Source organism: Marmota monax, unplaced genomic scaffold, assembly GCF_021218885.2.
Source record: "Marmota monax isolate L192 unplaced genomic scaffold, Marmota_monax_Labrador192_F-V1.1 WCK01_AAM20220418_F8-fsc00157, whole genome shotgun sequence".
Taxonomy (NCBI): Eukaryota; Metazoa; Chordata; class Mammalia; order Rodentia; family Sciuridae; genus Marmota; species Marmota monax.
The window spans coordinates 3,840,886-4,249,294 of record NW_026694573.1 but is presented as its reverse complement, the minus strand read 5'-3'; the positions used below and the strand labels follow the sequence as shown (position 1 = coordinate 4,249,294).

Here is a 408,409-nt window from a genome sequence, read left to right as displayed (position 1 = left end):
TCACAGCAGTCAGGGTATTCCCTCTGAGGAGCATACTGCAGAAGTGTTCAGAAGTGCCTTCAGATCTCTGCAGCACACTAACTGGGGAATTTGGGCAAGTTATTAAATTCCTCTAAGTCTATTTTCTCACTTAAAATAGAAATAATACTTACCTCATAGGCATTTTGAGAGGATGAATTAGAATAGACTGTATGATGCGAAAGATAAATTTTACCATTTAAACCATTTTAAAGTTACAGTCCTATAGTATTAAGTACAGTCATATTGTTGTGAGTTAGTTACCAAGGATGTTTTAGAAGTACTCAAGACTAAGGGCACAGAAACTGCTCAGTGAATGGCTGCTAAAATAATGCTAATTAGTCCTATCTCATTTCATCTTGGATCTGTGTAAATTATTAAGCCTTAAAGATAAACCATTATTTCTGCTAAATGGCTTCTATTTCTGGTTTCAATTGTTAAGCTATGAACTATATTTCTAGCTTTCAAATTCTTCATTCAAGTGAGTGACATAAACATAAAAACTTTAGAAGTTAGCACATTGCACTTACAAAGGCCTATCATGGTTCTAAGAATGTTACAGGTATAATTCTTCTAGGAGGTGTATATATAGCAACATTCACATTTTACAGCTGAGTGCAAAGAGATTAAGAAATTTACCAAAGTCACTCAGTTGATAAATGACATGGCCAGGAACAGCATTCAAACAACTGAGTTCTAGAAAATGTGCTCTTTAAACATTCTGCTATCCTGCCTCTGGGCACATAATAACACCCACAGGAATTATTAGGAAAAAAATGCCAGATATTAGGGTTGAATGAGCCTTTGAGATTTTCAGAAGCTTTAATATCCATTATTTCAAAGAGGCAGAGGCTTCAGGAATATGTGAATATATTATGATTTTAAGATCAATCATAAAAAGTAAGTCAATTAATATAATTCATCACATTAACATAGTAAGAGAGTAAAATCCAATGATCACCCCAACAAATGCAGAAAAATCATTTGATATTCAATATCTAAGAAACACTTAGCAAACTAGGACTGAAAGGGAACCTTCTTAATCTGATGAAACATGTCTATTAAAAACTATAAAATATATCACACTTATTTGTAAAATTTAAATTATCCCTAGATAAGAAATAAAGCCAAAATATCTACTATCACATCTATTCAACATTGTCTGAAGATCCTGTCCAGAACTGTGAAGCAAGAAAAAGCAAATAAAACGTATTACGATTGAAAAGAAACAAAAACTGCCCATATCCACAGATACTATGATCATGTGTGTAGAATAATTCTACAATTATTAGAATGTGTAGGAGAATTTAGCAGATAGTTTAATATAAAAACCAATATAAAATTTAATCAAATTTCTATACATAATTAGAAAAAAATTAAAAACATTTTATAATAGTATAAAATTATGAAATATCTAAAAATAAACTTCACAATGTAAAGGATCTTTCAGGAAAAAATATATTATTGTGAAGCAGTGAAATCTAAAGAAATTGATCAAAAGACTTCTTATTGTGATGGTATTAATTCACCCTATTTGGTTTATAAATTCAATACAATATTTAAAAATGCCCAAAATGTCCTGAAAAAAAGTTTTATAAGAATTGTAATGCAAAAATAAATAAATAAACAAATAAATAATTAAAAAATAAATCACAATTCTAAAAAAAGTTTTATAGTTCTGTTCTACAAAATGTAAAGAATAAGGCTGACTGAGACACTCTGGTAGAAGAACAAAGTAGAAGGATCTGCTCTACCAGATTTTAAAAGCTCGGAAAACATCTTGTTCACACAGAAATATACTACAACAGTACAGAAAAGAAGAGCCAAGAAACATGTTCACAAATGCTTGATATATCACACATGGCACAGCAGATCAGTATATAAAGCGATTTTTTAGGTTGGGGGAAATACTGGGGACTGAATACTTGGGCGCTCTACCACTGAGTTAAATTCCCAGGCCATTTTTTTTTTTTGAAACAAGATCCAACTAAATGGCTCACCTTGAACTTACAAATATCCTGCCTCAGCCTTGAAAGTCATTGCACCACCACACCTGGCCAAAGGTGTTCTTAAATGCTGCTAGAGCAACTGGTTATCCATATGAAGCAAAACATAAAATGGACCTCTACTTCCATTAAACAAAAATTAAGTGGAATAAGATCAAAAAAGCATAAACCATAAACAAAAAGTATTGATAAATTTTAGCATGTTAAAATCTTCATTCAAAGAACAATCTTTTTTTTTTAAAGTAAAAACACAAATTAGAAGATATTTGAAACCCATATAAAACACAAAGAATTAAAACAACAAATGCATGGAAAACACCTGTAAAGTAATGAGAAAAAAAAGATATATGATCTAATAGAAAATATGCAAAAGACCTGACTGAGTACTTCACAAAAAGAGGAAATACAAAAGATTCTCAAAATCATAGTATGCCGCAGCCCGGCTGGCTGGGCAAAATAGCTGGGGGGTGACGAGCAACTTGTGTACATTGATACAGCATTGTTTATAGACTCTAACAATAGTAACCAGAGAAATGCAAATGAAAACCACAATAAGATACCATTCATTAAATAAATACCCTTCAGATTGACAAAAATAAAAACTCTACAATAGGAAGAGGTGGTGAAGATATAGAGCAACAGGAACTCATACTCTTCATGATGGTGCAAATTGGTACAACCACTTTGGAAAAGAGTTGGTAGCATCTAATACTACTGAAGATAGGAATGGTCTGTGACTCAGCAATTTCACTCCTAGATTCATCAACCATTTTAAAAATACAAGTAACCATATACCAGAACTCATAAACAAGAATGTTTATACCTACACTTTAACAGTTCAAAGCTCCAGAAATCTTCATCAGTGACTGAATAAGTAACTGTGGAATATTCATAAAATGGACTTCAATACAGCAATGAAAATGAACCACAACTCATTTGAGGAATCTCACAAACGTTTAAAAAATGAAGCAAAACTCAAAACAATGCATAATAAAAAATAAGACCAATAGTGTCAAGTTAAAATAAATTTAGGAAGGCATACATATGTGGTAGAAGTATAAAGATCAGCAAGGAAACTACCCCAAAGTCAGGAGAATGGATGATGTTAGGTGCAGGACAGGCTGAGTGAGCTGTCTGCAGGGCATACCAAACAAAGTTAGCTGCAGGGTGACCTGGTCACTCAAACCCTCTGTCTGGCTATTTATCACCTGTTTGCTTCAAGCCCAAATGTCCAAGCCCCTGCTCAAGGCTGAACACTCAGCCCCCTGCTCAAGGCCGAACACGTAACCCCCTTGTGTGCCAACAAGGCAGCTTGCAGACCCAGAGACCTCATTAGATTTGGGCTATAAAAACTCCCTCCTGCCAGGCCCCTCTCTCTCTTGCTTTCTCTATCTCTCTTGCTATCTCTCTTGCTTTCTCTGTCTCTCTCTCTCTCTCTCCTCTTTCTCTCTTTTCTCCTCTGTTGCACTGCTGCAATGAAGATCTCTTGGTTGCTCTGAGTGTTGTGGTCACTTTCCTTTCAGATGAGATGAATGTAACTGGAAAAGGACATGGGTGGTGTCAACATTGCTAGTATTCTACTTCTTCCCTGGGTGGAGGTTATATCACTATTTGCTTTATAATTGTTACTGTTCATGTTTTTATACACTTTCTGAATGTGTACTTTAAAATAATAATAGGAATACAAGGGATCTTCATTATCAAAATATTTGTTATCCAGCTAGGTGCAATGACACATGACTGCAATCCTAGAAACTCGGCTGAGGCAGGAGGATGACAAGTTAGAGGCCTGCCTCAGCAAATTTGCAAGGTTCTGTCTCAAAATAAAAAAATCAAAGAAATTGGGGTGTGTGTCTGTGTTAAAGCTCCCCTGGGTGCAATTCCCAGTACTAGAACAATTTTTCGGATCCCAGTGCCAGCAACTCTATGGTTGCTTAGGGAGCAAAAGCCATCATGAAAGGACATTTACTAATGTGCTGATCACTAAATGCTAATCACACAAACTTCTCAACTTGATTAACAACAGCAGTTTCTCTTGTTGTAAAAATCCATAATACAAATACATTTGCAAATTCATTCCTTCAACAAATGTTTACCAAATTCTAAAGCTTGCCAAACACTGTTTTCATGGTACCAGCAAGGTCCAAGATAAGTAAAAGGCCAGAGAGAGAACCTGAGAACTTTCATTTCCACCCCCATTTGGCCTTGGCCTTCTTACTCTCCTACCAAGTTTCACACACCTAGAACCTAAAAGCAGCAATCCAAGGCACACATCAAGTCATTATGAAAACCATTACCCTAGGGAGGAATCACCCCTTGGATTCACTTGATAAAATCATGGTTTCCTGTTTTAAGTAGGCAGAGATCCCCTTATCAAGAACTCTCAGTCAAGGCACTAGTTTTAACAATGGTGATGATTTTTACACTGCCCAAAGTGGGGTTAAAAACTTTCAAGGATTGCTTTGCCTGGGATCCAGAGACCAGAGGCTTCTGATATTTCAGAACTTATATACTAGATATATAAAATGATATACTAGATATATACTATATAGATAAACTATAATTTTTCTCAGGTTAAAGTCCATACCTTCATGGGATTCTCAAAGCTGTTCAACCAAAAAGAAAAGCTGTGAATAAGAACAGCTCCCAACAGTTGAACAGTCCAGCTTTTGAGGGACAAGTCATGTAGTCACTGCTAGGTAATCTGAATTGAAACCCAGCTGTTCTGACCCCTAGGCCTGTTCTCTCAATGCCCAATACTTACTCTTAGTTCTTTGAAGGCTTCACCTAGAGTGGAGAGCTGGTGGCCCTGGTGAGCCTCAATGACTGGACACAGGAAACAGATGAGCTACCTATCTTTCTAGCAATTAGGGCTCAAATCAAGCTCCTGGTCTGGACACTTCCTCTGGGGCACTCTCTGCTTCCTATTCTATTTCTGGGTGAAATTGGCTTTCTGCCTTGGTGGCATCTCCTCCCTCCTCAGACTCTCCTTGGTTGTCTTCCTCTGCCTCCTTTTCTTGTGCATCTTCCATTTCCTTCTCAGGGCCCTCCTCACTCTCTTGGTTGTTCTTGCCCTCACTCTCTTCCTCAGCCTCACTCTTTTCCTCTGAGTCATTGTCCCCCTCCTGCTTGCTTGCTACCTTCCCCTCCTGTTCCACCTTGGCTGACCTCTTCCTCTAGGCCCCTCCCTGCTGCCTGGCAGGGTCCAGGCCTAGGTTTCATGAATGTGCTCAGCCAGGTAGTGACCTCGGAACTTCTGACTGTGCCTTTGGCATTGCGGTGGCAGTAGCAGAGCCCCATTCTCTGCATCCTTCCTTGCCCCAGAGCCTTTTCTGAGTGGCATTTGTTGTCTTGTGCTATCATGGGGCAGATTCTTCAAGGCCACACCTACTCAGGAGGCCAGGTGGGTGCTGTGCCGCTGTGGCCTAGGCCTTGGGCCACAGGCTTCTAGCTTCCCTTCTCCTGGAGCTGGGTCCCAGCGGGAGTTACCACCATGATGGGCCATGTGGGGTCCTGGTGCAGGACCTAGCCCATAGGGGCTCCCCACTGGCTCCACCTGCTTCCTGTGTGCTGTGTATGTGTGTGTGTGAGTGAGTGTGTGGGTGAGTGTGTGTGTGTGTGTGTATTTTGCGGGGATTGGAGCCAGGGCCTTGTTTATGTAAAGCATGTGCTCCAATAGTGAGCCACACCCAGCCCTATGTATAGCTTTTCCTCTCAGCATAATGTTTAGGAGACTTAGCTGTGGTGTTCTGTGTACTAGTAGTTTATATTTTTATTATTGCTGATCATGGTCCATTGTACGATTATATCAAAAACGTTTTGTTTTCTGTTGATGGATGTTTGTATTTTGTCCAACTTTTGGCTCTCAGGAATAATGCTACCAGGAATGTTCTTGTAGAAGTCATTCATGGGCAGGGAACTAATCTCTCTTGAGCATGTGGTGTAGTCCTGAGTCCTAGAATAGGTGTATGTTTGTTTCATAAGGAACTAATAAATTGCATGCATGAGAGTTCCAGTGACTGCATATCCTCAGCAATCCTGATTGACCACTGAAATTGATTAACCATTTTGCTGAGCATCTGTTTGTGGTTTTAATCTGCATTTCTTGGGTCATATTCTGAGCACCTCTTAGGATCTATGTTGATTGTTAGAATGTCTTTTGTGAAATGCTAGCTCAAGTGTTTTGCTCATTTTAACACTGAAATGTCTTTTGCTTATTGATTTGTAGGGTTCCTTTGTATATTCTCTGTACAGATTCTGTATTAGTTGATAGCTGATGTATTTACAGCCTTAAAGATATCTTTTGATAATGAAATGTTTATGATTTTAATCAGGCCTGATTTATCAATTTTCTGTTTTGGTTTAATGCATCGCATAGTGCAATATAAACAATCCTTACCTACAACAATCCAATATCAGAAAAAAAAATTTGTTTTCAATTTTGAATATAGATGTAGAATAAATCTAAATACACAAATTTTTGTGTATAGCTTGGATGAAGGATAAGAGTTGATTATTCTCCATGCTTGTGTTATTCCGACACCATTTTTTAAAAATACCATCTTGCCCCATGTGATTGCAGAGGTGATCTTACACGTAAATTTAGAAAACATACAGTAATCCCCTTCCTCTTGATTTCCCTGGTCCTGCTGCAGCCAGGGGCGACCTCTGCAGAAGGGGCTCAGCTCAGGGGCAGGGTAAGGGGACTCCATGTACAGTTTGTTCCATTTTCATAGTTACACATGGAGGGCCACTCGTGGGGAAGAGGTGGGAGATGCCCTGGAAGACTGAGGAGCTTCGCCCTTTGGATCCCTAACTATCCTTCTCTTGGACCCCAGGTCCCTTCAGAGTCTAGTCAGCCCTGGCCCATGCCGCACTGCGCTGGCCTAGGGTCTCTCTGGGACCCCAGCCCAGTGGCCCGTCCTAGGAGACCCAAGGTCCCCGGGGACCTCACCTGCCCAGCTGTCGCCTCACCTCAGAGGGCAGTGCCGCCTCAGGAAATCCCAGGACTCTGTTGTCGCCCTACAGGTTACCTACAGGCAGCCCCAGACGCCACCTTCCCTATGCGGCAGGAGCTTGGTGCGGGTCCCTCCAGCCCAGGAGTGCGACGCGAGCCCTCAGAAAGACGGGAGAGAGGGGGCAATGGCTGCTGGAGGACTCTACTGAGAGCTGGAGCAGGCTGTGAGGGGCCCCGCCTGGCTGGAGAGCGTTATCTGCCACTCTCCTCTGCTTTGCATATTCATGAGACTGATCTCCGCCTCTGGTTCCTGAAAGCCCAGAGACAAAAATACATTATTCATGAGGAAGCGTCGCCCCGCCCAGGAAGGCGGGGCTGATTATTCAGGAGCTGAGAGGTCGGTTTGGAAAAGGCCCGGGAACCGGGCAATGGGTGAGAGGGGGGCTTTGACTGCTGAGGTGAGCACTGTCCTAGGCCCTGTCTCCAGAGAAAGGGCGCTTGGGCCCTGTTAGTCCAGAGCTCTTCATGTTGAAATTTTCTTCTTCCTGAAATTTGAAGTTTATTTTTAAAGTTTTCCCCAAGGGCACTAAATTTTCTGAGAAGCAGAAACACGGGGCTGAGGGGGCGACAGAGGAGAGGCCGTGGGTGACCCCGCGACTTTCCACCAGGAAAAATTCCAAACTACAGAAAGGAGACCCAGAAGGAAATAGAAACGCGGTGGCACCCCTGCATCCCGCCATCTAGCAGCTTAAGGTTCTGTTTGGAGGCGCTGCAGGGACAGGCCTGGGTGAGGACCCCACAGCAGCCATCATTAGGCGCCGGGCAGCCAAGGGCTGTGCCCAGGGAGGAGGCTCGCATGTGGAGCTTTGGGGGTCTTCCTCGGCCTGCTAGGTTCTCTCTGCCATTGGTGGGTTCCCCTGTAACCACTGCCTGGTGCAGGCCAAGAGATGAGCCAGGTGGCGCCCCCCAGTCCCGTGGGACAGCCTGCGCTCCTCTCTCACCTTATGGAGGGTTTGCCCCTTAATCTCTGTAGACTTCAGTCCTCCCAACAGACCAGGGCATCCAGTGTCCTGGACCCCAAGACTGGCCAATCACCAAAATGTGCCAGGTGTGCCCAGCGCTCCACTGGCTGTGCTCACCTGGTGAAAAGGAAGGAAAAGCTGGTTGTTGCCCCTGAAGGGGTTTAAATCTCATTAGAGTGAGACTCCACTCTCTCCCCCATGAACTCTGAGTCCCTTGAGGTGGGAAACATGACTTCAAGCTTCTAACCCTGCAGGATGGCTGGCACAGGGCACTTGGCTAGTGAAGGCTGATGAGTAATTGAAGAAGCATGAATCAGATTTTTCAAGACCAAAAGAGCATGAACAAATATCCAGTCAACAGAGTGGCAACCATTTACTCTGATTGAGCCTGAGTAGAGAATTATTAGGGCCAAATGGAATTTGCTAAGCTCTGTGACAAGTCTAAGTCACTGGATGAACTTTGGCAAACCAAGTTCCGTTGCTGAGCTTTGCTTTCCTTTTCTTTATGGCTTTATGTTTTACATTTTAATCCATGATCAGTTTGAATTAATATTTGTACCTGGTGTGAGTTTTAGGGTGAGGTTCTTTTCTTCCCCCCTTTCCTTCCTTTCTCTGTGGCTGGGACAACCTCTTGTTCTACAACTATTTCTTGAGAAGACTGTCTGTCCTTCCTTTGCTAAGTTCACTTTCCTCTTCTTTAAAATGAAGGGGTTGAACTTATAGTAAAGGAAATCAGTTCCCCTCTAGCTTTATGAATCTTTTCAACCCACTTTTCCTGATGTGCACTTCCTTTGAGCAAAGCTATCCTTCATATCATATATATGTAAAAAAAGGTCATCTAGTTGAAATTCAGAATTCATCTGTTGGATATTGTTCAGTTGATAGGAGATTTTCCTGTAAAAACTATGGTTTTAGATATTTGGTGAAAATGTATGGAATTTCTTAGTATTAAAAAAAAGAAATCATTAGACAAACAATAGATTGTGGGTTTTGCTTCATTTGGAATGGAGGGTGAAAGATGGTTTACTTCTCAATTAAAAAAGCAACAGCTGGTTAATCTTTGTATTGGATTCACAAACTGGAGGGGTAAAATAGTAATTGTGCCATGATTATAAAATAGAGTGTTTGAGGTGGAGTTCAAGTGGTAAGGCTGGAGTCAATTTTTTTTTCCTCAAAGGATCACAGAAATCTTTATTCTCAAGAAGATCATTAATCTTCGTCAAGGAGAAAACATCAAACAGGAGTGTATAATTTGGATACACTGTGGAGTTTCACATGTTTGTGGATCCAATATCCAAACAAATATATAAGCAAAAGTCATTTTAGAGTTCTGTTCCTAAAGTCCATAGTCGTGAAATATCTTTCTAGTCTTTAGATAATGCATCAGAACAAGGCAATACAATACATATCAGAAGCTATTCTCTGAGAATGAGTGAACTCTAGAGTCATACTTCCTGGGGATGTCAGCTTGTGAGCTTTCAAAATTAAGCAGGGCTTGGCAGCAGATCACAAAAGGTCAAGGTTGCTCAACAGAGCCAAGGTGGTTCAGGCTCTGCCTTCCAAGAGTCCACCACGAAATCTCTGTCAATCATCTTCCTGAGAGAAGCTCGGCTGCCAACCCCAGAGAGGGCCTGAGAGCCATGCGAGGCCGTCCTGCCCCAAGCCCAGGTGCTGCACCTGAGCCCAGGAGTAGTGAGACCTGCAAGGTCCAGTGAAGAGCCTCGAGGGTTTGGACTCCTTGACAATGACTGTGGCTGACCAGAAGATACTGCCTATAGGGACTTTTCTTTGGTCAGGGAGCACTTTGTCAGTGGGGAGCAAACCATTCCTTATCTTCTGGATATATTGTCCTCTTTAGATCTCCACATGTAGGTACTGGAGAAGTTTGAAAGCACTGATCCCCTGGCCACCATTGTGGGTGTAACATATTTACTGTAATGTAAATAGTGCTGTATAAAGTGTTTTGGTAATCTATTAAAGTAAATGGCAAGCATCATAACAACATCTATTTGTATGTAGATTTTAACCCCCCCCCCAAAAAAAATGCAATCAACAACTCCCAGGAAAATGCAAAATTTTACTTTATACCCTTTCCTTTACATGTGTTAGGCATGAAATAGTTCTAGATTGAATTTCTGTAAGCTTAGTAAAATGAAAGAAAACCATGCTATGTTTCTAAGGAAAACGTGTACATTTGCACACGTGGGTATGTTCATCCTGTTCTTCCAATGTGTTTTAAAAATCATTGCTCATATAGCCTGTACATACATGTGTGTGGGGGTACTGGGGAGGTGTGTGTGTTTATTTCTTAGTCTGTTGTAGGCTTCTTAGAGGTGTACTGTATCATGATTTCTGTCATTGTGCTTTCTTCATCTTAAAGACTATTATAGTTCTTTGGTATGCATTGTCACATCTGGTTTTGTATTAAAATATGGCCTTTTCTCCCTCTGATTAAAAAATTACCTTCGTGTTTAAAAAAAAAAAACACAAAAAAAATTAAGCAGGGCTTGTATTTTAGTAGGAGATCTCCACAAAACAGCTGCTCAAAGGGAGAAACAATGGTAGCAACAGAAGACTAGAGATTGAAAGGGGCCTGGTCATATTGAGAAATGATTTGGGTCTTCTTCTTGAAACAAGTTCATCCTAAAACACCAGAAAGAGACCCAGCCATGTTTAGACACAAGCAAGTAAGCAAGCCCTACACCTAAGGAGGTACTGATCACTGCATCATATTAGATGAAGTAAAAGAAAAAGGGAACTTTTATTATGGGGAGTCAGTCTACAAAAACTTTAAATATAGGGAAAAAAACTCCTACATTGTAAATCAAACCTTTTGTGTTTTAATTCTCACTTCTATCACTCTATGTCTGACTAACCCTGGGTCAGTCCAAGATTTTGGGGGATCTAGATTTCCTTATCTAGAAAATTAGATATTTGGACTAGATGACATTTAAAGTTTCTCATACCTCTAAAATTGTGTGACCTTTTCCTAGACCATAAATTCTTTCTATACTGCTTCTCCACTGGTTCAGCAAATATTTATGGAGCCACTATTTTGTTCCTGTACTGAGACAAAAAGTGCCACGTCTTATATATAATTTATAAGAACTGTTCAAAATAGGCAAATCCATAGAGATGAAAGGTAGATTAGTCGTTACTGGGGGCTGAGAGTAGAAGACAGTGAGAGTGATTACTAATGGGACTGCAGTGTCTTTTAGGTGTGATGCTGGGTTTGGGATGTTTCCTATGAACAAAATCATAATATGTGGCCTTGTGTATGCTTCTTGTACAAGAGTGTAATGTCGTCTTGGTCTGTTCATGTTGTAGCATGTAGCAGTACTTCATTGAGTAATATTCCATTGTATGGACACAGCCCATTTTATTTATCCACTAACATGTTGGTTATTGTTTCCACATTGGGACTATTAGGAATAATACTGCTGTGAATATTATTGTGCAGGGTTTTGTAGATATGTTTTCTTCCCCCAATATATGTCTAGGAATGAAATCGCTGGGTCATTGCCACATGCACCCATTCTGCACTCAGGCCTGTGATCCCTGTCATCCTGCCTGAGAAACTACCATGTCTCACAGAAACCGGTCATTATCTCAACTTCCTTTGTTATAGTTAAGAAGACGAGCTTACAAGCCCCTGAAACCAATTACTTATTGTTAATGTGGGATTTATATCTGTATGGGTTCCTCACTTACCCAATCTAGTCCTTGGTTGAGCTATACTCTAGCCTCACCTGCCACATCCTCAGCTCTCTGAGAAAGGTTCAATAGTGATATGGGAAAGATTGGGTAGTGATCTGAGTTTGACTTTCATTTGCAAACCTTTAGCTATTCTGCATGGCAGCTCCTACTGCTTCTTTCTTTAGTTTCCCAAATCACTGCTTCCTGACCCTTTATATATATATATATATATATATATATATATATATATATATATATATATACATACATACATGCCTGGCCCCATTAAAGGGCCTCTCCATTATTCAGAGAGGCAACAGGTCCTGTAGAATTCACAGAGGAATAGAGTGCCTGGCTTCAAGATGCTGCAACGTACCTGGCACCCAGGAATGGGTCTGCAGCAACAAAGCTGAGGAGTGGACACCCTTCCTCTGCTGCTAGCTGTTTTGCATTCTACTGCAGTTTCCTTTCTTTGCACTGCTGCACATAACCCCTCCAACCCCCTGTGCTGGCGCTGCTGGTCACAGTGGAGAATTTTGACTCCCATGGGGTCAATGGCCTGTCTAGTAGTTTTTATTGACAGCTTTTTGTCTGCTGTGCATCTCATTGCCTTGCGTACCAACACCAACCAGATTTGGTTTCTTTCATACCCAAACCAGAACACAATTGTGTATCCAGAGATTTTATAGAGCATGTAATTTTTGTTATATGAACCCAACCTCTAACTTGTATTCTCATATGAAGTAATGCAAATCTACTTTTGTTCTAGTGGAGCTATTTTGGTAACATATAAGCAATTTTGGTTCAGTTTAGGGGGTGAATTCAAGGTTTTCATAACTCAGTTTGAGCTTCATTTCATATCAGTGACAGCCATTTTAATTTATCTGAATAAAACATTTTGTTTTTCTCTCACTGTGTCTTACAAAGCCTCCCCCCAACTCCCTTGGTTGTTAAGAGAAAGAAAATATTCTTTGATTTATGTTTATGGCTTCTATCCTCCTTTGAAAGCAGGGGCTAAGTAATTATTGGCACAAATCAGTGTTCTAGAATCTACCTTCAGGATCAGAGACTTGGGTGTGAAGAAGTGAAGACTATTGGTCATGGACTTTAGGTCTCTGCAGGGTTGAAGGGGGCAAGGTGAAGAGGGGCCAAGGTGAGGGAGACGTGAACCTCTGCCTCTGTTCTCCTAGAGAAGATCTGCTTAGTCCTGTTTTGTATTTTGAGATGCAATATAAGATCATGTTTACACAAGGAAGAAATGGTTCCCCTTAACTTAAAAAGAAAAAAAGAAAATGGCTTAAAATATATTGCTAGAGGTCACATAGATAGGACTCAGGCTTTCTTTGCAGTTGCTGGATCTAAGCCCTTCAGCCCAAACACAGGGGGAAAAAAAGGAATAAAAAATTAGTTACATGTTTACTAACTTCTGAGAATCACAATCACATGCACCACAGACCACAAAATAGGCAAAAACAGGCACTTCTCTCAGGGCCGTGTACATTTAAAGTTTAGATGAAATACGGAAAGTGGGTTTGCTCATTTTCAAAGTAAATGGGAAAAATTTGTGTGACAGAATCAGGCTTTCTTATCTTTAAACTGACCCAAATATCTCATAATTATCTTTGTGTCTCCTTTTTGGACCTTATCCAGAAAGTATAAAAATTATTAATATTCTCATGTAGTGGAAGGACAGGGGACTCAACTTTTGTGCAGCCATGGATATCTTAAGATACATGCTTTGGAGGTGTTACTCCATATGATATTAGGTAGTTGCCACCAGCCCTTCCAGTAAGCAAATCTGTAGACCAAGCTGATGACACTCTACACACAGTGAAGCATTCGTTCACCAAGGATGTTTTAAGAAGACATGATTAGTACCATGGGTGGAAAGACCAGGAACTGTATTGCCAGGCATATGTAAATAGAAGAGGCTCAGCGAAAATAACAACAAAAAAGAAGAAAACGGCATAAGCCCTTGGAACCTGTCTTCTCACCAGTAAAAGAAAAATCATAATAGCCATTTTGCAGTGTTGTTCTGTTAGAAATAATGTAGAGAAACAACCAGCTAAGTATGGCTACACCATAGGTATCACCCAGTCAGCGCATAGTGTGGTGTGGTTCACTGACCTCATGATGACTTGTTTGGCCGGTGGATAGTCACTGTGGACTGGCATAGCTGTGTGCCCCCAGCAACTGTCACTCTTGTGGCAATTTTACTTCCCATCCTGCAGAAGAGCAGTGCCTTTGGGGACCTAGCCCAGGGTCTTGAACACATTGAATACTTGATGGAGGGAATTGAGCTCATCCACAAGTATTGGCTCAATGTGTCTCCTCAGAGCCAGCCTCCAGTTCTCATTTTATTGGTGAGACTTGTGCCACCATGACACCGGGGAAGGACATTGCCTTCCTACTGGCAAATGAGATGCAAACGACTCTGACTTTTCAAAAATTTTACTAATTAACACGAAATGGGCTCTGACCTCTGTGTCATGATCAGATGCTTGAGGTTAACTCCTAATACCTGGCCCCTGAATCTCTCACTTTCAGTGAGAGGAGTCTATGACCCTGAAGTAAAAGTATTCACATTGGGTCAGTTCACCCCTTGGGCCAGTGTGGGAAGGGAATAGAAGACCTGCCTTTCAGGACCCTCAAGAAAGGGGTAGGAGGCAGAGTGGGACATCATGGGAGGAAAGTTCAGGGTGCGGAGGGGTGGGGCAGAGGGTATCTCTGGAAAGACAATCGGGAAAGGGGATGGGGTCTGGCGCTCTGTATCCCATTAGGTGAGGGCTGCGGTGGGACCACCAGAGCAGGTTGGAGGGAAACAGGGGCTTCTGTCTCAGGGCTGCTGCCTCTGAAGGCATGACGCCTGTCTTCGCGGGGGTGCGGCCCTGATGGAAGATCCGGAATTTGGAGTTGAATGTCAGTATTGGCAACAGCCCTGGTAGGGCCTATTCTGATCGCAGCAGTCATGCCATATCTGCGTCGTTTGTTGATCCAGTACAGCAGGGGACTGTAACTGAATGTGGCAGCTCTCATCACCTCCACCCACTGCTGGGCACGCTCCCTCCTCCTCAGGTTCTTCCTCCAATGTATTAAGGGGACGCAGCCACCAGTTATCAGACTGCACAGCCCCCAAAATCCGAAGTACCATGGGATCCACGCTGAGGCAGTTAAAAAAAAGAAAAGAGGCAAGTTGACTGACAGCTGTAGCTTGGGGCCTGAACTGTTTCTCATTCCTCTCCTGGATTTGGCTCATTCATCCTCTCATTCTTTCCCACCCTTATCAAAGACATGCCTAATAATTTCCTGATTCAGTCAAAGGTATATTTGCAGGGCACATAAGAGTCCCCATTAGCCTTTTTTTTTAAGAGAGGGGGAGAGGAGAGGAGAGGAGAGGAGAGAGAGAGAGAGAGAGAGAGAGAGAGAGAGAGAGAGAATTTTTAAATATTTATTTTTCAGTTTTTGGCTGACACAACATCTTTGTTAGCATGTGGTGCTGAGGATCGAACCCGGGCCGCATGCATGCCAGGCGAGCGCGCTACCGCTTGAGTCATATCCCCAGCCCCCCCATAGCACTACATAGCACTAACTACATAGCACTCCATTCAGGCAGCCACCACCCCATCCATGCAGAGGATCTTCCCTGAAAGTTTGTCCCCCACACTCAAAGGACTAGGTGTACTTACGGCCAGGAAGGCCCAGGTCCTCCTTTTGAGAATCCATAAGGTTCACTCTGGTTACCAGGCCTATGGCTCTGAAAAGAGTGAACTCACCACTACTCTGCCCACCAATGGGAGTCCCCAGAATGCCCCAGACCCATTGTTCTTTAAAGATGAAGTCACCAGGTTCTGAGCAATCAGGAATTGTAGGGCTGGTGCTGGTAGAGTGGTTGGCAGTTGATGGAATAAGGGACTCCATCTTGTGACATCTCATGAGCATGTTGTCTTCCATGAAAGACTGGTCCACCATAGAATTGTCTGTACCCAACTTTGTGTGGTAAACTCACAGGACAGCCCCCAGGAAAGGGTCCTTACACCCTCAGGAGGTTCTACTTGTGTTTTCAGTTGTTAGGGAGCTATTTTCCAGTGGGGAGTGGGGCAGGGAGGACAGTGAGCATTGGACAGCCCTACCCTTAAGAAGTGTCTTACCTAGTTGTCAGGGAACAAAAGGGCTCAGAAGAACCATGTGGTCCAAACCTCCTCCTTTGGCTCCTACCATCTCTGTTTTGTTTCTTCAATAAACGTTTTTTGGGCATCATCAGGCCCTATGGGAGCTCCCCGCTATGTGATCCTGCTTCTCTTTCCAGCTCCATCTCCCTCCCCATCCATCACACACCTTTCAGCCCTGGGCATGCCAGTTCCCACAGACCCTGCTTATTCCCCTCTGGACTTTGGCTCAGACTGCTCCTTCACTCAGGAGTGTCTCTCACACATTTCCACCACTGAACACCTCCTTATCCCGCCAGGTGGTCAATTCCCCAACTCTGAGACAAATAGTTCTTTCAGTTGATTCCACAATTTCTAGAACTCTGAAGCAGATGAATTCAAAACAAATTGGTCCCAGGGACAGGAATCAAAGTGATTTCAACAATTTTAAACTTGTATAAAGTGGAAAATATATAGTGTTCTACAGATTTAATATATTATTTTTAGAAAGTTGTTCTATTTGAACTGGTATAAAAGCGATGCCCTTTTAAATAATACCACCCACCCACCATGAACAACTAATGTTCAGTTAAGTATAAATTAAATTGAAAAAATTAACCTGAAAAACCCCAGCATGATGCTCTGCCACTGAGGCTTATTTTAAGATTGATGTTTTTTTTTTTTTAAATCCCCCTTTCCCTGTCCCTAACCTGGGGGGAAACAGGATTACTTTTTGTCCCCATTCAGTTATCTGTCCTTGAGCACACACCCACCACAGGAGTGAAGAAATTCAGAGTTGGGGATGGCACCAGAAGATTTAAAATTGATTATATCCCAGATTAACAAGTGAAGTAGGACTGGACACACCTGAAATCACATCTTTAAAAACCCTCTGTTGCCCCTGATGTGCAGAATCACAGCCTCTGGGACAAGAATCCCCTGGGTTTTTCCTTTGCTTGTAAAGCAATTAAGCTTCTGTCTATCAAATGGTATACCGATAAACAAATGGGATATGTCCATCCAAAAGAAAATATGTATGGATATGTGTGTATACATATACATTGTATTTATATAAGATTTTGATATTAGGGATGGACCCCAGTATTCAGTTATTGAATAAACAATGTAGGAAGCCTAAATCAATTAAAAATTGATTAATAATTTTCTCTCTGAAAAACATTTTAATAGTAATTATACTTATTTTATGTATCTATATTACTTGTTGATATGTGCATATATGTGTATATATGTATAATATAAAATATATAATACATGTACATATGTATATATCTACATATATCTATATCTATATCTATCTATCTATCTACATATATGTATATATATTAGGGCTGATGCATTAAGACTGTCTGGGAATGACAGTTAACAAAGTGATATGCTCCTTATAGGTAATCTTTATTTGAAGGTCTTCAGTATGAAAACAGCCTTACTCTGTGTGCCAACCTGAGTTATGAAGTACTCTGAATGGAAACTACTTATGATTTTGTAATGAAGATATTTGAAAAAAATGCAAGAAATACCAAAGAGAAAGTAGACAAAGAATTAGTCGGGTTAAATTTTTTTACAAAGTAAGTCTAATTTTTTGTTTTTAAAATTATGCAATCATCAATTTGATTACTGCTTCTGCCCAAAGAAAAGATGTTCCTGTATTTCTTGAATCACTGAAGGTTGCAGTTTAAGACTAGAAATAGTGTGAACTATACATCATAAAAACTATTTGCTGCTCTTCTCACCTGGTAAACAGCCTGGTAGAGGGGCTCTAGACTCTACTCTCCCTCAGTCCCTGATGCCCATTCATTGGGTCATCTTGCCCAGAGCAGCATGTTTTTCCTGCATTTCTTTTCTCTTTTTATTTTTTGGGTGAATGACAGGTTATTTTTAAAATCAGAACTTATGTATAATGCATTGGCTACTTTTTATTGGAACATTTTATCTTAATTTTTATTCTACACAAGTAGTATTAACTTGATAAGACTGTGGATTTGAATAACCAATTACTTTACCAAAGCAATCTTCAAAGAACAAAGTTGGAGAACTCACATTTCCCAACTGTGAACCTTATTAAAAAGTGACAATAATTGAGCAGGGTAATACCTGCACAAAGATTGACCTGCAGGCCACTGTAATAGAGCTGAGTCCAGAAGTTGGCCCTTACCTTTGCAGTTACTTAGTTTGACAGGAATGTCAAGACAATTCAACAAGGGGGAAACGTCTTCTCAGTTATATGCTGGGGTGACTGGATATCCACCTGACCCCTCACACAATGAACAAAGTTTACCCAAATTTAAATCAAGAACTAACTCAAAATAGACCTATATGTATGTAAGAGCTAAAAGGGGAATTTTCTTTGAAGGTATAGGAGTAAATTTTGACTATATTAGGCAAACTCTTCTTGGATAGGACACCAAGAGCACAGAGATAAAGAACAATATGTGTAGATTGAACTTCAAGTTAACAACTTTTGTTCAAAGTATATTGTCAAAAAAGTGGAAAGACAACTGACACACAAGGACAAAATATGTGCAAATAACATGTCTTAAAAGAAGATATATCCAGAATATATAAAGAACAGAACCCAACACAAAGACAGCCAATGTTCAAAAAATGGACACATCATCTGAGTAGACCTTTCTCTAGAGACCTTCCTCCAAAGCAGATATTCTGGCCAGTGAGCACATAAAAAAATGCCCAACATCACCTGCCAGTGAGACTCAAAATAAGGTACTATTCACATCCACGAGGATAGCTAAAATAAAACCAGATATTAACAACTTGGTAAGAATTTGGGAAATGTAGAACCAACCTTCCTACATTGCAGTAGAAACACAAAATAATATAGTTTTTTGAAAAATATTATTTGAGGAAATGTCAGAATAAAGTTAGCACACCATATGACCCAGAGATTCTACTCTTAGTTATATACCTAAAAGAATTGAAAACTAAAAATTTTTTTAAAAATATTTTTATTAGTTGAGAGACCTTTATTTTATCTATTTATATCCTTTGCCTCACACATGCTAGGCAAGTACTCTACCACTGAGCCACAGCCCCACCCCCAAGTAATGGAAATTTTTGTCTGCCAAATTTGGTACTTGAGTGGTCCATAATATTATTCATAATAACCAAAAGTATAAATAACCCTAAGGTCCATCAACTGGTATATAAACAAATGTGATATATCCACCCAACATAAAATATGTGTGTATTTGTGTGTATACATATGCATTGTAGGTATAGAAGATTTTGATATTAGAGACTAAACGCAGGGCCTCACCCATGCTAGGCAAGTGCTCTAACACTGAGCTAAGGTCCCAGTCCTTTGTTTTCTTTTGTGACAGGGTCTTGCTAAGTTGCTCAGGCTGGCCTGGAACTTGCCATCCTCCTGACTCAGTCTTTCTAGTCTCTGGGATTATAGACATGGGTCATTGCTTCTGGTTACAATAGGACATTACTTGGTAATAGAAAGGAATCAGCTACCAACACTTGCTACCACCCAAATTAACCTTGAAAACATAAAGCTAAGTGAAAGTCAGGAAAGATTACATGTATAGTTCAATTCACATGATCCTTGAGAAGGCAACTCTTAGGAGGTAGAAAGTTGATGTCTAGCTGACTTAGGGTTAGGAGACTGGGGTAGAAATGACTGCTTGCTTATGGTTATGATGCTCTTTCTTGGGAGGTAGAAATATACTAAGATTGTTGATTGTACACCTCTGCAGATGCAATGAAATCCATTGGCTAATCCACTTAAATGGGTGAGTTGTACAGTATGTGAATTGAGTATCGACATATCCTACAATTACTTGGAGGATTAAAAATACTTTTGTATGCAATGACTAAGTCAGGAATACCCTCTTATGTTGGGATTACACCACAGATACAACAACAGAACCTACAGGGTGGATGCTGTCAACTGGGATCAGACTCCCAGAGATACATTTAAAAAAACAGATGGCAGCCAAACCAGCATTGTGGACCTCTACCAGCAGGTAGGAAATTTTATTTATAAAATATATTTGAACCTTAGAATTTTTAACCTTAGTAGAATCAAATTCTCTGAAGTCTTATTTATGAACCTTAGATATACAGTATGAACATAGTCCCCTTTGGGGACTGAGGCTGCTTCATCTATTATCCATGTGTTCAAGTGCCTATGTAGGGGAGCAAAGTGGCATCATTAGACAGCTCTAGCAGGGCCGCTCTGTCAGCCTTAGAAGTGGCTAGAATAGTTTTCAACATGTAGATGGACTATTGGATAAAAATAAAGTATGGTCACTTTTTAGATAGAAAAATGTTACTTGTCTTGGGATGGGGATGTGGCTCAAACATTAGCATGCTTGCCTGGCATGCACAGGGCACTGGGTTTGATCCTCAGTACCACATAAAAATAAAATAAAGATGTTGTGTCTACCAAAAACTACAAAATAAATAAATAAATATTAAATAATTCTCTCTCTTTAAAAAAAGAAAAGAAAAATGTACTTGTCTAGAATTGTTAGCTCTGTAGAACTTGGTGCAAAAAGAGTAAAAATGATGAATTACATTTGATGTGATTTCAGTGATGTGCTGAGGCTTACATTTCAATGGTTCCCCAATCTCAAATTTGAGTGTTCACAAAGAAATAAGTAAACTTAGCTCAGTAAACCAGGGGGCGCCTGTTGACATGGTTGACTTTCTAGTTTTGGCAAATGAAAAAATGATCATTTAAAGAAAGCCAGACACTTGGAGCAACTAGAAACAAGTTGCAGATGGATGATAAGGAATAGAACTTCATTTGTTTATAAGAACCCAAAATATACCCATGTGGAGCCATTGGAAATACACTGCACTCTAATGGGCAACAAAGGGAATGGCCCAGTGACAATGTTACCCTGGCATGTGGGCCACCTTCAGTGCTTGTGTACTTTCTCCACAAAGCAGTTAGTGCCTCAGTTGCATCTTGGCTGTGCATGTTAGGACAGTGAGTCTCCTGAATGAGGAACTTGGGTTCTCACAGCAGGCAGACAAGATGAATCTATTCTGATAGTATTCTGAGTTATGGGGACTCTCTCATGGCTCTTTAGATTGCATGGTCAAGGAAAACTTCTGAGAAGCTGAAATATACATGTCAGGAGTGAGCTGTGTGCAGATCAGCGAGAGGAGCATGATGGGGATGACGGAGGCACAAAGACACACTTTTCAGGATGGGACTGGTGTGTCCCTATCTCAAACAGCTGGTGTGTTCTCTAGAGAAGTAAGGTGAATACAGGGCAGGAGGTGTAGGAGCAGGCAGGGGCTGCACCCTTATTGGAGGGCGAGGCAGGGGACACCTTGTATAGAACTTTGTTCCCTGGGACAAATTGGACTTTTCTGAGATCATGTGGTGTTATGTAGATGAATCAAGTGATCTGTTTTTTTCTTTTTTTTTGGGGGGGGAGTTTTATTGTTTGGTTTGTTTTATTTTGTGGTGGCCCTGGGATTGAACCTGGGTCCTTGAGCATGCTAAGCAAGCACTCTACCACTAGCCACATCCCCAGTTCAAGTGATCTGTTTTTTAATACTATTTTATCAATATGTACAAAGCGTGGGCAGTGTCTACATAAAAATGGAGGTAAGGCACCCAATGAGGAGGTTGTTAATGGGACTCATGTAAATGGTGGTGTCCTGGCTTGAAGAGGTGAATAGGAATGGGCAGGACTTGTGGATGGCGTGGATCTTATGGGTGCCAGAAAAAGGAGAGAAAATGGGTGGATGATGGCATCATCCTCTGGGATGGGGGAGCCTGGAAGAAGCTGGATTGGGTGGGCTGGAGGTATGAGAGGCTCTGATGGAGTTGCAAACTGCAAAATCAGTGAGCTGCCATACCATGAGAAAGTTCTAGGACAGGCACACAAGTAAATCCCAGGTGCTTTTCTAAATAACTACAAATCTCTTAAAGGAAAAGACATCTATACCTACATCAGTATCTTAAGAATTGAAACTAGGAGGCTAGCTTAAGAAGAATAGTCACAAATGTCAGATTTGAAGTTGTCTTCTTTGGGGTGTGAGAACTCTTGAATTTCCCAGGTGCTTAAGAAACACCTGGTGCCAGAATCCTGTGACAGTTTATCATTTGTGAGGTCCTTGTTGATGAGTGATGTGGAAGGGTCTAGCAGGATCACTATTTTTGGTTGGGAGGAAAGGCACTTTGCCATTTGGGAATTGCAGCATAAGCGTAAGAAGGTGTTTGTGACAACTTGTTTTAAAAATGTCTTTTCTTCCTGGAAAAAGGAAGTATGAGCTTAGGGGGAAAGACTGAGAAGAAATGTTGGGTGTAGATCTGTAACTGAAAATTTAAAAAAGGGGTAAGGATTTGCCCTTCCCCATTAGTGCAAGTGTTCTTAAAAGTTCTCAGAGTGCTTTAGTCAGCTAAAGCAGATGGAAAAATTGCCAAAGGCTTATGCCCCATTCACCTGTACATCTTGCTGAGCTGTACTACCTGACAAGTAATGCTGACTGATGTAGTCTCTGTAGAAGACAACCCTATCTTTAAAAGTTAGATTTAGCTGTTGTTATGGTGTGCACCTATAATCCCAGCTACACAGGCTAAGGCAGGAGGATAACAAATTTGAGGGCAGTTGAGGCAACTTGGTGAAGCCTGCCTAAAAATAAAAAGGGCAGGAATGTAGCTCAGTGGTCGAGCCCTTGCCCTGTTCAGTCTCTGAATATTTAATATCAAAAAGAAAAAGTCACTGATTTAATTATGATTTAGAAATAGTGTATTTTCAGAAGTCTGTGACCCAGAATTGTAACACCTAAGTGGTTGTTGGGTGGGGCTCCCCCACCACCACTAACATCGTTTTCTCTAATATAAATTTATTCTTGCTTGTGTAGCTGTATTTTTAACTTTCTATAAAAGGTCTAATAGATGCAATGCATAAAGACTGTATAATGATGAGATCCTGTCTAAAGATATGATACTGAGTCCCATGAGAAGGATGACAGTACTGAAGGAGTGTGTCAAGTCAAGACTCTAGTAAATACTAATTTTATGGCTGTGCTTGTGCCTGCATATTGTGTGCACTGAGGTTGAGCTCTGTGTGTATCCCCTGGCATCTTAGATTCTTCTATTAAGCAATGGCTATGGTTAATGTAGTGAAAATGATAAATGGTATTCTTTTTTTTTGTACCAGGGATTGAACCAGTGAGCCACATTCCCAGCTCTACTTTGTATTTTAGTTAGAGACAGGGTATCACTGAGTTGCTAAGCTTTTTCCCATTGCTGAGGCTGGCTTTGAACTTGTGATCCTCCTACCTCAGCCTCTGTAACTGCTGGGATTACAGGCATGTGCCACTGCACCTGGCTGAGAAAATGGTATTCTTTTGAAAGTAGGAGGCTAGCTTAAGAAGAATAGTCACAAATGCCAGATTTGAAGTTGTCTTCTTTGGGGTGTGAGCAATTCCAGGTTTTCTGATTTGGCAATGTTAGAAGATGCAGGAATAATGAAAGAGAGATGCTCTGAGTTGCCTGTACAAATGTGATTTCAGGGGCAAGATTATTTCAGAGTTCTATATTGTTAACAGAGTTAAGATCCAGCTGTTTGTCCCACAACTGTCCAGTCAAGTTGACAGCTAAGTAGTTGAGGCAAAGAAAGTGATTTTATTTAAAAAATGGCTCAGTGAGAAGAAAGTGGGAATTCTGTATCCAAAGCCCTACCTCTTAGGAAGCTGATCTCAGGGGGCTTATGTTAGTGATTCACGGGTGTTTCCAGATGGGCAGGTGTTCTGCAGAGGGAAGGCTGGATAATGATATTCAAGTCATGATGTTTTCCAATTTCTAGATCTCAACAATAAAGATCATGATTTTTTTCCTATTATGGTCTAGTTGCATATTATACAATGATAGGGCCAGGAGGGGAGGTAATTCTTCCTAGACTCTCTTACTGAGCTCCTAGCTGAAATCCCTGCAATGAGGCAGAACATCCTTCCTCAGTAACATACTGTAAACTCCCAGCAGTGAACACAGAGCATCCTTCTTCAACTAGCAACTCCCATCATGAAAAGAAATACCTCCACTGCTGAATTTCAGTATTTCAACACTGAGGACAGGCAGTAATTTATTCAAGGAAAATAGTCCTGATTTGCAAATATCAAATTGTAATTGCTTAGAGATCCAACATGGCAGGAGAAAAAAAAGGGACTGTCCCTAAACATAGCATCCCCAGCTATACCATCACCCAGCCAAAAGTCCCCTCCCCACCTCTAGCTCCTGCACCTGCAGCAAATGTCTCACCATAGACCACATCCTCACATGGTGGCCACACTGAGAAATTCAGAAATCCAGGTCTGGCTTGATCCTGGGAAATTCTCAGGGGACTGGCAGGGGATCTCCCCAGCTGTTGCAGGTGCATCTCTAGATGCCCATGCCTTCCCCTGCTCCAGACTGACATACACTGAGAGCTGAATTTTGGCAGTGACAGAGGAGTCTTGGTCTAGCTGGCCCTTTTCTCAGTGAAGCCTGGCTTGTCTCTCCTGGGAAAAAGGGATAGGTATGCCATTCTAGTTCCTCCCCTGTCCAAAGGACTTGCTCTAGCCTCCTGCTGCCTGATTTCTACTCACAGGCCTCAGAGACTCTGCCTGTGGCTATAGGACATGCATCTTTCCTAGGCCCAGGTGTCTTCAGCTTCCTGCTCCATTTTATCCCCAATGGTTCTTCTCATGTCATGTGATTGTCCCACTGAAGAGTGGAGAATTGGGGATTCTGAGGCAGAGGATGACTGAGTATTTGTCTGGGGGCATAACAATGGTTCTGAGTCTCACAATTCTCAGGTCTAGCTCTCTAGATCCAAGTCCCTTGGAGCGGCCTCTGAGAACCTAAGAACCCTGGCACCTGTGGTGATCTTTGGCGATATGGGTAGACCCTTTCATAGCTCTCCCTCAGGTACCTGACTTACCATCCTGGCAAGGATCTTCTAGTTTCTTGTATTGATGAGTTAGTGGGGTTACAGAGAGGAAGGGTTTCTCATGTTAAGACACAGAGCATGTTTGTGTAAGTCTGTGTCCGGGCACTTGACCAGTACAAGGCAGAGACCTAAGAGAACCAGGCATTTTATACTTGGCATGGAGTCAGCCTAATACCCAATGGTGGTGTTTAGGGCAATTTCAATTCTTTAACTTCAAACTCTCCATCCAACTGCTTAGAATGCTCCCTGACAGAGAGAGTTCAATAGGGGGCAGCAGAGACCAACCGGGAACTGAGGACCAGAAAGAGTTGAAACTCTTCTGCAGGGAGGAGGCCTGGCATCCAGTGGAAGGCTGCAGGGGCAGCTACAGGAGGGGGCATGCAGGGATTAGACTGTGGTTCTGCATTCTTGTTGTGTTAGCTTTCCATCATTCTAACAAACATCTGAAATAATTACCATTTTACCATATGAATTAAAAGACAGGAGAAAAACGTTCATGATTTGAATCAAGAATGGAAATGAGCACAAGAATGTCAGTATGCACATCACACTTGTGACAACAGCATCATATGCAAGAATAGGTGAAGGTAGGAAGAGAGGGAACATGGTAGTAGAACTCAGGCAGCATCATTGCAAACTATGTTGGTATTGATGTAAAGTAGTTGGTGTAAAGCATGTAGAAACCACTATGAAAATAAATGTAAAATGTAGATAAAAGGATATGAAAGGTAACCAAAGTGGTATGATGGAGAAAAATAAACCAATCACGATGGGAGATGGTAGTGAATAAGTAAGGAACTTAAGGAAAGGTAAAACACATGTAGACATCAGCACATTGGCAGAAGTCTGTCATTATCTGGGATGACATTAGATGGAACACGTGAGTTTTGGTTTCAAAGTACCTAAGAAGCCAGCATCTGCACAAGGTTTGACAAAATTTCTCTAAACTCTTGCATGTGGGGAGATAGGCTTGAGTTTCTTCTAACAGAAAGAAAGCCCCTGGTAACAGGAACTTGACCTGCCATGACTTCCCGTGCATTGTGAATGCCAGTAATCTGAGACATAGGACAGGGTACGTTTTGGCACAACTGGCACAGAGTGAGGCTGGGCATCCTGACAACAGGCTCTCCAGTGACAGAAGACCTGGGGTCCTCTGGAGGGGGGCTGCTAGTCTGTTAATCCTTAACCAGCAAGTGTCAGTGGAAGGGCATTCAGAGGAAGCCAAGAGAGAAGCTGCGGTTGCATAGGCAGATTTCAAGAGTGAGGTCAGCCCTGGGCGTGAAAAGGAGGAGTCCAACTTCAGTCCCTGAATGGGCATCAGGAGAGTATAAACTGTATCTGGGGCTGCAGTGACCACATTCTGAGGGTCAGACTAACACAGGGTCATCCCCAGGACACAGGCAAGAGTCAAGGCACAGAGAGGACCTCACCTGGGAAATGCACTGAAGGAGGCTGATTGTATGTGTAAGCATGGAAGAACAGTGTGAGAAGATGGGGCTCCTAGGGTCTATTTTCTTCTCCCAGCATGACTGCATGGGCCTCCTGCTAATCTCAGGGAACTATTTACCACTGTCCAGAAGTCATCCCTGGGAAGGCTTCTCTATCCTAGGGTCTTCCAAACATGCCTGCACAGTCTTATCTGGAATTTCCTCCCACCTCCAGCCAAATTCTTACTTCAGGAATAATTTTCTATGTGTTCTTGCATGAGCAAAGGGGGCACTTGTTCACTTCTCCCTGCATGGAGTATGGACTGTCTCCTTGAGGAGACTCTCAAAGTGACACTGACTCTCACCAGCCTCAATTCATAGCCCTGAACCTGGAATACACCTTGGTTCAGAGGCAGGATCATCTCTGCTTGAGGAATCCTGACAAGTTATTTTTAAGATCTCAGCCCTAGAAACTATGACACTGATGAATTTCACAGACAATAAGGGACTTAAAGTTGTTTTGTCCATCAGGGCTGAATTCTGGTGCTTTTAGACATGCCACATAAAACATGGATGATTAAAATAAACATGGCTATTAATGGTACATCGCAGAACGAGATGTGTCAAAAACAATGTTTGAGGCTAAAATGAGAATACCATAAAAGTATAAGTAAACAATGAATAAGTAAATGAAAAAGTAATGAATACATTGAATAAGTAAACAATGTATAACATGTGAAATGCATAAAAGCATGTCAACAACAAGAGGAACATTAAATGAAATGCCAAAGAGGAAACTAAAGTCCATCTGGGAGCTACTGAGAGAACTATGAGGAATGTGAGGGTCCATGGTGTCCTTATGCTGAGTCACTTGTCATCAGTGGTCTCTCAGTAGGGAGCTACCCTGCCCATGGACAGGAACATGGAAGGGCAACAGACCATCTAAACTAGACCCAGATTTAAAAAAAAAAAAAAAAAAAAAAACAGCTCAGAAGAATTGGAAGAGTGGCAAAAGTGTCACCAACTGGTAAGTGATTATAACCATTGTTCAGGGAAGTCAAGGGTGGTACTTTGCCCAAAGAAGATTGAAGAAGTTTGAATGCTGAACCTCCAACTCCTCAGAATCTTCTTTGGTCCCCACAGTTGATTCGAGTGTCTTCCTATTAGTATTATGCCCAGAGGATTCATAATTTGCATGGTGACCAAACACACACTTACCTCAAAAATCTATAGATGAATGAGAGAGGTCTCAGAGGGCCCAGCTGTGCTGTGCATTTGAGGACAGAAATCAATGAAGAGAGATCTCCCACGTGGGCATTCAGGGACTCTTATGGTTTGGATATAGATGTCCCACAAAAGCTCCTGTGTGAGACAATGCAAGAATCTTGAGAGGAAAAATGAAGAGGTTGTGAGGTGTAAATTAAGCCATGGTTAATCCAATGATATAGGTGGTAACTATATGCAGGTGGCCTATGGCTGAATGAGGTTGTCACTGGGGATGGGACATTGGGGTTTATATTGTGTTCTTGGTGAGCTGAGGTCTCTCTGCTTTCTGATGGTCATGACTCAAGTTGCTTTTCTTTTCCATGTCATCTGGCCATGATATTCTACCTCACTTTGGGCCAGAGCAATGGAGATGGCCCTATATGGACTGACACTTCTGAAAGCACGAGGGGGAAAAATTCCTCCTCTAAATTGTTCTTGTTGGGTTTTCATCACATCAGCAACATATCTGACTAATCATGGACCAGGAAGGCCATTCTATACTCAGAAAGCTGCTCTATGCTGCTAAATTCTGTGGTAAATATACAGATGCCCCATCTAGTACTACTCATTCCTTACATTAGGTAAAATGAACATGGAGTCAGATGTTCTAGTTACTGTGGATTATGAAAGAATTGAAGTATCAAGAACCATGCTGGAGGTGAATCCAAGGACATGTGAACAACCTGAGCTCTCCTCTCTATGTAGTGGCTCAACAGATACACATATGCAGGCATAAGTCACAGGATTGCAGGGCTTCACTTTTATCCTCCATGGCTAGTATAACAGAAAGCATTCCTCCTTCTACCAGAAATATACATATAATCAATTTTGAGAAATAAACTGATGCTATGAAATTTGTAACTCAAAAAGGCACCATATCCCACCTGTGATAACCAGAAACTCATTCCTATATCCATATGATATCCAGACCACATCCACTAAGATAAAATTATCCAACAAACCACCAAAACAAAAAAATGCTCATCTTTTTCCAATAAGATAATAAAATATACTTTTTGTTCCCAGGATGTAGGTTCCCTATTTACCTCTCTTATTGTTTCTCTTGCTGAGAAAAAACTTTTTAGTTTGAGTAAGTCCCATTTGTTGATTCTAGTTATTAACTTTTGTGCTATGGGCGTCCTATTAAGGAATTTGGAGCCCGACCCCACAATGTGTAGATCGGAGCCAACTTTTTCTTCTATCAGGTGCAGAGTCTCTGATTTGATATCTAGCTCCTTGATCCATTTTGAATTAACTTTTGTGCATGGCGAGAGAAAGGGGTTCAGCTTCATTTTGTTGCATATGGATTTCCAGTTTTCCCAGCACCATTTGTTGAAGATGCTATCCTTCCTCCATTGCATGCTTTTAGCGCCTTTATCAAATATAAGAAAGTTGTAATTTTGTGGATTGGTCTCTGTGTCCTCTATTCTGTACCATTGGTCCACCTGCCTGTTTTGGTACCAGTACCATACTGTTTTTGTTACTATTGCTCTGTAGTACAGTTTGAAATCTGGTATCGCTATACCTCCCGATTCACACTTCCTGCTTAGAATTGCTTTTGCTATTCTGGGTCTTTTGTTTTTCCATATGAATTTCATGATAGCTTTATCTATTTCTACCAGAAATGCCGTTGGGATTTTGATTGGCATTGCGTTGAACCTGTAGAGAACTTTGGGTAATATCGCCATTTTGATGATATTGGTTCTGCCTATCCATGAACAGGGTACATTTTTCCATCTTCTAAGATCTTCTTCTATCTCTCTCTTTAGGGTTCTGTAGTTTTCATTGTATAAATCTTTCACCTCTTTTGTTAGGTTGATTCCCAAGTATTTTATTTTTTTTGAGGATATTGTGAATGGGGTGGTTTTCCTCATTTCCATTTCAGAAGTTTTGTTACTGATATACAGGAATGCCTTTGATTTATGCGTGTTGATTTTATATCCTGCCACTTTGCTGAATTCATTTATTAGTTCTAGTAGTTTCTTTGTAGACCCTTTTGGGTCTTCTAAGTATAGGAGCATATCGTCCGCAAATAGTGATATTTTAAGTTCTTCTTTTCCTATTTTTATGCCTTTAATTTCTTTTGTCTGTCTAATTGCTCTGGCTAGTATTTCAAGGACTTACTCCTCACACTTCATATAGAGCCCTAATATCCAGAATATACAAAGAACTCAAAAAATTAAACAACAACAAACAACCCTATCAACAAATGGGCCAAGGACCTGAACAGACACTTCTCAGAGGAGGACATACAATCTATCAATAAGTACATGAAAAAATGCTCACCATCTCTAGCAGTCAGAGAAATGCAAATCAAAACCACCCTAAGATACCATCTCACTCCAGTAAGATTGGCAGCCATTATGAAGTCAAGCAACAATAAGTGCTGGCGAGGATGTGGGGAAAAGGGTACACTTGTACATTGCTGGTGGAACTGCAAACTGGTGTGGCCAATATGGAAAGCAGTATGGAGATTCCTAGGAAAGCTGGGAATGGAACCACCATTTGACCCAGCTATCGCGCTTCTCAGTCTATTCCCTGAGGACCTTAAAAGAGCATACTATAGGGATTGCCGCAGTCTGGCTGGGCACAATCAGGAGCCACTTGTCAAAAGAAACTAACTTTATTTTTAGAACCACACACGACAAACAAAATAGTCTCTCAGGAAAAACCCTCAGAGCCTCAACTGCCACCACCGGCTTTCCACAAGCCTCTCTCTCCCCCACAAGCTTCTCTCCACCTCCCACAATCCTCCTGCTCTTGAGGCCGATTGGCTGGGTCACGTGGGCGGAGCCAAAAAAGTCCCCCAATGAGCAGCTCCGTGGTCTGAAAGGGCAGGGAAACAGTCCAATGAGCATCACCGCAGAGGAGCCAATCAGCTAGATGTTGCTGGGGCCGAGGAGCCAATCAGCTAGATGTTGCTAGGGCTGCTGTGAGCCAATCATCAGCCGGCAGCTGGAAGTTTGCTGGCAGCTGGAAGTTTGCTGGGGCCCCTCAGGCTGTGGCTCTCAACATCTCCCCCTCTCTGTTTAAACAACAAGCATGTGGCTTAGGGACCGTGCCTGTTAGGCAGTCCAATTCAACATATGGTCCTTACCCGTCATCGGATGAACTGACCTCTAGGCGTCAGCCTCCTGTCTTAGGTTGGTACCACTGCAATTGGATCATACCCGTCACTGACTACCGGTCCAGCATACAGCCATACTTGTGGATAGGCCTTTGCACCTGTGGGGGGGTGAGGTTCTTTGCCTCACCTCTGTTGGCCCCCAAATTTTAGACCATCACTAGTAGAGGAGGATGCAAAATGCCATGACATTAAGCCAATTGAGGGCTCCTTTGAAAAATTGTACCACCGGTGACATCATCAGCAAAAATACCCCAACACTACCATAAGTCGCTGCACCAACAGATAGTTCACAATGCATACAGGTGAGCTCACAATGTGTCCAGGCAAGTTCTGCAAGCAGTTCAGTGATGGCTATTGTAGAAGCTGTAGATTGGTTTTATCTTTGACTTCACCAGCACTGGGATGAAGATAGGAATTCTGGCAATAATGGCTAAAGAAAAAATTATGTAACATTCCAGAAGAGACTAAAAGAAAACAATTTTCTTAACAATTTACATTGTCTTCACCGGCACTGGGATGAAGATAGGAATTCTGGCAATAATGGCTAAAGAAAAAATTATGTAACATTACAGAAGGCACTAAAAGAAAACAATTTTCTTAACAATTTACATTATCTTTAAGAGAATTATTAAATATAATGAAAAGGAAAGGTGAAAGTAAACAAACAGATCTGTTAACCTTCTTTTTTGTTTACATATTAAAACAACCCTCAACAGTTGTTTACCCAATTTAAATTAAACCATATAAATCACGTGAAAAAAAAAATATTTGGATCCATTTTATCATGAGCGCTCATCATATATGATATATGGACATACGTACATTCAAACATATAACACAAAACACAAGTGTGCACACATAATATAATACATACAACACATAACATTATAGTAAAGGCCTTATAACTTTTTACAGGTGAAATCTCCATTGCAATGTTTAAAAACTCTATAGTCAAAAAATAGAACTGATCAGCAAAACATTAACCTAGGTCTGTATGAGCTCAAAAAACAAAATAGAACTTCATGATATGGCAAAGGGCAATAATAAAATAGATATTGAAAAAAGCATCCTGGTTCTGTTGCAGATGTAAGAATAGCCAAACTGGAGTTTTGGATATCAGTTGTTATGGATTTGAGCCAAATCATCTTCTTTTTGGTCTGTAGAAATCGCTTTAGTTAATCTTTCTGGAATCCAAATCGGCTGCTGTTCTCCCTGTGGAAACACATAAACAGACCCCCGACTCCAGACAATCACTGGGTCAGGACCTTGGTTAATCTCTCTGGAATCCAAATCGGCTGCTGTTCTCCCTGTGGAAACACACAAACAGACCCCCGACTCCAGACAATTACTGGGTCAGGACCTTTCCATTGTCCTGTTAGAATATCCTTCCAAAGTACCTTGGGCTTATGTACATTTTTTGGACACATATGCCTTTCCGCAGCACTAAGTCCTGATGAATCCAAATTTAAAAAGTTTAGAGTAAAAAGGGTTATTTTAAGTTTATCTTTGGGGAATATATACCCCTTCCCAATTCCTTCTTTTTGCTTTAATAAGTACATTTTAATAGTTTGATGAGCTCTTTCAACTATGCCTTGTCCCTGTGGATTGTATGGGATTCCTGTTATATGAGTAATGCCAAATGTTGAGCAAAATTGTTTAAAAGAGGTAGAAGTATAACCAGGGGCATTATCTGTTTTTAACTGTTTTGGAACACCCACAGTGGCAAAATTTTGTAAGCAATGAGCTATAACATCTTTAGTTTTTTCTCCGGCATGAAGGGAGCCCATCAAAAATCCAGAAGAAGTATCAACTGTAACATGCAAATATTTTAATTTTCCAAATTCTGGCAAGTGTGTGACGTCCATCTGCCAAATATGGTTAGGTATCAATCCTCTAGGATTGACTCCAAGATTAACTTGTGGTAAAAAGGTCACACAATTTTGACATTGTTTTATTATTTGTCTAGCTTGTTCCTTAGTTATTTTAAAACGCTTTTGTAAAGTATTAGCATTGACATGGAACTTTTTATGAAAATTTATAGCTTCTTCTAGTGTAGAGAAAATATGTATGTCATGTGTAGTTTTATCTGCTAAATCATTGCCCAAACTAAGGGCTCCAGGCAATCCTGTATGTGCCCTGATATGTCCTATAAAGAATGGATCTTTTCTGTCCCAGATTAGACTTTGTATAGTGGAAAGCAAAGAGAAAACAGTAGAAGAAGGGGAAATCCTACCAGCATCTTCAAGAGATACTATAGCATTAACTACATACTGACTATCAGAAAATAAATTAAATACAGAATCTTTAAACATCACAAAAGCTTGTAAAACTGCATTAAGCTCTACCTTTTGAGCTGATTGTTTGGGTACTAAAAATGTAAAAGTTTGATCAGGGGTAACTACTGCTGCTGTACCATTATTTGACCCATCAGTGAATATATTTGGAGCATTCATGATAGGTGTTTTTCTTGTCATTTTTGGAAAAATTACAGGATGCAATGACCAAAAAGACAATAAAGGATTACATGGTAAGTGGTTATCAAATGAAACATTAGATTTACACATGATTATTGCCCAAGTATTTAACTCATTAGCTAACTCATCAATTTGATCCATAGTATATGGAGTAATAATTTTATTGGGAGAAATTCCAAACACTCCCTTTGCTGCTTTTATTCCTTTGAGTATTAATTGTCCTACAGCCTCAGGATACCTAGTAAGAATAGTGTTAGGAGAATAAGATAAATGTATCCATAATAATGGACCTTCTTGCCAAAATACTCCTGTAGGAATATTTTTTGTTGGTAGTACAATAAATAATAAAGGCAAACTTATATCAATTCTATCCAAATGCATATTTTCCATATATGTTTCAATGATTTTTAATGCCTTTCTTGCTTCAGGCGTTAACATGCGGGGTGAATTTGGATCTGATGGACCTTTTAGGATATCAAATAAAGGTCCCAACTCTCCTGTTGGTATACCTAAATAAGGCCTTATCCAATTTATGTCTCCTAATAACTTTTGAAAGTCATTAAGTGATTTGAGTTGATCTACTCGTATTTGAATTTTTGGTGGACGGACCATGGTTGAGGACAATAGAACTCCTAAATAATTAATTGGAAAATTTAATTGTACTTTATCTATTGCTATCTCTAGATTATAATTTTTTAATAAGTTTGTAAGTGTGGCATAACATTCTAGCAATGTGTTTTTATCTTTGTGTGCTAATAATACATCATCCATATAGTGAAATATTTGTAGTTCAGGATTTTGATTTCTAAGTGGCTGGATTACTTTGTTAACATAAATTTGACACATAGTTGGGCTGTTAGCCATCCCTTGAGGGAGTACTTTCCATTCATATCTCTGATCAGGACCTTCATGATTCAGTGCAGGGATAGTAAATGCAAAACGTGGACTATCCTCAGGATGAATTGGAATCGAAAAAAAACAATCTTTAATATCTATAACTAAAACATACCAGGTTTTTGGCAAAGCAGACAACTGAGGAATCCCTGATTGAGCAGGTCCCATAATAACCATCTCATTATTAATGGCTCTTAAATCTTGCAATAATCTCCATTTACCAGATTTCTTTTTGATGACAAAAATGGGAGTATTATGGGGAGATACAGAAGGTTGTATATGTCCTTCCGCTAATTGTTGTTTGACCAGGTCATGGGCTGCTTGTATCTTTTCTTTAGTCAGGGGCCACTGAGGAACCCATACTGGTCTTTCTGATTTCCAAGTAATTTTTATTGTCTCAGTGGCCCTTTCTGAAAATCCAACCCATGTCTGTCTGTTCCTTGATCTATTTGTATTGGTGCTGCTATACCTTGTTCTTGTTTTTCTAATCTTTTTCCTTTCCTAAAACCTTGTCTAGTCATAATAGTGGGTGCATTTTGGTTGATGTTATTTGTTAATGTCAAACCTAATTGATCTAGGACATCTTGTCCCCATAAATTTATAGGAAGATGATCCAATACATATGGCTGTATAGTTCCTTCACATCCTTCAGGATCCTTCCAATCTAATACCATTGCACTTCTATGGGGATTAGTTGCCACTCCTAGGCCTCAAAGCGTTTGAGTGGCTTGTTGTAATGGCCAATGTTTTGGCCATTCTTGACGAGAGATGATGCTAAGGTCTGCACCTGTATCCAGTAGCCCATTAAATTCATGTCCTTGAATATTTAGTTTTAGCATGGGGCGAGAATCTAAATTTAAAGAAAGCATAGCCCAATCTACACCTGTGGAGCCTAATCCCTTGGAACCTCTTTCTACAGTACGACTGGAAAATTTATCATGTAGGCTGGGTATTATTAGTAACTGTGCTATTCTATCTCCTGGTGAAATTACTGATATACCCTTTGGAGAACTGGCTATAATTTTTATTTCACCTTCATAATCGGGATCAATTACCCCAGGACTTATCATAAGTCCTTTTAGAGTAGAAGAGCTGCGTCCCAATAATAAGCCTACTGTTCCTTTGGGAAGAGGTCCTTTCACCCCTGTGGGAATGATTTGAACTCCCATCTCTGGAGTTAGTACTGCTCTGGCGGAGGCGCAGATGTCCAACCCTGCGCTCCCTCTGGTTTGTCTGATGAGGGATCTGATGGACAATGTGTCCTGGGCACTACCCTGATGGGGTTGCTGGGTTCCTCCAGTGCTCCGTATATTTGTGGTTTTGGGCCCCGGAGCATTGGGCCCCCCTGTCCATTTTTTGGCAATGGAGCCCGATGCCTTTCTCCACGATATCGTGGATAAACACCTGGTCCTTGTTCGTTTTTTGATAATGGAGTACCCTCTATGGTGGTTTGAGAACGGCATTCATTAGCCCAATGTCTCCCTCTACGGCATCGTGGGCAAATACCTGGTATTCTACTCCTTTGATACCTAGTTTTGTTAAACCCTCCTCCAATGGGGCAATTCCTTTTAAAATGTCCTGTTTGTTCACAATTGTAGCATGTTCTTGGCCTGGCATCTAAAGCCTGTTTTACTGCAGCTGCCACAATTTGCCCTTGTTCATTAATGTCTCTGGCATCTAAAGCCTGTTTTACTGCAGCTGCCACGACTTGCTCTTGTTCATTAATGTCTCTACATAATTTAATATATGTGTTTAAATCTTCATGTTTCCATGGTCTAATGATATCTCTGCACCAACGATTCGCTTGCTCATAAGCCAGGTGTTTTAGTAATGGCATTGCTTGTTCTGTATTCCCAAAAACTCTGGTAGCTGTTTGAATAAGCCTATCTACAAATTCAGCATAAGGTTCATTAGCTCCTTGTATTACCTTAGATAATTGACCTTGTAAACCTCCATGTCCTTGTAAAGTCTTCCATGCCTTAATTGCATCTGCAGCAATTTGTGCGTATACGCCAGGATCATATGCAATTTGTTGCTGCTGATCCTTATAAGGTCCCTTTCCTAACAACATATCTAGATTTCTCTGAGGATAACCAGCTGCTGCATTTCGCCTAGCCGTCTCCTTGCAAAATTCCTCATTGGCAACCTTCCATAACAGGTATTGTCCTCCATTTAGCACAGCTTTACACATATTAGCCCAATCTGCTGGCGTCATGTTCAAGTTGTTAATGGATTCGACCATGCTTACAGTGAAGGGTGCTTGAGGACCATAGGTTGTTACAGCCTCTTTTAGCTGCTTCACTGTTTTGAAATTTAAAACTTGGTAAAATCACTGCCCTCCTGCCTCAAATACAGGGCATGTTAATATTTGAGATCTTGTCTCAGGATCCCAACTATCAACTGCGGGGGTTGGGGGCCTCCCAGCATATGGAGGTGGCGCTGTTGGTTGGACACTTATGCCCTCTGGTGATAGAAAGGTGTTAGTAGCAGTCTCCTGTAGAGGTGGTGCTGTTGGTTGGACACTTACACCCTCTGGTGATAGAAAGGTGTTAGTAGCAGTCTCCTGTTGTAACTTTCCCCCTGATGGCTTTTTCTGTTTTACACTTTCTTTCTCTGTCTGACTAGCTTGAGAGGCCTTCTCTTTTACTTGAATCTTTTCCTCTGTCTGACTAACTTGAGAGACCTTCTCTTTTACTTGAATCATTATGTCTTCTCCTTCCTCTACCATTGTCTGAACTGAAGGCTTTGGACTAAGCAAACAAGATATGAACGTCCACAATGGCAATGTGCCAACTGGCAGAGTCCCTGGGCTTTTCTTTTCTATTCTTTTTAAATCTTCACCATGATGGTTCCATTGTGATATATTTAACAACTCCTCCTTAAAAAGCCATGGGCTACATTTTTGTATTGTATCAATGTATGCCCTGATTGTTCTTGATTTTACTGAGATGCCTCCTTCCTCTAACAATTTACTTAACACTCTTTCAGTTTGTTTTTTACTAATTTCTGATCCTGTATTTCTACTATAATACAACTCAACAAGATAACACCTAACAAAACTGAAACTGAGTGAAACAAAATTGGAACAACACAAAATCATTATAATAGCCTCCTGAAATGTCCATCCGTCCTTTCTCCCTATCTGTTCCTCAGATGTGAGCGGTTTTTCTTCCATCTTACACATCTCCAGGGACAGGCAACTTAAAACAAAAGTGAAACAAAATAACAAAAGAAGAATCTTAAAATGGCTACCCATCCTCTCGCCCTGCCCTCAGGGGCGAGCAGTTCACTTACCCTCAGTCACTCCCCATGCGAGCCACCAAATGCCGCAGTCTGGCTGGGCACAATCAGGAGCCACTTGCCAAAAGAAACTAACTTTATTTTTAGAACCACACACGCCAAACAAAACAGCCTCTCAGGAAAAACCCTCAGAGCCTCAACTGCCACCACCGGCTTTCCACAAGCCTCTCTCTCCCACACAAGCTTCTCTCCACCTCCCACAATCCTCCTGCTCTTGAGGCCGATTGGCTGGGTCACGTGGGCGGAGCCAAAAAAGTCCCCCAATGAGCAGCTCCGTGGTCTGAAAGGGCAGGGAAACAGCCCAATGAGCATCACCGCAGAGGAGCCAATCAGCTAGATGTTGCTGGGGCGGAGGAGCCAATCAGCTAGATGTTGCTGGGGCCGCTGTGAGCCAATCATCAGCCAGCAGCTGGAAGTTTGCTGGCAGCTGGAAGTTTGCTGGGGCCCCTTTGGCTGTGGCTCTCAACAGGCCTCGGGTTGTGGCTCAGTGGTAGAGCACTTGCCTCCCACATGTGAGGCATGGGTGCAATCCTCAGAACCATATAAAAACAAATAAATAAATAAAATGAAGGTATGTGTACATGTACAACTTAAAAAATATATAAAAAGAAAAGAAAGAAGTATATTATATACAGAAGATAAAAAGTAAATAGCAGACATTTTCTGTTACCCTCTCTCTCCTACCATCTTTTCCCAAAAATCTATTCCACTTTCCATGGCCACTGTCTTGTTGGTCTGTATAGTTCAACTCTTTCACTGTATGTGCATTCTTGAAAACACACACACACACATATACAAACACACACTCAGGGGAAGAGAGTGGTGTTGAGATTTTATTTTTTGAAAATAAAGTCATACTCTGTATGTTACCCTAGAGTTAGCTTTTTAAGCTATATAATTGATTTTTCTAGATTAGTCCATATGAATGTTTGGTATTCTTATAAATAGCTGTCCACAGAAAGTTTGGATGTACCAGAATTTTGTAATCATTCCCCTTTTAAGGATCACTTAAGTTGTTTCCATTAGAAAATACGCAAGTGATGATGCATTGAAAATCTGGGGGTAGAGAGTTAGCATAGTGTACTTCTGTATCTCTAAAGATTAAATGCCTAAAAGTGGAAATTCTGGATCTCAAAGGAACTCTTTTGAGATTTTGTAGGTAGTTCCAAACTACTTCCAAAAGGCTGTTCCAATTTACACTCACTACAGTGAAAGACAGTGCCCTTTCTCCTACCTCCTTGCCAATATTTACTTTACCCCTGTGTTGAGAATAAAGGGATTGTGTTTATTATTTATTTCATTATTGGCCAAATGTTTATCCTTTCTTATTTTTGACTTAGTGTATTCCTTCTGTGAATTAAGAAGTCATTATGTTGCCTGCTTTTTTACTCCGTTGCTTGTATCTGCTTATATTGTCTATAGAAACTTAACCCCTTGTTTAGAAAATGTGTTATAAATATTTTCCCTTGGTCTATTTTAGAACTTTGGTTTATGAGGTCTTCCACCATAAAGTGGTTGTTAAGCCTATTGTGTCACATTGGTTTAGCCTTTTCTTGATGGTTTCTGTGATCCATGCCAAGTTTAGGAAGGTGATTTTTATTTTGATATGATAAAATTACTCTTATATTTTGTTCTAGTACTTTTGTTGTTTTGGTGCATATGTGTTTAACTTTATCTGGAGTTTGTGCACATAGGCATATAACTTTGTTTATTTGCCAAATGGAAAGACATCTGTTGAATATAAATGAGATTTTTATCATATGCTAAATGATGACTTATCACATTCTCTCTATGGTTCTCTTGAAGTATTGGTTTATTCCTGCATCCTTCTACTTTGTTTTGATTATTTTAGCTTTAGGATGTGTTTTTGTATCTGCTAGGGGAAACAATGCGTAATTATTACTGTTTTGCAAAATATCCACACATATCTCCATCTTTCTTCCTGTTGAACTTTGGAATCAATTCCCTAATTCTCAAAAATCATTCTTTTGGTGTTATGTTTGTAATTTCTGGGAATATATGGTTGATTTGAGATGAACAGATAACCTTTACAAAGCGCAGCACTTTCACCCAGGAACACGACATGCTTTCCATTCACTCACTTTTTGTTCACTAGTCAAGTAGTCTTGTATTTTATTCATTGAAAATCTAGTGTTATTTATTTATAAATCTTAGTTATGTATTGGTAAGTGTTTCAAATATAATTTTATTGAAATTGAAAATTTCCCACAGTTTCATATCCTAAAGTGTTACTTATGCAGCAGAGAAATCTATTCATTTTTATTTTTTTTTCTATTCATTTTTACATGTCACTCTTATGTTCAGCCACTTTAATTCTTGTATGGGTTCTAACAGTTCAACTAATTCTCTTAAGTTGGTTGGTTTGTCTTTTAGTAGACTAGCACATCATTTGCAGGAAACATTTTCACTCTCTTTTTTTAATACTTATAACTTTTTCCCCCTTCATCTCCTTACATTGGGTAGAATCTGTTGAATACTGAAAACTGTGAGTGAGCAACTTTCCTGGTTTCTGCCACAAATGTTTTTTTCCTTTACATATGAAGGTTGTTTAAGTTTTGGAAGACACATTTTAATAAGTTGAGGAAATTTCCTTGAATACCTTCATGCAAGGATAAATGTTTTCTCTCTTATTCAGAAACAAAAGTTGGGTTCATATTAATATTACACTAAAATCTGACTTGCCCAAGACAGGAGGGGTATAGGACAGACTGAGAAATGTCAGAAGAGCCACTTATCTAGAACAATGAGCCGGGTCCCAGCACCAAAGACATATCACAGTGATTGAGGTACGTCTTCTACACAAATTCTACACTAATTTCAAATAACCTAGGTTCATGTCTTTAATACAAACATTGTCAAATAGTCCTGATGCTAAGGTTAAAAAAATGGTGATCCCAATGCAATGCATAATCTTCCAATGTAATATATCTTTATTTATAAAGATAAAATCGCACTTGGCAAAGCCACCATCAATTCTTAGAGTATAACTTCTGTAATTTTCTTTTTATTTTTCTTTTGATTATCTTAATGGTATATTGTGTTGTGGTATAAGGATACACAAGGTGATTCAATCAGGGGAAAGCATTCTAAGATGACTCCAGGCCATTGACTTGGAGACAAATTGCTGAAATGAGGACACTGCAGGGAATCAGATTTTCAAGGAAATGTATTTAGTTGGAAGTTGTTGAGTTCCAGGTGCCTGCAAGACATTCAAGCAAAGATAGGTTCAGGAATCAAAATAAATGTAGATCTGGATTTGAGAAGAAATTTCAGAGCAAGAAATAGGAATCTGGGACCCCTGGGCAATTGTGGAGTGCATCGTAAGACTCAAATCAAAAAGAGAGGGAGGAGTACAGAGGAAAAAGCACCTGGTAATAAATAGTCTATGGTCATCAGCTATGCATGGGTCAGGGAGAAAAGGAAGCTATGGGAGCAAGAGATTGGGCCATCTCCACAACCAAGGAGAAGGGAATGACCAGAAAAAAAAGGGAACTCCTGCAGAGACCTCAAGCTACTGGGAAAGACCTACAGATTGAGACAAGGGCTTTTTAGACCTTGACATGAAAAGTTTCAGAAAAATATGAGGGTAAGAGCTAAGGAAGTCCTACAATGTTCCAGCATGCAAAACAGTATCTGTGGTATCTGAGTGTTTCATAGACATTTTGGATAGATGGATGAATGGATGGATAAATGGAAGTATGTATGGATACAAAGAGTGGTCTGAAAGATCAGGGAAGGTTTCATGAATGTGGTGAGACTGTGCTATGTCTCCATGGGTAGAAATGCAAGTAGAAGAGTCTCAATGTTGAGGGCCACAGCCGAGTCGGGATGACGCATGGCATTTTTGCCAGAAGTAGTGGTTGAGAGGTGACGCCTGCAAGCCATTAAGATGATGACTTTTGAGTTCTCACGGAGTTCCCGTTGAGTTCCAGTTGAGCTCTCTCCGGGATTCCTGAAGAGTTCACGTTGGTTGGTGAAGTTCCGGTGGTGGGAGTCCCGGTTGGAGTGTGGTGTGTTCCTGGAGGAGCGGCGTGGGTGGCGTTTGGGAGAGTTCCCAGGGAGCGTGTGTGGAGTGTGCTGGTGGAGTTCAGAAATAAAGTTTGTTCCTGATTGAGTGGCTCGAAATTTGTGCCCAGCCAGACTGCGGCATCTCCATGTGGAGGTGCCTTAAGTCAGGCATGACCCAGTGTCTGTGGGTCCAGGGAAGAAACTGTCATGGCTGGATGATTGGGGTTTGTCTAAAGGAGATTCAAAAGTTCTAAAATGAGGCCAGGAGAAGTTGAGCAGGTCCAAGCCAGCTCAGGACTCTCTCCCAACTCACATAGCCACTTAAGAATATGCTTCACTAAGGGATTCTTGGCAGCAACTGTGCTTAGCCTTTCTGTCAGCACTGAGAAGCTCAGAGATAGGGGACACACTTGGAGTATCTCCAAGGCCACCGGCAATGAATGCCTGGAACAGGGGATGAGTGTCTGGAGGGTCAGTCAACAACCTGCAGTATGCCAAGGACACAACCCCACCCAATAGTCACACCCAATAGTTTCCACTCTTGCCCAACCCCTAGGGGGGTAAACCCCAGGTGCTGACCCTGTGGGTTTTAGTCCAAGCTCAATCACTGTGGTATGTCTTTGGTGGTGGGACCCAGGTGACCGTTCTAGGTAAGTGGCTCTTCTAACTTTTCTCAATCTGTCCCATACCCCTCCTGTCTTGGGAAAGTCTATTTTCTCTCTCTAAGTGCCGCAGTCTGGCTGGGCACAATTCATGAGCCATTTATCAAGCAGAAATGAACTTTATTTTTACAACACACACACACACACACACACACACACACACACGCTGCACCACATGAGCACTTCAGGAATTCCCTCAGAGCCCAACTACCACCACCTGCTTCCAGCGAGCCTCTCAACCCCCCACTCCTCCAGCTCTTGAGGCCGATGGGCTGGGTTGCATGGGCGGAGCCAAAAAAGTCCCCCAATGAGCAGCTCCGTGGTCTGAAAGAGCAAGGAAACAGCCCAATGAGCATCACTGCAGAGGAGCCAATCAGCTGGCAACTGGAAGTTTGCTGGGGCCACGGTGAGCCAATCAGCTGGAAGTTTGCTGGGGCCGCTGTGAGCCAATCAGCTGGAAGTTTGCTGGGACCCCTTCAGCTGTGGCTCTCAACATCTAAGGGCTTCTTACTCTCTGCCCTACCCTGTCTTAAGGACAGACCCCTTACCTTTTTTCCTGGGGTCTGGAGGAGGTTGGTGATCGTGTGGTAGCCAGCAGGAAGGGTCCCAGTAGCAGAAGGAGCCACCTTCAGATTCCAAAAGTGGGATATGGCCTTGCCCACGAGGCCTGGGCTGGAGACAGGGAACAGGGGTCCCTTTCCCTCCTCTAGGGCTAAAAACCAAGTGAGGACCAGGGGCCAGGTCTAATTAGGGAGCACTAGGCCTTACTGAGAGTTCACAGGCCCCCAGAATCCAGGCTGAGGGCTGGATGTTCATCCAGTTTGGGAAGGCTTTACAGAACACCCAGGGACAAGACTGGAGCTGGGACCCTAGACCATGGGCACTCAAGAAGTTATCCCAAATAGACAACACCAGAAGACAGAGAGAGAGATATCTGGCTCACTCTAGGATGCACCTGTCTGGTTCTCTAATGGGCCTTGAGGGCAGAGGGATTCAGAGCCAGATCAGACTACGCAAGGTGACCAGAGTCCAGCCCTCCCAGGGTGGTTCTCAGGAAGAAGCAAAGACTCTTCTTTCCCTGGAGCCTGTTAACCCTGGGGATTGAGACCTTGATTATTCATGCATCAGACTCCTGCCTTCCTCAAAGTGCATGTTAAATTCAGGAGATGATAAATGAGAAAGCAAATGGAAGGCTCACAGAACTACTTGGCTGCTAGGTGAATTCAAGAGTCATTAGTGACTGTGAGGGTGGGTGAGGGCTTCTGTGCCCCATAGTCTATGGCAGTAAGGAAAAGGAAAAGGCAAAGGGTCTTGTAATGAGGATATGGCAGACTTGGAAGAGCCCCCACTTGTCTGGGTAGAGCACAATTCCCTGCCAAAAATGCTGAGAGGACAAGGATGGAGCAGAACCTGACATCAAAGAGGACAGGAGGTTTCAAGAACCCTGTGAACTGAGTACACCCACCAGAACCATCCTTCCATCTGGATGGACCAGGAACACTTAACAAAGGAGGTTCTGGGTACTAGAAGGATAAAGTGAGGTAGAAAATTTGGACTGGTAAACTAAGCCTACAAAGGGGAAGGACACAAAACTATCTGGGAGAGGTAACATGGAAGGTGCTGTCTATTCTCCAGGTGGCTTAAGTTCACAAGAAATGAAAGAAAAGGGAAGAAGAGTCCCTGAGGGGATAAGAAAATCACAATGAAAATGACTGCAGAAACTTTGGGGCATCCCCAACACCTGGGCTGTCCTCTGGTGACCCACACCACTTCTCTATCCACACAGGTCAGCCCAAGGCTTCCCCCTTGCTCACTGTATTTCCACCCTCCTCTGAGGAGCTGAAGACCAACAAGGCCACACTGGTGTGTCTGATCAATGACTTCTACCTGGGTGCTGTGACTGTGGCCTGGAAAGCAGATAGTACCACAATCAGCCAAGGTGTGGAGACTACCCAGCCCTCTAAATGGACCAACAACAAGTACATGGCCAGCAGCTACTTGACCATCACGCCTGACAAGTAGATATCTCACAAAAGCTTTAGCTGCCAGGTCACACATGAAGGAAACACTGCGGAGAAGAGTGTGCCCCTGCAGGATGTTCTTAATTTTTTGTCTCTCACCCCACCCTCATGATCCTGGAAGTGAAGGACCCTGGTGAGGGACCCCTCCTTTTCCTAGTCTTCCCACTAAGCCCTTCTCTCTGAACCCATTGACTGCTCAATAAAATATCCCTTTGTGAATCAGAAATCTTGCTCTATCTCATTTGTTCTTATCTTTATTTTAGTTGCAATGGCCTCAGAGTTCTCAGTGTAGGGTATAACCCCAGGAGTATCCTTCTTCAACCAAATACCCATCTCCCCAAGTCTCTACTGTATTCCTAAGCCCCCAACACAGAGGGTCACACCAGGTGGGTCTCACATGTTCCTCATTCCTAAATCTCATCAATGAAGACCTACTCATGTATCATTTCACATTTCTAATGTGCCACTGGTGATTGGTTATGTCTCTAAGCAGAAATGTCACTGCTCAGGGGCCTGGATCCCCTAAACCCTGGGGCTGGGGCCTTGCTTATTCATGCTTCAGACTCCTGCCTTCCTCAAAGGGCATGTGTGTTAAACTCAGGAGATGAGAAATGAAAAAGCAAACAGAGAACTACTTGGCTGCTAGGTAAAATCAAGAGTCATCAAGGGCTGGGGCTGTAGCTCAGTGGTAGAGCACTTGCCTTGCATGTATGAGGCACTGGGTTCAATCCTCAGCATCACATAAAAATAAACAAATAAAAAAAAGCATGCTGTCCATCTACAATTACAAAAAAATAAAAATAAAAGAGTCATCAGAGTCTGTGAGGATGGTAAGGGCTGCTGGGGCTCATAGTCTGGGGGTGAGGAGCAGTACCAAGAACACAGCAGAGGCAAGGCTCTGTGAGATGACATCTCCTGCTCATCCCATCCACCAAACCCACCATAGAATTGGTGAGTGAGTTCCCTTTGCTGGTGGGGACTGTGAGCAGATATTTTATCCCTGCAGAGTGGTCTTGCCTACCTGGAAGGGAGAGGACTAGTAAGAAGAATGGCAGTTGGCCATAATGAGGTATTAGGGAGAAATAAGGGGGACTCCAGGAGTTCAGCTGCAAGCTAGTGGCAGAAACATTAAAGTAAAGAAAACCCTTGAGCCAAGGTCATGGTCTTAGCAGGAACAAAGTTTGAACTTTCCATTTCCTATGAGAAACCCCTTTGGGAGACTGTTAACCAAGTGAGTTGTCCATAGTTTCTCATCACCAGGGAATAATGGAAAGGCTTGGAAAATGAACTCTACATGTTCATTTCTCAGGCTTTCACATTGCATGTCAGCTAAGTAAAGATACAGGTTCTGCAATAGAGAAACAGCTAATATAATAAAATAGTATTTTCCACATTGTGTTGACCCTCTTCTCCACCCTTGGGAATCCTATAATACTCTGAAAGAGACTCATATTTCATGGAGCTAGGTAGGGGAACATAAGGTAAGGCAGAAGTATATAAGAATGATCACTGAACCATCCAATGGATATGACATTAGGCTTAAGGTTGACAATATCATGATGTTGGAATGACCCTGAAGGATTGGACCATAAGCTTCCAGGATGAAGGTTTGTGGCTGGTTGATGGCTAGAGTTGTTTGATGTTCAGCCTGTAAAAGGAGGAAATTGAAATGGGTGAAAAAGATACGAAAGAAATTAAGCAAGTGAGAAAAGACATCAAATTAGGCACAGAACCAGCATTCATTGATTGTCCCAAGGAAACTGTGTCAGAGATCAACTAAAGACAAGAATTGGGTATGGGACAGAATAAATCAGGGCAGGATGAATGTATCAAAATAGCTACAAGTAAGGTTTAGCTTCCAGGAGGACTCAGAGCCCCCAGATTCTCCATTCCACAAGGCCCACTCCCTTCCTCTCTCATGTGGAACAGACAGTCATGTGCACCTCCAGCCCAAAGTCAGAGACACACTCTCAGGGGCCATGACAATGGGTTAGGGAACCTAAATATGCATCCCTAGCTATCTCTATTAGTCCTCTGTTCCCCAGCTGCTCACAGGTCCCCTCTCTGAGTGTCCACCTCATCAAGACCATGGCAAATGTCCTCACCAGAGCTGCCAAGATGGAACTTGCAAACACAGGGAGTTCTGGAGTCAAAATGGGATAGAGAAAGGGGTCCTCCTAGAGCTTGATTATGGCCACCCCTGATCCCAAACCACAGCTTTAACATACCTCAGCATTTAACTGACTCCAAGTCATGGATATAGAAGCTGAGACCATCCAATGCCATATCAATGGCCTCAGTGGATACAGTGGCAGGATCTACCTCATCCCAAATCACTGCCCCAAGACTAACCTCCTCTTAATTTTAAAAATTGGTGTTTATTTGAGAATTTTCAACACAAAAAGAAAACAGGAATAATAATGACCCCCATGGTTCTCATCAACCACCTATCAAAATATCAATTCATTGATGATTTTGATCCACCCACAAAATTTACATCACCCTTACATGATATTTTGAAATAAATGCCAGACATCTTCTCTTTTCATCTGCAAATATTCCACTTCTGTTCTGGAACGATGAGACATAACTAAAATATGATTATCTAACCTAAGCAGAAATTTTCAATGATATCTTAATATCAAAAATCAATCAGGGACTCACAAAATCCCTCCCAAATATCATAAATGTATTTACTTTGTTCTGAGTATAGTTCTGTTGTTATAGTGTTGGCTCTTCCTCTTTGTGTAAGAAGCTGAAATGAGAGTTGAAAGGGTGCTTGTGCTTTCTGCATGTGTTCTTGACTTGTCATCATCTACCATAGTCTCCACATCCCTCTGGTGGCTCCAGGCCAGGCAGGAGCTAAGAGGAGCTGAGCTGTTGGTCCTGGTACTTTCCCAGGTTGGCACACAGCCCATGGCCTCCCAGAGTTGTCACTGAGACTTCTGTTTCTTCCTTTCCCAAAAGGTGGTTCTTCCATGGAAAACATGAAAAGGTATAATTGACATTTTGATGAGGTCTTTTCCCAGGATGGTGGTTCCTGAGAAGGGCATTGTGTACTGATCATCTTTCAGCAAGGGTAACTTCCCTTCATTCAGGTTGCCCAGTTCCATCAGTGGCTGCCACCAGCACAGATGCAGCTGGTTGGAGGAGGGTCAGGGCAAGGCAAAAAGGGGTTTTTGCACGAGTCTGTATCATGGTGTTGGGTGTTCAGCGGAGGGACCAAGGTGACCGTCCTGGGTGAGTGATTTTTTGCCCTCTTTCTCTGTTCTCTCTAAGTTTGGGGACAATTTTCTGCTTCTTAATTCTTTGTCTGTGTCCTGTCTCTGTCCTGGGACAAGTATTCTCCCTGGATCTTAGCTCTAGGACACTGAACTCTACCCTATCTGTTCAGACACTCGTGATTGTCTCAGTGGTTTGTAGGCAGACGTTCAACCTCTGACTCCAGAGGCAGGGGACTGCACAGAATGACCTACTAAGATTCCATTGTCTGTCTGCCTGTCTCTCTGTGTTGGCATGCTGGTCCACAAGAAGTGCTCTGATCTATTCTCCCTTGTTGGGCACTTTTTGGTCTAATTAGTTTGTGAGGGGATTAACTTCAGGCCCTATCTAAGGGCAAGAGGAAATAAAAGACATTGTGGGACTGAAAAATGGTGAAATCGAAAAGACTTAGGACACTAAGGATTAAAGAGGGGAACAACGTGTCATAACTCAGCTCAGGCATCCTGGACTGTAAACTCAGGATCAAAGGTCAGAAAGGAGGTAAAAGGTAGAAGGGACCCCAAGCCTTCAAGTACTGCCAGGGACAGAGCCCAGACACACACTGGGTTTCAGGAAACTTAGGAGGAAGAAAAGAAGAGGAGGCTCTGGATAACAGATAGGCAGGAGAAGAGTGACTAAAGATGAGAATGGTAAAGGTGGGTCTCCACAGGGCACATGCTGCAGAAGCACAGGCTCCTGAGTTTATATATAAATAGGTCCCAATGCAGGAAACCTACAGATATGACCTGTAAAGAGGAATTCTGGTCTCACTCTGCAAAAGGAGGTGGGCCAAGCCAGACAGACAGACTTTGAGGAACAAAGACCCTTACCCACATCAGAGACTCAAGAAGAAAAACATTGGGATGAAAATGGATTCCTTAGTAAAAACTCTGGAACTCAAAGCCAAGGAAGTAAGTCAGAACTGACTCATAATGAAGTTCCAGAGAACTCATAGAAAGAGACTACAGATGAACCAGAAAGATGGCAGAAAGAGGCATGGCAGGAAGGCATGGGTGACATATTTGTGTCAAAGGCAAGATCTAAGAAGTGCCAGGTAAGGTGATACACAGGTGTCTTGGGTTGTTTAAAGCCTGGAAACATGGGGAATAGTTTAAGGAATTCCTCAACCCAACCTCTACAAGACACATACTCCAAAACACAGTCCCGCAACAAGAAGACCCTCCTCACACACTGAGTGTAGGGGCTCCCCAGGTGGACACCAGAACACTGATCCCTCTTGCCTGGTCCATCTTGCAGGTCAGCCCAAGGCTGGGCCCTAGCTCACCCTGTTCCCACCATCCTCTGAGGAGCTCCAGAGCAACAAGACCACACTGTTGTGTCTGATCAACGACTTCTACCCAGGTGTCGTGACTGTGGACTGGAAGAGAGATGGCACCAAGGTCACCCAGGGTGTGCAGAACACTCAGCCCTCCAAACAGACCAACAATAAGTACATGGCCAGCAGCTACCTGACTGTGACAGCAGATAAGTCAAAATCTCATAATTCATACACCTGCCAGGTAACTCGTGAGGGGAGCACTGTGGAGAAGAGTGTGTCCCCTTCACAGTGTTCCTAGGTCCCAGACCCTCACTCCACCCTGGAGCTGAAAACCCCAGGGAAGCTTCTCTCCTTCCAACCCTGCCATCCCAGCCCTCTCCCTCAACCCAGAAAATCCTCAATAAACATCCTCCTTTTCAACCAGAAAACATGGTCCTGCTTATTTTAGTTTACACACTTCCCATCTTAACTTTGACCATCCCCTCAGGTGTACACAATTAGACCTTGAGATAAAATGGCCAGGAAAGGCTCCTGATATTACCCTGGCAGATCCATAGGATTTTCTACAGCAAGGGAATGGCCCTCAGCAGGAACCCAGTCTGCATATTTTCACCTATCCACCCTGTGCTTGCTCCTCTTGTGCAGACTTGTTCACCTCCCCACTCCCGAGATCAGTCTCTCCTTGGATCCCCAAGGCCTCCAGGAGAATGTGTGAGCTCCCTTCCCTGGGACAGTCTGAACATCACTCCATCCTCAAATGTCTTTCCATCTCAGGTCTAAGCCCCCATCACTGAGGGCATCCCTTCTTTGTCTCCCTTCCCCCACCTGTAATCCCTGTCCTTGCTGCCTAGAGCCACTTGCTCTTTCTTTTGACACCACCCTACTCCTACCTCACTGGGGATACTGCCTGGACCCCATAGCACTGCCCACTCCCGGCCCCATAGCAATTCTTAATAAGATATTCTGTCCATGATCCTTGGTGATTCATCCTACAGTCCCCTCTTGGTACCACTAATCTACGTGTGTCCCTGCTTTTCCAACTATTCTCCAGTCCCCTGAGAGGCAGGAATCAGTATTGCTTCTAATGGACCCATCATAGATGCCCTAAGGTTGTCAGTGGGTTTAGTGTGTCCAAAATCAGTAGCCACATTCTAGGATTCTTCCATGTGCTTGTATGCAAGCTGAGGCTCCTTCTTATCAACTTGGTGTAGGCTCCCTGCTGTTGAATCAACACATACACATAAACATATATGGCCATGAACAAACATGCACCTTTCCACACAAAATGCATATAACAAGCTCATACACTTCCTTATACATTGTCATGTTGAGCACCTCTCTGAGAATCAGGAAGATTCTAGGTTGCAGGAAAGGCAGTAAGGCCCCCTGGTGTTATGAAAACAGATCACCAAGTGTCCTGGAGTCCCATGCTAATGGTCTCTGTGGTAGGCCACTCACTTTGGGGAAAGGCAGGAATTTTCTGTGCATTACAAGAGTGACACAGAGGACAGGAGAAAGCTTGTGAAGGGCTGTACTCAGGGAGCAGCAGGTGACTTTGGAGAACTAGGGAGGTGTTTGCTGAGGAGCACACTTCAGGGATTCCAAGCTGCCAGGTGTGAGTCCCCCTGTGAGCTCTACAGGTTAATGGGCCAGCACAAGGCAGTGCATTGAGGGCCTGGTGTTGGGATCCCATTCTGCTTATGTCCTTCTCATGAGGGTTACCATGTGTGTCTCTAGGCTGTAGGTGCACCCAGTGATGTTGACAATATGAACAGAGGCTGACTGCTTCGTGCACAAAGGACATGGTGGAGCAGGTATGTGCACAGGTGAATGTGTAAGTCAGAAGGAGGTCACGGGGAAAGCAGAGATCCCCACACTTAGAGCTCATGGAATAAACTCTATTGGAAGCAAGGGAAATCTACCGACCACACCCAGGAATCTGGGCCATTCCAGTTCTGAAGAAGCACCCTGCAATTCAAGGAGCGGCCACTCACAGAAACAAGAAACAAACACTGCACCTTCAGTACAGCCCAACCAAGGGAAGGTCAATGGATGGAGCTCAGGAACCTGCAGCAGGACCTGGGACCTTGATGGGAAATGTGATTCTCTATCCAACCCCCAAATTCCCATTCATACTTTCATTCCTGTCAGTGCAGGAATCTGTAATCTTTGCCCTTCCTCCTCATCTGTCACTTCCTCCTGGCTGAGAATGTGGGGGTATACAGGAGCCTCCTCATAAGTCCCAGTTGCACACAGAGTTCAGAGCTCCATCATCTCTATATAGGAAATATGCTGCTCCCCACTTGCTGTTCCTCCTAATCTTCCTCCTCCTCCTGTTCCTGACATACTCAACACCAGCCCACCCAGGCCACCCAGCTTCTTCCCCGCAATACCATTAGCTGGGAACACTGATTTCACACACAGAAATCAAAAATAGCAGAAATAATCAGTGTTAAATATTACCTTCTAGTTACATCCTTAAAATGGCTGCCATATATTTCCCTTAAATTAGGATCATCATTCATAAGATTTATATTGCTATTAGAATGTTGTATTATTAGAATATTATTATTATTATTATTAGAATATTACATAATGGGTGTTTGTTCAGTATATTCCTAGGACATAATTTTGAGTATTCTCTGAAGATTTAGGAGAGAACAATAGATCATAAAAAATGGGTGCATTTGAGTCATCAAATATCTATATTTATCTATATATATCAATATCTCTCTCTCTCTCTCTCTATGTGTGTGTATATATATATATATATATATATATATATATTCATCCAATCAGTAATTTTAACATATTCATATTGTTTTGGGAAATTACAAAAAAATTATAAAGATGAGGAGAAAGTTATCCAGAACCCCATCACCTCATATAATAGCCATTAATTTTTGACAGTTTTCTACACTTTCATGTTTTCATATCATAATAAAAATATATACATGAAATTAAATTAAATCCTTGCCATGACTCAAAATGGTCATATTCCAAGCCTCCAAAGAGGTGATGTTCCAGGTCAATCAAAAGCGACCAAATCTCACCCACCCATGGCCTGAGTAACCCCTGTGAAAAAAAGGCTGAACCCTGGGCCTCTGGTGCAGCTGCAGGGGGGTCTGGGCCATGGTGCAAAAAGGGGTTTATGTACAGATCTGTTTCACAGTGTTCTGTGTTCGGCAGCAGGACCAAGTTGACCGTCCTTGGTGAGTTTCCCCTTCCTCTCCCATTTGGTAGATTCTCTCTTTTCTAGCCTTTCTGGAGCTGAGATTTCAATCTGTGCAGGAATCTGTCATTTTTGCCCCTCCTCATCTGCTTACTCATTTTTTCCAATCCATCCCCTAGTCTTAGTTACTTGTGGGGGCAGGATAGAAATGACCCTTTCCTGTACCCTGCTGGGAACTCTCTCTGTCCAAGGAACACTCTCATGGAGTTGTTAGGGTCGGGCAAACGTCGGAGGAAAGGACCACCAAGAGACTGTCTCATGCAAAAGCAAAGGGGTTTATTGGACCAGCATGCTGGGGCTCAGAGCTCTCCTGAGAGAAGCTGGAGCCCTGAGCACAGCTTAAGCAGAGTTTTTATGCAGTGTTTAAACAGGGAAGTTCATGTGGCAGTTAGGGTGCGAGGGTGGGATTGTTACAAAATAACCATTACAGAATAATCATGCGTTTTGTCAGGGGGTGTTGGGTCAGGGTACATTTTGACATAAGTGACTGTTTTAAACATAAGTTTCGGGTTCCAGGAAAACAGAACTTAAACTTACAGAAAAGCAAAACTTAAACTTAACAGGAGAGCAAAACTTAAATTTAACCTTTACAGAGTTTTCTCGTCTGAACTTCGGAATATCCACCCCCTCCATTTGCTGAGATCTCTGAACCAGAGATCTGAACTTGTGTGTTCAGAGACACACAAGTGTCTCAGGCTAAAGCTCTAGGGTTATGGGATCTTTAAAAGGGGAGGGGAAGTGCTTGGCCTCCCAGGGTCTATGCTCCATGGTCCCAGCTATGGCTGCTTCCACCCATTAAGGAGAGAATTAGACTGTGGATTTGGGATGATGGAGAAGGAAATAGAAAGGAGACAAGGATGGAGAAAGAACTCTGTGTAGAAAGGTGAATCCAGTTGTTGGGTCCCTTCTTCTGCTGCCCCACTATAGTTAGGATGCCTGGCCAGGGTGGGGTGAAGGACTCACAAGACTAAATGTGTCCACTCTCCATCATACAACTGGAGGAGAGACCCAACAGAAGATACCCAGGGAAGACATCCTGTTAGGCAGAGATAACAGGGACTGTTGGGACAGGAGATGTCCCAGGACTGACACATCCCCCAAGAACCTCAGATAACAGTGTGACACTTTAAAAGTCACAGTCCCAGGCTAAATCCCAATTCCATGGAAACCCTCAATTTACTGGACTCCTTGGGATCCAGACCCAGGGACTGTCACTTCCACATGAGGTAGGCAGCCCAGAGGGGTCCTGTGGGCAGAGGCTGCAATGAGGGTCGAGGGCAATGTGTGAGCATGAAATGGGCACTTCCTATATTTCTCCTTTTTCTAACAAGTGATTCTTCCATAGTGAAGAGAAATACATTGGGGTGATCTCTTGGTGAGGCTTTTGCTCAGGGCAGGTGGCACCTGCCAAGAATGACACTATGTACTGGTCATCTTTCAATGATTTTCACCTTCTTCTCATGAAGGTGCCCGGTCTATCAGAGGCTGCCTCCAGCACAGCTGCAGCTGGGTCTAAGGGGGTAGGGGTAAAGTAGGAAAGAGTTTTTGCACAATCTGTGTCACAGTGTTTTGTGTTCGGAGGAGGGACCCAGCTGACAGTCCTGGGTGAGTGATTCCTTATTCCTGTTTCATTGTTATCCATGAGGATTGTAAGAGTTTCCCCTAGGTTGTGTTCTTCTGTGTCTTGTCTCAGCCTTGGGTTAAACATTCTCCATGGTTTTCAGCCCTGAGGCACTGAACTTTCCTTTCCTGTTCAGACCCCAGCAAAACTCAAGTAGTACTCACCACCCTTCAACTCTGACATCAGAGGAAAGGAACTGGACAGGATAACCTTTGGATACTCAGCTGTCTGTTTGTGGCATATTTTTTCCTAAGATGTACTCTGTTGTTTTGTCTTCCATTGGCCTAAGCCCTATCTGATGAGCTGTGTGAACATGTGCATGAGGCACTATCTTATGGGGAAGAGGGACCAGGTGCTATGAGGAGCTGATGTTAGCTGAATTAGGAAAGAATTGGAACACCTAAGGCTGGGAATACAGAATACAGAACCATAAAAGTAGGAGTTAGAAGGGATCATTAAGCCTCCATGGTTTTCTAGGTAAAGGGCCTAGAGCCACATTTGGACTTATGAAACTTAGTCAAGAGAAAGAAAGGAGGAGAAGACTGTATATATGATGCTGGGTACATATTCACTGAAGGACATGATATGGCAAAGTGAGCTCCTCAGAAGTATGAGATCCTGAACTCATAGAAAATAGTTCCCAGTGCAGAAAACCTGTATCTGGCCTATAAACAAAGACCCTAACCTTGAGGCCATGCCAGAGAGACAGACTTTTAGGAACAAAGACCCTTACCCATGGCAGAGACTCAAGAGGAGACTCATAAGTGTGAAAATGGGCTCCTTAGTAAAAACACTGGCCCTCAGAGCCAAGGAATCAGGTCAAAACTGACCCATAACGGAATACACTGGAATCCCAGAGAGCTCAGAGGACAGAAAGAGATGACAGATGGGCCAGACAGATAAAGGAGGAATCAAGACAGAAAGGCAAGGGTGACATATCTATGTGAAAGGCTATGGTCTAAGAGGTGCCAGGTAAGGTGATACACAGGTGTCTTGGGTTGTTTAAAGCCTGGAAACATGGGGAATAGTTTAAGGAATTCCTCAACCCAACCTCTACAAGACACATACTCCAAAACACAGTCCCGCAACAAGAAGACCCTCCTCATACACTGAGTGTAGGGGCTCCCCAGGTGGACACCAGAACACTGATCCCTCTTGCCTGGTCCATCTTGCAGGTCAGCCCAAGGCTGGGCCCTAGCTCACCCTGTTCCCACCATCCTCTGAGGAGCTCCAGAGCAACAAGGCCACACTGTTGTGTCTGATCAACGACTTCTACCCAGGTGTCGTGACTGTGGACTGGAAGAGAGATGGCACCAAGGTCACCCAGGGTGTGCAGAACACTCAGCCCTCCAAACAGACCAACAATAAGTACATGGCCAGCAGCTACCTGACTGTGACAGCAGATAAGTCAAAATCTCATAATTCATACACCTGCCAGGTCACTCGTGAGGGGAGCACCGTGGAGAACAGTGTGTCCCCTTCACAGTGTTCCTAGGTCCCAGACCCTCACTCCACCCTGGAGCTGAAAACCCCAGGGAAGCTTCTCTCCTTCCAACCCTGCCATCCCAGCCCTCTCCCTCAACCCAGAAAATCCTCAATAAACATCCTCCTTTTCAACCAGAAAACATGGTCCTGCTTATTTTAGTTTACACACTTCCCATCTTAACTTTGACCATCCCCTCAGGTGTACACAATTAGACCTTGAGATAAAATGGCCAGGAAAGGCTCCTGATATTACCCTGGCAGATCCATAGGATTTTCTACAGCAAGGGAATGGCCCTCAGCAGGAACCCAGTCTGCATATTTTCACCTATCCACCCTGTGCTTGCTCCTCTTGTGCAGACTTGTTCACCTCCCCACTCCCGAGATCAGTCTCTCCTTGGATCCCCAAGGCCTCCAGGAGAATGTGTGAGCTCCCTTCCCTGGGACAGTCTGAAGATTACTCTATCCTCAAATGTCCTTCTATCTCAGGTCTAAGCCCCCATCACTGAGGCCATCCCTTTTTTGTCTCCTGTCCCCCACCTGTAATCCCAGTTCTTGTAGACTCGAGCCACTTGCTCTTCCTTCCATGTCCATCCTGTGCCTACCTCCCCAGGGACACTGCCTTGGGCTCCATAGTCCCTCTCTGTAGCACTCACTGAAAGGACTTCTTAACCCCTAGATCCTTTGTACTTACTCCACACTCCTCCCTGTGTGCCCTGTTTGGCTATTTTTCCTTTTTCAAAGCCCCTCAGAGACATGGGTCAGCTGTACTCTCTATTGTCCCCTATGGCCAACTCAATAGTTCCCTTCTTTAGTTCTTCATGTTCAGCAGTTCATGGCTAGTCAATGAGTGCTCCAGATTACAGTCAAGTGTTGGATTCCAGCCTTACATCTTTCATCAGTCTTTGAACTGACTCCTCTCATTAGGAGCTCTGTGTTAGTCCTATTAAACAGGTTATTGTCCTGGCAGTCCCACACTGTGGGTACCTGAGCTATGAGACAAATGAATGCACACGTGAAATCCCATGCATGCACCCACATATGTTACAGACACGAGCACATATACACACATTCTCTATTGTACATCCTTCTGGGGTTTAAAATGGGCACCCAGGACCCTCCTAGGTGCCTCAGTTCCACACAGGTCCCTGCCGCAGTCCGGCTGCAGCAAAATAACCGGGGGGGGGGTGACGAACAACTTGTGCACGTTGATACAGCAGGAGAGGGAGCCGTTTATTGCAGGACAGGAGCAGTATTTATACATTCCACACAGCTTATCTAATTAACATAAACTAGATACAGCAGTCAACCAATCAGGAATCTCCACACTTAATGGCTTGCTTTTGTTACTTCTCAAACCACTCCCTCTGGCATTTTGCCAGGCACCATCCAGACTTGTTTACGAACTCTATCATTCCCCTGGCAAAATGCCAGGTGTTATTTTGACTTGTTTACAGACTCTAACAGGTCCCCAGCTCCACTTTCATTGTGATATATACAAGCCTCTCTCTTTTTGCCCAGTACATTCCCCAAGATGAGATGAGCTGGGGACACAGCCCCTTTCTGGACCAGACATTAGCAATGAAACCAGTTGTGAGGTACACTTATGCCTCCTCCCCATCCCACTCCCTTTTAGGTGGATGGATTCTATGTACCCAATACTGTGTGATTCCATGGAAGGAGTGGCCACCTCTTGCCACTCTCCCATGTATTGTACCTGTCCTCTGAATAAGTGACTAGCCCCTGGATTCACAGTACAGCTGTAGGTGGGTCTGGGCTTGGAGTCAGGAAGGGCTGGAGTCCAGGTCTGCACCCCTGTGTTTTGAGTGCAGCAGAAGCACCTAGCTAACCCTCCTTGCTGAATCTTCCTCTTTCCCTCCTCTTTAGGGTTCAGGGTGAAATCTAGGTAGATTTTTTGCTCTTTTCTATCTTGTCAGAACTGAAGTCTAAATTTATCTTGAGGTCTGTAATAAACTTTCTCTATCTTATCTGGCCCCTCACCCTCTCAAATATGTCCTTCTTGGGTACCTGTTGGCGCAGGATAGGATGATTCAAGTGACCCCTTCCTGCTTTTTGCTCAGGCCTCACTGTGACTCTATCTTTCTCTCCAGTGAACATTCTACCCTGAATGGGTGAACAGATGTCTGCTTCTTCCCTTTGGGTCTCTTGTCCTTGGGGCCCAAGGGAATAGGGCAGTTAAGTTGGGCTCCTAAGACTATCAGGTATAGAAGGGAGGAAGGAAAGTGCTCAGGGTCTTGGTTATGGGAATGCCTTCAATATAGAGAGGGGATCTCTCAGACTGGGACTCAAAGAGATGATGGAGAAAATAGAAGGAGATAAGGATGAAGAAAGAATTTCCTTTGAGAAGGTGGACATACAGCCAGGTGCAATGGCACATGCCTGTAATCCCAGTAACTCAGGAGGCTAAGTCAGGAGGATAACAAGTTCAAAGCCAGCCTCAGCAACTTAGCTAGGCCCTAAGCAACTTAGCAAGACCCTGTCTCCAAATTTTAAAAGACAATAATAAAATAAAAAGGGCTAGAGATGTGGCTCTGTGGTTAAGACCCTGGGTTCAATCTCTGGTAAGGGAGAGGGAGGGATGGAAAGGTGGGCATAGCTGCTGAGTACCACCTCCTCCATCAGCACAAGAAGGACATCTTAGACAAACGGATCTCAGGACACACAGGCTCAAAGGTGGGCACTTTCCCATCCTATGACAGAAGGAGAGACACCAGAAAGAATTTCCTGACCAGAGACTCCTGAAAAAGACAGGTGACAGGGACAGGCCTGTGCCAGGCAGGACCACCTAGATCAGAGAAATCTCCCACCATAAATTTACATGGCAGAAAAGCCTCTTAGAACTAACATAGATCCAGTCTCTAAACAGGAAAGACTCCAGAAACTGAAGCCCTCAATCCACTGGATTCCCTGGAATTTAGACTCAGAATTCAGGGTCTCATGCCCTCTCTCCCACCAAGGCAATCCTAGAAGCTTCTCTACAGGGAGATTGAGCAGGGGCAGCAATAATTGCTTTGTCAATCAGAAATCCTTCTCTAGCTCCTTTCTTCTTAACTCACACTCATTTGCAACTTCACTGCAGGAGCAGAACAGCTGAGTGGTCAGTACCCAGGCCTATGGCCACCATGCTCAGCAACCATGAACAGAGATGTCACTGTCCACACCTAACTCTCCTCCATGGTTATCACATGGAGGTGGCCCAGCTGCATACCTGGCTAACATCCCATGTCTCTGTGTACAAGTGCCTCCCTGACATGCACATTCACAAGCACTCTACACAGATACCTGCTCACAGCCACACACATACACAGCAAAGCCAAAGCAGACAGTGCCCTCTAGTGGTTACTGCTAGCCCTTCTCTAAAATAACTCTACATTAGTAATCACCTCCAGGAGTCTGCATGGAGAATCCCAGGATGCACAAGTCTGGGAAAATAATTATGTCTTTCCACATGGGAGAGGTGTGACCTACAAGGGCACACAACAGCCAGGAGATGGGGCCTGGCATCTCCATTCCCAAGTCAATGTTCTCAATCCCTTCCATATGACCTGAACACTCAAATTACAGCTAATTCTAGCTCCCAAGGCCCCACTAGAGCCCAGAGTCTGAGCCTACTCTGGGGTCTGGGGAAAAGTAACTGGGGCACCTACTACCCTTACACACACACACACACACACACACACACACATACATACACACACACACATGATGTACACTACCCTCCCACCCCACCCCACTGCATCCCACCCCCCACTAGGATTGAAGAAGGCACCTTGAAGAGAGAAATTTCCAGACCAACAGTCCCAGAGATGGGTCTCTCCTGTGCCAGGTGGGGTAGGGTATTGGGGTTTAGACAAAGAAGGAGGCTGGGGTTTATAGAAACACAGAAATGCCTAGAACATTGACACAAATGCCAACACACCCCATTCAGAGGTATTACCAATGTCGACTATGACAGATGCGTTTACTAAGAGAAAAACACAAAGGTTCAGGTTAGGTCTCCTTTGTTCCAGCATTATCCCCTCCCTCCTTCCCCAGAAGAACCCAGCACCACTCATTCCATATGTAGCCATTGATGAGCTCAATACCCAGAAAAGTTTTAGATTTTGGAGACATTGCAGTGGCCTTGGGGACCCAATTCTAGAGCATAGTGCAAGGGGTTACACAGGTCCAGAACAAATATTACATTGTTAGGGTCGGGCAAACGTCGGAGGAAAGGACCACCAAGAGACTGTCTCATGCAAAAGCAAAGGGGTTTACTGGACCAGCATGCTGGGGCTCAGAGCTCTCCTGAGAGAAGCTGGAGCCCTGAGCACAGCTTAAGCAGAGTTTTTATGCAGTGTTTAAACAGGGAAGTTCATATGGCAGTTAGGGTGCGAGGGTGGGATTGTTACAAAATAACCATTACAGAATAATCATGCGTTTTGTCAGGGGGTGTTGGGTCAGGGTACATTTTGACATAAGTAACTGTTTTTAACATAAGTTTCGGGTTCCAGGAAAACAGAGCTTAAACTTACAGAAAAGCAAAACTTAAACTTAACAGGAGAGCAAAACGTAAATTTAACCTTTACAACATGAAGCCTAGTATGTGGCGCCATGAGTTCTTTAAGTAGTGAGAGTGACAACTGCTGGCTTAGCTGGATGATCAAGAAGGGATTCACAAATGAATGAAGGACCAACAGTGCAGGTTTCTGGGGAGAAGTGCTCCTGGCAGAAGGAACAGCAAGTACAAAGGCCCTGGGGTATAAATGTACCTGAAAAGTTTCAGAAACAGAAAGGAGGCCAGGAGTCAGTATCCAAGGAAAAGAGAGGGGAGGGGAGGCAATAGAGGGAGCCCTGAGGGTCCTTAGGGTCTCACAGACATCTGCAATGAGCACTTTAAGACATCATATGGGACATATCTTGCTCCCTTTCACTTCCTAGGACTAGGCCATCCAACCTGGTTAAATAGAGCAAGTTAGAAGTCTTGTGTGTGAATAGAGGGCAGGTACTGGCCAATCCTGGTTGGATGGACCCATCGGCTGCTCCAGTTCTTCCTTCACCAACAGCCACATGAAGCTCTGAGCACCTCCTTCCTGTGCACACTCCAGGCTTTCCCCAGGCTCACCCCAATTTGGATGTGCAGGATACAGGGCACTTGCTTCTCTTGAGGTTGACTGAGCAGCAATCACTCCCCAGAGCAGCCAGACCAATGTATAACCCAGCAATTTCACATTCCCATAGCTAGGTCCATGTTCTGCTTTGGGGTTTTAGACTCACTGATGTTGATCCTGGCTGGGCACAGCCCCTCCCACATTGAGAATCCAGGTAAAGCCCCAAAGAAAGACCATGCACAGGGGCATCAATCACTCAGAGATCCCTCAACTTTTCCCTGCCATTCTGATTCCCAGTTTGCCACTGCCTCATATAACCCCGAGTACTGCGCCTCAATTTCTCCTCCTCAGAGGTTCCAGAGACGCCCTCTGCGGTTCTGGTCTCTACTCCTCCACACATTGGAGCCCCTCCCAGAGCTACCAGCGAAGGCCTAGACCCCCAGGTGGTCGGATGGTGGTACTGCAGAACCCTGAGAGCACAAAGAGCCCTGCCCTTGCCCCAAGGTTTGTGCTCAGGGAGTCTCTCCCCACTGTCATGACCTTGAAGCCGCCCAAACCACTTATGCTCCTTTTCTCCTTTAAAACAATCTGAGCTTCTCTTAGAACCAGCAACTGGACTTCCTCCTCAAAAAAACATACAGGAATTTTGCATGTTGAACAAATTCTCAGGGAATTTGCCAATTTGGGAAGAACTGACATCTTTGCCACATTTAATCTTTTAATCCACGAATATCTTCTGCCTTTCCCACTAATAAGTTTTAATAATTCTCAATGAAGTTGCACAATTTCACCCATGAATGACTTGGAAATCTGTATAACAAATATTTTAATGCAATTGTAAACTTTTATTTTCTATTGTGAAAATATAAATATATATACATACATATATATGTAAGTTTATGAATCTGAAATCAGATCAAGTAAAAATGATATACTTTTTAAAATAGATTCTATAATCCCAGAGGCTGGGAGGCTGAAGCAGGAGGATCGGGAGTTCAAAGCCAGCTTCAGCAACTCAGTGAAACCCCAAGCAACTTCGAGAGTCCCTGTCTCTAAATTTAAAAATAATAATAATTGTCATAAATATAATAATGGCTTAAAATGTTGTTCAGTGGTTAAGCACCCCTTGGTTCAATCCTTAGTACCCCAAAAAAAGTTTTTTAAAATAAAAGAAATTCTATTAGTGTGTCTATATATTCTGTGGGATTTTCTAGCTATATGCTTAAGCGTATCACCTGTGAATAATGATAATTTTCTCAATTCCTGTACCTCTCCTTTCTTTCCTTCACCTTACTCCAGCTACTGGTATTCCAGTGTAATAGGGGGAAGGTGTTAAAACATTTCACTATGAAACACAATGCTTGCTATAGTTCCCTTCAAGATTCTCCCATCAGATTAACAAAGTTCCTTTATATTCCTTGTATGATAAGCAGAGCTGGCTAGTGGATTGTTTTTTAATTGATCATCTGTTGAATCATATTCAGTGTTTTCTTTGAAGGTATTTTTTCTTTTATAACATTGCAAATTGTGTATTTTTCTAGTGTTGAGACATCTCACATTCTTGAAATGCACAAACCAAACTCACCCATTGTGTACAATAGCTAGATTCAGTGTACTAATATTTTGTCTAGGGTGTTTGTATCTTTATTCCTAAATGAGTTAAAGTTGTAATCATTCTTTCTTTTGCTACCCCATGTCAGGTTTTGCAAAGAAAGTTGTGTTAGCCTCATGAAATGAGGCACTGTGTATTCCCTAGAATAACTGTCCTAATCTCTGGAGGAATTGGCATAATCCTGGAATTTCTTACTCTCAGAGCCAGTTTTCTCTGTGGGAAAACTGAGACTGGATATCTAGTTTTTGTTTGTATGTGTGTTTGAGACTGGATGCCCTTATGTTGCCCAGGCTGGCCTCAAATTCCTGGATTCAAACAATCTTCCTTTCTCAGCCTCTCAAGTAGTGAAATTAGAGAACTACTGTGCCTGGCTCCCTATGGGAAGATTTTTAATTACCGATATTATGCCTTTAGAAGAATTGAGACATTTTTCTCTTTTTTTTTCTTTTTCATTTGTTTTAATTGGCTATATATAACAGTAGAATGCACTTTGATACCTCATATATAATGGAGTATAATTTCTCATTCTTCTGGTTGTACACGATGTAGAATCCCACCAGTCATATAGTTATATATGTATATAGAGTAATGATGTCTGATTCAAGAATTGATATTTTTATGAGATTTTTTTTGTGGTTCTGAGCTGAAGTATTCTACAACTCAGCTATAACCCTTCCATTTCTTCTTGAATTATATATATATATATATATATATATATATATATATATATATACACACACACACACACACATTTGAGAAAACTGGGTTGCTGCTCCACTATGGCACAGGGAGGATTTAATCTAGAACCCAGAATACTAAGCATCTTAATATTTCTTCATACTCATACCTTTCAAGAATGAAAGTTTAGATCTCCCCATTACGTAAAGATCTATGACCATCTAAGGTTCTAGTAGAAGAGCAGGGAGATAATCAAATAGGTGGCAGAGGAAAAAAACCATAATTGTCCACTAAGAATCAGGTTCTTTTGTTTGAACATGGTTTGTTTCCTCTGAAACTCATGTTGAAAATTAATCCCTATTTGTGAAATCTTAAGAGATGGGAGCTTTAAGAGGTGATTAGGGCTCTGTCCTCACAAGTGGATTAATCCATTCATGTGATTAATGGATTAATGGGCTAATGAGTTTTTTTTGATTTTGTGGTTGCTATAAAATCCTATTTGGCTAGGTCACAGGCACACTCTCTGTCTCCTACCATGTGATACCCTGTGCAACTTCAGAACTCTGCCAGCAAGAAAGACATCACAAGATGCAGCCCATTGACCCTGGACCAGAACCACGAGCTAAAGTAAGCCACTTTTCTTTATAATTTACCCAATCTGTGGTAATGTGTCATTAGCAAGAAAAAACAAATGAGACACTAGGATTACCGGATTCAGTAAATAAAAAGCACTCAATAAAACTTGAATTTCAGATAAACAATAAATAGCATTTTTAGTGTACATCCTCTGTAATTATCAGGGATATATTTATACTTAAAATTTGATGAAGTGCACTACATTTTATCTGACAAACTTATTCATGACCAATTTAAAAAGGAGAATTATAGTAATTTTGCACACTTTTTTCTCTGCTTAGTATTTGCATGTGTTTGTATTTATAAAGCATGTTTTCTTCTTATCACTATTATTTTCCTTACAAATTGATGACAGAATAAGATCACAGTTCTGTAATCAAATTTGAGGAGAAATGAATATTGTTAGCTGTGGATGCAATGGTTCCTGGGAGCATGTGTCTCTTCATTTGGGGGAGAGGGTAAGAACTTCTTTGGATAAGGGATAGATGTCTTATTAAATGGAAACACAGAATGGTTTTGTAGTTGTTCAAAAGTTCAAATGTGTATAGAAAGATAAGTACAGAAGTTGAGTTAAAAAACGGATTGACTGTGCCAGTTATCAATTTAATATCTCAGCTCCAATTCCTCCTGCCTTGCACAGTCCTACAAACCTGGCCCTTAAGGTAGCCATCTGGTGCAATGTTAGACTTTGCAGGTAGAGGGTGGTAAAGGGACACTTCAAGGCCACAGCAACAAGAAGGTACTTCCTTGCTTACCTTCTTTTATATGCAGCACAGGAGACCAAAGTTTGACTTTTGAATAGTCCCGTCACACCTCAGGAATCCTGACTGAGCAGTTCCAGCTTAATGTTCAGACCCCACTCTGATCACCTGGCAGCCACTACTAGGTAGCTCCGGACTCTCACCCCACCCCTCCACTTCTATGAACCAGTCCTGGTCCACACCCTCTAGCAAGGAGACACAAGATCTGCTAGCCTAATTCTAGCTCACGCTGCCCTGCCAAGTGCTGGCTGGTGTTACCCAGCATCCTCTCAGATTACTTCTTTTCCCTTCTCAACCATTCATCCCTCCATTCATCCATCCCTCCATTCATTCATTCAAGTATTTATTGATCACTTACTATATGCCCAGGATTTTTCTAATACAAACTTGTGAACAAGTCTTTGAACAGCAATATGGTGTCTTTGGATAAATACCTTGGTGTGGAGTGACTATATCATATGATAGTTGCTTAACTTTTCAAGCAACCACCATACTGATGTCCCAAGTAGATGTACAATCTGACTTTCCCATGAGCAGTATGGAAACAGAAGTAGACACAGAAGTGAACACAACAATGTCCTTGACCCCATAGAGCTTACATTTAAGAAAGGGAAGGATACAGTAAAAAAGATAATAACAGGTAATGATAAGTTGTGTTAAGAATTTTAATTTGCTTCTGAGTTTTGAAATTTATATAGATGGTTTTATGTCATATATAGTATGAACTAGGAATTTAGGAGGTTTTTTGCAACAAATGATGTAGCAGTTAGCAAATAATACTGATAGTTTAAGTAATATCCAACAATGGAACTGCTGGGGCAAAAGTAAAGCACACTTTCAGTTTTACTGCTTTCTAGGGTAGCCACACTAATTCACAACCTGACAGCAGTGTAGGAATCCTATTTCCCTCAGTTGGTACCACTCTTGATATTGTCAGGTTTTTCCATGGTCACTATGTTAAACCTGTGACACAAAGAAAAGACCACCGACTCCAATTTTAAACCAAATTAAAGCAGATTTAAATTGTGTGCACAAGAGAGCTGACCAGCAGTGTCTCACCCAAAAGCCTGACTAGAGAACAGCAACAGCTCTCCAAGGAAGAAAGGTTTTCATAGTCGAAAAAGTTACAAAAGGGATGTCTTGGGAACTTACAGCTAAAAGGATTCTGGCAAGCGTAATACAAAGGCAGGTAGCAGGTTAATGATCTATGTGGCTTAACATTTCAAGGTAGGGAGTAAAGTGAGATTCCAACATCAGAATTTATGTGGCACCACCGAGGTTTTAGGGAGGGTTGTTATCTGGTCAAGGAGAGCCAGGCATGAGTTCAGAGCATGGGCAGGAATTTCAAAAAAGTTTAAACATCAGGATATGGCCAGGCCAAATAGAAATATTAAAACAGAAATGAACTTTTCATGACTTTGTGATGAGATGGCTCCCAATCTTGAGATGGAATTAGGTTGTAGGGCTCATCAACTACACAATTCTTTCTGTGGCCCTTCCTCATAGTTCTCAAATAATGCAGGCAAAACTGAAAATGTGTGCTACACTCCAGGTAAACTCTACTTTGCAATTAGGTGTCAAATCTCTCTCTTCTATCTGGACCAAGGGCAAAAAACTTGTTCATGCTTGTTTTCTCTAATGTACTGCTTCACACACAAAGTTATTTTCCAGTTCTGTGACTAATTCATAATCTGCCTGTCTCTGTCTATTTTTTGTTTCTAACAATACAATTCCACAGACTGGATAAGTTAAAAAGGAAAGACGTTTACTTTGGTTCATGATTGTGATCTAAGATCAAGGAGCTACATCTGGCGATAGCCTTGTTACTGGCAAAGATCTGAAGTATGCAGGGCATCATATGGTAAGAGACAGGGAGCATGTATGTGACTTCTCCATACTGGCTTTTAGAGCAGCCCAACTTGGAGATAATCCATTAATCACAAGAATGGATTAATATATTTGTTGGGGCAGAGCTCTAATAATTCATAAAGGTCCCACCTAGTCCCACCTCTTAATATTTCATAATGGGGATTAAATTTTAACATGAGTTTTGGAGGGGAGAAACTAAAATCAAACCACAGCACTGCCCAAGTTTCTCAATCAGTGTCATTAAATGGTCACTCTGCACAATGGTGTGCTGGTAAATGTTTACCAACTCAGAATGCGTATAGGGGATAGGGAGCCCTAATCTGTATCATTTGCTTATTTCCATGATGTGAATATTCCCATCACAACTGATGTCAAGCTACCAAGGTGCCCCACTGATCACAGAGCTGGTCATCAGTTCTCATGAATCTTCTTGTAAGAAGCCTCCAGCACACCACTGACAGCTCTTTGCAACTGCCCTGTTCCTTCATTCTCTAGTCTAGGGAGCAATTTCAGCCTCCAGGTTCTTCTGCACAAGTAGATGATGACACCTGGTGGCAAAGCCAAGCAAATTGCAGACCATGTATAGCCTAGATCGTGGGAAAAGAAGTAAAAGCCAACCCAACCTCCCTACCTCACAAGGGTTTCTCTCTCTCTCTCTCCTAATCAGCCCCAGGGCCCATTCTCTCTCCAAGAAAGATTCAATGCCTTGGGGATGCCCAAAGTAGGACCCCTGCAGTTCTCCCTTCATGTTGTAGCTAGTGTGGAGTGGCTTGATTTAGGATCACAGTAAGAAGTAACTCGGTAGAGCAGTAATTTCCACTAAAGAATATGGAAAATGACAACCCCCAGGACAGGGAAATGACTACCCTCAACTGCCTGACCGAAAGAAGAGGGAGGAGGAAGGCAATCATTAATCCTTTCTCAGTAAATCCTTTCCCAGAAACAATGGGCCCCAAGGAAAAAGAGCCAAAAAATATCCTTTCCTGGGGCTGGAGTTGTGGCTCAGTGGTAGAGCACTCGCCCAGCACTTGTGAGGCACTGAGTTCGATCCTTAGCACCACATAAAAATAAATAAATAAAATAAAGATTAAAAAAAAATCCCTTCCTGGATTCGATCACCAGCATCTCCACCAAAAGTAAACACAATGGGTCCCAGAGGAAGAAGATAAACAGTGAACTCTGGCCAAGTTCTGAGCTTTCATTCCTTGCCAGAAACAATGTGTCACCATTGGTTATTATTGACCCAGTCTGAGGCACAGTTAGATTCAATCAAACCTATTTTACTGATGCTCATCACACTTCAGACACACATCCAATTCTTTTTTTAATAGATTCTTTTTTAAATATATATGTATATATTTAGTTGTAGATGAACACACAGTATCTTTATTTATTTTTATATGGTACTGAGGATCGAACCCAGTGCCTTGCATGCGAGGCAAGCACTCTACCACTGAGCCCCAGCCCCAGCCCCACACATCCTAAGTCTAACTAAGTATACTCCCAAGGGTCCCAGATGTTCACCTGTGACATGTTTTAAGTCCAGGTCGCTGGAACTCGATCCGGGCCAAAGGAGTCTGGTACAGAAGGGACAACGGTCTCTCTGTCCAGGTCCTGTTAGTCCCATCGCCCCCCAGAAGTCTGGGTTTTTAAGTCCTAGTTCAGTTGTGCTTGCAGCCAATAACAGGGTTAGGTCTGGGGTGTAGGCTCCAGGTGCAGACTCTTAAATCACTAACTTAAGTCTACCTAAGTTCTGCAGTTGATCTAAGTTTTGCAGTTCACATTATATCATGGTCATATTGCTTATAGTCTTTTATCCAACACCCACACTAATTAATATAATCAACGGTCAATAATCCTATAATATTTCTGGTACTCATATCACAATGTTTTGGATTTTTTACCTTTTTTCCTGACTGCCCAAACTCACACATTCTGCTTCAGTCTCCAAGGATTTATTCACTCTTATTGTAACCTAGAAAACTCAGAGCCCTTCTGTAACCAGTAGACATTTTCTACCCAGAAAGAGAGCCCCTCTGGTGCCTTGTTGACTGACTCCCCTGTGGAATAAAAGAAAGCTTGCTGATCCATTTGAAATCTGCTTCCATCCCAGTTATTTGTGCATTCATAATGGTGCCAATGGTTATTTTTGCTAACACCCACTGCCTTCCTGAAAACCCCCAACCTGCCAGGTGGCTGACAATTGCCAGAAGGGCACCTCAACCCCAAGAAGCCACCCACAGCATTCATAGAACAAGAGCTACTCAGTTGGCATAACTAGAGACATTCATCCACAATGAGTACTTCCTCCTAGGTCCTGGAATTTGGTCCCATACTTCTGGGCCTTTCTTTGGTAGAAAAATTTTCTCTGGCCTTACTTGCAACTCTGGCCTCCCGAATCTCAGCACCCAATATCCTAACCTGTAACTATAATTTAGTCCTTGGCCACCAAAATCCTATTGTAGCAGCAACAGATTGCCGACCATGAAACATTCCCTTCCCTTTCCATAGAGTATTCATAAAGAAGGCATCTGCTTAGCCCAGGACTCTATTTTCTAGATCCCTAGAGGGACAGTGTAGAGGAAAGATTATTAACTCAAACATTAAGCTCCTGGCTTCTGTTTCTCCAGACCAGCTCCTGCTGCACCCTCAGGCAATCATAACGCCACCCCAGAAGCTGCTCTCACACATATCTTCTTCAGCCCACCCACACCCTCCAGCAGTGACAGGCCATTCTTCTCCCACACTGACCTTGCCTCTATTGACTAGCTCTGGCTCACATTCTCAGACAAGTTTCTTTGCCCCCAGCATGCTGCATATCCTTGCAAAGCCATCTCCTTAGAAAAGATCTGAATCTCAGCCTTGTGTGGAGTCCCTCTCCTGAGTTCTTATTCCTTCACTGGCATAGAGTCCATAGCTGCTTTCTGATTTGGCCAATAGAGAACTTCTTACAGTCCTTTTTCATCCTTTTCACAAGTTAACAACTCTTAATAATAAAAGTTACCTGTTCAAATTACTGGTATTGTTTGTCTCCTGACTCGACCCTGATTGACAACCCTGATGGATCCAACAATAGAGCACAATAACACACAGCCTGAAAAGGTGGGGTCATCTCCAAATTGCTGCTGTCATTTATCTAAAACTCAAACCAAAATGAAAATATCATCTTCCAGAAACAAATGTGAGAGTGGGAATGGGAGATAGCATTAGGAAGATAGTTCAGGGTATATAGAAAAACCTCACTCATCTATGACCCCATGAAGCCAAATAAAATCTAAAGAGAATGGGGAGTGTTATTAAGAAATCCTTCACAAACCTTCCCTATTCTCCACAGTACTTAAGACTGATAGACTTAGGGAGATCTTTATTAAAAAATTCTTGAGAACACTGCTTTCTTGTGGAACACAGTCTAATATTTTACATCTGTCTCTGTTGAGGCTTTGAGGTTCACCCTCTCCACTCCATTCCACATTGTCAGTTTCTAATGGATGGAGACTCCAGGCATTAGGTCTTGCGTAATACAAATAGCCATATGACACAGGGAAAAGCATAGGGCAAGTGTTGTGACCAAACAGTCCAATTGCGGATTAGGCCAATTCAAATCAGAATTACATTGATGGGATAGATATCAGCAAGTATAAACTCAGATTTCTTTGGGAGGATCACTGGAGGGAAGGACAAAAAATGGATGGGAGTACTCTCTCCTATCCAGCAAGCAATATGGAGTACAAGGTCTACTAGGACTACTGAGATTCAATTCAGGATAGTTGTTATAAAAGCCTATCCAGCAGTATATAATAGAAATCAACCTTAGAAGGTGTTGGAATTAAATGAAAACATCCTTGCAAATGCCTCAGGTTTTGCTCTAGTAAAATGTCACATGTCCAAGAGCTCATGTAGCCTGCATTGCACACCAGAAAGAGGGGAGTCACTTTTCCTGTAGACTTAGCTTTCCCTATAAGCTTCATATGGTAAAAGAGTGAGGTTGGCCACTTAGCTCTCTCCTTTTTCACCTACTTCCCTGTTTCCAAATTTCATTGAAATAAAGGAAATCATCATGTCACCTTGTCATCTTTCCACACCTCTCATAATGTCTCTGAGTGGAAAACTTCTGACTTCAGAAACAGCCTCACACAAGGCCCTAATGTCATATTTTTCAAACATGACTGTCCTTCATCAGTTTTAGTATTTTCCATATGGGAAACCTCCTGGAAGGTTAGAAGACAGTATAGGTAGGGACTGCAGCAATTAAAACCAACATTCCAAGACAAAGGACTGTTTAGAAAGTTGAGTTTTATTTTTTCTAAATGATTCTTCACAAGTTAAAAAAAAAAAGAACTGGACTTCCTGATCTGATTACTCAGTTAAGGTAAATGAAGCACAGAATACAGCTTAAGAGTCCAAGATCATAAGCTTCTGACAAGGACACTATGCATCTCAGCCTGTGGGTCACAAAATCGGGCAATCACTCCTGGTGACCAAAAGATGGTTGAGCAGGTGGGATATCAGCAAGTACATCAATCTCCCTGAATGCTCTCTCTACTAGAAGGACATTGCCCTGTGAAAATAACTAGATCCAAAGTATTGAAGTAATTCCCCCTACTCACTGGGAAAGAGAAAAAATATTTAGGCTTGTAGAAATCCCTACAAAGGAGGGAAAAGATGTTTTATGTACTTTGAAGGACTAATTGTAAAACAAGACACAATCCAGTCTCTCTCTGGCTGTTTTCACTGGTGGTCAGAAAAATTGAGAGAAAACAATATTAAGATGCCCCCAATATATCCTTTGAAATATGGTGAAATATGGTGAAATCTGTGCAAAAATCCAAAACCATGATAACAGAACCCTGACCTCCTCCAGGTCAGGACTACTGAACTGGAAGACCAGGGAAACACATACCTTGAACTCTCTCACCAGGAGCGTAAAATTGACCTACTGCTAAAGAAATGCCATCCAGCTACCTGTAGTCAAAGATACAGGTTAGTTTTTCTGGACCCTGAGCTAACAAGCTCAGGGCAATCCTACTCACTAGGTCAAAAATCATGCCAAGGGCTGGGGTTATCACTCAGTGGTAGAGTGCTTGCCTAGCACATGTGAGACAGTGGGTTTGATCCTCAGCACCACATAAAAATTTATAAATAAAATTTAAAAAGTTATTTTGTTCATCTACAACTAAAAAAAATATTTTTAAAAAAATCACGTCAAATATAACATAACATCAAGCTACCATAAAACACCAGGCTGAGATGTTTTGTCACTAGAGGGAGCCAGAGGCCACCAAATATAATTCAAGCTCCAGAGAGTCTATGCAAATTTCCCACCAAGTGGCCTGCATTCACAAGAGGGATGGCACTTAACAAATACCTTTTTGGGAGGCTGGGATTGTGGCTCAGTGGAAGAGCACTTGCCTCATACATATGAGGCACTGGATTCAATCCTCAGCACCACATGAAAATAAATAAATAAAATGAAGGTATTGTGTCCATCTACAATTAAAAATTTTTTTTTTAGAAAACACCTTGTTTCCCATAACTCCATGTCCCCTGATGAAATAGAGAAAAGGAAGACAATCCTAAAAGAGGATTTGTTAGCATTAGGAGTCAGCTAGGTTGTACATTTACCCTAAAAGAGCTAAGATTAAAATTCAAGGTAATGGGCTGAGGTTGTAGCTCAGCAGTAGAGCGCTCCCCTAGCACGGGTGGGGCCCGGGTTCGATCCTCAGCACCACATAAAAATAAAGGCATTGTGTTGTGTCCATCTATACCTAAAAAAAATAAATATTAAAACAAAAATTCAAGCTAATAAGGATTTTATTCTAAATGTGCATAGCTTTTTTTAATTTAAAAATAAGGTGAAAGATTGATTCATTGGTGCTTCTCTGCTCAAGTCTTCCCTGCAATGGGAGATAATATAAGCGCCCAGCTTAGCATCCAAATCCAGAGTTTCAAAACCCTATTGGGTAACCTCAAAAAAAAAATACTTGAGAATTAATCTAACCAAGGATGTAAAAGGGCTTACAATAAAAATTCCAGAACACTGAAGAAAGAAATTGAAGATGTTAGAAAGACATCCCATGATCTTGGACAGGCAGAATCAATATTGTCAAAATGGCCATACTAACAAAAGCAAAATACAGATTCAATATAATCCCCATCAAAATATCACTGACATTCTTCACATAATTAGAATAAACAATTCTTAAATTCATCTGGAAGAATAAGAGACCCAGAAGAGCCAAAGCTACACTAAACAAAAAATATGGAAGCAGGATGCATCACAAAACCCGATCTAAAATTACACTACAGAGCTATAGTAACAAACAGCATGGTATTGGCATCAAAATAGACATGAAGACCAATGGAACAGAATAGAAAACACAGAGACAAATCCACACACCTATAGCCATCTGATATGTGGCAGAGGTGCCAAAAATATAACTTGGAAAAAAGACAGCCTTTTTAACAAATGGTGCTAGGAAAACTGGATAGCTATGTGCAGAAAAAATGAAACTAAAACCTTATCTCTCATCCTGCACAAAACTCAAATCAAAGTGGATCAAAGACTTAGGAATAATACCAGAACTACTAGAAGTAGTAGTAGTACAACTACTAGAAAAAAAAATAGGGTTAACATTCTATCACATAGACGCTAGCACCAACTTCCTTAATAAGACTCCCAAACTGCAAGAAATAAAACCAAAAATCAATAAGTGGGATGTAATCAAACTAAAAAGCTTCTACACAGCAAAGGAAATGATTAAAAGCATGAAGAGAGAGTCTATAGAATGGGAGAATTGGCCAGATACTCCTCTCGTGTGTGATTAATATCCAGAATATACAAAGAGCTCAAAACACTTAACATAAAAAAATAAAATAAAATAACCCAAAGGCTGGAGTAGTGGCTCAGTGGTAGAGCACTCATCTAGCACAGGCAAGGCACCAGGTTCAATCCTCAGCACCACATAAAAATAAATAAATAAAACAAATGTATTTTGTCCAACTACAACTAAACAATGTATATATATTAAAAAAAACCCAGTCAATAAATGGGCAAAAGAAGGAAACTGAAATTTCTCAAAATAAAAACACAAATGGCTAACAAATATATGAAAAATGTTCAACATCTCTAGCAATCAGGGAAATGCAATTCAAAATTAGTATATACTAAAATTTCACTTCACTCCAGTAAGAACAGCGATGATCAAGAATATGAACAACAATAAATGCTGGCAAGGCTGAGGGGGGGAAATGTACACTTGTACATTGTTGGTAGGACTGCAGACTAGTACAACTACTCTGGAAAGCAGTATGGAGATTTCTCAAAAATCTAGGCATGGAACTCCCTATGACCCAACTATCCCATTCCTTGGTATTTTCCCAAAAGATCTAAAATCAAAATACTGCTGTAATACAACCACCTCAATGTTTATAGCAGCACAATTCATAATAGCTAAATTATGGAATTAAACCAGATGCCCATCAATAGGTGAATGGGTTAAGAAATTCTGGCATATATAAACAATGGCATTCTAGTCAACTGTAAAAAAAATAAAATAAATGAATAAATAAATAAAATTATGACATTTGCAAGTAAATGGATAGAATGGAAAATATCATGCTAATTAAAATAAGCCAAACTCAGAAACCAAAGGTCAAATGTTTTCTGTAATATGTGGAAACTAGAGTAAAATAAAGGAAAGGGAAGGGAGGGAAAAGTAGGATAACATAAAGAACCAATTGAATATAAATTAATAGACAAGTGAAAGGAAGTCTAGCAGAAGAAGGAGAATGGGAGAGGGGAGGGGGAGGGCAGGAGGGAAAAGGTAGAGATCATGAAGTGAAATTGATTCCCATGCATGTATGAGTTTGTCAGGATAAACTCAACTATTATGTATAACTATAAAACTCTGATTTTTTTAAAACAAAACCTATTGGGGGTGAAGAAGAGTTCTACTTCCAGATTGGCAATATGGTGTTTGTGTGTAAGTAAAACATTTATGATTTATTTATTAACTTACTTGTTGCATCTGGAAATAGTCTTAAGGGCACATAGCAAATAAAGATGTTTAACCACTATTCCCCAATACCAGCCCAAAGTGACAGGTGGGTACAGAGGAACCAAGTGTCCAAGCTCAAAGTCAAGAGCTATGGTATCTTCCCAAGAGGGGCAGTCCATCAGCATTTTTCTTCCTACTCCAGCCACCTGTTGGAAAGGCTAAATTCTAGGTTATTTTAAGAAGTGGGGGCACTCTTCTTGCACTTGATCATCACCTGTGGGACAGAGGCTCTCTCTTTGGTGCAGCATACTGAGAATACTGAAATACATATCACTCTTGCCATATCTCATTCATAAGGCAGAAATTCCATGCTATGAGAATCAATCTGAAAATACGAGAAGCCTCCAAACAAGTACACAGCTCCTAATGCAGGCACGTCAATCAGAAAAAAGCTACCACTGTCCCTATGCCCTGCCCCAGGGCCATAGCTCAGAAACTTTTCCCAGTAAGAAAATAACAAATTAAATGGAGAGCTCCAAGTGCCATCCTAAATGAATTCACTTTATTTGCAACAGAATATGAGGAAGATTAGACTTGAGGGCATTCTCAAAACAATGGAGCTTATGGTAAAAGCAATTAAGAGGAAGGTAAGTCAGGTGAAGTGCTGTGAAACTGCAGTCTCAGCTACTTGGGGAGACTGGGGTAAAAAATCACTTGAGCCCAGGGACTTGAACCAGCCTGGGCAACATAGTGAGACTCCACCTGTAAAGAAAGAAAAAGGAAGGGAGGAAGGAAAAGGGGAAAGAAGGAGAAGAAGGGAGGAAGGGAGAGATGGAGGGAGGGAGGGAGGGAGGGAGGGAGGGAGGGAGGGAATGGGAAGAAAGGCTAGGCTGATTGCTTCACTAGAGACATAAGCTAATTTATCAGAAGAACCAGGAAAAGAGACAGTCGAGAAGAGCCTTCTTGAAGACAGAAAAAAACTCAAACACTGACCTCAAAAACTGTCCTGACTAATGAGCCTGAAATTAATTGGATCATCATCTTGATGAAAATGTTTTTAATTGGAGATTCTGGCCAATATGGAGCATGAGGGACCAGATTTGACCTCCTGCCTCAAACAATTTTTAAAAATACAAAAGATATGGAAAATGTTTTTAAGTCATTGGACATCAGACAATAAAAGACCATAAGAGAAGGGAAACTAACAAGCAGAGCCCTACAACTGCTCCAGATGACTACATGGAAAGTTTGCAAGGCTGAGGTTCAGGGAGTGAAGAATAAAATCAGAGCCCAGTGGTCTCCCTGAGTTGAACAGCTCCTTGAGAGCTGTGCAGAATCCTCAACAATTAGAGTTCCTTGGGCAGAGTGCTAAAAAGGAAAGAACTGAACAGAAAGAGAACTTTGCAAATATAAGGATTAAGGTATTCTGATGATTAGCAATCAGTAAATACATATGAGAAAACCACCAAAAGCCAAGGAATAAATACTCAAATGAATTAAAGAGCATACTTCTCAGAGAAAATTCAGGGCTGATAATATGCCTAATCTCATCATCAAGCATGCACATTTCATAATTCATGGAACATTAAGTAGAGCACTCAAAAGACTTTGCCTGAGTAGTGAAGAAAATTAACCCTAGACTTAATGTCTCTGTAGTCTCAAGTAAAAATAAAAAAATCTTAAAAGCAAGTCTGGAATAGATTAAATTCTTTCAAATAATTGACTAATACGCCAGAAAAAAATCAAGAATATTTGAAGGAATAAAAAAAATATTTGACACCCAATAAGATAAAATTCATAATATTTTTCATTTAACCACAAATTAACAGACATGGAAAAACATGAAGAAATACGATCCATAATAAGGAGACTATCAACCAATCAAAACTGATCCAAAATTTACATAGATAATAAAAATGAAGCAAGGACATTTAAGAAGCTATTATATTGCCTTTCCATACATCTAAGAAGCCAGAGGAAAGATCAAACGTGTTTGGTAAATACATGGACTTTTTAAAAATTAAACTTCAAAAACTACAATGTCTGTGATGACAAATATATTTGATGATATTAATGGCAAATTAGAAATTACAGATTAATGAACTTGATGACCTAGTGTTACAGGGCTGGGACCCTCTAGGAAGCTGAGGCAACACAAAGACCTCACTACACTTCAAACCCTAATTCTTGTGGTCAAGTCAGAAAGATTTCAGACATGTTGCTCAGCATAACAGGCATGAGTTTTTTAGAAGTTACAGGAAAGGGGAAAAGGGGACACTCTCAAAAAAAAGAGAGTAGGTCCTCTCAAAGAGGAAAGGAACAACATACCTCTCCTACACTCACTCCAGTTTTATTGAGGATCCCAGAGAAGTTTCCACAGAGTTCAGCCCAGGTCCACCTCCTGACTTTTGACTGACAGCAGAATGACTCAGACTTTCAAGTCCCCACTGCCATGACAACTCTAGGTCACTTGGGCCCATGATGACCAATTCTAATTGAAACCTATTCTTACAGATTTTATGGTTAGGTGGCATTATTCTTACCTTCCTGAGGGATCTAGTCTGAATAAGGGTCATAAAGGTCCCCTTAGTGGTAACTTGGGTTCCTCTCATGAACATTATTTAGGGCTAGTATTTCTCCTGCAGATAACAGGTAGTTTTCTGAGGAATGTGACATATCCATTGCTTCTTGGAAAAGAAAGTATGTGGGAGGTCAGCACAGTGGGCCCATTTTATAGAATCATTCCCTTGATCTCATATTTCCACCTCTCACATCATAGCAATAGAAACTATTCAAAATTAAGAGAAAGTTAAAGGATTGGAAAAAATTAATTAAAGTATTGGTGATACCTATTAGATACCTTCAAGTGGTCAAATAAACATGAAGTTTATAGTCTCTGAGAAAGAGAGAGAGGATTTGAAAAAAAATGACAGAAATTTTTATTAATTTGATGAAAGCTATACACCACAAATCTAAGAAGTCCAAGAAACCATACCATAAAAACATAAAGAAAACTAGACTAAGGCAGATCATAATCAGCAAATTTCTTAAATCAATTCGTTTAAGAAAATTTTTTAAATAGCCAGAAGAAAAAATTTATATTATATACAAAACAAAGATGAAGATGGCAGCAGATTTCTCATAGGAACAATGCAAGCCACGACAGTGCAGCACATCTTTAAAATATTAGATTTTTAAAAGTTCATCTAGAATTCTTTGCCTATAAATATCTTTAAAAAACAAGGCTAGGTAAATATTTTTGGAAACACAAAATCCAAAATAATGTATTATTATTTTGTATCATCAGACTTGTTCTACAAGAAATATTAAAGGAAGCATCCAAGGAGAAAGAAAATGATCTCAGAATTCCGATCTACACAAAAGAATAATGAAGAATGCCAGAAATGATACTTATGTGAGTAAATAGAAAGACTTCTTCCTTGTTATTTAAATCTCTTTAAAGATCATTAGACCATTTAAAAGAAAAATAATAACATTTATAAATTAAAATTTAACATTCTTAACAAATGTAAATTTGTTACATTTGTAATAAATGTAAAATACAATGTATGACAACAATATTACAAAAGCTAGTAGGAAAGAAATGGAAGTATTTCATTGTAAAGTTCTTATATGTGAAGTGAAATAATATCATGTAAAAGTAAACTGGATTAAGGTAAAGATATTTACTCTGAACCTTAAAGCAACATTTCAAACTGAGAAAACACAACAGTTACAGGTAATAACCTCACAAAGGAGATAAAATGAAAGCATGCATGCACACACACATACAACGCTAATGAATCCAAAAGAAGGAAGAGCTGAGGATTTGGCTCTTATTCAGACCAGATCCCTCAGGAAGGTAAGAATAATGTCACCTAACCATAAAATCTGTAAGAATAGGTTTCAATTAGAACTGGTCATCATGGGCCCACTGATTTGGCTCAGTGGTAGAGTGTTTGCCTAACATGTACGAGGCTCCAAAATCAACACCCAGCACCACCCTCACCAAAAAAAAAAAAAAAAAAAAAGGGAGGAAAAAAAGAGAAAAGAGAATGTGTGACAGAGAGAAAACAAGTAATATAATTGGTATACTTATACAAACCATATCATTACTCATATAATCAAAAGGCAGATTATCTGCTTTTAAAAAAGCAAAACCAAACTACATACCAGCAACAAGAAACCCACTTTAAATATAAAGACACCAATAATCTGAAAGTAAAATGATTTAAAAAAAAAAGATATACCATGCTACTATTAATCAAAGAAAATGAAGTGGTTATTTTATCATTAAAAGTAGATGTTAGAGCAAATAATGTTATCAGGTACAGAAGGGTCAATTTATCCAAAGAACATGCTTATTATGCATCATACTATGGCAGAGCTGTTTTGTTGGGTGTTTAAAAAATTGAAAAATAATAAAGTAAACAATATTGAGGAATTTTCAACAACTACATGGTGAATTTACTCAAAAGTTTTCACTTAATGGTTCAAAAAAATATTTGAAATATTTAAATAAATCAGAAACAAACACCCAACAAAAAAAGTATAATGATTTTTAATAGAATTTGAGTTTGTTTAAAAAAACAGTGTGGATTCTTGCACCAAAAAGAAAAACATTTCAGGTGGAAATATTATGAAAATTGTTATTTTTTCAGTTATGAAAACTTGTTAGAAAATCATGAAAAATGTTTTTAAATATATATTTTAGAAAATTCATTTTTCAAGTATATTTCAAAACAATTGCTCAAAGAATACAAGTCCTTTCTAATGAAAAATTAATGGATTCAAAATGTGAAAATCTGTAAGTATCATTCTTTAGTTTTAGTTGAATCATGCAATTTAAAACACTGTTCGATTAATATTTTAAATACATTTTTTCAAAGGACATCCAAATCTATGAAGAAATGTTATCAATTCATGACCTAAAAGATCAAACTTACAACACAGATATTTTCAATGTTTTATTTGTATCAAAGAATAATTTCTCCTAGATATGAAAAAATTAATTTTTATCATGACAGATAGTACTCCAGCTATATTGGGATTTAATGGGATTTTAAAACAAGAGACTGATGTTTCCCTTATTGCTTTATTTACTCTGTGAAACATACTAAAAATATTTCTGCTCAGTTTTTACAACAGATTCCATGAAAAGCACCATGAATGGATATAGTTGTTAAGATCATTCAATATATATGTGTAAGTGCTTTGAATCATCACTAGTTTATGAAACTAGTGAAAGAAATAGAAGGAAATTGATTTTTTATTTAGTTTTTTAAATTAGCACTTGATAAACATGATGGTGAAATTCACTGTGGTATATTCATATATGTACATAGCATAATTTTGTCAATTTCCTCTCTTTTCCCATCCCTCCTCAAGGATATGGAGAAAGAGATACACTCATGCTTTGGTGGAACTGAAAATCAATACAGCCACTCTGGAAAGCAGTAGGGAATTCCCCAAGAAAACTTGGAGTGGAACCAGTATATGACCCAGCTATCCTACTCCTTGGTGTTTATCCAAATGATCTAAAATCAGCATACTATAGTGATATAGGCACATCAACATTTTTAGCAGCACAATTTACAAGAGTCAAGTCATGGACCAGCCCAGGTGTCCATCAACAGATGAATGCATAAAGAAAATGTGGCAATGAATTTTTTAATGCAATCCATACTTATATTTTCGCAGTAACATATTTATCTATGAATGAGCTAAATAAGAAAAAGAAAAGTTTGAGACCTAGCAAGCCAGCTATAAGAATTAATGTTGAAAATGAAACTTTTCATAATACAAGTCAGTAATTTTACATTCACCCAACATAAGTCAAACATATTTCAAAGATTTTAATTATACCTGGATGAAATGTAAATTGGTAGCAAAAACTACCAGAAAATTTTGAAGAAGATTTTTGTGATATTGATCAATTTTAAAAAGCTTTTCAAATTATATAATGCCTCTTTGAATTCAATGTTAATATTGAATTGGCAAGTGTTTGCAAATTTACTTAACTTGAACAGACAGAATTTTGGAACTGTTTTGTTCTTGTCTCAAATCAGTTGTTTAAAAAGATGAATTAGTTTCGTCACTGACTTATAGGAAAGCGAAATGTAACCATTTAATTCGGTTACTGGAAAACTTTCAAGTATGTTTAGAATAACTTGATATCTAATCTACCTTTCAACTATAAATTTTATTAAATCTAAACACAGATCAAACAATTCTGATGAAAAATTACTGTGAGTAAACTATACACCCAATTTCAAAGACAGTGTAGAAAGTAAGTGTATAAAATATCTCAATTATTACATGGATTGTATATTTGGGGTATATTGGTTTAAATAAAATATTTAAGTTAATTTTACCTATTTACTTTTTAATGTGGTTACTGGAAAATTAAAAATTATACCTGTGATTCACATTATTATTTCTATTGAGTAGCACAAACTAAAGTAAGACCACAGAATTCTGCTCAGGAGACTTAAGATCATAGATTCCTGACTGGCTTACAAGAATAAGCCTCCCCACCTTTGTCATAGATTTAGGCTATTTTGGTTATTGCAAGAATAGGTTAATATATGTAAAGTACACAGAAGATCTGTACTTATCTAGCAATAGCTAAATAAGCGTTTGCTATAATTACTGTCATTAGTATTATTTACCAAGATTTATTAAAATACAAACTTTTTTGAGAACTGGGGATTGAACCCAGGAGCACTATACTACTGAACTACATTCCCAATCATTCCTCCCTTTTTTTATTTTGTGACAGGATCTCCCTAAATTGTCCAGGCTGGTCTCAAATTTGCCATCCTCTTGCCTCAGCCTCCTAAGTAACTGGGATTACAAGTGTGCACCATCATGGTTAGCATTAAATAAATAAATAAATGAAAAACTTAGAAAAAATACATCATCAGTAAAAGAGCAAACTGCAAAAAGATGAGAACCTTCTGTGATCAGTTTGTCCCACTAGAGCTGTGACTAGGGCACCGTGAGTGAGGCTGTTGACTTGGCTCAAAATTTAAGAGTCTGAACAAAACAACAACAAAACCTCAGTAATCAAGATAGATAAAAATTAATGCAATATTTTAATCACTCAAAATTATTCAAAAAACCTCACTATGAACAAAAAACCAAAACTGTAAATAACAACAGGAGTCGTGTTATCAGTTTCTCCCATTGCCCCAGGATCTAATATGGCTTGGAAAGATGGCATGACCCGTCCTGCTTCTGTCATCACACTATTCCTGCCATGTCTGACCTTAGCTGAGGCTGAGGCTGAAGAGCTGAAAAAGGGGCAGCACTGGGCCTAACTTAATGGCCCAGAAGCGCTTGTCCTTCTAACAAGTTGGACCTAACCCCACCCAGAAGCAGGAAGTCTTCTGCAGCCCTGCCGGAAGTGGGCGGGAGGCCTGCTGGGAATACACAGGCTGCCCTGTGGCCCTTCCCAGGATGCCCTGCGAACCAGAGCCAGAACCGGAGCCCGAGCCGTTGCCCCCTCTTGGAAGCCAGTGCTCCTTACCTGGCCCGGAAACGCCACTATGGACCTCTCCAAAGGACAGAACTGGAACTGGAGTCTTGGTTCCCAGAACACCATAGACACACTGGCGATAACTTTTTACCTCCTGTTGGTTCTGGGCCTCGGCCTGTGGGTATGACTTAACTCCAGGGGAGGGCGGAGCCTGGGACTCCTGGTGGGTTTAACCCCTCCCTAGCGTTTCAGCACTGGGCATCTTGGCCCCTGCCTATGTGCATCCCTGAGAAAAGACCTCTCCACTCTTCCTTTGCTTACCCTCTGCTTACCCTTCCTGCCAAGAGTAAGCACGCTTCCTTATCAGCAAAGCCATCCTTCATCATCACCCCCTCACATGCCCAGCCACCCTCCAAATAATCAAACAGGTCAAATGCTCCTGTACCCACTGCCTGGAACCTAAAACCTTAGGTGTATTTCATAAGTACTCCTTGTTATGATAACATGATGATCATGATGATGGTAATCTTCACAGCCATTCTATGAATAACATAGCTTGCCTTCCCTATCCAGGAGTCTTTTTATCTGCCGGTTCAACAAATAATATCAAAACTATTTGGAAAAATGTGGATCTCTACTGCACACATACAGACTTTTTTTTTTTTTTTGGTTATCCCCCTAAACAATAGGTTATAACAATTATTTACATTGTTTTGGGTATCATAATATCTAAATTATAATCTAGAGATGATTTAAAGTACATAAGAGGATATTTTATAGGCTATATGCAAATGCTATGCCATTTTGTATAAGGGACTTGAGCATCTGTGGATTTTGGTAATCCTCAATGGATATAGAAAGAGGACTGTACTATTATTTGAACTGAGGTTCCAAAGGTTAAGTAACAACCAGGGAATAATGGAGTTCAGACTCAAACTTAAAGCTGTTGTCTGACCTGACTCATAAGCTTAATCACTCTGCATTGCAAGCAAGACACAAAAGTCATGTGTAATTTAGTGTTCTGAATATTACCTTTAAATTTGAGTAAGGAGATTGTATTTTTTCTTCTAGTATAAGGTTGTCTCAGTAGGGTAGAGTCATATCTCCTTTACTGCCATCTGTCCACTGAAGCTTAGCACGTAAGCACTCAAAAAGATGTCCCTTAACCATACCACCAAGTACCAGACATAGTCCTTGTTCCACTAGAATATCAAGTGTATATGAAAACTTTGGGTAGTGTCGTAGTATCTTCCCTTGAGTAAGTTATTAACCATCAAAGGTCTCTGGCTGGCCTGCTTCAGCAAGCAGGTGATGATGTCATCAGTTGTTAACAAGTGCAAGAGGTTTCATGCTAGATGGCCTCCTCCCAGCCAAAGTTTTAATGCCCATATAACCTATACTTTGGTGTGCTCCACCAGTTCACAGGTGGACTTTACAGTGAAGCTGGCCTTTGAAAATGTAATCATTGGACATTCTCAAAGGCTTACAATGAGTCATTTCTCTATTGGGCAGATGGACTAATGAAAACATAGACTCCATCCTATTAGGAGAACTTTGTACCAGAAGAAAAAATACAGTCGGCCTTTCACATCCAAGGGTTCTGAATCCACAAATTCACCTAACTGATGTTTTTTTAAAAAATCTGTGCTGTAAATGTATACACATTTTTTTCATTATCTCTTCAACAATACAGTATAACAACTATGTAGCATTTACAGTGTATTAGGTAGAAGTAATTTTTCTAGAGATGATTTAAAGTATATAGGAGTAATGTATAGGTTATATACAAATGTTTCACCATTTTATGTAAGGAACTTGAACATCCTCAGATTTTGGTATCCACCAGGAGTTCCTGAAACCAATCCCTCATGAACACCAAAGGATGACTGCATAGGCCTTTTATTCCAAATGGAAAAGGCAAGCCTGAAGTATTTATTCAGATCATTCAAACAAATTATTTTCTTTTTTTCCAGTGGCCTTAATTATTAGTTGGCCTAGGCAGGGACTCTGAGTAGCAAGCACCTCTTTGGGAATACTTATCCCAGTTCTCTTATTGTTTAGGAAGCCCCTACATAGCTTGCTCTTGGCACAAATAGAGGTTACTCTCTGGAGGAGGTCAGAGAACTACTAAGCCATCTGGTCACTTCCAGAGGAAACCTGCTATTTCTGCTCTTCTTCTGGGAGCCATAAAACATATGCAGATATCCAGAATACTTTGATCCTTTTCCTTCTTTATATTATTATTTTTGCTCTGGTTCTTTTTGGAAATCATATACTGTTGTTAGTTACAAAATATTTACATGTTCATTCTAAGAAGTGAAATATAAATATTTAAAAAATCTTACTCTTCTTCTCCAGTCCATTCCCATCTCTGAGGTAGCCAGGAACCATGGATCCTTCCTCCCCTTTCTCAGTTATATGTACATATGCAGACACATACAGTTTTAGTCTTTGTCTTCACAAAAAAATGGAATCATATCATACCCATTTCTCTGAATAACTGGAATAAAATAAACCTAGACTTCTCCCACTGCATCATTAAAAAAGGCAAATTCCAGATGATCCAAAGATTTTTATACTTTATTAAAAAAACCTAGAAATTATTAGAAATTCTAAGTTAGAATAATTACTCTGAAGCTTGCTGTTTTTCACTTCATGTATTTTGTAGAGTGCTACAAGTCAATAGATATAGATCTAACTCATGCTTTAATTAGCTGTGTAATAATAATACAAACGAGTACTATTCAGCTCTTCTCTACTAATTGATCCTTAGATTTGTGCCAAGTCTGTTTGTTTAATGTATTGTTGCTTATTAACTCATGTAGCGCAGACTCCCAAAATGGAATTACTGAGTCAGAAGAGTATGTTTACTTTAAAATTTAAAAGATATTACTAAATGGAAATCCCCAAAGGTAGTTGAGATTTTAATTTCTCACAGGCGGTTTTTGACCATGCTCTTTCCTCAAGCCCTTACTAGCCTTATTTAATTTTTGTTTGTTTTGCCAATCTGATGCATAAACAGTAGTATCTCATCGAAGCATTAATATATGCTTTTCAAGCTCCGAGTGAGACTCAGCATTTTTTAATGAGTTTATTGTCCTCTGATTTTTCTCTTCTGAGAATAGCCAGTTTATTGCGTGTTTTTGAATGAGCTTGTTTGGCTTTGCTTTTATCAATTTGTCCTTCCTTTGAACTACTGATATTTTTTCTAAACTATCATGTCTAGACAAATGTTTCTCAACCCCAGCACTACTGACTTTGGGGGCTGGATAATTCCATTGTGGGGGGTCCCTACATTACCATACTTTGAAGAATCCAAGACCGTTACCTGATTGTGACAATCAAACATGTCTCCAAATGTTGCCATTCTCCCTACTTGAGAACCACTGGTCCAGACCTGTTAATGGTTATCTTTTTGTCATTTGACTTTTTGTTTTCTTTAAAGAAATCAACTCTCTCTCTCCTTTTATATCTTCCATATTTTTTGCCTGGCTTAGAATCATATTTCTGCCAGGTGCAGTGGCACACACCTATAATCCCAGCAGCTTAGGAGGCAGAGGCAGGAGGATCACAAGTTCAAAGCCAGCCTCAGCAATTTAGCAAGGCCCTAGGCAACTCAGTGAGACCCTGTCTTAAAATAAAAAGATAAAAAGGGATGGGAATGTGGCTCAGTGCTTACACACCCCTGGGTTCAATCCCCAGTACCAAAAATTGGAAAAAAAATTATTCCTGTACTCCAAAACTGTACAAATATTATTCTAACTTTTCTAATAATTTGTAGGGTTTTTTATAAAATATAAAAATCTCTGGATCATCTGGAATTTGCCTTTTTTAATGATGCAGTGGGAGGAGTCTAGATTTATTTTATTCCAGTTATTAAATAAACCACCCTTTTACCACTGAATCGAAATAAACGTTTTCATGAATGGAATCCTTACAAGTACTTTAAAGTACAAATCTGCTGAAGCCCCCTATTAAACTAGGAAGTGAGTTTTTGTTGCTGGTGCCTTGGCTTGTACAGGATGTGAAATGTACAACTTGTGCAGTATGTGGCTTTATGGTATACATGTTTTGGTCTTTTGTTTCTATTAATTTCTATTAATTACATGTTTTAGGCTTTTGTTTCTATTAATTTCAGTCCAGAGATCTTTTAGGAAGTGTTGGATGCATCTTGCCCGCAACCTAGCTGTTGTGATTTGTGGTATTATTCCAGAAGGAGAGTAGGGAGGAAGAAAGAATCATGGATATATGCTTAAGTCACTTTCTTGCCAGAATCTCTACTTTCTGTTTGTTCTTTTTTAATAGAAAGAATGATTTCATTCCTCTTAGAATGTTTTGTAAATTCCAAGTCTCATGTACTACCTCTACCTACCTACAGCTGACACCTTTCTCAAGAAGAGTTACCTACGCCATACTAGGACCTTTATAAATATTTATTGAATGGATGAAGTAAGACTGATTTAATGTATGTGAATTTAGAGAGTTACTTTTTGGGTTTAAGGCTTTATGACATGAATAGTATGCCTGTTAAAATGCAGATACCTTGAATGGTGGCAGCAAGTTCACTCTTTCTATGGAAAAACTATTTCTGTCAACCAGCTATCATCCTTAGCTCATGCTAGTTAGGGAAAACCTGGAAAATCCTCTATATTGTCTTTTGACCATACCAGATGTGAGAATCAGAGTAGTAGAAAGGACTTGATAAATTGGAAGAACACCATAGTAATGACAGTATGACTCCCCTCCTGGAAGAAGCTAGGCATATGTTCAGGAAATTTGCTATTCTTGAATACCCAGTAGTCTTCCAGACTCCACCAGAAGCTGTTGCACTAGCTATTTGGGGAGGGGTTGGATAAAGCAATCTTTTTTTCACAAGAGTGTAGAGAAATGACCATGGCCTTACAGTCTCATAGTTGGAAGAGACAGTAGTCTCCAGCTAGGCAGCCATGACTCTCCTCTACTACAGGTTATAGCAGATTCTATTTCTAAAAAGAAAGAAGGGAAGAATGAATTTGGGGAAGAGTAAAGGTCATATGTTTGAGAGACCTTTGTTTTGGGAGTAATTTGGTTTCTTATATCCACTGTGGTGTTTTATTTTTGTTTTAGGCTGTAATGTCAAGTAGTCGTGCAACAATAAAAGACTTCTTCCTGGCTGGCAGAAATCTGTCATGGTGGTCGGTGAGTAAACCTTGCATGTGGCAATCCATTTAGGGAGCTGTTTGTTAACTTGCTTATTACTTTAATGTAGATGTCTTATACCCAGAATACTTTGAAATTGCTAAATCAGGCATGTCATTTAATTAGTGTTTCCTTAACTCTAAATTTTCTTAACCTGAATGTTCCCATTCATTTTAGTTCAGTAACCATTTATTAGGTACCCAGTGCATACATGGCATTGTTCTAGGTTCCAGGACATAGGTAGAAAATAGACCACTCTGCCATATAGAAGAGCAGACTCAAGAATGAGAGTAGGATACATATTTAACTAATTAGAATATATTACAGTGCAGAACAAGAAGTTAGGAAGAACATGGAATAGATGTGGCTTGATGGGTGATTAAGGAAGTAGGATTGTGTGAACAGCATTTGGAGATAGAGTGTTTTCTAGGTAACAAAGTGTGAGGGCATTCCATGCAGAGGAAACAGCATACACCTAAGCGTGGGAGGTGCAGAGTAGCGTAGGTGCTACTCCGATCTAGATGAAGGGAAGTAGGATTGAAGGTAGAAACATTTTTGCTGTATGTATGTTAATTTATTGATTATAAAAAGTGATTGGTCCAAGAGGAATGACTCAAAAACCCCCACAGTAGTGGAGGCAGTTGCCCTTCCTTAGCCCTGTATCTCTACTGGGATGGCTAGGGGCACCCAGGTAGAAGGAGGATGTCAAGCATAATTTATGTAAAAATAGACATACATTTCCCACATAGGAATTTAAGGTACATTTAGAAAATTGTGCAACAACCAGGCCCTTATTTAGTCATTTATTCTTTGTTCTCAACCAGTCTTCTGGCAAGAATTTGAGTTTTCAGGATAACCTCCATGTGTCTTTATACAAAGGAAACAGGAAAGCACAGTTATTAACTGATGGATCAAGCAACGTCAAAGAGGCCTTGCTTCTGTTATCTGGGAGATTTGGGGGACAGCTCTTTTCAACTCTCTGCATTATGCTTTAATTTTGCTTTTTATAAACCCAGTTTAGGAAGAGATTGATGTAGCAAAGAGCTGTTTGTACTGGGCCTCCTACTTAGTTTATTCTTTGATGGAAGATTCTAACAACATGATCTCCTCCTAGGCTATGAAGCCCCCAGTCTTTGATAAGAACCACACTGTGGTCTTATAGAGGTGTTTTTTGTTCTCAGAAAAACAGGAATCTAATGCCTATGTTACCTTGTATAACTGTGACACTTGTAATGGTTTTATTGATACACTTTAACCTCCTAATGTTTGCACATATTTTGACTTATCAATTTCTTTTCCTTATTAGGATTATTGTTAGTAAACAAAATTCAGTAAAAGAAATTGGGATACATGAAAAATTTTGCCATTTTTTCTTGCTTCTTTTGTTTTTGTTCAATCAGCAAAAATCAATGGATATCAATAGCTCTTGTCAGAGTCCCCAGTTACTTCCACATCACCTGTTATTGTGGTAACTTCTCAGTTCTCATCTTACCTCATTTAGCTGTGGCATCTGAAACCCTCTATCATCTGGCCTGGCTCTCAGGCTCTCTTCCTCCTTATTTCTTCAGCTTCATTAGATTCTGCTCAGACTCTCTTGCAGGTTCTTGCCTATCTCCTCATATTTTTAGTCCTTTTGAGAAGATTTTTAGATCCCCTCAGAGCTTCTGTGGGTCTCCAGATCCTTAGTCTTTGCCCTCTTCTCTCCAGTTACACTCCTCACTTGACAATTTCATCTAGTCTCTTGGCTTTAAATACCTACCATATGGTGTGAATCCAACTCTTTTTTTATCTGAAGTCTGACCAGTTCTCATCCACTCTACCTTCAGCTCCTAGCTGCCATCATGTCTCACCTGACTAATTATAACAGCCTCTTCTCTAGACTCCCTACCTTTGCTTCTCTATGTATTTATTTTTATCCCTAGCCCACATCTCTCCCTTCAACTCAATACTGGAGATGTATAGATGCCTATTTGACACCTGTATTTGAAAGGCTCAGCAGGGATCTCATGCTGAACATACCACAAAGGGAACTCTGGATTTTCCTCTGCAAATCTGCCTCTCCTGCCATCTTCTTCATCTCATTAATAACAACTCCATCTCTCTAGCTGCTGGGGTTCACAAACTTGGAGTCATCATAAGCTCTTATTTTTCTCTCACATCCAACATCCTATACATCAAGAAATCCTGTGACTCAATCTAAAAAATATATCTGAAGTCTGACCAGTTTTCATCCACTCTACCTTCAGCTCCTAGCTGCCATCATCTCTCACCTGATTGATTATAACAGCCTCTTCTCTAGACTCCCTACCTCTGCTTCTCTATATATAGTCTCAAAAGAACCAGCTAAAGTTGAGTCTGTTAACAGAACTTAAATCAGACAATGATGCCTTTCTCCTAGAACCTTCCATGGGCTCCCATATCACCCAGAATGAAAGCCCAATTGCCATGAACACCTACATCAGGCCACAGATGATCTACACCTCCTTTCCTCTCTTCCCTCTTAGGATGACTTTCCCCAATTCTAGCCAGTGTTCTCAGTATCCTGTTTCAGTGCCTTTCCATGTGCTAATGCCTCTGCATGGAAGCCCTCCTTAGATATCCCCACAGCTTGCTCTGTCAGCTCTTCTGGTATTCCTTAGCTCCTTTCTCAGGACATTTTACCCTGAAAGCCCTATTATTCAACATTCTTATCCACTTTCCCAACTTTCTTTTTCTCTATAGTACTTATTACTGTTTCCTATGCTATAAAATAAATCTACGATATATTGTTTATTGTTTCTCTTTTTCCCAAAAGAGTGTTAGCTTCATGAAAGCAGGAATAGGACTTTTTCTATTTTACTCACTATTGTATGCTTAACACCTACAACATTATACCTGGTCCTTAGTAGGCAGTGGACATTACTAATAATTATTGAGCCAGGCACGGTAGTGCACACCTGTAATCCCAGCAACTCAGAAGGCTGAGGCAGGAGAATTGACAGTTCAAGGCCAGCCTCAGCAACTTAGCAGGGCCCTAAGAAACTCAGCTAGACCCTTGTCTCTAAATAAAATATTTTTTAAAAGGACTTGGGGATGTTGCTCAGTGGTTAAGCACCCCTGGGTTCAATCCCTGATACCAATAAATAAATAAATAAATAAATAACAATTGTTATTACTATTATTATTATTGAAATAATGAATAATTACTTTATAATCCATCTTTTCATTTACTCATGTACTAAGAACAACTTTCAAGATTGATTAAAATAAATCTATATAGAGAGATTATATGTATATGCAGTTGCATACTGTTGCATTATATGGGCGTTCCACTATTTATGCCCTCTATTATTAGGCAATTTACACATTATATAATGTTTCATATAATGGTAAATGTAGTAAACATACTTAAGAGTAAAATTACCATTACTTGAGTACTTGTTACATGTCTCTTCTATATTTCCTTGCCTTTTATTGGTCACTTCTAAGCCTTTTTGGTCTTGTGTGCTACTTTATGTTAATATTTCCAATGCTGTTTTCATCTTGGTTTCATTTACCTAAAAGCCTTTGTTGGTTTTAGCTTTTCTTGATAATTTGGTTTTAAATGTGTCTGATGCCAATGACATTATAGTCAAATTACGGTTTTAAATGGAGTGAGTGCCTCCACTCCATTCAGAAATTATGACTGGTTTTGGAGGTATTTTGTTCCTTTTATATGCCTCTAGGACTTTTTCATTTTGAAAGTAACAGATGTTGGCTGTAAAAAAACAAAAATTACAGTCCAAGTATGGAACTTGAAATATTCTCCCCACTCCATCTCTGTAACCATAATTCTAGCTCCAGAAGCATTTTGTTTCCGTGCATACATAAATATATATGTGCACAAATGTAAAATACATACAATTGTAGAAATTATGTTTTATATATAATTTATAATATAAATTACTTATTATATAATAAATGTAATATAAACCATATACATATATAATTTACTTTTTTTGTATCAGGGATTGAACCCAAGGGCACTCAACTACTGAGCCACATCTGCAGCCTTTTTTACTTTGAGACAGGGTCTCACTGAGTTGCTTAGGGCCTCACTAAGTTGTTGAGGCTGGCTTTGAACTTGCAATTTTCTTGTCTCAGCTTCCTGAGCTGCTGGGATTTAGGCATGTGTTACTACATCTATCTTATTTACCTTATTTTATCACTTAATAGAACTACCTTATTCCTTCTGTATGCTACATTGTACTTCCTCACAATCATGTACCTTAGTATTTTAACCAGTCTCACAAAAAGTTATATTGTTTTCAGTTTTAAATTATTTCAAACAAATCCATACTTCTAACTACTTCTGCTTTAATTACATTAGTGGAGAACGTGACAACATAAGTATGGCTATTTTACTTTTTCTCATTTTCTCCTTTTTTACTTGGCTTTTAATTCATGGTTAAGGGAGATATAGAAAAAACATAAATGGGAATTCTGTACAAGGAATAATCCCTTTTGAAAAAAATGTGAAATTCACTGGGAGTTTGTATTTGTGAGAACTAATTACCTAGTTCTGATATGTACTTATCTTTTTATTTTCAGATAGGTACTTCTATTTTTGTTACATATATTGGCAGTGGCCATTTTATAGGCCTGTCTGGAATAGGAGCATCTTCGGGGATCGCTGTAGGGGCCTTTGAATGGAACGTAAGTAATACATTTTGCAGAAACTAATCTCCACATTTATTGTTGTCCAATAAAACTCAAAAACTTAAAAATTTGCTTGCAACCTTGGGTAACTATGAAAGACTTCTTGAGAAGTTGTGAGAAAGGAACTACATGTTTGATTTTTCAAAAGGATTGTGTTGATTTTCATTCTTAGTAAATTAAGAAACAATGTTTATAACCCTACAACCATAGGAACATAGTGAACAGAAAACTGTTAGGATATTAGGTAGGGAAAAGATCTTATTAACATTTAAATATATATATCTACATATATATAATGTACATATACAGACCTATATGGGTGTATGTATATGTACATACATGTGTGTATATATATAGACATATCTATGCATATGTCTTTGCATAATATTTAGAATGGGTTAAACCAAGCTCTTTGAGAATTCAGTAGTTACTATAACTCTTCTAAGTTATCTCACAGAAATACTAGTTCCAATCATAAAATATAAAATATTGGATTATTTATTTATTTAACGGAATATATTTGTTGTAGGAAATATTGTTCTTTTTCTTGATTTCACCCAATTTTAATTCATTTATTAATCAGAAAGCTCCACATTTTTAGTCTCATCTTTGTACTTATATTCTACAAAAAATAAAGAATATTTCTACAGAGTCAAAACCTAATAAACTCTGTTCTTCATCACTATTAAGTTCTCAGAATTTTCAAACATCACTTTTCTTCATATACTCAGCTCACATTATCCCTTCTTTGTAAATAAATCCAGAACCAAATATGTTACTTAATTTCAATTGTGTGACATTTTTACATAGTTTCTCTCACTTTTCCCTTAGTGTTTTCTTATTTTTAACAATATTTTAAATTTATTAAAATATAAGCCACCCTCATTCTTGGAAATGAACTCAGTTTACTTCCCCAAATTAACAGCCTTCTATAGACACCTGGCATGTGATCTACCCCTATAATCCCAGCTACTTGGGAGGCTAAGGCAGGAGGTTCACAAGTTCAGGCCAGTCTCAGCAACATAGAAAGACCTTCAGCAACTCGTGAGACCCTGTCTCAAATTTTTAAAAAAATTAAAAAGGCTGGGGAAATACCTCATTGGAAAAGTGCCCCAGGGTCAATTCCCAGTACCAAAAGTAAATTTTTTTAAAAGAATCTTTTTTTTTTTTTTTTTTGGCTTTTTTTCCACCCAGGGCTGAGGACCGAACCCAGGCCCTTGCACATGCTAGGCAAGCACTCTGCCACATAGCCAAAGATCATGTGCCTGAAAATTAAGTTATTTTTTTCTGAAAGGTGTATTCTTGGACCTTTATTTGTAAGTCCCAAGTAATGATATATCTATCAGGCTCAAAATTAATAGTAACTGAGCTTGCATCTCATTTAAGAGCTTGACCCAGATGGGTCCCTGATTTAATTGTTCATCTTCTTGATTTCAGACTATACTTATGGTCTTTGTTCTTGGTTGGATATTTATTCCTATTTACCTTAAGGCTGGGGTAAGTGTCCACTATTAGTTACTCTATTCTCTAAATATTTTTTCTCACAAATATTGCAAGTGTACTAAAAACATCTTAGAGGACAACTTAAACTTCTTAGTCTTTTGATCCTTGTACTGACTTCCCTAATCACAAGATGCCTACAAGACATATGCTTCCTTGGGTTAACAAACACCAATAATTGTTGGCTTACTGAATAGTTTATCCTTTAAGGCTTTTCTAAGAAAACATTTTAAAGTTTATTAAAAAATAAAACCAATTTAGGTTTTTAGAGAACAAATATGTTAATGATTGGAAGACTCAACTGTCAGAAGACTCAGCTGACTCAAATGTCAGTTCTACCAACTGGTCTGTGCATGGAATGTAATTCCAAACAAAATCCAAATAGAGTTTTTTGAGGAACTTGACAAATGATTCTTAAATATATGTTGGAGAGTATAAGAATAGCAAAGATATTGCTATCAAAGATGATACTTGTCCTACCGAATGTCAAAGAGTTTACAGCTGGGCAAGGTGGCTCACACCTCTAATCCCAGCAGCTCTGGATGCTGAGACAGGAGGATCATAAATTCAAAGCCAGCCTCAGCAATGGCAAGGCACTAAGCAACTCAGTGAGACCCTGTCTCAAAATAAAATACAAAATAGGACTAGGGATGTGACTTAGTGGTTGAGTGCCCTGAGTTTAATCCTCAGTACCCTCCAAAAAAGTATTAAAAGGCTGTAATAATTAACACAGAGATAAACTCACTGCTGTGATTTACACAGTTGTCCCCCAAAGGCCCATATGTTAAGGAGTTGATCCCCAGCCCATGGTGCTCCTGGAAAGTGGTTGATCCCTAGCCCATGGTGCTCTTGGAAAGAATCTTTAAAAATGGGGCCTAGTGGGAGATCTTCCTATCACTGGGGACGGACAGACCCTTGAAGGGATATTATGACCCCAGCACTTTCCTCTTTCTCTTTTCTCATCTGGCCTTGAGATAAGCAACTTTCTATGCCAAACTCTCCTGCTATGATACAACAACAGGCCCAAAGCAGTGGGGTCAATTGGTCATGGATTAAAACATTCAAAATTTTGAGCCAAAATAAGCCTTTCCTCTTCTTAAGTTTATTTATCTCAGGTTTTTTTTTAACAGTAATAGAAATCTGACTTACACACATACTCACAAGTGGAAGAGGGGCAAAAGCCCAGAAACATATATATGGACACTTATGACATTGATGGTATTGCAGGCAGATCACTAAATAAAGGAAGGCCAACTGATTACAAATTGGATCCCTACTCTACACAAAATAATTTTAGGTTGATTAAAGACTTAAATGTAAAATGCAAAAAAATATATAGTATAGAATATATTTGTATCCTTGAAATGGAGAATAATTTGTAAATAAGATATAAAAATTCCAAATTCCTGGCTGATCACTAAAGTACACATACATATATGAGACTCCAGAAAGCCTATTTGTAAAGAGAAAGAACCCATAAGGCGCTCTTTCTTGAAAAGATAGTACTGCATCTGGTGAGATTTTTAGTTTATCACACTACATTTCCCAAACCATATAGGATAAGCAGTGGAAAGCAGAATTCTTACTGGTTTGAGGAGTCAAAGGACAGAACTGAGGACAGCAAAGCACTAGGAAATTTAGGTGGGGCATTTTAAAAACAAGGAAACCAAAGAGAGAGTTAACCCCCAAATCTGAAAATAAATTTGGATGAAATCCTTGTCGACTTCCATACTACACAGGTTCAGAGGAAACCTCCTGAGGGCCAGACTTAATTAATTGTAGCTGGAAGATGGTGAAAAAAAAAAAACAAGCAGAAACATCAGCTGCGAACATGGGTTGGGGAGGGCTGACCATGAAAGGTTTGGAAGCTTCAGTCTAGGAAAGTTAATTACCTATTAAAATAAAAATAGCAGTCCCCAGAAAAACAAAACAGATTCTAGACACTGCATTATATTATTTACAATGACCAGTTTCCTACCAACAATTACTAGATATACAAAGAAGTAGGAAGATGAATGACCCACATTGTAAGAGAAAAAAATACAATATATAGGACCTGACTGAGTAGGTCCATATATTGATCTAATGGACAGACTTCAAATCTGCTATGGTAAGTATTTTTTAAAAAGTAAAGGAAATGTGATATTAATGAATGAACAAATAGGGCTTCTCTACAGAGACACTAAAACTATAGGAAAGAATCAAGAGGAATTCTAGAGTTGGAAAGCATAGTAATTAAAGTTAAAAATTCACAAGAGGAGCTCAACAGCAGATTTTAAATGACAGAAGAGAGAATCAATGAATTTTAAGATAATAAGAATTACCCAGGATAAGGAATAGAGAAAAAAGGAAGAAGGTGGAACAAAATCCCAGAGACCTGTGATTACAATATCAGATAGTCCAGCATGCATGTAATTGGAGCCCCAGAAAGAGAAGACAGAGGAGGCAGAAAAACACTTTTTTAAAAATGTTTTAGTTGTTGATGGACCTTTATTTTTTATTTATTTATATGTGGTGTTGAGTATCAAACTTGGTGCCTCGCACATGCTAGGCAAGTGCTCTACCACTGAACCACAACCCCAGAAAAACATTTTTTGAAAACATAACAACTGAAAATTTTCAAAGCTAGGAGGGCAATGTTCATTTACAGATCCAAGAAACTTTGTAAAAACTAAATAGAATAAACACAAAGGAAACCACACTTAGGTACCATAGCGAAACTGATAAAAACAAAAAGGAAATCTTGAAAGCAGTAAGGGGAAAATGACACATTACATTCAAGGCAACAATGACATATTTAATGGTCAACTTCTCAGTAGAAACATCAGAAGCCAGAAAACATTAGAAAGACATATTCAAAAATGCTAGAAAAAAATATTAAATAAGGATTTTGTATCAAATAAAAATATTCCTCATAGGAAAGGCAGCAGAATACAACAGACACTAGTATGGCAATATGTAAATCAATGGATGTGTAACTGATGTGATTCTGCAATCTGTATATGGGGTAAAAATGGGAGCTCATAACCCACTTGAATCAAATTGTGAAATATGATATATCAAGAACTATGTAATGTTTTGAACAGCCAACAATAAAAAATTAAAAAAAAAATATTCCTCAAAAATCAAGGTGATTTGGTAGGTAATGATTTCTTGAGACCCAAAATGCATAAATCATAAAGAAAGAAATTAGTTAATTAGACTTCATCCAAAATTTAAATTTTTACTTTAAAAGATGTTAAGAAAATGAAAAACAAAGCTAGAGACTGGCAGGAAATACTTGTAAAGCTTATTTACAATAAAACACTTATATGCAGAAAATATGTATGTTGAAAACCTCTTATAAGTTGATAATAAAAATAAGGTTTGAACAAATGTTTCACCAAAGAAAATATACAAGAGGCAAATAACACATGAAAAGATACTATAATTAATCATTAGGAAAGTGCTATTAAAATAAGATACTGTTGCATATTCATTCTTTGATTCTTTTTATGAGGTAGTCATTGGCTTTGACAACAAGTGTAGAAACAGAAGCAGCTCAGGAAAAATGAAGGTTTTTTTTCACAGGTCCTAGACATAGGAGGGTGTCAGAGACAGCATGCCATGCAGGACCACATGGGAAAGACACAGGATGGTCAGAAGGCAGAAGATAGAAGTGAAGGGATTTGGGGCTTTATTGGTGTTTCTATGGGAAAGTCAAGGCAGGGCAGAATGAACAATTTAGGATTGGCTAGCTTAAATAATCTCAATAGTTTTGGGGTTGTAGGGTTGATCTCTAGTTGCCTAATACCTGATCTGAGATGAATGAGCAGAGGGATATTGTTCCCTGGGGTGCACAGGCTAGCTAGAGGAAGTTCAGCTCTGAATTGGTTAATTCATATATCAAAGACATACTCCATGCTGAGCCCTTTGTTATCTTTAAAAATTGACTAGTTTTTGGAAAGGCAACCTCCCCCAAGCCAGAAAGATATTTTTAAGAAGTCAAAACATTGTTATATTAAAAAAATTTATATATATACAGTACACACCAGAATGGCTAAGATTTAAAAGACTGACACTACCAAGAGTGGTGCTTCATCAAACAGGGAGAGTTTAAGTTAGAACTTAAAGTAGACATGTATTGATTGGTAGATGATCAAGAGCACATAAAGATAGGACAGAAACTGGGACCATATCCATTTAGCTATGGTAGGCATATCAATAATTGTTAAATGGATATGATCCCAGTTTCTGGTCCAAGAACATAGTGAGCACAGAAGGCATGATCTCTGAATTCCTGGTGCCTTAGACAGTATAGAAAAAGAACAGTATCATTTGGGGCACCAGCACCTAGACTGGCAGTTTAGACACAGACTGTAGAGTCAGGTTCCATGTCCTTTGAGTACTAGCTATCTTTTTAGTACATGACAAGGTACTTGCTTTTACTCTATTATCATTCCATAAAAGTTATTTGTTGTCTTTAGAAAATTTAATTAGCTAAATTTCCTTCTGCATTCCAAAGATTGCACAGGAAGCTGGATTCCAAGACTTCTTGAAGACAGCAATATTGCCTCTCCTTATTTGCCCCATCTTGACTGGTGCCAGAGGCAGTGATCCCACATTTTGTACTCCTGGACCACTCCCACCATTGGCAACATCTCTGGGGCAAACAGCACTTTGTGAGCAAGGCTCATCCCCATGGATCTGCCTCTTCCACACTCACTATCTGATGGTGACTTATCTTGCGGCTTGTACAGGTGGTGACATTGCCAGAATATTTGAGGAAGAGATTTGGTGGCTTCCGGATCCAGTTCCTCTTCTCTTTTATGTTTTTACTCGTCTATACCTTTAGTATGATCTCGGTGAGTTATATGAAAACCAGCCCAGTAAAATACCCGCCCCCCAAAAAAGAACAAGAACAAAAAAGAACAAGAACCAACAAGCGGGATTCAGGATTATGCTTAGTTATCCCAATAGTTTACTCTGAAGCTTCATAAATGACTTGTTGATCTCTATTGTGTAAGGTAGAGTATCTAAGAGTACTTAATTTTACTATTAATAGTTTAATACTATTTTGCAAAACATAAAAGGCAGAGGCATCTTAATCTCAAGTGCAGATCACAGGTCAAAGAACCTTGGGATTATCCATCTAATGTCATTAGGTAATGTGCTCAAAAAAATCTAGGAGTTTCCATCTTCTTGCAAGAAAACTTAACCTCTTGAGTAAGACTGTAAGGGCTGTCCTGTTCAAGTCCCTGCTTGCCTCTTTGGCCTTACTTTTCTTATTTACTCCCCTTAACCTGCATTTACTGCCTTATTGATTTTCAAACACAGCTAACTTATTCCCACCTCAAGCCCCTTATACTTGCTCTATACTGTTTACAGTGTTTACAAATGTCACCTCCTTGCAACAGGCCTTCACAGATTTTCCTAGTCAGTCTCTACTCCATGGCTCTGTTTTTATTTTCTTTGTAATGTTTATCACCCTATGAGTAATTTATTTGTTTATTGTCTGTCTTCTCTGCTTCAGTGCAAGCTTCCTGAGACCAAGGACCTTGCTTGGCTTCTTCACTGCATTACTGAGAACTGTGCTGAGAACATGTTTAGCACATAAGGCACTTGATAAAATGTTTTTTAAATGATCAAATGAGTGGCATTTATCACACTGAAAACAAGGCTGTATAGTAGTCTGTCTCCTTCATTCAACATAGGCTTCTTGAAGACAGCTACTAAGTTTGGTAACCCTTGTGTCTTCTGAACCTGCTAAGTATCGATGACATGGTTGGAACTCAGTAAGCATTTGGTGAACAAATTTATAGATGAATCTTTTCCCATTGTATCCCTGGCTTTGGAGGCTAGAATAACAAATCAAGAGGTTATCCAGTTAAATGATGTGCAGATGTTTAAAAAATCAGTATTAACTAAGCCAGGGTTCAACAAATCTGGTCTGTAGACAAATCCAGCTAATAATCTGCTTTGTACAACTCTTGAGCTAGGAACAATTTTTACAGCTTTAAAAGGTTATAAAAAAATAGAGACAGTGTGTGGTCCAAAAAGCCTACAATATTTACCATGTGACCCTTTACACAAAAAGTTTGCCAATCTCTGAGATGCTATCCCCGTGGCTTTTTCCCAGTGGCAGAACCATAGTTTCCACTCTGAGGCTTCAGAATGGAAAAGGCTAAGTTGCGTTAACCGGGCAAATTGAATTAATTCAGCTGAACTCACGGGTAGATCTCACCTAGCATCCATGCAATGCGGTGCCAGTCAGAGACCATCTCTTGTATATGGCTTCCAAGACCCATTTCTTTCTTGAATTGTTGTTGATTCTGATGGAAAAGAAAGTGCAGTAAGCTGACCTTGTACTTATTTCAGCTGGAGATCAGCTATGGTGCTATGTTCTTGAAAATGATTTGGAACTTGAATATTTACCAGACTACCCTAGTCTTGCTGACAGTTTCTGGCATGTACACCATCACAGGTGAGGTTGCCCTGATTCAAACACTGAATCAGGATTGTGTGGGGGGGGAGTGATGGAAATTGAACCCATGAATCAGGATTTATACTAATTCAAACACTCTCTACTTAGTGGAGTACTAGTAGACATTGAGGCAGCAGTTTCTAGACCTTACAATTTTCCCTAAGTATATAGATCACAGACAGTGGAAATATTGGAGGGAGGGATACCTAAGTGGTGTTCTACTTCTAGAAATTAGATTGGGTTCTCAAGAGTTTTTCAAGGGGAATAATAGGGTCAATAGTGACCATGTTTGGGGCAGAATTGGGCTGTTACTTCAGGTTATCAAGTGATAGAGTAGGAGTACAGAAAGGGAATGAGGGGGATACATAGGCCTTAAGTCACCTGGCAAGGTCTTTGGATGGGATCTTTTTTTAAAATTTTAATTTGTTATAAATGATGGCAGAATGCAATTCAATTCATATTACATATATGAAGCACAATTTTTCATGTCTCTGGTTGTACACAAAGTATATTCAAACCATTCGTGTCTTCATACACGTATTTAGAGTAATGATGTCCATCTCATTTCACCGTCTTTCCTCCCCAGACGGGATCTTTTACATAGGCAGTTGTGTTCTAGGGAGCCTTTACCTAGGTTTGGAGAATGGAAGCTCCTGTCATTCTTTTCCAGACAAAGTGCTGGTTTATGTTCCCAGGAGTTCACTAGAGTACAAGTAAAGAGAATCGGTGGGAAGTAGAGTGTATTCAGTGGATCACAAAACATGGGAATAGGAGCTGGATTTTGCTTCTCAGGAGACATGTTTGGAGACATTTTTCATTGCCACAGGGGATACTACGAAGTGGGTAGAGGCCAGGGTGCTACTAACTGTTGCTTTTAAACTGAGATTTTTGTGATGAAGGTTGCATTATTTTTGCTTAAGAGATCTATCAGATTTTTTTATCTGAAAAAATTTGGAAGTAAAGGAAAATTGGGATATAGAAGAGCAAGCTAAGAATCTTATAAAAGATTGTCAAGGATATTTACAAGAGAAAAGAGAAAGTACCAAAACCAAGTACAAGTAGTTTAAAAGACACTGATTTAAAGGGATATAAAGTCTTAATGAAGAGAGATAGGAGGAGAAAGATGAATTGAGTAGGTGATTCAGAAATTACAGTCAGCAAAGTCAGACGTGTTTTCATTTCTCATTCTCTTTTTCTTCAGGTGGTTTGACAGCTGTGGTTTATACTGAAGTCTTACATGCTGCTGTTATGATTTTAGGATCAGTCTTGTTAATGAGTTTTGGTAAGTATAACTTAAGAAGACTGGGCATCAGAGGGTAGAATCTTTAAATCTGTAGCTGCCCTAGGTCATCAGCACCTTCATCTCACAAATGAGGATACTGAAGCCCTCAAAAACTAAGAGTGTTGTCAAAGCTTACGCTGAAAACTGGGGAGGAAATCTCTGCTCAATTCAGGATAAAGAGAAGTTGAGTAATAAAGCAGAGACAATAAACTCAAGTATCTGGCCTGTCATACTCATCCCCATTCCAGCGCTTTTTACCTGTTCTTCCTTTCCAGTTGAAAAACCCTTTCCTTTCATTCACTCAATTAAATACATTTGTCAAAGTCAATGGACTATTCACCCCAAATAGTGTGATTTCATCATTATTCCATCAACACATCTTCTTCTCTGATCCACACAAAATATTCCCACCCATTGTGCAGGCTGATGAATTTAGTACTTAGTAGGTACTTATTAAGTTATGAGAATAAAAATATTATAGCTGAGGGCTGGGGTTGTGGCTCAGTGATAGAGCGCCTGCCTCACACATGGGAGGCACTGGGTTTAATCTCCAGCACCACATAAAAACAAATAAAACAAAATAAAGGTATTGTTTTCATCTACTACTAAAATTTTTTTTAAATATTGTAGCTGACACAAGTTGAATATTATCAGGTCTCAGGTAGGCATTTATCTATGTTGCCTGATTTAATTATCGAAATCACCATGAGGCATAATTACTGTAGTTACTCCCATTTTACAGATGAGGAAAATAAGTCTCAGCTTGTTTATGAAATATACCAAGAGTAAGACACACCAAGAACTCTCTTTTTAATAACAAAACCTAATCTATAACATATTATAGGTCAGTAATGGCAAGGAGACACTTAAAATGGAAATTTCTTTCCACAGCTAGGGGTGTGAGCTTAGCAAGTTGATATGACCCCATGGCTCAGAGACTGGTCTTCCAGAAATCTAGAAGGAAAAGTTCTGGGCTTGGGTAATAGAAAATTATTGAAATAATATGTGAACACAATTTAAGGATTATAGTTTCGGAGAGTATATTGATGAGTCTCATGGAATAAGAACAGATATTATCAAACAGAATCACACAGTGCCCTACCTTACCATTCAGGAAGTATTAGTATACCATGAATTTTTCTCAGTGCTATGTTGCAGGAAAACAAAATACAGGTCAAACGTGATCCAAGGAATTGTATCATTTTTAAATGTATGGGGAGCAATGACTAATTTGAGTAACAAAATTTTCAGCTACAAAACACAGTAAACCATGTGTTTGTTTTTGGGCTAGTATTACATATCAATATTTTTTAAACCTATGAAGTCTACCCCAAAATTTGATAATGGTACCCAAATAAAATAAACTAAGGAGCGGGTACAATGTTCCATATAGTGTTAACAATTATATCTCTAGATTTTTACTGAGAAATCTAATGGGATTTTTAATGGAGGTATTCAGGTTAAGTTTTTTGAGAAATAAACTATTATAAAGTTATGAAATAATTGTTTTCTTTTAAAAATATACAACCCCTTATGCATCCAAATCAGTGTTGTCTTTCAGTCTAGTCACTGTAAGAACCCATACACATACAATTATATTTTTATTCCTTTTTTTTTAGTTGCTGTTCTGTTTAGATATACATGACAATAGAGTGTGCTTTGACATATTATACATACATGGAGTATAACTTATTCTAATTAGGACTCCATTCTTATGGTTGTATATGATGTAGAATTACACTGGTCTTATATTCATATGTGAACAAAGGAAAGTTATATCTGATTCATTCTACTGTCTTTCCTGTTCCCATCCTCTCCCTTCCCTTCATTCCCCTTTGTGTAATCCAATGAACTTCTATTCTTCCCTCCTCGCCCCTTTTTGTGTGTTAGCATCTGCATTATCAGAAAGAACATTTTTGGCCTTTGGTTTTGGAGGACTGGCTTCTATCCATTTACTGGCAAATGCCATAATTTTATTTCTCTTTATGGCTGAGTAGTATTCCATTGTGTCTATATACCATATTTTCTTTATCCATTCATCTGTTGAGGGGCACCTAGGCTGGTTCCATAGTTTAGCTATTGTTAATTGAGTTGCTATAAACATTGATGTGGTTGTATCACTATAGAATGGTGATTTTAAGTCCTTTAGGTATATGCCAAGGAATGGGATAACTGGGTCAAATGGTGGTTCCAGTCCAAGTTTTCTGAGGTATCTGCATACTACTTTCCAGAGTGATTGCACCAATTTGCAGTCCCACCAGCAATGTATGAGTGGACCTTTTTTCCCCATATCCTTGCCAACATTTATTGTTACTTGTGTCCTGGATACTTGCTGTTCTGAATGCAATAAGATGGAATATCTACATATTTTATTCTTAATGCTAAGTAAACCAGAAGGAATACAGTGAAATACAGATCATCCTCAGTTTCTTGGTTCATTACCCAAAGACAACAACTATTATAATTTTGGGTATATCCTTTGAAATATATTATTCACATATACAAACATTTTTATGTATATATATTTTAATAGAATCAAAATATAAAGTTTACAGGGATATAGTTATTCATTTAAGTAAAAAGGAATGTTATATGGCACAGTATGACAACATAGTTGCCATAATTAATTGAGTATTCCATAATATCTAGTAGAAAGGATTTTGAATGTTCCCGACAGAAATGATCAATGTCTGAGATGATAGATATGCGGTTCCCCCTATCTGACCATTGTACATTGTATACATGTATTGAAATGTCACATTGTGTGCCCTATGAATGTGTACAATTAATTTGTGTCCATCAAATATAAAATCATTTTTTTAAATACAGTTTTATACCATTTTTCCAACACCTGTTGCATAGACAAATTTCTACACAACAAGTATAGATCTAGTGCATCACTTTAATTTTGTATATATAATAATTTTTACCAGAAAGTACGCACATCAAAGAGCAAAGTCATGTGAGTTATCACAAGGTGAATACATACTAATGACCAATAACCAAGTCAAAAAATTGTGGTTTTGTTCCCTTCTTTCCAAACTTTTTTTCTTTTGCCCAGGACCTTTAGTATAGTATGGAATAAAAGTGGAAAGAACAGGGGTTGGGGTTGTGGCTCAGTGGTAGAATGCTTGCCTAGCATGTGTGAGGCACTGAGTTCGATCCTCAGTACCACATAAAAATAAACAAAATAAAGGTCCATCGACAACTAAAAAATATTTTTTTAAAAAAGTGGAAAGAACAACCATACTTGCCTCATCCCTAGTCTTAGAGGGAAAACTTGGAATATTCCAACATTAAATATTTTCTGTCAATATTTTATAGATGTACTTTGTCAGACTAACAAAGTTTCCTTCTATTACTAGTTCACTACAAATTATCACAAATTACTTTTGAATTGTATCAAGTGTTTTTACCACACCTACTAAGATGAATTTTTTTCCTTTTCCTGTTAATTCAGTGAACTATACTGACTTGATTTCTAATGTTAATTCAACTTTCACTATTGAAATAAACCCAGTTTTGACAAAGATACTCCAAATTCCTCTCCAAAATAGCTATCTAACATATTCTCATGTCTGAGAATGTGGCTCAGTAGGAGAGAACTTGCCTAGCAAATGTGAAGCCCCTGGGTTTGATCCCCAGCACCACAAAAAAAAAAAAAAAAGAAGAAGAAGAAGAAAAAACTGCTTTTATCCTTTTATCTTTAGCAGTATATGATAATGTGTATCCTAACCTCACCCTCTGCCAACACTCAAATGTTTTTAAAACCTTTAAAATTTTTGCCCATTTAACAGTTTTTTTTAAGTATCCCACTTCTTGTTTTTGTTTCAATTTAAAGTTTCCAAATACTGGTTAGGCCAAGCATTTTTTATTTACTTAGTGACTGTTTGTATTCCCTCTTTTATAAATTACATATTTAACAATAAGTGTTGGTGAGAATGTGGGGGAAAAGGCACACTCATACATTGCTGGTGAGACTGCAAATTAGTGCAGCCAATATGGAAAGCAGTATGCAGATTCCTTGGAAAACTGGGAATGGATCCACCATTTGACCCAGCTATCCCTCTCCTCAGTCTATACTCAAAGGACTTAAAAACGGCATACTACAGGGACACAGCCACATCAATGTTTATAGCAAAACAATTCACAATAGCTAAACTGTGAAACCAACCTAGATGCCCTTCAGTAGATGAATGCATTAAAAAATTGTGGCATATATACACATTGGAATATTACTCAGCAATAAAAGAGAACAAAAAAATGGCATTTGCAGGCAAATGGAATGGCATTGGAGAAGATAATGCTAAGTGAAGTTAGCCAATCCCAAAAACACAAATGCCAAATGTTTTCTCTGATATAAGGAGGCTGATTCATAGTGGGGTAGGGAGGGGGAGCATGGGAGGAATATACAAACTCTAGATAGGGAAGAGGGGTGGGAGGGGAACTAAGGGAGCATGGGGTTATAAATGATGGTGGAATGCAATGATCATCATTATCCAAAGTGCATGTATGAAGACACAGATTGGTGTGAACATACTTTATATATAACCAGAGATATGAAAAACTGTGCTATATATGTGTAATAAGAATTGTAATACACTCTGCTGTCATTTATTTTTTAAAAATCAATTAAAATGTTTTTAAAAATAAATTACATGTTTATATTTCCTGCCATATTTCTTTCCAGTAGTTTTTCTTGATCAGTGATGCACATGAATCTTTTATAAATGAGTCTTTCATATTCACATATATCTTTTCTATGTGAATCTCTTCTTTCAGGCTAACACTTTTAGTGTGATTTCTATCATATAAATTTTAAATTTTGAGGTCATAATTGTCAACCTTCTTTTTTCTTTTTTTTAAATATTTTTTAGTTATTGCTGGACCTTTATTTAATTTATTTATTTATATGTGGCGCTGAGAATTGAACCTAGAGCCTCACACTTGCTAGGCAAGCACACTACTACTGAGCCACAGCCACAGCCACAGCCCCTTCCTTTTCCTTTTCATATCATGTTTAAGAATGTGCTCACTAACCAGAGTTATAATGATGTTCTTCTTTTGTCTTCTAATATCTTTTTAGCTTTGTGTTTTACCTTTCTTAATCCACATGAATTCATTTTTATAAATGCCATGAGATGGCTTTTGCTAAATTCATAGTCATTCAGTATCGTCTTATTGTTCAGTCTTTAATCCAAATGACTCTGAACCCACTTCAAAAATTGAGTGCATTTCAAAGGAACATGATTTTATATGCCAAAAAAATAAATAAAACATTGTTAAGTAGATTTTTTAATGTTTTTCTTTAATGTTAATATTTTATGTCACTTAGGGTATCAGGGAGAAATGCCATAGATTCTGAAGAAAACTTCAACTAGGAAGTTTTATAAACGTTTTTCTGACATTTCAGGAAAAAGGATATTAATCTTTGTTTTAGTCAATATTCTTTAGATAATTTCTTTAGTTCAAAACTGGTGTAGGCAAATAAGCATTTTCTTGGCTCTTAGAATAAAATATTTCAGGAGCACCTTCAGGCATAACTGGATCTAGGGTTCTGAATGAACTGGGTAAACAAAAAAGCTTCAAACTTACATATTGGCTCAGAACACAGTGGAAGAAGCAGTCTTTGTCTATTTCTTCAGCAGAAGAATCTTAGAGCAAATTCTGAATAGGTTTCATGTCCATTCCTCATACATCAGTTGTTACCAGGAGACAGGAAATATTGGCCAGGCCTGGGTCATGTACCAGATTAGAATAACAGACAGTTTGACCAGGCCTATCTAAAAGCACACTCTATGGAGTATAGCAGAGAAGAAGGAAGAGCTGGTCTTTCCTTAAGCATATGAGGTCTTGACTACATGTCACTTCATTGCCCTTTAGAGATAAGATACAACCAATCACACTGGCTCTTACTGTGTAGTCTTAATTCTTCAGTCATGTGTTACTATGCTCTTTAAAGAACTGATAAATATCATTTTTTTTAAGCCTTTAGTGAAGTGGGAGGATATGAGGGGATGGCACATAAGTACTTCCACGCCATCCCAAGTGTGATCAGCGAAGGAAACTGGACTGCCAAGCCAGAATGCTACATGCCTCGCCAAGATGCTCTCCATATCTTTCGAGATTCCATCTCTGGAGACATCCCCTGGCCTGGCCTCATCTTTGGCACCACTACTATCTCCTTGTTCTACGGGTGCGCTGATCAGGTAATTAAAGACAACACTAAAGTGGCTGTCTTGGAGGTTGGGGGAAGGGAGGATCCTTGGAGCATGTCAAGCATGGCCACACTTTCTGCATCCACAGGCAACTGTGGCCTGCCTACTCTCCATGGTAAGGTTTCCCTTCCAATTTTTATTGTCTAAATAACTTTGTAAGTAATTCTCTTTAAAAGTGGTTTCGTGAAACTGGAGATGTGGCTCAGTGATACAGTGCTTGCCTGGCATGTGTGAGGCTCTGGGATCAATCTTCAGCATGGCATAAATAAATAAATAAATAAATAAATAATTTTTAAAAAGTTATTTCCCCCACAGTCCCATCTAAAACACATTGACTCTTTTTAAAAAAAAAAAATCTTTCTTCCTTATCATTGTCCCAAAAGTACAACTTTTTGGAAGTGAAAAATAGCTTTATTTTATGTTCTGATTGTAACAGTGATACCTTCTTTTAAAATACCATTATTGCATTGTGAGGCATATATCAAAAGACTGTTTTAATCAGATTTTTCATCACTGTGACCCAAAAACCTGACAAGAACAACACAGGAGGAGGCAAAGTTTATTTTGGCTCACAGTTTAGAGTTCTCAATCCATAGATGGATGACTCCAAGGTGAAGCAAAATACCACGGAGAAAGAGTATGGCAGAGGAGCTTAGGACATGATAATCAAGAAGCAGAGAGGGCTCCACTTACAGGGGACAAATTATAAACCTCAAAGGCACACCCCAGTGACCTACCTCCACACTAGCCATACCCTACCTACCTACAGTTACCACCCAGTTAATCAAGTGGATTAATTCACTGATTAGGTCAAGGCTTTTTATAACCCAGTCATTTCACCTCTGAAAATTTTTGCATTGTCTAACACATGAGCTTTTGGGAAATACCTAATATCCAAACCACAACACTGTCTTATTCATGCATGTAAATTTTAAAGAAGAGTGAAACTGTGAACATCTGTGTGACCATTACCACAGTTAAGAATAGAATATAGCCATTACCTTAGAATAAAAACGATGCATATTTAATATTTAAAGAAGTTATGAAAAAAAAGAAAAGTTCAAAGATGAAATTACCAAAATCCCATTAAGAAGTGATAGCTACAATGTTTTGGTGAACATGCTTCTAGACACCTTTCTGTATGTATAAACAAATAGAGATGTATGAATTATTTTACATAAATGAAATTAGTTTACCTTTTCTCTCTGTCACCTTTTGGATTTCTTTTTACTAAGAAATATGTTGCAGGAGCTGGCAGTATTACAGTGGTAAAGTACATGTTGAGCATGAACAAGACCCTGGACTCCATTTCTAGAACCACACACACACATATACACATACACATACATGTTACATCTTTATAATTAGAATTATATGTGTGTGTGTCACAGACATCTTTTTGTGTCAATGTCAACATTTTCATTTTTAATGGTAGCACAATCTCTGCTATATAATGTAATAAAATGTATTTAACTAGTTCTTAGTTGATGGATGTTAAATAGTTTGCAGTGTTCACTACTAAAAACACTGATGCTATGGCATCATCTCTGGGCATTTCTTGGGCGTACATCTCTGTAATATCTAACTCCTAGCTACCTTTCAGTAAATGGTGCTTCTTCAATTACATTTCCTAATTCTTTATTATTTACATATAGAAATAAAATTCATATTAGGATACAGGTCTTATATCAGCCACTTTGCTAATCTCATTTATTCTAATAATTTTATATAATTTTTATAGGTATACAGTATATCATCTTCAGATAATGAAGAATTTATACCTTCCATTTCTGTTCTTGAGCTTTTGCTTATTTGTCTTTCTCACTGCACCAACTTGTACTTCAACATGCAAAACTGTATAAAGCATCAGCTGTGGTTGGAGAATTTAGCATTCCCCTCCACAAAGTCATCAAGCAAACAAAAGTAAGAACTATCTAGAATCTAAGCAGAGCAGCTAACAGGTTTATTTATATAGTGGTATAAATTTGTATATCTTAGTTGTGAAAAGTCCTATATCCAGTAAACAGAAAATAAACATTCTTTTCAAGCACATTTACAAGTATTGATCATAATTAGGTTATAAAACGAAGCTTTATTACATTATTAAGGATCAGTGTCAGGGGCTGGAGTTGTAGCTCAGTGGCAGAGCGCTTGCCTAGCATGTGTGAGGCACTGGGTTTGATCTTCAGCACCACATAAAAATGAATAAATAAATAAAGGTATTGTGTTCATCTACAACTAAAAAAATTATTTTTAAGAAAGGACCAATATCATATAAGCTACATATTCAGAGTAGTGCAAAAAGAAGAAAATAATAAAAGGATGGTTTTAAAAATTCCTTATGTCTGAAAATTCAGTGACATGTTAAATATAAGCATAAAGTTATTCATAAAAATTATACTTAAAACTGAATGCCAATGAAAACACTACATGTTAACTTTTAGAGCAGATTGCAAGCAGCACATTAAATGTACATTTCAGAAGACCTGAAAGTTTAATTATAATGAACTACCATTCATATCCAGAAATTGAGTAAATAGCCACAGAGGGGGGAAAAGGAAAAGAGAAATAAAGAGATACAGCCAGTGAGAAATAAAACAATAAAGACAAAGGCAGAGATCAATGAAGTAGAAAGTAAAAATGTAGAGAGTGCTAGTAAAACCAAAAGATTATGATGTAAATGCTACTTAAATAGTTGTTAAGACTATGTTGTTTAAAAAATAATGACAAGGAAAAAAATCTGTATGTGATCAGTACAGATGCTTTTTTTCCAAATATTTCTATCCATGATTGCCTGAATTCCCACATGCAGAATCTGTGGTCAGAGAGCCAACTGTATAACTATACCCAACATGTTTTGACTCTTTAAATCATGATACTAAATAGTTAGACATGAAAGTTTATGTCCTGTCTGGTTATATTTGTACAAAATTCAACACTGGAAATGCTAAGTTATATTATTTAGGGAAGCACACTAAATGACAAAAGGAAGAAATAGTTATTAAATCAATCATTTCTTTTTTTAATTTGTTCTAATTAGTTATACATGACAGTAGAATGCATTTTGACACATTGTACAAGAATTGAGCACAGCTTCTCATTCCTCTGGTTAAATATGGTGCAGAGTCACACCAGAAGTGTGTAGGGTAATAATGTCCATTTCATTCCACTGTCCTTCCCTTCCCCATACCCTGTTCCCTCCCCTCAATCCCCTCTGCACAATCCAAAGTCCCCTCATTCCCCTCCCATTATGTATCAGCATCTGCTTGTCAAAAAAAAAAAAAAAAAACATTTAGCCTTTGATTTTGGAGGGTTTGGCTTATTTCACTTAGCTTAGTATTATCCGTCTCCATCCTTTTTCCTGCAAATGCCATAATTTCATTCTTCTTTAAGGCTAAATAATATTCCTTTGTGTATATGTACCACATTTTCTTTATCCATTCATCTGTTAAGGGCATCAAGGTTGGTTCCATAGTTTAGCTATTGTGAATTGAGCTGCTATAAACATTGGTGTGGCTGCATCACTGTAGTATGATAAATCCTTTGGTTATAAACTGGAGTGGGATAGCTGGGTCAAATAGTGGTTCCATTCCAAGTTTTCTGGGAATCTCCATACTGCTTTCCAGAAAGGTTGCACCAATGTGTAATCCCACCAGCAATTTGTATGAGTCTACCTTTTCCCCGACTTCCTCGCCAACATTTATTATTGCTGTGTTGTTGATAATTGTCATTCTGACTGCAGTGAGATCTCAATGTGGTTTTAATTTGCATTTCTCTAATTGCTAGAGATGTTGAACCTTTTTTCATATATTTGTTAACCATATCATATTTCTTCTTTTGTGAAGTGCCTGTTCAGTTCCTTTGCCCGTTTATTGATTGGGTTATTTGGTTTTTCAATGTTAAGTTTTTTGAGTTCTTTATATATCCTGGAGATTAAGGCTCTGAGGTGCAGATGGCAAAGATTTTCTCCCATTCTATAGGCTCTATATTCACTTTTTTGATTGTTTCCTTTGCTGTGAAGTTTTAGTTTGATACCATCCCATTTATTGATTCTTGATTTTACTTCCTGCACTTTAGGAGTCTTATTGATGAATTTGATTCCTAAGCTAATATGATGGAGAGTTGAGCCTACTTTTTATTCTAGTAGGCACAGGGTCTCTAGCCTACTGCTTAGGTCCCTGATTCACTTTGAGTTGAGTTTTATGCAGAGTGAGAGAGAGGGGCATATTTTCATTTTGCTACATATGGATTTCCAGTTTCCCCAGCACTATTTGTTGAAGAGGCTATCTTTTCTCCAATGTATGTTTATGGTGCCTTTATCTAGTATGAGATAAGAGTATTTATGTGGGTTTGCCTCTGTGTCTTCTATTCCATTCCCTTGGTCTTCATGTCTGTTTTGGTGCCAATACCATGTTGTTGTTGTTGTTTTTGTTTTGTTTTGTTTTTTTGGTTTTTTTTTACTATAGCTCTGTAGTATAATTTCAGGTCTGGTATTGTGATGCTTCCTGCTTCACTTTTCTCACTAAGGATTGCTTTGGCTATTCTGGGATTTTTATTTTTCCAAATGAATTCCATGACTGCTATTTCTGTGTCTATGAAGAATATCATCAGAAACTTAATAGGAGTTGCATTAAATCTGTATAGCATTTTTGATAGTATGGCCATTTTGACAATACGAATTCTGCCTATCCAAGAACATGGGAGATCTTTCCATTTTCTAAAATCTCCTTCAATATCTTTCTTTAGTATTCTGTAGTTTTAATTGTCAAGGTCTTTCATCTCTTTTGTTATATTGAATCCCAAATATTTCTGAGGCTATTTTGAATGGGATAGTTTCCCTAATTTCACTTTCACTTGATTCATCACTGATGTATAGGAATGCTATTAATTTATGCCTGTTAATTTTATATCCTGTTACTTTGTTGAATTCATTTATGAGTTCTAGAGGTTTTCTGGTGGAGTGTTTTAGGTCTTCTAAATATAGAATCATGTCATCAGCAAATAGGTATAGTTTGAGTTATTTTTCATTTTGTATTCCTGTAATTTCTTTCTTCTGTCTAATTGCTCTGGCTAGAGTTTTAGGGACTACTTTGAATAGAAGTGGTAAAAGAGGGCATCGTTTCTTGTTACTAGTTTTAGAGGGAATGCTTTCAATTTTTTTGTAGACTGATGTTGGCCTTGGGTTTAATATATATAGCTTTTACAATGTTGAGGTATGTTCCTACTATCCCTAGTTTTCCTAGAGTTTTTTGTTGGTTTTTCCAAAATATTTTTAGTTGTAGACAGAGACAGTACCTTTATTTTATTTATTTATTTTCATGTGGTGCTAAGGATCAAACCCAGGGCCTCACACATGCTAGGCAAGCACTCTACCACTGAGCTATAACCCCAGTCCCTTCCTAGTGTTTTGAACATGAGTGGATGCTGTATTTTGTCAAATGTTATTTCTGCATCTATTGAGATTATCATATGATTCTTATCTGTAAGTCTATTGATGTGACAAATTACATTTATTGATTTCTGTATGTTGAACCAACTTTGCATCCCTGGGACAAACCCCACTTGATCTTGGGTCACTATCTTTTAAATATGTTTTTGTATACAGTTTGCCAGCATTTTATTAAGAATTTTTGCACCTATGTTCAGCAGGGATTTTGGTCTGAAGTTTTCTTTCCTTGATGTATCTTTGTGTGGTTTTGGTATCAGGGTGATACTAGCTTCATAGACTGACTTTGAAAGAGTTTCCTCCTTTTCTATTTTATGGAGTAATTTGAAGATTAGTGTTATTTCTTCTTTGAAGATCTGGTAGAACTCAGTTGATAATCCATCTGGTCCTGGACTTTTATTTTTGGTAGACTCTTGAGAGCATCTTCAATTTCATTGCTGGAAATTGATCTGCTTACATTTTCCATGTCCTCCTGATTCAATCTGGGTGGGGCATATGTCTCTAGAAATACATCAATGTCTTCAAGATTTTCTATTTTATTAGAGTACAAATTTTCCAAATAGTTTCTTATTATCATCTGTATTTCAGTAGTTTCCATCATGATATTTCCTTTTTTATCATGAATTTTAGTAATTTGAATTTTCTCTCTTTTTGTTAGCTTGGCTAAGGGTTTATCAATTTTATTATTTTTTGAAGAACAAACTTTTTATTTCATTGATTTTTTGAATTGTGTCTTTTGTTTCAATTTCATTGATTTCTGCTCTGATTATAATTATTTCCTGTCTTCTACTGCTTTTGGAGTTGATTTTTTCTTTTTTTCCTAGAGCTTTGAGATGTCATTTATTTGGTGACTTTCTGTTCTTTTCATGAGTGAACTCAATGCAATGAACTTTCTCTTAGAATTGTCTTAATAGTGTCCCAGAGACTTTGATATGCTGTGTTGTTATTCTCATTTACCTTTAAGTACTTTTTTTATTTCATCCCTATTTTCTTCTGCTCTCCATTGGTCATTCAATAGTGTATTATTTAGTCCCCAAGTGTCATAGTAGCTTCTATTTTTTATTTTATCATTGACTTCCAATTTCATTCCATTATGATCTGATAGAATGCAAGGTATTACCTTTATTTTTTGTATTTGCTGAGAGTTGCTTTGTGGCCTAAGGCACAGTCTATTTTAGAGAAGATTCCATGTGCCACTGAGAAGAAAGTGTATCATTCATTGATGAATGGAATATTTTATATGTCTGTTAAGTCTAAATTATTAATTATATTTTTAGTTCTATAGCTTCTTTATTTATTTTTTGTTTGGAGAATCTATTAAATGGTGAGAGAGGTGTGTTAATTGTGTCACCCAATATTATTGTGTTGTAATCTATTTAATTCTTGAAACTGAGAAGGATTTGATGTACGCAGGTGCTCCATTATTTGGGGCATAAATATTGATGATTGTTATGTCTTGTTGATGTATAATTCCCTTAAGAAGTATGAAATGTTCTGCTTGGTCCCTTCTGATTAACTTTGGCTTGAAGTCTACTTTATCTGATATGAGGATAGAGACTCCTGCTTGTTTATGAGATCCATGTGAATGATATGTTTTTTTTTCCCATCCTTTTACCTTCTGTGAATGTCTTTGCCTATGAGGTAAGTCTCTTGGAGACAGCATAATGTTGAGTCTTGTTTATTAATCCATTCTACCAGTCTGTGTCTTTTGATTGATGACTTTAGGCCATTTACTTTCAATGTTATTATTGAGAAATGATTTTTATGCCTTGTCATTTTGATTTGATTATTATTCTAGTGTATGTCCTTCCTTCTGGTTTTTACTTTTATTTTTCATTTTTCTTATGAAATATTTTGCTGAGAATGTCCTGTAGTGCAGGCTTTCTAATAGTGATTTTTTTTAACTTTTGTTTAACAGAAAGGCTTTACTTTATTGTCAAATATGAAGCTTAATTTTGCTGGGTATAGTATTCTTGGCTGGCATCCCTTTTTTAGCTTGGTATATATTATTCCAAGACCTCCTAGCTTTAAGGGTCTGGGTTGAGAAATCAGCTGAGATCTGGATTGATTTCCCTCTAAATATAACCTGTCATTTTTCTCTGGCAGCCTTTAAAATTCTATACTTATTCTGTATGTTATACATTTTCATTGTAATATGACTTGGTGTGGGTCTGTTGTAATTTCATATATTTTGGATCCTGTAAGCCTCCTGTATTTGATTTTTCATTTCATTCTTTAGGTTTGGGAAATTTACTGATATTATTTCATTGAAAAGATTGTGCATTCCTTTGATTTGTATCTCCAAGTCTTCATCTATCCCAATAAATTTTAAATTTGGTCATTTTAGGTTATCCTATATTTCTTGGAAGTTCTGTTTATGGTCTATTAACATCTTTGCTCCATGGTCAACTTTATTTTCAAGATTACATATTTTGTCTTCATTGCCTGAAACTCTGTCTTCCAAGTACTCTAGTCTGTTGGTGATGCTTTCCATTGAATTGTAAATTTGGTTTATTGATTCCTTCATTTCTAGCATTTCTGCTTGACTTTTTTCAGAAACTCTCTTTATTGAAGTGATCTTTCACTTCCTGTATTTCTCTCTTATTTCACTTATTATACTGTCCTTACTTCACAGATCAATTTAATTATGTGCACTCTATACTCCTTCTCTGACATTTCTTCCACTGTGGTGCCAATGGATTCTCTTATTGAAGTATCTTTGTTTGTTTAGAGTGATCTGTTCCCTTGTTATTTTATGTTATTTGTGTGTCTACCTATCTAACAGAGTAGATCTGAGGCAGTAGAGTTTCTACCATGTGGACTTATAGTGTCCCTGAAGGTACCTCACTGTTTAGGGGGAGAAAAATAATAATAACAACCAGTGCAGACTATAAATAATTAAACCAAATAGGACTGGTTATTATGTCTACAGTGTTAATTATCACAATGAACAGAATGATATGGTCAATTATTGTTTTCATAAGGGTTTACAATTTTCAGTGGTGGACAGGGACAGAACAGAAGTGATGTAGAATGTGATGATTATGATGGAGAAAGAAAGAAGATAGAAGTAAAAAATTAAAGGAAGGATGAAAGAGAGAACAATAGAGATTGATAGCAGAAGGAAAGAGAAAAAGAATGAAGTGAAACAGATAAATGGGAGAAAAAAATGTATATAAAGAGAAAATTTTAAAAATTAGAAATAAAAGTAAAAGAATACAAACAACTGAAATATACTAATCAAACATCCTAGTTCTCAAAATACTGATCCTTGCAAAATAACTGGCTTCAGAAATGCTAGAAATGAGAAAAAACAAATATGAATATGTATAGTTGTCCATAAACCATTAAGGTCATAATTAAACAGAGAAAAGAATTGTTTCTGGAGTTCAAAAGATTCTCAGCTTCCCTTCTCAGGTGTGTTAGGTGGGGTCATCTGGAGTGTGATGCTTGCTCATGGTGGGGTTGCTGGAGTGAGAGAGGTAATTTCACAGAACTCCTGGAGTTTAGGGTTAGGTGGCTCCAGGTTCTTCACTGAATGCCGATTAGTCTGGAGATTTAAAATCAGCACACCTCTAGGGCCCAGCAGTTTCTGGTCCATGCTGAACCCCAGAGACATCCCCAGGGTTCCACTCATTGTGGAAAAGCCAATTCTTAGTCCACTGCATCACCTGCAGACTGGTTTCCTGATATGGTTCAGTCTCCAAACTCAATCTTTCCCCCCTCACCCTTTCTAATTCCCAGCCAGGCGCATCTCCCAGACCCATTTTTGCAAGCAGTCAGATTGGAGGGGGTGGGGAAGAGCCAGGTCGGTTTCCACAACCAGTAGTCCCCTGTGTAAATCTCTCCCCATGTCTGATTTTCTTCTGGTCACTTAGGAACACTCTATGCAATGCAGTGTGGGTTTTCCAGGCCTATATTTCAGGCCAAATTCAGGTTTGCCAGGAATTGGCTCCCCTAGCTTCTGGTCCTGCACCACAGCTGCAAAATTGTTCCCTTCTCTGTACTCCACATGCAGCCAGAAGAGATACAGCTTCTTTGTGGCACAAGGATATTGTGCAGCACGCTTTTCAGTTTAGTCAGGCAGTGTCTTTGATCTCTAAAATCTCCACACCCAGACATGACTCAGGCCTCCTAAAAATGTGGGTTCCTTTAATTCCCTCCACTTTGCTCATGGAAGGACTGCTCTGGCTGGTGCCTCCGGCCATGGCAGCAGCTATGGCTCTGAGGATTTCTTCCTTATTTTATTATATTTGGCCTCCTGAGTCCCCAGTCTTCTTTGAACGTTCAGTATTAAATTCTAGTAAAGTACCTCCCAGCTTTTTTTTGTTTCTGAGAAGGTATCTCTCTGCTTTTTTGGTTTCATGCCATGGAACAGCCAGGAAAGCAACCTTCTCTATCCTGACATCTTGAACCACCCCCACCTCACTAGATATTGAATCTGTTGGCATCTTAATCTTGGAACTTCCAGCCTCTAGCATTTCTAACTTGTAAAGGAAATGGTTTAAGAAAAAATATTTTTTATTCTTTTTTGGAGTGCTAGGGATAGAACCTAGGGCATCCCACATGCTAGGTGAAGCAAGTAACTGACAGACAATTGTTAACTGTTTTGCCCCCTACCAGTTGTTCTCCACACCCTAATACTGGGGAACCAGAGGCACTTTGATCACTGAGTTACATCTCCAGCTCTTCTTATTTTTTATTTTGAGACTAAGTCTTGCTAGATTTCTCATGCTGGCATCAAATTTACACTTCTCAGTCTCCCAAGTAGTTGGGATTTACAGGTGTGTGCCACTGCATCTGCCTTCATCACCATTTTTAAACAAGAATCCTTCCCTTCCCCTACTTTGTAATACATTAAAATGTGACAAAGTGCTTATGAATTTTTTCTTCCTTTCTTATTTCATGGTGCTGGGAATTGTTGAACCAGGGCTTGCTAAGCCTGGTTCAACAATTGCTGGCAATTGCTCTACCACTGAACAACATCCTCAGCCCAGTACTTAGGACTTTCCATGTGGAATGATTTAATGTCCTTATGTCACCCTTTCTTCTATATAAGTGTCACATTTCTACTATTGCTCTGCTACTACATAGCCTCCATAAAAGACCATCTCTTTTGTGCCCAGGCCTAAGGATGACAAAGAGCATGTGTGCTCTTCACCTACTCAAGCTCCTCTCCACCAGAGGCCAACAACCGGCTGGCTGTGAACAAGAATCAGTATAAGTCACATGAGTCAGGATCACCTTTGGGTTCTTTCCTCTATTAGTAAAATAATGCACTTCTAAAGTAAACATAAAGAAGAAAATGAAAATCTTACATATTAATCCTCTTACCCCAGGATTAACCACTATTATCCTTTGGTTTATTCTTATGGACTTTTTCTAGGTACCAGGTCACAGTGAAGATGCTATTTTGTATCCTGTGCTTTTGAATCACTATGGCCATTTTTTCGTTTTATTTGAATATTCTTCAAGAGCATAATTTTTTATTGGTTCTTTTTAGTTATATATGATGGTAGAATCTATTTTGATAAAATTATACATGCATGGAATATATCTTATTCTAATTAGGGACCTGATGTACACAATAGTGGGATTCACTGTGGTGTATTCATGTAAGTACATAGGAAAGTTATGTCAGATTCTTTCTACTGTATTTCCTATTCTATCCTTTTTCCTTTTCCTTCATTCCCCTTTGTCTAAACCAATGAACTTCATTATTTCCCTCTGCCCCCCTTATTGTGGGTTAGCTTCCACATATCATATAAAATATTCACCCTTTGGTTTTGGGGAACTGGCTTATTTCACTTAGCATGATAGTCTCCAGATCCATTCATTTACCAGCAAATTTCATAAAGTCATTCTTCTTTATGGCTGAGTAATATTCCATTGTATATATGTACCACATTTTCTTTATCCACTTATCTGTTGAAGCACCTAGGTTGCCTCCATAGCTTAACTATTGTGAGTTGTGCAGTTGTAAACATTGATATGGCTGTGTCACTGTGGTATGCTGATTTTAAATCCTTTGGATGTATTCCAAGAAGTGAGATAACTAGGTCAAATAGTGGTTCCATTCCTAGTTTTTTGAGAATCTCCATACTGCTTTCCATTAAAGTTGCACTAATTTGCAGTTCCACCAACAATGTATGAGTATACTCGTTTCCTCACATCCTCACTAACATTATTGTTGCTTGTATTCTTGATAATTGCCATTCTAGTTGAGGTGAGATTAAAATTTCAGTGTATTTTTAATTTGCATTTCTGTAATTGCTAGGGATGTTGAACATTTTTTCATATATTTGTTGACCGTATTTCTTCTTTTGTGAAGTGTCTGTTTAGTTCCTTTGCCCATTTATTGATTGGGTTATTTGCTTTTGGGGTGTTAAGCTTTTTGAGTTCTTTGTATATCCTTGAAGTATCTATCTATCTGAGGTATAGGTTGCAAAGATTTCTGTAGGCTCTCTCTGCATAAAGAGCATAATTTTAGTGCATTGTTTTGATGCTCTGAACCATGTCTGTTTTCTTTCCTAAGTGCTTCTCTACCTTCTGGCCATATCATTCCCTTTAGCTTGACAGCATGTTGCCTCTTCAAGCCCAAGAACCATAAAATAGGGCCTGAAATATCTCCTGGGAGAGTCTTCACTTATGGTAGTTTATTTCATTGTAGATGAATGAAGTTGGTCTCTGTCCTGAACACCCAGGAGCCCACCTTTGCTTTGATTGATGTCACAAGGATCCCTTCCTTATACCTGGCAGAGATAATCTGTGGTCTCCAGAATGGAGTCTCATCCTTGCCAGGGGACATCTTGTAAGCTCTGCACAGCTATGATTGGTACACAATGAGGCCAATATAACATGCATCATCCCTTCCTCTCTGGCAGCTGTGCACTGGGCAGAATGTGCACATGTCTTCCTGGACCTGGATGGCCCAGAGGTGTCTGGATGAGGAGTGAGCAGTTTATAAAAAACCCATCAGAGGGCACATCCTGCTGTTATAGCAGGTCACAATTGTCTTAATCCATGCCAAGGTGGCCCAGGGTTTATATACTCTAATAGAGCCATCTTTCACCTTACCACCTCTGTTTCCTTGACAGATTTTTATCCAGAGATGCCTGGCAGGGAAGAATATGTTTCACATTAAAAGTGGCTGCATTTTGTGTGGGTACTTGAAGCTGCTGCCCATGTTCCTCATGGTGGTGCCAGGAATGATCAGTCGCATCTTGTTCCCAGGTAAATTCTTGATTCTCATGTGTTCACTCACAGCATCAGCTTCTCCTGAATTAGAAATCTAGAAAATATTTGGGATTATCAGGTTTCCCACAGTATACTGGTTATTGAGGTATTCCCAATTACTTCTGTGGGATGCAGCTGAGCAGAAGTCTGGCACAAAGTGTGGATATTCCCAGCAAGACAGAAATTCCATGGTGAAACATTCAGGCATGGAAGAGCAAGCCTCTGATAGGGGCTCAGCTATGACTTTGAGACACAAGTCTGCTAGAACTTTGAGTTGCTTTCACTGCATCGCAAACATCATGCTGGGCATGCACTATGTACTATGTGCTCTGCTGGGATCTCACAGATGCTGTCACTGCTTCTCATAGCCCCAGGGCCAGCCTTTCATAGCCTCATTAAACTCATGAGGCACATTGGAGGGAGCTTGATACAGCCCCAAAGTAGGCTGACTCAGAGTGAGGCCCATATTCTTTGCCTTAAATACTATTAAAGCATACCTATTTCCCCTAATAAGTAATCATAATTCCCATGAATGTATCTTATCCCCATTTCAACTTAGTTTTACTAGGTTATCCTGTAATGAGTCTGTTTAATCATTAAATTTATGGTAGCACTTACTTTGATAGGTGCAACCACAGGGGCAAAGAAGGTGACTTCCAGGGGAATCTGTCTCTACACAGTGCTTTTGACAAGGCTAAACAAAATGGGGAATGCTTTTTAGTGCTAAGTAGCTGTGTAATAGACATCTCTTACACTAATCCATCTTCAGTGTACCTAAGATATATCTATCTAAATTTCTATCTTAATTCCTTCCCAGTTTTAACAGAGAAGATTCTCAACACTCCCTGATTATGTTTTAAACTGTCAAGTAGAGATTTTGTTAGACCTTGTGAATGGTGCTTTCTCATAAATTAGAAAATAGGCCCCTCTGCCTTCCAAGACCTATAGTCCCAAGTTATTACTCTGAATGAACACCCCTATCAGCACTAAGAGAGAATGGTTATAGTTGGTAACATGTTAATATATGGCAAATAATCCATCCACTTTACTATCATCTTGATGGGATCATTGAAAGGCTTATTAAGGTCTTGTGACTTGATTTGGGTCATGCAGTGAATCAACAGAAACTCCAATCCATTGACTAATAGGAACCTGAGTCCTAACCCTTTCTGCTATCCTAAGTCCCCAAGAATTTAGGATCCTGGATTGGAACAGTCACCAGTGGACCAAGGATCTAACATCTACATGTGAATATGTGATTCCTAATTTGCTTCCCTTACCCTAAGCTCAGATTTAGAGCTCTAAGACCAGCATGTTGGTGTTACTTTTGCTTCTTTTTGCAGATCAAGTGGCATGTGTTGTACCTTCAGAATGTCTAAAGTACTGTGGCAGCAGATCCAATTGCAAAGCCATTGCTTATCCAAAGCTGGTGATAGCAGTGCTGCCTAATGGTAAGAAACAAACCCTGCCACTGAGTGCCATAGAAACCCCATGATTGGGGACTGTGCCTTTAGACTACATGTGGCCAGTTAGGAATGAGGGTAGCATGGGTGGGCTTCTTTATAAGCCAACCCATCACTCTGGGTAGAAATGCAGGCTTCAGGCTGAGAGGGACATTAGGACAATGGAAGCAACCTTGCTTTCCATAACAAAAGGAATCAAGGCCTCCTCCTCTTCTCTTCACACGCTAGTAGTACACATCTTCTGGGAGGCACAACCTGCCCCTACCATTGGCATTACTCACTTTACCTACTAAATGCATTTCTTTGCTCATTCTTTCAAAAAATGGGCTCTACAGTTCCTCAAAAGTGGAACTCCTTGGTATTTATCCTAAAGAATTAACGTCTTCATACTATAGTGATAACATTCATCCCATATTTATAGCAGCACAAGTCACAATAACTAAATTATGGAACCAGCCTAGATGTTTATCAATGGATGAATGGATTTTTAAAATGTGGTATATATACACAATGGAGTTTTATTCGACCATAAAGAAGAACGAAACTATGTCATTTGCAAGAAAATGGATGGAACTTGAGAACATGTTAAGTGAAATAAGCCAAATCAGAAAAGCAAGGGCCACGTTTTCTCTCATATGTGGAAGCTAGAGAGAATATATGAAAACAGATGTCAGGGATATCTCATGAAAATCTAAGGGAGACCAGTATAGTAGAGTAAAGGGACCAGAAGAGGGAGTTGTGGAGAGAAATGGGTGAAAATTGGGAAACAATATTGTCCAAGTCATATTGTTATAACATGTACATGTGTGAATATATAATAGTGAATCCTACCATTATGCATAATTATGATGCACCAGTAAATATGGTAAAAGAAAAATGAGCTCCATGCTGTAAAAGGTGTTATTCTAAGCCATGGCAGTGTAAAGACAAGCAAAACTAGTCCTGTCCTCAAAAAGTTCACTGTCTAGGATACAGGCAGTTACCTAACAGTCAAATGACTTTCATTGTGAGGTGGTAGTGAGCTCAAGCATTTATCTCATTTTCTTCCCCAAATTTCATTAAAATGGCCAAATTGATATTTTTTTAAATTCTGTGTCAACTCTGGAGAACAACCAGGTAGAAAAGGTTGAGACGTTTCCATAAAACACAGGATAGATGGAATCAGGTGGAGGGAAATACTGACCTTCCTAAAGTGCAGGAAGTGAGTTGTCTGAACTCTCAGCTGACTCTCTGAAAATGCCTGAGCCTCGAGCAAACAGGGCTGTGAGTGACAGTGGGCAGTTGAAGGAAAATACAAGGACCCAATCTATGTCTGACCTGCCCCAAATGGCCCACTGAGGACAATTTGGGTATTGCCACAGTGGGCCTCCAGCTTAGGTCCTGGTTGTCCTTAGGTTCCCCAACAGCATATAGAAAAGAAATCTTCAGATGGAGTATTTACTGTCCCTGCCACATGGTGGCTTTCCAGGTAGCAAATAAAAGATTGTGAGATTTATAACTGACATTTGTTAGCGCTTGCTATATATTGTACATTGTGTCAACCCATCTTTACTTAGTTTATCTTAATCTTAACTATAATTTTGTGTGGTGAGTCATCATATCCTCAATTTATAGATGAGGACACCAAGGCACAAGGAACTTAATGACTTCTATAGTTTGAACATTCCCTAAAGAACTGAATGACTTCTGTAGTTTGAATGGTCCCTAAGCCTCTGCAAGCAATGGTGTCCATCTCTCAGCACTGTAGAGAGAATAGTACAGGATGATGTCTGAAGAGATGTTCTTGCACAGAGTAACCATACAAGATACCAGCTCCCATTTTTATATGAAGACACAGCAGAGGACTATTAAGTCTTGTCACAAAGCAGGAAAAAATATAAGACAATAATCTATATTTGGTGGAATTACAATCCATGTAAATTTTGAATTCTTTATAGGGGAAAATTTAGTATTTTAGAAAGTTCTTTAGGAGGCCTAACTCTCAAGGCATGGTCAGAGAACTGAAAGTCCAGAAAGTGTCATTTTTCTTCCAGGCTTTCAAGGGTTGATGCTGACCACAATGTGTGCTGCCCTCATGTCCTCCCTGACTTCCATTTTCAACAGTTCCAGTGCCATGTTCACAATGAACATATATACTTTGATGAGGCCTATGGCCACTGAAAAGGAACTTCTGGTAACAGGAAGGTGAAGTATTCCTCTAATCACATGAGTTAAGGCTGTCAAAGAAATGTCACTCACAGTGTGTAATTACATGAAAAAATAGGCTGCAATACTGTATGTAGAATTCTCCTGTTTATATACAGTCCAGTTAGTTTGGAGGCTTTTTTTTTGTTTCCAGTTTTTATTTTTGGTTTTTGTTATAATATTGCAATGAAAATGTATTTTCTTGATGATTATAAAGAAAACTCTTTTTACTTGGGAAAAAAATCATCATCACAATGATAAAAATGGGCATAATTTAATATGCCCCCCCAAAATAGTCCTTTTGGGGAAAATAGCATAAACTATCTTATTATTTCATTTAATTCTCATGACAACCATTAAAGGTAAGTTTCCCTTTAATTATTCTTGTTTTACAAATGGAAAAACAGTAGCTCAGACTACTGAGCTATCTGAAATCACATAATAAGTAGGGGAACTTGTCAATTGTGGGGCAATGCCTTTAACCATGAAACCACATGACACCTACAAGGGCTTGTTCCATAGGCTTTCACACTGGCAACCCATGTGCCTCATGCAACCCACACATCTTTAACATGACCTATATTGTGTCTGAAATATGCCTTAATTTTGCATCAAGGTTTATGTCCACTATCTATTTTACCTATCTTATCTCTACAGTGTTTGAGTTTTCCTTTACATTTTTATTAGTGTTTCATGTTTGAAAAAACAATTTTCTGAGAAATTTTAAGAAATGGATTTCAGTTTTAAAGTATATAGAAAAAAAGGTAGATGAATTCATTTTATGAAGCTCAAGCTATAGGTGCCAAAACTTAACAAATATAGCATTGAAAAATATTGAAACTAAAGACTAATCTCATTTTAAAATATCAATGCAAAAATGTAAATAAAATGTCCAACACAAATCCAATAATATCATAAAAAAATAATATATTATTACCAACCATGATTTTTTTTCCCAGAAATATAAGGATGATTCAGTATTAGGATATGTAGTAATATAACTCACCATAATAACAGATCAAATATAAAAAAAAGTGTATACCCTGTTCAAAGATGATGAAAAGAACATTTGGCAGGTGCTTTTCAACATAATAAAACATCTGTATTATGCTAAAAGCCTACATCATGCTTAATGATGTAGCAAGACAAGAATGTCTCTCTCACTATGATAGATAGATAGATAGATAGATAGTTAGATAGATAGATAGATAGATAAAATGCAGACCCACAGGTGATGTTAGCAGACCAGGACTTTAAAATAACCATGATTGTTCTTGGATAGGCAGAATTAATTGTCAAAATGGCCATATTACCAAAAGTACTACACAGATTCAATGCAATTCCTAGTAACATTCCAGTGACATTCTTAATAGAAATAAAAAAAAAACACATCGTGAAATTCATTTGGAAAATAAAGAGGCCCAGAATAGCCAAAGAAGTCCTCAGTGAGAAAAGTGAAGCAGGAAGCATCACAATACCAGACTTTAAATTATACTACAGAGCTATAGTAACAAAAACAGTGTGGTATTGGTGCCAAAATAGACATGAAAAACAATGGAACAGAATAGAAGACACAGAGACATGATACACAGATGCTAACCCATAACAAAGGCAGGTAGGAAGCAGAAGTACAGAAGTTCATTGGATTAAACAAAGAGGATTGAAGGGAAGGGATGGAGATGAGAATAGGAAATAACAGTAGAATGAATTGGTCATAACTTTCCTATGCTAATATATGAATACACAACCAGTGTAACTCTACATCATGTACAACCACAAGAATGGGATCAAAATTGTGATGGGTTGCACCACATGTATGTATATGTAAAACAACAAATAAAAATAAACATTTGGCAGGTGTTTTCAACATAATAAAACATCTGTATAATACTAAAAGCCTACATCATGCTTTTAGCATAAAAGTGATAGTCAGGATCTAAAAAATAAAAAAGAAGACATAGAAACAAACCCACAAGAGTACATTTATCTCATACTAGACAAAGGCACCATAAACATACATGGGAGGAAAACTAGACTCTTCAACAAATCCACAGTACCAAAATGACATTGAACCCCTATCTCTCACTCTACACAAAACTCAACTCAAAGTGGACCAAAAACCTAGGCATTAGACCAGAGACCTTGTACCTACTAGAAGAAAATATAGGACCAACTTTCCTATCATGTCAGCTTAGGAACCAACTTCCTCAAGACTCCTAAAGCACAAGAAATAAAATCAAGAATCAATAAATGGGGTACTGGGGTTGTAGCTCAGTGGTGGAGTGCTTGCCTAGCATGTGTGAGGCATAGGGTTCGATTCTTAGCAGTGCATATAAGTAAATAAAAATAAAGGTCCATCAACAACTAAAAAAAATTTTTAAAAAGAATCAATAAATGGAATAGTATGAAACTAAAAAGCTTCTTCACGGCAAAAGAAATAATCAAGAATGGGAGAAAATCCATGCCACCTGCACTTAAGATAAAGCATTAATCTCCAGGATATATAAAGAACTCAAACACACACACACACACACACAAAAAAAAAATAATAATAACTCAGTCAATAAATGGGCAAAGGAACTGAACAGATACTTTACAGAAGAAGAAATAAGATCAATCAATAAACATATGAAAAAATGTTCAACATCTCTAGCAATTACAGAATTGCAAATTAAAATTACATTGAGATTCCATCTCACTGCAGTCAGGATGGCAATTATCAAGAATGCAAGCAACAGTAAATGTTAGGAAAGATGAGGGGAGATAGGGTACACTCATACATTGGTGGTGGGACTGCAAATTGGTGCAATTACTCTGGAAAGCAGTATAGAGATTCCTCAAAAAACTTGAATGGAACCACCATTTGACCCAGTTATCCCACTCCTTGGCATACACCCAAAGGACTTAAAGTCAGTGACACAGCCACATCAATGTTTATTTCAGCTCAATTCACAATTACTAAACTATGGAACCAACCTAAGTGCCCTTCAATAGATGAATGGATAAAGAAAATGTGATATACACACACGCGCGAGCGTGCAATGGAGTGTTACTCAGCCATAAGGATGAATGAAATTATGACATTTGATGGTAAATGGATAGAACTGGAGGCTATAATGCTAAGTAAAATAAGCCAGTCCCCAAAAAACAAGGGCCAAAAATCTTCTGATATGCAATGCTGACACACAGTAAGTAGGGAAAATAGAATAGAAGTTCATTGGATTAGATAAAGGAGAATGAAGGGAAGGATGGGAATAGGAAAGACAGTAGAATGAATCAGACATAACTTTCCCATGTTCATATATGAATACAACACCAATGAAATTCAACACCATGTACAACCTCAACAATGGGATCCTACTTAGAATAAGTTATACTCCATGTATGTATAATATGTCAAAATATACTCTATTGCAATGTACATCTAAAAAGAACAATTTTTTTAAAATAAAAAATAGAATAAAATAACTATGATTATTATGTACACTTAAATATAAGGAAGAGATTATAAACTGTACAAAAATATTGAGAATTCTTCCAGAAAATCAGAATTTATAGAATAAAGATGTTTTTATATAATTTAAAAATAAATATCTGAAATTAGGAACTCAGAGAAAGCCAAACATGGCACATACCTAGAATCCCAGCTGGGAGGCTGAGGCAAAAGGAATGCAAGTTCAAGGTCACCAAGGGTGACTTAATGAGACCCTGTCTCAAAGTAAAAAATAAGAAGAACTTGGGATATAACTCAGTGTGCTACTGGGTTTGATCTTCAGTACCTCAAAAAAAAAAAAAAAAAGAACTCAATAATTGAATACAGCCAAAGACACAATTATTGAAGATGGATCAGTTGATAGTATCAAACTGAAATACACAAATACAAGTAAGATGCACAATCTGAGTAATAATATGCATATTGAAATCACAGAAAGAAAGGAACAAATTGGTCTGAAATAATTTTTAAAAGATAGTGTCCAAAACTGATGGACAGCTCTCCAGAAACCTAAGAAATTCCACAAACTGAAGCATGATTAATACAAAGAAAACCATACCTAGATTACATTATGGTGGAAATTGAATATAATTAGAACATATTTAAAGCAGCCATAGGAAAGTAAATCACATTACCTTTAAATAAGCAACAAAGACACGGTCTTTGGAAGAAACTGTGGAAGCCAAAAGACAATGGAATAGCATCTTCAAGTGCTAAAGAAATAACTACCAAATTAGAATTCAATACCCATCAAAAATATTCTCCAAAATGAAGGTAAAATAAATATGTTCTTAGATAAATACAAGTTAAAGGAATTTGTTAAGCTGGGTCAGGTGGTGTACACCTGTATCCCAGCCACTTGGGAGGCTGAGGTAGGAGGATTGCAAGTTCAAGACCAGCCTGGACAACTTAGCAAGACCTTGACTCAAAATAAAATAAAAAGGGATGGGGATGTAACTCAGAGGTAGAGCACTTACCTAGCAAGTCCAAGGCTCTGGGTTCAATCCCCAGCATTGCAAAATAAAGCAAGAAAGAGAAAAAGAAACATTACAGTACATGTACTATAAGAAATACTTGTACTATAGAAATACTAAAGGAAATTATTATACTATAAGAAATACTAAAGGAAATTCTTCAGTCTTAATGCAGAATAACCCAAATAGAATTGAACTTCAGAGAATTAAGAGCACCAGACAGGATAAGTACATGCTAAACATAAACAAATAGCACTGTTGAAAACATCAATAAGAAAAAATGTCCATGGGATTTATGACATATGAAAATAATATATGAAAAGGCTGAGAAAAGGTTAAATGAAACTTAAATATTCTAATGTTTTAAAATTAATGCGGATGTAATTTAAAAAAAAAAACTTGTACAAGACAATACTATATCAAGGATGTATGTAATCTTGAAACCAAGCAATAAGAGAATAATATAGTTCAAGAATGTTTAACTAGAGAGTTAATAGAAGGAAATGGAGAACTACTAAGAAATATTTTAGTAGCCTGAAAGAAGTCCAAAAAAAGAATGAAAAGAACATTAAACAGGTGGCTTAAGTAGAAAATGAATAAAAACATGATATATATAAATAAATTTATCAGCAATTTCATGAAATATAAGTATACTAAATACCTGAGTTCAAGAGCTAAGATTATTAGACTATATTTTTTAAAACCAACTGCATGCTACTTAGAAGATCCTTCTCTTTCAAAATGACTAAGAAAGGTGTAAAGAAAATATGAGTAATATATGTTATGCACATATGAACATAGATGCAAAATTTTTAAACAAAATATTAGCAAGTGAGATCCAGCAACATATAGGAAAAATAATATACCATGACCATCTGCAATTTACTCAGGAATGCAAGAATAGTTTATTATTTTAAAATCCATCAATGTATGATAATTGGCCTAAATTAATTATTATACAATGTATACATATGTTGAAATATCATATTGTACCCCATAGGTATGTACAATTATTATGCATGAACCAAAAATAAAATTTTAAAAAATAGCCCAGGTACTTGACCACATCAACTGAAAAAAAAGAAGAAAGAAAATCTCATCTCATTAGATAAAAATCCTTTTTAAACTATAACACTTATTTCTTTGAATCTCAGCAAATTAAGAATTATTCTGACTTTTAAACACCTTTTAAATATAGCACTTACCATACTTAATATTTACATGTGGAAATCCTTCCCCCTGAGAGTGGGAACAAGGTGCATATGTCCATTATAGCTACTTTAATTCACATTGTACTGGAGGTGTCGCCAGTCCAAAAAGGCAAATAAATTACATAAGAATAGAGATGGAATAAATAAAATAATCATAAAAGATTTTACAGACGAATTGTTAAAATTTAAAAGTGATTTTAAGAAGATTGGTAACAAGATCAAAATACAAGAATTAACATTTTACTCATTATCACCTGTAATACCATAAAACCATATCAGATACCTAGAAATAAATATCCCAAAAGATGTGAGAAAATTGCTCAAGAATTACAAGGCATTGTTGAGAAAATATTAATGAGACCTAAATATGTACAGGAATATTCTATATACATGAATTGGAAGATTTAGTATTGACAATATGCTATACATATTCTACCTATTCAGGATAATAACAGGCAAAATTGCAGTAATTTTTTTAAATTGACATACCAACTCTAACATAAAAATACAAAGAGTAAGTAATAGCTAAGGAAATTTCTTGCAGATAAACAAAACTGAGTATATACATTAATGGATACCAGTATGTATTGTGAATCAATACTAACCAAAACAATGTGGTTTGGGGACAAGTATAGACAAACCAACATGACAAAATGCAAAGTACAGAAAGGATCCACAGGCATAGTTGCTTGATCTATGGCAAAGAGATGAGGAAAGTGGTAGGGGACAGGAATTTTTCAACAAATGATACTGAGGGTTTGGGCTAAACTTTAAAAAGGAATAGTGGTTCTTATCTTATACTATACACAAAAATTCATTGCAGATGAACTGTATATATTTGAACATGAAAAGTAAAACAATAAAGCTTTATAAGAAATCAGGACCTTGGAGTATGTAAGTAAAGATTACTTACACCTGATATAAAAGAAACAGACCATTAAAGGGAAAATGTATTGCACTAACATTAGGATTAAGAATATCAGTTAATATGAGCATAATCATATGTTTCATGCTATTTTGTGTCTGGCTTTGTTTAACATAGTGTTTTGAGATTTATCCAGGTATTTTTATATTTCGATGGTTTGTTCATTTTTCTTGCTGAATTTTAGTATCCCATTGTATAAATGTACTACACTTGGTTAGCCATACTGTTAATGGGCATCTGGATTGTTTTCAGTTTGGGGCTCTAAACATTCTTACAGAAGATTTTTTGTGGACCTAAGTATAATTTCTCTGGGATAATAGCTATGAGTAGACTTAATAGGCTAAGGGTAGGCATATGTTTCACTTTATAAATAACTGCCAAACTATTTTCCAAAGGAGTACATAAGCAATGTGTAGCAATTCTAGTTGCTTCATATCTTCCCCAACATTTTAGCACCTTTGGCTAACATCAATAGGCCATAACATATGGATCTTTTTTTATTCATTTATTCCATAATCTACTTATCTATCTTGATACCAGTATTAAAGTGTCTTGGTTACTGTACAGTTACAATAAATCTTAAAGTAGCTAGTACTATGATTTGAATGTATCCCCTTCAAAACTCAGTTGTTGAAATTTAATGGTTAATGTGATGGTGTTAACAGTTCAGGCCTGGATGTGAGGGCTATCTGGCTGCTACATCTGTCACCCTATTGACCACCAGGTTGATTTGGCTGATTTGACTGGCTAGGTGGGTATCCTCTTCCTGCCTCACTACTTCAAGTACCTCCCTCCCAAAGCTGTAAGCTCAGTGAAGGGGGCGACCTTCCCTGATAGAGGATGACTATGTTTTGGTCAAGAAATACAAGTTGCTGCACTCCGCTGTCAGAACCTCCAAACAAGCTCCCAAGAGTTCAGTACTTTAAGAGCTGATTAGTTCATGACACCCTCCCCCTGCCATGAATGGGATTAAGGTCCTTATGAGAGCAGCATTAGGCTCTCTTGCCCTTCTGCCACATGAGGACATACTGTTCCTTTCCTCCAGAAGACACAGCACTCACCAGACACCAAATGCTAGCATCTTGATCTTAGACTTCCAACCTCCAGAACTCTGAGAAAAAAAAATCTGTTCTGTATAAATTATCCCGTCTGTGGTTTTGTGTTAAACCAGCACAAAATAGAATGACAGATTCTCAGTTTTTGTTTATCAGAATTTTTTTTTCATCCCTGTTTTTGAAGGACATTTTTACTGAATATATAAGTCTAGGTTGACAATATTTTTCTTTCACCACTTTAAAGATGCTGTTCTATTCTCTTCTGCCCTCTTGTTTCTGATGAGAAGTCAGCTGTAATTCATATTTTTGCTCTCTGTATGAATATATATATATATTTTTTTTTCTCTGTGACTTTCAAAGTTTTCCCCTCATTTTTGGCTTTTCGACAGTATTATTATGAGGTATTAATGTGTGTGTTTGTTTGTGTGTGTGTGTGTTGTGTCTGTGCGCGCACGCACACACATATACAGGCATGTGTGTCTATACTGTACAGGTTTTGCTGAGCTGAAATCTATAAATTAATGGTATTCACCGAATTTGGGGAGTTTTGACCACCTTTTCTTAGCATGTTTTTCTGCTTTGTTTTCTCCTCTTTTTTGTCACTCTACTTACATATATATTAGCCCTTTTGATATTATCCCATAAATCATTACTTGTTTTTATTTTAATTTTTTTCTCTATGTTCTTCAGTTTAGTTCTATCAATCTATCTTTGGATTTATTGGCTCTTTCCTCTGCCATTTCCAATCTATTGTTAAGACTAATCAGCAAATTTTTCATTTCAGATATTGAATCAGAATTTTAGTTCTGGAATTTCTATATGCTTCCTTTCCAAAGCTTTTAAATGGTTTCCAGTTTTCTGCCATGGTTTCCTGTCTGTTCACTCATAACCATCATTTTCTTCATATTCTTTAATATAGCTGCTTTGAAATCTTTGTTTGCCAATTTTAATATCTGAGTCAACTTGGGATCCATTTCTACTGATTGCTTATGTTTTTTTTCCTAATGTGCTTAGTAAATTTAATGTATACTAGACATTTTGTATGATACATTGCAGGAACTCTGGATCACATTCCTCCATAAAGTATTGATTTTTGTCCTAACATTCAGGTAAGTTGTTAGCTGATCACCTTAAACTCATAAAGATGTAATTTTATACTTTGATAGAGTAGGCTGTTTCAGTTTTTCTCTTAGTCTTATGGCAAATTCTTAACCCTGGAATAGAGTCTGTATTCCTAAAATATGGCCCTTCCGGGATTTCAGTGAAAAGCCTAAGGTCATTACAAAGCCCCTCTAACTTAATGGAATTCCAACTCTAATTTGTGTCTCTCTTAATGTAAGCAGCAACTGAAATCTTTAGTTTTTTATGCCTTTCCAACAGTTTCCTGTTGTGGACTCTTTAGAAATTCTTCTACGCATGCATATTTTCCAAGGTGAGCCAGGGATTCAAGAGAAGTTTATGTACAGATTTGGATCCCCTTTATCTGTGGCTCCATGATTTCTGGAATTTCTCCCCACATTTTTCAACTGCTCTGAATCCTCAACCTCTATCAACTCAACTCAGTAAGAATGGGACTCTGTGTTTAACTGCTGGACACTCCACACTGGAAGACTAGGGAGAGCCCTTGGTAGAAAAGCTGTGTAACTATCTCACTTCATGCAGTTCCTTTATTTCAAGGATTGGACTCCTTCCCACTTCTGTCCAGTTTGAGTTGTTCTCAATGTCTTTAAGACATTTTTATAAGTGGTCCAGAGTTTATCATTGTCACCTATGAGAAGGTTAGTCCAGTGTGAACTATTTCATAATTACCAAATTTGTTTCTTTGCCTCTTTTTTGTTGGATTGGTCCTTTCTTGCTTATATTCACTCTCTCATAATGTTTAGCCCTTATTGATATGTAATTAATATTTATTCATCTTTGGGATGACACTTGATTTAGTGTAATTTTATAGATATACATTAAAAATCATTTCCTTAGAAAAGGTAATGAAGATTTGTAGCCTCGGTTCTTTTTTAGAGATCTCAAAGGGAAAACTTTCAGTCTTTCATTATTGAGTATGATACTATTTATGGGTTTTTTGTAAATGTTCTTTATCATGTTGAGGTAGTTCCTTTTACTCATTATCCCAAATATATTTCCATTGTGTTACATTTTGTTAAATATTTCATTGTGTCAGTTGGGATATAGATGGGTTTTTACTCCCCTTCAATATCTTAGTGGTTCCACTGATTGATTTTCTAATATTGAACCACCTTTGCACCTTGTGATGACTCTCACTTATATTGCATAAAATAAGTTTCTCAACTTGCTGAAATCTTTACAATTGTGAGCCAGAGTAATCTGTATGAACTTTTTAAAAATGAATTACTTCTCAAGAAATTAGTACTTTTCATGTAGTATGTATTTTAAGGCTGACTGACCCTCCACATTTAGTTAAATATAGCCTCCAAATGTGGTGACAGTCTAGTATAGATACTCAGATTTATTTGTTCAGAAGTTTAAGGGCTTTCATCTATAGCCTTGTGACACCTGTTTGTGTTTAAGGGTATTGCTAGCACCTCTTCCCCAATACTTATGAGTGGGCACCTGAATTTAAACTAAGGAATAAGGCAGGGGTGTAGCTCAATGATAGAGCACTTCATTAGCATGTGGAAGGCCTTGGGCTTGATCCCTAGCACTTAAAAAAATAATAATAATAAAATTAAAGAGTAGGAAATAACTGAATTAATAGTACATGGTTGTAGATATTTTATTAGCAGAGGAAAATCATCAAACTCATCACTAATTGTTGGTTTAACTTGCAGGTTTTTTATTATAGCTTTACTTGCTGTCACCATTGCCTGGGTCCGTATTATAGAAACAGCTCACAGTAAAAACCTGTTTGAATACATACAGGTTGCTAAGAGTTACCTGACTCCACCAGTCACTGCCGTATCCCTGCTTGCTATATTTTGCAAAAGAGTAAATGAACAGGTAGGTGTTGGCATGGAATGGTGTGAGGGGCTGCTGCATTCACACTGTAGGGGTCTTTAACAGGTTGCCCTAGGAGAGTCTCTTGTACTTCAAGAGATCTTCATTGCTTTCTGAAAGATGATATCCTCTTGGGCAGATTTGTCCCAAGCTTGCTTATATACATGGAGGGAAAGAATGATTTGTTTTCCATCCTTTCTAATGTAATCCATTTTCAGCCATGCCATGCAAAACTAATCACCTTACATTTGTGGAGGTGATGATACAAAACTGAATGCTTTTTCCTTCTGCATATTTGGCTGCAAGAAAATAATCTTCAGGTTGGGGATGTGGCTCAAGCGGTAGCGCGCTCGCCTGGCATGCATGCAGCCCAGGTTCGATCCTCAGCACCACATACAAAGATGTTATGTCCGCCGAAATCTAAAAACTAAATATTTAAAAAATTCTCTCTCTCTCTCCCTCTCTCTCTCACTCTCTCTTTTAAAAAAATAAAAAAGAAAATAATCTTCCATTACCAATGTACACAGATGTGTCATCCTTGTGGTCCCACACTCACATGGGGGATATACAGCAGCAGGCTCCTTCCACCTTCTCTGCATTGAGGAGGTAACTATTTGGACCATCTCTTTCAGCCACACTTAAGACCAAATAAAGATCTCAATTAATGGTTTTATCATTTCATCAATAAGACTTTTAAAGTATAGCTTCCTTGACTCTTTTCTTTTTTATTTTTTAATTTTTGAGTAATTTGTTAAACTTTTTTGTTTCCCTAGACAGCACTGAGTGATTGATCCTCACGTTACTGAGCATGGCACCTAAGGCCCTCTGTGATCTGTCCCTGCCCATCTCCCACGACTTGTCCTCCCTATGCCCAGCCCCTAGGTACCAGTCAGTGCTGATTGCTATACTGTCCCCTGCTATCTTTGGTCTCTCTTCATTTGTTATAAGCTATTTGCTTTGCCAGGATATTCCACCTGACTGAAACTTTCTCCCAGGCTCATCTCAGGTGTTCAATCTTCTTGTTCGTTTGTTTTGTTCCATTTTCTTTTTATTTTGTTTTGTCTTCCCTTTTTCCTTCTTTAAAAAAATGAGATGTTCAACCCTGAAGATGCCCTGCCAGTGCTCCTTTTCCACCCAGCTCACCAGGACCCAATTTAGCAGCAAGAATGCAGGGGAAGCAGTCTGGGTGCCAGAGTTGCTTTTGATTTCCTGGGAAGGGCATATCAAGAGAGGAAGGTAGTCAGGGGACTCTACCTCTCTTCTATAACACCAACCTCAGGGTATGGGGGAATCACCAAGGAAAATGGAGGGATCTGGTAAGGGACTTTCTGGTTACCCCCAGTCCATGGTTGCAACCAAATTGCATGTAACCTCTTTAACCTAGAGCACTTTTTCTGGCCCTCTCTTCCACCCTGTTTTGGATGGTGGGTTCATCTAGCTTCTGCCCATCTCCTTCAGGAATTAGTTCCTGTGGATCTTCTCCTTGGCTTTTTGGTTTAGCTCCTTCTCCCACAGTATTTGCCTATCTCTCTCTTTCCTCTGACATTCAGCCCCTCCTGAATCAGACTCCAAATACACTTCCAAAGCCAAGATCAAGTCCTTATTCTCATGGAGTATCTAACTGAGACAAAAGAAACACATTGAGCAGATAAAGATTAATGATGGTGATATAGTGCTGTTTAAAATATTAAAAAGGATCACAGAGGTAGCAGGGAAAGCTAGGGGATGGGGCAGACAAGGATATGAGGTAAGGTGGCAAGAGACTTCTTCTAAGGAAATGACCTAGAATCTAAAACCTGAAGAATGAGGCAGAAGTACCAAGATCTACAGAGAAAGCCAAGTCAAAAGAAGGGCAAGTACAAAGCCCACGCCAAGAACAAAGTGAGTAGGTTCAAGATGCAAGAAGGACATTACAACTGGAGTGGAATTACCAAAGGAGAGTAGCAGAACCAGGCAAGGTCAACTGTGGTGTGGGGTTGAGATCTGAGTATGATGGCAGGTGATAATAAGCCACTGAAGGTCTAGATAAAGACATGGCATTCTCTAATGTAAGCTTCAAGAGACCATTCTGGTTTCTGCAAGGCCAGTGGGCAATTAGAAGTCTAAAGTGGGGAACCCAGCTGTGTGAGAAAAGATGGCAGAGTGGGATTAACATGGTGGCTATGGAGTTGATGGCAAGGAATTAGATTCTGGATACATTGTATGGTTAGAGCCAACAGGGTTTGCTGAAGGATTGGTGGGATAGCAGGATGAAAAGAAAGGAGCCAGAGAGCTTGGGAAAAGGCATCAGAGCAAAGAGGGAAATGGAGGTGCCACGGGGTTCTTTTTGGACACATTTACTTTGAGATGCCAATTGATGGTCTCACTTAATAGTGTTTCCAATTTTTCTTAAGTTCTCTAATTAACCTAAGAGATAGTACCAGTGTCTCCAATCTGGCATCTTCTCACTTGTTCATACTATCTTCTGTAAGGTATCAATCCCCTAACTATAACCAGTTTTAGAACCCAACTAGCAAGGGGAATGAGGAAAGTGGTTTGTCTCATCATATGTCTTCTTCCCAAGTAATTCTGTTGGGTTCCTCCTTTGACAGGGTGCCTTCTGGGGGCTGATTTTTGGAATTGTGATTGGTGTCTTTCGACTGCTGGCCGAGTTAGCCTACGGACTCCAGACCTGCGAGAACAGCATCAAGTGTCCCATGCTTATCTGTGGCATGCACTACCTGTATTTTAGCATGTTCCTCCTCCTAGTTAGTCTTCTGAGCATTCTGGGGATCTCCTTAATCACAGACCCAATTCCAGATAAACATGTAAGTGCTGCTATTAAGATGCTTCAGGGGGGTCGCCTTCATAGTCCCAGGGTGCAGCAAATTGGTAAAGAGTGCCTGGATTCCTCTTTGGAAGTGGGAGGGTTGGAGATGGTGGGTCAAAAATAGGAATGTGACATAGAAATAATTTGCCTATTTAAAAAATGGCTTGCCTTTGTTTAAAAAAAAAAAACACTAGTAGCTAGGAATGTAGCACAGTGGTAGAATTCTTAGCACTTCCAACATGTGCCAGCCCATGGGTTCAGTCCCCAGCATTACCCCACAAAAAACTAAAAACTCTTCAATGATCTGCGAATTAAGTATTCATTTAGATTGATAATTTTGCTAATAAAATACAAATTTTCCTTGGAAGTATTAAATTCACTAACCTCAATATGAATTAATGTAATCAGGGAAGTTCCAGCTGTTGCCCACCCAGAGGAATTTAAGCTTCTGGGAAAAGGGAGGCACAGATGCTTTAGCCTTCTCATAAACCATTTTCTACTTCCCAGGAGGCAGGCATTAGTTAACAGTTTTAGATGTTTATTTACCTGGGCTCAGAGAAGTTAAGTAATTTGTTGAAAGTAACAAAACTAGTAAGCAGCAGACCTGGGCTCCAACCTGACTCTAAAGCTCACACTGGTTCCACCATATCACTTACTTGGGCACCTTAGCAGGACAGGGACTTGACCTCACCAGAAAGTGGAAGGAGTAAGTGTCCTGGTCATCCATCCAGCAATCAAGAGATCTGGAGTTTAGTGAGGAAACTCAGAAGGGCATAAGTATGTAAAGCCAGTGCCTTTCTTACAATTTTGCTCAGAATCTGGACAAAAGCTGGTATTCTATTATCAAAAGTTGAGTTACAAGGACAGGTAAACTTGGAAGACTGCAAACCTCAGAGATTTCCAGCTCTGTTTTGGCCACTCTTTTTTTTTCTTTTTGTTCATTTTAATTTGTTATATATGACAGCAGAATGTATTACAATTCGTATTACACATATAGAACATAATTTTTCATATCTCTGGTTGTACACAAAGTAGAGTCACACCATTTGTGTCTTCATACATGTACTTAGGGTATTCTTTTTTTTTTTTTTTGGTGGTGCTGGGGATTGAACCCAGGGCCTTGTGCATGCGAGGCCAGTACTCTACCAACTGAGCTGTATCCCCAGTCCCTCTTTCTTCTTATTATTTTCCACTTGATTCATTCCTCTCTTGCATACACAGCCCAGTTGGAAAAGGAAGATAATGAATGGAGAGAAGAGCCAGATACTCACACTCCACTGCATATTCTCTTGAATCAGTGACAGCATGAGAGACTCCCCTACTCCTAATGTCTTGAAACCCTGGGGGTGGCTGACTTTAAGTTTCCTGCTGCTCAGGGCCTTCATTGTTCAGATTGTTGGCATTCTTTTCCACTTTTCTCTTACTGCCAGCTTCCTTGTGTCCACTTCTCACTTACTCAGCCGAGTGAGTGTCTCCCAGCTCCCTAGCAAAGCACCAGTTCTCTAGAAAAGACAAAGTAGCTGCCTAGAGGGGAGGAACCTGAGAGAAAAAGTAGCACTTTTGGATCAGTGACAACATGCCAGGCATTGGCCTGAGCCTTCCAAATGGCACCTCTGCTCACCACAACCAGGGGAGGTAGGACCTTCTGCCCCCAAATCATCCATGCTCAGAAGCACATAGATGCTCTCCATCACTAGGATCCAGGCCCTGCCAGCACATCCAGTGACCTCATCCACAGGAGATTGATAGTGCCATATACAGTTTGCCTTCCCAGCAACACTATCAAGAAATTTATTTAAAAGTTAAGCTGAGTCTATCAATAACAGAACAAAATTGTAGTCCCAACATTTTAATTTGAAAGACAGGGCTGAGTCTTGGAATGGGGCAGGCTGGGGAGGCTGCCCAGCCAGCAAGGCTAATGAGCAGCCCATTGTGTATTAACAGAAAACCATTCAAGGCAGGAATTCACCTAGACTGCACCAAGGCTGATTTAATAGGTTTGGATGCATTATATTCTTGAACAGACTTGGATTTGGAAAAAATGTTCACCTGTGCTTTTGCTACCCTAACCTTCCCCCACAAGAAGCAGCAATTGACTTGAGTTTTGTTACTTCCCAAAGTTTTGTTACTTTTCATATGTTTTTAGGAAGAGAGAAGAATTAGAGACCAGAAAGGAAATGGATTGCTCCTCTTTAGCATCTGCAAATATGCTATTGAATTTGAGTAATCAAGTTCTACTCCAGGGCCAGGTACAACCCCTCCTGGGCAGCATTCCTGCTGTGTCTGATGCTCTGTATAGCAGCTTCTGGAATGACAGCAGCTTCCCCAAAACCACCAGAACGAGGGTACCACAAGGGTAATGGGCAACTTTTCCCAGCCTGAGGGGTGCATATTCTTGGACCCTCAAAATGGAAAAGAGCCCTGAGCTCACTGTGTCCAACCCCTTGCTTTACATTGAAGGACACACTCTTTGTACCACTCTTTGCCAAAATCACACAATCACATGATACCTTAGCCAGAACTAAAACCCAAATCATAGTAGTTATGATTTCCCATCCCACCTTCCTTCCATCTTTTGTTATAGTCTGACAACCAGATCTCTTTTCAGTCCATCAGGATCCTAGTCCCAGCTGTGGTACTCTCTGGCTGCATGACAGGGCCCAGTGGTGACATGCCCCTGTTTTCTCCACCCTCCAGCTTCATGGGCTCTGCTGGAGTTTGCGCAACAGCCGAGAGGAGAGGGTGGATCTAGACACAGATATACAATGGAAGAGATTCCCCAATCCCCCACCCCAGGAAGGTGAGAAAGAAGAGCCCTTGGAGGGGTCCTGTGTGACATGGTCTAGAATAATGCTTCGCCTGTGTTGCTGACCTAGCACCTTCTGCCTCACTATCTTCATCCTCAGAAATAATCTTAGGTAGGGCTGCCCCCTCCCTCCCTGCTTGTGAGGCCATCCAACATCCATAGTTAGCAGGCAGGGCTGAGGGGGAAGAAAGGAATTGTGCTGAGCGGCTCCTGGAGGTGGTGGGATTGAAGAAAGGGGCACTCAGGCAATAAGGGGGAGCCAGAAAGAGGAAAGAAAATCAGAAGGGCCTGGTGTCCTCAAGTGTTTCAAATGTGAGGTAAATCACTGAGGCAAACACTGATAGGTGAAGAAAGACCATGCCCAAGAACTGGTCTTTGGGTTTAGCTACACACTGTTGCACCTCCAACAGAGCTATCTGATGGTGTGGTGCCAGGAAGGGAGTAGTCAGTGAAGGGGACAGGAGACTGCCCTCTATAGTATGGATAGAGGAGCAGGGAGGGAGGGGGGCAGCCCTACCTAAGAGGGCACCGCAGAAGCAGGTCTAGGGAATAACTAGGTTTCAGTCCAAGAAAGAAGGGGGAGAGTGTCTCTGGGAGAGGCTGAAGCCCTGGGCCTTCGGAGAGTAAAAGAAAGGTTTTCAGCAGATAGGTCAGAAAAAGAGTATTCAGGGACATGGGGGGGTGGTGCTGAGGTGACCTGAGCTTTTTGCAGCCCCTGACGCAAACAGGGATAAAGGACATAATGAGATTAGTCCTGAGCCTGGGGTAGAGAGTGGTGAAGAGGCTATGAGTTTGTGGGAGGAAGGGAGAGAAGAAAAAGGCCTAGCTAGGAAGAAAGCAGGGTTCTGGCTGGGGCAAGGTTGTATGCACTCCTCTTGGGGAAGTCCAGAGTCCAGAAAGGATCAGGGATACCTCCTGATACCTGCAAAAGAAGATGTGCATTTGGTTGGGGAAAGCCCCAGTGGTCTCCCCTGGGCATAGGTCTCTATGCTCCTTCTGATGTCTGCTGACAGTTCTTCTTTAAGCTGACCCTCTGGGTATCCACAATCTTCCAGATGCTGCCAAAATTATACTCACATTTGATAAATACCACTACTATTTTAAAACTGAGGACTTTAAGGCAATTGGCAGTCAGATAACTTGTCCCTGTCCCCATAGATGGCCAGACAGTGGTAGAGCTGGGATTTAAAACCAGCAGTTTCACTCCAAAGTATGGCCTTTCAGCCTCTGGACCAGACAGCTGCCCATCAAACTGCCTTGTCTGTTTGAGGTGACAGTTGTGCCTTTGGGCTGTGGCTGAACAATTGGTTGCCTTTTCAATTCTAGTTGCCTCTTCCAGCTGCCTCTTAGGTCCTGGAAGCTTCATGACAGTGTTATAACTTGGGTGTCTGAGAACAGAAGCAAGAGTGTGGCTGGTGATCAGACTTCTCATCCCAAACATATACCTGTGTCACTGGCTTTAAGGTTCTCCAGCTACAGACACCCTTTCCCTTCTAACAGACTCTTCCATCCCTGTCAGATGGGTTCCATCATCCCTGATGCCTTCTCAACCTCCACTGCAGGAGACACTGACTTGGAGGCTGTCCAATGGGATGAGACAGAAGATGTCACAGTGCCCAATGCTGAGAGCCCACTCTGACTAAAATAGGGTTGTGTTGTCATCCAGGAGGGAACCATTCCCAGGAGTGGCTCTACGGACAAATCCCAGGCAGCCACTGGGCCCATACTAGTGTGCTGGGAGCTGACCGTGGTGCTGACCTGAGCCTAAACCAGTCCCAAGGGGCAAGCCAGCATCCATAGCACAGACACTAGAGTAAAATTCAAGCTCCACAGTTATGTATTTCCACTAGTTTGCCTTAAGAAAATGAATGAAAAACTTTCTGTGATTCTTAGACTCCCCTCCTGTACAAGAGAAAGTTCCTACAAGGACCTAGGCATCTGCAAATGCCCTACTGAGCCCTACTGCCAGAGAGACTGGCAGCTGCTGGGAGAAGTCATTTTCCAAGAAGCTGCCAAAGAGAGTGGTGTCTTATTTCCAGGACTTGCAGGGCTTCCTCCACCCTCCAAAGACTAGAGACCTAGGTAGAGTACATGCTCAGAGGACCAGCTACCATTTGTTCTAGACCTATAGAAACAGGGAATGGCATTGCCATGGCACAGCAGGGTGCACATGGAAGGACTGTGCTCCCATGATACTTAGCTTCCCAATTAGGGTTCTGGGTACAGCTGATAGCTCTGGAGCCCTACTCTGCCCCCAGAGTGTTTCCTAAGTCCTTTGTCCCACCATCTACCTCAGTCACATCTCTAAGGATGGTTATAGACATTCCATGTTTAGGCTGAACACTTCTTTATTAGGAGTGAGTTGTTGGATTGCATACTGGACTTGCTGTTGAGACATGACTCCCTATGAGATCTTACCTCCTGTGTCATACCCTGCATGCCTCCTGACCTTTTTCCGTTCCTTATGTTCTAGAAGCCAACACTTGCCTCTGGAAGACCTGGAACCTGTTCTGTGGCCTGGAGCCACATCTGGGCCCCAAGTTGGCCCCTGAAAAGCCCACAAAGGAAAATATGGAGGCAACTAAGGGGAAGGTAGAGCATAGTGACATAGCAGAAGGTACAGAAAGTACAGAGGTGCTGGCCCCAGGAGAGGCAACCAGGAAGTTGAAGGTGACCAAGGAAAGGATAGAGCATGGTGATATATCAAAAAGTACAGAGATGCTGGCTCCAAAATCAGCCACCAGGAAGATGGAGGAGACCAAAGAGAGGATGGAGCATGGTGATATGTCAGGAGGTACAGAGATTCTAGTCCCCAAAACAGCAACCAGGAAGATGGAGGATACCAAGAAAAAGGCAGGAGGTTCCGAGTGGGGTGAAATATCAGAAGAGCCATTCTGGATGGTCAATGCCAGTGGGATCATCTTGATTATGCTTGTAGTCCTCAGCCACATCTACTTCTTCTGAAACAGCTCATGCTGGAGTTGTCCAGAGGGCAGGCAGGGCTGCTGCCTTTCCCAGACTCCCTCATCATGAAATAGATATGGGAGACCCAAGGATATGGGGTCAAGGATTATACTAATGGAAACTCTCCCTTGGTGTCATGAATCAAATGTGACCAGCTGCTGGTCATGCTTGCCATAGGGGGACGGAACAAAGTCCATTCAAGATTATAGAGACTATGTAAATGAGAACATCTGCTCCTCTCCAAAATGAGTCATTTTCTCCAAATGGTTCTACTGCATAAGCACTAACTTTCACTTTAAATTTAATTTGGGGGCTGAGGATATAGTTCAGTTGGTAGAGTGCTTGCCTTCATGCACAAGGCCCTGGGTTCAATCCCCAGCACCATAAATAAATAAATAAATAAATAAACAAACAAACAAATAAATCTCTAGATATATTGGGGGTATTTTTTTTCTTGTGTTTACTTGACTATAACCATTTCCTTCCTATGCCGACTCTCCACTGTTTTGTTGTCTCTTCATTTTTGATGTATGACCCTGCTGGCAAAGATGTTGTATATGGTGTAAGCCCTACCCGCTTTCCCACCCTACTGGGGTATCTCACTCAAGGGTACCCAGTGCTGATGACCACAAGCCATGGAACAACAGTTGCCATACAGTTGGAAACTCCAGCTCCTGCCTGGACCATGGGTGGGGCCTAGGCAGCCTCTGTTCTAATAGAATTGGCCTCCATGCAACTCACCACTGTTTTGACTTTTGCCTCACTGTATCCCTGAAGGGCAGGGAAAGGGGAAAGTCCCTCTATGCTAGCTCTCCCCATCACACTCCCGGTCTGACATTAATGGGAGTTGGGCCCAGGTGTTAGATTCCCTTTAGCTAGCAGATATAGGCCACTCCTGGGCTGTGTTTCTATAAGGGCTCCCTGAACCTCTCCTTCCTCTTCCTTCTCATACCAAAATAAATTATTTGTGTCTAGGAAATGTTTCAGATGCCTTGAAGTGATCTGGGGGAGGCACACCCAGCATCATGAAAATCATACTCTGAATGCCCATTCACAAGAACCAGCTCTTCATCTTTTCTCTAATCCTTAGCTGACAGTTTTGAATGCCTACTGTGTGCCTCTAGGAAGTAGCTCTAAACAAAGCACATGGAAACTGATCTCAGAGCTTATGCAAGAAAGCAAACAATAGTGATGATAGCTTATATTTTGTGTGGACTGCCATTTTCATGCCCATACATGCTTTATCACATTCAAGCCACAGAACCACCTGTGGAAGGACTAGAATTAACCACATTTCACAGAGGAGAAAACTGAGGCTCAGCAAGGGAACAAAGCACTCAAGGGGGTGAACAGAAGTTTACACAATTACCTAGTACATCATGTGTATGCTGCAGAAATGCCTGGTAGGCATTCACATAGCCTTAGAGTTAGGGAAGAAAGAAGTCAGCCTAATAATGGAAGACTCTATGTGTGGGAAGATTTGAGGCTAGAGTACAAGGCATCTTTGAAGCCGTTGAAAATATGGCATGTGTGTGGAAGGATGGTGGAAAGTAAAAAGTCTTGTGCCTGACTAGAAAGAAGGCCTTGTATGCTTTGGGAACTTAGGCAGGAAAGTGATAGGATCAGATTTGCTGGCTGCTGCTAGAAAGATGAAAGGAGGCAGGAACCCCCACCAGGAAACCAACCACTGAAACAATACAAGTGAGTGGCTAAAAGGTAATAAGAAGGGGGTTCTGAAGGAAGGGGCCAGAGGTGACTCTGGTTTGAACACACTGGAGTAAGAACAGGCATGGGAGAAATATGAGCTTCATTTTTAACATTGTGAGTTGGAGCTGTGTGAAAAATGTTTATTGACATTTTGAAAGCACTCAGTCATCTCATCCATGAATATGGGATGTCTTTCCATTTATGTAGTTCTTTAATGTTTAACCAGTGTTTTGTTTTCAGTGCACAAGTCTTGCACTTACTTTACTTCTTTTCTCATTTTTTTCCTAATTAGCTTTTTCTTTTTTGGTGCTCTTGCAAGTGAAATTGTCTTAACTTCACTTTTGGATGGTTCATTGTTAGTGTTTAGAAATATAATTAGTTTTGTATATTGATTTTTGCATCCTGCAACACTGCTGTACTTGTTTATTAGTTCTAACAGTGTTTAAGCATATGAGTTTTCTTACATAAAATCATGTAATCTGTGAATGAAAACAGTTTGCCTTTTTCCCCCCAATCTGGATGCCCCTTATCTCTTTCCTTGTACAATTGACCTAACTAGAAGATGCAGGACAATGTTGAATAGAAGTGGTAAGATAAAACATCCTTGTCTTGTTTCTGATCTCAGAGTAAGCAGTCAATTTTTCTACCACTGAATACAATATCAGTTATGAGTTTTTGCAGATGTTCTTTGTCACATTGAGGAAGTTCCCCTTTATCCCTAGTTTGCTGAGAGTCTTGTTTGGGTTTGCTTATTTAAATTTATTGGTACTGGGGATTGAACCCAGGGGTACTAAGTCACATTCCCAGTCCTTTTTATTGTTTAAGATAGGGTCTTGCTGAGTGGCTTAGGGCATTGCAAAATTGTTAAGGTTGGCCTCAAACTTGCAATGCTCATACCTCATTCTCCCGTGTCACCAGGATTACAGGCATGTGTCACTGTACCCAGCTTATTTTTGTTTTTACTCATAAATGGGTGTTGGATTTTGTAGAGTGATTTTTCTGACTTTTGCCCTTTCTTCCGTCTAAAGAAATAGCTATATATAATTGTTTCTTTCAGCTACAGAATTACATTAAGTGATTTACACATAAATCAATCATGCATTCTGGGACATCTAAATCTCAGTTGGTCCTGGTATATAATGCTTTTTATACATTTCTGGATTTGTCATATGAATATTTGTTGAGTTTTTTGTCTATATTCATAAAAAAATATTGCTCTATTATTTGCTTGTGATTTCTTTGTCTCATTTAGGTATCAGGATACTGTTCTTAGAATGATTTGGAAAATGTCCCCTTCCCCATGTTTTGAAATAATTTGTTAAGGCAGGTATTAATTCTTGCCTGGAGACATTTAGGGATAGATGTTCAGTTATGTATAAGGAATCAAAACTCAGAAGAGAAGACTGGTGCTAGAAACCCAGAATTGGGAGAAAAAGGGTAGAGGGCAAGCCCAGCTAAGACAGGAGGTAAGGAGGCTCACTGCCAGGCAGATAAGATTGTGCAGGAAAAAATGGGAGATGAGAGGGCCTAGAACAGAACTGTGAGAAATACCAATACCACTGGTGAAGTAACAAAAGATGGTTCCCCCCAGCAACTCAGGAGGCTGAGGAAGAAGTATCACAAGTTTGAGGCCAGCCTGGGCAACTTCATGAGACCCAGTTTCAAAATTAAAAGTTCTGGGAATGTATCTCAATGGTAAGAGCACCCCTGGGCTCAATCCCCAGCATACTACCCACACACAAAGAGGCTTCCATATCAGAGAACAAAATCAGAGTCTTGGTGACAGGGAATTGGTGACCTTAGCCAGAGCCTGTAGAAAGGTGAAGCCAATTTGCTATGGGTAGACACAGGACTGGGACATGAGGCATTGGAGTCCCTGGAGCAAGTATCTGCTTCCTTGACTGGGGGGAAAAAAAGAGTTCCTCTAATAGGTCTTTTCTTGAGAATGGGATTGAATCTGAAACCTCAGCTTGAGCCAATAGCCAGTCCCTTTCATAATAAGGTCTACTTGGGATAATCCTTTAAGTCCAAGGACACAAACTTCTCTGTGTTTCTTCGAGAAAAGTGAGGGTCCCTGGGGCTCACTGAAAAGATTGCAAGAACAGGTTCACTTGGGATTCTGGTTTTGCTGATAATTTTTATCCTGAGAACATCTCCCTGAATAGATTCCTGGTTGGTGAGGAGGGAACCTCAAAAAATTCTGGGTAAAGATTAAGGCTTTACTGTAAAGGCACAGCCCTAAGGCTTAATTCTTGTGGTCCTTCAACTGAGGTTGGAATCACTGCTTGTCCCCCAAAACCAGAGGAGCTGTGGCATGGCCAAACCAGGCAGGGCTGGGTAGGGAGAAACAAAAGAGCTCTCTTGACCATTCCTCTGACCTTATCCACATGCCTCAGAACTACCCCACTCTTCAGCCCAGCTTCTCCCCTTCCTTGAGCTCCCAGCCTCTCTAGCTGATCTCATTACAGGGGGAGAAGATGAATGAAGGCACAGGCGGGAGGCAATCTCAATGCAGAGCTGCTCTGCAGCCAGGAAAGCTTAAGAAGGAAGAGGGAGGTGCAGGGGGCTTCCGGCCAGCCCAGAAGGGAGTGTGACCTGGTGAATTCCTTGCTTTGGAGAACAATGAAGCTGTTTTAAGGGGAAAATCTTAAGGAAAAAACTAGAATCAATCCCTGTCCTGTGCGCTCAACCCTGGTGGATCCTCTTATGACCTAGTCATCCTCCCCTGGGGAGACTCTGCATCAGATCATCATCTTGCTTCCTGCCATGCTTTGTGGGAAAGGGACAGAAGTGGCTGGACAGGGCACTGAGGAGACTGCTCAGCAGAACCACACCCACATGCACTCCACGGGCCTGAGCACTATGGTGTACAAAGCTTGGTTAGTGCCTGGTCCAGTAGTGTTCCTTCCAACCCCCATCCCAACTCCCTACCTACCATCCTGTCCTAGAGGACTCAGCCATACTTTTTACCTGCTAAGGGCAGTCTGGGCTCTAGAGAAAGCAAAGCTCCCAAGGTCACCTCCTACTCATTCCTTGCCCTAGGTTGGGTCTGTGCCAATCAGTACCCAGTATCTCTGGGCCTGGTATTTATCCTTTGGCAGAAAGAAAGATGTGACAATGCTCCAGGAATATAAAGTACCACTGAGACCTGAGATAAAGATTCTGCCCATTTATTCAGGCACACAGGTAGCTTATTGGATCTGGGCCAGTGAGGGGCTCAGGGTTTCCATTCGATCACTTTGATAGCAATGTGGGCTGCCCTCCTTACAGCCTCATTTTGATCCATCTTGAGATTACGGAAGTTGAACACGTGGCCCTGCAGGAGCTTGCGACCCTCAGGGGCCTCAGCCAGTATGGTGAGGGCCTTGGTGGCATTCAGGCGCACTTTGATCAGAGGTGAGAACAGAAGCTTCAGGAGTGGCTGGATGGCTTCTGAATCCAGGGCTGCATACTTCCCTGTAGACCACCAACACCAGCTTTCTTAACCAGTCATTCTGAGGAGGCCTTCCTCCCCCTGCCCTCCTGCCTGTGCTGTTTCAAGGGGAGGCATCACCCTATATCACCCTCCTTTCTCCTCATCTCTTTTACACTCTTGTGGAGTTCAGCCTAGACCCCCTCAACCCTGCTCTTCCAGACTCCTAACTGGCTTCTCTCCATCATTCTCTTTCTTACACTACAATCAGTCTATTAAGACAAAACAAATTGTCTTTTAAAATATAAAGCTAATCATTCATATGGCAAAAATTTCTTAAGCAACTATTCAACACCTGGCACAAAAACACTCATAGGAGGGCTGGGGTCCTAGTTCAGTGGTAGAGCACTTGCCTAAGAGATGCAAGGCCCTGGATTCTATCTTCAGCTCTACGAGAGAGAGAGAGAGAGAGAGAGAGAGAGAGAGAGAGAGAGAGAAAGGTGGGGAGGAGAGGAGAGGAGAGGTTTGGAGAGAAGAGGAGAGGAAAGGGGAAAGGGAACAAACGAGAAGAGAAGAAAAACAACAAAACAATCCATATTTTTCTTGCCCTCAGACATTATATGTACAGAAGATACTCTCCTTAACACACAGTCAGCAAACTCCTTTGCTGCAAGATGGGTATGTAGAGGGATGAGGGGAGTCTCCGTCTCTATCCTGCTAACTCTGTCCTTTGGGTTGATTCCCAAGCCCCTCTCAAGGGATGTCTGGCCCTCTGGAATGCTAACACTTCTCCACATCACTTATCATTCTGCCTCTCCTGCCAACTATAGACCCCAGAGGCAGAGAACTATGGGTTACCATTGTCCAGTTCAGTGCCCATCACATGACTGGGACTCAGAGACTACCCACCAAAATGCCTTCTGGGGATCAGTTATCCTTACATGCCTGGCTTCTGGACTCTGTGTCTCTGGCCATTGCCTGAGCTCCTATGAGGCCCCTGGCCCTCCAAGTGCCCCCACAGGAAGCCTGAGCTGAGATTCCCCAAGATGAATGCACAGAGGGCACCCCTACCCTCCTATGTAGTCAGCATCCTAACTACACAATGGAAAGCAGGGCTGTGACCTCTGAGAAGGCCCCAATCTCACCTCCTCTTTGTGTCTCAAATTCTACTATTAGGTCCTGTGGGAGTTTCTGGGAGAATGTGTTTGAGGGAGACTTTGCAGTATATTGATCATGAATCCAAGGTTCAGTGAATACTCTGTTGGATGCAAAGGAAGCATGGGGCACAGGGCTGGTACAGATGAGTGTCGGCCAAGAGGGAAGATCAGACAGCTTTCAGAGGTTCTCAAGTGTGGGAAGGAAAAATCAGATCCCAGCCCATCAGTTATAGAGATCAGCTCAGGTCTCTTCTCTTAGCTCAGAGTTGGGTGACAGCATGAAAGTCTGACTATCTGGGAGTCCTGGGCTGAGGGTATGGGAGAAGATAATACTGTAGTCTTATTTGCCCTTCCACAAATTTGAGAAAATCAATTATGATCAAGAAACACCTTAGACTCAAGGGTTCCAGGGTTTGCTTAGACCACAGGAAAACAGAATTCATGGATAGCAATCTAATCAATATAAGAATCATAGCTCACAAAGGGACCTGAGTGTATGCAGTAATTCCAGGCCCAGGGAAGAGTGGTATGAAGGGACAAAGGTCCTAATGTGAGTGACCAGTGTGGATGGTTGGGGGAGTAATACTCAGCTCTTGAGTATGAGAAAGATGAGTTTGGAAAGCTCAAAGTGGCTGCTGGCAGGCTGCGTGGGAGGGCTCCCTCTTCCCTCTTGCCTAGACCCACCCAACCTGAAGGATCCTGGGGTGGACATCCTTGCCTTACCTTCAGTGGTCACGGTGGCATATATCAGAGCCCCAGCAGCATTGGCCTGTACCTCTTCCTCCTCATCTTTCAGTAGCTGCACCAGGATAGGGATGACATCATGTCTACACACCTGGTTCTTGCCCTCCAGAGGGATGCTGGAGCATAAAGGAGATAGCTAGGGGTTCTAGTTGATGGGGAGGACTGGAGTAAGACCCAAGACTTCCCCAGGGGGACACAAGAGGAAATAACTTGTATTGGGACTATCCCTGAAGGCCCAGGACTGCCCATGGCCAGGGTATGTAGCAATACTGGTATAAGCACTGCCTGCTGCCAGTGAAGGTGAGACCAAGGGCCAGGGGGCAATGTCACCTTACCCTAAGCCATCATTCAAAAGAAGAAACAAGACATTTTCTCCTTGGCCCCAAAATGCAGAGGAGCAGGACCCAGGGGTGTGAACCACAGTGAGACCCATCGACTCTACTTAAAGAGTTAGCTATCAATGGAGGGCCAAGCTACCCCAAACAGCAGTAAGCTGCCCAGCCATGGGCAACAGCAGGTGGAGACTCAGATAAGGTGACTTTTAGGCCACTTCTCATTCTGGCATTGTGTGAAGCTGTGAAAATAGGATGGTGTACTCCCCAAGAGTTTTCCAAACTGTAAGAGGGCCAACACTTCACCCCCAAAAAAGAAGGGCTCCCTGAACCAGGAAATACTGCCTATTAGTCCCCACAGGAACATCTCGGTGCACATGCATCTTGCAGCAAGGACCCTGTTATAATTCATTTAAAATTTCTCAAACTTTACCACCCAAGAACCCTCATTTTTGTAGAATTCTTCCCCACCCCCACAACAGGGGAATGAGCCCAGGGGCACTCTAACACTGAGTTACATCCCTAGCCCTTTTTGTTTATTATTTTTAATTTTGAGACATGACCTTGCTAAGTTGCTGAGGTTGGCCTAGAACTTGTAATCCTCCTGCCTCAGCTCACCAGTAGCCAGAATTACTGGCATGTGCCACTGCATCTGGCTTTGTAGAACTCTTAATAACACCCCAAAGACATAGGTTTTCCATGGAAACACAGTTTGGAAAATGGGTTTGGCAGCCATTTGGCTGTGAGTTTGTGAGACTGTTGGGCTTTCTGGGCAATGGGTCTTAACTCTTAGATACTTGATCAAGGATACAGAGGCTTAGGCTCACCTTCAGGGATTCCCCGAATTCATTCATGCAGCAAGTACTATATGGGCACCCGGCACACAGTGGGCACTGGTTCAAACACCACAATAAGACCTGGGTTTCTCTGCCTGAGCATTGTTGACATTTGGGGACCAGGTAATCTAACCCTTGTTCTAGAGCAGCAAACAGAGCAATGCCCTGTCCTCACAGAACTCCCCAAATGGATGACAACAAAATGGAAGGGGTGATAGTGAACATAGGCTGGGTGGGAGAAGCCAGGAGGGCTGGAGGAAGGCCACACTTTAATAAAGTAGAAAGCCTTGCTAAAAGGTGACTTCTGGACAAAAACCAGAAGGATAATGAGCCTGAGCCTGGGCCTGGAAATCTGCCCAAGCCTCCCAGGGTGATCCTGGGGACAAGAAGCCTGCTACCTCAGTTTCCAGGCAGGATTTAGACCATAATCCTATGTGACTTTGAGCAAGTGACTAGATCTTGTGCTCCAGTTTCCTTACCTATAATGGAAGACATTCCCTTCCTTGGAGAATTATCTAGATGTGTAATTTATAGACAATTCCTGGTGTCATAAGCACTTAGTGACCACTGGCTATCATTGTTATGGCAGGGGAGACTCCTGCTTGCCTTCCTCATGAGTATGGGTGAGCAATTGGCTGTTTTTGTCTGATATGGGGGTAAGAAAGAGTTTCCTGGGATACAGGACATTCTGAGGCCAATAGGACAGTGATCACCATAGTAGATAAGGTCCTCTTCCAACCCAGCTCCCTCCTCCCCCCAGGGCACAAGCAGGCCAGGAGAGGTAGGCCCAGGGTGGATACCCTTGGGTTCTGGGAGAGACCTTGTTGGGTGAAGCCCCACTTCTGGCCTGCTTCTGGGCCAACAGCAGCTCAGTTGTCTCTGGGCCTCAGCAGAAGCCCAAGGGCATAGCCACTCTGTGTGACCTGGCTGGGCCTCACCTGATGGCCATGAGTGCTTGAGCAGCCTTGCTGCGGATGTTTTTGTTGGAACTGAGAAGTTTCTGCTTGAAGAAAGGCACAGCACAGCTGCTCAGAGCCTCAGTGGCATCCTCCTGCAGGCAGGAGGCCAGCGTGTCCAAGATGAGCTCCTGGATTTTCTCCTCCTCCCTCTGCAGCTTCAATACCAGTGGGGAGATCAAGCCGTTATCGACAATGCCACGGGCCCCTGCAGAACAGAAAAGGATACTGGGGGACAGCCTCCCGTGCAGACTGGCTTGCACAGGTAGAGTGGAAGCTTTGATAGAAGGACCTGGCATGGAGCTTGAGTAGCCATTAGGAGGCTGAGGGTGCAGCCATGGCAGAAGCTGGGGTGAGGCTGAGATAAGGTCCCAGAGGTCACAAAAGGTGCTAGCCTTTTGGTCACTTGGGCCTCAGGAACATCAGACATAAACAAGTACACAGAAGCCTGAGAGGTAGCAGTTATCCCTGGGAGAGCAAAGACTCCCCCTCAAATGGGCCCCACCTCACTCCTTCCAGCTCTCCTTCCCTCCTGGGCAAGGATATTTCCACCTGTAGCTATCTGGAATAGAACACAGAACCCCAGCACCAACAGTATCCCAAGGGGCCCAGGCTCTCAAAGCAGCCCTCTCAAGTCCTTGAGATGTGGAAAGAGCAAAGGCGAGCACTTCCCCATGCACTCAAACCACCCATCACTACTGCCTTGTATCTGGCCCTCTCCCCATCCTCCCCAGCAGCCATGCTACCCACTGAGAAACTGTCTATAGTCCCTAGGGAGGTGGCCACCAGCAAACACCTCTTTCTTCTGCCCTCCCTAGTTAAACCTTCTAATTTACTCTAGAGAGACAAATAAACAGGTCAATTAGCCAAAAGGTCTCTGAGTACCAATTAGCACCAGGGATTTCCTCTTTGAAGACATCATCCCAGTCTTCTTGTCTCACTCCCTAAGGACATCAAATGGCAGATGCCCCAGGTAAGGGCAAGTAGAAAGACAAGCATATTTAGAAGCTCTTACTGTCTCCTCTGCACGTTCCCTGCTGTCCAGCAGCTCCCAGTACCCTTGACCAGCTTCTCACTTGGGTGTCTGGGTGGAGCAGCTAGCTCTGCCCCACTTCTTCTTAGGGCACTCAGGGCACAGGGAAATCAGTTATCTGTTACTTCAAGTATGTTAGACTTTCCTTTTTAAAATTTAATATCCACAGATTTCCAAAGAAGCCTAGGTTTAGCTCCTAAATGTATCCTTTCCCAGATGTGTAGTCTTAGACACATAATCCAACCTCTCTGAGCCTGGTTTACTCAGCATTGAAATAAGCCCACTTGGCAGGATGTTATATAATACCAATGGAAGTTGGGAACTGTCTAATTGGGGCTTGGTCATGGCCTCACTCACATTTGGTTCTAAGCTTCCTGAGAAAACCCAGTGACAGGTGTTGCTGAACTGAAAGAAAGTGCTGTCCAGTCCAACTTGGGATGGACACACACTTGGGAAAGGACAGAAGGAGAGAAATGAGGTCAGAAAATCAGAACATTGGAGGTGATCACTTCCATGGCACCTCTCTTCCTTGGCAAGGAAACTGAGGCCCAGAGGGGAAACAGTAGATGGGGACAAAGCCAGGGCCCTTGGCTCTTTGGGTTTTGTTACTCAAGCATCTGTTTTGGGCCACTGCTCCTAGAAATACTCAGCACTGGGACCTAGGTTCATTTTGAGACAGAGGGAGATTAAAAATAAAACGCATGCCGGGTGTGCCTTTCTGCTCGTTCACTTTGCTTTTCAGCTAAAAGGAGAGTGGTGGGCCTGGCTATTTATAACTAACCCAGATCCAAAACAGCTTGTTCAAGTGGGGGTGAGGCACATAGACCCCAAGGAAACCAACCAGAAAAACCCACCTGAGAGTCACAGTGAGGATTGGGAGGCTAGCACAGGTGGGGAACAGAGAACAGCCAGCCAGGGAAGTAGGAAGGCTAGTGGGAGAGTCATTTGGGGACAGGTCATTAGGCAACAGGTTGTCACATCTGTAGACGAGGAATTCCAGGATCCTGTGGATTCTGGAAGTACAGAAAGGTAGACCCAGGGAAGCTAGACCTTACAGAGGTGCAGCGGAGTCCAGATGGGCAGAAACAGAAAGCCTGCAAACTGCCATACTGGGTGGGCCAGTATGGGCTTAATAGTTAATGAGCTAGAAAGTTCTACTGGGATTGAGGGGTCATGGATGCTCATGGCATGGAGCCACCTGCAATTAAAGTTTGGTCAGTTTCCTGGGGCAGGGGTTGATACTATTTTGCCCAGCTATCCATGCTGTCAGGGAGGTGCTGGGTGGGCTCAGTCACAAGGCCCCTTTCTCCTTGCCAACACAAAGCTCCAGCTGCACCCTGCCCCTGGGCCAGCACAGCACCTGCTGATAACTACTCCAATGCTGACACTGACACACTCAGTTTCCCCATGATCCCATGGCTGCAGCAGGCACTTTGCTGAACTAGGCCTCACAAAAACTGACTTCTTTGCTTTTTCTTATTTTCTCGACTAATTAATATTTTTGCTATATGATTATGCCCAGAAGCACAACTCGCATGGTCTGTGGGACCATGCCCAAGGCAAATAAATATGAAACAAAAACTTGCCTTTAAAAAGTCTAATTTAACAATTCTCCGATGGTTCTTAGACCAACATCCCCAATTTTACTTGAAGGCAGCTGACCAGATGTGGCTATCTGGGGCATCCTTTCATGCTCACTGGCTTGGCCAGGTTGGTCTTCCATGAATTCTCTCCAAGTCTCATGCTCCTTCCTGCCCAGTGTTCTCCCTACCTTGGAACTCACTTCAATCCCCTATCACTGGCTACCTCTCCATTCCTGCTGCAGCCCCAGCTTAAGCATCTTTTCTTTCAGGAAGCTGACCCCGTTGCTTCCAGGTTCCCCCTCCACATGCCCTCCAAACCCCAATGTCTCCACCCACCTGTCTATGCTGAGTCAGGTTACAGACTATAACTATAGTGGCAAATTATTGTTCTGCTTTCTACCACTGCCCTGTAGCCACAAGAGTCCACCAGGAAAGAATCAGGTCTACATCCTAGAACTGTAACTAGAAATATGCCCCACATTGAGGAAACCTTCACTAAATGATTGTTAAATGAATGAAAATAAAAATTGACTGGACACCAGGGGAGCCATCCCTTTGTCTTTCAGGTGGTAAGGTCAGGTAGGCAACAGCCAGCCCTAGTGGTTCCCTCTAGGAGCTGGTCTCTGCTCTCATAGCTGGAATGTTGTAAGTGGTTATCCCACACTTGTATCTGGGTTTGGCCCTTGCAAAAAGCTTAACTCTGACCCCTGATTCTGCCACAGAAACTGCCTGGGCCCATTAAAAATGTACATTTCCTATGTTAAACTCTCAAAATTACCCTCTAGGAAGCATGGTAGGCATACATGCAGAGCAGCCCTTCAACTGTTAGTCAAATTCCTTTAGTCCTCACTGGTCACCTCCAGGGATCACTGTGCCACATCTAGTTGATCTCAACTGTGACCATAACCAGTCTTTAAAAGTTTAGGCAGCAAGAAGCAAAAGATCAACTATACAGGGAAATAGAGGTTATAAAAAACAAACAAACAGAAATCCTAGAAATGCAGGAAGCAATAAGCCAACTTAAAAACTCAATTGAGAATACTACCAGCAGAGTAGAACACTTAGAAGACAGAACATCAGACAATGAAGATAAAGTATTTCAACTTGAAAAGAACATAGACAGCTCAGCAAGACTGTTAAGAAACCATGAGCAGAACATCCAAGAAATATGGGATAACATCAAGAGACCAAATTTAAGAGTCATTGGGATACAGGAAGGGACAGAGTTTCAAACCAAAGGAATGAGCAATCTATTCAATGAAATAATACGAGAAAACTTCCCAGACTTGAAGAATGAGACAGAACCCCAAATCCTAGAAGCCTACAGGACGCCGAATGTGCAAAATCATAAGAGACCCACACCTAGACACATTATAATGAAGATGCCCAACATACAGAATAAGGAGAGAATTTTAAAAGCTACAAGAGAAAGGAAGCAGATCACATTTAGGGGTAAGCCAATCAGGATAACAGCTGATCTTTCAACACAGACTCTGAAAGCTAGAAGATCCTGGAATAACATATTTCAAACACTGAAAGAAAATGGGTTCCAACCAAGAATTGTGTTTCCAGCGAAATTAAGCTTCAGGATGGAAGATGAAATTAAAACCTTCCACGATAAACAAAAGTTAAAAGAATTTGCAGCTAGAAAACCATCTCTTCAAAACATCCTCGCCAAAGCATTACAGGAAGAGGAAATGGAAAATAACAATGAAAACCAACAGTGGGAGGTAGGACAGTAAAGGGGGGGAAAATAATCAAAGAGGAAAACAAACCATGTTTAGTAACAGAAATAAACAAATATGGCTGGAAGAACAACCCATATCTCAATAATAACCCTAAATGTTAATGGCTTAAACTCACCAATTAAGAGACACAGGCTAGTAGAATGGATCACAAAACAAGACCCAACAATATGCTGCCTACAGGAGACGCATTTGATAGGAAAAGACATACATAGGCTGAAGGTGAAAGGTTGGGAAAAATCATATCACTCATATGGACTTCGGAAACAAGCAGGAGTATCCATACTCATATCAAATAAAATAGATTTCAAGCCCAAGTTAATCAAAAGGGATAAAGAGGGACACTACATACTGCTTAAGGGAACCATACACCAACAAGACATAACAATCATAAATATATATGCCCCAAACAATGGTGCAGCTATGTTCATCAAACAAACTCTTCTCAAGTTCAAGAGTCTAATAGACCACCATACAATAATCATGGGAGACTTCAACACACCTCTATCACCACTGGACAGATCTTCCAAACAAAAGTTGAATAAGGAAACTATAGAACTCAATAACACAATTAATAACCTAGACTTAATTGACATATATAGAATATACCACCCAACATCAAGCAGTTACACTTTTTTCTCAGCAGCACATGGATCCTTCTCAAAAATAGATCATATATTATGTCACAGGGAAACTCTTAGACAATATAAAGGAGTAGAGATAATACCATGCATCCTATCTGATCATAATGGAATGGAACTGAAAATCAATGATAAAAGAAGGAAGGGAAAAGAATACATCACTTGGAGAATGAACAATAGGTTACTGAATGATCAATGGGTTATAGAAGACATCAAGGAAGAAATTAAAAAATTCTTACAGATTAATGAAAACACAGACACAACATATCGGAATCTATGGGACACATTGAAAGCAGTTCTAAGAGGAAAATTCATTGCTTGGAGTTCATTCCTTAAAAAAAGAAAAAACCAACAAATAAATGATCTCATACTTCATCTCAAAATCCTAGAAAAAGAAGAGCAAAACAACAGCAAAAGAAGTAGAAGGCAAGAAATAATGAAAATCAGAGCTGAAATTAATGAAATCGAACAAAGAAACAATTGAAAAAATTGACAAAACTAAAAGTTGGTTCTTTGAAAAAATAAACAAAATCGACAGACCCTTAGCCATGCTAGCGAAGAGAAGAAGAGAGAGAACTCAAATTACTAGCATACGGGATGAAAAAGGCAATATCACAACAGACACTTCAGAAATACAGAAGATAATCAAAAATTATTTTGAATCCTTATACTCCAATAAATTAGAAGATAGTGAAGGCATAGATAAATTTCTTAAGTCATATGATCTGCCCAGATTGAGTCAGGAGGATATAGACAACCTAAACAGACCAATATCAATTGAGGAAATAGAAGAAACCATCAAAAGACTACCAACTAAGAAAAGCCCAGGACCGGATGGGTATACAGCAGAGTTTTACAAAACCTTTAAAGAGGAACTAATACCAATACTTTTCAAGCTACTTCGGGAAATAGAAAAAGAGGGAGAACTTCCAAATTCATTCTACGAGGCCAACATCACCCTGATACCTAAACCAGACAAAGACACTTCAAAGAAAGAAAACTACAGACCAATATCTCTAATGAACCTAGATGCAAAAATCCTCAATAAAATTCTGGCCACTCGGATACAAAAACATATCAAAAAAATTGTGCACCATGATCAAGTAGGATTCATCCCTGGGATGCAAGGCTGGTTCCATATACGGAAATCAATAAATGTTATTCACCACATCAATAGACTTAAAAATAAGAATCATATGATCATCTCGATAGATGCGGAAAAAGCATTCGACAAAGTACAGCATCCCTTTATGTTCAAAACTCTAGAAAAACTAGGGATAACAGGAACATACCTCAATATTGTAAAAGCAATCTATGCTAAGCCTCAGGCTAGCATCATTCTGAATGGAGAAAAATTGAAGGCATTCCCTCTAAAATCTGGAACAAGACAGGGATGCCCTCTCTCACCACTTCTGTTCAACATAGTTCTCGAAACACTGGCCAGAGCAATTAGACAGACGAAAGAAATTAAAGGCATCAAAATAGGAAAAGAAGAACTTAAATTATCACTATTTGCAGATGACATGATTCTATACCTAGCAGACCCAAAAGGGTCTACAAAGAAACTATCAGAGCTAATAAATGAATTCAGCAAAGTGGCAGGATATAAAATCAACACGCATAAATCAAAGGCATTCCTGTATGTCAGCGACAAATCCTCTGAAATGGAAATGAGGACAACCACTCCATTCACAATATCTTCAAAAAAAATAAAATACTTGGGAATCAACCTAACAAAAGAGGTGAAAGACTTATACAATGAAAACTACAGAACCCTAAAGAGAGAAATAGAAGAAGATCTTAGAAGATGGAAAAATATACCCTGTTCATGGATAGGCAGAACTAACATCATCAAAATGGCGATATTACCAAAAGTTCTCTATAGGTTTAATGCAATGCCAATCAAAATCCCAATGGCATTTCTTGTAGAAATAGAGAAAGCAATCATGAAATTCATATGGAAAAACAAAAGACTCAGAATAGCAAAAACAATGCTAAGCAGGAAGTGTGAATCAGGCGGTATAGCGATACCAGACTTCAAACTATACTACAGAGCAATAGTAACAAAAACAGCATGGTACTGGTACCAAAACAGGCGGGTGGACCAATGGTACAGAATAGAGGACACAGAAACCAATCCACAAAACTACAACTACCTTATATTTGATAAAGGGGCTAAAAGCATGCAATGGAGGAAGGATAGCATCTTCAACAAATGGTGCTGGGAAAACTGGAAATCCATATGCAACAAAATGAAACTGAATCCCTTTCTCTCGCCATGCACAAAAGTGAATTCAAAATGGATCAAGGAGCTTGATATCAAATCAGAGACACGCCGTCTGATAGAAGAAAAAGTTGGCTACGATCTACATACTGTGGGGTCGGGCTCCAAATTCCTCAATAGGACACCCATAGCACAAAAGTTAATAACTAGAATCAACAAATGGGACTTACTCAAACTAAAAAGTTTTTTCTCAGCAAAAGATACAATAAGAGAGGTAAATAGAGAGCCTACATCCTGGGAACAAATCTTTACTCCTCACACTTCAGATAGAGCCCTAATATCCAGAGTATACAAAGAACTCAAAAAATTAGACAATAAGAGAACAAACAACCCAATCAACAAATGGGCCAAGGACCTCAACAGACACTTCTCAGAGGAGGACATACAATCAATCAACAAGTACATGAAAAAATGCTCACCATCTCTAGCAGTCAGAGAAATGCAAATCAAAACCACCCTAAGATACCATCTCACTCCAGTTAGATCGGCAGCCCTTATGAAGTCAAACAACAACAAGTGCTGGCGAGGATGTGGGGAAAAGGGTACACTTGTACATTGCTGGTGGGACTGCAAATTGGTGCAGCCAATTTGGAAAGCAGTATGGAGATTTCTTGGAAAGCTGGGAATGGAGCCACCATTTGACCCAGCTATTCCCCTTCTCGGTCTATTCCCTAAAGACCTAAAAAGAGCATTCTACAGGGACACTGCTACATCGATGTTCATAGCAGCACAATTCACAATAGCTAGACTGTGGAACCAACCTAGATGCCCTTCAATGGATGAATGGATAAAAAAAATGTGGCATTTATACACAATGGAGTATTACTCTGCATTAAAAAATGACAAAATCATAGAATTTACAGGGAAATGGATGGCATTAGAGCAGATTATGCTAAGTGAAGCTAGCCAATCCCTAAAAAACAAATGCCAAATGTCTTCTTTGATATAAGGAGAGTAACTAAGAACAGAGTAGGGTCGAAGAGCATGAGAAGAAGATTAACATTAAACAGGGATGAGAGGTGGGAGGGAAAGGGAGAGAGAAGGGAAAATGCATGGAAATGGAAGGAGACCCTCAGAGTTATACAAAAGTACATACAAGAGGAAGTGAGGGGAAGGGGAAAAATAATATAAGGGGGACAAACGAATGTCAGTAGAGGGAGCAGAGAGAGAAGAGGGGAGGGGAGGGGAGGGGAGGGGAGGGGAGGGGGGATAGTAGAGGATAGGAAAGGCAGCAGAATACAACAGACACTAGTATGGCAATATGTAAATCAATGGATGTGTAACTGATGTGATTCTGCAATCTGTATATGGGGTAAAAATGGGAGCTCATAACCCACTTGAATCAAATTGTGAAATATGATATATCAAGAACTATGTAATGTTTTGAACAGCCAACAATAAAAAATTAAAAAAAAAAAAAAAAAAAGTTTAGGCAGCACCTTCACAGGAGGGCTGTGATCCCAGGATATGTAGTGCAGTGTTCTCCATTTCACAGAAAAAGAAATAGTCCAAGGAGGTTATGGGATGATCTTAAATCCAGCACATGCAGCTGCCAGAGCCATCTGACCACAGACTTGGGTTAAGGTTGCCTTACCATCAACCTTTGCTGGTAGTTCCACTGCTTCTCTGCTCAACAAATGGGGTGATCCAAGTAATTTTACCAAGAAAGTGAAAAAAGTGACAAGGAAGATGTTAGCTGAGACTGTTTCTACATTTTACTAGGGATGCTCTAAAATTCATGTGCTTCATGCTAGAAGAATAGAAAAGATAGAGCAGCATGTATATCTTAGCCCTCTGACCTGAGTCTTTTAAGCACTGAAATGAGGGGTTCGTGGCCCTGGGGCCCACAGATGGGTTCCCCCTGAAATTCAAAACAGAATTTTGCTATCTGTCCTCAGGCACATTTTGCTGAGGATCCATTACCTTCAGTGGGTTTCCCAAAGGTGCCAGTTAGGACCTGGCTCTCTCCTGCTTCTCTAGACTAAGGGTTATCTCCTAGGCCTTTCCTCTTCTCCCTTCTCCTCCCTTCCAATACAGCTTTCCATGAACCAGTATTGCCAGGAACCCAGAAGAGCCCCTAACATGCTGAGAAAGAGAGCAGCAGAGACAACTAATGCTCCCTCCTATGCTGTACAAACTTCATAGGTGTGAAACTTTAGGATTCGCATAAGTCTTTCAAACGTCTTACAGGACGATTGCCACAATCCAGGTGGGCAGGTGCCACTAGCCCTACTTTGCAAAATGAAAGTCTGCAGGGGTAAAGTTGGTTGCCCAAGGTCGCAGCTAATATGGGCCAGAGCTGGGTTCGAACCCAGGTTGGGAGGAGACGAGCGGAGGCCAGCCGCCGTAGAAAGGGCAGAGGCCACCGCTGCTCTCGGGGTCGGCCTACCTGGCTACAAAAATCAGTCTCGCTAAGTAGGCGCAGAGACTTGAGCACACCGCAGCTCTAGGACGCCCGCGCCAGCAGAGCGTGCAGGACTGCGGCGCGCGCGGAACGACGGCTCCGCCCCTATCTGGAACCATTGGACTATTGGAACGTCCGTCTTTAGTCTGTGCCCAATGGGCGACGAGCCGGCGCTTGTGGCGGGGCGGTGGCGCCGGGCTCTCGGTGCCCGGAGGGCGCGCGACAGCCCCCGCCCGCGGTTGGCCCGGCAACGCGCTGCGCTCGCGGCTCCGCCCCCTGCCGACGGCGGCGCGGGGCGGGAGGACCCGCGGGCGGACGGGCGGCGGGCGGCGCGGGAGGCTGGCGGAGGGAGCCAGGCCGGCCTGAGCGTGTGCGCCGCCCGCGGTCCGGTCACGTCCCCGCGCGAGCGCCGCCACCCGCGTCTTGCGGAACGAGGGCGCCGTGGCTCCCGCTTGCTGCCCCGCCCCGCCCCACCCGAAGCAGCTCTTCAGATGCACCGTGCGGCGGCCAGGAGGTGAGTGAGCGCACCCGCGACCCCGATGAGCGAGGTTGAGATCCAGGGGTCGGGGGCGCAGCCGGGGTGTTCATCCCATCCCCACATGGGGCCCCTTCCGGACCTTTGTGCTTAGGGACATTCCGGGTTGGGGGTCGCCTTGGCAGGGATGACTGGCCTAGGTGGGAGGCGGCCGCCGGCCGAGCAGGTGCCAAGGAAGGGAGGCGCGCCGGCCCGAGGAACCCGCGGGAGATGGTAGCTGCGGGCCTGCAGGGTTGGGCAGGGGGCGCCGGGGATGCCGCGCCGGACCAGCCGAGCGCCCTGGGCGGCTACCAGTGCGGAACCCGGCCGGGAGACCTGCGGGAGCTACGCTGAGGTGGGATCTCCCTCTAGGGATACTGAAAGGAGACGACCCCAGTTGGCCTGAGCGCCGGCGCGTGGCCTTCACCGGAAAGGAAGATAGGGCCCCAGAGGCCTGGGCCCGGGGACAGAAGGCTCGCAGTTTTTGGTCATTACTCTTGCAGTGAGCAGGTTCCTTGGAGGCAAGAGATGAGTATCGACCAGCTGCAATTGTAATATGTTCCCGGCTCAATATTTTTTCCCTTAAAAGGCGGCGGGGGTGCTTGCGGGAGGGGTGTGAGGGCCTCGGGACTGGGGCTCAGTATCTTGCAGTCCATATGAAAGGGGCTCTGTCTTTAGGGCGGTGCTGAGCCGGTCTGGGTGACGATGGCAGGAATCCGCCTAGGCCGAGAATTGAGGCTCCTGTTAATCAAGAGAAGAGGATAGGAAGGCGGTGCCACGGTTCCCTGGAGTCTGAATCTGAACGTGGAGGGACCTTCCTGGTAGCCAAGGTCTGCCTAGTTTGGGGAAGCGGCTGAGTCCCTGACCTGCTCCTTTCTGCCCAAATGATTTCCCTGCCCTGGGGATTTGGTCCTGCTGCCCTCATTCCTGTCTGGAGGAAGCTCCTTGGCCAAATTCAATTAAGCAAATATTTACTGAGCTCTTGCTCCCTCAGGGCCTGGCGCTGGTGTGGACAGGGTGGGAGTGGACTAGGCCTACCCTTCCAGGACTGACTCACATCCCCACAGTGAACTATACAAAGATAACCCAGCTCCCAGTGTGGGTCCAGGGATCTCAGGAGGAGACACAGGCTCAGGTCAGACCTGCCTGTGGGCAATGTGACATTTGAACTGGAGCTTGAAGGACATGGGTACAGTTGGAGTGGACATGGGTACAGTGCAGGGATAGGGGAGAATGGATGGAGGCCCAGAGAGTTATTTAGGCAATTGATTCTGGTGAGAGCATGAGGGTGCTTAGGAAGGAGTCAGGTTTGGCAAGAAAGGTGGATGGGGGCTTCAAGGGACTGAGGGAGCTGCTGAAGTGGCCTGACCCAATCCTTGTTAGCTATGGTAGCCTCCATGTTTATAAAAGGAGAACAATTCTGTGACCTCTTGAGCTGGAGTGGGGTTGGGAAGGAAATTTAAAGACTAGAGAGGGCTCCTTGCAGTCTTGGCACCTTGCCTCTGGGTAGGGCCAAAGCACTGGGTAACCAGTTCACTCAGCCCCCTTCTTAGCCAGGATGGAGCCACCTGCTTTGGGGATAAAGCTTAGCTGGTTACTGCCTTCAGGCCATGGATGATTGAGAGCAGTGACTATGGTAGTTCAGGAGTGTCCATTGGGAGTGGAGAGGGACAGGTCATGGTTGGATGAAGTGGTGTGCCTTCAATATGCCTCTTCCTATAGAGATGAAGAGGTGCTTGTGTTTGATTTGAAACTCTTCCTGTGTGTTCCTGTAACAGACATTGATTTTTTGAGACAGGAGGTGAATAAGACTAGTTCCTCCCCCTCAGAAGACCAATGTTACTTTCTGCCCTAGATCTTATCTTGGTAGTGTGCCCATCCCCAAATGTGAGTGTATACATACACACACACACACTCTCTTAACTTTGGCTGAGGCCTGGGTTGCTGCAGAGAGAACAGGGCCTGCCTGCCCTCATGGGGTATGTGGTCTGGGCTGAACGGGACGAAGCCGCTTTGTTCTGTGCCTATCACCTGGCCCATTCCAGGGGCTTGCCATGGGCCTCTGGGTTTGGAACACAGGGAATGGATTCCTCCTCTCTGTCCCAAGCCTCTTGAACTTGGTTTTCAAGGAGGAAAAGTGCCTTTGCCTGGACCTCAGGAACATCTACTGTGATTCCAGAGACATCTGGTTGTCTGGATTAACTTGGTTGCCTTGGTTGCCTGTATAGAGGGCCTTTTCAAAGAAGGAATGCTGAATGCTGGGGTAGGCTGGGTGAAAGTGTGGCCTCAGGCTAGCTACTTAATTGATGTGTGAATTTGGATGACAGTGTGTGCTCCTTCCTTCCCTAAAGGCAACAATAGGGCCAGCCATGTACTAGCCCACACTAACCTCAGGAGCCTAAGATACTGTATGGCTATAGAGGCATGCTTGTAACTGCTGCTGACCACAGCTGGCTTACAGGAACTCTGCAAGAGGCAGATTAGCTCACTGCTCCCCTGAAGACCCCAGGAATAAAACTTGGGATAACTAGGTCTCTAGGGAAACCTTTGGACAGAGGCATCAGAACAGACACCAAGGATTGGCCCTATGCAGAACCCCTGAGCAGAGGCCATGCTACAGCTTGTGCATACTTGGAAGGGGCCCAGGAGTACCTAGACTTATGCCTCTGAGTTTGGAGGCAAGAACTCCAGTGTAAGCATCAGAAGATATGAGATCAGGCCCTGGTCCAGGCCTGTCCTCTCTCAGCTTTTTTGTCCTCATTTATAAACAGAGCCAAGAGTGCTCTGCTAGATCCCCTCCCACACATTTGGCCCCTTGCACATGTCCACACTGACAGGGGAGGAAGTTTCATGGGAGTGAGCTGTCAGGAACCTCTGATGCTCCTGGAGGAGACCACAGCCCTCCTTACAGGGCCCAAGGAATGGAACCTTACATGTGGCCTTCATCCATTTATTGAGCTAATATGTACCAGCATCTGCCATGATCCAGGTACTGTGCCAGGCACAGGGGTACAGTAGAAATGTAGCATCCACTCCCAGTGCTCGCTTCCAATGGGCAGAAGCTGACACTAACACATGTAACTGAGTGCAGGTAAATAAGTGCCATGCCATGCCAAACACTGAAGCAGAAGGAAGAGGGGCATCTCTCTGGAGTAGGGCTTGCTGCAGTGCAACAGAAAAGTTATGGGCAAGTTATGAGGTGGCCAAAGGAGAACACCTAGGAGCCTAGGAGAGGGGCAACAGAGGCTTGGGTGGAGTCTTGAGGCTAGTCAAGCAGAGCTCCACATGTGCCAGTAAGGTGGAAAGACCTAGACAAGTTTAGAGCAGAGGGAAGACACAAACTAATTTAGGCTTTTATAAGATCTATGCTGGAGCTGGGTTAGAGCACTTGCCTACCATGTATGAAGTACTGGGTTTGATCTCCAGTGAAAGAAGAAAAAAAAAAAGATCTCTGCTAATGTAGGAGTATAAACTGGGCTGGGGCTAAGACCTGGAGGCCTTTCAGAACTGTGTAACATTCCAGTGAGGTAGGTGCAATAGAGGTGATGAAAGGTAGCTGCATGGAAGATTTATTTTCAAGAGTGGCAGGTCAGACTGCTAATGGAGAAAATGCAAGCCCAGCAGGTTTTTCATCTGAGCCACTGAAAGGACAGAGCTGGCACTAACTGAAGAAGACTTGGCAAAAGTCTTCTTCATGAGAGGCAGGGAATCTGGAGATAGACTTGAGACCTTAATAAACATCAGCACAAGTGGTAGTCAGAGGGAAAAGCAAAGTTGGAGGTAGCAACTTGGGGTCTTTGGCATCAAGGTGTGTGGGAAGCCTAGAACCAGCTGAGGTCCCTTGGGGGCATAAGGGGTCCAGAAAGGGCCAGCATGGAGTTTGAAGATTGTTTAGCCAATGAGAATAGGAGCACAGTCATGACAGCCCCTCAGGAGGTTGGAGAAGGAGGCAACCAGCTTGGCAGGTCTCCCGGGTCAAAAACTGCCATTGGGAGGGGGTGCCTGGAAATTAGTGACATGCGCAGCTCTGGCTGCACAATTTATAGGGTCCTTGTTAAGAAATTATTAAGCATCTCAAGGCGATGACAACAGAGAATTACTTCTAGCACTGGGCCCTGTGTTATTCCCTAGGTGCATGCCCATGAGATTGACCTGATTGTGGAGACTATGAAAACAATTCTGGGGCTATGATGGGCAGAGAAGGAAAGCCTGTTATATGGGCCTGTGGTATGCCCACTGCCCTTCCTCCTTTCTCTTGAATGGACAGGTAGGCTTCTGGAGTTGGTCAGACCCAGACCTGGCCCCTGGCCTGAGGAGCCCAAAATTACACATTAAGTGAAAAATTGAAAAATTGCCTGCTCTGAGTTGTCATGTCTTTCCCCTCTCTCTGTGGACCACCAGTAGCCAGCAGCTTCTTGGGTAGAAGGTAGCAGGAGGCAAGTCCAGCCTCAGCAGGCCCTGGGCAAGCATGGCCGACAGCTTCACACAATGGCTTCCTTAAATTCCTCTCTTCCACAGGAGCCTGCTACATCACGGAGTTTTGAGTTATTTGCTTCTAAATTAAGGTATAACTCTCTTTTAGAGACGTCCCTGGAGAATCCATCAAAAAGTGCTAAGAAGCGAGACTGTTAAAAGCCACAGTGCTGGGAGGAGCCTTACAAATAGTGTCAAGACTGGTATTCCTTCTAGCAGCCTCAAACCAGAAACAGACCCTGTCCGAGGGCTGTGGTAGACTGTGGTCAGAGCATATCTTTCAGAAGAATACCCCTGCACTATCAAGTGGCCCTTTCCTGCCCCTGGGATGGGGAACCACCAGGACAGGATTCCTAGGTGAGGTCTGGTCTGAGCTTTGATCCCCCTCAGCAAGGCTGCCCCTGTCAGTTGTGAAGGCCAGACTTTGTCAGAGTGTTGGGGTTGGGGAGTAGGGACTAATGTGCATATTTTCCCCAGAGCCCAGATACAATTATTAGCAAGGAGAGTATATAGAATCTGCCTTGGATTTCATAGCCAAGTGCCTTCCAGGGAACCAAAGTTCACAAACCAAAGTGCAGAAAAGGGCCTGTTTTTATCTCACTTTTATAGTCAAGGAGACAGATCTGGAGAGGTGAATTGGTTTTTCTCAGTGGCTCAGTGAGTCTAGGCATCAGACTTATTGGAAGTTATCTAGAAACCAGAGGATTCTTATTAGCCTAGGGTGACCCAGCTTCCTTCTGTTTGGCCTGGTTCTATCCCCTCATTGGTCCCAAGAAGGATGATAGGTGAGGCCTAGTGACCTGCTGATTTAGAGTTGGCATGGCCGCTGCTGCTAGCTCTTAGGTTCTGACTCTGCTCTGGGTAGGCTGGTGGGCTACAGCAAACCCTGAACATTTTCCATCCATCCATTTCCATTCTCACTCCACACCCCTGGGGTGGGGGCAGTTCAGGGGCTGGGCTGACTTCCTATACCTGTGTGCCATAGGTCTGACACTACACCTCTTTGGGCCTCATCCTTTTCTCTAAAGTGAAGACTGAAGCACACAGGCTGTGAGGCCCCTTCTGTGCCTACACCAGTGTTCCTTTGCTGTTAGGAAAGCTTACTGTGCCAGTTGGGCCCATGGTATCATGACACGGGAGCTTGGCTCCTCACCATCTATCTTTGCACTTTCTTGGTTTCTGCCTAAAATTGCTCCCCTCTGGTTGCTCAGTTGTTTCTCTGTGTGTCAGTGTTAAAGGCCAAGTTTCTCTGCAATGCCAGGTGGTCCTCACAGCTGCTTTTTGTTCTCACTTATGGTTCTCAGACAAGGCCATACACAAGGGAGGGTCTCCAGGTCTTTTAATTACATGTTCACTTGAGGCCATCTCTCTAGAACAGTGTTTATGTCCACACTCACGTGGTTCCTGTGCCCCTTTCCTGCTGCTCTTTTTCCCCTTGGCACTAGCCACAGTCTAACCAACTATTTTATTTATTTATTTTCTCTTTCCTGGGCCTAAATATAAGCTCTGTGAGGCAAGGACTTAGCTGTGTTCACCCCTGAGAACCAGGCTCCCAAAGCCAGTGTGCCCAAGCTGGCACCCAGGAAGTCGTGGAGAGGGACTGAAAACGGCCTTGTGCTCTCATGTTAGAGAATTGCTGCTCTAGCTCAACCTTCTGTTTCAGAAAAGTGTGACTTTTGCCTTAGATTTGACCACCCAGTGCACACAACCCCACACATAGACACTGACTGGGCCATGTCAAGCCTGATCATGATTCACTCTGGAGCCAGAGACAGGTGAATTCCTTGTTTCTCATATTGAACCAGACACTTCAGACTGACACTTGACTCCTCAGTTCACGGTGTGACTCAGTGGGGCCTTTTTCAGATGTTGGGGATTCACATAGGCATGTTTATGGGAAAATGTCCCAAGAGGATGAGACAAGATTCTGATGGAAGTAAAAGAACATGGTGAGAGCCAAGTAGCCTTTCCAGGTAACCCCTGTGCCCCAGGGTCAAGGAACGGCCTGTCAGTCAGGGATGCAGGGCAGCTCGGTGCAAAGCAAGGCCCTAGACCTGGTTCTGCCTATAAAGATGACCCTGGTGAGTCTTTTTTACTCTCTGAGCCTCAGTTTCTTCACATTCATTCATTCATTCATTGCTAGGGCTTAAATCCAGGGAATTGTGCATACTAGGCAAGTACTGTACTGCTGACCTGTACCCCCAGCCTTCCTCACCTTTAAATCAAAAGCTCTGGGCCTTTGATGTAGTTCTCAATTCTTATTCCAGATTTGGAGTGACCACCCAAAGCACACTGTGCTAAAGACAATTCTAAGGCTGTGTTGTGGCTCAGAGAAGAAGCAGTCATGGCTGGGTAATAATATCTACAATTGGTCCAGGAGACAGGATTTAGACACATTTGCCAACAACTAACCAGCCTCACTACTGCACTCCTCTTCTTGCCTAGCAACTTTAATTCATTCCCTCTCTTATTCCTTGGGAACACTGACCTAACCCCCCTAATTATGTAAGTACTCTCCTTTTTCCTCAACACTTCCCCAGCTGACGTCTGGAGTGTCAAGCAGCTTGGGTCATTGTTGAATGTCTGTTCCCATCTCAGCTGACACTTTGTTCCCTTCGGTGCCCCTGGGTCCAGCCCCATGTCTGGCCCAGTATAGCTTCTCTCTACACATTGAGGCCTAGTGACCTGCTGAATTAATGAATGAGCAAGTGAATGAGTGAGACTGACTCAACCACTAAGCTCTGAAGATTCAGGAGCCTCCTCCTGGTTATAAATCTTGCACTGAGTTTTATTCCAGCAAGGAACTCCAAGAAGCCTGCCTATCTGCATAGACAGGATCATCACAGAAGAAGAGTACAAAACTGTGTGGTTTTGGCTGTAGATGTTATAGGAGTGGGGACAACATTGGAATAAGGAGCAGCAGAGTGACCAGGGGGAGCTAAAGGTATGAGAGACCTAGTCTCTGTATCCTGTGGAGAGCCCAGTGCTCCTGTCTGACCTTGGCTTTAGGGGGGTCTGTTAGGTTTCACTGGGTGAGAAAACTTTTCAAATTCCTGGTGGCGGGGGGTGGGCTCTGAAGACCCTCCTTGACAAAGTATTAAAGAACTAGACACCTACCTCCCTTGTTCTGGCTCCAGCATGCTCTGGACCCATGGGAAAGGCAACTTGACCACAGCTGGTGGTTGTCCCATGGAGGGCTGGTGCTCCTGCCTGTTGAGTGGGGTTTGAATTGGCAGGATAGGGTGGAGAGGGGTCATAAGGGTGGGGGCTTTGTGCTGACTGAGGGCCTACCCTTGTGCCTCTCTCCTTCCCCTATATGGCATGTCCTTTCTGGCCTTAGTTGCCCCAGCAGGCCTGCACTACCCACCCTTCTTGCTTCCTATGACTCTGTGGACTGACTACCAGGACCCTGGCTGTCTGGCCTGACATCTAGCCCATTAGTGAGTGTGGGTGTGGGTGGCCTGCCCTAAGCCAGGGTCTCCTCTAGTGTGATTGCCCCCCTCACCCACTCTGTTACCTCTGATAATGCTGTGCAAACATATTTCTCGATAAAATGCTAGGAAGAAAAATAATTAGAGTGTTGCCTCCATTATCCAATTTCTGATTAATCAAACTCTCTTTGTCCTCGGCCAAAATCTATTCATTTCCCTTAAACACTGGGCTGGTGCCAGGCATCGATTTCCTCTATGATAACACCATGCACACACGCACATTCCCAGCTCTGCCCTGCCCTGTGGTAGGGACTGTACAGAGGCACTGATGAGATTGTTCTTGTCCTCCCAGTTCTACCTACCTTTTCCAGGGAGCATCATGGCCATGCCGGCATCTCATCCCTGCTCAGCTCAGTTCTTTGACTGAACTTGCCCCTTACACACACTACTTGACTTTGGACTCTGGTTATGTTCTGGGGCAGAAGGATGGACTTCAGTCTCAGACTCTGGTAGGCCAGGTTTGGGGAAATGTCCCTGTCACTGGCACAAGAAGACAGCCAGGGCTGGGGGCTTGTAAGGAGGGTTGGGTAGGGGTACATTTTCCATATGGCAATAGAAATCCAGCCCCAAAGAATTTACAAGATGAGGGACATCCTGAACCTGGGAGCTCAGCAGTGGGGCAGCATCAGGGTCAACTAGCCATCCATCCACTGTGTCTATCCAAGGGAAGGCCAAGAGCCTTTTCAGAAGATTGTTCAGATATCCCCAGCTGTCCTCTCCCTTCACCAAGTTAACCCATCCCTCATTCAATCACTACAAAGTGTTGGGCTTGATTTAACAGTATCTGCTTTATGCCACGTCCTTGTAGGCATGTGGGATGTGTCAGGGAGCAAACAGTGGTGTTTGCATTGTTATGAACATAATTTGGGAAGGGTATAGTGCCCACCCTAGGTGAATGATGCAGCAGTGTGTTAGAGAAGGACAGTGCTGTGGGCTAAAACATTGTGGACCAAGATATGTGGCGTAGGCTGGGGTTGTTGTAAATAGGATAAGTAGGGTAGCCTCCTGAGGAGGAGACATCCAAGCCATTGAATTGGGGGGAATGGGCCACCTGGCTTTGGACAAAGCTTTTTAGATGGAAGGAACAGTTAATGCAAAGGCCCTGAGTTGAGAGTGAGCTGTATGTGCTGGAGAATCAGTAGGGAGGTCAGCAAGGGACCAGTGTGGCAGGTTCTGGGAGGTAGAGAGCATAGTGGGAGGCAATTGGAGAAGCTGGACTAGTCCACAGCCCGGGACCCTAGAAGAACTATGACCCTACCTCTGAAGTGAGATGGCAAGGGACAGAAAACTTCAAGCACAAAAGAAATATGTCCTTTCTTGTTTTTATGAGAAGCCCCCTGTCTGCTGCTGGAGCACCACTTACAGGGAGGTGGGAACAACAAGGAGATAGATAAGTGACTGCCAGAGGAGGGGCTGGCTGGGCATGATGAGCTCAATGGTCTCGTAATGGGCAGGGTCAGAAGGTCAGCTGAAGGCTCCCTTGAGACCAACCAGGCCCAGCCCTGACCTGAGGCTCCAGACCCTATTAGAAAGGAAGAAGGTAGAAGGAAGGTATGCCAGGCATGTTATGGATGCTGTAGTGCCCCAGGATTCCTTCCTGTGGGTGCACTGTCACCAAGTACCCAATAGTTCATGGTTGCACCCCTCATCAGACTTCTGCCCTCAAGCCCTTCATGTCTCCTGTCCTAGAGATGCCTGGAAGGTTCTACCCACTTCCCTCAAGGTGGGACAACTATGTAGTCCTTCTGCCTCCTGAGCTCCTTGTGGGGTCCGGTCAAGACGGCTGGAATCTCACTATGCCTAGCTTCTTCCCTGGACCTTTCCTGAATCTCTGTCTCCTCTGTTGGTTTCTCCTGATGCTATGCCTCCATTGATCATAGGTACAGGAATGTTCTGCTCAACTTCTACCTCTTAAGGACCTGATCAGGATAGGTTCAGCAGCAGCTGCAGGTTTGGACACTCCTGGGGGTGGCCTATCACAGGCAGAAGGATTGGTGCCAGCTACTGAGAGTTACCTGAAACAGAATCCCAGGCTGTTGGCCTCAGAAGGACCTACAGTGCTTGGAAAAATGCATATTCCTGGGCTCTTCCTGAGACAGAGGGTGGAGGGAATCTGTACTTCTTTGAGAGCCTCTGATTTCCTGGCTGGTGGCCTGCATGAGCTGGTCTTAGTACATGAGTGAGTTTAGGAGACTTGGGAAGAAGGCTGTGGGCCAGAGCAAGGAAGAAAAGGGGAAGTTGATAGACAGGGCGTGCTGCATACCTTCCAGATGTGAGAAAGAAGAAAGGGGCTGCAGAGAAATAGGAAAGGTCCTAGGAAGGAGTTGTCACTCATCTGGCCCCGTGGAATTCTTACCAGAGAGAGTCTAACCATGGTTTGAGGGTGGGAGTATCACACTCAGAGGTAAGGACAGGAAATTGCAGGGGTCCAGAATGGTGAAATCAGACTCCCACCCAGCTGAGGAGCCTCATTGAAAGTCAGCGATTAACCTTCCCTAGGGAAGCAGGGCTGGGGGATCCTGGGACCATAGCTGCCCCAGGCAGCAATTCCTTTGGCTCCCACTGAATCTCCTTACCTCTTAACTGTCATATCCCTCCTCCCCGTCACAGCTCCCATGATAGGTGGAACCTTCCATTTTAATTTATCTGTTTACTTCTGGCCTAGAGAGGCATCTGGCTCCATTGCCTCGTAAGTCAGTGCTCCTCAGGTAGTGCTGTCACCTCTCATCTACTGAGCCTTGTTGGCTGTGGGTCAGAAGACTGGACACATAGCAGAGGGCGTCCAGAGCTAAGATAGCACAGGGCCACAGGGAAGGGCCTCCCTGGTCATCTAATGTCAACTTTTAGCAGAGGGACTCTGATAGGCTATGACCTGCCCAACTAGGGCAGAGCCATTAGTTGGGTTGGAGCCTGTCTGCAAATGGGGGAACACTAACCCTAGTCCTTTCTACCATCTGCTTGAACTCTAGTTTCAAAATAAGCAGGGAGCTTAGAGGAGACAAAGAAAGGAGGCCTGTTTTTAAGGGGAGACCTGCTGCCAGCCTGTGGTGCCAAGACCACAGGTTGTAAGGGCAGCACGGAGAAACTAACCCTGTGGTCTGGGCCCAAGTGACCAGGAGGCAGAAGGACTACATAGTTGTCCCACCTGACTACAAAGAACCCACAAACCCAAAGTCACATGTTCCCAAGCCTGAATCAGTAATATCTTACACATGCACATGCTATCATTTTTCATATATTTGGGGGAGATTTTGTGATAAATGAAATGCAAAGTCATTTACAAGCACTATAGAAAGCTTGGCAAGCAAAAGCCCTTTTTCTCTGTGTCATCTGCACTTGCTGGATAAATGAGCGCTCTCCATTCTCACTGTGAAGCATGCTGGCCTGTGTTAGTGGTAGGCCGAGCACCCCTGAGTATTTCTGCTCATACCCCTGAGTTGGCTGGGTGTCTCAAACCTGTTTATACAGTTTTTCCTTACTATAGTTACATCCTTGAATGTTACATAAACTGATAGAAAATGAGCATAAAGGGGGCTTTTATGGAAATCAAAATGGATGCTTCAGAAAGCCTCAGAAGCTATGGTCAGTTTGATGTGGATGAGACAGAAGTTTGGGAATAAGAAGTCTTAAAAATCTATTCTGATAACTTGGCCACCTCATTGGTGGAAAAAGCAACTGGATATGGCACAAGGTGTGCTGTGGTTTATATAAGGACAGTGCCAGCAATATCAGAATGTGAACCTGTACTCCAGAAAAAGATCTCAGCCCTTTCCAGACCTTGGTATGCAAATGTATGGGTATCTGTTTTAAAGTACTTATATATCATTTCTTAGGACTCCCTGCTATAACTCACATTTCAGTAGGCTAGCCAGCCAGCAGCCCAAACTTTGATGACAACTTTCAGTCATTAATGGATATTAGAAACATTCCTATAATAATGTTGGAATCTGCAAGTTGGTTTATTTGGTTGTTGTTTTTTTTTGTTTTTGTTTTTGTTTTGTTTTTGTTGTTGTTGTTGTTATTGTTTTTTGTTTTCTTGCATGAGGGGAGACCAGTCTACTTGAAAAGGTAGTAAACCATGGTCTGCAGCAGAGACAAGGCCACAGAGGCTGAAAAATAGGAGGAGGATGCATGGCAACATAGCAGAACTCCCAGGACAGGCCAACCTGAAAATTCCTTTCCTCTCCCTAGGAGGCAAAGGATCCTTAGAGCTTCCAAACCACCCCAGTGAAAGATTCCAGAGGCAACATGCAGGGAAGGGAAGTGTGGGCTTTATAGCATGGAAGGATGTGGGGCAAGGGCCACACAAGGACCAGCAGAATAATTTACCCAGAGCCAAGGCTGCCAAGGCCCTAGCCCAGGGTGTGCTGCATGCAGAGCCCACACTTGCCCCTGCCCTTGCTCCCAAAGGCTCCCATCTTATTTAGCAATGTCTGAAGTGGTCAAAAAGGTGTTTCCAAAGGGGCTGGATCTGACTAGGATGGGAGTAGGCAGCAAGAATCTCCTGCAATGAAAGCTCCAGGATGGTGGGAGAATGAGTGGAGCGGTTAGCAGAAGCTTCAGGAGGACTCTTGTCCCACACAGGAGAAGGAGCTGGAAACTGCTGAGTTTGGGATCTATAAGGCACTGGCCTGCAGCTCTTAGAAGGGTGGGTATAATGTCCATTTGACTAGTATTTGTGGAGAGGAGCAAGAGGACCAAAGGAAGCCTGGGCATGGAGGCAGGCAGACAGTGGGGCCCGTAGAATCCCAACAGAGCTGGGTCCCAGAATCCTAGGAGCATGAGGACTCCAGGAGCTATTCATGGGTCAACAGAGACCTTAGGGCCTAAGTTTCAGTATGGACTGCGTTGTGACTCCTCTGCCACAGACATTTAGAAGAGGTCATGTTAGGTGACATGCTCAAAGGGAGTGCTGGGGAAGCTTCTGAGCTCTTTCTCTTACAAACATATTTTGATGTTCATCCATCTACCCATCCATCTGCTCTGCACATCTTTCACACAGCACCTGCTTCAAGGGAAGTAGAGCTGGCAACTGGGGGAGAGAAGTCAGGGTAGCAACCCAGACCAACCTGCTGTGGGGAACCCGAGGAAACCACACACACACACACACACACACGCACACACTACAGTCAGGGAGGGCCCCTCTAGAGGAGCCAGCGGCTCCAAGACTGGTAAGGGCCTGTGTGTGGATATCTCTGCCTTCTCTTCCCAGGGTGAGATTAAGTCCCACTACTGACCTAGCCATATACCACACTTGGTTCAAGGTTACATTGGGCTGAGTTGTGAGTGCAGACTGAGTCCACTAGGCTCAAAGGAAAGGAGGCTCTCCCTGAGTCGTTTGAAAGGGGGCTTCTCAGCCAAATAGGGTGGAGCAGGGCACTGTGGGCATGGGGATAAGAGATGTAGCCATGGAAGCAGGAACCAGGAAGGAAGGGGCAAGGTGTGCAGATTGTCTTTCCCCAAAGAGCAATTCCTAGGAATGTAGCCTGTCCCCATTCCTTGTCCATTGTCATTGACATCAGGGCAAACAGGAGTTTTTATCTCCTCAGAAAGATGTAACTTTTTAGTCCCCAAATACGTGCTGTATCAAAAATGTAAAACCCTCAGGCCCTTCTTGCAGACAGTGACACTGGGCAGGTGAAGAGACACAAGTAAGCCAAAAGGCAGTGTGCATGTATGTAGCTATGTTATTGACACTCACTGAACACCTGCTCCTTGCTGGCACTACTCAGTGCTGGGATGTGGTCTTGAGAAATGGGAGTCTTGTCTTTTACACGGAGGCCCACGGAGGAGCTGGACAGCCAGCCATTCAATGAGGACATTTCATATGGCCAAACTAGAAAAGCAATGAACGTATGTCCCCACCTCCAAGACGAACATGGGTACAGATCCCAGCCCAACTCACTCCAGTGCACATTGGTTTTGTGTTCTACCCTCACAAAGCATGTCTGAATGGCATCATGTGCTGTAGCATGGAAGTGCTTCTCCCTAATCCAGGAAAACTGCTGCTCCAGGAGTCCTGGTGCCCCTGTCCTGTCCTGGTTCCCCTGTACAGTCCTGCCCAAGGGTGCTCAGCCCATCCACATCAGCTACCTACACCAAGTAAGAGCCTCCTTCCCCAAATGGCAATCCACTTCCCTGAGCTTTCTCAGGGACAGCACTCAGGCTTGGAACCCCCTACTCAGAGGGGTGGACATGTTTTTCAGGATACCCTCCACCAGGCTGCCATGAGCCACAGGAAACTTACAGAATTCCCATCTGCCCTGTCTGGGGTCAGCTCTAGGAGTTGCCCAGGCTATTTGCATCCTCAACCAGGGAGGACTGGTGCCATTCTATATCTTTGCTGAATGTTTGTCTCCACAGAGCTTGTCTTTATCAGTAATAGCCTGGCTCTCTTACTTATGGTCTTTTTACTTATGGTCTTCTTAACCAGAGTATAAGCTCTTTAATGCACAGACTCAGCTCACTCCCCCTCCCCACCGTGTGCCGCTGCCCTATGCAGGGTGGCACACATTGGGATTGGATTCTGAGCGAATATTGATTTCAGTGGGCTGATAGATCACTTTGCCCACAGAGATCTGAGGGTAGTTAACCTCGGGCCCAGACACACATACTGAGTTATTCAGGAGTAATGCGTGAAGTGGTGGAGGGTAGGTACCCTGCTGAACAAGCAAGTGGAATTGAGCTAGGATGGGATTGACCCACTTTACTGAGACAAGAGGCAGCCTCTGGCCTAAGGACAAGAAGTACTGTGTTGACACCATAGACCAAGAGTCCCATCCCTGGGTGTCATAGCCAAGAGAGCCTCTGAGCCTAGGCTTCCTGTGCACCCTCTCTGTGTCCCCAGGAGCTAGTAGGGACAAAGCCCAGCTTCTCAACAGGGGGCTGTGCAGCTACCAGACCATACAAGGTGGCCTGAGGGCAGTCATGAACAGAGCTAACCCTTCCTACCAAGATAGTAATCCTTTTATTTTTCTCTCAACCCTTTTCCTTCAAGGAGAAAATCCCAGTTTGTGAGAAAATCTCACAACCTCCAGCAGGCTCTAATCCCCACCATTTAACAAACAGAGAGTGGCTTCACCTGGCTCTTGTGCAGATACCAGGCCCTAGCTAGCAGCAAAAGCGGTTCCTTTATGCTGTTCTATATTTTAGATTACTTTTGTCTGTTGTGAGTGACTCTGGCTTTCCATTTAAAGTACAGTTATTTAAGTAAAAGAGTGCATCCATTTAAAGAAAAACATTGAGTAAATATCAGCAGGTGATACCCAGATGTAGCCATGTTAGATTGTGATGTCAGGGTGCCAAGAGGTGGAGAGCTTGATGGAAGTTGAGCCTTATAGACTCTCAGCTGGGTGACCCCAAGGAAATCCCCTCCTCTATTTAAATCTTGGTTTCTGTATCTGCAAAATTATGGCCACCTCCCAAGCATATCATGCAAGATAACATGTATGCCAGCACAGGCCAATGCCACAGCAGTGGTAGCAGACAGATGTGGATGAAAGTACATTTGTCCCCAGCATCTCTAGCCTTGGGCTGTTGGGCCCAGGTTTCCTGTGTACCTTCCTCCTCATGATGGAGGCATGCTTTAGACATGGAAAGCACAGCCAAGCTATGGCTGGGATCTGTAGCCTTCTTCCTGATCCTGCCATGCCCAGTCTTCCTGGAATGGATGCTCCCCAGAGTCTAACCCACAGCTATCCCTAATTATCGAAGAACACACATGGAAACACCTCCATGAAAAGTATGCCAGAACCCTCCCTGCACTGTGATTGGACCATTATAGTGATGTGTGGGACAAGACTGGCGTGGGAATCTGACCAGAGAGACAAAACTTCCAGTTGTGTTGTCTTGGCATTTGTGGAGTTCCTTTCACCCTGAGAAGAGTCTGGGTTGATAGGGAAGGGAAGTTGGAAATGACAGAAGAGGTGGGCAGCACAAAGGACACCTGGCTCCTCGGAGACCACCAAGGAGCCACCGCAGTGGAGAAGGTCCCTGTGGGTCCAAGCCTGGCTCTGGGAAAACCTAATGACAGCTATAACACTTGGGCAGGAGAGAAACATTCAGTATGTCAGTTGAAAGCAGAAAGCACAATGCCAGTAAGCCAGGCATAAAAGGGCAGTGGAAAATGTTTCCTTATTAAGAGGGAAGGAAACTGATTATCAGTGGCAGCCGCAGGCACATGCTTTTCCGGACCTTCAATTTCTAAAATAGAGCCACTTAGTAAGAGCTGACTAGGGGATAGTGGGTCCAGAGAGCAAAGGAGAAAACCTACTCTTTAAAAGGAGATGGAAATACCCTGAATAAGTTTGGGCCTACGGGTTCTCATGCTAGCCTGGGAGGCAAGGGAAGCACCTTAGGACTAGTGATTCAGGCAACCTAAGACCAGCAGTGCCTCAGGTGTGGGTTCAGGGAACTCCACATGCATTTCTCCTGCCAGATCCTGCAAACCATGAGACATAGGCTGGCTGTGGGATGGGGCCCTCTCCAGGAAGGGCCTGTAATCACAGACACAGTGAGCCCCATCTGCTGCCACCAGGCCAACCTCCTCTGCTCTCTCCAGGTCATCACAGAACAGCCGTTGGGTGCCAGGGTAGAGCTCTAGGCAGTAGAAGGGCCACACTGCCAGGGCAGAGACATCTGAGCAAACTGGGGTAGGGGTGAGCAGTGCTGAGTCATAACCCCATTTAGGGCTCCCTGAGCAGTTCAGCCTCCATGGGGGGATGGGGGGGACTCGAGGGCAGGGCCAGGGGTAGGTAGGTACAGGTAGTCCAGGGAAGCTGTCTTGGGTTGGAAAGGGCTCATCATTTCATAATGAGGGCTATGCCTCCTGCTGTCACCCCCAGGCCTGGAACCAGAGGCACTGCTGATCCCTTGCACTAAGGCTTGACACACTCCAAGCCAGGGCCTTGGCTGGGGGCAGAGTGGGAATTCCCAAAGGTTTAAAAGCAGTGGGGAAAATTGGGAACCCATCATTGTGCTGGGTGTATGGCCTCTCACTGCCTTGCTGGCCTTGTTGCCTGGCCACTCATCACTTCTTGGGGTCCTAACCATTGTCCCCAGCAGAGTTAGCCATCTGAACGATCTCTGTGGGCCTCAGAGATGACCATGCTTCTTTGTTCATTCACAGTCCCAAGTGCTGGCACATCTCCTTAGTGAATCTAAACTACCTCCCTTAGGTGGGCCTGTGTGTGGAATCATCAACCCTTCTAGTGGCCCAGGCTCAGTGTGGAATAAGCTTTCCTGGGAGACCAAAGGGGAGGCCAATAGGTAGCCAGGGTCTGGAGAAGTGAGGGTCTGGGCTGCTTGTCCCCATGGAAGTGGGGCATAGTAGCGAAGGAGCCTAGCCTATAAGCTGATAAGCCTTTCTACCCAAGAGTTCCCTGGCTTAGCTTGGCTTGGGCAGTGATACCTCAGTGACCTTGACTTTGGATTGCCTTCCCCCACTTCAAGAGCTGACTTTCCTGGCTGTTGAAGAGTGGCCCTGGGAGAGGCTTTAGGGGGAGAGGTTGAGTAGGGATATGGGACAGGTTAGTGACTTGTGTTCCCACAGCCTAGCCCTGCCTTATGGGTATAGACAGACAGCCATGGGTATGAGGGTTGTGTTGCCAGGTTGTATGCCCAGCAATCACAGGCTATGGGGACAGGCCAGGGGAGAGCAGTAGCAGCCGATACGGAGGGCATCCATGATGCCAAGACACTGAGAGAAGTGGCAGCACCATCCCTCCACAACCATGTCCTGCCCTGGTTCAGGGCTGTCACCCACATCTATTCCAAGAGCAGCCTCGAGAGGGCCATGTCTGGGGAAGGGGAAACATGATATGGGGGCAGGCCAGCCTGCCAGGAGTCAACTAGGACCAGGATCAGAGGCCTGAGGGGCAGGCAGGCAGGATACTGAAGGGATTCCCTGTGTGTGCTAAAGGGTCTGGCCTTGAGAACACAGGCAGTGAGGAGCTTTCAGGAGAGGGGTCCCTGAATGGGCTTAGGGTTTGGGGATTATACCTTGAAACCTTTAGGTAGATGAGTTAAGGAGACCTCTCAGAGGTCAGGATAGAATTTGTCTAGAGCCATAGATCAAGGAGAGCTAGTTTCCCAAGACAACGGGGGAGGAAGCAGGGGGGCTGCAGACTCAGGTCTGGTGAATTCATCATGCTTTATGTGCCTCAAGCTCTGCTGCTGTGGAACACGGGTAGGGCTGGCTAGTACTCAGTGATTAATCATTCCACACATCTGTACTGATCCCCTGCCACAGCAGAATAGAGTCCCACATTACAGGGAGGTGACAACTTTGCCAACACCTGCCACTTCCTGGAGAATCTCCTCTCCATGAAAGGCCTCACTCCCAGCCTGCTGACTATTCCTGGGATGCCCTTAACACCTCCCTGTTCTCACACAGTCACCACTTTATCACCAGGCACTGCCTGTCCTATAGCCTATAGCCTGTGTCTGTGTCTGTTTGCTGCATCCTCCTCCACAGCCCTCACCCACAGTGCTACCCTCTCACCTGGATGTCTTTGTGCAGGAGCCAGTCTGGCCTTAGCCCAGCAGCCACTGGGGTTGCTGGTCATGGAACTCCTTGCTCAAATCCTGACTTGCCACCTCCACCCAGTGTCAAGCTCAAAGCCACAGGTCAGTAAGTAAGTATAACAGAGAATCCCTGAATCATCATCTCAACCCCACTTGCTATACCACTGCCAGTCCCTCCCCTTCATAGCTACCTCTGCTCTCAGAACACATCTTCCCTGGTACACATGCAGCTGTACAGACACATTCAGGTGGGTCCACACACATGCATCCACAGTAGACACAGACATGGACCTATATGTGCACACCCAAAGGTATATACCTATCACTGTCACAAACATGCACCTGCATATGTGGCTTAAACCCCTTCAGTGGCTTTTTCTCTTTGATGAAGGAAAACCAAGGCCCCAGCTAGGTTTCTGTTCTGTCCTCTCACCTTGTACCTCTGTCTTCCTTGTGCCCAGCCACTCTGACCACCCTTCTGTTCTGCTGTGCCCCTTCCTTTCTCTGTACTTCTCTCCTCTCTATGCCCAGTCACTCTGACTACCCTTCAGTTCTGTAGTCACCATGGTTCATCCCTGCCATCCCTAATACACAGGCCCTTTGAGTGTGCTCCTCCTCTGGTGTGTGACCTGTACAGGGACTCTGCCCACACCAACCTGCCCAGCTCACAGAGCTAGAGACCATCAAGAGTAGCCCTCTGCCCATATGCCTACCTCTCTCCTGCACTACATGGCCTCTGCATTTATCTATCTATCTATCTATCTATCTATATACACACACACACACACACACACACACACACACACACACATCTTTTTTTAGAGAGAGAGAGATAATTTTTTAATATTTATTTTTTAGTTTTCGGTGGACACAACATCTCTATTTTATTTTTATGTGGTGCTGAGGATCGAACCCAGTACCTCGCACATCCCGGGCGAGCCCGCTACCGCTTGAGCCACATCCCCAGCATACATATATTTTAATTGTAGATGGACACAATACCTTTATTTTGTTTATTTATTTTTATGTGGTACTGAAGATCAAACCCAGTGCTTCACACGTACAAGGCAAGCCCTCTACCCTGAGCCACAACCCCAGCCCCCTGGCCTCTTCATTTTTAAGGAAATCCCAGCCAAAGATAAGGACCAGAAAGATAGGACAAGATGCAGAGAACAAAGAGGTTCAGCAGCATGGGGGAGAGAAGGGGGAAGATAGAAGCACCCAATTGATGGTGGGGAGTTACTACAAATGTGCCGACCTATGAGGCCAGTCAAGAGGTGCTACAGATGGAGCAACCTGAGGAGAGTTGAGGTGATAGATCCAGCTCTGCAGAGAACAGCCTGTGCTGGACCCACATTTGGGTGGGGGTTTTATGGGGACCTGAGATGAGAAAGTGTGAACTGCCAGGAAATGGCCCGTGGCCTAGTCTGTTCAGGTGCAACTCTACACCAAGGCAAAGTATTCCCTCACCTGATCCCCAGGAATCCCAGTTCTGAGGTTTACATCTTACCTGCCTGTACTAGACCATGTTCTAAGAATGGGGTCATTACAGGGTGTTCCAAAGGTAGCCACAAGCCTGCTTTTCCTGGGTAGCAGCAAACAGCTTGGGAGATTCATTTGGGAGAAACTTATTTTCTGGACAATCTTTGCCCAACACTGACCAGCTGAAGGAAGGATAGGGTCTGCTACCAACTGGCATTTGTATCATTTCAGGCCTGGTTGTATCTTGGATTTTAAAACATTGAATTGAAAAGAATGGTGATGACAGGGACTTCCCCAGGCAGGCTTCTCCCAAGTGGAGGTTGTTGGCAATCATGCCAGAATGACGGCACTGGCAGGAAGGGCCTTGGTGCTCCCAGAAGCATAGCAGGCTGAGGTCTGCTCACACCCTTTCCATCCCAAGGGGTTGTCAGATGGGGTTAAGTCATTAGCAGGGACAAAAGAGCAGTCACAGGATTCCTTGACCTTGCTAACATTCACTCCATAGCAGAGAGAAGCAAGCCCCGGATGTGAATTAAAGTCAGGAGCTTGTCAATGCCATTACATTTGTTTGCAGATTTTTTCCTAATATTAGTTCATTGAAGGAAATATAAAAGATACAATAAAATAGAAAAGAGAAAAAAACTCTGCTGAGGTTCCATAACCCTGAACTCATTGCTGCTAGGGAACTAGCGCCCAGACCTCATGTGCATTCCAGCACATGAGTACACTACATGTATTACACTCAAGCAGGTGCTCCTAGACATCTACTGTACCATCTCAAGGTGCTTCTTGAGGCTTCCATTCTCAGGCATAATTTCAACCTCAATGGGATTCAGCCTCATTGAATGACCCTTTTAATCACTGCTCTCAGCAGAGATGTTCCTGGGGTGTTCCCTGGTGCACTCTTCTTCCATGGAGGCCTGGCAGATGGAACTGCAGAAATGTGGGAAGATTGCTCAGCCTCACTTTCTTCCTTTCTTCTTTTCATCCCCAGCACCTATCAAGGGCCCACCACATGGAGAGCACTGCTTTGCTCATGTTGGGGTCAAGGCCAAGATGGGCCCTGCTCACCTGGAACCCCCAATTAGGGAGGAGGCTGCATCAGCACACAAAGTCATGTAGGTCACTTGTTAGCTGGGGGCCTCTGTGGAGGTAGCAGTGAAGAGAGAGCAGGGTAGGCGGTGGAACCTGGCCAGGGAGAGGTCAGCTGGTGTGGGGAGAGCAGAGTGATTTTCTTTAGGTCCTGGAGCAAGGAAGGTAAGGAAAGCAGAGGCAGCTGGGGCAGGTTGAGTTTTGGAAGCTAACACACCCAGGAGTATAGACAGAGTGAGGCCCTTAGCTGGCAGGTCTTGTCTGCCTCAGGCCTTCCCACCTCAGGGCCTACCATAAGAGATATTAGAGGAGTGAATGCTGGTCATGGCAGAATGGCTGAGGAGGGAAGGCAAGGGAAGAATTATGCGATTGCAGGTGCCTCCATGGGCTCCCAGTCAGTGTCAGAAGCCTGAGCTCTCTGGTAGAGGAAGACTGGCCCAGCCACCCAGCAGGTCACAGGAGTGTTCTGGGGTTTGCCCCTTCCCTTGCTTTCGACAGGATGCTATAGCCTAGGCCCAGCCAGGGTCAGTGAAAGATTCCACCTCAGACTTGGGGAGGGGGGACTTTGGGCTACCATGCATAGCCTAGACTTAGCGATTCCCACTGTCCTTGGGAGGTACCCTGGCCTTCCCCAACAAGACTTCAGCATAGTGCCCTGTCTTGCAGACCCTGCCCACCTGCTAGCCCCTGACCCATGCCTCCATCCTTACTTCTCGCCCAACCAGAAGTAAGACCACCTCTGCCTATTCTTCAAGGCCATCCCCAAGCCACTGTCCACTTAGGTACCCTGCGTTATTTATCCCTACAGTCTGCAGCCTCTGCCTGGTTTGGTCCCTGTGTATCTGCTTACTCCTAAGGTTGGTGCCACAGAGTACCATGAGGGAAGTCAATGGCCAGACCTCCCTCCTGGCACATATCCTATTCTGTGAGAGGAGAGGTTACCCAGCCCCTGCAAGAGGAGGTGAGAGGCAGGGAGGCATCCATTTATCCCAGACCTGAGGTTAAGGGAGCCTGGGCCTCTGCCAGGCAGGGTCATACCCAGAACCCCACTGTAAAACAGGGTGAGGCTAAGCTCCGTGGGTACCTTTGGGTAATAAAGCACCAGAGGGGCATCACAGCAGGATCATATTATTGAATCCTATTCAGATGCAGAGATTCAGAGAAGGTGAGGTCCGCAGGGTCCAGTGGGTAGGACCCAGCTTGGGGTGCAGATAGGCAGAGGCCTTGTATACCTCACTTCTCTTCCTTGTGCACCTGGCTTCAGACAAATTGGACCAACCAAGAGAGAAGTAGAAGGGTAGGCATCAGCCAGACATGTTTGTTTTGCTGTGATTTGGGCACTAATCCTGCAGCACGCCAGAGGAGCAGGGAGTCAATGGATCATTCCCGCGCTTTCAGAGCCCAGTTTCCTATCCAACCTGAGGTGGGGCTGGGAGGAGCAGCGGGTGGCTCATGCTGTTGTCTGTTTGGCAGGTGAAGGGCCGAATGCACTGCTGGGAGTCGGAGCAGCCTGAGGCAGGGGGGCCACAGGGAGTGCAGGGCCCTCCAGCCGAGCTTAGCAGCATCGCCACAGCAACCAGCAACCAGAAGGCAGCAGCCTAGGCAGACGCAAGCAGACGGCTTCCCACCGTGGCCGAGGACAGGGAATGACTACGGCAAATCAGACCACACTGCTGACAAGGGAGGTGGAGTGTCACTAGAGGAGAGGGTGCGGCCACCACCCCGCTGCAAGGAGCGCCATGCCAGCTGGAGAAGAGTCACTGGGGCAGGGGCTGCAGTGTGATATGACCTGGCCTTACACCCAGTGCTGAACTCTCCCAGGGTAGCTGACTCTTGTCTGCTGGGCGCATCAGCCCACATCTCACATTCCTCACTGCAGCCATCCTTACCTGGTGGCAAGAGGGAGAGGCACCTATCTGTGCCCCACATCTGGGCCTATTGCTGCTGGACCATGGGATGTCGGCAAAGCTCAGAGGAAAAAGAGGCAGCGCGGCGGTCCCGGAGAATCGACCGCCACCTGCGCTCAGAGAGTCAGCGGCAACGCCGTGAAATCAAGCTGCTCCTGCTGGGTACCAGCAACTCAGGCAAGAGCACCATTGTCAAGCAGATGAAGATCATTCACAGTGGTGGCTTCAACCTGGAGGCCTGCAAGGAGTATAAGCCCCTCATCATCTACAATGCCATTGATTCACTGACCCGCATCATCCGGGCCCTGGCTGCCCTCAAGATAGACTTCCACAATCCTGACCGCGCCTACGATGCTGTGCAGCTGTTTGCACTGACAGGCCCCGCAGAGAGCAAAGGTGAGATCACACCTGAGCTGCTGGGTGTCATGCGGCGGCTGTGGGCTGATCCTGGAGCACAGGCATGCTTTGGCCGCTCCAGTGAGTACCACTTGGAGGACAATGCAGCCTATTACCTGAATGACCTGGAGCGCATTGCTGCACCTGACTATATTCCCACTGTTGAGGACATCCTACGTTCCCGGGACATGACCACGGGCATTGTGGAGAACAAATTCACCTTCAAGGAGCTCACATTCAAGATGGTAGATGTAGGCGGACAGAGGTCAGAGCGCAAAAAGTGGATCCACTGTTTCGAGGGTGTCACTGCCATCATCTTCTGTGTGGAGCTTAGTGGCTATGACCTGAAGCTCTATGAGGATAACCAGACGGTGAGTGGGGCCCAGGTTTTCATGGCTTGTTCCTGCCATCCAGGGAAGCAGGTAGACTCCTTGGACAGGGAGAGGCTATGGGCAGTAGAACTGAAACTATGCCTGATCTAGCCATACATGTCTGCTCTAATGTGATGGGGCCATGTGTGTCCCTCTTTCTGTCCTCAGGAAATACACTGTGGAGTGTGGTGGATGTTGTGGGCATCATAGGACCTTACGGTCACTTCTTCACTTCTGCCAGGATGTCAGTCCTAGAGTGGTTCCTGGCAGGTAGGACCATGCTAGGCCCTCAAAGGTTCCTTGTAAGAACAGCTCTCCACAGCTGCCCTGGCCTTGGGGGACTCATTTTGACCTAGGTGACCATGCTCTGACAGACCCATGATATTCTGACACCTTCTAGATGTTGCCATACTCCTTGGCAACACACCAAGCAGGGATACCACGCCCACAATCAGTTATAGCCATCCTGTCCCTGTTGCAAATCATACTGCCCTTGTGGTTCTTGCTGACTCCAGGAGACCAGGTTGCAAGGTTACCCTCACCTCAGTGCAGTGGACAAATCATACCCATGCCTAAAGCACTGAGGCCTTAAAGGCCACAGGACGAGAGGGATGGGGAGGCAAGCCCCTGGCAAGGAAATGGTGGGTAGCATGCTCCGGTCCAACTGAGATAGAAGGCCCAATCTTCCCAGGCACCTTGGAGTAGCAACAGTGGAAGTGATGGAAGTGGCCAGGGCTGCCCCACCCTGAGGGCCATCTCTTGCTTTAAAGAGGTTTTTGTGCTTGGCAGGAGCACTAAGCAAAGGCTTTTTTCTTAAGGACAGGTTTCTTATGAGAAAAAGGCCTTTCTTTTCAGTAGAGGGCTTGCCTAGCATGTGTGAGGCCCAGTACTGAGAAAAAAAAAGTGGGGGGGGGATAGCCTTTGAGTTGTGTGGGGGGGGGGGTCCCTCAAGGAGCCATGAATGGAGCTGTGGGTGCCTAGGGGGCAGTAATAATGTTGGTGAGGGGACCTTGTCAACATGGAACCTCCGTCATGCTGGGAGATGAAGGTCTGTCCTATCCCTTTTGAAGCACTGGGCCTCCAGGGTCAGCTGCAAGGATGGACTCCTTCCTTCATCTGTTCTTATTAAGGCAGGTGATAGCTTTATTCTTTGGGTTCATCCAAGGGTTCTAACTTAGGTTCTGTAGCCTCCAAGGGAGGAGGGCTGGGTTCCTGAACATTTTTCTGGGCAGAGAGGGTCTGAGGCCTTTTTGTCAGGTCAGTATAAAAGTAGAAGGCAGGATTCACCTCTTTTCTCTCCTCTTTATACATCTAAGGGTATTCCCTTTACTGTGTCCATGAGTTGATGGCTTCAGTGGCTGGTGTAAGGAGCTATAGATGTCAAGTCCACAAGAGGCTGGTGCCTTATGGCCCTATTCACAGGCCATGTCTGTCAGTGAGTGAGTGGTCTTTGAATCTTCTAGTCCCTTTTACTTCTCTGGCTGCCCCCACTTGAGCATCATAAGTGGTTCTAGATAAAGGTGACATCCCAGCAAATGAGGGAGGTCAAGCTTTGTTTATAAAACATTACTGTGGACAGAGACAGGGCTTGGGGTTGATCAGGCTATGAGGCAAAGTGAAGTGCCTGGGCTGGGCTGTTCCGAAGGACAAGGTCATGGCAGGTCTGCTGGCCACACTGCAGCTGCTAGTCACACAGGTTTAGGCTGTTGGCTCTCTGCCCCAGGTATCTTCTACTGTTTCCTGGAGCTGACAAAAAACTCTGCTCAAAAGCCTTCCAGGTCTGTATCTGGGGGATGCCTCATCCATCATCTCCAGGGTGGACATGGCAAATTCCCTCAGTGCTGGCCTGGCTCCCAGACCCATTCTTTGGCTGTGCCCAAGGTGTGCCTGCACCCAGGAGGCAGGATGCCTGGACCCTAAGTTTTATGGAAGATTAGTAGTCACCTCTGCTCTCCAAACCTGTCAACAAGGAAGAGGCCCCAATGACCTCAAAAGACAGGCCCAAAGCCAAATTATTGCCTGCTCCAAACCCTTCTGACTTCACCTAGCCCATGCCTACTGCCTTGATGCCTTTCTCTGCTCTTTCTACTCTGCCATTTACAGCTTGTTTTGCTCTCATAGCACTGCTTTGCCCAGACTTAAGTTCATGACCATCCCTGTCTTCTTTCCCCATCCGCCAGGGCTCATCCCAAGTGACACTCCTTTAAGTGGCCTTCCATGACCTTATCCAGTGCCTGCACACTCCTTCATTGAATCATTCATTGCAGGGTGGGTCGTTGCTCACAAGCCAGCAAGCTCCTGGGGGCAGGCCCTGGGAGGCCTGGGTGGGCCCCTGATCTCTAGCCTTCTTCCAGCCCTACCCCCCATGGGGATCTCTCTGAGGCCTGAGCTTGCCTTGTGAAAGAACCAGGCTCTGGGATGTTCAGGGAAATTTCTAAATAAAGGGGCTGGCAGCTGGGCCTGCAGCTGCCACCACCACCACCCTGGTTTCCACAGGCCTGGGGAAGTGATTGTTCACCAGAAAAGGAAATTCTTGATGAGAAACCCAAGCAAAACTGGAAATTCACTGGATTCCAAATGGATCTGACCTTTCATGCTCCACCAGTAATATCTGGGGATGGAAAACAAACAGGCTGCTGAGGAAAGACAATACCCTCCCATGATTCCTCCAGCTGGCTGCCATGGGGTGGTGCAGGCAGTGAGAACTGCTTACCTCTCTCCAGCTGAGCCAGGGCTTACTCCACCTGCACAGAGGCTAAAACAAGCCTGCCACCTTCTGCCTCCTGGAATGCCCTGAACTGTCCTCTCAGCCCCGACAAAGGCAAGTCAGCCAAAAATGAGTCATGCTAATTTTTGCAAAAGCCAAATGAACCTCTGGGTCCAGTGCCAAGGCTCTGGACATGGCCCCTCCACAGCACTCCTTCCCTGCTCATCTCTGAGGCCTTGTTTTCCCTCTGATGGAGACTGTGGTACCCCCTGCCCCCATGCCTGGTGAAGAAACCACAGCACCCCCCCCCCACCGCCCAGCTTGCCTGCTGGTTCCTACGTCAGCACGTTGCCAAGGAGAGTGTCAGCATCTCTGGGCTTCTGGTTGTGAGGGCTGCAGCAAGCACAGGGTAGCACCCTGGAGGCAAGGGCAGACGGATTCCCAGCCACCCATGAACTGTGGCAACAAAGCGCAAACAAGGAACCATACCTGCCCTTGGCCAGCATTCCGCTCTTGTCTCCAGGAAGAATTGGGCAGAAGGTGGGCAGGCTTGGAGAAAAATGTAGTGACAGAGTACTGACCAGCAGCCAAGGGTGCTGGTCCCTAATGGGAGAGCTGATTGAGACCCTGTCCCCTTGCAGTCCTGGTAGGTACCTGGGCTTTAAAGCTGGATGGGCCTCCAGTACCCCACCTGGTATCCCCCCAGATGGCACCAGAGGCCAAAACACAGGATAGCATGGGGATTTTTCTCAGGCACCATTCCCTAACTGATCCTGTGAAGCAGCAGCACCTGTTACTTCTGTCATAGGGGGAGGCACTGAAGCTCAAGTGCAGGATGGTGCTAGCTAGCTTCCCGCCCCTAATGCTTCCTCTCACATGAGGACAGTCCCTGAGAGGCCCAAGAACCTACTCTGGGCTTTTCACTCAGCCAGGCCCAGGACTCTGCCCTTCCTCCTTACTGTATTTACATAAGTGTCAATTGACAGAGATAGGTCACTCTTCGGCCTCAGGACCACTGTAGACAAGGAGAAGTGGAGACACTGGCATCTAGCAGCCCATGTGGAGAGATGACCATTACTGTGACCAGCAGGAATGTGTCCTCACTCCCCCATCAGAAGCAGGACCTAGAGCATACTTGGTGAGATCCTTGGGGAAGTGGGAAGGCAGGTGACTAGTTTCCAACCTCTGCCCCTGCAGATCAGCTGATGGACTCTGCTGGCTGCTTAATGGTGGATGAATTCTTTAAAAGGGACAGATTAAAAGGCCTGGTTGTAAAGTGTCAAATGTTTTAATGTGGAAACCTACAGAGAGCTTGCTGCCCATTTCCCAGTAGAGCTGTCAGCATTCCCAGCCCTGTGGCAAGCCCATTGTGTGCCTGCTGCGTGCCTGCTGTGCATGGCCCTGGGCATAAGCATGAGCCTGATTCTAACAGCAACACAAGGAGCTTGAGGGGCAGGGGACAGTCATACCAACACAGCCACTACTTTACTCCACAAACCCTCATGCTTCTGGGGACACCTGCCCTTTCCTTCCAGAGCCAGAAGGCACAGTTCTGAGGGGTAACCCTTGTTTTGCTTTCATCTAGAACCAGTGGTACCACTAGGGCCCTAGAGGCAGACTGGGCCACCACAAAACACCATGGGAGAACCTTTGCCCCACCATCTGTCCAAGAGACAACTAGCCAACATGTGTCAAGGAGGGGAGAGCAGGGTACAAGGACATTCATTTGTGGGAGTCAAATGCTGCAAGGCTATCTCTGACTCTCAGGGAGGACCCTGCACTGTCCCCTGGGGATTCCAGAGATCTCCTATTTACCTACCAACCCCATATCCTATGGGTGCAGGAGTGCTCCACAGAGGGCTTTGGGGGTATAGATTGGATTCCACCATGGGGGCTACTGTATAACTGGCCTCCCTTCAGGGAGAATAGAGGGCAGTCACCACAGGGCTCAAGACATGAGTGGGTGTCTGGACCAGCCCTCCCCACCACCACTACCACCAGTCTGTGGTAGGACCACAGGGAGCCCTGACACAGCCTGTCTTCACTTTGCCTCCTGCTTCTGACCCAGTTCAGGGCATAGCTCTAGTGATAGTATCTAGTGCTAAAATTGTGCCTCTGTCTGCATGGGGTGCCAGAGAGAGGCACAGTTTACCCGCCAGGAGCCTACTGCCCTTCTCCCTCTGGGCACTGATCTCCCAGCAGCCCCCTCTGATCTCATGTTGTGCCAGGAACTGGCACACAAAATTTGTCCATGAGAACCATAAATCATTGCAACCCTGGGACAGTGGGGACCTCCTGGGCTAGAGCCAAAGCAGAGGCAGGCTGGCAGAAGGGCATCAGTTCCCAAGGACTAGATGGCCCCAGAGGTGACACAACAGAGATGAGAGGCAGAGAGGGCCAGATGGAGGCAGGTGCACAGTAGGGAGCAGCTAGCACACAATCTTCCCAGCCATTTCCCCCACCATGCCAAGTATGCATGCACAGATGGACCACTGGTCGCCTAGATGTGCTTGTGACTGGCTCCACAACCCAAGATCCCTGGCTCCACTTCCCAGCCTTCATTTTTGTCCTAACTGAAGATTGCAGCTAGCTGGTTGTCACTTGGGTGGGCCTTCAGCTGCTCTGGGCCTGTGGTTTGTGATCAGTAAGTAGTGGATATCTGCTTGCCCAGGAATCTAGGCTTCGGGTCCATGATAGGTGGGAGATGCTGGAGAAGGAAACAGATCCTGGTACCAGGTCCTTGGTGCTTGCCAACTAGCATTTCAGATCACTGAGCTAGGACCTCCTCTCTGCTGTCAGGGGGACACACAGCCTCAGAGGCCTCTATCAATAACAATTTCTGTCCTTCCTTCCCTGTCATAGTGGGAGCTCCACTTGCAAAACCATTCCTTAGCTCCTTTATGCAGTAGTTCTTTACCCTTGTTTGATCTTCAGTGAGACACTGGCCAAAAGGTGGGGTGAAGCCTACACCTGAGCTTGGGTACTTGATTTTTAATAGATCTCTCTGTCTCCTACCTCAGCTACACCTGTGTGGTGATTTGGGTTTCTGATACGGCTTTTCCATTTATCCTTCTTTCCTTACCCTTATAAACCTAGCTCTGTCATTGAGTGTATCAGCTGTCCCTCTGTGGGGTCAGTCACCTCCTGCTGTGTCACTAGATACCACTCCCTGGATACAGGCTATCACTGAACACAGCTGGGTAGCCGCTGGGCCACTAACCCCATCAATCCATTTTTCACTGTGATGATAGATAAGTAAGTAGTGGGTATCTGGGATGTCCATAGTGGTCCTTGGATCTCTCAGACTAATGACCCTACTAAGACATAAGATCAGCCAGCTTGGTACATGGATGGGGCTTCCTTATAGTCTAGTTGTGGTCAGTCTTTTGCCTAGCACTGATAAACATTAAGGAAAGAAAGAAAGCACCTCTTCTGCAAAAAAGGGCACCAAGACCAGGGGATTAGGGATTAGCAGTGGCAGAGCCTCCCTCTCTCCATACCAGTCCAGTGCAGGGCTGGAGCTGACTCATATACCTTACCAGAGGTAATTTTTCAATCTCTAGGAAGTTTATTAGCTGACATCATATTGACAGTGTTAAATCAGCCAGGTGGCAGTAATTATACCACAGAAATTGGCAAGCCCTACAAATCAGCTCCCCCATACCACATTGCCCTTACCAAAGCCAGTTGTTAAATGTTTACCAGCACACCATAGGCAAGTCCCCAACCCTGGACAGAAGAGTCTGTCCTAAGTCAAGCTTAATGGTGAATTATTAGATTCACTGTTTGCATCTTTTTGAAGAACAGAACAGTATCTTTGTCTTTCTGCTCTCCTCTTTTTTTTTTTGCCATTTTTTTTATTATCTACACATGACATTACAATGATCTTGGCAATTCATACATTTGTATCGTTGAGGTATAATTTCTCATTTTTCTAATTGTACAGATGCAGGATCACACTGGTCATAGAGTCACCTATATACATACATCAATCATAATGTTTATTCTATTCTGCTGCCCTTCCTATCTGCCCTCCTCTTACCCACTAACCCCATATATTATTTCTATTCACATTTGTCCCACTCTCCTGCTGGCCATAGGTGGGAAGCCACCAAAGAACCACAGGTTGCCTTGGTTAGTATTTCCAGTGTCTTAGAGTCCAAAGTGGCTTCATGGTTATTCTGACCCTTATTCCTGCTCTCCCTGGGTAGGTTTAAGAGCATCCTACTGCACAGAGAAGTAACCTGCAAACTGAGAGTTCTGGTTTCTCTTTGTCATCAGCTACTATGAGGCCATCTGCTCAAGCTAGGGGCCATCCTGTGTCCTCCATCTGAGAGAAAACAAGCCCTCTGATATTCAGGAAGCAGTCACATGTTGTATGTGCAGGTTCCAGGCCCAATGAGCTCCCAGTCTAAGAACAGAGGGTCATTTCTTTCCTCCCAAGTGGCCAGAAAAGGCCTGAGGCTGGAAGGACCTCTTCTGCCCCAGCCACCAACTTGAAAGAGAAAAGAGGGCCTAGACATCTGGAGCAGGACTTGATTTTGCTGGGATGAAGACAGGGTGGTGATCTGATCACCACCTGAATCCAGCCCTAAGGCTGTGGGCACTATTGGGGCCATGAAGAATGCAGTACTGTGCACAGCATCTTTCAGGGAAAGCTGGCCCCGTCAGGCACTCTGCATCAGGGGCAGGGAAGTACCAGGTAGGGTCTGGTCCCAGGTGCCACATCCAATCCCTAACACTGCCCATGCCAGCAGTGCTACCAGAACACACTGTGATAGAGTTGGAATTGACCTGTGCCTCATTCCCAGTCTGCGTTTTTTTGCTTACCAGACTATTGCACTGGATACTCACAAAGATGCCCCTCTCAGGTTGTACCACAAACTCAGGGCTGAATGGCTCCCCACCCTGCTTCTGTTCAGCCTGCCCTGGCTAGTAGGTAATTAATTTCCTGAGCGCATTAGCCCTGCTCATTATGCACACATCAGAACAGCTCTGAGTTTTAAGACACTGATTATTATTGTTTGAAGGGATTTGTATAATCTAAGAACTGAAAAACAATTTTTCCACTTATCAAGAACAGACTTGAGGGTGGAGGCTGAGGGCACTGTGGGCCTCACTGACCTGGTGTTACCTCCTGGGTATTGGGGATTCTACTCAGGGGAGTTCTGTTGCTGGCCCTGAACAACAGGAGAGGGGTAGGAATGAGAGCAGGATACGTGTGGTTCACCCTATGGGGCAGAAAGATGTCTGTGCTGACAGGGCACAGGGCTTTCTACACAGAGCCTCGTGGAGCTCCCCACGGCCCACAGGCTCCTACTGTCTAGTTTCTGGAGGGATTAGAATGGCAGTTAGCCAGGGGAGGGCACTGGGCCCTGAGAGAGACACCCAGCATTGACCAAGTCAGAGTGAAAAGTGTCCCTTCTCCCTACATGTGTCTCCAAATTGTGCAGGAGGTAAGTGCTGGTCACAGGAGCTTGGGCCATATGTCACACTAATCTGGTCTTCATTGTACCCATGCTAAATGCCTCCTTGGCTCCAACACTTTGTCTAATTTCATTAATAATAAAACCTGGGACAGTCTTCCCAGGGCCCCAGACCCCATGGCCTCAGGTTTACCAATGAGGCTAGCCCCACACACCTTTACCTGGCCTGTGGTAACCCAGGGAGAAGCTGAACAACATCCTGACCCAGGAGATTCGGAGCCTTCAGGGCAATTTAGCCCAGCCAGAGAGTGGTCATGGGCAAGTCCCTTCCTCACAGGCCTTCCAAAAGCAGCGACAAGTGAAAGCTGGAAAACCTGTGACCTGCTCAACATTCCTGAAGAGCCGCAGGCCCTGGCTTTTCTGTCCCAGGGCTCCAAGACACTGGAAATACTAACCAAGGCAACCTGTGGTTCTTTGGTGGCTTCCCACCTATGGCCAGTAGGACAGAAACTAGAGAAAAACAACTGCACTACATGAAGCCAGGCACATCTCCTGCTTCTCTTGGAGCCTGAGGATGAGACCTCAGAAGAGGGCACAGCCCCAGGTCAGACCCAACCTGGCTCTGCCTTAGCACAGACGAGCTTGTCTAGTTTGCCCCCCTCAACTGTAAAGTGGGACTGGCTACAGATCAAGGTTAAAAAGGTGCTTATAGAAGAAATGGACAGAAAGCCTGTAATGATGCATTTTCTTCTTCCCTTCTATGATCATGGCCCAGTTTAAGCCTGAGCACAAAAAGACAGGGTTGTTATCTACTATTACTTGTGCCTGTGCTTGGTGTGGTGTTATGGCAGAGGGAAGTGTCTGCTTTGGAGTGTAGACCCTGAGGGGGCTCAGCAGGGCGATGAGCCTCTCCCAACCCCAGTGGCCTCACCCATACAATAGGTACCCTTGCCTGGTTTGGAGTAGTTGAGAAGACTGTGGTAATTGTCAAAGAATTGATGGGAACATGGTACCTGCCTGTTATTGAGCCTGCCAGCCATTTAATATTTCTCTCAGAGACAGCCCTGAGCCGTATCTGCAGGAAAGTGAGTGAGCTGAGCCCACACACAGCATGAGGCCCAACAAGGCCTGTCCACTATAGAACAGGCCAAGGCACAGGTGGCTGAAGCTGAGCCTGGGTCCCCAGAGGGACAGCTACCTCTTACTAGGCTACTGGGGCCTAGCATCATAGAGGGCTAGAGACACCCCACTGCATACCCATACAATAAGGTTTGGAGCAGTACTTCCTAGACTGTGGCCTCTGAGCCATGAGTGGCACCCTGAGCTGTCTCTTTCTGTCTCCCTCACTGCATCCCTTACACAGGGCTTACACGGCCATGGAGATGTAGGTGAGAAGAAGAATGGAAGAGTGGTGAGGTGTTTAGAGTCCCACCCAAGAGGTAGTGATACCTAAGCTGAGTGACTAAAGGGTAAAAGCGTCCTCCCAGTGAAGAGTGCAGGCTCAGGCACCTGCTTGTAAAGGGGGCAGAGGATAGTCATCCTTGGTGAAGCTGAGAACTCAGAAGGTGCTGGCCTGGGTTAGTGCTTTCAGCTGCCAAGAACCATGTAAATATGGGGTGTGTCTATGACAGTAATAGCACCAAGCATGGGGTACTCTGCTTTCTCGTCTGTTTTTTAAATCACTGCTCACAGCCTACTTCATGGCTTGTACAACATGCCAAGAGATACAGCCTACAGTATAAACATAGCATCTTTGAGGATATTCTTGGGTCAAAAATTTATCATTGACCAGAAGGTTCGTCTCAAAAAGTCATTAGAGTTGTCCCAGGCATTAGTTCCCACTGAGGCCCAGAGATGATAAGACAGACCAGGAGTCCTCAGCCTGGGGACACCACAGGCATGATGTTCCTCTACTGTAAGGTTTGGAAGTGACTGTACAATGCACCAGCCTCCCTACATGACCTCCTGGCAACTTTGCACATCTGATGACCAAGTCTTTGGCCAGGGATGCAAAAGTTTTTTCTCCTAGAGCAGCTTCTGAGGTAAGACAAAAGCCTCATCCTAGATGCTCTTATCCTGCCACACCCTTCAGACAACTCCAGAGGGACCATTTTGAAGCTTTAGGCCTGCCTAGGCCATCTGCCAACACACCAGCCCTCACAGCTGGGTAACTGCTGCATTCTGAGCAGATTACCACACATGCAGTTATGGGTATTGGAGATAGGAGCAAACATCCCCAGGTTCCAGGCCCCTGATGTGGCAGTGCCTATGAACCAGGAAGTAAGTCACATCTGGATTGTGTGGCGCGCGCACACACACACACATCGTTGTTCTCAAGAGAGGCTTCAAACTTGAACTAGATTTTAGATAGAGTCTTAGTTTGCTCCAGCCTCACTGTTCCAACAGTTGGAGATGCTGGGTTAGGCCAGTAATGATCCAAGTACTTTTTTTCTTCCATAAAGGATAAGCATTGTAGAAATCCATTTTATAGGCCACAAACACAGGTTCCCCACTGGGATCTCTCCTCCTTACCCCAATTTCTCAGGTCCATCACAGGACTGGCCTAGGCCTACTACAGATGGTTTCACAAGCCTTGGCACCTACAGGTGTGAGCTGGGGCTGCAGCCCCAGTAGCCAGCAGTGCAGAATTGTCACCTCACTGAACATTACTAGGCTATAGATCCCAGAAGGTCCTGTGAAGCTGAGATAGGAGGGACTTCATGAACTACAGTTTCCTTGCACAGGTCTGTGTCTGTGTTAACAGCCTCCAGTCTACCCGGCACCTGTTTCCTGTTGTCTACTAATTTCCTGTCAGTGACTGACAGCAGGGGGACTTAAATCAAGCCAGCAAGATTTAGCACAGAAATAAATAGGAGTCAATTCTCATTTCAGCTGAAGCAAAGACAAACTGGGACTTTGAAAGAGGTGCCCCTCCCTGTAGGATGGGAAAACATGTGAGTTCCAGCATGACCTGCAGCTGGAGCTTCATCCCATAGTGCCGCTGGCCTGCTGGGTATGAAATGGAACAGAACACTGGGGCTCCAAGCCCTTTCAAAGCAGATGCTCCCAGAATCTTGTGGGAATTTGCTCTCCCAGCACTGGAAGCCTTGGAGTATTCCTAAATCATTCCCTCCCTGCATGTGACTCCCACTGCCTGTGTCACACCCTGGGCTTTGCTTCCCAGGGACTTTGACCAACAAAGAAAGGTTCTCATCAGACCGAGATCTAGCCAGTCATTGATTCTGAGATCCATTGAGGACAAAAAGCAAAATGGAAGGATGGGTGAGATGCTGGGCCTGTACTAAGAGGCCACTGCTGCCAACATACAGACTTGACAGAGCACAGTGTCCAGCAACTGCCTTCAAACTCCTAGAAATCCCTGTCAGGTGGTGAAGCCCCACTGGGACTTGAGAAAGTTCTGGGTTCAGTGCCATTTATAACTCGCCCTAGAGTAGGTAGGGCAACCTAGAGTAGGTAAGGCCCTGGCTCGACAATAGTCCAGGGTTGTCAATAGGCCATCTGTGTCCACTGAGACTGCCCAGTTCAGGCTGGCCAAGCAACCCAACTCCAAGTCCCTCACCCAGCTCTTGAGGACTTCATTCACAAGGTGGGTTCAGAGCTGTGGAGAGGGATGTGTGGTAGTTGACAACAGAATCAAAGGAAATGCATACCAGTACATTGCACACAGTCTCTAACCCCTCTCTACCACACAGATGAGGGAACTTGGATTCCAGAACAGGTTGCCCAAAACCAAGGACCTCTTGACTTGGAAACCCCTCCACTACATCCTGATTATCCTTGGCTATCCACTGGGCAGGGTTGGGAGGCTATATCCCTTGCTGTCATTTAGAGTCACCCTGGCCCACTCCATGTTGAACAGGCAAATAAGAGGCAGACAAGCTGAACTGCATGAGACAGGAAGTAGCTCTCCACCATTTCTGGCAGGTTCAGAACAAGGGCTTTCCAGGCTATTAGGGCCTGAGTTATGGCTTTACTGGCAGACTGTTATCTTGTTTAAACAGTCCTTGCTGTTTGAAGTGGCAGGCCTGGCCTGTGCTGTTACTATGAGCATTGCACTTATCACTGGGCATAGTTGTTTGGGGCGGGGGTTGGGGGTAGCAATATACACAAGCAAGCAGAGGTTCTGACTTCTGGACTCATCTCTACCCAACTGCCATGGCAAAGAAGCCCCATCTGTCACTGCCCGAGGCCTACAGAGCTAAGTGCTCTACAAAATGGGTGCATCTGTCCTCCCTCCCTTCCTGGGCTGGTTCCCGCAATGGGTGGAGGTGGGTAGGGATGGGGAGAAGAAAAAGTGACAGTAAGAGGCATCAGATGAGGGAAGAGAGCAGTGGCCCTGAAGAAAAATTGAGGGCCCCAAGAAAACCAGAGACCCAGGAGTGTCTCATTTCATGAAGTACAGCCCCCAGTTGCTAATCCTTCTGTGCCACTCACTACTTGAACCCAATGGGTCTTGTGGATCTAAGGCTATCTGCAGGTGGCATTGGCAGCTGGGGTGGGTGGAGCAGGAGCCTGGCAGCTGGGTGGTACAGTGTTCCCAGCAAGGAAAACCCATCTAGGGGAGCACAGCAGTGGAGTTGGGTCCTGAGGTCTCTGCACACAGAACACAAGGGGATTGGCCAGAGGATGCTAAGTTATAAAAAATTAAACCCAAAGTTTTACCCACCAAGATACAAGATCAGACAATTCCCGATCCTTTAGAGCTGGAAGAACACCTGCTTATCAAGCCTTTTCTGTCTCTTCTGTCAAGTTGACTACCTGAGGGCCAAATCCATCGGTAGCTGCACCTGTGCAAGAGGCCTGGGGCACCCACGCCTCCTCTCACCCCTGGCCCCACAACGGCTGCCACTCTGAATGCCTAACACACACCATCTGGCCCTGCCTGCCATTTACCTCAAGTTGGTGAAAGCAGCCCCCAGATGGACAGACCTGTGCTCGCCAGCAGATGATGAGCAATAACAAGAACAGGGTCCACTTTATTTTTTGTTTTAGAAGGAAGCAAATATAAATATTCTCTGATGGAACCTACTTTTAGGTCTCAAAGCAGTTCCCATAGGTAAAGTTCCAAGACATATAAACTCATATTCAGAACTTTAAAAGGTATTTTAGGTGAGAACCACAAATAAACTGAGAACTGGGGGGGGGCGGGGCGGGGAGAGAAACGAGTCCAATGGTATTAAAAGCAGCACAGTATTTTTAAAAAGAGTTGAGGTCATGATGAAAGGGTACCTCAGAAATGGGAGTCGGTGAACCAACCAGCTATGGAAACCAGAGGAAGAGCAATCTAGGGTGGAGGGTGGAGCCCAGCATCCACCATGACCTGAGGGAGGTCAGCATGGGAAAGGCCTCCAGGTAAAGAGGAAACCCTGTGGTTGAGGCATATGTGTTAAGGAGACTAGAAGTCTAGCGGCCTAATACAGGGGAGTGAGTGGACACAGAGCACATGCATGGAGGTGGGTCCCAGTGAGGAACAAAAGTGGCAACATAGACTCCCCAAGTGTTACAGGTGCCACCATGGGAGAGAACACAGGCAGAGGCCACAGCCTGTCACTAGGCCCTCTGCACCACACCCCATGGGTTGTGCCAAGGCCTGGATGGCCTCTGGCAAAGCAGCCCATCCTCTGTGGCACCTACTCTGTTTACACAATTTGGTAGCCACTGTACTAGCCAGACCTTTTGTTTGTTTCGTCTGCCTCGCTGGACAGAGGGTTTGCATGTGTATCCCTCCTCTAGGGGACTCAGTTCTCTGAAGCCAGGACTTTTCCTTGCTCCTCTCTGTCCCTCAAGGCAAGAGAAAAATCTGCACACAGCAAGAGGTTAAAAACTATCTAGGAGTGACCACCTGGGTTCAGAGAAAAGGTCAGCTGAAGCTTCTAGGAAATCTGGGCTTGCATCTCAGCCTCAGGTCCATGTGTCCTCTTAGAAGGAGCAGGGTCTTTGTGTGGATTGGTCAATTCTGGTGGGTGAGTGGGTGGGAAGGAGATGCTGGGCTCCACCCTCCTTGTTAATATTTGTTGACCATGTCTTTATTGTGACTCCTTTCAGTTACCCAGAATAACTGCTGTTTCACAGCTACTAGGACCTGAGACTGGGGTAAAGTGGAGTTCAAGGAGAACCATGGCCCACACTGGGCCTGGCAACAAAATGGCTCCTCTAGGAGCCAGCCCTTCTGGTGGTCAGAGGCTCAGAGTGGGCTGCCTCCACAACCCCTCATTCTGGCCCCCTATCCTCTCTTGCTGTATCCTGCTTTGCTAAGGGCCCAGGTGCCATCCTTCCAGGCTGACTCAGATACTCTACTCAGAGAGCTTAAAACTGAAGTAAGTATAAAGAAGGGATCAGATGGAAGGGATGAGCACTAAGCCAAGGGCAAGTCTGACCAAGGGGACCTGAGAGTAGGGATACCCAGGGCCTATTCTTGGGAAGACCGTGGCTGCAGGTGGGAAGCAAGATGTGGAACCGGGAGTCATGGAGTAGCTGGGATTGGTGGTAGAGAGGCAGGAATAGGGGCCAACAGCCAAGTTGGTTGGAGCCAGAACAGCCCTCCATGTAGGCAGGGCCATGCCTTTCTACATCAGCATCCTGAATACCAACAGAACCACAGGGGCAGAAGAGTGAAGGGGCCTCAGGGTCAGGCTTGGTGAGTGGGTGAGGCTACTCCACCCTGGGCAGCTGAAGGGAAGTTACCACCTTGAGGAAGAATGCCCTGAGCATAGGAAGGACTCAGAGGTAGCAGGAGCAGCCCTCCCCCACCCCCATGCTCACCCGTGTTTCTCCCAGCCTGGCTATTAACCTAGCCCTTTGTGTGCTGTCCCTGCAGAGTAGATCTGGGGGCTACCAAGTCATTAGCCTTATTAATCCAATTCTTCAGGGCAGCAATTTTAGGTTTGCTGGAGGAAGAAGAGGGGAATGCTAACCAGATTGGACTGGAAGTGACCCCACATCTGGCTCTGGCTCCAGACACCTCTCAGCTTCCTAAGGCCAGTAGCATTGGGGAGATGACCAGACCTGAGGAGTGATTTGGACTATCTGGGGCTCTCTTTGGGGCAGGGGTGGTCGGCCAGGTAGAAAGGCCTAGTTCTGCATCTGTAAAATGGAAAAGTTGCAGGAGTCTCATTATGGCTTCCTCTCCCTGGTAAGTCTGGGAGTCCCTTACAGCCGCTTCTTGAAAGGAACAGAGCTGGAGGGCATTATGGTAGCCACCCTGTCCCCAACACACACACACACACACACACACACACACACACACACACACGTAGAAGCCAGGGCAAAAATGACCTCAGGGTGACAAGAGTGAGACACACCCTGGAGTTCTCCATCCAGTGCTCCTTCAGTTCCTTCACAGATGCCACAGCATCCTGTGCCTCCCTCTCACCAAGAGGCCCACCCCACCCATAGGTGCTCCAGCTAGGAGGCAGGTCACCAGAAGGGCCTCCCCTCTTCTCTGCCCATGACCCTCTCCCTTAGGGCAGAGTGAGCCAGGGCCTTAAAGGAACTGAGGAGGGGCCAGATCCCTCCAACTTCCAGAGCCCTCTCTTACTATCCCAAGTGGATGAATGGTAATTTGGACTGGGAACCTGCCCCAGCTCAAGGACCAGCAGCTTCCTCTTTCCTTTGGTCTGTGTTACTGTGTGAGGATGGAGGCGTCTTCCCCAGTTGTCATGGAAACAGCATTGCGTCTGCTAAGAGTCAGGTGCTAAGCTGAGCAGAGGGAGGGGCAGCTGGGCCTGGGTGGCAGCTACTGTTACTGCATCCCAGCATCTGAATGCTGGGAAAGATCTGAGGGCAATCAGAGCACTGAAAGTAGCTGGATCCTCTTCACTTGCCATTTCCCGGTGGGCAGCAGAACCATGGGCACATCTGTTTTATCCATGTAAGTTGACTATGATTGGTGTTGGATGAGCCAAACACAGACCCTGCTCCCAGGAGTCACTTCCACTGAGGAGAAAGGATTCTAGCAGGCAACAGCCAGTATCTGGGACTGCCTGAGGAGGCCCATGAGCCCAGCCCTGTGAGTGTGAGCAAAGATGACTCACACCTCCTCCACCTGCTCCTGCTCTGGGATTCTGCCAAGAAGGAGCCCCTGCACTGCCTGCTTGGGTTCTGTCTGGCTTCCCTTCTCTGTCTTCCTTCCCCATCACCATTATGTGTCTTAAGCTCCTTGAAGACAGGAGGTAGACGGTGGCCTCCCCACAGGCTTTAAAGCAAAACAGAGCAGTGGATCCAGAGATATTCCCAGCAGCACAGCCAGTTGGCCACCAGACAAAGGCTACAGCCACAAATCTCCAGGCCCAGACCAGAGAGATGCATGCATAATGGACTTAGTCCAATCTAGCAGCAAAGGGAGACCCCAAAAAACCTCAGGGGCTTGATGCAGGGCCCAGCTGTAAAGCCTTACATTTGCATGGGGTATGATGGAACCTGGAGATAGAGAGATCTTGGGAGAGGTGTCTTTGAGGAGACAAGGAGTGTCTCATCCTGTGCCCAGACTAGGGCTGACTTCATAGGAACACCAAACTGATCCAGGTTTCCCCAGGTCACTACAGTAGATCCATGTGGCCATCATGAACAAACAGCTTATATGCCCAGAATTCCCATGCAGTTTGTTGATAGAAAGGTCTGGGACCCAGGCCAGCTAATACATCCCAGGACCCTTCCCCAAGAAGCCAGTAGGGCTGTGAAAGAGCAACCGGACTCTTCAAAAGAGAATCAGTGTCCAACACCCTACCAACACCAGGCTTTAGGGTTCAGTATCTGGCAGACTATTTGCCCTTTAAACCATCTTGTAGTGACAACTCAAAGCCCTGGAAGATCCACAGACTCAGTGACTTGAAACACCTTCCATGGGGTATGTGACCACATTCTACAACCAACAATATGATGGTCCTAGGGACATCAGGGGAAAGGGAGGGAGAAATGGATGCTCAGAGGGACACTTGGCCAAGCATCCTATTGGAATTGGCTGGGGCAATGTGGTACAGAAAGGCCTCTTCTCTGTGAGGACAGGAACACTGCACACCTGCAATGACAGAGTGATTAGAGTAGGGAGTTTGGCAGGGAGATCTAGAAAAGTCCATCAAGGCCAAACCCCAAAGCACAGGGAGGGTCTATGGGGAATGGGGACTCAACTTCAGGGACAGGGAAGCATGGAGGGGTGCTGGGTAAGGTCTCCAGAGTTCCAGCTGGACAGTTCCAAGGAACATCAGCTGAAGCCACGAAAGGGGAGAAAAATAACATCTCATAGAACTAAATTCTAATGGCCAGTTATCTGACCTGATTTGACACACAAAGGGTCACTCTGAGCACAGTACACTTGGCACCCTACAGGGTGTCACTCCTGGGCAAGCACTCTAGCCCTGAGGCCAACCCTAACCAAAAAGGCACATGATGGACAGCTGCTCAGCCTCAGTGCTCTCTAGGAGAACTGGGTGTTCCAAGCTTAACTAAATGGCCTCTTTGTGACAGCACAGGATTCTAGAGACAACTACCCTTGTGCCCAGGTGAGGCCCTGCAGATCCCAGGATCCTGCCCTGTACCCTTAGCACTTGTCAACATCACCTCCCTGTGTCCCAATCCCACCCACCATGTGAGCTACCCAGCCTCCTGCATTCTGGACCTGGGTGGACCTCTTCCCTACAGAACACAGGGCCAGAGACACCCCTACTTGCCTCCTACAGCCAGCCAATAGAACCAGCTAAACATCCACCAATCACCATTTACTTCTCTGCTACTTTGCAATGAGAAAAACACATGTACACACCTCTCCCACACTAGACTTGCCCCGATTCTTGGAGACAAAGAATAAGCTGTTTTCTGAATCACTGACACCATCCTTGGAGTGGTTCCCTCTGGTGTCCACACTATTCCACAGCTGCAGACACATCTAACATGGGTGCTAGGCATAGGGGCATAGACATCACAGATTCCTTCACCCCTTTGTACCTGCCAGAACCACAGGGCATATGTTGAGGGTATGGTCCACTCATCCTTTCCCCTCTAGAGAGTTGCCCCAGACTTCACACCAGCAGGTTTTAGGATGGTCCAGGGAAGTGGCAGAGGCTCTTCCTGCCATCAGGCCCAAAATCCTGTGTTCACCTGCCTCTGTCAGAGGACAGAACAGGGGAGAAGCAGTCAATTCCACACTGAGGCTGCTAACCAGGGATGTGTTGGTTGCTGTCGCAGGAGTACCCCTGTGCCCTTCAAGCTTCATCTTGCCAAGCTACCAGGCAGCCCCAAGTCCTTCACCACTAAGGAAGGGCCAGAGGCTTGGCTGTTATTTCTGAAGGGTGCCAACATGAAGTCCAACCCCATATGAAACTCCCCCTTGACCCTTCCAGTCGGTGCACTGCCCTTGGAGCCTGGCACTCTGTTGCTCGGACAAGGCAAGGCCACGTGGTTTAGTTGCAGCAAGAGCAGCCATGGGGCTGGCTGGCTGGTGAATGAAGTCCATTCATGTTCCCCACCCAGCCCCACAGCCCCATTTCCAGGGTGAAAAGCTGAATTCACTGTTCCATGAACAAATGCTCCAGGCTTTTCTACAGTGGGCCAACTTGGGCTTCCCAGATTACACTAGAACTGACAGATAAGGGAACTGAGTCCCCCACAACAGTGCCCCCATAATACTGCATCAAATCCCCAGCACACCCAGACTGCTTCTCTGGCCTTTGTCCTCCTTTACTTTCACCCTAACGATTTTCCCTTCCCCCTGCTGCTGTGAGCATTGGGTCACTTGTCTCAGACTCACAATGGTATCTGCATTGTAGATGGCAATGCCACCTGCCTAGGAAAACAAAGTGGGAGATGGGGGTTTCCATGGTGAAAGGGGGTTCAAGAGCTGCCAGTGGGGCTGGGGTTTCCAGCTTACTCATTCCCAGGATTCATGCCAGTGCCAGAAAGAGCTGCAGACTTTACATCACCTACATTTTACATAAGGTCTGATGCTTGAGAACTGATTGAGGCAGATGTTCTTGTTTTGTACTGAGGCCACAGCGGTCCTGCTCTGGACTCTGGGAATGGAGGAAGAGTAGGGGGACAGGACAGGTCAGTACAGAGCCTTCCCTAGCTACCAGTGCAATCCCCAGCACAACGCAGGACAGGGCCTTCACCTGGCTACAATATGTGATGAGAATCATCCAATGGGTCATGTTTAGCATGAGTAGGGATAGGGAGGTGAGGGTCCCAATGCTGGAGTGTTTGTACAAGAGACTTGAGGTTGGGAAGGGGTTAGACTGGACTAGTGTTCCAGAGAAGTGTCACATGTTGGTAGCCAGCATGGAAACCAAGAGAAACTGGAGTGTGCTTGGCCTCTAGGAGGAGCTGTTGGGTGGTCCAGAGATGAGCGATGTCCCCATGAAGACAAGGCCCACACACAGTGTGCCTTCTCAGGATAGGAGGGGTTGGTGGCACCTAGAGCCCCAGGGTGGCCTCCAAGGCAGGAGGTGCATGAAGTTAGTGTGGGCCTTGGAGGAGCTTTCTACAGGGGTATCCCAAAACAACACTGGCTACCTACCTAACCACAGGACCTCCCAAAAGGAGGTCAAGGTCAAGGAGTCTAGGGCTGATTTTTCAGCTATTTTGACATAGGTCTTTTTCATTTCTTAGAGGAAACTAAAACAGCATTTCCTAAACCACAGTTTACTTGAAGCATAAAATATAATTGCTCATTTTGGAAATTTTATGGTTTTTATATCAGTTATTCATCCCTTATTCATGGGGAGGGAAGGTGGTAGTCGTCACTAACCTGACAACCTGTGTGATGACCTGATGTAATGTGACTGCCTCTAGCTCTGCATCCATCCAGGCACTCCAGGACAAGTGCCACATGCATGTAGCAGATGGGGACCCAAGCTCCCACCCCCAGTGGGTGAAGGGCCTAATGTCCCACAGTAAACAATGAAAATACTAGGGCAGTCAGCCTCTATCATGTGCTCACCAGTATACTTAGTTCTGAGTATGTGTGCAAATGTGTGTGTGTTTGATTAAAAGCCATGCCCCTTTGTGAGCTACTGTCATCATAGGTGAGGGGTATGAGGCACTGATAAGCTGGCAGAGTGAGACAAGAGACTGAGCATATTCTGTGTGACATGGCTGGCCTATGTGAGGCACTGAGGGGCTGGTGAGTTGAGGGAATAGGAAGTAATGAGGAAATGGGGGAACAGGAGATAAAGAATATATGGGTCATGAAGAGCTTGTGTGGGACTCCAGATTTTATCCTCAGGAGTTTTAGTCAGGAGACAGCCTATAGGAAGATGGTTCATGCCTGAGGACATTAGAAATGAGGGGAGGAAGAGAGCTTCAGAACCAGCCTGGTGACTCTTCTGCTCCTCAGGGTGGCCACTGAGTTACCATATACATCCCTTGGGTGACCTGTGAAGAAAGAACAGGAAGGATGTTGTCCTCTGGGCTTCTCTATAGCAACAGCACAAGTGGGCTTCAGGATACAGCACTGTGGTGTCCCAGGAGGGGTGCACTGAACTGAGGGTCAGATCATGGGTTCCATGAGGCCCTGGGTGAGACTCCTACCTCCCCAAATAGCCCTCCTATGAGCCAGCATTTAGCCTGACCTATTAATGGGGGTCAATAGTGGTAACTGGAAGAACTCAACTAGTACCTGGAGATGTTCAGCCCCACAAACAAGGGGAACTTACTGCAAGGAGACTGTCCTAACATGCAGTAGAAGAGGCTGACCCAGTATGTTATGTGGTGCAATCTGCCTTGGGTGGCCATCAGATCTCTGAACTAAGGAGTCACAGGAGCTTCCTGGGAAGCCAAGCTGACTTGGGCTTATGACCAGCACAAAACTGAATCCCTGACTGAAAAGCTGAGGCTTTTTCCCCTCTATTCCACTTCATCCTCCTCTGCCCATGGGTCCTCCCGTTAGAAGTCACTGGTGAGAGGACATTCCAGTGCCAAAGTGAGGGGCAAGTGGTGTGGTTGGGGAGAATGCCCAGGTTGTTTAGTTTTGTGCCTCCTCATAATAGCTTGGCATTTTGTTGTTGTTATTGTGTTGTTGTTGTTGTTTGGGGAAGGGGTAGAGTTACTGGGGATTGAACAAAGGGGCACTTTACCCGTAAGCTACATCCCCAGCCCTTTTTAATTTTTAAGACAGGGTCTTGCTAAGTTGCTGAAAGTTACAAAGTTGTTCCAACTCACAAACTTCCTGCCTCAGCCTCCTAAGTCTCTAGGATTACAAGTGTGCACCACTACACCAGGTTAGTCCTGGCATCTTACAGATAAGGAACCAGGCCCAAGAGGAGAAAGGAGTTGTCTGAGGCAAAACAAGCACTGTGCTAAGAGTGAACCCCAGCTGGGCGCAGTGACGCACTCCTGTAATCCCAGTGGCTTGGGAGGCTGAGGCAGGAGGATCACAAGTTCAAAGCCAGCCTCAGCAAAAGTGAGGTGCTAAACAACTCAATGAGACCCTGTCTCTAAATGAAATTCAAAATAGGGCTGGAGATGTGGCTCAATGGTTGAGTGCAATCCCCGGTACCCTCCCAAAAAAGTGAATCTCAGACCTTGTGCACATAACCAGGGACATCTGCTCTTTGTGTCATGAGTAGAGCCTCTGGGGAATTGAGACTGAGGGGTTTCAGCTCCTGACTAACCAGACACAAGCTCCACTGTGCTCCTTAACTCACTGGCCACTCAGAATATTATTCCAGGAGCTGGTTTGGCTACTATAGGTGCTGGCACCTGGCAGTGGTGCTTTAGATGAAGATGCATACTTGAAGGTCACCAAGCTGAAAACCCCTTAGGAATGGGCCATCAGTCCCTTTCATAATGTGGTGTGGGAGCCAAGGCCCAAACAGGTACCACCCTGAGGTAAAACAGGTTCAGTGACATTGGGTATATATGGTTCTGTCGGAGCAGGGGCTTTTTTCTTGCAAATGGCTAAAGAAATGACTGCACCACCCTGGGGACTATAGCCAACCACTGACACACCTTGTTACAAATCACTGATTTCCCATCAACCAGCCCTGAGATTCCCGCCACTGCACAGGCTTCTAATGGGAACCGTCTGCTCCATGTTATTATTATAAACAAATGTGCAGACAAACCCCAGCCTCCTAGAAGGTGCCACATCGCTGGTGAGTAAATCTTGGAGAGTTGAGCATCAGTGCCCTGGGCTAGCATCACAATAACTAATGGCTGCTGCACTTCCTCCCACCACGGCTTCTCCATTGGCAACTGGAGAGGTAAGGGCATGGAGGGCTTCTCGCTGGAAGAGAACATTGTGGTTGGTGAAAAAACAGTGTTTTCCATGAGCCCTAGCAAGAGAGCCCCCCTCTAGGCTTTGGTCAGTGTGTGGAATGGGAAAACTTCTCCCTGACGGGGGTTATTACAGGGACAGCTCCTCTGATTCTTGGGTTTGATGAGAGCATGTTTGTATCTGGCTGATTGGGGAAGTCACTACAGGACAGAGAAGGGATGGATGTGGTAGAAGTGACTAGAATCAGTTATGGTGGTACAGAGGGAATAGTCAGCTATGTGCTAAGGAGATGGAAAGAATGCCCTGCAGGGTGAGCAGAACTTGGACAAGTAGGTGGTACTGCGGGAAAGAGGCCTGAGATACAAGGCATGTGGCCTCATCCCTCCCTTCCTCATACTCATGCAAACTTTATATGGTTTCCAAAGTCACAGCCCAAAATAGCATGGCTCTTTCAATGGCTGTGGTTTCAATTATTAGGAGACCACTCTGCCTACCTGCCTGCATGTGGGACTACAGGAGCATAGGAACAACTGTGACATGGTTCTGAGGCTAAGAGGCACCCATGGGCAGGCACCAGGACCCTAGACTGGGCACAAGTCAGGGGAGTAGACAGAGATCCCATCACTGCTTCTACTGTTGGTCTTTTTGAGCCAAGTATGGCACCACTTTCTGAGTATAGGCTCCTTTTTCAGTTTCCACTGAGCAGGGACCTATCTGTGGGCCCTCAGCCTCCCCACTGTCCCTCCTATCTCTGAGAGCCTCAGCCTCTGGTCTAGGGACACATCCTAGTAGGACATAGTTTCTGCCTCACTTGCCAGGCCTTCAGACACCTTGAAAGGGTGCATGCCAGTTCATGCTGCCCATTCTAGGCCTTCTGAGCAGCCTTCCCAATTTGTAAAGATGCTAGAGTAGGTGTTCACATCCACCTCCCCATGGTACACTGCTCATACTCAATGAGGGCTCAGCCAGCATCAGTGAGGGTTAAATGGAGACAGCTAGTTTAGGGTCTACTCCCACTCTGAAGTTCCATGTCTTTGTGAGCCCACAAGTCACACACAAGGGTCAGTGTTTCCATAAGCTCTCCTGAATCCTGCCGGGCAGGACTCAAGAGATGGGACAAGAGGGACAGGCATCCATACATATAGAGGTTTTGTTATTCTTTGAGGCCCATCACCACCTCCCAGGAGCCTGCCATGAGGGCCAGTGTGGTTTCCCCTGGTTTGTCCTGAGGAATAGAGAAGAACAGGGAAATCTGAGCATCCCCAATACCAGCAAAGCAAAAGGAACCTGAGGTGTGAGAATGGGTGCCTGAGAGGAGGGGGAGGGTCCTGAGCTTCTGGGAAGCCCATTGCCCTAATAAGGTCACTTCTACCCACACCTGACCTGAGGCTACCCACACCTAGACCTGAAATCAAAAACTCTGGTGAGCACGTGTGAAAGATGCCACACAATGGAGGAAGGACCCTCCCTCCTCTGCCTTCTGCTGCCTTCTGAGATAAGTGTCTGAGTTTCTGTGATCTTTGTCAGGAACAGGATGCCCAGAATCATTCAGGGTTTCCAAAGTCTATTGAGAGGCATCATCAGGGAAAGGGTCCAGACCACTTGGGTGGAAGGGGCTTATGGTGCCAACAAAAATGGTCGCTAAGATGGCCTAGGGGATAGATTTGCCCATCTGGTCTACTGGCCCCTCCCATTGCCACTCCAGCTTGCTCCACGTGGGTTTCAGCACCTGAGCTCTTCCCAGTCACATGTGCCCTACAGAGAATCAACCCACAGAGCCCTCCCTGAGCGATGGCCAGCATTCTTGCACCGTTGTAGCATGCTGAGGTGCATTCCTACTTCTCTTCTTGGCTACATTCTCCTTCTTGCCCAAGAAGCTAGGCTAAACTGGATGCAGAATCGATGCCAACTCTCACCCCAGGTGATCCAGCAGGATTCAGGGAGCCTGAGCCAGGCCCTTACTCCCACTCTGTGCTTGTCTATCCACCCTTCAACCCCATGACCATACCCTGCTAATGACCAGACTATCCTCTTCATACCACCAGCCCACCCCTAAATGGAGCTGGATACTCCTGCCTAGCCCCTCTGTTCCCTCAGCCCCAGGGCTCACAGTTCTAGGGCCCATCGCCAGACATGTGGACCTGTCAGTGGCCCATGAGTTCAGAATATGTTCAGCGAGCATCTGCTCAATGAATATGTGTTAATGACCATAGCTGATGCAGTATTGGGGGTCAGAAACATAGCCTCCACTTATAACATTCCTATGAGAAGTGACAGCTCTGTTTCCACATTATCTTTACAATGTAACTTCCAGTAATTAGAACTAATTACTCTCCCAGTGGAGTGTGACATTCCTAGACCAACACTGATCTCACCTTTGGGAACACCATATCCAGTTCAACTGTGGAGGTGCTTGTCCCCAGGGCACTGCTGTGATTGGAGCCTTGCCTCATAATTCTCTCTGCAGTAAGGTCACTTCCACCTAAACCTGACCTGAGGCTACCCACACCTAGACCTAAGGCTACCCACTTTTCAGTTTGTTATTCTGAGATCATCTAAAGAAGGAACAAGATTAGATTTGGAAAACATGGTCTCCCAGATGGACATAGAAATCAGGGTGTCTGTGAGGCATCCTCCCGGCTACCCCTGGGGTGACCGCCCTTGGATCCAACCTACAAGAGCAGCAAGCCTAGAGATCCTAACCAAGGGACATGGAACACATTTCCTGCCTCTCTAGCTCTCAGTTTCTTCATCTGTACAATGGGAATAAGAAGGTGTGAGGATTGAACAGGTATCACCTCATGTCCATCTGTAGTTGCCATTTATTATTACTGCAGTCATTGGTGATATTGGTGTCTCACGTCTGCACTGTTAATGCCAACTACATTGCAATGCCATGGTCAATGGTGATAAAATCTGGTCAGAAAAGACCTTCAATCCAAAACCTTACATCTTTTTTTTTAATGTAAATTTATATTTATTGACTTTATTATTTTTACTGCATTTCCACCTAATTTGTATGGAAGTTACATATTCTTTCAGAGATTTCAATATTTCTATCAGAGATTAAAATATGATTACTTGGTTTATTAAGTCTAATATCAATTGGCATTTTAATCTTTAACTTGGACAAGGGCTGAAAACTTCTTTTTTTTAAAGAGCGAGAGAGAGAGAAAGAGAGAGAGAATTTTTAATATTTATTTTTTAGTTTTCAGCGGACACAACATCTTTGTTTGTATGTGGTGCTGAGGATCAAACCCAGGCCGCACACATGCCAGGCGAGCGCGCTACCGCTTAAGCCACATCCCCAGCCCCAAAGCCTTACATCTTAATTAAACTGGACCCAGACTTGTCTGGACTTTTAGCTGGTTCAGTTTATCTTAAAATGAGGACAACTTTCACCAGCAGTAATTCCAGGTAGGAGTTCTTGTAGTTCTCAGTAGTTATTTCTTTTAGAAGTAAGAATTGTCAGTTTTGTGGTAGATTGGGGAGACAAAAGCATTATACTGCTTGAAGTCCAGAGTTACTCAAGGTCCTCAGAAAGAAGAGAGGCAAAGATGGGTGGTGAATAGGGCCGTGTTCTATAATTTGGTCACCGCTCTATCCTGAATGCCATCTTTCTGCTCTCTACATGGGCCAAGCCTACCTGCTCAGTCCAGGCCACCAGGTAATATGGCCAGGATCCTGCCCTCAATATACAGCAGGGCTGGAAGCCTTTGGCAATGTATAAAAGCCAAGTAAGGTGGGGAGAGGAGCCTGGTGCAGGGCAGGCATTTCATTCCTAGCTCAGAATTCTTTGGTTACAGACGTGCAGGCTGCTCCTTCAGAAGTACCATGTAGCAGGATCAAAATTTCAAAGGACTGCACAAAACCCAGACTTAAAGGAGACATGATCTCATAGCAGCTCATGTGGAAGATTTGCGCTTCCGTGCATGGATGTAGGGCAAGCAAGAGACAGGCATGGGAAACGCTATGGGATTCAGAGTGTGGGAGGAAGCTGACCTGAGAGAGGAAGGACTTTACAAAATCATGGTGTGTCTCTTGGGGACCAGAATTGGGCTGGCAGACCCTGTGCTAAGGAAGGCTTCCTCCCGGTAGGACTAAGGGTCTAGGGTCTATACTTGCTAATGCCAACACTTTCCTTCCCCCACCCAGAGTCGAATGGCGGAGAGCCTGCGCCTTTTTGACTCCATCTGCAACAACAACTGGTTCATCAACACCTCACTTATCCTCTTCCTGAACAAGAAGGACCTGCTGTCAGAGAAGATCCGGCGCATCCCGCTCACCATCTGCTTCCCTGAATACAAGGGCCAGAACACATATGAGGAGGCCGCCGTCTATATCCAGAGGCAGTTCGAGGACCTGAACCGCAACAAGGAGACCAAGGAAATCTACTCCCACTTCACCTGTGCCACTGACACCAGTAACATCCAGTTTGTCTTTGACGCAGTGACAGATGTCATTATACAGAACAATCTTAAGTACATTGGCCTTTGCTGAGGAGCCAGGCCCAGCCTGCTTGCCTATGGTAAAACCCATGGGGTATCACACCCCAACTTGTGCTAGAGAAGCCCAACCCAGGGGCAGGAAATGGGGAGCCTGAAGAATGTCCCCCACAACCCTCAGCTGCCACCTCCTTGGCCCCACATTTCTGCAAACATAAATATATATGGATAGATTGCTAGGTAGTTAGACACGTGTGCACATGCGCGCATGCACACACAATACACACACACACACACACACCTGGAGATGGCAGAGTTCTCCAAAGCACTGAGGTCTCATCAAGATTTGAAGAGCTGTTGTCACAAGTTTATTATAAGATCATCCTGCCCCTTCACTCTGCCTTCCTGAGCTGGCCCCACTCTGCACAGAGGTCTGCATCCAACTGCTGAGGAAAGGCAGCAGGGCTGGGACCAGGTCAGGCCAACTGTGTCCCTGTTGCCTGGAGAAAGGCCAGCTCACCACCTGAATTCTGGACTGAGTACCTTGCCAATGACAAGGAGTGAAGGCTAGAGCAGGGACTGTAGGCCATCCCTGCTGGCCATACCCTACACACAGCTGCTCTGTACCCCATTTGTCCTGGACCTGGGACCTGAGGAGCCATGTGACAGCACTAACCAGACCTTCAGCCACTCATGGCTCTTTTTAAACAGCTTCAAAATATGCAGCAAAAAATCAACACAATAAAACAAGTGGCACGATTTACTTCAATTTAGACCAGCTGGGTTTCCAGTTTTTCTTCTACTGGTCTGATGTTTTATAAATTGAAACCTGGTTTTTCTTCTCTGACATACTTTTTTTTTTTTTTTTAATTTTGGCCAAATCTCATCGTGTTTCGCAGGAAAACAAAAAATATACAGAAATTTCAGATGCAGTTGAGTATTCTTTTTTAAATGCAGATTTTCAAAACATATTTTTTTTCAGGTGGTCCTTTTTGTGTCTGGCTTGCTGAGTGTAAAAGTTGTTACCCGGATGACACTGTCCCTCTGCTCCAAAGGATTCTGGGGCGAATAGTCCTGCAAGGCTAGTGCAGGACATATGTTGTACATAAGCCTCTGCAGTGTCCTCTTGTTATTGGTGCAGTTTTCTGCTTTGTTTTTATTTAAGAAAAATAAATGTGATGTATTTAAAGAAGGTTCTTCACCTAGGAGCGAATGAACAATAGCTAAATGTCTTGGTATTTAAAGCATAAATTATCTGTGGCTTTGCTGAGTGAAGGAAGGAGAGGCAAGAGATTGTTCCCCTGCAACCCCCAGTCCCCGCAGGCCCCAAGCCTGAGATAGGCTGGGAGCTGCTACGACTCCTGTGAAGGCACAGCCAGCGTTGTGGCCTGAGGGAGGCCCTGCTGGGACCATGCACTCTGCACCTTCCTGTCCCATGGGCCCTGGCCTTGAAAGGACCTTGGCCAAGAACCATGTGTAAATAAGAACCCCTGCTGCTGGGAGGGGAGGCACCTCCAGAGCCCTTAGCAAATCTCCTTCTCTCGCTCTTTGTTCAGTACCCATGTGTCCAAGGTCAGCGTGCAGAATCACAGCCAAGGACTTGAAGAGATGTACAGAGGGAAAGAGAGGAACTGGTGATCATATGAAAGTCAAAGATTGTCTACTTGAAGAAAATAAAATACCCTGAATGGAGCCGAATCTTGTCCCAGTGTTCTGTGTACATGGCTAAATTTGGTGCTGTCTTGGGCAGCTGGGGCTACCTTCCACACTGAATTTCCTTCCTCTTCTGCTCCCACATTTCCACAAAATTAGATAAATACCCCCCACCTGTGCTGAGGATTGAACCCAGCTGGGCAAGTGCTGTAACACTGAGCCACACCCCCAGCCCTAGGTAAAATCATTTTAAAATTATTGTCAGGAATAACCTTGAGAGGAAAGAAGCTGTGAGAGTGGGGAGACCTGTCAGGGCCCTGTGGCTTGAGGAGATTGAAGTCCAGGGGAACCTCCTATTGCCCTCAGGACCCTGCCCAGCAATAGTCTAGGCTGCACCATTAACCAGACCCCTCACCCTACAAATGACTTCTGCTGATCTTCCCAGGGCAACTGGGAAGAAGTTCACTCCCCATAAAAGTGTAGTGCAAACCCTGTGGGTGCTAGGGAAGAAGTGTACGCTGGGACCCACTGCTTACTGACAAGCTTGTGTTCTTAGGAATATATACACATGCAAATGCATACACACACTCATGCATACAAATACGTGCACACATGTGCAGATCCACCACTTGGACCTGGCTCTGGCCACCCCATTCCCACTGTATCCAGTGTGGGGATTCCCTTTCTACCTCCCCACGTCACCAAACAGCAAGAACCCAAAGAAGCTTTTGTTTAAGAAGAAATAACATGTAACTTAAAATTGTTAACATTTTGTGCTTTTTAATGCCAACTGTGAAAAAGAGCAGTTATTTCACTGTGAGCATCTTTAACTTAAAAATACATAGCTGATGTGCATAAAGACCAGAGGAGGACTTCCCCAGTAAAGAGCTCCCTCCTGGTTCTCAAAGCCCAGTCAGCACAAGATTTCCCACAATTCCCCATAGGCTGCAGAACCCCAGATTCCCAGACCCCCATACTGGGGTCTCACAGCTGGGCTCCTTAGCTCTGTCCTCCACTGCCGCTTATGTGCACTGGTTCTTCTCTCACAAGACCCGCCCCCCCGCCCCTTTGTTCTTGCTGATCTCTCTGCTTTACATGCCCTTTCCCAGCCTCACAGTCCAGGATCCACCCAACCTTCAGTTCACAGCCACCCCAGCATCGCTGCGCACATTCTACTTCCTAGAGTACTCCAAGGCAAAGTAAGAAGAGGTGTCTGCAAATTCCACTGGACAGTTCAAGGGAAGGGCACCATCTGACCCACCATCTTTCTCCAAAGGCACATGCTGAGTTGGAGAATCCAAGAGAGACCAATAAGGCAAATATCCACAGAAAGCCTTGCAGGGGAGGGCAGGATGAGGATGGCTGAAGGGGAGGAGCTGGGGTCAACCAAGCTGGCCTGCCCTCTGCTGGTGATTATGTCTAGCCTATCTTACTACATTATAGCCCCAGCCTTCTCTCCCAGGACACACTAATGCGTAGCTCCCTACTCCTGAGAGATTGTCATCCTTCCCTATAACTTGTATGGTCACCAAGGTGGGACAGTGGGGGGATGACCGTGGTCACAGTAATCCTATCTCTCATCAGTGACTTCTCACTCTTTCCCACACTCCTAGGAAGCCAAGATTATTTGTTCTGATTTACAGAAGAGGAAGCAGACACTGAGAGGGGACAACTTCCCACCATCAGTGTGTAACAAGTGACGCAGTCAGGCCTAGGGCCCAAGTGGCTGCACTCCATCTGTCCACACTCCCCAGAGTTCCTGCCAAGCCCTGGACAATGCCAACCATCCAGGACAAATGGGCATAGGAGTATGGGCCCAGCTGGCAGAGGGAAGGTTACATAGCACCATGAGGAGGAGGGGGCCATACTGAGGCTGGATGACACCCTGGGGACATTCATCTCACTGAAAGGAGCCTGGCAAGGGTCCTCAATGCTGAGGCAGGTCCCAAATCAGCAAGTGCCAGCTAATGCAGCCCAGACATGCTCTGGGGAGGATCTGATCCCTGTAGTAATTCCATTTGTAACAGTTTGTCTCAAACTACTTGGGAATATTATGAAAGCCTCAAGGAAAATGCCACCTTACCCAACAGAGATGGTGAAGATAGATTCTATGACCCTTGCCAGGCTTGACATGGTCAGGTAAAAGGGAGGAAAGACGAGAGGAGGCATCTAACAGGTACAGCAAGTTGGGAACCAAGCAAGCAGAGTGTCCCTGTTGGTGGGCATTATCCCCACTAAGACTGGGGATAGGAGCAACAGCTCACCAATGACTGTCAGGCCAAGCATGTGCCTGGGCCCCTGATGCACCCTGTCCTGAGGGCAGGCAAGGAAAGAAAGGGCCTGCCCTTCTGAGACAGCTCCTTCTCCCTCTGCCCTATGGTGTCAGGGCCAGGAGGAATAGGGTTTGCTCTGGACCACTTCCCAGGCAGCTGGGTGTCTGGGAAACTGCTAAGGAGAGAGAAAGATTCCCTGCCTGGGGCTGAGGCACACTGCTGAAGGGAGGGCATACCCACTTTTCTCCTCCAGCAGTCCTGCCTGGAGAAGCAGCCTGCTCCCAGAACTTAAGTTCTTCATGGACACAACCACCCCCCAGATTTCCCTCTAACTGCTATGACTCTAAGGATGTCCCCTATCCCTCAAAATGCCTGGAATCAAAACTACATCCAGACATCTCCTCATCTGTTCCCTGCCTCTCCAAGGCTCCTGAGACTTGCTCCCTTCTGGAGCCAGGAAGCCAGTTTCCTTAGGCAGGGTCCCTCCTATGGAGAACTAGTACTCTCCTCTGGGTTAGGAAGGGTACCTACCTTCACTCCCAAGGCCTGACCCAAGCCCAGGCTGCACGTACTGGGATCAGGGACACATCAGATCCCACCACACTGCCACAAAAGCTAAACCAGCATCTCAGAGCCTGGCACAAGGATGGGGTAACAAAAGGAAGAGCCAGGCCAGATTCACAGGTGTGCCTGGTCAATCAATGCACCTGGGACTGGTAGTGGAAAACTTCCAAGGGACCCTGGGGTGTCTAGCTGTATCCCAAAATCTAGTTAGGAAAGAATCCTCAGTTTAAGCACCAGAACTCTCTCCCCCAGAATGCCTGACCACAAAATGAGACCTGTTTTCGCAGGGGGTTAGCAGGAGCAGGGGTGGGATAGGAAGAGTAGTGGGTGAAAAGAGAAAAATCCTTGGTGATCACTCAGGATCTAATGGGAAGCCAGGGCTGGAAGCCTCTGCATGGCCTTTGCCTGGACAGTCCTGGTCTCTCCCCTCCTAACACAGCACTATCTCGGGGCATAAAAAGTAGGTCTCGAAGGAATGGGCAAGGGCCCTGTAGGAACAGTTTTCAGTCCTAGGGTGCCACCTGCTGGTCACTCTGGGAAATCACATAGCAAATCAGACCATCACGCAGAATTAGAGGGAAGACCTTACAAACATTCTCCCACAGAAATTCCGAATTACAGGGGAGGAAACTGAAGGCACAGTCACGGGAACAAGACAAGGGTTCAATACATATTTATTGAATGAATAATCAATTGTATAAGTGAATTATAGCCAGAAAACAATGAATAATCCTTTAAAATATAATATAAAACCTGCTGAACAGTATTTATTGACTGCTAACCACAAACCAGGTACTCTCTCAGGTGTCAAGGGAACCATGATTTTTTTAAAAAAGCATCTTCCTTCAAGTGTGGCTATGGATAGGAAACCCATAGTAATGACCACAGCATATCCTGAGAGCATGCTGAGTCCTATGTTCAGACTATGTCAGCTAAACTATACAGGTGACAAAATTCAAGCTTCCATGGGCTACACTACTGCCCAAGGTCACATGCTGATAAGAGTACAGCCATCAAGGAAATAAAAGCCCATGCCTTACCTAAATATCCCCAACTGTAAGCCCAACAAGGGCATCACTCCGGGCAAAGCCACACTGGCCAACCCAGAAGCCACAGTACTCAAAAATTCCTCCAGGATGGATGTCCAGGGGTGCCTATCACACTACCTAACTATCTCCATCCATCTGTACAGCCATCCTCCCAGCCCCAACCATCCCTCCACCAGAGGGTCCCAGGCCTCCCTTCTGGGCCCTTCACAAATGATGAGCAGCACCCAGCAAATCCTATGACAAAGGGCCAAGGCTTCTGTTTTGGTTGGGTTTGGTTTGGAATGGTTTTTTAGGTACTAGGGACTGAACCCAGGGCATTGTACATCCCCGGGCCTTTTTTTTTTAATTTTGAGACAGGGTCTTGCTAAGTTGCCAAGGCTGGCCTTGAACTTGTGATCCTCCTGCCTCAGCCTCCCAATTTCAGGCATGCAACATCATTTAGAACTCAGATAACCAAAGAGCTTTTGGGGTCCAGGCAGTGTTAGATTGTCAAGCACTAAAAACAGACAGATAGAACTCCTTTCCAAGTATCTTCACAGACTAAATGTGAAAAGCAAAACTTAAAGGTTTCAGCAGAAGATATAGCAAAATATCTCCAAAGTTCAGGGTAAAGAATTCTCTTACTCAACACACAACCCTACCCCTGCAAAAAAATGCAAAGGAAAAGATTGATGAAACTGATTACATTATTCAAATGAAAACTATGGAGCCAATGATTCAACAAATAAATAGTAAGAAGTCACAAAAACATCTTGGGAAATGATATTTGCAATGTAGGTAACCAACAATGGCTTGAAATCTGAGATAAACGAAGAACACTTCCTGGAATCAATAAGAAATAGAAAAAGGGGCTGGGGCTGTAGCTTAGTGCCAGAGTGCTTGCCTAGCTGGCATGAGGCACTGGGTTCGATCCTTAGCACCACATAAAAATAAACAAACAAAATAAAGACATTCTGTCCATCTACAATTATTAAAAAAAATTAAGAAATAAAAAAAGAACTCTGAGGTACCCTGGATCCCCAGAGGCTCTAGGCAGAGGTTGCCAGAGGGGAAACTTTTTTTGATCCTTTTTACTGATCACAGGGATCAACAAAGCAACACAACAATGAAACACCAGAGCTACCCACTGGGATGCTAACAAGGATGTGTGATCGCCCTCCTCAGGAGAGGACCCGAGGGATTCTCCCTTGAGTGTACCAGGAAAACCAGAGCTGGAACTCTCACTGTCATTCCTTCTGCAGCACAGGAGCCGAAACACCCAACAGAGAAACAAGTGAAAACTATGGAGCCAACAATTCAACAAATAAGTTGTTTCAACATAGAAATATATCATGGCATACTTTATGGCTGTGGATAATATGTCAAAATACACTCTACTGTCATGTATATCTCAAAAGAACAAAAAAAAAGAAAAATATCATGGTTCAGTAAAATGCTGTGAAAACATGAAGCAGTAGAAATAAATGAAATATAGCCCATGATATGACATGGACAATCTCAATATTTATCCATGCTACTTAAAAAAATACCTTTTAAAAAGCAGTGTTTTAAGCTGGGCATGGTGGCACATGCCTGTAATCCCAGCAGCTGGGGAGGCTGAGACAGGAGGATCCTTGAGTTCAAAGCCAGGCTCAGCAATGGTGAGGCACTAAGCAACTCAGTGAGACCCTGTCTCTAAATAAAATATAAAATAGGGCTAGGGGGCTGGGATTGTGGCTCAGCGGTAGAGCACTCGCCTAGCACGGGCGGGACCCAGGTTCGATCCTCAGCACCACATGAAAATAAAATGCATTGTGTTGTGTCCATCTACACCAAAAAATAAATATTTTTTAAAAATAAAATAGGGCTAGGAATGTGGCTCAGTGGCTAACTACCCCTGAATTCAACCCCTAGTACCCACATTTTTTAAAAAGCAGTGTTTTAAAAGGTATTTTAAGTAGCATATGGATATGTACAGCAAGATCTGTTAAGACATGTTAAGACATACAAAGCAAAATTACATATATATATAATATAATTTATATTTGTGATAAATATAAAGATTTATTGAGGATCTAGTCACAAAGTTTATTAGTGTTCAAGGGAGGATGGGAGGAAGAGTGGGAAAAGGTTCACAAAGTACTTGGATTTATATATGACTTTTTTCAAACAAATATGAAATATTGTAGAATGTTACAATTTGGCAAAGCTGAATGGTGGTATTCAGCCCTCATTATTATTATCTCTGTTTCTCAAATGTTTTAAATAGGTAACACTAATTTTAAGAGCCTTGGGTGACACTTTTAAATAGGTAATACTAATTTTAAGAGCCTTCCCACACACTAGGAATGAGAGGTGACCAAGTCCTGCCTCACTCTTTGAGTTTTAGCATGGTGAGCACAGGGCACAAGTTTAGTTCAGCCCTGGTACTGGTCCTCTATGAAGACACCAGATACCTCAAGGCTCTCAACACCAGGCACATGTGAGAAACAGCCAAGGGTGCATTTAAAAATATATGTGTGTGGAATAGATGTGTAGCTCAGTGGTAGAGTGCTTGCCTGGCATGTGGGAGGCCATGGGTTCAATCCCCACTACCATATAGGGGAAAAAAACTGTGCAGAGGTGATCCCCAGAGACTGATCTTGGTGGTTTGGGAGAGGACCAGGGATATAATTGTCTTTTTTAAAAAAATTGTAGATGGACACGATACCTTTGCTTTATTTATTTATTTGAACCAGTGCTGAGGATTGAACCCAGTGTCTCCACGTGGCAGGCAATCATTCCTCCACTGAGCTATACTACCAGCCCCTGTAGTGGTCATTTTAAAAATACCACTTGTTGTCTACCCTTGCATGCTGCCCAACATCTAGCCCAGTTCAGCTGGAGGAAGATGTGCCTCAGGAACAGGCAGCAATCCTCATGGGCACTGCTCTGCTGGGCTTGTCTCTCTGCACCTGATCCCATAGTCATTTGTCTCTGGGCCTTAATTCAGGGAGGTCTCACAGTCCCTGAATGCTTATACTTCTTATTCAGGGTGCCAGACTGTACACTTAGCCAGTGTTTTCTCACTTTGATCTCACTTTGTCCTCACTTTATATTTGAGGAAATAACTTGTAGGAATGAAGGGAAGGGAAACCAGATTCATCTGACTTCTGCACTATAACATTGACTTGTCTACCTTTACCTAAAATACCACTTCAAGGCCTACTGTCCCAACTCTTGGAATGAGCATTTCATTTAAAAATGCTCATGCAACCAGGTGGATGTCGACCTGACGAGTGTCAACCCTCTAGCTGTGGTTGGCATGTGATCGTTACCCTAGATTCCCCATCTAATTAGCAGGAGCAGTCAGCTGAAGGGTACCACAAACCAGGGTTGAAGGGGCCCACAGTGAGTGTGTACAACATTACCTTTGGGGCAGGCCTTCTTTATTCCTAAAAACCTGCTGTGACATTTCATAAAAGAGAACTTTTAAAGGGCCTCCAGTCATGCATGGTAGCCTGCACCTGTGATCCCAGCTACTCAGGAGGCTGAGAGGCAGGAGGATCACTTGAGCCTATGAATTCGGGATCAGGCTGGGGAACATAGTGAGACCCCCATCTCAGAATAAATAAATAAATAAATAAATAAATGGGCTCCCCTTTAATTACCAAGGAAATACATATTAAAATAGAAACAATTCGGGGCTGGGGATGTGGCTCAAGCGGTAGCGCTCTCGCCTGGCATGCGTGCGGCCCGGGTTCGATCCTCAGCACCACATACAAACAAAGATGTTGTGTCCGCCGAAAACTAAAAAAAATAAATATTAAAAAAAAAAAAAATTGGGGCTGGGGATGTGGCTCAAGTGGTAGCACACTCACCTAGCATGCGTGAGGCACTGGGTTCGATTCTCAGCACCACATTAAAAAAATAAAGATATATATTAAAAAAGTAAAAGTTTCAAAAATAAAATAAAATAAAAACAAGATACTATATACACATACGTACGCGCACACACACACACACACACACATCAAACTAGCTAAAATAAAAAGAAAAGACCAAATGTTGATTAGAATGTAGAATACCTGGAACTCTCATATACTGCTACTGGGAGTGAAAATTGGTGCAACTATTTTAGAAAATCATTTAGTAGTACCATCTAAAGCTGAACATGAATTTATCTTATGCCAGCCAATTCTACTCCTACATATGTCTCAAAAGAAATGTACATATGTGCCCACCAGAAGACATATATAAGTGTGTCTATACCCCTTTGTTCTTGGTAGCCATAAGTAAAAACAACTCAAATGTCCCTCAGCAGCAGAATGGATAAACTGCAGTACACTCTCATTATATATATAATGTGTATACCAAACCCCAGCACTAAAACAGCAGAAATCAGTAATATATAACATACATGAATCTCAGAAACAAAACATTGAGTGAAAGAAGCAAAATATTATAATCTGTATGTTTCTATTTCCATTAAGTTTTTAAAAAGACATGAACAGGGTTGGGGGTATAGTACATGATTACCATGTATAAGGACCTGTGTTCAATACCCAGCACTGAAAAAAAAAAACATTAACTAAGCTATGGCCTTATAAATTAAATATATTGTTTCTCTTTGGATGTGAGGTAGAACCCTGTATGGTGTTTATGGGAAGCCTTGGAGTACTGAAATATGCTATGTATTTCTTGACTTGGGTAGTTGTCACATGGCATACTCATTTAGTGCAATTTAATCAAATATTCACATACGTGATTTTGCTTTTGTTGTTGTTGTAGTTATTGCTTTTTTCATGTGAAGGGTGCTGGGGGTTGAACACAGGGCCTTGTATTTGCTAAGTATGTACTCTATCTCTGAGCTATGAACTACTGCCCGTATGTGTGCTTTTAAAAGTACATGTTATATTTTAATAAAAAGGTAACTTTTTTGTTGTTGTTGCTAAAATTGTTGAGATGTGAGTCTGTTATCCAGGCTGGTCTTAAACTCCTGGGTTCAGGTGAGCCTCTTAACTTGACCTCCCAAGCAGCTGGGATTATAGGCATGTACCATCATGCCCAGCAAAATGATAATCTAAAAAAATTTTTTTAATATACTGAGGACTGTGATTTGCAGTCTGGCGTGTATGTGACCTGGCGAGGAAGTCCAGGGGCCACAGGAAAATCTACCAGATCTGCTTGTAGGGCAAGCCTACCTGAAGGTAGCTGGGCCAGGTACTTGAATGCCTGGTGCAGGTTCTGCCGGCACAGTGCATAGGGGTCATCCATCAGGAAGGACAGGGCAAGGATGATATCATTCTCTAAAAAGCCATTTCTGGGAAGAAAAAGTGGATTTAGACATAACTAATATCATGCCTGGAGAGGATCAAATAAGAGGTCAGGCCCCTGTGGGAGTCTGAATTCATGTTAGATAGGGCAGACAAGGCCAGAAGTAAACACCACATTCTGGAATCCCCGGAAGCCATGAGAGCAGAGCAGTAGTTGATGTGGTGACAAGAATCACATAGCTCTGCTCCTTCCTAGCCATGATTTAGACTCCAGCTCTTTGTGCCCCTGTATTCTTATTTTCACTCTTCTGGCCCTCAATCAATCCCAAGGTCTGTAAAATGAGGATGGTTCAGCAGAGGGGTTCAGGCAAAGCACCTACCTTGCCTGAACTGCAGGGCTGAGCTCACTGGCTCTCAGTTGAGCTCCATAAGCCCACCCGCCCCAACTTCTCCCACTTATCTTCCCCTAGTTGAGTTGTGAGCTTGCCAGAGGCCAGCTGCTTACCTCCAGACCTATGGGTACCTGTTATGCTTGTTTTTATAATTATGAATAGGGTAATTATAATTATGAATAGGATTATATATATATTAGGTAAGCCAACTAGGTGAGAAGACTTTTTAAAATTTTCTTATGAAAAAAAGTTTGAATGTTTTGCAAAGACTCAAAAGTCTAAAAAACAAAAAAAAAGTGAGATAATTGTAAAAGATTCTAGAATGTTTTTTGCACACAGATTATTTCACCAGTGTTTTCCAGTTCTTGCTCTGCTTTAATGAAACCATAGTTGCAAATCAGGTGTGTGGTTAAAGAAAAAAAGCTGACAAGGACATACCATCCAGTGGATCCATAGCCTAGAAAAGGCCTAGGTCCCATATGGGGATTAGCAATGTCTTATCATTTGTGTTTTGGGTTAAAATGAATCATTTAAAGAAAATATACCATTTCTTTCTTGGATCCCCTACTATCCTCATCACCCCTCCATCACTTTTTTTGTTTGATTGGATTTGGGGGAGGTTTTTTTGTTTTTTGTTTTTGTTTTTGTTTAGGGTTTGCCCAGCAAAATGGTAATCTAAAATAAATTTTTTTAGGGCACTTGATCACTGAGCCACATCCCAGTCCTATTTTGTATTTTATTTAGAGATAGGATTGCACTGAGTTGCTTAGCAAGCTTCGCTTTTGCTAAAGCTGGCTTTGAACTCGTGATCCTCCTGCCTCAGCCTTCCAAACTGCTGGGACTACAGGTATGCGCCACTGCCGCCCAGCTTTCACCATTTCTTTAAAGCAACCAACTGATTATTGAATCCAACTGAACTTGTAAAGAGGACTGCTGAGGTCACATCTGTCAGAGCAGAATTCAGAGATAAATGAGAAGTCATGTGTGAAGCCCTCAGCTAAGTTCCCAGAATATAGGACATATGCAACTAATTATGCTACAATGGCATTAACCTTAATGAAATGTTTGTTGTTGTTATTGTTCTTTTTAGATATACATGACAGTAGAATGTATTCTGATATATTATACATACATGGAGTATAACTTATTCTAATTAGGATCCTATTCTTGTGGTTGTACTTGATGTGGAGTTACACTGGTCATGTATTTATGGAATGTTTTGAATTGTTCTGGAAGAAAAGATCATAATGGGACACACAAGTTGCAGGGGACTTCACTGACCATTGGGTTCTCGACAGTCAATACCCTGTGACCCATTCTATGTCATTCATGCTTGAAAGCTGGGTGGTGCATAACGGTAGTCCCAACTACTCAGGAGTCTAAGGCAGAAGGATGGTTTGAGCCAAGGAGTTCAGGACCAGCCTAGGAAACAATGAGACCCTATCTCATTTTTAAAAATAAAATAAAAAGATTTGGGGGTCTATTTCAGTGGCAAAGCATGTCCTAAGCATGCATGAGGCCCTGGGTTTAATCTCGATCACTCAAAAAATAAAAATTATAATAAAGCCAGTTATGTTGTCTGTGGAGTTATGTGGCCCCTCTCACTAGCACACAAGCTAGAGGAAAGATTAGACCATTTAGGAAACTCTCCTGTTCATGAAAATATGTGAATTGACTTCCCAAGGTGTCAAGATGCCCAGCCTGGGCTGCTATCCTCATCACCCCTTCCATCACTTCCTGTATAGCAAGAGGGCAAAAAGGTTTCAACACAGGCAGTTCAGGGCAGTTACACAGGATTTGAATGGGCTCCAAAACCTGTTGGCTTTAGTTGTAAGATTACTGCTGAACTTGGGGGAAATATAGAAATCACCCATATTTGTTTTTGGCCCTTTGTCTTCCTTGTCCAATGTAGTATGCTGGTAAGAGGCTGGAGTTTGGACTCCTAGACCCTGGGCACATAGTAGTATGTCCTCTCTCTGGTCTCCCCCAGTACCCAACTTGCCTCACAATGGTGGTGTGAGGAATGGCTGAGAACACTGAATATGTTCTGTGCGAAGGCCAGATTTTTCGCCATATCCTCCCATATTGTTAATGTGGGCACAGCCAGGACTCCCCAGTGCAGGTTATCCTAGTGCCACTAAATAATTTACTGTCACCTTCCCTAGGCATTTACTTCTATTTGATCATCTCTCCTCAGCATCCATTGTCCCTCCCTAAAAACTATAACCTAATGTCCATATCAAGTCCAGAAAAAAAAAGGAAAAACAACAAGAAAAATGAGAGACACTTGACTCCTGGGCCCTGTCACTCCCCAAGCTCTCAGATCCCTGGGGTCCTCCTAAGTACCTGCTCCAACCTGATCCTGTACCCCTAAAATTGTTTTTGTTTGTTGATTGGTTGTTCTTGTTTGGTTTGAGTCAGGATCTTGCTGTGCTACCCAGGCTGGGCTTGAACTTGTGGGCTCAAGTGATCCTCCTACCTCAGCACAGGCACACAGTAGCACACCTTGCCCTGTTTAAAGTTTTAAAGAACCATTCTGAGGTAATTTCAGATAGGCAAATTGAGACTTGTATCAAAAGGTCACAGAGGAGAAGAGTGTGCCCCCCACCCTGACACACCAGAGCCCACGGCCTCACCCCACTGCTCTGACCACAGCACTGATCTACTACCTGTTGCAGTGTGTGATTTAGAATGCTAACTGCGGCACTACCTTCCCCTGCCTCTATCTCCCCCCATGTCCCCACATCATCACCATCACTCCCCATTCATAGTACCCAATTAGCCCAGGGCTGCAGGATCAGGTTGAAGCAGGTACTCAGAAGGACCCCAGCAGTCTGAGAGCTTGGGGAGTGACAGGGCCCAGTAAGTTTGGGTTTTATGAGATACCCCCACACTCTTGACATGGATTGACATCTCTCAGAATGGGTGACTGCTGTTCATACTCAACAAGCCTAAAGGCAGTCAGCATCTTGCCCTTTAAGCTGCCCTTCTTTTCTGGACCTGTGCACACTGGCCATTATTATCCTTTATATAGAAGACCAGGGGTAGAGTTTGGGGATATGACTTAGAGTTTGGTTTGTTTGTTTTGGTGCCAGGGATTGAACTCACGGGTGTTTAACGACTGATTCATATCCCCAGCCCATTTTATTTTATTTTATTTTATTTACTTTGAGACAGGGTCTCACTAAGTTGCTTAGGACCTCACTAAGTTGCTAGGGTTGTTCTCCACTTGCAATCCTCCTGCCTCAGCCTCCTAAACCACTGGGATTACTGTGCCCAGGTGGGGTTCTGTTTTTAATACAAAGTAAAACTAGTGATCTCTGGTCAAAAGATTGAACTCAACTAATATGATAAAGCACCTCCAAGCCTCCCCTTACTACCACTAACCCTTAACCAAGGGTTAGTGGTAGTAAAATATGTTTAAATGTAAAATGCAAATCTGTACACAGGAAAGGGACATTTCTAGGTGCCAGAAACCAAGAACCTAGCATCCTGAGCAAGAAGTAAGATCACCAATCTAAAACAGATGTGTGCTTTGAAGCTGGTATTTTACCACCTGCACAGGAACAGGAATTAGAGCCACAGACCCTGTGGGGATCTGGGACAGGGAAATTGGCTTCCCATAAAAATCAAAGAAAAGACAAAATTGTTGCAGATGTGGGATCTGAACTAAATTTCTACCTTCAAAGTGGGAAGTTCATAGCTAGACGCTAACATAAAAATTAGTCTGGAACAGAGGGTCCCATTAGGCCCTCACAAAAGGAACCAAAAATCACCCCACACAAAGGTTTGTTCTGGTCAAACAGAAGTCCCACCAAAGACCAGTGCTACAGAAAAAAATTAAGAACACTAAGGTCAGTCAAGAACATCCATCCAGAGATGAGTGTGTCTTCCAAATAAGGCATTGGTCTAAGAGACAGCTGCCCACCTGCCCACGTTATGAGTCGCCATGATGTAGAGCACCTCGGTGGTCTTTATTCGAACCACGTCATCATCATCCTTCAGCAAAGATTTCAGGCTCTCCAGGAAGCCTGTGAGATAGAAAAATCTTTGAACATTTGCCATTACTAGAAATTAATTAACCCAGAAGTCAACTTGTGAGAAAATGTTGGACAACAAGAATGACTAGCGTTTCCACTGCTTTGGGTGTTAAAGAATCATGTCAGTTACACAGCATTTGAGAGTCACTGAAAGGGCTCACACCCAGAGACCATCTCATCTAACACTTCTCAATTTTCCTTGTATACTTCCTACCAGTGCCTTCTCTCAAAATCATCCATGGTGTTAAGTAAAAGACCTTTGCCATTTCTTTGACCCCAGGAGAGATGTGAGATAAAATTACAACCCTGTCCCAAACTAGTCACATGACCTTGAATGGGATATATCTAAGGATACCAGATTCAGCAAATAAAAACTCTGCACATGACTGTAATCAGTGATTCGGGAGGCTGAAGCAGGAGAATAACAAGTTCTAGGCCAGCCTCAGCAAATCAGCAAGGCTCTAAGCAACTTAGTCCCTGTCTCAAAAATAAATTTAAAAAAATACAAAGATCTGGGGATGTAACTCAGTGGTAAAGTGTCTCTGGGTTCAATCCCCAGTACAAAAAAAAAAAACCTGATTAATTTATTGATTAGGCAATCCCAGACTCACACCCTTTCTTTGAACCTCAGTTTTCTTGTCTGTAGATTCAGAACATTTCCTCTCTTAAAAGTGCCACTACAAGAACTAAGATAACTCAGGCACAACACTTGAGGTACTGCTGGCCCCAAGTGAGGCTCATTAAATAGCAACCCTTATTACTGAAGCTCCAAACAGTGTCTGAGCTATGCCAAGATCCCAGTCATGGTCACTTGGGCTGTGAAATTCTCACCTAGGTTGATGGCCTCGTAGACATACTCAGGGTCATGCATGAGATCACAGAGGGCCATGAGGGCTTTCTGCCTTGTCAGCAGGTCTTCTGAATTTAGCTCTTCATTCAGCTTGGGCAGGGCCCTACAACCATAGGCAATGGCAGCCTTGGTGGGGTTGATATCGGGAGGAAGATACTTGGAGATCTGGGCATGAGCCATCTTTCCACATGCAAAGGACTTTCAAAATGAAGTTCTGCAGAGACCACTGATTAAAAAAACCCAAAAAGCTGTGTTATTACTATTGTGATTTAAAGACTACTTTTCATCTGATCACCAAAACTGTGAGGGCAGGTGAATGGCTATATTGCATTTTACAGATAAGCAGAGTTCTCCCATGCAATTCATTTAACAACAGAGGAAAACACTCTGACAGTTCATAAGCTCGGTTCTCACAGGCACTGAAGGGACAAAACAAACCAAACAAGCAAACACCAAGATGGTCTCTCTATTTAGTGATTATCTGATGCCAGCAATAACTAGTACTTAACTCAACCACCCCATAAGGAGAAGACTTGTATTATCCACATTTTACAAATGAGGAAATTAAGAGAAAAGCCAAGGAGCTTGGAGGTCGAAGAATTGGTAAAGCTAGAAGCCATTGTCCAAATCCAGGTCTAGCTCATTCACCTGTCAAGAACCCATATTCACATGTTTAGAATACATCTGCAAAAAAAGAATTAAGGTTAGAGGATGAGTTATTTTTATTACACACACACACACACACACACACACACACACTTTCAACAACTATTAGCAGTGTGGCTTAGTGGTTAAGGGCTGGCTGCAATCCCAGGTCAGAGTGGTCCTTAATAAGTTTTCTCCTCCATCTGTGCCTTTCTACGATTACAAAAACAAGAAGTAATAGTAGTACCTCCTTCCTGTCCTTCCAGCATTATCATATTAACCATTAACAGAGGCCTACAAGCCTGTGGCTATTGTTATGATTGTTATTGCATTTAGTCACATAGTCAGGAATCTCCCCAGTAAAAATTGAATCAAACTCTGATACCTGGCATCAGATGACAAGGGTAAAGGGGCCTCTCTGGGAATGACACAACCATATCTGATCTGGGCTCCCCTCTCAGGAAACAGTAGGCATTGGGACAGGGACCTGCCCTCCTCTAGAGGGCACACACTGGAGTCCGGTCATTTATAGAAACACGCAGGATAGGGTGTGGAGACATCGGTCCTGGGTGGGCAGGTCTGGGTAGGTCAGGGAGCCCCCCTGTCCCCGCGCCACTGACCCACAGCCGCCCCTCACCTGCCTCAGCTCTTCCAGTCTTCTGGCACCCCCCAGCCGTCGGCGTGCTCCCGTTGCCAGGCAACCTGGTTGCCAGGAGACTCCAGCAGCGGCTGCTGCGTCCGGCTTCTACAAATGGCGCCCACGGAGCAGGCGCGAACGGCTGCACTGATGTCCTACTCCAAGTGGGAGCAACAATGTTTGACAGGTTTACTAAGGGGAACAAAAGTGACCCCCCAGCTTTCTTCAGGGTACAGAACTGAAAGGAAGTGACTAATGTATGCCTTTCTCAGTACTAGGCACTTTCTTTTTCTTTTTTCGTACTGGGATTGAATCCAGAAACGCTTTACCACTGAGCCACGACCCAACCCTTTTTATTTTTCTTTTGAAACAGGGTCTCACTAAGTTGCTCGAACTTAGAATCTTCCTGCGTCAACCTCCAAAGTCGCTGCGAATACAGGCCTGCACTATCATGCCCAACATTTTCCATGCTTTTGATCATCAGAGTAAAGCCATGAGGTGGTTAACATTATGCAGGTTAGGGATAGGAATCTCAGGTTCAGTAGCTTTCCCCATGTAGCTGGGATTATAGATATCATTACCATGACTGGCTCCCTCCCAAAGCCTGTATTGCCTGTAACTCTAATGACCTCTTTGTCCTTCAAGAGGCAAATTGGTGGACACTTTCTCTAGGAACCTTTTTTTCCTCTACAAATCCAAATTACTAAGATATTTCATATCTCATACCTTAATCACCCCCACTGTCACACTCCCTCCAGGTGCTGGGGATCAAACACAGAGCCCTGGGTAAGCAAAGGAAGTGCTCTACCACTGAATTTTACCCCTAGCCCTCTATTTATTTCTGATTCCCCTAGAGATATACAACTTCTCTGTGGAAAGAAACCACATCAATTCTGTTTCCTTGCCTCCCCAGGGCCAGGCATATCCCATGAGATGTTCAGTAAGAATAGAAAAAAACTAAGTGGTTAATGGATTTGAATGGAACTTTACAATCTAAAAGCACTTTCACAGAACCTGGGTTTAGGAGGCTGAGGCAGGAGGATCACAAGTTCTAGACCAGCCTCAGCAACTAACAGATCACTATCTCATGTGATCTTCATAAGAAACCCTTGAAGTAGATAGGTTCATAGCTGAGCAAACTGTGGTGCCTAAAAAGCAACTCACCTAAGTTTATCCCCTAGGTCTGAGACCTTCTCAGTGAAACCTATTAACAAAAGTATGGGAACATCTGCCTCCAGTATATTAGTTCTGAATTAAAGATGACTAACTTGGATATGTGTATCAAGAACATCATATTGTGATGCAGAAATCTGCCCCCTAGGAATGGGGATATAGCTCAGTTGACAGAATGCTTGCCTTGCATACACAAGGCCCTGGATTCAATCCCCAGCACGAAGGAGGAGGAGGAAGAGGAGGAGGAGGAGGAGGAGGAGGAGAGAAATCTGCTTTGTCCCCTATTGTCCTTGAAAGGATAAAGTCCTGCTTCCTCCTTCCTGATCATCCTATGAGCTAGCTGGTTCCCTCAGCCATGCTCTTCTGCCAAGATGTTCTGCCTCAAATCCAGCTCCGAGGAATTGGAGCTGGCCTTCTAGGGACTAAGGCCTTGGAAACCATAAACCCTCAACTTTTCTTCCCTAATATTGTTCTGGTCAGATCTTTTAGTCACAGCAGTGAAAAAGCTGACTAAAACAACTTTGAATTAAATGGAATTGGAAGTCTTAGCAGCTGCTTAAAATCAAGGTCCCTTTAGTATAACCACAGCCAACCACAGGAAGCTCTTGCTCTGAACTTTCCTTATCTGACTGAAGGAAATCTTCAGAAAGAAATGAGCCAGGCGCTGTGGTGCACGCTTGTAATCCCAGCAGCTCAGGAGGCTGAGACAGACAGATCATGAGTTCAAAGCCAGCCTCAGCAACAGCAAGGCACTAAGCAACTAACTCAGTGAGACCCTGTCTCTAAATAAAATACAAAATAGGGCTGGGAATGTGGCTCAGTGGTCAAGTGTGCCTGAGTTCAATCCCTGATACACCCTGCCCCCCCAAAAATGAAATTGTCTCAAACTCCCTCCTTGAAATTTCATCAAGAAAGGAAAACTAGTCATCAGAGAAGTTTGGCTCTGCTCACTTACTGCTAACCTTTGGATGAATTTGATTCCAACCAACCCAAAAGAGAAATGAAGCATCCTAAAAGTACATAAAATAATGAAAATCAACCTGGTTTTGCACCCAAAATGATAAAAGTCATACATTTAAAATAAAGATTAATTTTAAAACATAAATTTTTAAAAGGAGAACGTTCTAATTGTTTTAGGAAAGTGCTATGAAGAGCACTCACTGGGCTGGGAGTCAAGAAATCTGGGTTTCAATTCTAATTCTAACTCACTAGGTTTGAATCCTTTCATATGAATAAGAGTCTTAGTTTCCTTGTCTGTGTAAAAAGGAGCTGAATTAAATAGGTTCTCAAAACTGGAAAACCAGGACCTCTTTGAATCTAGTTACATGGTTTTATGAAAGGGCCTCTGGAGGATCTGGTGTTGTAGCTAAGTGGTAGAGCACTTGCCTAGCATGTGTGAAGCATTGGGATCAATTCTCAGCACCACATATATAGAAATAAAGTAAAGATCCATTGACAACTAAAAAATAAAAATAAGATTTTTAAAGGGCCTCTGGAGACCATGTAGTTCTCTACACACAACCTCACTTTCCAAACAAACCAGCTCAGGGGAGTTCAGTAATTTTAGTCAACTTTTCCTTATTTTTTTCTTTTTGTAGTGGGGATTGAACCCAGGGGTAGTTTACCATTGAACAACACCCGCAGCTCTTTTTATATTTATTTTTGAGACAGGCCTCATTAAGTTGCTTAAAGACTCTGTTGAGGCTGACCCCAAACCTGCAATCCTCCTGCCTCAGCCTCTGAGTCGCTGGGATGAGAGGCGTGCACCACTGCGCCCGGCTCCAGCCAGCTTTTAAACACCCATTTATCAAAGAAATTCATTTTGTAGCATGTGCTCTGGAAGCCAGACATGCATGTGATTTTCAGACAGCGTCGGATTCAGAACTATACAGTTAGGTCAGAAGATGGCAGACATCAGGCAACAACCATCAGGGTGCTTGAACTCCGAACAAATCCCATAATACAGCAAGAGTTCTAATCCCATGAATCCCATGATTACTACTACTCCTCCCTGTTGAGATGATTGCCAGAGGGAGCAGCGCGCGCAAACCTCTTTCTGAAGTCAATCCCAATCCAGGCCTCCTCCCCATAGAGCTCCGGCTCCACCCACTGGACTCCCTGGTCCCGCCCGTCGCCCGCCTATCCTGTTTCCGCCCTGGTTGCCTTGGTGATCTCTGACGCTTAGGCCGCGTCCGGAAGTCTTTTCTCGGCTGACTGGCCCAGACCCCGGGAGACTCTTGTTGCTATGGTGATCGCCCGTTCTGCCTGTGAGCGGGACTCTTTCCAATATCAGCTCCGCCCAGACCCCACCCCCGACGTCCGGGATTCGTCCGACCCTCGCCAACCTCGCGTTGCCCCTGTTGCCGTGGTGATCACGGGGCGGGGGGCGCGCGCTGCGCTACCAGGCCACGCCGACCTCCGAACCTTCGCAGGCTCTCTGGGTAAGTCGGCTCTCCTCGGTCTCGGTGAGGGCACGTTCCAGAGGCTAGGGTCGCAAGGTCTCAGGGTTTCCCCCGCCTGCTTCCTACTCCCAGAACTTATACGCGGTCTGCCAGCCTTTGGCCTGGGGCCAGGCCCATTCTGGTCCTGAAGGGGAGCGCGGTTAAATGAAGAACAACAGACTGACCTTGGTCAGGGCCACCCTACAGAGAAGAGGGAGCCCCAGACCGGAAAATGATGTGGAGGGCGTTGAGTAGGCTTTGAGGGACCAGACTCTGGGTGGGATGAGGACTTTCTGGAAAAAGGCCTGAAACATAAAAATCCCCAGACCAGTCAGCCTTCATCCTTTTAAGACTGGGAGCAGGGGACTCTCCCTACTCTGCTTTCATTACCTGAGCTGTGATCCTCATCCTGGCTTTTGTGCAATGCCTCACCCCAGAGAGTTAAGCTCAGCGAAAGAGCCTCTCCTGCTTAGACACCTGTCAAGAAGAGACCCATGTTTTCTGATTCCCAGGCAGAGTCCAGCAGGCCTGAGTCCCTCACACTGTGCTGCCTGCAGATTGAAAGAGATGCCCTGACTTCTTATGCCCCATTGGCCTTTTCCCCATATTCCTTACAGAAGGTGGTTTAGATCTGGTTTTAAAACTGATGAAAAGTTAGGCAGAAACTCCTAGGTATACATCTTTGGGGATTTGCATGACTCCCTAATTCTTGTCAAGATGAAAATTACAAATTTAAAGTTTTGGTTCTTTTTCTTTTTCTTTTTGAAAACCCAGGAGGGTTCAACCACTGAGTCGCAATCCCAAGCCCTTTTTATTTTTATTTCTTTAAATTTTGAAACAGGGTCCTACTAAGTTTCTTAGGGCTTTGCTAAATTGTTGAGGCTGGTTTTGAACTTGGGATCCTCCTGTCTCAGCCTCCCCAGTTCCTGGGATTATAGTCATACACCATTGCACCTAGCCAAATTTAAAGATCTTAATTGGTGTTATTTGCAAATGATCCTAGAATCCAGCAACACATCTTTCTATAAAATAGAATGAGTGTTCTGATGAGCTAAGCAGGAGAATTTGTTTGTTTGTTTCCCCTCTTTTTGTTTTGAGACAGTTTCTCCATGTTGCCCAGGCTGGTTTCAAACTTCTGAGCTCAAATAATCGTCCCACTTTAGCCTCCAGGCTGGTACTAGAGGCCTGTACCACCATAGCCAGTGGATTAGAGGTTAGTTTAATAGGCAGAAAAGTACTGAAGAAAGCAGAAACAGGACAAAAAACAGATTAGTTTCAAGTTACCAAGGTTAAAATGGAGGGACTTCCATATCATCCTGACTCAGGTAAACTGGGCCCCTTTGGATTAATTGCTATGAATCTCATGGTGATTTTGTTGTTGTTGTTGTTGTTTGCTTTTTTGTTTTGTTTTTGACAACTGATTGTTTCAGAGTTCAGTTTGATCACGTGGCACCTAACACAAGTGACTACATTCTGGTTTGGTCTGATCTGCTGAGGCCTAGTGCAAGGAGGCTAATCCAAAATGATGGGCTCCTATAAATTTTATTTAACACTCTCTTTCCTCTGTTTGAGTCCACAGGACTCTGGAAGAATGAGGTCTTCTCTGATGCCTTTGGGGCCCCCTGTGAGCCGGGACCGCATCATCACCAACTTTCCTAAGGTAGAGAGTCATTAGGCCAGTGCTTTTTGTCTACATTGCCCTCCTGACCCTGAGGCCATGCCCGGATTTCCTCAACTTACCGTCACCCCCAGAAATCAAGCAGGTGAATCCAGGAGATCTTTCTTCTTGAGCAGCTGGAAAACTGAGTATTGACTTGCCCAAGGCAGACTAGTGGTGACAGGGAGCTGCAGTGTGGCTGAAGGTTATAAATCAGACAGTTCTAGGTGTGAATGCTGATTTCTTCATTAAATGTGTGACCATAGGCAAGTTACACAATTTGGAGCCACTGTTACATAAGGATGAACATCTCATGTTGGAATGGTTGTTGTTGTTCTCATTATTGTTACTGTTACCACAATAGCATTCCAGTGACTGGGGGTGTCACTCAGTGGTAGAGCACTTGCATAGCATGTGTGAGGCCCTGGATTCAATCCATCATACCACGAGAGAGAGAGAGAGAGAGAGAGAGAGAGAGAGAGAGAAACAGTGTCTGTGTTTGTTAATACATGACAGAAAATATTTCTGGAAGATTAAAACTCTGCCATCAGTTGATCGGTGTTTGAGTGTGGCTTGGTACAAGCCACCAAATGGCCTTTTGTATATTTTGGAATCTGTGCCAACCTGTAGGCTCTGGGTGTTTGGGGTCTGCAGCTATTCCTTCTCCCGCCTTATTCACCTTCCCCAATAAGTTTGTTCTCCACACACTCACAGACCTTGGACAGTTCTGCTGGGTTTTCCATTGCAACAAAGCTTGGGCCATTGCTTCCTCTATGGAGCTTGACAGTGGTAACTAGGGATGGTGGAGACTGGTATTTCATGAACTGAAAGGAAGGGAAATATGATTGGCACAAAACAGTCCAAGTTTCATGGGAGGAAGTACATATTGATCAAGACAATGAGGCTCAGAGAGGTAGAGAAGTTTGCATGACATCACACAGCCCGGAGTGGCAGAGCAGGGATTCAACCCAGCTACTTTTGGTTCCAGGATGCCCCACCCTAGGGAGGCAACCTGGGGCATCTGTTCTCCTTCTGCCTACAGTAGTTAGGATCATAGGCCATTGCTGGCCAAGCCTATCCTGTACCTCAGGGCCACAGCACTTCAAACCTGAGGAATTCCCAGTCAGGTTGTATTGGGTCCACATAGTGCTACCCTTTACTCTGTGCCTCAGTTACCCTGTCTCTAAAATCGGCTCACTAAAATTGGCTACTTTGCAGCCTATGATATGACAGGAAATAGGGAAAGCCAATGAGGCTGCCAGGCTCAAGGCTCAGGGGGAGCACTGGGAAGTAGGTAAACCCACAATGCCCAGCTCAGGTGACAGGGCTGTTGTAGCTTTGCAGGATGGTGTGCCTGTCTGTGTATTTGTCTGTTTGTCTCTTTGTAGTGGTACACACCTGATGCCTGCCTGCAGCTCAAGGAGCACTTCCACGGGCAAGTCAGCGCAGCCTGCCAGCGCAGGAACACGGGGACTGTTGGGTGAGCCTGTGGGATGTGAGGTGTTGGGAGAGATGACCAGAAGGAACAAATGCAAGTGTGAATTTAAAAATGAACAAAGAAAACACATGGACTAGACTGACACAGTCCAGTACTGGATTTCTTGTCTGGCTTTACTTGACACACATTGCCATTTCCTTTTCTCGGAATCTCATGCAGGTGATTTTTCCTCCTGAGGTCTCAACACAGGTTCATTTCCACTGTCTATAACATCTTTCTTCCTTCCTTCTTTCCTTCCTTCCTTCCTTCCTTCCTTCCTTCCTTCCTTCCTACTGGGGATTAATCCCAGGGGCTCTTAACCACTATGCCACATCTCCAGCCCTTTTTATTTTTTGAGACACAGTCTTGCTAAGTTGCTTAGGGATTCGCTGAGTTTCTGAGGCTGGTATTGAGCTTGTGATCCTCTTGCCTCAGCCTCCTGAGCCACTGGGATTACAGGTGTGCACCCCGTACCTGGCTGAAACATCTTTCTTACTCTTGTTGCCTCCCCTTCCTCTTTGGTTTTCTGTGACAGTTCCTTTGGAAGCCTAATCTGATCCTCTGCTCCCACTGTCCCTCATCCTAAGCCGCTGAGTGGGGTGCCCTTCCTGTGAATTCTTGAAGCCCAAGAACTTATCTAAGGGCTGTTTTGCCTGTTTGTATTCCTCACTAGAGCTATCCCACAAGGGCCAGGGATATGCCTCTTATGTTCCTATCTCAATAGTACTTATCACTACTGGCACAGGATTTTGCAGTTGTTCTCTCTTTTAAATAACAGGTATAGGGGCCTGCTCACAGTCTGCTCAGGGAGTTGGCTGTGCTCACAGATATAGTGAGGCCAAAAGAGAGCCCAGCTCAGAGTTCCCCAGAATTGCACAAAGTCAGAATGGTCAAAGGGGCCATGCCATGCTCATGGGGTGAGAGTCATGTTCTGAATCCCTGACCCCTCATGACCACACCAGAGGTAGGGAGAAAAAGGTACTGAGGGTACCTGCCATAATACTGGTAATATCTTTACTTCTCAGTTTGAATAATGGAGTCAGGGTCAGCCTATTCCAGAAGAAGAGGGCTTCCTGGAAGCAGGGTAGACACAGTCCCTACCCTCACCAGATGTGGTAAATTGAATTGTAGGTCAGGCCACCAGGTAACACAGAGGTGCTCTCTTGCAGTCTACAAGCATGGGAAGTGCCTATTTGATGTTTCCCTGGGTTGGTTTCTTCAGCCATTGATATCCTTTAGAATGAGCTACAGAAAGAAAGTGTTGTCAACAGTCCCAAATATGCTGCTTCCCAGATTACAGGACATATACACATATATAGTAAGGGTGTGGCTGCTCTCAATAAGCAGTGTCCCTAAGGAGCCCAACAACTTCATAGCAAATTTGCCTCAAGCCACAGCTCAGATGTGCACACCCTGAGTTCTCTTCATGGCGTACCTCTTGGCCTGTTTGAGTCTTGCACACATCTCCAGGTGAGTAGGTGACAATGGTTCCTGGTCAGGGATTATCTGCTTATAGTGAGCTTAGTCCATGTAGGTACACATTCCCAGAGGGTACATAGCAGGAAACAGAAGCTGCAACCCACCCCTTGTGTCGGTGTCTCCCCACTCTTGGGCCCCATGTCTGCATCCTCAGTGTGGCACCCTGCCATCCCCCAATTAGAGGTACCCATCATTACTGGTTACCATAGCCCCACTTGTACTCCCACCTCTGCCCCCTTAGCCTATGACTCAGCCTCTCCTCATGCCCATTTCTAATTCTCAAGACAGTGATTTTGGCTAAGAGGGGTCAAGGGTACATCCCTAGGGTAAGCAGAGTTTCCAAAACAAATGTAGGCTTTCCCACTCTTCCCTTTGAAGATCAGGGAGGGAGAACAAAAGGCTCGGCAGTGTGGCCCATGCTAAATTCAGAATTGAGGGGTGACTCACTGCAGAGAACTCAGGGAAGGAAAGAGTTGTGTGTGTTGAAGACACTCTTGAAACCATGCTCAAGGGTGACACAGACATATTTGTCCCAGGCTCAAACTCTCCAAGGTGGTGGTTGTTGGTGACCTCTATGTGGGAAAGACCAGTCTCATCCACAGGTAAGGCCATGTCATCTCCTTCCTACCCAGTCAGGTTGACCACACTTCCCAGGTTGTCACCTTTTATTTGGGAGGCCCACATTATCACAGTGGGGACTGTGTGGCTGCTGAGAACTAGCCTCAGTCTGGTGGGAGCCAGGTGGGGAAGGGTCAAGAAACTGGGGAGATGATGAGGTTGACAGACAGTAGGGCAATCCAGGAGCCTGGGATTATTCACACTGTTAGGACCCTGGGCTAACCCTTTCACTGCCGTCCCTGAGAATAAACCCTTAGTTTCTCTCACTGTTCTAATTTACAGTGTTTGCCTTTGAGGCTGCCATAGCCCCTCTTCCCCTACCTTGTTCTTATTGGCTGCTCTGTTGCCACAGTTTAAATAATTGTCCCCATGTGTTAAAAGCTTGCTCCCCCACCTATGGTACTACTGGAAGGTGGTAGAATATTTAAGGGTCTCTAGATTATTGGGAGCATGGCCTTAGTGGGGATAATGGGACCCCCACCCCTTCTTCCTTCTCTCTTTCCCTTCCCAGCCATGAGGCGAGTGGTTTTGCTCCACCACATGCTGCTGCCATGATATGCTGCCTTGCCACAGGCCCAAACAGAGAGGCTGATATCATGAACTGAAAGCTCTAAAACTGAGCCCAAATGAACCTTTCCCCTAAGTTGATTATTTCAGGTGATTGTTTAGTGACAGAGAGCTAACACACTTGTTTGTCTGCAACCTCTGCAGATGGTCCCTTCTTTATCAGTTCCCATCATTGTACTTTATTTGCCTCCAGACGTAGTGTCACTATCAAGAGCAAAGCTTCCATGCCCATTTCTGTGAAGATACTTCTCTGATAGCTTTATTGCCTCCAACAGGTTTTGCAAGAATGTTTTTGACCGAGACTACAAGGCTACCATTGGGGTAGACTTTGAAATTGAACGCTTTGAGATTGCTGGGATTCCCTACAGCCTCCAGATGTAAGTTGCTGTTGTGGGTGCTGATTCTCACATGACTTATGTGTGGACTTTCAGGAGGTGCCTGGGGAAAATGTTGGCCAACTCGTTCTCATTTGTACCCCATGGTGCTCAGCAAGGACCCATCTGGACAAGCAGAACCTGGAGTGGTTGAGAGAAATCGGGTTTTACAGCTCCCTGAGTTCCCAGATCCTCAGTCCCAGGAGTTGTTCTGTGTTGGTGATCAGATCTGGGGAAGGTCTTCACAGCCTGACTTTCCCACCCATCTCCAACCTCCCCTGATTGCCTTCTGCTCTTGCTAAGTCTGGTCCTGCTCCTAGACTCTAGCAAGCCCTTCCCCAATCTGGACCTCCTGTGATTCCACAGAAAGTAAGGTAGCATTGATAAGCCTCTGTATGCAGCAATAAAATGGGACCAAATCCTGTCCCTGTGTGCAGGCTTGGACAAAGAGGGTTCTGGCAGAGGCTACACTGTCCACACCTCTCTCTCAGGTCTGATGTGCTCATCTTCCTCCTCATACATTTCCCTCAAGTAACTTCTGCTCCCCCTGCTACTCTTTCCTTCTATTTCTGTCTGTCTCCTTTCCTGCCTAACCCCATGCCTCTGCTTCTCTGTGGCCTACTAGTTTCAACTCCTCCCTTTACTTTCTCTCACAACAGCCCAGGGTCTACCCAGGCTTACCTTGGCCCAAAGTGGTACATTCTCTGGACCTTGCCTTTCACTCCTCTGGCACCTGAAAGATGCCACAGACCTTGTTCAGGCTCCAGGCCCCCGCAGTATCCTGAGCAGCCCCTCTCTCTTCCCTGCTCTCCTGCATGATGGCCACTGTTTTCTTCTTGCCCGTTGGCATTAACCAGGCCTGTCGTGGTCCCCTTCCCTTTCTTCCTATCTTGCTTCATCCCCCAATCCTCTGTGCCCTCTCTAGGCTAGACCTGCAGATCCTGTGAATGTCAGCTCCCAGCTTATTGAGGCAGTGTCCTAGTGCTATCCTAGAGCCAGATGATATCACATCGTGTCCAAGGGACAGTACAGAGTCAATCCAGAGCAAAAGAGGCTGTGAAAATCAGGGCAGTAAGACTGAGGGATCTAAAAAGGTGAGAAGGACAAAGAGCCAGGTGTCCCACATGGAGCCATGCAGAGAGTGACTAGTGGCTGGTTTCTCATTATAGCAACAGGCTATATCTAATTAAAGTTGCCAGAACAAAACAGCGTTACTGTCCTACTGCAGCCTCTCTTACATTGAGGTTGTTACCAGCCACCTAGCTGGCCCTATCTCTAAGTCAAACCCCAACTCCCCAACCAGAATCTTCTCCAGAAATGAAAGAAGATAGCCAAAAAGTCTGCATCATGCTGGATCACTTGAAAAAAACTTTTAGATCATTGATGTCATGTCTGTGGTTTATTTTACTTTTCAATTCACTGAGAAAAGTTAAATTTTGATAAGTTGGCTTTAAAAAGGTATTGGGAGCTGGGTATGGTAGCATATGCCTGTAATTCCAGTGGCTCAGGAAGCTGAAGCAGGAGGATCACAAGTACAAATACAGCCTCAGCAATTTAGTGAGACCCTGTCTCATAAGGAAATATAAAAAGGGACTGGGGATGAGGCTCATTGGTTAAGTGTCCCTGGGATCAATCACTAGTACCAAAAAAAAAAAAAAAAAAAGGATTCAGTGTTGAATTTCAGGCTTATCCCTGCATATTGACCACCTGCCTTGTTCTAAACCAGGGCAAATAGATCTCAGCATGTGCCTCCCGAACTTCTATATCATGCCTATGGTAAATAGCATTAATTTATTGTGGCTCATCTTCTAAGTCCATTTCAATGTGTTACTTTAAAGAGCCAGAGGGATAATTGATCAGAGTTACCCAGGGGATACAAATCACATCCCTGTTAGACATACCTGGTAACTACAGTCTGGAAGGTGAAGCAGTGCCCCAGTCACACATGAGCAAGTGGCAGAGGGCCATGGCTGAAGGCCTGGCCTGGAACCCAGCACCATTCACAGGGAGTAAGCCACACCACACTATAGAGCATATGTTCCTTTTTTTTCTAAATTAATTAATTTATTTTATTTGTTCTTTTTGACATATTATTACATATATGGAGTACAACTTATTCTAATTAGGATCCCATTCTTGTGGTTGTACATTATGTGGAGTTACACTAGTCATGTATTCATATGTAAACATAGGAAAGTTATGTCTGATTCATTCTACTGTCTTTCCTATTCCCAGCCCCCCTCCCTTCCCTTCATTCCTCTTTATCTAATCCAATGACATATGTTCCTTTTGAATGTCACAATCAGAAGAGACTGAGCTGTAACTCCATTCATCTGGGCAGTGGAACTGCTAAGGCCATGCTCTCCCCAGTAGCACTGTGAATCCGGTGAGAATTCTTCGCTGGAGGGATCATCAGGATCTGGTGGCAGGGATAGTTGGCTCATATAAGCCCTTTCTGTAGCCCACACTGTTGACACAACTGGTGCAGGTCCTTGGGTCTCCCTCCATGATACTACTGGCCTGGAGGGTCAGATTACTATAATTGCTTAACCTGCTACCATTTTCCTTTCTCTTTCCTCACTGCACAGCTGGGACACAGCCGGACAGGAGAAGTTCAAGTGCATTGCATCTGCCTATTACCGAGGTGCCCAGGGTAAGTAATGTTACAAGGGTGGAGCCCTCAGCCATGTGCAGCATGGGGCTCCCTGCTGTGCTTAATAGCAGGAAACCTAGGTTCTTTGCACAGGCCACTGAGAAAACACTCCAGCCAGTGCTTGGGAGTGAGGAAGCTGCCTTCAAGGCAGGGCCTTGGCTAGCTTTGGCAATGATGCTTTTTTTAGGGAGCCTGTGATGGTGAGTGCTGGCTGTCTCAGTTCCAGTTTTCAGCTCAGGAAAGGATGTTTTTGTCCAGGGGTCCCAGAAAAGAGGGTAGCATCAGACTCTGTGGTAGGTAGAGAGAGAGACTTGTCCTGCCTTGTTAGGAGAAGGCTATGCCAAAGAAGAAGAATGAAAGGGAGACCTTGACAGGAATGGAAGGTCCTAAGTAGGGGTCAGCAGCATTGGTAGGGCTCAGCAGAGGCAGCAGCATAAGCTTTTCATGCCAACCTTAGCTTCCCAGGAAAAAGATAGAAGTGGATTTCAGTGGGAGGTATAAGAATTGTCAAAAGGATACCAAACCAGACTCAAAGTATAAGTCACAATTAGGCCTACTCAGTAGTGGTGAAAGAATTCAGATGTTTCACTCAGGTTTGAAAGAAGCAAAAACAGAAGCAAATCATAAGCAACTCACCTAGGATTAGAGCTATAGTTTGGCGATGTTGACTGTGGCCTCTAGTAAACTTTACCTCCCAGATCTCTTTTCCTTGAGGGATGCTGCCTCCCTGGGGCTAGAGATGTGAGACACCTGGCACAGCTCTGCAATCAGCAGCTGGGCTGCCATTATCCCCATCATCAATGTCCTCCATTTCTCTATTCCTCTCTGCCTTAGGAGGGCCATCAGCCATCAGCCAAAGTGCAGAGGTATCCTCTGTTCAGCTTGCTCACATCCCAAGGGGTGGGTAGTAGAGAACAGATATTTGCCTGGAATGTCCTCCACGTGGGCTTCCCCTCAGGAACCACCTCAACACCATGGGCCTAAGGGAGTACCAGTGACAAGATGAGCTGACAACAGGGTTGCACATCCCAGTTTTCTGCTCATCTGACTCCCTAGAAGTTGTTTCCATTGAGCTGGTTGTTGCTAATTATCATCATAGCCATAGGTTGAAACTGTGACCAGGCTCTAAACTAATAGTTTTCAAAATAGCTGCCCTTATTTGCCCTCACAGCATCCCTGAGAGCTAGAGGTATCATTCTGACCATTTTACAGATGGGGAAACTGAGGCTCTCAACCATTAAGACTCTTGCCCAGGCTCCCTTCTCCATAAGTGGCAGAGGGTATCTGTTGCCAAGGCCACATGCTCCTGTCTCCTCATCCTACCTCCTTGGATTCCTCCCTGAGACTGTGCTGCTGGGTATAGGTAGCAGGAGGGCAGATCCTAGAGGGAAGCCATAGGGAATTTCCTCCCCAGCCTCTACTTTGGGGTTCAGAGCCAGAAGCTATGTTGGCAGTTCCTTGGGTTCTGTAGATGTGTCTGAGGGGAGCCCCTTTTTCATACTTTGTTGGCTTCACTTGTTACTGATTGGCTATTGGCTTTTCCCTATGTGTCTAGTGATCATCACAGCCTTTGACCTCACTGATGTACAGACTCTGGAGCATACCAGGCAAGTAATCCTGGACTCTGTGAATCCTTCAGGCCACCTAAGTTCAGGAACCTGCCTAGAAGAACTCCCTAAACCTGGCCACTAGGGACCCCCAAAATGGATTTAAGTGACCAGGCTCATTTGTCAGAACCAATTGCCCATAGGCCACCTATTGTTCAGTTGCCTTTTTATCCCTCAAGATCTGTCCTCATCTGCTACTCAGGGGTATATAACCAATGCAATTGCACCACAGCTCTTGCTCCAAAAGACCCACATTTGCTTTAATACCCTGCTGTCAGGCTGGAGATGTGACTCAGTGGGAGAGCACTTGACTAACATGCATGAGACCATGAGTTCAGTCCCAACACCCCACTCCCCCAAAAATGCTCTGCCACTCTGCTATCACATCTTGAGTGTTCTAATCATTTCTGAATGAGGAGTCCTCTCTGTTCCCTTTTCCCTAGGCCCTGATAATTTCAGAGCCAGCCCTGTCTTGAAGGAACATGAATTTGGTACTTGTTGTCTTAGAAGAAACATGGGCAATGTCACCAATTCCAGGAGGCCATCCTGCATCTGCCAGGAACTAAAGCCCCCTCACCCTTCATTTGTCTGGAGGCATTCACATCCAAAAACCTCCAAAGCATGTGAGGGAGGCAGGAATGCATTCCAGTTGATAAAGTGCAGGACCCACCCAAGGTCTCAGAGGATGAGGATGGGCTCTTCATCTCCCTGTGACTAGTGCTTTTGTATTGCCAATCCCCTCTGGTCCTACAAAAGTCTTTCTGTCTATAGGACCAGCATCCCCACTAAGCCAGTGTGGGCCAAAGCACCCTCCCTGAACCTTCCATCTTAGTGCTTCCAGTCCTGGGGAGGAGTCAAGTCTTGACCTTGTCCTCTGGTCCTCAAGACATGGATGGGTGGGTGGCATCTCAGGCTGTCTTCCCTCTGTGCATTCCAGGCAGTGGCTGGAGGATGCACTAAGGGAGAATGAGGCAGGCTCCTGCTTCATCTTCCTCGTGGGAACCAAAAAGGACCTTCTGGTAAGCAGAGCAGAGCTGGAGGCCTGGGTGGCCCTCAGGAAAATTCCTACACATTCAGCTCAAGTTTGAGGAGTGGGGGTGGCACTGACATAAAAAGCCCTGGAATTCAAAGACTGCAGGCATTGGAGCTAAAAGTCAGGGGAACTCAAGTTCCCTGTGCTGTTTCCTAAGAGAGGGACAACTGGCACTCATATTTGCCTATTCAGCGTGCTCATACCACTGAGGTGTCATCCCTGGGCAAACAGCATCTCTGCACTGGGGTTGCCTCACCTTCCCTAGGTGACCTGGGGAGGGAGGTGGCACAATGAAAGGGAACCGCTGCCTACCCTTAGGGGCATCCCTATAGAAGGGCCAGGACACTGGGTCAGTGAATACTGCTTCTTCCAGTCAGTAGCAGCATGTGAACAAACTGAACTGGAGGCTGTGCACCTGGCCAATGAGATGCAGGCTGAGTACTGGTCAGTGTCATCCAAGACTGGTGAGTAGGACAAGAGGCCATCATCATGGGGGGAGTGTGGGCTGTTGTGGGGCCAGTTCTGCAGGACTTGCTGTGTCACAGAGATTCTTGCCTTTTCTTTTGCATCTCTGACCATGCTAGTATCACGGCACAGCTGTACTGGTGACTGACAGCAATTTCCATTGCCTGAGAGGAGTCTCTTCCTCTCTGGAAGGACACTGGGAGGCCCCTATCGTGGGTGAGAGGAATAGCAACCTCTGGCCCTTGCCTTACTGGCATGTTTTTCAACACAGCCCCCATGGCTATCCATAGGTGGTCTGACCCTGGCCATGCTGGGTCCCCCAGAACCAGGCAAGATGCCCAACATCTCCTGGCCTTAAATCTCCTTAGCTGAGAAGCAGAGTGATGCCATCCATCTCATTTTATTTTTAATGAAATAACATGATTTACATTATAAAAGCCATATGTATTTATTGAAGAAAAATTAGGAAATCCTCCTCTAAGCAAAGAACAAACTTTGAAAGCAGGTTTCTGGGGAGATTGAATGAAAGAGCATGCAGTGCCTGGCATATAGTAGACTGCAGAGGCTTTCAGGACTTAGGATTTGGGCCCAATAGTCCTTGCCCTGGCCAAGCAGAGACAATGGACATCTGGCCCCAGACTGAGTGAGAGCCAAGGGTGGAAGAACCATCATTGGCCCACCATAAATGCTTGGAAGTACCTGTGCCTGGTGCCCTCTGTTGCATCCCAACAGTGTCCCTTCTGCCCTGTGAAGACCCACCCTCCTTTATCAGGGTAACCTCAGGTTCACTGAGACCTCACTATAGACCAAGCCAGACGGCCCTGTGCTGTTATGTAGGTTGTGAACTGCACAAAGGCAGTGTTCCTATTGGGTGCTGGAGCGTAGTCTGCTTCCTGATGGGCAGTTGCCTCTACCTGGAAGAGTACACACAAAGGCTCCATACTGAGAGCCAGCAGCATGTGGAAAGTTACAGGAGAGCAGTCACAGGTTTGTCCTGAACTCTGCCTGTGCCAGCACCTGGCCCATAGCAGGTGCTCAATAGCAATTGATTAGAAGCGTAGATGCTAGGGAATGAAGGCTTAGAGGTCTGAGGAAGTAGCCTAGGCAGGCAGCTGGGTCAGGGATGGGGGCTGGAGCCAGGTGGGAAGATAGGGCTGAAGCCAGCTGGGGGGCCTTGCCCCCAGCACTGTGAGTTCCCAGATGGGTGGTGGGACTGTGTTCAGGTAGTCACTATTACTGTCAGAGGTACTCAGAAAGGGCCATGTGCTGGCATGAGGGTGGGCTATCCTGTATTTGGATGCTCAAATACATTTGGGGGTCAGCTGGGGTCACACAGTTATCTTGTGGGCCCTCAGGAGAGAACGTGAAGGCATTCTTCAGCCGTGTCGCTGCCTTAGCATTTGAGCAGTCAGTACTGCAGGATCTGGAGAAGAGAAATGGCACTCGGCCCCAGGTTGGCGATGGAGACCTCATCCGTACGTACAGCCATGACTAAACATGATTGGGGAGCAGGCTGAAGGCCAAAAATCTATATCCACTCTCCTCCCATCACCCGTTTCCTTAACTTATGGCCCTCCATTGTCTTCTTTGGACCCTCTTCTCTGGGCTGTTGCTCCAGTCTCAGACCTGCAGCCTCCCTAATCCTGCTTTCCAACTCAGACACCTTCTGTGTCATCCTTCCTGACCTCCAGACAGCCTCCTAGGGCTCTGCTTTGGTTCTCCTAGTCTCTGCCTTTGCCCACTCTGTTCCACCACCCAGAGTGCCCCTAGGCCTCTTGCCCCAAGCTTCAAACAATAGGCCTAGGAGATAAAGGTCAGGGTACCCACTGACAGAGTGGGTGTGGCCCCTGCCCAGTGTTGGCTGCAGGATGCTTGAATGATACCAACTTACTTTTCCTCTCTACAGGAATGGAGGGGAGCTCACTGGAGACCCAGGAGAACAAGAGGCCCTCCAGCCTGAGCTGCTGTTAGCTTGGGCAAGCATCAGAGGCCTCCACTCCTTGGGTGCATGGGCAGCAGCTCCTGTGACGATGGAGAGGTGACGTGGAGCTTGAACTCTGCAGTATGTCTCCCCTCTAGGTGTAGAGGGCTTGCATTCCCAAGGATCAGCCGTTTTTCTGGCAGATCAGGAGCCACTGACTGCCAGAGCACTCCACACTGCCTACCAAGGGGCATCATGCCTGACTGTGGGTATTTCAGTGAGCTCCTTAAATGGGCAGTCTCACCTTTAGGGTCATCAGAATGTCATCTGTGGCCTTGAGAAGCCTCAGGGCTACAAGCTCAGGACACTCCTGCATTGTCATACATCTTTCACCCATGGCCCACATCAGCAGTCAACCCTGGCACTCTTTCCAAAGATCTTAGATGTGGCTTCAGAATCCTTCTCATTACAATGTTCCAGGTGACCAGAATTTGTCAAGGAGAAAACCTACTTGCCATCCTACCAGGGAGTTTTCTATTATCAATGGGACATGAAGTTCCAGGCCTTGGAACTCCAGGCCTCACTGTGCACTGTCCCTCTGCCACAGACTTCCGGGTTCCTTGGGCAGCCCTGCTCCTCTCAAAGGCAATGGACAAGAAAGTCTCTCAGGTTCCTCCCTAGTACCTCTGAGATCCCCATGGTCCTGCCCTCCAGGTCATTGGGCAACAATGGACAGAACAAGCTGCTCACACGTCTGGCCCATCTAGAGGATGAATTTCCTTTGCCATACTGTGAGATGAAGGACTTCATGGCCACTCCTTGGATAACTCACTTCTTATCCCCTGAACTTTATTCTGCCCTGCTCTGGCACTCATGGTGACCACCGTTGCCTTCCTGCCTCTCTCTCTCCCATTGGCCGTATATCTGCAGGACTTTTGTGATCTGACCACTACTCATCTATAGAGGACTCAAGAGACTGTCCAGAGTCTGGCATGTTTCTGACTCCACCATTTCCTCTTGCAAACCCAGAGTAGGCAGGAACACCCCCAGCTCTCTGCCCAGAGTACTTGCCCTCCTCTGTGCCCCTCCTTTTGCTCTTCCATGGGGTCTTTCCTGACCCTCTTCACTGCTATTAACTTTCCCACCCTCCCCATGCCACTCATCTCTGCCCTCTGCTGGTACATCCAGTATCCCTGTCTGCTGCCTGTAGATGGTGAGCATTTTGTAGGCAGCTGTGCTGGTCAGCACCCTTCTAGTGCCTGGCACACCTCATGTGCCCAGTAAATGTTAATTGACTAATAACAATTACCAAACATCAAAATTATAATGAACAATGGCATATTTTTTCTGTTCATTACCTCATTACCTTTTCCTCAGTTTCTCTCTCTACATATGTATGATATATAAAACATATATATATAAACACTTCTTTATATAAATTGCATTTGAAAAAATTGTGTGCTTACTGTAAAAAAAAAAAAGCAAAACAGTACAAAGCATATGAAATACAGACTTAAAGCCCCACCTCAGGTTGGTTCACTCCTGAAATGAGTCTGGATAACAGTTATTACTATTCCTTCTGAGCTATGTTCTCTTGTGTGCAAACCATGTTTGCTGGCTGGTTTGTTGTTTCTCAGCATGACCTTGTGCTGTACTCCCTGTCTGGCAGGTTGCCTTCCTAATGGCCTGCCTGGAGTCCTCTCACTGTAGGTGCACACTGAGCCTCCTGTTCTTTCAGCAGCTAAATTTTCTTTGGTGTAGACAGATCAAAGTTCATTTTATCAGCTCACAATTTGTGTCCATGTTTTAGCTTTAAGCAGTGGTGCTACAGTGACCATCTTGTAGTTAAAGCTTTGCATACTCCAGATTCCCAAAAGCAGTTTTGCTGGGCCCTTCTCTGAACTGTGGCCCTTGACCTGGTCCACTAGATGTATTTTGATGGGAATAGGGGAGCATGCCACATTGGGGGTGCCTTAGGGAGGACCAGGTTTGCTGGGTGCAGCAGAAAGCTTCACAGGATGGAAGTGGATGGCCTAGGTGGGCTGTCTTTCTCCACAGCTTCTTCCTCTGGCCCCTTCAGGCCCCAGTGGGGGAAGGGGCAATATGGTGTCCTACTGTTACCAACTCCTGAGCTAGAAGCATAATGTCTCTTGTATACCCACACTTCCATAAATGGTCCTTTATTTAACTGACCTTGTGTTTCCTACTCTGGTGTGCCAGCTGGTTCCTGTGGACCCTGAATGACAGTAATGGTCTCTCCAATTTCAATATTTGGCCTGGGAGGATGGGAGACTAAGTTCCCCAGGGAAGTGAAATTAAAACAGTGTTGTCTTCATGTGTTTGTGCTGCTACAACTGAATACCATAGACTGGGCAAATTGCTATTATTATTGTTATCATTATTAGTACTGGGGATTAAACCCAGGGGCACTTAATCACTGAGCCACCTCCGCAGCCCTTTTAATTTTTTATTTTGAGATAGGGTCTCGCTAAGTTGCTCAGGTCCTCACTAAGTTGCTGAGGCTGGCCTTGAACTTGCTATCCTCCTTCCTCAGTCTCCTGAGCTACTGGGATTATAGGCTTGCACCACCATGCCTGGTTAGATGGGCAAATTATAAACTATAGAAATTTATTTGGCTAATAATCCTTGTGGCTGGGAAGTTTAAGAGCCACATTATAACATGGCAGACAGACGAGAGAGCACATGCCAGCAGAAGCCAAGATGACTTCATGAGGCCTAAACACCTCTCATTAGGCAATACCTCCCAACAATGTTACACTAGGGATTAAGCTTCACAGTGAGTTCTGGAGGGGATAATCAAACCATATCAAGCAGGCAGGGGTGGAGCTCAGGGAGAGCACTTGCCTAGCATTCATGAGGCCCTGGATTCCATCCCTAGCGCTACAAAACAGAACAGAATGTGTCTTCTCAGAATCAGTCCAGGTGGTTCTCTTTGATACAAAGACATTCTCTTCAAACATCTCGATATTTAGCTGAGCATAGTGGCATATGCCTGTAATCCCAGCAGTTTAGGAGGCTAAGGCAGGAGGATTACAAATTCAAAGCCAGTCTCAGCAATTTAGCGAGGCCCTAAGCAACTCAGCAAGACCCTACCTATAAATAAAATATTTCTAAAGGGGGCTGGAGAGTGGGCTGGGACTGTAGCTCAGTGGTAGGGCGCTTGCCTAGCAAGAGTAAGGTACTGGGTTCCATCTTCAGCACCACATGAAAAATAAATAAATAAAGGTATTGTGTCCATCACAACTAAAAATTATTTTAAAAAGGGGGAGGGCAGGGGCTGGGATTGTGGCTCAGCAGTAAAGCGCTTGCCTAGCATGTGCCAGGCCCTGGGTTCAATCCTCAGCACCACATATAAATAAATAAATAAAATAAAGATTTTTTTTAAAAAGAGGGGTGTAGCTGGAGATGTGGCTCAGTGGTTAAGGCCCCCCTGGGTTCAATCCCAAGTACCAAAAAAAAAAAAAAAGTAAATAAAAATCTCAATATATTTTTAAAATTTTTTCACAATACTTTTATTGATTTACTTTTATGCGGTGCTGAGGATCAAATCCGTTGCCTCATGCGTGCCAGGCAAGTGCTCTATCACTGAGCCAGAACCCCAGCCCCAAAAAATCTCAATATTTAACAGTAAATTTCTGAGGCAGAGACAGTCTCTGTGAACCTGGTCCTGCAAACCTGAGCAAGCAGTCCCTGCAGCGATGCGATGGCACAATGAGGACCATATCCAAGTGCTTCAGAGATGTCTTTTTTGTCTTCTCTGGTTCCGCTGGCACCTTCCCTTCTCACTATCTGTCCTCTGTCCATCTTTCCATTCTTTGTCTCTTCTGCTAGAGATCCCTTCCTGTCCCCTTCTAACAGATGAGAAGTCTGAGCATTTTTACATTCCTGGTCTCTCTTTTGCCTCTGCCCCCCACACACTGGGGTCTGATCCCAGTAGGAATGCCACTACAGGTGGCCTTACCTTGAGGCTCTGTATCCTTTACACATGTATACCCTAGTCGGGTGTTCCTAGTGCCCCAGTGCCCAGAGTTGTAACTGGAAAAGGGATTTATTTGCATGGTCCAACTATACCCAGGATTCTCTACCTGAGCCTTCCCACCACACAGCCTACTCTCTGTGCCCACACAGTGTTAGGCAGTCCTCCACCAAACCCACAGCCATGGTGACACAGGCTCCACAGTGACTTGAGAAGACCCCTCTCAGTCTCCTTCAGTCTTATGACCTGGCTGCCACATCCTCTTCCCAGCTCTGCTAGAGGCCACAGGGCTTGTTCCATTTTACACTTCAGCCTGTAGGATGAATGGATACCATTCCCAGATGAACCTCTCTCTCCAGAAGGTCCCAGGGTATTTTAAGTCAGGAGACCTAAGGTCACCTAGGATAACTGAACATAGAGGTGGCAGAAGACTGGTTAAAACTGCCATGGTTAGCCAGGCACAATGGTGCATGATTTTAATCCCAGCAACTCTGAAGGGTGAGGCAGAGGATTGCAAATTCAAGGCCAGCCTCAAGAACTTAGCAAGACCCTAAGCAACATAGTGAGACCCTGTATCAAATTAAAAAAAAAAAAAAAGAGCTGGAGATTGTAGGTCAGTAATAAAGCACATTGAGTTCAATCTTCAGTACCCAAATCAATCAATCACATGGTCACATATTCATTCTTACTCATTAATAAGTTCTTAGAGCTTCCTTTCCAGCCTGATCCTCTGTATTCTTCCATTTATTCTTCCCAGAGCCCACACAGGGGATGCCAGCACAGCCCACCTCACAAGTGAGCTAAAGTATAGGGAGGAATATGACCTCTGGGGCTATGCAGGCCCAGCTGGACCAAGAGGCAGCTCAGTCCAATTCTCACAGCCTTGAGCCCCTGGAGATACTCGTAAGCCTGGGAGAGAGAGCACTTGGTGATAGAAGAGGTCCACAGCACGGATGAGAAAAGGGCTGTGGGAAGAGGGCTCTCCAAAGAAGAAACATACAGCTCAGAAAGAGGCCCCTCCTCTTTGGGGAAAGAAGAGAATCTGGGTGGGCCCTGGACTCCACCCAAGAAGCCCTCAGCTTGGGCACTGTCCTGAGATAGGAACCCCTCCCAGCAGTTCCCAGGGCTCCTCTGCCATCTGCTGTGGCATCCCCATGTCATATCCCATATGTCAGGCCTTCCCCTGAGGGAAGTTGATGGACAGATGGGAAGTGTGGCTGTCATACCATCTCCTTCCAGGCAGTGCGAATTCTACCTGGCCTCCTCCCCCTCTTCCCGATGCCTCCCTGGCATTCAGGGTCACCAGCCATCAGTCTGAACCTCTGCCCCTAGCAGGTACAAAGCTCTGGCCCTGGGCTGCTGTGGGCAGGCCTTTCACTCAGCTTGCCCATCACCGATCTTCAGGACACAGACTGGATAGTCTAGGTAAGGCAAAGCAGGCCTGGGGCTCCCTCTTCCCCCACAGGTGAGAAGCACCCTTGGCCTGACAGTGCTCTGGGCCACTAACCACTGGAAGTCATAGCCTGGACCACTGACCACACCTTCAGAAACAAGCTCATCTCACCCAGGCCCCTCCTCTCCCTGCCTAGGCTGGAAATAGCAGTCAGGAGATTCTTCTGGGATTGTAACGGCTGCAGAGCCCTCATCAATAATTGATTCTGCAGAAGCAGTGGATTAAGTGCTGAGAAGAGGTCTCAAAGCCCTAGGCCCCAAGTCAGGAAGGAAGAGCCCACACCCTCACTCAGTCAGAACCCCAGCCAGCAGCTCAGCAAGAGCTCATTTCTCTTTTAGCAAAGATGTCCTACAGAGATCCCTATTCCCCACTCTGGGTCAGGGGTCAGTGAGCCTGGAAGAGGTGCCCCAGCAAAGCACTGTCTAGCACAATACGAGCTAGCAGGGCTAAAGGACAGCTGTATTGATGATCTCAGTTTTCTGATCTTGCCCTTGGCTCCCTGGGGCTAGATGACAGATGATGGATGGGGGTGGTCATGTGACCACATCTTACTTGAAGGGTGCCCTCCTCCAGCTTCCATCTTTGATGGAGACAGCATTTCAGACAGTGCAGGGAAGCAGCAAGAAAAGCCCAGGTTTTTTGGTTGACCTCAAGTAGGTTTTATAGCAGAAAATCCTGCCATCTTTATAGTATCCCATCTGATCATCCTGCCTGTTGGCACAATGGTCAAAAGAACTGATTTGGGACTTGGGTAGGTTTGGCTGAAGTCTGGTTCCCCAATTTATTGCTGTGTGATGGGCGTAGTTACCCCTCTCTGAGCCCCTTTCCTTGCCCTTCAATGGAATGATGCTAGGAGAGTGGAAAGAATTCACATCTGTGGAACCTCTGGCCCCAGGCTGGGCACCCTGACAAGGGCTAGTTGGACAGTAGCCCTGAAGACTACGAGACTCTCACAGGCAGGGCCACTGCACCTAATTATATGGTACTTTTGGGTGAATTTTTCAAAGGCACTTGTGAAATTCCTCAAAAGTAAAACATGGAATTGCCATATGACCAGAGATTCCATTCTTAGAAATGTTCCCAAAAGGATTAAAAACAGGAGCTAGATATGGTGGTGCAGGCCTATAAACTTACCTACTCCAGAGGCTGAGGCAGGAGGATCACAGTTCCGGGCCAACCTCCACAACTGAGGAAGACTGTCTCAAATTAAAAAAAAAAAAAAAAAACAAGGGTGGGGGGCGGTTTGTGCTAGGAATGTAGCTCAGTGGTAGAATGCCACTAGGTCCAATTTCCAGTACTAGAAAAAAAGTATTAGAACTCAAGGAAGTATACTGTCTTTAGTCTGTTTGTACTGTTACAACAAAGTACTGTAATCCAGATGGTTTACAAACAACAGAAGTCCATCCTTCCTTCCTTCTTTCCTTTCTTCTTTGCTGAGGATCAAACCCAGGGCCTCATACATGCTAGGCAAATGCTCTACTATGAATTATTACCCCAACTCAAAAGCTACTCACAGTTCTGGAGGCTAGAAATTCAAGACCAAGGTACAGCACTGTTGGGTTCTGGTGAAGGTTCTCTTTCAGGCTATAGATTGTGGACTTCTCATTATATACTTACATGAAAGAAAGACAGCAAGAGTTCTTTGAGCTTCCTTTTATAAGGATAATAACCTGCCATTTTTATGACCTAATAACTTCCTAGTCACTCACCTCCCAACACCATCATATTGTGGGTTAAGATTTCAACATAGGCCTGGATGGAATGATACATGCCTATAATCCCAGCTACTTGGGAGGCCAAGGAAGGAGGTTCACAAGTTCAAGGCTAGCCTGGGGAATGTATTGGTCTTGCTACAAAATAAAATCTAAAAAAGATGAAGGTGCTGAGGATGTAGTTTAGAGGTAGAATGCTACAGGATTTGATCTCCAGTACAAAAAAAAATGATTCCAAGATATGAATTTTAGAGGAGGACCTGGGCATAGCTTAGTGGTAGAGTGCTTGCCTAACAAGTTTAAGGTCCTGGGTTTGATTCTCAGCACATTAAAGAAAAAAAAGTGAGGGATTTAGGGGAAACATCACCAAAACTTCTATCTCTTTGTCCCATTTTACTTTGGGATTTAAAAACATGACATATATTGGGAGTTATGGAAATGTTTGTTATTTAATTGTGGTGATGGTTTCATAGTGTATACAGATGTCAAAGCTCATCAGATTGTACCCTTTAAACAGGCAGTTTATTGCATGTCAATTATATCTCAATAAAGCTGTAAAAATAAAAACAAAACCAATTATCTATTTTTTTAATTACCAAAGATAAACATTTTCATTATGAAGAATTTAGAAAGGCAAAATGAGGAAGAAAATAAATGTCACTCATTGCTCAGGAATAGCTGTGCAGCCCTTAAGTGAAGCCCCTCTGCTTGTTGAATCCTACAGAAGTGCTTGGGGTCCGTTTAGCCTCCAGCTTCTGTAGTTGAAATCCAGGGCCACACCTTTGCTCTGCTGGCAAACTAATAGTACAGATCCAGCCAGTGTCCTTTCACCAGAGGGCATAGCAGCTGTTGGCACAGGAGCTCTGCCCTCCTCACTGAGTCTACCCACCACGGACTCCTAGGTCCCTATCTCCTTCATGGTCAGACTATTCTCAATCTCTGCCTCTTTTTCTCTTCTAGTCCAGCCCTGTCCCTCCCCACCCAGTCCCTTGCAGGCAGGAAGGAAGTCTTTGGCACCCATGACTCCAAACACCAGCCAATTACTAATATACTTCAATTTCTTTTTTTAATCTTTGTTTTTATTTGTTTATTTTTATATGGTGCTGGGGATCAAACCCAGGGTCTCTTACGTGTGAGACAAGCACTCTACCACTGAGCTACAACCCCAGACCTAATATACTTCAATCTCTATCTGTGGTTTTGTCTTGAATGCTTCTTGGTGCTGCAGACTCGCTCTGTATCCACTTAACTCCTCCCTGTGGATGGGTAATATGCACCTAAAGCCTCACATGGGAACCCTGCTTACTCCTCGCAGTCAGCATCCCACTGTCAGACCTATGGCTGGTCCTCTCTTATTCCCCATACCCAATTTCTCTGCAAGTCCTGTGAGTTCTACTTCCAGAATGGTTCTGGAGTCAAACCATTCCCTCTATCACCTTGCTCCCACCCTCGTCTGGATGATCCACATCTCCCACTTGGAAAATTTCCACAGATCTGGAGGCTTACCCTGCTCCTACCTCCAACCCCTCCAACTCTCTACCCATCAAATCCAAGCAATTCACACTTTGCTTACTGTGCTATCCAATACTTAAATCTAAATTCATTAAAGTTAAACTAAAAATTCATTTCTTCAGTAGCTGAAGCTGCATTTTAGGTATCCAGTAATCCTATAGGGAAGCGGCAGCTGTGTTATTCGGTGCAGTTTATAGAACATGCCCATTGTGGTGGAAAGTTCTATTGGATAGTACAGGCTCAGAACTTTTAGTGCACTTTGAATGAAACCTAAACTTCTTACAGGCATAGAAGGCACTGCCTTATCCTCTGATCTCAGTTTTTATTGTCCAAACCTGTCTCATCTCCCAACCCAGCTGTTCCTCAAACATAACTACAACTTTGAAGTCTCCTTTGTCTTTGCATATTTGTTGTTTCTTGGTAACTCCAACTTAGGCAAGCCTTCCCCAAACCTCTGCCTCCTACTGGATTCCCTACCAAGGACACACATCTCTGCCAGGGCCCAGCTCTGACTACCTTATCATTTATACACACCCACACAGTGCTTCTCTCTGGGCTGTGCTATCCTCTGAGCCACACACATATTCATTTGACCAGTACTGACTGAGGATCTATACTATAATGCTGAGCACTTGGAATAAGAGGAATAAGATAAATAGTCTGTATTCCTCCAGAGTTTAGATCTAGCTGGGACAGACTCAAATGGGGAGTTACAGAGTTTTATGTCTAGACTCCATATTTCTCCTCACTCTTTCCTCCTAGGAAGGGATAGTTGAGAAGAAAGCTCTACAAGGAAAGAAAGAAAATTCTTCAGAAAAGGACCAGAGAGACCCAGGTGGGAACACTTTCAGGGAGTCCCAAGGATGAAGGAGTGTCTTTAGGGCCCAAAGAGGCTGTCTTGAAGGGGAGAAAGCCACTATCTGGATGTGTCCTTGTACTTAGCCATTTGCTATGCCAACAGAATGGAGCATGCCTTCAGAGTTTCTGAAGTTTGTTTGCTCATGTATAAAATATTAAAATCCAGGTGCACTGACACATGCCTGTGGTTCTAGATACTTGGGAAGCTGAGGTAGGAGGCTCACTTGAGCCCAGGAGTTCAAGACCAGCCTGGGCAACATAGGAAGACCCCATCTCAAATAAATGAACCATTGAATGAATGAATGAATGAATGAATAATATATTTAATGTGAACCTAAGTTGGAGGTTGTGAACCAGATATAGAGATATCTTATTGATAGATGAAGCCCCCTTCACCAAGTACCCCCTTTCCCCCCAGGCATTTAACGATCATATGGGCCCTGTTGAGCATACATTTCCTTCTGGAAACTGAGATCCAGTCTCCAAGGGAAAAAAATCACTTAGTCCTGTGGGGATTCTTTTTGATGATAATCAGTGAATGGGGTTCTAGAAGCCTGGGTTCTCATTCTTCCCTGGCCCACTCCCTTGATAATTTTAGCAGATCATTTGGACAAAGCAGTTAATGTTAATCATGACCTTGTGAGTTCAGGATGATGGTGAGGAGGACAAGGATATGTGGTACTGGGAAGTGAACCCAAGGCCTTGCATATGATAGGCTCTATATCCCCATCTGAATCAGGATTTATTATACCCATTTTAAAGGAGAGGCTACTGAGGATAGAACGCTGCTCAGTATTATTGCACAGCCGGGATTCCTGCACATCTCTGTTCCACTGGCCTCAAAGTCAGGGAGCCACCTGCGTCTGTTTCCTCACCAGCAAAAAGCACTATTTACAGCATGCCCGGCAGATGGGTGTGAGGGGACAAACAGTTCAGGAGACTGAAGAAACCTGCAGGGGGCAGCAGTGAGCCATGAAGCATCCTTCCAGCTCTCTGGCCTGGCCCTAAGGGTTCTCTAGCTGCATCAACATCAAGAGATAATCATAGATGAAACTGCACCTGCCATGTATCTGCCAGTTTTGTATGTCCCATCCAGGCACTTTACACATGGTACTCACAATATTTTGCACATGAAGACAAAAGTGAGCCCAGAGAAGTGAAGGGAATTACTGAGATTACACAGCCTAGAGTCACAGAAACCTGAACTGGAGCCAGGCCACCCTTGCTTCTAGCTCTGGGTTCTATTTCTCTACACTGGATGTCAGGGCATCTGCTTTCAGTGGTACTGGAACTGGGGGAAAAGGCATGATAATTCCTCAAATCCATGCAGGGACAACTTTTGAAGGCAAATATTCTTGTTCTCGTTTCAATGCCAAGGAAACTGAGGCATACAGAGAGAGATGGTCAGGACTCAAATCTAGTTCTTTGATTGCCAAATCCTCTTTCCTTTTCTCCTCACCAAATGGACTGGTTTGGCTATTTTCCATCGTACTCATCAGACTGCTTACAGAGAGTGCAGTCTGCTGTGTGTCTCAGATCTCTGGGTTTCCCTGGGGAGCCATCAAAGATTTCGTTTCACAACCTGCTCTGGCCTGTCCTATCTTCTACTCAGCCCTGCTGGTCAAGGTGGAGGCTGGTGACCCCTTTAGAGAGAGTCTAATAAGGTAAGTTCTGAATTAGGCAGACCCCAGGAAAACTACTTTGGTTTCTGGAGCTCAGAAGCCAGGGACAAATGCGCAGTCCAGGACACTGGAATGGAAATGTGTTGTTGAGTGACTTGGGGGAGAAATTCCTATTTATAATCCAGTATAAGGGTGTCTCTATGACAATCCCCTGAGGTCATTGTTGCTTTATCAATCCTTTCTACAACACTAGAGACTTGGGGACACTGGCACTGCCGACATTGGTGACCCAGCCTGATGCTGGCTCTCGCCAAGGGAACTTTCCTGCCTAGCCCTTCTCTGGATTGGGCCCCGCTGGGTGTTCCTAACATAGGTGAGTGACTGGGCTGTAGGAAAATGAAGAAGCACGTGTTCCTGGTCCAGGTGTGCAGAACTGTCCAGGGTCTCCCGATTGGAAGGGTCTTTTTGAACCAATGGGCCCAGTGTCCTTCTTATGGGGCACCCCTGGCCTAAGAGTGGGACAGGCGGGTTCAACGACGCCATGACCTCAGTTTCCCCAAGTGCGCAGGGATTGAGGGAGAGGAGAGGCTCAGTGGGAAGGTGGCCTTGAGGGACCCCCGCCTAGAGCCCGCGGCGCGGTCCCTTTAAGAGGCGAGCCCTGCTCCATCAGCCGCGCCCGGCCACCGCCCCCCGGCCCTCCCCTTCCTGCGGCGCTGAGTGCGGGCCGGGCGGGAGTGCGGAGAGTCGGCCGGGTGGAGCGCTGCGCCCACAGAGGAGGTGGCGGTCGTGGTGCGGGACGGCTTAGGAGCCAGAAGAGAGGAGCGCGCGAGCAGTGTACATGGGCTGGGGGCTACTGAGCGGAGCCGAGCTGAGGGCCGCGCCCATCCCGCGTCGGCCGGCGCAGCCCCGCGCCGAGGAGTCCCGCACACAATAGCGGCGCGCGCAACCCCGCGCCCTTCCCCCGCCCGCGCGCGCCCCGCCCCCACGCGCGCGTCCCGCCCCGTGCTACCCGCCGCCCGGAGCAGTAGTGCCTCCCGCCTCACCTGCCGCCCGGGAGGGGGCGGGCATTGTTCACCGCTACCGCCGAGCCGGGCCATGGGGGCCGCTCGGCACCCCGGGCCGGGCCTGGCGAGACCACTGCGTCGCCGCTGAGGGGGTCCCGCACACAGCCTGGCGGTGCAGGTGAGGTCGGCCGCGCCATGGTGGATCCAGTGGGCTTCGCCGAGGCGTGGAAGGCGCAATTCCCGGACTCTGAGCCGCCGCGTATGGAGCTGCGCTCGGTAGGTGACATCGAGCAAGAGTTGGAACGCTGTAAGGCCTCTATCCGGCGCCTGGAGCAGGAGGTGAACCAGGAGCGCTTCCGCATGATATACCTGCAGACGCTGCTGGCCAAGGAGAAGAAGAGCTATGACCGGCAGCGCTGGGGCTTTCGGCGCGCCGCGCAGCCCCCTGACGGCGCAGCTGAAGCCCGAGCGCCCGCGTTGCGCCCGGCGCCGGTGCCCGCCGACAGCGCGGATCCGCCACTAGCCGAGGAGTCCGAGGCCCGGCCCGACGGAGAAGGATCCCCAGGTAAGGCTCGGCCTGCGACCGCCCGCAAGCCTGGAACCGCCACTTCCGCTGACCGGGATGAGCGGGGACCCCCCACCAGTGTGGCGGCGCTTAGGTCCAACTTCGAAAGGATTCGCAAGGGACCTGGGGCTGCGGACACTGAGAAGCCCTTCTACGTGAATGTCGAATTTCACCACGAGCGCGGCTTGGTGAAGGTCAACGACAAAGAGGTGTCTGACAGGATCAGTTCTCTGGGCAGCCAGGCCATGCAAATGGAGCGCAAGAAGTCCCAGCAAGGTGCGGGGCCGGGTCTGGGGGATGCACCCAGGCCCCATTACCGCGGGCGCTCCTCAGAGAGCAGCTGTGGCCTCGACGGCGACTATGAAGATGCTGAGTTGAACCCTCGATTCCTGAAGGACAACCTAATCAACGCCAATGGCGGCAGCAGACCCCCTTGGCCGCCCTTGGAGTATCAACCCTACCAGAGTATCTACGTCGGGGGCATGATGGTGGAAGGGGAGGGTAAGGGCCCGCTTCTGCGCAGCCAGAGCACCTCAGAGCAGGAGAAGCGCCTCACCTGGCCCCGCAGGTCCTACTCCCCCCGGAGTTTCGAGGACAGTGGAGGTGGTTACACTCCGGACTGCAGCTCCAACGAGAACCTGACCTCCAGTGAAGAGGACTTCTCCTCTGGCCAGTCAAGCCGGGTGTCCCCAAGCCCCACCACTTACCGCATGTTCCGAGACAAGAGCCGCTCACCTTCGCAGAACTCGCAGCAGTCTTTTGACAGCAGCAGCCCACCGACACCTCAGTGCCAGAAACGGCACCGGCAGTGCCAGGTGGTGGTGTCTGAGGCGACCATTGTGGGTGTCCGCAAGACTGGGCAGATTTGGCCCAGCGATGGGGACAACACCTTCCATGGAGATGCAGGTGGGTACCTGTCACCACTATCGGTGGGCAGTCTGCACTTGTAGCAGGAATCTATTAAGTGGTAGGGAAAGCTGTGGAGGAGGACTGGGTGTTTTTTTTTTTTTGAGTGTTTTTTTAAGTGCTGTTTAAGCACTGCAGATTTCAGCTGATCCTGCATCCATACTAACTTCCCTTCTCCTGAATGCAAATTCTCAAGTGTTTGGAATGGGATTGGGTTGGGAGGGGTGGTATGGGGGATGGCAAGCAATTTATTCCTTTGGTTCTAGAGAACCATTCTTGTGAAAGTACAGCATGCAAATTGGGAGGGAGACGCGCTGTCGTGTTACCCTATGATCTCTTCACACTGAATGAACAGTGAGGATGGCATAAAGCCAGAGTCACTACTGACACCTAGATCAGATCCTTTCATTGGGGACTGATCTGTGTCTTGGACATTCCCCACCATTGCACCATTCCTGTCCTGGAAGATTATATTACACATTTGGAGAACCCAAGATGTGCTAGTTTTCAGGCCTTCAGAGTGTCAGGTTCACTTGCTAGCGAGTTAGAGCAGGTGAAGATCCATCTCAGAAGGAAGTGAGGTGATAGGCAGTTCTGACTCAGTGGGCACTGAAAATCATCGAGATGAAGATTTTATCTGGGACTAAAGCAGAGCCACACCCGTTCTGATCAGCCTAGCTTTTGATGGGAGGCTTCACCCATTATTACTCACCCACAGGCATCTCTCTACATCTTAACCCACCTGGGTTTCTGATCCCTGGCCACCTCATTAACCAAGGATGAGCACCCACAGGTGCTTATTTTGGCCTCCCAGGCCATGGTCTGACCCCAGCCCTAAGATTAAACCTGTGGGATTTTACAATAATATCTGCGCCTTATGTAGATATCATTAGACATTTGGGATAAGGAGACTAGGTTTTGAGATCTAGGCACAGTTCGAAGTTGGGGTAAAGATATAGAGTGTGTGGGCTGGGGGGTGTGGGGTTTGGTTGGGAATAGGGGTATGTCAGGTTGTTTGGAATCTTTTAGAGTCTTGGTCGCTGTTGGAATGATCCGGTTTTCTGCTTCATTGATTTTTCTTTTTCTGCTGATAGAGTTACATGTGCTTCATTTGTCAGAGTCCTCTTGAAACAAGTGAGGCTATTTTTGGCTCATCAAGCTGCCTTTTTGTGCTCAGCACTCTGTCCTGTTTGTTTTAGGTACTTCCATTTGCTGATATTGTTTATAGCTGGGGTTGGCTGTGGTACGTGTCTGGGACCTGCCCGAGGCCTGGTTCAGCTGCATTCCCTAAGTCCTTAGTGGAAGAGCAAAAAGCTGTAGGATTCGGAAGCCTGCCTTGCAGGCCCATCAGCTTCTTCCGGGTCTGGAGGATTGCCCTGTGGTCACCTTGTCTGGCCAGCTATTGGCCAGAAGAACCAGCTTACACTGGCCCCAGAGTGTTTTATGCAGGAAAATGTTATTGATAAAGAAAATAAAAGGTTTTTGTGGAGACCTGCAATCTGAAATGATACCTACTTGCTGGTGGGGAATTCTAACTTTTTAGAAAATTAGGCCTTTTCTACAGCTTCCATAGACATGGTCAGGTTGCCCACCACATAATTGACCCCAGGGCAAGTCAAAGCAGGTAAAGATAGGAACTAGAAGGAAATGAGGCCCAGCATTAGAGAAACATGGGGTACAAGAAGTAGTTTTAGAACTTTCTGGATCCTTCGCTGAATTCTGAATGTCTTTAAGGTTCCACATTCTCTCTCTCTCTCTTGTGTGTGTACCCTACTGGAGATTGAACCCAGGGGCACTCTACTATTGATCTGCATTCCCAGACCTTTTTTGATTTTTATTTTGATACAATGCCTTGCTGAGTTGTCTAGACTAGCCTCAAACTTGAGATCCTCCTATTTTGGCTTCCCAAGTCACTGGGATTACAGGTGTGTGCCACCAAGCCAGCTAGACTTAATATTTTCAAGAGAACATTTAGGTTCACAACAAATTTGGACATAGGTACTCATTGCCCCCACATCTGCTTCCTCCATTATCAGCATTCTCCATTAGAGGGGTACATTTTTGACAGTCCACAAATGGATGTTTTGACAAGTAATTATCACCTATAGTCCACAGTTTACATTAGGATTCCCTTTTGGTGTTGTACATCTTAGGGTTTGGATCCTTTAAGGCTTTAAAATTCCTGGTTGTTTTAGTTCCAAGAGACTATAAACTCTGCCCTACAATCTCCTTTGACATGTGGCTATGTGTGGCTGGTGGGGAAAGAGATCCTGCACTGGCTCAGCCATCTGTCTCCATCTGGACTGTTTACTGATGTTCTTTAGATGACTGTGGGTCCTGCTGGCCTGAAAAGGAACAGTGAGGAAAAAAATACAGTGTGGGAAGGGGGTGGAAGTCGTCCTAATGCTCAGCAGTGGTAGACATGGTGGCCCAGCTCTATAACTTCAGAATCCCCTCATATGAGTGGGCGTTCTTTTTTCTGAATTGAGGGCTGCTGCTGATTAAGGGAAGGAGCTGAAACTATCACATGCTGCTTTGTGCTGGGCACAATGACATAATGCTTCATGCAGGGTCCCTCATGAACTCTTCATCACATGGTGGGGCTGTTCATTTGAAGGTAAGGATGCAATCAGAAAGTGGTAAAGCTGGGATTGTGGGGCTCTGTGTGAATGCAAAGCCCCATTTCTTCATGGTTGTCCTGTGGTGGTCTGCTGCTGTCCCACATTTCTATCTGAAAAGCACAACTGGGTTGGTCCAGGGGTCCCTCCAGCTCTGAGCACCCAGGGCCTGCCTATGTGGGTTATAATGATGGCTAGGAGTATGCCTTGTCTAAGGCTTTCCATGGTGCTATGAGGGACACAGAGGAAAGTGAGTGGTCCTTGCCATCTGGGAGCTTAGAGGGACGTGCATACATGTGTTTGGAAGAGAGGGAGATTGGGGAAGCTTCCAGTTTCCTTGGCTCATTAGCAGAAGTCTAACAGCCAGCCAAAGGGTTGGGGAGGAGAGCTATTTGCCAGAGGGGAAGTGATAGCAAAGGAGCAAAGGCTGGGGAGCACCCATGTCCCATACACACACACATACACACACACACACACATGCATATTTGGTATCAGGGATTGAACCCAGGGACACTTAACCTCTAAGCCACATCCCCAGCCCTTTTAAAAAATTTTATTTAGAGACAAGGTCTTGCTAAGTTTCTGAGACTGGCTTGGAACTCGTGATCTTCCTGCCTCAGCCTCCTCAGCCACTGAGATTAGAGATGCCACTACACCTGGCAATATGTGTGTGTGTTTTAATGATAAAATATTCATAACAAAACTTACTGTTTTAGCCGGGTTTGTTTTGTAAAATACAAAGATTTACCTCTTTAATCCATTTTAAACATTTTTAAGCATACAGTTCTGTGGCATTGAGTACATTCACTTTGTTGTGCAATCATCGCCACCATCCATCAACAGAACTTTTTCATCCTTCCCAAACTGAAACTCAACACCCATTAAACTGCAGCTCCCCATTTCCCTGCCCCCAGCATCTGGCATCCACCATTCTGTTTTCTGTATCTGTGAATTTGATGGCTCTGGACACCTCACATTAGTGGAATCATACTGTATTTGTCTTTTGTGACTGGCTTATTTCACTGAATGTAATGCCTTCAGGGTTTATCCATGTTGTAGTGTTTTGTGGTACTAGGAATTGAATGCATGTCCTCATGCATGCTAGGTAGGAGATCTACTACTGAGCTAAATCCCCAGCCTTTTTAAAATTTTGAGCAGGGTCTTGCTAAGTTTCCCCGGCTGGCCTTGAGCTTGAGATCCTCCTGCTCAGCCTCCCACACGTGGTGACTGTAAGCTTTTTGAAGGCAGGAATCACAAGTGTGTTTTCAAGTTCTCCTGTCTCGGAACTTTCCACATAACACATACTGGAGAGTCTTTCCTCATTTTCACAACTTGTTTTGGAGGTCAGAATTGGAAAGCAAGCATCCTATTGACTGTACCTGTATTTTCCTGTTTCATCAGTATATTTAAACTTTCTTTCCAGAGGACTTGTGGCAAGCCATTTCCTGAGGCAGAGACCAGATAATCCAAGGTGCTTCCCTTTTTGTTTCCGTGAGAATATATTTTCTTTTGACAACTGGGAATCGAACCTAGGACCTCACATACACTAGGCAAGCCCAGTACCATTGAATTACATCTCTATCCATTTTTTTACTGATTTATTTTTGAGACAGAGTCTTGCTAAATTACCCAGGCTGGCCTAAAATTTGTGATACTTCTGCCTCAGCCTCCAGGGTACCTGGGATTACAGTCATGCACCACCACACCACCACACCCTACTTTTAATTTTTTTTGTGTGTGTCTGGTGCTGAAGATTGAATCCAGGGCCTCACATATGCTAGGCAAGCACTCCATCACTGAGCTACATGCCTACCCTGGTCCTTTCCTCTTTTAGGTCTAAGAAATTTGTGAACCTATATCCCTTTCAGCCCTTTTCTATGTGTGACCCTCAGATTTTTTTTTTTTTTGGGGGGGGGGTGGTTGCTGGGGCTGGAACCCAGGGATTTGCATGTGCTAAACATGTGCTATTCCACTGAGCTATATCCCTGGCCCAACCTTACATCTTGTGTTTCTCCATGGCCACTCATGAGTTGCTATCCTGTGTTTTCACCTTTTTTTTTAAAAATATTTATTTTTTAGAAGTAGTTGGACACAATATCTTTATTTTGTTTATTTATTTTTATGTGGTGCTGAGGATCGAACCCAGGGCCTCGCACGTGCTAGACGAGCGCTCTACGGCTTGAGCCACAATTCCAGCTCCGTGTTTTCACCTTTTTATTGAGCAACTTAATTTGCCCTTTGGATTCCAGCAATATGTTGGCACTAGAATGGTCACTGCCTTGTTTTTCCCTTGATGATTGACTGGATAGGCAACTGGTTTTGAGTAACAGTGTGGCTGTATAAGGTCAGGCTTCTCGTTGGCTCCGTCATGGCCTCTTTAGACCAGAGCCAGTGACTACCTCTGGATTGAGTGTAGTATCCTCCCTATGAAAAGAGGTAGGGTGGGTTGATCCAACAGGATGGAAACAGTCTAGATCAAATTTTATAAGAGTTCTCTGGCTCCGGAAGGCTGCCATGTTTTGGGAACAGAAAGAAGCATTCTGGAATATTTGACTAAAAAAGGAGCTGGAAGTGCTGTAGATTTAAGTGGGTTTAGGGAATGTACCTGCCCCATGACTCCTTTTTGCCTAATTTGTTGCTTCTGGCTTCCTTGGTTAGGAGTCCTGTGGCTTGGAAGGCCTGTCCCCATTAGGACACAGTTGAGTGGGCAGTATGCTCAGGTCCTCTTGAGACAGGCTGTGGCTGCAGCTAGCCCATGTGGTTTGAGAGGGATCAACCTTCAGAAGGAAGGAATGGGCCTCTTGGAATTATTTTCAGGTCGTTAAACAGTAGGTCTCAGTTTTGGCTCAGGTGCTGCTTTTTGGATCAAGGCTTTGGGGGGGGGGGCGTGTCTTAAATTAACTATGAGCCTCATGGGAGTTCTTTACCCTGTATGGAGTACAATTGCTTGGCTTCAAAGAGGGATTTTTTTTTCTTTGAAAAAAAATTCTTGTTTTAACTGAACTATGTTATTTATGTAGCACATTATAGCTATTTTTAGTGTAGTGAAATGCACATAACATAAAATGTACCATTTTAATAATTAAAAAAAATTTTTTTTAGTTGTAGTTGGACACAGTACCTTTATTTTATTTGTTTATTTTTATGTGCCTTGCACGAGCTAGGTGAGTGCTCTTCCGCTGAGCTACAACCCCAGCCCCCCATTTTAATCTTTTTAAAGGGTGCATTAAGTATGTCACATGGTTCAGCCATCACCATCCATCTCTAGAACTTTGTGTTTTTTTCTTTTTTGGTTGCTAGGGATTCAACACAGGGCCCAACACATACTAAGCACTCACTGTACCACTGAATCTACATCAATCTACCCTTGAATCTATCTCTAGAACCTTTTTATCTTCCCAGACTGAAACTCTGTATCCTTTAAATTATAACTCCCCATTTCTTCAATTCCCAACCCCTGGCAGCCACCATTCTACTTTGACTCCCATGAATTTGCCTACCCTAGGTATCTTATATAAATGGAATCCTGTATTTGTCCTTTGTGTTTGGCATATTTCACTCAAGTACAGTTTCAAAGTTCCCTGAAGCAGCCCTTTCATCCTTACTAGCCATCTCTGATCCTTAACAGGTGTGTTGTCTTCAAGAAAACACCTGTGAGTAATGGTGATATTTCCTTGGCTTTCATACATCTTGATGTGGCCCAGTATAATGGTCTACCAGGGCTGACCCACAACAAAATACCACAGACTCAGTGAACTAAACAACAGAAATTTATTTTCTCATATTTCTAGAGGCTGAGTATCCAAGATCAAGGTGTTGAAAGCATTGGTTCCCTCCAAGGCCTCTCTCCTTGGCTTGCCGACGTCACCTTCTTGCTACCTTTTTGCATGGCCTTTCTTCCCTGGCATTTTTGTCTGAACTTCCCCTTCTTATAGAACATTGGCTAGATTTTAATTAGGGCCCACCCCAATGAAAGGCCTTACCTCCAAATATAGTCCCAGTGTGAGGAACTGGGAGGAACAGGGAACAGGGAGTGAGGAACAGGGAGTTAGAATTTCGACATGAACTTTGCAGGGACTCAGTTTAGCTGTCATACTGAGTGAGTCTTTTATTGGACAGCAGAGGAAAGGGCTGCAATGGTGGGGGAGGGAGGTGGTTGCTAAGGCTAGCCTCCTGAAGCCATGTCAAAGGAAGAAATTGAGTAAAAGCTTAATGTACTGGTAGGCTACCTGGAGGGCAGAGACAACACTGAGTCAGGCATTAGAGCTACAAGTTAAATCTTCAAGGGCAGTCACATCTCTTTCCTCATCAGTTAAGATTTGGATCAGGTCATTGTTAGGTCCTTTCTGTTGATATTTAATTTTTTTTCTTTAGCTTTAAAAATTATTGGACTGGGGTTGTGGCTCAGTGGTAGAGCACTTGCCTCGCATGTGCGAGGCACTGGGTTCAATCCTCAGTACCACATAAAAATAAATAAAATAAAGATATTGTGTCCATTTACTTCTAAAAAATATTTTTTTAAAAATATTATTTTTACAGTGCTTGGGATCAAACTCAGAGTCTTGCACACACTAGGCAAGTGCTCTACCTCTGACTTAATATTCCTAGCCTTAAAGTTATTAACACAATTTTTTCCATATCTCTTCTTTAGCCTTATTTTTTTAATCCACCACAAGACCCCTTTTTTAAAATTTAATTTTATTTTTTTAGTTGTTGATAGAACTTTATTTTTATTTATTTATTATGTGGAGCTGAGAATCTAACCCAGTGTCACACATGCTAGGCAAGTGCTCTACCCCTGAGCTACAATCCCAGCCCCCTAGCCTTATTCATACATACCTTTCTTATCAAGCCTCCCACCTTTTTCTATTCAATTACTAAAAGTATTTATTGAGCATCTACTTTGTGCCTGGTGGTATTTTCAGGGAAATTCTCCCTTGCTTTCCTTTATGGATTTGGGCAAAGATTTATTTCCACAGCCTTATCCTTTAAAAATCAACCAACAAAAACAAAACTTTTCTAATGTTAAAGTGTCTTCCCCTAACTGTGTATCTTTCTTTAACTGTATGCATGCAGCTATTTCCTGTTAATCCTGTGTCTGTCTGGCTTCCTTTTTAGGACAGTGAGATCCTTAAGACAAGGACAGAGCCTGTTCTACTGTGTCCCATAGGATGTGCCACACTCTGGGCATTTTGACAATATTTGATGTCTGGTAATGATTTTGAGCCCATGTCAATCTGTCTGTATCTCAGGCATCGTAAGTGTTTGCAGGTTTAAGATGAAATGAGACTCCATCTCTAAGGTTTTTATTTGCTCAGAACCTTCCCTGTTCTTGGCAAACCCCACTTACTCCTACCTAGTTAGTGGCAGTGGATTTTCTGGGGCCTAATGATACTAGTGTTCAGCAATGAAACTTGTTGGTTTTGGAGATTATCTGGCTGGTTATATTTTTGTCTTTGCTTATAGTTGGTCCTCTCCTTCTCAACCTTAGAGAGCATCCCAAATCCTCAGACTGGGGCCTGATAATTACCTGTCTTGGATTCTGGCTCTTGTTACTGCAACCTTGTAAAATGACTGTGGACCCAGAGGGTGTTTGGTGTGCAAGGGAAGAACAACTGACAGGTTCATAAATGTATCTGCCTGTGCTGGGGCTGGAAAGATTGGGACACCCATTTGTGTAGTAAATATAGCCTTCGTAGAGGCTGTTTCATGAACCCTCAAAACATCTTTGTGAAGTGACTAGAGCAAGATTTTTATCATAATTATATGCCATCCATTGATTGGGTCTAAGGATGACTAAAACAAACACATAGGCATAAAATAACTTGCCCAAGGTCAAGCAGTTGGTGGAACAGGTGACCTGTGACATCAGACACAGGTGGAGGGGACCTTGATCAGTTGTTTGGCAAACGTGTATTGGGCACCAACTCTTGTCAGGAGTAGACAGTACTGAGTACTGCACTATAGGCCCTTCCTGCAGGTCCTTTTCAATCTGGTGGGAAGGCAGCCACATAAACCTAGTGCCATGATGTGAACCATCTGGTGTTAGCCTTCAGGTAAGTCCTTGAAGGCATTAGCTATATTATTTCCTATATCTTATTTTGCAAATCTCCAAAATTTTTCCGACTCCCCCTCCCCAGTACTGGGGTTTGAAATAGGGTGTGCTTTGCCAGTAAGCTATACTCCCAACCCTTTCAAAAAACTTTTTTTTAAAATTTTGAAACATAGTCTTATTAAGTTGCCCAGGCTGCCCTTGAACTTGTGATCTTCCTGCCTCAGCCTCCCAAGTTGCTAGTGTTGCAGGGATATGCTATAAGGCCTGATGAAGTTTCTTGTCTTCCTCCTGGGAGACTTTATTCCACCAATAAGTTATATGGCAAGGAACCCAAGAGAGATCTATTGAAGGGACACTGCCTGTCCATCTTCCTTTCCCATCTGATAGTCAAGGACTTTGAATGTTTACCTTGCTGCTGACCAAGGTCTGGGGAGAGCAGGTTCTGGCAGGTGTGTAGTGACAAGCCTGGCTGGGAGGTTGGAGCAGAGTGGCACAGAGAAGTCTGGCTGTGTATGCAGAGAGTCAGGTGCATGGCCTAGGGAGCCTGGTGGGTGTCCAGGAAGCATGAGGAAGAAGTCATCTACAGACTGACCAGGAGAGATAGCCAGGTGGATAGTGGAAAAAGAGGAGGCGACTCCATGCACCAGCCACAGAGGAAGCCAGCCAGGCAAAGCCAAGAACAGAGCAGCCCACTGGAATCCTTGACTCAAGTGCTGCTGTTGGCTGGAAAAGAGCTTTTGAAGATTTGCTTCACTTGAAAGGCTTGATGGGCTTCCTTTTTGAAGTGCCACTGGGGCCAGTTAGTAGGAAAAGATTTTCTGCATGTAACAAAGCATTAGTGAACATTCCTGAATTGGCCTAAATGCAACATATGTTGACATAGTCTGGGCATAAAATGTAGACTTTTTAGAATATTTTTTAAATTGTCAGTGAACCTTTATTTTATTTATTGATAAGTGGTGCTGAGAATTGAACCCAGTGCTCATACATGCTAGGCAAGTGCTCTGCCACTGAGCCACAACCCCAACCCTAAAATGTAGACTTTGAGGACAGAAGATCTGGACTTGCTCAGGAGCCCTGGGATTTGTCCCTTTGTGCCCTTGTTCAGGGATTTCATTCTCCATTGGCCTCTGTCAACTGGAGAGGATGGCTCCCCCTTCCTTGAGGGGCTTTGTGGGAGCACTGGGCATCAGGCATTCTGGCAGGATCCTGTCTGGTCCCATGTATCTAATGTCAGTTGATATTTTTTTTGTCCCATTTTTTGTTGCTGTAATAATACCTGAAACTGAGCCATTTCTAAAGAGAAGAGGTTAATTTGTTCACAGTCTGGAGGCTAAAAGGCTAAGATCAGGCACCCCCCTTTACTTTACCCCTCAGGCTACTGTGTGCATGGCAGAAAAGCAGAATGTTGAGCAGGTACATGCACAGATGCACAGGGATAACCTTGCTTTATAACTGTCCATGCTCTAGAGAGCTAATCCAGTTCCAAGACAGTGGGAACTGCCATGGGATGATATTAATTCATTAGTCTATTTAGTGTTCCTCTGCCCACATGACCCAGAAACTTCTCAATAGAACCTACTTCTCAACATTGCTTCTTTGAGGAATTAAGCATTAAAATGAGTTTTGGTGGGGACAAACCAGTTTCAATCCATAGCAGTTGCTTAGCAAGAAATCTCAAAGGGATAATGCATAATTCAGTAGGGACAGCCCATTTCATTCACTTTGCTCAGCCAGTGATCCAGCAGAGCTCCTCCATGACTTTCATTATCCTCTGTTCTTTCCCAGTTCTCATAGGTCCAGTGAAGTTCCTCCATTTAGAAGTGTGCATAACCAGGCACAGTGACATACATCTGTGACCCCAGCTGCTCAGGAGATGGAGGCAGGAGGATTGCAAGTTTGAGGCCAGCATGGGCAATTTAGTGAGACCTTGTCTTAAAATAAAAGGTCCTGGGGTGTATGTAGCTCAGTAGTAGAACACTTGCCTACCTGTCTAGCATGCATAAGTCTCTTAGTTTAATCCCTAATACTGAGGGGAGGTTGAGATGTTCAATGGACTGAATGCTTATATCCCCCAAATTTGTATGTTACAATTCTAAACCCTAGGGCAGTGGTAGGATCTGGGCCTTATGCAGGTGATTAGGTCAAGAGGGTGAAGCCCTCATGAATGGGATTAGTGCCCTCATAAAAAAGATCCCAGAGAGCTCCTTTGTCCATTATGCCGTATGTGAACACAGTGGGAAGGTGCCATCTGTGAACCAGCAAGTGGGCTCTCAGCAGACGGGGAATCTTCTGGTACCTTGATCTTGGATTTCCAGCCTCTAGACCTGTGAGAAATTGATTTTGATTATTTTTAAGCTACACAGTCTATGGTATTTTATGACAACATCCTGAATGGACTAAAACAAAGTACAACATGTAGCCCCACCTACATCATTGGATGTTAAGTCTCAGGCACATCAACCTAGGGTCCTTGGTGCCCCCTCACTGATACCAGCTGAGCTCTGCTCAGGGCTAGCCACCTAGGACAGGTTAGCTTTTGCCCTTCTAGGGTGGGGTAGAATAGAGGGTCCTTCTTATGGTGTTCCTGGACTAACTGGTGTTGTAGGTTTTTAGGGTCCTGGAAGCTAGGATCTGGAAGAAGATTGTTTGTTTTTCCTCATAGTTGCCCCCACCAAGTTTGAAGAGGGAAGACTTAGAACCACTTCATTCTCTCTCTCTCTTTTTTTTTTTTTTTTTTGGTACTGGGATAAATCCCAGGGCCTCTACCACTGAGATACACCTCCATTCCTTTTTATTTAGAGAAAGGATCTCACCAAGTTAACCTAGGCTGGCTTTGAATTTGCATTCCTTCTGAGTAGCTGGAATTATAGGCATGTATCATTGTGTCTGTCTGTTCTCATTCTTAATGACTATGAGGTCTTAAAGGAAGAAGTGAAAATCATAAAAGCCATAGACTTCCATATTTTAATAAGCAACAAAGGAGAAAGAGGAAAAGTTGTTACTAAATGCTTTGGAATATCCAGGCTCAGTCTGCAGATGGCCAAGGGATTTGTAAACCAGAGATGAGGTTCCCCAGAGTTACTGGTGTACCAATGGTGCTCAAGTCCAGTGAAAGCCCTGGCAGCTCCCATGGGATTGTGGCCTCCATTACCTCACCCCTTGGTGGTGAACTGCAGAGCTCAGGGAAGAGCTGTGTGATGTTCTGCAGAGCCTTGAGAGCGCTTGGGATAATAGAGTTCCCATGATGATTATAATTACCTTTTGGTTCCTAGTGACCGTTACAATCCACTATCCTCCAGCCATGCCTGACCTCCATCTCTTGGGGAACTGGGTCAACTGGACTTTCAGCAAACCCTGAGACTTTGTCTCTTTTTTTCCCTCCCTACTCTCTAAGAAGCCTTCTGCTTGGAATCCTAGAAGGTGCTTGGAATGAGGATGGGCAACAGGGTATAAGGATAAGATTTGGTCTTCCTGGCTTCTCCCCATTCCCCTTGTCCTCTACACAGATATGTTCCTGAGAACGCTGGTGGGTTTTTTAAAAAATACCCTTTATTGAGATATAATTTACACTATGTAGTTCACTCATTGAAAGTGTGCAACTCAGTGCTTTTTGTAAAGTCACAGGCAACCAATACCACTGTCTAATTTTAGGACATTTTTATTACCTGAAAAGGAAACTCTGCTGGTTGCAGTGGCACATGCCTATGATCCTAGTGGCTCAGGAGGCTGAGGCAGGAGGATTGTGAGTTCAAAGTCAGACTCTGTCTCTAAAAACATTTTTAAAAGGGCTGGGGATGTGGCTCATTGGTTTAATGCCCCTGTGTTCAATCCCTGGTACCCCCCCCCCAAAAAAAAAAAAAAAAGGAAACCTTGCACCCTTGAGTTATGACCCTGATCAAATTCTCTCAGAATTATAGAAATTACACATATTTCTTAAGGTGGTAGAGGGAGAGATATCAAAACACTGACTGGTGTGAATCTACATCATGTGCAACCAGAAGAGTGAGAAATTATATTCTGTTTAAATGTGATGTGTCAAAGTGCATTCTACTATCATGTATAACTAATTAGAACAAATTTTTTTTTTTAATAAAAAAAAGGAAGTAGGAGAAATTCAGTTGTGACACCATCTAATAGTATACTTGGGAGTTCAAAATGCTGATGAAAAGAGACACCAAAACCAGTAAGCAACAAGGGCAGGGATTCATGATGACTGAAGGGTGCAGCGGGTGACTGATGGCCACAAACCGGTCATAGGTCATCACAGTCAGAAACAGACTATCCAAACATCCAAAAAGAATAAGAATGGACATCTGTGTCAGGCAGCCCACATAGAAGATAACTCTACTGTGAATTTGAATGTCTATAACTATCTTCGGGATGGTGGTGGAGGTAAGACAGATGTCAGCTAAATACAGGTTAAAGAGGAAGAAGTACATATGTGGGGGTGTGGAAGTGGGAGTCAGAGCTATCAGCCAGGATGATCAGGTTCCCAAGGACTGTGACCAGGTACATGGATAGAGAACAGGCCAAAGAAAATGGGCTGCATTTTTTAATCCTCTGAGAAGCCCAGGAGGAGGAATTCTGGGATTAGTGTTAAATTTGTGGTTCCTCATAGCTGAAACACTTTTTTGGAAAAGAAAAGAGTTGTAATAAATGAAACAAGCAGACAGGCACCCAGCACTGTGCCTAGAGTTTGGATCTGAGGAGTAGGGAGCATTCTAATTGAGGCCATACTCACCATAGCAAACCCCTTCCCTTAGAACTCTTTCCTCATTGGTTTCTTTGCTATTTACTGCTTTCTCTCTCTCTCTCAGCTAATTTTTAATTTGGTGCGTTATAATTAGACATAATAGTGGGATTCATTGTTACACATACATAACATAACCTGATTAGTCTCTGTTTACCCATTTCTATATATACTCACTTTGAAGACACTGAGCCGAAATATGTTAGAGAAGCAAGTAGAGTTAGAGTTCATAAACTCACAAGCACAGTAAAAAACAAAAACACTGGCATAAAATCACTGGATAAGAATATGGGTACTCTCAATGCACCTAAGTTCTTCTTTATTCCCAGACCCTGACCAGTACTGATCTCCTTTATCTCCTTTCTGTCTCTATAAAGTTGCCTTTAAATGGATGTTTTATATGAACTGGATCTAAGGTGGCATTTTTGTGTCTGACTTCTTTTACTTAAATAATGTATTCTAGGTTTGTTCACATTGTAGCATGTATCAGGACTACATGCTACAAGTAATCCTTGGTGTTTCCTGGGGACCTCGATGGTCTGTCCTTCAGGAACCTGCTAGTTCAGAGCACTGCCTTTCCATCTGGAGACTGGAGGGCTGTGATCTCCCTTCCCTCCCCTCACCTTCCCTTCCCTCTCTTTTTGGGGGAAGCCCTGGAACTCGGGCCTTGTACATGCTAGGCAAGCACTTTTCCATTGAGCTATACCCCAGCTCTACCCCATTTTTTGTTGTAGTAAATTATGTGTCATTCTGCCCATTTAAAAAAAAAATTACTTAGTTGCATATGGACACAATACCTTTATCTTATTTATCTTTATGTGATGCTGAGGATTGAACTCAGTGTCTCACACATGTGATGCAATGCTCTACCACTGAACTACATCCCCAGCCCCCATTCTGCCTATTTTTAAGAGTATAGTTCTGTGGCATCAAATATTATATTAGTTCAAGCTGCTGTAATAGAATATGTCAGGCTGGGTGGCTTACCAACAGATGTTCATTTCTTATAGTTCTGGAGGTTGGAGGCCCCAGATCAGGTGCCAGCATGGTTGGGTTCTTGGTAAAGATCCCCTTCCTGGTTTATAAATGGCCATCTTCTCATTGTGTCCTCATGTGGCAGAGGTTGAAATTATCTCTCTTATGCCTCTTACGAGGGCATGATCCCATCCCTAACCACCTCCCAAAGACTCCACTTCCTAACACCATCACTTCAGGGATTAGGATTTCAGTATACATTTGGGAGGACACATTCAGTCCATGACAAATACATTCACATTGTTATGCAGCCATCATCACCATCCATCTCCAGAACCTTTTTATCTTCCCAAACTGAATCTTTATCCCCATTAAGCAACAACTTATCATTGCACCTTTCCCCAACAGAATGACAACCACCATTCTACCCCTGGTTTTTATGAATTCAGTGACTTAAAGTGCAGTCATACAGTTGTCTTTTTGTGTCACATTGATTACACTGAGCTTAATGAACTCAAAAGTTTTTCACTCTGTTCTTCTCTGCCCAGGGTGGAAGCTGGGCAGCAAGGTTTGAAGAAACTGAGTTCACTGGGGCCTCTGAGGGAGAAGGGCAGAGAACACTTTGTCTCATACTGTATTTTGCAGAATGTTTTCCCTCAGACGGGTCCCTGTGGAGGAACACCAGGGACCTACATACCTGAGTGTTCCAAGGTTTTAGGTAAACAACTTGTTTTAGTCAAATTCTCATCACTATATAGCAAAATATCTGACTCATGCTACTTATGAAGTAAAAAGAGATTTGTTTTGTTCAGCTCACAGTTTTAGAGGTTAAGTACAAGATCAGGCATCCCCATTGGTTTGTACCTCTGTTGACGGTGGCACATCATGGTAGGACTTCACGTCAGAGTGAGCTCTCACATCTTAAATGAGGAGGCAGAGAGACAAAGAGACATCAGGGTCCCACCATCCCTTTCATGGGCATGCTCCCAATAATCTAAGGACTTCCCATTAGCCCACCTCTTTAAGGTCCATGGTACCTTCCAATACCACCTCTCTGGGGACCATACCTTTAACATATGCATCACTGAGGGGGGAACTACCCATATTCAGACCATCACAGGGCTCAAGATTATCCCTGGCCTCATTTGGACCTATTCTGTAGTCGAATGGATAGGATCATCTCTATCCCATGGTCCTTCCATATATCATTGAGTGGTGCCATGCACAGCACTGGCATCAGCCTGGGGGATGCATAGGGTAAGCTGGCAATGTCCATATCTATCTCCCTGTCCACTCAGAAGTATAGAGGTTGCATGCTGGGTTCAGAGCCATTGTTGGGTGTTTGGATGTCCCCATACCCTGATTCTAAATCACTGTAGTTAGTTAGGTAGATGCTCAGTGTCACAGGTTCATTCTGTGTGCACGTGTAAAACCACTGTTTGTTTTTGCCCAAATCTTAAACCTTAACAGTGGAAAACTAATCTATGAATATCAACTTCTGAAAGCTTTCTACTTTCTCCCTTGGAATATGGGTAAAAAATGTTAGTGTTTTGTTTGGGAGGCATGATGCTAACTTTACAAGTGTTCTTAATCAGTGCCATCTTTAAACCTCCAGGGAGTGGAAAGATGGTACAGGGAGCCCACCTGCTTGTCAGATACATCCTGCAGTCACCAGAAGCATTTCTTTCGTATTTTCATTATTTACAAAAAGTTGTGGTAAAATGCACATAACAGTAATGTTAAGTATTCAGTGTTTTTTAAGAGGCAGAGTTGATGGGGAAAACATTGATCTGTTCTTTAGAAGTTTATTCCCTCCTGGTATCCTGGGAGTTAGGAAGATGGTTCATACTCAGCCCTTAACTAGGATTCATAGAGCCTGTGGGCCAATAGGGAGCAGGGACAAGCAGATGCCTTAGAAGACCATAAATGGGGGGCATATTTTGAGACTTGCAGAGGGGTCACTGCTGTGGAGTGTGCAGGAAGGGAAACTTCATGTCTGTCTCATGTGTTAGGGGAAGAGTGTTCCCTCAGAGAATGTTCCCGCAGAGAAACCAAGGAGGATAAGAGCTGGGAGGCTGGAAAGTATTCAGTATGCTCAGAAAATGGCATACTTACTCTGGTTAGAGAATTGGTGTAAAATGCAGCTCATGGCGGAGGTGAGAGTGGATAGGATAGTTGGGGTCATACTGTGTGGGATTCAGAAGCCAGGCTAAGGACATTGTGTTTCCTTTGGGGGCATTAAGAAGCCATTGAAGACTATTGAACTGGAAAGGGGATGCCTTTGGAGCTTTGCCAAAGTAAGGTGAGTTTTGTAGTCATGTATGAGATGGTCCACTGGGAGTTCGTTACAAGGAGTTGTCTTTAGGGAAGGCCAGGGTGTGGAGATACGGAGAAGACAAGAGGAGCCAATTGTGAGGAGGGGTGACATATGGGAAAGGGGATGAGATGATTTGAGCCTGAAGATGGTGAGGTTTGTGCTGTAAGGCCTCAAGGGATTTGGGAGAAGAAAACCAAACAAAAGAATGAAAAGGAAGGAAGAAAGAAGGAACATTGTGGAGATGCAGACTGGAGCACACCTGGAGGCCTTGTATATTTGGGATGGTAAGAGGTGGAAAGCATGGTGGGAGAGTGAGAGAATTCATGTTGCAGAAAGGCTAAAAAGTAACTGCTAGGAGCTCATGGTAGAAAGGGCAAAGGTCAGGCTGCAAGTTGGTGAAGAAGAAGCCAGAAGACTATAGGAAGACTGCTATGTCCAGAATTCTGGTAGTGGGCAGAAAAATGGAGTGTTTGCATGATCTGGGATTTAGGATCAAGGCCTAAGGTCTCCCTGAGTGTCCCTGTGAGCCTGCTCTGTTCTAGGGGTGGGGGGCATAATGTAGGGCCATGACCCTCTCTACATGCTGAGGATGAGACCAAGACCCTGGGGGTGGGTGGTCCAAGTTGGGACATCAAGACAGATGATTAAAGTGTGTGTGTGTCCTGTGGGGATGTCTGTAGCCCCTGCAGAGAAGTAAATGAGTTACTATCTGAGAGCAGTCACCCGCGGCATGGCTTTGGGCCATTGATGCAGCCCACTCTAGGGCTTAGGTGAGTGAGAGTTGAGATGATTAAAGGGGGTAAAGGTGGCAGTAAAGCTAGAGAGCAGTTCAGGAATGTAGGGTATGGCCCCAGGGAGGTCTGCTATGTGTGGCTGGCATGATGGCAGGTTACTGCAGGCAAGGGGGTTGAAAGAGTGACTGACAGTCCTGTAGCTGTTGGCTGAGGGTGGCTGGAGAGGAACATGGTGCCAGGCACTGAGCTGGTAGGGTGTCAGTATGTAGCTTGGTCTTAGGGTGTGAGAAATGGGCTAAGAGTCTGGGGTCTGGGACTCTCAGATAACAAGTGGGCTTATGAGGCATCTCTTATTGAATGGCAAATTGTCATGGAACAATCTGAGGGACCCATACTTTTCCCTGAAGCAGCTGGTACAGCGCTGTTAGAATTTATCCCTAACAAATATGGGTTGTGATGATTAACATAAGTCTGATTTCCTCTCCGTGGCATTTCTTCAGTGGCCAGATGGTGTGAGTCACTGCAGCAGACTTTTCTCTGTGGAAGAAGGCTCCAGAAAGTGGTGTGCAGGGCTCCAGAAAGAGATGTGTGATGCTCTAGAAAGAGGTGTCTGAGGAAGTGTGGGAGACTGGGTCCTGATGTTGTCTTCCCGCTTTCCTGGCTCTTGTGAGCCCTGTGGTTGCTTTATCCTGCTGAGCCTGCAGTCTCAGTCCAGAGACTCTGGCAAGGAAGTCTAGGAAAGTTAATGGGCTGAGACTTGGCCTGTGGAGAGTATGGGAGGGACACCTGGTTCTGATGACTCAGGAAGCATGAGGGGCGGGGTGTGGGGGGCAGTGTTTCTGGAAGCACTGGGTCAGGCAGCCGGGCTCCAGAAAGTCAGCATGGGGCCGGCTCCCTAATCCCATGTTATGACTGGCAGTTGGGATGCAACAGGTCGGAGGCAGTCACTAGAACTAGAGTGCCTTACCCATTTTCCCCCCAGGAGTGCAGAAGACAGACCCGAGAGTAGAACAGAAAAGAAACATGCCTATGTTTCTTGATTTCTCTCTCCTCTCTCCCTGCCCACAGAACCCTGAACTCCCTCAAGAATGTGAATTCACTGGAGTCATTCCTAATGGAGGGGGTTGCTTTGTGTTTACTACATTAAAAGACGAGGCATGACTGTAAACAGGACCTTGGACATCAGAGGCTGAAGCAGGGCTTCCTTGTGGGGAACTTCCTCAGAGCTGCAGGCATCATGGTGGCTGCTCAGACACCCACACTGTCCCCATGCTCTGGCTCTAGGTTCACAGACCAGAACAGCTGGTTTTCTGTCTGGTGGGTGGAATAAGACTGGTGTTCTGTCCTTGGTCCTCGCTTTCTAGAGATATTTTGATTTAAAGTGCCAATGGACAGAAGGACAGACTGACTGACTGATTTATTTATTTATTTATTTATTCATTCATTAATTTATTCTTTGCTGGGTATTGAAACCAGGACCTTGCACATTCTAGACAAGCACTCTTACCATTGAGCTTACCCAGTCCTTTAATGGGGCTTTTTATTGGGCAGGCTGGGGTGTGGTTCATTTGGAAATTCATTTGTTTTTCATTTGACTGGGACCCCTTATGGGTCGATAGGATAGCACATGGCATTTCAGAGCCTAAGTCTTACTTGGTGCTGACTGAAGTGTTCAAGCTCTAGGAGGCCATAATCTCCCAATGCTTTGTGCCACTGAGCCCAAAGAAAAGAGTAGTTATGGGGGATGTAGGTGTTTAGCCTAGCAGAGACCAAGGGCAGTAGGTCTCTTTATTACACAGCTGCCTGTGTAATAAAAAAATAGACACACACACATACATACAATGTGGTTACCCTGGGAGAATCTGATACGTGAGATTTTTATGCATGTTTGTTTTAATGCAGTTCCTGGGAACACCATAACTTTATTCTCTACTCAGGGTTTCTCAAGGCTACAATGAGGGTGTTGGCTGAGATTGCATTCCTGTTTGCACTCAGGGTCCTCTTCCAGGCTTACTAAGATCGTCAGCAGAATTCACTTCCTGGCATATATAGGACTGAGGTCCTCATTTTCTTCTTTTGTGTGGTGCTGGGAGTTGAATTCAGTGCCTCATACATGCTAGGCAAGCACTCTGCCACTGAGCTACATCACCAGCACTTTGTGTTTTTTATTATTTATTTATTTTGGTTTGAACCCAGGGGCACTTAACCACTGAGCTACATCACAGCTCTTTTATTTTATTTTTTTTTTATTTTGAGGCAGGGTCTTCCTAAGTCCTTAGGACCTTGCTAAGTTATGAGCTTGGTCTTTAATTACAATCCTCCTGTCTCACCCTCCCATGTGGCTGGAGTTACACGTATGCTCTACCATGCGCAGCCAGGTCCTCATTTTCTTACTGGCTGGGGGCCACTCAGGGAATTCATCCCTCTTTCTCATTCATTCATTCATTTGAACTGAGGTTTGGACCCAGGGCTATTTTACCACTGAGCTACATCCTCAGCACTTTTATTATTTATTTATTTATTTATTTATTTTGATTCAGAGCCTCACTAAGTTACCAAGACTGGTCTTAAATTTGTGATCCTTCTGTCTCAACCTCCTGAGTTGCTAGGATTATAGGCATGTGCCACTGTGCCTGGCCAAGCCCACCCCTCGTGGGCAGTTGATAAGAGTTGTTCCTCCTCCCAATGAGTCTGGGATTTTTGAAAAGCTCTTTAAGTGATTTTACTCCATAGCCAGAATTTCAGACTTTTTATCATCCTCTGGAAACCATAGATACCAGCTATGTATTTGGAAAGGCTAATGTGTAGAAGAGGGACTAAATCTCTCTTGGATCATATCTGGAAAGCTGGATTGTCTTTAATGACTAGAAGCTTCTTTGGGAGAGAGGTTGCTGTTTAATGTTAAGAAGATTTCATTTTCCTTCTTCCCCGCTTTATATATAATCATATCTAAAATTATTTTATAGAGCTGTAGTCTTGCTCTTCAGTTGGGTGTCCTTCATTGTCAATTTGCATAATCATTTTCCTGTGTTATTAAATATTTTGTAAACATTATTTTTAAGATCCACGTTACTGCTTTGTAATAGAGTTATAGTTTAATTTACCTAATTTTAATGGTTACTGTATGTATCTGGCTATTATAATGTTTCATTGAACATTTTTTTAAATAAACAGATTTGCTGAGATAATTCATATACAATTCATTCATTTAATGTACACTGTGCCTAAAATGTACAGTTTAGGCACAGTGGCATGCACCTGTTATCCCAATTCTTCTGGTAGATGAGGCAAGAGGATCACTTGAGCCCAGGGGTTTAGAGATAGCCTGGGTAACATAGTGAGGCCCCATCTCAGTAAAACAAAGCAGCAACAAAATGAATGAATAAAGTGTACAATTTCAGTGGGCTTGGGAGTATTACATTATTAAGTCTTAAAAATTGTGGTAAAATGTAATACTTGCCATTTTAACCATTTTTTCCTTAAATTATTGTGATTAAAACATACATAACAAAGATTTTACCATTCTAAGTATGTAGTTCAGAGGTATAAAGTGTTGTTGCACCATCTCCAATATTCATCTCCAGAAATATTTTCATCTTGCAAAACTGAAACTCTGTATCTGTTAATAACAATCCATTCTCTCTACCTCCAGCTTCTTTCTCCCTTCTACTTTCTGTCTGTATGAATTTGACCACTGTAGGTACCTCATATTAGTAGAATCATAGTATTTGTCAGTTTGTGTCTGGTTTACTTCATTTCTGGCATAATGTTCTCAAGGTTCATCCCTGTGGTAGCATGTGTCAGAATTTCCTTCCTCTGGCTGAATAGTTTGCCATTGTTTACCACATTTTGTTTATTCATTCATCAATTGATTGGCAGTTGGATCATTTTAACCATTTATAAGTGCACATTTCAGGTCAATTAATTACATTTTGTGAACAATTTTTATATGGGTTTCTGTTCAAATTTTTATCCACAGAGTGTAGGGATCTGTCAGTTGATTTACCAAATCAAAGGTGTGGATGGTTTTAAGATCCTTGTTTTCTGCTGCTTAGTTACCTTCCAAAGGTGCTATTGTGATCTGCCCTTGGGTTTAAGATTAATCTTCTAGCTGGGCATGATGGTGCACACCTGTAGTCCCAGCTATTCGTAAGGCTGAGCAGGAGGATTGCAAGCTTGAGGCCAGCCTCAGCAATTTAGAGAGACCCTGTCTAAAAAAAAAAAAAAAAAAAAAAAATTAAAAAAGAAGAAGGCTGAGGATGTAGCTCAGTGATGCCCCGTGTTCAAATCCCAGTACCCCTACAAACACCCCACACACAACCCCAAAAAGGTTAATCTTCTTTTCTTCTTTGACTTCTTTCTTATTCTCACTCTATTTGCAGGATTTTATTGAAGCAATTTAATCAGGTGATAAAGAAGACCTCGCTGGATGGGTCTTTGCTTTCCAAAAATCTAAAGTTTTGAAGTGAGGTTTTCATCCAAAACTGGAAGTTAAGCATTGAGATGAGGTGGGATTGCCCTAGGCTATAACCTACTTTAACTCCTAGTTCTTTGATGACCCTTGGAAACAGCCAGGCCTGGCTCAGGATGGGCCCTAAGCTGGGTCCACCCTAGTTTAGCCTCTACTTTGAAATTTCCTGAGGCTTCTGGTTACATGACACTCAATTTTTTTTGTTGGTTTAATGATCCTTAGTAAGGAAATAACTCACTGTCCCCTCATTTATCAGGAAACTTGCTAGTCATTTCTGCTCTGGACTGCTTGCAGCTGAATCTGAAAAGTACTTTGGCTTTTCTTCTGTGCATCTGGCAGGGGGTTAGGTCTGCTAGATAGCATTGTCCAATTAATTCTGGCTCATGGAGTTCCTGCTTGGCTTTAATTGAAGCTCTAAGGGAGCAGAATTACTGTGGTAGAAAAGGCTTTTTACAGAGGAGAGAAACTTGCATGGCAGTGAATGGCTGCAGTCAACTGGCCAGAACTGGCCTGGGCAGCAGGACACTGTTGAGTTTGTCAGGACAAATGCCTCCCCCTTGCATGAGGAGTTGCAGCCAGACTGTCTTCATGTTCATCTCAGTAGATAACATATTTGGAAGGACAGCACCTTGGTGTAAGGGGTTTAGGGAGGAAGGGAGGAGGAAAGGACACATTTCCAACACTGACTAGTTGTCCCACACTGTGATGGAATTTCCATCTTATTGTTTTAGTCCTTGCTGCATCTGAGAGCCAGCAGTTCAGGAGTTTTAGCCCTCCAGGTTCATGGGACTCACACTCGATCCTTTTCTTTCTTCGTGTTGTCCATCTTAGCTGTGCCATTAACTGCTGTCATGACACTCATCAGTCACCTGCACCCCTTGGCCCTCTGAATTCCTGTGTGTAAATGAGAAAGCCAAACAGTAGCATCTCTAAGATCCAGTTAGTTTTGTGATTCCAAATAAAATTAAGTCATGTTGCTCTGAGTTCCCAACAAATTACGTAAAAATCCCAATTGGCAGGTGTCCCGAACCAATCTTTTTGCAAGACCCTGGTTGTGTCTGGCTTCCTGTAGTGACTTGGGTCCCGGAGCCTGCAATGGGGAGGGTGTGGCTTGGTCTCTGCTTTCAGACTTAATGGGAACCAGACCCTTTGCTGGCTGATTTGTTGTCTTCCCTTGCTGCCCAGTAGCCAGTCTGAAGATTGGAACAGATGTTCAGAGGCCTATACAGGTGTCACCTGGGGCAGCACACTGAAGAACAGTAGAGCCTGAGTGGCAAGAGGCTATCATCAATGCACATCAGTGTAGGTGGGGGAGGGGCAGCATGAGAGGTTGACTACCAGGGTGGAGGTGATGGCTTCCGGGCAGGTGGTTGGCAGCGGGAAGCCTAGTAGTGCCAGCTGGTGTCTTGCCAGCCGGAGCACAGACTCGTGTAGTTAGGAATGCTTGTGTTGAGGCCAGTGCTAGATGAGCAGGGTTTGTGTGCCTGAGTGCCCCATCTCTATGCACGTTAAATTCTTTGAGGCTATCATCTACCTTTGTCACAGATGACCTATTCCCCAGCAGCCTGCTGGCCTTATGCAGACCCCACCTCGGATTGGAATCCATGCTTGCTTCCTGTAGGGGAAGCTCTGTCTAGTCCCTTTTATACTTTCCAGCATTCTTAGAGCCAGCTGGAGAGGATGCTGTCTTGTGCCTGAGCTGGCCCAGGCTGGGGATGGGTTGGCTGGTCTGGAGGGCACAAGAACAGGAAGGATCCAAAGCAGATCCTCTGCACTCCTATGGGGCGTGGATGCCTCAGCGGAAGTCTGAGTTTTCCTTTAGAATGTTCCATTTGATGGCCTTGGCTTGAGGTGTGTTTTGACTGCCAGGGACACCTCCCCCGTCTCACCCCACCCCACCCCCACAGTGTTCCCTCTCTGTCCATCTTAACAGACCCCTCCCTTTACTCTTTACTGGAACTTTGCACTTGGGTTTGACTTTGTAACAGGATCCCATGTGCCTTCTGGGATTTGAGCTCTGCTGTACTTCTGCAGGGAGCAAGGTGGTCACAACTGATCATGCTGGTCACAACCCAGACAGCCAGAGCTTAAGAAGGGTGAGAAGCTACTATAGCAGAGCCTGCAATGTTGGTATCGGCTGACCTTTTCTTAAAAGGCCAGAAAGTAATTTAACCTTTGTGGCTGAGAAGCAAAATTGAGACAACTATGTAGACTCTTATATTATATAACCATTTAAAATGTAATCATTTCAAACTATAAAAACCATTCTTAGATCCTGGGTGGCACAAAAACAGGCAATAGCGGGCTGGATTTGGCTTGTGGGTTGGAGTTTTCCAACCCCTGTTCCACAGTGAACTACCTCCTAATTCCTAGTGATTATGAAATAGATGATGAAGCTATGTGTGGGTGTCTCCCATCTGTGTTCAGGAGCTTATATGAGCTTTTCTCATGGAACCCGTGAGGCAGGTAAAGTTGGTTTCCTATCCCTGTAGAGCTATCAAGGAAGTAGCCAGAGGTGGTAAAACTGGGTTGGGAGATGGTTGCCTGGTTTCCAGCTCCCTTTTTGTTTTTTTGGCATTGTGCAGACTGAACCCAAAGATGCTCTACCACTAAGCTATGTATCTACAGCACAGCCCTTTTTATGTTTTTGTTTTGAGACAGGATCTTGCCAAATTGCCCAGGCTGGCCTGCAACTTTTGATTCTTCTTCTTCAGCCTTCCAAGTAGCTGGAATTATAGGTGTACACCACTATATCTGCTCCAGTTCCCTTTCCCACTGCTTCCCAGTGCTGAATATCCATCCTGTGAAACAAGCCTGGCTGTGAGTTAGTAATCATTGAAGCTAAATGATGAGGTACATGGGTGTTCAAGATTCTGTGCTCTGTACATTTGTGTTGGTTTTAAGTTGTTTATAATAAAAAATTAACAAAATGATCATTTATAGATCAAAGGTATGAACAAACCTTTATATTGAGAGAACAAGGTATTGGAATCCTGAATCTTTTTCAAGCTTCAAAATGAGTAAACTCTGGCTCCCCTGTTTCCTAGCAACAGATGTTCCTGAGAAAGCAGTAGCTATGCCTGAGCCCTTTTATCTATCATCCATCCATCCAACCATCCATTCATCCATTCTTTAGCCATTTATCATCCATCCATCATCTGTCCAACCATTCATCCAATCATCATTCATCATCATCCAGTATAATCCATCTATATTTTATCCATCTTAACCATCCTTCTTTCCATCATCCAGTCATTATCCATCATTCATCCAATCATCCATCCATTTTTCTGTCCATCATCCATCCAACCAACCATCCATAATCCATTCATTCATCTATCACTCATCCATCATCTACCATCCATTTGAAGTTTACGTAACACCCACTGGGGTCCAAATACAGTGCTTAGGCTTTGGCTATAGACATGTAACAGCTAATGAATGGGTGCTATGATGGAGGTTAGTGCCAAGCAAACACTGAGAAGGGAATGACTGCTGGGTTAGCATTTTGGAGGGGTGGCCCATCATTTGGGTCTTGAATGGACCCACTTGAAAGGGAGTATGTTAGGCAAATTGAAGAGGGAGGAGAGAAGCCATTCAAGCAGAGGCAGGGACTGGAATGGAGTGGGTAGAACAGCACCATCTGCTGCAGAGCCTTGTGAAGCTTGGGGTGGCTGGAACATGGCATTGGAGCAAGGGATTGGATGGTAATGAGTGTGGGTGGTCTCATGTGCCCCCATGGGCCACAGAAGTCTGTGGGTGTGAGAGCTTACCTCACTGTGATAGGATTGTTCAGTGCTCCCAATGTGCCTGGGACATCTTGGGGCTTATAGGTGCTTTCTAGCCAGAGCTCCTCCCCCATCTGTTCTGGCTGAGGCTGGTATACCTACCTATACTTACCTTTGCTTTGGCTCCTTGGCTCTGCATCTCTTGCTGGTGAACACCTGACCAGACAGCATGGTATTTTGTGTTTGTGTGCAAAAGAGAAATGCCGGAGTCTCACTGTTTGTGGAACTTCGTGCTTCACTTGGCACGTTGGAAAGCTTGTTGGGGTCAGTTGCCCAGAAACCTCCATCAAACCCCCTCAGTGTTTGTGATGATCTTGGGCTGGAATCTACTGGCTGGAAATGCAGAGAGAGGCAGCCTTTGCTCCCTGATTGCCCTGTCCTCCCACAGCGGGGCTCTCTGCATCTGCATTATATTGAGGCTCTGTCTGAAGCTGGTTGAAGGTTGTGGCCAAGGCTCTGTTCTTGGCCTTGCCAACATGCATGATGGATTGTGGGAAAGTCATTTTGTGTGTATGTGCATGCACGTGTGCACAGTAAAATACATAATAGAATTTTCCATTGTAATTTTTTTTTTGGTGCTTAATTTGCACATCAGGCTTTATACTGGCTAAGAATGTACAGGTACTCCTTGATTTATGATAGGATTATGCCTGATGAGCCCATGGTAAATTGAAAATATCATAAGTTGAAAATGCATTTAACATACCGGGAGCTGAGGTTGTGACTCAGCAGTAGAGTGCTTGCCTTGCTCGTGTGCAGCCCAGGGTTCGATCCTCAGCACCACATAAAAATAAATAAATAAAATGAAGATATTGGGTTCACTACAACTAAAAAATAAATATTAAAAAAAAACCATACCAGACCTCCTGAACATTATAGCTTAGCCTTGCTTACCTTAAATGTGCTCAGAGCACTTATTTTCGCCTGCAGTTGTGACAAAACATCTAATATAAAGCCCATTTTATAGTAAAGTGTTGAACATTGTGTGAATTTATTGAATACTGTACTGAAAGTAAAAAATAAAATGGTTGTATCAGTATGCTTTCACACCAAAAAATTAGAAGTTAAGCATTGTAAATTGGAGACCATCCGTATGCATTTCAGTGGCATTAAATTCACTGCTGTTGTACAACCATCACCACCATCTACCTCCAGAATTTTTTCATCTTGCAGAACTGAAGTTCTAGGCCCATTAAACACTCATTTCCCTTTTTACCTTCCCTCTGCATCTATGTTTTGTCTCTGAATTGGATGATCATAAGTAACTCATGTAAGAGGAATCACACAGTATAATATTTATCTTTTTGTGACTAGCTTATTTCTCTTAGCAGAATGTCCTCAAGGCTCATTCATGTTGCAGCATGCATCAGAATTTCCTTTCTTTTTAAGACTGAATAACAATCCATTTTATATACATACCTCACTCACATTTTGTTTATCTATCCATCTACCAGTGAACACTTGAGTTGCCTCCATCTTTAGCTGTTGTGAATAATACAATTATGAATTTAGATCTAGAAATTTAATTTAATGATGGCAGGGGGGGGATACCAGGGATTGAACCCAGAAACTTAACCACTGAGTCACATCTCCAGCCTTTCATTTATTTATTTTTAAATTTTGAGCAGGGTGTCTCTAAGTTGCTGAGACAGGCTTTGAACTTGTGATTCTTCTGCCTCAGCCTCCCAAGCTGCTGGAATTATAGGTGTGCACCACCATGCCCGGCTCAGTGACTTTTTTAAAAACATGGAATTTTTATATTTATTTGTCTCTACCTTCAGCTGTTTATTTTTTTAACCAACTCCCTTTCCTTTCTTTTCTTTTTCCTATATTGGGAGTTGAACCCAGGACCTCAAAGATCCTAAACATTCATGCTATTGTACAACCATCACCACCATTATACACCAGTCTACCCTTTCTTTTTTTTTTAACAGATTTCCAATTATAGGAATTTTTGTCCCTGTGAGGAAAAGGAAATTTAGGGTTGAGAATAAAAAACAAAATGCAATACAAAACAAAAATTTATATCTAGGGGCTGGGGATGTAGCTCCGTTGGTAGAGTGCTTGCCTCACATGCACAGGGCCCTGGATTCAATCCCCAGCACCACACACACACACACACACACCAAAAAAAAATCAAATAAATTATTAGTTCTTTAAAAAATATATATTAAAGACTTGAAGCCAGGCATGGTGGTGCTCACCTATAATCCCAACTACCCAGGAGGCAGGAGGATTATGAGTTCAAGGCCAGTGTGGGAAACTTAGAGAGACCCTGTCTCAGAAAATAGCAAAGGCTGGGAATGTAGCTCAGTGGTAAAGTACTTCTTGGTTCATACCCCAATAACAATAAGTAAATAGATAATAAAGACTAAAAAAGTGTTAAAGGTGTCATTTGAAGTTGTTTGTATATATGTGTGCATTGAGGTATCATTCACAGAAAGTAAGTCATTCTTTTTGGTCTTCTGCTCTGTGAGGTAAGACAGAGTTGTAAGACAAATAGTCATGGTCACCTATAGTCTGGAATCCAAGCTGTAGTAGGATTGGTTGTGATTAGGAGTGGCAGATGCACAAGTTCTGTATAGGAGGAGGATCTTGCAGGTTAGGCTGTGATTAAAGTTGGACCCTATCACTGTGCATAATCCTTGGGCCTGAAATTGCATACTAGTGTCCTGGGGAACTGCTCCTGTATTATAGTCTATGGGATACCCATTGTCTATAACCCAGCAGGGTTCTGGCTTCTGGAAGTTTGGAGCTGTTGCTGTATTGATGTGGAAAACTCACAGGCCTACTGGGGACTGGAATAAGCTCCCACTGGCTCTTTGGGGCCTGGGCCAGCTTCTTCTGTTGCAGGGCCACCAGCTTCTCCAGTGGAAGCAGGGTTCTTGTTCTGGGGAGATGGAGCTTGCATAAGAGCACGGTGTTGTAGACTTGCTTCCTACCTGAGAGCACTGCTCTTTGTCTCTCATAACACAACTGCTAAGGGCTTTGCACTAATTCTGAGGGAGACAGTGTTTGTGTCACAGCACTTTGGATCATTTCCTCATTGAAGAGGAAAATCAATACACGTGCTCTCTTAAGTAAGAGATGTGGCAATTGCAATCTGAATTTCCTGTTCTGAATATTACCTGCACCAAAATGTGAATTATTTGGTCACAAATCAGCGTCTGTCTATAGAGAACTTGGAGATATAAGAGATGGCTACATTATCTGGATTGCTGGGAGGGTTCTGATCTCCAAATGAATGGGGAATGGCAGTTCAGTGAGCATTCACTCTAATTTGGGTAACTTTCAGGCTCTCCCAGGAATACTACTTTTTCTCTTTTAGCTTTGACCTGTGGAGCCATTCACCTACCCATCTCCTTGCTTGCCTGGGTCTCTTAGTAGCCATTCCAGAGAGGATATGGCTGATCCCTGTGGCCTGCCAAGAATACTCTGTCCTCTATGGGCACCAACAGCCTAGGGCTCATCCTTGGCAGGAATGTCTAGGGCTCAGCTTGCCAGCGTGGGCACCGGGTAGGCTGTGGGATGACATTGTCACTTACTCGTGTTTCTTGGCCCTGGTGATCCTGAGTGGGGCTTGTGTAGGAGGCTGGGCCTGGGGTGAGGGCGTGGAGAGCCCCTCCATGAAGGGACAGTCAGGCATAGAGGCTAAGGGCTCAAATCCCCAAGGGACACAGAGTGGGTCCCCACTTGTATTCTGCATTCTTCATTTACTCCAAGACCCCCTCCGGTAAGGCATATCATTAGCAGATGTGCCACTAAGTGAGAGTAAGAGGCAAAGATGTTAAGATCCCACTTTCAGTTTTATTGAAATTTGGGGAAAATGCATGCCTGAGAATGGATGAAATGTGATGTTTTCTCATCTGCAAAATAGGAATCTGAGGAGTCATCCACTCAGGGATGTGCTGTGAAGATTAAATGAGATGGAGCATGGGAAAAAAAAAAAGGCACTTAGCCTGGCTGCTGTCACGCCTCGAGTGCTTAATAACACTTGTTATTCTCTTTCTATTGTTGTTATCATAGCTGCTGTTATGACAGATAGCAAGAGAGAGGATGTTGGCTGCTTCATCAGCTGGCTGGATTTTTTTTTTTTTTTTTAAAGAGGCCAGAGTAGAAAATGACAAGTGAGAACCAGCCCCCTTTTTCCATTAGAGTCGGAAAATCCCAGAGCATCCATTGCTGAGAAATGATTGCTTGTTTGTTCCCTGTTTTGTTTTATTTTAGGGTTAGAATCCTTCTTCTCAAATGACATTTTTAGATGACCTGTTACTAGAACATGAAGCAAATGAAAGAGAAGGCTGGGTGACAAAGCCTGGCCCACCTGAGCCTCCCCACTTGAGCTGTGTTCTAAGGACCCCACACAACAGCTATAACTGCCTTCAGTGTTCCTGGTATGGATGGGGTCCTCCTTGTAGCCAGGAAGACTCACATTTCCTTCTAGCTGTCTCTTTTTGGTCAGGTGGATACTCTCATTCTCTGTTTAATCTCCTAGGGCCATGACCCAAGCAGCTGTGAGGGTGCTCTTTCTGGGAATCAGCACTCTATATCGCCACTTGTGTTTTTTTTAGGTTGAATTGGCCAGGCAGGAAACCTGGCATAACACCCTTCTTGGAGCAGAGAAATGGGGTTGGTTCTGGAAACAACTAGCTATATTTGGCAGAGGTCAGGCAGAGAAGGAGACTCAATGGCTTAAGGCCTGTGTTGGTAACTGTGTGTTGTCCAAGCCTGCATTGGAAAGGGTTTAGATGAGGCCAGGCTGTAGACCAGTCTCAGAACTTTGATTTTAGTCTTCTTTTTAAATTGTGATGACATATCATATAAAGTTTACCATTTTAAGTGTACAGTTTAGTGACATGAAATAAATCGACAGTGTTGTTTAGCCATCACCACCATCCATCTCTAGAACTTTTCGTTATCACAGATGGAAAGTCTAGACCCATTTATACCCATTAAGCAACTATCCCTCTTTCCTACTTCCCCAGCCCCTGGCAATTACCAGTCTTACCTTCCGTTTCTGTACATTTGAGTACTCTAGGTACCACCTATAAGTGGAAGCATACAATATTTATCTTTTTGTGTCTGACTTATTTCACTTAATGTGTTGTCCTTGACGTAATGTCTACATGTTGTGATGTTTCAGATTTTCTTTGCTTTCTGTATACACCAAATTTTGTTTATTCATCTATCAGTTGGTGGACACTGGGTTGCAGCCACCTTTTACTATTTTGAAGGATGCTTTTCTAAATGAGTGGTCATGCTTTTACCTGTGACCCCTTGCAAACAGGTGTCTTCTGCTTGAGTGCCCCAGGCACCATTCAATGGCCTGCTTGTTAATGGGAGAGGAGAATGGTTTCCTTGCGTTAACTGCATGAGCATAGCTTTCTGGAATGTAGCAGGTCACTGATAAAGAGGGTGGGAGTTCTTGGAAAGGAGGGTTTCTGGCTGCAAGCCCCATCCCTGTTTTCTGCCACCATCTCTGCCAGGGGAACTTGAGTCAGTTATTCCTAGCAAGTAGTGAGCCCCAGAAGAGGTTAAGGGGCGATGATGGAGGTGGTTCTGTGAGATTCTACTTGCTGATGGAGGCAGGTACAAACCTGGGACAGGCTGTATTTGAGCAAGTCAGCAATGAAATGAGTGGAGGTAGGACAGGGACCCCGTATGTTGTGACACTTTGTCTCCTGTGTAAAACAAGTTTGGCATGTCTGGGGTCTTCCTCCATGGAACACCACACAGTGTTGGACTCTGGGTCTGGGTTGGAACTGTGGTTCCACTCAACAGAATCAGGAATTAGGGTTGGAGACTGCCTTCAGTAGATGGACAAGGAGGGATACAGGACCAATAGTCAAGGAGTTAGATGGTAACTGAGACTCTGGGAATTTCACCTTTCCTATAAACCTGGGTCACTTACTAGAATAACCACATTCCCTTTAATTTTGCCATGTTTAGGAAATCTGACTGAACTGGTAATTATGAAGTCTAACTGAGAAATGTCTCAGACATAACTTTCTGTTTCCCTTGAGTGTTTGGGAGGAAGCTGTGGGCGTGTCCTATGGATAGGTACTCCAAGTTCTTTCTTCCTTGGCTGGGCCCCAATGGCCTTGATAAACATCAGCAACGCCTTGATAAACATCAGCAACACCGGAGTGGGTTTGTGGGGGAGCTCTGGGTTTCAGAACACCATGCCTATGATTTTGCAAAACCGAATTTATTCACAACCTTCTTTTCTATCATGCTACAAAGGTATCATTCTCTTTGAATTTCGTGTCTACATTGTTCAGGAGTCATTACCATGTTTATAACTCAGATCCAATCATCTCACCCTAGGGTATTTTCCTAAGGAAATCTGACTTTTTCCCCCCCTCCTCTTCCTTTTTGGTACTATTATATGAAACTACTCATTGTATTCAGAACAGTGGAAAATCAAACTAAACGTCCTGCAATAGAAAAAGGGTTATATGATGTAATGATAAAAATTACGTTGCAATATGGAACATGCTCCCAGTGGAAAGAGTGAGATACCAAGTTGTGTTATGACTTATATCAGTTGTCTCTTGCTGCATAACGAACATTCCCAAAAATTGAGTGGCTCAAAACAACATGATTTAATCTTTTGTGACTCTTCAGGTTGGTGGGTTGTTCTGTGGCTGTCACCTGGGCTTACTCATGTGACTGTATTCAGCTTCGGTGGGTCAATTGAAGCTGGAGTCTGAGGGGTGGCCTAACCCATGTGGCTGTGGCCTTAATGGAGATGCTTATCAGTGGGATATCTCTCCACTTATGATTGATCATCACTCTTCACATGGAAGTTGGGCTCCAGAGGCAAAAGTAGGAGCTGCAAGGGCTCTTGAGGTATAAGCTAGGGAACTCCTACACTGTCACTTCCAGTATATTCTGTTGATCACAGTGAGTCCCAAATCCAGCCAAGTTCCAACAGGGTAGAGACCAAGACCTGCCTTTCCATGGGAGGAGCAGCAGCATCACATGGAGGGGGCATGGATACAAACAGGTATGACTTCTAGGACCCTGGTTATGCCCCCATTAGAGGGTTTTAGTTTCAAAGTCATGAGACAAAGGTTTAAAGGGATTGCAGATAAATGAATATAGACCATTGGCCAAAGAGGTGAGGTTGTAGATGATTTCTTTAGATTTTTGCTATTGCCATGCTTATGTAGTAGATTTAAAATTAAAATTCTCAGCATGCTATCCATTGGGCTTCTTATTTGAGAATGAGGGCATAAAGTTACCAGTTAGGTCCCACAGAACTGAAGGGATTAGCTAGAGCAGAACCTCAGCAACCTGAACTTTAGGAAGAAGGTGTTGAGAGGAAGTTACCATCACTGTGGGGCACCTTCAAGCTCTACTGCTGTCTCTTACCTTACTGCCCTTAAAAGAGAACGGATAGGCCTTGGGCACAATATGAATGGGGACATTGGTCAGCCACTTCTGTACGGCAAACATGGCATTCAGTGTAAGATAACTGTTCTTATGTAGGATGAAAGGTCATTGTGGGAAAGCTGGTGTCTAAGAACCGTATTGTCTGGTTAATTTGTGTTGGAGGGTGATGCAGGGGGCAAAGGGTAAGGTATATTTGTGTCTTCCCTTGGATTCTTTTTAGGTCATTGCTGTTCCCCTAAACAAGTGATTCTTTGTATTCTTCTTGCAGATTTTCTTAAAAGTTAAAAGTGTTTCAAAATAAAAAGTTTAATAAATAAATAGAAGAGAAACCACACTTTGCTTACATATGGGATTGTTGAGAACTGGAGGCAAGGCGCCCTCACGTAGGCTGGGGTTCCTGGGCAGTACGTACGGTTGGGTAGAGGATAGAGGATGCCTGTTTGCACAGGAGAGGTCTTGACTCCTGGATCCTGCTGGAGGGAGAGCTGGGGCCCAGGCACCTTCGTCTACCTTATGGAGAAAAGTTGGGTCTTAGGGAAGGGGTGTAAAGCCTCCATGAGCAAATAGGTCTTACTCCAGGGAAATCTCAGTTGTGTAATCATCCTTATCTGATGGGAGCAGTCCTTCCCTTGTCATGTAGGGACTTACCCGTTTCAGTGTTCCTGCCCTTACATTCCTTCATCCTGGACACCCACGCCTTTAGGACCCTGCTGGTCTAGCCCTGCCCAATGCCCTGTCTCCCTGACAGGCTGTGGGCAGTGGGAGCCCACAGAACTGAGTGAGCATCCAGGTCTGGCTCTTGCTACTGGTCAGTCACTGACCTTCCACCCCCATCCCACCCCTGGGGCTGTATGAAGATTCTTCCAGGTGACCCCAGACAATGCCTGGTATCCAGGATCCACAGTTTAGTTCCCTTTCCTGACCCACTGGGTTTGCCTTTTACCTTGATAGCTGCATAGCTCTTAATTAGACAACATTCTAGGGGACTCCCAATATATAAGGCAGATAAAACTGTTTGAAGCCCCTATCCTTTCTCCCTCCATGCGACATGGAACTACTGTAGGGTTGGAAAGCTGGGAAACTGCCACTGCAGCCCTTCTGGTCTGGGGCTGAGAGCAGGGAGGGGTCTGGTCTTCTTAGAAGCACAGCACATAGGTGGGGCTTGGTGACTGCTTATGAGCCCTGTTACTTGTCCGACTACTACTCTTAGCATGAACATTGGTGGCTGGGAATGAGCTGGTATGCTGATCTCTGATCACCACTGAAGCCCCAAGTGATTAGACAGGCATGATGGACTTGGTTCTTGTCCTGAGGACCCTTCCCCACCTCCATCCCCCTGCCTATACCCTGCAACTGGGGGAGGGGAAAGCAGGAGAAAGGAGCCCCATAAAGGGCTTTTTTTTTTTGTCTGTCCTGGAATGAGTCAGTTCCGAGGGCCAGTGGCTGTCAGCAGCTAGGATGAATTGCCTATTTACTTGTTTCATTAAGAGGCCCCTTGCCTGTGGGAGAGGTCGCAGCAAGGCCCTGCGCAGAGAGGAAATGGTGTTTACAGAACAGCCAGCTGGTGTTGGGTGAGGAGGTGGCTGATCCCTCATTATGGAGTAGGGAGGCCCTGTGGTATGCCAGCTCGTTCCAGCCATGCCACTGCCCTAATATCCCTAATGATGGATGGATGGATGGATGGATGGATGTATCGAGGGCTGGGTTGGCTGGGCAGTGAAAACAGGAAGCCTAATCTTTTAAAAATAATCCAGGGGGAGGGGAGAAAGTGAAGAAGCAAAGCCCTTAAGCCAACAGATGGCCCTTGTGTGGGATTGTCTTCCATTGTGGCTGGTGCTTCTCAAAAGCTGAAAATTCCAGTGAGTTGGCAAAAAGCTGAGCATCCTGACTGAAGATGCTTGAGTGGGTGATAGGCATTTTCAAGGTCTGTCCCTAATGATGGATGATGCTTTTGCCTCTCCTTACTCTACCTTCATAAGCATCCCTGGAGTCTGGCCAGGCAATCAGACCCCACCCCTCCCTTTCCTCTTGGCCTCTTTCCTCAGCCCCTCCCCAGGTCACTATTCTATGTGCCAGATTCATCTTTATAGAGCTTGACCATTGTTCCCTTCTTAGAACCCCCTGAGTTGTCCTGGGCTAGGGTTCAAGGTTATACATCTCAGGCAGGTAGGTATGCTGGGCTAAACAGTACATGCTCTGCTTTCCTATCCTTCTGCATGGCAGAACAACTCCTTCCTCTGCTAGTGCTGAAATTTTCTTACCACTTACTTGTACTCCACCCCTTTGTCTGGAGTGTCTCCACCTTCCTAGATTTGTGTGACCTCCAGTGTCCAGTTTCTATGGTACTTTCTTAATGTACCTCCATCATTCTTCTTTCTTTCTTTCTGGAAACTTATTGCCCTTTTCCCACCTCTCTTGCCCCTCCTTCATGTCCCTGTCATGCATCATTTGGATCTTCGGTACTCAGTGTGCACCATCTCCTCTCCTCCAAGCCTATAGCTCCTGGAACATGGGGTCATCCTGTTATCTCTATCTTTTGCGTGGAGGACATAGCCCCTGGGACTAGTTGGCAATCTGTGTGGCCACAAAGAGTGAAGTGGCTTTTCTGCCACCTACTCTTTAAGGCTAGGCACATGGCAGACACAACCAAGGCGCTTGTCCCCGCCACTATCATAAGTGCATGAAACATTAAACCCTTTCATGGTCACCAGGGAGATCTTCCTCTCTGTTGAATGTGCTTCTGCAAGGAGGAAGCTTATGCTGAAGTTTCATCAATAGTCCCTGGCATCCTATCTCTTCTGTAGTCACAGCCATAATATTGAATTCTGGGACATGTGTGAGGGGGAAATGACCTCCCTTGGGGAAGCCAAGTCCAGGTGGTAAGGAATGACCTTTGCATCTGCCAGCTCTGACTGTTCCTCTACCCAGTTCATTTTGGCTCAGTGACTCCTTGTGGCAGCATTTGTTCCCAGGCCACTATTAGGTTTGAATTACTGAGAACATGGGGATCCCTGGGGAGCCAATAGCAGCAGCCCTAAGGCTGTCTGGGGAACACCCTTCCTTTTCTGACCACTTGGAAGCTCACCTCACTTCCTCTCCAAAAAAGTTGGTTGTTCTTTGCAACCAACTTTTGGGATGTTATAAAAGACAGCTATTGATGTCAGGGGTGGCAGGTCTGAGACCCCACAGGGATTGATATCCTGGGTTTGATGTTCCCATCTATAAGATGAGGGTAGTGATGACCTCTACCCTCACTGTTCCTGGAATTATGGAAGATCATAGAGTAGCAGCCAGCTTGCACAGTGGACTTCCAGGGAGATTTATTTCATTCTATGGTTCTGTATCTTTTAGATAAGGAGCTAGTTTTGCCTTCTTTTATCAAACTGTCTATTGGGTCTCTTTCTTGCATGGTAGTCTCTTAGCATCTTTGAAGTCTGTCTGTTAGGACCCACCCCGTTGATAGTAGGGCAGGATCTGCAGAGACGGTGACTACTTCAGGTCAAGTTTCTCACCCTAATGGATTCACAGCATCTTATTATTACCTCCTAGTTCCAGCCTCTGTGATAGCAAGTTAGAATTGCTTCAGGTGCAATGCTTCATTCTTCCCAGTGCACAATTTGTATCCATAATGTGCTTTCTCTTTTACAAATGAGAAAATAGTGGCACTGATGGAAAATGACCTGCTTGTGACCCAGATTGAGGCTTAAGGCTTCTGAGACTCAAAAGTGCCTCACTGTGAGAGAAAGAGCAAAGAAGCTCCCTTTGGGCCTTTTGGGAACTAATTACCTCCTAATGGTCCAACCTCTTAGTGCTGTCACATTGAAAATTAGGTTGCAATGTATGCATGGGAGTGGGGCACAAACATTCAGTTTGTAGCACAAAGAGGGTGGCACTGTGGAGCAGGTGAAGGATAATCACCTAGCAAGTGACAAGGGTTCCATCAGGTGAAAATATGGTTATGAACACTTGTGTGTACACATGTGTATACATGCATGCATGTCTCTTTTAAGTGTGCACACATGTATGTGAATGCATTTACCCTGGAGGAGAAAAGTGAAATTAGGAGGTCAAGCTGTGGGTTATCCCCACATTTATTTTCTTTCCTTTTTTGTCATGGGGATTGAACCCAGGGATGCTTTACCACTGAGCTACATCCCTAGTCCTTTTTATTTTTTATTTTGAGACAGGGTCTCACTAAGTCACTGAGCCTGGCTTTAAATTTGGGATCCTCCTGCCTCAGCCTCCTGAGTGTCTAGGATTATAGGCATGTGCCACCGTACCCAGCTGTCCCCACATTTCTTAGCATCTCTTAGATGGGAATGCCAATTCCGTTAAGAAGAAAATAAAGGACATGAAAGGCCTATACAAGCATCTGCTCCCACCTCCTGCCCTTCCTCTGGCTGGCTGGGCTTTAGGTTACCTGGAGGACTCAGGGAGGAGGTTTCAGGGAAGGTGCAGAGACCAGGTGGTAGAATCTGCCATCCTCTCTATTCCAGCTGGTGAGGGGCCAAGCAGGTTGCTCATCCTCCCAGTGTGCACTAAGGTGTTGGGTTTCATTTCCAAGCACGGGGTTTTTACTCCCACCCCCACCCCCACCTCCCCACACAGTTGACCAGGGGCTCTGATCCCCTTACTTTCTTTCCCTCTCCCCCAGTGAGCCGTGACTGAGGCCCAGCCTGTCTCTTCCAGCTTTTCCTATGGACAGAGGCCCAGTGCCTTGGACCCTGAGTGCCTCACATAGAAAGAGCTAGGAGCACCATTATCTCAGCCTCTGCTCGTTTATCTCTCCTTTCCACATGGCCTACATACAGGAAACTAGTGCTAAAACAGCAAATGCAGGGACTGACTCCACAACAGGAAGACAGGCTTGGGCATAGGCCCTGAGTTTCAGTGCATCCACCATGTAGCGGCCAATGCTGCTATCCTCAGCCACCTCTCTGGATTCCAGGGTTTTCCTCTCCCAGGGGAAGGGCACATGACTAGAAGGAGAGCTCAGTCCCCACCTACCCACTCTGTGTGATCCTGCCCGATAGCCTGGAGATCCTGACCCTGAACTCAAAAGAGGAGAAAGAAAACCAGTAGGGTAGAGCTTTGGGGGGCTGAAAATGAGGATTTTCACAGACATCTCATGCCCTCTCAGCCATAGCACAGAGGACTTGCATGCAGACATTAGGGGCAGTTATCCAGGCTACTTCAAGAAAGACATGTTCAGACAGGAGGTGGCTGAGACTTGTACATTCCACTTAATGAAAGAAACAGTTTAGTGTTTGAGGCGGGAGAACCCAGATTCATTTTACTCGTGTGTTGTTGCCCTTCTCTGTCTTAGTTCTCCTATTTAAATACAGAGCAGAAAACCTGAGGTCAAGGAGCCTGAGCTGAAGGCATTATCAGAGCCCATAGTGTGCATTGTGATTATTTTGGGACTTCCTCTCTGTCCATCTCTGGGCTTACTTGCTGGTGGACCCCACCCTGCTTCTCAGACCTCAGCCAAAGCAGGCTGACCAGACCAGGTGGAGAGTATGGGCTCTGCTATAGCCAAGATCATCAGCTGGAGACTAGACTGTGGGACCACCCTCCAGGCTCTCATCTGGGGACTCAGAGGATATAGCCTGAGCTCTCTATTCCCCAATCTGCATTGGCAACCCTTCGGGACTTTGATTTGGAAGAAATTCCAGGGAATCTGGAGGCAAATGAGATGATCCAGGGCTTTTTTCTCACCTTTTACTTCTAATATATCCCACCAAAGCCATTATTTTATTTTATTTTATTTATTGTAGTTGGACACAGTATCTTTATTTATTTATTTTCATGTGGTGCTTAGGATCGAACCCAGTGCTTCACACGTGCAAGGCAGGCACTCTACCACTGAACCCCAGCCCCAACCCCCGCCCCCAAAGCCATTATTTTTTGCAGTAGGCTTCTGTGATAGAGTGATGGGGTAGCATTGTAGAGCTAAGGAATTCCAGGCTGCCCCCTGCTTAGCCTATATTGACAATTATCCAGGACTTTTCTCCTTTTCTGCCTTTGTTATTAGGGAGCCTAAGTGCCAAATTCAGTGTTCATTTAGCCTCAGTGCATCCCTGGGTCTTAAAATATGCTTTGAGTCTTTGTTTTCTTCCCACTGGTTTTATATTTACACTACTTGATTTCTTTGGGTTTTTGTTTTTAGGAGGGGCGGTACTAGGGATTGAGCCCAGAAGTGCTTTACCACTGAGCTATATCTCTAGCCCTTTTTATTTTTATTTTGAGACAGGACCTCACTAAATTCCTTAAGGCCTCACTAAGTTGCTGAGCCTGGCCTTGAACTTGCAGTGCTCCTGCCTCAGCCTCCCAAGCCTCAGCCTCCCAAGAACACAGGCATGAGCCACTGCTCCTGGCTTACACTGTTTGATTTCTTTTTTTCTCTTTCTTTCTTTATTTCTTGCTTGCTTGCTTGCTTTTTTTTTTCAGTTGTCAATGGACATAATACCTTTATTTTTATTTATTTTACTTTTTTATGCGGTACTGAGGGATCGAACCCAGTGCCTCACACATGCAAGATAAGCAGTCTACCACTGAGCCAAAACCCCAGCCCCACTGTTTGATTTCTTAAGGCTGCCTCAGATCTTTTTAGAAATAGACATGTAAAAACCTACACAAACAAACTCTCCACTGGGCCTGGCACTTTCCCCATGCCCACATCCTGTTCTCCTTCCTTGGGACCTGCTGGAGCCTAGGTCCCTCCTCAGGGCGGGACAGGGTGTGGTGTGACATTGCCTGAGAAATGGTGCAAACCTTCTCCTTGGGCTCCATAAATGATTCATTTCCTTCAAGTGTCCTGTGCTGTTTTTCCAGCAGAATCTCTACTATGTATGAATCAAGGTCCTGGCTAATGTTTTCTGCTATAGCGGATCTAAGCTTTCCTTTTAAAAGTATCATTCCCAAAGCACCCAAAGTCATTTTTGTTGTTGTTGTTAGGAATAAAACCCAGGGTCTTTGCATGCAAATAAGCACATTCTCTCATCACTGAGCTACATTCTGGCCCCAAAGTAATTCTTGTATATTTATTGATAATAAGAATTATGTGTGCATGTGTGTGTGTGTGTGTGTGTGTGTGTGTGTGTGTGTGTGTGGTTTTCAGCTCCCACAGATCAAGGGAGCTAAGAACATTCTTTTGTCTTAGAGTGTTATGCCTAGGTTGGTGGATTTTTTTTTTTAAAACAACATTTAAATGTCTAGGCAGAGAGGAAGAGAGAGTTTCCTTAAGTTGTCTTATGAATTTTTAGGCCTATGGTGATTTGAAGCTAGGCTGGGAATCAAAGTCTCCTCCCCCTTAACAGTTTTAGTTTTAATGCGGTTCAGTATTGATGATGCCAGATTCCTCAGTTGCGCCTGAAAGGAGCCAAAAGTTTTGGGGTCCTATGCTTTGTACTTAGGGAAGACTTGGTTCAGAGACCAGGGCTAGGGTTGAGTCCCAGTGATAACTGACATCTAGTGATCAGAAGTCAGTCAGGTTTCTGGGTGGGATCCTTTTAAACTGGCAAGCTGCCTGCCATGAACACAGTTCACCTTGAGCTTTTAAAAAAATTCCTTCAAAGACAAACACCATGTAAATATTGAACTGTCTAAACAAGCTGAATGATTGAAAGGGTAGCAAATAGGGTCTTTAAAAAGAAAGTACTCATCTGGGTGTGGTAGCACACACCTGTAATCCCAGTGACTCTGGAAGCTGAAGCAGGATATATATAAATAAATATAAATATATATGTGTGTGTATATATATTTGTAGATGGACACAATACCTTTGTTTTATTTTTATGTAGTGCTAAGGATCAAACCCAGTGCTTCCCATGTGCTAGGTGAGCAGCCCACCACTAAGCCACAACCTTAGTCCCTGAGGAAAGGAGTATTGTAAGATCAAAGCCAGCTCCAGCAACTAAGTGAGGCCCTAAACAACTTAGGGAAATCCTTTCTCAAAAAAAATAAAAATAATAAATAAATAAATAAAGGGCTGGGGATGTGGCTCAGTGGTAAAGTACCCTGGATTCAATCGCTGATTTAAAAGGTTTTGATCCTCAGCATTACATAAAAATAAATAAATAAAATAAAGGTATTGAGTCCAAATACAACTAAACAGTAAATATTATAAACAAAAAGTACTTGAGGAGGTAGATTTTTATAGCCTAGAGAAGCAGGTCAGATGCCACTTTCTGCATTTACTATATGCCAGGCACATTGTCATCATGTTCAATCTCAATACAGTCTTTCTCAGTAGGTTGCCAGCAGAAGCTCCAGGGGTGTGTCTCTTGCATGAATTATCTGGCCCTCTGTGCAGAGTACAGGGAAATCAGCCAGAATTGCAACCTTCCCAGGGGACTTAAGGAAGAACATCTTGACTGCAAGCATGGTTAAACGCTGGGATTAGCTGTCAGGGGAGTGTGAGTGATTCTCATCTGGAGAAAGCTTCAGAAAGGAAAAACCATTTTCAAGTCTATTTTCTGCTGCTGCTTGTGAAAGGGCACTGGCCTCAGTGGCCTCTGGAAGATGACCTTTCGACCTTTCTGAATCAGCAGTTCTCTACCTCATCATAGCTAATTCTTTCCTGGTTCAAATCATAATAGTTTGGGATCCCTTTAGGACTTCCAAACCCTAGCTGGATGGGTTGGTGCATACCTGTAATCCCAGCTATGTGGAACGTTGAGGCAGGAGGATTGCAAGTTTGAATCTGAGCAACTTAGTGAGTCCTTGCCTAAAAATAAAAAGGGATGGAAATGTAATTCAGTGGTAAAGGACCCCTGGGTTCAATCCCCGATACTTTCCCCGCAGACAAATCCCCAAAACATTCATGCCCTGAGTTATTGGAGATTAGGTTTCTAGGGCATTTCTGGCATCTGAGAAATCTGGAAGGCTGGGCCATCTCATGAGATCTTTGTCCACTGTGTCTGTTATCTGCCTCAGTCTACTGTGAGTCCCAGGGCTCCTTTTCTTGCAGTCCTTGGTCAGCACTAAATTGTTAGGGACATGGGAATCAGAGTAAGTGGTAACCAACACGTTTCAAGGAATTGACCCATTCTAAGTTTTCCAATATATGTGCATAGAATTGTTTGTACTCCTTTGTTAGTATCCTTTTAATGTCTGGGATCAGCAGTGATATCCTCTGTTTTTTTAAAATTTAATTTAATTTAATTTTTTTATTAGCTACACAGGACAGTACAATGATCTTGACAATTCATACATTTGAATCAAATGGGGTATAATTTCTCGTTTTTCTGATTGTACAGGTGATCCTCTGTTTTATTCCTGATTTTTATAACATTCCTTTCTTTTTCTTTTATTCATTGGTATGGCTAGAAATTTATCAGTTTTATTGATTCCCCCCGCCACAGTACAGCTTTTGTTTTTCAGGGTTTTTAAATTTTTTTCCTATTTTCTGTTTTTCAGTTTGGGTTTTTTTTTTTTTTTTTTTTTTTTTGCTCTTTATTATTATTTTTGTTTGGACTTATTTAGCTTTTTTCTTTTTTAAAGACGGAAACTTAAATTATGGATTTGAGACCTTTCTTTTTTTCTTGTTTAAGCATTTGATACCACAAATTTACCTGTAATCACTTTAGCTGCAACCTAGAAATTTTGTTATGTTACATTTTATTTTCATTCAGTCTCTTTTTGACCTGTGGATCACTGAGTAGTGTTTAGTAGTAGTATGCAGTTGTTTAATTTTCAAATATTTGGAGATTTTTTCCAGTTGTTATTCAATTATTATTTTTATTTTATTTTATTTTTTTGCTGCTGTAATACGTCACAAAAGCCTTAGTGGCTTAAAACAGCCGAGCTAGGGCTAGAGGGTATGTATGGTTCAGTAGTGGGATGCTTGCTCAGCATTTTTGAGGCCCTGGGTTTGATCCTTAGCATTGCCAAGAAGAAGAAGAAGGAGAAGGAGGGGGAGGGGGAGGGAGAGGAGGAGGAGACAAAAGATTACAACTTACTATTTTTTAATTTTATGGATAAGTACTTCAAAGTGGATCTTATAAGGCTATGTCTTTTATTCCTGAAGGATAGTTTTCCAAATTGACAGTCCCTCCATCCCCAGCATTTTAGAATATTTCATTCTCTTCTGGTTCCCATAGTTTCTGATGAGAAATATATAGTCATTTGAATCCTTATTCCCTTGTATATAATGTGTTGTTTTTTCTTCTCTCTCTCTCTCTCTCTCTCTTCTGGAGATTGAACATTGAATCCAGGGGTGTTTTATCACTGAGCTGCATCCCCAGTCCTCTCTCTCTCTCTTCCCACCCCCTCTCTTTTCTTTTCTTTTCCAAACAAGATCTCACTGAGTTGCTGAGGCTGACCTCAAACTTGCCAACCTCCTGCCTCAACCTTTTGAGTAGCGAGAATTATAGGGATGCACCACTGTGCCCAGTTCTCTAGTTGTTGGACCTTTTTTCTTTGTTTAATTATATTTTTTTAAATGTTTTTTTTTTTTTAGCTGTAGTTGGACACAATATCTTTATTTTATTTATTGTTATGTGGTGCTGAGGATCGAACCCAGCGCCTCGCACGTGCTAGGCGAGCGTTCTACCGCTGAGCCACAACCCCAGCCCTTTAATTATATTTTTAATTGATGCATTATAATTATACATAGTAGTGAGATTCATTATGCCATATTCGTGTATGTACATAACTTTGATCAATCTTATTCCCCAGTACCTTCCCTTTCCCTCTCTTCCTCCCTCCCTCCCTCCCCCATCCACTTGCTCTACTCTGATCTCCCTTCTATTTAGATTATTTTAGTGCAGTATAGTTTTATATTTATAAGTATTTGTATATAACTATATAAATACACACACATATGACTCATCATAGCATGTTCATATATGGACATAATATAGTTGTATTGGACAACTCCATACTCCATTACTTCCCCATGTCCTCTTCTCCTTGCTCCTCCATGATCCCCTTCCTCTACTCTGTTGAAGACATTTTTCTTTATCCCTGTTGTTCAGCCCTTTGCTTTGTTTGTTTGTACCAGGAATTGATCCAGGGCTGCTTAACCATTTAGCCACATCCCTTGCCCTTTTTTATTTATTTATTTATTTTTATTTTGAGACAGGTTTCATTAAATTGCTTAGGGCCTTACTAAGTTGCTGAGGCTGGCCTTGAATTTGTGATCCCCCTACCCTAGCCTCCTGAGTTGCTGGGATTATTGATGTGAACATAGCTTAGCTATGTTCAGCCCTTTGATTATGATATTTCTAGCTGTGGTTTTCTTATTCGTCTTGTTTGGAGTTTATTGCATTTCTTTGATCTGTAAATTTGTCAAATTTATAGATTTGAGAAATAGTTAGCAATTATTTATTCAAATGTTTTTCTTTTTTTTTTTTTTTTTTTTAATATTTTGTTAGTTGTAGCTGGACACATACCTTTATTTTATTTACTTGTTTTTATGTGGTGCTGAGGATCGAACCCAGTGCCCCACACATGTGAGGCAAGTGCTCCACCACTGAGCCACAACCCCAGCCCCATATTCAAATGTTTTTCTACTCCAGTCTTTCTTTCCTCTCTTTATGGGATTCTTGCTGTGTGAATTTAGACCTTTTGATGTTTTCCCATGAATCCTTGAGGTTCTTTTCCTTTTTTTCCCTATTGTTTATTCTTTGTGTTGTTTACATTGGATCACATTTATTGATTTATCTGTATCCTCACTGACCTCTTTGTTATCTTCACTGACTCTTTCCAGGGAATTTCTTTCTTGTTCTAAAATTTGTTTGGTTCTTTTTTTTTTTTTTTTAACCCCTCTCACAGTTTGGGGGAGGTTTGAAGCCAGGGCCTCCTGCATACTATGTAAGTACTTCACTGAGCTGTACCCCAAATTCCTTGTTAATTTTTGAGATCTTCTATTTCTTTACAGACAACTTCTATCTTTTCACTTGTTGCAAAATCTGGGCCCTTACTTCTTAGAGCATGGTTATAATAGCTTCTTTAAAGTCTTACTCCGATAATCCCAACATTTGGGTCATCTTTCTGTTGAATTTGGTTGTCTTTTCTTTAATAATTGGTTTGCTTGTCTGGTTAATTGTCAAGTAATTTTGGATAGTATTTTGGACATGCTATGAGACTCTGGATTCTGTTTCAGTGTTCTGGAGATGTTGATGGATATTTCTAAATAGGCAATCCACCTAATTAGAAGCAGGCCCACTTTTTGTGCTCTGTGGTTTCAAAATCCACCTTGCTCTTTGTCTGAAACCTGGGTAATAGCCTGTCCTAGAGTTCAGTTTCTAAAACCTATGCTGTACTGCTTCTAAGTGATTTTATACATATGTAGTTTAGGGGGTTAGTGTGTGAGGGGGAGCATCCAGGGCTTTGTATGAAGATTGGAAAGGTCCTTTCTCAGGCTCCTTCTTCTCTGTGAACTACCCCACATTCTCTGCTTTCTCAAGTTCCTCCTTCCAGGTGTTCTGACTAGAAAGCTGGGACTCCAGCTTCCCTATCCTGTCACCCAAGTTCCACCCTGAGAGTCCACTGCTACTGTGCTGGTGAAGGGGACCAGGGTCTAGCATTACCTAGTGTTGAGTGGAAAGAGTCCACAAGGCTGTACTTCACAGGGGCCTTTCTTGCTGTCCAAGGGGAGGGGAACAGATACATCATTTTTGTTGGTGTTCACCTGGAGCAAGGTGAGTAAAATCAAGAGAGTTTAATCTACAGGGTCCCCTTTTGTCTTTTGGCTAGAGAGAAAAGGCTTTTCTAAGTGTTTGTTCTTTTGTTCTCCTGTCTGCACCTGTTGGTGGTTTTAGACAGATGTGATATCCAGACTAGGGATATATGGGAGGCAAAAATCCCCCCAAATGAAAATCCAGATGCATGGACACTGCTATGATGTCCTCCTTTTATCCTTATTTCTGAGTCCTGTGATAGCTTCTTCATCCAGAACTTTTAATTGTGATTCATGGGAAAGGGTTAATTATGCTTTCTCCATCATGCTTGGAACTGGAAATTGGGAGTTTCTACTATTTCTTTCCTTCTTGTTATTTATTTATTTACAGTGCTAGGAATGGAATTCTAGACCTTGTACGTGTTAGGCAAACAGTCTTATCACTGAGCTATATCCCAGCACTGAGCTCATGTTTTTAAGTGTTTGTTTTTGTTTTGTTTTGTTTTGTTTTTTCTTCTTCTGTATATGGTGGTGCGGCCCTGCCCTGCCTACTCACTCCCTGGGGCAACTTCATAGCAGACCTTTAACTATCCTTAGACAGCATTTTCAGGATGGTGGCCTATGCTGGTCACCTCAACCTTCCACAGTAACTTTTCTGAGGTCCCAAGGCTGGTACGTGTTGAGACTCACATTGTGAATTCAGGCCTGCTTTCTGGGCCCTCCTTATCTCATCCCAGACTGACTGACTAGAGTGACTTCCAGTTTATGAGCAAAAGCACCTCTCTTTGCCATCCACTGGTGTATTTAGTGATGTCCCATAGTTTTCCCAATGCCAGCACTCCTTTTCTTTTGACTTCTACTGCCTGACTTAATGGTCTTTGTAGAATAGGTATAGTCTTCTGCATGCACACAAGTAGGGCTTTCAGTCAGTAATTCTGGAGGAGAAAGACTTAAGGTCGTGGATACATGAAGACCTTGGAAAACATCATGATACCTGGCCAGAGGGTCCCAGAAATTTCCTCCCCTCCTGCATGTCTTGCATACCATGCCTTCCTTCCAAGTAGCCTGTCCCTCAGCCCCATATCCAGCTGTCACTTCCTAAAGTTCCCATCCTATGCAGTTGTTATGGACACATGGTATTCCAGCAGAGAATGTGCCCTGGGTGGAGTGGAGAGCACAGCATCTGAATCATCTGATAGATCATTATGGGATGTGGGTCCCACCCTCACCAGTCATTGGCTTTATTTGCATCAGGTGAATTAGGTTTTCTCTCTCTTTTCCCCCTGTGTCCAGTAGGAATAATTGCAGAAACTTTAATGGGCTGGATTGTGATCATCAGTAACAATCCAGCGTGGGATAGGTGCTCTGCCCTCATTTTCTAATGGGAAGGGAAGGATTTTTTTTTTTTCCCTGACATTGATTCTCCTGCTCTACTGCAAGGTAGGGATGCGTTGACATTTTTCTAAAAGTGGACTACAACATTACTAGATGTGGACTAAGGCTGCCTTGGATTATGGCTGTGCTGCCTCTGCTCCACCCACAACCAGGGCTGACTCCGCCTCTTTCCTTCTGCTTGTGCAGAGCAAGCATGGAATCCAGTAGGAATGTGCACAGTATCCTTCCCTAGATACTTGGACACCATCTGGCAGGGCTCACGGAGCACATGGACCCTCAAGTTATGTCCCCACCCATGCTCACTACCTTTATGCCGCATTTTCCAAGAGTGAATCTGACTCCTGTTTAGAGCTACAGGTGATTGAGGGAGTCTCTTGAGGCCTTCCTGTTATATTTCTTTCCCCTTCCCGCTTCCTGGTTCCTGCCCTGCCCTGCCTACTCACTCCTTGAGGGCAACTTCAGCCTGTTGGAAAGCTGCTGATCTTTTAAGCCTGGCTTAGTCTCTTCCTCCCTAGTATCCTAGCCCAGGGGCTTTTTCTTGGGCATAGTTAACTCATGTATACCTCAACATTATTCTCTAATTTTTATGTTGTTTGCTTACTTCCATGGCATTTAGAACTGTCGAGACCCAAAGCTCAGCCAAGGACAGGGCACGAAGGTTTCAAAGCTCCTGAGTGCCTCTGAGCAGTCACCATCCTGGATAATCTTGTACCAGTATGGTGCCAGGTACCCCATAGGGACTAGGATGTGTTGGCTGACTCTCTGGATCCTCTTTTTACTGATGAGTAGCCTGAAACCCAGAGAGATTAAATAACAGGCCAAGTTCACCCAGCTGGGCAATGTTGGTGTTGAATTCAAGCCAAGGACTCTGCACTGCCCAGCTTGTGAATTCTGCAGGTTGGGAGTCACAGCCCAGGGACAGCTAGCATAGGGCTGGTCACACACTGAGGTCCTGCCAGAGGGTTTCCTGGCCCTCCATGGGTGTGTGCATACCTGGGAAAGTTCTACCTTTTACCTGCACAGCATATTTGTGGGGCTTCCTTCATGGAAAGGCAGAAGCCTGAGGACTGATAGGGCGTTTTAGAGATCAAGGGTCTAGTCCAGCTTGGCTCTCAGTAGCTCTGTATTCATCATTGTGGCTGTTCAGTAAGCCCACCTGCTGCACCTTGAGCATGAGTGGGTCCATCCTGCCTCATCTTTGAGGTAAGATGCAGGATGAGAGAGATCGTGAAAGCTGTTGTATCACAAGGGTATAGGGAGGCCTTATTAACAAACCATCCACAGCATCAGTCAGAAGGTCTGACATAACCGTATCTTCACAGCCTGTGTCCTGTGACAGTTTGGCTAAAGTGAGCCTGAGCAGCTGAATCAGGTGCCTTTGGTGTATACACAGGTGTGGTATGTATATTTACATGCCACAGAGCACACCTACCATGCATGGGCACATACGTGTCACACAAGTATACCTTCACACATGTGTGCACATGTGCGTACTCACCAACACGGCTTGGAGATGTGTTTCTGCAAAGTGTTTCCAGGAATAACGGTGAAGGAAGAGAAGCTCTCATTCAGCCTGGACTTGAGTACAGACCCTCAGATAGAAGTGTCTTTTCAGGAGGCCAAAAAAGTCATGTTATTATTTACAGAGATGGGTGGAAGAAGAGCTAGCAAGGAGGCTGAGGAGGAGGGATAAGAGGTGCAGAGAGAAACCAAAGGAAAACACAAGACAGTGTCAGCAGCTTGGTAGTGAATGTTAGACCTGACTTAGGGAGACCTTAGCTGCAATATTGGCTCCATTGTTTGTACAGTTTTAAATAAGTTATTGAATCTCTTTAAGCCTTATTTTTACAAAACTGTAAATAGTATCATAATACCAACCACCCAGATTTGTTGTAAGGATTAAGTGAGGAAATAGAATCAAAGTACTCAGCACCTTGTTACAAATTAGTCCTTGAAAATGAAATTGAGTTCTTATTGTATGAAATGTCAAAGGTGATGTACATTTCTCTGTCTCCATTGGGTCAGGTTTAGTGGTGTGTACCTATTCAGCCCAGTTACTTGGGAAACTAAGACTGAAGAGTTCCTCTTACTTGGGAGGATCACTTGAGCCCACGAGTTCAAGGCCAACCTGGGCAAAATAGCAAGACACTATATCTTAACCTAAAAAAAAAAAAAATGTCTCTTTCCTAAGGTGGGGCTTCCCTCATGGAAAGGCAGAAGCCTGAGGACTGATAGGGCGCAAACTATATGAGACTCAAAAATTTTTTTTAAAAATCTAATAAAATATATTAATAAAAAAAGGCAGTATCTTTTCTTACAGTTGAGATTTTGTGGGAAATCTCCCCTGTAGGGCCTCCTCTGCGCCTGCCATTGTCTCTTGTGGCCTGTTTTAGTCAGCTTTTTTGCTGCTGGGACCAAAAGACCCGACAAGAACAATTTTAGAGGAAGAAAAGTTTATTTGATGTTCATGGTTTCAGAGATCTCAGTCCATAGACAGCTGACTCCATTTTTCTGTGAGGAAATAAGGCTGAACATTAGGAGAAAAGGGCATGATGGAGGAAAGCAGCTCAGACATGACAGTCGGGAAGCAGAGAGAGAACTCTGTTCAGTAAGGACAAAATATAAACCTAAAGCCACACTTCCAGTGACGTCCCTCCTCCAGCCATACCCTACCTACCTACAGTTACCACTCAGTCCCTATCAGAAGATTGATTAATGTGCTGATGAGGTTAAGATTCTCATAACCCAGTCATTTGTAAGCTTTCTTGCATTGTCTCACATACGAGCTTTTGAGGGATCCCTCATATGTAAACCATAACACAGCCCCTTAACTTCTCCAAGCCCCTTAACTTGATCCAGAGTGTGGATCAAAGCATCTGCATGAGAGTCTCCCTTGGGCCCATGGGCCCTTGGCTTTGGTTCCTACTTGGATGCTCAGTTCTCAGTTCTGATACAGGCTTCTGGACTCTGGCAGCATTTCCACACTGCTCTCACCGGCCCTTTTCCCTTTGCAAGCAGTCTGTCTTGTTTCTCTGCTTGGCAGTGACAGGCTGTTCTTGTTTGGAAATAGAAAAGGCACGATCGTTGATTTTTTTGCTTTTATTATTTCATTTTTTTTTCCCTTTCCCAAAACATAAGGCTCATGTCCAATGATGTGTGTGCAGTTCCTGGCTCCATGTGTGCACATGGTGGGTGACTGGCCCTCAGCATCCTCCTGGCCTTCAGAAGAGCATGGTGACCTGCCTCAGGAGGTGTGCCAGCTGGGGGGCTGCTGGGAAAAGCAGCTGTTCAGTTGGGGACACACGGGTCAGTGGGCAGAACACCAGGCATGGGAGATTCTTCTGGTGGTAACTGACCAAAAACATCACTTTCAGTTTTTGGAACTTAGAAATGAGCTCATTTCATGCACCCTGCAGGTGTGATGAGACTCAGGCCCAGTCCTCCACAGGGTGTCAGCTGTGGCCATGTGTGTGTTTTCTTTCTACTGATGTTTTTACAGAGACCCTGGTATTTCTTACTCTTTGTAGATTGAATGGAAATTTTACTATTTACATGTCTTATCAGCTCAAAGAGGAGGGGGAGTTTCCTTTAGTTTCCTGTATTCTGGTACCCCAGTGAGTTTGGCCCAGGTCAGCCCTGCTTGGCTGCCTTGACCTCTACCCAGACTAAGTTGGTGGTTCTTTGTATGTGTAGCTATCTGTCTATTTAAATCTGGGCACATGCAGTGAATAAGTAGGGTGGTGAGTGGTGTTTTCTACCTGTGGACCCTGGGTCCTGGATGGTCAGTCCAGGGACCCTGGGTAGGTTCTCCTACCCAGGAGGCTTTTCTAAGGAAATTATGAGAAATTGAGTGGAAACGTGTATCTGGACATGGGTGGTAGAGTAGGTAGAATGTCACAGAACATTCTATATATGATGAATGAGAGAAAGACTCTAAGAGAATGTACTCCTGGCTGAGGGTAGGGGAGGAAGGATCAAGTTAAGTCACAGCAGGGGAAGAGTTGTTGGAGCAGCATGGACTGAAATACTCAGGGAGACCACCTGGATAGGAAGGGTGTAAGCCAAGGCCCAGAGTGGAGTACCCAGGGGGCCCAGGCTCCCTGTTGGGGGCATGTGCATGAGCCAGAGTAGTGGCCAGGGCTGAGCACCAGTGCTAAATGGGCACCCAGGGGTAGGCTGAAGTCTTTGGTTGGGAGAAGTTTGTGTAGACAGAACCTGCCCACTGCTCACAGGGGAGAGTTGACCTCTGTCAGTGCTTCACACCCCAGCTCTGCAGCAGTATGTTGACCTTAATGCTCTTGACTTCTTAGCTACAGTAAATGAAAAGCAGTAGAGACCTGGTTCTCATTTTACTTCTTAGCTACAGTAAATGAAAAGCAGTAGAGACCTGGTTCTCATTTTACATCCTGGGTCTTCTCTGGCTCTGAATTTCCTAAAAGCAATTCATTCCCACCCTGCCCTCGGGAGTAGAGTGCCAGGTATAAACCAAGGGTCAGAGCCTCTGATAGAGAGAACTTGCCCACTAGGTAGAAGGCTGCAAATGTCTAACCCTGAGTGTTCTAAAGAGTAAGCTATAACATGGGGACTACAGAGAAGAGGGAATAAGTTTATATCACAGTGAGTCATAGGTCTTTTCAGAAACTCTGAATGTAGACATGTGTGTGTCAGATTTATTAGAGGAAGCCTTAGTCCTTTCAGGCTGCTATAACAAAAAATACCATAAACTATGTGACTTGAACCACCAGTAATTATTTTGTACAATTCTAGAGGCTGAAAATCTGAAATCAGGATGCTGGTAGATTCAGGCTCTTGTGAGGGCCTTCTCCTTAGTTTATAGATGGCTATCTTCTCCCTGTGTCTTCAAATGGCAGAAAAGATTAGGGAACTCTCTGGGATCTCAAAAGGGCACTGATTCCAATCATGAGGGCTCTAGCCTCATGACCTAATCACCTCTCAAAGGCCCTGCCTCCTAATACCATCATTTGGGTGTTGGGTTTCAACATATGAATTTTGGAGAGATACAAGCATTCAGTCTGTAACAAGCAGCATCTTGTAGTTTGCTCCCTACTCCACTGTACCCTGACCCCAAAGCTAAGGGGTCTTGCTAGTGAGAGCTGACTTTCCTGGAATTGGCAGTTAAATGCCTAGGCACGTCATCAGCTCTGAGGCCCTCCAAATGCTTCCTTGCTGCAATCAGTTCCAACTTTTCCCCTTCCTCCTCTCTTCCCCCATACTTTCTGTTACCTGGAGAAGAGTTGCTCTCTTAAGACAGATTCCTTGAGCCCTTTGTGTCCCATTCTGTGACTCAGCATCTCATGACTGTCTCCTCCCCCACTGCACTCTGGTATCTACCCAGTAACACCAACAGACACCAGAGCAGAATAACTTTGGAAACTGGGGATGTTTGTCTTCATTACCACTGGGTTGCTGGCCCAAGTGGTCCCTTTGGAAAGGGCTTAGCAGGTGGTCTGGTTCTAGCTGTCTAAATAGACCAGTTCAGCTTTCTGAATGCCCCAGTCTCTCCTGGCGACATTTTCCACCCTCCAGCTACAAGCAAACAATATTCAGACAATATCAGGGCAATACACACCTGCACAGCCAAAATAAATAGCATTTACTACAGGAGGATCCCAGTAGGCTAAGCTAAGAGCCCCAGGTATAAGCTAGTCTGGGTTCCCTTCTCAAGGATCAAGAGGGGACTGACACTGTTAGATGCTTGCTATGTCCCAGATGCTGGCCTGAGTTGGGATCAGATGGTCTCCACTGTTCTCCTTTGTATAGGACTGGCAGTGCCCTCTCTTGAGTTAAGAGGTTGGGCTAGGGCCTTAGTAAGCTGAGTCCAACTTGTAAGTGGGGGCCAGAAATTGGCTTTTTCTCCAGGCTGGTCTGGGAAGCCTGAGTTTCATTTCTGTGCCTTTGACAAATACTCACATGAGGTGCCAGCCTTACAACAGCCGTGGTAGTGGGTGACCATGGAGGTGAGATGGCCCAGTTAAACCAAGCTGTTATTTTACCACCGAGGGATTTTCTCGAAGAAGTAAGTGCCAAGCTCAGAACCCATGTTGGATGCCTCCAAAAGCCTTTCTGGATCCTTTGCTCTCCCTAGATCACATGGTTCTTGAGGGAAGGGCCACTTCCTGGTGTGTCTCTGCCTAATGGCATAGGGCTTTGGCTGTGTAGCAACATGGTCCACACTGCTTCTTCCTGGCATTGAATCTCTGTAGGACTCAAGACAGTTCACTTTTTCCCGATGGAACTTCTAGAGTAGAGCATACCCTAACCTACTGCTTGCCTGGCTGGCCAGGAGGCAACTGAATTGGGACCTCAAGTGAGCATCTGGCAGCCATGCCTGTTGGGGCAGCCCAGGCCTGTGAATCTGTTTTCCTCCCTAGCAGGAGCAGGCTGGAAGCTAAGCCTGGCTCTCCAGCCTGGCTCTCCAGGGAGTAACAGGTGGGGCCTGGACCAGATCATCACACCCCTGATGACAACTGGGATTATCGCCATGGGTGGTAATACCCACATGATGGTTTTGAATTTCAGATCAAGAGTGTATCCCTCTGTCTTCTTTTGCATCTGGACTGAAAGTTCCTTGCTGCCTGGATTTCAGATTCATTCCTTAGCTGTTTGCAGAGACCTTGTACACACATGGAGCTGTTTGGCCTCCAGAGTCTGAGACACCCGCCTCCCAAGGGAGTGAGAAAAGCTCTACTCAAGCTTGAATTCTTGATGTAGAAGAAAAATCTCCAAACAACTGACATCTGGAAAGACAGAGAATAGCAGCCTTTGTAGTGGGCCAGCTCTGGGCCACCACTACAGGTATAGTGGTGCTAAACAGCCTGGATCACCTTTTGTGATTCCTCTATGTGCCTGGATCCTCAACTGTGCCTGGGTTACCCCTCTGACCCACAGTGCCCTTAGACCCAATAGATGCTGCTGTGGCTTGGATATGATTAAGTCTGTCTCCCCAAGTTTCGTATGTTGGAAGCTTAGTCCCCATTTTGGTGATACTGAGTAGTGGTGGACCTTTTAGAGATGAGGCCTAGTGGGAGTTGGTCAGATCATTGGCATAGCTACCTTTGGGAGGTATTAATGGTGTTCTTATGTGACCCTAAGTTATATCCCAAGATAGGGGTTAGTGTAAAGAGTGAGCCAGGCCCCTCCCTTTCTCATTCCTGCAGTGAATTCCTGCATGTCATCTGCCATGATGTGATGCATCCAGGGGTGCCCTTGCCAGAGGCAGCAGGCATCATGCTGTTTGGACTTTCAGCTCCAAAACTGAGTCATATAAACTTCATAAATACCTGGTCTCAGGCTGGGGTCCTGACTTAGTGGTAGAGCACTTGCCTAGCACTTGTGAAGCACTGGGTTCGATCCCCAGCACCACATAAAAACAAATAAAGGCATTCTGTTCATCTACAACTACAAAAAATATATATATATTTTTAAAAAAGAGATTATGTGGTTTTCTGGAAAGGAGCCATATAGAGGTGATAATATCGCAGGTTGGACTATATGAGTAGCCAAGGCTTCCAGTAATTATGATAAATGATGCTTTTGCTTCTAGACGCTTCCTTCCTCTGGCAGGAGAGCAGTGGCCTGCTTGTCACCCCCCAGGGTGTGTGGGTGGAGAGTCATTATCCCCATTTCATTGGTGGGAACATTGAGAGATGAAACGAGCCTCTTTGGGAGCCCCTGTCATCCCAGTAATGCTGGTTTGTTTGTTGTCTCCTTTTAAGGAGTATGATTGAAAAAGGCCCCAAAGGTTGGGTGGTGAAGACTGGGAACAGAGGGAATTTTATTTCCTTTAACAGTTACCTGTGTAAATCAAGAGTGGGAGACATTCTGGCCGTGCAATCCATGTGCACAGAAGATTTTCCAGAGGAAAACCCACTTGGGCCTGGACCTGGAGATCCTGCCACCTCCTGATCTGTTTCTTGGCTTCTTGACATCTGCCTGCATCTAGTACACCTTAAATTCTGGTGCAGATTACAGAACATCACCCTCCTCCAACCTCCCACTCCCAGTTCAGCTCTAGGATGCCTGAAGTTGGAGATCCAGTTCAGGCAGTGAGCAAACACTCTGAGCTTTCAGGAGGTGTCCTTGTTTGAGAAATTCACCTGGCTGGATCCTCACCTTAAGACCTACCTGTGGGGTTCTGGACATCTGGGCAACTGCAGCTAGCTGACTGGAGGCTTGTTTCCATGAACAGACAGATTATTGGGAAGCAGTTTCCTGAGTGCCAATGTCTGGTTTTTACAGTGTTTGTTAGGGCTGAAAGAACTACACACTGTGTGGCTCAAATAATAGAAATTGATTGTCTCACATTTTGGGAAACTAGAAATCCATGATGGAGGTGTTGGTTCTTTCCAGGAGACTTGAGGGAAAAATCTCTTCCTAGGCTTATAGATAGATGGCTTAGATGGCTATCTTCATGTTCACATGTTATTCTCCCTAATGCCACTTTATCTCCAGATTCCCCCCACCCCCCGTCCTGGGGATTGAACCCAGGGGTACTTTACCACTGAGCTACATCCCTACCCCTTTTTGAGACAGGATTTTCCTAAGTTGCCTAGGCTGGCCTCAAACTTGTCATCCTCTTGCCTTAGCCTCCCAAGTCATTGGGATTATAAGTGTGTGCATGCCTGGCAGGTCCCTCACCCCTTTTTTAAAATTTGGTACTGGGGATTGAACCCAAGAGTGCTTAAACACTGTGCTACACCCCCCAGCATTTTAATTTTTTTTTTTTTTTTAATTTCTAGACAAGGTCTCAGTAAGCTTTAGGACTTTGCTAAGTTGCTGAGGTTGGCCTTGAATTTGCAATTCTCCTGGTTTAGCCTCCCAAATTGCTGAGATGCCAAGTGTGCATCACTATGCCCAGCTGATTTCCCTCTTTTTGAAGGACACTTCATGTTGAATTTGGGAGCAAGCTAATGCCACATTTTAATTTGGTAAAGTCAGAATCTTCAAATAAGTACTGAGGCTTAGGACTTCAGCATTTGATTTTTGTGGGGAGCACAATTTGACCCATAACACTACACTTTTATTTTCTTTTAATTTCATGATCTGGCTGATCATTAGTGATCAATTTTAAAATTGTGATATATAACATGCTGGGGATATAGCTCAGTGGTAGACTGCATGTTTGGCATGCACGAGATCCTGGGTTCACTCTCCATGCCAAAAATTTTTTTTAAATTATATGTAATTTTAACCATATTTAAGTGCACTGTTCTGTCCGTTAAGTATGTTCCACATGTTGTGTAACTATCACCATTTCCAGAATTTTTTCATCTTCCTAAACTGAAACTGTATAATGGTGAGGGCCTGTAATCCCAGATACTAGGGAGACTGAGGCAGAATGGTAAATTTGATGCCAGCCTGGATAACTTAGTGAGACCCTATCTTTAAAAGGAAAGAAAGAAAGAGAAGAGAAAAAAACATTAACTCCTCAATCTCAGTCCCTCTCCCAGCTCCTGATAAACACCTCTATTTCTGTCTCTGTGAATGTGACTAGTCTTGGTTCCTCATATATAGTATAGTATAGTCAGCCTTCTATGTCCTGGGTGTCTGCATGCAGATGTATGTTCTCTCTATCCCTCCCTCCCCACTCCCTCTCTCCCCCAACCCCCCTCCCTCCCTCCCTCTCCCTCCCCCTCTCTTCCTGTAGTTCTGGGATCTAACCCAGGGTCTCATACATACTAGGTGAGTGCTCTACCAATGTCTATATACCCAGGCTTTTTTTTTAATTTGCATCTGTACTGAACATATACATGCTTTTTTCTTGTCATTCTCTAAACCATACTCTATAACAGCTATTTACATAGCATTTGCATTGTATTAGTTATCATGAGTAATTAGAGATTATTTAAAATTTATGAAAGGATTTGCATAGGTTATGTGCAAATTGTACCCCCACTTATGTGAGGACTTGAATATCATAAGATTTTTGGAAACCTGGTTGGAGTGGTGGGTTGATGGTGTCCTGAAACCAGTCTCCCTCAGATACCAAGGAATACCTCTGTTTGTCTTTTTATGACTGGCTGATTTCACTTAGCATAATGTATTAGCATAATGTATTTAAGGTTCATCCATTTGTAACCTGTTCATCCATTTGTAATCAGAATTTCCTTCTTTTATAAGGCAGAATAATATACATTTTTAATGTTTTTAGTTGTAATACCTTTATTTATATGTGATGCTGAGGATTGAACCCAGTGTTTCACACATCCAAGGCAGGCACTCTACCACTGAGCTATAACCCCAGCCCGAATAATATTCCTTTGCATATATATGGTATTGTTATCCATTCATCCATCAATGAACACTTGGATTGCTTTTATCTTTTGTTTTTTTTTTAATTTTTAATTTTTGTTTTTTATTATTATTATTTTCTTACCTTTTGGGTTTTGTGAATGGTGTTACTGTGAACATCATAGACACACACCTTTTCCTAGCCCGCTCCAGGCTTCCTATAGAAGGGTTAGGATCCAGGCAGGGGTGGGGAAAGCAGGTGGTTCCTCCTTCCCTCCCAGGTTTGCCCTGAATGTCTGTCTGGGCTGTGACCTAGGTTTGGTGTGATTACCATCAAATAGAAGTAAGGATAGAAGCCCCTCCTTCCCACTGCTCTTTCTCTTTACCCTTGTGTTACCTCTTTGGAGCGAAGTAGAAATGAGTGGGAGGGCAGGACCGGTGGCTGTGTAGTAATCACAGCCAGATTCTGGCCAAGTGACTTTGCCAACACTGAGGATCCCACCAGTCTAATCAGATTTTCTGACTACAGACTACAATCCTTGCTCTCTATGCCATATTGCTGTCTTTCTTCGTCTCCTCTCCTCTTGGCTCCTCTCCTCTTCTTCTCCCATCCCTTCCTCTCCCCCAAGGGCCATGTGTTAAAAGACTTGGTCCTCAGCTTGGAGCTCTTGGAAGGTGGTGGGAAGCTTTCAGAGGTGGGCCCTAGTAGGAGCTTTTAGAAGATCCTGGGACCACAGTCTCTTCCTCTCCACTTCCCTGCCACCTTAAGATAAATGGGCTTCCTCCACATTATACTATGCCACCACATGCCCAAAGCAATCGAGCTCGCTGGTCATGGACTGAAATCTCCAAAATTTTCTTTGTATAATTTGATTATATCCGGTATTTATTATAGTAATGAAAGCGGACTAACACACCAGCCTAGGTCCCATAACTGTCTTGACCTACAACCCTTCTACTGGTTGGAAGCTTGGTTTTCTGTTTCCTAACAGACTTTGCCCCTATAACAGCCCTTCTGGCCATTTCCTCTTGACTTGCTGGATCCATATCCAGGCCATAGGTTGCATCTCATCTGTCTTAGCGTCCATGATTGCCATAACAACTGACTGCAAAATAAGTAGCTTACAACAGAAATGTATTCTCTCATAGTTCAGAAGACAGAAATCCAAAATCAATGGTATCTGGAGGCTCTAGGGGAGGATCCTGCATTTCCTCTTCTAGCCTCTGGTGACCCCAGAATTTCCTTGGTATTGTGGCTACATCATTCCAGTCTTTGCATCTGTATTCACATGGCCTTTTCTTCTGTGTCTGTGTCTTTGCCTCTTCTGTCTTACAAAAATACTTGTCATTGGATTTAGGGTCCATCAGTATAAAAACAGTGATACTGTAAGATACATAATTTGTTTTGTCTCAGTTCCTACCATAGAGCTCCTAAAACTCTTGTGATTTCCTGAATGATATAGGTGATAGGACAATCTTTTGTTATTCATAACAAGCCCCTTTCAACCAGCCCTGAGTTATATGCTAATGAGATGATTCTTGTGGGGCCCCTAGATAGCTTCAGGATAAGGCTGGTTGCCAGAGGAACAAACCTCATGATTAAAGGTTCGAACTTTCAGCCCCACCCCCACCCCCCACCCATCTTCTGGAGGGCTGGTGGACTTGGAGATTGAGTTGATATCCAGTGGTCCTTAAGTTAATTAGTCAGTATTATAATGGGATCTTCATTATAACACTAAACAAGGGGGTTAGAGAGCTTCCAGGGTAGTGAATACCTGGAGGTACTGTGAAGTTGGTGTCCAGGGAATATGTGGAAGATCCACAGTCAGACCGCCTATAACTCCACATATGTATTTCTTCTGTTTGGTTGTTCCTTGGTTAAATATAAAGAAAGGGCTTTCCTGAGGTCTGTGAGCTGTCCTCACAAATTATTGAACCTGATGTGGAAACGCACACGCACGCGCGCACACACACACACACACACACTCACTCACTCTCTTTCTCTCTCTCTGCTTTATAGCTGGGTACTCATTAAGTATTATACCAGTGACCCAGACTTTTGATTGGTATCTGAAGTAGGGGTAATTTTGTGGGACTGAGCCTTTAACCTGCAGGGTCTAACTTTTATCCCCATGTAGCTAGTATCAGAATAGAATTGAATTATAGGACACCCAACTGGTGTCCAGAGAATTGGAGAATTACTTGGTGTAAGAGGAACACTCTACATATTTCACATATTTGGTGTCAGGAGTGTTCTATGAGCGTGAAAGCACATCATAGTGGTAATATTTAATCCAGGGGGATCTCATATCAAGGTCCTTAATTACATCTGCAACGGTCCCCTTTTTTCCAAATAAGGTCCCATTTATAGTGGACATAATTCTTTTCTTTCTTGTGCGTGTATTGGCGGAGTGAGTGCTGGAGATTGAAATCAGGGCCTCAAATATGGTAGACAAACTCTACCATTGAGCTGTATCTCAGCCCTGTGGACATATTCTTTAGGGAGGTCACAGCTCAACCCACTCTAGCCTGATGCTCAGCTTTGTGTTCCAGTAGAGGAGCCCATGTCTGCCTTTTTATTGTCTTCCTTGGGTCTTGGTTCTCTTGTCATTTCCTCAGGGAAATGGCTTCTCCTACTTCTCTTAATGGCCTCAAGACACATGTCTCCTGCCTCCTGAGATTCTGCCAGCTCCTGAGGGCAGGAGCCAGGTGTGGTACCATTGTACACCAGTGCAGCACCCAACAGATGCACCATGCATCTTGGCTGAATAGTAGGTGCTTAATAGGTATGTCTGTCTGAGCTAATGGTCAAGACCTCCAAGAAATCTTTTTGAACTCCCGTTTTCATGGAAGTCAAGGTGGTGCTGAGGAAAAATAATTACATCATCATCTCACAGCCTAGGGCTACTGCCTCTTCCCAGCCTGGATTCCACCTGCCCCACCCTGGCACCCAGCCAGTCCCAGCCTGAGGACTAGAGCATCAAATTATCTTTCTCTTCTTAAATGTCTGGGACCATTAGGCAAAGGTGGTCCTTTAACAGTGTAGTTGAAGCTGATTGGGCAAGGTGGTGTGATGAGGCTCATTTGTCATTCAGCTGGTGGAGAACACAGCCCATCTTTAGTGACAGAAATCACTGGTGTAGTTGGCCTTCTGATGTTTCAGAGTCTCCAGTCAAATGGAACCCAGGGTCCTAGTACGTAGATCCACGAGGGTGGATGATGTGGGTCAGCCTGTCTAGTCCAAGAGGCTCAGCACTGGAAATGCCTCTCCCTTTCGGAGCAACTAGGACTGTTTGGAGAACCAACGCATAGAGCTCAGAGCTGGGCAAGCCCTTCTTGCCTGGCATTTTCCAGCCTGACCAGGTGATAATAGTGGGGGCTTGGCCAGCCTCAGGGCTTTCTCTATGGCACATGCTGATTCATGAGTGACCTCTCCCTGCCAGGGGAGCTGGGGCTTTCCATTTTCAGGTGCTGGCTTGGCGATGTCATCGTTGGGATTGCAGTTATTAGGGCCAACAGACCCTGGGATCCTCAGGTGCCCTCTGTAGCTCTCCTACTGAGGACGAGGCCTCTTGCCAGGGTGCAGTGGTTTACTGGATGGGGGATGTCTCTTTTATAAACAAATTGACCCACTTGGTGTCCATTCAAGAAGGGACAGCTGCTGTCCTGGCAGAGGAGAAAGTAGAAAAACCTCCAAATCTAACCACATGTCTCAGAAAGGACGGTGGTCACTCACTGCCTGTGGGTGGCCTAGGGTATGGTGCCAAGTGGTACTGGTATTATCTGGAGTGATACGCTTGGCTTTTGGAAGAGTTGGATTATGTTCCAGGTTCCCTATTTAGGAGAAGAAAAGAGGTTGGCTTTTTTTCCCTTCTGAGATGGGGTCTTGCTGTGTTGCCTATGGTGGCCTTGAACTCCCGGGCTCAAATGATCCTCCTGCCTCAGCCTCCTGAGTAGCTAGGGCCTCAGGTATGTACCACCGTTCCCAGTTTTTGTTGTTTTTTTTTTTAATTGAGTTAAAATTCATATAACATAAAAGACAGACTGAGTAACAGAGATGAGTTGTAGGGATATATGTATATTATCCATTGGTTGGTGGTTGGACATTTGGACATTTGGAGTCATTGTGTAACTTCACATTTATTTATTTGTTTTTTTACTGTGGGGATTGAACTCAGGACCTTGCCCATGCCAAGCAAGCTCACTGTCACTGAGCTACATGCCCAGCCTGTTGGCTGTTGTGAATATTCCAATAAAATTTTAGTTTCCAGTTCCTTTGGGTATATAGCTAGAAAGGGAATTGCTGGACCTTATGGTTATCAGCAGAGACTTTTAGAAATATTTTCTCTTTAGAATGTATTTGGAAAGTGACCAAGTAGGCAGAGAACACTGTGGTGAGTTTTATAATTTTATGTTGCCTTGGTATCCATTTTTAATGTAACTTGGACTTTCTCCTACCAGAAACAGGGCTCAGTATCCTTGACATAGTTTCCAGTTTTCCATCTTCTCCCTCAGTGTGGTTGATCCAGATCTGTGCCTCATAAAACTACCTTCTGGTGATCATTTCCCTGGGTGGTTATGGGACAACATCTTGATACAAGCTTCTGAACTCACCTTTCCAACCACACATCCCACGTGGACTGTGCAGATATGCCCCAGTGACCACTTCTCAGTCACAGTGTAACCTCCTGGAACTCCTGCCTGCTTACTTTAAACTCACCAACTAAACCTCCCTGTGGGAAATCTGTTTGAATAACACCCAGGACCCAGTAATGTATTGGCCTTGCTCTCTTGCATGTGTACGCATCTCTCTTGCACTCTCCTTCTTGTTCATTTCCATGCCCCTCTACACACTCCCTGACCTCCATGTGCCTGAACTCCAGGCGAACCATGTACCCTTGCCTGACCTGTGAGTAATAAAATTTTTGTTTCCATCTTGTGTCTCTCCTAATGATTAAAAGGGTTCTCTCTATCTTAAAAGATTAGTTACTCAAATCCATGGAGATAATGTGTCTGGGTTCTCAGCACTGTGCAGATCCACAGGAAGTACTGAGCAACGGGCTAGTGTTCTGGGAACTTAGTTCCTAGGAGCACTGTAGGTATTTCCTGACTATACATGAGGTGTTCCCAAAAAATGAAGACGCTAGTCTAAGATGTCCAGCCCCCAGGATCCACAGCCCCCTTCCTGGGATAGAGACCACTCTTGGTACACAGCGTTCTGGAAGCTCCAAGTTGTGAATGATTCTGGGGTCCAGAACTGGCTCTGATTGTGGACTCTGCCATTTGGTGAGACCCAGACTTCTCTGTCCTAGCCATAGTTTTCTAAGCCTCTCCCGGAGAGATGATGCCTACCTGGGCAGCTGCCAAACAAAAGCTATCCGTGAAAGCATCCATTACCAGCAGTGTGCTGCTGCAGTGTACTTGGGACTCAGGGGAGGGCACGGGGCTAAGACAGGAGTAGGAGTCAGGGAAACCTCCCTGCCACCACTGTCTGTGCTACAGTGTTTGAGCAACTCTCACCTTTGTAAATAAACATGGCCCATTCATTTGCTGACATCCTGAACAGGATGGAAGACCACCCTGTGGGTGATCTCTCTGCAGCATTGAGTTCCTGCCACTCCCACCCCATTTCCTCCCAGTGCCACTCTTCCCTTTCTCTCAACTCCTGTGTGTGTTTTTCAGAAAATCACTCACACTTAGCCCTTTATAGCTGTTTTGTTCTGAGAGGGCTGATAGCATGATGTTAGCCCTCCTGAGTGCAAGTTCTTATATCAACTTGGGTTACTTGGTCAGAGGGTGGGATTGGAGCTGGGTTCCTGGAGCTTTGTACCTCTGATGGCAGTGAGGCCACTGAAGGAGATTCTGGGGACCCACCAGGCACATGTGCTTAGGAGAGCTTGCCTCCCTGTGTGGCTACCCCAGAAGTTGCAGTATGACCTCAGTTCTGCATGATGCACTGGCTGAGAGCCCACCCTTCTACTTTCTGTCTCTCTGAATTCATTTTCTGTAACACCTCATTTACATATGGTATTTATTCTTTTATGTCTGGCTATTTCACTTAACAGAATATCCTCAAGGTTCACCTGTGTTGTAGTATATGTCAGAATTGCTTTCCTTCTTTAAGACCAAATAATATTCCATTGTATGGATAAGCCACACTTTGTTGGACACTGACTGGATTGCTTCCACACTTTAGCTACTGTGAATAATCCTGCATGAATGTGGGTGTCCATATACCTTTTCAAGTTCCTGCTTTCAATTATTTTGCTGGATCAGATAGTAATTCTGTATAATTTTTTTTTAAACCAGTGGTTTCTTTTCTTTTCTTTTTTTATTTAAAGGCTCAGGAAAGGAATGTGACCAGAGCAGCCACAGGGGTTGACTGGGACCTACCCAGATTGCTTTTTTTTTTTTTTTTTTTTACATCATCCTTTTCTTAAACCAAAGAATAGATTTGCAAAGCCTTGAGATTGAGGGGCTGCTAAGCAAACAGCCTGGAGAGGAGAGGTTTCAGATTTCACCGGACAAGTCCCTTTTCTGCACTAAGCCCTTGGCTCTCTGTAATAATCTGTGGGATGTGAGCAGCTCACTTCTCCTCCCTGCCCCCTAGTGGGTGGGTTAGGGTTCACGTTCCTGAGATTCCCAAGCCAAAGCTGCCTGGATCCCAGGCCCCACCTGCTGCTTTCCAGGGTTTGGCTTCCACTTTGCATAGAGCTGGAAGGAGAGATCATCTGATGTGACCACCTGTTCCTTAGTCCTGCCGAAGGCAACCATGCCAAAGAGGTTTCCCACTGAGTGTTGGAAAGGGGCACAGAGCAAGGCCTCCCCATTGGCTTGGGTCCTTGGGAGATGGCAGCTTTTGAAAAATCCCTAAATAATGTGCTTTATGCTAAAGAGGATGGGGCCTTGTATGGTTTGGGGGCCACAGATTTGAAAGCAACAATGTGAGGAGGCAGACCCCTATGTGTTGCTCATAACATGGGATAAGGAAATTAGATGGTTGAAGCAGGAAGATCACAAGATCCAGGCCAGCCTGGGCATCTTAAAGACCTTGACTCAAAATATAAAGGTCTAGTGATGGAGCTCAGTGATAGAGTTCAATCCCAAGTACTGTAAAAAAAAAAAGAAAGAAAAGAAAATTGGAGGCCTCCCATCCCATCGTGTTTTTGCTGGAGCAGTGAGTGGATTAGAGGCACATGGGTGAGCTGGGACAGTGGGCTGAAGTCTTTAGATGGAGAACAGCAGACATGAATGGACCTCTGGAAGCAGACTGAAAAGCATCAGTTACACAGATATTCATTTGAGATTTAGGCAGAGTAGGAAAATGGTTAGGGGGTTTTAGTTGCCTCGGAACCTTATAATTATCTAGCAGTCTGGTTGTGAAACCTGGTCCCTCAGTCTCTTAGTGGGAGTGAAGTGTCCACATCAGAGTCTGTAGTCCTACTCCACTCACTAGCGGACTAACTCTTGTCAGAAACTTGATTGCCACGTCAGGTTTTAGCCTGGAGGAAGTTGCTAAACCACCATGTTGTTTCACAACCATGGAACCCTGCCATTCATCTGGAGTAAGCTCTGGGACCCTGAAGTTTTGACTTAAAGTTCTTACTGGGTTGATAACCTCCTTAGTGTTGATTTGACTTTGAATGTGAGTCAGCTTAGTCACTGGTGGCATGGAACTCAAGGCACTCTACCAGGTGAGGAAGAATATGTTGGCTTCTTAGGAGACTGTCATTACAAAGAAAGCAAAACTAGATAGACAGGCACTGTGATACATGGGTGGGAGGCTGAAAAGAAGGATTGCAAGTTCAAGACCAGCCTTCGCAACTTGCAAGGCCCTAAGCAACTTAGTGAGACCCTGTCTCAAAAAATAAAAAGGACTAGAAATGTGGCTCAGTGGTTAAGCACCCCTGAGCTCAATCCCTGATACAAAAAGAAAGAAAAAGAAAACAATAGTTAAGGGATTCTTAGAGCATTTAGCATATACTAATGATTCTGAGTTAATTTAAAAGCCAGGTATATAGGGGAAGTAGGTGGTGGGAGGGTAAGGAATTTGTTGAAGGCCTAGGAGATGATGACTGGTCCTTTCTGAAATAGTGTCAATGACATTTTATTTTTTATTTATTTATTTTGATATTGGGTATTGAACCCAGGGCACTTTACCACTGAGCTTCATCCCAAGTTCTTTTTCTTTGTTTATTAAAAATATTTTTAGTTATAGATGGACACAATACCTGTATTTCATTTGTTTATTTTTTTTTCCTGTGGTGCTAAGGATCAAACCCAGTACCTCACCACCCATGCTAGGGAAGTGGTCTACCACTGAGCCACAACCCCAGTCCTCTTTTTATTTTTTGAGTCAGGATCTCACTAAATTGCTGCTGCTGGCCTTTAACATGTGATTCTCTTGTCTCAGCCTCCTGAGTAGTTAGGAATAGAGGCCCAACTGACAGTGGCATTTTAGATCTGGTGGGTCTTTATGGATTGTCTAGTTAACATGCCTGATTTTTTTTCTTCTTCTTCTTTTTTTTTTTTTTTTTTTTTCAGTGCTGGGGTTCCATAACCCAGGGCCTTGCATAGGTTAGGCAAGTGCTTTACCACTGAACTGTATCCCCAGCCCCCGCATGCCTGATGTTAACACTTGCAAAATTGAGGTGTGGACAGCTTTTGTGACCATACTAACACAGAGAGGTGGCAACAAGGAGGACCATAGCCTCACTGCTGATAGCACAACTCTGAAAGCTGCCCATTTTCCCCACCTAGAGGAGTCCTAGTGGGTACAGCTAAGACCCTATGGGCCTGGGAGACTATCTGGGTTCCTCACTTGACAGCTGAAACTTTCTGTCTTAGGCCTGGGCTGCCTTTGGAAGCCGTTCCCCATGATGGGCAGGTTTCAAGTAGGGGTAACTGTAATGCTTTGTGAATGTTGGGTAGGCAACATCTACAATATTTGTATTTATTTTATTTTATTTTTTAACATCTGATTCCCTGAAAGTTAGTGGAAAATAAAGTCAGATTTATTCTTTGGGGTGGGGTGTAGGATTTGGGCTTGGCTTTAACAGGGTTTGCATATTTTAATATGTTTGAACCCTGCTCAGTTTTCCCCAGGGATGCTATCAGAGAGCTAGTTTAGGGCCTTCATGAAACCCTGGGAGGAGAACTTGGCTTTGACCTTGGATTGTCTTGGTAGAATATAAAACCCAAATGCCACTGGAGCAGAGTGTTGATAGCCAGCACTGTGATCTTGGTGCCTGGTGGATTGAAGAGATAAGGGTCTTCTATATAGTTTATTGGAGGACTCAGTAGGAGCCTATCCTGCTATTGGGGGTTCCCTACCTACTACTATTGCAACCTGGAACAAGCTTCTTGGTGGGATCATCCTGTGAACATACACACACACACAGGGAGACTCTGGCCTGGCCTTTGGTCAGTGGCTGTGTGCAGACACTAGGACATGCTGTGGGTCTCCATAGCAGCCAGCACAGTGCCAGACACCGGATAGAGTAGCCCAGCAGGCCTTGGCTCTGGCTGCCTGCTGAATCCCCTGAAAGCTTTTATAACTACCAAGGCCCAGGCTGCCCCAAAGCTTCAAATTCAGTCGGTCTTTATTGGGCTCAGCTGTGTTGTTTGTGAAGCTTCCCAAGTGATGCTGACATGCAGCCAGGTCTGGGGACATGCGTTAGAGAGTGCCAAGTCCTCTTGGGACACAGGCAGAGAAGCAGAGGCGTGCAAGGAAGTCAGGACATCAGCCATCTGTGGCTGCACACCGCTAGCAGAAGTCTTAACCAGTGGTTGGTTGCTCCACCCACAAAGCTCCTTCCTTCAAAATGCTCATGTGAAAAGAACTGAAAACACTCCTCATTGAGATTGCTGGGTCAACAACTCCAGAAGTTCAAGGGTGGCCACATGCCCACTTGGCCTAGGTGTGTTTGGTGACAGTGGTATCCTCAGGGCAGGGCTGCTTACAGGTAAGCAATAGCAAAAATGACATACATAATGAGGATGACCTCTGGAAAATCCTGGGGACCAACAGGGTACCCTTTGGAAAGAGTGGAGAAGGGATCATCAAGAGTGACTTGGACTGGGCTGGGCTCTTGTGGACTTAGCAAGTCTATAAATAGGGGTTCACTCAGAAAATTCAGGCTAGGAATGGGATATAGAGGAGCTACAAGTGGCTAAGATCTGAACTTTTGTCATCAGCCTGGGAGGAGATAGTGATTTGTTTTCAGGTGCCTTAGGGAAGCATTCGAGACTCTGTGTAACTTAATAGTTCCAAAGGACAGAGAGGCTCTTATAGGATAAGCTAATTTCTATCATGCCAAGAGTACTTGGATTGGGGTAAAGGTGGTCTAAGAGTTTGGCAGACCAGCTGGGAGGTGGGCTGTGAGTCAGCTGAGGGTGGACTACAACCCTGGTTCCCTGGACTGAGACTGGTAGGCCCTTTTGAGACTCACTGCTTGTGGTGGTCAGTACTTGCACCTGGGCTGGCATGCTAGTCTGTGGTCTAGCTGCAGACATCCATGGATAGTCTATATCCCAGCTTCCTCACATGCCTCTGTCTCTTCCAGGTTATCTCCTCTCTGTCCCAGCAGGACTTGGTGCTATACCCAGCCAGGCTGCATATTAGTCTCACCTGGGGAGTTTCAGTATCAACACAGATGGGCCCTGGTAATTGTTAGAGCTTCCAGAGAGTCTAGCAGGCGACGTGAGCTGAGACTCTCTGGGCTACTCCATCCAGTGTCTGGCACTGTGCTGCCAAGCTGATCTATAGTACATTCCGGATGTCTGCACATATCTGCTGACCACAAAAGCTACACCACATTCTGCCTCTGTGTTTGTCCACAGGAGGGTCCCAGAAAGAGTCTTGTTTTGGATTGTAGCCTGGGGAGTAAGGGTGACAGCAGTAAACGCCTATTTAGTATCCCAACCATCTGTACAGATGAGATGAGCCTGGTGCCCTTGATAGAAAGGTAGCATTTGAGGTCCTCCTTTTTGTACTAGCCCATGCCTCTTATATGGGGAAAACAAACTCTTTTTCTATATGATCATATTCAACACAGAACACTTCCGTGGCCAAATGGGTTTTTCTCCCACATCAAGCAACTCTTCAGTTCTCTGTAGACACCAATTCAATTTTAACTCAATTCTGACATTATCTACCTGGAGATAGTATCAAATCCCATAGATTGAGGGCTCAGTCTCACAAGACCAGTCCCAATGCAGACACCAGCCATAAGCTTCAGGTTGTGACCTATGCTTCCCATTGATCAGCTATAAGCTGAGATTACCACAAACCCCTCATATTCATTCGTCTGTAGGAATGACTAACATAATTGAAAAAAACAATTTACATACTGGATTACCAGTTTATTATAAAAGGATACGACTCAGAAGTGGGCATGGTGGCCCATGCCTGTGATCCCATCTACTGTCCTCGGGAGGCTGAGGAAGGAGGGTCACAAGTTTCAAGCTAGCCTCAGTGACTCAGCGAGACTCTGTCTCACAATAAAAAGGGCTTGGGATGTAGCTCAGTGGTAAAGCGTCCCTGAATTAAATCCCCAATACCAATAAATACATATATAGGATTGGGAATGTAACTCGGTGATAGAGGGCTTGCCTAGCATGCATAAGTCACCAGGTTCAATCCCCAGCATCCTGGGGTTTGGGGAAAAGAATATAACTCAGTAACAGCCAGATGAAGACACGCACAGGGCAAGGTGTGAGAGGGTAACTCAGAGCTTCCACGCCCTCTTGGGTTTTTACAGAGGCTTTATTCTATAGGCATGATTGATTAAGTGATTTGTCACTGATGATCAGTTTAACTTTCAGCCCCCTCTGCTCTTCCTGGAGATACATGAGTGGGGCTGAAAGTTCCAGCCTTCAAAGCACATTGTTGGTCCCCCTGGCAACAGCTCTCATTGAGCTTTCCAGGAGAGCTCATCAACCAGGCATCTCATTAGCATATACCAAGACACTAGGGTCATTTTGGTGATTCCAACAGTTTTAACAGATATATGCTAGGAAAGGATGTACATATGTATACAGAGAGCAAATATTATGTCCTCGTATGTCACATGCATCTCCCTCCCAAAGTCAGTTGTGCCCCAGACAATGTTTGAAAGCCCAGTCGTGTATTTGTTTGGGAGTGAGTTGCAAAGCTCCTTACCTTTGTGGTCCTGGGCTGGTTTGTTGAGAAAGTGAAATCAGTGTACCTGAACTTCCTATGGGTGACAGAATGGTGTTGACCTGGGTGCTTGCTTGGATAGATGGAGTGTGGATGCTTCCAAGCAGACAGCCCTCTGTCCTCTAGTCTGTTTCTAATACAGGCTTCTTTGCACACACAGATGCCTCATTTGGAACATCACCTGGGTACAGCTGCGCCGCAGACCGAGCTGAGGAGCAGCGCAGGCACCAAGATGGGCTGCCCTACATCGATGACTCACCCTCCTCCTCTCCCCACCTCAGCAGCAAGGGCAGGGGCAGCCGGGACACTCTGGCCTCAGGAGCCCTGGAGCCCACCAAAGCGGTGAGTCCCCAAGGTGTACCTGCCTCCCATGGCTCTGGGCCAGCCTTTGTCATCCTGGAGGCTCTCTGTAGTATAGCCGGTTACTCAAGGGCATGTAGCAAGTAGATGGTGGAGCTGCCAGTGGTTTGTTTTGGAAGTCAGACAAATTACTAAAAACTCCTTCCTGCCTCTGGTAGAGGGATGCCTGCCAGATACCTTGAGCAGAGAGGTCATGGAACACTTTGTAAACTGAGCTTGGAGGAGGCAGTCAGCATGTGGTCTTAAGGCTGAGAAAACTGATGCCAGAGACCATCACCTAAGCCTGTGGTACTGTATGGTGGTCCCAACCATGGTATTGAGTTGGTGTCTGGGCTCCTGTGTCTGTGCTTAGGAGGTACACTGGCTCCCTCTTTACTAAAGGAGCCCCTGACAGTGGCTTCATCCATTTGACTAGGGTCTTTCAAAGGAGTTCTCACTTGACCCTCATTAATAGTCCTATGAAACTGGTGTTGCTGTTACCTCCACTTTACCATTGTGGAACTGAGGTCCAGAGGTGGCTTCCCTGAGGTCACATGGCTAGAGAAAAGTAAAGCATTTGGTAGATGCTTTGCCTGTGCTTCAAGTAGGGCCCCATGGTCTAGCCCCTGTAGTCTGAGGATGTATCCCTGGGATGATCATAGGCTACACAGTGTTATTCCCACAGAAGTGATAGGCCTGTCCAGCCTGGCTTGATGTCCTGATGCTTGCAGTGGTCCCACAGCTCCAGGCAGGGAGCAGGAGAGTTTTAGCAGTGTTTTGGGTTCAGGCATTGCTCCTCCTTTCACTGGAACAAAAGGATTCCTTTGACCTCTTGGCTTCCTTCCTTGGGCTGCAACAATCATCACTATGGTAGAACAGATGCTCCTTTCTGTTTCTTATGCCATTTTTTGTCTTTCTGGTTCCATTTTGGATATCCATTTTGGATGTCTTCTTCATTCTGCTTTTCTGAATGATTCCACCCTGGGTTTAAAAATAAAAATAAGCAAGCAAGGCTGTGTGTATAGCTCAGTGGTAGAGCCCATGCTTAACATGCACAAGGCTCTGGGTTCAACACCCAGCACCACAGAAAATAAACAAGAATAAGAAAGGGTGTGCCTTTTCCTACTGCTGTAGGGAAGTGCCAGAAGCACATCTTTTTACTGCAGTTGCTTTTTTCTGGGGCTGTTGCCTTAGCTGCAGGCCAGCTTCTTATTTATGTTTTTGTGATCTCTAGGGGTCTCAGTGCTGGGTGGGCTTCTTGTTCTGAAATATAAAGATGAAAGAGGAAGCCGGCATACATTTGCTGCCATCGTGCACAGCTTCATATCCCACATTCAGAGTCACCACTCTACAGATTAGGCACAGCTGTGAGGGGTGAAATCTTTCAGATTCTTCTATGGACTCTCTCTCCCTGTCTCTCTGTCTTGCTGCTACATGAGTGTGGTTTGATACCAACAAGAATTCTTAACAGCATGCTTTATTAGTTTCTGTAACCATCTATCATCTTTGAGGACTGTCTTCACCTGGTCACTCCTTGATGGCAGGGCCATCCTCTTGCCTTCTGTCCATGTCAGACCCCCAGAGTGTTTCCTGGCTGGCTTTCTGTTCCTAAGTAGAAGTTTATTTGCCCTCTCTGTGCTCCAGGCTGTGTGCTGTTCACCATCCCACATCCACCAGGCTCATGGTTCCTTTTTAGCACCTAGTTCAGGGTCTCATCTCCTGCGGAGCCCATTCAGATCCTGGTCCCTCCTTCAATCCCTCATGAGTCAGTAGACATTTCTTCCTTTCTTTCTTTCTTTCTTTTTTTCTTTTTTTGTGTGCTGGGGAATGAACCCAGGGCCTTGTACATGCGAGGGAAGCACTCTACCAACTGAGCTAAATCCCCAGCCTGACATTTCTTCTGTTACACATTTGGCAGGAGGTTGCACATCTGTGCAATGCGGTTTCAAGTCCCCAATCCCAAACATTCTACCTGGCCCAGAGGAGGTGACAGGAGTTATCTGCATAAGGAGGGAACTTGATTAGAGCAAAGTTATATGGTTTCATTCCAGCAGCTCTCTGGTTAGATGCCCTTATCCAGTGTTTGAAGCCCCAGAGAGACAGGCAGAACCTTGGCTTTTTGGTTTAAAGATGTGACTGTCACTTCCTAGGCTCCCCAGGGAGCACGATGGTCTTGGCTAGAAGCACTCTGATCTTGGTCAGCTGGTGGGATCAGAGTATCTGTTCTTCCCTCTTTTCCTTAACCTACTGAATAGGGCTCTTCATTTGCTTTCTGCTGCCAAGCTTGAGGCTTTTGGGCTGTGGGACTGAACCTTCTTGGGAAGTCATGGCAACACAGGGAGTCCACAGTGGGCTTCTAGGTTGCAAGTCTCCTCTGTTAGCATTGCCCCTAGATTAGTTAGGTAGGGGTTGGACAAAGGCCAGGCACTCCTTTGCCTTGGGAGCTGCAAGAAGACCTCAAACAAGTCCTTTATTGGGAAGACATATGCTAATGGAGCCTGCCCTGCATACTGGGATCTTCCCATATGGAGGACTAATTTACCAAGGGTTTGCTGCAGCAGGTCGCCCCCTCCCCAGCATGTGACCCTACAAGAGGTCATCCTCTTGTCTTCTGTCCATGTCAAACCCCCAGAGTGCTCACTGGCTGGCCTCCTCCCTGCCCTGCCCAGAGCAGAAGAGGGTCTTTTGTCTGGCTGCTATGCTGGGAGCAACCTTCTAGCTAGAAGCAGCCAACTCTCTGAAAGCTAGAAATTTTGCACCCTGATTATCAGTGGGTTCTCCCAGATTTGAGGGGTCTGGGGGCGCTTAAGAGGGGACTCCTTGTACTCCAGCCCAACCCTCTACTTACCTCTGGACGTGGTACTGTGGTTTTATCCACTTCCACCCCTCTGTCAGTTTTCCCTACCTTGTTATAATTGTGACTCCAAGTCATTTTCATTGGTTCTTTGTTGGCTTTTTTCAGCCCCTGGTTAGCAGGGAAGGGCCTTCCTTCCATCTTGCTGCTTTATTCCAGTTGTCCTTTACCGCCAGCTTTTTTCCTAGCACAGCCTCCCTGCCTTCACTGCATTCACCCTCTCGTGGAGTTGGCACGTGCACAGCCTGGGATTATAAATAGCTCTGGTGCCGGCCCTCCCCTTCGCTCTCTTTCCCTCTCCACCCTCTTCTCTACAAGGAGTTGGTTTCTGAGTTTTCCCTGATAATACTACCAGTACCATTCTGAGTCCCCATAGAAGAGTCTCAGTCTAAGCAGAAGTGCCCTCATCCTGTGTCCTCTCTATACCCCAGCACCTTCCTGGGGCCAGATGTTCTCTTGAGTGGCCCCACCCTTTAGAACAGAGAGAACTGGACTCAGTGCCATCCTGCCTGTGCTCTTTTTCCTCCTGGCTTTCCAAACCACGTGAGTGGAATGAGGCACAGTGCTCCCACTCAGGGGCTCCCACCCAGAAAGGCAGTGGCATCTTGGGCTGGGTGGGGCCGTCACCCAGCCCTGCTTTCCTACTAACTTCCCTGAGCCCTTCTGTCCCTGGAGCTCACAGTAGCAAGATTATTCTCAGAACCCAATGAGCAGGGCTGGGTAAGTAGGTGAGTGGGTGCCACTGCCAGAGAGGCCTGCCTTTCCCTTCACCTTTTCCCTTGTGTAAGATGGAAGCAGTGTTCAGACATGATAGGATGCATGTGAGGGTCATCTGTATACTGTGGACAGTGGGCTTTCCAAACTTCGGTAGCACTTCAGTTCCCCCAATCTGCCCCCGACACACACTGAGTCAGCTGATAGTTCTAAATTCTGAGAACCCACTTGTTTCCAGACAAGGGTACTGAGACCTTCAGGACTTTGTGAAAATGTGGCTAAAACTAGAACCTAGTCATATCTTCAAGATCCACTCACTGATTTGATTATGAAATGAATCTTAATTGAGAACTGTGTGCTCTGGTCCCTGTGCTAGACACAGGAAGTTTCAAGATTGGGCACAGCCATGCCCTGGAGGCTCCCACCCATGGAGCCACACTGCACAGTGTGCCCTTGGGGGACCTGTGTGGGTGGGACCTCAATGTCCCTTCCCTGGAACATTAGCTACTCTGTACACATGCATGTGCCAACACATGTATATACATGCACATATATGCACACACACATGCATGCTCACAGCTCATGTGTACATTCACACAGGAACATGCACAAGAGCCCCAGTACAAAGCAAAGACCCAGGAATCCTTTTTAGATGGTCCCATTGAGCAGTGAAGAAATGATACAGGTTCCAGTGACCCAAGTGGGGCACAGGGATTGGACTCTCCTTGCCCTGTTACCCAGGCAGCTGAGGCTCAAATCTGGGAGGTCATTTGCCTGAGACCGTGGAGCTCACCGGGGAAGTTCTGGCTTTGTCTCCCAGCTCCTGGCCTGGGGCCTTTTCTTCTGGGCCTGCCATCTGTGCCATGAAGTGCCTCCCTCTCCTAGGGCCAGGGAAGTGTGAAGAGAGACAGCAGGGTTGGGGCACACTGGAGTCATGACTCTAGACTCTGAAGACATCATGAGGCCTGAGCTGGCTTTAGGTGGTCTTTCTTCAAATCCAGTGTTCTCACTGGGGATGTCAGCCTCCAGGCAACATATGACAACATTTAGAAACATTTGTGGCACAGAACCACCCCCCAAAATTAATCCTCCATTCTTAGTCATCAGCATCAAGGGTGAAGATCCTGCCCCAAATCAGTGTTTTTTCCCCCCAAGTAGATTAGGAATATAAGCGATGGATAGGACCACTGTTTTGGTTACATACCTGAGGGCTGTCATGGTGGGGTTGTCTCAGGTTTGCCCTTGGGCTGGAAACCAGCAGAGGAGTGGGCAGGTATCACCTTCAGTGGATTCAGGGTCCTTCCTCATGCTGGCATCTGCCTCAACTATAGGTGAGGCCAATTGGCTCAGGGCTGGGCAGAAGGAGCACAGCCTCAGTCTGATGCCAAATAGGGTGGTGCTGTGGCCACAGCCAACCTCTGACGCCACCCATGGCCAGGGAGCAGAGGTGGGAGTGGCCAGGAAGTCAAATAGCAGTTTTTATTGCCTTTAGCATGACCATCTCTGCCGGTATGCTAGGGCGGCTTAAACAACAGAAATTTACTTTCTCATGGTACTAGTGGCTGCAAGTCTGAGATCATGATATGCAGGTTGGTTTCTTCTGAGGCCGCTCTCCTTGACTTATGATGGGTTAATGGGGCTTCTCTCTGGCTCTTCGTATGTCTTCTCTCTGCATGTGTCTGTGTCCTAGTCTGTTCTCATGAAAATATTAGCCATACTGTGTTAGGGCCCACCCTATTAACTTCATTTTAACTTCAAACCACGCCCCCCTGGCTTTTTTTTTTTTTTTTTTTTTTTTTACTGGGGATTGAACCCAAGGGTGTTTCACCACTGAGCTCTATCCTTGGCCTTTTTTATTTTTTATTTTGGGATACGGTCTCATTCAGTTGCGTAAGGCCTCACTGAGTTGCCGATCTTGTGATCTTTCCACCCCAGCCTCCTGAGCCACTGGAATTATAGGTGTGTGCCCCTGCTCCTGGCTTAACTTCATCCCCTCTTTAAATACAGTCATATTCTGAGGTACTAGGGCTTAGTAATTTGACCTGGGGGAGGCAATAATTCAGCCCTTATCACCATCATAACTAGGATTGGTTCATGGTCTCTCAGGGATGTGGGCTGTACCCTCCGCATTGACATCCAGTGATGCCTTAGCTCTTTCTGGGGGCAGAACTTCATTGGACTTTTAGCAGAGACAGGACAAGAAAGGGGACTGATTTTACTACAGTCTACCTGCAAAGGAGTTCCTATAGGCAAAGTCAGAGTCTAGAAAACAGGGTCAAGGAGCCAGCAGATGGGGCTCCCCTTGGGCAGGTGGCAGTAGCTCCCAGGTCCAGTCCCTTTGACCGGGAGGGGAGTGTACAAGGAGGGAGGTACTGCTGCCCAGTCTTGGTTCTAGTGGGTCCAAGGGTCAGGTGGGAGTGGCAGTCAGAGAATCCAGTTGCGACAGGTGTCAGGTGAGGAGTGGGGAGTGGTGGGCTTGTGTGGAGGTGCCCATGTAGTGGACTTTGATGCCCCCTCTACTTGGTCTCTTCTGGGGCTGCCCTTGGGCTTCCTGTGACATGTATTCACCTTGGGTCAGAGCTTCCTTTTCCTTTCTTGACTAGGTAAAGATAACTATTCTTTGGTCCCAGGCACAGAGCATGAGGGAAGGAGGCCTTATAGTCTGTTCAGCTCCAAACTTCCCATTTCTTAGTGTGTCAAGACCAAGGGTGGCCCTCAACTTTGCTTGATGACCCTTCTAATTTTGCAGTGACTTTGAGCAAGTGGCTGAATATGTGTCAAGGCTCCTGTGTTTCACTTTTACTTCTACATGGAGCCTTCTCCAGGGACTCATCCAGAGGTTGACAAGCACCCGCTGCAAGCATCCGTACCCCCACCCCACCCTGGTGCCAACATCTGTTCATCTGTTCTGCAGAGTGAACTGGACTTGGAAAAGGGCCTGGAGATGAGAAAATGGGTCCTGTCTGGAATCCTGGCTAGTGAGGAGACTTACCTGAGCCATCTGGAGGCACTTCTACTGGTGAGGATGGACGAAGGAGGGGGCTGACCAAGCATGGTGGGGACCCAAGGGGAACTTCTCTACTCACCATCCCAGGTCAACTGTGAGATCCTGGCGGCACACCTATGGGAGGGTCAGAACAGTCTATTTTTATAGAATATTGACCTCCCCCAAGGAGCCAGTGGAAGGAAAGCCAAGGGAAGACTTGGTTGCCAAGTTTTAATTTTTTCTGGAGTTTAAAAGTGTGGGCTGGAAATGTAATTAAGTGATAGACTGCTTGCCTAACATGCCCAAGGTCCTGGTTTTGATCCCTGGTGAGAGAGAGAGAGAGAGACAGACAGACAGACAGACACACAATTAAAGTATATATCATATAACCACAATATTTTGTAGTTGTACCCATGTACCTAACTAGTGGCATGCCCTCTCACTGGGCCCTCTTCCAGCCCATGAAGCCTTTGAAAGCTGCTGCCACCACCTCTCAGCCTGTGCTGACCAGCCAGCAGATTGAGACCATCTTCTTCAAAGTGCCTGAGCTCTATGAAATCCACAAGGAGTTCTATGATGGGCTGTTCCCCCGAGTGCAGCAGTGGAGCCACCAGCAGCGGGTGGGCGACCTCTTCCAGAAACTGGTGAGTGACTTAGAGCATGCTGGGTGCTTACAGCTATGGGGATGGCCAAGTGGGGACCAGGCCTGTCCAGTGACCTATGAGCATGTGCTGTAAGGAGATACCGAGGAGATAGTAGGAGTGAGTCTGGAGTGCATCTCAGTGCCTTGGATGCCAAAGTTCAGATGTGGTGAGGGAGAGGCCAAGATAAGCATGTCCCCCAGCTAGATCCAATAAGTGGGGCATCCTTCTATCCTTTTTTTTTTTTTTTTTTAAATCTGCTCTGTTTTGCTTGAAGTTCCCAGTCTCCAGAGTGATCTGATTGCCTCTTTGAGGGCTCCTGGAATGGAATTGGTTTTGTTGCTCAGGAAAGCAGGACTTGTACATTGGGTAGAGGATGAATGGAGGCTGGGCATTGCCTGGAAAGGCAACAGTGGGGACAGCAGGTGGAAACAGAGTGGGGCTTTGTTATATAATCAGCCCTCTGTGTCTGTGTGTCCTACATCCGCAGATTGAACCAACCAAGGATTAAAAATATTCAGGAAAAAAATTGCATCTGTACTGAACATGTGGAGACTTTCCCCCTTGTTATTATTCTGTAAACTATATAGTATAGGGGCTGGGGATGTGGCTCAAGCGGTAGCGCGCTCGCCTGGCGTGCGTGCGGCCCAGGTTCGATCCTCAGCACCACATACAAACAAAGATGTTGTGTCCGCCGAAAACTAAAAAATAAATATTAAAATTCTCTCTCTCTCTCTCTCTCTCTCTCTCTCTCTCTCTCTCTGTCTCTCTCTTTCTTAAAAAAAAAACTATATAGTATAACAACTATTTACATAGTATTTCCATCATATTAGGTATTAAAACAAACCTAGATGATTTAAAGTATACAATTTGGGGGACTGAAGGTGTAGTTCAGTGGTAGACTGCTTGCCTAGTATGCAGGAGACCCTGGGTTTGATTTCCAGCACTGCAAAAGATAGGATAAAATAACAAAATAAAATAAAAAATAAAGTGGTTGCATGTGCCTGTAGTCCCAGTTATTTGGGAGGTAGGAGGATTGCTTGAGCCTAGGAGTTTGAGTCCAGCGTGTGTGTGTGTGTGTGTGTGTGTGTGTGTGTGTGTGTGTTTAAAAAGCAGGACTGGAGGTGTAGCTCAGTGACAATATGCATGCTTAAACATGTGCAAGGCTCTAGCTAGGTTCAATCTTTAGCATCAAAATTAAATAAGACATACAGAAGGATATGGGTATATTGTATGCAAGTATTATGCTACTTTATTTAGTTAGGATACCCAGGGATTTGTTGGTATCCTTAGGGAGGTCCTGGAACCAGTATCCTGTGATTAAAGGGATGACTGTATTTTATTTCATTTTTGCAATTATGTTAATCAAAGTCCCTTGAATCATTTGGAGAATAAAAAGAGAAGATGGCTTAGGGAGGGGAGACTTGGGCATTAAAAATCAAGGTAGTGGTAATATTGCCCTCAGGCACTGAAGGAGGCAGAGAAAAATAATCAACCCAGGACATCTGTGTAGTGCTAAGCTCCTGAAGGCAGCTGTTCTCAGAGATTTGAGGCATGTTTAATCTAGAGAGGTTCCTTTTGCAGTGACATCCTTGTACCTTGCAGGAATTAGGACACATCCTAGTGGACAGGCTGGAGAAATGCAAGAGAGAATTGGTTTATAACTGGGATCCCTGGCAAAGGAGTGTGGACCATGGCACAGCCTCATGCTGTTAGGCCACCCGTTGCTGATATTGGCCAGGCCACAGCTAGGATAGTTACTGGGTTCCGGTGCACACCTAACCCAGACACAGATAAGGTAGACCTTGTCCAAAAGGAAGAAACTATGAAGTAGCCCTGGGATGAAGGAGCCAACTCTCTGAGAAGGACTGTAGGATTGCTGTTAGCCCTCCAGTGTGTGAGGTTCTATGATGTGTAAAATGACCTCTTTCTGAGTCTCACATTGAGGGGACAGGAGGAGGTTGCAGGAGGGAGTTCTACATGTAAGAACTGCCCAGCAAAGAGGCTACCCCTCAGCATCCTGGAGGAGCTACTCAAAGGCAGATGCTGGTCAGGGTCTAATCTGTTTCTAAAGATACCTGACACTGATTCTGGGATTACCTGGGCCTCCTGTGCACACACCTGGAACATTCTGGAGGGACACAGTCCTTCAAGGGCAGGGGCAGCCAAAGGCTGGACTCCTCTATTGTACACAGAGCTTTTCTGAGCTGTTTAAATACCTAGCTAGTACAGACTCTGGCCTCAACTTGGCAAACATCTAGGCTAAAGTGTTCTCCAAGATGTGGCTTTCCTGTTGGTGAACCCCTCCTGCACCACCTTCGGCTGCAGACACTCTGCCCTAAAGGCTGGAGCTAAGTCCTTAGGGACAGACCAGTCACTTGTTGGTTCAAATTCTTGCCTCTCAAGGCTGCTTTCCCCGCAGCCAGAGTTCAGAAGGCCGTGTTTTAATGCAGGTACCCTTCATCTTTGAAGTTCCTCCCTGCCATTTCTTTCAGCATAATATGTCAGCGGTTTTAAACCTAGGGGATTGGAATCAGGCAGCAGTCCTCCACAGAAACAGAATCATGTTGTCGGAAAAAATTCACAACCAGCTCTTTCCTCAGAATAACATTCCAAAATCACTCGGAAACTTTTTTTTAAAAAATGTAATAATCCACGAGCCCTGGAACTTTAATTTAGAAAGTTTCCTCTGGTATCCCTGGTGTCCTTGAGCCACCTTCCTGCTTCAGATGTTGCAGCAAGAAGGACCAAGGCTACAGTGGGACATCATTCCTTAGTCACCATGTTCAGAATATTCACATGCCTTCAACCTGGGTTGAGTGGTGACTTTGTAAGGACAAGCAGATGCTGCCCTGCTCTCAGCCCTTTCAGACCTCAGCAAGGTTGATGCAGCATCACTCTCTTAGGCATCTGAGCTGGAAGAATCTTAGGACGCAAGGAGTTTGCCATGCCTTGCTTCAGCTCTGGTGTCTCCTCCTGAGCCCTGAGGCTCATGAGCTACATCTGGGAGCACAGAAAGCTTGACTCAAACCCTGCCTTTACTGCCCTTCCTGTGGGTCTGCACTACAGCTCATGCCCACTATGCAGGACTGAAATTTTATCAGCTTCATTTTGTTTTGTTTTTCTGATCATTTCAGACTTACAGAAGAGTTGCAAGAATATTACAAAGAACTCTAGTGTAACCTTCACCCACATGCACTGATTGTAACATTTTTACGACATTAGCCTTGTGTCTGTTATGCATGCTGCATGCACACACACTTTTTCCTCTTTTATAGTTTGAGAATAAGTTGCAGGCTTCTGCCCTTTTACCCCTAAATACTTCATTGTGTTTTTGCTAAGAACAAGGACATTCTCTTCCATAACCCACAGTACAGTTTGTCACATTCAGGAGGTTTCAGATCATTGTGACATTATTCAGTATGCTGTCCCGATGCAAATTTCCTCCAAGTTAGTGATCCGTTTTGTATAGCTGTTTTTGCTGTCTGATTCAGGATCCAATCCAGATCACATGATGTACTTGATTGTCATGTACAGTTCTTTGGACTTGGCTTATCTTCCATGACTTGGTTTTTTTGTTTCGTTTTGTTAAATTTTTGTTTTTGTTTTTGTACGGGAATTGAGTCCTGGGGTACATCATCACTGAGCTCCATCCCCAGACCTTTTTATGTTTATTTTTGAGACAGAATTTTGATAAGCTGCTGAGGCTGTCCTCCAATTTAACCATCCTTCTGTCAGTCTTCCAAATCACTGGGATTACAGGTATGTACCACTGCTACCAGGCCCTTTATTTTTAATTTTGAGACAGGATCTTGCTAAATTGCCCAAGCTCTCAAACTTGCAGTCTTCCTGCCTCAGCATCCCTAGTGGCTGAGATTATAAGCATGCCCCTGAAGTGGCTTTTTATTTTTTATTTTTAGTTATCAATGGACCTTGATTTTTGTTTATTTATCTGTATGCAGTGCTAAGGATCAAACCCAGTGCCTCACACATGCCAGTGCTCTGTCACTGAGCCATAACCCCAGCCCTCAGCTTGACTTTTGACATTTATTGAAGGATGCAGACCAGTTTTTCAGACGTTTCCTCAGGAACAGATTCAGGCTCTGAGTTTTGGTAAAGAGCAATATCACAGCAATGGGGATCTAGCCTTCTCAGTGCACCCTGTCTGGAGGCATCATGCCATTATCAGTGCAGCTTGGTTTTTTGTTTGTTTGTTTGTTTGTTTTGATTAGCTAAACATATGGAAATGAATTACTTGAGACTTTTCACACCTAGAAGAGGTGAATTCCTTGGGTAGAAAGGAAGAGAAGACTTGAAAGGGTTCTCCTCCTGAGATACTTTAGACTCTACTCTGCAGTCTTTTCTTCCAGAAGGGTATCCTGATCCTGCCCACATTCTCTAAAACAGTGCCATTGTTCTCCATCCCTAGCCCGCCTTGACCATTTGCAGTTGTATGTGTTTGCTCACTTATTTATCATGTGCTGTCTTGTTAGAACACCAGCTGCAGAGGGTATCCCTATGTCTGATTATTCATAACTATGGGGACAGGGGCTCAAGCAGGGCCTTAGTTTCAACGTAGGCTCTCAGCAGCAAAGGAGCCCGGAGGAGGGAAAGAAGACACCCTAGGTCTTATCATTGAACTGGAGGAAGAACCTGGAATTCGAGTATGCAGCAACTTCTCCAGGGTATTCAGGAGCTGAGCAGGACATCCTCTGGCCCTACTCTTTCCTCAGATACTCCATAGTTCTCTGTGCTAACACTATAGGGAACAGAGCCAGAAGATCAGGCCTGTTTTAGCCAGGGGCACCTGGTTTACCCAGTATCTGGAATTGTCATATGTATAAACACAAAATTTAATATAAATGCAAATCTATGTGGAAATGAAATTTAAGTTTGATATAGAACAAGTGCCAAGAACAGCAAATGCTCAGGCTTCCTGCTCCTGGTCAGCTGCAGTGGCCTGGGTGTCTCCTGAGTCTCTCCTTACCCTACCCAGGCCTGGGTTTGCTGGTCCCATGTGAGGACTGGTTTCCTTCTTGCTGTCTCTAAAGATGTCATGGGACCTAGAGAAAAAAGTGAGGGCTACACACTCTCACTCACCCACCTATGGAAGTCAAGGGTCAGTTGAGTATGCATCCGATCAGGAGGCTCAGTGAGGAAATACCTCTCACCTTACAGCTAGCAAGTCTCCCATCTGCCACGTGTGCAGTATGACACCTGTCTACCAGCCAGGTCTGGGATGGGTTTGAGTCTGAGCTCTTAGAGCTCCTTTTCTCCACAAGGAGCTAAGTGTTCCTTATCTGTCTGAGGGGATTGGACATGAACAGAACACCATGGCCACCAGGGTCCACCAACATCCATGTCCTCCTGCAGTCAGAATGAAAAGGTGCCATCCACTCGGTCTTATCTGCTGAGAGAGAAATGCTTGTCCATGTTCACTTCCTCCTTCAAACTTAAGCTGCTACTCATAATACTGTCGAAGTGAATGGGGTGGGAGGAATTAGAAGCTCTGGAAGGAAGCCATTACCTGCTCAGGGATGTGAGTCACTTCTCAACATGTCATTTTAGGAGAGGGAAGCATGCTCAGTGGGTGGGGAGGGGAAGCAGGTGGGAAGGAACAGCATGTTAGAGCTGAGGTTTCTGCAGCCTGTGCACTGTCTGCTGTACCTGGAATTTCTCCAGAACTGTGTAGAGGAGCCCAGTCTTCAGAAAGATGGGGGGGGGGGAATGGCATATGTCCCACACTTGTCCTTCACTTGTCCAATACTCTCTTCCTTCCTCCCTGCAGGCCAGCCAGTTGGGTGTGTACCGAGCCTTTGTGGACAATTATGGGGTTGCCATGGAAACAGCAGAGAAGTGCTGTCAGGCCAATGCTCAGTTTGCAGAAATCTCTGAGGTAATGATTATCATGACACTGTGTAGATAGGAGCACCACCCGTTCCCACTCGTGCCCACCACCTCCCATGATGAGTTGTGGGCTGGTTGTTGGTAGAACCTGACCTGGGTGAACAAAGTGCGCCCAATTGAAGTCTGGTCATGAACCACAGCCCTGAACACAGATGTTGCTGGGTGTGCTCCGTCCGCTTCACGCCCAGGATACTACTATAACCAGATAGAAGGAGCAGCCTTGAGAGCACCCCATCCCCTCAAAGGCCAGGGGCTTATTCCAGGGGTCAGGAAATTTATTTGGCTCATAGTTCTAGAGTCTGGGTAGTCCAAGAGCTTGGGGCTGCATCTAGTGAGGGCCTTCTTGCTGCATTATAACATGGTGGAAGTCATCACATGGCGGGACAGAGCAATCCTGCTAGCTTACGTCTCTCTTCTTAAAAAGCCACTAATGACTTCATGGGGGCTCTACCCTTATGACTTTATATAATCACAGTTATCTCCCATTAGCCCCACAATTTGGTTCATGTACCATGAACTAATTAAATTTCTAATACATGAACTTTTGAAGGACATATTCAAACCATAGTAACCATATTACCCAGACGCTCTCTTGCGCCATCTGTCTGCAGTGAGTAGTTTCTATAATTTTGTCCCTGTGTCTTATCACAGGAGTCCTGACTCTGTACCTTGTTACTGGAGACTAGCTGGGAGTTGTCCTCCTCTGCTCCTTTTCTAGCCTACCAGCAACCATGAACGCTGGGAACGTTAAGGAGCCGGCACAAGGGAGTGAGGGCTTGCATTGCTGTGTCTGTAGATGCGCATGGGAAGGAAAGCTTCTGGTTAGAACCATACCACCCCATGTGTGGGGGAATTGTGGCCTCCCTCTTTGCATTTAGCCCCAGGGAGTCTGAAACTTTAAACCATGGAATGTTGTTAGACTCTCAAAAGAGTCTCTCAGATACAGAGAAGATGAATAGGGCACCCAGGAGGCTGGTAGCCAAGTCCAGAACCCAGCAGCATCCCTGCATCTCCATTTCTTCAGATACGACGGGAAAGGGCAAGAAGATGCCCTATCTGAATCTCTGCAGAGCCAATGGCAACCATGAATCAGTCCCCTGCTGAGGCTTGTTGTCACTCTTGCCTTTTCTTATTATTTTTTATTCATTTGTTTGGTGGTACTAGGGATTGAACTCAAGGCTTTGCACATGCCAGGTAAGTGCTCTACCACTGAGCTATATCACCAGCCCTCACTCTTGCCTATAGATACTTCCCAAAGCTCTGACTTGCCTTGCCCCCCACCCTCCCGCCACCCGCCCCACCACCAAACAAGGATTCTAGTGTGAGAAATGTGGAATTAAAAAGAGAAACAGAAACTAGAAACATGGAATGAGCCTTGTCTGTCTTGCCAAGGGACAACACTTGAAGGTCACACCTGGGCTTTGTTCCAGAGACTTTGTGCCATTTTATCATTTATCATGGGACTGGGTGTTAGGCCCTAGCTCTGATTGTCTCCAGCAGTGATAACTTGTGCCACACTGTCCCTCCTACGCCCGTAGGGTGCCCCAGTCCCTGCCCAGTGCTGCAAGTAACAAGATGTGCATGCCTCAAGGCCTCTGTGCTTCCTGCCAGCCTATTCCCCCTAAAGCACTCAATCCATTCTTTTCTTCTCCTTTTTCATTCAATTAGCAAACCCCCACACTCTTTATCAGCTAGAATATTTGCACCAAATTTTAAGTGACCTTGATAAATCTGAATCGGACATTATGACCCTGTGTGCCTATATGATTATACGACCACTGAATTCTATACCATGTACAATCAGAAAAATGAGAAGTTATACTCCATTTATGTATGATGTGTCAAAATGTATTTTACTATCATGTATAACTATTTAGAACAACAACAACAAAAAGAATTGATCCTTAAAGAGCATGCTACAGTTAAGAAGCCCAGTTCAAGTCCACCTGTACAGGTTTCTACAGAGGAAGGAAGAAGCCATGGTGGGACATGACCAAGGGAGGTCACGTGGTCCCCCTGAGGTCTTCAGTGAGAATCTGAGCCAAGGCTGAGATGCAAGGAGTGGGATGGTGGCTTGGTGCCTGCTGGAATCTGGTGCTCTTTGAATCTTTGTGATTCCTAAACCATTGAAGCAGCATCCATGCTGGTTTTCTGTATTTCAAAAATGATCCAGAGAAATTGGAATGGCCCAAAGAGAGCAAAATCAAGCTCAAGAAAGAGGAAGCAGCAGGCTGTGTGGTGGTATGGGAAACTATGTCTTGGGAGGTCAGTGCTTAGGCAAGGGATCTGAGATTCACACTCAAATACAGGGTTGGGGGAGGTCAAATACAGGGTAGGGGGAGGGGTATTGGTTCTTCACCTTCTCCTGGGACCAGTGCTAAGCGTAAGTTAGCGTCCAGTTACACTAAAGTTGTACATTCTGGGTTCTGTGGGACACCAGCTTCCAGACAGTAAATAATACGAGTTAGATGAAAAGGGTTTCTGGAACCAAGTAAGTTTGGGAAATGTGGGGTAAAACCAAACTCTTAAGGCTCCTTGTAGCAGGATATCCCAGAGTTTGTGCCTTGCCCCATGCAGGGACATGTGGAGTGTGGGGTGCCTCCCAGGCTCATGTGAGCTCAGCACCTAGTTTTTGCAGAGTCTCTTGTTGAACTTTCACACCCCCTCACATCCTTTGGAAACTGCTGAGTCAGATGTAGGGAGGAACAGTCACTGCAAGGGATGTTAACTCAGGAAAGGTACCAAAGTGCATGATGGGTTTTGGCTCCGGTGAGCTGGGAGTCACTATCTTACAGGCCTGGAAGGATTCCTGTAGCACAAGAGGTTGGGAGAGCAATCCCAGAATCCTTTCCCATCTCTCTGGTGGGTTATGCATTTATTTAGAAGCCTAGTACTAGGATTCCTCACAGCTGCTTCCTGGGGATGATTTCAGGGACATGGGGATCATTTATCCTCATTTCTCTTAGCATATTAGATCAAATCAGTGATCCTTTTTAAGCAGCTGTGTTGAAACATGACCTATCCAGTAAAAGCCCTGCTCTCTCTACAGGAATCTTACCACCTTATTTTAGAGCAAGTACATTTGCATATTTTAGCAAGTATATTTATACATTTCCACCCAAGAGGGTGGGTGAAGCACCCGGTATAAATATGGGTAGTAGCAGGCCCACCCTGACTGATGCCAAACCAGAGTGCTCTTCTGAATGGCCAGCTCCCTGCATGCTGTTGAATTGCTCCAAGAAAGAAGTTTGCTGTGTTTACAGGCTTATCTGTATCAGAGGTTCTCACCAAGGGGTGATTTTGTTCCCAAGGAGACCCTTGGCAATGCCTAAAGACATTTTCGGTTTTCATAAAAGGAGGCCAGGTATGTTAACTACACCTACAGGTGGAGACCAGGGATGCTGCTCAGCCTCCTGCAGTGCACGGGGCTGCTGCACAGGACTGGGAATTCCAGCCCCAAACGTCCACAGTGCTGAAGTCGAGAAATCCTGTCCTAAGTGTCTGGGGCATCCATGCTCCGCTTGCTCATGGGTCACAATATGGGTTTTCATTCAGCTTCTCAGAATGTCCTGAGGTTGCTGCATCTGGGGTTCTTTGTGGGAAGAGAAGGCCATGCTTTCTGTCAAATATTCCTGACTGTAGAATTTTGTGCCACTTCCAGGCTGCTTTAGCCATCTCTTGTAAGCACATTCTTTTCTCTGCAGAACCTGAGAGCCAGAAGCAACAGGGATGCCAAGGACCCAGCCACCAAGAATTCTTTGGAAAGTGAGTTGTTCTCCATGCAGGGCCTCTTTGTGTCTTCATGGGGATGGTTACTGGAAAAGCAGAAGTGGTGCCTATTTGGGTCTTCCCCTTGTGTCTTCCCTGTTCTGGACCTCAAATTTTGAGAGAGATGAGGAAAGAGAAGGTCTGAGTATGGCAGGATGGGAAGGATGTGGTCAGGACCAGTTTGCCACCAATGGTAGCAATCAGGAAAAAATTATAGGAGTCAGCAAGCACCCACAAACTAACACTACTGGGTATTTAAAATGTGATCATACCAGCTGTGATGGCATGGCCGAGGAAGAAGGATTGCAAGTCCAAGACCAACCTGAGCAATGTAGTGAGATCTCATCTGAAAAAATTTTTAGATACCATTATGTCATGCCCAGTGGCCCTGTAAGAAGAACTTTATTTTTTTCCTCTTTCAAGTGAGATATTAGCTTGGCATTAGAGATAAAATTAGATATTAGTGCATACCTGTAATCCCAGCAACTTGATAAGCTGAGGCAGGAAGATCACAAGTTCAAAGCCACCCTCAGTAACTTAGCAAGGCTCTCAGCAACTCAGTGAGACCCTATCTCTAAATAAAATACAAAATAGGGCTGGGGATGTGGCTCAGTGGTAAAGCACCTGGGTTCAATCCCCAATGTACCAAAAAAAAAAAAAAAAAAAGAGATGTTAGTTTATTTCCTGTTGCTCTGACTACCACAGATCTGAGTGATTTATAAAGAATAAAGGTATATTTGGCTCATAGTTCTGAAAGCTGAGAAGTTTAAGATCAGGCAGCCATATCCATTGAGGACTTCTCTAGAGTCCTAAGGCTGCATGGGACATCCCATGGAGAGAGAGAGTAAACGTGCCAAAGAGCACTCACTTTGATAACAAAACTATCCCTCAGCAACCCTTTAATTCTTTGAATGGACTAACCCATTTATGAGGACAGAGCCTTCCTGACCCAAGCATATCCCAAAGGTTCCACCTGTCAAATACAATTAACATGTATAATTTAGGGGATTAAGTTACCAACCCATGAAATTTGGGGCACACATTTAAAACATGACAGATGACAAAATGGGTATAAAACATAAAATAGCCCAAGTGAAACATAGGTTCTAGGTAGCTGGGCAGGATTTAAATCCAGAGTGATTGGATTCCCAGGGCTGTGTTTAACCTCTGCACTCTGATTAAAAAGTGGAGTCAGGAATGGAAAGTCATTTCTTGCTTTTGATTGTTAGGACAGTGTGAATAGTTTGCTCACTCACAGAGAACAGCCCGTGTAGTGTCAATCCCCAGAGCTTACTTACTCTCTATCCCTGCTGTGAATTGCAGTTTCCCTATCTGTAAAATGCCCAACACTGATCGTGGGAGTCAAGAGAGGAAATGTATGTGTCAGAAAACACCTAAGCATCTATGCTCGTGGTGGGCTGTGCTCCCTGTTGTCTGAGAAAAACACAGGTGGCCAAGGCTGGTTGGGACTTCTTTACCACTAAAGGTTGGATATCCTCAGCAGGTTCCCATCTCAGAGCACCTGTCAGACTGAGAGCTATGTCAGCATCATGTTGGCTCCTGCCCTCCTCAGAACCAGGCCTGCAAAGCATCCAGGCATGACATTGAGAGGAGCATGCTGGTCTACTCCCAGGGTACCCTCTAGGATCGAGAACAGATTTCCATCCAGGATTGGGGCCCTCATTAACCCCAGGTGGCAGGAGTATCAATACTGAGCCTTTTTGGATGTTGTCACCAAGTTAGCTGAGGGTTTGGGCCTGACCAGCAGCTCCATACTCTGTATTTGATGTCCTAGACTTAAAGCTTGAGCGTGGCAGACAGGTGCTCTGGATTTGCCCTCATCACTTGTGCGGAGGTCAGGTGGGACCTGTAGAGGTTGGGGCTGCACCATTCTCCCTCCCCTTTGCAGCCCTAGTGGTTGAGTATCCTGCTTTCACCAGGTGTGATCATCTCACCCTGCCTGTCTCTCCACAGCCCTGCTCTACAAGCCTGTGGACCGGGTGACAAGAAGCACGCTGGTCCTTCATGTGAGTCATATCTTAGAGGCACTACAGCTGCCTCCCCAGTTGGTCTGGGCATTTTCCCTGTCCTCATGCCCAACTAGGTGTGGCCTTCTTACCTTGGGCCCTTTGTTTCTCCTGTCCTGGAGCTGACACTTACTTTTGCCCACCCTTCTACTCCCAACCCCTTCCTCTCCCACAAACCTTTATTGAGGTTGCAGAGATAAGGGGCCTCTGCTGTCCAGGGTCTCACAGGAGAGGATGCTGGGAGAACAGAAGCAGGCTCTCCCACAGCAGGGTGGGAGCATCCTGTCCCATATGGACTGGGGCTTAAAGATGGAGAAGGCAGTAAAGTGTATGAACTGAGACTCCAAGATAAACAGGACTGGGGACCAGAGGCTCCGTGCATTCTGAAGGCTGTGGGAAAGGAGCAGAGGGAGATCCCACCTCAGTGGGGAGTCACTAATGGGGTTTTATGAATACTGAGAAACAAAACCAGAAAATAAAAGCAATCCAAGTCCTACTGCCTAGGAGACCCTATTAGTATGATTTGTAAGTTTCACATACACTTGAAAAAACCATTTACAACCAATTCATACAAGTGTGTGACATATTCATTTCCTTGCCTGCTCCTTCCCTGCAAAGGAGCCCACCACCAGAAAGATTGTATGCATGAGCTAACAGACGTGAACATCTCTTTTAATTATGCAGAAGGTGTTACATTGTATGTGTTTCACACTTTGCTCTTTCCCATTTAATACCACACCGTAGAGGTTGTTCTACTTTAGCCCAAGCAGCTATGCCTTATTCTTTTTTTTTTATTAATATTTTTAGTTGTACATGGACACAATACCTTTATTTTATTTATTTATTTTTATGTGGTGCTGAGGATCAAACCCAGTGCCTCACACATGTCAGGCACTCTACCACTGAGCTACAACCCCAGGCCCACCTTATTCTTTTTTAAGCATAATATGCTGTTGACCAGATGTTTCATAATTTCTTGCCATGCTCTAATTAAGAGTTTTTGAGGGCTGGGTTTGTGGCTCAGTGGTAGAGCACTCGGCTAGCAAGTATGGGGTTCTGGGCTCAATCCTCAGCACCATATAAAAATAAATAAAGATATTATGTCCAACTGAAAAATAAATATTGTTTTTAAAAGTGTTTTGAATGGAGAGCCAGGCGCAGTAGTATACGCCTATAATTCTGGCTATTTGGAGGAGGATGAAGCAGGATGGTGACTTGAGTCTTAAGAGTTCAAGGCTAGCCTAGACAACACAGCGAGACTCCATCTCAAAAAAAAAGGTTTTGGAATGGGGGGAAATGTTATGCAGCTCAGAAGCTCTGGCAGATAACCTGTCAGACTAAGACAATTCAGTCTGCCCCCTTGCTGTGATTGATCCAGGACCAAGTGTGCACCTAGCCAAGCATTATGGTAGGGAAAAACTGAATCTGCCCCTGAGCGGGGGAAGGGGGGCGGGGGGATGTGTTCTCATTGCCAACCCAGGTGCCTTCCTCCTATTTCATGTCTCCAGGTTCTCTTTGCAAATGGGATTTGGAATCTAAGGGGGATTATGTTTATCTGAACCTGACCTTGAGCAGAAATGATCTGTATTCCTAGCAGAGAAGGTATCAGTATTTCCATCTGAAAAAGCCTAGACTCTCATCTAAAGGAGGAGGAGCCAAAAGGATCATGGGCTTTCTCCTGTCCTTGTATAGGCCAGGGATTCTGGATCAAAACTGAGTCTGCTCCTGAAGGAACATGTGGCAATGTCCAGAGACATATTTGGTTGTTACAATTACAGAGACGGAGTGCTATTGGCATCTAGTATACAGAGGCCAGGGGTGGTAGTAAATATCCTATGGGGTACAGGACAGCCCCCTACCACACACCATAACAAAGAATTATCTGGTCCAAAGTGTCAACAGCACCAAAGTTCAGAAACCCTACCCTAGAACCTTATAGTGGAAACTCCTTTTGGCTTTGTACAAAGGGCATGTGTTTCTTGGAGTGCCATTTAGGACCTGCTTCTGGGATGGTGTTCTACAAGCACTAACTGCAAAGCCCAGGCCCTTTGAGAGAAATAGCAGTGACACCTGAGGAGCCAGAAGCTCTGAGTTAACACCAAGTGTGGGTCCATGCCAGTTCTACTCTCTGACTTAAGTCTTTCCACTTGGGGCAGGACTTGCTGAAGCACACCCCTTCCAGCCACCCCGATCATTCCCTGCTGCAGGATGCCCTTCGCATCTCACAGAACTTCCTGTCCAGCATCAATGAAGAGATCACACCCCGACGACAGTCCATGACAGTGAAGAAGGGAGAGGTGAGTGTGGCCTGGGGACACACAGGGCCAGACCCAGAGTCCATCTTCAGCAAATGGCTTAGCCCAATACAGGAGACATGTTGCCCTGGTGCTCCCTGATCCTAGCAAGGCACAACCTAGTTCTGCATGTGAGGCTTTAGGGTGAAGTTGCAGGGGTGTCCCCACATGCTCTACTTCCACCAGACAGCATCAGTCACCATCTCTCAGCTGCCTCTTTCTTTTTCTGTCAAGTTACATCCAGAGCACCCCATTTTCCTCCCTCATACTCTTGCCAGTTTAGGTTCTCCTCCTAACAGACCAGGAGAAAGGAGGATAATGTTTTGTCTGTCTGGAATGTGACTCCTTCTTCCTGGGTTAAAAAACACTGTTAACACCAGATATCAGGATTTAAATGAGGGGGAAAAGGGAGGGTAGCCAGGTGTGGTGACACACTTCTGTAATCCGGGCTGCTTGAGAGGCTATGGCAGGAGGATTCTAAGTTTGAGGCCAGCCTCAGAAAGCCTCAGAAAACTTAGCGAGGCCCTAAGCAAGTGAGTGAGACCCCCATCTCAAAATAAAAACATAAAAAGGGCTGAAGACGTATCTTAGTGCTAAAGCAATCCTGGATTCAATCCCTAGCCCCTCCCCCGAGAGAGAGAGACAGAGAGAGAGAAAGAAAGGGAGGAGTCCATGGTTTTTGTTTGAGAGTGAGGATAGATGAAGAACTTGATGTCTTCACTGGAGGCTCATCTCTGGCAACCACTTATGGGCATTCTGTCTTCACAAGTCATCAATAAGCAGACATTGGTTTGTGCCCTTGGCATCTCTGATCCTTCCTTGGAAAGGGCCTAGCTTGTTGCTGGGCAGGTTACCCCAGCATGGGCAGCAGCTAGTGAGGACAGCTTAGGCATGCAGGCCAGAGAGCTGGCATCTAGCCTGAGCTGAGTGTTCTTTACCAGAAATGGCATTAAAGTAAGTAGAGCTGACTTGTGGGCTCTGGGGTATTGTGCAGGGACAGGAACCTGTGTCAGGCCCAGGCTCCTCTTTACTTCTGGTTCATATGCTAATTGCTCAGTGCTCAGGCACCACTGGAACTGACTTGCACAACCCACAGGGTTTCTTTTCTTTCTCCCATCTGGCTGGAGGCTGTTCTTGGCCTTATCTTCCGTACTCCTCTGGGAAGTGATACCCTATATTGCTGATCTAAAAGCTCCCATGTATCCAGAGTCTAATCAGGCTTGACTCTTAGCAAGGAGCTTGGTCCAATTTTCCCTGGTGGACCTGGCCAGGAAAGACCAGAGAGGAGGATGAAACTGTCCCCTCTGCTCCACTCTCCAGGCTTGTTCAGGTCCTAGAATGAGGCACACTTAGGTCCAGTCCCAGCATCATGAAGTCTGACCTCCTAGGTGGCCTGGAGCTTCTGACTTCTCCCTTTGAATCTGTTCCTGTCTTTAGAGCAGGATGGGAACATAGTCCCATCTTCCTGAGCACCTGTGCCCTCAAAGGGACATAATTTATGGAAAGAGCAGCCTATGGAGACACTCCTGGCCATGTCAGTCAGCTCTGAACCTATTGAAGGCCAAAATGAGTCTTTAGCATCTCCCAAAGGGAAATGTTGAGCAGGGGCTCCCTGCCTGGTTGTCCAATGACTAGAACCTAGGGGATGTGGGAATCTTATCTTGTCTTTTGAAACAACAATGGGCCCTGCCCCTGGTTCTCTCCCCTGGCCAAGGGCCATCAAAGGAGAGAAAAGCCTGTGGCTTCCTATTGGCAATCCACCAGATCTAACTAGATGTTGGATTTGTATCTGCTAAAATTCCATATGCTGGTTGGGTTCCTGCCCAGCTTGCCCTTACTTCCTGGAACAACTTATCTTTCTGTTCTGCCAATTCCTTTATGAGCACTCTGCCTGGTAAGTAAATGCATGAGCTTGCTTGGCCCTTGATATGATTCCAACTTGGCTGCCTCTGACTGCCATTGAGCATACCTGGAGAGAAATATTTAGATCATTGGAATCAACTGCCTCAGGGAATTATAGACAAAGGTATTGCCTGGGAGTTAGCAGCCAGGTTCTCATTCCTGCATCTATCCTCATAATCCTTCTTCTGGGCTAACCCACTGCCAGGGTCCCAGTGACCAAGCAGGAAATATTTTGGTGCTGAACACTTCATAAGGGCAGGGACCTTAATCTGTGTCTTTTCCAGCACCTAGCCCTGTAAGGACATTTGCTTATTGAGGAAGGGTCACTTGGGTGGCCTGCCAGAGGGAGAAAGGGATTAGCAAGCTTTGAAAGGTTGTGATTCTAACTTACACCCTTTCATTCAGAACTGTCTATCAGTGCCTGTTGAGGGAGGGGACTTGATGGTGCTAAGCTGGAGTGTGAGACAGATGGCCACTCATGTATCCCTGATCCCCAGCCATGCCAGGACAAGACATTGTTAATCAGTCCTGCTCTCAGAATCTGAGCATCCTCCTCAGTGTACTTCCAGGCTGCCCAACAGGTATGCACTCCTTGATGCAGCAGAAACGATGCCAGTTGAGCAATCGTCCAACCCAGGTTTGGTCCTCGCCCACTACTTACCCATAGAATTGATTTGGGAACACCTTTTTTCTTTCCCAAACATTCATTCGTTCTGAGGACAGTTACTCAGGGCCTGTTGTCCCTCCACTGGGTTGTGTCAGGCTAAAAGCGTTTTTTTTTTTGTTTTTGTTTTGTTTTGTTTTCTTTTTCCTGATTTGTTGTATATGACAACGGAATACATTACAAATCATGTTACATATATAGAGCACAATTTTTCATATCTCTGGTTGTATACAAAGTATACCATTGGTGTCTTTATACATGTACTTTGGATAATCCTATCCATCACATTCTGCCGTCATTTCTAACCCCATGCCCCCTCTCCCTTCCCCTCCTACCCCTTTGCCCTATCTAGAGTTTGTCTATTCCTCCCATGCTCCTCCTCCCTACCCCACTATGAAACAGCTTGATGCTGGTTGTTTTAATGAATCATAATAGCCATTATTTATCAGGTGGTGAGTACATGCCCAATACTGTTAAAACACTTCATGAACTAGATTTCTTTTTTAAAGTCATGTTTGTTGAGATATAATTTATATATGGTACAGTTTACCCCATTTAGTTTTATAGTTATAAGAATTTTGATAAGACAAATATAAAAAATGACAACATATATGTGGTATATAGTACTACCATTAAGATTCAAAATATGTTACCTTGTTCTCCTTTACTACTTTTTTTGAAAAACAAATAGAGATGGAGCTGGGATTGTGGCTCAGTGGTAGAGCGCTCACCTAGCACAGGTGGTACCCGGGTTCGATTCTCAGCATCACATAAAAATAAAGGCATTGTATTGTGTCCATCTACACCTTAAATAAATAAATAAATAAATAGCAAATAGAGAAATTAATTTTAATATATTTTCATTTAACCTGATGGATTACCAACATAATTTGCAAAGAAAATAATTATTAGTAAGATATTTATGTTCATTTTCTTTGTCCTAATAATTCTTTGGAATCTAATGTCTATTTAACACATAGCACACCTCAATTCAGACTAAACACATTCAAATACTGAGTGGCCTCATGTAACTAATGGCTGCCATATTGGCTCCTTTCTCCATCTTTCACCTTTTGGTGAGACATATACTGAAGGCTGCATGATAAGTCACCTTGTTATGTGGTTTCTTGTTGATTTCCATCAGAAAGGGACACCAAAGGGATGAACTTAGAATATACAAGAGTAGAACAAGGTGTTTTGTTCCTCCTTATAAGACTCTATTAGACTGTAAATTGGTTTCTACATGCTTTTGGTGGGAGTAACTTCAGTTAGGTCACTTTCTTCTACAAGTTTTTCATAATGGCTCTCTCATACTTCATCTCCTACCTCTCCAAGTTTACAGAAGGAAAGGTACTTCACAAAATTTGCTAGCTACCCTCAACCTTGCCCTTACCTTTATAAATACCTTATTAAACAATTTTTACTCTGATTGATCTTTTTCATCCTTGAATCTTGAATAATGGATTTTAAATTATAAGAGAGTAAAATATGCCTCATCTCATATCACAGGCAATGTATATACACATACCAGATTAATTATATATTAAAATACAATATATAAAATGCTTAAAATTTCAAAGAACATATTTGTATAACTTTGTGAAGAGAAATGAAAAATGAAAAAAATAGGAAATAAACAAAAACCTGAAAAATTAAATAATATTGTAGTTAAAATTTTGATGTGTAAAGGGCTGGGGATGTGGCTCAAGTGGTAGCACACTCGCCTGGCATGCGTGCGGCCCAGGTTCAATCCTCAGCACCACGTACAAACAAAGATGTTGTGTCCACCGAAAACTAAGAAATAAAACATTAAAAAATTTTCTCTCTCTCTCTCTCTCTCTCACTCTGTCTTTAAAAAAAATTATGTGTAAAAGTTTATCAGAAAGACTTGAAAGAGACATGAATTGTATTGGAGGTCATTTTTATTTATTTTGGTATTTAGCTTTGGTATTTAGCTCCTTTGGTTGGCTTTTCCTTTATTGTAGTTCTTCCCTTTGCAGATTTTCATTGTTGTTTTTATTTCCTCCTCGTGGAATATTTTGCCAAGAATGTTCTGTAGAGCAGGCTTTATTGCTGTAAACTGTTTTAACTTTTGTTTATCATGGAAGGTTTTTATTTTATCGTCAAATTTGAACCTTAATTTTGCTGGATATAAGATTCTTGGTTGGCATCCAGTATCTTTTAGAGCTTGGTATATGTTGTTCCAGGATATCCTAGCTTTGAGAGTCTGGGTTGAAAAATCTGCTGAGATCCAAATTGGTCTTCCCTAATAGGTAATCTGATTTTTCTTTCTTGTGGCCTCTAAAATTCTATCCTTATTCTGTATGCTAGGCATTTTCATTATAATGTGTCTTGATGTAGATCTGTCGTAATTTTGTACATTTGGTGTCTTATAAGCCTCTTGTATTTGATTTTCCAGTTTTCATTCTTCATGCTTGGGAAATTTTTTGCTATTATTTCATTGAAGAGATTGTGCATTTCTGTTCATGGTTTCTTTCTATCTTCACTGTGAGGTCAACTTTATTTTCAAGATTTATATTTTGTCTTCATTGTCTGAGGTCCTAACTTCCAAGTGATCTAGTCTGTTGGTGATGCTATCTATTGAGTTTTTTATTTTGGCTTATTGTTTCTTTCATTTTGAGGATTTCTATTTGGCTTTTTTTTTTTTTCAATATCTCTATCTCTTTTTTGAAGTAATCTCTTGCAACTTGTATTTGCTCTCTTATGTCTTTATTGGAGTGATCGATTTTTGCCTGTATCTGTCACTTAGGTCATTCTTTAAATCCCAAATCATTTTAGTTATGAATATTCTGAACTCCTTCTCTGACATTTCACCTACTTTGCTACCTATGGATTCTATTGTTGTGGTATCTGGGTTTGTTTGGGCACTTTCCTGCCTGTTTCTTCATGATGTCTATGAGTCTTCCTCTCTTACAGTGTAGATCCAATGTATGGCAGCTTCTGCCCTATTGTCTTATAGTGTCCCTATAGGTTACCAATACCTCACTTTTAAGGGAGAGATCAATATTACAGCACTCAATATACCCAATGTGCAGCCATATATTGGTTAGCTTCTATTTTTACATTTACAGTTTTGTCACTATAATCAGAAATGATTAGTTCGGTTATCTTCTACAATACAGTCAGTAGGTTTGTGTAATGGTTTACAGTTTCTAATGATAGAAGGGGGACCTGGAGGGTTGGCTGAGATGTTTATGAGGTAGGATGTTAGAATATAGAGGTTTTAGATTATATGACTAGTGAGAGGGTAATCATAAGAAGTTGGCTGTTAGTAGGAGAAACAAGAGATAGGCAACCGCATGCAAGACTCCCTGTTACCTCAGGAACGGGATAACTGTTAGCACCCCAGGAGAGATACTAGGTGCAGCCAGGCCCACAGGGACCTTACCAGTTCCTTATTGTTGCCCCTTGATACAAGTGGTAATATCCCAGTTTTGTGGCGGTGGCAGCCTCAAGCCTATATGTACCCTGTTGTTGGGCTGTTGAGCCACGATTTGGTGAATAAGGAACCCTAGCGCAGGGTGACTCACCACATATCTCTGGGCCCAGGACAGGTCTCTCCTCCAGATCTCTGAGCTGCGTGCTGGCAGTCCTCTCCTTTGGATCTCTGGGCCACAGTATGGCGGGCCTCTCCTAAAAGTGTTTCTTGACCTGTGAGGAACCGCATGGAAATGAGAGGTGATGACTTTGCCACATGGGCACCATCTATATTACAGCCAAGAAAGAATCCACAGGACCCCTCCTCTCAGCCCACTGAGGTGGAGAGGCTGCAGACTATCTAGAATTTGCAGCAGGACTGAGCTTTGGAAATACCTACTTTTTCCTTTGTGCCAGTTTCTTAGTTTGATATAGAACATTGAATAGCTAGTTCCCAAAAGAAGAAAAGAGCTATACCTGTGAATTCTCCTGATAACACTATCAGGTCAGAGGCCTTCTGCCTTTTATAGATGAAGAACTGTGGCTTAGAGAGATTGAATGACTTGCCTGTGGTCACACAGCCACTTAAGTAGGCAAGCCAGGTAGTGAGACCTGTGTGTACCCCAAGTATGTTACACTTGGGCCACTTTTCCTCCTTTATGAACTGATGGCTTGCTTACCCCTCCACTTTTCCCTGCCCTACCTAGAGGCAGGTGGAATCACGAGAAGAATGTGCCCCCTTGGAAGCTTGATGTCCTACCCAAGTCTTAGGTACTGTCTGATGCCCCATCTCCTGCTTCTGCTGGGAGCATATCAAAGTAGGTTTCCAGCTTCCCTGGCAGTTTGGTAGAGAGAAGAAAGATGCCTCCATCAGCCTGGGCATTTGGAAGCATTCTCACAGTCACTGCTGGGCCTCCTGAAAGGTAACCTATCACCACCTGATCATCCTAGATGGGTTAGGGCATGATAGAGGGACCCAGGTGTCAGCCTGCACAGGGCCAGTAGCCCAACCTGACACCAGTTATGGTTCCTATCATCTCATCATCCTTTCCATCCGTGTCTCCCGGCTCCAGAGCTGTGCCCTTTTTGGAAGTGACAACATTACAGGTGGCTTTCTGACTCTGCACTATAGCTAGCCCTGACTGTGCACCCCTGAGAGCTTTGAGCAGCAGAAACTCCCCAGCAGGATGCCCTCCTCAGCCTCTGGATAAAAGAGTCCTGCAGGCACATTTTCCTTCCAGGTCTGGGACCTGTGGATTGGTGGGTAGGTACTCATTTGTTTAGCTGAATTAACTTCACAGTTAGATAACCAGATCTAAAAAGAGTATTACTGCTGGGTAATTTCCCCCACGCGGTTGCTTGTCTGTCTGATATGAGCTTCGCACTGTGTGCTGTTCAGGCTTGGAAGTGTGTGGGATGATCGGGCCTCCAATCCTGGTTCTCTGCCTGGAATCCCAGAGGCCCCTCATGGAAGAATTATTCAGGCAGCTAGTCTGAACAAGTTCTGTAGGAGGGCCTGGGGAATACTGCTGGTGCAGGCTGAGGCAGAAGCACTAGGGGAGAATGGAGGCTTTTAGGTTGATGTTTAAAAAGGGATGATGGCTGGGGTTGTAGCTCAGTGATAGAATTCTTGCCTAGCATGCATTAGGCTCTGGGTTTTATCACCAGCACCACCACCACCAAAAAAAAAAAAAGGAGTTGGAAAAGCCAGACTTTGTTGGCAAAGTTTGCAAGGAGTGCTATGGAGAGGACAGTGGGCAAAGACAAGGGTGAGTGGCATCCCTAGTTCAGCCAAACCTTCAGGATAGTGGTGAGCATAGTCTGTACAGTATTCGCAATCAGTGCAGGAGTCCTAAAGCTAGAGATGTCCCTCAGTGGTAGAGCATTGAGACTCTGGGGATTGAACCCAGAGTCTAATCTTAAAGCTACAAAGTCAAGGCTCATGCCATGTCCAAATTTAGACCTTTTCTTTGCCCTTTATAAATATTTGCAAACAGAGCTTAGGTTCTTGGCTTATCTGGACCCAAGTTCTAATTCTTACCAGGATCATGGGTACATTACTCACCTTTTTTTACCCACCTTTTTTTTTTTTTTTTTTTCTGTGCAGTGGTAGAACTGGAATCTGCCAATGAAAAGGTTTTATAGAATAAGATGAAATGTTTTGGATAATGTTGTCTCCATACAGGGCCTGGCACCTAGAAAGTGCTCAGCAAATGTTAGCTGCCACCATTCTTGCTATTGCTATAAATTGACATCATTCTTCCCAGACCCCACACCCCCTACACCCAGCAGGGTCCTGTCCCTTCTGGGGCATCCCCATTGATGAATCATCTTATAATGTGTCACTTAGGGCATAGGATAGCTGGACCAGAATTGGCCATGATGCTTTCTGGGGTCCAGGAAATAAAGAAAGCCAGAGAACATATAAGAGAAAGAGCTGGGCAGGACCCCTAAGTCTCGTGCTATGGCCTAGCTGTGGAACTTTGTTCCCAGCCTACCTGCTGAGTCCCTGGAGTTCACTAAGGCTACTGAAAGGCAGTGTCAGCCAGTCCCCTGGCACTCAGCCAGCTCTTCAGAGGTATAGGACTTGCTCTGGAAGCAAGAGAGTGGGAGCTGGGTCCACGGCCTCTTCCAGGGGCAGAATGTGCCAAATTCAGCCTATACTTGGAGCAGTGCCAGGACCCACCCTTAACATATGACATGTTGGTCCTCACCTCATTCCTTTTCCTTCTCTGCTTCCTCTCCTCTCAGCCTTCACCTGGGCTGTCCTTGTCAACTTTTCTCAGTCCCATCTATGAAGGCCTTGTTGATTTGTTTACGATTAAACAAATTCCTGGATCTGAAGAAATTCTCCTTTGCTCCTGTGGAGCCATAGGCTGTGGTTACTATGACAGAGTACCATTGCCTGGGAGGTTTAAACAATCCAGACTGGCCCCAGACTTGTGCTCAAGCAGTCTTCCCACCTCAGCCTCCTGAGTAGCTAGGACTGCAGATGGACACCAACACACCACCTAAATTAAAGACATTTTTTTCACCAGTGCTGAAAGCTAGAAATCTGAGGTCAGGGTGGCAGCATGATCAGGATCTGGTGAGGGCTTTCTTCTTTGTTTATAGACAACCATCTTACTGTTCTCACAGGCCCTTTCCTCATTGCAGGCTCTTTCGTTCTCTCACTCTCTCACTCTCCCTCTTACAAGGACACTAATCCCATCACAAGGGTCCTACCTGTATTACCTCATCTAAACCCAGTTGCTTCCCCAAAGATTGCACTGCTACATACCATCACATTTGGAATCTGGGCTCTAACATATGAGTTTTGGGAGGACAGAGATATTTAGTTCATAATAGTATGCTTCTCCGAAATTGAACTTCACATGGAGGCCTTGGGTGGGCTGTAGCCTGGACTCAGAGTTGGGGGCCAGGTGCACTAATGTCCTAGTAACAGCTGGAGGAGGTAGCTGCACTAGGGGAAGCAAACCTTAGGCAGGAGACAACCCACCTTTTCATGGTGCATGGCAGCCTTCAGTTGTGCACCCCTGAGAAGGTCACAGCCACCTGATATAAACTTACTGGACCTCAGGCTCCTTGTCTGCTGAAATGGAGGTGACTATGCCTCCCTCATGGGGTCTTTATGAGGAGCAGGGTAGCTCTGAACATGGTGCTTATAGCCACAAATGCCTCAGCAAATGTTACCCAGTAGTTCCTCTGCTATTCTTTAGGCACACTGTTTCATTTAATCCTTAAAAAAATGCCACCAGACAGGTCTTTTTCCTGCCCGTCTTACTTTTAAGGAATGACACTCAGAGAAATACAGCATGCAGCTGGCATCTTTAAGGAGAAAGGGCACTGTAGACAGTGAAGGTGGAAATGATCCTGGTCCCTTAACTTGCAGGTGATCCTGACTAGGTAATTTTTGTTGGTTATTTGACAAGGCATTAGTGTCCTTTCCAGCTCGTGTCTTCCACCTGTATGTAGGGAGCACCCAGAAGGAGTACTGCCACCTAATGCCTCCACCCCACATCACAGGGGGACACTCCCATCTATACAGAATCACATGGGAAAGTCACACTGGGACATGTACACATGGAAAAACCAGGACCCTAACACTAACGGACACTTATGGGGACACAGGGACACACACACAGATGGACAACACCCTCCAACACACACCCACACACTCACACACACACACACACACACTCTCCTGTGGTCCCAGCAAGCCAGCTCCTCTCATTTGCCCCTCAGATTCTCCAAAGTATGGTGCTGTCCCTGTCCTGGGTCCAGCAAGCTCCCAACCCTCTCTGTCTTTCACCTCTATCTGGTGTGTTTGCTCTTGGAGAGATGCTAAGTCAAAGGGACAGTCATTTCCAACTGTGTGACCTCACACCATCGTTAGAATGCCATGGAGGGTGACCCAGCTTCCCTTGCTCGAATCCTCTATAGGACCTGTCCAGGGAGGGAGGGCTGGAAATCAAGGCTATTCTAAGGCTGAGTTTCTGCTCTCCCAGACCCAAGGCCAAGCTGATAAGCACTTCTGAGAGGGACATCTCCAGGGAGAGACCAAATCTGCATGGACCTTCCCACTCTATGCTGATGCTGTGTGGGCTGACCCACTGATAGCTTGATGACCAGTGTCCCCCACAGGAGCCTCAGTCCTGGAAGGGAATGGAGGAGATGGCACAGGTGATGGTCTGAGAACTTTTGATACCTAGTCAAAGGGGCAGGACCTTGCAGACCCTCTTGCTGAATCACCGTTGGGTCTTCCTTCACTGCCCTTTCTCTTTCTCTCCTCCCTGGATTATCTGTCTTGGGCCTGTCTTTCCCCTTTCCTGAAACACGTATATACCTCTGCAGGTCTGCTGCTGTTTTCCCGTGGAACCGCTTCACCTTCTTCCTACCCTACTGTGGAACTTCCATTTGGGCTCTGTGCAGGGCAGACCCTAGGCCTAGGCCTAGGCCTGGCCAGCTTTTTGAGCCAGGGAGGAGGCCCAGGGGTTGTGGGTCCTAGATTGAGGGTCCAGGGCAGAGAGGTCTGAGAGGTTTTCATCCTATAGGACTGGCTCTTTCTCCCTCCTCTCCTGCCCTCCTCACCTGCCATTTCTCTCATTCATTCCCTTGATACCAGCCTTCAGCCAGGGTCCAGACTTTCTTCCTGGATTGGCCAGAGTTGTGGTTGGGGCCCATCTATTTTGTTAGGGCTAGGAGGCTGGACCTCTCTTTTGAAGTTGTTAGTCCCTGGGTGGACTGGGTTTCAGAAGCCAGATCTAGCTTAAGGAGAACATCTCTGATATTCAGGGGAAGCTCCTATAAAAGAACTGTGGTCACCAGCTGTCCAGCACCCAAAGGCCTGTTTACAACATGCACCAACTCATATTCCTGGAACAGCCCTTGTAGACAAGGTGCAGTGTAATTGCTGGGACCAGGATCAGTGGGGTTGGTTGGGAAATATTGAGATTCCCGTGGCTTTGGGACTTCTCTTGGAAAGATAAGGTTGCCGAAGGTGGGGTTGGGAGGCATTGGGCGACTGTTATGGTATTAAAATTACAACCCAGGACCAAGTTGAATCTACCCCTTAGAGCTTCTACATGTTTGGAATTAGTTGGTACTGGGGACTTCTGACCTACAGCTGAGCTGAACTTAGGGTGCCCTCTGCTGGTAGCCAAAAGAAGCTCAATCCCTTTGTATAGAGAAAGGACTGTTAACCCCATGTTGCTACCACACATAGAAGGTCCCTTGGGTCTGTCCTGAGCTGAAGGACCCTCTTCTGTGTTTTTGCTGCATCTGTGTAGCCATTCCCTAAGATCCTGTCCCAGGACCCTCTGCTGACCTCCTCCCCCCAGACCCAACAATCAATGTTCCCAGGAGAGGGAGAGGGAAGGGGAGAGCAATTTGATCTCTTGCATTTGACCTTCAATGGTGCATGTACATTCCTCCCAGGTGCACACAGTTTCTTGCTTTTCATGGGTGCTATCGCCCAGCAGACTGTCTGCCCTCGGCATGTGGATTGTGGGTGAGTGGTGATGAATCATGGTCTTGGCAGGCTGGCAGCCTTCCTGCCCTTCTACTTATGGGAACCAGCAGCTCCTGCATAAAAACATTGGTTACCCTGTGCCAACGGCCAGCTGGCTGTTGTGAGCTGAGCTGAGCTGCGATGTGTAACTTCCATGCCTAGAGTATTAGGGGGCCTGGCACAAGTTGCACCTACTTCTGGGGATTCTGCTGCCTTTGGCTCCTACAGAGGATGGGGGAAGTCCAGGAAGGTAGAGGCTACAGGCAGCATTGGAGCCCCTGGTCCAGCCTGGCCTCACCAGGGTAAGGGTGTGGAGTCTCCCTGCTTCTCCAGTTAGGGATGACTGTGTCTCTTGCTGGGGAGATACTGAGTTTTCACACTCTGTGTTGTACATATTTAACCTTCAGACCATTCGGGGCCATCACAGTGTGGAGTCATCACCACTCTGGAACCCTTCCCTGAACCTAGGTGCTTCTCAGGGTTTGTGGGCAGGGATGACTGAGTATTCTTGCTTGCTCACTGGGCTGCCTAGGACAAGAGGGTGGACCTTTCTAAGGCTGAGTTTTCTTGTGAAATGAGCATAAGGACCTACCCACAGTGTATTGTGGGATATAATCAGATCACTCAGACAGCATGCTTGCACAGCACACATGTGTATGGGGAAAGTGCACAGTGTCTTTCATTCTGTCTCCAGGTCCTTGGCACAGCACCCAACCCATCTGAGATGCCCAGCACTTTTTGTTGGATGAATTAGTGACTTACCTCCATGTGCCTATGTAGCAACCCCTTGAGCTATGTGAGAAAGACTATCCCTTGACTTTCAGATGAAGTACTTAGGTACAGAGAAACTCCGGACCTATTGGGAGTTCACATCTCCCATTCTCCGGTTTGTTTTAGTTCTACCCACCCTGTGCCACCTGCCTGTGGTCCATGCTGACTCAGCTCTCTTTCCAGGCTGGTGTCAGAGGTGTGGCTTCTGAGCCAGGCTCAGTAGCACATGACTATAATCCCAGCCACTGGGGAGGCTGAGGCAGGAATATCACAAGTCAGAGGCCAGCCTCAGAAATTAAGCAAGACTCTGTCTCAAAAAAATAGAAAGGGCTGGGGATGTAAAATGCCACGGGTTTGAACCCTAGTGCCTAAATAAATAAGTATAGTAAGTGAAAGAGGTGCAGCCCCTACTTGGAGCCCTGCATACCCTGTTTAGTCAGGAGAATTAAACTATGGAGTCCTGGATATGGAGTCCCCCAGCTTCCTGCTGCCCTCAGGACCAGGCCTGGCCCTTACCATGACTTCTAGCACTGCCCCTTCTCAAAGAGTTCCTGAGCCCCATCATCTTCCCAGTGAGCTGCTGCCCCATCTATACCCAAAGTTTCAACCTGTTCCTGCTGCATGCCCTGTGCCTATGACAGTTCCTTGATGGGTATATCCCCTGCTTCATGAGGCTGGCTTCTTGCCAGTGCTGGATCTCCAAGTGCCACTCTTGAGAGGTCTGACTGCCCCATCACTTGTTCTCACAGCAGGCCATTTACTTGATTGTGCCCCTGCCTGGCCTCCAAGCCCATGGCCATCAGTGTCACCCATTCATTCATCCTCTTCTTCAGGCCGAGCTCCTAGGAGGGACTTAGAAATGCTTCTTGAGGACTGGGGTTGTGGCTCAGTGGTAGAACACTTGCCCACATGTGTGAGGTTCTGGGTGAGATCCTCAGCACCACATGAAAATAAATAAATACAATAAAGGTATTGGGTCCATATGCAACTAAAAAAAAAATGAAATATAAAATGTTTCTTGAACAAAAAGGAGTATGCATAACCCCTGTCTGTTAGCAGGCTGATGATATGGGACAGAACATTCTGAAAAGTGGGTCTGAGTATTGGATTTGGAGGGAGTGAAATCTCTCCAGGGTGAGAATGTCTCCAGAAAGTTGACCTGCTCCTGCTCGGCCAGGAGGGCTCAGCATACCCCACCAACCCTACCCATCTGGCCCTAACTTGAGCCCTCCCCACCATGCCCGCAGCACCGGCAGCTGCTGAAGGACAGCTTCATGGTGGAGTTGGTAGAGGGCGCCCGCAAGCTGCGCCACGTCTTCCTGTTCACCGACCTGCTCCTCTGCACCAAGCTCAAGAAGCAGAGTGGAGGGTGAGTGACAATGGGGCCCCTATCCCACCTAGCCAGTGACCCCACCCCAACACTCCAGGAGGAGAGGGTCTCTCTGGGGGACAGGAGTAATGATGTGGCCAGGCCCTGTCTTTGCATTCTGTTTCCACCTGAATGTGATACCAGTTCAAGGTCAAAGTTGTCATTAGCAGTCTGGAGACCTCCTGGGGGCAGAGTCAGTGACTCAACTTTCTGATCATGGCTTCATGCATGACTAGAGGAAGTTTTATCATAAATCATCTGAAAAGAGAGAGTGACAGAGAGGTCAAGAAGCTGCAGAAGCTGGTGCAGGCTGCAGGTGTTGGGGGTACAGTCAGCTCTCCCATGACCTTGGCAGGGTAATTATTGAATGTTATCTCCCTGGTGATAGTTTTCTTTTTCTTTCTATTTTTTTTTTTTTTAACAGTACTAGGGATTGAACACAGGGATGCCCTACCACTGAGCTATATCCCCAATCCTTTTTAATTTTTTATTTTGAGACCATCTCACTAAGTTGCTGGGGTTGGCCTTAAACTTGCGATCCTCCTGCCTTATCCTTCTGAGTAGCTGGAATTAGAGACGTGTGCCATTGTGCTTGGCTGGTGATGGCTACCAAGTTATTCCCAACATAGGCCTGTAGTCTACCCCTCGTCACCACCACCAGGGGTCAGATTTGCCCAGGGTATTCCAGGTTGGAAGAAAGCAAAGAGGGCAACGCCAGAAAAGAACAGACTTTTGTCTGCTGTTCTGCTGTTATTGTGCTGAGTGGATTTAATTAGTCAACTCAGAAGAGAGTCTCTGTTTCCTCATCTGTGAAATGAAGGGATTGTACCAGGTAGATCCACAGCTCCTTGATCTCTGCAGCTCTGGACTTCAGTCCTATGCTTCCATTGGGTGATATTGCTGTGCTTCCATGAGATGTCAGGGTTAGCACTAGATAAGGGGGATCAGGGCTCTTCAGATACTTTGGGGCCCGGGGTCAAGTGTGAAATATATGTTCCCAGGAGTGACTAAGGTTGGGACTGCCAGTGTCTGCCAACAGCCTCCTTCCAACCTGTCTTATAAAATAAGCACTGGGTTTTGGATCAGATAACTATGCAGCCCTATAGACCCAGAGTTCTCAGATTCTCAAATAGTGACATCAGCAAAAGAAGGCAATAAGCATGTTAACATTCTCCTTTTCCCCCAGCAAAACCCAGCAGTATGACTGCAAATGGTACATTCCACTCACGGATCTCAGCTTCCAGATGGTGGACGAATCAGAAGCAGCACCCAACATCCCACTGGTGCCAGATGAGGAGCTGGATGCGTTGAAGATTAAGATCTCCCAGATCAAGAGTGACATCCAGAGAGAGAAGGTATATCTGACTGGGGGAAATGAGGGCCGGGCTCTGTGTGACCTGAGAGGGAAGCAGCCCCTCGTACATCAATCAGCCAGTGGGTTCTCTCTCCTCTGAGCATCCGACCCCACGCTGGCCTCCAGAACCTGCTGTGACTCCTGTGAGCTCTCAGCTTCTGGAGTGCTGGGCATCTGGTCACAGCCAGGCAACAGTTATATTTTGAGCTTCCAGCTAAATTTGGGTTCTTATACCAGAGCAGCTAATATCCCAACTCTGAACAGAAATGAAGGGATGCTAGCTGTGGGCATTCACAGTGTGTCTTTCACGACATACTTATTTTACCTAGCAGATGGCCCCATGCCCAGTTTTCTGACCTATGACCAGGATACTCTCACGTGCATAACTTACTTATACTAGATGCCCTTGTGGGTCTTGTCTGACCTGTGCCTAGTTTACACCTGCCTGACTGTAAGAGCCTGACCTTGGGTTTTTCCCCAGTGTCCCAAGGAAAACCTGGCCTGGAGAAGCCCCTAATTCTTCTGATGGAAGGTACAAACTCAATACATATAACAACAGAAAAGTTGTTCAGAGATAATAACTAATGGATCCTGGGCAGGAAGGGTGCAATGAGGTAGAACAGTCCTCCACCTCCAGGTTGCACAAGGCAGGAATGAAAAGGCAGGGCAGAGAGAGAGTGCTCATTTGGTAACCAGCAGTTTATGTAGGGGAATAAAGCGTGTGTTGCTTTAGGTTCACAGGCAAAGCCTAAATGTTTCATTTAAAAGAAGTGGCAGGAAAAAAGGTATCACCCCAATACACAGGAAAAGTACTGAATCACTGAGGGAAAGTTGCACTTTGGCCATATGGGGCTTGGGGCAGTCTCAGATGTGAGGCTGGAGGGGTGCCCAGCTGTCCTTCTTACAACTGCCCTGATGAGGGCTTAGTCCAGGGGAAGGAGTACAGCCCTGCAGGCCACTGTTCCTTTCTACACAGATTTAGAAGATTGTAGAGATAGTTAGGATGTGGCCCCCAAGTCTGAGTTTAGTCCAGGATAGGAGAGGTGCTTTGCAGTAGCCTTAGACAAAGTGAGTCTCGAGAAAGTTGGTCCTCGGTCCAGAGACACCTGGCTGAGGTGGATGCAATAGCAGGAGGTCTTCCATAACTTTCACACCCCTGCCCAAGCCAGTGCACTATAAACCTTGCACATTTAGGAGCATGCAGGGAGCTGCATGACAACGGAAGCCTCGTACATGGAATGAGCATTACATTGTTTGTGTAGGTGGAACTGTGGCCTCCATGGTAGAGTGTGCCCAAGCAGAGGTGGAGCCAGTGCTACATTCTCAGAAACTGTCAAGCCCTATTGACTGCCGCTTCAGGATTATCTACATTGTGCCATTTCTCTGGAGATTGGGGTTGGGTCTCTAACTACTAAGGTTTATCTTGGTTTCCTCAGGGTGTAGCAGCTTCAGGAAGGATCCATGTGGCTCAGGATAGGGAGGATTTTCCTGTCCAGATCCTAGTGATGTTCATCTGGACTTGCTGGGACCCCCACAAGTACTCCCAAGGGTCTGATACTGAAATAGCTTAGGTCAGGGAGGGCATGAGAGGCCCTTTAAGTCACAGCAGCATCCTGGACACTGGATTTAGGAAAACTGAAGGCCAGGACATCTGTAAAGGTCTCTCCCCTTTAGCCTTTAAGAGGACAGACTAATTCCTTCAAGAAAGGTTTATTGAGCACATTCCATAGCTTGTGCCAGGCTTTGACTCCAAGAAAGGCCTGTTTCTGTCCTCAAAAGGCCACCAGCAATAGCTGACTGAGGCCCTGGGCTGTGCTGAGTAAACTGGTGGGATCCCTGCCCTCTGCGAGCCCAGCATGGGGTGGGTGGGATGGACTGAGTGGAAAGAATGGAAAGGCGAGGCTGTCTTCTCCCTGCAGAGGGCAAACAAAGGCAGCAAAGCTATGGAGAGGCTGAAGAAGAAGCTGTCAGAGCAGGAGTCGCTGCTGCTGCTCATGTCTCCCAGCATGGCCTTCAGGGTACACAGCCGCAATGGCAAGGTGAGTGCTGCTTCCCAGCTCCCTCAGTCTTGCCCTGTATATGCTTTAGGTCTTGAATGGGATATTGATCTCAACTGCAGCTGAGATCCATCCATCTGGCTTCGTGGCATATATTGTCCCCAGCTCATGTGTGACCTTTGCAACTGCAATCCTTTTTCTCTGGACGGCATACCTGCACTGAGAGACATGTCCAGTGTGACACATGAAAGCACACATGTCCATAGCCCTAGGGGAAATGGTCATTGACTCAGCTCCCATAGCTGAGGGTGGCAAGGTCTCCAGGGAGGAAATAAGGTCAGGTCTTGCAGGCTCATGCAGACTTGACCCTTAGTACAGAAATGCTGTCTGGGGACCTCAAGGTCCATTTAAAGGAAATAGCAGAGCTCAATTACTATGTATGACCATAAAGCTCTAAAAAAAAAAAAAAAAGAAGAAGAAAGAAACAAGAGACATTCAGTTTGAAAAGAAAAAAGTAAAACTATATGATTTTATATACAGAAAACCCCAAGGAATGCATATAAAGAGAGAATATAAGATCAATATACAAATTTTTAAAAAATGGCAGGAAAAGAAGGGAGCCCATTCTGCTAGGTGGGAGAGATACCTCTAAGTTCCTGTCTCTCATCACCCACCTGAGCCATTGGGGTGTGCTATTCCAATACCCAGGCAGCAGCCTGTGCTGTGTCACCCCATTATATAGGTGCAGTACTGAATTACTAAGGGAAAGTTGTACTCTGGCAATGGAGGGCTTAGGATGGTCCTTGATACTGGGCTGGAAAGGTGCCCAGCTGTTCTTCTTACAACTGCCCTGATTGGATGTGAATCCTAAGTGACGAATATGGCTCCTCTCTATGGTGTCACATGTACCTGTCAGTGTGCAGAATGGTTCTCTAGTGCCTGGCTAGGAGAGGCAACTGATGAGCCTAATCTCTGGGTCACTGTTTGTACTTGTGGGTTGGATACAGAAAATTGAGTTGGCATCAGCCCTGACCTCTGTAGATCCTCTCTGGTAACTTCTTCATGTTCCTAAGTTATACCCACTCTGCCAGTGTCATCTCCTAAAACCCAGGTGTTTCAGTTGGGGATTGTGCCAGAGGCAAACTTACACAGATGTTTGGCCTGAAGTACAGCTAGTGGGATAGGTGGAACATGCTGAAAACAGTAAGCTTGTCTGTGAGCATACCAGATGATAATAGCACACCTGAGCACATCTGGGCTCAGCTGTCTGGTGGTGGGGAGGTGCAAGCCTCAGGCTCTGTACTCTGACTTGCCAGGTGCTGGCTTAGCTAGGATGAAGATAACAGGCACCTTCTTCTTTTTGCCTAACCTAGAGTTATACATTCCTGATTTCCTCTGACTATGAACGAGCTGAGTGGAGGGAGAACATCCGGGAACAGCAGAAGAAGTGTGAGTGGCCTACGCACTAATGGGTCTTAGGCATCTCCTGTAGTTTTTAAACCTTTATTTAAAAAATTAATAAACAATTTTTGAGGGACTTTATCCAAGGGAAATGTTGCAGGGAACCCTATATTAGATAATAAGTTGAAGAAGAGCTCCCCAGCCCTCTTGTACCTTCCCACCTGTCCTTCCCCACAACCCCACTCCCAGGTGTACCATTCCCCCAACTCTGCACCTCTCTGGCAATTCTCTCCCCAGTCCTTCCCAAAATTTCCATCTCTGTTACCTGCTCCCTGGACCTATACACACAAATGGCCCTTGCCTGCTCTCCCAACCATGGCCTTTCTTTTACTCACCCTATCCCCTTGGTCTCCCCTGTACCCCTACCCTTGTCTGCCCCCCAGCAGGTGCTAATGTCAAATGGGCCCTTGACTTAATCCACCTGGGCAACCACTGTACTGGCCCCTGTCCACCTGGTTGACTCAGAACAAAATACTCCTCTCTGAAACAGCCCTTTCCTTCTCTAGTCACACTGCTCTACTAGCAGTTTTTTTCCTTCTTCAGAACTTAAAACTGCACCCCTGATCCTGTCTGGCAGTGTTCAGGAGTTGGAGGGCAGATCTCACCCCAAGTCCATGGGCTATAGCTCCCCAGCTTCCCACTTGGCCCACTGGTAGGGGGAATTTAGCCAAGCACTGTATCCCAGGTGGTCTGGTCCTTCTACAGCAGTGGACTGTCTGTCTCCTGTTGAAGCAGTATTTTTGGCTCTGCTACTGCACAGACTCTGACCTGTCCCATCCCCTCATGCTCATCATTTGTTTCTATGGAGCCATTTCTTTCCTGTGATGCCACTGTGTCCTAAAGGTATAATGAGTTTCTGTCAGGGCTCATGTCCCAGGGATTCCTATCCTAACTTGGGGACTCAAATCATTTCCAGCACCACAACATCTATTCTCTGCTCAGTGTTATCCCCAGAAATAAGCCTTTTTCCTCACCTAAGGGAAGATAAAGGGGCCTGTGTTAGCAGAGTAGGGGACAGCAATATACTTATTTCTGGGGAGACCTCCCAGGTTTCTCTCTCATTCTCAGACCTGCCTTGTAGCTGTACTAAATTGGTGTGCAGATATGTGTGGATGTGTATGTTTATAAGCATCAAAGATTGTCCCTACCTGTGAGCCTAGGCCTGGGCTCTCTAGGGCCTTACCTTGCTCTGCTGCCATATCTGAAATTCATCTGGGAGCCACCAAGCCCCAGTGTTGGCCCTATTGTACCCTCTCCAAGATGTGGTGAGAGTCAAGTGGGATGGGTACAGAGGAACAGTGTGGACTGAATGAGCCCTGCATGTGCTCCACCCTCTCAGGTTTCAAAAGCTTCTCTTTGACATCTGTGGAGCTGCAGATGCTGACCAACTCGTGTGTTAAACTTCAAACCGTCCACAACATTCCACTGACCATCAACAAAGAAGGTGAGACCAGCCTCCTGGGAAAAGAGCCGATGGCCAATGTTCCTTCTTGTTGGCACTGTCCCCCTGACCAGTGGCTTTTCCTTCAGAAGGATGTGCTTATTAAAGCCTGTTGTTCTCTCCCAGGTGTGGGTGGGACTGGTTAAAAGTTTCTCCCAAGGAAGCCACTGCTGGGCAATTGAGAAGACAGTGGTGTCCTTTGTCACAGGCCTGAGACTAATGTTTCTCCAACCCACTGTGGTGGATCTATCCCCACTCCGCTGTCCTCCCAGATCTCCTCTCATCCAGGCACTCATTTGCCAATACTTTTGATCAAGCCAGGTTTTGCCTTCACTGTCGTGTATGTGTGTGCAGGCTGACAGACGCATAGGCATGTGCTTATACACACACATGTACACATGTGTATGCACTCACTCATTCCATCTGTATTCCACACCACCTGACTAACACCCTCTCCTGTCTTTGGAAATTTAATTCACTTTGTCTTGACTACTGGTTCACCTGCATTGTGGACCCACCTAGATCCTAAAGTCCCAAACGAGGAAAACCACATGGGTACATTTTTGGTCTGTGACACCACCTTGCCTAGTGCTGAGTTGATTCTGAAGTGGAACCAGCCTATGTCATCTTGCCTCCCTCTCCTAGGAGGCATATGTTTACCTCTTTGGTCTCTTGCACAGATGATGAATCTCCTGGGCTCTACGGGTTCCTGAATGTCATTGTCCACTCAGCTACTGGGTTTAAGCAGAGTTCAAGTAAGTGACTGGTTTGGGGAGGAAGATGGTGAGGGTTGAGTAGGTATCTTCCCAGGAAGGATGAATCAGGCAGGGCATAGGGAATGAGGGAAGTTGTTCAAATGATCACCTTTGGTCTCTGATGACGGGGAGGTGCTGGTGCTGGTTGAGGGCTTCCAGATGTGGAATTATTTTCTAGGAGTGGACTCTGCCCTTTTCCTTACCGTCTCAGATACTGCAAGCTGGTAAGCAGCGCTCTGTGGGCGAGTCTTGTAATTGCAAGGACCAGAGTTTGGTAAAGGTTACCGGAGAACCTAAATTCCAAGCTGGGGGACTATAGGCAGTGGCTCCTCAACCCAATAAACAGAGTATATTTGGCTCTTCTGTCAAAATGGATGGATAATACCCCTTTCTCTCCCAGCTGCTCAAGCTGTTAAAGTGGTGAAGGCTGACTGCATTGCAGTTGTACGGACCTCAGCATAGCATATTCACCCTGCTCTTGGTGTCCATATGAGGAGGGAAAAGGGTACACACCATTCTGACTTTTCCCACAGTTGCTGCAAAACAAGAGACACCCCCCCACACCGAAAATCACAGAAGAAAATAGTTGCAATATATATGACAAGGGACTTATGTCCATAATACATAAAGAACTCTTACAACTCAATACAGGGAGGCAACCCAATCATAAAAAATGGGCAGAAGATTTGCATGGACACTTCACCAAAGACATATGAATAGCTAATAAGGACATGAAAAGATGCTTGTCATGTTAGGGAAATGCAAATTAAAACCACATCAAAATACCCTTTCACATTCCCAAAATGATAAACACAAGGTGAGCAATAACAAATGTTGTGAAAATGTGAGAATAGGAACCTAATACACTGTGGATAGAGGTATGACATGGATCAGCCACCCTAGAAAACATCACAGGATTTTTGTAGTTTTTGATGCTGGGGATCAAACCCAGGGCCTCATGCATGTTAAACATGTGCTGTACTGCTGAGCTACAAACTGTCCCTATTTCATAGTTCCTTAAAAAGTTAAACCATACATCCCACCAATCCCACTTTTAAGTATTCACTTTAGGGAAGTGAAAACATACATCCACAGAAAGACTTACACAGATACAGTGTGGCACATCCATTATATCCATACATGCAATAAAAAGGATTGAAGCTAGGTCTATAATCCCAAGTACTTGGGAGGCTAAGGCAGAGTGATTGCAAGTTCAAGGCCAGCTTGGACACCCTTGGTTTTGTTTCTTTGATTTTTTTTTTAATATTCTTTTTTGTTGTAGTTGGACATAATACCTTTATTTATTTATTATTATGTGGTGCTGAGGATCGAACCCAGGGCCTCACACATGCTAGGTGAGCGCTCTACCGCTGAGCTACAACCCCAGCCCGGTTTCTTAAATTTAAAAAAAGAAATTTTTTTTTTATACCAGAGATTGAACCCAGGGGCATACTACCACTGAGCTATCTCCCCAGGCACCCCCCCTACTTTTTTTAAAGATTTATTTATTTTTTTTAAACCTTTATTTATTTATTTATTTTTAGAGAGAGAGAATTTTTTTTAATATTTATTTTTTAGTTTTTTTCGGTGGACACAACATCTTATTATTATTTTTTTAATGTGGTGCTGAGGATCGAACCCAGAGCCTCACACATGGTAGACAAGCACTCTACCACTGAGCCATAAATTTACATTATCTTTAAGAGAATTATTAAATATAATGAAAAGGAAAGGTGAAAGTAAACAAACAGATCTGTTAACCTTCTTTTTTGTTTACATATTAAAACAATCCTCAACAGTTGTTTACCCAATTTAAATTAAACCATATAAATCACGTGAAAAAAAAATATTTGGATCCATTTTATCATGAGCGCTCATCATATATGATATATGGACATACATACATTCAAACATATAACACAAAACACAAGTGTGCACACATAATATAATACATACAACACATAACATTATAGTAAAGGCCTTATAACTTTTTACAGGTGAAATCTCCATTGCAATGTTTAAAAACTCTGTAGTCAAAAAATAGAACTGATCAGCAAAACATTAACCTAGGTCTGTATGAGCTCAAAAAACAAAATAGAACTTCATGATATGGCAAAGGGCAATAATAAAATAGATATTGAAAAAAGCATCCTGGTTCTGTTGCAGATGTAAGAATAGCCAAACTGGAGTTTTGGATATCAGTTATTATGGATTTGAGCCAAATCATCTTCTTTTTGGTCTGTAGAAATCGCTTTAGTTAATCTTTCTGGAATCCAAATCGGCTGCTGTTCCATAACCCCAGCCCTTTTGAATTTTTATTTTGAAAGAGGATCTCACTAATTGTCCAGATTGGCCTTGAACTTATGATGCTCCTGCCTTAGCCTCCTGAGTTGCTGGGATTATAGGCATCCAGCCAGCCTAGACAACTTTGTGAGATCTTGTCTTGAAATTTTAAGAAGGATTGAGAATGTTGCTCAGTGGTTGAATGCTTTCTTAGCATATACAAGGCCATGGGTTCGATCCGTAGGACTGGGGACCGAGAAGGGGGGAGAATGAGCTAGCTACTGATGGAGACAACAACATGGATGAGCCTAAAAAAAATTATACTAAATGAAGAAAGCCAGAAGCAAAAGAGTACATATTGTATCATTTTATGTAAGCAATTATAGAAAAGCCAGAATATAGAGACAGACTATCAGATTTTTGTGGAGGGCTAGGGATGGGAGTAAGACTTGACTGCCGATGGATGGATCCATGGGGACTTCTGGGGAAGGCTATGTCCTGAAACATTTGTAGTGTTATTTGTACAAGTCTTTAAATTTACCAGGAATCCTCAAACCAGTAGATGAGGATGCAACAGATGAATTATATGGAATATCAATTATACCTTCATAAAGCTGTGACTCACTCATAACTGTTTCCCTGGCTGCCCCGGATATGTTATTTCCCAAGGTTCCACCAGACCTTCCTCCCTCCCTGCACCTGTCCTTCAACAATGTGTATGTCAACAGAACTGCCTCTCAATCCCAAATTATCCCTCTTGGCCTCCCCTCTTACTTTTTCATTTATGTCCTTAGTGTCCCCCACTTTACATTCCACATCTCCAAACTGAACTTATCATTCATAGCCCCCAAATTTGTTACTCTTTTTTTAAATATCCTGGCCTGATGAGTGGCACCACTGTCCACCCTTCTGGTCAACCTAGAAACTAGTATCCTGTTACCTTACACTGTCAGTTGGATATTCTCCATCAGTGGAACTTCTGCATCATCTCGGGCTACCTTCAGCCAGGTCCTCAGCAGCATCCTCCTCTCTAGACTGATAACTAAGCCTCTACAACTCCTATCCAGTGTTTTTTCTAAAATCCAAACCCTGTCACTTACCACTTACAGCCACCGGACTCTGTATACAGTCCAGCTTCACTCACCCACAGACCTCCCCCCCTCGTCTCTTGTACCCCACAACTTTCCCAGCACTGAGCTGCTTCCTGTTTTCTACACTGACCTGGAGCTCCCTGTGCCCTCATGCTTTGATGGGGTCTGCTCAGGTCATAAAAGCTCCTCCCACCCTCTGACCCATACCTGTCATCCCCCATCAGGTAGCTTATCTCGGCTGTGGTCTCTGCAGTGCTCTCCCGCCCCCGCACTCTCCCCCAAGGTTTCAGTGCCATGTTCATCTCCATCTATTCCTCCAAGCAAAGGGCCCTTATCGCCTCTGGGACTTTTGCTGGGGATTGCTAAGTGATCAAGTCAGTGAGTATTCTGAGATCCCATTTCCCAGCTTCATGGTCAGGGCAAGGACATTTCTTGAGGTGCTGGTGCTCATACTGGCCACTGGTTTGGTGTTTTATTTTAAAAAAAGAAAGTAAAGGGCTGAGGTTGTAGCTCAGTTATTGAGCGCTTGCCTTGAATGCATGAGGCACTGGGTTCGATCCTCAGCACCACATAAAAAAATATAAAGTAAAACAAAGATATTATGTTCATCTATAACTAAAAAAAAAACAATGTTAAAAAAGAGAAAAAGTAAAGACCTTTTTTTTTTCTTTCTTGATTTTGAAAATAATACCTGCTCTTATGGAAAATGTGTGTGATGTAGAAAAGTATGGTCATGTTCCTGTCACCTTCCCACAGATCTGTACTGTACCTTGGAGGTGGATTCCTTTGGGTATTTTGTGAATAAAGCAAAGACGCGTGTCTACAGGGACACAACTGAGCCAAACTGGAATGAGGTAAGTAAGGAGTCCTGCATCCATGAGAGCCCTGCCTGGCAGGGCCAGGATGTTTTCCAGAAGAGTTTAAGCCTCCAGGGGCTCCCTAAGACTTCCTCCAAAGGCTGTGCCACCAGCATTCCAGGAATGTCCTAGAGAGGAGGGGTGGTGACATATCAAAGAGATTTAAGTCCAAGAGATTTTATCTCCATGTTCCTGAGAATTTTACTCACCCACCCCCATCACAAACAAGCAATTTTGCCAGTGAAATGTTTAGAAAGAGTACTTAAAAGGGCTTTTTGTCCTGCCTTTGTTATCGCTTAGTATTTATGGTAGATTTCCATGTTTTTCCTTAGACGCTGGAATGAGCTCCTTCAGAAGCTGGAATAAGCTCTCTATGACCCTCTCAGTTTCGAGAAGCCTGGGACTCTGCTTGTGGGAGCTGGGGTGGGGGGCTGCAGGCCTACTCCCTGGGTCTCCCCAGTCTGAAGGGTCCTGTTTGCTGGTCTCAGGATGTCGGGGTTGTGTAGTCTGTTGCTCTGCTTTCCTCAACCTTGGAGAACTATTGTGTGAACTTTTGGCCTTGGGCCTCCAGGAGTGGGGAGCAAAATTGCAGAGAGGCCGGTATCTATTAAGTCCCCAGGACCCTATGAGATGCCATTTCCGGACTCCACAGCAGCTACAACCTCAAGATCTTTGATCTTGATGGTGCAGGTAGAACAGCAGGGCCAAAGAAAGCTGCCTCCAACACCCTTCACAGCAGAGAAGGAAACCGTGTGGCCAGTAAAGTGAGCAACCAGAACCCAGGTCTCCTTGCTTCTCAGTGTCCACTACTCTCTTTGATCATTAGATGTAATACCTAAATAGGAGACTGATACAGTTACCTGTGCATGTAGCTCTGAGATGGGGGCAAGGTGTCAGCTCCACGTTAACCATTGTAGAAGGCTTTGTAGACAGCAAGGGGGCCAGAAGACCCAGGAGAGTCAATGAAGAAGGAGTGGTAGGTAGGGTGTAAAAGGTTCAGGTTTGAGTCAGCAGCCAGAGCACCAGGGAGGCTTCACACCTGGAGGGCTCCATAGCAGCAGGCTACCTGGCATGCATGCAGATCATCCAGGGGGATCCTGGCATGGCCTCTTCACCCCCATTCAGATTCAGAAATAGCCACCCCCCCCACCTCACCCTCCTCCATTTTTCCTCCTATATAGCCCATGCAGGTTTAAGCATGGGTGGTGCAAGTACAGAAGGGATGATGGGGGTAGCAAGTTAATCCCACATACCCAGAGCAGAAAACTTGAAAACCCAGGAGAGCATTCCAAATCATCTTTCCTTTGTCACCTCCATGGATTCCGTTTTTTTTTTTTAATAGAATTTATTTTTAATTATTATTTTACAGAGCAAGGGAATGAACCCAGGCCTTGCACATGCTAAACACACACTGTGCCCCTGAGCTACACCCCTAACTTAGATTTTATTCCTTAGAGCAGTTATTGGTTTAGAGAAAAATTGACAAAAAAGACAGTTCCCATATTAACTTCTCCCCTGCTCTTTTCCCCTCACATTTTAAAATCTAACACCCAAGGGCTGGGGTTGTAGCTCAGTGGTTGAGCACTTGCCCTACATGCGTGGGGCACTGGGTTTGATCCTCAGCACCACATAAAAAGAAAGAAAGCTGCCTCCAACACCCTTCACAGCAGAGAAGGAAACCTTGCTAATGCCTGTAGGAGCACAGAGTTCACCAAGAAGCCCTATCTCCCTACCCCAAGGGCAAGAAGTTGTGTCCATCTACAACTAAAAAATTTTAAAAATCTAACACCCAAGTGGAACATGTGTTGCACATAATTGGTGAGCCTACAATAATAATTTCATTATCACCCAAAGTCCAGAGTTGAAGTTAGGGTTCACCCTTAGTATTACATGTGGTCCATGGATTGTGACACACATGATGACATGTATCTACTATTGTAGTATCATACAGAATAGTTTCACTGCCTAAAAATGAAGCCATGTTCACATGACATTGTTGCCCCAAATCATAGAATATCTGCATTTTTTAATAATTTCATTTTTATGTTTTTTTTAGTTGTAGATGGACATAACATTATTTATTTTTAAGTAGTGCTGAGGATTGAATCCAGTGCCTCACATGTGCTAAGCAAGTGTCATACCACTGAGCCACAACCCCTGCCTAAATATCTGCATTTTTTTTTAAAGAGAGAGTAAGTGAGAGAGAGAGAGAGAGAGAGAGAATTTTTTTAATATTTATGTTTTAGTTTTCAGAGGACACAACATCTTTGTTTGTATGTGGTGCTGAGGATCCAACCCGGGCCGCACGCATGCCAGATGAGCGCGCTACCGCTTGAGCCACATCCCCAGCCCTAAATATCTGCATTTTAACAAACACACCTGAGAGTCTGAAACCAGTGGTATGGCACCACCCTTGGAGATGCTGGCTTACAGCATTTGAATTAGGTTTGAGAGGGATTCAGAGCCTCCAGGAACACCACACTATAGTGACAGTGATGACCACAGGGATTGGTCCTGAAGTTCCCAGGGCTAAATGAGGAAGGTCTAAAGACACAAGTTCTCCCGAAGCAGCCAGGGGCGCCATTTGTTAGGAGCTATGGCTCAGGTCCCCTTCAGCCCCTAGTGCTACTGACCACCATGCACTTAGACCTATCTGTTCACCTGCAACTATTCTTCTTTCTCGGGGCCACAGGAGTTTGAGATAGAGCTGGAAGGCTCCCAGACCCTGCGGATACTGTGCTACGAAAAGTGTTACAACAAAACGAAGATTGCCAAAGAAGACGGCGAGAGCACAGACAGGCTCATGGGGAAAGGCCAAGTCCAGGTGAGGCTGCCTGCCCCTCTTTCCCCAGTCCAGATGCTCCATGAGCTTTTCCATTAGGCTTTTGGGGACATTGAGATGGCCTAGCTTTTGCGACGGGTGGTCAATGATGGCTCTGAAGCATCTACCATGTTTGAGATGCCTCGGTCCGTGCCTTCACAGGTCCTCTCCTGCTCCTGTTTGTCTGAGAATCTGTTATGTCCCATCTTGTTCCCAACATAATTTCTGTTAGACATGTTTTTCCAGCTGAGGCCTCAGCTCCTCCATGGCCTTAGGAGAGCCCAAAGGCAGAACAGGTAGTGTCATGGACTGAATTGGTAGTTACGGGGCCACTTCTTCTTGGGAAATTATAAGAGTCCCAGAGTCTACTCATTTGACTTCTGTTTTGTGGGTCTAGATCCAGTTTTCTGATGCACCCCTGAGCAGGGACCCCCAAAGTTGGTGTAGGAGCGCCCAAGTAGGCCAAGAATATGTGTCCATACAGAGGGTCTCCTGGTTGTCAAGGAGAACCATCCTGGCCCTTGGTCCTTCAGAAGTTTGTTCATCCCTGAAAACTACCAGTTTCTCATACTTGTTGGCAGACAGAAATTGCCAGCCTTGTATTTCTTGAAGTTCTGCCTGACATATCTGCATGGGCAGCTGAGAAAAAGCTCTTATGCATGTTCCTATAGCACATGTATCAGATCCAGATCAGCTAGTTCCCCCATGCACCATCCTGCCCTGCCCTGAAGGTAAATGGGGTCTAGGGTACTGTCTCTCCAGGGACCTCTGTCTTCATGTGAAGCCCTTGGGAGAGAGGGTTTGGCATTCCTAATGCCTGTAGGAGCACAGAGTTCACCAAGAAGCCCTACCTCCCTACCCCAAGGGCAAGAAGTAAAAAGCATCCTGTGGCGAAACACTGAGTGCCTAGAATGACATAGGGAGAAGGTGACTCTTCCCTGAGTAATTTGTGGCTTTGCAGATGGAAGCCCACATTCTCCTCATTCAGATGGACAAAGTCCTTGTTAAGGCTGAATGTCCCACCCTATCCCGACCCCTGGCCAGCCACATTCTCTGGAGCTACACACTCCTGCCTGGTTTCCACCATGGAAGCTTTCAGGGAACTTGGGGATTCAGGGCCTCCTGGGACTCCCTATTCCTTAAGACCATGTCTAAAAGCAAAAAATGTTCTCACCAACTTGTCCCTGCCCCACCACATAGATTTTGTTCACCCTCTTGACCTTTATACAGAATCCAGTGATGTGAGTCAGCCACATAAATGGATAGCATTGCTCTTGCTGGATACCAAGGCAGTTTTTATATTTTGCCATCCCAAGAGCATCGTGGTGCTGGCCTCCTTTGGGAACCAAAGTGTTTTCACATCCATCAAGTGACAGTTATAGTTAGAGTGATGATTGTGGCTTAGGTCCTTTGATGTGTGTCATTTTAATCCGTTTTTCAACACTATAACGAAACACCTGAGGCAGTCTGCTTATTGAGAAAAAGAGGAGGTGTAACTCAGTCTTGAAGGCTCATAGTCCAAGCTGGGGCAGCCCTATTGGTTCAGCCTCTAGTGAGGGTCCTTGGCTGTGTTATATCATGGTGGGAGCATGTGTAAGAAGAGATCATAGTTCAGAGCAGAAAACCAGAGAGCAATTTAGGGGTCAGACTCCATCTAGTAAGAACCTACTCTCATGAGAGTTCAGGAGTCCCATCTTAATCCTTCCCAAGGTAAGCTCCACCAGTGATCTGGGGCCTCCTATGCACCCCATGTCTTAAAGGTTCCACCACCTCCATATTCGTACACCAAGGACCACATGTCTAGCTCATGAATCCTTGGGGGTCAAATCACATCCAATCCATAGCACACATGCTTCTCATTTGGCCCTGAAGCAGATCTTTGAGAGAGGGCATTTGATACGTGAGGGGACACTTCCCTAACCTGCTGTGCTAGACAGCTTTTTGTTGTTATGACCAAAATAACCTAACAGAAACAACCTGATGGAGGAAAAGTTTATTTATGCTCACAGCTTTCAGAGGTTTTGGTCCATGGTCAACCAGCTCACTGTTCTGGGCCTGAGGAAAGGCAGAACATCATGGTGGAAGGGTATGGTGGATGAAAGCTTCTCCGCTTCTGACAGCAGGGAAGCAGAGAGAAATATAGAGAAGAAGGGTCTGGAGTGAAGATAAACCCTTCGAGAGCACACCCCCCCGTGACCTGCTTCCTCCAGTTAGGTCCTACCTCTATTCAACCATCAATGGATTAATTCACTGATGAGGTCACAGCCTTCATGATTCAATCACTTCTGAAAAGCCCCACCTCTGAACACATGAAACTTTGGATGACATTCCAGATCTGAACCATAACACCTGCTCAAAACTCTGGGGAAACTGGGTGGTAAAGTGAGCAGAGTGTAAAGCTATCACCTCTTGACCTGTGCCCCCATTGCATAGCTTCCCTTCTTCCTCTCCATGTTTTGCACCTTCCCCCAGCCCAAAACATTCCTCACCCACATCCCAGGCCCTCAGACATGCTCCCAGCCTGCATCTTACATAGCCAATAAGGCAAGGGAAGATTCAGATTCCTCTAGTCTTTGACTTGAATCATCTGAATCCTCTACCACTGAAGTTCTGGGATTTGACCCAGGCCTCTATTACTGGTTACCTGGGGGTCTCAGTGGGAAAGAGAACAGAACTAATACTCACCTTCCTTCTTTATCAGAGTAAGCCCTCGCTTGAAACCCCTTTCCATAATGCTACCATATATAAGCAAAATCATTCTTTATGTGCACTGCACGTGCTTTCTTTTCAGTCTAAGCACCCTGCCCCGGTCTAAAAAAAAGAGAAAAAACAGAACTGGAAAGTAGTGAAAGAGGTAAAAACATGTCTTATTCAGAACTGTTGAAATAGGGGAAGAGAAATCTTAGTGTAAACATGGGCTCAACTCCAAATATTGCATACACAAGTGGGATTTTATATCTAATGAGCAGGATGGGGGTCAGTAAATTGAAAATGACTAAAAGGCAACATCATGAGTAAGGAGGATTCTGGCTAAACCAGCCTAATAGGATTCTTGCTGAAGGTAAGTCAGTTGATCCGACATCACCTGGGAAATGGAGAATGAGGAGCCTGATCACATGTCAAGGATGAGCAGAGAAGGTGGGTGGAGGCTGCCTTTCCCATCCTTTTGTGTTCCAGGGACAGCTCAAGGAGAGCTCTCACTTGCTAGTCTTTCCTACAGGCACCTACTTGTCTGGCACCACTGACCCTTGGGCTCTATTAAAAGTAATTGTTCTGTAATTCCAACCACGTGGAAGGCAGAGGCTAGAGGATCATAAGTTTAAGGGCAGTTTCAGCATCTTAGCAAGATCCTCAGCACCTTAGGCCTTATCTCAAAATAAAAATAAAATAAAAAGGACTGGGGATGTATCTCAGGTTTAATCATTCGTGTGTGTGTGTGTGTGTGTGTGGAGAAAGAGAGATGTGTGTGTATATGGAGATTGTGTGTGTGTGTATTTTTTTTTTCTTATGCTGGGTGTGCAATCCTAGCTACTCAGGAAGCTGAAGTAGGAAGATTGCAAATTTGAGGCCTTCCTGGGCAACTTAGGGAGACCCTGTCTCAAATCTTTAAAAAGGGCCAGGAATGTAGTAGCTCAGTGGAAATGCAGTTGCATAGGGCACATAAGGCCCTGGGCTTGACGGCCAGTACAGGGAAAAATAAAATTATTTATTATACTTATGAAAACTGTAAGACTGTCCAGGACCATTGAGATAGGTATAGAAAGAATGGCAATGGAGGTTTTTTGTTGTTGTTTTGTTTTTTGGATACTGGTTGTTGGAACCTAGGGGTGCTCTACCACTGAGCTATATCCCTATCCCCAGCCCGTTTTATTTTCAGACAGGATCTAAGTTGCTGAAGGTCTTGCTAAGTTGCTGAGGCTGGCCTTGAATTTACAATCCTCCTGCCTCAGTCTCCTAAGTCTCTGGGATTATAGGCATGTGCCACTGTGCCTGATGGCAATGGGGTTTTGAAGTAAGAGGGATTTGGGGCTTAACTTAGAATATAAAGGGAAATTGAGAATTAATAGCCAAGGAATAGGGTAGTAGGTCACCAGATGGAAAGACTAAGAGGTTGATCGGGGTCAGGGGAATTCTGGCTAACCAAATTTAAAAGAATTCTTGCTTAACCAGATGTGGTGGCACATGTCTGTAATCCCAGTGGCTTGAGAGCCTGGGATTGCAAGGATTGCAAGTTCAAAGCCAGCCTCAGCAAAAGCAAGGCGCTAAGCAACTCAGTGAGACCCTGTCTCTAAATAAAATACAAAATTGGGCTGGGATGTGGCTTAGTGGCCAAGTACACTTGAGTTCAAGCCCTGGTACCCACCACCCACCCACCCCCCAACCCCCACTTCCCCCCTAAAAAAGAGAATTTTTGCTTAAAGCAGGCCAGTGTGATTGGACATTACCCAAGGGATAGGAACATGATCAGACATTGAGGGTATAAAGTTTTAACTAACTAAACTGATTTAGCAGAATTTTTCATAAAATTGTGCTCCTGAGGACATGTCCAAAGATGAGGATGAGTTGGAAAAAAGATGTCAGAGGAATTCAACTAGACTTTGGTCAGACTGAGAATCTTTGTCAATTCCCCAGCCCCAACACACTTCTTTTGAACTGAGTGAGTCACTGCCTCCCGCCCCCATCTAGACTTGTTTCCTTACCTGTGGGTTGGGGTGGGAGACCATGGTGTTGTGAGGGCTCCTTGACGTGCCACTCTTAGGTCCTGTTCAGTGTTAGCTGCTATTATTATTCTTATTACTCATCATCATTGTTTGTGAATTGGTGGTGGTGAAGGGCCAATCTGACTCCAGACCCCTGGTTACTGCCTGGGTCAGAGAGATGAATGGGAAGCATGGCCTCTGGGCCCTCATTAAATGGGAAGGCGCTGAGCCCTGTGTGAAATACCTTATGACTCACACTGTTTAGGCAGCAACTGGCCTGGCTCCTGGAGACCTAGGCTCCTGGCAGTGAGGGCTTGTTTATGGGATCCCAAGAGGAAGGAAGTTGGATGAAGGAAGTCAGTGATGCTAATGACCTCAGTCTGGCTTTTTTCTCCCCTGTGGATGCTTTTTACTATGTGGGGTATACCTGTGGTTATCTGTGGTCAAAGCTGTGATTTGCCAGGACCCAGTGTTCCTGAGTCCAGGTGTTCCAAATAACATTAGGCGACTTCCATGCTGTGCCATGTGGGAGAGCCGCTCCACCATCCACGTCCTGCTGCTGAAAGTATTTTCAATACCCATAAATAAAGTTTTGTTGGAACTCTGTTTAAAAAAAAAAAAAAGTTGGTGGGGATGTAGTAACCTCGTCCTCCCCCGCTCCAGTACCCCTTTTAGGCACCCTTGACTCAGAGTTGAGTGGAGAGACTTCCTGTGAGATGAGGCTATTGCAGTTCAGATAGGGAAGACCCAGTGCCTGGAGTGTCCAAGGGAGGATAGGAGGAAGCTCAGATTTAAACGAGAGAGCAGGCCCTGAGGAAGGGGCCCTGAGGAAGGGGCCCAGGAGGAAATCCAGTGGCCAGAAAAACTCACACGCCTATCGGTGGGCAAGAGACATCAAAATTTTCTGGAGTTGAGATCCTGGTTCAGTCTTTTTCACTCCTCCAAATGACTTTGATGAGTAGCTTTTCAAATGACTGTACTGATTGAATTGTCAGGCCTCCACTTCTTGCAAGACGGAGCTCCACAAGGGGAGGGTGGAAGGCTTCCCCTTCCAGAATGGAAAGATGGATGACTTGTTTAGAACCATGGGCCAGAAAGCCAGAGGGACACAACATACAGCTAGGGGCTGCTGGGGAAGTATTAATGTTTATGGAAAAGTCATCAGTGTTGAGAATCTGAGCCCTCATATATGGGTGGTATGTAGAACCCAGGTCAGGGTCCTCTTCAAGCTGACCCTGAGCCTCAGTGAGCCATCTGAGCAAGAAAGGCTATCCCAGTCTACCCTCCGACACCAGGAGCTCACTGTGCCACCCTCATGGTAGAGAACCTCCGACGTGCCAGGTCCTGGGAACCCAGGCTTCATAGTTCAGGAGCAGAGAGGCTCAAAAAGAAAGATATTGTGGTTGTGCCAAGAGCCAGGCCCTGCTGCAGGGGCCACCAGTGGCTCAGATGGCACAGTTTTTTACAGGGCACAGAGGAGGGAACTGAGTCTGTCTTCAGAGAAGGACTTTACAAGTCCTTAGCATCCTAATTCTGAGACCAGCCCAAAGATACTGTCAGGTGTCCCAGCACATCCTGGGCTGAGACCAGGATCTAGAGAGTTGCCAGAGTCAGCAAAACCCAAGGCACATGGAGCCTCACAGCTTTTAGGAATTTCTTCCTTCAGTCATCTTTCTTTCATTACCATTTGTGAATTTTCTAGGTTTTCTCCCATATCCCTGTTCCTTCTCCTTAGGGGGTAAGTTTATGTCAAGCCATGGAATTTTGTCTTCTCCCATGTCCCCTGCTATTCCATTTCTCCTGATCTTTTGTGTGTCTTGCTGGGTTCACAACTCAGATTCTAACAGGAGCATCAGGTTGATCTACTTTTTGTCTATAGGGATTTGCTCATTCTGCACATTTCCCATAAACAAAATCACACCATAAGTGGTTCCTTCCATGTAGCATAATTATTTTGAGGATCATCCATGCATAGCATTATCAGTAATGGCTGAATAACATTCCACCACATATATATCCCATGACTCTGCTTTTCCACTCACCTGTTGATGGACACTTGAGTTACTTCTACTTTTGGGCTATTTTGGTTGTTGTTGCCGTGAACACATGCTTGTAGGTAGAAGTCTTAGGGTGGATGAGTATTTCTGTACTTGGGTAGACACCTGTGGAATTGGTGGGTCATGCAGCAAGTTGACTTTTGGAAACTGTGCTACTTTTTCCTCAGTGGCTGCACCCTTTTCATCCCAGGTGACCATGTATGAGGGTTCTTATTTCACCATATCCTATTTACACTGGTTATTGTCCCATTTTTTTTATTATTATAGCCATTCATGGGGGTTAGGCTGCCCCCCCCTTTTTTTTAACTAAAGATCAAGTCCAAGATCTGCTTGCTATGTACATGCTCTACCGTACTCCCCTAGCCCTGTTTTTTTTTTTTTTTTAAGTGATGTTGGAGCTTCTCTGCAATCAGAGAGTTAATGCTGTGCTAAAGCCCAAGAGAACAGATTAGGGTCACTGGGAGAACAGGGTAGGGAGTACCATAGCAGGAGGCCTGATTTCTCTCCCAGCAAGTACATTGGTTCTCTGGTGATCTCTGCAAAGACCCACCCTGGGAGTAAGTGGGTTATGATGCAAATATATGAAGACAGGAGTAACTGGGGATGCCCTGCTGGACCATCTGGGTCCATAACAGTGGGTATAGAGGAAGCTGTTGTCTATGAGGAAGCAAGTAAGGCGAGAACAAACATTTCCTTCTTTGGACAATTGAGTCATGCCCTGCCCAACCCCCTGCTAGGGTGGGTGAGATCATGCCCTGTGGTCATCTTCGGTGGCTCATCTGGCTATTACAGACTACAGAGCAAGCAGGGCAGCACTTGGCCCTCAGCAGTGCAATGTAGTTGGGGTACTTTAGGGCCTCATTTAGTGCCCACCCCAATTAGGCGTGAGCCTTCCCCCATCCCCCTTACCCTCCTGGGACGGATATGCTGGACAGTTTTATTGGCAGGACTCTGGGCAACTGTCTATCAGCCCCACCATTCACTGTTCTTCTGAGACTCCTTGCCTAACCCCTGAGGAGACAAGCAGTGACCTAGATAAGCAGTGACCCAGACCATCCATCAAGGCCACCAGATGTGATCTGACTAGTCCCCATTCAATATCAAGTGCATTCCCGAGGGAACCCTCAACAGCATCCGGAGTGCCTCAGTTTTTCCCTGACTGCTGTTTCCCAATGCTCTCTCTTCCATCGTCAGTTTTTCCAAATCCCAGTCTCTTTGTTTTCTCTCTGTTGCTTTAAATAACTGCATGAGAGAGTGTGCCAGCCTTGAATGCTGTTTGGAGTTGGACTTCTCTGAGGCCCAGGCCTCATCATTGTGCTATTCTTTGTGCAGCTTCTACTCTGCTAAGCACACTCTGTTCTTTGGCGCGGAGCCAACTTCAGGGTGGCCTTTCCTGCTGGATCCACTAATTTAGGGCTGCCACAGGGTCTGGATGCCCAGAGGCCAACATGCCAAGCTACAGATAGATCTCGTGAAGAACTGGCCTAGCAGCATCAGGACCAGACAGGGATGGGTGCTAGATGTCAGTGTTCAGGAGTAGACAATAGTTGGAACCCTGTGTAGGACCCCTCATCACTCTGCTAGCTTGCTCAGGGGAGCAGGGACCACATGCAGGTTGTTTTTTGCCCTGGGTTCATTGGAAGTAGCATGTGTGATTATTGGGTTGTAAGGTGGGGGGTATGCAGGCCTTGGGGCAATCTCTAGGGTACTCCTAGCCTGAAATGGACTGACCAGTCACACATGTTACTAAGTGTCTCCAAATCCAGACTACAGGAAACAGCCACTTGAGAAGGAAGCTTGGCTTTTCTGGGCTGAAGAGGAGAGCAAGACACATTGGAATTCCCCGTAACCAATAGGCTCCTGTTGGGGGTGGGTGTTGTTTTTCCCATACACAAACAAAAAAATGGAATGCAGGGGTGATGGGAAGCTTCGACCTTGGCCAGCCAGGCAGGGGGTGGGGCTTCCCTTGGAGCCTGGTTAAAAGGCAGCAGAGACTGGGAGCTGGCCACTGTGCTTCTGTCCAGCCCCTGTGGACCTCTCAGAGCTGAGGATGAGAGAATTACTGTCTGCCCCTGCTGCGATGCAGGGCCTCCTTCAGTACTTACACCCCCGCCGAGCAAGACGGAGCCTGGTAGCCTCTGCCGAAAAGCACCTGTATGCACGAGGCACTGCCCTGTGGACCCATATCCGAGACCTGGTGTGCAGGGGCAAGGTGGGCCAGCAAATGGGCTTTGGTTTCCGAATTAGGCTGGGAGGGAAAGGGTCCCTGTCACCTGCTTGTCTTAAACAACTGCTCCCTCTGCCCCTCTGCTTTTCCAAACTCAGGGCTACTTGTCCATGGCTTTTGCCAATCCTGCCATTTTTTTAGGGCAAGGGACCCCTTGGTTGCTGTTCTCTGAAGGGAAAGGGAGGTATTTGTCCTGTTTAACGTGCTTCTGGGTTTCTGTTAACTTGTTGCTGAAGAGAGAAGGGCACCACATCACTTTTCTTGAGCAGCCAGGACAGAAGTTAGGGGTGACCAGCCAGCAGCTACACATCCCTTGTCTAGTCATACCTGGTCTGGTATGGAGGGACATCTCTGCTGGTCCCAGAACTGGGAAGGGCCTGATGTCATCCCTCTTCTGCATCTCTTAGAGGAGGAGGCTTGAGGTTTGGTCTTGAGAGAGAGCACCTCTAGGGGGATTTCTTTTTCTGGGTGGTTTATAATTAACTGATCCCTCTTCACAGACCTTGCTTCTCAGAATAGGTTCCCCATGGTCTGGAACGTGGCCTTTGAAAACCTCCCCAGGCAGATGCAGATTAGGAACCTGTGACCACACAGTCCCTTAAGGGAGGGATTCTGCCACCTTTGGGTTTTCTATGTGATTCTGGTATACATTTCATATCTTTTGAAAACGTTAACCAGAAGGATCCACAAGGGAAGGTGAGGAGGGCTCATTTCCTGGGAATGCCTGTGATACAGGGAGAGAGGCCCAGATGCACCTACCTGAGTGGTAGAGGCAGCTGAGCCTCTTGACCTACTCTTGAATCCCTCCTTGTTTTCTACCTGTATCATCTGCAGAAGGCCCAGGTCACTGTGCTTAACACTGTTGTGTGTGTGTGCATGCAAGTGTGTTTTTGCATGTGTGCAGGAATCATGAGCTGTGGTGTGGTCCCTACTCTTAAGTGGCTTGCCTAGTAGGAGAAATGAACCATCACCTGAAGCAGGTACTGAGAACAGAAGACCATATAGGAAGTGTATATATGATGTGTGCCATGTTCTGTGGTGTTGGCTTCACACCAGTCTGGGAAGGTTTCTACTTGTGCAAATTCCAGGTCCCACCTGGGAACACGACTCTAATCCTTTGGGGATAGAACCCAGGGTGATGCTTTTTGTTTTGCAGTTCTGGGAATTAAACCCAGGCCCCTATTGTGCCTGACAAGCATCCTACCTATGAGCCACATCTCCAACCCTGGGAAGTATTTTGTTGTTGTTGTTGTTTCTTTTTTCTTTTTTTTTTTAAACAAGAATCTCTGAGCTGCTTATTGCCAGGCCAGTATCCTTGGCTGTATTTAGTAGCTGCTGATATGAGCATGTGCTCACCAAAAAGCAGCTAGAGAGCCTTCATGGATGGGGGGCAGGTGGCCTGGGCAAGAGACTTTGTTATTTAGGTGAAATTTAGTGGGAAGTTCCTGCAGACCAGCCTCTAGACAGTGTCTTATGGAGATCAGAATTATTAGAAAGGCTTCCTTCTGGTCCCTGCTGTGTGATTTGGGGCTAGGCTCTAAATTTTTCTGGGCCTGACTCTTAAATTAAGTCGTAGGACAGTCCTGGCCTGGAAGCCTTTCCCATTACAAGCCAAACCATGGCACAGGGAGAAAACAGTATCCACCATCCCCAGGACAGCAGCTCTTGGATACCATGTCCCTCAAAGTTGCTGCTGAAATTGGGCTTTCCAAAATGTCCTTTATACTAACCACTTGCCCTTCACAGAGTGTCTCACAGCAGTCCTATGGTGAGGGGGTACAGGATCCTGAGCTGTTGCCCCCATACCCAGAGGCAAGATCAGGCCCAGGTAGCAAAGGTCTGGGAGTAGTAGGACCCTGAGGCTCCAGGGCTTTCTAACAGGTCCTGTCTTCTCTTTGGATCCCTCTGGGCCTCTCGATAGAGGTGCTGGTCACAATTTGGCTGTGCTTCTAACTTAGCTATGGAGCAGTAGCAGGTGTGGGCCACTGCTGGGCAGGGCCTCTGAACATACCCAAACCTCTGTTAATCATGTCTCTTTTGATTTCAGCTGGACCCCCAGGCCCTGCAGGACAGAGACTGGCAGCGGACCGTCATCGCCATGAATGGGGTATGTTATCAGCAGGGCTAGGAGGCCTGATTCCTTCCAAAACAATCAGAAGGAAGCTAACTCTGAGCTCATATCTGAGAGAAAGTGTGGCTGAAAGAAGGAAAGGCCACTGCAGAGCAGAATAATTTTGCCCAGGAAGGAATCTTTTCCATTTGGTAGCTAGAATACATGCAGTCAGAGCCCAGGTTCTGAGCATACTCCTGAAAGATCTCATGGTGCTACTTTTTTTTTTTTTTTTTTTAGAGAGAGAGTTTTTTAATATTTATTTTTTAGTTCTCGGCGGACACAACATCTTTGTTTGTATGTGGTGCTGAGGATCGAACCCGGGCCGCACGCATGCCAGGCGAGCGCGCTACCACTTGAGCCACATCCCCAGCCCCCTGGGATTTTTCGATAGCGACCGAGGTCCCTGGATAGTCTTCAGCTACCCCAGGAAGATTTGTATGGGTTGAGTATTTCTATCCCAAATGCTCCAGACAAGAAGCATTTCGAATATGAATCTGTTTTGTTTTCCTGATTTTGAAATATTTGCATGTAATATCTTGGGGACAGGAGAAAAGCCAACACAAAATGCATTTATATTTTCTACATCTTATACACATAGCCTAAAGGTAATTTTATGTATTTTGACCCACAAAACATGAGGTCAGGTGTAGAATTTTCCACTGTGGCATCATGTCAGTGCCCAAAAAGTTTTTAGATTTTGAAGCATTTCAGATTTTCAGATGAGGTATGCTCAATCTATTAAGAAAACAAAAGAAAACAAAAAACACCTAGGGCTTGGATATGGCTCAGTTTTAGCACTGCAAAAACAAAACCACACACTAAAAAAGCCCTGGACATATACGATAAAGTGTTATATTAGTCTCTTACCTTTTTGTTGGTGCTAGGTATTGAAACTCTGATCTCACACATGTTAATAATGTGTTCTACCACTGAGCCACACCCCCAGTACTCACTGTTTATTTCGATGAACCAGGGATTGAACCCAGGGTGCTCTACCACTGAGCTACATCCCCAGACATTTTTATTTTGAGACAGAGTCTGACTAAATTGCTGAGGCTGGCAGTGAACCTGACAGCCTCTTGCCTGAAGCCTCCTGAGGTTCTGGGATTGCAGGCAAGTACCACCATGCCAAGCTCCATTCACTTATTTTTTAAAATTGTTATTAAGAAAGAAAGAAAGTTTGGGCATGGTGCTGCACAACTATGTACTCTCTGGAACTTGGGAGGCTGAAGCCTGAGAATCACAAGTTTGAGGTCAGCCTAGGTAATTTTAGCGAGGGAGAGGCCACTGCAGAGCAGAATCATTTTTCCCAGGAAAGAATCTTTTTCATTTGGTGGCTGGAATACATGCAGTCAGAGCCCAGGTTCTGAACATGCTGGGCTTAGCAAGACCTTGTCTCAAAAAAAAAAAACAAAAAACAAAAACAAATGGGGCTGGGGATGTGACTCTGTGGCTGAGTGCCCCTGGATTCAGTCTTCCATTAAAAAGAAAAAGAAGCAATGGGGATTTTAGGGAAAATTCTGGACAAGCCATTTCTTAAAACCATCCAAACTGTGGCTCTTGCTGAACTGGACCAGGTTCTTACCTCAAGAATGGCCTCACCTCACTCTAGAACCTTGAGCTGCTTGCCCTGGGAGTACAGAGATTTGTTGAGACTCCCAGGGACCTCTGGCACCTCAGGCTCCAGGGACCAGAAGAAGTAAGAGACCTACTCCCTTTCTTCCCTTTGCAGATTGAAGTGAAACTTTCTGTCAAGTTCACAAGCAGGGAATTCAGCTTGAAGAGAATGCCGTCCCGCAAACAAACAGGGGTGTTTGGAGTCAAGATTGCCGTGGTCACCAAGTGAGTGGCATGGGTGTGGGCTCCTGCATCGAGAGTGTGTCTCTGAAATTCAGTTTCTGAAGGAAAGAGCAGGCATGGTTCTCTCGCCTCTATGCATGATTTCTCCACAGGGAGGCCTCCCAGGACCCTGGGAACATTCTGTATACTTAGCTACCTCCTGTGTTTACTGCAAAACTAGCTTAGGAATGTCCTTGTCTCCTTCCTTTGGAAGCAGTCTGCTGGCTCCTGCTAGACTCCAGGAACTGCCCAAGTGTGGATTTGCTTCCCTCGCTTGGAATTTGTCATGATCCCAGGTTCCTGTTGAATGATTGTAACCTCTACCCCTTTGTCACTAGTCAGTTGCCAGGACAGGCTTGTTTGTTAGTTTCAGTGCAATTCTCGGGAATACAGACCACTTCCTCCCAGATTTCATTCACTTCCCCAGGATGGAATCAGGCTGGGCCCTGACCTTACTGGCCTCATTCCCCAGGCACTTATGTCTAAATACCATACCTGTTATGTCATAGGCCTGTAATCTCAGGGACTTGGGAGACCGAGACAGGAGGGTTGCAAGTTTGAGGCCGGCCTCAGCAACTTATTAAGACTCTGTCTTAAAATTTAAAAAAAAATAATAAAAAGGGCTAAGGATGGAGCTCAGTGGTTAAAGTGCACATGGGGTGAATTCCCAGTATCAAAAGTATAAAATAAATAAATACCACTTCGATTCCTGTGGCACTTCTGGAAGGCTCTGGACATGAGTAGACAAGAACTCTGCCCTCAGCTTAAACCACTCCCCCAACACAGGGGCCTGAAAGTGCTTATTTGAGAGCTGAGGATGGGGTTCTCTTTTCATGCTTAGAGCTTTTTGGGTGGTTTGGGAAAGAGTTTTGGTGTGCCCCTAAATCCAGTTGCAAAACAAGACTGAAGTTAAGGCTGACTTCTGTCTTTGAAGTATTCTTGCTCCAGAGTCCTACATAGATGGAGACACTAGAATCATCTGTTTCTTAGAGTCAGAGGAGAAAAGCAGTCAGAATTACGAGATGCTTAGGCAACCCTGTGGAGTCATTCATTCAATAGATGCTTGTTGAGGGCTTGCCACATGTAGGGCTCGTCTCTCAAGGAGACATAGAGGGACCAGAGGATTCACTTCATATAGCAGTCAGTTGGCAGGATGGAGACCAGGTGTGATTGCCCATCTCAGATGATAAGACTGCTTTCCAGGACACCATAAGGTCACTTGTTATTATAAGGCCTGTGATCTTTTCTTTTAATGGTGTCATTTTAAAAAATTTTTTTTTGATTATTTATTTTTTTGATTATTTATTTATTTTTATGTGGTACTGGGGATTGAACCCAGTGCCTCACACATGCTAGGCAAACTCTCTACCACTGAGCCACAAGTCCAGCCCCAGGCCTGTGATCTTTTAACTGCACTTCCTGTGGCTATCTATCTTCACTTAGAAAAACTTCCTGGAGCTAGAGGTGTAGCTCAGTGGCAGAGCATTTCCCTATCACGTTTAAAGGCTCTGGGTTCAATCCCCAACACCAAACACACACACACACACACACACACACACACACCACCCCCCAAAAAAGGAAGAAGGTAAGAAAGTCTCCTGACCTTCCCCCAAAATTACATATAACTTGCAAGTGTTCAGCTGCTTCATGCCCTTAGGAAATCCCAGTGGTAACTGGAAGCTCATAGAGTGTAAGGAAAGCACACACAGGCTCTATGTGCAGTCCCAAACCTGGGCACCTTCCTCACCCCTGTTTCTGGGTAGGCTGATAGGTGACAGGGCTGCCTGGGCACTAAAGATGTTTCCTCTTCCCTCACAGGAGAGAGAGGTCCAAAGTGCCCTACATCGTGCGCCAGTGTGTGGAGGAGATTGAACGCCGGGGCATGGAGGAGGTGGGCATCTACCGTGTATCTGGAGTGGCCACAGACATCCAGGCGCTGAAGGCAGCCTTTGACGTCAGTGAGTGTCATCTGGGCAGCGTGGGATGGAAGTGTGACTGGTGGACAACCTGTTGCCTGTCACATCATTCTCTGTACCTTTTCTTTATTTATTACTTCATTATTTACAAATATGAGACAAGCCAGACACAATGGCAGGTACCTATAGTTGAGGCAGGAGGATCACTTGAACCCAGGAATTTGAGGCCAGCCTGGGCAACATAGGAACACCTTGACTTGAAAAGCGGGCCAGGAGAGAAAGAAGCAGCAACAGCCTATTCAATACCCATCCTAGACACACAGGTTGGACCAGGTGTTTCCATGGGAGTTAGATTGCTGCTATTGGAGTGGACAGGAGGTGTTGAAGTCGCACAGTGTGGTATGACCATGGCCTGTTTAAGGATGCCATGGAATATGGATATGACCCAGCTCCTGCTGGTACTATGGTGTCTCCTACTGTTTAACCACCCTCACATGCTACAAGGAAGGAAGAATTGCCCCAGTTGCCAGGCTAGAAAATTCATACCCCAGAGGGTCCTTGATCAGTATTCTCAAAGGAGAAATTACAGAAGACCTAGGACTCAACAGGACTCTGGCTACAGGCTCTCCACAGGGCACATACCGCTTATCCTGACTTGGAGCCCTTGAGGTACTAGCAGTTCCAGCTGGATCCTGCTGTGGTGCCAGTTCCCTCTCGGCAACCAGAGTGGACCTCACCTGTGGTGTGGAAGACCAGTGGCCATCCAACCCCAAAGCAAGGCACCTATTTAAATACTAAAATGATTCAAGTAATCCCAGTGCCTCCTTATTAGTGGAAGATGCCAGTGCCTGGGTACATACAGGGCAGAGCGGCCTGATTCTTGCTCAGGTGCCATGTTCTCCACTGGCCTTGCTGCCTCTCCTGGCCAGGTGCATCTGGCTCCACCCCTGGGCTGCACCTTGCCGAACAGGCGAGCGTTCTGGGGATGTACTCACTTCCCTTGCAACCCTGCACAGACCCAGAACCATGCAGATGCTGGGGAATAATAAGATGAACCACTCAAAAAGGAGGGACCTAGACAGCATTCAGCATCGCAAGGACAGTTAGCCAAGATGGGGATTGCAGAAAACCTGACTCGGCATCCACGTAGAGGTTCTCCATTTCTCTGTTCTTTCTAGATAACAAGGATGTATCAGTGATGATGAGTGAAATGGATGTGAATGCCATCGCAGGCACGCTGAAGCTTTATTTCCGTGAGCTGCCTGAGCCCCTCTTCACTGATGAATTCTACCCCAACTTTGCTGAGGGCATTGGTAAGCACGGAAGGCCTCACAAGAGGCAGCTTCCCTTCCTGTCCACTGCCACCCTTGCAGGGGCCTGAGCTATGCCTTTCTGCTATGATCCACGCTTCACCCTGACCAGAGAAATCTGACTGCATGGGCCTTTACCCATGCTGAGAGGGCCACTGTCCCAGTCCTTACAGTAAACTGAGAGGATGAAGCAGCTAGCACTGCCTTGAACATGCCACAGACTTTCCTTTCTTTAGACCAGGGTTGAATGTTGCTTCCCAGGCTAGGGAATACCCTACCCCTTTAACCCTGTTGTAGCCCAGTTAAGCAGAGGTTTCCAGCTCAGCTTTTACCCTAAGTCAACCTGGAGGGAGATATCCAAAGGGCAGGGACTAGCATCTGAGGCAGAGGCAGTCTCCACATGACCCCTAGAACGAGTATGCCTACCAGGGCCCATTCAGCAAAGGACCTGGTCTCTCTGAACTGAAAGTGTCCCATACGTACAGGGGCAATGAGAAAGCCTCCCAGGGTTTGGTGGGGCTGGGGCTATGTATCCTTCCTCATCCCCCACTCTACCCACTCATCCCCCATTCTTCCTAGAATGCTGTAGCAGCAGAAAATGGCCCCAAGGAAGCACTGCCCATAAGCAGTTCCTCTTATGGTACCTCTTGCTGCTGGTGCATAGGATACTGTTTGTCCCTTTGAGACAGAATGCATTTAGGATAACTCCACACCCCCACATAGACACCCATGACAGCATCCTCACTGGGGGACTAGTGCTGTGTGAGTGAAGATGACAATTGGCTTGGACTATTGAGTACCTTTGAACACAGGCCCTGAGTATCCCATCTGACCAACCTTGAGAGAAGTGTCCAGGCCATGGTTATGACCCTGAGAAGTAATCCCTGCCCTACTGTACAGCTCTTTCAGACCCTGTTGCAAAGGAGAGCTGCATGCTCAATTTGCTGCTGTCCCTCCCAGAAGCCAACCTGCTGACATTCCTCTTCCTTCTAGACCACCTGAAAAGGTATCCCTGGGTCTTTTATAGGGGTCTAGTGTTCCAAGACCCCAGGAAGCAGGGTGGGAGTATCCCCTGGGACCAAAGGTCTTTTCTTGCCACCCCTGTTACTCACCCCCACTCCCCAGAGACTTCTTCCCTCTGCATCATGGCCTTCAATGAAAAGCAAGGTGCTTCAGCCATAGCCAGCAGTGTACTTGGACCCTGCAGTCACCCAGATCATGTCCCAGATCTGGCCCAGCTGCCCCCTGGCCATGGATGCTCTTTTCCTTAGGCCCCTCAGACCTAGAAGTCCTAGGGTGGAGTCTGCTTTCAGCACAATCAGGTTGAGGTTCCTCCCTCCCCAGATGATTGTGCTGTGGAACCAGCACAAGGCAGCAAGGGGTCTTGCCTGCTGCCATGTTCCCTGAGGGTTCTAGGACCCAACCCCTTTACCTCTGTATCAAAGATGGTGTCAAACAGCAGCACCCTTTACTATGTCCTTCTACAGAGTGGCTGAAAAGGAGACCGTGAACAAGATGTCCCTGCACAACCTCGCTACAGTGTTTGGTCCTACACTGCTCCGGCCCTCAGAGAAAGAGAGCAAACTCCCTGCCAACCCCAGCCAGCCCATTACCATGACTGACAGCTGGTCCTTGGAGGTCATGTCCCAGGTATGGGGAGATGAGCTCCAGCCCATGCCACCTGGCCTGACCAAGGTGGCCTCTAACTGTCCCACCATAAATTCTAGCAGCTATTCCCACCTCCATTGTATAGAGGTGATGAGTAAGAGAGAGGGTCTTGCCTAAGCCCATATGTCTGAGAGGGGAAGGGAGAGTCTCAGCTGCTGTGTCTACTTCTGTACTGTGCTGGACTTCATAGAACCAAGCCCACCCCCTGGTCCTCCTGTTTCAAGACTCGACCTGAGTCTTAAAACAGTCCCACATCTTATGGCATTAGGAACCTCATTCCAGGTATCTTGCTGTGAGGGGCTCATGTCACCTGAGCTGATCTTGTGGGCTTGGGCCAAGAAATCTTCCTATCTGTAGCAGTGAGTGACCTTCTGAGCCACTTTCTTCTCCCTACTCTACTTGGGCAGGTCCAGGTGCTGTTGTACTTCCTGCAGCTGGAGGCCATACCTGCCCCAGACAGTAAGAGACAGAGCATCTTATTTTCCACTGAAGTCTAAAGGCCCAACATCATCTCAAGAAGCCAACAGAACAGCCTGGGAACCTGTGGTGAAACGGGCCATCTGAAGAGTGGGAACCGAACCTTCATGAGGTGTAACTGGGCCATTCCCAAGAGCCAGGCCATCTGCCAAGAGACAGTACCCAAAGTAGAAGGCCAGGTGGCTGGCACAGATCCCGTTGGTCTGCAAACACGTCTGGCCTTGGACTGTGGTTTTTCCATGCCGCCACCAGAGGGCGCCCCAAGCCAGCACGTCTTGGCGTGCAGGCCTGGCTCCAGGGAGAGAAGGCGGAGTGGTTTTTATGAACTTAATTTATCAGAGTTTAAAAGATTTCTACTGGATCTCTTGTCAAGATGCACCCTCTCCAGGGAGAAGGGAACACCACCAGATTCCTTCATTATTGTGTCTTGAATAAACACTGCTGCTGCTTTATACTGTGGGGGCCACAGCCCTGTCCCTGTATGGGTAGGGGCATTCCGATTTCCCTAACTTAGACTCCATTTGTAACAGGACTTGAGAAGCTAATTCAACACTGTGTAGTGTCATGCCTCCATTCACTCCCTGCTTCTTTTTCTTTGTAGAAGGATTTCTGTCCAGAAATGGGTCAGCTTTCTGCTCTTTCCTGTTGCTTTATTTTTTGCTATTTGTGCATTCCTCTGAAGGCAGTCCACCTGCAGCCATGAAATGTGCAGGGACCAGACACTGGGGGAGGGAGGTCCAGGCCACACACCTTATGATTCATTCTCCAGGGAGAGTGACCATGCCTACCTATCCTGACTGCCCACCTGGCTCTCACTCTCCTTTTCAGTTTAAAATGGCCCTGATTTCTCTGGCTTCACTGTCTGCACTCTCAACCTCTACACAGATGGCTTCATTTCCTGGCTCAACTGAACAGACTCAGTTAACTTTTGTAAAAAATTCTTCTCAGCAGCAGCAGCTGGCTGGTAGCTTGTTTTAAAACTTTGATCCAAAATAGCTTTTTGATACTTGAATATTTTTAAGTTTTATACATAGTTTCTAATTTTTTTCCTACCAGATTCAGATACCTAAAAAGATATTAGAATGTACTCCGTGGACAGTCTGTGTCCCGGCAGCATTTTGTCTTCCTGTAAGCTCTAGTTCCATTTTCTTATTCTGACATCTCAAGCATATCAGGATATGATGGGTTAGGAAAAGGCCAAGCATGGGACGGGGGTTCCCATCCCAAAGTAGGTGGGAGGAAAGGCCTGCCTGCTGCACTCCCTCCCCCTGTTCCCTGCATCTTTGCAGAAGGAGCCTGAACATTTCTCTAACTCTCCCTGAGCATCAGGCTTAGAGAAAAGAGAATCGGGGAGGCCGTGAACTTGTTTGAAAAAGGGAAACCCATGAACAGTTTATCACTTTTTTAAAAAGTGGGGCTGAAAGGAAACAGAGGTCCAGTTTCCATGCTGCTCTTGCAGGAGGAGGGGATGCTGCTAATCAGAGGAGGGAAACGGCATGACTCAGGAAAATGTATGTCGGTTGTCACAAGAGGACACTAATACCAGTAGGACACTGTCCCATAACCCTTCCCACATCTGGGGAGGGGAAAGGTGTTGATGAGCAAATCCTGCCAAGCCCACTACATGAGGGAGACCCCTGACACCAGGGGCGATGCATCTCCTACTGTTTCCTCTGCTTCTGAACCTGCCAAAGCAGAGGGCAGAAAACAAAGTCACTTGAAGTTTCTCGTCTATACAATGTTTAGTTGTGCTTTTTTTTTTTTCTCACAGAGAGCAGAGCCGCCTTCCCGGGTGGTGTGGACAAAATCAGCCTCTGTCTCAGCACATTTCTGGACCCAGTGGGCTCCTCTGACCTGGCTGCCCATCCCCATCCCTCTCAGCTACCCTCCAGCCCTGCAAGGGAGACAGGTTTTGCTTAAAAAAAGCCAAACCCAGCCCTTGTGTCTATCTACTCCCTCTGGTGTCTCATGATTTGCATCTGTCGCCTTGAAACTGGAAAGCAATATATCGTCTGTGCCAATTCTCTTTCCTTCACCGGATTCCTTCCTCTTTATACTTTTTATTTATATAGGATGTGTGCTGTTTAACAATGGAATGACCACTCTTTCTCGTGTAGTTATAAAAGTGCTCCCCCACGGCCAGGCCACAAGAGCAGTGGTGGTTTGGGAGCCGGAGCTGCCTCCATTACTCTATCTCATGCCTCACAGGCCTGTGGGCTGGCTGGCTAAGCCAGTGTGGGGCTGGAAAAAATATGGTGTTCCCCAGGAATCAGGGGATTTGGCCTTCCCCCTACAAAGCAAGCAAAGGCCCAGAGCCCAATGCAACTGTCCACAAGGTATGGCTGCAGGTCTCTAAAGCAAAAAGTGATGCTTTCTTGCCTCAGGGCCTGGGTCCTGGGAGCAGGTAGCTTGGCTTCCTGTCTGTAGCCTGGCCTTCTCCCTGCTGGGCGGCTGGTCTCCTGGCAGCTGTGATCCTGCTTTTGAGCTCAGCCATCTGTATGCCACTGTGGGGGGAAAGGATTGCTGACACTTTCATTAAAGTTACCTGAGACTACTCGAATTAGTGGTGTTTTCCGGATTTAAAACAACAACAACAATTGGTGCCTCTGGGAGAAATCCCTGAGCTTCTGGCCTGGGGGTTGGGGAGTACAGCAGAGCTTCCTGGCAGGTGCAGAGGAGGGTTGAGTGTATGGAGGCCCCACTGTTGGGGAGGCCACCAATATGGGAGGAGGTCAGCACTCCCTGCTGTGGGAAAGCCAGGCCTGATGGGGTTTGGGCACTCACCAGCAGGCACAGCCAGACAGTCTTAGGACACAAGGAGCAGCAACCATGACCCTGCAAACATGGGACTGTGGTTTGGGCAGGGACCATGGTGTTGGCTAAGGGGAGGAAGAGAAGCCACTTGGGAGAAGTAGTCACGACCCTGCAAGTGAAACAAATGGCTGACTGGGCAGCTGGTTAGTGCTCCTTTGTCATACTGGGTCCAGGAAGAGGGAGGGCTCTAGTCTCACACAGCCTGGGCCCTGGCGTGAACTCCTCAGCCTCAGTGGTTTCTGCTGGGACTGCAGTGGTAGTGCTGGCAGGCCTGGCCTTTCTATTGCCTACAAATAGGACATGGTCACCTCCAGCCTTGCTCTCCAAAGCCTGCCCAGGGAAGTTGGACCCAGGGTGGAAACAGGCATGCAACATGGGTTCTATCATGATTGTGGCTGGGTCACATCCACTCTGCTGTCTGGTTCCCCTCAGGGCAGAGCCTACATTAGATCACCCTGAGGTTCCCCAGGCAAGAGCAACTCACCTGGCAAAGACTACAGATGACCAAGGAGAGAGCTGAAGGGTGGGTGAGCCCAGAATCTTCGCAGCCTCCCCATCTCCTCCTCAGCTGTGTAGTTAGCTCTTTTGGAAGGCTAGAGGGGGATGTTATATGGTCTCCTGCCTGCAGTGCATGCAGCATTACCGTCACTGACGATGGAAGGTTGTAGAAGTGTCCTGGGGAGAGACTGGTCACCCTTCACTGGCCCACTGGTGATCTGGCAGAGGTCATACTGAAGGCTGGACAAAGCTGTACCTCCACACTTGGGTGCTCCAAAATTTCAGCAATGCTGTCCCCACCCCACAATCATAAGGGTTGATATTGGGCCAACACTCACTGATAAAGCTGCCTATACAATAGGCCGTTCTGCCCAACCTGATGTCTGTTCACCAGAAAGGGCTGCCACTGAGCACCTCACTGAGTATCTAGCCCCTAAAGGGTTACAGTTCGCACCTCTTCCCTACCTACCTGGTCCTGTTTGAAAACACAGTATATGGCTATAACACCCTAAATGTGCCCAATCTCCTCCGAAAAAACACACACGCACAAAACCTTTCTGTGCCTCTCACCAGAAGCTGATTTTTCTAGCAAGAACTGACTATCATACCATGTTTCTGAGAGTGGGAGCCAGGTCTAGCCAAGCACAGGCCAGTGGCATGGCCTAGGAAGTAGGACCATTCACTGCTTCCTCAACTCTGAGGTCATGAACACCTTGAAGAGCTCTCAAATCCTCATAATCCAGTCTGTTTACTTGATAGATGGGGAAACCATGGCCCTCAAAGAACCCAACCCTATTCGGCATCCAGAGTTAGTTCATGAAGAAGACTGGGATCTCTGTCTTCACACTCCTTGACCTCAAGCTTGCCACCTTTCTGCTTGAGCAGATGATATGGGGTCAGACTTCGATCACCAGCCCTGGCCTGGATGTGACTATGCTGATGTGGGTGGGCCCAGGCCAATGGGCTGAGAATCCTGGCAACGTGCCCTATCTGAATAAAGGGAAGTCAGGATTTCATGTAGAAATCTTAGAATTTTTATACCCACCCATAAAAGAAAGCTTTGCTTGCTTTTAAAGGAAGCATTTATAGTCTAATAATGGGAAGTCCCAAATACTTCTGGAAAGATAAACATTTGAGAAATGGGAGGGGGGTGACAGCCCTTGAAGAGGCCCAAATAGCTTTCTCTGGAGCAGTGGCCACAGGTCAGTGGGCAGAACTGGGACTGGAGAAGGTTCACTCCCAGAAGAGGGGGAGAACTGTCAGATCCGGGATCGAGGGTATTGGAGCCCAGTTGTCCTAACTGGAATGAGAGAGCTGCCAAGAGATGGGTCAGCTACCAGGCAGAATCCTGCATCACCCCAGTTCTTACTAAAAGACCAGCCAGTGATATGACAAAGATAAGCATGCACTTAAATGGATTCCTGGAAGACAGGTCCTTATTCAATCTCTCAAATATGACCAGATTAAAAAGAGGACCAGCTGTTTGGGGTTAAAATGGTGCCAAGATCCCTAGACCCTGCAGCTGGATCAGTGTCACATGGCAATGAATTCTAACAAAGGCCTTCTCTGGCCACTTCTGCAACTACAGCAGAGGGACCTTCAGTTCTCCTGAGGACACAGTCCACATACCAACAATTTTCCCATTCCTCTCCCATGGACAGAAGTGGGCAGGAACTGGGTAGGGCCTGACCAGAAACATTCCCAGAGCTTTCAGTGACTGTCAAAACATGAGTCCCACAATAAGGTCATGTGTATTCAAGTGTGATTCTCATCGAAAGAAGGGACCTGGGAATGGAGCCAAAACAAGTTCAGGTCCCCAAGTAGCTGTTGGTTGGTTCAGCAGCCACCAGAAGAGGTTCCAGGATGATGGATACAAGAGAGCCTGAGCCACCCAGATGCATTGCTCCCCCAGAGGCTCAAATGACCATGGGTAGGTAGACCTCCAAACCCCAGAGCACAGCTCCACGGGGCTGACATGGGAGATCTAAAGTCATTGGGGGTGGGTGGGGCATGTGCTACAACTGCTCATTTTGAAAGAGCTGCAATTAAAATTAGATGACACCGTGCTGCCTTACTGGGGTCGACTAGCCCCCTCCCCAGGTTTCACTCTCCTGACTCCCATCCATGCCACCCAGCACCCCACTGAGCTTAACCTCTCACTGCTGCTTCTGGGCTCCAGAACTAAAGGGGGCTAGCTGGAGGAGAAAACAATGTAGAGAGGGGGAATTGCTGCCTGCTCTACTTTTTGAAAACAAAATTTTAAATGTTAAAGGGGGAATAACAGAGGTTATTTGGAACAAGCTAAAGAATCTAAGATCTTTGTGTTCTGTTAGATAAACATTCCGGAGCTGGGTTTCTCACACCAGATTTCTTTCAGCTGCTGAGGGCTAAGGAAAGGCTGCTGGAACTCCCAGCTATGGGTGAACACTGCAGGAGCCCCGTCCACCCTGGGGAGGCTGACCTGTTTGAGCTTACACTCTCCCAGGTCAACTGCTCAAAACCCACCTCCTAGCAGGGTCGCCTGGGGTTGTGGGATTATACCAGTTCCCTTTAGGTCTGGCTGGCATTGCTCATACCCTCCCCAGGCTCCTTCCTGCCCACTGGTGTTTTTAGGCTCCATCTCTCCAAAGCTGTTGGAGACTGAACTGTGTTTCCTTCCCTTCCCCAATTAATATGTTAAAACCCTCACCCTCAAATTGACTATATTTGGAGACTAAGAAGTTAATTTAGGTTAAGTGATGTCATAAAGGTGGAGCCCTGATCCAATAGGATTAATGTTCCTATAGATAGCGGAGGAGACACCCCAAGATCTCACTCTCTCTGCAGGTGCACAGAGAAATAACCATGTGAGGACACAGCAAGAAGACATCTATACGATCTTGGGCTTCTGGTCTCTTAACCGGAAAGGAAATAAATATCTGCATTTTAAGCTAGAATATGGTATTTGTTATGACTTCCAAAGCTAATAAAATGGCTTTCAGTTGTATGGAGTGGGAGGTGCACTGGGGATTGAAACCAAGGTGCTCTACCACTGAGCTATGTCCCCAGCCCTATTTTTTCTTTTGAGACAAAGCCCTCCCTAAATTACCCAGACTGTCTTTTAAATTTATGATCCTCCTGCTTCAGCCCCCTGAGTAGCTGGGATTACAGATGTGTGCCACCAGGCTCAGCCTCTGCCATTGTTCTTAACCCAACACACACAAGCAGCTCTGGACCCTGAGTCCTTCCCCCTCCCTTTCCCTACTGTTCCATGTTCATGACACTCTTAGAGGGCAGGGGCTGTCACCTCCCTCAGCCAGAGCTACATCAGCCAAGACTCTGGGAATACATCCCATGTGACCTCCTTCTCCTAAGGTCAGTGCAAATCACTTCCAATTCAAGGTCACCTTGAAGCTCCTAACTACAGCCACTGTGCAGCCATGAATAGGAAGGAACATTCATGCTGTGACCCACAAATTTGCTTGTTTCACTGTGGAGGTTTACCTTAGGATGCTCTTAGGATGCCCACAGGCCTAGAGCAGTCTTTTCCCCAACCTCCTCCACTACTCCATTTGGAGACACTCTCCCCTCAGAGTTCTGAGGTTTTTACCTCAGTGGATACCCTGTACTTCCCAGGCAAAGTAGTTGAGAAGCAGCGGTGCCTGAAAGGCTTGACCGAGCTGACCCCCCAAGTAGAAGGGGATTCATGGGACAATGTGGATTTCTTTTTTCCCCCAATACATTTATTGTTGTTGTTTCTTGTTTGTTTTGATACTAGGGAGAAACCCAGGGGTGCTCTGACACTAATAAGCCACATCCTTAGTCATTTTTATTTTTTATTTTTAAACATGGTTTTTGCTTTGTTGCTAAGGGTCTTGCTAAGTTGCTGAGGCTGGCCTCAAACTTGTGATCCTTCTGCCTCAGCCTCTTGAGTGGCTGGCATTATAGGCATGTGCCATGGCATATAGCTCCCCTGATTTTTTTATTGTAATAAAATACACATAAAACTTACCACTTTAACCTTTTTGCAGGGAGAAGGGAGCTGTGGATTGAACCCTGGGCTTTGCACATACTAGACAAGTGTTCTACCACCAACTGGCAGCCTCAGCTCTATCTTGACCATTTCTAAATATATAGTTCAGTGGTATTAAATATAATCATTATGCTATACAACCATTACCACCATACATCCCTGGAACTCTTTCACCTTGTGAAACTGGAACTCTATCCCCATGTTAAATAAAATTATAAGAGGCCATACATGCATTTGGACTGAGTTCCTACACTAAGCCCAATAGATCAAACCAAAATGGAGTCACCCGTGCTAAGGTTCCATGTCACCCAGTCAAAACTAAGTTGTTTATGTGATCTTCTGATAAGTCATGAGAATGAGAGATTATATGTAAACCTCCAAGCAAGCCAGTTTTGCTAGTATTTAAAAAAAGAAAAAAAGTCAGGCTGGAGATGTAGTTCAGCGTTAGGTAGAATGTGTGCTTTGCATGTGCAAGGCCCTGGATTTAATCCCAAGCACTGATAAAAGTGGGGGCGAGTCCCTTTTACTTTATTCCTTACAAAGAAAATATTTTTGAAAGAATCCATCCACTTTTGGTGGGTGGTGCTGGGGACAGACTGCATTGTTCATGCCAACTATTATATGCTCTATCACTAAGCTAGATCCCCAGCCCCTCCAATCTTTTTGTTCTTTGTTTCTGCTTCTTTTTTTTTTTTTTTTTTTTTGGTACCAGGATTGAACTCAGGGACACTCAACCACTGAGCCACATCCCCTGCCCTATTTTGTATTTTATTTAGAGACAGGGTCTCACTAATTTGTTTAGCACCTCGCCTTTGCTGAGGCTGGCTTTGAAATCGTGATCCTCCTGTCTCAGGCTCCCAAGCTGCTGAGATTACAGGCTTGGGCCACTGAGCCCAGTTGTTTCTGCTTTCTTCAACTTCTCTTGGTTCACAAAACCAAACTCCTAGTCTTAGATTACCAAAACCATCATCCTTGCTAGGCATGGTGGCACAGCACATGCCTGTAATCCCAGTGGTTTGGGAGGCTGAGATAGGAAGATCACAAATTCAAAACCAGCCTCAGCAACTTAGCAAGGCCCTAAGCAACGTAGCAAGACCCTGTCTCTAAGTAAAAATAGAAAAAGGGCTGGGGATGTGGCTCAGTGGTTAATAATACCTGGTACCAAAAAGCAAAACAAGAAAAAAAAAAAAACCCAAACCATCCTATTTTTTGTAATAGGGTATTGTGCAATTCTAGAATTTAAAATAAGAGCAATCAGGATCTTTAAATTTTGTCCTTGACACTCATTAAAAAATAACTCCCCATCCCCCACAGTCCCCTAGTATCCAACATCCTACTTTCTGATTCTATGATTTTGACAATAACCAAGGATTCCTCCTTTTCACTTTGTGGTGCTGGGGATTGAACCCAGGCCTCATACATGCTAAGCAGGTGTCTACCGCTGAGCTACAGCCCCAGATGCAAATGAAGATTTCTTAATGCATGATAGAGCAACTTCTGAGAAAGAAGGCTGGCTGTTGGATGGCCCAGCTCATGCTGTCAAGAGGCATGCATTGCAGCCTTTAGGCCTGATGGCCACGTGGCTACCACTTTTACAGATGCTCAAATATGTCACATGCCTGTCCCAGATGGCCCAAATGCTCATGGCTATCATATCCTCTGATGCCCCTTGTGAAAGCACCCCAGACAGAACAAGGACTTTGAAAGGGAATGTAACTCTTTTTTCCTTTTTTGGTACTGGGGATTGAACTCAGAGGCACTTAACTATTGAGGCACATCACCAGCCGTTTTTACATTTTATTTAGAGACAGGGTCTCACTAAGTTGCTTAGGGCCTCACTAAATTGGTGAGGTTGGCTTTGAACTTGTGATCCTCCTGCATCGGCTTCCAAGGCATTGGCATTATAGGCATGCCCCACTGCATCTAGCTGGGAATGTGACTCTTTTAACTGTACCCCATTATATTCAACTGGCACCCCAAAATGCGCCCTTGTTTAGAATAAATGTCTGCCATTATAATTAAGGTAAAGATCCTTTTTTTTTTTTTTTTTTTTGGTACCAGGGATTAAACTCAGGGGTACTCAACCACTGAGCCACATTCCTAGCCCTATTTTGTATTTTATTTAGAGACAGGATCTCACTGAGTTACTTAGTGCCTTGCTGTTGCTGAGGCTGGATTTGAACTTGCCATTCTCCTATCTCAGCCTTCCAAGTGGCTGGGATTATAGGCGTGTGCCACTGCGCCTGGCTAAGGTAAAGATCTTAAAATGAGATCATCCTAGATTAGGGAGAGCTTTAAATTTAATGACAAGTGTCCTTATAAGAGAAAAAAATAAAAAGAGGAGAAGACCCAGAGACATCGAAGAACACCATGTGAAGATAGAGGCAGAGATCAGAGCAAACTGTCTATAAACCAAGGACTATTAAGAGTCACAGGCAGGGGCTGGGATTGTGGCTCAGCGGTAGAGCGCTCGCTTAGCACGGGCGGGACCCGGGTTCGATCCTCAGCACCACATAAAAATAAAGAGACATTGTGTTGTGTCCATTTATACCTAAAAAATAAATATTAAAAAAAAAAGAGTCTCAGGCAGCCACCAGAAATGGAGAGGAATAGCTAGCAGCACGGCAGCCACCAGAAATGAAGAGAGAGGAATAGCTAGCAGCACGTAGTGGTTCATGATAATTCCAGCTTCTGGAGAAGCTGAGGCATGAGGATTGCAAGTTTGAGGTCAGACTCAGAAACTTAGTGAGACCTTGACTCAAAATAAAAAGGGCCAGGGAAGTAATTCAGTGATATAGCACTTGCCTAGTATATGTGAGGCCCTGGGTTCAATCCGAGTATCTAAATAAATAAGTAGGTAAATAATAAAAAGAATTGAAAGAACTGAAGTCGAAAGTATAATAGCTCAGTGGTAGAGTGTTTGCCTAGCATGCTTGAGACTCTAGGCTCAATCCCCACTACTGCAAAACTACTGCAAAAGGGGTGAAAAAGTGGGGGGAGAGTGGGCACAGACAGATATCCTCTCAGAGCCTCCAGAAGGAAACCGCCCTGCTGACACCTTGATTTGGACTTCTGGCCTCCAAAACTGTTGAGAGAAGAAATTTCTGTTTGTTATAAGCTACCCAGTTTATGGCAATTTTCTAAGGCAGCCACAGGAAACTAGTACTGTCATGCCAGCTAGTAAGTCAAGAAATCATGGGCAGATCCCAACTCTGCAGCTCCCACTTTTAAATGTATTCCTGTTCCAGACAAACACCCATCAGTTCCCCAATGCATTCTAGGACAGAGGCTTAATGG

The 408,409-nt window shown here is 44.3% G+C and overlaps 6 protein-coding genes and 1 pseudogene across 11 annotated transcripts; 5 read left to right on the top strand and 2 right to left on the bottom strand.

The window, feature by feature from the left end:
* Positions 1-14,134: 14,134 nt before the first annotated feature.
* On the bottom strand, positions 14,135-16,265 carry LOC124077039 (testis-expressed protein 38-like). Its single transcript, XM_046421238.2, has 2 exons — positions 15,386-16,265; positions 14,135-14,860 (listed from the first exon to the last, which is right to left on the bottom strand). Exons 1-2 carry the CDS (start codon positions 15,666-15,668, stop codon positions 14,394-14,396), a joined length of 750 nt encoding a protein of 249 aa, XP_046277194.2. The 5' UTR covers positions 15,669-16,265; the 3' UTR covers positions 14,135-14,393.
* Positions 16,266-43,572: 27,307 nt separating this feature from the next.
* Positions 43,573-48,855, top strand: LOC124076994 (immunoglobulin lambda-like polypeptide 5; annotated as a pseudogene).
* A 32,217-nt stretch (positions 48,856-81,072) lies between these two features.
* Positions 81,073-140,531, top strand: LOC124076993 (sodium/glucose cotransporter 1-like). The gene is made up of 14 exons (XM_058571805.1): positions 81,073-81,183; positions 90,750-90,854; positions 92,295-92,354; positions 97,097-97,201; positions 98,715-98,820; positions 100,022-100,102; positions 106,091-106,311; positions 118,864-118,999; positions 120,346-120,453; positions 122,499-122,649; positions 133,112-133,280; positions 135,869-136,084; positions 138,784-138,918; positions 140,412-140,531. The coding sequence occupies exons 1-14, from the start codon at positions 81,073-81,075 to the stop codon at positions 140,529-140,531; spliced, it is 1,824 nt and encodes a 607-aa protein (XP_058427788.1).
* A 6,186-nt stretch (positions 140,532-146,717) lies between these two features.
* On the bottom strand, positions 146,718-229,154 carry Rsph14 (radial spoke head 14 homolog). The gene is made up of 7 exons (XM_046421145.2): positions 229,083-229,154; positions 227,782-228,026; positions 226,839-226,941; positions 222,447-222,565; positions 150,983-151,208; positions 148,856-148,992; positions 146,718-147,019 (listed from the first exon to the last, which is right to left on the bottom strand). Exons 2-7 carry the CDS (start codon positions 227,978-227,980, stop codon positions 146,781-146,783), a joined length of 1,023 nt encoding a protein of 340 aa, XP_046277101.1. The 5' UTR covers positions 227,981-228,026; positions 229,083-229,154; the 3' UTR covers positions 146,718-146,780.
* Gnaz (G protein subunit alpha z) lies at positions 161,074-213,443 on the top strand. 2 transcript variants are annotated; one of them, XM_046421143.2, is made up of 3 exons: positions 161,074-161,204; positions 183,740-184,940; positions 211,456-213,443. In XM_046421143.2, exons 2-3 carry the CDS (start codon positions 184,218-184,220, stop codon positions 211,798-211,800), a joined length of 1,068 nt encoding a protein of 355 aa, XP_046277099.1. In that variant the 5' UTR covers positions 161,074-161,204; positions 183,740-184,217; the 3' UTR covers positions 211,801-213,443. The 2 variants fall into 2 exon arrangements, with proteins under 2 accessions (XP_046277099.1, XP_046277100.1); XM_046421144.2 differs by lacking the exon at positions 161,074-161,204 and adding an exon at positions 179,688-179,794.
* Positions 229,155-232,436: 3,282 nt separating the features above from the next.
* Rab36 (RAB36, member RAS oncogene family) lies at positions 232,437-248,043 on the top strand. 4 transcript variants are annotated; one of them, XM_058571800.1, is made up of 11 exons: positions 232,437-232,696; positions 234,276-234,356; positions 235,742-235,833; positions 237,846-237,911; positions 238,770-238,871; positions 241,457-241,521; positions 243,077-243,132; positions 244,070-244,147; positions 244,535-244,625; positions 245,982-246,101; positions 246,533-248,043. In XM_058571800.1, the coding sequence occupies exons 2-11, from the start codon at positions 234,288-234,290 to the stop codon at positions 246,595-246,597; spliced, it is 804 nt and encodes a 267-aa protein (XP_058427783.1). In that variant the 5' UTR covers positions 232,437-232,696; positions 234,276-234,287; the 3' UTR covers positions 246,598-248,043. The 4 variants fall into 4 exon arrangements, with proteins under 4 accessions (XP_058427783.1, XP_058427784.1, XP_058427782.1 ...); XM_058571801.1 differs by having other exon boundaries at positions 234,269-234,356; XM_058571798.1 differs by lacking the exon at positions 232,437-232,696 and having other exon boundaries at positions 232,709-234,356.
* A 10,647-nt stretch (positions 248,044-258,690) lies between these two features.
* Positions 258,691-400,342, top strand: Bcr (BCR activator of RhoGEF and GTPase). Of its 2 annotated transcripts, XM_046421132.2 has the most exons (23): positions 258,699-260,176; positions 329,898-330,079; positions 336,559-336,663; positions 337,089-337,274; positions 343,060-343,167; positions 346,883-346,943; positions 348,921-348,973; positions 351,130-351,270; positions 365,300-365,421; positions 366,608-366,776; positions 368,695-368,814; positions 370,146-370,221; positions 371,573-371,677; positions 372,355-372,429; positions 376,560-376,657; positions 379,353-379,484; positions 390,513-390,572; positions 392,311-392,420; positions 394,236-394,375; positions 395,512-395,646; positions 396,544-396,649; positions 397,131-397,293; positions 397,719-400,342. In XM_046421132.2, exons 1-23 carry the CDS (start codon positions 258,901-258,903, stop codon positions 397,806-397,808), a joined length of 3,813 nt encoding a protein of 1,270 aa, XP_046277088.1. In that variant the 5' UTR covers positions 258,699-258,900; the 3' UTR covers positions 397,809-400,342. The 2 variants fall into 2 exon arrangements, with proteins under 2 accessions (XP_058427780.1, XP_046277088.1); XM_058571797.1 differs by lacking the exons at positions 396,544-396,649; positions 397,719-400,342 and having other exon boundaries at positions 258,691-260,176; positions 397,131-397,287.
* Positions 400,343-408,409: the final 8,067 nt, after the last annotated feature.

Bases quoted from the DNA above. Each gene is read 5' to 3' on its own strand.
- Rsph14 (XM_046421145.2), bottom strand. From the start codon at position 227,980: ATGGCTCATGCCCAGATCTCCAAGTATCTTCCTCCCGATATCAACCCC. The intron at 222,566-226,838 runs GTGGGCAGCTGT...TTTTCTTCCCAG, and splicing joins GCGACTCATAACGTGGGCAG to AAATGGCTTTTTAGAGAATG. The intron at 151,209-222,446 runs GTAGGCTTGCCC...TCTGTTCTGCAG, and splicing joins CCTGGCCCAGCTACCTTCAG to GGGCCCGTGGCATTGTCGAT.
- Bcr (XM_046421132.2), top strand. From the start codon at position 258,901: ATGGTGGATCCAGTGGGCTTCGCCGAGGCGTGGAAGGCGCAATTCCCG. The intron at 368,815-370,145 runs GTGAGTGCTGCT...TGCCTAACCTAG, and splicing joins TACACAGCCGCAATGGCAAG to AGTTATACATTCCTGATTTC. The intron at 394,376-395,511 runs GTGAGTGTCATC...TGTTCTTTCTAG, and splicing joins GAAGGCAGCCTTTGACGTCA to ATAACAAGGATGTATCAGTG.
- Gnaz (XM_046421143.2), top strand. From the start codon at position 184,218: ATGGGATGTCGGCAAAGCTCAGAGGAAAAAGAGGCAGCGCGGCGGTCC. The intron at 184,941-211,455 runs GTGAGTGGGGCC...TCCCCCACCCAG, and splicing joins TCTATGAGGATAACCAGACG to AGTCGAATGGCGGAGAGCCT.
- Rab36 (XM_058571798.1), top strand. From the start codon at position 234,219: ATGATGGGCTCCTATAAATTTTATTTAACACTCTCTTTCCTCTGTTTG. The intron at 235,834-237,845 runs GTGAGCCTGTGG...TATTTGTCCCAG, and splicing joins AGGAACACGGGGACTGTTGG to GCTCAAACTCTCCAAGGTGG. The intron at 244,626-245,981 runs GTGAGTAGGACA...GTGGGCCCTCAG, and splicing joins GTCAGTGTCATCCAAGACTG to GAGAGAACGTGAAGGCATTC.
- LOC124077039 (XM_046421238.2), bottom strand. From the start codon at position 15,668: ATGGTGGACCAGTCTTTCATGGAAGACAACATGCTCATGAGATGTCAC. The intron at 14,861-15,385 runs GTAAGTACACCT...TAACTGCCTCAG, and splicing joins GGACCTGGGCCTTCCTGGCC to CGTGGATCCCATGGTACTTC.
- LOC124076993 (XM_058571805.1), top strand. From the start codon at position 81,073: ATGGACCTCTCCAAAGGACAGAACTGGAACTGGAGTCTTGGTTCCCAG. The intron at 81,184-90,749 runs GTATGACTTAAC...TTTTATTTTCAG, and splicing joins TTCTGGGCCTCGGCCTGTGG to ATAGGTACTTCTATTTTTGT. The intron at 90,855-92,294 runs GTAAGTAATACA...TCTTGATTTCAG, and splicing joins TAGGGGCCTTTGAATGGAAC to ACTATACTTATGGTCTTTGT.